Source organism: Neofelis nebulosa, chromosome X (assembly GCF_028018385.1).
Source record: "Neofelis nebulosa isolate mNeoNeb1 chromosome X, mNeoNeb1.pri, whole genome shotgun sequence".
Classification (NCBI taxonomy): Eukaryota; Metazoa; Chordata; class Mammalia; order Carnivora; family Felidae; genus Neofelis; species Neofelis nebulosa.
Genome location: NC_080800.1, coordinates 38,449,918 through 39,026,633, shown reverse-complemented (window position 1 = coordinate 39,026,633; position 576,716 = coordinate 38,449,918). Strand labels below are relative to the sequence as shown.

At 44.0% G+C, this 576,716-nt stretch overlaps 3 protein-coding genes, 1 long non-coding RNA gene and 1 other non-coding gene across 9 annotated transcripts; 3 read left to right on the top strand and 2 right to left on the bottom strand.

Moving 5' to 3' along the window:
• Positions 1-34,294: 34,294 nt before the first annotated feature.
• NDP (norrin cystine knot growth factor NDP) lies at positions 34,295-87,284 on the top strand. 4 transcript variants are annotated; one of them, XM_058713127.1, is made up of 3 exons: positions 34,295-34,446; positions 76,335-76,714; positions 86,874-87,284. In XM_058713127.1, the coding sequence occupies exons 2-3, from the start codon at positions 76,541-76,543 to the stop codon at positions 87,099-87,101; spliced, it is 402 nt and encodes a 133-aa protein (XP_058569110.1). In that variant the 5' UTR covers positions 34,295-34,446; positions 76,335-76,540; the 3' UTR covers positions 87,102-87,284. The 4 variants fall into 4 exon arrangements, with proteins under 4 accessions (XP_058569110.1, XP_058569109.1, XP_058569108.1 ...); XM_058713126.1 differs by lacking the exon at positions 34,295-34,446 and adding an exon at positions 42,155-42,386; XM_058713125.1 differs by lacking the exon at positions 34,295-34,446 and adding an exon at positions 60,159-60,569.
• A 69,658-nt stretch (positions 87,285-156,942) lies between these two features.
• MAOB (monoamine oxidase B) lies at positions 156,943-271,926 on the top strand. The gene is made up of 15 exons (XM_058714827.1): positions 156,943-157,100; positions 201,105-201,199; positions 202,426-202,563; positions 241,841-241,945; positions 242,646-242,737; positions 248,056-248,197; positions 249,822-249,971; positions 251,007-251,166; positions 256,872-256,968; positions 258,015-258,068; positions 261,127-261,184; positions 263,917-264,014; positions 268,408-268,519; positions 269,581-269,643; positions 270,922-271,926. Exons 1-15 carry the CDS (start codon positions 157,055-157,057, stop codon positions 271,072-271,074), a joined length of 1,563 nt encoding a protein of 520 aa, XP_058570810.1. The 5' UTR covers positions 156,943-157,054; the 3' UTR covers positions 271,075-271,926.
• An 18,184-nt stretch (positions 271,927-290,110) lies between these two features.
• MAOA (monoamine oxidase A) lies at positions 290,111-363,188 on the bottom strand. Of its 2 annotated transcripts, none has more exons than XM_058714821.1 (15): positions 360,993-363,188; positions 341,713-341,807; positions 333,566-333,703; positions 314,154-314,258; positions 313,363-313,454; positions 308,651-308,792; positions 307,817-307,966; positions 307,360-307,519; positions 305,463-305,559; positions 301,804-301,857; positions 296,859-296,916; positions 295,697-295,794; positions 293,394-293,505; positions 293,120-293,182; positions 290,111-292,963 (listed from the first exon to the last, which is right to left on the bottom strand). In XM_058714821.1, the coding sequence occupies exons 1-15, from the start codon at positions 362,953-362,955 to the stop codon at positions 292,817-292,819; spliced, it is 3,474 nt and encodes a 1,157-aa protein (XP_058570804.1). In that variant the 5' UTR covers positions 362,956-363,188; the 3' UTR covers positions 290,111-292,816. The 2 variants fall into 2 exon arrangements, with proteins under 2 accessions (XP_058570804.1, XP_058570805.1); XM_058714822.1 differs by lacking the exon at positions 360,993-363,188 and adding an exon at positions 356,003-356,027.
• Positions 345,423-345,529, bottom strand: LOC131503255 (U6 spliceosomal RNA). Its single transcript, XR_009257360.1, has one exon. It is a non-coding gene; the product is annotated as a U6 spliceosomal RNA (small nuclear RNA).
• Positions 363,189-378,023: 14,835 nt separating the features above from the next.
• Positions 378,024-522,691, top strand: LOC131501917 (uncharacterized). Its single transcript, XR_009256927.1, has 4 exons — positions 378,024-378,248; positions 406,897-407,004; positions 426,546-426,630; positions 522,425-522,691. It is a non-coding gene; the product is annotated as an uncharacterized LOC131501917 (long non-coding RNA).
• Positions 522,692-576,716: the final 54,025 nt, after the last annotated feature.

Below are 576,716 nucleotides of genomic sequence, written 5' to 3'. Positions count from 1 at the left end.
TCTTAAAATAATTACTGTGCTTACCCGAGATGAAAGTGTTTTCACCTATTCCTGTTTACCCTGTACTGTTTTCCTCAACACGTTCTTTCTGCAGAGAAAGGGCAGAGGTTAACGTCAGCCGGAGCCAGATTCAATCATCATGAATTAATGGACTCCAAATCAATAAAACCTTACTGCATTTGATGGAGAAATTTTGTATGTTTGAATTTAATTATCTGACGTGGGAGCACTTTGCTAGTACTGAATTCTACTAATGAAATAATTTTTTCATCGCTTCTTATTTACACACGCTTAGACGTTCTGTGTTAAATGCGACTGAAGGGCAGTTGGTTTATTCACGAGATCAGCTTTGAACTAAGAAAGGGCAATGTTGGAATGCCGACTCTGATTAAAGTATACTTCCGTGCACGTGGAGAGACAACACCAATGCTCATTAAATACTCACTGTACAGAATAACAGGAAATTATAAGGAGGAAAAGCTTCCTGATTTATTCTTATCTCCCTTCCTGGTATAGAAACCTTAGCTCTGTACCCCCCCCCCCCATTAATTTAATGCTCTGGAAAAGAGATCTCACGTCCATCCTTATATCCAGTTCAGTAGTTTTATATCCAAACTTTTTCATGTGTTTAATCCATAAACACGAACCTGTAGAACAAATGGCTGCCACTGTCTTCGTAGAAAAAAAAAATCTCTTATTTTAAATTTTTTTTTTTAACGTTTATTTATTTTTGAGACAGAGAGAGACAGAGCATGAACGGGGGAGGGGCAGAGAGAGAGGGAGACACAGAATCGGAAGCAGGCTCCAGGCTCTGAGCCATCAGCCCAGAGCCCGACGCGGGGCTCGAACTCACGGACCGTGAGATCGTGACCTGAGCTGAAGTCGGATGCTTAACCGACTGAGCCACCCAGGCGCCCCCAAAATCTCTTATTTTATAACGATGCTCTAAGATCTCAGCATTTGGGGCTCCCGTAAAATGGAAAACATGGAGAGGCAGCAGGAAGTCGTGAAAGGGGCATGGGAATATGGAGTCAAAATGTCTGTGTTTGAGGGGCACCTGGGTGGCTCAGCTGGTTAAGCGTCTCTTAATTTCGGCTCAGGTCATGATCTCACTGTTCATGAGTTTGAGCCCCACATTGGGCTCTGCATTGACAGGGCGGAGCCCTCCTGGGGTTCTCTCTCTCCTTCCCTCTCTGCCCCTGCCTCACTCCCTGCCCCCCACCCCCGCTCAAAATACATAAATAAACTTAAAAAAAAAAACAACCTAGGTTTCAGCTACAACTGAACTTCTTACTGACATTCTCTGAAATAAGAAAAATAGCTCTATGAGGGGGTTCTTGGGAAGCTTGGAGAAAAAATTTAGCCAAGACTCCAGCGAATTATGAAAATGCTATTACAAACAGTAACTATTTGTCGTATTGAGTTTTGTTACAGGTGTTGGACTGCGTCAGGGAAGATGATGCTTCTACTATTTTTGATCGATGTGTTTTTGGACTGTACCTCACTATCCTCAGTTAGGTCCTCTTGGCCTGGTTTTCAATGGCTGGTATTTGATCGTGAAACAAAATAAATCTCATTCAAAAGAAACCGTTCACTCAAAGCTCCCTGATGCCATGCTTTATGGCATACATCATTGCGGGTACATCCAAATGGACCTCCGAGATGCCAACAGTGATGTCTGTTGGCAAAATTTACACTGAATGGAAAACCAATGTCATCTATTGACCGGGACCTCAACCCATATGTATTCGTTTGCCAGGGAGGCCATAACAAAGTGGTACAGACTGAGGGGCTTAAGCAACAGAAATGCATCGTCTCACAGTTCTAGAAGCTGGAAAGTCTGCGATCGAGATCTTGGCAGGGTTCGTTTCCTCCGAAGCCTCTCTCCTTGGCTTGCAGACGGCCGCCTTCTCTTTGTGTCTTCACTTTGTCCTCCCCCTCTACGTGTCTGTGTCCGAATCTCCACTCCTGTTGCATTAGGGCCCAAACTGATGATCCCGTTGTGATTTAATTAACCTCTTTAAAGACCCTATTACCAAATCCTGTCACGTTCTGAGATACTGGCCGTTAGAACTTCAACATATGACTTTTGGGGGAAACGCAACTCAGCCATATATATGCCCATAACTTCTGGTCTATCTTAATGGGATGGAGATGACAATACTCTTAAGTGACTTCTCTTAATGCTTAAATAAAGATAGTCTCTTGAGCGTGTTCTAGAAGCGGTTTTGACCACCAGAGGGCTCCTGTATTTATGCAATGAAACAATTAGAATGACGTGTTCCGAAGTAAATACGACGTGTATCATGAAAGTTAAATACTCGATGTCTGTGTTTCCTTAGTGACTCAACCTACTATTAATTAATAGCAACTAGTAATTAACCCGATGATAATGACAACGATGATGATACATTTATTGAGAGGCGATGATGTGTCCCTCACCGTATCGGGTACTTTACATAGATGATCCACCTCAAAGGTCTCGACTCCCCTGTTACTTACATTCGGTGTTTTTGTTACTTCAGAATCCCAACTGATGAATCTAAGGCTTGGCTAAATGGCGACACACAGCTGGCGAGAGGCCACATAGAAACATGAATCTCCAACATCATCATTAGCACCACTGGCACCTTATAGCCCTTGGAGGATAATTCCTGATTAGGTCTGAGAGGTTTGTGGACTTCCTGAAACACTATGCAACATTTGCCATCCTGTGAAGTTCAGCTCTGTTCTATAGTCTAGGAAATGTTGATTATATATACAAACAAGAGTCGAAGTGGCTCTGAGCTACCCTCTGTGTTTTTGTGTTTTCATTGCTTGATTGAGTCTCCATAGTCTGTCCTCTGAAAGCTTCTCTACTGGATGTATGACTTCCATTATCCTTTCAGTGTTATCACCTGTGTTGTCCTGAGTGGCTGAGTTTTCTTTCCCCATTGGTCAGGACTCTTGGTTGCAAGTGACAGAAACACAATTCAAACCGGCTTAAGACCCAGGAAGGCTGGAGCTGGCCCCAGGAACACCTAGAACCAGGGACTCGAATTCCATCAGGACCCTGGTTCATCTTTTCTCCATGTGTCCACTTCACTGACTTCTGCTACAGATGGGGTTTTTCCATCTGGCAGTAGCCTGGCCATAGGTGTTTTAGGTGTGTGTCCTCACAGCCTCGGGGCTTCCCTCTCAGCGCTAGTTAGAAAAAACAAATCCAAGGAATGGGGCGCCTGGATGGCCCAGTAGGTTAAGCGTCTGACTTCAGTTCAGGTCATGATCTTGCGGTTCGTGAGTTCAAACCCCACCTCTGGCTCTCTGCTTTCAGCGTGGAATCTGCCTCAGATCCCTCTCTCTGCCCCTCCCCTGCACACACACACACTCTCTCTCTCTCTCAAAAATGAAAAAGAAAAGGAGAAAATTCCAAGGAAAAGACTCATTAGCCTGGCTGTAAGAATGCACCTACTTCTTGAGTAATCACTGTGTTCAGGGGAAAGTGGGACTATGGATGTCCAGGCCTCACTTATGGGCTCTCGTCTCTGACTAGGTAGACGGGATATCATGAAGAGTGGTCTGAAAAGAATCACATAGATGGGGTCGGGGAGGAGCAGCTCCCCCCTCCACCCCAAGGAAGAGTCACGCTATTAGTGGAAAAAAGTGGGGGGATGGGCCAACGAATGTATCTAAGATCCACCATGGTGGTGATTTTATTTTATTTTATTTTTCTAATGTTTCTTTTTTTGAGAGAGAGAGAGAGAGAGAGAGAGAGAGAAAGAGAGAGAATCCTGAGCGGGTTCCGTACTGTGAGCGCAGAGCCCAACCTTGATCCCACGAACCATGAGATCAAGACCTGAGCCAAAACCAAAAGCCAGCCACTCCATGAACTGAGCCACCCAAGTGCCCCTGGGATTTTAACCAACAGAGGCAATCCCTTCTCCTTCGTGACTCAGAACAGAGAGTGCAGCAGAACTGAGTGGCCCACAGGAACCCAGACTTAGAATTAAGTCCCGATTTTGCAGAATTGCTGGTTGTCATGCCCAGAAAAATTGGGCACTCTTCGTGAATTGTAGCATTTTGTCTATTTTAGTGCCCCAAAGGGCAGTTGTTTATTATATTTATTTATGGACACAAATGATTGGTATGGATGGGCTTATTTTTTGTTGAACACATTCTTTAGTCCCTGAGGGTCATAATGGCACACATGCCCACCTCCCCAAATGAAATGGCTGTTGGGACTTTGCAGTGAGACCTTGGACATAAACGCTCCTTCAGGGAAACGCCCTTAGCTTCCAGATCTTCCTTATTTCCTTCTCCTTCCTCCACCTCTATTTCAGGTCTTGGAATCTCCTCCTGGGAAGATTTCCTAGACCCTCTGGGCTTGCGTTAGGTCCTCTCCACTCCGCTTCTGGGGGTAATGGTTGGAGACGACCTGCTAGATCTTTCCGTTTTAGCTTTGCTTTTCCATTTGCTTTTGGCCAAGCCAGGCTTCACTCTAGCTTCTATAAATATAAAATTAGATGAATAATAAGCAGCTTTTCTCCAAGATTTATTGTATGCATGAAGCAATATGTGTGAGCCCATATGGTGGGAAGCTATATGCATAAGGGGCTCAACAAACGTCAACAGGAAATGCATGCGGTGGTAGAATAATATATAAGAATAATATAATTTTTTATTGACAAATTACTAGATGTCAGCATTGTGTTAATCACTCTATACACAGTTGAACCTGATAGGGACTGTAAACAATAGACATTATTATTTCCATTCCACACATGAGGTGACCAAATGTCCATTGTCACCCAGCTCGTAAGTTCCAGAGCGGGATTTGAACTCACTGACTCCAAAGCCTTAGCACAGAGCAAACTGTCAAGACTAAATACAGACGCAGTGTAGCCCTGTTATAAAGCTCTTCCCTGTCCTGTGCCTTTTGTTATGCTTGGGATCTCCTTAGCTGGGCCCCCTCTTCTGTGAATGTTGTAATAATCGGAAGTTCTTCCTCACCGTAACCCACGTGGTTCTTTTTCTTCGTCTCTCTCAGTGGCATTGAAACCAGAGTCTATTGTGGTATTATTTCATATCCCATCTCTTCTGACGGAAGTCTCCCAAAAACATTCTTAGATGTGTGAGGAAAATAATTAGGTCCAGACAGACTACAAACCAGCTTGGGCTTTTTTTTTTTTTTTTTTTAAATTTCCGAACATTATCTGAAATTAAAAGTTGGACATGAAGACGCAATATGTCCTATTCAGCATGACTAATGATTTTCTATGGGAAATGATTCCCCTGCCCCATCTGTTTGTGGCCGGAAGTTAAGTCCATCCTTGTTCCTGAGACTGACTTGGTGATTACCCAGCCTTCCTTATCACATCCCTGGATCACCAAGGGAAAAGTGTTAAAAACGCTTCACATTTTTATTTCTTTGTAAGGCTACTGATGCTACATTTTCTTTCCTTTTTCTTTTTCTCTTTCTTTCTGTCTTTCTTTCTTTTTTTTTTAGAGAGGGCGCAAGTGAACGAGGGCAGAGAGAGATAGGGAAAGAGAGAGAGAGAGAGAGAGAGAAGTGGGGCTCACCCAAGTGGGTCTTGAGCTCACCCAATGTGAGACTCAAAGTCACACACTGTGAGATCGTGACCTCAGGCGGAGTCAGATGCTTAATGACAGAGCCACCCAGGCACCCACGATGCTCCATTTTCAATGGCAACTTTCATCAGTTATGAGAGGAGGGGTGGTGAATGGTTGAGGGAATCTGCACAGTGTTCTAAACAGCGGTTATGTATTTCATTAACAAGATGATCTTTGCCTAAGTCAAAAGCTTTGAATAATTTCCCCTGTCTCATTTCCACGGTGTTTTAAGTTTTGGCTTCCAAAGACTTCAGACCAAACACACACAGGGTGGCATATCATACAGCAAAATGAGCTACAGGTCGTATATGCCAGAGGGCTGAGGGGGAAAAAAAATCAAATGAAAACAAATGTGTTGGGCCAAATAATAAGAAATAAACAGAAATGAAGGAAAGTCACAAACCAAGCCAGAAAAGAAACAGAAACCCCATAAGAAAACACACTTAAGGAAATCAACAGAATGCGTAGCCAAAGGAACATCAGGAAGGTCGTTCCCAGACGGCCATCTCTCCTGTGCAGTCTCCCCTTGGGAATGGAATGGAGCCTTGGGCCCGGAGCAGGGCATTGCCTGTGGAAGAGCCTGGGCCTTGTGAACCTTCAGCAGATTTTAGTGAGCAAAGGGGAAAGGATTCTTACCTCACGGGCTAGCCTTTTCTGGGGAGACCTCATTGCTGAGGCTCCCAAATGTAGCATTGGGGAAATGAGGTATGAAGTGGAAAGATAAGGGGCCTCCCCACTTCCCAGAGAGAGCAAGATGAGATAATGTAGGTAACCACTTAGAATGGTGTTTAAAATGGTATCTGCTGTTAAGTTAGTTAAAGTGTCTGTTACGTGAGTGATTATGTTGGGGAACAGGATAGGGACCAAGGGCTAACCAGAGGGTAACAGAAATCCTATAAGGTGATAAAGGAATATGGCTTGTTCAGGAATCTCCGTCCTTGTGAATATTTAATCACAGTATTCTTGAAGTTTCTTGTGAGTTGTTGAGTGTCTCAGAGGAGTAAGTCCTCTGGGACCTTCCCAAGAACCAGTTTGCCCTTCCCAGATGTCCTCAAGAATTGTCTGGAACAAATTCCCCACATAAATATGTAGATCAGGTGTGGTGTGGGTTTCTCTGTGACGGAACCCAAAGATCCTGGCATCTCTGGCATTTCCTGGGTACCAGGAGTTGAGTCCAGGAAAGTAGCCACCCAGCATGGCGGGCTGCAAAACAGACGTATCCAGCAAACAAAGAATGGAAAATAACCACCACTCTTGTGGGATTTCCCTGAGCTTATCTGAACCTTTACGGTCTCTGATGGCTGAATCAACATGCAGTACAGGGATATAGGAAAAATAAAGATAAGGTAAAGAAAATAAATATTCACTCTGTTTTAACCTTAGCCAATTCCCAGAGGGTCTAGTCACATATCCATTTGTCTCAACTGTCTAGCAACAGAGGGGACACGGTTTCCTCAAACTGGGTGTCTCCACCATTGGTGCAACACCAGAGTGTCTTTCCATCACATTTTCCTTTTTCTTCCTTTCATAGGAATATGGTCGCCATCTTAGTCAAGCTTCTCTGTCAAGTAGAAATAGGGGGGTGTACAGGCAGTTTGGAGTCCAGTGTGTAAAGCCCCACATTGCACATTCACCTTTTTGTCTTAGAGATCGTTGGATGATCAAAACATTATTTCACGTTGCCTGCAGCATGGGTCATGCTTCCAAATCTAACATTCTTAGCAGCCTCTCAAGGTAAAATTGTTAGGTAAGTGAATTCTTTCCTTGATATTCCTATACCTTCTTTTTAGGTGTTCTTCATCTCCAGTCCAATGCTTTCCTCCTCCTCAGGGTCCCAAACAGACCGCCCACACTCACACGCCTCAGCTCAGCTAGCCTTTCTCTCCCCAGCCCCTCTCTACACTCAACAAAAATGTGTGGGTCCTGGGTCCCTCTCAATGCCAGGAGGTATCTTCTGTGCTGAGGTGACAAACAACTAAGCTGATCGATGAATTTCTGCAAGTAGGTTAATGTCCGTAACCAATTTGTATGTAATCACTCTTGAAGCATAGATTTCCATTTTAACAGGCACTTTCTGAGGTCTTGATGTCTTAAGTCAACCCAAAGGAGGGGGGAGATGTTTGTACATTTGCCCAGTGTCCATTTGGGGCACTGACTCTTGCCTTCATCATGTTAGTCGTCTGCAACCATCAAACATCTTGATGTGTCTTGGAAAAAGTATCTGTTATATCCCTGGAGTGGGATAGGATACTTGGAAGACATCAATGATAGCCTGGCTGTGCTACAGAAAATAATCCAGAAGCTCTTGCCTTTTCAAGCTTGAACTATTTTATTTACACTGTCGGATACTTGTGAGGTTGCTGCTGTAAGGGTGGCCTTGAGGATATTAATAGATTCACCACTAGAATTGAGAAATTCGGCTATACCTCTGTCACCAACTAAGTTTATTTATGGTCCCAGGAGAGCCCCTTCACCTCTCCGAACCTTGGTTTCTTCCTTTCACAATTAGGAGAGTTGGACTAGATAATCTCTAATGTCCTTACGAGCTCGAACACTCTATAATTCTAAAATCCATTGGTGAACTCGGTTAGGGTGTTGGCTGTCCAAGTGTTGAACGCTGACGTGTTTTCAGCGAGGTTACTTCAGGTCGTTGCAGGAATATGTCACTGGGGACATTGTTTTTTTTTGTCTGAAGATTGATATCTCGCCACAGAGAGTTCTCTCGCATTGTTCCAAGCCCTGTGTTACAAACCCATAAACAGTGCCTTAATAGTTTTATCTTTCCAAGAACAATTGGATGGTCAATGAGTATTTCTTCTGCACATCTTCAGTGTACTTATTTCAGCTTCACTTGGTTCCAGTCCAAGGTCTTTTGGTTAGAATATTTGTCTTGATGCTTATTTTAGCCAGTGATTTTCTGTCCAGCTCGGAAGGCCACACTGTTGACCAACTGCATGGGGTACACTTATACTTTGTCAAGCTTGATAGCTTCCACACCAGGAGACTCCCCAGGTAGTCTCCCGACAGTTCTGAACATCATATCATCTCCCAACATGGGTCAAGCACCTACAAGTGCGATTTAAAATAATTGGTTACAGGGGCGCCTGGGTGGCTCAGTCGGTTCAGCGTCTGACTCTTGATTTTTTGGCTCAGGTCATGATCTCGAGGTTCGTGAGTTCGAGCCCCCATTGGGCTTTGCGCAGGCAGCTCGGAGCCTGCTGGGGATTCTCTCTGCCTCCCCCTCTGCCCCTCCCCTCCTCGTGTTCTCTCTCTCTCAAAATAAACACACTTGAAAAAATAAATTGGTTACAAAAAATACAGTCAAATAAAATAAAATAATCGATGACTCAACAATTCCACTTCTGGGTATGTATCCAAAAGGGCTGAAAGCAGGTCTTGAAGAGAAAATGGCCAGCCTGAATGTTCATCAGCAGATGAGTGGATAAACAAAGTGTGGTCTATCCTCAGAATGGAATATTATCCAGCCTGAGAAAGGAAGGAAATTCTGACACGTGCTTCAGCATGAATAAACCTTGGGGACATTACAGTAAGAGAAATAAACCAGTCACGATAAGGCAAATACTGTACAATCCCACCTATTTATGTAAGGTTTCTAGAGCAGTCAGACTCATAGACATGGAAGGTAGTAATGGTGGATGCTAAGGGCTCAGGAGAGGAATGGGGGTGGGGGGGTTGTTTAATGGGTACAGAGTTCCAGTCTTACAAAACGGAAAGGTTTGGGAGATTGGTTGCTCCACAGTGTGAATATGGTTAACGCTATGGCACTGCACACCCTAAAATCGTTAAGATGGTAAATTTTGTGTTTTGTGTATTTTACCACAATTAAGAAGAAAATACAATTCTAAAAAAAATTGTTGTCTGCCACTCCTTTAGAAAAAAATTTTTTAAGGTTCTTATTTATTTGTTTTTGAGAGAGAGAGAGACAGAGCAGGGGAGGGGCAGAAAGAGAGAGAGAGAGAGAGAGAGGGACAGAGAGAGAATCCCAAGGAGGCTCCGCACTGTCAGTGCAGAGTCCGATTTGAGGTTTAAACTCATAAACCCTGAGATCGTGACTTGACCGGAAACCAAGAGTCGGACGCTTAACCGACTGAGCCACCCAGGCGCCCCTGCCTGCCACTTCAAGTTTGGCAATTCTGCCACAAGGGTCTCCCTAATTTGCTGTTTGGGCAAGCTGCTGGGAGCTGCATCGGTTACCTTGTTTTCTGTAGCCTGTTTACAATAACCCTCCCCAGTAATGTGTTCTGAATGTCAACTTCAGCTCCCAAGTTTGGTGTTAGGTTTCAGCTGCACTGATCTTGCATTTTCCCCTGTTTATCTCAAGGGATTGCAATTCTGGGGATAAGGAGTGCTCGATATTGTCTTGCAATTTTAGGCATCTTGGAAGCTATCAAGTGGCTCTTCTATTGGAAACTTGGATATGGCCATCCCCCAAACATCCCCTCGACGACTTAAAGAATGGCATATGGTCTATCAATTACTCTTTTCACACGTATCTGCTGCTTAATAAATGTTGAAGTGCAAAAAGAAATGTCCCCCAGGGCCGGCTGCAAGGGTGTCTGATCTGTGTAGTTACACAGAGGTCCGTACTCAGAAAGGTCCTGCGCTTGGGTTCCATGCCCTGCTGTCACTTTCCTGAGCTTCTTAATTTTACCTTGAACTTGTGTCTTGCTAATGAAATCTGATGTAACAGCGGAGAGTGTGAGCAGAGAAGATATTAGTGAGATGTGTGTGTCTGGGGTCCCTTGCCAACTCATTAGCATATAGCAATCATGAGCACGGGATTCCAGTGGACCCATGACGTGAATGCCGAGAGATGCCAAGCGTGTTCTATCTACAACCGAGTGAGTGGGGGTAGCTGACAGCTTTGTGAGGTGATGGTCTCCATTTAAACCAGAATTTGCTTCAATCGTGGAACGAACGCAGCGGTGTTCTAAGAACCGGGAAGGAACAAGGAGCCCTCTCGTATTCTTTCCCACTTGCATTCTTTCCCTGTATGAACCAACCACTCGCACAGAAAATCATGAGACTGAAGGGAAGGGAAAAACAGGGCAACCCATAGTTCATTTCCTTCCAATCCTTCCTTACTCACCAGGGCGCCAAAGACTGAGAGTGTTGATAGAATGCGTGCATACGAAGAAGTGAAATGAAAGCAGTTAAGTTAGTTTTGCGCAGTATTTCCGCTATTCTGATAAGAACAAAACACACATATCCATATTGAGCTAGGAAGTCAGAGTTGTGTCATTTCAGACTTCCACATGTGGGTTAAATGCTCTTATATTTGCTTTTTTGGCTGGCGTTGTGCAATATAAGATGAATGGTGAATTCATGCTAATAATTTAAAATTTTAATTTTTCCTTACTTCGAGTGACTGGAAAGAGCAAATGGAAAACATCATGACAAGGCAAGAGAAAAACTGGAAGAAAGAAAAAGCCTTTATATTTTGGTACCTTTGAGGCCCCCTTGCCCCTGTTTTTGAACAAGGGGCCCTGCGTGCATTTTCATGTTTCACTGGGCCCCACAAATCACGTGGCTGGCGCTGTCCCCCACGGCATGTGGCTAGTGTGTGTCTCAGGGAGATGGGGAGAAATGTCAAAGGGCCTCTGTGTTCACGTGGGCCTCACGTCTCTGGTTCCAAGGACAAAGAGGCCCATGAGACATAGTCCTTGCGAGTCTGTCCTTTGTTTTTGTCCCTCACCCATAGTGGACATGTGGTCAAGCCAGAGGGATTTGGATGAGCCGCTTCTATCCCAAAGGTTACAACGGTGAGTACTTTTGCTCCCATAACATTAACCAGTGGCACCTGTGCTAATAGTGACATGTGAAACGAAGTTAGGAACAGATGGACTTCTACGGCCAACTGTTGCCAATCATGGAAAACCTGCTCTCCTTAAATAGCCTCTGGTGTAATTATCTGCCCACTTTTTGGGTTTAAATACCAGGTGACATTTGGTATGCGTTTCCTGTAATAAGGAAGCATGTGATGATTATTCCCAAGACGTTATTTTTAAGACTATTGTTAACTGTGGTCTGTCTTGGCTTTCTCAGTTAAGGAAAAAGCAACTGGACTCAAAGCATCTCTTGGTGCATGTTGGGCAACCACAGCAGAGCGAATCCCCCGAAGGAAAATTGAGTGGGAACGAATTTGCCCCCCCCCCCCCCCCCCCCCCCGCTTTGCAGACACGGAAGTATGGAATGAGTTGGTGGCCCCCGGGGAGAGATGAAATCTTATAACGCCATGCACAACACCGAGAATGAAACAAACACTTGGGGCTATCTGTTTTCTCATAACAGTCGTAAAGAAATATATACTTATTTGAATATACCGTCTTGAAGACAGCCTCGGTGTTCCTTGCCTGTTTTCTTTCTTTTTTTTTTTTTTTGAGTTCTACTTTGAGCGTTAGAAATCATTTGAAAATCAATCATGTCGCAAGGTAATTTTTTATTTCTTTCTCAGTACGTACAAAGGAAATATGATGCAGGCCAACGTCATCAATCAAAAGAACAAGACCATGGGTACACTTACATTGGGAAAGGGCTTGTAACACAAACGAAGTCTTCGATCATATGGTGGGAACATGACTGAGTGTGGTTCACACCTAGGTCTTCTGTCTTGGGCCCAGTGCTCATCTGAAGAGGTTGGCACCAAGATGAGCAGTGGGAATGGGTTCAGTAGAGTCTCATCTTCCCTGGAGAATGCTAAGAAATGTCCTGCCTTCTCATTCCCAGGTAAGTAGTAAGACATTAGTAGGGAGGTGGTACCTACAGAGTGAAGAAAGGCCTGAGCTCATTGCAGTTTCCAGGAAGGCTTCAAATTATGAAAAGGCTGGAGGTCCACTTACTTAGTCCTGGAGTGGACGTTCCCAGATAAGTGTGTTTGAAATTAGGTGCAATTTACTTAAGAAGGTATCTGGTCGAGGTTAAGAGTGGGGCAGGGCCTCTTTAAATCTATATTGCATGTATAAAATCTGTAAAATCCAGCCAATGTTCATAATTCATGTTAGCTTGAACCACGTGAAGAGGCTGGTGGAGATTTCATATGGTTCAACTTAATACTTAAATATTTCTACTTGTTATTTCCCTAAAAAGATATCATCATGCTGGGGGGGGAAAAATTGTATTTGGATTGTACTCAATCCCTGCTCCCCCCGCATTAACTGTGCTTGGGGTAGGATGAGTCATTCGTGTTTTTGTAGCATTATCCGAAGTCTCGTATGGCTCTGTACCACCCGCTCTGGCCGTCCTGGTATACAGCGATCAGTGTTAGGATAGGTTGCAAATAATTGATTATTAATAATAGCTAAAGCACTGATGGGTGTGGATTTTTAACGTGTTAAAAACAAACCAGCGCAGATTCAAGGTTATGCCTGTCACGCTGATACTCTCAACCAATTGCACAATAGGCTTTCTTGAATGGGAAAGAAAAGGCCACCCTGGGAGAGATTGATGCCATGGGAGTGACACATGTGACTCTCGTACGATAAGGGTCATGGCATTAAAATCTTGGAAACAGGGAGTATATGATGCTTGTTGCCATGGTACAGGTAAGAGATGATAGGGGCTTGCATTAAGGAGGTAGAAATGGCAATGGAATAGTTTTCGAGTGAGGTCTTCAGAAGTAGACCCTGAGATAAGGATTTGTGTGCCGGTGCATTTTTCAGGAAATGCTCCCAGAAGAAGCCAGGAAGGAAATGGAGGAAGTAGGAAGTGGAGGCAGTGAAGAAGAAGCTAAGTGAGGTGGGTCAGAAGCAAGTCCCATGGAGGGTGGCCTCTGCCCGATCCTGGGAGGGGCTCTGGAGGGTAACTTAAGCCTGAGAGTCGTCTCAACTCAGAGCAAGAGGGCCGGGTTCTCATACTCCCATACCAGTCAGCCATTGGCTAAGGGCTGGTCAGAGACGGTGTGGGGCGGCAGTGGAAGGAACAGAAAGTCCTAAGCACTTCCAGCTGTCCTATTTGGGCAAAGCTCTTCAGTAGCTGGAAGACAGTCCTAGAAAGAAGAGTCATTAGTGCAGGCTCTTGTTGGCAAAAGCACAGACAGCTGGGAGACGGGCGTATGGGAGCGATAAAAAGGGGCGCCTGGGTGGCTCAGTCGGTTGGGCATCAGACTCTTGGTTTCGGCTCAGGTCATGATCTTACGGTCTCATGGGTTCGAGCCCCGTGTCTGGCTCTGCACTTCTGACTCGGGATTCTCTCTCTCTCTCTCTCTCTCTCTCTCTCTCCCCCCCCCCCCGCTCTCTGTCCCTCCCCTGCTCACGCTATCTCTCTCCAAATTAGTAAATAAACTTAAAAAAAAAAAAGAGGTTGTGGGGGGGATCAGAGCAGATCCCCAACAGTGTCTGCTCCACATCTGAATTCAGAAACACCCCAGAAAGAAGAAAGGAAAAGCACAGCTCGCGCCCACGATGCTACAGAACTGGTGACCGCGTCAATCATGTCCTCACAGAGAAACAAGAACCTTCCGTAAAGCCACTTTGCTCCATTCCCCTTGCTACCTCCTTAATCCAGGGCACTATCATCTCTTCCCGGTCCCTCCCCACCCCCAGAAAGTATCACAACCAGCTGCCAGACAAGAGTAGATACTCTTGCCCACCTATGTTTCCTCTCTACCTAGTACTCGCGGTGGTTGAAAACACAGCGGTGACGCACGGGGATGAGAGTGAGTTGAGTCGGAGACAACTTGGGTCACCTCATAATCACCACTAACCACCCCCCATTCTTCGGTAGGCACAGTGGACACTTTCTCAATTTTATGCAAAGTGCTTTACCCCACCTCCCGCCTCCCCCTGCCCACCATCTCCCCCTCAATAGCCTTGTAAACATCTTACTGCTTGCAAACTCCTTCCACATAGAAATTCGGGAACCACCAAAGTTCAAATCCAAACACGACCGTGTTGTCCTCCTACTTAGAATCCTTCAAAGTGTCTCATCACACTTGGAATAGAATCGACCTCTTGGGGCGCCTGGGTGGCTAGGTCAGCTGAGCGTCTGACTCTTGATTTGGGTTCAGGTCCTGATCTCATGGTTTGTGGGTTTGAGCCCCGCGTTGGGCTCTAACGTTGATAGTGCAGAGCCTGCTTGGGATTGTGTCTCCCTCTCGCTATGCCCCTCCCCCGCTCGTTCTCTCCCTCTCAAAAATAAATTTAAAAAATTAAAAAGAAAAAAGAATCGACTCCTTCCTGTGACCCATGAGCCCCACTTCAGCTGGTTCCTGCCTCTCCAAGTGGTGTCTGTCCCTTCCCACTGATGTCCCAAACTCCCATTCACCTAACAACCCCAGCCTTTGTTATTTCCTCTGCCCCAAACTCTCATCCCTCTTTTCCAATTTGGTTTCACCTCAAATGTCCCCTCCTTAGAGAGGTAGCTCTCCATAACTCTCTGACCACCAGTCATTTCCAAACCATCCTTTTTCTTTTTTTTTCTAATGTTTATTTATTACTTTTTTTGAGAGAGAGAGACAGAGACAGAGCGTGAGTGAGGGAGGGGCAGAAGAAGGAGACACAGAATCCGAAGCAGGCTCCAGGCTCTGAGCTCCAGGCACAGAGTCCGATGCGGGGGCCCGAACTCATGAACCGTGAGATCTCGACCTGAGCCGAAGTCAGAAGCTTAACCGACTGAGCCACCCAGGCGCGCCCAAATCGTTCTAAAATGATTTGAACGTAAAAGCATGTCAAGGACATCCTCATTCTCATTTCTGCCATCTTGTCCACAGACTTGTCAGTTTGTCATCTAGCCCCGTTGCTACAGTGTAAGCTCCAGGGGGCCTTGCCTCCACAGGCCACCACTGTCTACCTCTGTAACAGTGCCTGTCACGGCCATAATAAGTGCTCACTAAATACTTGCTAAACCTGAAGTCAGCCTACCAGAAGAAGCAATTTATGTAGAGGCACGGGCAAAAACCTCACAGGTGTTACAATGGAATTTGTGAGGCATTATTTTTTATTTTTACCACAAGGTTTCACGAGCAGGCAGATAAGGGAAAGGGGAGCCTTCAGAAGTCTCCTTAAGAGGAGTCTCCATTTTTCATACACCCTACTGGTCTGAGCCCCCCGAGAGAATGGCATTTATTGCCAGCGCCCACACTCAGTAATAGAAAACGAGTCCATGGTCATGGGGCTGAGTGTCGTTAGCCAACAGGCCGCAGCTGCCACACCCATGGGGCCCGCTGCCTCAATCGCACTCTGGGATGACTGGGCACGGAGGGGGTTACTAGAGCTGGGCCATGTCAGCCGTTGGCCATTTCTTCCATTTTATTCCAGTGCCACCCATCTGCTGGGACTTCGTCAGAGCTTCCCTGTACTCTACGGCTTCCTTCTGCTCAGTCTTCCTTCTTTCCCTCTTTCCCTCTATTGGCATAAAAACATCCATCTTGGCATCACACTCCTCCTCTAGAGAGTTGAAACTCTCCACTGACTTTCGCTGTTCTGGGTCAAAGTACCGATATCAACATCCTTGAAAATCGTGGGTCCTGGAATCCATGTTTTCCCCCTTTTTAAAAAAAATACTTCTTGATGTTTTTTTTTAATTTTTGAGAGAGAGACAGAGAGACCCCAAGCGGGGAAGGGACAGAGAGAGAGAGAGAGAGAGAGAGAGAGAGAAGGAGACAGAGAATCCGAAGCAGGCTCCAGGCTCTGAGCCATCAGCACGGAGCCCGAGGCGGGGCTGGAACTCACGGACCGTGAGATCATGACCTGAGCTGGAGTCACACGCTCAACCAACTGAGCCACCCAGGCTCCCTGTCTCCTTTTTAAGAAAAGTGTATTTATGTATTTATTTTGAGAGACGGGGAGAGAGAGAAAGCAAAAGTGTGCACGTGGGCAGAGGCAGAGAGAGAGAATACCAAGCAGGCTTTGCACTGTCAGCGCAGAGCCCGACGCAAGGGGTCCGTCTCACAAACCCTGAGATCATGACCTGAGCCAAAAATCAAGAGTCGTATGCTTAACCGACAGAGCCACCCAGGCACCCCTCCATTTTTTCTCCTAATTGGGATCCCAATACAGCAGAATTGCTCTAAATTAATTCAGTGGGGATTGATAGTTGTTTGTTTCATAGAGAAAGTTGGTTCAGTCTGGGAATCACAGACTTGATTTACACAGGAATTAAAATTTTTAAAAATAATTTAAAAAGATGAGCACTGACTCCTGCATAGAAGTGTTGAATCACTATATTGTGAACCTGAAGCTACTATAACACTGTATGTTAACTGTGCTGGAATTAAAATTTTAAAAATGATTGACACATTTCTTAACCTTTTCCTTTTCACTCCAAACCTGCAAATTTGCATGAATCCCTCAATCCTTTGATGAAGGACCAAAGCTTCTATAATCTCTAGTTGTTTCTTTAAAGTGAAGCAGACATTTGGGGCGCCTGGGTGGCTCAGTCGGTTAAGCGTCCAACTTCGGCTCAGGTCACGATCTCACGGTTTGTGGGTCAGGTTCTGTGCTGACAGCTCAGAGCCTGGAGCCTGCTTCAGATTCTGTGTCTCCCTCTCTCTCTGTCCCCTCCCCACCCCCCCCACCCCCCACTCGCACTCTGTCTCTGCCTCTGTCTCTCTCTCAAAAATAAATAAACACTAAAAAGAATTAAAGTGAAACAGAAAGTAAGATTCTTGTCATTCAATCCGAGTGCAGAACCCTTTACATATTTTCCTCAAACTTCTACAGTTATTTTAAAAAGAAATCAACCTGGCCTAATTAAGAATCCGCCAAGAATCCAACTTTGCGACCTTCTTGTCATGCTCACGTTGAGTCAATTTCTGATGTGTTTTAGCCAAATCACAGAAATATAACGTCCTGGCATGAACTCCCTGGGCAAGAACCGTCACTGCATCACGGTGCGGATTACCTCCACGGGTGGGACCAAAAATGGGAGGGAGAGGTGGGCTCAAGGCTGGAGGCCGCAATGAGTGTACTTTACGGATGAAGCAGGAAGCATTGGTTACTCGGGAGTCTGTTAAGGAGTGGCTGCTCAAGAGGGCTTTTACTAGATGATGCCTGATATGCAATGCTTCAAATTATTAATGCTATTGCATCCACAGTTCCTTTGGCTCTCTGAGATGCCTTTGTCACACGACGGCCATCACTGATGCTGACTCTCCGGCAATGGAACATTCTTCCACACTGGTTAGTTTTATCATCTGGGGGCCCATGGTTTCTGTCGACAATCTGATGAGCTATGGAACTTCTTATCAGAAAGAGGTGCACACACACACACACGCGCGCGCGCGCGCGCAAACTTGTAGGTGGGGTTTTTATCCCTGCACCTAATTTGACGATTCCTTGTTCATAACCCCATATGCTATCAATTGAATGTTTGTGTCCCCCCCCCCCCCAGATTTGCATCCTGAAGCCTAATCCCCACAGCAATAGTAATTTCAGGTGAGGCCTCGGGAGAAGTGATTAGGTTACGAGGGTGGAGCCCTCATGAATGGGATTAGTGCCCTCATAAAAGAGATCCCAGAGAGCTCTGTCACCCCTTTTCCTGTGTGATGGCACAGTCAGAAGGCCCGGTCTATGCCATGATCTTGGACAACCACGGCCAGAACTGTGAGAAGTAAACGTTTGCTGTTCATAAACCCCCCGGCTCATGGTGTCTTGTTACAGCCCAGCCAGGCTAAGGTAGCATGTTACATTATGAAAGCATTCAGAATGGGATGCCTGGGTGGCTCAGTCGGTGAAGCGCCCAGCTCTGGATTTTGGCTCAGGTCACGATCTCCTAATTCATCGGACTGAGCCCTGCGTTGGGCTCTGTGCTGAGAGCCTGGAGCCTGCTTGGGACTCTCTCTCTCCCTCTCTCTCTGCCCCTCTCCCACCCATGCTTTCTCTCTCTCTCTCTCTCTCAGAATAAATAAATCAACATTTTTAAAAAACATACAGCGTAAAATGTAAATAGTACACTGGCTTGTCGTCTGTAACCAAGAAAAGGAAATAAAGCATGGACCCTATTTGCCGGATAAGACTGATTCATCTGGAAATGCCACTGTCTCGTTCTTAGGAAAAGACACACCCACATGCACACTCACATTTGCTTAGTTCCCTCAGAGAGTGGCAGGAGTCATGCCAGTCTGATTCATCTTTCAGGAAGGCAGAGGGAAGTGCAGCATAAAGCCACAACCCAGGCCACAGAGAGGCCTTGGTCCCGTAGCACAGCAGAGGTTGGGGCCATGCGAGGGCAGGGCAGTTGCCGTCAATTGAGTAAGACTGTGTCCCCAAGACCGGCACGGCCTAACGGGGCCTTGGAGCTCATCCAGACCAACTCATTTATTACTCAGTCCTATTAGACACAAACTATTACAGAGTTACAAGCAAGACACCATTCTCTCAAATCTACTTCAACTCCAGGAGCAAGAAGGATTGTTTTCCTGGCCTCGACTGGCATAGGGGTATTGAACACCAAGCATTTTCCTCCTTGTCCTGAAGATGATGAAACGTGAAGGCATCATGGTTAGTGCCTACAAGTTCGTAACGAAAGCGCAGGTGGGCATCCAGCCTTTCTATTCCTCTTCCGGCGCTCCGGCTCCCAAACCCTTCTGCCCCAGACCTTGAGGGTATTCTTGCAGTTTAGCTAATTCTAAGAAAACGATTGGAATCTCAAAACCTTTCGAGGACATTCTCATTCTGTCCCCGCGCTCCTCTCCTCGCTTGTTCTTCTGTTCAGGAACAACTTTGAGGCCTCAGGCATAACTTCCAAAATCGCAAGTGACATTAAGGTTTCTATTTAAAGGGCTTGTCAAATCCATCCGCGTGAGGTTGACTTCCATTTCTTAAGGGCTGCTACTAACTTTGTATTGAGTGCCAACAACCCAAAGTCAAGTGGTTAAAACTTGCAATCAAGTGCAAAGCAGCTTAAAAGTGTGGCTTAGGATCGCCTTTTCGCTTTGCTAACTTTTTTTCAAGAGCGGTGAAGAGTGATGCCACTTAAAATGCGCAAAGCAATTACGTATAAGGTAAGGTGACAATTGGTTGAAAGCTGGTTTCTCAAGTGCCAGTTCTTGAGCTGAATAAAGACCTTAGGGGTGGGGTGGAGAAAAGCCCAGGGGAAGACAGAAAAGAGACTTAATTGTGCTTTTGGCTTCAGTGGAAGGGGAATACCTACAGGGGTTGTGGCAGACAGAATAATGCCCCTCCCAGCAATGTCCTTGTCCTGATTTCTAGAACCTGTGAATATGTTAGGTTACACGGCAAAGGGGAATTACGGTAGCTAATCAGCTGATCTTGGAATAGGGAGACTACCCTGGATTATCTGGTTGGCCCAATGGAAAAACAAGGGTCCTTAAAAGTGGAAGACGGAAGCAGATGGGGACAGTCGGGGGCTGATGTGACCATGGAAGAGGTCAGAGTGATGTGATGTGAATAGGGCTTAGCCTGCAGTTGCTGGCTTTGAAGATGCATGAAAGGGCTATAAACCAATGAATGTGGACAGCTTCTAGAAGCTGGAAAAGGCAAGGAATATATTCTCTTCCCAGCCTCAGAAGGAGCCTGGGACAGCGAGCACAGCATGGAGACTCAAGGACCTGAATCAAGAGTGAACCTCAACCAGAAGACAGCTAAATAGATATGGAAACCAGCAGATATAATGATTCATATGTGCTACTGATTGACTGCTTTGGCTAAGAATCAACACGTAAGGGGCGCCTGGGTGGCTCAGTCGGTTAAGCATCTGACTCTTGGTTTTGGTTCAGATCATGACCTCAGGGTCACGGGATCGAGCCCCGCATCAGGCTCTGCACTGAGAGTATGGAGCCTGCTTGAGATTTTCTCTCTCTCCCTCTCTGTCCCTCCCCTGCTCACATGCATGTTCTCTCTCTCTCAAACTCAATTAATAAACATTAAAAAAAAAAAAAAAAGAATCTGCACACAAAATGGAAATAGCCCTGAGCTTAATACGCTCTTTCTCAAGAATTACACAAGACAAGAAACAATTACTTTCACAAGCATAAAAAACACGCAACGTAACTGAGGAGCACCAGTTCCCCATATGGTAAAGGTGGCTAGTTGTCTTCTGTTTTTGTTTTCCTCTTGCTGGGTCCTAGTAGGACATTTAAGATGGCACAAGGCCACCCAGCTTCACTTGTACAGAGGTATAGCCACGTGGCTAAGTTCTACCCATTGGCATGTGAATTGGAGTGACATGTGGGCACTTCAAAAGAGAAGAGTTCTACCTGTCACTCTTCCTCCTGTCCACTGGCTGAAACAAGGATGTGGTGGCAAGCCATCTTGGACCCCGCAATGAGGGCAATACCCTGGAAATGGGAGGCAACAAGATAGAAGGAGCCTGGGCCCCTGCTGCCTTCTGAGACACAGCACCCTCTGTACTTAGGTCTTACAGAAATAAAATTGTCTCTTGTTGGACCCACTATCGTCGAGGGTCTCAGTTTCCATGCCCGAAACAATACTGAATGTTTCCCCAGGTAAGTTGGGTTGAGGCTCTTTCAAGTCAAAATAATTGGGATCCTCTCTGCTTTGCCCAGAGGTGACTTAGGCTTTTATAAGCTCTGACCTGACAAAAGAGTTTCTGTCACTGTTCGTTTTCTATGGCCATTGTAACACATGACCATAAACTTAGTGACATATAACAACATACTTTTATTACCTCACTGTTATGTGGGTTAGAAGTCCAACATGGGTCTCACTGGGATAAAACCAAGATGTTGCCCTCTCTGGAGGCTCTAGAGGAGAGTAGGTTTCCTTGCCTTTTCAGCATCTAGATGTCACCTGCTTTCTTTGGTTCGTGGGACCCCTTCCTCCATCTTCGAAGCCACTGATGTTAGTTAATTCTTCTCATGCTAGCCACCTGTCTTCTGCTTTTAAGGATCCTTGTGATTACACTGGACCCACCTGGATCATCCAGGATCATCTCCCCATCTTAAGGCTGGCCAGTTAGCAAACTTAATTCCTCTTGTAACTTTAATTCTCCTTTGCCATGTAACCCAAGATATTTATAATTTCTGGGCAATCTGACTTGGACCACTATGGTGCCTACCTCAGTCTCTTTCTTTTTCTTCCTCTTCTGGACACTGCCCACTCTCCAAAAATTCTGTTTTCTGTACATATATGGATGTTTCTTTGTTATATGCCTCCATCTATTTGCTACCTCTGTCCAATGGGTTGGCCTAGAAGCAATCCTAGAGACACCGTAGGAGCGATCGAGCATGCCTTGCACCTAGATTTGGTTTCCATCTCCAAAAAACAAATCTAGACTTCTTAGAGAAATAGATGATTTCACGGTGGGGGCAGAGAAAGTACAAGATGAGTCTGGAACATCTTATTATGCCATCCAGTAAGGAAGGGCTCAAGGAGTTATAGAGACATGACAAAAGGACACAAGAGCGGCCTTGAAAGGGCTACCATTGGGTAATTGGAGACCATTTGAGATTAAAATAAACAATGATAATAAAGGGTTATAACCTACCAAACAAAATAAGAATCCATGTGTCCATGTGTCTAGGAAAAACTCTGTTTTCCTTTATTCTCACACTGAATATTTCTGACACTAGATTTAGGGGGGACTTTTCCTACAGTGACCAATTCTCTGACACCATCTGGGTGGCCTAAAATTCAATTCAATTCTGACCATCCCCAGGGTTCTCATAAACCCCACAGATTAAGGGCTCAATTCCATAAGACTGCCCCCCACTTCAGATGCCAATCACAAGTAGCAAGTCTCAGGTTACCCACAGCTCTTGTACAGCTTAGCTGCCGTTTGGAAGGTCCCATGACCCCCTCCTGGAGTTGGCTATTTTTCCATAGTGGTTCACACAATTTAGGAAAACTGTTTACTTACTAGTGCTGATTTATGACAAAGAATGTTTGAAAGGATACAAAGAACAGCCAGATGGAGAGATACATAGAGTGAGGTCTGGAAGGGTCCTGAGTTCAGGAGCTTGTGTCCCAGTGGAGTTGAGGTGTGCCCCTCTCCCCTTCCCAAATAATGGCAGGTGAGTCTCAAAGTTCCAAGCTTCTAATCACGGCTTGGTCTTTCTGGTGACCAGTCCCCATCCTGAAACCATCCAGGAGCCACGAAGAACCACCTTACCAGAACAAAAGACGCTCTCTGTCACCCAGGAAATTACAATGGATTTAGGAGCTCTGTGTCAGGAACCAGGGTCAAAAACCAAATAGTAGAACAAAAGACACTCCTGATGTTCTTATCACTTAAGAAGTTACAAGGGTTTCGGGAGCCCCGTGTCAAGGATGGGTCAAAGGCCAAATGTTAGAACAAGAGATGCTTCTAGTGCTCTTATCACTTGGGAAATTACAAGGATTTTAGGAGCCTTGTGTCAGGAACCAGGGGCAGAGACCAATGCATATGTTTTCTATTATTTCACACCATGGTAATATAAATGTGTACATAAATAAATACAGGAGAAGATAATACTCTTTCTTACAATAGAAAGGTCCCAAATAAAATTAGAAGGAACGTCAGAAATGGAAAAGTCACCATTTAGCATCATTCTAATGATCACTGGGTTAGGCAAGAATCATCAATGGATGACTAGAACCAGTCAGACACGTCCCATCCAGGCTGACCACAGTGGGACATCTGATCTTGCTCTACACATAGACAAAGTAACACATGTGACCCACTATTATTCTTTAAAAGCAGCTTCCAGGACCAACTGTTGTTTCTGGCTTTGAGTAGATGCCTGTGAGGGTATAGTTGACACCCTCTGTGGCTTCTAAAGAACCTTTCTTATTCAGGCTCTCAGTGGCTGGTCAAGAGCTTCGCATCCAGGATCTGGGACCCAGGAGGCGCTCAGGGAACCTGTGTCATGTGCACAAGTTGATCATGTCCCAAGACGTCCATATTCATTTGTACCTCAAAGGAGCCATCATTTCTTGAGCTAGCAGATATTTTGCACGATTCACAATGCTCTCTCTTTTGTAACTTTGGACATTTGAGGAGGATGCATGAGGCTTACTGGGAGGAACAGCCGAACCTGTTGCAATGGTGGCCCTGCGTAAGCCATGCCTCCCTGTACTCTTGTTCGGTGTACTCCCTTTCCACGCTGACCCTGGGCTGGGCTGGCGCATTGAAGCTTTTCTGCTTGGAAAGCTCACTCTAAGAGCCAACCGACCCCCGTGTAAGAAGCCTGCGGATTCTGAGCTCACTATGCTGTCGGGAAGCCCACGCTAGCCACGTGGAACAGCCAAGGTACTCAGGCTGTGTTACACAAAAGAATGGCTCCCCAAAGATCGCCATGTCCTAAACTTTGGAACCTGGAAATCTGTTATATTACATGCAAAGTTACACGTTGGATGCTATGCAGCGTTTCCGGTGTTCTGGTAAGAACAAAAGACATATACATGTAACAAGCTGTAAAATATGAATTGAGTAACATTGGTGATTTTGCATGTGAGTTGAGTACTCTTATATACGCCTTCAAAATTGGCATTGAACACTTTATAGTGTTCACTTTATATATCTTTATATAAAGATATATATATATATATATATATAACACTTTATATATCTTTATATAAAGATAAACACTATAAAAATAAAAAATTGGCACTTGAACTCATAATTTACAATTTTAATTTTTAATGACAGATCTTTTGATTGCAAGTAACAGAAAAGTACATGAGCTATCTTAGGTTAAAAACAAAAATGGCGGGGGGCAGGGGGGACATGGGTGGCTCAGCCAGTTAAGCATCCAACTCTTGATTTTGGCTCAGGTCATGATCTCATAGCGTCTGGGACTGAGCCCCGCGTCGGGCTCTGTGAGGACAGAGCAGAGCCTGCTTGGGATTCTCTCTCTCCATCTCTCTCTGCCCCTCCCTTGCTCGTGCATGTGCATGCACCCCCCCCCCAAAATAAATAATTAAAAAACCCAAAAATGTATGAGGAAGATTTATTATAACAATACAGAGGTATGTCACAAACCGGAAAATGAGGGAAGAACACAGGAGGGCCTTGAACCAGGACCTGATAAACCATCAGAAGCACAGCAGGGCTCTCTCTGCCTCTTTAGAAATTCATGGTCAAACAGGGTATTCCCAAGCCCAACCTTTCTTTAGCTTGCAGTCCAAGCTTCCAGTACCCCCGATCAGTAAGTACTTGTGGTCCTCGACTGTAAATTCCTTGGAGAAAATAAGTGGTCCAGGTGGGTCATTTATGCATCCATGGCCCAATCGGCAGTGGCCGGGGGGCGGGGTCAGCGGATGCAGGGCCTGTGTGCATGCGTGCTCGTGTACATGTGGATGTGTGCGTCCACACGAGCGTGACGACATTTTGAAGCGGGCGGACAAACTAGAGGTGTCCTTATAACCCAGCATGTCGAGGCGGTAGTCATCTTTTGGGGCCTGGCTCTAGGACTTTGAGGAAAGTCAGAAGCGTAGGTAGGACAGGGGATCCCAGAGGCCAAAGCTAGGAATCCTGGGACTACGGAGCCAGACGCCCTTCTCGGGAAGGCCTGAGTCAGACGCCGCTTCCTGGAACTCGCACCCCACCCGCTCACCCTCAGATGGGAGAAGTCCGGACCTATGGGACTTTTGGGGCATGGGCGTTCGGGAAGCTAACATGTGGCGTGGGTGGTGAAGAAATAGCCTGTCTGTGCCGAATCTGCCTCTAGACAACGTGCTCCTTTATGTTTCGCTACCCTTCCTAACGCACGTCTCCCTTTGAGGAACTGAAACTGCCACTCCCTCGTAAGTGTGATTGCGTCTTCCAGGTGAATTAGTTATCGTGACTCACATCCAGTCTGCAGTTGTAACAATGACAATTCATTTTGAAATAAGCATCCATCCCCCCCTTCCCCCCTACCCCCCCCCCCCGCCCCCCGGAGATTCTGATGCATCTTCTCTGGGGGAAGGGCACTCCACTGCCCCACACCAAAATGGAATCCCACCCCGGGTTGAGATTAACTGACTTCAAGCATAAAACAGACTCTTCCTTTCCACAGATATTCTTATCGGTGGTAATTATTATCAAATCAACACTTTGGGAATCTAAGAAATGGCTTTCGAGCGAAGATTCATGAGGATGCCTTTCCTTGCAAAGAAGGAGTCGCCTTGAGCCACTTCATTTTATTAAATTGCCTTTGTATTGGACATTTTTATATCTGCTATTAAAACGTCAGCTCTTTTAGATGTGCCCTCATATTGTGCTATACTTTCTGAAGTATATATAAAATGCCATTTGTGCAAATGAATAAAATCGCAAACTCGACAGCTGGCTGATCTCTGCATGGCCGGGATAATAAGTTTTCCTAGCGTGGCCCTCCTACCTACAAGCCAAGTGGTAGTTAAGAACCGTATTATGTCTTTGTTACTCACACATCCCATCATTCACTGAGAATTGGGTTTATTAAGGCCACCTCTTGTGGTCTTTGAACATTAGCAAAAGACCTCATGCTATTTCTGCTTGAAAGATAAGTTGTTTTCAGCAAATATCCAGAAAGGCTGACGTCTAAAAACCTTCTCCCTAGAACAGTTAAAACGAGAACAGGTTGAGCCTTTCTTGTCTTGGAAAGATCTAGCACAGTATTTCCCCAACTGTGTTCTGTGTGATGTTATCAGATAGGATGCAGAGAGCTGGGGGATGAGAGTCCTCGTGTAAACAAACATCAAGAGCTTTACTGCAGGACCACTCAGCATCCGTAACACACTAATGCAGGGTGGATATATCCAGGAAGACGACACGGGTCCACTGCTTCAAAGCATATTGGACCACGGAAGTCCTTTTTTGAGAACCATGTTGGGAGATTATAACTCCATGCAGTGTGTTTTTGGAAAAGCCCATCTATCGTATGGTGGCTTTTTAAGAAACTGAGGCGAAATTCACATAACAGAAACTAAATCATTTTCCGTGGCAGTTAGTGCATCCGGGTTGTTGTGCAAACACCACTTCTATCTAGTTCAAAACATGTTCATCATCCCAAGAGGAAACTCCCTGCTCATTAAGCGACCATTCCCTGTTCCCGCCTCCCCTAAGCCTCTGGCAACCCGTGATCTTCTGTCTTTACGGATTTAGTATGGTGGCTTAAAAAAAAAAAAAAAAAAAAAAAAACTTCATTTTTTAGAGCAGTTTTAGGTTAACAGCAAAATTGAGCAGAAGTTACAGAGAGTTCCCATTACCCCCCTGCCCCTACACATGCACAGCCTCCCCCACCATCAACCCAACACCAGAGAGGTACATTTGTTACAATTTTATGTTGGCTTTTTAATTGGACACTTGTAATGGTTCTTTATTATTTTTTTAATGTTTATTTATTTTTGAGAGAAAGAGAGAGAGAGACAGAGCATGAGCAGGGGAGAGACAGAGTCAGAGGGAGACACAGAATCTGAAGCAGGCTCCAGGCTCTGCGCTGACAGCACAGAGCCCGACGTGGGGCTTGAACCCACGAGCTGTGAGGTCAGGACCTGAGCTGAAGTCAGACGCCTAACCGACTGAGCCACCCAGGTGCCCCTGTAATGGTTCCTTAAAGCCTTGTTTCCCTAACTCAGATATTTTATATGAAAAGCTATACATGGCATATTTCTACAGAATTGTTCTATAGTTCCGCGTTTAACTCTATTGTCCTGTTTCCCCCAAATGGTGTCTACAGGAGCGTTTTCCCCTACTCATCTGCATCATAACATCTTGCTTCATGACTATGATGCTGAAGTGCAAAGGTATTTTTGGATGACCCTTTGGAGTTTGGTCGTGTCATCTCTCCAAGATTGGCATTGTGGCTTCCACAGAAGACATTACTAAACATACCTTACACCTCACCTCCCTGAAACAAGAAGTCTATTTCCTGAGCAGAGTAATGGATGCGTTGTAGAAAGATGAGGAAGCATCCAGTTTTTTTTTTTATTTAAAAAAAAATTTTTTTTTAACGTTTATTTATTTTTGAGACAGAGAGAGACAGAGCATGAATGGGGAGGGTCAGAGAGAGGGAGACACAGAATCTGAAACAGGCTCCAGGCTCTGAGCTGTCAGCACAGAGCCCGACCCTCGAACTCACGGACCACGAGATCATGACCTGAGCCGAAGTCAGACGCTTAACTGACCGAACCACCCAGGCGCCCCTGAAGCATCCAGTTTTTAAATGTAGTCCTCTCAATCTTCGGGTGAAATGTAAAACTTTAGGCCATTGTTGTTTCCATCTTAAGATAGCCACTAATTTAGAATTTGAAATCAGTTCATCGATCATTCAGTCATTCGATGACCGTTTTTCAGGCACCCTCAGGTCTTCTGGTTGCTTTGGAGGAAAACCAAAAAATGTAAAAAGGAAAAAACAAAAAAACCCAAAAACTAGATACCTGTGTTTAGTTGGGGAGATAATGAATAGTTGTGGGTAAAGTTCCTTAGGCTTGAGTCCAGGTACTCAAAACATGCAACTTGTAATGATTTTCTTTTTTAAAAAAGTTTTTATGTACATTCTAGTTAGTTAACATGTAGTGTAATATTGGTCTCAGGGGTAGAATTTAGTGATTCATCGCTCACATACAACACCCAGCGGTCAGCCCAATAAGTGCCCTCCTTAATGCCCATGACCCATTTAGTCCATCCCCCCACCCACGTCCCTCCAGCAACTCTGATTTTCTACTATAGTTCTCGAAAACGCCTCTGTATGACTGGTTATCTCTAGCTCCCATCATGCTCGGTAAAAAGAAACTTCACTGTAGTTTTTTTCCCACATACATTTCATCCATCCGGGGTTTTCTTGGTCATTTCAAAACTTCCCCTTTCTGCCTTGTCTCTGGGGTGGTAGCCAACTTCTCAGAGGCTCCGTATCAGGCAAGGATTGGGGTTTTTAGCTTCAGCAGAGGAGCCAGGATGGGTCTGCTCCCCCGGTCCCTGCACGTCATTGGCATTCCTGCTTGCTCACACCCACCCAGATATTTCCACCTGGTCTCTGGTTAGTGGAGCTCTGCCAGTTACCTGTGTCCTCCTTGCCCAGACTCAGGATGCTCTAGTTCCATTGTTGTCCTCTCGGTTACACCTATGCTTGGGAAGACCCGGGACTGCTCCTTGGACCATACTGGAGTGCATGGAGGCTCCCCAAGGGTCCCTTACGTCCTTCTGCCCGGCCATTCCCAACCCTCAAGAGCCACTGTCACTTATCTGTATTCATTCCACAGAGAAGGGCATGGGAAGCTTGTTCAGAATAGTTCACTCCAGCTGGAAAGGGACCACAGGTTTCTATCTCCATCTCCTACTTCCTGCAAAAGCCCCTCCCCCCGCTCTGACTCTCTTTGCCTTTGCCCAGCTCAGGTCATTGTTATCTCTTCTCCATGCCTTTTGATTGGCAGTCTATGGCTCCTGAGTGTCCTTGACTTTTAAAACTGGAAACGACTCTCCTCTTGGAATGCAATCCTTTGCTTTCAAACTACTGGCTCTTCCACAAATTTCAAAAGCCTTTTTTTTTTCTTTCTTTCGGTAAAACAGTATAGAGGTTCCTCAAAAAACATTAAAAATAGGACTACTCTATGACCCAGCAGTTACACTACTAGGTATTTATCCAAAGGATACAAAAATGCTGATTCGAAGGGGCACATGCACCCCAGTGTTTCTAGCAGCATTATCAACAGTAGCCAAATTATGGAAAGAGCCCAAATGTCCATCGTCCATCGACTGATGAATGGATAAAGATGTGAGATAGATATCTATATCTGTATCTATATAGAGAGAGATATAGATATAGATAGATATAGATATCAGAATACTGTTCGGAGATTAAAAAGAGTAGTATTTATAACATGTGGATGGGACTGGAGGGTATTATGCTAAGTGAAATAAGTCAGTCAGAGAAAGGCGTATATCATATGATTTCACTCACATGTGGAATTTGAGAAACAAAACAGATGAACATAAGAACATAGGGGAAGGGAAGGAAAAATAAGATACAAACAGAGAGGGAGGCAAACCATAAGAGACTGTTAAATACAGAGAACAAACTGAGGGCTGCTGGAGGGAAGGTGGATGGGGGAATGGGCTAGAGGCGTGATAGGCAAGGAGGGCACTTGTAGGGATGAGCACTGGGTGTTCTATGTAAGTGATGAATCACTGGGTTCTACTCCTGAAACCAATACTAACTGTTAACTAACTTGAATTTAAATACATTTTTAAAAAATTTAAAGCTTATTTTTATATTCAAAACCCAAAAAACCTGGGTACACTTTTTCCCATTTACTCTGTGCTAATAATTGTTTTTTCCCTAAGTTGATGCCTGTGCCTAGAAGGGGGGAGGACCGTCAGGTCACCTCTCAAATTGCTAACCTCCCCCTCTCTGTCTCTGTCTCAAAGAAGAAGAGTGTAAGAATTCACTAAAATATAAGGCTACATTACAAGAAGTGTCAAAAAGCTGCGTTTGGTTATTGACCAAACTGATATAAATAGTATGCAGTCAGTGGCAGGTCAGATCAATATGGGATGGTCTCGGGAGTTTTCGAAGAGGAGAGGGGCATTGATTTGTTCGTAATTCGTAAATCAGTGGAAAGAAACACCTAGTGGGTTCCACGCTCAACCACTGAGATGGGAATGCACAAGGCATGGCCATGGAGGGCACATGGGGACGACTTCAAGGAGGAAAGGGCCAAGTGTATGACAAGCTATAAGGAAGTAAAAGCAAAGACCTATTGAGAAAAGGCTATTGTGTTGGCTGGAAAGTTCCCATGTGTTGCTGTTGGGAAACCACCCAGCAACATTCCCTGATGTTTCAAAAGTATTGACTTCTCAATGGAGCGAAACAATGGAGACTGTAGGAGTGGACAAAGACAGGTAGGACATGTTGGGCTCGTGGTGGAAAATATTCACTGATCCGGAAAACTGCCAGAGAACAGTTCCACCTCCCGTGGATACAGGTCCCTGGGGCTCTGTACCCATAACAGACATACTGGGGGTGGGGGCTACTTGGCTATCCGCAAGTATGCAAATGACAAGAAAAGAGTAATAATATTAGCATTCTATTACAAACTGGCAAGGGAATATGTTCAAAATCAGCCTTCCTTTATTTTTTTTTTTTCAGCTTATTTATTTTTAGAAAGAGACAGAAGGAGAGGGAGAAACCCCAGCAGGCTCCATGCCACCAGCACAGAGCCTGACAAGGGTGTGGGGGAGGGGGCGGGGTTCAACTTACGAACTACAAGATCACGACCTGAGCAGAAATCAGGAGTCAGATACTCAACTGACTGAGCCACCCAGGTGCCCTCAAATCGGCCTTACTTTGTGCACACTTACACTGTGCATATAGTGGGGCGTTCTCTCAGCTGTGCTCAGCCATTATTTATTTATTAGTATTCTAGATGGGCTCTCAATGCCATATGTCTACATTAGAAATGCACAAACAAAAAGTTAGTGGAGAATCAACCTGCAGTATTAAATTTTATATTGCATAGCATGTTCATAATATTCTTGGGTCTTTTTTTTTTTTTTTCATTTTAAAGAATTCCTTTCTGTTCCACTGATTTGAGGGGGAGAATAGATGACTTTCATTAGATTGTAAAAAAAAAAAAAATGGCTTTGGCTTAACTGGAATCAGTGTTTTGAAGCCATTTTAGTCTTGTCTTTGTACTGTGTATAAAATGAATACAGAAATCTGCTCAGAATGATGAGTCCAAAAAATCTATAACTTTAAAGGGCTCAATCTATTTTTTTTCATGTTTATTTATCATTGAGAGAGAGAGAGACAGAGTGCGGGCAGGGGAGGGGCAGAGAGAGAGGGAGATACAGAATCTGAGGCAGGCTCCAGGCTCTGAGCTGTCAGCACAGAGCCCGGTGCAGGGCTCGAACCCAAGAAATGCGAGATCATGACCTGAGCTGAAGTCGGACGCTGAACTGACTGAGCCACCACCCCCCCTCGCCCCTGATCTATTTCAATGCAGTTACTGAAGGATCAGTTTGATGTGTGACAGAGCCTTCAATAGCATCAATTTTGAAGTAACTGCATGGTGAGCATTTGCTGTTAGCCAAATAAGCATTTGGGGAACTTGGTGATAAGAATAAAATCTTGATCCGAGTGAGAGGACACTATCAGAGCCCAGTTAAAGTGTCTGTCTGCTGAAGAGCCAGATAATGGTTCCACTGGGCAACTGGGAATTAGACCTCAGAGCAAAATGAGGGGGTGAAAGACACCCTCGAGGCGAAGGGTGCAACTGAATGAGTGGCCGCAGGTGGTTGATGAATGACCGCGAGGGCGTGAAGAGAACTGAATTGATTCCGAGACACTCCCAGGTGTAGACCTCCATCCACACGTGACCATGGGGTCACAGTCTTTCTGCTTACTTAAGTCCTCACTTGGTGGCCGCCACTCTTTCACGCATTTCACCAGGATCAGGCAGTGACCTAGAAATGCTAGAGGCACCCGGAAGTTTTTAGGACAGGGAAAAGAGTTTCACAAGTACAGAGAGTCAGTATCACGAAGCGATCTTTCCCAAAATTAAGAGTGCTCTTGTGGTGATGAGCCCCGAGTGACGTATAGAACTGGTGAGTTGCTATATTGGTGCTATACCCGAAACTGATAGAACACGCGTACGTGTACGTTGATTATCCTGGAATGTTTTCTTTTTTTTTTTTTTTTAATTTTTTTTTTTAACGTTTATTTATTTTTGAGACAGAGAGAGACAGAGCATGAACGAGGGAGGGGCAGAGAGAGAGGGAGACACAGAACCGGAAGCAGGCTCCAGGCTCCGAGCCATCAGCCCAGAGCCCGACGCGGGGCTCGAACTCACGGACCGCGAGATCGTGACCTGAACTGAAGTCGGACCCTTAACCGACTGAGCCACCCAGGCGCCCCTCCTGGAATGTTTTCAATAAATAAATAAATAAAAAGACCAAAAAAAAAAAAAAAAAGAACTAAACCAAAATAGAAAAAAGATGAATCCCGGAAGGTCTTTCTACTCCACCAGACTTTCTGGATTCACGTGTCTGTGATGGAAGATACTTCTTTTTTTTTTTTTTTTTTTTTTTTTTTTTTTTTTCTTTTTGGGACAGAGAGAGACAGAGCATGAACGGGGGAGGGGCAGAGAGAGAGGGAGACACAGAATCGGAAACAGGCTCCAGGCTCCGAGCCGTCAGCCCAGAGCCCGACACGGGGCTCGAACTCACGGACCGCGAGATCGTGACCTGGCTGAAGTCGGACGCTTAACCGACTGCGCCACCCAGGCGCCCCGGAAGATACTTCTTACAACGAAGGACTCGACCAAAAAAGCAAGTGAGCAATGAATGATGGGGCTCACGTTGGGTGCTGAGGACTCCTAGTGGGTCCGGATGTCTGTCACCAGTGCCTCCTCGTAGGACCTGTTCGGCCTAGCTTGACTCTTACATTCTGGAACCTGCTCACTTCTTCTCTGCCCTGGACTTGCATGCATGCTGCCCCTCTACTTGGGATGATTTCCCCCAAGTCATGGGCCTCTTCCTTCTCATCCTTCAGGTCACGGCAACAAGCTGTCCTGAGTACTCAACCCGGACAGTTCACCACTCATAATGATATACTTGTTTGTCTGTTTACTTATTGGTTCCTTTTCCCCCTCAATGGTGACTGGCTTCATTTCCTGGGGCTGCCATAACCAAGTACCACAGGCTGGATGACATAAGCAAAGAAAGTTCATTGTCTCATGCTTCTGGAGGCCAGAAGTCTAAACTCAAGGTGTTGTTGGTGTTGGTGCCTTCTGGGGGCCGTGAGGGAGAGTGTGTTCCAGGCCTGTCTCCTTGCCCTTGTAAGACGACCTTCTTCTCCATGTGTCTTCACGTTGTCTTCCCACTATGGGTGTCTGTGTCCAAAGGTCCCGTTTTCATGTGGACACCAGTCCTACTGGGTCAGGGCTGACACCAATGACTCCGTTTTTGTTTTTTTAATGTTTATTTTTGAGAAAGAGAGAGAGAGAGAGAATGAGCGGGGAAGGGGCAGAGAAAGAGGGAGACACAGAATCTGAAGCAGACTCCGGGCTCCGAGCTGTCAGCACAGAGCCCGACGCAGGGCTCGAACCCATGAACTGTGAGATCATGACCTGAGCCAAAGTCAGATGCTCAACCAACAGAGCCACCCAGGCGCCCCACTAGTGACTCCATTTTAACTTGATGATCTCTGTGAAGACCCTATCTCCAAATATAGTCACATTCTGAGGAGCTGGGGGTTTGGACTCCAACACGTGAACGGGGAAGGGGCACAATTCAGCCCAGAACAACAGGAATTATGCAGTTTTCTCATTATTCGCTGTACGGCTGCTCAGCACCTAGAACAGGATCTGGCACATCATAGCCCCCCAACTAATGTTAGTTGAGTGAATGAATGACCTATTCTCAGCTGTTTAAGAAATGAGTTCTTTTGTGGGGCTGGTACCGACTCCCCTCTGCTGTGCTTTATGATTCTTGCATGCTGGGAAATTCTTGTATTACCTCACAGCCCTTAGCGGGTGTACTTACAACTTTATACCAATTCTGTGTCTTTCCTGGAAAGACTTAAACTAACTTACTGGAATACACAAAATACAAGATGACAAGGTTCTTAAGCGGAACAATTACATGTCACATAGATTCATACCCTTGTTTACAGAGGTGAACATAGGTTGTCTCCAAGCTTTCTGGTTTACATGGTTCATAGGGTCCATCAGATAAAAACAGGTCAACTGCTCGGGACAAGAGCAACTGTCATTGGTTGTTCTTGTCAAGAATGGATAAGAATCTCTCCAGGGTGTTCCCCTGAAGGAGGCACTGCCTGTCATGACAAACACATACTGACAACAGATTTTTCCATCAGACACACCAAGAGGTCCACGAGACTGCTTGTTTCTCTTTTTTGACTTCTTAAAAGTATTTTTGACTTCATTTTAATGTATTGACAATTTCTGATTATAGAAGAGTGCGTGCTCGCTGAAGAAAATGTGAAACCGACAGGTAAGCCAAAAAAAAAGATGTTATAAATCATCTGAAATCCCAGCATCTAGGAAAAAAGCATTGTTAACATTCCGGTATGTGCTTTTCCTGTCTTATGTTATGCATGAATGTAATTTTTAACAAAAAGTTCAAACTGCATGTTATTTTTCAATCTGTTTTTAATTAAACTATATATCATGCACATTTTCCCATGTCATTAAATATTCTTTAAAAAATACATTTAATGGCTTCTAGGTATTTCATTAGATAAAGGCATTTATTTATTGAGCCAATCCTTTATTAGAGAATAGTGAGTTGGTTTCCAAGATTGGCCATTATAAGAAATGAGGCTGTGGATGTACTTACAGATAAATCATTGGAGAAATGTATAATTATTTCCTTAAGGACAAATTCCCAGAAGCCCAATGGTCCATATACACACACACACACACACACACACACATATATATATGTGTGTGTGTGTGTGTGTGTGTGTATACGTGTATATATATACGTATATATATATACATGTATATATACACGTGTACATATATACGTGTATATATACGTCTATATATGTATATATATGTGTGTGTATATATACATATATATGTATATACACATATATATGTATACACACACACATATATATACATATATATACATATATATGTATATATATATACACACATATATACATATATATATATGTATATGTATATCTGACCACTTTTCTACACAGAATGTTATAAAATTTACACTCTTGTCAGCTGTATTTGGGAGTACCAGGGGTGGCACACTTCACCAAACTTAGTGTGTTGTAATTTTATTTCAGCCTTGTCAGTTGACTACACAAAAGGTGATGTATACCTTGTGGTTATTTTGATTTGCACTCTGTTGTTAAAGAAGCTACACTTTTGCTAAAAATAAAGCGACTGGCTCTGCAATTTGGTGAATTACATTTTCCTGGCCTTTGCCAATTCCAACATTACTTTTTTCTCTGACTTGTGAAAGCTCTTTATGGTGTCTCTTTTTATTTTTCTGCTTCATATGTGGTCATGATGTTTTCCCAATTTTGTTTGTGCTCTTCCACCAGAGGGGTACATTAGGCTTGAATTTATAATATGTATTGTTGTTGCTTTTAGGTATTAATATTTTTATAGAGTGAAAGATACCAGTGTTTTCTTCTTGTGATGTTGCTTTCAGTGTTATGATTTGAAAAGCCTACTGCACTCCAGAATTACATAAATGTGTATCTATATTCTCTTCTGGAATAGTTTGTGCTTTTTTTTCCCCCTAAAAATTTACATTTTTTTTAGCCCAGCTGAAATCTATTCTGGAATGTAACGAAGTTAAATGAATTTTTCCACAAATATTTAGTCAAGTTCTATAAAAATATGGTTTTTAAATGAGACAGCTATCATATGCTAAATTCTTAAACATTCCCGTGTCTGTTCTGGACTTTCTATTTTTGTTACCTTGAATTGTTTGGCTAGTCCTGCATCCACACCACATTGTTCAAATTATTGCGGCTTTATAATATATTTCAACATTTGGCTTCAAGTCCCTTCTCATTTTTCTTTAAAAATTTTTCTTGGTTATTCTTGCCTGTTTATCCTTCTGGATAAACTTGAAAAGCCTTTGGTCAAGTTGCAAGAATGTGAAGTTGGTGTTGGATTAGATTAGAAATGTATCACATTTGTAAAGCAAACTGGGAAGAATTAACACTTTAGTAATAATGGGTTTTCCTATCCAGAAATACAGGGTGCTTCTGCATTGTATTCTAAACTCTTCTTTTAAGTCCATTTTTGTTTTCTTTTCTTTTTTATTTTACGAAAGTTTATTTTATTTATTTTTGAGAGAGGGAGAGCATGAGCAGGGGAGGGACAGAGAGAGAGAGGGAGAGAGAGAATCCCAAGCAGGCTCTAAGCTCTGAGCTGTGGCACAGAGCCTGACGCGGGGTTCAAACTCACAGACTGAGATCATGACCTGAGCCGAAGCTGGACGCCCAACCGACTGAGCCACCCAGGCGCCCCTGTTTTCTTTACACAGTGTTGCACATTTCTTGTTAAGATCATTTGTAAATAGGTTATATTTTTTGTTCATTTTGTGAATGAAATAATATTTATTTTTTAATATGTGAAAGTTATCGATACTTGTAAATTTGTGTTGTTGCCCATCACTTCCTAGTAGTGACAACCTTTTCGTGGATGATTTTCTTGAAGTTTCAAGAAAAAAATTCAAGGGGCGCCTGGGTGGCGCAGTCGGTTAAGCGTCCGACTTCAGCCAGGTCACGATCTCGCGGTCCGTGAGTTCGAGCCCCGCGTCAGGCTCTGGGCTGATGGCTCGGAGCCTGGAGCCTGTTTCCGATTCTGTGTCTCCCTCTCTCTCTGCCCCTCCCCCGTTCATGCTCTGTCTCTCTCTGTCCCAAAAATAAAATAAAAAATGTTGAAAAAAAAAAATTTTAAAAAGAAAAAAATTCAAAATGGCATTACTTCTATTCTCTCTCCAGTGTTTATGCCTCTCATTTCTTTTCTTGTTTCCTTATGTGGTTTGGGACTTACAACAAATGAAAAAGAATAGTGATGATGTGAAGCATCCTTATATTATTCCTCTCTTCAATTGAAAAGCCTGTCAGAATGACGTAAATCGTTGGTTTGCAAAATATGCTATTTATCATGTTGGCAAATTTTTCTTCTAGTCCCAGTTTACTACACATATTTGTAATGCATGGTATTTAATTTTATCACTGATTAATTAATTTGGGATGTCTGTTGAATTTTTTTCTCTTCTCCCTTGATGTGATAAATTATGTGAATCGATTTTTAAATATTAAATAACTCTTGCATTCCTAGTATAAATTTGTTTCTATTGTGGTGTACTATTCTTTTCTTTTCACGCTGGATTCGGTTAATGAATGCAATGTTTAGGATTTTTGTTTGTACATATTTGCTGGACTATTTAATAAGCTTTGTCTCTGAGTGTTTAATCTTTATCAGGTTTTAACATCGTGGTTTTGCTAGCTTCGTAAAATGAGTTGGAAACTTTCCATTGCTTTCTCTACTTTGGAATTATTTAAATAGCATTGGAATATTATAAAAATGAAAATAACTCAATAATTCATTTTTGACAAGGTTTGTGATTTCTTCCACAGTCTATTTCTGGTCTACTCCAGTCTATTTCATTTCTATTTCTGGTCTATTCCAGTGTCTTACTTCTTCTTGAACCAGTTCATAAAGCACTTTCTCAGAAAAGTGTTTCTGGAACATTAATGTACACACAGTTCTCCTAGGGATCTCCTTGGTGTCTAGATTCTGATCCGTTAGAACTAAACCATAAGAGACTCTTAAATGCGGAGAACAAACTGAGAGTTGCTGGTGAGGTGCTGGGTGAGGGGATGGGCTAAATGTGTGATGGGCATTAAGGAGGGCACTTGTTGGGATGAGCAGTGGGTGTTATATGTGATGAACCACTAAATTCTACTCCTAAAACCAATACCACACTACATGTTAACTAACTTGAATTTAAATGAAAGAAAAAACCAAAAAGAACTACACCATGTATCCTACTCTCTAGTGAGTCACCCTAATTCACAGAAAGCTAGTAGAATGTCATAGACTCTGGGTCTGGAGTTCTCTCTTGTCCAGCAAGAGAGCAGACGCAGGATTAAAATGCAAGAGAGGCTGATGTCCAGGAGGAGACAAGAGCCCCAGGTAAGGGTCCTTGCTCCGTTTTTATTAGGATCAGAGGGCCTGCATACATGATGGACATGCACAAGGAGACAATGAAATCGTGAACATTAACTCATGGGTGTGGGGGAAAGGGGGTTTTGAAGATACGCGGTGTCAGGGGTTTGGGTCGATACAAAACAAAATCCTGGCACCGGGAGGATGGTTGTTTACAGCAGACATGAGACACCACATCTGTTTGTCTAAACTTGCCTAGGGGACAAGAAAGGCAGAGCATGCTACCTCAGGGTCAACAAGGCACCTTTCTTTTGCTAATTAGCTCTGCTCTGGGCAACTTTGCCCTGCCGTGGACTGTAGCCCTCTGTGTTCCTGTTTTTGTCCTTCCTTCCTGTGAAAGTGGCTTTCTGCTATTGTACTAAGTTGGGAGATGCTTCCGCCCTGTTTACCTAATCTTGTTTACCTAATCTTGGATGCGTTCATCCTGTAACTTTCTATGTCTTTATGTCTTGTTAACCCATCGGTGCAAACTCAGGAATTTCTAAGCTTATTCCCCACAGTTGCCCCTTTTTGTTTTTCTTGGTTCTTCCAGTCTTGTGTTTGAGGACCGTCATGACCAGCTCCTGGTCCTTCTTTTGCTTTTGGATGGTTTGGAGGCTGATGGTCTGTGGAGTGGTTTCAGGATGAGGAGTCCATGAAGAGGCATCCTCCATCTTGAAAAAGGGGGTGGGGGTGGTGGCTACTCATTCAGAGTCATTCTCTGGATGTCCTGGTTCATTGGAAGATATCCTGGGGGTCTCCACCATGCCATGGTACAGCTTCCCCAACTGAGAGAGAATCCACAGAGGTCTGGAATCTGAAAGAACACAAGCATATTCTCGACCCCGGGTGTGATGTTTAGTGGGCCCAGTCTGTGTGGACCCCCATTCAGGGATTTTGTATAGCGTCCTAGCTTGAGAGGGTTTATCTGATTTTGAAGAATGTCACTCAGCAGCAGGTAGTCCTTGAGGATTAAGATTTAAAAACTTAAGAGTAATCATAGCACAATTCAGAAGGAGCTGAAGTCGTCACGCAGACAGTCAGGAGTATCTCCCCCTTTTTGTTTTTTTTAACATATTGTGCTCATTTTGGAGCGTATTATGTGCTCATTTTACAATTGCTTGGCCTTGTGGATTATAAGGAATGGGCAATTCCAACCAAGGCTTAAGTAAAACAACTTAAAAAGGGCATTGTGTCCTGTTTTACCCTTTTGGTGAAATTATATTTATTTATAATTAATAAATATATGTATATGTTCATACATAAATATATGTGTATATTTATTTTTAATATATGTATGTATTTATTTATTTATAAATATATGTGTGTATTTATTTACTTATTTATTTATTACCTGTAACAAAAATGTATTTTCATTTTTTGTATCTTTCTTTCTTACGTATCTCTTACTTTTTTATAGACGAAGTTACTTATTTCCATTAGCTTTGATTACATTTAGCAGAATGTTAACTTTTAGAAACCTTAGTCTCCCTTGAAAACTAAGTAGTAAGCAATTATGAACTGTCTGTTACATCAGAAATTTTTTAGGTGGCAGACTTATGAATCTATTAAGCATAGAGCATGGTTTTTTTTTTTTAATGGGTTTAAATATTCTTAGTTTTTGTGGGTTTTTTGCCATAAGAAGTCAGAAGCATAAACCTATGTTTAGCAAGCAAAGCTGCAGCATCCCGTTTGATTTGGAAGAGGCCTAAATGTCTGACGAACTTAATTCAATGTGTCATTTAAGCAAAACGTTCAAGTTTTAGGTTACCAAAGACCCTGAAAGCTATTTTAACAATTATGCCTGAAAACTATGAGACGGACTCAGTTCACCATTCCTTTAAGTCGTCCTCTTGCTGACAAATTGGAACAGAGATAACATGAGTTTATGTGACCTTTAGTAAACCTTAGTAGAATGAAGTTTTATTATTTAATTTTAATAATTCAAAAGACATGTCTACCTTAATTAGATTTCAACTGTGTCCCCTTAAAAGTTTACCACTGTTGGGGCGCCTGGGTGGCTCAGTCGGTTGAGCGTCTGACCTCGGCCCGGGTCAGGATCTCACTCACGGTCCTTGAGTTCGAGCCCCGCGTCAGGCTCTGTGCTGACAGCTCGGAGCCTGGAGCCTGCTTCGGATTCTGTCTCTCTCTCTCTCTCTCTCTCTCTCGGCCCCTCCCAGCGCATGCTCACACTCTGTCTCTGTCAATAATAAAGAAACTTAAAAATTTTTTTTTTTTGGAAAAAAAAAAGTTTACCACTGTCAATTTTTTTCTGGTGGAAACAGCGAGGAAATCTGAAGCAGGCGGCATAAGTCTAAGGGGGTGTTTTTTGCTTTCTGACAGGTGGGGAGGAAGGGAAGGCAGAAAAGGTGAGGTGCCGCCACCAAGAGGCCCGAAGGCAGATAAAGGCGCAGAGGACAGAGAAAGAGTTCACGTGGTCCTAAAGCCTGTCGGCTCAGAGAGATGAGCAAGATAGCGATTTTTGTTGTGTTTTGTATTATTTGGTTTTCCACTAGTGGGATCTGGGCAGTCCGTATCTGGCCAGAGAAGACAGGGAAGTTCCCTGAGACAAAAGGAGTTTCGGCAGCTGCTTGAGAATATTCCTTGAAATCTCCATCCCGAGGTAGACCCTTAGCCAGAGACAGTTGGCGCTAATCATCATCGTTCTTAAGCCGGGAAATGAATGAGGGAGAAGCCCCCACATACGGTTAGAGTAACCGGAGGGTATCGGGGGGGAAACAGTGAGAAAGTTAGAGTGCCTGTATTAGGGATGGCCTGTGGAAGATCCACTGCACTATTTCAGTGCATTGTTTTATTGTCAATGACTGGAAGCTGGGCTCGCTGCCTTGGTTGGGAATATTGCCCTGTGCTGGACAGTCGTTCAAAAGACGCCGGAACATCAGCGTCAAAGTGTTGCTTAGCACAAGCCACGCAAGCAGCCCGAAACCCTTGGGCATAGATAGCGTGTTGGGCCGGGGTCAAAACGATGTTCGTAAGGGAGCCCCAGTCCCAGGCCCACGTGGAATGAGTGCCACAAGTATTTTCTAAAATGCCGATTGCACAAGGGCTGTGCTGGGCATACAGCTGAACTGATTCTTGCCATTCCTTTACTATTGGAAAGAGCAGGCCTTCATGGACATATTGCCTACTTTGCCTGACAATGGGAAACCGCTGGAATTTACCGGCCTTATGAGCTTCCTTCACGTACTTTTGCATTGGGGTAAGGACCTTATCGGAACCGGTCAGTGAGGTTTTTAGAGGCTCAATATCGTCCCATCTTTTTGAGGGAGGGGGAGGTGCGGGCTGTAAAGGCACCGAAGGCACAGGCTGACTAAAAAAAGCTCAGGGTTTTCCTCTTCTTTTGGGTAATTTTACATCTTTATATACATCCTCTGAACTCAAGGGGAGAGGGGCAGTGTGGACAAGGGACCAAGTGAGGACCACCTCAGGGGGGACATTAGCCCCCTCAGAATGCCCAGCTTTAGATGTTTTCCCTACTTGTTCCCAAACGTCAAGATCACAAGTTCCCTGTTTGGGGAACCAAGGGCAGTGTTGCTGGGTACTCATTAATAATGTAAGGAGTGGGGCACCTGGGTGGCTCAGTCGGTTAAGCGTCCGACTTCAGCTCAGGTCACGATCTCACAGTTCGTGAGTTCGAGCCCCGCATCGGGCTCTGGGCTGATGGCTCAGAGCCTGGAGCCTGCTTCCGATTCTATGTCTCCCTCTATCTCTGCCCCTCCCCCGTTCATGCTCTGTCTCTCTCTGTCTCAAAAATAAATAAACGTTAAAAAAAAATTTTTTAAAAATCTGTAAAAAAAATAATAATGTAAGGAGTGCTTTCTGATTGAGGATAATGTTGGCCACCTTTTCCAATGACTATAAAATACGAATGTGTCGTTCCTGTTTGGGGGATAGGGAGTCTCCCATGATAAATCTCTCAAAAGTTCTGCGGCAGCGAATACTAATATAGTTTCGCTTATCTCTTACCTCGTCAGGAAGAGATTGTAATCTGGTGCCTTTTTCTTGGAGCTCTTTAGTCGCTCCATGGCGTCCTGCAGTCCTTGAGTCGCACCGCCTCCTGGCCATGTCGGCCTGTAGTGCTCTGGGTTCCAATCCCGCCGGCGTCACCATCTGTCGTAGACTCTGGGTCTGGAATTCTCTCTTGTCCAGCAAGAGCGCGGACGCGGGATTAAAATACAAGAGAGGCTGATGTCCAGGAGGAGACAAGAGCCCCAGGTAAGGGTCCTTGCTCCGTTTTTATTAGGATCAGAAGGCCTGCATGCATGATGGACGTGCACAAGGAGACAATGAAATCGTGAACATTAACTCATGGGTGTGGGGGAAAGGGGGTTTTGAAGATACGCGGTGTCAGGGGTTTGGGTCGATACAAAACAAAATCCTGGCACCGGGAGGATGGTTGTTTACAGCAGACATGAGACACCACATCTGTTTGTCTAAACTTGCCTAGGGGACAAGAAAGGCAGAGCATGCTACCTCAGGGTCAACAAGGCACCTTTCTTTTGCTAATTAGCTCTGCTCTGGGCAACTTTGTCCTGCGTGGACTGTAGCCCCCTGTGTTCCTGTTTTTGTCCTTCCTTCCTGTGAAAGTGGCTTTCTGCTATTGTACTAAGTTGGGAGATGCTTCCGCCCTGAATGCCTAATCTTGTTTACCTCATCTTGGATGCTTTCATCCTGAGATTTCCTATTCCTATGCCTTTGCCCTGTTTACCTAATCTTGTTTACCTAATCTTGGATGCGTTCATCCTGTGACTTTCTATGTCTTTATGCCTTGTTAACCCATTGGCGCAAGCTCAGGGAATTCCTAAACGTATTCCCCACAGTAGAATATCTAAGGAAATGGAGAGCACTAATGTCTTGTTCTCCAGAAGCAGACCCTCCCTAACATGAGGGCTCAAATTTGTGCCCTCAAAATTTGATTTCTTTAAAACGTGTTCCCAGGAGAAACTGGCAAGAGCGTTGGGGCAGACAAGAGGGAAGAAGGGGAAGAAGCTGAGGAAGGGTGTGAGGTCGAGTGACGTCCCAACCTGAACCTGATCCTACAGGGGGCTCTGGAGGAGAAATTACAACTCAGAGTCTGTCCTGACCCGGGGCAAAGGAACTGTCCTACACCCACCAGTCATTGGCCAAAGGGGGGTGTAGGGGTCTGGGTGCGGGTGATGTAAACTCCCTGGTACTTCCTGCTCTAATGTCTTCCCAAAAAGTGTTGCAGAAGTTGGGAGAGGGGGCACACACTGTTATAAGGGATCCCGGGGATCTGAGCAGAGTAATGAATGGGGGGATTCTGTATGATTCTATATGAACAGGGGGAATTCTATATCCCTCAAGTAATCTTCCCCAGACATTTTCTTTTTATTTCAGACAAACATTAAATGAAAAATAGAGCAACAGAGGGTTTGAGATTGCGCTCTGATAAGTTCTGACAGTCAGCCTTTGTATGTTGGAATACTTTTGCAGACGGTCGATCACCCGGGAGTAGGGTTGACATCCATTTGCAAAAAGCTGGGAATCACTTAATAAGGGTATATGACTGAATAGGGAGCCATATTACCTCTGCTTTAAGGTGAGACAGGGGCACACCATGGGCCAGGCCAAGATCCTCCTAGAAAATTGTTTTTCATTTACTACAGTACATAGACACATAGGAAATAGAAACCCAAACTCTATTTCATATGCAGCAGCAAAAATATCTTTGGTCTGGAATTTTTCAAGGCTCTGAACATTAAAGATATCTCAGTAAATGACCCCAATTATTTCCAAACGTACAAGATAACTACATAAAATAACGCATATGGACATTTAACCTATATACTAGTTTGTAATTCGAGGAAGGTCTACCAAAACATCTTTAATTTTAGAAAAGCTTATCGGCTGCCTCTCTTCCTTCATGTAATTATTAGCTAGAGTTTCAGTAATCTGTCCAAACCAATATCTGTGTGTAAGAAAATGTCTGTTATTCTCATCTCCATAGTAGGAGGGCAAAAATCAGCTTGTCCCAAAGTAGTATTGGTTCCTTAACAAACACATTACTCATTTTCACTGTGACAGATTGTATTTTTCAGAGATGGTAAGTCCATGTATATATATATTTTTTTCCCATCCTTCATGCCCTTCTTATAACACGACGTGGACACTTCTCCACTGAAAGGCAGTGTCTGTATTCTCTCCCTTAAACCTGGGTGAACCACTGTAACTGCCTCAATCAGTAGGATGTGGCAAAAGTGATGCTGTGTGACTGCGAAGGCTCAGGTCGCCATAGGGAGCACAGCCCTTTTTTTTTTTTTGCTTACATTCACCCTTAAAACCCAGCCACCATGTTGTGAGGCTGTCCAGGCCATGCAGAGAGGCCACACGTGGGTGTTCCAGCTGCCGGTCCCAACTAAGCCTCAAGCCAACAGCCAGCATCAGCCTTAGACACGTGAGTGAATGAACCCTCAGGAAAATCTGGCCCTCAGCCTCTGAGCTGCCTCAGCTGAGGCTCTAAACACTGTGCAGGGTGTGGAGACGAGCTATCGCCATGCCATTCTGTCAGAATTCCTGACCCACTGTGGGAGACAATAAATGCTTACTGTTGTTTTGGAACACTAGGTTTGGGGTTCATTTGTTAACTTAGACATGCACCAGTAATCCGTATTTCCTCACTGATTTAAGACCTCATTGCCATATACTATACTTGTAAGTAAACACGGGTCTATTTATGAACCCTTTGATATTTCATTGATCCTTTTGGGAGTGTCTCTTGAGGAAAGTTTCCTTTTGTATCACTATATACATATACGCTATGGGAAAACCCAAACCCCCAAATCTCTGTAGCTGAATACAACAAAGACTTACTTCACATTTACCTGAATTCCACCTTGGGTTGGGCAACGCTCCAGACCAGTTGTCTTTCATGGAGAGATTCCGTGATACAGGCCGCTTCCACGGGCAATGTTGCAATCTTAGCACATGGCCTTCGGGTCACCAAAGTATGGGAAGAAAGAAGTGAAGAGTTGGTGCCCGAGGTCCTAAATGGCGTGACCCAGGGGTGACACCTTTTCTGCCTGTTGGCCAGAACCAGTCACATCATCCCATCAACAACGAGGAGGCTGACAAATGTAAGAGTACATGAATATTGGGTGAGCAGTAGGTGTTTTGGCCACACCCTTCATTAGTTATTGTTTATTTTCCCAGAAATGTCTCGGCAGTGCTCACACATATATTGTACCTGACACATTTTATTTATTTATTTATTTATTTATTTATTTATTTATTTTTTTAAATTTTTTTTAATGTTTATTTATTTTTGAGACAGAGAGAGACAGAGCATGAACAGGGGAGGGGCAGAGAGAGAGGGAGACACAGAATCCGAAACAGGCTCCAGGCTCCGAGCCATCAGCCCAGAGCCCGACGCGGGGCTCGAACTCACGGACCGCGAGATCGTGACCTGGCTGAAGTCGGACGCTTAACCGACCGAGACACCCAGGCGCCCCTACCTGACACATTTTAGAATCCGATCCATTACATTTTCGTGATCTTTTTGTGTTAGAGGGGAAGAAATAAACTAACACAAAGAGGGACCAGACTAGTTCCCTAATTTTTACTTGTTGCTCCATTCCTACCAACCAAGACTCTTTCGGTTCCTGATTAAATATTACTAACCATGATTTAATGTCTACTTCATTTAGCTTAGGCCACAACCAATGCCTGGCTGTAGATTCGAAAGTGGAGGGAAGGCCGATGGCATTTTCAAATTTCCTTGATGATTTCTCCCTAGAGTATTAGAGAATATAAGCCTGATCTGCGGTAAAATAACCATATAGGAAACATCGTTGCTCTGTAACTCAGGCCAAAGAACATTGGCCTGAAAGGCCTCCTCTTGAAGCAGAAAGCAGACATATCCCACGAAGGGAATGTCTACTAATTTAATAGTTCTGTGGTTTTATGGGAGGACAGAGTAAAATATAGCCCAATTAAAAATAGGATAAGATGTTGCGTTCGAAAGAAAAACAAATCTTCTCCAAAAAAACTTTGAGATAATTATATCATTTTAATTGAAATCTCTGCAAGAGACGAATTTTGCCAATTTTTTGTTCAGCTGATAGGTAATTCTCCTTGGAGGAGTGAAGAGAAAGCTGTGGTTTAATATGTGTATGTTCGTCATGTTTTGTATCTGTGTTTGCAAAAATACTCCCCCATGGCCTTGGAACGGGACGCTTCCAGTCTGTCTCAGGCCTGCCTTATGCGGTAAATCACAGGCATTATTTTGAGATTATATTGGGCTTGAATCTTCCTTCTTTTCTTGGTGTAGGCAACCGAGAGTCTAGTGGGCATTAGGAGAAGTGGGTATTAGGCCTTCTCCAGATTTCTAAATATTGATTATAACTCAGGCTGAGTTCAATTTGTGGCCCTTTCTCTTTTATATTTGCTCCTGAGAGGATCCAGTCCCCTGGCTCTATTGTTTTTTTAATTAAAAAAAAATATTTATTAATTTTTGAGAGAGAGAGAGAGCAGGGGAGGGGCAGAGAATCCCAAGCAGGTTTCACACTGTCAGCGCAGAGCTCGATGTGGGGCTCAAGCTCACGAACTGTGAGATCGCGACCTGAGCTGAAATCAAGAGTCGGATGCTGAACTGACTGAGCCAGCCAGGCGCCCCTAGTCCCATGGTTTTAAAAGGCGCCTATGTGCCGATGACCCCAAAACTTGTATCAGCTACACAGATCTCTCCCCTAAACTCCAGGTGCTGGCCGCCTCTCTACTTGGGTGTCTATCAACCATGTCCAGATCAGAACCTCCTTGATCTCACCTCCGCCCTCACTACGCACTTCTTTAACCTTCCTTATTTCAGTGAGTGACAACAAGATGAAATCAGCTGTTCGGGACAAAAAAACTCTACGTGCTTCTCGAGACCTCTTTTCCCCCTCAGCTCATGAGATCAATCCATTAGCAAGAGGTTTTTTTTTTGTTTGTTTGGTTGGTTGGTTGGTTTGTTGTTGTGTTTTTGTTTTAGAAAATCTACATTCAAAAAAAAAAAAAAAAAGAAAATCTACATTCAGACTGTTTGCAGAATCCAAGCACATTTCACCCCTCTACCAACTTAGTCCAAGTTTTTTTTTTTACTACGAGGTAAGTATTAATTTGTCTGTGATTTATCCCCTGTAGAGAGGAAGTTGGCCTCTTGCAAATCTCCGTAGAAGCTGGCCAAGGCTTAGTACTTAAGGACATCAATCCTGGTCGACCATGAGACTTGGACCTCAGCCCTCCAAACATGCCCAAATTGAAGCTGGTGCTCCTTTAATCGTGAGCACTAGTGTGACAAATCCTGCTGCTAGGCTCTCTTTGTCCCTACAGCTGCGGCACAAGGTCTGGACCCTTCACTCACTCCCTTAACACGGGAAGAGGAGCTGGCAGGATAGGAATGGGGCACAGCTCGACTCTTTCATACTGCTTTTACGTCCTGGCCCCTCATCATGTCAGAGAAGAACCTGGCTCTTCCCTACCCATTCAGCTTAAAAGCCCCACATCCCAAAAGTCATGCCCCTCTCCGACATCTGGCATCAGACGCGAAGGTACCCCAGAGTGGGAGGGGCCATGTGGAACTCACGTATCTGCCCCAATCCTGTTCCCCATGAGTTTTCTTCCAATGAGTGATGTTCTTACAGGTCTGGTCTGTGTGGTAGCCATTTTTCCCTGTTGCACAATAGGTGTTCTATTACGCCCAAATCCCAATTCTTGGTTCTGCCTCCCTCATCCGCGGTTTCAGTGCAATGAGAACGCCAACCGATCACCCATTGTGTTCCTACCAAAAACCTAAGTGTGTCATTGCCTATTCCTCTTCTTCACCTAAACCATACATTCGGTCCTTCAGCCAGTTCTGCAAGAGCTCTACTTTCAAAATACAGTCAGAATTTAACCATGTTTCATTGCATTCGCCTCCTAACCAGACTATTTCCGCAAAAGACCCCGAGGTCATCCTTTTTATTTTTTTAATTTTTTTTTAAGGTTTATTTATTATTGAGAGACAGAGAAACTGAACATGAGCATGGGAGGGGCAGAGAGAGGGAGAGACACAGAATCCGAAGCAGGCTCCAGGCTCTGAGCTGTCAGCACAGAGCCCGACGCGGGGCTCAAATTCACGAGCTGTGAGATCATGACCTGAGCCGAAGTCGGACGCTTAACCGACTGAGCCACCCAGGCGCCCCCCAGGGTCATCCTTTATAAACCTGAATCAGGTCATGTCACTTTCTAGTTTGAAACTCCCAGATGACTTCTCATCACATTTAGAATACTCTCAAAATCCTCATCATGGCTACAAGGCTTTACGTGATTTGGCCCTTGCCTCATTTTCTTCTACTCTTGCTCTGTTTCCTCTGCCTGGAATGATCCTCTCCCAACATGACTCTCTCTTACCTCTCACCCACATCTGTGTTCAAATATCACTTCCTCCTGAGTGCGTTTCCTGGTTGCCCACTCCAAAATAATAGTCCCCTTCACTCTGGATCTCCTTATTATTACTATTTTTTTTTAACGTTTATTTATTTTTGAGAGACAGACACAGAGACAGAGCACCAACAGGGGAGGGGTAGAGAGAGAGGGAGACACAGAATCCGAAACAGGCTCCAGGCTCTGAGCTGTCAGCACAGAGCCCGACGCGGGGCTCGAACCCACAAACTGTGAGATCATGACCTGAGCCGAAGTCAGACGCCTAACGGACTGAGCCACCCAGACGCCCCTATTACTATTTTTTAAGAGAGCATGTGTGTGTGCACACCAGTGGGGGAGGGACAGAAAGAGGGGGAGAGAGAGACTCTCAAGCAGGCCCCATGCCCAGCACAGAGCCCAATGCAGGGCTTGATCCCACAACCCTGAATTATGACCTGAACCGAAATCAAGAGTCTGACACTCAACCGACAGAGCCACCCAGGAGCCCCATCTTTACTATTGTTTTTTGTTTGATTGTCACCATGGCGCTTACTAATTCCTGAAAGTATATTGTCTGTTTATGAGCCTGTTGTCAGCCTCCCTAATGGAATTTCTGCTTCACGAGAGCTTGGACCTTGTTCGTGTCCTTTGCTGTTCTGTCTCCAAGGCCTAACACAGGGCGTGGCTCTGCTCAAAAATTATCTGTTGAATAAATGAATGAGTGGGACTGAAAAAAGAGATCTGAAAATAATTCCTCAGAGATCTGGGAAAATCTGAAGACATTTCTAAAAGCATAATTACCCATCAGCCCCATTAGGAAAGACGGAGCCTTCTGCACTTAATAGGTGTTTGATAAATACAGATTGAATAAGTAAATGGATAAAATCAAGCTGCCTTTATTCATCACACGGAACAGCTATAGCATGCCTCTATGCCCGTTATTTTTTTCTTGACTCAAACCACCACATGTGATTTTTAAAATGAAGTTTTGATTGAAAAAGTCACAAATTTGGGGAAATGGTTCAATATGTGAAAACAATTCTTTGGGGAAAAATAAAGAAGTGGGAAGTATGATGAGTGGTATCTTTTTGCGTGGCGGGGGGGAAGATCAAGAACTATAATCTTTCTCTGAACATCAAGTGAATGATTATTCATCCTTTGAAAAGTATACGTGAATTAGAAGCTGTCAGTACAAACTCTTTATAGTAACTTTCTGCGTGAAACTGACCTTAAGTAAGATGAAAACTGGCCTAACATGAATTTGGTGAGCTACTAGTGAACGTAGTTTGTCCTTGATCACGGAGACATGCAAAGTTAATTAAGAATGTTATTTCCAAACGAATGTCGCCTTTGGTACTAAAGGAAGTGACTATTTCTTAATACTGGGAAATTTAAGAATCTCTTTGATTCTTAAAGAAGAATCAAGAGTTGACAGCAGAGTCTATTATCTTACAGGAAGAACCAAAGAAGTTGAAGTTCAAATATGACTGAAGCAGTTCGGTTTCATTCTGTAGAGAAAGTCATTACTTCCTAGCCTGCCAGTAGTTTTATAGGCATCTTAACATGGGAGTCGAAGACCTTGGGCCTGTTTGTAGCTGGGGCTGAGTTCACCATTTCCGTTGGCGTTCTCCAGCAGGGTAACAACACACAGCGATAATCTTTGAAATCATGTCAGCTCAATGCCTCAAATAACCTTCACGCCGAGCCTCGTAAATTGGTTTTCTTTACCCATAAAACAGATGAAGTAACTGAGGTTGTAAGGAGTTTAACGACTCTGCCCAAATTGCTGAGCTAATGAGATTTGCCAGGCTGGGGCATCCGTGGTGCAATTGAGTTAAGAGTGGTGGCGACTAAGAGGATAATCAGTTGCACTTGGTATCCCGGTGAGAGGTGCCCATGGGAGATTTAAATGGCGTTTTCTCAGGAATAAGTGGCAATTCCTGTTCTGAAGTTCGGAAACCAGGCTGAGAACAGAGATCGACGTGGAGGTGACGTAGGAACCATGAACTAGATAAATCATTCAGGTGGGTGTTAGTGAAGAGCATTGAGGCCATGAAAGAAAAGGATGCCAGGGAAGAAAAATTTGAAGGAAGAGTGGCTCGTTTGTGTCCGATATTATTGAGGGCTCCTGTGGAGTGAGGACTAAGACCTTTGAAATAAAATGGATATCGGGGTCCTTACGGCTAGTATGAAGCACCCCATGCCCAGTAGTGTGGCATAGTACTAACTGATGATTTGAGTTCTATTTCTCCCCTAAATAAGGAAGAGCTTATTAGCAAGCTGACACATTTTGTTAGAGGATTTGTTTCCCCCCTAAATATGTCCTTTTTTTTTTTTTTTTCTTTCTCAAATGTTCTTCGGACTGCTTTGAATCTTTGCATTTCTAATTGTGTGTATAAAATGATTGTTCACTATCTTTCTGGAGTAACTCGCGGATAGAAGAATGTATTTAAAAAGAAAAGGGCTAGATAAAAATCTTAGTTTTCTTATTGCACTAACAATGTGGCTCTTAAATCACTTTTTATAAAGTTCAAAAGGTGCTTGAATTTAGGGCTGAGAGTCTTTTTTCTTTCGTCATCTTTTTATAAACTGAAGATTGCCCTGATTTATGCTTTGATGAGATGTACAGTATGCTGTATGAAAAAGATATCCTCTCAATGCTTTGAAGATTCTCATAAAATGGTGAAAACCGTGCCAAAAGAGATTATTCACTAAAATTAGTACATATGCAGTGGTTCATTAGCTTGAATTTACATTGTGAAATTGCTCATTGAATTGACTGGGTATTTTTATAATGGTTAAAGGCTGGTTCTTAATTCTGATCGTGCTTTAGAATTGCCTGGGGAGTTTCCCCCTGCCCCTCGAGGCTGTCTGCTTAATTGGGTAACAGTTCATGCGGTGGGTGGGGGGAGAAAGAGGGTGTGTTATGTTGTTGGTTTTTTTTACATAGACTTTATTTTTCAGAGTAGACTTAAGTCCACAAAAAAAATTGAGCGGAAAGTACAGAGAGTTCCCGTGTTTCCCCTGTCTCCCCTCCCCATGCACACACACCCTCTCCCAATATCAACATTTCACACCAGACTGGTACATTTGTCACAACTGATGAACCTACATTGACATCATTATCACCCAAAGTCCATATAGTTTACATTAAGGCTCACTCTTGGTGCTGGACATTCTATGGGTTTGGACAAACGTATTATGACATCTATCCATCATTACGATATCTTGCAGACTATTTTCACCATACTAAAAATTCTCCATGTTTGGCCTATTCATTCCTTACCCACACCAACCCCTGGCCAACACTGATCACTTTACTGTCTCCATAGTTTTGCGTTTTCAAGAATGCCATATCGTTGGAATCATACGGTAGGTAGCCTTTCGGATTGGCTTCTTTCACGTAGGAATGTGCATTTTCCACGAATGTAAGCTTTATTGAGGTATTCTTGACATATACAATCGGAGAGTAGTATGCATTCAGGATTCTTCTCTGTCTTGTCATGGCTGGATAGCTTATTCCCTTTTAGCACTGAATAGTATTCCACTGTCTGGATGTACAGGAGTTTATTGATCTGTCCACCTACCGAAAACAGCTTGGTTGTTTCCAAGTTGGGGCACTTATGAATAAAGCTGCTATGAATATCCATGTGCAGGTTTTTGTATGGTATAGTTTTCAACCCTTTTGGGTAAATACTAAGGAGCACAACTGCTGGATCATATGGTTAGAGTATGTTTACTTTTGCAAGAAACTGCCAAATTGTCTTCCAAAGTGGTTGTACTGTTTTGCATTTCCACCCACAATGAATGAGAGTTCCTGTCGCTCCACATCCTCGCCTGTGTTTGGTGTTGTCGTTGTTCTGGATTTTGGCCATTCTAATAGGCATGTGGTTAGTAGCTCACCGTCGTTTTTGTTTTTGTTTTTGTTTTTTGTTTGTTCATTTTTGAGACAGAGACCGAGCATGAGCAGGGGAGGGGCAGAGAGAGAGGGAGACACAGAATCCGAGGCAGGCTCCAGGCTCCGAGCTGTCAACGCAGGGCACGACGCGAGGCTCGAACTCACGAACTGCGAGATCATGACCTGAGCCGAAGGCGGCTGCTCAACCGACTGAGCCCCCCAGGCGCCCCTCACTGTCGTTTTAATTTGCATTTCCTTAATGACATATGATGCGAAGCATCTTTTCATTTGCTTTTCTGCCTTCTTCTACGGTGAAGTGTCTGTTCAGGTGTTTTGCCCATTTTTTTCATCAGTTTGTTCATTTTCTTATTTTGAGTTTCAGCATTCTTCACAGATCTGATGTCTTTCGCAAATGTTTTCTCCAAGTCTGTGGCTTTTCTCTTCATCCTCTTAACATGGTCTTTCACAGAGCAGTCTTTGTTTTAATGAAGTCCAGCTTATCAGTTGATTATTTGATGGACTGTGCTTTTGATGCTCTAAGGGAACCTTTATTTTAATTAATGTATTTTTTATTCCTTGTCTTCTTATTCTTTTTTTTCACACCTCCAGTTTTGGTAACCACCTCCACTTTCTGTTTCTAAGCGTTCTGCTTTTTTAGATTCTACATGTAAGGGAGATCATACGGTATTTGTCTTTCTCTGTGTGATTTATTTCACTTAGCATAATACCCTCATGGTCCATCCAAGTTGTTGCAAATGGTAGGATTTCCTTATTTTTCGTGGCCAAATAATATTCCTGTGTGTGTGTGTGTGTGTGTGTGTGTGTGTCTCACACATCTTCTTTATCCACTCATCTGTTGACGGACACAGGTTGTTTCCATATCTTGGCTACTGTGAATAATGCTACGTTGAACACAGGGGTACATATACCTCTTCAATATCCCGCATTTTCATTTCCTGTGGATATATACCCAGGAGCAGATCATATGGTAGTTCTATTTGTAATTTCTTGAGAAACCAAAGAGCTTTTTAAAATACCAGATGCCCTGTCTCTACCTTTAAAAACCCTGTGTTTTTTTAATGTTTATTTATTGGGGAGCCTGGGTGGTTCAGTGGGTTGAGTTTCCGACTCTTGATTTCAACTCAGGTCATGATGCCAGGGTCGTGGGATCAAGCCCTGCATTGGGCTCCTCACTGAGCATGGAGCCTGTTTAAGATTCTCTCCCTCTTTCTCTCTCTCTCTCTCTCTCTCCCTCTGCCCCTATTCTCTGTTCATGTGCACACATGCTCTTGCTCTGTCGCTCTCTCTCTCTCTCTCTCTCTCTCTCTCTCTAAAATAAAAGGAAAATATTTATTTATATATTTTGAGAGAGAGAGAGAAAGAGAGAGAGAGAGAGAGAGCAGGGGAAGGACAGAGAGAGAGGGAGAAACAATCCCAAGCAGGCTCTGTGCCATCAGCGCAGAACCCAATGCAGGGCTCAAATTCATGAACCGTGAGATCGTGACCTGAGCTGAAATCATGAGTCGGGCACTCAACCCACTGAGCCACCGGGGTGCCCCAAGAGCCTGTTTTAATTAGCCTGAGTGAGGCCCGGGCATTAGCATTTTTAAAGCTCTTGTCTATTCTGAAGTTGAGAAGCACAGTGCCATCATTTCCTTTCTCCAGTCTTAGGCAACAGCTTTCAGTGTTTAAAAAACAAAAACAAAACTATTATTTGTTTTGTTTTGTTTTTTTTAACGTTTATTTATTTTTGAGACAGAGACAGAGCATGAACAGGGAAGGGGCAGAGAGAGAGAGAGACATAGAATCTGAAGCAGGCTCCAGGCTCTGAGCTCTCAGCACAGAGCCCGATGCGGGGCTCATAACCCACAGACCGTGAGATCATGACCTGAGCCGAAGTCGGATGCTTAACCGACTGAGCCACCCAGGCGCCCCATATCATTTGTTTTCTGATGACAACCCACTCTCCTGGTTTTCCTCCTACATCTCTGGCTCTTCTTCTCGATCTCCGTCACTGGAGGGGAACTCAGGGCTCCATCCTAGTTCCTAGCCTTTAGCTGGATTATCTCCCTCGGTGATCTCAATCAGCCATATAGCTTTAAAAATACCTTGCATAGGTTGATATCCTTGAAATATACATAGTGCTAGCTCTGAAATTGTCCCTGAAATTCAGGCTTGTGTATCGCACCGTCTTCTCTACCTTTCCAACGTGGATATCTTCCGAGAATGTCCAACTGAACCTGTTCCAGACTGAATGTAATGATTCCAAACCCTGCCCCTCACCAAACCTGTGCTTCCCTCCGTCCGCCCTGGGACAGGAATGGCTCTGGGTTCTTCTCTTTTTGGCGCCTTCCACATTTCATCCAGAGGCAAGTCTTGTATCATTCACCCCCCAAAATACCTCCCAAATCTGTCCGCTTCACTTCACCTGCTCTGCTTCGACCTTAGTACCAGCAACTGCCTTCTCTTGCCTGGGAGACTTCAGTGACCTCTCTTGTTGCCCTCTGCCCTTCCCCCCTCATCTGCCCATGACCCACCTACATATGAGGCAGAATGAGCTTCCAAAAATGTGAATGATTGCTTTACACTCATCAGTGCGTTCCTATCCGATGGCAAACAAAATTGTGTTAATTTCCTCTATCAGTGTATCAAAAACTGTGTGGTGTTAGACAACAGAACGGTATTGCATCACAGCTCTTGAGGCCAGAAACCAAGATGGCAACAGGGCTGTGTTTTCTCTGATGGCCTTAGGGAAGAAGCCTTCCTTGTGTCTTCTATCTCCTATCGTTCGTCAGCAACCTTCGGCCTTCCTTGGCTTGTGAATCCATCACTCTAGTCACACGACCATCTTCTCCCTGTGTGTCTTCACCTCATCTTCCCTCTGTCCGTGTCTGTCTCTGTGTCTAAGATTCCCCTTCTCATAAGGACATCAGCCATATCAGGTTAGGGCCCACCCTCGTGACCTCATGGTAATTTGGTCATCCCTGTAAAGATCCTATTTCTTTTTTTCAAGCCTATTTATTTATTTTGAGAGAGACAGAGAGAGTGAGCAGGGGAGGGGCAGAGAGAGTGGGGACAGAGGATCTGAAGAAGGCTCTGCACTGACAGCAGAGAGCCCGATGTGGGGCTCGAACTCACAAACTGTGAGATCGTGACCCGAGCCGAGGTCAGACGCTCAACCGACTGAGCCACCCCCATGCCCCTAAAGACCCCATTTCTAAATAAGGTCATGTTCCGAGGTACTGGAGGTTAGGCCTGCAACGGATGGTTTTCGGAGGGGACACAATTCGACCGATAGGAAGACCCAAACTCTCTCCACTGGCCAATAAAACATTTTATTTTATTTTATTTTATTTTATTTTATTTTATTTTATTTTATTTTTTTAACGTTTATTTATTTTTGAGACAGAGAGAGACAGAGCATGACCAGGGGAGGGGTAGAGAGAGAGGGAGACACAGAATCTGAAACAGGCTCCAGGCTCTGAGCGGTCAGCACAGAGCCCGATGCGGGGCTCGAACTCACGGACCGTGAGATCGTGACCTGAGCCGAAGTTGGACGCTTAACCGACCGAGCCACCCAGGCGCCCCTAAAACTTTATGTGACGTATAAGACTGCTGTTTTCATGTCCGGCCCAGCTCCTATCACTTGTCCCTCTCCCTCTTTCCAGCCACCTTGGCATTTCTGCTTCCCAAGTTTGCTCTTAGCATTTACATTCAAATGCCACCTCCACGGGGTGCCCAACTCTGCTCACCCCATTAATTCAGCCCTCTTCCTGGGCTACTTCACTTACTCTTTATCTCATTACTGTTTTGTTTGCCTCATAGCACACGTCACACTCCGAGGTATATAGGGTGGCTCTCCCTGTGGCAGAGGCTACCAGCGATCTACCCACCTACTGGTCAACCTCTTTGATCACTAAGAAGCAGGCATAGAGCAAGCTCTTTCCTCCTTCCCTCTTGATCCCTAAATCGAGAGGCGATTTCTAGCGTCCCCACCGGTTATCTTGGGTTCACGAATTAACCTGCCAGGGAACAGAAGCCAAGAACGGTGAGCACAACAGAAGTGGAAAGAGTTTGAGGTTTTTGGTGACACCAGGTCCTGGTCTCATGGTTCGTGGGTTCGAGCCCCACCCGTCAGGCTCCGTGCTGGCACCACGTGAGCCTGCTTGGGACGCTCTCTCTCCCTCTTTCTCTGCCCCTCCCCCACTCATGCGCACTCTCTTTCTCACTCTGTCAAAAATAAATAAGCTTGAGAAAAAGCCTTAGTATAAAAGAGAATAAGAGTATTCACCTTACAGGACTGTTGTGTATCTCTCTGAAAGAGACCATACGTATAGAATATTTCGCTCAGAGCCCAGCAGACAGTAAAAAAGCATTAAATAGTTGTTGTTGTTATTATTATGGATAGGTAGTTTTGTTTTTTTGTTTTTTTTTTAAATTTTTTTTTTAACGTTTATTTATTTTTGAGACAGAGAGAGACACGGCATGAACAGGGGAGGGGCAGAGAGAGAGGGAGACACAGAATCGGAAGCAGGCTCCAGGCTCTGAGCCATCAGCCCAGAGCCTGACGCGGGGCTCGAACTCGCGGACCGCAAGATCGTGACCTGACCTGAAGTCGGACGCTTAACCGACTGAGCCACCCAGGCGCCCCTATGGATAGGTAGTTTTGAATGAATACTATCTTATTCATGAGGATGGTAAAGATTAGTATTCTCATAGAGAATTAAAAACTGACTAGCAGATTATGCTGGTATGTCTGGATTTTACATACACACACACACACACACACACACACACACACTCTCACACTCCTATCTTTATCCATGTAGATATGATATGAAATGTTATTGGCTCTCAGTGGGTACCTCGATAAGTATTGATATATAAGAACTATGGGTCTTGCTGGGAATTTTCTACATTTGAAATTTTATAACAGAGACTATAGTAGACGGTCAGTGAATCGGAAACCATTTTTTTATTTGAGGAAGTGGCTAAGAAGAAGTAAAGGCTACATTTCCATCTGTATGCTAATGGTGTTGGTTTGCCTAAATTTGGAAAATTGAATGCTCAGGTCAGGACACCAGGTCGCCCATCTCAAAAACTGTTTCTTGCTAATTAAAGCAGAAAGGAATTTATTGGCAGGATCTTGGTGGGTATGGTGATGGGGGGTACCGTTCACAGAATCACGTGGAAAGCTGGAGATCCAGGCTCATAAAATTGTGAATAGCGATGTAGCCAAAAAGAGCAAATTGCTAAGGATGCCTTCTTGGACCCTGTGTGCCCAGGAGAGCCACCTCACGTGGCTGGGCTCTGTTGCCCCCGACATTGGCTGTTGTATCTTCCGGGCTCTCCATTCCAGAACAACCATGGAGAATAACCTTTGAATGTCTGCATGTGTTGGCCACTCCTCCTGGATGGCACATCCACCTGGCTCTCCAGCTGCCCAAAGAGGGGAGAGGAAATACCTCCTCCCTTCAGATTCTGCAGGGAGGAGGCAGGACCTGTCTTGGGATTACCCATCCCTTCCCAGGTGTTTGGATGCTCGGCGGCTCCAGTAAATACCCACGAGAGCTCCCAAGAAAGAGAGAGAGAGAGAGAACCTGAAAGCAGCACCAGAAAACAAAGGCTCAGAAGCGAGCCCTTAAAAGATTTCCCATCCAGCTGATAGACACCTCCTTCTCAGAACCCCGAGTGCATGTGAAATCGCAGCAGGAGTATTTTCATCCCTTTTGGCATGGGTGAAAATTTAAAGGGAACCCTTCTTCCTCAGCAATGTTTACAACAAGCCAGTAAAGTAACCATACGTGGCACAGCGACCTTTCTGAAAAGCATGATGTGAGAAAAAAAGAGTTCCTGTCGCCAGATGCCTATTGATAGGCTCGGAAACGGGTCTTCTGGAGCCCAATGGGCGGAGGCGAAGCCTTTCTCTTGAGAAGGGAGCAGATGGTATTCTTCGCCACCCCTGACAGAATAAACGGCTGGAGGAAGCAGTGGGGCTCCATCTGGGAGAGAGCCGGTCTTCTGTGGCCAAGCAGTCAATGTGTTTGCGATCTTTACACTTCTCTGTGGTGCTCTTGCAGAAGGGCAGGTTGTACAAGGCTGGAAAATTCCAACCGGGAAGGACCATACACCTCTTCACGTCCCTTCAGAGCAGATAAACTCTGAGAAACCCAGAGGAAACAGATAATAGGGCGGAGTGGTGACCACGCGTTGGGAAAGCCACAAGGTATTTATTTAAGAGAAATGAACAAAGGTGGATGGGCGTCAAGCTGTGATATTTGAACGTGTTGGTGGCCAAAGAGTTCATCCTCCCTCCCGATCTGACCCAGAGAACTGAGCCAGAAAATGTGTTCATGACTATTTCCATGGCTCTTACTCAGCTACAAGTCATTTTCCCTTTCAGATTGTTTCCATTTTTAAGGCCCAATTTCCATTTGCTTTTTTGATCTTCTGCTTTTAAGACATTTGGCCAGTATCATCATCGGCCCTAGTGCCCGGTTTTCTTGCAAGGCTTTGAACTTGTCATTTCTCCTTCGGCCTTGTAGGTGGATTCTGTTTGTAACTGGCTGGTCCCAGGTAGACAGAGTTTTGCTGACGGGGCAAAAGGAAAGGCTTCTTCTGAAAAAGGTAGAGGTATAACTGAACATTTGAAGACACCTCTCGTAAACATCAATGACTGTTTAGAGTAAAAGTTCTGTGGAAAAGTAATGACGTGATCATCAATTTATTAATGAACAAATGAACATGACAGTTTCGGCATCAACAACCCTATGGACCTCCCAAGAGAAATTTCTTCTTCAGTTTTATGATACATTTACTCTTCCGTGAAATGCCATTTTTAAAATATTCTCAGTTTAATTCTTCATCAGGGTTAATTTAAAAAAATCATTCTGGGGCTGTGTCCGTGTGACATAAAATAATGCATAAATGGTTCAATGGTTCTTTGTGTTCTCCACAAAAATTGCTTCATGGTTTTCTGTCTTAATTTTAAGCTTTTGAAGGAAATATTCCCCTTTGTCTTTTCACAGCTCCTAAACGGCGTTATCCAGCTAGCAAGCACTTAGCGCCCACACATAGTGACCTTTGCCACTTTTGTTACAAAACTAGCTGTTTCGCTGGTGAGTCGGCCTTACCTATTAGTTTCACACTCCTCTATTCCAAGGAGCCAGGGACTGCACTTCCTCATGGTTTCAAAATCGTATGGAGAGTTACCTGTTAGTTTCACACTCCTATATTCCCAGGAGCCAAGGGCTGCACTTTCTCATTGTTTCAAAACCATATGGAGAGTTTTATTCTAAGTGATGCAGATGAAGGCACTTATTAACGTGCCCTTGTGGATTTCATCATGTACACGCTGCTAGAAATCATGTAATGGATGAACAACTCAGAAAAGAGCTCTCGCCACCCACACACATCGTGATGAAACGGGGCAGCGTTTTGCACTTGCTTCTACAGCATCGCCTGAGAAGTCGTTCTGATTCCCGTCCTCCTCCTCCTCCCTTATACTGAGAATCTCAACTTCATCTCGGGCAGCTGCTGAATCGTTAAACAGAATGCCACCGTCCCTGTATTTCCAAAACTACGACTCTTCCCTGCGGACTGCCCATCTCCAGGGCATGCTTGCCAAAGAATTAAACCCAGAATATTCATTCAGCCTCTTGTTATTCCAAAAGGCGGGTGGGGGTGGGGGGAGGAAACTTCCTCGCCCTTGCCCTTGTTCTTCCGTGTCGTTCCCATCCCATCGTAAGATGCTCCGTGGAAGGGAGCCGAGCGGTGGGCAGTGGCCGAGTCCCCGATAAGGAGCGCCTCACATTTCCGTGGCATTCTCATTTGCTAGTGCGCTGCTGCGGCCGCACGCCTGATTGATATATGACTGCAATGGCACTTTTCCATTTGACATTCTCTCTCTCTCTCTCCCTCTCCCTCTCCCTCTCTCTCTCCCTGTGTCGCTTAAACAACAGTCCTAACTTTTGTGTGTTGCAAATATAAAAGGCAAGCCATGTGACAGAGGGACAGAAGAACAAAAGCATTTGGAAGTAACAGGACCTCTTTCTAGCTCTCAGAAAAGTCTGAGAAGAAAGGAGCCCTACGTTTCCCCCAAGGTAAGCAGGAAAAACAAACGCTGACGGCTTGCCTAGGAAATTGCTTCTTTCCAAACCGACCATTTCATCCTCCTTTCAGACAAAGAGACAACCTTTAAATACCACTTAAATTTGCATTACTTGAATTTGCATTAATCGGTAGCATGCTAGCATTGTGGGTTTTTTTTTTTTTTTTTTAAATGAACGGGTCTTTGAAGTCTGTGACAGAGCCGGGGAGCCTCTCGGAGAGGCTGCTGGAAAATCCCTTTGGGTTTGACCGAAAGAGATTTTATTTTCGAACTCTCTGCGTAGTTCGATGGAACTTTGTAATGGTTCTTATATCTGACCCGGTGAAAGGAGGCTGGGAAGGAGCATTGGGCGACATGGATTCCTGGAGCCCCAGTATCTTCCCCACCGCCCTCATCCCTGTTACAATGGGGGCACTATGAAGGCGGGCAACCCTCCGAGTTTAAAAGCGCACTGTTTACTTTTATTACTACTTCTGTATGCTGCTGATCTCCTGCCAGGGCTCCGCCGGAGTGCTTAGAATGACTTCAAACAATAGGCAACATTTATTTCTAGCTTTCTCTGTCACGCTTTGCAGGAATCCTGTTCCTTTGCACTCTCCTCCCAATGTGCAAGGACTTCGCTTTCCGTAGACGCAGTCAGGAGCGCCGGGGAGAGAGAAGGACGGGTTTACTATAGGATTTTGATTGGGCAAAAAGTCCAAGGAAATGCATGCTGTTTGCCTTGGCCTTATCGCAAAGGGTTATTTTTAGTAGTCAGCTTGTCCCTGCGGCTCGACCGATGCTACACTGTCCGAGCGGTCACCGAGGAAGGATGCTCCCACCAGCGCAGGGACCGGGACCTGTAGGAATGACTCCTACAGACACCTGAGGAATATTCGGAGGGTTCTTTCGAGCTCCTGAATACAAGTTCTCTCTTTAAATGAACAATTGGGCTGGAGGAGGCCTGGGCATAACTCTTTCTTGAGGGACGGGAAGTTTGTGTACAGAATGTTAATGACTCAGAACGCGTTGTTACTGAGGCTCATTGTAATTCACGAGCCCAGATAAACCTGCAAGAAGAGTAGACTCCCTTCTCCAGTGAGATTCAGGTGCAGCAAAGGAAGCTCTCTGGTGACATGGGAGTCCCACTCCCTTGCCCTTTGTAACTGTCAGTAATAACAGATATGGATGCTGTGAAACCGTCTCTTCGTTTCTAATATTCGTGTATTTTAATTTACAAGGAGCTGGCTACGGCAAACTGCTCCAACATGTAACGTTAAGTACCTGGTATATTTGAAAATGTGGAGACGCCTGCAATACAGTGTCGGCTGTGGGTGTCAGCCACATACAGCGGGGACTGCAGAATGCTTCTTGAGTGTGTCCTTAGACCAAATGCAAATATCTGCCCATTTCCTTCTCGCCAGTCTGGCTTCTGAAAGTGAACTTTAGGGTCCTATTCAGTTTATGGGGAACTTGCCTGATCTTCTCTAATAACTAGCCTCCCGGGCATTGCTGAGTGGAAATGCAGCTTCTGAATGAGTTCATTTACAACTTTGGGCTATTCGCCGTTTGGGAAAGCCTGAAATGATACTATGGGTTCTATTGCTATGCAATTTTATGGTGATTTTTTTAAACTACTGCGGTTAACAGAGCCATCAGCTGAGTCGAAACAATAGTCTTCTACTGTTATTCAGACCATTGTATGAGAATGTCTGAACACAAAATGCAAAGTTTTGCATCATTTACTTTAAAGTACGTTTGGTTCAGGTAAAGGGACAACTGACCGAGGCCTTCTTGAGCGGCTCTGTAACCAAGCAGCTGACACCCACAGATGGAAACATGCCTGTGGAGTTTTCAATCTTAATCCGGGTTCCAGTGACACTGTCAAGGGGAAAATAAATCATTTTTCAATACATTTAACAATTTCCAACTCATTCGTTTTTCCTGGGCCCTTGAAAAATGTGAGTTTCTCGGAATCATAGCCACCAATGGTGGCTGGCAATTTCTACCAGACCTTAAGGACTCAGGATTCAAGTGCTATTATTCTTACTGGTGAATTATTCATTCCATCATTCCTTTAAGAAATTCCGCTAGTCCTGATGGATGCAAAGGTGAATGAGGCATTGTCCCATGCCTTCATTCTCAGCCTGTATGCCCTCTGCAGTTAGATTTGGGGACTGCGATGGACTTTGCCAACGGGGAAACGGGTCAATGACTTTCTTGTAACAAAGAGCTATTTCAAATATCTGCTGATACCCAGGCTTACGTGAAATGATTGTCGCTTATCAATGGGTTTTCTTTCCATTTGTGACGAAGGGGTTCCCCTGAGGCCTCTATCACCGGATCTCGGATCTCGGGTACACATCACTCAAAGCTGACAAGGCCCGGACCTTTCCCGCCTGGGTAGAGGAAGCCTGGAAAAAGGGCAGTTAATCCTTTCTCTGCTCCCTTGAGCACACTTTGGAGAGGATCACGTGTTGTCTCTATCAGGGATGGCTGTGAGTCACCTACTCAGCAGCTGACATCAGGGCCACTGGATGAATCACTGAATTAAAAACATGCCCGGAGGAAGATGCTATCACTGTCTCCCACCGCTCACTAGTCCCGCCCCCAGGATCCGAACCAGTGACCTCTGGGGTCTGGCCTAAATTCAAGGGGGCCCCTGGGAAGAAGTTGCCGGAAGTCATTCCCCAAGCCTAGGTCCCAGGCAGAGCCACACGCAGTGTTCCTTTGAAATAAGGCAGTCTTGTGTTTTCTGGCTTCGGTAGGTTACTCGGGGGAGGAAAAAAAAAAAAAAAACACCCTGAAGACAGCATCACCAGAGTCCTTGATTTCTCGGTCCTTATCAGCAGATAAGCCCCCGTGGTTGGATTAAAATGCCTCTGACTCCCTGGGGTGCCTGACTCACCCTAGCCAGCCTCAGCTTCTTGGCCAGCGGCCTCTAAGGCCAGGCTCACCTCTTCCCATGACACTCGGCTCCTGCTACTTTGTCCAGGCCACCTCTCCCCCTCCCCCCAGCCCCCCCCCCCCAGGCTGGGCCAAGCAGGGGCAGAAGGGATGGGGAGGCAGGTGGAATGACCGAAGTGCTAAAGCAATGGAAGAGAGCTGGGCCATGTGAGGGTGGGTAAGCTCCAGGGCCCAGATCGCTGTGGCCTGCCCTGGGCTGTGATCAGCTGTCATTTCCTCTTTGTGTATGACACTGTGGAACATATTAAAATTTCTCGGGGCTGGTATGTGTGGAATTCCTCTGATGCCCCACCTCACCAACTTACCCGGACAATAAAAGCAAGGTTGTAAGCCTTTGAACAGCTGGCGGGCTATATATTTCCCCGCTTTCTTTCGCATAATCTAATTCAGAAAAGAATCCAGCTAGACTGGCAGTGCCACGTCTGGGCACTTGTTGCCTGCAAGTCCTTCCTCCGCCACCTCCTTCCCGCCCGCCCTGGAATCTTCCTGGGTGGCATGTGGCTTTTATTTTCTTTTGCTCTCCACCACTCGCACCCCGCCCCCTTTTCCCTGCGCCGGAGCTTCTGCCATTGTGAGCTTTGCTCTTTTGCCCTGCCTGAGTTTCCAGACAGCCTGGGTCCGGCTCCATCGGGGGTGGGGGGGAGGGATGGGGGGGAGAGCAGCCCCGTGAGGTCTGCTAGGATCGGGGGGCTTCTGGAGCCCTTGAGCCTGAACCCACTCGCAGAGAGGAGCAGGGCTCGGCCTGCCCCTCAGGCGGTTGAGAGCGGGGCTGGAGTGACCCCGGGCTGGCGGGGACAGGCATACCATCACAGTGACCCGGCACATCTCCTCCGGCGCAGGGCTGGGGGGTGGACAGCTATGGGAACGCCTGGATGCACTTCGGCCTACATTAAGAGAAATGTGATTATTGTCTGTTCCGGGGACAAGTGGCTTAAAACAAAGCTCCCTGGATCCTCAGGCCCCACTCCGCCCCCTTTCTCTGTCCTTCCCACAGCCGTCCCTTCCCAAGGAAAAAGAAGGACAGACAGGGTTTTTCATTTGGCTAGCACGAGCTTGACTGTCTTTTGGAAACCCAATTGGGCGAAAGGGAGAGGGAAAAAATGGATCCTAGCGGGAGCTGAACTAAAAATGCATGGGGCCGAGGAGATGGGGAGGACTTTTTCTCCCTTCCTTCCTTCCTTCCTTCCTTCCTTCCTTCCTTCCTTCCTTTTTTTTTTCTCTCTCTCTCCTACCAGCAGAACAACCGTTTGGTTTATGAGTTGCCAATGGAAGGCACTGGGCTTCTCAATTAGGCATCCCCATTTAAGAGCCTCATGCAAACCCTTCAAAGATGGGTTTAAAAGCATCCTTGAAAGATGCTGCTAATGTCTTTGGGACCAAAAGGTATCCAAGAGCAATCGACGATGCAGCTTCCTATTCCTTTTCTTTTCCTGGGGGTTTTCGTAGTCTTTTCTGAATTAGCTCAAGTTCATTAAAAGACCCAAAAGGAGAAATTTAACACAGCTGAATGAAAATGAGTCTTTTCCTGTTCGCTTGACAAGGGGTGGGGGGGGGGGGGGAGGAAAGAAAGAGAAGAAAGAACCCTCCTCTGCTACTTCTTGGGTTTTAATATGAATTATTCCATACAAGTCCCTAGGCTAGAGGATCTATTTAAAGACGCCTGGCAGCATGAAGGGAGAGGGTAAAAATACAACCGCTCTTTTGTCCATCAAAGGTTTTCTTTGGGAGGACATTAAGAGCATTTCTATTTTCCTGTCTGCCCCTGCCAGTGGCAACGTTCCAGCTGGTAGTACCCACTCCTCACCAGTCAGATCAGCAACCATGAACTTCTGTGTTTGATTCGGGCAGAAGACAAAGGGTGGGGAATCCTTCCGAAACCCCCAAGAGTGTGCAGCGCGGCGGGAGAGGCTGGTATAGAAATGAGTGCTGGCTCTGCTGTTCAGGTTGCATGCTGCAAATTCACACACACACACACACACACACACACACACAAACACCCCACGTTTGAGTTTCTGAGGACGATTGTGCCGATGGCTGAGAGTTACACCCCCTAGACCCATTTTCAATCGTCAGAATGTAACACCCTGGATGGGGTTCACAGTCTGGAACAACCGCTTTCTTGTTAGAAAGAGTGCTGACTCAGAAAATTCAAAGAATGGGTAACTTCAGTCGACAATATATCCCCAGTGCTTAGAATCAGGAATTCATCCAATTGGGGTCCGTTTCGCCCTCATGTCAAAATCTGCACATGAACGCTGACTGGTAGCTTTAAACTGATTTCTAGAAGGTTTGCAGTGGATGTGTTTCTCTTTTTGTTTTTCTGCAAAAGCTAAGAATTTTTCAGACAATTTTCTCTCTTCCAAGGCCTGGCTCAAGCCCAGTTTTTCCTTTCAAACTGTGATCCAACCAATTGCAGTATCCTTTAAAAATGAAAGGGCAACAGGTTAATACATTCACAAAAGTTGATGAACTGTCAGAATGTCACAATAGCCCTAAACAGGGCGTCCCCTTCCGTCCTGCCATCAATAGGGAATAAAAGCAGGGAGGGAGCCGGTCACGGGAGAAGCAACAAAAGAGAAGGAGGAAGGATTATTTTTGATGTTCAAAATCTGCCACCCCACATTTTCAAATGGCACCATTTCAGAAAAGGAAGCTTCCTTCAGTTTCACCTACCCCCCCCCCCCCAAGAAGAGGGGTTTGAACTCTGAGGTTGCCTTCTTTACTTGGCATTAGAAAAGGAGGTCAACTCTTCAAGTGAAAAAATATCTCCATCCTCAGCCCTCAGTGAAATGTAGGCACATACGTGCCTAAAATGGACGTGAAAAATCAAAGTCCGATTTTTTTTTTTTTTAAAGCACAAGGCGGTATTTTAGGACTTGATACATTTCTGTGATTTTTTTTCTTTCCTTCAAACTATGGGAAATTACTCCTTTTCGGAATTTAGATTTTTCTTTTGAGGTTGGAAATCCAAAGGCAGCAGAACGGAATTGTTCAAGGCGGACTGACAATCAAATGCCATGGCTAGCCGTAAGTGTGCGGAGTTTACGCAAAGCAAAAATACAAAGGGAAAATCCACAGCCCAATGAGTTCAGAATTCTTAGCAATATGGGAGGAAAATGTACCCCGGGGTGTTTGTATTTTCACCTTGCCCCTTTGACGGAAGTCTGCATGGATTACAAGAGGATTGAATTCGGTATTCAAATCCCACCATTGGGCAGAAAAGGCCATTTGAATAGAGACTGGGAAGAGCGAGTTTGTCCCATTGTTTATGCCCCATTTCTAACTAAGGGCTCTACAGCTGTTAGGTGAGATCACTACCCATCATTCCAAATCGTTGTTGCGGGTGAGGAGATTCAAACGCAGCTTTGGAAACACTTTGCTGGATACTTTGAAGAAAAGCCAACATACTCATTTGGCTCCAGGGCAAAAGGAAGCCTGTACCCTGAGCTAACATTGGTCACCTCTCTTCTCCTAAGGCCACACCAAAGCCAGCAGTCCAGCGGCCGAGCAAGTATCGAATTGCACCGGCACTAGGGTCCCCAGAACACCTGGTCACCTTTTCTTTCCCGTAGGGAGAGCAGACCTTCATGCTCTGGCAGGACTGAGTCCCCTGGGTTGGGTATCTCAAAACTCTCACCCCTCATGGGAAACCCCCTTCAGGGGAAGAAAGAGTGGGTAAAATGTAGGGAATCTTCCCTCTCTGAAATTGGGCTATTTGCAATCGTTGAAAGAGCAGTGGCAGATTTTGAACATAAAAAAAAAAAAAAAAAAGAAAAGAAAATCCTTCTTCTTTCTCTTCTGTTGCTTCTCTTATGGCTTCCGCTCTGCTCTCCCTGTTTTCACGCCCTGTTGATGGAAGGATGGAAAGGGGCTCCATGTTTAGGGCGGTCGTTGATTCGTGGCACCGTGGAAAGGCCACCCCTAAGCATTTTCTGACAGCTCGTCACCGTATCAGCCACAGCTTTCAGTGGAGTGGTAGATTTACAGAAATAATCCAAACCCCCCAAGGAAAAGACTTCAACCAGATCGTGCTTTTTGACACACACGGGTAATCAGACGTCATCACTTCCAATTTATGCAAGGTTTTGTACTCTAAAAGTCGGTTAGGGGGTGCCTGGATGGCGCAGTCGGTTAAGCCTCCGACTTCAGCCAGGTCACGATCTCGCAGTCCGTGAGTTCGAGCCCCGCGTCAGGCTCTGGGCTGATGGCTCGGAGCCTGGAGCCTGTTTCCGATGCTGTGTCTCCCTCTCTCTCTGCCCCTCCCCCGTTCATGCTCTGTCTCTCTCTGTCCCAAAAATAAATAAAAAACGTTGAAAAAATAAAAAAAAATAAAAAAAAAAAATAAAAGTCGGTTAGTTATATCAACCATTAAGAACTCAGAATGGGTCTTTTCATAGAAACTATAGAAGCCCACAGAAGCCCAGCACTGGATCCAAGAGCCATCACCAACAGGCAACTCTTTTAGATCCGAGTCCCCACCCGGGGCTTCAGGAATGTACCTCCACTAGCATAAAGGTTCTATGGATGCTTTACCAAGCAGAGTGCCTTGCTCTTGACCGCTAGGACCTTATTCATTTTGCATCCACCAAGAAGACGACCCTTCTAACTAATCTTCCGCTTCTATCCCGAACCAGAGTATCTCAGATGGCCCCACCAGGGGATGCCGATCTGGGGCTCAACCTCGGTTTAGGAATAAGGTCATTCGTAGGAAAAGTGCAGGAGGGTTGAACTCAGTTTATATCACCATCATCAAAAGAAAGAAATCCACCATTTCTTCCATGATTGGCTGCCATCAGTGTTTCTCCTCTCCCCATTTGGTGGAGACTGGAAAGAAACACTGCAAATTTTAAGACAAGTCTAAGAGACATGGGGACTGGTTACATATCCTCGCCAACCACTTCTTACTATGAACAGCATATCACTAATTTATAACTATAGTTGGTACATTCAGGGACTGAGTCAATTGGTTATTTAGGGCTATTTTTATTTCAGGCCACCAATATGGTCTCATCAAAAGGGCAAATTCTTATGGCTTGACCTTTGGTTTTGCTTCAGGCCCCACGTTACAACTTGTTTGGACTTTTCTGCAATCATTAACTTCTGGAGTAAGAAAGGAACCCTTTCTTACTGTAGTATTGCTTTGGGGAAAATGAAGCCCCAAAGCACTTGCTGTACTCTGAGAAGGTAGGATAGAGTTGGAGGATGTTGGAAATGGATAAAACCCCACCAACATCTAGAGCAGTCCGTTCATTTTGTACATGAGAAAACTGTGTCCCAGAGAAGGCAAGGGACTTGCTCGGGATCACACAGCCAGTGAGGGGAAGGGTTTCTGGTTTCAGGGGCGCCTGGGTGGCCCAGTCAGTTGAGCGTCTGACTTTGGCTCACGTCATGATCTTGCAGTTCGCGAGTTCGAGCCCTATGTTGGGCACGCTTCTGTCAGCACAGAGCCTGCTTGGGATCCTCTGTCCCCTTCTCTCTCTGCCCCTCCCCCACTCATGCTGTTTCTCTCTCTCTCTCTCTCTCTTTCACACACAAAAATGATCTTTTAAAAAAAATTCTAAAAATGCTCTTCTGGTTTCAGAATGCAGTGGAATAATTATCTAATATTTCTAACAAATGAGTGCAGAACACTGGGGCATGGGACACTGAACCCAGGCTGGCAGTGGGTTTGGGGAAGAAGAATTGAAAGCTGTAGGTAAGCGGGAGGTTGACTAACGAGAGGCTCCTCTGGAGGTCCCGAAAATCAGGATTTTTAAGTTTCAGTCAAGTCTCAAGGTCAAGTCCTCCCACACCAGTCCCTCCCCAGACAGTAAAACTATTTAATCCAAGGACACACACACACACTTGACACTTGACTCATCCTCAGAAATCACTTCTATTCCCAGTCCTTCTTTTTTGCACCCTTCGTTCCTCCGGGATCGTGATTTACTGCCTTTTTCCCAGGCTGTGGTCCTCCCCCCGCGCCTTGCTTGTCCCACCACTCCTCTCTCCATCACTGCCACTGCTGCCTTTGGCCATGCGTGGCTAGGAATGCAGGTTGTGAGAACACAGAGTCCCATCCCAGACCGGAAGCCTCAGGTCGACTTGCAAAGAAGTTGCCGTCTCTCTCCCAAGGTGCACCGTGGAGGCAGGCGTGGCCTCACACCCCACGCGCCCCGCCCCATCGGAGAATAGACACGGGGAGATGACAAGGGCGCGAGCCACACCCTCCCCAGTGACCTTGTGGTTGCCCAGCCTCAGTACCGCTGCCCCCGGGTCAGCCCGGGCTTGACTGCTTGGCTGCTTACTGATGTGCCGCCAGATGGGAATAATATCAAAAACCATTCGTTGAGCGCATGGCATGCTTTATAAAATCCAACATGCTGTTTACAGTTTATAAATTAAGTGCCTTGGGAAGAGGCATCTGACTTATTCTCCAAGGCATCTAGTTGACTAGATCCAATTGGAATTCTTGGAGTTCCTGAAAAGGAGTTACTTAGCACTTCACACTCTCTGATTAGACCTAGAATTCTTTCTTTTTCGAAAAGCCTAGGTGTGATGCGTTCTCTCAAGGCAAGCTTTCTTCCACACTTCAGTCTTCTCTTTTTCTTTCTGGCCGTTCCTTTGAGAAAGGCTGTGTGTTCTGCCATGTTTACCCTTACTCGTGCCTGAGAGGCTTGTTTAAATTTTTTTAAATGTTTTTATTTAGTTTTGAGAGACAGGGAGAACATGAGTGGGGGGTGGCGGGGGCGGGCAGAGAGAGAGGGAGACACAGAATCTGAAGCAGGTTCTGGGCTCCTAGCTGTCAGCACAGAGCCCTAAATGGGGCTCGAACTCACGAACCGCAAGATCATGACCGGAGCCAAAGTCGGATGCTCCACCGACTGAGCCACCCTGGCGCCAGGGTTGTTTTAAATGATAGGAAATATCAAATCATTCTGTCTGTTACACTGACGCCATTCCGAAGTCATGATGTTCTATCTGTTTAACTTAATCTTCTTAGAAATGATGCAATGCGTGTTAGATATGAATTAGATGTTAAGAGAGTTGATCCTTGTGTCCAAAAAATTACCCAGGAAACAACAGGCCAAGCCTCTTTGCTCGTAGATGCAGTGAGCTGGAAGAAGGCACCAGAATAGGCCCTATTCCCCCCCCCACCAACCTTTAACTGTTATCTGCTAGAGCAAAAGGAGACACATCGTAGGTGCTTAACGAATGTGTGTTAAATACATATTTGTACAAAGAAGCCACAGGAGGGGCGCCTGAATGGCTCAGCCGGTTAAGCATCCGACTTTGGCTCAGGTCACGGTCTCACGGTTCATGGGTTTGAGCCCTGCGTGGGGTTCTGTGCTGACAGCTCAGAGCCTGGAGCCTGCTGCGGATTCTGTGTCTCCCTCTCTGCCTGCCCCTCTCCCACTCGTGCTCTGTCTCTTTCTCTCTCTCAAAAATAAGTAAAAAATATTTTAAAAAATTAAAACAAAGAAAAGAAAAGAAAGGAGCCACAGGAGGCATTACTTGCATCTATTAATACTGAAAACAGCCTCCGGGTGGGAATATGGATACCCAAGCACTGCCCTCTCTCGCCTGGCAAGCGGGGCAAGAATAAGGCCATTCTTGGCACAGGCCGCTCATCTTAGCCTGTTGCCGGAATAACTTGCGTGAAACCAGCAGTCCGGCCTCTGCCAGGCAGAAGGTCAGCCCAAGAGTGAGCTGATCTGTGGACACAACACCATCTCTCACCCAGGAGGCTGGGCCCGCTGTAAGCTCTGCTATATTATTTCCCCGAGGATGACAGGTGGGGAAATCTGGGCACCAGTTGTTCTTTTCCACTGGTATCGTTTGGAGGGTAGCTCCAAAGTCGGGCACGCGGGCCTACGTGCCTCTCCTGCCGGCAGAGGCTCTACATCGGAGGGATGAGAATGTGGGCTCTGTACGTCGGCCAAGTCCGTGTCTCAGAGACCGTACCCAGCGCACGGGGCGGCCCTGGAGCTCCTGAGTTTAGCAAGAGAGTCGCTTTCTCATTCAATCCATCGCTGGCCAGGCCGAGGTTCTCAGTCTCGATGGGCAGCATTTGATTTTTGATGCTATGTGGCTTAAAAAAAGAAAGAAAGAAAGGAAGAAAGAAAGAAAGAAAAGAAAGAAAGCAAATTGGAATTAATTTAACTTTGGGAAAAGTGACAGGAGCTCCTTCAAGACAGACATCAATTGCAGCTAAGCCGCCGTAAATCAGGGCTCTCGAGTGATGTGAATTTCCCTCATTTTCGTGTTCCTCTTCGTGAATGCTTCCCCTGACCCTGTGCGCTTCTCCCCTATGCACCCGCCACCAACACGGCGTTAGGACAACTTGATTTAACATTGCTCTTTGTTTGAGCGTGAGGTTTACTTCTTCTTCCACACGACGGTGGTGGTTCATTTGATTTGAGCACTTCAGGCAAAAATCCCAATGTTAAGTTGCAAGAATCTGACCTTTATATTTTGAGAGCTCTGTGAGTTCTGTGGCATATGTACATCGCTGCTTGGATTCTTGTTTCGGAGTTTAACATGAAAACTGAACAAAAAGTACCATGCTTTGTGAGTGTGTGGAAATGAAAAATGTATTTCTTATCAGCAGTAAAGTAACATTTTCCCTGTCATGCTTTTATACTTTATCTTTATTACCACTTCTGGGTTCAGCTTATCTTCAACGAGAAAATCAGATAATAAAGTTACATTTTGTGTGACATTAACTATCTCTTTGCCGTTATATGCTTCCCAGCATTCGTTGGCAAAATACTTTTGCAAAAAGTATCTTTACCTTTTAGGAAAAAAAAAAAAAATTCAACTGTGCTTGCAATTCAGGATGTTGCTACTAGGTGGCAGTAGTGCTTAAGAACCAAATGATCCACCAGGAACAATGTTTGACTAAGAAACGAGACTAGCCCCTACGCGGCTCAGTCGGTTGAGCAGCTGAGCGTCCCACTCTTGATTTCGGCTCAGGTCGTGATCCCGGGGTCCTGGGATCGAGCCCTGTATCAGGTTCCATGCTGAGCCTGCTTGAGATTCTCTCTCTCTCTCTCTCTCTCTCTCTCTCTCTCCTTCTGCCCCCTCCCCCACTGGTGGTCTCTCTCTCTCTCTCTCTCAAATTAAAAAAAAAAAATTAAAAAAGAGACTAACACGTCTTCCAATATTTATAAGAGATAAAAATATAATACTACGAAAATACTCAAACTGGCACAAATCGTAAGCATCCATTAACTTAATTGCTATTTTTAAGCCAAGTTTTGAAAAGACAAAGTGTAATTTTTTTGAATGAAATTTTGGATGGGCAATACATTTACAAGTTCGGAAATGCACAAAGAAAATAGATGTCTGTATACAGTGAAAAGTCTTCCTCCCATGCCTATCCTCCCGCTGTCGCAAATAGCTCATCGTAGAACTTCTTGACTACCCTGCCAGAGCGACTCTGTGCCAATATAAATGAACACAAATATATGTTCTTATCACACACAAATTAGTAGAGTCACTGCATCCTTCTTTATACAGTTGCATAGTATTCCATTGTGTGAATGCTGTATAATATATTTAGCCAGTCCCTTGGTGATGGGTATTTTGTGCAGTGTCCAACTTTATGCCATGACAACCCATGTTGGAGTGAATAGCCATACGCTTGTGTGATCTCACACGGAGGGTAATTCTCAGAAATGGACTAGCTGGGTCTCAACATTCACATATATAGGGTCTTGTTATTGGATGTTGTTTGTTTTTTTTGTTTGTTTGTTTCTTTGTTTTGTTTGCCATCAAGCTATGGGTTTTTCTTTCATTTTGCTTTGTTCATTTAACCATCCCTGCCGGCCATCGGCTCTGAAGAGAAGTGGCTGGAAGTGGGGAGGGAGGGCCAGGACCGGAATGTCTGCCTTTCCCTTCACCCCTTCACCGCCGATTCCTGGGGGGAAATACCTGTAGGGCTGGAGCGGTAAAAGGAGAAATCCATAAATTCCTTTTCTGAGACTAATTAAGGCTTCAAAGAGACAGATAACCACTTGGGATAACATAGTCATATTGAAACTCAGGAAATGGTCAGTAATGCTGCAGCTTCTGAACGTTGAACCCTAGAAAGCTCTGGCTCTTTGAGGTGAAATCTTGGTGAGTTTCAGTGTGATATGCGGCCGAAAAGAAAACAAAACAAAACAAAATGCTCTTTGTCATTCTTTGCCAGTTTGGAGCTTTAGGGTCAGGTTTGACCAATTTTTTTTTTTTTTTTTTTTTTTTAATTTTTATTTTTGGGACAGAGAGAGACAGAGCATGACCGGGGGAGGGGCAGAGAGAGAGGGAGACACAGAATCGGAAACAGGCTCCAGGCTCCGAGCCATCAGCCCAGAGCCTGACGCGGGGCTCGAACTCACGGACCGCGAGATCGTGACCTGGCTGAAGTCGGACGCTTAACCGACTGCGCCACCCAGGCGCCCCTTGACCAATTTTTTAAAAATAAAAAAATTGTGGAGGGGGGAGCGCCTGGGTGGCTCAGTTGGTTGAGCGACCGACTTTAGATCAGGTCATGATCTCACGGTTCATGAGTTCGAGCCCTGCGTCAGGCTCTGTGCTGACGGCTGGGAGCCTGGAGCCTGCTTCAGATTCTGTGCCTCCCTCTTTCTCTGCCCCTCCCTCACTTGCACTCTGTTTCTCTCTGTCTCTCAAAAATAAATAAACCTTAAAAAAATTTTTTTAAATAAATAAATAAATAAATAAATAAAAATTTTTTAAAGCTTATTTATTTTGAGAGAGGCAGAGACAGCGCTAGTGGGGAGGGGCAGAGAGAGAGGGAGACAGAGAATCCCAAGGAAGCTCTGTGCTGCCAGCGCAGGGCTTGAACTCACGAAACCGCCAGATCATGACCTGAGCCAAAACCAAGAGTGGGACGCTTAACCGACTGAGCCACCCAGGCGCCCCAGGTTGATCAGTTTTCATGAGATGTTGCCATTAGCAAGCTCATAAAAGAAAGTGGTGCAAAGTCGTGTGAAGATATGGTCTTACCTTTAGGACTGTCTTCTACATTTGGAGATAGTGGTGACTGAATCCGTGCGTAACAGGCGGGGCCGTTTTAGAACAAGAGGGGACGGTAGGCGCCATCTTTTCCAACTCTCCTACTCTACAGATGGGGAAACTGAGGCCAGACCAGTTGAAATATCCTGTGCAAGGTCTCCCAGCTAATCAATGGCAGTGCTCCAGCCCAGGTGGGTCTCCTCATTACTGGTCCCTGCCCGTCCTGCCATTTATAGGATTTCCCAGAAACACTCGCGATGAGATTATGCCATCACCAGGGATGCTGTTCTCTGAAACGGCCCTTTGTCACATACACTTTACAGCCTGGGATCCCCCACCCCCCCCCACTCACAAGAGAGCTAACTGAGGCTAAGTGGGTCTGGGGCCATTCTATTGGAGCAAAATGAATTGACTTACAGGGACTTAAGTTCTTATCTGGATCTTATATTACTTTGCCCTGTTTATTTGGACTGGCCATAAGTAGGAAGTTAAAAAAAATGTACCATGAACAAAATAATCAAACTCTTATCTGAAATACCTTTTGAAAGTTTGTCTGAAGCTTTTATTATCATGTTCCTTTTGTTTGGGATGTAACGACAGGTCCCCCTAGTTTTCCTAAAAGTTTGCAAATATTTTTGATGCTCTGTCATCTGGTAGGATAAAAAGCACCCATGTTGGCCATGTGGAGGGGGGCTAGTGAGGTGAAATGGGGAGATCTCAGGACCTCAGTCCCTTGCCCAAGAAGTACATAGTTAAAAGAACAAAGCAAGTTTTGGGGCGCCTGGGTGGCTCAGTCGATTAAGCCTCCGGCTCGGGCTCAGGTCATGATCTCGCGGTTTGTGAGCTCGAGCCCCGCGTCAGACTCTGTGCTGACAGCTCGGAGCCTGGAGCCTGCTTCACATTCTGTGTCTCCCTCTCTCTCTGCCCCTCCCCTGCTCGTGCTCTGTCTCTCTCTGTTTCTCTATAATAAATAAACCTTAAAGAAATATATATATTTAAAAAAAAAAAAGCACAAAGCAAATTCCAGGACAACTGGTATACCCTGATCCCATCGTAATGGTAAGTGTTTGCTCTGACGACCACTTACTTTGTCACATTATACCAGGTGCTCAGGCTACAGAAGCTCTGCGGAAACGTGTGACTCTTTGGCAAATAACGCGGGTGTCGCTTTAACCACACTGGGGGCCGGCGCGCATAATGTGTATTTCAGATGCGTATTTCAGATGCACTTTGTCATTGATGCTGGGTGGCACGGGGCTTCAAACGAAAACAGGATGGGCCCAGAGCACAGAAGGGGAAAACTAGGTGGGTGGACTAGGAAATGAAAACTGAGCTGCTTTCCCCTGGGACGCCGCCTGTGTTCATTCGGGCTGGCCTGCCTCCTTTCTAGTCCTGTGCGCTTGACGTGGCCACCAGAGCTCACTGAGAAGCTGGATAGACCCTCCCGCCCCCACCAGCCAGGGATGGGGATGGGACCACTCGTATTCAGTTACGCTGGGGCCAGAACCACATGTTTCATCTTGACCGTGAGTTCAAACTATCCTTGCTCCTTAGAAACATGGGGCTCCGGCAACTGAAGTCAACATGTGCTTTCCTGAAACCATTGCGTCCACCTCCCAATGGCTATAAATACGTAGCACAAGCTATGGGGCGGGAGCTGGTAGAATGAAGGACAGCCCGTGCTAATGGCACTCTGGAAACCGATACTCTTTCCTCAAAATGACATGGAAAAATTCTACTCAATACCTCCTGGGCTCCATTCGTTTTTCTGGGTAAATGTTTCCGGGGAAAACCATTTCTGTTTTCATTCCAGCTGTGCGGCAGATATCGTGAGGGTGGATTGCAAGTGGAAACAGTGAGACCCGACTCCGACACACAAAGGACAATGACAACCAGAAAGCTCCGGCCAGATCGTGCCCTTTGCTGGGAAGGAACTGGATCCTAGGGGGCGAAGGCATTGCCAATCTTTAGTCCTCTGCCTCCCTCTGCTGTTCCTTCTGAGAAGTTTTCCTTACAACAATGAGAAATCATGCACTCGCTGCATCTTTTTCTATGCTCTCCCTGCTGGCGCTGATGGGAGATACAGACAGCAAAACGGACAGCTCGTTCATGATCGACTCGGACCCTCTGCGCTGCATGAGGCACCACTATGTTGATTCAATCAGTCACCCGTTGTACAAGTGTAGCTCAAAGGTAAGACGAAGGGCTCGGTGAAGGTGGTGCGACTTCCCAGAGTCGGGAGAGGAGCCGTGTTCCTTTGTCAGGGGCTGCAGAACCATGATCGTAGTCCAAACCTGAGCTAGATGGCTGGCCCACGGGGCTTGCGGGAGAATCGTGCTTTTCCTGCTTTTCGGGTTTCCCAGCATGCTTTGGACCTTTGTCAGTAAAGCCGCCTAATTGACCATGTGCACACCCGGGCAGCTTCTCTCCTTTCAGGCTGCTCAAAGTCCGTAGGAAAGGCCGGAAGGTTCTCCCAAGGAAATTGTTGCTAAGCACGGGGGAGAGAGGTGTGTTTCGTCCCTGGCTGTGAAATTCACGAGCAGTAATGTTCTTTATCGACAAAGAAAAGTAGAGTAGAGGCGCCTGGGTGGCTCAGTCGGTTAAGCATCTGACTCTTGATCTCGGCTCAGGTCATGTTCTCACGGTTCGTGGGTTCGAGCCCCGCATCGGGCTCTGCGCTGACAGCGCGGAGCGTGCTTGGGATGCTCCCTCTCACTCTCTTTCTGCCCCTCTCCCGTTCTCTCTCTCTCTCTCTCAAAATAAATAAACTTAAAAAAAGTGGAATCTACAGGTTATCAAAACTCCTTCTACTTTCACTGGCAATAAAGAGGAAACAGAGGCAAGAAATGTGGTTGAGCAGCAAATCGTACTTCTCAGGGGGACTCTTCAAAGCCATGCCTGATGACATAGCTGCTCACCGGCCTCGTGGCCCAGACCTTTCTCCACCTGCCACGTTTACGTTAAGATGATTTCGAAAGATAAGTGGCAATTTGATCATTTATCATTCTTACGTGGATTATCCAAATCATTCTTGTCTGGAGTAGGTTGTATGCTCATTTGTGGAGGCAACCTGTGCGGGTAATGTCTCAGTGTTGGGACGAGGTGTGAGAAGGAGTACCATGCTTCAAAGGCCACCGACAGTGGCCGGCCACCTGGACCACCCAGAAGGGAGGCACATAGTAGCGAAGAACAGACTCAGACTGAAAAATGTCACGACCGTCACTGCCCCCAGTCACATGAATGAAATGTGCCCACATTTGGTAAATAGGAATCCTTTTAGCCCAACCTCAGAGATTTTCACTGCAGTCCTGAGACCAAAACCGCTTAAGCATTCTCATATGGCAAGTATTTTTTAAATTACCAGTATAATTAAGAAATTTGGGTAATATCAACCACGAGAATTAAGACCATATAAGTTAATGTCCCTACCCTCCATTTAAGAACATTATGACTTCTGTCTGCCTTTAAAATTTCCATCACTTCTCTGATTTCACCTCGATGATAATGGCTTGTTTTAGTTTGGGGGAATCAGAATTTGAGTTAAATCATTTTACCCATTATATTAATAAGATCTAGGACTGTGGGAAAATAGAGAGACTTTCCACTTAAAAACTTTCTGGCTCTCATTTGTAGTTATAGAACTAAAAAAAAAAAAAGGAGTAAACAGATAAACTTACATTTTTGCAAGATTGCAATCCCTTCTTAGGGGGAAAAAAAACTAAAGCAAATTGAGGGAAAAAAGTCGGGACATGTTTTTACAACTGTGATTGCTCAAAGATTGTGGGCCTCAGCAATTATTAGCTTCTCCTTCACTAGTATTTGAAAGAAGAGATGCCGTGAACTTGAGCCCCACACACTCACGGTGCTGCAGCATGATTCCCAGACACAAACTTTGGCCCACCTTTGTTCACGTCTGTTTCTTCCAGAATGCCACGATAAATAGCACAAACTTGTGATAGTAGCAGAAATGTTTGTAGTTCTGTGGGAACTATCTGTTTCCAAACATCCCAAACTATGTCAGATATAACAATAGTTTTATGTAAATGGTGCTCGTAATTATAAACCTTTCTTTCTCGGCCTTAAAATATGCCCGGCAGAATCTGAACCACCCAGACCTTTTCTGGATTAGATTTGCTCTATGTGTCCAGGAACAAAAACTGGTTTTCATTTTTATTTTATTTTATTTTATTTTATTTTATTTTATTTTATTTTTTTGGTTTTCACTTTTAAATATTCTATAATTCTTGACTCTCACAGACTCAAGCTGGTCTTCTTTCTAATGGGTCTCGTTAACGAAACTGTTCGTCTTGACAGACTCGGGATAAAACCTTTAGCCTGTGTCTAGAAAACAGGCACCAAGGGTTTTTACAGTGGAGGAGACCAGGCTAGATCTTTCCTGTCTGTGAAAAGCATCCCTCCACATGCTGTTCAAAGACTGTTATTTACTAGACACATGTCTACCGTTGGCCTGTTGCTTGTTAATACTTCCTGACTTACATTTATCCCACTGTCTGGCCTTGGGAAGACAGGTGAACGGGAGAGTGCGAGCCAGGCTTAGGGGAGGGAGAGCATCTCATAATATATGATCTAATCATTGCCAGCAAACCCATGTTCGAAGGCATTACCGATCCCATTTTACCGGTAGGGAAAACTGAAAACCTAAAAAAGTACTCAGGGGCGCCTGGGTGGCTCAGTCGGTTACGCGTCCGGCTTCGACTCAGGTCATGATCTCACGGTTCGTGGGTTCGAGCCCCGTGTCGGGCTCTGTGCAGACAGCTCGGAGCCTGGAGCCTGCTTCCGATTCTGTGTCTCCCTCACTCTCTGCCCCTCCCCTGCTCTCTCTCCTTCTCTCAAAAATCAAATTTAAAAAAAAATTAAAAAGCGTGAAAACGTATTCAGCATAGATTCCTCGTTTAGTCCAAGAGTGAGAGTGTCTGTTTCAGATCATTTCTTTCAACCGCTGGGATCTTCACGTTGGAAAATTGCAAGTAGAATGGAGAAGGCACTTTTTTTTAAAATTTTTTTTTAAAGCTTATTTATTTTTGAGACAGAGAGAGACAGAGCATGAACAGGGGAGGGTCCGAGAGAGGGGGAGACACAGAATCTGAAACAGGCTCCAGGCTCCGGGCTGTCAGCACAGAGCCCGACGCGGGGCTCGAACTCACGGACCGCGAGATCATGACCTGAGCTGAAGTCGGATGCTTAATCGACTGAGCCACCCAGGCGCCCCTGGAGAAGCCACTATTTCGAAGTCCAGGCTCAGCTTCGGATCCACGGGAGATAGTGATTTCTACTCAGCAATGTTTCTAGAAAATAGGAAGAATAGTGGGAGTCTTCCATGAGCCTATCTGATCCCCCTTGCCCTGAGTTCCAGAGGCCTGGAGCCCATCGCCTAGCAGTTCAGGAAAGGGCCGTGATGGAGTCCGGCAGAGAAGACTGGCCACCGTGGTCCACCAGGGAGGTCAGTGTGGCCACAGATTAAGATGTGCCTGCTAGCTTTCGGGGGTGACACTTCCTAGGACTGGGTACAAAGGATCCTGGGAGTGGCAGGTTCACTGACAGTCTTCCCTGAAATTCTGAGTGCGTAAAGGCTCTAGAGCTAACAGGCAGAAGGTCAGTGGTTAGTGGAATCTTGAAGGGAGCTGAGGCATCTCAGACTTTGAAGTGAGAGGGAGCCGGTTTCCTATTCCAGCTCCACAGTGCGCCCAATGGGTGACTTTGGGAGAAGTGAAGTAATTCTTGGGTGCCTCGACTTGTTCCCAACGTAAACTGGAGCCAATGCCGCCTATCTGAAGGTGGGGTATGGATGGGCATGGGTGATGATGTTTGCCAAGCACACGGCACGGAGTCGGGCATATCATAGACGTTAAGAAACGATGTTATGATCTTGATGATGAAGTTATGAACTGGACAGGTGTTCAGACTCACTTTTCTATTTCAGTCACTACTAAGACCTCAATAACGGTTGGGATCTCGGATAGCCTTAAAGGATTAGGAAAACGAACCTCACTGGGGTTCTGGTTTAGCACGGAAACCTGGCGGGGGTGGGGGGAGCGTGCCGAAAAGCAACGTAAGCGAAAGCCATCATGCTGGCTGCTAAGAGTGGGGATAAAAGCAGAAGAGAGGCAGATCCCGCTGTCTGACCTCCCTTCCCAGGTGAGTGGAGGAGGGCGGGGCCGGTTCTGGATGCGAGCCAGGGAGGGGTTTTCAGGAACCGAGGCTGGAAGGCAAGCTGGTAGGGGAGGCCTGTGAAGTCGGAGCTGGGAGATGGTGGCCCCGCAGGGACCTGGGACCAGGGCAGATGGCTGTCTGAACTCAAGGGCCACAGGCCCAGCAGCCGAGGAGAAGGACAGTTCAGGGGATAAAGCCTGGGAAAATTCCCAGAGGTAAAGGGGCCTGGCAGGCCAAGGGTTACGCCTTGGGATTTGGAGGGAGCTGTTACGATCCCTCTCCCAGTGCCGCCCAGGAAGCTCACACTGTGGTAGAAGACATAGGGAGAGTCCGGAATATTGAACTTATAACAAAATCACAGAATCAACTCTTGGAGAGATAGGACTTCTTTTTTTTTCTTATTTTGTATTTTTGATGTCTATTATTATTTGTGTGTGTGTGTGTGTGTGTGTGAGAGAGAGAGAGAGAGAGAGAGAGAATGAGCAGGGGAGGGGCAGAGAGAGAGGGAGACACAGAATCTGAAGCGGGTTCCAGGATCCGAGCTGTCAGAACAGAGCCCGTCGCAGGGCTCGAACTCACAGACGGTGAGATCATGACCTGAGCCGAAGTCGGACACTTAACCGACTGAGCCACCCAGATGCCCCAGGACTTGTTTTGGGTTTTTTTTTTTTTTTTTTTTAAAGGAATGATTTTATCCTGAATGCCCACTATGTACAGGCACCGTGGCCGGTACTGGAGGCACAAAAATCAGGGGGAAAAGAAGACAGCATTTTTTACCGTCGTAATGCTTTTAAGTAAATGGCATATAGAGGGAAAGGCAATGCTCTGTGTGCAAAGGTTTCGCAACTGTTTCAGCTGTGACCAGAGTGAAGGGGACCAGATCCCATCATTCCTCTGGTTGCAATTTTGCTGACACCCTCAGCCGGGCACGGACCCTTTGGGGGTTGACCTGGGTGCCTGGAGATGAGCTGAATAGTCATTTATTGAGGGTGCCGGGGAGGGCAGAAATGGGTCTCCAGGAGGTGCCAGGGAATAAGGGGTATGTCGTGTTCACTGCTGAGAAAAAAGGCAAAAAAAGAAAAAGAAAAAAGAAAAAAAAATAGTTTCTCACTTAACTGAGGCAAAATAGCCAAAATCCGGTTTTAGCATTAGGATGTTTTGTGTGCAAAGTCTTTTTTTTTTTTAAAGTTTATTTAGTTATTGAGAGAGAGAGAGAGCAGGATAGGGGCAGAGAGAGAGGAGAGAGAGAATCCCAAGCAGGAGCTGCACTGTCGGTACAAAACCCGATGCAGGGCTCGAACTCACGAAGTGTGAGACCTGATCAGGACCTGAGCCAAGATCGAGAGTCGGACGCTTAACCGACTGAGCCACCCAGGCGCCCCATCTGTGGGCAAAGTATTTATTCTGCGTCTTTATTCTGAAACTGATGAAGACACCTCGTCAGTCATGGCCTGAGCCAGGAATTCACAGGGGTTCCACATGACAGACGAGGAAAGTGGCTTTGGCAACGGTAAGAATCTTTCAACAAGGAGCGATGAAAACCATCTGTGGTTGGGTTTTCTCTCACTCAGAAGATAGGTGTATACAGCAGGAGAAGATACAACTGCCCAAGACGTACGGGCAAGTCTCCGGGTGCAATCCTTGGTCGCGACCCAGGAATCACAGCAGGCTATAACCCTCACGATGTAGCCTGAACTTGCCCATGACCACCTGGAGCAACTCGCTGAGGTTGACAGGGGCTTGACAGGCTGACTGTCATGGTTAGGACGGAGGGCTCAGCAATGAAGCTGTCTCTGTTCAGCATTCTGACCCTCCGTTATACAGCTATGTGATTTCAGGCCAGTGACTTATCCTCTGCCTTTTCAGTGCTTCATTTGTAAAATGGGGAAGGCTTAGCTTTTGAGATGGCTGTTAAGAATGAGATTGCACATAACGGGCTTGGCACAGAGCCTGGAGCCTGCTAAATGTTCAATACGTGTTATATATCGTCATCATTACTGTTATGTTATTATTACCCGAGGGCCTTGCATTCCCCTTAGCCCCAGCCCATGGAAATCAGATGACAACAGGAAGGAGCCCACAGCTCTGTTGGTATTAGAAGGAGCTGGCCACATCCAGCGGGAGCCAAGTGACTCTAAGGTTGGGGGGCTCCCAAGGGACCGCTGGAGAAGTCGCCTAGCTTCCCAGAATCAGGCCACTTGTCTGGGGAACATAAGACAGCAAACATTAAACTGGACCCAAAGCAGATAATGTGTGTCTGTCACCCTCCTGAGCTGTGAGACGTCAACAGAAGGTCAATGAGCACCAACCAACTGTTGAAGCTTCTCCTTTAATGGTGGAGCCCCGTGCGGGCTCGCTGGCAAAACGAGGTCATTTCCTGATTTCGCAAAGGAGTCGTGTGGATGCCCTTTGTTAGGAGCAGTTAAGTGCACAGTGAAGAGTCTTCCCGTGTTAGTAAGACACGGCCAAGTCCCCCAGGCATGAGGGGGGTGCGTCTGACCCGCAAACTGGATTTTGACGGGTGAACTGATGTTTGAAGGTGGTGAAGGTTTGTTGAACCGAAGGGTGAGTGGGTTAAGGAGTTAGACACCGTGTGGTGTGGTACCATCCAAGGAATTTCTGGGAGTCCCCGGAAGTCCCCCAATCGCTGGACGATGGAACCGGGGGAGGGTCTCGGTAGCAGAGGAGATATTATTTAGGAGGGCACTTTCACCATTCAGCTCTGCGTAAGCTCGGAGGTGGTGATGCTATCTCCCAAGAAGTTCATAAGAAAAAGGGCAGACTCCTATGCTTTTGATCAGGTCAGGGCTCTCAGAATCAGGTCAAAGTAGATGACAGAAGGGTGGGAGCTGGCTCATGCTTCAGGGAAACATTTTGCTATGATTTAGACCAGGGGGGGTTGGTTTTGGACAGACCGGGGTTTGATTCCAGCTCTGCCTTTCACCATCAGGCAAGTTACTTAAACTCTCTAAAGCCTCGGTTTCCTCATCTATAATAATACTACAGATAATAATAGTACCCCAGCAGGGGAATGTTATGAGGAGTAAATGAGATTGTAAGTGTTGTAAGCACTCAGTAAATGTTAGCTGCCATTATTATTATTGGCTAAATGACTGCTATCTAGTGGCCCATCTAGTGTGGAACCTGTCAGACTCTCCCACTTTGCTACTCAAAGCGTGGACGTTAAGCAGTACCGACATCAACCAGAATCCGGCGAGAAACGCAGGCTCTCCGGCCTCGGCCGGAACTACTCAGTCACAATCTGCGTTTTAGCAAGATCCCCAGCTGATTGACATGCCCATTATAGTTTGAGAAGCTCTGGCCTGGAAGAGGTGAGAAGATCCTCGTGAAAGCCATAAAACAGGCTAGGCACGGCCGAGAGCGAGCCTGGAAAAGCAGACATTTATCCCTTCCATCCTGTAACGACACTCGTTTCTCGATCTTCCCTTCCAAGCTCCCGGCTGTACCCCTCCAATGCACATTCACAAAACAAAGCTAGCCTTTTATAGCATTTCCAGCGTTGTGATGGGATCTATATACTGGAAATCTCCCAGAGGGGAGATTTGCACGTGTGTGTCGAGACCATCAAGGGCCCCGATAACTCTTTCATAGTGTCTTCTTCGAGGAGAGGGCATCTGAACGTGGCAATGGAGAATAGTAGGGATTTCATTAAGCAGAGCTAGGAGGAAAGGGCATTCCTGAGAGACGAAAGACACAAGCGAAGGCAAGAGGCAGGGAAATTCAGGGCGGTTCCCTGAACTCCTAACTGATTAGGCTTGATCAGAACAGGGAGTGGGTGATGACAATGAGAACAGTTTTAAGTAAGACTGGAAAGATGTGACATCAGGGTCACAGAGGATCTTAATACCCTTTCAGGATCTGGGGTTTTATTCTGAAGGCTGGAGGCAGCCACCAAATGCATTTATGGCACATGTCTGTGCGTTCTCCTTGCGCAAAAATCCAGCTGCGGAGAGAGGGGGATCCATTGGAGGTGGTCTCGGGGTCTTTTCAGCGCTGGAGTTCTTGTCCTTCAGAAAGAGCCGAAGGTGGAGCTTGAGACCCTTGAACACGTTTAGTGAAATCACGGTCAGGTTAGTGCTTCTACCAATGGCCCAACATTGCTGACCTGGTCGTTTTATGGACCGTGTTAATTGCATGGTCATCCAAGGTCTACATTCAGTTCACCTGCATTTGCCTCATTCGGGTATGATGCACCGCCATGTCCGTGCCCCTTTGAATTAAATCCGTGGACACGGATTCACTACATTCATCTGGACTGAAATTGGACCTCTGAAGACTTCCGTCTGGGGAGGTGATCTCTGAATATTGCTTAATCTGCCTAGGAGATGACCCGCATTAGAGATGAGCACATTTAGAAGACCTTGGAATCCCTCTCATTAGAGGGATGGGGTGGGCACCAGAGACTGGCCCGTGTGCTGCTGATTTACGGCATAATCTCTCAAAACCTATTTCAGGTCCTGTTTTGCCTATCAACGGGCAGGCAGGATGTCACCAACGCTTTCATAAAACCGAGATGGTTTATAGCTGCCATTTCCTCTCTGCCCCTGCGATCTTTCAGAGAAAATAAATCAATAGGTCCTACCCCCCCACTTCACCAAGCCCAGCTGGTCGCTTCCTAGCAACTCGTATCCTCTTGCGGGATTCATCCGAGCATCTTCTTCGATAATGGGGCTGATCGTGTATAGTTACCAGAAGTCATCTTGGATTCCTTTGAGAAAGATGAGCAGGCCATGTCTTTCTTTTAATTCTTTTCTCTTTAATGCTTATTTATTTTTGAGAGAGAAAGAGCAAGCGTTCATGAGTGTGGGAGGGGCAGAGAGAGAGGGACAGAGACAATCCTAAGCAGGCTCCCCACTGTCAGCTCAGAGCCCGATGCGGGGTTCGAACTCACAAACCATGAGCTCGTGACCTGGGCCAAGATCAAGAGTCAGATGCTTAACAGACTGACGCCCCCCCCCCCCGGTGCCCCTTCTTTTTTAATTCTTAGTGAATCAAGCTCCCCACCCTACCCTACCCATGTCTGCCACTGCCAGGATCCCGGGATTTATGTACGGGAGACATAAATGAGCTCACTCCATCCCCGTGAGCTGGATGCTTGTGTCCATCGTTCCGAGCATAACCTCGGTAGTGTGCATCAGACTCTTAAAGGAGACTCTTTACTAAAGCCAGGTTAAGAGCCACTAGAGAGAACACACAGCCTCTGTTACTTCAGCCCAACCTTTGTTGTCACCCTAACCTACCTTCGGAAATGGAAATGGTCAGAATGGTAATTTGCCATAAATGACTCTAAGATTGGGTTGTGCAACTCTCAGGCTCCTTCGGCATATATAAGCCCAGAAATGTGATTCCGGGGCCCCAAACGTACACTGTTTCTGTTTCATTCTCTTGTTTCAAAACATATTTTTTTAAATGTTTACTTATTTTTGAGAGAGAGAGAGAGAGAGACAGAGTGTGAGTGGGGGAGGAACAGAGAGAGAGAGGGAGACCCAGAATCTGAATCTGAAACAGGCTTAAGGCTCTGAGCTGTCAACGCAGAGCCCTATGCAAGGCTCAAACCCATCGACTGTGAGATCGTGACCTGAACCAGAGTTGGACGCTTAACCGACTGAGCAACCCAGGCGCCCCACGTTTTTATTTGCCCGTCACGGGCCTCATGCAGTGGTTCCAAACCCTCCGTGCACTTGGGAATCACTGGAGGAACTTTGAAAACCATGACAGCTTGGGCTCTGTCCCCAAGGATTTTAATTTAATTGGTTCGAGATGGGACCTGGGTGCTGACATTTTAAAAACAAGTTTGCCAGGTGGTTCTTTGTTTCTCTCTAATTTTTTTTTTTTATTTGAAAGAGAGATAGAGAGCGCAAACAGAGGAGGGGGGACAGAGAGAGGGGGAAGAGAGGATCTGAAGTGGGCTGTGTGCTGACCGAAGAGAGCCCGACGCGGGGCTCGAACTCACGAACTGTGAGATCATGACCCGAGCCGGAGTCAGACGCTCAACCGACTGAGCCACCCAGGCGTCCCTTGCTCGGTGATTCTAATGTGCAAGCGGGGCTGGGAGCCGCTGGTGTCATCCAGCGGGAATTGGCCAAGGGTGTTAGGAGAATTGGCCAAGGCTGAGGTTTTGGCACCCCCCACAGGGTAACCATTTCCCTTCTCTCCCCAGATGGTGCTTCTGGCCAGGTGCGAGGGGCACTGCAGCCAAGCGTCACGCTCGGAGCCCCTGGTGTCCTTCAGCACTGTCCTCAAGCAGCCCTTCCGCTCCTCCTGTCACTGCTGCCGGCCCCAGACCTCCAAGCTAAAAGCACTGCGGCTGCGCTGCTCCGGGGGCATGAGGCTCACAGCCACCTACCGGTACATCCTCTCCTGTCACTGCGAGGAGTGCGGCTCCTGAGACCCGCCGCTCAGCGGCTTCTGGACGGGACATCCTCCTCCCTCGCCGAGGCAGATCATCCAGCCAGGGAGAAGGACTGGCAAGAAAAGAGTTAAGGAGGAAAAAAACCCCAAAAGATGCAGCAATTCCCACGGGATTCTGCATATTCTAGTAATAAAGACTCTCCATGCTTGTTGACAGAGAGACAGAGAGAGAGAGAGAGAGAGAGAGAGAGGAGAGAGAGAGAGAGAGATGCTCTGGGAACTTGGTTTCCATTCCCGTCTCCTTTCCCTGGTACAATTTCTTTCGGTTCCTTTTCAGATTCAGGCATTTCCCCCCCCCCCCCCCTCCCCCCCGCCGCCTTGGCACTGAATGCCGTTTGGGTCTCCAACAATTCAGCGTCAGTCGGGAACGTGGGCCCCCCCCCCCCCTCCCCCGCCCCGTGCAAGCGTGGGTCAGGCCGTCACTGTTGGGTGCGCGTTGGGGGAGCATTCGCCTCGGAAAGCAGGAAAGCGCAACCCTTTCCGCGATCCCGCCTGGCTCTCTTTTGCTTACCCATTTCAAATTGCAGGCACCGAGCATGTGGATGTGCGTAGCCAGGCTCACTCGCAGCCGGCTAACCAACATTAAAATAGCTAACAAACGGATGCTGGAGCTCCCGAGAGCGGTAATTATTGTTCCGAAATGACTCCTGGGAAGTAAAGGTGGCATAAGGAATTCATCACCCGAAGGCTCTTGCAGATAAATTACGGTAGCATTTTGAAAGGGAGCAGACTCTTACAGACCTGCACAAATACGGATCCTGCACTGACTTTGAAAAAGGCATACACGTACTAGTGGCATGGAGAACATACTATACTCATGCATGCAAATTAGACAACTCAAGTATGAATCTATTTGTGGGTGTGCTATAGTTTTAGCCATGTTGCGGACATCATTCTCAACCATCCACTTGTCCATGTGAAGCTTGCTGCCCCGAAGGCAGCCTGACTCATCCTCGGAACATTTGGCTCAAATATATTTTGGTCCTTGAGACTCAAAATTTGAGTTATTCCCATGTTGTGAAATAAAAAGACAGTATCTTCAAGATTTTGACCGTGTTAGTGTTTTTTTCCTACTAAATATCCTACTGTAATGCATGCCCGACGGTGTGTGTGTGTGTGTGTGTGTGGAAGGAGGTCCAGAAAAAGAGAAAGATAGGGTTCTAGAATGCATGGTGAGGACACTTTTTGAAATTTCGTCATACAAAAGAATTAAATTTAATACCTAAAGTTACAATGGTTATAATCCTTAACTGATTATCCTTAACTATACTCTGGTGATGGAGGCTTAGGGAACTTGGCTTTTAGTTTCAGAAATTAACTTATTGAATCAACATAAAATCTGATGCATTCCGGCTTCTTTGGGCACTATGGAATGAAATAGAGGTCATTTTCTTTAAGTTTATATAGTTATTTTGAGAGAGACAGAGACAGCACCAGCGGAGGAGGGGCAGAGAGAAAGGGAGAGAGAGAGAATCCCAAGCAGGCTCTGCACCATCAGCGTGGAGCCCGACGCAGGACTCGAACTCAGCAACTTTGAGATCATGACCTGAGCCAAAATCGAGTCGCTTAACGGACTGAGCCACCCAGGTGCCCCAAAGCCATCTCTTTTTTAATGTCTTCAATTTACTCGGAAAAGAGTAAGTATCCATAAATGAAGTCTGAAGAGCCAGGACGACAAATAATTCACCCACCATGGTTTCTGTGCCCTTGACTGTCCGGGGCCCTAGGTCCGATTATACTCCTGAGCATTATGAGAATTATCACGGCGCTTTAGGCGCCACAACACTACCCCAGACCGGCGACTCAGTTTCCAGGGCAACCTTGACACTGAGCTGTCTTGGTTCACCAGGGATAACAGTGCACCCCACTGTTAGTGCAGCCATCTTGTGAATTGCTTTTCCTTTGTACACTCTCTGGGCATAGCTTTCGCACCGTTTTTAGAAAGCCAGCAGGGTTGAATTTGTATTTGTGACCTTGGAACAGAATCAAACGAATGCTATTAAACCTTGACCTTGATCTCAACCTTCGTGGTGACAGAGCCAGGCAGTTGACTAATTAGAGGTCTCCTCATTTTGAAGGCAAACGTGAACTGGTAATTTAGACCATTACGTAAAGAGAAATTTTGTCATAAAAAAAAATTAAATTTGATACCTAAAGTTACATGGTTATAATCCTTAACTGACAATGAAAAAGATCTTAAAAGATCTCTTCCCGGCTTTGAAAATTCAATTTGCTTTGAGCGTCATATGCCCCCAACTCCAATTTTTGTTTCCTTACTACCAATTTGGGACTAGAGGGGGCAGTTATGTGACTCATGTTTTCCAAATTCCCCGGAAGCCATTGAAAATATTCCCTTCAAATCCCATTACATAGCCTATTGTCAAAGCTTCCCCCATGGAAATGAGCAGACTATGCTCGAAACACTAGAGAAGCAAAGAACAGTGGCATTGAGAGAGCCATGAAAGACCACCCATCTCTTCTCTCCCTAAACACGAGCAAATGGAGACCCGCAGAAAGCCAGGAACTCGCCCAGTTGCCCAAAGAGTGAGAGACACAGAGTGAAGTTTAATGGGGCATATCAAGGCTGAGAAAGAGGAAAAAGAATGATATTTTCCCTCAAGACCTCAAAATAGCCCTGGGAACGGAGAGAAGTTGGACATTATTGGATATTGAGTTACTATGGAATTTGTATTATGTCTTTAAAAAATCAAACATATTTAGCCTTGTTTTAATGTCTACCCCTAAGGATTGAGAGAAAACCAAATGAAAACATTGATCAGTTAAAAACATTACCCCTGGAATGCCTGAGAAATGTTCACCCACCTTCCCCATTTGCTATGCATGAATAAAGGGAGATCAAAGTATGTTGTGATCTTAGTAGCTTACATCTTCAGAATCTGCATGAGAATCCATTTATAAGCATTTATTAATGGTGAGTTAACATCGCCCTGGAAGATAGAGGGGATTATGGACCGAATTGATTTTCTTGAGTTTCCCAGACCAATCTCTTGAGCCTTATTCATGTAAGCTTCTGAACTTTCCCCAGAAGCTTAGAATGAAGGACAAATGAGCCCTTCTTGGCCCTAAGGAAATAATGGTTGATTTTTTTTTTTCTTTCTAAATTCAAGTGCTTGTTAATCCAGCCAACACAGTATTTTGTATCAGGCAGGGCAGGAGGCATCCACATTATGACTGGGTAACTGAGTACGTTCATTTCTTCCTTGGGACGTTGGAGGAATTAAGGTCCAGACATGCTTTAGGCCACTTCTTCAGGCCCTGCTGAAACAGACACGCTTGAGCAAGAGGGCTGACCAATATGGAGCACCAAATGCACGGGGGTCAGGTGGTTGGGAAGGCTTATATCCGAAAGGCAAGCCATATCCTGCTGATGCTGTCCTCTTCAGGACCCCAGGGCGCAGTCACATCGTGGTGGATAGACATGGCCATTCCCTCCAGGAACTGGAACAGTGGAGACGCTCAGATCTGGGAAGAGAGGTCCTGCCCGTAGCTGTATCATTACACGTTGGGAGCAGTGTTTTGCTTACTAATGCCTGTGTCAATGCACAAACGGGTACCCAGCAACTACTTGCCGAAGGATGGTGTTTCATGGGAGAATGATAATCACATGCCAACAAATCAATACCTTCCTTTTAAGTCTTCACTACGTTAATGAAATGTTTCGGTACGTTCTACCCTAAATCTGTAAGGGCATAGGCCTTTTCTGTAATTCAATTAGGAATGTATAATTCCAGGGGTGCCTGGGTGGCTCTGTCAGTTAAGCATCCGACTCTTGATTTCAGCTCAGGTCAGGATCTCACAGTTCGTGAGTTCGAGCCCTGCATCGAGCTCAGTGCTGGCATCATAGAGCCTGCTTGGATCCTCTCTCTCTCAAAAGTAAATAAGTAAACATTTTTTTAAAAAAAGGAATGTTGGGGCGCCTGGGTGGCTCAGTCGGTTAAGAGTCCGACTTCAGCTCAGGTCACGATCTCGCCGTCCGTGAGTTCGAGCCCCGCATCTGGCTCTGGGCTGATGGCTCAGAGCCTGGAGCCTGTTTCAGATTCTGTGTCTCCCTCTCTCTCTGCCCCTCCCCCATTCATGCTCTGTCTCCCTCTGTCTCAAAAATAAATAAACTTAAAAAAAAAATTTTTTTTTTAAAAAGGAATGTAATTCCAAATTTCTCATTCATTGAAGTCATTCTGTGCCCTCAAATATTAACACCATCTTCTCGCGGGGTAGACAGAATCTTTTAAATCTGGTGACTATGGTGAACATGGACAAACACCAAAGAAGGATTTGTGGCTTCGACTGTCAATCCCTTCAGGAACTGCCTTAGCTACGGAGTCACCTTGCCCAAGGGCACGTTCTTCCAGGGGTGGCTCATACCCGGTGACTGATGGGGGTGGGGGTGTAAGAGCCTGGCTATCCTGGCCTGATGAAAGACAGCTCGAGCAGGCGGTCCCAGCTCCAGGGCTGGCCGCGGGGTTGATGGACGCATGCCAGCTCCATCCGTCTTTGTGTCCAAGCTTGCTTCCCCGCTTGCTTCCAAGCTTGCTTCCCCGCTTGCTTCCAAGCTTGATCAGGCACCCATCCCTAATCAATACTTGTACCACAAGCACCACCTCAGCTCAGGAACCAAGCCCACAGCAGTAATTTTTACATATTTCATTGGCCTATGAAAGGAGACAAGTGTCTTTAAGCCATCGAGTCTCATTACACACGTGGCCCATAACATGTGGGGTTCAAACCAATGTCCGTGCTCCCTCTGAACGTGTACGTCCAACATATTATGCCAGCGCCTACTACGCGTCCGCTAGAGTGCTAAATGCTGGAGAGATTTGAGGTGAAAAACTCATAGCCTTGCTTTTAATATGTGCCCAAGCTAGAGGGGCCGAGAGGTAACTGTAATAAGTGATAATCCACCAAGTGATGACCTTATGTGCTTGGCTTTAAAGCAACCATTTCAGGGGCGCCTGGGTGGCTCAGTCGGTTAAGCATCCAACTTCGGCTCAGGTCATGAGCTCACGGTTCATGGGTTCGAGCCCCTCATTGGGTTCACTGCTGTCAGCACAGAGCCTGCTTCAGATCCTTTGTCCCCCTCTCTCTACCCCTCCCCCCCTTTCTCAAAAATAAACACTAAAAAGAAGTAAAAGAGCCATTTTAAAAGTAAGGAGAAACGTGACTTTAGGTAATAACACTAACATTTGTATAGCATTTGCACGTCTGGTTTTCAGAATATCCTTACGGAGTGAGTTAATTATTACAAAAATCTTGCAGATAAGAAACCGGAAGTTGACTTAAAGTCTATGTTTAAGTTTAAGTTTAAGTTGAACTTAAAGTCTATGCCTTTTTTGCCATTTCCAAACACTCTCTCTTTTTCCTGAAGCATGTGGACAGAACGAAAAGGAACTCCAAATCCCTTTGTGTCGGAATATACCAGTCCTCGTTAGCGAACGATAACACAACATACACAGAGCACGCAGGACCTTGACCCAATAGAACATCAGAGAATATACTGTCCTTCTATAAGCATCTGGAGAAAATAAATACATTCCAAATTATATATGAGGCCAAAACTGTGCTTATGATTTTAAAATCCTATCACACTCGGCTGTAATCGTTTTAATAGCTTCAGCGTCCTAGCGCTAGACGAGCATGTTAACTGGAATGTTCTATTTTCAAATTGTTGAGAGTGGGACAGGGCTCCCTAGGACCATCATCATTGTCGTCATCAACCTCGAATCACAGCATATAACGAAGCAGACATTGTGATGAGCACTTTCTCTGCTTTATCTCATTTAATCCTCCCAGACGACCTTGAGGTTAACATCACCCTTGCTTTACAGAGAGGAGGAATAAGCGCTTTGGTTTTTAATCACTCAGACTTTTCTTTTCGGCATCGCAGAGTTCTTCATTATCTTCAAAATGATCACCAGAACTTGTATTGCCATCATCACTGCAAAGCATATGTGAAGTATTTGTGGGTGCATATGTGCTATGGAAATAAATTTAAAGAGGTAAGTTCTCTCCTTGCCAGAGCTGACATTCTAAACCCTGCTTACGGTTTTAAATAACTGAATTCTTCACAACGCATTCTCTTCTATTTTGGTCTACACCAGCAGTGTGTTTTTCCATAATCTTAGCATCCAATTATGCCCTTTTTTCGCACTGGGACAATCTCGTTCCCTTTCCCTTATTTGATTCCACGGCACCATTTGTGATTCACGACTTTTTGGGTACCTGCTGTTGGAAGAGGCCATAAGAAACCATGGTACTAACATCAACACTGAAGAGGCACATGGAAGGCATGTGGTTCACCTCTCTCATTTTATAGAGGTTTTTGATTCTGTGTCTTCTGACTGCTCCACCAGTACTCACGCTGTTGGCCAATGCGATGTTCCCAATTCTTCTTGCCTGACGGCCCCTCACGCACAATACACAAGCATTCTTCGCTATTGTCCTTGAAACTGACATCCTAAGATTTTGTTTTGACTGTTTTCCCCCTTTCACTGACTAATTCGTAGTGCTCAGCACACATACTGTTGCATGTTAAGAGCATTGGGCACCTGGGTGGCTCAGTCGGTTGAGCGTCCAACTTCAGCTCAGGTCACGATCTCGCAGTTTGTGAGTTCAAGCCCCGCACTGGGGTCTGTGCTGGTAGCTCAGAGCCTGGAGCCTGCTTCGCCAGACTGCCTAAGTTCACATCTCTGCTCTGCTGTTTCGGAGTCATTTGACTTTCAGGCAAGTTATTTGGCCTTTTTGTGCCTTGGATTCTGCCTCTGTAAGTATGTATAAACTTCATGGTACTGTTATGAGGATTAAAGCGAGTGAATGGGTGATGTGTAGAAATCTAGAACCTTACCTGACGCCAGAAAGCAGTCAGAAGTATCAGCTACCATTTACACTACCCATTCATAGTTCAAGCAAGCTGTAACTTCTCAAATATAGCTTCGCTGAGGCTGAACATTATGCTTACCCATATTTTTTCCCAGCAAAAAATATGCATTCTTAGGATTTCTTGTTATATGACTCTGCAATAAAAAGTTTTAGGTTTTTTTTTTTTTTTAAGGTTATAGTACTACATTGATAGAAATAAATCAGAGCAGGCTGCTATTTTATAGCTCAATTTTTAGCCTGGGTATTCTGCCTGAAAATTACATTCACGCTGCCTGCCGAAGATACCTATTAGATCATTTTATTTGCCCTCCTATGTGCCTGAATCAGGCTTCTGTGGAAACAACCAAGGCAATGAAACGTACAAGTTTCTCAGTACCTTTTCTGGGAAATTAATTTACTCCGAAATAAATGTATAGCCTTCTTATCCTCCAATTATCCGATTACTCTCAGAAACACTGCTCTCTCTCCCTTTCTCCCTTCGTGTCCCCCGCCTTTCCCCACCCTTTAACAATTCTTCTTACAGGTTTGACCTAACAAGCCTAGTCTGAAGTATGGCCTGAGTACTGGCCTGCTGAAAGAACCCCATGAAGGTACATGTTTCATGTACGTGTTCCACCCCAAGGAAGGGAGGATTATAGTAAACAGTACAAGTCCAGACATCGAAATCATTTATTTCTTAAGCTTAGCACAGCTTAGTACACCTGAGTCATTTCTCTCTTACATTAATCCTATTTATCCAAAACTGCAATCTTTTATCCAGAGCCTAAATCCATGCCACCTGATAGAAATGTAATGTGAGCCACATAAATCATTTAAAATTTTGTAGTAGCCACATTAAAAACAATAACTATAGGGGCGCCTGGGTGGCTCAGTCGGTTAAGCGTCCGACTTCGGCTCAGGTCACGATCACGCGGTCCGTGGGTTCGAGCCCCGCGTCGGGCTCTGTGCTGACAGCCCGGAGCCTGGAGCCTGTTTCGGATTCTGTGTCTCCCTTTCTCTCTGACCCTCCCCCATTCATGCTCTGTCTCTCTCTGTCTCAAAAATAAATAAAGGTTAAAAAAAATTAAAAAAAAATTGAAGCATAGTTAACACAATGTTGCATTAGTTCAAAGTGTACAACGTAGTGATTTGACAAATCTAGATGTGATGCCGTGCTCACCATCGGTCTAAAGGAGCTTTTAAAAGAGAAGAAGGGTGGGGACACCTGGGTGGCTCGGTTGGTTAAGCATCTGACTCTTGGTCTCGGCTCAGGTCAACATCTCTCTGTTCGTGAGTTCAAACCCCGCATTGGGTTCCGCACTGGCAGTGCAGAGCCCGCTTGGGATTCTCTCTCTGTCTTCCTCTCTCTCTCCCTCTCTCTCTGTCCCTCCCTTGCTTGTGTTCTCTCTCTCTCTCTCTCTCTCTCTCTCAAAATAAATAAAATAAACTTGAAAAAATAAAAGAAGAATAAAAAAGAGAAGAGAGGGAAACCACAAGAGACTCTTAACAATAGAGAACAGACTGGGGGTTGATGGAGGGAGGTGGGTGGGGGGTGGGCTGGATGGGCGATGGGTACTCAGGAGGGCACTCTTGTGATGAACACTGGGTGTTGTATGTAAGTGATGAATCACTCAATCCTACTCCTGAAAGCAATATTACACTGTATGTGAACTAACTAGACTTTAAATTCACAAAAAAAGTAAAAGAAATAAAGAAAACCAAAAAAGGAGCTTTTAAAACATCTATTGTGTTTTTCACCACTAAAAAACCTTATATTTTTGCCTATCAAGTTTCTCCGTTTTGCCTTTTCTTCGTTTCAAGAGTTGTGCATGGTGATGTTTTATATAAGGGATTAAAACAACGGGAGTGAGCTCATTAAAATCCTGCTTTGACTGATCTCGGAACATGGTGAGTTGCTGATAATGCCTCGTTCATTTTGAGAATTAAAAGAATTTTTAAATACGGTATATTTCATGCAAAATGGATTAAATGTTTCCTTTTCTTTACCCTGCCCCCCAGCTCACTTTTCCTCCTTTCCATTCTAACAAAGGCAGCGAGCCGCAGGTCGCTGGGGAGAGATCGGAGGTCATTCAGTAGGTGGGTGGATGGGTCAGCCATCCTTCTGCTTTTGTGCATTGAGGCCCTGGATAGATGCCAAGGGTATTTGAGGAAACAAGAGAGCAATACAGGCCTTCAGGCAGAGCGCTCATTCATAATTAAGTTGCTTAGTTGCAGGGCCATCAAAGGAAACTTCAAATACCCTGACAGCAAAGCCACCTGGGCTAAAAGCAGAAGCAGGATCATGCCCAAAAAAGGCAGGGCCAATAGCAGATACTCAGGAAGCACCAAGCAGAGAGGACATTTTGAAATATAAAACCAAGAGCCTTGGGGGCGCCTGGGTGGCTCAGTCAGTTGAGCATCCGACTTCAGCCCAGGTCGTGATCTCGCGGTCCGTGGGTTCGAGCCCCGCGTAGGGATCTGTGCTGACAGCTCCGAGCCTGGTGCCTGCTTCGGATTCTGTGTCTCCCTCTCTCTGTCCCTTCCCCATCGTGCTCTGTCTCTCTGTCTCTCAAAAATAAACATAAAAAAAAAAAAACCAGGAGAGTGATTTCAAAATAATAAGCTGATGACGTCACTCGTGGAATATTGACTGTGCATTGAGTATTGTGCCACACACGACGAGCACAATATCTAATTTCTTCCTCTCAACAACTTTGTTGTTAGCTGCGTTTCACAGAGAGAGAAATCAAAGCCCAGAGAGGCCGAATGATTTGTCCTGAGTCTCAGAATCGGCACAGGGCCGAGGCAAACTGACCACAGATGTCTCTGCTCTGCTTAGTAGCTGGAGATTCTTTTTCTCTTTGCTCCATCCACCCTGTGTCCCCACACCCACCTAGGTTTGACCCTTGAACCGACACATTCCCACTAGATGATAACTCATCAAAGGGTGAGGATCAAAGGTCAATCTATTCTAAAAAAAAAAAAAAAAACCAACAAAAAACCTCCTACCACTCAAGTCTTTAAAAGACTAGCGCCTCTTCCTAAAAGGTCCCTGGGAGCTTCTAGGAAATCTAGGGACTCCAGCTAACCACTGGGGCCTCATAAACTTGCCAAGGAAACTTTCGGTCAGTATTTCCTTGGCCTTGAATCCAAAGGGTTTGGGTGAAACTAAGCTGGGCTTAAGAACACCATAAACAGAAGCCTGCCTAGATCGTTTTATTTCGCTCACTACAATGATAATGATAGGAGAGGTAGGGGACCATGTCATTTTACATGGGCTTCCCAGAACCCAGGGTCACACTGATGGTAGAACAGGAGAGATCCCTAGAGAAAATCTAGTTGAAGGGCCTTGTTTTATGCATGACAGGCTCAGAGACATTTAGGTCACAAACCTAGCAAACAGCATCATGGGACTGGAGCCCCCATATCTCCCACGAAGGCAAACGGCTACTGGATGGCTACTCCAGTCTCCTCCCCCTAACCTGATCCACCCCCCCACACCTCCCCTCCGGCCCCAATGCTCCCGTTCAACTCCAAGTTCAGACTAGGCCCAGCGGCGGGGTGAATTTCCTGAGCTCAAGAATGACGGATACCTACGTAAGCAAGCAAGCAAGCAAGCAAACACAACTTCTGATAAATGTGACCTACTCTTTCTAACAGGCATTCCTCTCTAGGAATGTCACGGTCACAGCCACGTAGCACACAGTAGGGGCCCCCTGCTTCCTTCTGTGGCGCTCATAGCAAACAGCGTTTTGAGAAACATTCACATTGCCAAGACATTTGGTACATAGCCTTTAGATGGTGCTAATGTTCTATTATAACACAGAACCTGCAAGAAGTCTATGCTCAGACCTCCTGAGGCAGACTATGGAAACACACCCACAGGCACTTTTTGGAGGTGTCTCGATAAAAGTACCTTTCCGGGGCTTTCACTCCCACAGCAGGGGTTTGGTAATGCTAAACGTAGGAGGCTAGCCTAAACAGGTCTCACGCGATCCGCGCCCTCAGTCCATGTTTAAATGTGAACACACGCTCTCAGAACTCAGATTCATCTTGCGTCTTTGTGCGTGGACTAGAGTTTGTGGCAATCTTGCTTCAAAATGTCCAACTGGGTCGCTGGATTGTGTGGTGGAGCCGTTCATTTTGTGAGGCTGTTTTCTTCGGGAAACCCTCTTTCATTCACTTAAGAAAGAGCTGGTGAAATCCAACATCATTCTTCAACCCCCTCCCCCACCCCCGCCCCCGGCTCTGAAAAGAAGGGTGGGAAAAAACACATCACGCCATAGCAACCTTTCTTTCATTTCTTCTCCCTTCCACACATTGTGAGGTCCTAAGGCTCTATTTGCCTCATAGTTCTGCCAAAAGACACGATTCTTTGCTATCCAGTTTTTCTTTGCCAATGCAGCGGGTGACAGGCTGTGTCACAGTTGCATTGAGAAGCCCTGGACATTGTTGAGGTTTTCTATGCAGGGGAGAAAATAACTCCTTGCCCATTCCCACGGATGGCTCTGCGCATGTGGGAGCTGACAGAGATTTCCAAAGTGGGACATTATAGTCAGTATATGGGTACGTGTGTGTGTGTGTGTGTGTGTGTGTGCCCACCTTGAGTAGAGGAGGCCTAGGGATCGGGCAGCCGTGAAAGTCAGGAGGGAGGTAAAGTTCCCATCTGGATCATCTGGTGATAACAAGTCTGGGAGAATCATGATACCGTTATTCTCATGTCTGAAATTCTAGTACAATGGGGAAAAATCAATTTATTCAGAAAGATCATATAAGGAGCAGAATTAGAACCGAAGGAATAGAGGGGGGCCAGAGTGGCTCAGTCAGTTAAGCGTCCCACTCTTGATTTTGGCTCAAGTCATGATCTCACTGTTCATGAGTTTGAGCCCCTCGTTGGGCTCCACACTGACAGTGTGGGATTCTCTCTAAATCTCTCTCTGCCTCTCCCCTGCTTATTCTTTCTCTCTCTCTTTCTCTCAAAACAAATAAACTTAAATAAAAAAAAAAAAAAAAAAAAGAACAGGGGCTCCTGAGTGGCTCAGTCAGTTAAGCATCCACTTTGGCTCACGTCACAATCTCGTGCCTTGTGGGTTTGAGCCCCGCATCGGGCTCTGTGCTGACAGCTCGGAACCTGGTGCCTGCTTTGGATTCTGTGTCTCTCTCTCTCTCTGTCCCTCCCCTGCTCATGCTCTGTCTCTCTCTCTCAAAAATAAGTAACAAAAAAAAAAAAAAAAGAAAGAAAGAAAGAAAAGGAAAAGAAAAAGAACCAAAGGAATAGGAATTTTTAAAGAATAGATTGCAATTCAATTTCAGAAAGAACTTTTTAGTTTTTAAAATTAAAAAAATATTCTAACTTACAGAATCATTGCAAGAAAAGTACAAAGAATGCCCATATGCTGCTAATCTAGATTCCTCAATTGTTAATATTTTTGCCACATGTGACTTCTATCTCTTTCACTCATTTGTGTATTGGTATTTTCTTGAACTTCTTGAGAGTAAATGGCATTATAAATTCCCTATATTCCTAAATATCTCATCATGGAGTTCCTAAGAACACCGTCTTGCATAAACAGACTAAAATTATATACTCCATATTCAAATTTTAGCAAATTGTCCCAATCATGTTCTTTTTTCAGTATTTTTTCCCCTGACCCAGGATCCATTAAGATATATTACTGGTGATGTTTAATAAGTATAAACTTTTTAAGCTTTAGGATTTTCAAAGAAAAGCAAAGCTGGACGCATCACAATTACAGACTTCAAGTTATACTATAAAGCTGTAGTAATGAAAACAGTGTGGTACTGGCATAAAAATAGACACATAGATCAATGGAACAGAATAGAAAACCCAGGAATGAACCCACAACTATATGATCAACGAATCTCCGACAAAGCTGGAAAAAATATCCAATGGGAAAAAAAACTGTCTCTTCAACAAACGTTATTGGGAGAACTGGACAGCGACATGCAAAAGAATGAAACAGAGCCACTTTCTTATGCCATACACAAAAACAAATTCAAAATGGATGAACGACCTAAATGTGAGACCTAAAACCATAAAATCCTAGCTGTAGCGACTTCTTTCTAGATGTGTCTCCTGAAGCAAGGGAAACAAAGGCAAAAAATACGTATCTGTATTGGGACTCCATCAAAATAGAAAGCTTCTGCACAGCAAAGGAAACGATCAACAAAACTGAAAGGCAGCCTGCAGAATGGGAGAAGATATTTGCAAATGACATATCTAATAAAGGGTTACTATCCAAAACATATAAAGAGCTTATCAAGCTCAACACCCAAAAAATGAATAGTCCAATTAAAAAATGGGCAGAAGACATGAACAGACATCTCTCCAAAGAAGGCATCCAGATGGCTAACAGACACGTGAAAAGATGCTCACCATCACTCCTCGTCAGGGAAATACAGACCTTTGAAACTACAGTGAGAGATCACTTCACACCTGTCAGAATGGCTAAAATCAACAACACAAGAAGCAACAGGTGTCAGTGGGGATGTGGAGAAAGGCGAACCCTCTCGCACTGTTGGTAGGAATGCAAACTGGTACAGCCACTCTGGAAAACGGTATGGAGGTTCCTCAAGTAGTTAAAAATAGACCTACCCTGCAATCCAGCAATTGCATTGCTAGGTATTTACCCAAAGAATATACAAATCCTAACTCAAAAGGTTACATGTACCCCGCTGGTTATTGCAACATTATCTATAACAGCCAAATTATGGAAACAGCCCAAGTGGCCATGGATTGATGAGTGGCAAAGAGGATGTGGTATATGTATATATATATACATATATATATATATATATACACACACACATATATATATATATGTATATATCCGATGGAATATTATTCAGCCATGAAAAAGAATGAAATCTTACCATTCACAATGACATGGATGGATCCAAAGAGTATGATGCTAAGCAAAAAAGTCAGTCGGGAAAAGACAAATACCATACGATTTCACTCATATGTGGAATTTAAGAAACAAAACAAATGAGCAAAGGGGAAAGAGAGAGAGAGACAAGCAAACCAAGGAGTGGACTCTTAACTATAGAGAACAAACTGACGGCTACCAGAATGAAGTGGGGTGGGGGGCGGCCATAGGTGGTGCGGATGAAGGAGGGCACTTGTTGTGATGAGCGCTGGGTGATGTATGGAGGTGCTGAATCACCATATTATACACCTGAAACTGATATTATGCTGTATGTTAACTAACTGGAATTTAAATAAAACCTTAAAAATTATTTAGGATTTTCAGAAATGAAAGGGGCTGTATCAAATTTTAAACATCAGCTTGGCAAGTATATCATGTACAGTTTACCAACTCAACGCGTGGTGGCAGAATAAACAACGTATGTAATAAATAACCAAAAACACCAAAAACAGTGAAGGCTTTCTGTGTCCTACATGCGAAATTTGCCTGCCCCGAAGTCATGGAAATCCCCTCTAAGTCTTCTGGAAGCTTTATAGTCCCAAGTTTTACATTTAGGTTTATGATAACACCCCAAATAAATTTTTTGGTGAATGGAGTGAAGTAGGGGGTCGGGGTTCTTTACAAAAATTTTCTTTTTCTATCTACTGTTCCAGTTCCTTTTTTTTTTTTTTTTTTTTTTTTAATTTTAGAACATCAGGCCTCTCTCTGCTAATCACCAGGCGTGTTTCATAGACAAAGAGATTTGGCCAAAGACTTGCATCCAGATGTAGAGCTGAGCAGAGAGGGCATGGCATTGGAAGGATGCGGTCATAGGAGGGGCATTGCTTTGCATTGAACCTCAGTGTTGGGGGTTAGTCCCGGAGCTCTGAGGTGTCACTTGAGGTCTTTGTGCTGAATTTCCGAAGACAGCAAAGGACTTGCCTGCTGCCGAAAAAAAACACAAAAAAACAAAAAACAAAAAAACCATCTATCAGTGGACTGGCCAAATAAGCTATCACTCAGGTGAAGGTATGGCTGCCCAAGGGTCCAGCAGCGCCCAAATCACCAAAACTCGGGAATTCCAACATGGATTTAACGTGAAAAGGACGAAAACCATGCAGTGTCATTTCAGAGCATGGGCTAACTTAGTCAGAAGAGACATTGAGGCTGAGGCTGAAGGATGGGCAGGAGAAAGCAGGTGGAGAGGAGGCTCAAGATGGCACCAGCATGCACCGGCAGCCATGGACGTGGGGTGTGGGAAGAGTGAGGCAGAGGGTGAAGGAGCACGGAAACAGCATGGGCAGGCAGGCGGGAAGTGACTTGCCTCTGCAGGGACTTCTGTCATGCTAGGAATCTTAGACTGGATTTTAGGGACATTACGAAGTCTCTGAACATTTTTTTTTTTAAGTTTATTTATTTATTTTGAGAGAGAGAGAGACAGTGAGCGGAGGAAGGGCAGAGAGAGGGAGAGACAGAATCCCAAGCAGGCTCGGTGCCGTCAGTGTAGAGCCGGATGGGGGCTCGAACCCACAAACCGTGAGATCATGACCTGAGCCGAGATCAACAGTCGGACGTTTAACCCACTGAGCCACCCAGGCGCCCCGCCTCTGAACATTTTTAAATGTTGGTGACTTTTCTGTCCAGAGAGCTTTCGTGCACAAAAACATTCTTACAATTACTTCCCCCTTACTATTTAACGTATCCGTGTAATAGAAATAAAAACCTACATGTTTTAAGATTTGAAGCTTACCTTGTATTTATACCCTGGGTGATTTTTTTTGTAAGAAAAAGAACAATCAACTTAACTGGTTATTTGATTCGTGTGCACTCATTTCATAAATGTGACAGATCAGATTCAAAATGGATGAAAAACCTAAATGTGAGACAAGAAACCATCAAAATCCTAGAGGAGAGCACAGGCAGCCACCTCTTTGACCTCGGCCACAGCAACTTCTTACTAGACACGTCACCGGAGGCAAGGGGAAACAAAAGCAAAAATGAACTAGTGGGACTTCGTCAAGATAAAAATCTTCTGTATATGGGAATGCAAGCTGGTGCAGCCACTCTGGAAAACAGTATGGAGGTTCCTCAAAAAATTAAAAATAGAACGACCCTACCACCCAGCAATTGTACTACTAGGTATTTATCCAAGGGATACAGGTGTGCTGTTTCGAAGGGGCACGTGCACCCCCATGTTTATAGCAGCACTATCGACAATAGCCAACGTATGGAAAGAGCCCCAATGCCCATCGACGGATAAGTGGACAAAGAAGATGTGGTATATGTATACAATGGAGTATTACTCGGCAATCAAAAAGAATGAAATCTTGCCATTTGCAACTACGTGGATGGAACTGGAGGGTATTATGCTGAGTGAAATTAATCAGTCAGAGAAAGACAAAAATCATATGACTTCACTCGTATGAGGACTTTAAGAGACAAAACAGATGAACATAAGGGAAGGGACACAAAAATAATGTAAAAACAGGGAGGGGGACAAAACAGAAGAGACTCATAAATATGGAGAACAAACTGAGGGTTGCTGGAGGGGGGATGGGAGGGGGAATGGGCTGAATGGGTAAGGGGCATAAGGAATCTACTCCTGAAATCATTGTTGCACTATATGCTAACTAATTTGGATGTAAATTTAAAATAATAAAATTTAATTTAAAAAAAGTGAAATAAGCTAATAATGTCTTATTTTCTTAGTTTTATGTAACTTTATACTTTCTGAAAATTAAAACCCCCTTAATATATGTGTACTCAAAAAAAAATCTTCTCCATAGTGAAAGGAACAACCAACAGAACTAAAAGGCAGCCTACGGAATGGGAAAATATATTTGTAAATGACATATCTGATAAGGGTTAATATCTAAAATATATAAAGAACCTCTCAGGGTGCCTGGGTGGTTCAGTCAGACGAGCGTCCAACTTCAGCTCAGGTCATAATCTCACAATTCGTGGATTCGAGCCCCGCATACGGCATTGTACTGACAGCTCAGAGCCTGGAGCCTGCTTCGGATTCTGTGTCTCCCTCTCTCTCCCTCTCCCCTACTTGTGCTCTGTCTCTCTCTCTCAAAAATAAATAAACACTAAAAAAATTTTTAAAAAAATGAACTTCTCAAACTCAACACTCAAAAAACAAATAATCCAGTTAAGAAACGGGCAGAAGACACAAATAGACTTTTTTCCAAAGAAGACATCCAGATGGCCAATAGACACATGAAAAGACGCTCATCACCACTCATCATCAGGGAAATACAAATCAAAACCACATTGAGATTCCACCTCACATCCGTCAGAACGGCTAAAATTAACAACACAGGAAACAACAGATGTTGGCAAGGATACAGAGAAAGAGGAACCCTCTTACACTGTTGGTGGGAATGCAAACTGATGCAGCCACTCTGGAAAACAGTATAGAGGTCCTTCAAAAAGTTAAAAATAGAACTACCTTACGACCCAGCAATTGCACTACTAGGTATTTACCCAAAGGACACAAAAACACAGGTTCGAAGGGGTACGTGCACCCTGATGTCTATAGCAGCATTATCTACAATAACCAAACTGTGGAAAGAGCCCAAGTGTCCATCAATGGATGAAAGGATAAAGAAGATGTGGCATATACATATACATGATGGAATATTATTCAATAGTCAAAAAGAATTGAAATCTTGCCATTTGCAATGAGATGAATGGAGCTAGAGGGTATTAGGCTACGTGGAATAAGTCAGTAGGAGAAAGGCAAATACCATATGATTGCACTCATATGGAACTTAGAAAATAAAACAAATGAACATATGGGAAGGGGGAAAAACGAGAGAGAGAGGGAAGCAAACCATAAGAGACTTTTAGTGACAGAGAACAAGCTGAGTGTTGATGGAGGGGAGGGATGGGCTAAATGGGTGACGGGCATTAAGGAGGGCACTTGTTATGATGGGCTCTGGGTGTTCTATGTAAGTGATGAATCACTGGATTCTACTCCTGAAGCCACAGCATTCTTTGGCTCACGGACCCCTTCCTGCATTTTTAAAGCCAGCAAAGGTGAGTAGGTTCTAACAAAAACATAAGACTTCCTAAGTTTCGAAATATATCCTCCCCCCCAAAAGAAGGTGCAAATGAAATATAAGATTGAAGAGGAAATTGTGGCTCAGAGGTAAATGAGCTAGTAATCTATAGACCCAGGGTTCAAACCTAGAATGTTTGATTCCCAATCTCTTGCTTTTTATTGCTTTACGTGATAAAGTTCAAAGACACATCTCTTAAGAAGTGGAATGATGGGGGCGCCTGGCTGGCTCAGTAGGTACAGTGTGCAACTCTTGATCTCAGGGTCGTGAGTTCAAGCCCCATGTTGGGTGTGAAGTCTACTTAAAAAAAAAAAATGCCTTCATGGGGCGCCTGGGTGGCTCAGTCGGTTAAGCGTCCAACTTTAGCTCAGGTCATAATCTCATGGTTTGTGAGTTCGAGCCCCGCATCAGGCTCTGTGCTGACAGCTCAGAGCCTGGAACCTGCTTCGGATTCTGTGTCTCCCTCTCTCTCTGCCCCTCCCCTGCTCATGCTCTGTCTCTCTCTGTCTCTCAATCATAAATAAAAACATTAAAAAAATTAATAAAAAAAAAAAGAGGAGCCAAAGGGATAATTACTATCTTGAAATATATAATAGGATTTTCATGGAGATGAAGTGAGTCATTTTTCTTTATTTTCTTAGAAGACAGAAGTACAGTAATAGATTTAAGTTAAAATTGCAGGAAGTGAGATCTTCATCAGGAAGAAAAGTCTTTTAAGAGCAAACACTGGAAGAGGCCTCCAGTGGAAAAGATAAGGGCTCTCTACATAGGGAACCTTGAGAAAGGAACAGAATAACAACTTGGGAGAGGTGGAGGCAATTCCCCAGTGAAGGTCAAGCAAGACAGATGATTTCTGGGGACGTCTCTTCATTCTAGTAAGAGATAACAAGATTCTGAGCGTAAAGAGTGTGTCACATGTCATGGCCCAAACTCAAACTGCTGTTGTGCCTGACAGTCACTGGGTCACCGGGAAAACTCGTCAGGCCAAAGCACAAAGGAAAGCTTGGGTATCAAGCATTTGGAAAGTAAATGCTTCTTGTTTTGAAGGGATGAGAGGACAACAATGGGAGAAATACCTACATTACTTTTCCAGTCTTGAAGGAAGCAGTGGGACCATGTTTTGGGTTTCTATTCTGATTCTGTCATTTACTAGCTGCGTGATTAGGCAATTGACTGAACTTCTCTGAGCCTCAGTTTTCTGGCCTGTCAAATGGGCATTATAATATATCTACCAAAGAGATTTTAGGAAGACTAAATGAGGGAAAGGAAGGTGGGCCTACACATGACAGACACTCAGTTAACGGTATTCCCTTTCCTCCAAGCAAGCCATGAAACAGGCTACATTTGATTTGAGATGTTTTCGTGCTGCCATGAACTGGCCTGAGTGACACCTCCCTGAGAATGTGCCCTCTATGCCTACGTTTGCTCCCCCCCCCCCCGCCACTGTATTCATATCCCCACCCCAAATTTACATATGAGTGATCCTTCAACAGATGTTGGGTGAATAAGACATGCTCCTACTCTCAATGACAAGAAGAAAACAGACACAAAGAGACCATTATAAGCATGTATTTGTTTGTTTATTTTGAGAGAGAGAGAGAGAGCGGGAGAGGGGCAGAGAGAGAAGGAGATTGAGAATTCCAAGCAGGCTCTGCTATCAGCATGAAGCCCGATGCAGGGCTCCAACTCATGAACCGGGAGATCATGACCTGAGCCGAAACCAAGAATCGGATGCTTAACTGACTGAGCCATGCAGCCCGCAGCCCACCCCCCCCCAGAAACCATTATAAAACAACACGAAAGCCCCATGAGACGTGTTGAGAGAGGCCAGCAGACCTTATGGTCATGACATGCTTGGCAAGGTGGCAGGTGGTAAATCTGAGCTATGAGTTGTGCTTTCTGCTGGCCTGGCTGCACTTTGATTGGGTAGGTGCTCCTGGGGACAGGTGCCTCCGTATTGTTAACTCCAAAGACGCGGCTCTAACGGTGGAAGATACGCTGTTGGTAGTGACTGATGCTTTTGGACCAATTGGGTCCTTTCTCCTTCTCAGATTACCCTACTTGGTCCCTTATAAGATGCATAAGGTGGCGATCTCTCCAGGGCCACCTAACCTCATCCTAGAAAGAACCTTTCATCCTTAGTATATATCGTGGAAGATCATTCAGATAAATGAATTACGGTTGGCTGTGAGCTACAGGATCACAAATTCTTCCCCTCCCACCAACAGGTGTAGTCTATTTTTGCACCCTTTGAATTTGGGTTGGCCCTGTGATTTGCTTTGGCTAATAGGAAGTTAGCAAACAGGATGCTTGAAAAGCAGTTGCTATTTCAGCTAACCCCATTCTAGACCAGCCAGCCCACAGCCAACAGGCATCCGACCCTAGACCAGGGGTTGGCAGCTATTGTTTACCAGACAGCTGCCTGTTTTTATAAATAAAGTTTTATTGGAAAGCAGCCATGCTCATTCATTCACTACCTATGGCTTCTTCAGTACCATACTTGCAGGGTTGAAGAGTTGTGACAGAGGCTGTATGGCCTACAAAACCTAAAATATCTACTATTTGGCCCTTTTCAGAAAAAGTTTGCTGACCTTTGCCCTGGACACATAAGAAAGCCCAGCCAAGGGCAGCAGAAGAACCCCCCTAGCCTGTCCCAGCCCAAGATGCCAATCCATAGAATTATAAGCTCAACAGTGATTGGGGCGCCCGATTGGCTCAGTCGGTTAAGCCTCCGACTTCGGCTCAAGTCATGACCTCACAGCTCGTGAGTTCGAGCCCCACGTCGGGCTCTGTGCTGACGGCTCAGAGCCTGGAGCCTGCTTCAGATTCTGTCTCCGTCTCTCTCTGCCCCATGCCTGCTTGCACTCTGGATCTCTCTCTCTCTCTCAAATATAAATAAGCGTTAAAAAAATTAGTATATAGGCTAAACAATGATTGCTTTAAGCAGCTTAATTTTGGAGTAGTTACTTGTGAGCCAAAACTAACTGGTACAGTCACATGAGGATTTCTTAGAGAAGTTTGAGAACGACATGTAGCTGAAGGAAGGTTCAGAAGTCAAATGAAGCCAGTGCGATATTTTCGCCTTTAGCCTTTGACAGTGTTTTGGAAGAGGAAATTGATTTATTTTCATAATATCTCCGCACACATATACGAATTGAAAACAGAGCAATTTGTTACCGGAGTTATACATACGGTCCCACACCTGTTAATCTATGAACACCTATAGACAGATTACATACTTGCGGGGCACAGCCATCAGAGACAGAGAATTTGCAAATCAAGACCCTCGGAAATTACATTTTGACAAAACTTTTGTTAAAACCGGTGAGACTCGGCTTTTCATGATAACTATGAATACTGAGACGTGGTCATTAGCATACACTTAACCCAAAACTTAAAAAAAGGCTGTTAGGTGGTTTTTTAGTGTCTTCAGGGAAAGATCGTCTGGGTGGTAAGAAAAATGAAGATCTTCTGTTTAACTCCCCAAAAGCAGATGTATTATTTCTATTTCAGCAAGTAGCACTATACTTCCCCGGTCCCATACTCCGGGCCCCCAACTTCTCACAAGGACAATGCCTTTGGGAGAAAAGATCACTTCATCATGTCTATGCAAATTGCTTCTTCTTCCTTTTTTTTTTTTTTTTTTTTTTGCAAATTGCTTATTCTTAATCATTCTTTGTGTCTGTTTTGCAAAAGTTCAAGTAAACATAGAGACCACGTGTGCGTAGCTAGAACTAAAAGCCTGAAATAACTAAATACTGATTGGTCAGTTGATGGATTTCCTAAACCAACATTTATCCAGGTGTATGTGAGAAAATAAGGAATTGTGACCTTCCATTGTGTAAGGGACTAAAGCCAAAAGTTACATAAAACCATTCAAGGAATTGTCATTAAATCTAAGTTTGGTGCCCACAGTTCTTGGAGCCCATCCCAAAGTTAAAACGTCTACATATGAACTGGTGTGGGGGGGGGGTGTTACATAATTCAGCCCATAAGGCCAGGCTACTGTAAATCCATATCCCTCTGTCACGCTCTAGCTCACTCGTTACACTACTAGATTATGCTTAGAAGTTCCTTCCTGTTGGGGAGCGTGGGTGGCTCAGTTGGTTGAAGGTCTGACTTCAGATCAGGTCACGATCTCACAGCTCCTGAGTTCCAGCCCCGTGTGGGGCTCTGTGCTGACAGCTCAGAGCCTGGGGCTTGCTTTGGATTCTGTGTGTGTGTCTCTCTCTCTCTCTGCCCCTCCCCGCTCACGCTCTGCCTCTGTCTCCTTCAAATATAAAAAGTAAACATTAAAAAAAAAATTTAGGGGCGCCTGGGTGGCTAAGTCAGTTAAGCATCCGACTTCAGCCTAGGTCATGATCTCGCACCATTCCCGAGTTCGAGCCCCGCGTCGGGCTCTGTGCTGACAGCTCAGAGTCCGGAGCCTGTTTCAGATTCTGTGTCTCCCCCTCGCTCTCTGCCCCTCCCCTGCTCGCACTCTGGCTCTATCTCTCAAAAATAAACATTAAAAAATAATAAATAAATAAACAAAATGTTAAAGAATTTTTTAAAAATTAAAAAGAAAAAAGAAGTTCCTTCTTGTTAAGAGAAACAAACAAGACACAGAAAGACAAGTTCTGCATGATCTCATTTATATGCAGAATCTAAAATAGTCAAACACACAAAAGCGGAGAATAGAATGGTGGTTGCCAGGGACTGGGTGGAGGGGGAAATGGGAAGGTCTTGGTCAAAGGGTACAAAATTTCAATAATGCAAAAGAACGAAGTTCCGTAGATCTATTGCACAACCTAGAGCCTACAATTAACAATACTGAGCCACATCCTTAAAAATTTGCTAAGAAAATAGATCTTATGTGAAGTGCTTTTACCATACAAGGAAGAAGAAAATAACAAAGAGAGTAGGAGGAAACTTCCCGAGGTGATAACCAAGTTGATGGCATTAATAACACATCAAATTGTATACATTAAATATCTACAGCTTTTTGTAAACAGACAAAGACATATTATACAACACTAAAGTGATTTTTGAAACCCTCCTTCTTTGGGTGAAGACCTTGTCCCTTTAAGTATCTTGTTAAAAATATTACTTGTGGGAAGAGCAAGTTATGTAAACAACAATGCACAACCATGTATCTCAGGATTTTCTTACTGTTTTGCCAAAGAGTGTAACTGATTGCATAGTTTCAGTGTGAATCCCTTCCATTAGTCAGCAAGAAGTGTCTGTTTAGCCCTTACTCTACAAAATATTACTACTGACAATTGATCATAGCTACGATTTGTTGAATACCTACTAAGTGATTGGTTTTTTTGTGTATGCTATTTTAACACTTAGCAATTGTAGGAAGTGAGTTTTATTGTCTCCATTTTGCAGGTAAAAATCCTGAGACAGAAAAGTTTATTAGCAGGGCGTCTGAATGGCTCAGTTGGTTAACGGACCGACTCTTGGTTTCATTTCGGGTCACGATCTCATGATTCGTTGAGTTCAAGCCCCGCATCGGGCTCTGTGCTGACAGCACGGGGCCTGCTTGGGATTCTGTCTCCTCTCTCTTTCTGCCTCTCCCCGACTCACACACTCTCCCTGTCTCAAAAATAAATAAATAAACACTTAAAAAAAAAAGAAGGGGCGCCTGCCTGGGCGGCTCAGTTGGTTAAGCGTCTGACTTTGGCTCAGGTCATGATCTTGCAGTTCACGACTTCGAGCCCTGCGTCGGGCTCTGTGCTGACAGCTCAGAGCCTGGAGCCTGCTTCTGATTCTGTGTCTCCCTCTCTCTCTCTGCCCCTCCCCTGCTCGCGCTCTCTCTCCCTCTCTCTCAAAAGTAAGTAAACATTTAAAAATATTTTTTTTAAAGAAAGAAAAGTTTATTAGCTTGTCCAGATGTACAGCCGGTAAATTTAAATCCTGGTCTACTTGTTAGTACTTCCTTTCCTCTCTATTTCGGAACTGATTCTGACAAAGATTTTACTCTCAGGAACCTGGCATGCTACTAAATGAGCTAAAAAATAGAAATAAAGTAGGAAGAATAGACATGAATGAGGATAGAACTCCTTCCTTAGAAGTAAATTACTGCCCAAACATTTTTTTACTAATGGGGTTTTATCTTCAGCTCCAGGAGGTGATAAAAATGTTAATAATGCTAACAATAATGATAATTCTTAGACCAGGAAATTTGAAGATCTTCATACTTTATCAGTAAAACTACCCAGAGGACACCAAGCATGAGATCTAATTTAAAAATGTTTTTATTGTTTATTATTTTTGAGCGAGAAAGAGAGAGAGAGAGACTGAGAGCAAGCAGGGAAGGGGCAGAGAGAGGGAGACACAGAATCGGAAGCAGGTTCCAGGCTCTGAGCGCTCAGGACAGAGCCGGACACAGGGCTCAGCCTCAAACTCGCAGATGGAGAGATCATGACCTGAGCTACAGTCGGCCATCCAACCGATTGAGCCACCCAAGCACCCCGAAATCTATTTTATTTAAAAAAATTTTTTTTAATGTTTATTTATTTCTGAGACAGAGAGAGAGACAGAGCATGAGTGGGGGAGGGGCAGAGAGCGAGGGGCACACAGAATCCCAAGCAGGCTCCAGGCTCTGATCTGTCAGCACAGAGCCCGATGCGGGGCTCGAACTCACAGAGTGTGACATCATGACCTGAGCTACAGTCGGCCATCCAACCGACGGAGCCACCCAGGTGCCCCGAAATCTATTTTAAAGTAGACATTGTAAGAAAGTTTAAGTCCATCTTGAAAATTGGTATTTTTCAGGGCGCCTGGGTGGCGCAGTCGGTTAAGCGTCCGACTTCAGCCAGGTCACGATCTCGCGGTCCGTGAGTTCGAGCCCCGCGTCAGGCTCTGGGCTGATGGCTCGGAGCCTGGAGCCTGTTTCCGATTCTGTGTCTCCCTCTCTCTCTGCCCCTCCCCCGTTCATGCTCTGTCTCTCTCTGTCCCCAAAATAAATAAAAAACGTTGAAAAAAAAATTTAAAAAAAAAAAAAAGAAAATTGGTATTTTTCTCTGTCACATTTTTGCTGATTATCCAAATAATACATGTTCATTGTTAAAACTGGGAATAGGGCGCCTAGGTGACTCAGTCAGTTGAGTGTTTGATTCTTGATTTCCGCTCAGGTCATGAGCTCACAGTTGTGGGATCAAGTCCTGTGTCGGGCTCCAAGCTGAGTGTGGAGCCTGCTTGAGATTCTCTCTCTCTCCCTCTGCCCCTCATTTGCATGCTCTCTCTCTCTAAAAATAAAATTAAAAATAATTAAAAGTAAAAATATTTTAAAAACCGGAGAAGCATGAGGAAGAAAATACAAGAGTCTATATTCTTACTTCCAGTGATAATAATCAATGATGTATTTGTAACATCGTACTCATAAGTTCCGTGAAATTTTAACGTGGTTGTATAGCTACTGTACGTTTGATTTTGTTCCAGTTTTTTAACCTTAATCACTACGTTTTGTCCCTAAATTCTTTGTGAACATTATTCATGATATCACACCATTTTATTATTGAGATATATCATTTATTTAATCAATATTATATTATTTCCAGTTTCTTATAATTTGAACTTTTTCATGTACAAACAGATTTTTGCATTTAGAATTATTTTTGCTTAAGGGTAGTTTCCCAGGAAAGGAACTAGGGAATCAGAAGAGAGGAACGCTTCTAAGACTGTTGATAAATATTGCCAAATTGCTTTCACAGGGAGAATTCTTATTTTTATTTCCACTGGCAATACAGACAAGCACTCATATAATTTCCTCCACCTTGCCAACTTTGGATTTCATCTTTTCTTAATCTTCTTTAATTTGATAGGTAAAAATAAATTATTTTTTTTTAATATAATTTACCATCAAGTTAGCTAACATACAGTGTATATAGTGTGCTTTTGGCTTCGGGAGTAGATTCCTGTGATTCATTACATCCATACAACACCCAGTGCTCGTCCCAACAAGCGCCCTCACCCATTTTCCCCTCCCCTTCAACCCCCCACCAACTCTCAGTTTGTTCTCTGTATTTAAGAGTCTCTTATGGTTTGCCTCCCTCTCTGTTTGCAAGTATTTTTTTTCCTTTCCCTCCCCCCATGGTCCTCTGTTAAGTTTCTCAATTTCCATGTATGAGAGAAAACATAGATTCTCATTCTTACTTTTAGTTTGTAGTTATTTGATTACTCCCTTTATCAGTAATTTATCACAAGCTTATTCAGTAATTGAATTCGACATTTTGAAGAATATATACTTGTAACGTGGACTCATTTGCATTTGGGGTCATATTCATTTTTGTGTTAATTTCAATTTCTCTTTAATGTATACAAAGTTATGAACACTTTGTATGTAAATGTTTACTGAAAATAGTTTTCTCATTTGCATTTAATATTTCTTGAAATGTAGTTTTTGTTTTTTTTTTTTACTTTCTATCAATCAGATCTATTATCCTGTGTTTCCTAACACAGTTTTTAACTTAAACTTAGAAACTGTGCATGGAGGAATTAAATACATGTTTGTATTTATTTTTTTTAAATTTTTTTCAATGTTTATTTATGAGAGACAGAGACAGAGTGTGAGTGGGGGAGGGTCAGAGAGAGAAGGAGACATAGAATCTGAAGCAGGATCCAGGCTCTGAGCTGTCAGTACAGAGCCCGACGTGGGGCTCGAACTCAAGAACCATGAGATCATGACCTGAGCCAAGGTCAGACACTTAACTAACTGAGCCACCCAGGTGCCCCTGTTTGTATCTATTTTTGTATTTTTTTTCTATTTTTTCCATTTTTTTTAAATTTACAGTAATTTTTTGTTCTGACATTTACTTCAAGTATTTTGTGTGGTGAGGATAAAAACTGATTTTGTTCCTAAATAGCTGGTAATTTTCTGGCTCATTTTGCTGATTAATTCCTCCTTTTGGTCATTGATCCACACTGCCACCTTTATTACCCATTACATGACTATCTGTCAACAATATACAGATTTATTGACTGTCAATGAATTCTTGCATTGGTTAAAGAAAGGTTTAATCATTGCCCCTTCATGGTGCATATTAAAAAATGTTTATTTGGGATTTCTGCTTCCATTCAAAATGAAATAACAAGAACATGTGACTTTTTTTGAAGGGAAAAAAATACATATGAAACAATAGTTTTCAAACATTGGACATTAGTGCAGAATGGTAATCCCTGAGAGATTGTAAACGAGCTGAGTCCCATGACTGCCCCCACTTGCTGCTCAGAGAATTTCCTGGCAACAATGTGGGGAGGGGGAAACTTGATGAAGCCTGGTGATCTCCTTGAGTTGAGTTTGCAGGACAGATTACTGAAGAAGAGAGTCTCCAAAAAGAGTTTTCCAGAAATCTTCAGAGGGCCCCCTTGACTCTTCAACTGAGAGCTGATCCATGCATGTGCAGAAGGGAACTACCAGAGGCTGGGGGGAAGAACAACCCAAGAATAGCAGAAGAAAATCTCCAGAATTCACACAAGGTCACGAATACTTTGTGTTCCCACCAGCCAGAGAGGCATAACTCATAATTCACAGGGCATCAGAGAGTGTAATTACATGGAATTGACTGACTAACTCATGAGACAAAATGAGACCTATGCTAAAGGTTACCAAGTCTCATCTAACAAGCCTTAAGACAAAGCCTCACAATTATCATCTGTTTCCAAATCACTTAACTACATACGAGAACAAAGCTCACCACGTTTTGGGGGGAACATGAAAGTAAGCAACCACTAATAAGGTAAAATTCACAATGTCTAACAGCCAATCACAAATTATCAGGCATTCAGAGATGCAGGGGACTATGAGCCTAAATGAAGAGAAAAATACACTAATCAAAATGTATCCACAAATGGCAGAGAAAATAGAATGAGTAGACAAGGATGTTAAAACTATTATAGCTATATTCCATGTGTTGTAAGGTAGAAGATGGCCAAGCATATTAAGTACAGGTATGGAAGAAACAGAAAAGGCTCAAATGGAATGTAAGGGATAAAAATGGAAAATTTTAACTTTATTTTTTATTTTTAAAAATTTACATCGAAATTAGTTAGCATATAGTGAAACAATGATTTCAGGAGTAGATTCCTTAATGCCCCTTACCCATTCAGCCTACCCTCCTTCCCACAACCCCTCCAGCAACCCTCAGTTTGTTCTTCGTGTTTATGAGTCTCTTCTGTTTTGTCCCCCCTCTGTTTTTATATTATTTTTGTTTCCCTTCCCTTATGTTCATCTGTTTTGTCTCTTAAAGTCCTCATATGAGTGAAGTCGTATGATATTTGTCTTTCTCTGACTGACTAATTTCACTCAGCATAATACCCTCCAGTTCCATCCATGTAGTTGCAAATGGCAAGATTTCATTCTTTTTGATTGCCGAGTAATACTCCATTGTATATATATACCACATCTTCTTTATCCATTCATCCATTGTTGGACATTTGGGCTCTTTCCATACTTTGGCTATTGTCGATAGTGCCGCTATAAACATGGGGGTGCATGTGTCCCTTTCAAACAGCACCCCTGTATCCCATGGATAAATGCCTAGTAGTGCAACTGCTGGGTCATAGGGTTGTTCTATTTTTAGTTTTTTGAGGAACCTCCCTACTGTTTTCCAGAATGGCTGCACCAGCTGGCATTCCCACCAACAGTGCAAAAGAGATCCTCTTTCTCTGCATCCTTGCCAATATCTGTTGTTGCCTGAGTTGTTCATGTTAGCCATTCTGACAGGTGTCAGGTGGTATCTCATTGTGGTTTTGGTTTGTATTTCCCTGATGATGATTGATGTTGAGCCTTTTTTCATGTGTCGGTTGGCCATCTGGATGTCTTCCTTGGAGAAGTGTCTATTCATGTCTTTTGCCCATTTCTTCACTGGATTATTTGTTTTTTGGGTGTTGAGTTTGATAAGTTCTTTATAGATTTTGGATACTGAACCTTTATCTGATATGTCATTTGCAAATATCTTCTCCCATTCTGTTGGTTGCCTTTTAGTTTTGCTGATTGTTTCCTTTGCTGTGCAGAAGCTTTTTATTTTGATGTCCCAGTAGTTCATTTTTGCTTTTGTTTTCCTTGCCTCCGGAGACGTGTTGAGTAAGAAGTTGCTGCAGGCAAGATCAAAGAGGTTTTTGCCTGCTTTCTCCTCGAGGATTTTGATGGCTTCCTGTCTTACATCGAGGTCTTTCATCCATTTTGAGTTTATTTTTGTGTCTGGTGTAAGAAAGAGGTCCAGATTCATTCTTCTGCATGTCACTGTCCAGTTTTCCCAGCACCACTTGCTGAAGAGACTGTCTTTATTCCATTGGATATTCTTTCCTGCTTTGTCAAAGATTAATTGGCCATAAGTTTGTGGGTCCATTTCTGGGCTCTCTATTCTGTTCCACTGATCTGAGTGTCTGTTCTTGTGCCAGTACCATACTGCCTTGATGATTAAAGCTTTGCAATACAACTTGAAGTCTGGGATTGTGATGCCTCCTGCTTTGGTTTTCTTTTGCAATATTGTTTTGGCTATTCGGGGTCTTTTCTGGTTCCATACAAATTTTAGGATTATTTGTTCTAGCTCTGTGAAGAATGCTGGTGTTATTTTGATAGGGATTGCATTGAATATGTAGATTGCTTTGGGTAGTATCGACATTTTAACAATATTTGTTCTTCCTATCCAGGAGCATGGAATCTTTTTCCATTTTTTTGTGTCGTCTTCAATTTCTTTCATAAGCTTTCTATAATTTTCAGTGTATAGATTTTTCACCTCTTTGGTTAGATTTATTCCTAGGTATTTTATGGTTTTTGGTGCAATTGTAAATGGGATCAATTCCTTGATTTCTCTTTCTGTTGCTTCATTGTTGGTGAATAGGAATGCAACCAATTTCTGTGCATTGATTTTAGATCCTGCAACTTTGCTGAATTCATGAATCAGTTCTAGCAGTTTTTTGGTGGAATCTTTTGGGTTTTCCGTATAGAGTATCATGTCATCTGCGAAGAGTGAAGGTTTGACCTCTTCCTGGCCAGTTTGGATGCCTTTTATTTCTTTGTGTTGTCTGATTGCAGAGACTGACTTTCAATACTATGTTGAATAACAGTGGCGAGAGTGGACATCTCTGTCTTGTTCCTCACCTTAGGGGGAAAGCTCTCGGTTTTTCCCCATTGAGGATGATATTAGCGTTGGGTCTTTTGTATATGGCTTTTATGATCTCGCGGTGTGAGGTGTGATCCTTCTATCCCTACTTTCTTGAGGGCTTTTATCAAGAAAGGTACTGTATTTTGTCAAATGTTTTCTCTGCATCTATTGAGAGGATCATATGGTTCTTGTTCTTTCCTTTATTGATGTGATGAATCACATTAATTGTTTTGTGGATATTGAATCAGCCCTGCATCCCAGGTATAATCCCACTTGCTCGTGGTGAATAATTTTTTAAATGTATTGTTGGATCCAGTTGGCTAATATTTTGTTGAGGACTTTTGCATCCATGTTCATCAGGGAAATTGGTCTATAGTTCTCCTTTTTAGTGGGGTCTCTGTCTGGTTTTGGAATCAAGGTAATGCTAGCTTCATAGAAAGAGTTTGGAAGTTTTCCTTCCATTTCTATTTTTTGGAACAGTTTCAAGAGAATAGGTGTTAAGTCTTCCTTAAATATTTGGTAGAATTCCCCCGGAAAGCCATCTGGCCCTGGACTCTTGTTTTTTGGCAGATTTTTGATTACTAATTCGATTTCCTTACTGGTTATGGGTCTGTTCAAACTTTCTATTTCTTCCTCTTTCAGTTTTGGTAGTGTATATGTGTCTATGAATTTTTCCATTTCTTCCAGATTGCCCGTTTTATTGGCATATAATTGCTCATAATATTCTCTTATGATTGTTTTTATTTCTGTTGTGTTGGTTGTGATCTCTCCTCTTTCATACTTGATTTTATTTATTTGGGTCCTTTCCTTTTTCTTTTTGATCAAACTGGCTAGTGGTTTATCAATTTTGTTAATTCTTTCAAAGAAACAGCTTCTGGTTTCATTGATCTGTTCTACTGTTTTTTTGGTTTCAATAGCATTGATTTCTGCTCTAATCTTTATTATTTCCTGTCTTCTGGTTTTGGGTTTTATCTGCTGTTCTTTTTCCAGCTCCTTAAGGCGTAAGGTTAGGTTGTGTATCTGAGATCTTTCTTCCTTCTTTAGGAAGGCCTGGATTGCTATATACTTTCCTGTTATGACCGCCTTTGCTGCATCCCAGAGGTTTTGGGCTGTGGTGTTATCATTTTCATTGACTTCCATATACTTTTAATTTCCTCTTTAACTGCTTGGTTAGCCCATTCATTCTTTAGTAAGATGTTCTTCAGTCTCCAGGTATTTGTTACCTTTCCAAATTTTTTCTTGTGGTTGATTTCGAGTTTCATAGAGTTGTCATCTGAAAATATGCACGGTATGATCTCGATCTTTTTGTACTTACTTAGGGCTGATTTGTGTCCCAGTATATGGTCTATTCTGGAGAATGTTCCATGTGCACTGGAGAAGAATGTACATTCTGCTGCTTTAGGATGAAATGTTCTGAATATATCTGTTAAGTCCATCTGGTCCAGTGTGTCATTCAAAGCCATTGTTTCCTTGTTGATTTTTTGATTAGATGATCTGTGCATTGCTGTGAGTGGGGTGTTGAAGTCTCCTACTATTATGGTATTACTATCTGTGAGTTTCTTTATGTTTGTGATTAATTGATTTATATATTTTGGTGCATCCACATTTGGCGCATAAATGTTTATAATTGTTAGGTCTTCTTGGTCTATAGACCCCTTGATTATGATACAATGCCCTTCTGCATCCCTTGATACAGTCTTTCTTTTAAAGTCTAGATTGTCTGATAGAAGTATGGCTACTCCGGCTTTCTTTTGTTGACCATTTGCATGATAGATGACTCTCCATCCCCTTATTTTCGATCTGAAGGTGTCTTTAGGTCTAAAGTGGGTCTCTTGTAAACAGCATATAGATGGATCTTGTTTTCTTATCCATTCTGTTACCCTATGTCTTTTGACTGGAGCATTGAGTCCATTGACGTTTAGAGTGATTACTGAAAGATATGAATTTATTGCCATTATGATGATTGTAGAGTTGGAGTTTCTGGTGGTGTTCTCTGGTCCTTTCTAATCTTTTGTTGCTTTTGATATTATTTGTTTATTTATTTAATTTTTTCATCTTTTCTCCCCTCAGAAAGTCCCCCTTAAAATTTCTTGCAGGGCTGGTTTAGTGGTCACAAACTCCTTTAATTTTTGTTTGTCTGGGAAACTTTTTATCTCTCCTTCTATTTTGAATAACAGCCTTGCTGGATAAAGAATTCTTGGCTGCATATTTTTCTGATTCAGCACACTGAATATATCCCGCCACTCCTTTCTGGCCTGCCAAGTTTCTGTGGTAGGTCTGCTGCAAACCTGATCTGTCTTCCCTTGTATGTTAGGGAGTTTTTTTCCCTTGCTGCTTTCATGATTCTCTCCTTGCCTGAGTATTTTGTGAATTTGACTATGACACGCCTTGTTGATGGTCGGTTTTTGTTGAATCTAATGGGGGTCCTCTGTGCTTCCTGGATTTTGATGTCTGTATCTTTCCCCAGGTTAGGAAAGTTTTCCACTATGATTTGCTCACATAACCCTTCTACCCCTATTTCTTTCTCTTCCTCTTCTGGGACCCCTATGATTCTGATGTTGTTCTTTTTTAATGAGTCACTGATTTCTCCAATTCTTAAATCATGCTCTTTTGCCTTAATCTCCTTCTTTTTTTCTGCTTCGTTATTCTCTATAAGTTTGTCCTCTATATCGCTGATTCTCTGTTCTGCCTCATCCATCCTTGCTGACTCAGCATCCATCCGTGATTGCAGCTCAGTTATAGCATTTTTAATTTCATTCTATTTTTTACTTCTTTTATCTCTACAGAAAGGGATTCTAATCTATTTTCAACTCCAGCTAGTATTCTTATTATGATGATTCTAAATTCTGGTTCAGACATCTTGCTCGTATCTGTGTTGGTTAAAGCCCTGGCTGTCGTTTATTCGTGCTCTTTCTTTTGGGGTGAATTCCTTCGTTTTGTCATTTTGAAGGGAGAAAAGGAATTAATGAGGTAGAAAAATTGAAATTAAAAAATATTAAAATTAAAAATTAAACACACACACACACACACACAAATCGAATAGATGATGCTAGATCCTAGGTGTGTTTTGGTCTGGGTGTTGAAAGTGGTTTGACAAGTTACAGAAAAAAAAGGGAGGGGGGAAAAAAAGGAAATTGTTTGAGAATTTTAAAAAATGAATACACTGAAGTAGACTAAAATGGGATGATGGGGATAAAATAGAATTTGAAAAAAATATACACAAAAGTAAAGAATATGGTAGAAAAAATTAAAGAAAAATATTTTTAATAAAAATTAAAAATAAATATGAATTTTTTTGTTTTCTGTATTTAAGAAAAAGGAAAAGAAATGAAAAAGAAAAAGAGAAAAAAAGAAAAAAGAAATCGTTTGAAAATTGGAAAAGTGAATATACTGTAGTAGACTAAAATAAAATGATGGGAGTAAGATAGAATTTGAAAAAATTTACATAAAAGAAAAAATATAGTCATAAAAATTAAATAAAAATATTTTTAAAAGAAATTGAAAATAAAAACGAAGTTTTTCTCTTTCTGCATTCAAGAAGAAGAAAAGAAATGAAAAAGAGAAAAAAGAAAAATAATGAAAAAAAAAGGAAATTGTTTGAAAATTTGAAAAGGTGAGTACACTGAAGTAGATTAAAATAAAATGATGGGGGCGCCTGGGTGGCTCAGTCGGTTAAGCGTCCGACTTCAGCTCAGGTCACGATCTCGCGGTCCGCGAGTTTGAGCCCCGCGTCGGGCTCTGGGCTGATGGCTCAGAGCCTGGAGCTTGCTTCCGATTCTGTGTCTCCCTCTCTCTCTGCCCCTCCCCCGTCCATGCTGTGTCTCTCTCTGTCTCAAAAATAAACGTTAAAAAAAACAAATTAAAAAAAAAAGGAAAAAAAATAAATAAATAAAATAAAATGATGGAAGTAAAGTAGAATTTGAAAAAATTTACACAAAAGTAAAAATTATAGTAATAAAAATTAAAGAAAGATATTTTTAATAAAAAATGAAAATAAAAATGAATTTTTTTCTCTTTCTGCATTCAAGAAAAAGAATTGTAAAAGAGAAAAAGGAAAAAGAAAAAAAATTGAATAGATGAACCTGCTAACAGATTGAAGTAGGACTGAAATTGCTTCGTTTTCCCTTAGAGGTCAGTCTATGTAGCTCTTTATAGTCCGTAAATTAAGCCGGCGGTGAGACTTGTGTTCTTGAAGACAGCAGTTGGCCCAGTTGGGCGGGACTCAGTGTAACACCTCCGCCCACCACGCTCGTAGGTGCGTATGTGCATGCGAGGGAGCAGTGAAAATGGCGTCACCCAGCTACCCAGTCTGTTCCCCCGGATTGGCAATCGAGCACCCGTCCTCTGTCTTCAGCTTTCGTCCACTCCCCACTTTTACACTATCTGTCACCCAGCCTCAGGTAGTACCTCTCTCCCGAGTTTTGTCTCAGATGCGACTGTTTTCCCTGGCCCCTTGCTTCTGAGGGACTGCGGCTTTGATCTGCTCCGCCCCTCTGTGGGAGGGTCTTACCGAGCAATGGCCGAATGCCGGCTGCGCCCAGGAACGCTTGTGGGACCCTGCTGCTGCCGGTGCCCAGAGACTGCGGCCGGGTGTCAGCCCGCCCCACAAAAAGTCCGCAAGATAGTGTAGCGGCAGCTTTTCAGGGATTATGGAAAATCACAACACGCATCTGGCCCCAGGCTTCACCCTTCACGACCTTTTTCCGGCACCAGCGAATGTGGCCGTTCTCTGGGTTCTGCTGGGCCCAGGTGGCCTCACAGCCTCTACCAAATGTCCTTCTAGCAGTGGAAGCGCTTTTCCCCGTGTGGCCCGAGAACCTCCCGGACCCCACTCTGCTCCTGGGGATTCGCCCTTCCCACCAGAGCACCGCCAGGTATCGAGCTGTGGAGTTGCAGCCTCTGCGCTCCCCTTGTTTCCAGTCTTAATGGAATGTAAACCCTCTCCTTTCTCCTTTCTTCCTTTATAGTTTAGTCCCTGCGGCTGTTTCCAATTTTCCACTTTCTCTCCAGCTGCTTTTGGGGAGGGGTGCTTCTCCCGTATTCTCCCCCCTTCCCCAGTTTCCGTCCTCTCTCTGCCCGCAAAAGCATTTCCCTACCTTTTGCGACTTCTCACTCCCCAAGTTCAGCTCTCCATGCCGCACACCTGCTGAATTCTGTGGTTCAGGTTGTGCAGATTGTTGTGTTAATCCTCCAATCAGTTTTCTAGGCATGTAGGATGGTTTATTGTTGGTCTGGCTGTATTTCATGGACGCGAGATACACACAAAGCTTCTATGCTGTTCCCCCACCTTGGCTCCTCCCCTTAAAAATGGAAATATTTGAGGTGGAAAACACTGTACACGGGATTAACAGTACATTAAACTTTGCAAAGGAAAAGATTGGTGAACTTGACACACAATGATAGTAATTATCAACAATGAAATAGAAAAAGGACTGAAAAGATAAATAAAAATGACATACCAATTATGAGGAAAACAATAAACCCACAAATTCAGGAAGCTCAATGAACTCCAGGATAAGAAACATTTTAAAAACTACAAAATTTAGGGGCGCCTGGGTGGCTCAGTCAGTTAAGCGGCCAACTTCAGCTCAGGTCACGATCTCACAGTCCATGAGTTCGAGCCCCGCGTCGGGCTCTGGGCTGACGGCTCAGAGCCTGGAGCCTGCTTCTGATTCTGTGTCTCCCTCTCTCTCTGCCCCTCCCCCGTTCATGCTCTGTCTCTCTCTGTCTCAAAAATAAATAAAACGTTAAAAAAAAGTAAAAATAAATAAAAAATAAAAACTACAAAATTTAGAACATAATCAAATTGCTTAAAAACAGGGATTTTTCTCATTCTCATTATGAATTAGACTTTATTACTCAATTAGTAAATAGTAACTATATAAAAGTCTGAAAATTCAAATAAGCAGAAGAAAAAAGAATTGTAATTTTCATTAGCTATGACAAGTATATAAAAAAGACAATGCTTTTGTATACTTTTTATTGATCCCCTGTAATAAATTCACTCATTAATTATAATAATTTTCCAATTGATTTCCTTGGAATTTTCAGGAAAATATTATGTAGTATCCCAATAATGGTTATTTCAACATTTTTCATTAAAATGCTACCTCTCTTGGGGTGTCTGGGTGGCTCAGCCTGTCGAACGTCCGACTTCACCTCAAGTCATGATCTCATGGTTGGTGAGTTCGAGCCCTGCACCAGGCTCTGTCCTGACAGCTCAGAGCCTGGAGCCTGCTTCGGATTCTGCGTCTCCCTCTTTCCCTGCCCTTCCCGTGCTTGCGCTCTGTCTCTCTCTCAAAAATAAATAAACATTAAAAAATTTTTTTTTAACTGGTACCTCTCTCTTTTTATTTTATAAGTATACTATTATGGCAGCTGTACTGACCAGTATTTAAAGCAGATTTTCTCCACCCTCTTTTTCCAACCAAAAAATTTAGAGATACTTTCTTTCTCTACTTTGGGTGAACATTATAAAAGGGAACCTCTTGTCTTGTATAGATAGTCTTTAAAAATTTTGGCTATTTTTTTCACTTATTCCTTCTTTTGTCTTCTTATTTTCTTTAAATTTTCTTCTTAATGTTTATTTATTTTTGACAGAGAGAGAGAGAGAGAGCTGGGGAGGAGCAGAGAGAGGGGGAGACACAGAATCCGAAGTAAGCTCCAGGCTCTGAGCTGTCAGCACAGCTGACGCAGTTCTCATACTCACAAACCGTGAGATCATGACCTGAACAGAAGTCGAACACTTAACCAACTGAGCCACCCAGGCGCGCCTTCTTTTTACTTTTTGTTTGCCACCTCTTTGTCTTTATATTAGTTTCATGTTGCTACATTAAAAAAAAAAAAAATTACCGCAAACTTATTGGCTTAAAACAACACAAACCTCTTACAGTTCCGGAGTCAGGAGTTTAAAGTCATCTGAATCAGGTGTGAGTTAGAGGGCATGGTCCACCCTGGGGCAAAATTCTTCTCCGTCTGTGAATCTGAGAAACCAGACAACAAGCTAACTGCTTCCAAAAATCATTGGTAGAATATAACACAGGCTAGACATTCCCATTCCAAAAGGGAGAAATTGAAAGGAAAAAAGGGATCATGGGTCCCAAGGAAGTTCAAAATTCAACAGGAAAAAGTCCATTCGATTTCAAGGCTTGCGAATAAAATTCTCTGTGGCTTCATGCTCTGTCTTTCCTGCCCACTGGGACAGCCTTGACCTTTTGGCCCTGGGTCGCAGCCCTACCCACTGACCCTGAGTGATGGCCCTGCCCTCTGGAACTGAGGCGGTCCCGTTGACTCAGGCCTGTATGTCTGTGGCTCTGCCCGTCTTCCTTCATGTTATCCCATCTCTGTCTCTTCCATTCCAGGCTGGCAGAGTTTCTGCTCGTGGAAAGTTGTCTAGTGTCCTCCAGGGGCGCCTGGGTGGCTCAGTGGGTTAAGCGTCAGACTTCAGCTCAGGTCATGATCTCATGGTTTGTGGGTTTGAGCCCCGCGTCAGGCTCTGTATGGACAGAGCCTGCTTTGGATTCTGTGTCTCCCTCTCTCTCTGCCCTTCACCACTCATGCTCTGTATCTCTCTCCTTCAGATATAAATAAACATTAAAAAAAAGAAGTCCTAGCTAGTGTGCTAAGGAAAGGAACCAGAAAAAATATATATAAACATATGAAACAAAGAATTAAAGCTGTTTTTACATGCAGATGACATGATTGCATACGCGTGTACATAGCAAATATTTTTTAATGTATTTTGTATTTTTTATGTGTAATAATTTGTATATAGCAAATCTTAAGGATTCTACAAAAAGATGGGGACAACTAATAAATGAATTTAGCAAACCATACAATATAAGGCCAATACAAAAACATCAATTGTATTTTTATATACTTATAACAAACATTGAAACACAAAATTTGAAAAGAACACATGGAACAGTGTCAAAGCATGTAATATGCATAGAAATAAACTTAAAGATGGGGCGCCTGGGTGGCTCAGTTGGTTGAGCGGGCCGACTGTAGATCAGGTCATGATCTCACGGTTCATGAGTTCGAGCCCTGTGTCGGGCTCTGTGCTGACAGCTCGGAGCCTGGATCCTGCTTCAGGTTCTGTGTCTCCCTCTCTCTCTGCCCCTCCCCTACTCATGCTCTGTCTCTCTCTGTCTTGGAAATGAATAAATATTAAAAAAAAATTTTTTTAAGAAATAAACTTAAAGAAAAATACGGAAGCTTTCTTTGCTACAAACTATAAAACATTGCTGACTGAAATGACAGAAGGTTTAAATACATGGAGACCAATATTTTCACTGAAGAGGAAACGGAATATTGTTAAGATGTCAATTTCCTACAAATTGCTTTATAGATTTAATGCAATCTCAATCATAATGATAGCAGGTTTCTTGTTCTGAGTCAAAACGGACATGCTGACTCTAAAATTTACATAGAAAGCAAAGGACATAGAATAGTCAAAGCAATTTTTTAAAATAGAGGAAAGTTGGACAACTTAACACAGTTTGATTTCAAGGCTACTCTAAAGCTCATCCAGTGTGGTTTAGCATAAGGATAGATAAAAAGATCAATGGGATATAATAGAATTCAGAAAAAGACTCATACCCATACAATCAAGTGATTTTTCAACAAAAGCACAAAGTTTATTTAATGGGGAAAGTAAAGTATATTGAATAAGCTGTTCTTAAACAATTTTGTACTTCTATGGAATAAAATGAACCATATCTTGTACCTCATCCTGTGCCTGAAAATAAATTTGAGATAGCCTTAGACTTAAACGTAAAATCTAAAGCTATACAGTCTCTAACACATAAGAGTGTATCTTCATAACCTTAGGCTAAGCAACATTTCTGATGGAGGACACAAAATCACGAATCATAAACCATCAAGGATAAAATTAATAAATTGGATTTTATCAAAATTCACAACTTTGGCTAATCAAAATCTACCATTAAAGGAGTGAGAAGGCAATTCATTGACTGGGAGAATATACGCATGATACATATATATGATAAAGACATATTCAGAATATATTTTTTAAACTCCCAAGAAAATTTGTAATGTATTTGATTTAGTTCTATATATCCCAAATGTCACAATTTCAACCTCTAATCAACATAAAAGTCATTAAGGGGCATCTGGGTAGCTCAGTTGGTCAAGCATCTGACTCTTGATCTCAGCTCAGGTCATGATCTTGCAGTCGTGGGATTCAACCCATGTAAAATATTAAAAATATATATTATGTATATGTATATGTACCTATATGTCATTAAGGAGGAATTTTACACTTTTTTTGGTAGAAAGTCTTCAAAATCCAGCGTGTATTTTCCATTTACACTCTGTCTCCATTTGGGCTAACCACATTTCAAGTGCTCAACAACTACCACATTAAACAGGCAGATCTAAGGGATAAAGACATTTTTTTAAAGCTTATTTATTTATTTTGAGACACAGAGTGTGCGCGTGTGAGCAAGGGAGGGGCAGAGAGAGAGAGAGAGAGAGAGAGAGAGAGAATCCCACTCAGGCTCCATGCTGTCGGCACAGAGCTGGATGTGGGGCTTGAACGCACAAACCATGAGATCATGACCTGAGCTGAAATCAGGAGTTGGAGGCTTAACCGACTGAGTCACCCTGGCACCCCAGGGATAGACATTCTTCATCAAGACTTGAAACTCAGAAACCACTGAGCACAGTACAGATATTTTGACTGTATCTTGGGACAAATGTTACCAGAAACAGTTAGTAATGAAATTTGAACAAATATGTGCAATATGGAGGGCAGACAGAAGGTCGATGTCTATTACAAAGGGCTCTTATGATTGGACAAGAGGAGTAGTCAAAGGATATGAATAGACGATTGACAGAAGAGCAAATATGAAGACACAACAGATGCATGAAAAGATGCAAATTGAATTAACAATGAGATTTCACTTTGTTCTATCAACTTAGCAAAAGTTAAAAGGCTTAATAACAACTACTGCTCTCATACACTGCTGTTCAAAATAGAAAAGATTAAAGTCATTTTAGAAAACAATCTGGTGACGTTTCTTACATTAAAAAATGCATATGCCCTTCGACTGAATGCCTCAGTCTTGGAAATCTCCTCCTTAAAAATAAATTACCGGTATATAAGGATATTTGTACAAGGATGCTTATTGCTGCGTGGTTCCTGGAGATAAAACACTGGAAACAAATGGAATCAAAAGGGGGAATCGTTGAATATATATTATGTCCATCCACTATAGACAATTATCTAACCATTAAGAAGAAGGTACCACTTGATTTGAAGGGATTTTTATAGGAATGTTAAGGAAAAAGATGATATAATAGTAGGAGTGTAATACGATCCACTTTTAATAAATAAACAATGACAAACACCCAAACGTGTGTATGTGTATATACGATTATGTAAGCTTGGTAAGAGATATGGACGGATGCATACTAAGTAGTCAACAAGGTGCATGTGTGTGTGTGTGTGTGTGTGTGCGCGTGCATGTAGGAGAGGTGATTGTGGGTCAGGGTAGACAAAGGAGGTTAATAGAGGAGCCAAGCAAAAATGGGAAAGGCAACACAAAGTTGGCATTAATAAAATACGTGCATCTGAAAACATATATGAATTGGCATATGATTTTAAAACATATTTTTAAAAAGAATGTTATAAAGTTTTGCAGGCTTCATATCCATACTTAAAACGCTTTTGGGATTTGAAGTTCACTCCTACAGCTGTCTTTTGTTTTGAGAGACTTGAGCTAAATAAAGGAAACACTGTTTTCCTCTAAGAAGGATTTCAGGACCATGTAGTTCATAACTTCTGATCTTAGTGCCAAGAAAATATCAGAACCTCAATCTATGAAATCCACCCTTTGTTTTATGTCCTCATATACCATCCCCTACCCCCATTGCCTTGTTTCAGGCATAAACCTCTGGCCAACTTATTTTAAAAATGTTTGTTGTTGTTATGAACAGAATTAAATATTCTATGGCTGTTACTGAAGCCACTGAAAGACAATGTAATGAAATTTGTCCCAGATAAAATTTTTCATTGCTTTGGATGGTTTGGGTCGGAGCAATTACCTTGAAAAATCAAATAAGCAAGCTCTGTTTTCCCTCTAGAATTTAAATAACACCTGCTTTTTCTCAGAACAGTTGGATCAAGCCCTGTCATATGCTATTTACTATAAAGAGGTCCTAGATATGAAGCATCTTGGGCACTGACGTAATTCAGAATGACTTAAAGTGCACTCACTGAAAGAAAGGTCTTGAATCAACAGACTGGCTCAGGAGCATAGGAAACACACAGGAAGTATTTAAGTTTGACGCCCACAGGACAATGTACTAGCTGCTGCTCCTCACACCCCCAAACTCAAGTGAACAAACAAACAAAGCCAGAAGGCTTCTTAAGGGGAAGTGAGATTCTCTGGGGTATTCAAAGAAATGGAGGGACTATTCGTCACCGTTTTTATACGGAAACGAGAGAAGGATGTGACGAAGAAAGATAAAAATAGAATTCAGGCACAACTGTTTAAAATCTAACAATCCTGGAAACCTGCTGCTATTGAAACTGATATATGATATTTATTGGGTTTTTTAAATTTTTATTTATTTATTTTGAGAGAGAGCATACATGAGCAGGGGAGGGACAGAGAGAGAGAGAGAGAGGGAGAGAGAGAATCCCAAGCAGGCTCCACCCTGTCAGCGCAAAGCCTGACGCGGGGCTCAATCCCATGACCGTCAGATCATGACCTGAGCCAAAATCAAGAGTCATACGCTCCTCGGACTGAGCCACCCAGGCGCCCCTGAAACTAACAGATATTTGAATCTCAGCAACTAGCAGTTTTATAGAAAGTTAACTTCCAGTTTAATTATGTCTCTTCATCCAGAATTCTAATCATACTACAGGGGTTAACTTGCCTGCGAATCTAAATATGTGGGACCTTATAAATCAAAATATTAATTTTGTGAATTTATTTGTCTTTAAGGTAATACTCCAATGTGTCTGGACTGTACATGTCAGTGAACTGTGGAACTACATGCACACGTTTCTTTGTGCAACATTTACATTCGTCTTTATGCCCACCAAGTGCATGAAAGGTCAGAAAGAAGGTGCATTGGAGCGCCTGGGGGCTCAGTCAGTTAAGCGTCCAACTTCAGCTCGGTTCATGGCCTCACAGTCCATGGGATCAAGCCCCACGTGGGGCTCTGTGCTGACAGCCCAGAGCCTGGAGCCTGCTTCGGATTCTGTGTCTCCCCCTCTCTCTGCCCCTTCCCCACTCACACTCTGTCTCTGTGTCTCAAAAATGAATAAATGTTATAAAAAATGTATAAATATTAAAAGAAAGAAAGAAAGAAAGAAAGAAAGAAAGAAAGAAAGAAAGAAAGAAAGAAAGAAAGACGCATTCAGCTGACCCCAAATAGTACTTTCCACTGGAAATGTATACTTAAAAGCTAACTCTTTTTTTTTTTTTAATTTTTTTTTCAACGTTTTTTATTTATTTTTGGGACAGAGAGAGACAGAGCATGAACGGGGGAGGGGCAGAGAGAGAGGGGGACATAGAATCGGAAACAGGCTCCAGGCTCCGAGCCATCAGCCCAGAGCCTGATGCGGGACTCGAACTCACGGACCGCGAGATCGTGACCTGGCTGAAGTCGGACGCTTAACCGACTGCACCACCCAGGCGCCTCTTAAAAGCTAACTCTTAAGTGAGGTGCACCAACACTCAAAATAGCCCCAAATTCTGGGCATTCCAAGTAACTTTAGTTTTGTTGATTGTTTCCTTTGCTGTGCAGAAGCTTTTTATTTTGATGTAGCCCCAATAGTTTATTTTTGCTTTTGTTTCCCTTGCCTCAGGAGACATATCTAGAAAGAAGTTGCTACAGCTGATGTCAAAAGAGTTACTGCCTCTATTCTCTTCTAGGATTTTTACGGTTTCAGGTCTCATATTTAGGTCTTTAACGCATTTTGAATTTATTTTTGTGTACGAAAGATTGGTCCAGTTTCATTCTTTTTTATGTTTCTGTCCAGTTTTCCCAACACCATTTGTTGAAGAGACATTCTTTTTCCCATTTGATATTCTTCTCTGTTTAACCATGTTGAAGATTGATTGACCATGTAATTGTGGGTTCGTTTCTGGGTTTTCTATTCTGTTCTATTGATCTACATGTCTATTTTTGTGCCAGTATTATAATGTTTTCATGACCAAAGCTTTGTAATATAACTTGAAGTCTGTAATCGTGATGCCTTCAGCTTTGGTTTTCTTTTTCAAGGTTGCTTTGGCTAGTCTGGGTCTTTGATGGTTCCATACCAATTTTAAGATTGCTTGTTCCAGCCCCGTAAAAAATGCTGTTGATATTTTGATAGGGATTGCATTAAATGTATGGACTGCTTTGGGTAGTATAGACATTTTAACAATATTTGTTCTACCAATCCATGAGCATGGAATACCTTTCCATTTCTTTGTGTCATCTTCAATGTCTTTCATCAGTGTTTTATACTTTTCCAAGTGTAAGTCTTTCAACTTTTTGATTAGATTTATTCCTAGGTCTCTTGTATTTGGTGCAATTGTAAGTGGGATTGATTCCTTAATTCCTCTTCCTGCTGCTTCATTATTGGTGTATAGAAATGCAACAGATGGGGCACCTGGGTGGCTCAGTCGGTTAAGCGTCCAACTTCAGCTCAGGTCACGATCTCGCAGTCCGTGAGTTCGAGCCCCACGTCGGGCTCTGGGCTGATGGCTCAGAGCCTGGAGCCTGCTTCTGATTCTGTGTCTCCCTCTCTCTCTGCCCCTCCCCTGTTCATGCTCTGTCTCTCTCTGTCTCAAAAATAAATTAAAAAAAAAAAAGTTAAAAAAAATTTAGAAATGCAGCAGGTTTCTGTACTTCAATTTTGTATCTTGCAACTTTATTGAGTTGGTTTATCAGTTCGAGCAGTTTTTTGGTGGAGTCTTTTGGGATTTCTATATAGAATATCATGTCATCTGCAAATAGTGAAAGTTTTACTTGTTTCTTGCTGATTTGGATGCCTTTTATTTTTGTTGTTGTTGTTGTCGTTGTTGTCTGATTGCTGTAGCTAGGACTTCGATTACTTCGTTACATAAAAGTGGTGAGAGTGGACATCCCTGTCTTTTTCCTGACAGCAGAGGAAAAGCTCTCAGTTTTTCTCCATTTAGGATGATATTAGCTGTGAGTTTTTCATAGATAGCTTTTATTATGTTGAGGTATGTTCCCTCTAAACCTACTTTGTTGAGGGTTTTTATCATGAATTGATGTGGTATATTGTCAAATGCTTTTTTTGCATCTATTTAAATGGTCATGTGGTTCTAAGCCTTTCCTTAAATCTTTTTTTTAAATGTTTATTCATTTTTGAGAGAGAGAAAGCATGAGCAGGGGGAGGGGCAGAGAGAGAGGGTGACAGAGGATCTGAAGCAGGCTCTGCACTGACAGCACAGAGCCCAATGTGGGGCTCACACTCACAAACCATGAGGTCATGACCTGAGCTGAAGTCGGATACTCAATTGCTTGAGCCAGCCAGGCACCCAAGCCTTTCTTTTATTAATGTGATGTATCATGTTGTTTGATTTGCGTATATTGAATCACACTTGCGACCCAGGAATAAGTCCCACTTGATCATGGCGAATGATTTTTTTAATGTATTGTTGGATTTGGTTTGGTAGTATTTTATTGAGAATTTACGCATCCATATCATCAGGGATATTGGCCTGTAGTTCTCCTTCTTAGTGGTGTCTTTATCTCGTTTTGGTATCAGGGTAATGCTGGCTTCATCCAATGAGTTTGGAAATTTTCCTTCCTTTTCTATTTTTTGGAATAGTTAAAAAAGAATATGTATTAATTCTTCTTTAAATGTTTAGTAGAATTTGCCTGCGAAGCAATCTGGTTCTGGACTTTTGCTCGTTGGGAGTTTTTTGATTACTGATTCAATTTTTTTGCTGGTCATTGGTCTGTTCACGTTTTCTATTCCTTCCTGTTTTGGTTTTGGTAATCTATGTGTTTCCAGGAATTCATCTGTTTCTTCTGGGTTGTCCAATTGTTGCCATACAGTTTTTCATAATGTTCTCTTATAATTGTTTGTGTTTCTGTGGTGTTGGTTGTTATTTCTCCTCTCTCATTTGTGATTTTATTTATTTGGGTCCTTTCTCTTTTCTTTTTTATAAATCTAGCTAGAGGTTTATCAATTTTATTAATTTTTTCTAAGAAACAGTTCCTGGTTTCATTGATCTATTCTATTGTGGGTTTTTAGTTTCTATATCATTTATTTCTGCTCTAAACTTTATGTTTTCCTTTCCTCTGCTGGCTTTAGGCTTTATTGGTTGTGCTTTTTCTACTCCTTTAAGTGTAAGGGTTTATCTGAGATTTTTCTTGCTTTTTGAGGTAGGCCTGCAATATTATATACTTCCCTCTCAGAGTACATTTTGGTGCATCTCAAAGATTTTGGACCGTTGAGTTTTCATTTTCATTTGTTTCCATGTATGTTTTTATTTCTTCTTTGACTTACTGTTTGATCCATTCATTGTTTAGGAGCATGTTATTTAATCTCCATTTATTTGTGGTCTTTCCAGACTCTTTCTTGTGATTAACTTCTAGTTTCATAGTGTTGTGGTCAGAAAAGTTGCATAGTATGATGTCAGTCTTTTTGTATTTGTTGAGGCATGTTTTGTGACCTAATATGTGATCTATTCTGGGGAATGTTCCATGTACACTTGAAAAGAATGTAAATTCTGCTGTTTTACAATGGAATGTTCTCAATATATCTGTTAAGTCTATCTGGTCTATTGAGTCATTCAAAGGCATTGTTCCCTTGTTGATTTTCTCTTTAGATGATCTGTCCGTTGATGTAAGCGTAGTGTTAAAGTTCCCTACTATTATTGTATTATTATAAATTAGTTCTTTTGTGTTTGTTATTGTTTTATTTATTTGGGTGCTTCCACATTGATGCATACATATTTACAATTGTTATATCTTCTTGTTGGATTGTCCCCTTTATTATTATAAAATGCCCTTCTTTGGGGCACCTGGGTGGCTCAGTAAGTTAAGTGTCCGACTTTGGCTCAGGTCATAATCTCGTGGTTCATGAGTTCGAGCCCCGCGTTGGGCTCTGGGCTGACAGCTCAGAGCCTGGAGTCTGCTTCGGATTCTGTGTCTACCTGTCTCTGCCCTTCCCCTGCTCACACTCTGTCTCTCCCTCTCTCTCTCTCAAAAAAAAAATAAACATTTAAATATATATATATATATATAAATTTAAATGCCCTTCTTTGTCTCTTGTTACAGTCTTTGCTTTAAAGTCTAGTTTGTCCAATAGAAGTATTGCTACTCTGTTTCTCCATCTCCCTCACCTTTAACCTACATGTGTCTTTAGGTCTGAAATGAGCCTCTTGTAGGCAGCATATACATAGGACTTGTTTTTTATCCATTCTGACATTCCGTGTCTTTTGATTGGAGGGTTTAGTTCATTTACATTCAAAGTAATTATGAGTACATATATATTTATTACCATTTTATTACTTGTTTCATGGTTGCTTCTGGAAATTGTCTCTGGTCCTTTCTTGTCTTTGTCTCTTTCATGCTTTGTTGATTTTATTTAGTTATATATTTGAATTTCTTTCTCTTTGTTGTTTGCATATTTATTAGTGGTTATAGATATATGATTACCATTAGGTTTGTATATAAACTCCTCTGCATCTAGCAGTCTGTATTAAGTTGATGGTCACTTAAATTTGAACCCATTCTTTTCTTCACTCCTCCTCATGTTTTAGGTATATGTTATTATATTTTATATCCTTTGTGTGTGGGGGTGAGTTCCTTGACTGATTTTTACAGAAATATTCACTTTTACTGCTTTTGGGTTTTCTGCCTTTATACTTTCGCTTTTAGTCTCTTCTTTCCACTCAAAGAGTCCCCTTTAATATTTCTTGCAAGGCTGGTTTAGTGGCCACGAACTCCTTTAGTTTTTGTTTGTCTAGGAAACTTTTTATCTCTCCTGTTCTGAATGATAGTCTTGCTGGATAGAATATTCTTGGCTGCATATTTTTCTCATTCAGAACTTTGAATATATCATGCCACTCCCTTGTGTCTGTTGAGAAATCTGCAGCTAGGTCTTTCCTTGTGTATTAAGGACTTCTTTTTTTTATGTATAATTTTTAAATGTTTATTTATTTATTTTGAGAGAGAAAGAGAGAGTGTGTAAGCAACAGAGTGGCAAAGAGAGAGGAAGAAAGAGAATCCCAAGCAGGCTCCATGCTGTCAGGGCTCGACCTCATGAATCGTGATATCATGACCTGGGCTGTTATCAAGAGTCAGACACTTAACCTACTGAGCTACCCAGCCGCCCCAGCGACTTCTTTTGTCTTGCTTCTTTTAAGACTTTTTCTTTATCACCGTATTTTGCAAATTTAAATACAATATGTCTCCATGTTGGCCTGCTTTTGTTGATTTTGATGGGATTTCTCTGTGCCTCCTGCATCTGGATGTCTCTTTCCTTCCTCAGATTAGGGAAGTTTTCAGCTATTATTTTTTCAGATAAATGTTCTGCCCCCTTTTCTCTCTCTTCTTCTTCTGGGACTCCTATAGTATGAATGTTATTATGTTTGATGAAGTCACTGAGTTCCCTAAGTCTATTCTTGTTTTGCAGAATTCTTTCTCTTTTTTGTTCAGCTTCATTATTTCCATTATTTTGTCTTCTAGGTCACTAATTTGTTCCTCTGCTTCTTCCAGCCTTTTGTTCATTGTATCAAGCCTGTTTCCAATCTCATTTATTACATTCTTCACTTCTAATTGATTTTTTTTGAAGCTTATTTATTTATTTTGAGAGAGAGAGTGTGGGTGGAGGAGGGGTGGAGAGAGAATCCCAAGCAGGCTCCACACAGTGCAGGGCCTGATGCGGGGTTCAAATCCACAAACCGAGAGATGATGACCTGAGCCAAAGTCAGTTGCTTAACTGACTAAGCTGCCCAGGTGTGCTGATTGATCTTTTTTTTAAAAAAAAATTTTTTTTTTAACATTTATTTATTGTTGAGACAGAGAGAGACAGAGCATGAACGGGGGAGGGTCAGAGAGAGAGGGAGACACAGAATTTGAAGCAGGCTCCAGGCTCTGAGCTGTCAGCACAGAGCCCGACGCGGGGTTCGAACTCACATACCGCGAGATCGTGACCTGAGCCGAAGTCGGACGCTTAACCGACTGAGTCACCCAGGCGCCCCGATCCTTTTTTAATTCTTTTAGCTCTGTGGTAAGGCTCTCACTGATGTCTTCTGTTTTTTTCTTAAGCCCAGTGACTATCCTTATGATCATTTCTTTAAATTCTCCATCAGGCATGTTACTTATAGGTATTTCATTTAGACCTCTGGCCATCTTGTTCTTTCATTTGGGATAAATTCTTCTGTCTTCCAACTTTGTCTGAGTCTCTGACTTGTTCTATGTATTAGAAAAAACATTTATGTCTCCTGCTCCTGAAGTAAGGGCCTTATGAAGAAGAAGTCATGTAGTGTACAGGGCCTGGTGCTTCAGGGATTGTCTCCAGTGTATGCTGCGTATGCTCTACTGTTGTGTTTTGGCTGCTCTATCCTTCAGGCCGGTTGTCTGCAGAAGCTATCCTCGCCTGCTGTGGGCACTGTTTGGTCAATGGCCTGAATGTGGTGAGTTTTAACCAAAGGTGCTCTGATCTGCTTGTGAAAAGATTCCTGTCACCACCTCCACTATAACGGAGGCTCTGCAAATGTCTCTGGCTGGAAGATGTGGTGTGGGCAGGGGTTTGTGCTGGTCTTCTGGGGGAAGGGCCCACTGCACTGGGACTGAGGCAAGTGAGACTGAGAAGGGCAGTTCCACTGGAGCACATGGGGTTGGGACTTGGTGTAAACAACTTAGGCATCCTGTGTCAGCACTGCACTGCTTTCCACAGGTGGCTTGGCATTTATGCTGAGGGGTGCGGAGGGAAATGGTGCTGGCTGGCTCCTTTGTTCCCAGAGAGTTATTACCATGAACACTGCCTCTCAGGGACAAGTTCTGAGAAGAGCAGGTAATCTCCCCACTTTGTGCCCCAGGCCCTCTTCTGATCGCTTTTTCCATTACATCTGTCCCCAGGTTGTTTGCCTGCCTTCTCTCCAGAAGCAGGACCATGCCCTCTGGGATCTATCCCATCCAAGCCTGCTGACCTTCAAAACTCCTGGTCTTAAGCCCTGCTGATTGCAAGAACTTGCAAAACTCAGCCCTTCTCATTTTACAAGCTAATGGCTCTGGGGAAACATTCTCCTTGTGTGTTCCCCTGTGTGCTCCTCTGGCTCTCTCACCCTTGTCTGAGACCACGGCTCCCTCCATTCCACAGTAACCAAGATGTGTTTCTCCCCTTAACCGCATCTCTGTACTTCCTACCTTCTTTGATGTGCCCTCTTCTCTCCCTTTAGTTGTGGAGTTTGTTCTGTCAGTCTTCAGGCCAATTTCTGGGGTATTTAGGATGATTTGATAGTTATCTAGTTGTGCTCATGGGACGAGGCGAGCTTAAGGTCCTCCTATTCTGTGGCCATCTTCCTCGGTTCCTTTCATAAATCCAGTATCTTAACAATCTAGAGTACCCCAGATCTTATTAGGTTGTTGAAGTTACCATGATCAGTCTGAAATACAAAGCCCTTTTCCAGCTTAAAATTATTCAGTGATTTCCCTTTTTTTTCAGATGTGCTTCAAATTCCTTATCCTTAATATGCAAGATACAACATGATTATGCTCCCATCTGTCTCTTCACCTTCTCCTCTATCACACCCTCAGGTTCTTTTCTTTTTGTGAACATTGAGACATCTCGGATGTTATGCTGCATCCATTGAGCTGCTATACCCTTCCAACACAATACTGAGTTTTCCAAAAACACTCCTTCATCTCATAAACTTCTACTTTCTACAAAAATGAATTTTTGTCTATAACATCCCCCAGAAAGCCTTCCCAGCTGGGACTTAACTTTCAAGTCATTTTCAAGATACCACTTAGAGCTTGGTTAAGAGGCTGGGGGGTGGGTTATAAGGGTCAAGAAAAGGACTAGAAACAGGAACTAAGAAGCCATTAAAACCTCTAGGAGTCCTGGGGCACCTGGGTGGCTCAGTCAGTTAAGCGTCCAACTTCGGCTCAGGTCATAATCTCACGGTTTGTGGGTTTGAGCCCTGTGTTGGGCTCTGTGTGGACAGCGTGAAGCCTGCTTGGGATTTTCTCTCTCTCCCTCTCTCTGTCTCTGCCCCTCCCTAAGCCATGCTTTCTCTCTCTTTCAAAATAAATAAATAAACTTAAGAAAAAAACCCTCTAGGAGTCCTGGCATTTTTTCACTTTTCATGGTTTATTTATCCCATTTCCTCTCTGCCAATTACTCCTTCCATGCTTTTAGCTACCTTGAAACATGAAAGATAATCTCTAAGACTCAGTTTCTCAGCTGTAAAATGGTTAAGAATACTAGTTAACTCACAGAAATGCTGCAAAATTTAAAGAAAATGATGCTTGTAAAGGGCTTAGTTCATCCATCAGCATGCAATAGATACTGGTTGTTATCTTATTAGACAAATCAAAATGGATCATTAGAAAACTAAGGTTCTGGATACATTCTACTCAATTCCAAAGACATTGTAAGAATTCAATACTGAATTAAGTAATACACAAAAGTAAAATGAGCAATGTATTTTATCATATATTTTGGCAACAAAATATAAAACTAAATGAATCTATTTTGGAGTCAGAGTGATATTTCCATTTTCAAAAGCAAAGACAGGGGTGCCTGGGTGGCTCAGTCAGTTGAGTGTCTGACTTCGGCTCAGGTCATGATCTCGCAGTCTGTGAGTTCGAGCCCCGTGTGGGGCTCTGTGCTGACAGCTCAGAGTCTGGAGCCTGTTTTATTTCTGACACAAAGAGAGAAAGACAGAGCACGAGCAGGGGAGGGGCAGAGAGAGAGGGGGAGACACAGAATCTGAAGCAGGCCCCAGGCTCTGAGCTGTCAGCACAGAGCCCCACGCAGGGCTCGAACTCACGAACCTTGAGATCATGCCCTGAGCCGAAGTCGGACGCTTCACCGACTGAGCCACCGAGGCGCCCCAAAAATAAATAAACATTTTTTTTAAAAATTTAAAAAAAGAAAGCAAGGACAAATGGGTTCTGGAACCCAGGGAGGAATGTTCTTGATGGAATTGCTCAGCAAAACTCTCAAACAGATATCAGAGAGATAGTTTGGGGTACACAAATGGAAGGCATGGCCACTGTGTTGGAATGAGATCAACAAACAAGTCAAGTTTTGTTTCTTTGTTAATAGTGTTCATGAAACTGGTAACTGAGGGATTTTGCAGGCCTGGTGAATTTAAATTCAACAGGGTACTTGACAAGGCATTTAGTTATGTACTTGCAGAAAAAAATTTTGGATTAGTAGCGATTTGAACAGTTTTGCCCAAAGGATAACGAAGTGATACCAGTCAGGTGTGTCCAGGAGAGAACTCCAGGGCTCTGTACTTAGCCTGGCTTTATTCATTTAACCCCTACAACAACCCTGTGAAGTAGATAGTATTTTTACAATGAGTAATAGAAGCAAAGCAGGGTAAGAAATTTGTGCAAAGCCTCACAACTAGTAAATCAGAAAACCTTCCTGGAGGAAGGTTCTATCAGCCAACACCATGCGATCTTGGGTAAATTACTCAACTGCTATGGAAATCAACTTCTTCCTTGGTGAAATGTGGATAGTAATGCTTACTACAGGTTAGGATGATGAGGTTGCTTTTATCTATTCATTAAACAAATACCAATCATTGTGCAAGATGTTGGGGATACACTATGGGGGGGGTGGAGACAGACATCCAAGGAGGAGGAAGGGAGACATATAATACCAAGTAAACAAGCAAATAAATATCAATTGCAAATTGTATTAGTACAATGAGGCAAAGGTACAGGTGTTGTGAGAAAGAAAACCAGGTAGAAAATGATTTAAATTATAAGAGTTTAAGAATCATGCTTTAGTTGGCAAAGTGTCATAGGAAAGAGAGGGATTTTAAGCTAAACCTTTAAGAATGGGGAGGATTTGAATCATTACGGGAGGAGAGGCAGCCATTCTTAGGCAAGAGGGAGAGGTTCAGGGATGCCTGGGTGTCTCAATCAGTTAAGCCCCCAACTCTTGGTTTCGGCTCAGATCATGATCTCGCAGTTTGTGGGTTCAAGCCCTGCATCGGGCTCTGTGCTGACAGTGCAGAGACTGCTTGGGATTCTCTCTCTCCTTCTCTGTCTGCCCCTCCCCTGCTTGTGTTTTATCTCTCTTTCTCTCTCTCTCTCTCTCTCAAAGTAAATAAATAAACATGAAAAAAAAATTTTTAAGAGGGAGAGGTTCAAACAAAACAAGATGAATTTAATATTTATTCTGTCCCCCACTAGTACAGCTAATGAGTAGATATTCGTGTTTACCCACTTTAAGTTAAAATATAAGCATCATGTACCTTTAAAGATTATTAAATAAACCTATAAGGAAATTTCACTAAGAAGATAAGCTTGTGTTATTACAGGGCAGTTACAGGTTTTGTAGATTAAAAATGAGGACAATACGTACAACAAAACTGAGAGGGAGATTAAGTAAAATGGATATTGAAAATTGAGTGAGAATTGGACAAGAAGGAGCTCTAAACTTAACTTCTTTGAAATTTAATACACTTTGCCCTAGGTAATATTTATGGCCTGCATGCTTATGGTTTTGCATTCTTAATAAACTACACCTAAGGCAGAGCATAAAGATAGCAAAGAGAATGAATTTAAGCAAAGTTTTTGGACAAGGAAGCCCTTTAAGGTGTAGGACACACGAGATATTAATGCTTAGATATGGGGCAGAGGTGTTGGGATCTTAGTGCACGTTCTAGTGATAGCAATAAAACCATGTCATGATTTGAGTGGATGACATTATCATGAGTCAGTAATAGAAAGCCATTTTCTGCACATTTTTTGTTCCCCCTTTGAAAGCCATGCAGTCACAAACTGTATAGGGATGCATGAAAATGCACAGATGGAAGTTGTTTTTTTGTTTATTCTCAAACTGGGTAGATCCATAGTAAAATGGCATATCCATTCTCTGCTTTCTAAAGTGTAGAAGGGGCTAAAGACCCAGGTAATAGATCAAAGGAGGGTCACTTTGGCCAGGAGAACAAACTCCATTAAAAAACTGTTTCTAGGGGCGCTTGGGTGGCTCAGTCGGTTAGGCATCCAACTTTGGCCCAGGTCACGATCTCGCGGTTGGTGAGTTTGAGTCCTACGTAGGGCTCTGTGCTGACAGCTCAGAGCCTGGAGCCTGCTTTGGACTCTGTCTCAGTCTCTCCCCTGTTCTCTCTCTCTCTCTCTCTCTCTCTCTCTCTCAAAAATAAATAAACATTGAAAACAAAAAATGTTTCTATTGGGGCACCTGGGTGTCTCAGTCGGTTAAGCATCCAACTCTTGGTTTCGGCTCAGGTCATGATCTCACGGTTTGTGGGTTTGAGCCTGCTTGGGGCTCTGTGCTGACACGATTCAGAGCCTGCTTGAGATTCTCTCTCTCCCTCTGTCTCTCTGCCCCTCACCTGCTCTCTATCCCTCTCTCTTTCAAAATAAATACATAAACATTTTATTTATTTATTTTTTTTATTTATTTTTGGGACAGAGAGAGACAGAGCATGAACGGGGGAGGGGCAGAGAGAGAGGGAGACACAGAATGGGAAACAGGCTCCAGGCTCCGAGCCATCAGCCCAGGGCCTGACGCGGGGCTCGAACTCACAGACCGCGAGATCGTGACCTGGCTGAAGTCGGACGCTCAACCGACTGCGCCACCCAGGCGCCCCAATACATAAACATTTTAAAAAATCTGTTTTTATTTTTCCTGAGAATGAGGTGAGCTAATGGGTCACCTTAATACTGCTTTAAATATACAAAGCACTGGGGCACCTGGGTGGCTCAGTCGGTTGAGCGTCTGACTTCGGCTCAGGTCATGATCCCACAGTTTGTGAGTTCAGGCCCCATGTCGGGCTCTGTGCTGACAGTTTGGAGCCTGGAGCCTGCCTCAGATTCTGCGTCTCCCTCTCTCTCTGCCCCTCCCCTGCTCATGCTCTATCTCTCTCTATCTCGCAAAAATATACATTAAAAAAATATATATACACAAAGCACAGGTTGACAAGAATAAAGCTTAGTTTTCCTTTTCATTGAAAGACGAACCAAACGGAAGACTTCAGCCCAGTTAAGATGGAAGGAAAGAAGGAACCTTTGACAATAATGATCTTCTAATAAACACCTGACTGGATTACTTGATGATCTTGGAAATCTTCTATTACACCAGTGCTAGGCTGGGGATCAGAAGACCTTTAAGCTTAGTTATTAACGAGTTCCATGACCTTGGGCAAGTTAGTTAGCCTCTCTGGGTCCTAATTTCTTCCAAATTTCTTTAAAATGACAGCCTTTGGACTACCAAAGGACACTTTGGATTCTTAGCTGGATTTTCGTCTTGCTGAGCCGATCCCTACCTCATGCCAAGGAAATGAGCTAGATTTCCCTGCTAAGGCTATTCCATGGTTTGTAGTAATGCTTTCCTCTTAAAGCACCAATTCCTTCACATTTTCTCATCATTTCAACCATCCTCTGAGACAGAAAAATGCAAAATGTCTTGTTTCTAACCTTTCTTATCAAACATATATTTACACTGAAAGGTCAAACTTCTATGTTGTTTGCACTTCGACGCTTTGCCGAGAGTACTATCTGCTCTCTTGGAACACTTTACAACCGCCCTTTACATTCATTCAGTACCAGGGATGAGGTGCGGGCTCAGCTCGCAGAGTCTTGCATTTCTTTTATGGCCCGAGACACAGAGAACGTAATGAGAATCTTTTCTTCTTCTTCTTTTTTAAGTTTATTTATTTTTGACAGAGAGAGAGAGAAGAAGCATGAGCAGGGGAGGGGCATAGAGAGAGGGGGACAGAGGATCCAAAGAGGGCTCTTTGCTGACAGCAGAGGGCCCGACATGGGGCTCGAACTCAGGGACTGTGAGATCATGACCTGAGCTGAAGTCGGATGCCTAATCGACTGAGCCACCCAGGCACCTGACAATCTTTTCTTTTAAGCCTCTTTGGGCTGGTACCTTTGGGGTGTTTCCTTGCAAGGCTGCAGATCTACTCGTACAGATACTGATTAATGTCAACAGACATTTCTCACACGGGTTTCATGCTGGGAATACACACAACACAACACCGCTTCTAAAGAGAACGTCACAAAAATGTGCTATATTCTATGATGGAGGCACACACATAGGCCCACAAGGGCCCTGAAGAAGACGTTCAGGCCAACCCAGGGTTTTAGGGAAGGCTTCCTGGAGGACAGGACCCTTGAAATGTGTCCCAAAGAATGACTACGACAGCATTCCCAGCTAGGGTAGCTAGATACAATATGGGACCCACGGTTACACCTGAATTTCACATAATAAACAATTTTTAGCATCTTTTTTGGTATAAACATGTCCCAAATATTGTGTTGGACCCGATTACACCAAAAAAAGTCGTCACTGTTCACCTGAAATTCAAATGTAAGTGGGCGTCCTGCATTTTGATTTGTTAATTCCGACGACTCTAGTTTCGGCCTCTATCTGCTTTTTATGCCCCTGACATACTAAAGTACTCATCTGTCCCCAGGGCAGGTTCTGGGGAGCCTCACCCCTTCCTCCTATAGCTTCTTCCCAGAACAGCCATTGCTTACTAGTGTGCCCCGCCCACATTAAGTTAATTACTCTCCCCCTTGTGCCAAACCATCCCTTTAACATTAATTTCTGCATAAAGACTAATCATACTGTATGGCAATTATTTATGTAGTGTCTCCCTTACTATTAGAACATAAGCTTCTGGAAGGGCACCTGGGTGGCTCAGTCAGTTAAGCGTCCAACTCCTGATTTTGTCTCAGGTCATGACCTCACGGTTTCATGAGTTTGAGCCCCATATAGGGCTCTGTGCGCAGACTGCACAGAGCCTGCTTGGGATTCTCTGTCTCCCTCTCTCTCTGTCCCTCCCCTGCTCACGCTCTCTCCGTCTCTCTCCCAAAATACATAAAGAAACTTAAAAAAAAAAAAAAGAACAGAAACATCTGGAAAATGATGCCTTATTCATCTTGGTATGTTCAAAGTACCTGGAAGCATATAGATCTCTGTGAACATTTGTTGCCTAAATGAATATATGGAGATATATATAGGAGTGAATGGGTCCACGTAGCTCGGATTTCCCGCACTAATCAGAGGACAAATAGGAATGACACTTTGAACAGGACTGTTTATATATTTTTTTCTATTTTCCTTTGCAAGTTGAGTATATTGGATGTTTATCACGTAGTGGACACCTTTCTCCCTTTTGACTACCCAGGATCTAAACTCCTTTCTTGCGTTTGGGGAATCTGCCATTGAATTCACACAATGACATGGTGAAGGACAACCTACGGGCAGCTGGGTGACTGTGATAGTCTTGAAGGCTGTTTGCCAAGTATCTCCAGTTCTTTCCTTTGGGGTACATGGTACAATTTCATTTCCCGATGGCCCTGGGGTTGAGTGCAGCCATAAGACCTGTTACAGCTAATGAATTGGCCCGGAAGTAGTCATTGCTAGCTCAGGGCTGAGAATTTAATTGAGACCCTCCGGAGTCCCCTTTTTTTTCTGGCAGGGCAAGGTTTGAGATGGTGGCTGCCTTATCAGTTTGGGGCCCCAAGCGACTACGTTGAGCAGAGGCACTCTGTCAAGCCAAGATGGACCTGTGGATAGAGCAAGAAATAAGCCTTTATTGGTTTACGTTGCTGGAACAACCCAGCCAGGCTTGTAACTTGGGTTTCTGTTTATTTCTTAGCCTGGTTCTTTACTAATCCCACTGATTCTGTGAGCCAATCTCTATCTTTCCAACAACTTCTTTCCTTCTTAACATAGAATTGAGGGGCACCTGTGTGGCTCGGTCGCTTGAGCATCTGACTTCAGCTTGGGTCATGATCGCACAGCTCGTGGGTTCGAGCCCTACATTGGGCTCTGTGCTGATGGCTCGGAGCCTGGAGCCTGCTAAGTATTTTGTGTCTCCCTCTCTTTCTGCCTCTCCCCTGCTCTCGCTCTCGCGCTCTCTCTCTCTCTCTCTCAAATAAACATTTAAAAAAATTGTTTTAAAGACAGAATTGATTTCAGTTGTTTAGTACCAAGAATATCAAGTGGTCCATTAGAAATACACTGACAACTATACCAGAAGCTGCTCGTTGCAGTGTCCCAGCTTTAGTTTGTAAGAAGAGAGTCCTTTTGGCCTAAGAGCTGTTTTCAAATTATTGTGGACAAGAAGTAGAATATCCAGGGGTGCCTGGGTGGCTCAGTTGGTTGAGCCTCTGACTGTTGATTTGGCTTAAGTCATGATCTCGAGGTTCGTGAGATCAAGCCCCCGAGTTGAGCTCTGCGATAACAGCACAGAGCCTTCTTGGGATTCTCTCGCTCCCTCTCTCTTCATCCCTCCTCCGCTTGCATTGTCTCTCTCTCTGTCTCTCTTTCTCTCTCTCTCTCTCTCTCTCTCTCTCAAAATAAAAAAAAAATAAACTTAAAAAAAAAAAAAAAAAAAAAAAAGAACATCCCGGAAGAAAGAACATCACTAGAAATCCTAACATTCTATGGCTTGGGAGCTGTGCCTCCTCTCGAAGATAGCTGCCACTTTACCTTTTGAAACCCATTCTTCTGAGTTTGGTGTGAAGGTCAAACAAGAAATGCCACGTGAAAATGTCCTGTAATTTTAGCAGGGCCTTGCGAACGTGGCAGTTCGTACCTGTCCCAGGCTGGGACGGAGCCAGTCCAAGTCGCGGAGAATTTAAGGAGTCCCACGGCAGTAACACTTGAGATTGAATTACTAAGTGATTATGCAAAGAACAGATCACTGCAGCCATTGTGTAAATGCCAAGAGGAGATTAGGGACCTTGGGAAGGGATGGGCCCTAAGACATCAGCTGTAGTTTCAGCTGGGCTTAGGTGCCTGAGGTGTTAGAACACCTGCCCTCCCACCCAAGCTGTGGCTAGAATGAGACCAGAATGGCTAATGGGAAGGGCGTCACATCCCACGAGAACTTCACCTGAAAACTTGTTTCTTACGATGCGGCAACTGCTTCTGGATTCTTCTTCTACTGGACAAACGCATTGTAGCAGACCCTTCAGGTGCATTGCCTCACCTCCTCCCAGCACACCTTTATGCCCCGGCCATTGGAGTGGCAACCAGTTCTGCACAAGTATAAACTCACAGCACCTCATTTCAACGGCAGCTTGAACGTCTCACTTTCTGTCCCCGGAGTTCCTGTGACAACACTGTAGGAACTCCTGCAGAAACCCTCTTAGCACTCATAGATGCACAAGCTACAAGTGTGGGAGAAGTAGCCCGTGGGCAACCCTTGGCCAGTGGAGGATGTGAGTCAGTGGACAAATGCCCTCTTCTTCTGGACCACTGGCAGACAACTGTGAGGCTCATTCCATACAGTTCCCCAGAAGGTTCCAGTGAGACTGAAGCCCAGGTGCCCATGTTGTGTCCCTCCTTCCTTATTTCCCTTTTCCCAACCCACAATACCATTCTCTGGAGTCACTACCCCCGGATGAGCTGTCTGTGCGATAGCTGTCCCAGGGTGTGCTTTCCATGGCAACCCAGGCTAAGGAGAGCCCCATATTTATGCAAAGCCTAGACGGGACATCGCTGCTCTCCAGGCTCACCTGTCCTAGCCTCTCCCCTGCTCGTTCCCAGAACTCCTATCTAAAACTCCCATATTCCACACTGGCCTTCCCTGTTTCTCTCTTTCTCTATTTCTTTCTCTTTCTCTTTCGTGCACCCTCACACACACGCACGGCAGCTGCTGGCACTCTTTTATTAAGATCTGCTATTTTTGTCTCTGAGACTCAGAATACTCAGAGTTGGCCATTCATTCCACAGACTGATAGAAGTTCCCTAATTATAACAGTAATAATAAATTGGTTGCCTGGTGGGAGGCTGTTAAATTTTAATTGTACCAAGTAAAGGTATTCTAGCGACTATCTATTGTTGACATTATTTTATAAAAGAAAGGACATGAGGGGCGCCTGGGTGGCTCAGTTGGTGAAGCGTCCGACTTCGGCTCAGGTCATGATCTCACAGCTCATGAGTTCAAGGCCCCGCATCGGGCTCTGTGCTGACAGTTCAGTGTCTGGAGCCTGCTTCCGATTCTGTCTCCCTCTCTCTCTGCCCCTCCCCTGCTTGAGCGCACATGCTCACTCTCGCTCTCTCTCTCAATAATAAACACTAAAAAAGTTAAAAAAAAGGACATGATAACACCCCAAAAAGCCAGAAGGATATAATCTCCCATTAGGTGATGGTCTCCAAATTAGCATAATCTTAGTTTCCTGAGCATTTCACTGCTGTGTTCTTAGCTTTCCCGTTTTGGGGAGGGTAGATAATACATGGTGAGCACAGGCATTATCTGTTACCTCTGGGCTCCCACATGCCCTCTGCTGCTCCCTTCTCAAACTCTTTGCACCCGTTTTTTCTTTGATCTCTGTGTCCCCTCCCCCCATCTCTCTCGGTATTGCCAGCCAGCTCTGTTCCCTGTGCTACGCGTCATTCTTCAGTTGTGTGATGTCCCGGAAAGTCCCAACCCTGGTAGGCACAGTGTCCTTATACTGTCACATGTCCTTACCTGTGTGTTTTTACCAAAGGGGTGACTGGGGTGTTAAGTGATCTTGTAAATAACCAAAGGGTAGGGCTAGAACCTATGGAATTTGGACTCTGCTGCCCTGCCCCTCTGACATTGCCAGCCTCTGCCCAAGCCCCACCCTGGGGCCAACCTGGGGCATGGCCATTCCTGTTAGAAATTGTTAATAATTCTGTCATGGGGCGTGGGACTGTTCTCTTGAAACTTACCGTAGCTTGGCGTTCTGTCGGTTTTGAACACTCTTCCTCTGGTTAGCCTGTTTTAAATTACTTTTCTACAATTTGCACTCTTTTTTCTTTTCTGCTCTTTGGCTTTCTAAGATTTGCGCTTTTAAAAACTCTTCCCTTGGATTATCTCTAAAATTTATATGATCTTTTATGTCTTCAATCACCTTTATATGTTTTTATGTTTTCCCTTTTTCCTTCTGCTGCACTAACAAACCCTTTTGATTTCAACTCCTTACATGTTTACCATCTTGTTTGGTTTGACATAATAGTTTAATATGATAAATATCCTCTTTAATTCTAAGTCGTTGACCGTTACCCTTCCCTGTCTGTCATTTCTACCATCCATCGTAACCTGCTGTTACGGTTTTTCAGGAAGAAACAGCTATTTTATTTTATTATTTTCTTCACATCCAGATCCCAAGCCGAGCAAAGTTCTTTTTTATTCTTCCTTTCAAGAAGGTGGCTTGTGTCCAATGAGCCTTCTTATTGACTCATTCTTTTTAGTGTTTGGGCTTCATTCAGGGGTCTCAGTTCTGACATCTCATGCAGCGTGAGTCCAAAGCACTGCCTCCTGTCTTGTGCTGCCTTTAAAGGTCACTTCCTGAGGTTAGGAAAGTCATCAAAGACCCCAGCGTAGCTGTAGTTATACAGAATCACTTGTATTTCCATCTGCCTCTTAAGTTTTGGTCCCTCGTGATTTTTATCACTTTCTTATTAACTTGGCTATACATTGAAAACAAGGTTCGTTATGTCTCGCTATACATTTTACTGAGATGACATTCACAAAGCATGAAATGAACCATTTTGAAATGTACAATCCAATGACATTTAGCACATTCACCATGTTGTCCAACCAGCACCTCTGTCTACTTCCAAAACATTTTCATCACCCCAAGAGGGAAACTTTTACCCAATGAGCAGTTAATTCCCCATTTCTCCCTCCCCCAAGCCCCTGGCAACTATCGTTCTGCTTTATGTCTTTATAGATTTACCTATTCTGGATATTTCATATAAATTGTATCGTACAGTATGTAAACTTTTGTGTCTGGCTTCTTTTATTTATTTCTTTATTTTTAAGTGTTTATTTTTGAGAGAGAGGGAGAGGGAGGGATCGAGCACAAGCGAGGGAGGGGCAGAGAGAGGGGGATAGGGAATCTGAAGCAGGCTCTGGGTCGACAGCAGAGAGTTCGATGAGGGCTCGAACTCAGGAACTGTAAGATCATGACCTGAGCTAAAGTCGGACACCTAACCGGTTGAGCCACCCAGGTGCCTCCGGCTTCTGTTATTTAATACAACGTGATGTTTGTTATGTTTTATGTAGAGTTTTTAGCTATTTTGTATTAGGAGAATTTTCTATGTTTCTGGAAATAGAAGTCCTATATCTGATTATTATTTAATGTTATTATTAACTCATGTACCATGAGTGGGAAATTAAAATTGAAAATTCCTTTTTTTTGAGAGAGAGAACCGGAGAGACAGAGCACACAAGTGGGGGAGAGGCAGACAGACAGGGAGAGAGAGAATCCCAAGCAGGCTCTGCATTGCCAACTCACATCCAGATGTGGGGCTTGAACCCACAAACCACGAGATCACGAGCTGAAGTCAAAAGCTGGGCGCTTAACCAACTGAGCCACCCAGGTGCCTAAAAAATTCCTTTTAACTGATATTTATCTTTCAAAGCTTCAAAACTTTCACTCAATGCTTTACATTAAAAAAAAAAACAGCAAGGAGAAGAGTTTTTCCTAATATTTGATCAATAATTCCCTAAAACAGTGAACATTCAAAATATAAATTCATTTTATCTTATTTTGAACCCCATATTAAACTTTAGTTAATAAATTATCAGAAAGATGTTTTTTTTTCTAATTTCACCATAGGAAAAAATAATTTCTTGAATCAGGAAAAATACACTGATTTAAAAATACACTTGCTTTTCTTTGCCATAGGAATCAATTCTTGGGAGATGCCAGATTTTCAAGGGTCTCTCTCCTTTTCTTTTATCTCTGGCAATTTTTCTTCTGCCCCAATTGTGGATGTAAAAGCATTTATTAAAGGTAATCATCTCTGTGATTAACCAAAAATGACTTGCTTTTTATTGTCAGGTCCGTCTATTTCAATGAGCGAACCTGACTGAGGCTGGCCCAGGATCACTGAAGTCAGGACCTTTGAAGTGAACATATGTGATCTCAACGGATATAGTTCATCATTTGCCTTTTCATCATCTAGTACTCACGTCTGGCAGCACTTTTATTCATCTTAGAGACAAGCTTCTCAAATGCATAGGCTTTATTTGCACAAATTGTCCCTTATTTGTCTCATTTGGAGAGGAAAAGAATTACATTAGAGGCTTCTTAGACATCCAGTTCAACTGGTACAGTGGGCTTTCATCTAGACTAACGGTTCTCAACAGGGGGGTAATTTTTCTCTCCCAGGGGATACTTGACCATGTCTGGAGACATTTTTGTTTGTCCTAAACAAATGGGGAAGGGGGCAGTCGTGGAACTTCTCAGCCTTCACAAGTGTGCAAGCCAATTCCTAACTAACAGAACCAGTAGGATGGAGAGATGATAGAGATAGAGACAGAGATAGAGATAGAGATAGAGATAGAGATAGACAGAGATATATAATGAAGAATTGTCTCGCACACTTGTGAAGGCTGAGAAGTTCCACGATCTGCCATCTGCAAGCTGGAGACCCAGGAAAGCCAGTGGTGTAATTCAGTCCAACTCCAAAAGCCTGAGAACCAGAGGAGCCAATGGTTCCCATTTTAGTCTGAGGGCCAGAGAAGATGAGAGGAGATGTCCCAAGTCAAGCAGGCAGTCAGGAAGCAAGAGGGGCAAATTCTTCTTTCCTCCATCTTTTGTTCTATGTCAGCCCCCAGTGGATTGGATGATGCCCACCCACGTTGGGGAGGGCAACCTGCTTTAGTAAATCCACCAATTCAAATGCGAATCTCATCGGGAAAGACTCTCACAGATATACTCAGAGATGCTTAATCTGGGCATTCTGTGGCCCGTCAAGCTGACGCACAAAATTGACCATCACACCAGGAATACGGCCAAGCATCCTACAATGCACAAAACAGCCCCCATAACGAAGAGTTTTTCTGTCCAAAATGTCAACTGTGCAGAAATTGAGAAACTCTGATCTAGCCTGAAGCAATTCTAGAGTTCAAATCTTGTTCCTTCTTGGGCTCAGATGCTTTTAAATGACTTTTTAAAGTGCATTCAAAGTCTGCCAGGCCAGAGAATATGCTCTTAACACTTTCATACCAAAATGTTAAAAATCTAAGATTTAGTCTCTCAACTTTTCGTTTTTCCAGCTCGAGAGACTTCACACCTACATTCTAGTTGAACATTGCTCAAAATACAGTTCTTGGGTCACCAATGGGTGACAGGGTTCCCCTGGAGAGTCGTAGGCAGACCTCCCGATGTGTTTCCAGAAGCATCGCATGCCATTCTGTAGACTTTAAATTTGTTTCCCTAGTTCTTTTTCTACTGGAAAGTGCAGCGAGTAGAGTCGGCAGCTGTGGGATCTCTTGCTCTGCCGAAGTCATTCTCGGTCACAAAAAAGTTTGAGAACCACCGCTATTGAAACTCTTCTTTGTAACAGCTTCAAGACCCACCTCAAGTTCCCCTCAAACTGATTAACATATTCATTTATTCATTCATTACACACATTGAGACTCTACTAAACATCACCACCACCATGCTAAGGGCTGAGGACATAGGAAGACCGTCCCCCCAAAGACGGAGTTCCTTGAGTAGCTCATTGTTGGAGGAATTCTGATCTCTGTTAACCCTGCCCTTTCCCTGCACTCCACAATTTAATACGTGCTCGTAGATGACTGTGTTACTCTCAAATTGACCTCTTTGTGTTGATTTCTCCTCCTGAACCAGGGCATAGTATCTTTTCTGGCTAGGGTTGCCAGATAAAGTGTGGGGCATCTAGTTAAATTTGAATTGCAGATAAATAATGAATGATTTTTTTTTGTATGAGTATGTTGCAAATGTTGCAGGGGAGACATTTATATGAAAAGAGACAATTCATTGACCTTCAAATGCTAATTGGGCATCCTGTATTTTTTATGTGCTAAATCTGACGGCCCTGTTTCAGGCAAAGGTTCTCTAATATTTTCCCTACATCTCCAAGGACATATGAGAAAGGTCTGGACGCACAGCTGGTCCTCAAATAAGCACTCATACAAGCAGGTGTCTCATTACTTTGAGGTAGACAGAAAGTTAAAATATTCTTCCTCGCAAGGTAGGGACAGTGAGTGATTTCTTCTAGCACCCTTGGCATAGTTAAATCAGTTGTGATCTGAAGGCAGGGCAGGCTTCCAGGAAATGGTGGGGTTTAAAATATAGCTTCTAAATACCAAATCAGGACAGGAGAGAATCCAGGACCCAGGGAAATTTTTTCCCCTGGGGGAGGAGACGGTGGGTGAGTCTGTCTTTTAGTCCTGAACGTTCACACAGGGCATAGGTATATTGACAATGCCAGGAAATAACTTTAACTTGTCTCCAGTCTCAATTACTGAGATAACTAACCATGGAAATTTAACCCTCAATAGTATTGCTTTTTCATCTAGCATCTTGCTATCAGTGAACATTATGCTGTTTCTCTACAGTAGACATTGTGGGTGAATGTACTTTGAGCTGCTCCTGAAAGCATGAAAAGCTATTGCTAAATGGCATTCATTCTTTCTGATCCCAGTGGGTCAGAGTTTCTGTTTGCAACACCAACAGCAAGTTTTGCCTTTCTGGAGCCCGAAAATGCCCTGCTATCTGGAATTTGTCAGTAAATGTTACATGCCCAGTCAAATATTATACAAACAGGGACTCCAGTCACATAAAATGCCATGACAACAAAACACATGAGCTTTTTCATGTGTTTTTTGTTTTGTTTTGTTTTGTTTTGTTTTGTTTTGTTTTGTTTTTTTAATAACCAGGAGTCCTGCGTTCTAATCTCGGCTGTCAAAAATCGCTGTTGGGGCACCTGGGTGGCTCACTTGGTTGAGCGTCTGACTTCGGCTCAGGTCATGGTCTCATGGTTCGTGAGTATGAGCCCTGCGTCGGACTTTCTGCTGTCAGCACAGAGCACACTTCGGATCCTCTGTCCCATTCTCTCTCTGTCCCTCTGTTGCTTGCGCTCTCTCAAAAATAAATATAAAAAAAAAAAATGTGTGCTGTTGGTTGCAGAAGGAAGGGGTTTCCTATGCAGGCATAGTATGTATTTGAATTATTATATCCAATATTATTTTATTTCAGAGACCTGCTCAGGTTTTCTACCTTTTAGAATACATTTCAGGTTTTTGCAGCATCTGGCCCACTTTTTACTTCACTTCTTTTTATAACTGTCCCTAGTTGAAACCTTTAATGAGTCCCAACATCCATAGTGAAAAACAAATTTTGTTCTTTTTTTTTTTTACATTTATTTACTTTTTTGAGAGAGAGAAAGAGAGAGAGACAGAGTACAAGTGGGGGAAGGCAGAGAGAGGGAGACACAGAATCCAAAGCAGGCTCCAGACCCTGAGCTGTCCACACAGAGCCCAATGCGAGGCTCGAACCCACAAACCGTGAGATCATGACCTGAGCTGAAGTCGGACGCTTAACCTACTGAGCCACCCAGGCGCCCCACAACAAATTTTGTTCTTAAACACCTTCATTTGAATCATGTCTATAAACTGGATTTCTATTGAAGAAAAGACCTCAAATCAACTCAAGCCCCAGCTATTAGCATCATTTTGTACCGTGTAACTGTCCTCATCGGGAATGTGACCTGAGTGGCAGCCATTTGTCAGGGGGTCCCTCTTGTCATCTGATTCCTAGAATCACCAGACTCTTGATTGCAATCGTCATCTGGAGTGTACATGACACAAATATCTACTTATAAGAAAACATGGAGAGATGATTTCACCCCGGACTACATAAAGGTAACCAAAGGATCGATTCTGTGTCGGTGATCTCACACTACGAAATAAGAATCATCCGTGTAAGAATAATTAATTAAAAGTAATACTGTTCAACAACCCATAATTAGTATCCAGTGGGGCCGCAATCATAATTTCTAATTTCCTTTTCCCCAAAGAATTTGTGAAAACCTTCACGCCGGCATTCTTGGACAATGTCCGTTCTGGTAGTCTCTTCTTCCTGAGCCAAACGGTTGCCTGTTTGCGCTTCCTCCATGTGTCCCATACAGCCTGCATCACACCATCTGTTGTGGTATGTCAGGCCTTATGATAAAGTGATTAAGAGCCCTTATTACCATTTGGAGAGATAGTCTTAGTCGCGGCACTAGTCACTGCAAAAAAATCACTTTGAGGACAGTTGGTTTAGCACTTACTTTGCAAATAAGGTTTGGTTTTTGTTGACATGCTTTGCCACGTGTCTATAGGTGTGACCTCTATCTTCCTGAAGTCTTGGAGCTTGGGGTCTCTGCCTGACTCCCTATGTCTGTCTCCCTTGGCCTCTGCCCTGCCCGTGCTGTGGAAATCAGGCCACAGGGGACAGAGCCCCACTCCGGTTCTATGGGCGGGAAGATTTCTCTTCCATCTCAACCTTGTGTCTATAAGCCAGCTTGGCACATGCCCACAGCTGTTGGCCTGTTAAGGCAAGTCATGAACACCCACCTGTCGCCTGACTTGTTCCCTCCAACTCTACTCAGGCCGGTTCCTGACCGGCACCCTGGCCCTGGAACACGTCTTTCCTTTGGCATCTTAAATCTGCCTCTGTACTTTGACTCGGATCTCCAGCTTCTAGCCCAAGGTCCAGTGAAGGGCTTTGGCTTCGATTGAAGCTGGGTGCCCCCTAACTCTTGGGCTGCTTGAGGATGTGGCTTCCCTCTAAACAAGTCCTTGAGGCCAAAAGCGAGGTCTTGGCCCATTGAAAAGTCACCTATTGCCTCCTCGTTGTCCCCAAGGAGGGGATCTGGACACTCAGATTAGGATCCAAGCTGATGATGGATACCTCACTGGATAGAATCAGAGGTCCTAGAACACTTAACAATTGCTCAACTGTTAAAATTCCAATTTAACATTGTTCAAGAACTGTCCTGGCTGCAGTGACTGACCCTTTCATCATTCGATCCCTCAGTGTATGTTTTTCAAAAGATTAACAAAGAAGTTGGGGGAAAAAACACGGTAGGCTCTAAATCTCATTTTGAAACAAATTTTCCAGCCCCGGTCAAACCTCCAGTGTTCAAAACCAGTGAAATGCACAACATAGATAATATCTGGTGAACTCTGTTCTGCACAGCCTGTCTCTTTATTGAAACCTTTTGTGGCATCACAAAAGACTCCCTGAAATATCCATTCATGAAAAGCTGGACGGCAAGAAAGAAGCAATAAGGACCTTTTATTACCTTGGCAGTCTTCTAATAAAAAATGACAGGAAAGTAAGTTCCTTTTAATTGACGAAGCACGGATATCATGAAGTTGGAAAGGCAAAGAAACACTGCTTGGGGCAAACGGCATTTCTGTGCGCTTCTTAGGTAGAAGTGTTGAACGCGGCTCCCCAGCAACATGAGTTAGGTTTGCTGTAATTGTCCATTTTCATGCTTGTTTTTTGGAAGATTCTTGTTTATAAGGGCGTATGTCCAGTGATGAGTACACGACACAGAGTTGGTGTTCAATAAATCATTCTTGGATGGATGAATGAAAGAGGACGCATGATCCCTTTCTGCAGGAATCTGTTACCTACTTGGGAAAAGAAGACACACCCAAGGTTAGATGGTCTTCCTATCGTTTTATTCATTGTTGATTTTTCCCCGTTCCATTCTTATTATGCACTATTAGTTTTTGCGGTACGTGTAATAAGTCTTAAAGGCGGTCAAAGACGTTCTTTGTTCACTGGACTGTGTCCAGTCCTCCCAATGCTCCAGCCTTGTACTCTGCCTGGTGTGCTCATCCTCAATAGTTGATTAACCCCGGTTCATCCTTCAAGTCCCAGCGAAAAAGTCATTTCCTCCTGGAGGTCCTCCTCGATTGCCTGGGCTAGGTTCTCTCGCCCTGCTACGTGTCCCGGAGCAACATTCAGAATTACGCTTGTGATTACCCCTCCTAGATGTCTTCTCTGATGCAGTGTGAACCCCGAGAGGGCAGAGGGCAGGGGCAGCTCTGTTCTTGTCCATCAATTCCCCAGGGCTCAGCATAGCATTTATGGAAGACGTATAACGACCAGACAGCTTCTCATTAGGACCACCTTGAGACAAGTCAGGGGCTCTGGAGTGTGGAGCTGGTTCTGGAACTGTTGGGAGAGTAGAGGCCTGGAGGAGAGGAGAATGTGCCCAAGGCCTGTGGACCAGCAGCACTAGCATCACCTGTTGCTTATTAGAAATGCAGCTTCTCAGGCCCCACCCCAGACCTGGGTGCTTTATACTCACATTCAAGTTTGAGAAGCACTGCTCTTAGAGGCTTTGTGCAGAGAGAGAAGAGGAACCTTGGGAGGTATCCCCTGTAGGAGACGGACCCTGAGCAGGCCTGAACGACCCCTTGCATGCAGGGATAAGGTGACCTCAGAGATCCTCTGAAGGCTCCTGAGTTCTCAAGCCGGTTTTGACCTCATGGAGCACAAGGTTCACTGACTACCTTCGCCTGGGGAAAATGCTGTTTGCCGGTAAGTTTTCTCCAAAGACGCTACGGTTCCTCTCCCGGCCTTGTTGCCAGGTGGACATCGAGAAAGGATAAGTTGGTCAGCCTGCCTTGAACTCAAAGCTTCAGATGCCCCGGGGCCTCCTGCTGACTCCGTATTTTTGGACCCACGCCAAAGAGATCCCAGGCAGACCCTACAAGTATCCCCTCCACCCATCTCACCCCACCCCAATGGACATGGGATTCACTGGCAAGATAGGTGAGGGGCCAGAGTGTCCACAGCTAAGAAGCCCGAAGCTTCAGGGCCCTGTGGACAGAGGTGGACAGGTAAGGCTTGGCGATGAGGAGGCCAGCCCGGGCTCTCTTGGGGATGGGGCAGTGGGGACCTAGGTTCAGGCCCAGGGGCTGTTTAATTAATTAATTAATTAATTATATTTTCATTTATTTATCTTCGGGAGAGCACAAGTGGGGGAAGGGCAGCGAGAGGGGGACAGAGGATCTGAGGCGGGCCCTGTGCGGACAGCCGATGAGGTGGAGGCTTGTTTCAAACAATTCGCCAGGCCTAGAGCCTGCCCCCACCAAACCCGCAGCTCCCCTGCCCTGAACCGAAGCCCTTGACACAATTAGTTCTTGAAAAGCCATCCCACATTGCTTCTTTTGACTTTGGGAAAGGTGGCTAAACACCTGTAATATTGTTGAATCCCCCCCCCCCTCCCCATTTTTGGCAAAGCCAAGGTCCCTAGACCCACATCCCAGGGCCACAAATAACTCCGCTTGCTGCTTTAGTCTCCCGGAGCTAATTGCGGACATAAGGGCAGAGGGAGTGGGGGAGGGGGAGAGGTGGGTGTTTGGAAGGAGGACGAGAGGGGCGGAGAATGCCTCCCCAGTACATGCCAAGATAGTGGCAATACCGGGTGGTGGAGCAAAGTGAGTCTCGGAGCCTCGCTGGCCTTTTTACCTACTTTATCTCGCTTTTCTCATCTGTGAAATGGGTTGTTAGAAGGCTTAACCGGAATCATGCAGGCAAAGCGCTTAATGCGGTGCTTGGGACCTGGAAAACGCTCAACGAACGAAAAGTCCGGTGTTCTTTGCGTTGCTCTATTTGGGGGAATAATTGCAGGGGGCTGGAGGCAGACACCCAAAGGGGCCACCGCCCACCCCCCAGCCCCCCAAGCTCAATAACGCACTACGGAGGCTGATGGAGAAATAAAGGCCGTGCTGAAGGCCCAGGGGAGGTGTCCCTCCCCCCTCCAGGCTCCCCGTGCGGGCCCCAGGTGATCTCTCCGCCCCCGCGCCCGCCCTCCCCAGGTCTGGGCGGCGGAGCTCCGGGCGGGGGGCGGGGCTCGGCGGCGGGGCCCGAGGCGGGCGATATAGCGGCTGGGCGGCGGCGCCAGTGCGCGGGGGCAGCGCGGCGGGCGGGGGCCGAGACCCAGACCGCGGAGCGGCGGGCACCGGGGCGGCCCGGAGCGGGGCGAGCACCATGAGCCACAAATGCGACGTGATCGTGGTGGGGGGCGGTATCTCAGGTCAGTCGCGGCCGCGGCCCTCCTTCTTCCTCCTGCGTCCGAACAGGTGGCCGCCTGGGTGGGGTGGGGGGGCGCGGGCGGACGAGGGCCTTGGGGGCGGGGGCCGACCCCGGGAGCCTCGAGCCTGTCCGTGTGCGCGGGCGGGGATCTCGCGGGCCCCGAGTGCCGCGCACGGAAGCTCCCACGAGGGGAAGGATTTGGTGCGGTCCTGGACAGAAGGCGGGGGAGGGGGGCGGAGGGACGAAAGTCTGTGGACCGGCCGGGGCCAGGCTTTGAACTTCTCCCTCCGAAGGCTGCTGGGCCTGCGCTTGCGGGAATTTTCGAGGCGAAGAGAAACGGGGCTGGTTAGCGCGCGGGAGGTTTCTGCTAGGGGGTGGCGCAAAGGTCCGTCACTTTTTCCAAGCAAAAGTCAGTCATCTGCTCCAACCTGCCCTGGGCGCTCGGCACCCCAGCTTGAAGCAGGCGTGCACCACAGCGTACTATAACCCTGGCAGCAGGGGAAACGACCTTGAACAGTTAGCTCCTGGTTCAGAAAGCAGGGGTTGGACCCTGGGGCGATTGATTGACAAATACCGTCCTGACCCTGATTCTCTGTGGTTCTGTGATTGTCACGGGTCTCTCCCTGGGGCTGCAGGGCCTTTTGAGCAAATAGCTCTTCTCACCACTACCCGCTTCCAGAACAGGCTGAACAAACTGTCCAGTGGGGCTGGGGTGGGGAAACTTGACTCTCTGGCCCAGCCTATGTTTGGCAGGTTGGAGACTACCCTCTCAGACACAGGGAGGCTGTGTGCGCAGCAGGGCGCAAAGACAGAAGCCAGAGGGAGGGATGGAGTGGGTGGAGAAACCCATCCTCTAACGAGGGTCAGGCGGATCCTATGGGTGGGGGTTAGTGAGAATAAGCAGTGTTCCCAGAGCGGCCTGACAGCCCCCTGGGGACGCTTTGGCCCCAATCCCGGGGCCTCCCGGTTCCTGAGAAGTAATTGGGATGCTTCCCAAATCCATGGATATGTTGCCCAACCCTTGGCCCTAACCAGGTCTCAGGAGCAGGGTTAGCCTTTGCTCTCCATGGAGTGGGCAGGGCAGAGGTGCCCCGACTGCTGTACCTGGTGAGGAAACCAATACCTTGGATGTTGGGGGCTGATCCTGGTCTTGTGCTGCTCCCTCCACTGCAGCCCTCCTCACCTTTGGGTCGAGTCTCAGGCTACCATTTGTGTTCGCGTGGCCCTCCTGGACTCACTCAGGCCAGGCCCTGTGTCCCGTGCTGCAGGGTACACAGACGCATAAGACAGTGGCACGCCAAGGTGGGCCAAGGGTAGGTTGATTTGGCTTGCTTTCAGTATTTTTGACATCTCTTCTCCTATGGGAGCTTGGACTTCAAAGCATATGTAGCAAATATTATTCAGGGGCACCTGAAGTTCTCTTGCCAGGCCCCCGAGGTCCTGTTTTTGCCCAAAGTCTAATGGGTTCAGATTTTTCTACTTCCCCCCCCACACCCCTTATTTTGCCCTGTCTGATTCATACTCCAAACCTTCAAGATCACTCAAATAAATCATGTTAGACTCGTTCAGGAAGGGTAGATAAGGGTTTGGCTATTTCCACAAGCAGTGCTGAACTTTTATATTGACCCTCAAACTCTGAAGACAGGGGTCAGATGACTAGATCTGCCTTCTTCTCAGGAACATTACATGGAACAGTCGTTGTTCTAAAAAGCAAGAAAACAGGGTTCCAAGGCCTTACTCAACTGCTTTATCTGCTGCATGAGGATAACACCAACTAGTCACAGCTAGATGATGACAGCATCACGGTGAAGGGCAAGAGCAACAATGCATGTGAAAATAGCTTTGCAAAGGCTGACATGACAAGAGGTCCTACAAGAATTGTACTCACTTATTCAAACAGTAGGCATTAGAGTAGGCTGTGGTAGGGGATGCAAAATTGGGTCACATTGCTTTTGAAGATGTGTCAATCCAGGAGGGGAGAGGAGATACCCAAACAAAGACAACACAAGGTAGACAGTGGTGCATGTGATAGATGCTTTAGTGGTGCATGCACAGAGTCCTAGGGAAGGTGATTGGAGAGAATCTCCAACTCTGCTGAGAAAATCTGGGCAGACTTCACAGAGGAGGTGACATTTGAAGTAGGTGGGAAAGGAGGACTATGAATTCAGCGGGAGACTAGATGAGGAAAGCATTTTGAGCTAAGGAACCGCTTATATGAAAACACAAACATGTGAAGGAACACGGTAGCCAGGCTTAGGAAACCTCGAGAACTTCCGTGTGGAGAGGTGAGGGAGGGAAGGTGTGGTGGCACGAACTTTGGGGAGTTTTGCGCATCATCCGCAAAAGGTGCCGTTCTTTCTGTGGTCAGTGAACGCCAATGGGGATTTTTCATTCCCAGAAATACAGGGATGGTACTAACCAAAAGAGGGAGGTGAAGGGGGAAGAGCAGGTTTAGGAGAAGGATGGGGCACGTGGAGTCAGAGGTGCTGGGAGGACCATGGGAGAGGTGTCTGGCAGGTGGAAATTCAGGGAAGTTGGGCTCAGAGATACGTGCACGCAAGAGAAGTTTGGGCTGAAGCCACTGATGCAAATGAAATGACCCAAGCCGAGAGAGAGGAGAGAGGAAGTCTGGAACAGACTAGATGAGAGGGTGGAGGAGAGGAAGGTGTGTCCATCATTCTCTGTTGTCTGAGGACCGAGAGGAGGAAACCGAGACACTGGAAGACACTTAGTTAACCTCACAGCTTAGCTGAGATACCATCTCCCAAGGCTGCCCTTCCGAATCCCCCCAGATTGGGTTAGATGACTCCGTTTTATTCTCCCCTGCCGCCTGGTCCTTTTCCCTGAGGTGTTAATGGCTCACTTTCCCCTCCACTAGACTGTGAGCCTCCAGAGCCCAGGGAAGTGTCCCTTTTTCTCTGCAGAGAACCCCCAGCCCCCAGCTCCAGAGCCCTGCCTGGCCCAGTTGGCACTGAGGACTTGCTGTTGGCTTAATGGACTTTACACCAACAAAGTAGCAACTGATTGGATTTGAAACTCACATCCACTGTAACCACCAATCTTTTGCATTTCCCTCCAAATCACCCTGACAGCAGGAGAAGCAGTCAGATCAGAATTTTAGAATTAGTAGGTGACGGACCCAGTGTTTACATTTAGAAGTGTTTGAATTTGACTCTGCTTTTTAAAGTTTGTTAGTTGTTAAGCTTGGGGCGTTCTGCTAATTCTCTAATCGTTTTGAAAGCCGTCAGCAAATTTTCATCACTCCCTTTAGGATAAACACAGATAATGGGAGGGTCAGCCGGTTAATATACAACCTTCTTTTTTGATGTTTGAAAACTTCCAGGGCAGCTGTAGAATAGTTTTTTTAAGAAATGTGTGCGCTATATGAATACATACTTACTGAAATCTCTTCCACTGAAGGAGCAGGTGATCCCTGGAGTTTTGACAGAGTAACAGCATTTCCCACATGGAGCTGGACAGCAGCATTTTGTTTCTGTCCCGAGTCTCGGTTTCAGTGTTTGGGTTGGTGAAACCATGGAAACTATCTTTTGCAAATCTGGATTGGCTCTTGCTGAATCCTCAGGAAAAAGCACCAAAAAAGGGAAATTCGAAGCAGAAAGGACAGTGTTTTTGCCAGGCTTGCGAGAGGAGAGTCAGCTGTCTGGGGTTAGTGGGCACTTAGCCGAGATCCCGCGGAGCTGGGAGCCAGCCTTCCAAGTTGTGACCAACACCTGGCCAGGAGAGCAAGCCCGGTACGGGCTGGTGGGCCCGGTCTGGGCAGGGTGGTGCCACAGATGGCCCAGGAGGGATCATGAGTTGAGTTGGAACACAGTCGGCAGATGTGGCCTGTGTGTTAATGGCAGAGCTTCATCTAGAACCCACCCGAATGTTCTGAAAAATAATAACTGTGTAGAAGTTGCTTGGAAATCTGTCTGTCCCCATCAAAGAGAGGCTATAGAGAGGCAGTATGGCAATGTTAAAATGATATATATAGTTTGGTATCAAACAGACTCATTCTACACTTACCCTACTGTGTTACCCTGAAAGTTCCATCACCTCCCTGTTCTTCAGCGACTTCATCTTTTTTTTTTTAACGTTTTTTAATTTATTTTGAGAGAGAGAGAGAGAGAGAGAGAGAGAGAGAGAGAGGCAAAGACAGAGCATGTGAACGGGGGAGGAACAGAGAGAGAGAGGGAGAGAGAGAGAATCCCACCCAGGCTCTGCAATGGCAGCACAGAGTCTGACGGGGCTCAAACTCCTGAACCTCGAGATCATGACCTGAGCCGAAACCAAAAGTCGGACGCCAAACCGTCTGAGCCACCCAGGCGCCCCCAGCGACCTCATGTTTTAAATGAGACTCCTAATGCGTTTATTGGCAAGAGGGGGTTGTTGCTAGGATTAGAAAGAATGTACATTGGCAGTCACATGGCTTCAGCTTACACGTTTTGGAAAATATATCCTTGTTTAGACCCTAGGATTTTCCGGTCTGTGGGAGGAGAAGCAGGCATTTCTGCGTAATCACTTCATCCTCTTCACCCCTTACAAAGGCTACGTATATGTGCAGGCATCCGTCGGGGCCCGTCTGGTTGCAGCCCCATCCTGACCCACCCCATCTCTTTACTCCCTGCACCGAAGGGCCTCAGGAGCTCAGGCTCACCTCAGGTTCAGGAAAAATGTTGGCGGCCCCAGATCTGCATTTCAGCCGCACCCCAGCCCGGCTGTTATTCAGATTCTGACCAGGTCCTCATTCCCAGCTACCTCACTCCCATCTTCGTGATGATAACAAGTGCATTCATAATGAATGCAAATCTTATTTATTTAACAGGATCAGTTGTTTCTTAAGAATAAATAGTAACAAGAGTTAGCATTTCGAGGGCCGTCCACAGGCTGGGCAAGGCGTTGGGAGCTTAACTTTTCACGGCAGCTCTGTGCGGGTTGAAAATGACAAAGCCCTGTACCTTCTGCTTGATTCTAATACTTGGGGTGCGTTGATGGGAGGCGCCTGCTTGGTTGGCCATGTGGGCAGAGCCAGGGGCCACTAGAATGACAACTTCTAAGTCCTTCTGTATCTTCCAGGTTTAAGGCTTGGCTTGGCCATTCTCCACGGCAGCAATTTCCTTGGCTTCTGGCTGGATGTTGAGGTCTAGGCTCCGTGTCACACAGGGCACACAGAGCATAGTGTTAAGAGCATCGCGTCTACCCTGGTTCCACCAACTAGCTGTGCTACCTTAAGCGAAATTGGTGACCCTTTCACGTCTTAGTTTGCTCATCTGGAAGATAAGGATAATAATGGTATCCAGTTCAAAAAGTGGTTGAGAGGATTACAAGAGAAAATGCATGCAAACGGCTTAGCATCTGGCAAGCACTCGGTAGATACTGGTTATTATTCTTCATCAGGCTGACAAAATGGCCACTAACCACAGACGGGTCTGAACAGGCACCTTGCCAGCTGACTCCACTGTCAGAGTTTGGGTTGAGGAAATGGTTAGTGACCGTGCGGGCAGTAACATGCACACACGCACACACACATACACACACACACACACACACACACACACACACACACATTCATGGACTATTATCTTATATAGGGATGTTGCTTTGCAGCTCTACTTTCTTGGCTTGTATATGATATGAAAACACAGATGATATAAGAAAGCCAGCAGCGGGGCTCCTGGGGGGCTCAGTCGGTTAAGCGTCTGACTTTGGCTCAAGTCGTGATTTTGAGGTTCGTGAGTTCGAGCCCTGTATCGGGCTCTGTGCGGACAGCTCGGAGCCTGGAGCCCGCTTCGGATTCTGTGTCTCCCTCTCTCTCTGCCCCTCCCCTGCTTGCACTCTGTCTCTCTCTCTAAAAAATAAAAAATAAACATGAAAAAAAAAAGAAAGCCAGCAGCAAAATTCAAAAGGCTTAAACTCTAATGACTTTGAATATGTACGTGAGAGAAATACGTGAGAAATTCTGAACACAGGACACCTTTCTATATGGACGCTTCTAACCAGCTTGGTACCCTGAAGATGTTAATATTAGGCTCACCCCCACTGTTACTTAGTTTCACATTTGTTTCCTTGTTTGATGTCTTCTACTCCCGTGTAAATGTCATCATGGGAAGCAGCTGGTTCCAGTCTGTTAACCTTTCCCCATCATCACATCACTTGTTCACACATTTGTTCACACTCACACAGGTGCAAAGGCACACACACATTGAGAGGATTTTACTGATGCGGCTGCTAATATGTGCCATCAAAATGTGTTTTAAAACACGACAGCTTAGAAAATTCGCTGCTTTAGGGTTTCTTGCATTTTTGATAATAAACACACAGGTGGCCCCTCTGGTCAGATCTATCTTATGAACTTGAAGAGATCATTTAGTTTTATCATTTTATTTTAAGTAGGCTTCATGCCCAGCCTGGAGCCCAACACGGGGCTTGAACTCACGACCCTGAAATCAAGACCTGAGCTAAGGGACGCCTGGGTGGCTCAGTTGGTTGAGTGTCTGACTCTTGATTTCGGCTCAGGTCATGATCTCACAGTTCATGAGTTCGAGCCCCAAGTTGGGCTCTGTGCTGAGCATGGATCCTGTTTGGGATTCTCTCTCTCTCTGCCCCTCCCCTGCTCTCTCTATCTCTCAAAATAAATAAATAAACTTTAAAAAATAATATGTAAGTGAGCTCTGTACTGTGTAAGCCAAGGGCTAAGTTAGATAGAAGGAATGAATCATTGAAGACCCAAGGGGTTGCAGAAGGTGCCATTAAGCAAATGGAATGTGAACAGGTGCTGAAGAACAGCAATAAGGTGAATCATAGGGCCATGGGCTCCAGTTAACAGCTAATATTTCTATTTATAGGAAGGTAGAAATCCCAGCAAGGCAAGAGTAATAGGGATGGGGACATGTGGGTAATAAACTTAGTAGAAGGAGGGAATCAAACAGCGAGACATTGAAAAGCCAAGTGATGAACCTGGCTGGTTCAGTCAGTAGAGCATGCAACTCTGGATCTCAGGATTGTGAGTTCAAGCCCCAGGTTGGGTGTAGAGATGACTTAAAAATAAAATCTTAAAGGGGCGCCCGGGTAAATCAGTCAGTTGAGCATCCAACTGTTGATTTCCGCTCACGTCATGATCCCAGGGTCGTGGGACCGAGTCCCATGTCAGGCTCCAGGCTGAGGGTGGAGCCGGCTTAAGATTCTCTGCCTCCCTCCCACTGCCCCTCTCCCCAGCTTGCACTCTTGTGGTCTCTCTCTCTCTCTCAAATAAATAAAATCTTAAAAAAAAAAAGAAAGAAAGAAAAGCCAAGTGAATAGATAGGGTTTTCTGTGATTGGAAACAGGGAGCCACTGAAAATTTGTGTATAAAGATAAAGGGGGCAGTTATGTGCCTGACAGGTGGAAGGCAGCAACCCTAGGAGCCAGAGAAGCCAAGAAATGAGTAGAAATTCTGGAACAGGTTGAAAGGTGACCAGCTGCTGAGAATGAATTGGGTTATCCTGACCCCCAAGGCTAGTTGTGAGAGAAAGTGGGGGAGGGGAGGCAAGAAGGGAAGAGGTCTTCGAGGGCACTTGGCTTTCTTCTGTTTTGCCGAGAGCTGACCCAGAGGAAGTATCACAAAATAAGTAATTCATGTTTTCTCTCTGAAGTTTTATAACTAGAATCGAAGGACATGACTGTATTTACATTTTTCCTTTTTTTTTTTTTTTTTTTTAATCAAAGAGATTTTCTACCCAGGGCTTTGACCCAGCTTACTAAGTGACAAACACACATCTTGGGCAATCAGAAACATGAAGTGAAGAGTTCATCCTATTTGTTATGTCAAAGTTGTCCTTGAAACCTACGGTTTCGTAAAAAGAAAAAAAAATTAACAAAAAAGGGGGGAGGTGCCTGGGTGGCTCAGTCAGTTAAGTGTCCAACTTCGGCTCAGGTCATGACCTCAAAGTCCGTGAGTTCGAGCCCCATGTCAGGCTGTGTGCTGACAGCTGGGAGCCTGGAGCCTGGAGCCTGCTTCAGATTCTGTGTCTTCCTCTCTCTCTCTGCCCCTCCCCCGATCGAGCTCGCTCTCTCTCTCTCTCTCTCTCTCTCTCAAAAATAAATAAATGTTATTAAAAAGAAAATTGAAACATACTGTTTTATGAGAGAGAGGGCACAGTCAGAAAGTACCTTCGGGTAGGAATGACCTTTCAAATGTTAGTAATGTCACCATAACCTCTGTTTAATGGTATCTTAAATGGCATGTTCCAGTTAACTTCCACTTTATGTCAGAAGGGTAAGCTCTTGATCCGATGTTAATCATCTCTTCCATAGGCCATTTTTAAACTCTGGCCACATCCTCCCTCTCAACATTTATCAGAATTGGACAACAGGGAGGTTCGCTCTCCTTCCAACCCGAATAACCACTCCCTTTGGGTGTATTTCTCAAATATCTCCAATGATCCTTTTATGTTGAATTCTGACTCCTACCTCATGCTTTGTAGTTAGAGCTACTTTCTTTCTTTCTTTCTTTTATGTTTTTTAATTTATTTTTGAGACAGAGAGAGACAGAGCCTGAGTAGGGGAGGGGCAGAGAAAGAGAGGGAGACACAGAATCTGAAGCAGGCTCCAGGCTCTGAGCTGTCAGCACAGAGCCCGATGCGGGGCTCGAACTCACGAACTGTGAGATCATGACCTGAGCCAAAGTGGGACGCCCAACCGACTGAGCCACCCAGGCGCCCCGAGCTACTTTCTATTCTTGTGATCCCAGTTGTGTTTCTGTCTTAAATTGTGTCTTTATAATTATGTCTTTAATTCCATCTCACTTGTGTGGATTGTTTCCCAGTTTTCTACATTAAAACAAGTTCTTTGGGAAAGCTTTTGTTATCCAACAGAGCCCCTTTTTCAGATAATTTAAGATAAAGTAAATAATTAAGAGGAAAATTAATTACTAACCAAAATTCCCACCAAAAGTTTTAAGGAGAGGGGTGCCTGGGTGGCTCAGTGGGTTAAGCATCTGACTTTGGCTCAGGTCATGATCTCTCACAGTTTGTGAGTTTGAGCACCGTGTTAGGCTCAGGGCTGACAGCTCAGAGCCTGGAGCTCTCTCTCTCTCTTTCTCTCTGCCCCTCTCCTGGTCGTGCTCTGTCTCTCTCTCTCTGTCTCTCTCTCTCAAAAATAAATAAATATCTAAAAAAATTTTTTTTAAGTTTTAAGAAGATAAGCCACTGATACAAAGGAAAGATGAAATCACATTTTTTTCTTGGTGATTTATAGTTTAAGGACTTTTTTGGAGACATGGAACATTTTTTAATAACCTGAATTGTAGAAATAATACCTGTTTATTATGAAAATCTGTAAATTGCAGAAAAGGACAAAAAGAAAATGAAAATCATCCATAATTGTTTTCTACAAAAAAAACTAACCACTGTTACTAATGCCACCTGTATTTTCTTTTTGTAAACCACCTGTTGGATCTATTTGTCTGTTTTTATTTTTTTAATGTTTATTTTGAGAGACACAGAGAGAGTGAGAGAGCATGTGCAAGCAAGGGAGGAACAGAGAGAGAATCCCAAGCAGGCTCCAAGCTGTGATCTCACAAACCCTGCGATCATGACCTGAGATGAAATCAAGAGTTGGACAGTTGGAGCCCCTGGGTGGCTTAGTCGGTTAAGCGTTGGAGTCTTAGTTTGGCTCAGGCCGTGATCTCACAGTTTCATGAGTTTGAGCTGGCAAGGTGGAGCCTACTTGGGATTCTCTCTCTCCCTCTTTCTCTGCCCCTCCCCCACTTGCGCTGTCTCTCTCTAAATATAAATAAATAAACTTCAAAAACAAAAAAGAGTTGGACATTTAACCGACTGAGCCACCCAGGTGCCTTTATTTGTTTATTTTTAAATAAATAATAACATGACCATTTAATCATGTCTTAAGTGCTCTTTTCCCATAAGATCTTGAGAACTTTATATTTCTCCATATGATTGTATTTATTTACCCAGTCTCCTATTACTGGAGATTTGCATTTCCAAACTTCTGCTATTTGAAAGAAAGCTGTTATAAATATCATTACACCTAAACCAAATTGTGCATGATTCTGATGATTTCTTTTGGAACCTTCTAGAAATAAATGTTGGGAATCCTTTGAAGGCATTTAATAATTATTGCAAAACCGTCATTCCCAAGAGAATTTCACACTTACTTTAGAGTGGAATTGTAGTAATGGGCTTCTTGGTTACCTCAACAGGCAACCGACATCCGCCCCCCCCCCCCCCAACTCTGGCACAATACCGAGAAAGCCATGGTTCTTCACGAGCTCATAGCTGTAATTTAATGAAGTTGTAAAATCACAACCCTCTTCTGTTTTGTAAAATTTGTAAATTTCAGTGGTGGCAAGTAAATTTTGCTCTCTGCAACTGATTTCTGCAATTACGGCTTTATGCCCGCCATTATTTACTAGGAACATACCTTTTTTAGAGTACCTCTAAATTCTTTGGGTGCCATTTATCCGCTGCGTCTAGAAGTTTGCCATCCTCAGTTAGATCATTCTGGTGTGTTTCAGTGCCACAAAGCAAACAGCCCGGTGACAAATCACTTTCTATGATTAATTATTTTTACCCCTCTAGATAAGACATGAATATAGCTTTTGTCCGCAGTCTGTTTTAACGGCTGATCAAACAGCTGTTTCATGTTTTACATTTTAATTTCCTGTCTAGTTTGCCTTCACATCTGCCATGGATTTTAGTTTATTTAGGAGTCCTGTCCGATGCAGTTGACGGTCTCAGAATAGCCCTTTTGTGCTATGCCAGTTAGTCAAAATCAAACAGCCCTTGTTAAATACTGAAGATAAGCGCGCACAAAGGCGTACACGCAAATGAGCCCCTCATTTCATCGAACGTGGTGCCCTATCTTGTTTCTGCAGGGGAGAAAAAGAAGGCACGTTTGCTCATTTCCTCGATGCGCTCACTCGTTCAATAAACGCTTATCGAATGCCCCATTTGCCAAGCATTGGGGTGGCGGGGGGGCGAACACATGGGTTATGCGTGTTTCCGTCCCGTACAGCTACACACAGGTGAATGCTCTGAGGGGGCATGGGTGCTGAGAAAGAGAAGTGCCTCTGGTTCAGATGCCACAGAGGAGAGAAGGATGACGGCGTCACCTCGGGGCCTCAAAGAACCCGCTGGAACATTCAGTGACAGGATTTGCCGGAGAGTTGATGGGCCAATTCAGATATTGTTCCGTAAACTGTAGCTTTAAGTGGTTGAGATTTCAATCTACATTCTAATGTACACAGGCCGTTGAAATAGCAGTTTCGCCCTTCCTACTATAGGGCCTAAAATGGAAGCACAGGGGATGTTGTGGTTGGCTGTTCGAGCCCCCTTCGGGGCAGTGATTCCCTCACCTGCTCAGAGGGTTGGCCGCCCGCTGGTGCACTGCTGAGTCCCTCTCTGGAGATTGCCCTTGACTGAGGGGAGCCGACTCACCCAAGAGCTTGCCCCTTCCTTTGGGGACACCCTCACATCAGGACGACTCGGACAGGCCCTCTCAGCTTCTGTTGTTCAACTCCTCCCTGTGACCACTCCTGCCTCTCTTACTCCTTGACACGTGTTGAACCCCGATGAAGCTCCTACGTAGAAATCTGTCTCAGAGGCTGCCGGCCATGAACCTTAATCTACACAGACAGTAGTTGAACAGTATTTTTGTTCTGTACATCACAAGATGTTCTAACCATGAAGCGTTAGTCACTTGGAGGTGGACGCCTGGAGAGAGGGCTGAGCCTCCAGAACAGGGTGGAGGGTGGAGGCCAACCTCTACCTCAGCTCAAACAAGCTCCAGGGAATCTAATTCTCTTACCACTCTGTGGGCTGATTTAGAGCTGAGATGCATAGCCTCTTATCTGGAATTTGCTATAAACAATTAGAAACACTTGTGGCAGTGGAACCAAGGGGTGAATTATGAAACAAACAGCCCTAATCAGTGAAGACTGGACACAGAAGGTCATGGACTGGCCATCTATCCTAAGCTACCATTTTGGATCCAGCTCAGATTCTGGGTTCTTGGCAAAATAGTTCTGTCGGTGTGCGCCTCTAGTCTTCCCATAATCCTACTACTATTTCATTCAGCCTCCTATGGCCTTTCTCACAAGGAATTGTAGCGATTGTAGAAATTGGACGACACAACCCAAGATGGGCAAGGCAAAAAGGGAGCTGGTTGGTGGTGTTTGAGTGGAGAGGTTAGAGGTTGGGGGTCTTTGGTCCAAGGACATTCATATTAGAGGGAATTGACAAAGGAACTAGAAAAGCTAGATCGTGATCGTGAAGGAGTGCATTGTGGAGTTTTCACAGGTAACCTTTAGACTGTCCTCTTGGAAATGACCACTGATAGCATTTAAACGAGTTGCAGCCTTCTGAATCGGCATGCCCAGAGATACGATCCTCTGTGCGATTCAACAATTGATTTGGGGAGGGGGGGGAGAGAAAGAGAGAGATCCTGTTCTTTCCATGCCCCACCAAGCCAAACCTTACAGAGCTAGACTATTAGTATTACAAGGACATTAACACTTTGAGGGGTGTGTTCTCTGATTGGAAAAAGACCTAGCACATTACTTACAGAAATATCTGTAAAAGGAAATTGTGAGCTAGATGGCTGCCCATCTCTTTCCATCTGCCTGCGGTTAGTTTTTTACTTAGAAAACAAGAAGTGAGTGCCTTCTACGTGCTAGGTGCCAGGAATGAACAATCCAGAAACAATTCCAGCTTGACACATGCACACACACAGGAAATGATGTGAAATTACATTTCCCGTGCCTATTAACTGTTGGCTCCCGCACACACAGCAATGTACTTTTTTAAGTAAAAGATGCCTCTGTATACCTTTACAGGGCTCCCATCTGAACCGAGTCAGAACAGATGCTGAGACAACTCGGGTTTGGGCTTCTAGGTGTTGTGTCATCCGCTAACTTTGCAGGCTTTTCTCATAGGTGGTGTGATATTCCTGGCCTTCTGAGGGGTAAGTCAAATATCATACATGCCTTTTATGCCGTCGGAAATCGGCTGCATGCCGGAGTGGTCAGAGGCTGAAAGGAAATCACATGGTCCCAGCTGATAAAAGCCAGCACATCCAAAGTACACTGCCTGTGATCCGTTTTTCTCTCCCTTGTTCCTTTCTCTCTGATATCATGGAGAGTGCGTCCAAGGGGAAAATGAGTTTTCTGTAGATAAATCAGTCTGCCGGTCCACAATATCGAGCTTCCAGCAGACAGGTCTGAGAAATGGAATAAAAGTACAAAGAGGTTAAGATGACTGTGAGGTAGGAAGGGAAGCAAAACCGTTTTGTGTGCAGAAGAAAAACCATTTGGGACTTAGGCATGCTTTCATTTCTGGGTTTTAGTTTGTGAATAAAAACCCGTGAAAAGCTGATGAAAATGACAAAACAGTTCTTTCCTCCTCCTGTGTTGTCTTCAAGGTATGTTTCAGGAAGCCCTTCTTCTAAATCTGGCTCCCTTCCCTATGGATGAATTCCTTTGAAAGGAATTTGCAGGTTTAAAGATGGCTTGAGAGTAAGTTTAAAAACCAACCTTTAAAATGAAAAGCATTCGCGAATGTTACGTTTCCAGTGAAGGTACATGTGCGTGCTGAGGTGTTGGAATACGTTTTCTTTGACAATAGAGATTTCGAGAAAAAAAAAATGGGGGCACTTGGAACTTAAACCCGTGTTCAAACCCACGCTTTCTCTATATAAATTCTTGGCATCATTTTGCAGTATTTTTCAAATACAACGGATGAAGGCTTCAGTGCCAGTGAACAGTGACGTTTGCGAGTCATTTGCAAAGTGCGAGCTTACTCAGTCTTGCTGTTAAAATAATTGCAGTGTCCGTGCAGAGCCCAACTCGGAGCCCGAACTCACGGACCACGAGACCATGACCTGAGACCAGGAGTCAGACGCTTAACCGACGGAGCCATCCAGGCGCCCCTGGTTGAATACTGTTTGCTGCATGTTTGGCATTTTAGCTGTGTGGTGCAGAGCGGTATAGGGTTTTCGGTCCCTGTAAACCGCTGTTGAATGAGTAGTGTTTTCCGAAGAAGTTCCCACGATCCAAGAAAAGATTTTCCAGCTTCTCGTGCTGTATATTAGCCGGGCGTTTGAAAGCATCACTTCTTTCCACCTCCCTTCCAGTTTCCCGCTGCCCTCCCATCTTTCGAGCTGCTCCTTCAGACTCCTTCACCCGCTCCCACCTGCTTCTCCTTCAGTATTCGCTGTTCCGGGAAACAGAACCGCCTTCAGATCAGTTTTTAAGCCAAGACCCCTGACATTTGGAGCAGACACTGTAAGGGTCCTACCATTGCCCCTCAGCACCCGTTCCCGTACACGGGGACCTGTGGCTTCTGGCAGCTCCAAGTCTTTGCCCGAGGCCTTTCTCCGGCCACTGGGGCCCCCCACCCCACCCCACCCCACCTTGACTCCCACCCCGGCCGCCATCTGTTCCTAGGACTGGCCTGCTCAGTAGCCTGGATTCCTCACCTGTCAGTTGGAACCACTGAGGCATGTTCTTTACGGTCTCCCAGAGGCCCCCAAGTGGGATGGAGCCCTAGTTGGCCACCGTGGCGTCCTGCTCAACTCTGCAGCCCTTATTGCCTACCCTCTCTTCCTTGTCTCACCTCCCCAGAGCCTACGAGGCTTCTTGAGGTCACTTCCCAAACCAGCTGTTGGCAACCAACTGCCTTGTTTCAAGGACTGCCTTTGGATACTAGATACTAGAGGTTTTCTTCTCTACTCCCCATTATTAACCGCTAAAGCCCTGTTAGTTCCGGCTTCAAAATATGGCTCAGACCAGTCCACCTCACCGTCTCCGTGCCCTCCCCTGACCTGGGCTTCCTCACGTGCACCAATGTAGTTCCCAGAGTCTGCTCATTTGTATCCCGCCGTAGGGTCCAGCCCTCTCTATTCCTTTTTTTTTCTTTTTTTTTATGATAAAATATACAGAACATAAAATGCACCATCTGGACTATTTTCAAAAAAAAAATTTAATGTTTACTTATTTATTTATTTTGAGAGAGAGAGAGAGAGAGAGAGAGAGAGAGAATGCACGCAGGAGAGGGTCAGAGTTAGAGGGTGATAGAGAATCCCAAGCAGGCTCCGCCCTCTGAGCACAGAGCCCGATGAGGGGCGTGAACTCACAAACCATGAGATCATGACCTGAGCTGAAATCAAAAGCCGGACATGTAACCGACTGAGCCACCCAGGTGCCCCTGGACCATTTTTAAGTGTACAGTTCAGCCACATTAAGTACATCCACGCTGTTGTGCAACCCAGAATTTTGCCATCGTCCTAAACTGACACTCTGTCCCCATTTAACAGTCACTCCCATTCCTTGCTCTCCTCGGCCCCTGGCAACCCCCATTCTGCTTTCAGCCTCCATGAATTTGACTATTTGTCCTTTCATGTCCGGCTAATTTCACTCACCATAACGTCTTCAGGGTTTATCTACCTGAAGTAGTGTCGATTCTTACACGAAAGGAAGAATAATTTGGCTTTAATGAGAACAAAATTCAACCTTTGATGTTTTTGATGTTTTCAAGCCACGGAAAGATGTTTACTGTCAGAAGTGAAGCAAATGAAGTTGTTCAGAGACAAAGCTAACTATCCGTTGGCCTTCACCCCATCCTGACCCTCTTGAGGTGACCCCGGTTAATAACCTGTCATGTATCCTTCCAGAATGTCCTCCCGGCGGGGCAAACTTTCTAAAATGTAAGTGTCATGAGGTTACTCCTCTGCTTCAGACCCTTCAGTGGCTTCCATTAACATCAGGATTAAGTCCAAAATGATGACACTGGCCCAGACGCACTGGAGATCTGACCCCTGCCTACCTCAGAAAGGACATCGGCCACCACTGTCTTTGCTCTGCCTCTGCACCGGCCGACTGTTGAATCCTCGAATAATCTACCTCAGGCTCTGGCCTTCCGTTGCCACCAGACTTTCAGCAACAAGTTAATATATGGGAGTCTCGATAAAGTTTCCCAGTTTGAAGCTTTTGATATTTTCACGGCAGCGTTTCAGTGACATCTGCTTTTCTGTCCTTCAGGGTAGGAACATCACATAAACTCAACCCCAGAGGAAGTACTTGCACTTCTCCATGTGGAAACTCTTTCCAGCTCTTCTCCCCGCTCCGCTCCCTTGCCACTTTGGTGACTCTTGACCATCTTTCAGAACTTAGTTTGTTATTTTTTTAATTAATTAACTTTTGAGAGAGAGAGAGAGAGCAAACACGAGTGGGGGAGGGACAGAGAGAAATCCCAAGCAGGCTCCGCACTGTCCACTCGGTGCCTGACTTGGGGCTCAAACCCACGAACCGCAAGACCATGACCCAAGCTGAAATCAAGAGTCGGCTGCTTAGGGGCGCCTGGGTGGCTCAGTCGGTTAAGCGTCCGACTTCAGCTCAGGTCACGATCTCGCAATCTCTCGGTCCGTGAGTTCGAGCCCTGCGTCGGGCTCTGGGCTGATGGCTCAGAGCCTGGAGCCTGCTTCCGATTCTGTGTCTCCCTCTCTCTCTGCTCCTCCCCCGTTCATGCTGTCTCTCTCTCTGTCTCAAAAATAAATAAATATTAAAAAAAAAAAAAAAAGAGTCGGCTGCTTAATTGACTGAGCCACCCAGCTGCCCCCAGAACTTACTTTTAAAACTTTTTTTTTTTCTTAGATCTCCGTGTCTGACAGCCTTCTGCACACAACGTGCTGCCCACACCACCCCCTGTTCTACCCTCCCGGGGCACTCGGTTTTACACCTTTTCTGTCCACCCTTCCGGAAGCTCCAGGAGGGCAAGGACCCCATCTGTCTTCTTCACCACCTAGGACGGTGCCTGTACCTCCTGGACTTCACAGTCGATATTAATTTGTTTATTGAATCTTTCTTTGAGAGCTTCATGAAGAGCCTTGGTTCTATATTGCATTTGTCCCTCTCTGTGTGGGCCCCCTCTTCTGAGTTTTCTTGTCCCGTGCCCGACCCCCTCATCCTCAGCACTCATTTGATGGCAGCGACAGCTGGCACAGGACTGTTACATAATACATGCCTCTATACCGTTTTGTCCCTTTAAAAAATCTGAAAGTAATTGAAATTCTGCAATGCATTCAGTTCCCAAGGTTTCCAATCATGGAAGCCTTTTAAAATAGAAACTAGGAGGGGGCACCCGGCTGGCTCATGTCGGTTGAGCATCCGACTTTGGCTCAGGTCATGATCGTATGTTTTGTGAGTTTGAGCCCCGCGTTGGGCTGTCTGCTCTCAGCGTGGAGCCCGCTTTGGATCCCCTGCCTCCCTCTCCCTGCCCCTTCCCCTTTTGCGCGTGTCCGTGTGCTCTCTCAAAAATAAATGTGTAAAAAAATAAAATAGAAACTAAGAGGAGGGCATACATTGAAAAATACAATACCTAAAATGAGATGGGCATATACTGTTACGTTCATCACGAGGTTTTTGTTTGTTAGTTGGTTTTTTGCTAATGCATGTGGCTCATTGTTCTCAACAAAGACCTAACCGTTCCCACCAGACTTTCAGCAACAAGTTAATATAGTATCCCAGTTTTTTTTTTTTTTTTTCAACGTTTATTTATTTTTTTGGGGACAGAGAGAGACAGAGCATGAACGGGGGAGGGACAGAGAGAGAGGGAGACACAGAATCGGAAACAGGCTCCAGGCTCTGAGCCATCAGCCCAGAGCCTGACGCGGGGCTCGAACTCACGGACCGTGAGATCATGACCTGGCTGAAGTCGGACGCTTAACCGACTGCGCCACCCAGGCGCCCCTAGTATCCCAGTTTTAAGCTTTTGATATTTTCATGGCAGCGTTCCAATGACATCTGCTTTTCTGCCCCTCAGAGTAGGAACATGACATAAACTCAACCCCAGAGGAAAAGGAGGGTTCCCTACTCACCAAAAAGCTTGCCTGACTCTGGAACCTTCCATGTGCTGGTCTCTGACAGCCCCGGTGTCCCTGAGCTGCTCCACTGAAGCCCTTGTTGCTGTTTCCATGGGCCGGAGACACAGTTGATGTTTCTGCAGCCCTGAGCTGGGAGCTGCTCTTTTTACACATGTAGGGTAATGCCCCAGAATCCTCTGGTCTGAGCCCCCAGGGGAGACAGTGGCTCCAGAGACCGATGCTTCGGAGGCCACCACGTTTCACATGCAGCCTGGTACTTAAGATGGGCCACAGCCATTATGGCAATTTAGGGAAACTCCGCATTATTTGTAAACATGAGTCAACAAAATCTAATTCTAAAGCTAGCTCTCTGTGTTGGTGAAACGTAGCCACAGAAATGTTCTTTTAATGACTTGACCCATTATCACTTCAGATCTTTCTAGGGGAGCAAGATACAAATATTAGTTGAGAAGGGAGGAGAGAGTAATGTGTATTGTGGCTTGGCTTCCCCTAGAAGCTGACCCTGAGATGGAATGTGAGCGGAAGTCATATATTTGGGGAGTGATCTCAGCATCAGCAAGCAGGAGTAGAGGGGGCAAGGAGGTCAGGAAAGGGTGATGTTCAGGTCTGTTTCCATTGTGGGTGGCCAGAGCCCAGTCCTCCTGGGGACCTTGGAGAGACAATGCAAGCTCCTGTTCAGTTTATCCCGCACTGAGGTATGAGGCAGTTGGGGCACCTAACGTTCTAAGAGGTGACAGAAGCTGGAAACAAGCTGTAGGACAGAGTCAGTCACTGGCTCAAGTCTGTGAGAAGGCAGAGGGTATGTGGGGGGGGGGGCATCCACAACACCTCTTGCAACATCTTTCATTAAAACTTCAAAATAGGGGCACCTGGGTGGCTCAGTCAGTTAAGCGTCCAACTCTTGATTTCGGCTCAGGTCAAGCCCCACATCTGGCTCCACACGGATGGTGCGGAGCATGTTTGGGATTCTCTCTCTCTCTCTCTCTCTCTCTGCCCCTCCCCAGCTTCTAAATAAATAAATAAATAAATAAATAAATAAATAAATAAGCATTTAAAAAAAATGCATATGACCAAGAGGGAAATCAGCCTGTGTTTAGTATTTACATTGAACACCAGTTTCATAATCACTGCCTTACATGAAAACTGGTTAAAAATAATAAAATAAAATAAAATAAAATAAAATAAAATAAAATAAAATAAAACAAAACAAAATAAACTGGTGGGGAATTCTGTAACCTCTTTGCTGTTTTGATACCTGCTTTTTGTTTTGTTTTGTAAAAATGATAAAGTTCAGAAAATAAAATGTCAGTGTTGAATTAAAAAAAAAAGACCTCAAAATAACGCCTGGGTGGCTCAGTCGGTTAAGCGTCCGACTTCAGCTCGGGTCACGATCTCGCGGTCCATGAGTTCGAGCCCCGCGTCGGGCTCTGGGCTGACAGCTCAGAGCCTGGAGCCTGCTTCGGATTCTGTGTCTTCCTCTCTCTCTCTGCCCCTCCCCTGTTCATGCTCTGTCTCTCTCTGTCTCAAAAATAAATGTTAAACAAAAATAAGAAGAATGATAGACCTTATTGAATTCTGAAGTTTCATCTTAATTGTTTTGTTTCTTAAATTCCACACGTGAGTGAAATCATATGATATCTGTCTTTCTCTGACTGACTGATTTCACTTAGCATGATACTCTCTAGCTCCATCCGTCAGAGCAAATGGTAAGACTTCATTCTTTTTTTTTTTCAAGTTTTCATTTATTTATTTTGAGATAGAGAATGAGAGAATGAGTGAGAGAGGGGCAGAGAGAGAGAGAGATAGAGAGAGAGAATCCCAAGCAAGCTCCACACTGTCAGCTCAAAGCCCGATGTGGGGCTTGAACTCAGGAACCACGAGATCATGACCTGACCCGAAACCAAGAGTTGGATGCTTAACCAACTGAGCGACCCAGGTACCCCAAGATATCATTCTCTTTTATGGGTGAATAATATTTCATTATATATATATGCATATGTATGTGTATATATATATATATGAATATATATATACACATACATATATATAATATTCCATTAGATACGTAGATAGATAGATACACACACCACATCTTCTTTATCCATCTATCTATGGACACAGGGGCTGCTCCCATAATTTAGCTATCGTAAATGATGCTGCTATAAGCATAGGAGTACATACAGCCCTTTGAATTCGTGTTTTTGTATTTTGGGAGTAAATACTCAGCGGTGCAATTACCACATTGTAGGGTAGTTTTATTTTTAACTTTTTGAGGAGCCTCCGTACTGTTGTCCACAGTGGCTGTACCGGTGTGCATTCCCACCAACAGTGCACGAGGGTTCCTTTCTCTCCACGTCCTCACCGACACTCGTTCCTCGTGTTGATTGTAGCCACTCTGACCGGCGTGAGGTGGTATCTCATTGTGGTTTTGATGTGCATTTCCCTGATGAGGAGTGATGTTGATCATCTTTTCATGTGCCTGTTGGCCATCTGGATGTCTTCTTTGGAGAAGTGTCTATTCATGTCCTCTGCCCGTTTTTAAATTGGATTATTTGTTTGGGGGGTATTGAATTGTATCAGTTGTTTATATACTTTAGATACTCACCCTTTATCGGATATGTCATCAGCAAATATCTTCTCCCATCCCATAGGTTGCCTTTTAGTTTTGTTGATTGTTTCCTTCACCGTGCAGAAGCTTTTTATCTTGATGTAGTCCCGATAGTTTAGTTTTGCTTTTGTCTCCCTTGCCTCAGGAGACATGATTAGAAAAACATTGCTACAGCCCATGTCAGAGAATTTACTGCCTGTTCTCTCTTCTAGGATTTTTATGGTTTCAGGTCTCACATTTAGGTCCTTAATCCATTTTGAGTGTATTTTTGCATATGGTGTATGAAAGTTGTCCAGTTTCATTCTTTTGCATGTAGTTGACCAGTTTTCCCAATACCATTTGCTCATTAGTTGAAGAGACTGTCTTCTCCCCATTGTATATTCTTGCTTCTTTTGTCAAAGATGAAGTGACCATATAATCATAGGGTTTTTTTGTGGGCTCTCTATCCTGTTCCATTGATCTATGTGTCTGTTTTGTGCCAGTACCATACTGTCTTGATTACTACAGCTCTATAATATAATCTAAAATCTGGAATTGTGATGCTTCCATGTGATGCTTCCAGATTTTTCCATGCTTTTTTTTTTTTTTTTTCAAGAGTGTTTTTGCTGTTTGGAGTCTTTTATGGTTCTATACAAATTTTAGGATGATTTTTTCTAGTTCCATGAAAAATGCTGTTGGTATTCTGATAGGGATTGCATTATATCTGTAGATTGCTTTGGGTAGTATGGACATTTTAACAGTATTTGTTCTTCAATCCAAGAGCATGGGTTATCATTCTATTTGTTTGTGTCATGGAACACATTTCCACTTATTTATGTCATCTTCAATTTCTTTCATCAGTGTTTTATACCTTTCAAAGTACAGTTCCTTCACCTCTTTGGTTAAATTTATTCCTGGACATTTTATTATTTTGGGTGCAATTGTACATAGGATTGCTTTCGTAATTTCTCTTTCTGTTGCTTCATTATTAGTTTATCATTTTAAATTTCTTAAGTAACAGCTTTATTGAAGGGTGCCTGGGTGGCTCAGTCAGTTAAGCATCTGACTCTTGATTTTGGCTCAGGTCATGATCTTGAGGTCGTGAGATCGAGCCTGGCATGGAGCCTGCTTAGGCGTCTCTCTCTCCCTCTCACTCTGCCCCTCTCCCTGCTCTAAAAAAAATACACACAGACACACACACACACACACACACACACACACAATCCACGTACCATACATTCATTTAAAGTATACAATTTAATGCTTTGTAACATATTCACGAGGTTGTATAATCATGACTCCAATGCAGCTTTCGAATATTTTTGTCTCCCCAAAAGAAAACTCCACACCCATTAGCAGTCATTCACTATTTCCAAACACCATCACCACCACCGCCAAACCCCCCCTGCCCCAACCCCTGACAACCACTAATATACTCCCTGTCTCTAGATACTTGCCTGTTCTGGACATTTCATATAAATGGAACCATACCATATATGACCTTTGGTGTCTGGTTTCTTTTCAGTCAGCATGTTTCCAAGGTTCACGCATGTCGTAGCATGCACCAGTACTTCATTCCTATTTATGGCAAAATAATATTCCCTTGTATGGATAGAGCACATTTTGTTGATCTGTTCACTAGTTGATAGGCATTTGGGCTGTTTCCACTTTTTGGCTATTGTGAATTATGCCACTCTGAACATTCGCGTGTAATTTTTTGTGTGGACATAAGTTTTCACTTCTCTTGGGTGTATGCCTAGGAGTGGAATTGCTGAGTCATATGGTTACTCTGTGTTTGACCTTTTGAGAATCATCTGAAAATTTTAAAATGTGATCCTCAGTGATTTTTTTTTTCTGGATACCACTTAGTGTGGGTGCTCCTGGAAAGTAATTATTTGGTATTGCCTTCTGGAAAGAGGAGCCGTTGACTTATGAATCAAGAAGACTGGAAGGAGACAGGAGGGGCCTGGCTTTCCCCAGATGGTTGGGATGGGAACAGATCTTTTGGGAAAAATGCCCCAACATGAAAACCTCTGCCAAAGAAAATCCTTTCCTGTTTATTTAAGTATATGCTTATATATAAAGTGTGATATTTACATGAATAGATCTTGTGTACATTTAGGTATTACATTTAACATACAGTAAGTATTTTCCTTTCTGCAGCTTTCCCATGAATTTCAGGGGGCATGTTAGTTGGCCCATGAACCTGGAGTTTCAGTTCGTGATGCCAAATTCAGTCCCTTAACTGGTGAACAGTAATTGCTCTGTATACAGCAGTTTAGAAGGCACCATATAAATAATGTTATTAAGTTCCAAATTTTACAGGGTAATCTAATAATGATATATTGGTGGTATTGAAAGAAAAAACAATTAAGGGAAACAGCTCCCAAGCCTTGAAAAAATACCGTACATCTTTCTCTCCCTTCCCCAACCTGATCCTTAGGTTGTAACTGAAGTAAATTTCATAAAATGTCACGTAATTGCTTTCATTTTGATTTGATTTGATTTGATATACAGTTGACTCCTCAGAAAGCATTTCTATCAGTGAACTTGCCTGGAATTTTTTTTTCTGAAAAAAAAAAAAAAAGGTCAGTGGCGATACGAAGAAGACTGTGCTTTATAGATAATTTATGCAGTTATGTGGCTCTGCTTAATTTTACGTCTCTAAATTTTATAAACTTGTAACAAAAGTCAGTCATTTATACAGCAAATCCTGGAAATAGTCTAGTAAGTGAAACGACTCACATGATATCATGACCAAATAAGTTATTTTTTTATACTAATTCTGGATGGATTATCTTTAAAATTTAATTTTTAAGTCCTACCGTCCAAAAACAACCACTGTTAATATTTGGGTATATTTTCTCCCAGACTTTTTTCTGTATTTGTTTTCTTTGAGTGTGTGTGTGTGTGTGTGTGTGTGTGTCTGCATGCGCACACCTGTGCCACACATTTATGTTGTAGACACTATTTAATATCTTTCACCTGATATTAAAACACAAGCATTTTTCACAATATTGCAGTCTTTCTGCACATAATTTAATTAATATCAAATAGCTGTGCTATAGCTTACTTAATACTAGATTATTGGACATTATGGATATGTGTGCTATTGCAAATGACACTGCCCTGAATCTTGAGGAATAATAAGTTTTCCATATTTGGTATCATTTCTTAGAATTGCATCATAGAGCAATCATTTCTGATTTAAAGACGGACACGGGGCGTCTGGGTGGCTCAGTCGGTTGGGCGGCCGACTTCCGCTCGGGTCATGATCTCGCGGTCCATGAGTTCGAGCCCCGCGTCAGGCTCTGTGCTGACCACTAGGAGTCTGGAGCCCGTTTTGGATTCTGTGTCTCCCTCTCTCTCTGACCCTCCCCCGTTCATGCTCTGTCTCTCTCTGTCTCAAAAATAAATAAACGTTAAAACAAAATTTAAAAAAAAATAAAGATATGGACAGTAGAGGGACGCCTGGGTGGCTCAGTCAGTTAAGCCTCCAACTTCGACTCAGGTCACGATCTCGCGGTCCCTGAGTTCGAGCCCTGTGTCGGGCTCTGTGCTGACAGCTCGGAGCCTGGAAAGTTCTTCAGATTCTGTCTCTCCCTCTCTCTCTGCCCCTCCCATACTTGCCCTCTGTCTCTCTCTCTCTCTCTCACTCGAAATAAATAAACATTAAAAAATAATTAAAGATATGGACAATAGAAAGTTTTTGCCAGATACTGCCACAGCGTTTTTCTCAAATGTTTTAACAATGCACATTTCAACCAGATTTGTTTCATCACAGCTGGCAACATTTAATATCCTCTCTCTCTCTCTCTCTCTCTTTTTTTTTTTTCAATCTTTCTCAGACTGAGCATAAAAATGCTATTTCTCAGTTTCTCAAACTGAGAAGTGAAAATGGGCGTTTCTCATTTTTAATTACTAGCCAAGTTGAACATTCTTCTTGCAGCCAGAATAGGGGGTGGGATCCATTCTTCTTTCTGAATCACCCGGTGTGTGTATGTTTCTGTTTCTGAACCAATAGGCAGCTAATACTAGAAACATCTTAGCCAAGATGTTGAAGTGCTCTGTTAGGAGACCCATGATGCCTTTCTGATGCACGGAGTCCTCCGTGAGCCTCTCGACCACTTTTGGTGCACAGATTTCACACCCAGGTGTGTGGCCGTTTGCCACAGGATGATTCTGATACCGCAATTAAAATGGCCTAATCCAATAAGGAAACTTCCTTGAACGTGTTTTTCTTGTGGTATTCTTCTACATAAAGTTCGTATTGTGAGTCTACTTTTACAGAACTCCAGGGGAGCTCAGTGGTTTCAGAACTCACCTGTACTAAGGTGACCTCCAAATCCCTGTATTTTTGGCCCAGTCAACATTTGGGAAAATAAAGAACTAACTATTGGCTTTGTATTTGGGTCAGCTGAGAGAGAGAAGAGGAATTGGGGAGGTGGGGGACACAGATGGACATAGTGAGACCCAGAGCCAAGAAAGCGCATGGAGGGGAGCCTGGGTGGCTCAGTCGCTTAGGCGTCCGACTCTTGACTTCGGCTCAGGTTGTGATCTCGTGGTTTGTGGGTTCAGGCCCCGCATCGGGCTCTGCGCTGACAGTGCGGAGCCTGCTTGGGATTCCCTCTCCCTGTCTCTCTCTGCCCCTCTCCTGCTCTCGCCCGCATGAGTGATCTCTCTCTCTCTCTCTCTCAAAATAAATGAATAAACATTAAAAAAAATTTTTTTAAAGTACATGGAGACTGTCACAAAGATATATACAGAATAAAGGAGTCCCAAAAGTGAAGACTCGTGGAATCAAACAGAAACTCAGAGGGACCAAGGGGCACAGAAGAACATGACATGACAGCATGATTTTCCAGATTTAAAATGTTGTCACTAGGGGCACCTGGGTGGCTCAGTCCGTTAAGTGTCCAACTTCAGCTCAGGTCACGATCTCACGCTTCATGGGTTCGAGCCCCACGTCGGGCTCTGTGCTGACAGCTCGGAGCCTGGAGCCTGCTTCGGATTCTGTGTCTCCCTCTCTCTCTGCCTCTCCCCTGCCCTCTCCCTCTCTCTCAAAAATAAATAAACATTAAGAAAAAGAGATTTTTAAAAAAATGTTGCCCACTAAAGGCTTTTAAATGTATTTTTTGCTACCGTGGGTACAAGTGGTGACATTGGCACTTTTAGTTCCATTTGCTCCTTTGTTTAAGAGGAATTGGTCCAGGACTGTAGGATGTCCAGGTGTGGCTTACACTTCCTTTCAACAAGATGGAATTGGCCTCTTCCATTAGAGGTGGCTTTACCTTTCAAGGTGGAATGCTGACTGATATCACAGTTTTGGGCTATGCCCAAAGCTTAAGTACAAAGGGTTTGTTTAAGGTACTTAAACATACACAGACACACACACACACACACACACACACACACACACACACGCATACACATGCCCACCCAAATATTTCAGCTATAGCATGACATAGGAGAAATTTAACACAGGAGAAATTTCGGTGAGTAACTAATACATCATAGCCCGAAGTATCTTTCTGTTCCATAATCTAATGGTGCAGGCACAGGATTTAAATGCTCCTGAGGAATTAAGAATGAATTAAAATACCCTTAAAATACCTCTTTAAAATATCAGATGCTCAGCTGACCACTGGCAGAAGAAACAGTTTAATTTTCCGACCAAGTGCCCGGATGGTGTTATTGATTAAAGAAAACTCTAGAGACTTTAGATGTGGGGCAGAGGGGGTGCGGCGTATTGTCAATATTTCGGGACCTCTTTGAATCCTTGGCATTTTTTTTTCCATATTGGCATTTTTTTTCCTCGCAAAAATTTTGTGTTATATTTGTAATTTAAAAGATATGGGGGGGGGGCGCCTGGGTGGCTCGGTCCATTGAGCGTCCAACTTTGGCTCAGGACATGATCTCATGGTCGGCAGGTCCCAGCCCTGCCTTGGGCTCTGTGCTGACAGCTCACAGCCTGCAGCCTGCCTTAGATTCTGTATCTCCCTATCTCTCTGCCCCTCCCCTGCTTGTTCTCTCTCTTTCTCTCTCTCTCTCTCTCTCTCTCTCTCTCTCTCATAAAAAACATTAAAAAATGTTTTGGAAGATATTTGGATCAGAAAATTGGGGGCTGAGAAATTTGAAGGACACCTGTGATCAAATGAGCACATGGACATTGAAATAAGTTTTTTGATACAGCACTTTTTGTGTAGAAATGCATTCTGAGGAAGCCACCAGAATAAGTTCTTTGCAAAATGAACCCCTCTTCATCCTTCACAGATGAGCTAATTGATTCATCTGAGTTCTTTCATGCCAACAATAAATAGTTATTTTTTTAAATGTTCATTTATTTTTGAGAGACGGAGAGAGAGCACAAGCAGGGGAGGGCACAGAGAGGGAGACGGAGGACCTGAAGTGGCTCCGAGCCGACAGCAGACCGCCCGATGTGGGGCATGAACTCATGAACACGAGATCATGGCATGAACCCAAGTTGGTTGCTTAACCAGCTGAGCCACCCAGGCACCCCAGCAACAAATATTTATTGAGAACATCTACATGCCAAGTATTCGGCCAGGTCCTGGGGATAAAACAGGGAACAAAAGAAATAATCTAGTGAGGAGGGACACACAATAAATAACCAATGAGTCAACCAAATAAACACCTACCTACTTACTTACATATATTCAAAGTACTTCCAGTAGTAAGTAGTCCATGAAGAATAAAACAGATGGGGTGATGGAGCACAGTCCCGGAATGCCTCTTCCTTAGAGATGAAGTATAAGCTGAGATATAAGATGTTGAACATGTAAGTATCAGGGGGAAGAGTATTATTGGAGATGGGAACAGTTGGTGCAAAGCCCCTATGTTAGGAACGAGTTTGACACGTTCAAAAAACAGGAAGCAAATCACGATGGCTGGATTGGAATGAGCAAGGGGTAGTAAGACAAGATAGGTAAGCGGAAGATGAGGTCATATGGGGCCTTATAAATTAAGTAATGGTGGGCTCACCTCTTTACAATGTAAGTCACTGGGGGATTTGAAACAAGGAGGTGCCACGAATTTGATTTTGTTTTATTTTTTTTTTTAATTTTTTTTTCAACGTTTTTTATTTATTTTTGGGACAGAGAGAGACAGAGCATGAACGGGGGAGGGGCAGAGAGAGAGGGAGACACAGAATCGGAAACAGGCTTCAGGCTCCGAGCTGTCAGCACAGAGCCCGATGCGGGGCTCGAACTCACGGACCGCGAGATCGTGACCTGGCTGAAGTCGGCCGCTTAACCGACTGCGCCACCCAGGAGCCCCTTGATTTTGTTTTAAAAGATATTCTGGGGGTGCCCGGTGGCTGAGTTGGTTGAGCGTCCAACTCTTGATTTCGGCTCAGGTCTCGATCTCACAGTTCGTGGGGTCGAGCCCCACGTCAACTCCACGCTGATGGTACCAATCCTGCTTGGGATCCTCTCCCTTTCTCTGCCCCCCTCCCTCAAAATAAGTAAATAAACTTAAAAAAATTATTCTGTGCTTTGTAAATGGAAACATTACAGGAGAAATGGTGTCATCTTAGACCAACGTGGTGGTAGGAGTGGTTCAAAGAAACAGTTGTATTCAGGTAGAATTGACCCACTGATGGAGTGACTGGAGGGTGAGGTGGTCAGGGGAAAAAAAGAATCAAGCATGATTCCTGAATTTTGGCCTGAACAACTGGGTCATTTGTGGTACCATTACTGAAATGGAAAATACTGGAAAAGAACTGTTTTGGGGGAAGGGACTCAAGAGCTCTGTTAAGTTCAAGATGATAATTACATAACAGAAGGCACTATTGAGTCGGTAATGTATATATCAGACTTGGAGCTTCAAGGCTATGGGATTAGGTGAGATCACCTGGGAATGATGAAAAAAAAAAAATAGGTCCAAGAACAGAGTCCTGGGGCTCTCCAACATTTAGAGGTTAGGAAGAGGAGAAGGATCCAGCAAAACATCTGAGAAGGAACAATGAGACGGAGAGGGAGAAACCCAAGGAAGTGTGTGGCCCAGAAGCAGAGTGAAGACAGGAAGGCAAGAGCAAAAGCTGCTAAGAGAATAAGTAGTTTAAGGACAAAGACTTGACCAGTTGGATTTGGCAGCGTGAAAATCACTGGTGTCCCTGACAAGAACCGTCTAGGCAGAATGGTAGGGATGAAACCCTGCCTGGAGCAAGGTGGAGAAAGAGAGGCGATGTGTGTAGATAACTCTTGGAAGAAGTGTTACTAGGGGGCGCCTGGGTGGCCCAGTCGGTTAAGCATCGGACTCTTGATTCCTGCTCAGGTCATGATCTCACAGTTTGTGAGATCGAGCCCCACGTCAGGCTCTGCACGGACAGCCAGGAGCCTGCTTGGGATTCTCGCTTTTCCTCTCCCTCTGCGCTCAAAATAAATAAACAAAACCTTAAAAAACGGAAAAGGAAGTGTTACAAAGGGATGCACGGCAGGAGGAGGGGCGGTTATAGGCAGAAGATGTTGGGCCATATTTAGGTTTTTTGGAAATGAGAGCTCCCAGAGCAGGTTTGCGTACTGATGACCCTGACCTGGGAGAGAGGCAGCAATTGGTGATGCAGGAGAGAAGTACATGATGAGCAGATCAAACCCTGGAGGGAATAGGATCCAAACGAGCGGGGAGGGGTGGCTTCCGTAAGGAAGTCCTCTAAGTCCTCAGACGTAAAGCAGGGCATACAGGCACAGGTGAAGGTGTATCTGCATTTATTGTGAGAAGATGAATGTGTTCTTTCATTTTCCCGATAAAAGATGCAGAGTCACCAGCTGCAAAGGGCTGGGATGGGTAGTGTCGTGTAGGAAGTTTACGAAAAGGTACGAAATAGCCATTTTGGACAGCGAGAAAGCACACAGTGAAGTTCAAAAGTATTGTTCGTTTAATGACATGAATTCGTTCGAATTCATTCATTCGAATGACATGTCATTCGTTTAATGACAGGATATCTGTCAAATACAATGGTCTTAATGTGAGCAAAGAGATGTTAAAATATTATTTCTGGTGATGATCAATCAAAAGATACTGCTTAGATTGTTCCAAGTCCGTGATGAAAATGTTATCAACAGAGAAAAAAATTGCTTTACCTCTTCTCTGCTAGGGTCGGTGGGCATTCATGTAGCTCATGATATAATTTATCCAATTCCTTTTTATAGGTGGGAAAAAAAGTAGTTTAAAACCAGGTCATTTTGGGGGGGTGCCTGGGTGGCTCAGTCAGTTAGTGTCCAACTCCTGATTTCAGCTCGAGTTATGATCTCAGGGTTTCTGAGTTCAAGCCACACGTCGGACTTTGCACCAACAGTGTGGAACCTGCTTGTGATTCTCTCTCTCTCTACAGCCTCCGCTCATGCTCTCTCTCTGTCTCAAGATAAATAGATAAAACTTAAAAAAAATAGAACTATATCACGTAATTTTTTTTTGGTGTGCAATGTACAATTTGAAAAAATATTAAAACCTAGGAGGTTATGCTAAGATTTAAAGATATGGCCTTATAGATAGGGGCTCCGGGGTGACTCAGTCGGTTGAGCGTTTGGCTTCAACTCAGGTCATGATCTCACAGTTTGTGAGTTCGAGCCCCACGTTGGGCTCTGTGCTGACAGCTCAGAGCCTGGAGCCTGCTTCGGATTCTGTGTCTCCCTCTCTCTCTGCCCCTCCCCTGCTCACGCTCCGTCTCAAAAATAAGTAACACATTCTCTCTGCCCCTCCCCTGCTCACGATCTGTCTCTCTCTCTCTCTCTCTCTCTCTCAAAAATAAATAAACATTAAAAAAAATTTTTTTAAAAAGGGGCGCCTGGGTGGCTCAGTCGGTTGAGCATCCGACTTTGGCTCAGGTCATGGTCTCTCAGTCTGTGGGTTCAAGCCCCGCGTCAGACTCTGTGCTGACAGCTCAGAGCCTGGAGCCTGCTTTGGATTCTGTGTCTTCCTCTCTCTCTCTGCCCCTCCCCTGCTCACGATCTGTCTCTCTCAAAAATAAATAAACATAAAAAAAAATTTTTAAAAATAAGTAACACATTAAAAAATTAAAAGACATAGCCTATAGATAAATCATCTATACTGAATCAAAACTTGATGAGGCGGTACAAAAATCATGAAGTTGTCAGTATTTGTAGGGAGGTGGAAGTGAAGGAGAAGTAGAGGCAGAATTAATTTCCAAGCCCAGCCTGCCTGTCACCAGGTAACAGCAGCCCCAGTATATGCAAGTAATTTTGTGCACATAATCTTTGCATCAACTCCACCTGCAAGGTATCATCCCCGTTTTACAAACCGGAGTTGGGAGGAGTTCAGAAGTTCCTTGCCCAAGACTGTACGGTGCCTAAGAGACCAAAGGGGTGGAACTTAATTCTTCCAATTTCAAAGCCAAATACTTCTTATTTATTTATTTATTTATTTATTTATTTATTTCAATATATGAAGTTTATTGTCAAATTGGTTTCCATACAACACCCAGTGCTCATCCCAAAAGGTGCCCTCCTCAATACCCATCACCCACCCTCCCCTCCCTCCCACCCCCCCATCAACCCTCAGTTTTTTCTCAGTTTTTAACAGTACAAAGCCAAATAGTTCTAAAGATGTTGGACTCATCCATTCAGTGAAGAGATACTGTTGGGTATTTACCATGCAACAGGCAATGTGCTGACTGAACACATAAATTTTGCCTGAATCACCTTTCACGACTGCTCAGTGAGTTAAGGAATAAATATTTTTACTCTTTTACACGTTAGGAAGTTGAGATTCGAAGAAGGGGGTAAATTTGATCACCTAACTCCTAGCAGACCCAGACCACGAGACATGTTTAATTTTGTAGAAAGGTTAAAATTTCCTTTTTGGGGTAATAACAAAGCAATTTAACATGAGGAATTAATCAAGACAGCATGAAATCTGGATATTCTGGCTCAAAGTGCCTGAATTTGTTTTTGATTTGGGGTAACTGAGCAGATGTCCGAAAATCAGTGGGGAAGCTGGATCCCGGCTACAGACGCGTCTGAAATCATTTTCCCAAATAGCAATAGATATTTTGTTTTTCTGCAAATGTTTGCCCTAGTGTTAATTTCTGTGTGGCAGGCCCTCTTCCGATACTAACTTTGACAATTGAATCCAGGACTTCCCACGGGAATTTCGAGTATAATTTTCCCTGAGAAGAATTGAATCTAATAAACATGGAAGTAATTTCATCTGAGTTCCATTTGAGGCCTTGTTTACACAAACATTGCCAGCTTATTCGGGCTTTCTGTTAAATCTTTTATCAAGCCACAAGCTGGGTTTGGGCCAGACCCGAAGAGATTTCAACCTATCTCTGATCTGTTGGTTTCAAGTAACAGGAAAAGGCTCTGTGGGGCATTGAGGATAGGATGGGATGAGGGACCAGGAAAACTCACAGAAGGAGCCCCGGTTTTAGACTGGACATCTCGGTAGATGACTGGGCCTAAGTAATAAATCAGAAAAAAAAAAAAAAAAACCGGGAAAATGGCTAGGATTTGATCACTCGTTGGTTTCCGGTTTGTCATTTTTCCTTACATGCTGAATATGATGAAAACTAGAGATATTCTGAGTGGGTTGATGAAGAGGCCTGCTTTGGAATAGGGAGAGCCGCCATCTTTGAAGCCATGCTAAGAGCTGAGGTATCAGTGAGGACCCGGGAAAAATGGCGCCCTGCGCTGGAGCCCCATCCCTGTTAACGAGACGAGGCCCAGAAAGTAACTTACAGCAGAGGTTCTAAACTGGTAGCCCACAGGCCAAGTCTTCCACAATCTGGGGATGGCTCTCCAGGGTTTTTCAAATGTAGGTGCTTTTATTCGAGCCACAGTCTTCGGCTCTCCACAGCCGTTGGCCCTGGCTGTTGTTTTTCACCTTCCCACTTCACACCCTTTACCTGCTCTCCCCTGCTCCCCATTGTTCCTGGATTTCCAGTCCCTGACTTGGAAGGAAAAGTAAGGCAAGGTCTTGCCAGAACCTCAGTATCCATAACTGAGAAACAAACCCAGGCAATGTAACTTCCAGAGGCTAGCACTCACGAGGTGTGAGGTAGAAGTGGTTTACCAGAGCATCTAGGAAAGTGGAAGAAAATTCTTTGCAGCCACATCAGCAAGTACTTTTTCTTACTCCGGAAGGCGGATGCCAGAGTGAGAGGTGCCACGTTTGGGGAAAGTGCTTTTGGGCTATCAGCTGCGCGTAGAGTTCCAATTTTGTGTTGAGATGGTCACAGAATGGGCAACCTGTTTCAACATGCTGGAAGGCACTTTCTAGTCAATACTGATGGTGGGATGCTGGGGGTAGGGGAAGGCTCTGGATCCACTACTTTCTATTTTAAAAGAAAGACACGCCACATAATTAAAATTTTTGTAAAATGGAACACAGAAGAGAAAATACAGTGAAAGAACACAAAGCTTCATGTAAAAGCTGCTATACTTGAGTTTTTCAAACACTATGATTTCAACAGGGTCTTTAATGAAAATTAAAATAGTTGAGGCGTGCCTGGGTGGCTCAGTCGGTTAAGCGTCTGACTTCGGCTCAGGTCACGATCTCATTATTCGTGAGTTCGAGCCTCACACAGGGGGCCCTGTGCCGACAGTGCAGATCTCTTTGGGATTCTCTCTTTTTCTGTCTCTCCCCCACTTGCGTGCACACTCTCTCTCTCTCAAAATAAATAACACTTAAAACACTAACACCATGCTACCCAAATTCACTCGTCTGGTTGTCCCTTGGCTAACTTACAACACCAGAGAGGTGGCCGCCCACTTTCCCCATTTTCTGAGACTCTAGCTGTGGCCCTGCCCCCAGGCTTTCCAGATTCCTGGACTTCCCTTCTCTCCTTGGCCTGCCTTCTCCTGGGCAGTCCGACTGCACTGCATGTAGGACTAGAAGAAAGAAGGAACCTTCTGTCTCCTCTCTTGGTAAGATGCTGTCTTTTTCCTTCTCCATGTTCCACTTTTCAATAACTCAGCTGAACCAAGGACACTTCCTGCCTCCCAAGGAAGCCCTCTTTCCAGATCCATTACAGTCACTGTCCTCCCATCCCCATGGTGCCTCTCTTGTTAAGCTTGGTTCTTTTCTAGAAGCAAGTCCTGCTTAGACATCAACCCGTTGATAACATGCAGCCTAAGGAGGACAGTGGTGTGGTTGAGAATGTTTGATTTGTTGAGGGAAGAGGGGAGGATTCTGTGACAAAACTACCACCACTTGTGGTCGCACTGACCGAGTGAACTAATTGCTTTAGGTAATATTTCCCAAAATATGTCAGGAGACGTTTCTTCCCTTCTCGAAAATCCCTTCCACCCCCTGTTCCCCAATAAATTATAAAGATGAGCATGTAGTACATTAAAGTCTCTGACAAGTTCAGCTGAACAGAGATTGGCTTAACTTTGTGTGTGTGTGTGTGTGTGTGTGTGTGTGTGTGTGTGTATTCATTTTTATTTTATTTTATAACAGCTTGGTAGCATATTACTAACAACCAATTATTGATATACAAAAGGTCAGCAAACGTTTCAGCATTTGTACTTGAACAATATTTCACTCACCTTTAAGTTGGGTAAACCTTCAGTATTTTGCAGTTGAAAATATAAGGGCACCTGGGTGGCTCAGCTGGTTGAGTGTCTGACTCATGATTTCGGCTCCGGTCATGATCTCACAGCTGGTGGGATCGAGCCCTGCATCGGGCTGTGAGCTGACAGTGTGGAGTCGGCTTGGGATTCTCTCTCTCTCCCTGTCTCTCTGCTCCTCCTCTCACTCATACACATGGTCTCTCTCTCTCTCTCTCTCTCTCTCTCCAAATAAACATTATATGTCTGTATCTATATCTATATCTATATCTATATCTATATCTATATCTATAGATAGATAGAGCGATTGATCTGGAGTGCCTGGGTGGTTCAGTCACTTAAGCCTCTAACTCTTGATTTCAGCTCAGGCCATGATCTCACAGTTGTGAGATCGAGCCTCACATCGAGCTCGCACTGGGAATAGAGACTGCTTAAGATTCTCCCTCCTTCCCTTCCCCTCTGCTCCTCCCCCACTTGCACTGTGTCTCTAAAAAATATATATTATATATATTCTAATATATATAATTATATAATATATATATACATATTCTAAGAAAATCCACACATTTCAAATTTTTTTAATGTTTATTTTTGACGGAGAGAGAGACAGAGTGTGAGCAGGGTAGGGGCAGAGAGAGAGGGAGACACAGAATCCGAAGCAGGCTCCAGGCTCCGAGCTGTCAGCACAGAGCCCAATGCAGGGCTCGAACTCATGAACTGTGAGATCATGACCTGAGCCGAAGTCGGCCACTGAACCGACTGAGCCACCCAGGCGCCCCTAAATCCACACATTTTAAATTACAAATAACCATCTCCATAATTTTGATTTCATGGACAATTTTTTTAATAAAAAATTGAGATGTAATTAACATATATTAGCTTCAGGTGTATGACCTAATGATTCACTATTTGTATATATTACAAAATGATCACCACAACAAGTGTAGTTAACATCCATCACATATAATTACAAAAACTTTGTTCTTGTGATGAGAACTCTTAAGATCTACTCTCTTAGCAAGTTTCAACTATTAATACAGTATTAGTGACTAGAATCACTATGCTGTACATTACATTCCCATTATTTATTTATTTTATGACTGAAAGTTTGCTCCTTTTGACTACTCACTTTAACTTTTTTCCAGAATGTTCTGGTTACGAAAATTTTCAGAGAATTATACAGTTGAGACTCATGTACCTACCAACCATCTAGATTCTGTAATTAACATTTTTGCTATATTTGCTTTATTCCATTGTACCCATCTATCCATCTCTCGTCCATCTATCAATCCCTCATATTTTCTGATGTATTTTAGAGTAAGCACAGGCATCAGGACCTTTTGTCCCAAAGACCTCAGCACACCTATCCTTAACCAGCTTTGTTCACAAATTTGCCCAGCGGTGTTGCTAATCTTCTCTGTATTATTCCCATGTTAGTATATGTGCCTGCCAAAGTGAGCACAAGCCAGCTTCGTTTCAATCAGCACTTCCTTGTCCCACAAAAATCAGCATTCTTTTACTAACACCTATTGATGTCACCCAAATTTCATTTGGCACAGGGCAGTCTTTGGGCTAGATGCTTTGGGGGTTATGAAATCTCAGCTTTATTTAAAAGCATTGTCCTGTCTCATTTAGATTGTCACAGAATGGGAAGGGCCAAAATTAATCACAGATGAAGAAAGTGAGGCCCTGAAGGTCAGGGCCTCCAAGGTCAAATAGCCAGACTGTGGCCTATTAGCTATAGAGCTTTTTCTACAAAATGGCGGTGTTCTGCCCTTGTCCTTGAATCCGGTGACATTTTCCTTCTACTCTGGTCATTGCACACTGTTGACTGCCTTGGGCTTTGGCTCACAGAAGTGTTTCAGGGGAGGACAAAGTAAAGCTCCTGGGATGAGCTCCACACTAGGCTCCCAGAAGATGGAGGGAGGGGCAGGCTTTGGCATAGATGAATGAGTCCTTTGTAATTCCATTTCTTCTGGTTACTTGTTACATCTCACCCAGATTTCTTTTCCTTGGCTGTGCCCACATTTTATCCTCTCCTTCCAGAATTCCTAAAATTCGTCATTTCATTTTTGGTGAAAAAAGATGTTTACATGGAGAAATATTCAAGGCAATCTACAGCAGGCCTCTGGCCCTCTTCAGGGCATTTGTAACACCCAGCTCTTTCAGAGACTAAGATCTAGGGTGTGTGTGAGCCTAAGGGGGAATGATAGCGCTCCAATTTTATATCCTACCTGAAAAAATGTTTGTGATTCTAAAACTCATGCTGGGAATCCATAAGAGGGCCTGTGTCACAGCAATGAGGTATTTCATCCTCAAAGTACAGTCGAGGAAACTATCATGGCATCCTATGGTTAACCATCCTATGATACTTCCAAAACAGGGTTTTTTAGTATTTAATTTCTCTCCTAATGATTGGATGTATCTCAGGAAAATTGCTCTTCGACCGATGTCTAGGATTTCTAGTAGTAATTATTATTTCTATAGCACTAATCTTTTCAACATTTGAGGCTAAGCAAATTTAACTCTTTGTTTTCTGCTAATGTCTTCTTCATCTGAGAATTATGTTCTTGGTAATAATGATTGTTGGGATCCCAGTTATTATAACCTATTTTTTTAAGTTTATTTATTTATTTTGAGAGAGCAAGAGAGCCAGGGAGGGGCAAAGAGAGAGGGAGAGAGAGAATCCCAAGCAGTCTCAGTGTTGTCAGCGTAGAGCCTGACACGGGGCTCGATCTCACTAACTGTGAGATCATGACCTGAGCCGAGATCAAGAGCCTGACGCTTAACTGACTGAGCCACCCAGATACCCCAGCAACTATTATAATGTAGTAAAGATTCTATAATTATTGACTGGTTACTATCGATTGATCGATTGATTTGAATTCCAGTATAATTAATATATGGGGTTCTATTAGTTTCAGACGTACCTTATCATGATTGAACAATTCTGCACATGACTCAGTGCTCATCACAGAAATGTACTCTTCGTCTCCTTATTTATACACATTCCATGGAATTTCCAAAAGGATTTGAGGCCAGTGAATGAAACATTTATTTTTCTGTAACAAGTTCGTGTGTCACATTCTTCATTTAAAGAAACTGCGACAAAGCTGTAACTTCTGGGTTTGCATTGTTTTTTTCATTGGACTCCATATTGAGGTAACGTGAAAATAAAGTTTGTCTGCCCCAATTACAATATTACAAAAGCTCTCCCACTCTTTTCCAACAACAAAGGGTAAAAACAAAAGCTTGGTTCTGAAATAAGACTTACCGTGATTGCTGACATTTTAGGAAATTGTAATCATTTATATATATATAAAGCATGATGAAGAAACCATTTTTATGGCTTTAGACATATTCTCAAAAGCCCTGGAAGCAATCTTATTCTAGTATCATCTGGAGAAAGGTTTCTATGGCAACTCAGGAATGCTTGGTGTCTTTTATCCTTTTCAAGAGCATAAATCATCCTATGGTCTGAGGCTTCGGTAAAGGTCTCTTTTATTTTACAAACTATTGCCATTTGTTTTTCTGATATGTTTTGACGGTCTTAGGGAAAACAGAGCAAAGGGCTTCCAAGAAAGCTTGGAATCTGTTTCGCATTCGCGAGCAAGACGTGAATAGCTTAAATCTAGACTTTGCTTCTTAGTGATGAGAATGACGGTAGACTTTCGGTAGCTTGGTCTCTCTTTTCCAAAAAGTGGCGAGTGGTGCATTGTCAGGAAAGACAAGTCGGTCTGTACTTAAGGAGAAGGAGCTATTTGGTCAAAGCACTTCTTAAGGAATAGTTCAGTGGAGGTGACCTTGAGGGCACTGCATTGATCTAGAAGCTTTCAGATCGTCCTGTAATGATAGGGTCTCAGGGCTTTGGGCATGACAAGCTGCAGGTGATTTTTATCCATGTAGCCCTTCCGAGAAAACTAATAAAGATAGATTCTAATTTTAAAATTTGGCATCCCTAGAGAAATTTTTCAACATAGGCCATGTTAAAAAAAACAGAATTTTTAAAACATAGGCCCTGTATGTTATAGGAAGTAGTGGGACTAGTGAGAAATACATCGGGCCGAGAAACAGAACTGGATTTTAGATCTACCTCTGCCGTAGCTGGTTGTATGAGGCTGAGCAAAAAATAGGAACAATAATGCCAGCCTCACAGGTCATTGTTAAGGACTGAATGGGTGTGAATACAGAAATCTGCAATGCTGTACAAATGTAAGGTGGCTAATATGATCAGTTGGCTGGCTTTCTTTCCAGCTCCTTCCCTTTGAAAAAGTCCAAGGTGTCCTTTACCATTTCCGGTGTCACCAGAGCAAATCAGTTTCAGCGTGTGCAAATATTTTGGTGTCTTATACCATATTAAATACACCCTGTTTACACAGATGCCATCGCCGCCATTTATCCATTTATGTATTTATTTATTGCCTAAGTAATTAAATGTCATCTTTGTGGAAGGGTAGTAAATGAATCCATTCAACAATCACGTAAGGGCCAACCGTGTACGGGCACGGGGGAGACAAAGAACAGATAATTAAATTCTTATCATTCAGGAAATAAGTTTTCTGAGTTTCAAGGCCACAGCGCAGTCTCTTCAGGCAGTGCCCTGCACAAGCTCGCCCGGCTGATGCAGTCAAAGAGGGGATGCGATCCAGCCCACCTTTTGCCGGCCCAAGCCACTTGTACCGGTGGGGGCTGCATTTCACCGGAAAGGAAGGACACCATTTTGAAATTTACCTGCCAGGCGCCTGCCTCTTCTTGTAATTTACACTAAGGCATGGAATGTGCTGGCAGTGGCCTGTGATGCTTAATGGAAGGCTTTCAGTGTTTCACGGTTTAGTATGAGGAAGGCTGATGGGCATGTTCGTTATCTGAAGTCAGAGCGCCTGCGTTTGAATGTTGACTCAGTCCCTTGGTAGCTGTGAGACCTCGGGCATGTTACTGGGCCTCTCTGTGCTTCACTTTCTACATCTACCCACTTCATAGAGTTGTTGAGAGGATAAACAAATTCTTCCATGTAAAACACTTAAGAGTAGAAGCTGGCATACACTCAGTGCTCAAAATGTTGGCTGTTTTGTGGTATCTTTACCTGGGTCTCTGTGTTGAAAAGTTCAGCAATTAACAACTGAATTCCACCTACAAATACCATTTTCCTTTAATGAATTTATTTCACAAAGGGGATATTTTTCTCCTTAAGCCAGACCTTGTGTGTGTGTGTGTGTGTGTGTGTGTGTATTTGCGTTAAATAGCTAAAAGGCATTCTCTTTAGAGACATTAAAGAATCTCACTTCTTTGATCCGAAGGTCACTTGGTTGTTTCCAGAATTTTCTCATAAAGCCTTTTCTTTGTCGGAAGTGACAGAGGTGTTGAAGGCTATTTTCATATTTTTGCCTTTCATCCCTCCTGGGGAAATGCTTGTATCTTTTACCAAGGTTATAAGGTTAGAGATGCTTTGAGGTACAGTGAATTTTTTTGACAGTTTTTTGTCAGTTTTGGTTAGCGTGATACTTTTTCTGGTGGGGGAGTGCCTTTAAACTGAGAAAAAGTCCTCCCATGGTATTGAAGTATTGATGTTTCATAATGTTTTCAAAACAATTAACTTTGCATTTTATTAATAAACATTTTTTAAATGTTTGTCTTATTTATTCTGAAAGCGAGAGAGAGAGCGTGCACATGAGCGAGGCGGGGGGCAGAGAGAGAGGGAGAGAGAGAATCCCAAGCAGGCTCCGCACTGTCAGCACAGAGCCCGATGGGGGGCTCGAACTCACGAACCGTGAGATCATGACCTGAGCCGAAATCAAGAAGTCAGATGCTTAACCAACTAAGCCACCCAGGCGCCCCAATTAACATTGTGTTTTAAAACTCTGAAAAAGTTTTGTTAAGTGTCAGGTTTTGATACGAAGGACGTGAGCCAGATTGACAAAGCAAAGCATGGGGCAAGAGGTGATTGTGATTTTTCTCTTCCTTCTGCATCCTAACCCCTTCTCTGCTCCTAAAACGCCTTGAAGCACCCCTTCTGTTACCAGCACTGCATATTTTACCATGTCCTCACATCATCCAACTTCTGGGTTGTTTTTCCGTGACACATAAAAAACCTGGAAGCATTGAATGCTAATAATGCTGCACACCACTGATACTTAGATATTTAAAATCATTTGCACGCCTAATCCAAACCGAAGTATGCAAATGGTCGAGGCAGTCACCACTTTGGTGAAACCTTTTCCAAGTAAATTACCTGAGAAGAAAGACACAGTGTTTTTATAATTTCATGGAATTAGGCATCAGTCCATCATTGTGCTGTGCTATTCGTCATTCATCCAAGGAAGCCTCTTTGAGCCCAAACACTGTGGACCCTGCACCATCTGGAGTCTACAAATGAGATGATCTTATCAGGAGCCTGTGCAGGGCACAGAGGAGCTGCTGCTGAATATGCCAGCGATAATCCGTTTGTGAAATATTAATTGATACTGCGCATTAAGTTCTGGTTTAATTAACTTTTTAAAAGCACAAAGCAGGGGTGCCTGCCTGGGTGGCTCAGCCGGTTAAGCGTCGGACTTCGGCTCGGGTCATGATCTCACGGTCCGTGGGTTCAAGCCCTGAGTCGGGCTCTGTGCTGACAGCTCGGAGCCTGGAGCCTGCTTCGGATTTTGTGTCTCCCTCTCTCTCTGCCCCTCCCTGGCTCATGCTCTCTCTTTCTCTCTCTCTCAAAAATAAATATTAAAAAAAATTAAAAAAAAAAAAAAAAGAAGTACTCCCAGGGACTCCTCCCTGATGACTGGGGAAAGGACTGATAGTTTAGCCGATGGAAGAATTAATAAGCCAAGCAATGAACTCTACAGAGCTGTCCAGCCTACGACAGGACTCTTTCTCAAGAGTTCATGTCTCTGCCGATTTGGGGGAACTTGAAACGCATTTTGCCATAGAACAAAAATATGAGGGATGGTGCATTCTCTGGGAGGTCTGGGGATTTTAAAATGCAATACTAGGGGCAAAAAAGAAAAAAAAAAAGCCCAAATCAGAAAGTAGCAGAAATACATTTGCCCTAAAACACCAGACAGTGTCATGGGCGCTGTTTAAACACTTAAGCAATCATTTCCTGACACGTTAAAAAACTACAGCAGTTTCTTTTTAAACAGAAAATAACAGGCACTGTCATAAAACACAGCATTCGTTTTATTCCGTGTGAGGCACTTTATAAGCAAAGCTCATCTGATCTTCGCAGTGCTGAAAAAAAAATTTTTTTAAGAAAAAAATGGAGGTTTAAAGACATTCACTGACTTGCCGTTGATTACACAATCAGTAAACAGCAGCGTCAGACTTCAGCCCCAAACCTGAACTCTTAACTACTATCCTTGAACCAAAGAGGAAAAATGAAAAATACAGTAACTCCATTACAGTGAGTCACATGAAATATCTTAAAGCATTCTGCTCTCCATCTAAATATAAGAATCTTAAAGTGCCAGTTTTTCTTATACATGGATATTTAACTTTTGTAACCCATTTAAGAGCGAGCTTATAATTGCTTTGTACTCTTAATTTTGTCAGCGTTTATTTATTTATTGAGAGAAAGACAGAGCGTGACCTGGGGAGTGGCGGAGAGAGACACAGAATCCGAAGCAGGTTCCAGGCTCCGAGCTGTCAGCACAGAGCCTGACGCAGGGCTCAAACTCACGGACCATGAGATCATGACCTGAGCCAATGTGGGATGCTTAACCGACTGAGAGCCACCCAGGCGCCCCCTGGAGAGCTACTTCTTAATCTTAATCGCCTCCTGACCAGACTCCCAAATCCTCCGTTTCTTAAGTCTTCTGAAAGTCCCTTCTCCTAAACCACAGTGACTTCTTTAAGCCACCCATAATCGGACCAATTATTTTCCAAATCCATTTTTGCCACTTGATGTCCGGTAAGCAATTGAACACCCCCGCACTCCCCCCACGGTGAATATTAAGCAAATTGTGGGCTATTTCCAACCACATACCCTCGTATTGCCCTGTTTAAAGATATTTTTGTAAGTTTCTGGGTATGACTTTTTAAGGCACACAAGCACAGAGAACTGTCTATCGAATGGTTTGATAAGACCCTGGCTTGTTTTAATAACTGTTCGTGTTTAGCATCAGATACTGTTGGGTAACTGCACAGACCAAAAGACAGTGCCTTTTGTGGAACAGAAAATGCTAGCATGTGTGAGTGATGTTGTATTTCATTCTGAACCCTTTTGTTTAAGCCCGGGCGTGCTCAGCGGGTCTGTCTGGATTCCCTGATAACAGCGGTTACTATGGCTGCGTGTTATTTCATATTTCATTTGTTGAACTGATGCTTGATAAGAGAAATGGCATTGAATCGTCTGCAATTTTGAAATTGCATTCTATCTAAATAGAAATGTTTTCTCCTTTTTTTTCCTCATGGAGGTCGAATTAGCACTGGGGTTAAAAATCCAAGCCTTATATTTCTAAATGAGGGTGTGCAATCCCGTATGCACTGCGTGGGTGGTTGGGGACTTTGGGACCCTAACTCTGCCACCAGCTGAAAGCCTCCTGCCTCCAAGGACAGGGCATGGAAGACAGATTAACTCCAATAATGAAATGTCAGATCAGATCAGCCTTTTTTTCTAAAAAAAAAAAAAAAAAATGGGTTTCCTCTTTTAGGGTAGCTGATAGACAATGAACAGAGCCCCGACTTTTCTTTATGGCTTTTACGGGTGGGCTCATATTTTATGTTTTATGGATTCTTATCGGACCACAAGATACAAGTGTGTTTTTAAAATGTGTTGATCCAAATAAAGTAAAAAATATCTTTTGAAATGTAATTTCCCCCCGGCGCAGAAATGGGAAGATGCCATCTCTGGAGACGATGGCCGGGAGGCTCCGTGGAAAACAGTGCGTGTGGTTATGAATCCTGACCCGGGAGTGAAATTGCCTGGCTTGGCTTTGCTGGCTCAACGTGAGACCTTGTGTGTTTCAGTGTCTTTGGCCATGAAATGGAAAGATCAACAGTGCCTTTTCTCAATGGGTTTTTGTGAGAATTCACTGAATTAATATATAAAAACACTTAGAACAGGGTCTCAAATGGTAGGGAGTATGATATGAGTATTAGCTCTTTTTATAGGAATCTTTCTCTCTCTCTCTCTCTTCTACTTTGCACCCAGTGGGGTCTAAAAATCCCAGAACTATTATTTTTGAAAGACAAGATAGAAGCCAGTTTCATTTCTCTGTAACGCACAGCGTCTTGGCATTTCCTCGATTTTGTTTGTTCTCAGAAAGCAAATGATTAAGGTAATTAGAACTGAGGAAATTCAGTCATCATGGTAAGGGCTCTAGAGCTCTCCTGTCTGAGAACGATCTTACTGAGCTATGTAAGGTGGTTTTAAAGATGCACGATTTTAAGATCTCCGAGGTCAAAAACTGCACCTAGGGAGGCCTGGGTGGCTCAGTCGGTTGCGTGTCCGACTCTTGATTTGGGCTCAGGTCATGATCCCGGGGTCATGGGATCGAGCCCCTCATAGGGGCTGCTTCGCATTCTCTCTCTCTTCCTCTGCCCCTCTCCGCCACTTGCTGTCTGTCCGTCTGTCTCTCTCTCTCTCTCTTTCTAAAATTAAAATTAAAAGAAAAAAAAAGAGAAATAAGTCAATGGCTACATTTGGTCTGGTGTTGACTGGGGCTTGTGCTTTTAAGTGTGGCCTTGTGTTTCCGTTTGTACTGTCAGACACATAATCGTGCGATTTAGTCCTTAAAGATAGACATTTTGATACAGTGACCGAGGATGTTTTTAAGATTTGAGACATTTACCGAAAACGAAATCCCTTTTGTTCTTGCTAGAAAGACCAGTAGGTTTCCCATTCTTGGAATCTGGGCCTCTATTGAGAAACCCCAGCCACCTGTAAGGTGCACGTAACGGTAGGCCATGTGTGTGAGCCATCGTGGGCTTTTCTCATCAACGTTAACATGAGGCACTTACCCGGAATCCCTGTGAGGTCTTTGATGGTGATTGTATTTTCTCCCAGGTATGGCGGCAGCCAAGCTTCTGCATGACTCTGGCCTGAATGTGGTTGTTCTGGAAGCCCGGGACCGAGTAGGAGGCAGGACTTACACCATCAGGGTAAGTAAGACATTAAGGGTGGGATGGAGAAATGTAGGACGGAAGCGGAGTTACTGTGTCTTTTTTTTTCTTTTCTAGAAGTCTTGAATTTCATTTGACTCTTACTAAAAGAAACATTCTCCACAGCCTCTCAATTTGCTACCTTTTCCACATGTGCTTCTGTCTCTTTTCTTACCTCACGATGCCCCATAAATTATTGCACCAATAAGGAGGTGTTTGGAATACATCAGTAAATAAACTAAAGATTCCCGCCTTTGTGAAAGTTATGTTATCTTCGGGGACAGGGGGAGCTAGACAACAAAAGAAAACAAGAAACACCTTCTATGGTGTCCCCGGCTGATAGGTATCTGGTTATGCCTGGACATGTTCAGACATAGGGAGCTTTTGTGGTTACTTCTTCTTCTTCAAAGATTGGTCCTTCGTCATTGGAAACGAAGCTGATTTGTAACCATATGGAAAACTTGTTTATGAACATAGGAGAGCAATTTCAAAGGTTCACATTATGGCCAAAATATTCCCTGATGCTATCTTTCAAATGTCTGGATTAACCACAGAAGTGATCATTTCCTTTCTTCGTTTTTCTCTAGCATTAAGTGGCTCAAAATTAGCCTGAAGTACCAAGTAAAGAGAAATGCATCAACGATTCATAGCTTACAAATTCAAGGCCCTAGAAAACAAACCATGAGGTGGTATATATTGTGAGTGATGGCATTCAGAAGTCTCCTGCCTATTTAAAATTCAATCCAGGGGCACCTGGGTGGCTCAGTTGGTTAAGCGTCCGACTTCGACTCAGGTCATAATCTCATGGCTCATGAGTTTGAGCCCCATGTCGGGCTCCGTGCTGCCAGCCCAGAGCCTGGAACCTGCTTTGGATTCTTTGTCTCTCTCTCTCTCTCTCTCTCTCTCTCTCTCTCTCTCTCTCTCTCTCCCCTTCCCCCACTCACACTCTGTCTCTCTCTCCCTCAAGAATAAATAAACCTTAAAAAAAAAAAAAGTAAAGTTCAATCCAGTTTGCTTTAAATTGCAGAATGGTTTAAGGACAGGTAAGTCACATGAATGAAGTACAGTTGAAAATAGAATCCCATTTTCCACGGATACACCTCAAGGTCTGTGAAATACCCATTTGTTGATTTCAGAGCTCTTTTTTTTTTTTTTTTTTTTTTTTTTAATCTAGGAAGAACATTTCCGCAAATATTTATTTCTGGTTTTTTTCCCTGGGAAAACAGAACCAAGAGGTTAAATACGTGGACCTCGGAGGATCTTATGTTGGGCCAACTCAGAATCGAATCTTAAGATTAGCCAAGGAGCTGGGATTGGAGACCTACAAAGTGAATGAAGTGGAACATCTCATCCACCATGTAAAGGTAGGCCTGGGCCAGCCTTTGAAAGGTTTGAAGACTTCTCTATGGGTCTTTCCATATATGAATTCCAGATCCTTCACTCAGAGAATCTACTGTAGTCCTCAATGATGTATGTGTACTTTATAAGTGTATTTTAACCATTGTGAAAATGTTTTCGCTGCCACCAAAGGAGAATTAAGATGAGAATTCTAACCTATTTGGGAAGGTTGTTGACAAAGCGGCATTGCCCATTTGGCAAAAAGTTTCACAAAACCAAGAGAGAAAAAAATGCAGTCAATTTATTAAGTGCCTCTATTTAAATATCTGGGTTCTTTCATGTGATACAAAAACCTGAGTACAGTTTTATAAAGGCTGCCCTAGACTTCATGTTGTAAAGAGTATTTGTAGTATGCCTAACGTAATATTTTGAAATATGTCATTGTATTCTACATATCATTAAAGGTTACTGTTCTTTGGAGATTTACATAAAAGTGGCTCAAATCCCAAATTCCATCTATTGTGGGGAACCTCCACTGATCTCCCCAAAATTTCTGTGAGTTGACTGGGTCTCCCATTCCCATGATCATTTGTGGCTCATGGTTCTTGCTTCCATGATGCCTCTGCTCATTCACATCTTATGGCCTGTGACTCTTTCTCTTCCCTTCTCTTTATGCCAGCCTGTGTTCAGATTCACCTCTTCATCTTGATTTTCTTCAGACCACCCCGAGCATTTGTGTTGGACACACTTGACTGAAGTTTTGAGCTCTGGGGGTGGGAGGTTTAACTGCAGAAACAAACAGCTAAGAATCGAATATTGGACATTCTTACTCTAATAAGCTATTAGACCAGTGAGCCCCTGGGGATTTCTTACCGGCCACACTTCTCTGTGCATCCAAGTCACCCACCATGGTGATGTCTCCAGACTCCTCTCATATCTCCCTGATCCTTGTTTTCCCAGCATCATTGTCTTTGTCCAAAAAGTCACTGTTGTTCTCTGACCAACAGAGTCACCTGTTTTGGGCCCCATCCTGGAGTCCCATAGAAGAACTGTTAGAGGTTTTGAACTTCAGCTTTTCCTCTCTTCCATACTTGCCTTTGTAGGTGGAAGTGAGAATACAGAGACATACTCCTCCGTGGTAGAAATCCTCCCTTTAGAAGACAGAAGAAACTAGCAGCAGGCAGTTTTGATTTATATTCACAATGTTGACACCCTGATATTCTTTGTGAGTGATAATATCAAGAAGGACAAATAACAGACTGTACGTTATGAGTTATTTAATAAAAGGGGAAATAAACATCTACATGCGGGTAAAAGATTTCCTTAATTTTTACATAAGTGTTTGGTTGACCTTCAGATTTTGTTTTATAAGCCTTTTCGCCTTGCTTTCCATCTGTGTCTAGCGGAAGAAGGGACACATGAATTAGAAATGAAAATGTAGCATGGTGATAGTGCGATTTGTTGAGCATCAATCCACAAGCTTAGCAAAGATCTTTCATTGGGTTCCTTGCTTTTATTTTTATTTTTATTTTTTTAAAGGTTTTTTATTTTTGAGACAGAGAGAGAGCATGAGCAGGGGAGGGGCAGAGAGAGAGGGAAACACAGAATCCGAAGCAGGCTCCAGGCTCTGAGCTGTCAGCACAGAGCCCGACGCAGGGCTCGAACTCACGGACTGTGAGATCATGACCCGAGCCAAAGTCGGATGCTCAACCGACTGAGCCACCCAGGCGCCCCGGGTTCCTTGCTTTTAAATGTAGGTCACGCTGACTGATTTCTTTGACTTCCCAGAACACTAGGATCTCTTTTAGGTTTTTCCAGACAAAGGAAACGATGTTACACTGAAATAATTTTTCAGGGCTATGGCCAGACGTGCTGCTTTCTTAGACGATTTCAAATAATCTATGTGCAGCTAAGAAAAAAAAAAAATAATTAACCAGTATCCCTGACTTGATACAGGGTAAATACATATGCCGACAGTGCTCCTTATGAAATTTCAAATAAATGCCATTGCGTTTTAATTATCACAAAAGTACAAATATAATTAGAAAAGGCGGGTAAAGGAAAACCCTTCCATGATCCTATCTAGAGAAAATCATGCTAAGTATTCTTCGGTTCATAGATTTTCATATTCCTGTATTGCTATTTTCTGACCTCTACTGGAAGAAATGAGAAATATCAGTACACTTAAAAATATTGCATACATATGCATATATGTATATGTATTTGACATACTGACTTACTCTGTAATTAATTCTCACTGCCAGGACAATTGAAACGCTAATGAGGCTACATGAAGGTCTTTTTCAGTGTTGATAGAGGTGCTAATTTGACCTCCTGTGATCATATCCAGTGAGGAGCTGCATTATAATAAATGATAAAGACCTGATACGTAAGAAGTCCTCCCAAAACTAAATATTTGTCCTCCACCATCACCACCTCCATGTCTCTGCTAGCATGTCATTTTTTTTTTTTTTTTTGCTTAATGTTTATATTTCTTTTTAAGACAGAGAGAGACAGAGCATGAGCAGGGGAGGGACAGAGACAGAGTGCGAGACACAGAATCCGAAACAGGCTCCAGGCTCTGAGCTGTCAGCACAGAGCCCCATGCGGGGCTCGAACTCATCAACCGCGAGATCATGACCTGAGCCGAAGTCGGGTGCTCAATCGACTGAGCCACCCAAGCTCCCCTCATTTTTCTTATTTTTAACCTGTGAAAGCATTTTGGATGGCTACATCCATTTCTGGAATCACTGATAACAACTCTAGTGTTCTATCTCCTACTACATGCCAAAGAATATCGTTCAGAAATTTGTCTCCTCTGTCCTGGTAGGCAGTACTGTAGGCGTTTGGATGTTACTCTCTCTTGCCTATTTCAATAACTACTGTTCCCAAGTGCAAAGTATGGTTCATGCATATATATAGTACATTTATGCCTTGTTTCATCAGCGGACCCATGTGTGTTTCTTAACCCAAAGCCTGAGAGTATTAAGTATGCTACTTACCATATTGTCAGATCCTGCTATTCAAATCCGCCTGCTCGAGGAATCTGCTTTTCAGATTTTTTACATGGACGTTAATGGAAAACAGTTTTATGGGCAGCTTTAATACCATTCGGCTAAGGAATTTGACTATGTTGCAACCAGCAGTTTCAAATTGAAACTGGCGAGGGACACCTGAGTGGCTCAGTCAGTTGAGGGTCTGCCTCTTGATTTCGGCTCAGATCATGATCCCAGGATCGTGGGATGAAACCTTGAGTCGGACTTCGAACTAAGCATGGAACCTGCTTAAGATTCTCTCTCTCTCCCTCTCCCCACTCACGCACTCTCTTTCTCAAAAACAAACAATCAGTGAAACAAACAAACATAAAGAAACTGGTGAAATGGAGCTACTCATAAAAGCAGGAGGGTCCAGGGACACCTGGGTGGCTCAGTTGGTTTAGTGTCCAACTCTTGATTCTGGCGCGGGTCATGATCTCATGGTTCATGAGTTAGAGCCCCCCATCAGGCTCTGCACTGGCAGCATGTGGCCTGATTGGGATTCTCTCTCTCTCCCTCGCTCTCTTCCCCTCCCCCACGTGCATTTTCTCTCTCTCTCTCTCTCTTTCTTTCTCTCTGTCCTCTCTCAAAATAAATAAATTAACTTAAAAAAAAAAAGCAGGAGGGTCCAGCATCTCCCAATGGGCTAGCTCTCCAAAGGAAGGGTGTCTTTCTCAAGAAATGATGGCTCCCAGTATCACCAGTTCCCTGGTATCTGTGGAAGAAATAGTCTGCTGATAGATGGGGTATGTTCATGCCATGCCCCATACCCAGCATCCACATGCTCTTGGTTTGCTGTGATATGCAGCCTCTGTCCTGTCTGCCTCCGATCTGTCAGAAATGTTTATTACTACTGAGTGGCATTCATTTTTAGTACTACAATAGATCTGTCTTATGTGGCTAAAATGTGGTTTTCTAAAGCCTTGCTCGTGAATAAAAGATGTGATCTCAAGCTATGTTGGGATTTAATTATCAGTGGGAAAAGTGATCACTTCAGCTCATGTCTTTATAATTTAGAAGGTGTTTTCCTCACTTCCAAAATCTGTAATGTGGCGGTTAGTGCTTAACAGTACTGAAATTTTTAATCTGTTTTGCATGCTAATTTCGTTTGTTAAATATTTTTTAGTGTTTATTTTTGAGAGAGAGAGAGAGAGAGAGAGCACAAGCAGGGGAGGGGCAGAGAGGGAGAGGGAGGCACAGAATCTGAAGCAGGCTCCAGGATCTGACCTGCCAGCACAGAGCCCAACGCGGGGCTTGAACTCATGAACCGTGAGATCATGACCCGAGCCGAAGTTGGCCGCTTAACCTTAGACTGAGCCACCCAGGCACCCCTGGTCATGCTAATGTCTGCTAGTATAGTTTAGAAGGCAACTGTTTAGATACCTTGAAAGTGACTTGTAAAACTTGTTCCCTTTTGGGGACTATCTCATAATTTAAAAAAAAAAGACAAAAAATAAAAACTTAAGAAGGATCTTCACAATATTTTGATTTATACCCCTTTCTCTTTCATTGTGTGTGTGTGTTTGTGTGCGTGCATGTGTGGTGGTTCTCATTCATCTTTTTGTTCTCTTGGGCTCTTCTCTTAAAAAAAGTGGAGAAAAGTCTCGTACAGCTTAGGTTATCAGCAAATACAGTTTCTCTGTTTCAGAAACTTCTGTAAGTCTGAACTTTGGAACCAGAGTCTAGTCAAACATGAAACTGCTTTAGCCCAACTCCACACTGATAATCCTTTCCAAACCTCAGCCATCTGGAGAAACTGAGGTGGGGGGGGAAGATCCTCTGGTCTTAGTCTGCTTCCCAGCAGGCAGAAGCCAAGCTCATTGTTAACATCCCTTGTGTGTATGTCTGGGGTCAGCCTCAGTGCTCGAGGCCTGCGAATGAGACCCCTCTCAAATATATTGCACCATTTGGCTCAGCACCTGTTTATTGGGAACCCAGAAATCCACTGGAAAATACCACGCGCAAGAAGCACATAAAAGAGAACAGAGACTGGATCTCTATCAACAAGACCTGTTCTGTGAATTTCTCCAAAGAGATCACAGGTGCTGAAATGCCTATCGGTTTTGGGGAACAGCAACGGAAGGAGAGCCCAGGGGCCCCTGGGTGGCTCAGTCGGTTAAGCTTCTGACTCTTGATATTGGCTCAGGTCATGATCTCACCGTTCATGGGATCGAGACCCATGCTGGGCTCTGCACTGACAGCGCGGAGCCTGCTTAGGATTCTCTGTCTTCTCTCTCTGACCCTCCCCCACTCCTTCCTCCCTCCCTCTCTTCTCTCTCTCACTCAAAATAAATAACTCAACTTTAAAAAAAGAATGAGAGGGGCGCCTGGGTAGCTCAGTCGGTTGAGCGTCCGACTTCGGCTCAGGTCATGATCTCACGGTCCATGAGTTTGAGCCCTGCGTCAGGCTCTGTGCTGACAGCCCAGAGCCTGGAGCCTGCTTCGGATTCTGTGTGTGTGTGTGTGTGTGTGTGTGTGTGTGTGTGTGTCTCTCTCTGTCTCTGCCCCTCACCCACTGATTCTCCCTCCCTCTCTCTCTTTCTCTCTGTCTCTCTGTCAAAAATAAATAAACATTGAAAAAAAATTTTAATAAATAAATAGAAAGAATGAGAGCCCAAATATTGAGAAATAAAATATTCAAATTAACATTGCATTTGGCAGACAGAAACTATCCTGTCGTGCAGGACCTCAGCATCTCTCAGAAATCAGCAAATAAGAAGTGTTGGGTCTTCTTCAGGCTCTTAATATTCCCTTCTCCACACCTTTATCTCCAGTCCTATTAATCCAGGGAAGCCTGGATCAAAGTCCAGAGTGCACTCGCTTCTCTTATGATGACAGAAGCCCCCGGGAACAGGTTAGACAAACTCTTGTATTTCACACAGGAACAGCTGCCCATTTCACATGAACTTCACACATGCCACACAGAGCTCACTGGCTCCGAGAGTCTGCCCTAGCCGAGATGGGCTTTGGGAACCTTCTTTTCCCCTCCTACCTATATGCCAAGACATTTCTTTTTTTGCTGGAGACAAATATCTCTTAATCATCGTGGGAGATTTTTTTTTCAATGTGGAGAATAGTCATTTCCTCTTCAGCAAGTGGAACCCATTTGTCTAGTGATCATTCTGAAGCTTATTTTAAGTTGTTCAAGAAACCATAGTGCCCATTTGTGTTATTTAGAAAATACGGTGGGGGCGCCCGGGTGGCTCAGTCAGTTAAGCGTCCGACTTCAGCTCAGGTGAGGATCTTGTGGTTCACGAGTTTGAGCCCCGCATCGGGCACTGTGCTGACAGCTCAGATCCTGGAGCCTGCTTTGGATTTTGTGTCTCCCTCTCTCTCTGCCCCTCCCCTGCTCATACTCTGTCTCTCTCTCATAAATAAATAAAACATTAAAAAAAATTTTTAAATAAAAAAAAGAAAATACAGCGGCTTTTTGGCATGTAATAATTCGCCGAAAATTATGCTTTCAATGGCTGCATTTGGAGCACTATTTTGAGATAGGAGATGAATTTATTTTAGGGCCTCAAGGTTTCCATTTGGAACTGAATTTATGATAAAATCAGTAAACGTATTCTCTACGTACAAACATATACATATGCACATTCGGATAAACTTAAGAGGGGCTAGAGTTGTGGGTAGCACAGAGTTACTTTTAGATCTAACCTGCTGAAGGTGGAGGGCAGAGAATGTATAGAATTCAGTTACAGTGGGGTGCCTGGGTGGCTCAGTCGCTTAAGCATCCAACTTCGGCTCAGGTCATGATTTCACGGTCGGTCTGTGAGTTCAAGCCCCGCGTCGGGCTCTGTGCCGACAGCTCAGAGCCCGGAGCCTGCTTCCGAATCTGTGTCTCCCTCCCTCTCTGCCCCTCCCCCTTTCATGCTCTGTGTCTCTCTGTCTTAAAAATAAATAAACATTTTAAAAAATTTTAAAAAAATTCAGTTACGGTGGTGAAATTCACTAAAGGAATAGGCCTGCAGCTTAACTCTTGTGCCACATTTTACAGCCCCTGTACTGTGTCATCGTGGGGTGTGGCCAAGTAGTCCAAGGAAGATGCAAGGAAAGGGTCGCATCTTGCCAAAGAACGGTGGCAAATAAGGGCAACCTTGTCACAGGTCAAAGAGAGTTAGCAGCCTGCACGTACCGAGGGAGTGACAGGACGTACAAAATGGCCTAAACGATGTTGGCCTGCCTTGCCACACCCTCAGCAGTAGCCTGCGGAGAGACTTAGATGCAGATTCTGAGTCCACTTGCCTTTCTCGTGGCCTTTGCTACAACCAGCAAATAATAACAATGGTAACACTACTGGGATATGGACGTCTGGCTCCTACCAAGTACGTGATTTTACACATGCCATCTAATTGGTGAGTCCCAAATAACCAGAAGTTATTTGGTTGTGAACTCAAAGTTTTGGCCCCATTTCACAGGTAAGAACATAAAGGCTAAAGCGATTAATTGCATATGGCAGAAAGCGATGGGTTCAGAGCATGAACCAAGGTCTTGGGGTGCCAGAAATACACCATAAGGAGTTTGCCGTCCCCTGGATGAGAAGCTTTCCGTCGTTTCCTTCTGAGCCCCAGCCCCTGGCTTGCCCGCCTGCCTTCCTTCCAAATGTACACTCTCGCATCTTAGAAAAATCCAATTCAACATTTTCCTTTCCTTAAAAATTTCTGCAGTTGACTACAGTTACTCCACTGGTTCCTTCCCAAGCCCTGTTTCTTCCTCACTTTCCTGATTATACTTTCTCACAAACCCTGTTGGAAAGTAAGATGAATAGCGTTCCATTATTTGTGCTTCAAGATTACACACACACATACATACACACACAGAGCATATTTTGCTTATATTTAACATTCTTGGATACCTATTTTCATACTTTCACATTAAGAAAGTTTTTAGGTCTGGAGCACCTGGCTTGCTCAGTCGGTTAAGCGTCCGACTTCGGCTCAGGTCATGATCTTGCAGTTCATGAGTTCGAGCCCCACATTGGGCCCTGTGCTGACAGCTCAGAGCCTGGAGCCTGCTTCGGATTCTGTGTCTCCCTCTCTCTCTGCCTTTCCTTTGCTCATGCTCTGTCTCTCTCTCTCTCTCTATCCTTCAAAAATAAATACTAAAAAAATTTTTTTAAAAGGAGAGTTTTTAGGTCTGCTTTTTCACTCATAAATATTTCACGAATACTCTCCAATGTCGTTAAAAGTTCTTTGTTAAAAAAAAAAGTTCTTTATAGATCCCATTTTATTTTTTTTTAATTTTTAAAATGTTTATTTGTTTTTGAGAGAGAGACAGACAGACTGTGAAAGGGGCAGGGGCAGAGAGAGAGGGAGACACAGAATCCGAAGCAGGCTCCAGGCTCCAAGCTGTCAGCACAGAGCCTGACACGGGGCTCTATCTCACAAACCGTGAGATCAAGACCTGAGCTGCAGTTGGATGCTTAACCAACTGAGCCACCCAGGCGCCCCTGTAGATCCCATTTTAAACAGATACATAATATTCTGTTGCAAGAACACTCTGTAATATGGTGGATATTGTGCCAATCAGTTCCAATTAATTAGGCATCTATATTCAAATTGTTACTAGCATGCGAGGCACTGGGCTAAATAATTGAATTTGAGACAGTTTGGGCTACAGTCAGTATGAGAGTGGTGAGATCAAAGATTTCCCTGTCAGTGTAAAAGGAAATGCTTCTAATCCTGGCTGCTGAATCCCAGAGTTCAACTGTTGCTGAAAACGTACATATTACAAGTAAAAGCCAATGATCACAAACGCTTCAACAATTTCCCTTAGAGCCCCAAGACTGGTAAGTACTTGGTCTGCCTTTCAGATTATCCAGACAACAGTTTTACCAATGCCTTTCCACTTTCTCTACCTCTTAATCCAGTGGCACCCTAGGTGGGTAGGTAGGTGGGTAGGTAGGTGGGTAGGTAGGTAGGTAGGTAGGTAGTTTTTATTTTAATCTCAGTTAATATACTCTTACAGCATTACATTAGTTTCAGGTGTACAATATAGTGATTCAGCAGTTCTGTACATCACCTTGTGTCATCAGACAAATGCACTCCTTAATTTCCATCACCTGTTTAACCCAGTGGCACCATATTTGAAATTTGGTCATGGGGCACCTGCGTGGCTTAATTGGTTGAGCGTCCAGCTCTTGATTTCGGCTCAGGTTGTGATCTCATGGCCGTAAGATCAAGTCCCCCCATTGGTCTCCTCACTGGGCATGGAGCCTGCTTGAGATTCTTCTTTCCCTCTCTCTTTCTGCCCCTCCCCCACTCATGTGAGTGCACATGTATGCTCTCTCTCTCTTTCCCTCTCTCTAAAAAAAAAAGTCATAAGAACACTCCACTTTAAGGTATCATCAAATGGGGATCCAAAGAACTCAGGAATGGGTAAACTTTGGTGAAATTGTTGCCAAACAGTAAATACATTTAAATAAAGACTTAAATTTAAAGAATTAGGAGAATTGTGGTTAGAGTACAGAATGTACTACAGACTGTATTTTTCAAAAAAACTTTATATTATAAAAAATGATATAATCTATAGAATCAGAATGTGGGGAAGGTGAGAAGGTAAGAAGTATAAGCAAATGGAGTGCTAGTGACATCTTAGTTCATAGCATGGAATCGGTGTGTACCAAAATTAAACTTGTAGTCAATAAAGAAACACAGACTCAAATTGCCTAATGGTTTTTATGATCTTTTCATTTTCTGCTACAGGGCTCTTTCAGGAACTCCTATTTCTTAGGGTTATGCAAGATTTATTTGAAATTTAGTATTTCCTTCAGCTCACTTGAGTTTGTGTTTCTTCCATTAAATTTGAGTACATTTAGGTCATTAAAAATGGAAAACACAATACGATTTGATTCTCAAATATTTGCATTTCTTTCTTTGCCCCTTCCTCCTTTCCTTCCTCCCTTTTTCTTTCCTTCTTCCGTTCCTTCCCTTTTTGTTTCCTTTCTCCGTCAGTCATCCACTTGTGCATTTATCCATCCATCCATCCATCCACCCATCCATCTTTCTATCTTGTAGATGCTTATAAAAGGGTCTGGAATGTCATGCACCAAATGTTACAGCTATTTTGTTAACCTGGATGATGTGATTTGAGATAATTTGCTCCATTCTTCTTTGTATTTTTTAGTACTGCTGGAACTTTTTTATAAAGAGCTCCTCTCGTTTTTATTTTTAAAAATGTAATTAGACACAGACTCTACTTTTGAGAGCTTATGGACTATGAGAGGAAATTGGGCTCTGTGACTCTCATCTGCCCAGCAGTGGTCTCCCGGGTTATATATCTATTAACAATGACCAAACTGCTTCCAGCTGGGCTTAGTGACTGAGCTTCAACCCTTTGAGTTCAGACGGTCTAGATCCCAAAGCAGCTGTTTGAATGCAGAACCACAAAGGCTCTTATCCTGGTATTACTGGGCTGCAGAATTTTCCCTGTCTGATACACACACGCACACACACACACACATTCATTGTTGACCCTTTGTGCTTTAATTTCTCTATTTGCAAAAAAAGAATATTTGTACCTGTGCTGACTAGTGCCTTGAGCCTTTAAAGAGACAAGATGTTAACAGAAGACACTGATTAACATTATTCTCGCCAACAAGGCGGGTACGATACACTGAAGATACTAAGACTGTCTCGGTAGGAAGGCTTGAGTCTATTTACTTTCCTTTAGAAAAACTTTTCTAATACACTGTGCAGATTCTCACTCCCAAGTATTTGAATGGCCAGGTGCCAGCTGGGATGAAACTGTACACATTCTTAGCAGAAGAGAACCAGGCCAGTAAACTCATCCTGCAGATATTTTTATAGGCTCCTTATATACTGAACTATAACTCTTCCTGCTTTTAAACCCAACCTTCTCGTCTTCTTTACCTGTATCCCATGTTATTAATAGGCTAGGCCGTCAGCATTTGGCTGCAACTAAACTCATGTGCCCAGACAAACAATAAATAGATAATAGAAGAGAGGGAAGAAAATCTCCTTTCCTGGTTGTTTGCCTTCTATGTTTCCTTCAGCTCTCCTCTGATTTCTTTAAGCCCTAGCATATGAGGCCCCCTTGGCAACCTTCCTTTCAGCTTACTGAGTAGCAATGCTGGTGTTCTTTTAGAACTTTCAGGGGACCGTGGGCATGTCAGAGTTGACGAATCTATAAATAACCTAAGTTCAGAGGATCAAAACACGTTATTTCTTTTTTTTTTTTGACATAGGCATGAAATCTGGGAAAACTCAGTAAAATAGCTTAGAACAGCACTGTCCGATAGAAATAGATGTGCACGTGTGTCATTTAAATTTTCTAGAAACCATATTGGAAAGTAAAGCAAGGAATAGGTGAGGCTAACTTTTAATAGTATGTTTTATTTAACCCAGTATATTCAAAAGAGCATTGTCTCAACATGTAGTCAATATAAAATGTGATCAAGAAGGTATTTTACATTCTTTTTTTTTGTACTAAGCCTTTGAGCTCTGGGTGTGTATTTTATACTTCTAGCACATCTCAGTTTGGACTAGCCACATACCAAATGCTCAGTAACCACATAGGCTAGAGGCTACTGTACTGGATAGCACAGACCTCAAAGGTTAGCAGACCGCGTGTATTTTTGCAAACACTTCTCATACATCTTCAATTTTGTAGAAACCTGTACAAAACGTACACCTAGATCCCATCACATAAATGCTACACGATGGCCCAGATTCACTTCACTTATTCTGGCATCTTCATTTATCTGGCATCACAAAGAACTTGGAAGTAAAACAGAATGAAATTCCTCCTATGTATTTTGCTTCCTTGGGGCAAACCAGCCTTGAATCACATTTTTAAAAATGTTTTATTTATTTTTGAGAGAGAGAGAGAGAGAGTAGGGGTGAGGCCAAGAGAGAGGGAGACACAGAATCCGAAGCAGGCTCCAGGCTCTGAGCTGTCAGCACAGAGCCTGACACGGGGCTCGAACTCACAGACCGCTAGATCATGACCTGAGCCGAAGCTGGATGTTCAACCGACTGAGCCACCCAGGCGCCCCTTGAATCACATTTTAAAACTCTCCTAGGTGCACAGGGAGGTACCGTGTGTCTGTTATCTTTACGCATGAGACAGTGAGCAAATTGGAACTATGTGAGGTCAAGGTGGTCAGAGACACTGCCGTAGACAATGTTGTGAACACTTCTCAAAACCTCGAAGGACATCGCTAAATAAATTTACGGGGATCACTTTATGGAGAGCACAAAGACTTTTTGTATACAAGCATCATTATCTTAAAAAATTGTCAAATTGTCCCTGACTACGACTAACTCAGGGGGAACCATAGAACTGGTCCAAAGTACTCTAAATGATTATTGTCTTAAAACACAGCGAGAGAAGATTCCCACAAGTACTGAGTTGTAGAGAAGATAAGCCTGTGGTTCGTTGCATAAACTCATTTATTTACTCATTTCATCTTTCAGCACACATGCTCCATGCAAAACTCTCAGCAAAAGGGCTGCAGAGTGGCCCGGAGCTTTTTACTGCTGACATTTACTGTTTCCCCTTTTTTAAGTTGGCAAATGTTAAGGGCAGCTGCCACAGACCGTGTCTGGTCATGTGCAAACCAAGAAAAATAAATCCATAATTCATAATCACCAATAGTTTAGGCTCCCACATTGAGCCCAACACACATGTGTCTCATGGCCCCTGGCGATTCAGGCCAAAACTGAATTTAATAATGACAAGAGCCAACATCTTTTGAGATTTCGATATATACCAAGCACTATTCTAAGCATTTGATACGCATTATCTCACTAATACTCAGAAAAGCCTGACGGTTATGATTATCCCTTATTTACAAATGAGGGCATGGAAACCCAAAGCGTCTGGGTGATTTGCTCAAGATCCCCCAGTTGGTAAGTGATGGAGTGGGGTCTCACTCCAGAGTTTGGGTACTTGGCTCGAGAGCCGAGGTGCTGACCCGCACAGAAATCGTACATAAGGGTGGGGAAATCTCCAGAGAGACGAGAAAAGGGTACGGGTGCAGAGAACGGAACCCTCCTCGTCTTTCTAATCAGGTTCTTGCTGCCTCCTGCTGCGTTTTTCTGTCTTACGCCCCATTGCTGATTTTTGTGTAATCCTCATTTGACCTTCTGGGACCTCCCTGATCTCCTAGTGGTAGTAGGAGCTCGTGGAGGCCAGTGACATGAACTGACCGGTTTGGTTAAATCAAGAGCTATTGGGAGACAGTGGGGTCATCTTATTTCATTCCTAATCCAAAAATATTTTTTTTAATGTTTATTTATGTTGAGAGAGAGAGAGAGAGAACGTGCGAGGGGCAGAGAGAGAGGGAGAGAGAGAGAATCCCAAGCAGGATCCACACTGTCAGCTCGGAGCCTGATACAGGGCTCAATCTCACAAATCGCGAGATCATGACCTGAGCCGACACCAAGGGCCGGACTCAACCAACTGAGCCCCTTAATCCAAAAACTCTTAAAGCATATGAAAGGTGCTCATTCTGGGGAGCCTGCTGGAACCCTGTGTCACATGAAATACACACGAGAGTAGACAGCCGTACACACATCCGGGGCTCGTTTCACTTTTCCATTGCAAAGTATAATCACAATAAAGTGACAAGAAGCGTTGCTTTATAGAAACGGCTTCAACCTTAGGCAGAACAGAGAAGATAAAACTATACATTTAAGGGTGACCTGTGTACAGGAGATGTTTGGCGGTCAAGGGGTATCATTATAATGATACCTAATGACATTGATCCCTTTGGATTAAAAAGAATGAGAGTCCATCTAAAAACAACAGGTTGTGTTAAGCTGCTACTGCTCTTTCTCAGCCCAGGATGCTTGTACTGCTGCTATTTTAGCGGCCTCATTATTTCTCCCTTATTGGTTCCAGGCATCTCTCCCAGATCTCTCCTGACATCTTGTCTATGTATCCAGGCTGGAGCCACGGTTTCTTGACTGTAGAACCCTAGCGCAGAAAAACGCAATAAAAAACGATTCGAAACATGAATAAAATTAAATTGTCAGCGTGGCCTACAAGCACCTGGAGGGTATGTGCTTACCACGATCCCGACCCAGTGCACTCTAGACCACCCACTCTGGATTCTAGTAAGTCAAGTATATTCCTGCTGTAGGGCATTTGCACCTGAAGACAGGCCAAAGATGGTCACAGATCCTCTGACACTCCTCCCATAGAGAGGCAGAGGTGGGTTCTGTGCACCCTCCCTTTGAATCTTAGGGGGGGCTCTGTCATTGCTTAGACCAGTAGATATGGCCGAAGTGATGCTGTTCCAGTTTGGGCGTTCAGGCCTTAAGAAGCTGGTGTTCTCTCTTGGTCCTGTCTGACGCAGCCCCACGTGTGAGTTCAAGCAAGAACCGCCCAGCTGAGCCCAGTCAACCCACAGACCCGTGAGTGATAATATTGGATTAACGTTTTAAGCCCTGAAGCCGTGGGGTTACTTCTTTATGCAGCAACGGATAACCAAAACACGCCTGCTGTTTCCTCCCCTGGGGATGCCCTTTTTCCTCTCTCAACTCAACACCTCCTCTTCAGAGAGGCCTCCCCTGATAACTCTATCCTAAGGAATTGCCTCTCGCACCCCACCTGGTATTCTTTATCCCTAATTTGTTCCTTTTCTACTTCATTGTTTTCCCATAGCATTTGCAAATGCTTAACATCGGGGCGCCTGGGTGGCTCAGTCATTTGAGCATCCGACTTTGGATTTCGGCTCAGGTCATGATCTCACAGTTTGTGGGTTCAAGCCCTGTGTCCGGCTCTGCACTGACAGTGCTGAGCCTGCTTGGGATTCTCTCTTTTTCCCTCTCTCTCTCTGCCCCTCCCCTGCTCTCTCTCTCTTGCTCTCTCAAAATAAATAAACATTTAAAAACTTCAAAAAACAAACAAATGCTTAACATCACATTATATATGTATATGTTTTTTATCTGCTTTCTCCTGGTAAGTTGTAAGCTCCATTTGGGCAGAAATTTTTTTTTTTTTCTATTTTGTCCACTGCCATATCTCTAGCACTCGGATTGGAACCTAGCACATAGTAAGCTTTAGATAAATGTTTTTTGCATGCATGATTGAAAGAAAGGGTCTTTGCGCCTCTGCGAGTCTGTCCCTTTTATTTATTTAAAAAATGTTTTTAATGTTTATTATTTTTGAGAGAGAGAGACAGAGCGCGAGCAGGGGAGGGGCAGAGAGAGAGGGAGACACAGAATCCGAAGCAGGCTCCAGGCTCTGAGCTGTTAGCACAGAGCCTGACACGGGGCTCGAACTCACGGACCAAGAGATCATGACCTGAGCCGAAGACAGAGGCTTAGTAGACTGAGCCACCCAGGCGCCCCAAGCCTGTCCCTTTTAGAGCACAGTTGAACAGACCTTGATTTGTATTGCGCGTAGGGCAAAACGGAACCATTTAAGTCACAAGTAATGTGGTCCTATAGGAAGATGAGTGCCCTACCATCTCAACACCAGCTCCCGTCAAAATTCCACAGCTGAAGACTATTTTCTTTGTCCACACAGCCAAGTCACAAAAACTTACAAACACAGAGGCAAACAACACGGAAAAATCTTTGTCCTCGTGGAGCTTACGTGTCCGCTGGGGAAGACAGGCTATAAACAAACAAACTATATAGAAGGAACAAGTGATATACCTAAAATAGAATTCGAATTTGCCATGCTTGATTTTATATTGTGTTTCACGTTCAGTTAGCAGGCCCAATTAAGACATACGGTGTAGTGCAAAATAAAAAAGATGGATGTGCTTAGCATGAAGTTAATTCAGAGGTATAAAAATTCATGTATTGCGTTGTCTGAAAGCTTAAAAATGTTAATTTTGTTGGGGCTCCTGCATGGCTCAGTCGATTAACCACCTGACTCTCGATTTTGGCTCAGGCCATCTTACGGTTCGTGAGTTCAAGCCCCACATTGGGCTCTGCACTGGCATCACAGAGCCAGCTTGGGATTCTTTCTCCCTGTCTCTCTGCCCCACCCCTGCTCGTGCTCTCTCTCAAAATAAATAAACATTTTTTTAAGTATTAAAAAATGTTAATTTAGTTTTACACTCTCAATTCTAATAGGTATGTGAGCTGACTTTCAAATGTGTTTTAGAGTTAAAATTCAGTTAATCAGAATTATGCAAAAAGCTTGGGGTTTTAAAATCTGTTACTTTTCCCATGTTAAGATTGAATAATTTTGACAAAGGGTTTGAACTTTTTAGCCAGATCTGTTAAATCTCTCAACGTTTTTTTTTTTTTGTTTTTTTTGTTTTTTTTTTTTTTATTTTATTTTTGGGACAGAGAGAGACAGAGCATGAACGGGGGAGGGGCAGAGAGAGAGGGAGACACAGAATCGGAAACAGGCTCCAGGCTCCGAGCCATCAGCCCAGAGCCTGACGCGGGGCTGGAACTCACGGACCGCGAGATCGTGACCTGGCTGAAGTCGGACGCTTAACCGACTGCGCCACCCAGGCGCCCCGTGTTAAATCTCTCATATACATTAAAAGCAACGTGTAACACGGGGCGCCTGGGTGGCTCAGTCGGGTAAGCGTCCGACTTCGGCTCAGGTCATGATCTCTTGGTCCGTGAGTTCGAGCTCCGTGTCAGGCTCTGTGCTGACGGCTCGGAACCTGGAACCTGCTTCGGATTCTGTGTCTCCCTCTCTCTCTGCCCCTCCCCTGCTCACGCTGTCTCTCTCTGTCTCTCAAAAATAAATAAATGTAAAAAAAAAAAAAGCAATGTGTAATAAAACATCCGCTCAGCCACATTTGAAAAAAGTATACATACAGTTGACCTTTGAACAACATGGGTTTGAATTGCATGGGTCCGCTTATATACGTGGAAATGTATTTCTCTTCCTTATGATATTTCTTACTAACATTTTCTTTTCCCTAGCTTACTGTATCATAAAAATATGGTGTATGATACATAAAATGTACAAAGTATGTGTTAATCGACTGTTCATGTGACCTGTAAGGCTTCCAGTAGACAGTAGGCCATTAGTAGTTAAGTTTTTGGAGTCGAAAGTTATTTATAGGCAGATTTTCAATTATACATGTCATCAGAAGGTCATGAGTGCTACGGAGAATGAGAGGCTTCGGGAGCAGTGTGAGACAGTGGGATCCTGTTTCAAATAGAGTAGTCCAGGAGGAGGTAACATCTCAACAAAAACTTAACTCTCATTGTAGGGTTTGCATGGTGTCCATACTTCACACCACAGTTCATGGTAACCCACTGACTTGTCACTGAACGAAGAGCTGGGGGATGAGGACAGCCAGTTCTCCCGAGCCAATATGTGTGGATACCAGCACGACACGGGAAGGTCAGAGAGGTGTATAGACAATTATGAGAACATTGGCGTATACTCTAGGCGATATGAAAAGCCATTGGAAGGTATTAAGTTTGCTCAGGAGCAAGTAAAGACAGGATGTGTGTGTGTCTGCGCGCACGTGTGTATGTGCACATTTGCACACACATGAACTCGTGGGTATGTGTGTATTTCTTCTTCATAGATGTCAATTCACTCCAGCCACCGTTCTGCTCTTTTTGAGGGGCAGAGACCAAAGATGAATATACATCCTTCCTTGTGAAGAGTTGATTCTCTTTCTTCATTCATGCCTTTAACCAAGAACCCTCTAAAATAAAAATGCCATGGGGCGCCTGGGTGGCTCCGCCGGTTAAGCGTCCGACTTCGGCTCAGGTCACGATCTCGATCTCACGGTCCGTGAGCTCGAGCCCCACGTCGGGCTCTGGGCTGACAGCTCGGAGCCTGGAGCCCGCTTCGGATTCTGTGTCTCCCTCTCTCCCTGCCCCTCCCCGGCTCATGCTCTGTCTCTCTCTGTCTCAAAAATAAATAAAAATATTTTAAAGAAATTTTTTAAATACAAATGCCATGTGTCATCGTGATTTTTAAGAATACATGGCTTATTCGACCTAGAGCTTCTCATAAAAGTGAAGTGCAGCACAGGTCGCGAAGGCTTAAGTTGTCATCACAATTAGTTCCATTATTTCATCTCATTAATTGGTGGTGAAAGGATCCTTGGGATCCTGCTCGGAAGCTCATAACGTTCTATTGAATGTTATTCTATTCAGTTCTATTCTGTTGGATGTGTACTTGGGAAACTTAAGGGTTTTCAGCAGACATTCAGCAATTTTGAAGAGGAACATTTTGAAAGTGTGTTTAGGCCACTCTGCATTTCTGATTGCCACGGCCATCGTTTAAACTAACTGCAGGTCAGCGTAAGGTGGCTATCACCCTGTGGCCTGCCTTGGAGTGTGAAGTAATCATATGAAACAGTATCCTGGAACAGCATTCTAAAATTGAAGTTATGAATAGGCATGGCGTCGGAGGTATTATAGGAACTTTCTAGGTCAGTAGATTAATTTTGAGGGAGTCTAAATGACACAGATGAGAGAAGGACAAAATACTTGTACAGTGACAGACTTCCTGAGCATAAATACATAGGCTTGAGCATGGAAAAAGCGAGATAGTTGAAAAGAATTTCAGGGAAGAGAAAGAGGTAAACGCTTACAAACTCAACATTAGCCGTGAATTCTAATATATCTTAAAAAGCATTTCTCCCAGCTATGAAAGAGATAGGCTTTGCTCTAGTAGTTTTTACTAATATCTTCCAACAGCTCCAAGGTATGTTGGAATTATCATATCAGAGCTCCTCTAGCCATATATATATGTCATGGGGGCACTTGAGTGGCTCTGTTGGTTAAGCATCTGACTTTGGATTTCAGCTCAGGCCATGATCTCACGGTTCATGGGATCGAGCCCTGCATCAGGCTCTGCGCTGATGTCACAGAACCTGCTTGGGATTCTCTCTCTCTCTCTCTCTCTCTCTCTGATTCTCTCTCTCTCTTTCTCAAAATAAATAAACTTAAATACACACACACACACACACATATGTTATCAACTTTTAAACTTAAAATATCAAACTTATCAAACTTTAAAATATTTATTTATTTATTTATTTATTTAATCAAGTGTATTTGGGGGGGGGGGGGAAAGTCAAAAGATAAAACAGCCAGTCCATCCATGATAACATAGAGACTGAGATCATAGACCTAGAACCCAGAGGCCTGGATTCAATTTTCCAACTCACTACTTAGCTGTGTGATTGGAGGCAAGTGTCTTAACAACGCTGTACCTTTGTTTCTTAATCTAAAAAAAAAAAAAAATGAGGATAACAATAACCCCTTCTTCATATGGTTGTTGAGAGAGAGAGATGAATTAACTTTGTAAAATCTTGAAAGAGTCCCCAGCACATAGCAAGTGTTCAGGCAGCGTTAGCCATGATAGGGGCCCCTGGGTGGTTCAGTCAGTGAAGCGTCCGACTCACGGTTTCAGCTCAGTTCATGATCTCAAGGTTCATGAGTTCGAGCCTTGCGTCAGTCTCTGTGCTGACATTTCAGAGCCTGCTTGGGATTTTCTCTCTCCCTCTCTCTCTGCCCCTCCCCCGCTTGCGCTCTCTGTCTCTCTCTCAAAATAAATAAGTGCATTTTTAAAAATTTTTAAAAGGGAGTGTTAGACATGATGATGGCGGTGGTGGTGATGGTAATTATGATGCTTTCTCCCATCATCCTTATTTCTCTTACCCATTTTCTTATAGCTCATGACTTCTCCTTTGCAATGCTTTTCTTTTTTTTTAGAATATGGATGTCAATCCAAAAAAGTACCACTTAAATGAATTTCTTTGAAAACTCTTTCTTCCTGAAAATAATTGTCTCAAATAACTGGGATAATCCTTTCATCTCAGTGCAATTCATAAAGTTTGAATTCCTTAAAGTGTCTCCAGGGTGTCATCCATGTAAAATTCACAAGTCGCCTCTTTCCCATACTTGCCTCTTCCTTCGTCTGAATCTCGCTCCAGATTTCTCTTGCCACATCATTTCTTTACTAGACCCCAGATGTTCCTCTAACTGGGGTCTGCCCAGCACCCTTCTCACTGTCTCGACAAGGGATCGTCCCTTAAGTCAACACAGTTTCACTACAAGGGATTAATGTTCATAGCAGCAAAGCTCCTTTGGGGGCCAAGGAAACCCTTTTATCTATGCATAAGTCTCTTTTGATTTATTTCAAAGTAGAGTTCTTATATCGAAGCATTGAGCTTCTTTTGGGGGGAATTTTCTGACTCAGCGAAGTAAATCATCATTTTGGTTTCTACCATTAGAGAAAGTAAACATGTTCCTCAAACAATTCATGGAGTGAAAAGTTGGTATCTTTGCCAGTATTGATCAGAGCCTGACTCTGGAACTGAGTGAGTTACTCAATGGAGTGTACAGAGAGCAAATTGTGGGTACAATCGAGCATCTGAATTTCCATCTTGTGACAACCTCTCTGTAGAGAAATACAGACTAAGTCCGGAGTCACAGGCTTCTGTCAGAGTCCTGGGCTTTCAGTAGATCCACCATGGATCATGGCCATGTAATTTACGGATTCCTAGAATGTTCAATTCCTATCTATTAAATGGAACTATTAGTTTCTACCTCCCAGTGTGGTCATCGAAAGTGAATACGATAATATATGTAATGACTTTATAAACATCAGGTATTTTCACCATTGGATTTGTGTCTTATATGGTAGAGAAAGTCTTTAGGAGGGAATTGTTTTTGATAATTTGCTATTTTATTTTTTTAAGTTTATTTAGAGGGAGTGCAAGCAAGGGAGGGGCAGAGAGAGGGGGGAGAGAGAGAATCCCAAGCAGGTTCTGCGCTATCAACTCTGAGCCTGATGCAGGGCTGGAACTCACAAACCGTGAGATCATGACCTGAGCTGAAACCAAGAGTTTGACACTTAGCTGCCTGAGCCACCCAGGCGCCCCAGTAATTTGCTGTTTAGATGCAATTTTTCCAGACTTCGGTCATCACAGATCCTCAGATTTCAAAATGATAGTCTGGTAACCCAAAGATGATAATTGACATCTGAAGAATGACTCCTTTTGAGAAAAATCCTTTGTTTTTAGAAGTCCTTATTTCTCTTTCTTTCTCCTTCCCTCCTTTCTTCCCTCCTTCCTTTCTTTTTTTTCTTCTCTCTTTTCTTTCTTTCCTCGCTCTCTTACCTCTCTCTCTCTCTTTCTGTCTCCATACCTCCCTCTGTTTCTCTGTCCTTTTATATTGTACTGTGTCTATATCCAGGTTACTAAGAGCTTTTTCATCATCTCATCACTCTACACAGTTTAGGGACATCAAAAGCATTTGGATCATATCTTTGAAAGACCAGGGATGCACCTGTCGTCTGGCACCTGTGACCCCAGGGAGGCTATAGTTGAGCTAGGAAAGGGGTGCATTTGTTGGGGATTAGCTGAGCCGCTCTCTGAGGCTGGGGTTCAGTGTCTGGTCCTGGAGGTTCAGAGACGGCTTGATAGAGAAGGTGACTGATGAGCACCTGTCCTGACAAGAGGGTGCTGGGGTGAGCAGTCGGAGACTGGTTTTTCTGCTGGTAAATTCCAGCATGACAAGGGACGCTGTGAGAGCAAGAAGCTTCATGTTTCCTCCCACCAAGTCTTCTGTCGCTCACACAGTGGGATTCCCCTGCAGGGCCTGGAGAACCTCCCTTCGTGGGAAGCTCAAGATATGACATCTGGCGATACCTTTCACGGAAGGAAGAGTGTAGGGACGGTAGCGATGATATTAGTCAGTATTGACACACTTACTCTGCGTGGAAATCTCTTCGTGGAGATGCATATACATCATCTCACTCATCGCTGGCAGTGACACCGTGACATTGGTTCTGTTTACGTCCACATTATAGAGAAGTGTGTTGGGGAGGAATAATTTCCTCCGACCTTCAAGGTCCTTCTCTCTGGACCAGGAATCAAAGAGACACGAGACAGATTAACAGGAGAAAATCACATCTAATAGGCGTGCTTCGACACAGACGTGGAAATTCCAAAGACACTGAGGCAACATGAAGCTTTAGGAGCTAAGGAGAAGGATAGGCGTCTGAGGCCACCTCAGAGCCCCGAGACTGAGATTCTTTAGACCTTGCTACAGTCTGTTGTGCCCCTTCCAGTGAAGGGCTGTTGCAGGAAGTTCCCCAGGAAGCAGGGTCTGAGACAGAGATTAGCACGCAGGAAGGGATAATATTTTTCTGAGGTACTCTGGGAATCAACAGCTGTGGATAGGAGGGAAAGAGCCAGCAGAGGGAGAAGCCAAACTGTGATGCAGTTTCAATGGAAGCCTCAGCCAACCCCACAAGGGATTCTGAAGATGGGGCGACCCCTCAGAGCTGTCCTGAGTGGGGCAGAAGGATGGACAAGAACTTTATACCCTCCTATCAGTCAGTCATTGGAAGTGAGCTGCCCAGAGAAGGCGGCCTAACCTTGGACAAAGTAAGTTTTTTTGCAGCTGGGGTAGTGTCTGAAGGAGGCTAAGAACCAAGGGCTGCCTGCCAGGAATAATGCAAGCAGCCGAAGAAATAACTCCCTTACTTCCAAATGGGGATGTGGGCAAGCTTATCACAGCATCCGCCACATTGACCACTGGATAGACCCCTCTCCTCTTGAGGAATTCTAGGCCAAGCTTTACTTATTGGGGCTTCCGTAGACCTTGTCACCTGGCTAACGGGTTGGCTCTGGGCAGAGACGTGTAGGAGTGTCTCAGATAAGATAGATGCTAACCGCACTCTCGGTGAAATAGCCCCCTTTCCTCCAAAGACTCCAGGTTTCATCAAGGGACGTTATAACCATGGTGCAGTCATTCTCTGCTTCCGTGAACCTGCCTCTCCCCAACTAGACTTTGGAACTCCGAGAGGCTGGGACTGTGTCTTACTTCATTTTTGTATCTTCAGAGCATTACATGGTGGCTGTTTCATACCTCGTGGTTAATACATTTTTGCTGAATGAAAGAAGACATTGCCCAAGCGTCAGCAGCACTTAAAATTATGACGCTTAAACATTATTCCTTAAAAAGGAATGAAATTCTGATACACGCTGCAACACTGGAAAACATGCTAAGTGAAATAAGATACAAAATCCACTTAAAGAGTTATCTAGAATAGGGGCGCCTGGGTGGTTCAGTCGGTTAAGCGGCCGACTTCGGCTCAGGTCATGATCTCGCGGTCCGTGAGTTCGAGCCCCGCGTCGGGCTCTGTGCTGACAGCTCAGAGCCTGGAGCCTGTTTCAGATTCTGTGTCTCCCTCTCTCTCTGACCCTCCCCCGTTCATGCTTTGTCTCTCTCTGTCTCAAAAATAAATAAACGTAAAAAAAAATTTTTTTTTAATAAAAAAAAAAAAGAGTTATCTAGAATAGGCAAATTCAGGGCGCCTGGGTGGCTCAGTCGGTTAAGCAACTGACATCAGCTCAGGTCATGATCTCACGGTCCATGAGTTGGAGCCCCGCGTTGGGCTCTGTGCTGACAGCTCAGAGCCCAGAGCCTGCTTCGGATTCTGTGTCTCCCTCTCTCTCTGTCCCTCCCCGGCTCATGCTCTGTCTCTCTCTGTCTCAAAAATAAATAAAAACATTAAAAAAAAATTTTAGAATAGGCAAATTCATAAAGACAGAAAGTAAAATAGAGGTTACCAGGAATGGAGAGGAGTTAAGATGGCGGAGAAGTAGGGGGAACCCTGGACTTTCCTCGTCCCTCCAACACAGCTCTATTGAGGTCAGGTCACTCAGAACACCCAGGAAATCACTCTGTGGCGTGGCAGAAGGATCTCCACAGTTGAAGGGGAGCAGCTCGGCAGGTGCAAGGTGGATGAACCTCCATCCAGGATGTGATGGGAGGGGGAAATGAGGAGATAGTATTCAGTGGGTATGAAGTTTCTGTTTGGGATGATGAAAATGGATAGTGGCAATAGTTGCACAACATTGTGAATGTACTTAATGGGGTCAGCTAATCTATGCTTCTTAAGACATTCTAAGGCTCCTTTTCTGGGTGCTAACCTTCCTCACCCTGAGTTCAGACGTTACATCAACCATCAGTTTTTTTAAAGCCACTTCATTAAAATAGAATTCACAAAGTATGCAGTTGTCCCGCTTAAAGTGCACAATTCAATGGTTTTTAGTCTATTCAGAGTATGTCAATTTTTACTGGTGGTCAACATGTCTACAGAAAAGGAGACCTCCATAAAGGTACAGCTGGATGAATGTCCCCAAAGCGAACACAGCCATGAAGCACCCAGACCAAGAAACAGAACATGATCAGCCCCCAGAAGCTTCCGCATGCTCCCATGCTGACACTATCCTATCCCCAGGGATAACCACTATCACGACTTCTGTTACTTCGGGAGATTAATTTCGCCTGTTTTAGAACTTTATACAAACGGAATCTTCCAGCCTGTCATCTTTGGCTTGGCTTCTTTTGTGCATTTATGTTGTGAAATTCGTATTTGTTACCATGGGTCATTGTAGATCATTCCCGTTGCTTTATGGTGTTCCACTGTGGGACTATAATTCAATTTAGTCATCCATACTACGATCCAAGGACATTTAACATTCTCGTGTGTTGTTTGGAGAACATTTTCCTGGGCATCAAGAAATGGGCCGTAAGCTACGCACAACATTCAGCTTTAGTAAACATTGCCAAACAGTTTTGCCAAGTGGTTAGACTATGTTACGGTCCCATTATCCAGGTGTAATACTGTCATCACACTTGTAATTTGCAAAATTGTTTTTCATGTTTATTTCTTTTTGAAAGAGAGAGAGCACGTGTGTCGGGAAGGGGAAGAGAGAGAGAGAGAGGGACAAGAGAGAGAGAATCCCAAGCGGGCTCCACACCGTCAGCTCAGAGCCCAGTGAGAGGCTCGAACCCACGGACCGTGAGATCATGTCCTGAGCTGAGGTCGGACGCATAACTGACTGAGCCACTCAGGCGCCCTGTCATCACATTTTTATAACCTCAAATTCCTGTACTCTTGGCGAAGGACCCACGGGGGCGTGCCAGACACACTCAGGATTTTATGCAAGGTGGCCTGTATGCGTGTCCTTGACTGGAGAGATTCCATGGTTTTCAACAGATTTGCAGGGAGGCCCTCGTCCCAGAGAAGGTCAAGAACCCTGGCATTGTGATGGCACAGCATTTTGTGTGAGCCAGGACTTCTCCCGGGAAAGCTAACACTGCCGGGTAGTCCTCCTATTTTTGAAAAGTACATTATCCAAGGCCAGACCATTCTGGAACTTTGCTAGTGCTGGCACATGTTGGGTAATGCGTCGTTCAGAAATTATATGCCCTCAATAGAGGGATGGTATTTATTGGGATATTTTAGATGCCTGTGCTATTTGGTCAAATAAACGCTTATGTGTCTCCTAATTCAAAGACTGAAAAAAATTGGCACAGGAAAACAGATTTTAGCTGCGGGCATTATTCTGCTTTGGAAACAACCTCTTGGCTTCAATGGTGTGTCCTTGATGGTTTGCAGTGTGATATAGCTGGAAGTGGCTGATGTAAGCAGCACGTGATTAAAGGCACAAAGCTTCATGCCTTTCCAGGGATGCCTGACTCGGTCGGTGGAGCGTGCAACTCTTGATCTCAAGAGTTGTGAGTTCGAGCCCCACGTTGGGTGTCGAGGTCACTTAAAAATAAAATCTTTAGGCCAGGGCAGCTGGGTGGCCCAGCTGGTTGAGCGCCTGACTCTTGACTTGGGCTCAGGCCATGATCTCCTGGTCTGTGAGTTCGAACCCCACATCAGGCTCTATGCTGACAGTGCACAGCCTGCTTGTGATTCTGTCTCTCCCTCTCTCTCTGCCCCTTCCCCGCTTGCTCTCTATCTCTCTCTCTCAAAATAAAAAAAATTTTTTTTTGGTTAAAAAAGAAACAAAATCTTTAGGGGAGCCTGAGTGGCTTCATTGGTTTAAGCCTCCAGCTCTTGATTTCGGCTCAGGTCATGATCTTGAGGTTTGTGAGATCCAGCCCCACGTCAGGTTCTGCACTGATACGAGGTGCCTGCTTGGGATTGTCTGTCTGTCTGTCTCTCTCTCTGTCTCTGCCCCTTCCATGCTTGTTTGCTCTCTCTCTCAAAAATAAATAGACATTAACAAAAAAACTCTCCATATTTCTCAACATGCTTATTCTTTGAGGTAAATGTATGAGCTAATTTTGGAGACCCTTCCCTGTGGAACTCAGAGTCTGTCCCCATTGGCAGGTGTATTGACAACAGATTGTGAAGATAAAGAGGACAAAGACATTGATTAGGCCTTTGGGGGGAAGAGTCACAATTTCCAGCTTCCTACTCGGAGCACTTTATGTTTTTAAAAAAGAAATTTTTTTAACGTTTATTTATTTTTGAGATGGAGAGAGACAGAGCATGAATGGGGGAGGGTCAGAGAGAGGGAGACACAGAATCGGAAGCAGGCTCCAGGCTCTGAGCTGTCAGCACAGAGCCCGACGCGGGGCTCGAACTCACGGACCGCGAGATCATGACCTGAGCCGAAGTCGGCCGCTTAACCGACTGAGCCACCCAGGTGCCCCACACTTTATGTTTTTCAGGAGAAATTAATTTTGATTGTGTTCAGAAAACACTCAGGGCCCCTTTCCTAAAAACTGTCACACAGGAGGTTAGGTTTCAACATACGAGTGGTGTGGGAAGGACACGAACATTCAATTTCCAGTCACCCGTCTATCCGTCCGTTCCTCCATTCAATCCAAAGCTTGTCAAACACTGATTGAATATATAACGCTCTTAAGCGTTATGGGAGCATGCAGATGATTGATTCCTTTCCTGAAGGGACCGGAAAGAGAAGAGATACCCACTCGGAACACCTAGAGAATGCTATCCAGATAACAAAGTGGACAGGTGCTGGCCAACACAGTAGGGGCTCAAAATGGAGTGAACTTTATGTTTAGTGCACCGATTGGGGGTGAGGTGAATTTTGGAAGGCTTCTAGAAGAACCTGTCTTGTGCTGGGCATAGAAAGCTTTGCACCGATGGAGATCAGAAAGCAACGAATCTTCGAGGGAAGAAGCGGCAGTAACGCAGGGGTGACAACGGGCTGCTAAGATCGGGGAAACTTGTCCGCCTGACCAGAGCACAGAGGCCATCTCCTCGGCAGTCACCTCCAGAAACAGACTCAGGTGCCTGGATTTGTTCCAGGGAGCAAGGGCGCATCCCAGTAGCAGGGATGGGATGGAGCTGGCCTCCTTCCTTTCCCTTCTGAAGTTCAGGAATACGCCCATGTCAGGACACTGTTCCCTGCCCTCCCAGAGAGTCCCACGGTTCTCTGTCCTCTTTTATCTTTTCCCTCAAATGTCACCTTCTCAGCGAGGTCTTCCTTGACCACCTTATTAAAATTGCAATCAGGGGCACCTGGGTGGCTCAGTCGGTTAAGTGCCTGACTTCGGCTCAGGTCATGATCTCACGGTTCCTGGGTTCCAGCCCACAGCGTTGGGCTCTGTGCTGTCTCTCAAAAATAAATAAGCATTTAAAAAATAAAAAAATAGGGGCGCCTGGGTGGCGCAATCGGTTAAGCGTCCGACTTCAGCCAGGTCACGATCTCGCGGTCCGTGAGTTCGAGCCCCGCGTCAGGCTCTGGGCTGATGGCCCGGAGCCTGGAGCCTGTTTCCGATTCTGTGTCTCCCTCTCTCTCTCTGCCCCTCCCCCGTTCATGCTCTGTCTCTCTCTGTCCCAAAAATAAATAAAAAACGTTGAAAAAAAAAATTAAAAAAAAAATAATAAAATAAAAACATAAAATAAATAAAAATAAGTAAATAACAAAAAGTTAAAATATAAAACTAAATTAATTAAAAAATTTTTTAATAAAAAAGTTTTAATCAAAAAAGAAAAGAATCTCAAGTGGTTACTGGATCGAACTGGCCTTCCAGAGACCTTCTTTAAGTGAACTGAGCAGAGGCTCATAGAGCAGAGACCTAAGTAAGAGCTTGAGCCCTGAATACATGAACCCGAGGTTAAATTCTGTTCTCACTGCATCCAAGCTGTGTGACCTTGAACAAATTACTCAACCTCTCTGTGCTTCAGAACTCATTTGTAAAATGAAACCTACAATAAGCAGCTTACGCACGGAGTTGTTGTGAGCATTAAATTAAATACTTTAATGGAAACTGTTAGCCCTGTGGTGTTTAATAATTATAATTAAGAGGCTGGGAAGCTTCATGATCAAGAGTAGTGGCCTTTGAATGTCTGAATTTATATCCCACTGCTGCTTATTACTTATGAGACCTTGAGCAAATGGTCATGATTTCATCTGCCTCAGCTTCTCCTTCTGAAAGAGTTGTTGTGAAAATTAATGAGTCAGTACAGGCAAAGTGCCTAAGAAAACAAGGTACACACTCCATGTTAGCTGTTGTCTTACTGTTTGTTATCATTATTCCTGCAGGGTTTTGCTTAATATCTTAGCCATCACCACCCCCATTTCTCCCTGCATGGACGGTTCCAGGCCTTTCACGGGCTATCGTGCTGCTGGCTGGTTCCAAAGACCTTGCCATTGTCTACCCGCTCCCTCCAGCTTTCCCATGTGGTGATGTAATCAGAAGACAGTGTCAATGCCAGCTCACGGTGCTTAGAAATGTGAACTCAAAGGGGCACCTGGGTGGCTCAGTCAGTTAAGCGTCTGACTTCGGCTCAGGTCATGATCTCGCAGTTCACGAGTTAGGCGTCTGGCTTCAGCTCAGGTCATGATCTCACAATTTGTGAGTTTGAGCTCCACATCAGGCTCTGTGCTGACAGCTCGGAGCATGGAGCCTGCTTCGGATTCTGTGTCTCCCTTTCTCTCTGCCCCCCCCCCCCCGCCTCAAAAATAAACATAAAAAAAAGAAATGTGAGCTCATGAACAGAGGAAGAAAACCATTTGCTAAGTAATGCTTATAGGACTTCCTTCCTCTCTCCCCCATGGGCAAGAATCCGTTTCTTTTCTTCCAAACTGGAAGTATAGACTGACAGTAAAGCTTGGTCCTCCAAATTTGTTTATGGCCTAAGCATAGTCCTTGCCGATAGCTATAAAAGTGACTGAGTTCTGGAGGGCTGGGTGGCCTTCTCTGGCTCCCCGCAGGGAAGGAGGGCAAGATTCCCATGAACAGCAGAGAAAACCCCCTGAGAGGAAAAGGTCACTCTCGAGGAGCTGGATCTAAGAAGAGCCAGGCCACCTGTTCCTACTGGCTGAGACTGAGGTCAGTGCTGGGAATAAAATGGCAGAGGGACTTCCCTGATGGGACAGAAATCAGGATGCAGGGTCTTTGCCTCCAGACAACAAGAGCAGGACATCTGGAGCATTGAGAGTGATATTAGTGATGTGGTGTCACTCAGCCAGCCTGTTTCTGAGAGCTTCTCACCTGCTTTGGTAGGTGGGGAATCCAGAAGGCAGATTTCAGATGTCTTTCCTGAGTCGGCTGAGGCTCACAGACTACAAAATAGGGTCACATGATCATTAAGTCAGTTGCTTTTTTTTTTTTTTTATAATGCTCATTTATTTATTTTGAGAGAGAGAGAGAGAGCAAGGGAGGGGCAGAGAAAGGGAGAAAGAGAATCCCAAGCAGGCTCTACACTATCAGCACGGAGCCGGACTCGGGGCTCAAACTCAGGAGCAGTGAGATCATGACCTGAGCCAAAATCAGGACTCAGACCCTTAATGAACTGAGCCACCCAGGCGCCCCTGAACTGTTTTTCTTAACACAAGCACTGATGGCATAAATTTCGCTTAACATCTGCTTGGAATATTGTGTTTTCTTTTTCTTTTGTTTTGAGGCATATTTTGATTTACGGTTTGGTTTCTTATTTGACCTGTTGCTTGTGCAATAGTGTGCTGCTTAATATTTACATATTAAATATTTAATATTTACATTGTCAATTTTCCAGCTCTGTTTTATTGTCGGTCTTTAGTTTTTGTGGTTGGAAAATGTACTTGGTATGGTTTCAGTCTTCCTAAATTTATAATATTTGTTATGTCTCTTTTTATGTGATTTAACTGGGGGATTCTTCTGTGTGTACTTGAGGAAAATGTGTTTTCTATTTTTCTTGGGTGGAATGTTATATATATATATATATATAAATATATATCTTTTAGAACCAAGTAAAAAGTCTTCATGCCAAGAATTTTCGATTCTAAGAATTTATCCAAAGGAGGTTAATCAAAAATATGGATGTGGATGTATGGGTAAGAGGTGGGTGGTTGTGTAAATGACGGGACATTTATCATGATCACAAAGCCATCTGCAACATCTGTTTAATGAGCACATTTTGTTTGCTGTGTATAAACTCACTTAATGCCTATAAAGCCCCTGTGAGATGGGTGCCATTATTCCAAATCTACAGTTAAGAGAACATAAATGTCAAGCGACTAGCCTGTAGTCACACAGCTATCAAGTTTCAAGAGTCCATTTAAGTCAGTTGTGTTGGCCTCTTAAAAGCCATCCTGTGTCCCTTGCGGTGCTCTTCAAACTTTTACATTCTTTAAAAAATTTTGTTAATGTTTATTTATTTTTGAGAGACAGACACAGAGTGAGTGGGGGAAGGGCAGAGAGAGAAGGAGGCACAGAATCCAAAGCAGGCTCCGGGCTCCGAGCTGTCAGCACAGAGCCCGATGTGGGGCTCGAACCCACAAACTGCGAGATTATGACCTGAGCCGAAGTCGAACGCCCAACCGACTGAGCCACCCAGGTGCTCCCAAACTTTTACCTTCCTAAACATGAAGAACTTCGAGTAGCTTTTGCCCATGTGACTCTGTCTATCTTTACTATATTAGAAATTAAAATTGAGGATTGTTTGAATATTAATTCACCGAAAATAACAATAACCCGATTACTGTCTGATATAACATATTTGTACGAAATGCATAGTTTCCAAAACAAAAAAAAAATGCGTGAGTGGCATCGATTTACATTCTGCATATCTTTTTCATATCTGCTTGATAGCCGAGAGCTGGATTCTCGTATCTGTGTTGGCATTCAGTCCATTGCAGCGTGTTGTTTGGGTTGAAATAAATAAAGGAAGTCTTCCTTCACATGTGCTTGGAAAAGGGAGACCCTCACAGACTCTCTGAATGTACTTTAGGGAGCCCGAGGGGGTCCTTGGATCACAGTTTGAGAAACTCCTGGTCTCTGCGTGGTGTGGAATGTTACGTAATCATCAAGGGAAGTATGCTTCTCGGGGACATAAATGACATGGGAAGTGTTGAGGATACGGTATTGACTGGATACTAGCAGGGCGGTAATTGTGTGGACGGTAAGGCCTCAAGTGTAGAATTGTGAAAATACATGAAAGAATGCAAGAAACATAGCTGAAATGTTCATACCCACTATAGATTTCCGCTTGGTGGGATTTCAGGAATACCTACTGTTTCTTTATTTTCTTTGTCATGTAAAACTCCTGTAGTAGAACACACACACATATACACATCCCTATGATGTGTCACATCAAGCATGGTTCCTGGGATTCACCTTCTCCCCACCAGCAAGATGTATGCCTTTCAGCCATGAAGTGACCCCCAAAGAGCTTGGACTGCTCTGTACCATGTGTTTGCCGCTCACTTCGCTCCACTGTTTCTTCTAGAAAGCCCGTAAGACAACGTGCCTTGGTCTCAAATCCTTCCTCATGGTGCTTGCTACGATGCTTACTCAATTTGTATCACGGGGTGGGGCGCCTGGGTGGCTCAGTCGGTTCAACGTCCAACTCCTGATTTCAGCTCAGGTCACGATCTCACGGTTCGTGAGATCAAGCCCCGCATTTGGCTGTCTGCTAACAGTGCGGAGCCTGCTTGGGGTTCTCTCTCCCTTTCTCTCTGCCCTCCTCAGCTTGTTCTCTCTCTCTCTTTCTCTGTCAAAAAAATAAATAAACAGGGGTGCCTGGGTGGCTCAGTCGGTTGGGCGTCCGACTTTGGCTCAGGTCATGATCTCGTGGTTTGTGAGTTCAAGCCCCACGTTGGGCTCTGTGCTGACAGCTCGGAGCTTGAAGACTGCTTCGGATTCTGTGTCTCCCTCCCTCTGTCTCTCCCCGACTCGTGCTCTGTTTCTGTCTCCTAAAAATAAATAAACATTAAAAAAATGTTTTTTAACGAAAAAAAATTTAAAAATAAATAAATAAACCTAAAAAAGTTTTTCAATTTGTATTGCAGGGATTTTTTTTTTTTTTGCAGGGATTTTGATATTAGTCACCAATATATACTTACTGGCGGGTGGATGGCTCATGATGATTTGCCAGACATTTCCCATCCATTCCCCGCTACACTCACTGTGACTGTGACAGAAAGAGATAAAGCCACAAGCAGATGGAACAGTCACCCCTTCCATGGGAAGAAAAAACCACCACCACCAAAAAACCCTTAGGACCAAGATGGAGGGAAAGAAAATAGTACTCAGCCAAACAGTTGAGCTCTCTGGGGGTTTTGTGTGTGTGTTTGTCTTCAGCAACACTTTGGTTCTGTCAGAAATCACCAGCACGGGGCTTAAAGAAGAGTACAAACAAGCCCAGCAGAATTGGTTAGTTGGGGTCTGCTCCATCACTGCCAGGATCTGCACCAATGGCCAGGGCTGCTCCTGGGAACATAAAGACAGTTGTTTCAAAATCTGAGAACTCTAAAGACGCCTGGGGGGCTCAGTCGATTAAGCGTCTGACCTCGGCTCAGGTCACGATCTTGCGGTTCATGGGTTTGAGCTCCGCGTCGGGCTCTGTGCTGACAGCTCAGAGCCTGGAGCCTGCTTAGGATTTGGTCTCCTTCTCTCTTTCTGCCTGTCCCCTGCTCGCATGCTCAAAAATAAATATTTTTTTAAAATCTGAGAACTCTATTCTGACTCATGCATGGAGCTTGCCCTGGGGAAAGGTGAAGAACACCTTTTGGGTGAGGGTAGAGTTTCCGATCCCCTTCGGCCACACTGAGGAGTCTAGGGAGATGTCTTTGTTTCCCAGTCTTGGATGCACTCTGCCCCTGGTAGGTAGCCTGACTTGCTTCTTGAATACTGAAGTTCTGTCCCTCACCCTCTTTCCTTAAGTACCTTGTGCGCATGGTGGGAAGGGGGTCAGGGGCTGGCACTCCTCTCCTGGCGGGAATTGGCAACCGCCAGAGTAGGTCTGGGCTCAGTGGCAGACTTGAAAAGAAGAAGGTTGGGGCACCTGGGTGGCTCAGTTGGTTAAGTGTCCGACTTCAGCTCAGGTCACGATCTCATGGTTCATGGGTTCGAGCCCCACGTCGGACTCTGTGCTGACAGTTCAGAGCCTGGAACCTGCTTCAGATTATGTGCCTCCTTCTCTCTCTGCCCCTCCTCTGCTCGCACTCTCTCTCTCTCAAAAATAAAATAAACACTAAAAAAATTAAAAGAAAAAAAGTAGGAAGTTAATAATAGTGTTAAGAAATCTGCTCTACACTGAATGTGGCTCCCCCAAATTCACATGTTGAAATCCTGACCCACAATGCGAAAGCATGAGGAGATGGGGCCTTTGGGAGTGACTGGGTCCTGAGCTGGAGCCCTCCCGAATGAGCTCAGTGCCCTTATAAAATTATGAAACCCCAGGGAGATAGATCCCTTGTCTCTTCTGCCATGGGAAGACACAGCAAGAAGACCGCCATCTATAAACCGTGAAGCGGCCCCCACCACACACTAAAGCTGCCAGCACCTTGATCTTGGACTTCCCAGCCTCCAGAACCGTGGGAGAGAAATATCTATGGTACTTTGTTATGGCAGCCCAAAAGGACTAAGAAAAAAAACCTAAGTACAAGCGATCATTGTGGGAGTTGAGGACGTTGGGTGTCGAGCAAATAGCCAGTTCAAGGTCATACTGCTGAGATGAACTCACCTGTCCATCGCAGCAGTCCCCAGGCATGCGGAGGTTAGGATCACGACAGTAGCAGCTGCAGCAATAGCAACACAACATTTATGGAGAACCTCCCGCGTGCTGGCCACCGTCCAAAGTGACTTACGTGGCCCAACTCACTTCATTGTCCCAGCACATCCGTGAGGAAGCTGCTGTCGTTCCGTTTTACACACGGCTAGACTGAGGCCCAGAGAGGCTAAGCAACTTAACACAGCTGGTGACTGGCAGACAGACCCATCACTTGACCGAGGTAGGCCAACTGCAGAGCCCATGCTCTTACAGCTGAGATCCCAGGGGGTGACACAGAATGAGAAATACACGAAGCTGGTGCAGTGGAGACAGTGGCAGATGAATGGTAAATGGAGAACTCTGGGACACTGAGAAGGCTCCCTAACCCAGCCGTTTAAGGTAATCTGGGCATACTTCCTGGAGGAAGGTGATGCGGCCAACAGATGTTGAGTGGAAAGGTGCCATCTGGGGCCCAAGGAGATTAAGCAACTCACTTGCTCTGTGTCAATCAACTTAGGAAAAGGCAAAGCCGGAATGGGGACTCAGGCGTCCTTTGTGGAGAGTGATCCCGTGGGTCGGTCACAGATCTCCACTATGTTCTGTGTGCTGAACACTGATACAGGCATAAGGAGAGGTTTTAAAAAGTCAGCATGTAAATTGTATGATATGGTAGAAGAATTATATCCCAATAGAGCTGTTTTTTTTTTTTTTTTAAGTCAGCATACCTGGAGCAGCCAGAAGCTGCTTCCTTTTTGTTTTTTAATTTTTTTTTTTTTTAATTTTTTTTTTCAACGTTTTTTATTTATTTTTTTGGGACAGAGAGAGACAGAGCATGAACGGGGGAGGGGCAGAGAGAGAAGGAGACACAGAATCGGAAATAGGCTCCAGGCTCCGAGCCATCGGCCCAGAGCCTGACGCGGGGCTCGAACTCACGGACCGCGAGATCGTGACCTGGCTGAAGTCGGACGCTTAACCGACTGCGCCACCCAGGCGCCCCTGTTTTTTAATTTTTTTTAACGCTTACTTATTTTTGACAGAGAGCGAGAGAGAGACAGAGCATGAGCAGGGAAGGGACAGGGAGAAGAGGGAGACACAGAATCTGAAGCAGGCTCCCAGCTCTGAACCGTCAGCACAGAGCCTGACGCGGGGCTCGAACTCACAAACCGCAAGATCATGACCTGAGCCAAACTTGGACACTTAACTGACCGAGCCATCTGGGCACCCACTACTTTTTTTTTTTAATTTTTAACTTTATTTTAGACAGAGAGCACGAGCAGGGGAGAAGGCAGAAGGAGAGAGAGAGAGAGAGTGAGAGAGAATCCCAGGCAGGCTCCACGCACAGCATGAGTCTTATGAAGGGCTCAAGCCCATGACCCAGGAATCATGACCTGAGCCAAAATCAAGAGTTGGACACTCAACCAACTGAGCCACTCAGGCACCCCCCAGGAGTTGCTTCTAAATACCATTCTTTTGCTAAAAGGAATGAAGTCTCCTTGAAAAAAAGCAGATCGTAGGGCTGAGGCAGAGTTAATAGAAGAAGAGGCTGGAGAATCTTCTAGTGCCAGAAGTCGAGGAAGTGCTCAAGAAACAAAACGATGGGGTCATTGCAAAGGACACAAGAGCCAGCCTGAATGAGCTCCCTGTGGACACGAGTGGAACAATTTGAACAACAAAATAAATAATACAGTATTAGATTACAATCCAGAGTATGAAGCAAATATATGAGTCCATAGTGATGCAAATAGGTGATTGAACAAGTAAATAACAAGGGGGAAAGAGGCAAATCTTCCTTAGAGAAGAATTTTAATTTTTTTTAGCGTTTACTTATTTTTGAGACAGAGGGAGACAGAGCATGAACGGGGGAAGGGCAGAGAGAGAAGGAGACACAGAATCGGAAACAGGCTCCAGGCTCCGAGCCGTCAGCACAGAGCCCGACGCAGGGCTCGAACTCAAGAGCCGTGAGATCATGACCTGAGCCATGTCAGACGCTTAACTGACTGAGCCACCCGGGAGCGCCCCCCCTCTCCTATCTCCTCTTGAGGTTGGACTGAAATTAGCGACTCTCTTCCAAAGGACAGAGCACGGAAAGGGGAAAATGGTAAGTTTACAGTGGAGAAAGTGGACAGGAGCCACCCTTAACCAAGGGATCAAGATTAATATCATCAGTGGTAAGTCATGTGCTTCTGAATGAGGTGATGAGAAGGGCACTTTGCAAGGGAGTAGTTCTCATCACAAGGAAAAACCCAGTTTTGTCTTTTTTTGGTGTCTATATAAGGCGATAGGTGTTAACTAAACTATGTAATCACTTCATAGCCTATGTAAATCAAGTCATGAGGCTGTACATTTTAAACTTCCACAGAGTTTTATGTCAGTTATATCTCAGTAGAACTGAAAGAAGGAGCACCTGCGTGGCTCAGTCATTTAAGCATCCAACTTCGGCTTGGGTCACGATCTTGCAGTTTGGGAGTTCGAGCCCCGTGTCGGGCTCTGGGCTGACCACTCAGAGCCCGCTTCAGATCCTCTCTCTCTGCCTCTCTCCCCCCTCTCTCTTTCTTTCTCTCTCAAAAATAAATATTTATTAAAAACTGAAAGAAGACATGTAAACTTAACAAACCAGAAGTGACGGTTGTGTGACCACAAATTAAAGTTACTATTTTGGGGGCGCCTCCAGAGGCCCAGGCAGCTAAGCTTCCGACTTGGCTCAGGTCATGATCTCGCAGTTCGTGGGTTCAAGCCCCGTGTCAGGGTCTGTGCTGACAGATTAGAGGTTGAAGTCTGCCTCAGATTCTGTGTCTCCCTCTCTCCCTGCCCCTCCCCTACTCGTGATCTGTCTCTCTCTCTCTCTCTCCCTCAAAAATAAACAAAACATTAAAAAAAATAAAGTTACTATTTTGTTTTGTGTGACAATAAAGAAAGGGAGGGGCAGGAATTGATTGGCAAGGGACAAAGGAGAACTTTCTATGGGGTGATGGGAATGTTTTCTATCTTGATCATGGTGGTAGTGACATGGGTGCATACATGTGTCAAAACTCCCCAAATTGTACATTTAAAATGGTTGCATTGTATGTAAATTATGCCTTAATAAAGTTAATTAAAAACTGTGATGGTTAATGTGTTAACTTGGCTGGGCCACAATAACAATATTTGGTCAAACACTACCCTAGATGTTTCCATGAAGGTATTTTTAGGTGAGATTAACATTGAAATCAGTAGACTTTGGGGGGGGGGGGTGCCTGGGTGACCCAGTGAATTAAGTGTCCTTCTTCAGCTCAGGTCATGATCTCATGGTTTGTGGGTTCAAGCCCCGCGTCAGGCTCTGTGCTGACAGCTCAGAGCCTGGAGCCTGCTTGGGATTCTGTGTCTCCCTCTGTCTCTGCCCTCTCTGCTCTGTTCCCTGCTCTCTCTCTCTCTCTCTCTCTCTCTCTCTTTCTCTTTCATACAGACACAAACACACACACACACACACACACATAAACATTAAAAAATTAAAAAAAAAGAAATCAGTAGACTTCGAGCAAAGTAGATGAGCCTCCATAATGAGAGTGGGCCTCGTCTAATCAGTTGAAGGCCTTAATAGAAAAAGACCACGGTCCTGGAAGAAAGAGGAAATTCTGCCAGCAGACAGCCTTTGGACACGAAGTGCAGTTCTCTGGCTCTCCAACCTGCTGGCCTCCCCTGCAGATTTTGGACTTGACAAGCCTCCACAATTGTGTGAGCCAATTTTTTAAAATAAATCTCCTTCTCCACACCCTGCCATACACACACAGACACACACACACAGACACACACACACACACACACACACACACACACACAATGGTCTTGGTTCTGTTTCTCTGGAGAACTCTACATAACACAAGAAGAAAAGTAAGCCTGCATCATAAATCTTCCCTGAGAACTTTACGGCCTCGTTCGAAAGAGAAGACCAGCATGACCACAGAATGAATACAGGAATGAGCACGAAATGTCTTCTCATTTCCCAACTTATTTCTCTGCCTACAAAATCAGTGTGAGATGAGTCTTTCCTGACCGACTCAAAGTTACGGTGACATTTTGGCTGACCATGGACCTTGAGTTATCCCACGTTGGGGGAAAGATGATGTCAGAAGCACAGCCTGACTTGTGACTCAGGCTTTCAGGTTAACCCAAGGTGCTTTTTGTGCGTGTCCCCAACTGCCATTGGGTTAAACTTCCCAGAGATGATTTACAGGCTGTCTTATCACTAATCTTTGGAGAAATGTGTGTCCTTTATCTCTGTGTTGAGGTGTCCCTACCCTGCTGGGAGAACCAGGTAGTACAAATATGTTCCCAAGAGAGGCTTGAAACTGTTTCTTCTTGGGGCGCCTGGGTGGCTCAGTCGGTTGAGCGTCCAACTTCGGCTCAGGTCATGATCTCACGGGTTCGTGGGTTCGAGGCCCGCATCAGGCTCTGTGCTGACAGCTCAGAGCCTGGAGCCTGCTTTGGATTCTGTGTTTCCCTCTCTCTCTGCCACTCCCCCACTCATGCTCTGTCTCAAAAATAAACATTAAAAGAAAAAATAAATTGTCTCTTCTTTATTTTTTTTTTAATTTTAGAGGGGGTGGGGAGCAGGTGGAGGGAGGGGGAGAGAGAGAGAGAGAGACAGAGAGAGACAGAGAGAGAGAGAGAAGGAGAGAGAGAGAGAGAGAGAGAATCTTAAGCATGTTCCACACTTAGCATGGAGCCTGACAAGAGGCTCAATCCCATGACCCCGAGATCATGACCTGAGCCGAAATCACGAATTGGACGATTAACCAACTCAACCACCCAGGTGCCTCTGAATTGTGTCTTCTTTCTGCTTTGACCTTGAAATTCCTCGGGGAACTCCTTGTTGACCTAGCACCTATGATTGCTTGGAAAAGCTTGCTGGGCTCTGTCTTATGGCTCTTCCTACATATGCTTACATCCCTACAATCGGTTTTTCATCTTCTTCTACCTTGTGTAACATTTATAGTTGTAATTTTCTTTTTTTTTTTTTTTTAATTTTTTTTTTTTCAACATTTTTTATTTTTGGGACAGAGAGAGACAGAGCATGAACGGGGGAGGGGCAGAGAGAGAGGGAGACACAGAATCGGAAACAGGCTCCAGGCTCCGAGCCATCAGCCCAGAGCCTGACGCGGGGCTCGAACTCACGGACCGCGAGATCGTGACCTGGCTGAAGTCGGACGCTTAACCGACTGCGCCACCCAGGCGCCCCTATAGTTGTAATTTTCTGATCCTCCAGACCCATAGGGTCCCATCACTCTGAGGTATTTGCAAGTATCACTGGCAAATGAGATAACTTTTGGTAACCCCACTAATGTACCGGCATTTAAATTTTTCGTGGTAGGGGTTCTAATTTCAGAGAGAAACCTTTTTATTGTTTTTTGGTGGGGGGGGGGGTTGGCACCAAATTTATTTAGGTAACAGAGAATTGAGCTGGAAATTTCTATGCTGAAAATCTAAGTAGGGTTCTAAGGACACAAGGAATTAAAACACTTAAGTGTATGTCACAAATTGACAAGGAATTTGAGTATTTTTACATTATAGTGAATGTTTCCTTTTAAAAATACCTTATATCTCACAGGGCAAATCATACCCCTTCAGGGGCCCCTTCCCACCTGTGTGGAACCCAATTGTGTACCTAGATCATAACAACCTGTGGAGGACGATGGATGACATGGGACGAGAGGTAAAGCTCACTAAAGCTTCTTTGACTGCATTTGTATTTTTCATAAGCTTAGTCCTTAAGAGAAGGAAGGGATTATGTATCAGCAATGCCTAGCGTATGGCTTCGTACAGAAGGTATCTCCGTGCAGATTTACGAAATGGGCGAATGAACTTGTTTCTACCCTCTAAACGAGTAAGACGTCCACCAGAGTGCTGTCTGTGTATCACCGGTGAGGGGGGGAGAAGACGATATACCACTCAGCCTTCCTGGCAGGACGTTTCTAATTTAGAAAGTCCTCAGGACATAGCAGAATAAGACTCCTAAGGTCTTTTGACACACACGGAGCTTGACCTGCAACTCCAATTTAGGTGTGACTTAGTACGCCTGTCTGGTCCTGGTTAAAGAGCTAAATTTATGAATGCTGCCTCTAAAGAAGTAACTTGGTCATCGACTTTTGCAAGTGGCCCGATTTCAACGTAGCCTCCGTTGATTGTGCGGGGCGTGTTACCGGAAATTAAATATGGATCCGGTGGTGTAGACCGATAATAGGAACGCTACACAAACCGCTTTGGTCGGGCAGTAAAAATCCTTACTGGGAGAATTTGGAAAGCTTACGTTTTCCTTCTTCAAGGTAGAGTTTTTAATACTATTGAGAGAGCTATTTAAAATGGAAAGTTACATTTGTGTTTCCCCCCCCCGCCGAACCCTTACCTGAGTGTAGATCCCCAGTGATGCCCCATGGAAGGCACCCCTTGCAGAGGAGTGGGACCACATGACCATGAAGGAGCTGCTAGACAAGATCTGCTGGACAGAGTAAGACTCCCCACGCAGGCATTTACTCCGACCGTCTTTCAGGTTTATTTAGCGGCACCATTCAATGGCTCTGGAACTGCTTTGTGTCTAAAACCACGGCATTCGGCCCCATGGAATGCTGAGAAATTTTGGAAGTGGCTTCGGTCCTGAAGATGTCTAGACATCTTTAGAATAGCTATGCATCACAGAGGGGGTATTACCCCCCCCAGAAGTCCTCAGGACAGACCAGAATGTGCCACCATCTTTATGTAGAACAACTTATGGGGCGCCTGGGTGGCTCAGTCAGTTAAGTGTCCGACTTCAGCTCGGGTCATGATCTCACAGTCCGTGAGTTCAAGCTCCGAGTCAGGCTCCGGGCTGATGGCTCGGAGCCTGGAGCCTGCTTCCGATTCTGTGTCTCCCTCTCTCTCTGCCCCTCCCCCGTTCATGCTCTGTCTCTCTCTGTCTCAAGAATAAATAAAAACATTAAAAAAAATTAAAAAAAAAGGACAGAGAAAAGAAGAGCAGGAGAAAGGCATACAGGGAGAAGGGGAAAAAGAAGGAGATTCAAAGCATTAATTTTAAAAGGGAAAATTTATATGTTCCCAAAACAAAAGATTGGTTAAATTAATAATGGGGCACCCAAGAACTAGAATACTCTGGTCTTTTAAAATCATGTTGTAGGGGCTCCTTGGTGGCTCAGTGGGTTAAGTGTCCCAACTCTTGATTTCAGTTCAGGTTATGATCTCGGAGTCTGTGGGTTTGTGTCCTGTGTCCGGTTCTGCACCGATGGTGTGGAGTCCACTTGGGATTCTCTCTCTCCTCCTCTGTCCCTCCCCCTTGCGCACATGCACGCACACAAAAAAAGTTTTTTTAATCATGTGGAAAAATATTTAATGGCTTGGAAAAACTTTATAATATTAAACACATATATGATCTCATTTTTAAAGAGGAAACTATATATGTAATGCAAAAGCAATGGACATCCATCAAAATGTTTTTAATACTGAATACTACAGTGCAAACATTGATCCATGTCATTAAAAATGCCTCATTAACTATCATATATTATGATTGCAGAATATTCCATGGAAAGCAAGTGCTATAGTGCATTTATCCGTTATCTTCCTGATGGACATTTTGGTCACCTCCAGTTTTTCATAATTTTTATTATTATATAATATTCTGTTCAAAACATCTCTGTGCTTCTCCAATATTTTCAACCTTTGAAAACAACCAATTCTGGAATAGTAAAATCCTTTCATTATCATGAAATCAATGCCTATAATTAATGATATCTTTAAAAAAAAATTTTTTTTACATTTATTTATTTTTGAGAGAGAGAGACAGAGCACACGTGGGGGTGGGGCAGAGAGAGAGGGAGACACAGAATCCAAAGCAGGCTCCATGCTCCGAGCTGTCAGCACAGAGCCCAACGTGGGGCTCGAACTCACAAACCGTGAGATCGTGACCTGAGCTGAAGTCGGATGCTCAACTGACTGAGCCACCCAGGCGCCCCAATGATATCTTTTTAAACGCTTAAGCTATTTACCACGTTTTTTTGAGAATGCAGTTTGCAATACAACTTATTTGTATTGTAGTCCAATTTCAATATTTTAAATTCTATACATTAGATTTTCAAAATATAGTGAGGATTTAATTATCTGCATTTATTTTATAACTTCCATTACAAAACGCTTTTCATAAAGTCAGTAAGGTTTTTTCTTTTCCAAGAGAGCTTTGAAGCTCCTTGAAGAAGGCACGCATTGTATTTCCTTGGGATTATAGAGATCTGACTTTTTCTACCATAGGCCTTGGCCTAAACCCCCCATTCGTGAATATTCTAGGTTGTTGGTTGACAAAATAAAACACTCTGACATACTAAGATTATATGAACACAAGGTAATTTTTAAATTTTTCTAGGCAAGATCTACGTGGTATCATTTTCTTGTTTTAAAGGAGATAATCCCCCAAATATCCAACCTATTGTTACTCAAACTAAAGCACAGTTATATGTTCCAAGAATAATGTTGATCAGTCTTCCAGTTATTACCATTTAAAAAGTGTTTTTCAAAAAAAAAAAAAAGTACTTTTCAGAAACAAGTTAAATTTACAATGTGGTCAAGGTTATGTAAATACACTTTCCAAAGCCTGTAAACTAAAAAAAAGTCGCAAAATGAAACCAGTGATTACCTTTTGGGGGGCAGAAATATGGAAGATACTCATTCCCTCACCTTCTTATTTTATGAATTTTCCAAATTTTATATAATGTGTATGTATTTTTCATGTAGAAAAATATAATAACATTTATCTTCTAAAAAGTCAACAGGGCAAAGAACATGAAAATATTATTGCACAAGCTTCCTTGACCTGTTCTTCTCATTTCTTTTCTCACTAAAGCTCCCAGAGCAAATCAAATAAAGGATTACGAATGGCCTGGCCCTCCAAAGAGAATTACTTTTAGATCTCCCTCCATTTCAAACCAGGATTATTTGTCTCCCACCCAGTTGGCAACAATAATACCTAGAATCGCAGCAGTGTTTTTGTGTTTAATCTTGGCCGTCTAGCTGGGCCACTGCTAAATTTTACTTATTTATTACTCCCCTTACCTCATGCCCCCCAAGTTCACTTACAAGTCAAGGAACAAAATAAATAGGACATGGGGAGACAGCAAAGAATGTTTTCACTTTGAAGTAATATTTTTTTTTTTTAAGTTTATCTGTTTATTTCGAGAGAGACAGAGACAGAGAGAGCACGAGCTGGGGAGGGGCAGAGAGAGAGAAAATCCCAAGCAGGCTCCGCCCTTTCAGTGCAGAACCCCACTCGGGGCTCAGACTCACCAACCGCGAGATCATGACCTGAGCCGAAATCAACAGTCAGACCCTCCACCGACTGAGCCACCCAGGCGCCCCTCAAGTAATATTTCAAACTAATGTCGGGGTGTTTGCTTTACACACATGCCACCAATTGCCTTTGCAAAGAAAGCCTGGGTCAACAATCTCCATCCCTTCGGTTATCATGAGGAATCTTAGGAAACTAACTTTAAGCCGCTTCAACATAGATTATTGTACTAGTTTCAGGCTAATGGGACTGTCAGCTCATCATAAAGCATTTCGAGGCCTTAAAAGCATGAGGTTTGAAGCAGGTACGATCTGGTGTGAAGTCGTACCGTTTGGTGCACGTTGTAAGACATATTTACTAGCCTCTCTGAGACGCGGTTTTCAGGCTTGTAACCTGGGAGCAAACTGCTGTCTTACAGAGTTGTTACGACATTTCAGTGCAACAGGTTTGAAAACCAGGGAGTAGGGGGGGTGCCTGGGTGGCTCCGTCAGGTGAGCATTCGGCTCAAGTCACGATCTCACAGTTCGTGGGTTTGAACCTCACATCGGTTCTTGGGATTGTCTCCCTCTGTCCACCCACTGTCAACGCTACCAGGTGCCAAGCTCTGCCTCAGATATAAGCAGAGTAACATCATGCACGCTTTCCGTCAAAGCCAAAAGAGGGATTGATTCTTATTAAAGATGTCTCAGAGTACACATCTGTACTAGTGAATTTTAGAAAGTGTTAGATAGGGGCACCTGGGTGGCTCTGTCGGTTGAGCGTCCGACTTCAGCTCAGGGCACGATCTCGCAGTTTACGAGTTCGAGCCGTGCATCGGGCTCTGTGCTGACACAGCTCAGAGCCTGGAGCCTGCTTCGGATTCTGTGTCTCCCTCTCTCTCTGCACCTCCACCCCTCCCCACCCCCGCCTCGCTTATGCTCTGTCTCTCTCTCTTCTCTCTCTCTCTCTCAAAAATAAATACACACTTAAAAAATTTTCAAAGAAGAAAGTGTTAGCCATAACTGAGTCGTTGGAGTTACATGAGATCCTTCACTTTCTGGTTGGCCTCCAGATACGATATATCCTTCCGCTATTGAACCGCCAGCCCCAAGCAAAAGTTCACCTCTCTATGCTCTGTTAATTGCTTTTTCCCCTTATCCATCTTTTGAGCTTATCTTCCATGAGACACTAAAATAACTGAATAAATAATCGCGACTATTTCTGTGGTTGGGACAGCACCCTAGCATATCCTTTGCACATTCTTGGTAATTTTAAAATAATGTTTAACTGATAACTGTTCATGCATTCAGTCATCCAACAAGTAATTGTTGAGTGCTTACTATGCGCCAGACACTATTTTATTAAGATTCCTGTTCCCATTGATTGATATTATAATGGGGGACACATTATGATGTCAATAGAACACAGTGAAATTTAATTTAAGACAGCAAAAAGGGTTCTAAAGACACCATACAATGGTAAAGTGATAGAGAATGCCAGGGTTCTGGGTATGTGGGAGCTGGTGTTCGTCTTCATGGACCCAGAAGAGTTCATCTTTCTGAGGAGACATTAGAAGAAGTGGAGAGGGGGGACACATGAGTGGCTCAGTCAGTTGAGCATCCAACTCTTGATTTCAGCCCAAGTCATGATCCCAGGGTCATGGGATTGAACCCCCAAGTCAGGCTCTTCACTGAGTGTGGAACCTGCTTAAGATTCTCATTCTCTCTCTCTCTCTCTCTCTGTCTCACAACAAATGTTAAAATAAAAAAGAAGTAGAGAGGGTACAGAACAAGGTAGAAAAAGGAGGCCTGGGCTAGGTCACTTAGGGCTTTGCAGGCAAAGGGGAAAGATCCAAATTCTATTCTGGTTTTGATAGGATGCCATTGAAGGGTTTAAAACAGGAGAAGGACATGACTTGATTTACACTACAGAAGGAACACCACAGCGGGGAGTGGGTAAAAAGCTTCTGGCTTTGAGTGCCGTGAATGGACACCAGGTAATGATGAGTGGAGGCAGAGAGACCAGTGTAGAAGAAATAATTACAGTACTCCTGGCAAGAGAGGATGCTAAATTGGTAGTGGTGAAGGTGGAGTGGTGTAGCGAGAGACAACGTGACTTCCTGATTGAGTGGATTGGGGGGCAAGTGATGGAAAGAGAGAAATCAGGGTTGCTTTCTAGAGCGTTGGCCTTAGCAGTTGGGTGAATGATGTTGCCTTTCACTGAGATGGGGACCACGGGAAGAGGAGCTGGTATATGGAGAGAAATCATGATAGCACCCCAAATGGAATACAAGCTGAGTCTCAGTAAGCCGTTTGGGGTAAGGGGAAAATAAATCTCATTCCCCCAAGCTCTCTGGTGTCGTGTTTTATAATACTGGACTCTAGTGACGATTTCTAGTGACGACACAGCCAAACTGCGCTACAGTTAGCCAAGTAAGTTTATTGCCTGAATAATTTCCAGGGTATGAAGAAGATGCCCTCCCACGTTTGCTCATTGTGCTCTTGTTTCTTCCTGAGCAGATCTGCCAAGCAGCTTGCCACTCTCTTTGTGAACCTGTGTGTCACTGCGGAGACCCACGAGGTCTCTGCTCTCTGGTTCCTGTGGTATGTGAAGCAGTGTGGGGGCACGACCAGGATCATCTCAACAACCAATGGAGGGCAGGTACCCATCCATTCCCCCACCATTCCAGCAGAAAACCACCACGCCTAAATAAAAGATTGGTATCATGAATGGATGGTATTCACGATGGATGAAGCAGGAGGCAGGCTCGTGGACGTTGGAACTTCACGATGGCAGCTCCGAGTGGCTTTGGTTAAGGGACAGCCTGTTCAGTACACAGCGTGAGAGCCCAGCAGCCAATGTGGTTTTAAGTTTAGGCTTACCTCTCTACATGTTTTTGCAGTCAGAAATGCACTTTCAATCTCAAACACACATACCACACAAAATTCATTCACTCATGCATTCATTCATTCATTCATTCATTCATTCCTTGCTTCCTGAGCCCCAGCATTGTGTGAAGCCCTGTGCTAGGCCCAGTAGGAAGTGAATTAGAGATCTTACATAATCTGCTTGGTGGTCAATTTCCTTCTTTCCCCTTCCTCATTCTCCCCCCCCGACCCCCGCCGCTTCCCCTCCTCCCCCTCCTTCTTCTCTGAGTCCATTTCCTCTATCGCTTTGTCCTTCTCCTTTTCCTTCGTCTCAGACCCATTTGAAATAATCTTTTAAAAACTCAACTGAACCGCAAACCATAAGACACCCTTAGACGCAGAGAACAAACTGAGGGTTGCTGGAGGGGCTGTGGGTGGGGGGATGGGCTAAATGGGTGAGGGGTATTGAGGAGGGCACTTGTTGGGATGAGCACTGGGTGTTGGATGTCAGTGATGAGTCACTCAATGCTACTCCCGACTGAGATCATTATTACACTCTATGTTAACTAACTTGGATTTAGATAAAATTTTAAACAAATGACTGAACTGAAAACTTAGGAGAAAGCAGTCAGCTCAACCGTGCGCACAGCCACGCAGAACATTCAGAAGCAACAGGCACCTGACCCAGGATGAGATCGGTAGCCTGCAACAGAGACTCAGGTGGCCTGGGGGTAGCTGGGCCAGGGAGGTTCTCAGCCTGAGAAGCAAGGAAAGGAAAAACAGGCTTAAGTGTGCTCAGGCAAGCAGTGGCCCAGCTGGGACTGGAACTTCACCAGACCTGGCCACCCAACCGAAGGATGCAGGTGGGACACGAGGCAGGGGCAGCGGCCGGGCAGGTGGGTACGTGGGGGCCAGGCTGAGGATGTCCAGCAGAGGGTGAAGCCTGGGAATCCACAAAAAACAGTCACCTTGTTAGAAGGCCTGTAATTTTGTCCAAAGCCGGCAATCACTAGTTAGAAAACAATGACCAAAGACGCTGTTGGCGGGGTGGGGGGGGGGGGGCCTGGGTGGCTCAGTCAGTTGAGTGTCCGACTTCAGCTCAGGTCATGATGTCGCGGTTCATGAGTTGGAGCCCCACGTTCATGAGTTGGAGCCTGCTTCTGATTCTGTGTCTCCCTCTCTCTCTGCCCCTCCCCTGCTCGTGCGTGAGCTCTCTCTCCCTCTCTCTCTGTCTCTCTGTCTCTCTCTCAAAAATAAATAAACATTTAAAAAAATTGTTTAAAGAAGACACTATTGGCAACAGCAAAATGCAACCTTTCGTGTGTCGCATAGAGATGTATGAGAAAATCTAGCAACTTAATAATTGAAACCCATTCCTATATTTCCCGCCCATCTCTTGAGTCCCCTTTTCTCTGCAGGAGAGGAAATTTGTGGGCGGATCTGGTCAAGTGAGTGAGCGGATAATGGACCTCCTTGGGGACCAAGTGAAGCTGGAGAGGCCTGTGACCCACATTGACCAGACAGGAGAAAATGTCCTTGTGGAGACCCTAAACCAGGAGGTGTATGAGGTAACCAAGAGCCCTAAACTATGGGAAGTGGCCAGAGTCCCATTAATAACCAAAGCTTAAATAAAGCCAAGAATATTCCAGACTTTACAGACATTCCCTTTGCCAAAAGGGTGTGAAAGAAGGGAAAAGAGAACCAGAATATCGGAGGAGAGGGCAGAGTTACAAAATCATATTCAACCCTCTGTATTGGGCTCCTATGTAAGTAGATACCCAAGAAAATATTTATTTAATAAATATCAAGTGCCTTCTATGTGTCTGGCATTATTCTAGGAACTGGGAACAGAACAGGGAACAAAAATAAAATTCTCTGCCCTCATGTGGCTTACATTCTAGTGAAGAAGAAAGGGCATAATATGTGGTTAAGATACAAAGTATGGCACATAGTGGTAAGTACTGTGGCAAAAAATCAATCAGCAAGGAGAAGAAGGTGTGTCAGAAGGTAGGGTGAGGGGGTTGGTCATGCAATTTTAAATAAGGTCATAAGATGATACAAAATGAGAAGTTGCGCCATGTGGCTCTCTGAGGAAAGAGTGTTCCAAGTAGACGGAACAGCCAGTGCAAAGGCCCTGAGGTGGAAGCGAGCCTGGCATGATGAAGGAACAGCAAGCGGTCAAGTGGCAGAATCAAAGGAGTGAGGGGAAGATTAATAGGAGATCAGAGCTGTAACAGGAGTGCATTTCACGCATGGCCTTGGAGGTGAGTGTGGGAGACTTGGCTTTGACTCCAGGTGTGATGGAAAGTCATTGGAAGGTTCAAACTAGAGAACAATAAGGGCTAATTTTGGTTTTAACATGATTCTTCCAGTTTTTCTGTTAAGCAGACACTCGAGGGACACCTGGCTGGCTCAGTCAGTGGAGCGTGCGACTCTTGATCTCGGGGCTGTGGGTTCGAGCCCCATGTCAGGTGTAGAGATTACTTAAATCCTTTGGGGGGAAAAAAAGAGAAGATACTCAAAGGGGGCCAAGGGTAAAATAAAGGAGAAACATTAGGAAAAAAAAAACCCACGAACTCTGTTTAACCACGTTTTTCTTTCAGGCTAAGTATGTGATTAGTGCTATTCCTCCTATTCTGGGCATGAAGATCCATTTCAATCCCCCTCTGCCCATGATGAGAAACCAGCTGATCACTCGCGTGCCTTTGGGATCAGTCATCAAATGCATAGTTTATTATAAAGAGCCCTTCTGGAGGAAAAAGGGTGAGTATTATCAGGAGAAGTTCCGGGAAACTTGGTGCAAAGACACGTATTTGCATATAACTGGTTTTATTAGAATGCTGGGTATAAAACATTAGTCCAGGTTCTGAGTACAATTCTATCAGATAAAACATATTGGCGCAAACTCATGGAATTCACGTCCCTTGGAATATGACTCTTCTTATAATTTAATATGTAAAGTTTTGCTTTATCCTGCCACAAAATCTTGTGAAAATAGTTATTACTGGGGCACCTGGGTGGCTCAGTCAGTTGAGTGTCTGACTTTCGATTCCAGCTCAAGTCATGATCCCAGGGTCATGGGATCGAGCCCTGCATCAGGCTCCATACTGATCGTGGAGCCTGCTTGGGATTCTCACTCTCCCTCTGCCCCCTCTCTCCCATGCCCTCTGTCTCTCTAAAATAAAAAAGAAAAGAAAAGAAGTAGCTATTACTTTCTAATACAGTTTTTTAAAGTATGAGTTTATAGAGCCATTCACCAGAATAAGATTCTGAAAATTTCCAGGCAGCCTCTCACTTGTGTTGAGATTCTACTATATTAAATTAAGGCAATTTGAGCGTCTGACTTGGCTCAGGCCATGATCTCGTGGTTCGTGAGATCGAGCCCCACATCGGGCTCTGCCCTGACAGCATGGAGCCTGCTTGAGATTCTGTCTGCCTCTCTCTCTGCCCCTCCTTCATTCACGTTCTCCCCTCCTTTGTCTCAAAATAAATAAGCATTTTTTTTAAAATAAAAAATTACAGAAGTGAATCTGTAAAACTTAAAAGTAAAATTTACAAAAACAATAAAAATGTCCCTCTCCTATGGTATGTGTCCTGGCATGTCCTCCCCTTAAGGAACAACTACTAAAACTTGAAGTTGTTTATCTTTAGAAATGTAGCATATGCACAGGTAATACTTTAATTTTTTTTAATGTTTATTTTTGAGAGAGAGAGAGGACACAGAGTGTGAGCCGCGGAGGGGTAGAGAGAGAGGGAGACACAGAATCCGAAGCAGGCTCCAGGCTCTGAGCTGTCAGCACAGAGGCCGACGCGGGGCTCGAACTCTCGAACGGCAAGATCATGACCTGAGCCGAAGTCGGCTGCTTAACTGACTGAGCCACCCAGGCGCCCCAATAATACTTTAAATGTATGTGTACACATATGTATTAAAAAATATATATATATATACACTTCATAAATAAATAAGTATATATATATACTTTAAATATATATTAAATAATATGTAACATTTACATGCAAATATAATTTTAAATAAACATGTTCTATATTTTTCCAAAAACATTTCTTTTATTTTTTTTAATTTTTTTTAACATTTATTTATTATTGAAAGACAGAGAGAGTCAGAACGTGAGCAGGGGAGGGGCAGAGGGAGAGGGAGACACAGAATCCGAAGCAGGTTCCAGGCTCTGAGCCTTCAGCACAGAGCCCGACACGGGGCTCAAACTCACAGACCGCGAGATCATGACCTGAGCCGAAGTTGGACGCTTAACTGACTGAGCCACCCAGGCGCCCCTCAAAAACATTTCTTTTAAAAACGAGATATATACTAAACAAGATATTTGCTTTTTTTCAGTTAACAATACACCATAGACATTTCTCCGCATCAGTGCATTTAAATCTACCTCATTTTGAGAACAATCTGAGGGTTGATCAGGGTGAGGGGGAGGGAAATACGGATGATGGGCATTGAGGAGGGCACTTGTTGGGATGAGCACTGGGTGTTGTATGTAAGTGATGAATCACGGGACTCTACCCCCGAAGCCAAGAGCACACTGTCTACACTGTATGTTAGGCAACTTGACAATAAATTCTATTTAAAATTAAAATATAAAATAAAAATCAATCAATCAACCTACCTCATTTCAACAACTGAATAAACAGTGTTTCGTTGTACAGCTCCATCAGAATTTACCGCGTAGGTCTGCTCTTGATAAGCATGTCAAGTGTTTCCAAGCTTTTGCTATTACCCAACTATGCTGCAGTAAAATGCATTCTTCAGATAGCTCCCCAAATCTGTATAGGACCACTGCCTTCTGATAAATTTGTCAAAGAGGCATTTTGAAGTCGATTGACATGGGTAGATGTTTGAAAATTTTGTTAGGGTTCCTGTCCTTGCCCACTAATCACATTTTCAACATTTTGGTGGTCAATAGAGGAAAATATCCCATTTATCTAGAATTTGTAAGTTTTATTTATTTATTTATTTATTTGGTGCAAAAAAAGGTGATTTTAGTAAAGCACAGGGACAGGACCCATGGGCAGAAAGAGCTGCCTAGAATTTGTAAGTTTTAATCATTAAGAAGGTCTTGAGGCTAGGGTAACTACCTGGATGGCTCAGTTGGTTAAGCATCTGACTTCGGCTCAGGTCATGATCTCATGGCTTGTGGTTTTGAGCTCCTTGTCAGGCTCTATGCTGACAGCTCGGAGCCTGGAACCTGCTTTGTATTCTGTGTCCCCTTCTCTCTCTGCCCCTCCCCCACTCGTGCTCTGTCTCTGTCTCTCAAAAATAAATAAATGTTAAAAATTTTTTTAAAGAAGGTTGAGGCTATATTAAATTATTTTGTAAATTACCTATTTATCCTTTGCCTATTCAGCTGTTTTCTTTTTAAAAAAAATTTTTTTTAACGTTTATTTATTTTTGAGAAAGGGAGAGACAGCATGAACGGGGGAGGGTCAGAGAGGGGGGGAGACACAGAATCTGAAACAGGGTCCAGGCTCTGAGCTGTCAGCACAGAGCCCGACGGGGGGCTCGAACTCACGGACCGCGAGATCATGACCTGAGCCGAAGTCGGCCGCTTAACCGATTGAGCCACCCAGGCGCCCCTATTCAGCTGTTTTCTGTATATGTTGCAGATTGTCTTTAAAATTTGTTTATGATGGTTTCAGCCTACTGAACTCCCGTATATACGTGGGGCTTTTCTGGGTTAACCCTTTCCCCTGTCTTTGTCGCTGGGCTCCAGATTTTGTTTGTAGCCCAATACATAAAAAAAACGTAAACATTGATGACCAGTGTATATGTTTATTCCTAAGTTATGGACATGGACCTCTGGAAAATGCATTGTTATAATTATAAAATATACAAAAGTAGACTTTTTTTGAAAAGGTGGATTAAAAAGCAAGAATTTCGAACAACTTCCTCCGCTATCTAGGCGCGCAATCTATGTGTGCACATCCCAGTTTAGAGAGCACATATTTATATTATCCAATCCTATGAAGTGCCTGTACTGGTTTTCTTTAATGTTTATTTATTTATTTTTTAGAGAGAGAGAGAGAGAGAGAGAGAGAGCGCAAGCAGGCGTGGGGCAGAAAGAGAAGGAGAGAGAGAATCCCAAGCAGGCTCCGCGATATCGCTGCAGAGCCCAACGCGGGGCTCGATCCCACACACTGTGGCATCACGACCTGAGCCAAGATCAAGAGTCAGAGGCTTCACCAACTGAGCCACCCAGGCACCCTAGTGCTTTACTGTTTGGATGACTGTGGCTTTATAATATGTTTGGCATCTGATAAGACATTCTTCCTTATTTTTCCTTCAGTTGTGTCTTTGGTGAACTTCAGTTATTCTTTCAGAGGAGGGTGATTGTTTTCTCTAAACTTCTCCCTCCACACCCCCACACTCAAAAAATTCCATTAAATTATTTTAGCCTGCATATTCCTCTTTTTCACCTCCGATGACTGTAATATCTTCTCCTTTCTCCCTGAGAATGTTACTTACCTCTTTCAGAGAGATGTCTTCTACTCGCTGAATCATTGTCTTTTCTTCCCCAAGAGTTCCTTCTTTGTCCTGGCATATACGGGACTCTTCTCTCTGCCCCTTGTTCCTTCACTTCCACCCAGTGTGCCTGCATGGCTCAGAGGCCAGCATTGCTCTGGGAAGAGGTGTCTAAAGAACCACTCCATCCAAAAAGCAGGGCCTCCATTCGGGACAGCTGGTGTCCTTCACAAGCTCTCTGTCCAATCCAGCTGACCCACACACCATCAGTGTGCACTCTTTCTTTTCTCTGGCTCTCTTTTTTTTTTTTATTTTGAGAGAGAGGGAGAGAGCAAGAATTCCGAGCAGGCTCCGCACTGTCAGCACAGAGCCCGATTCAGGGCTGGAACCCACGAACCGCGAGATCCTGACCTGAGTCGAAATCAAGAGTTGGACGCTTAACTGACTGAGCCACCCGGGCGCCCCTCTTTCTTTTCTCTTATCACATCCTGTCCTGTTTGTCTTTTCTTTCTTGTCGTCTTATAATGGAGGATTCGTTGGCTATTTCTCTTGGATCCTTAAATCTTCTGGAGTTCTTGGATGGACTTAAGACATTTCTTCTTCCCATACTTCAGCTTTTCTCAACATTTTTCCTGTCCCTGCACCCTGGAGCGGTAGGCAAGCACTGCTCCGTGCAGTGGCTGACTGAGACTTTGATTCTCACGGGTGCACAGCCGGGGGAATGTGGAAGGAGAGAGAGAGAGAGAAGCAGGTGTAGGTACAAAAAAGCCTTCAGGTATGTCTGCTCACACACAGGTTGAGGGCGGTGTATACCCTCAAGGCCCGTTCTCTGTTTTTTCTTTCTCCTTTTCAAACCCTCTCATTGCATTTTCTGCACAACATTTGTTTCAGATCCACCTTAAGTTCGTTCAAACAACCTCAGATTTGCCAGGAAATGATGGGGGGGACTGAGAGAAGCGCTTTTGCCCGGAATGAGCAGACGTTTCGCAAGTTGTTCTGGAGATCGTGTAGCAAATGAGGGTTTGGGACTCTGTGCCCTGTCTCCAGAAAATCAACAACAGTTGGCATAGTCTAAGTGGCTTCCCCTAAAATGTGAACATTCAGTCCCTTCTATTTTACAATTGACTAGTGTTGGTTTTTTTTTGTTTTTTGTTTTTTTTTTTTACACATCTTCGGGTTTATCTGATTTCTTTTTTTTTTTTAATTTTTTTTTAACGTTTATTTATTTTTGAGACAGAGAGAGACAGAGCATGAACGGGGGAGGGTCAGAGAGAGAGGGAGACACAGAATCTGAAACAGGCTCCAGGCTCTGAGCTGTCAGCACAGAGCCCGACGCGGGGCTCGAACTCACGGACCGTGAGACCATGACCTGGGCCGAAGTCGGCCGCTCAACCAACTGAGCCACCCAGGCGCCCCAGGGTTTATCTGATTTCTTATGAAAGAGGAAATGGGACAGGACCCAGTCTTAGCATGAAAATAAGATTTTATTGAATTGTGGCCTGGAGTCATTCATAACATCACATTGCTTTATTCTGTGCAGAGAGGTGTCTACAGTTTGATTTTTCACAAAATGTTGGCTACTTACCCCTCCTTTTGACATCAGTTTGGTCTGCCTTCATTATTGAGAGTGTAACATCTTATATTTGGCCTTTGGGCTTCTTTTTTTATTTTTCTATTTTTATTTACAAAAATGTTTTTAAGTTTATTCATTTATTTTGAGAGAGAGAGAGAGAGAGAGAGAGCGCAAGCGGGGATGGGGCAGAGAGAGAAGGAAAGAGAATGGACGCAGGGCTCGAACTCACGAACCGTGAGATCATGACCTTCGCCAAAACCCAACAGGTCAGGTGCTTAACCAACAGAGCCACCCAGGCACCCTGGCCTTTGGGCTTCTTAAGTTGAAAATGTATGCTTCGCAGTAACTGTTCTGGGCAGTTTGACAGAGTGATGACTATCTTTTTCCATTTTGCGCTTCTCCAAGATTACTGTGGAACCATGATTATTGAAGGAGAGGAAGCTCCAATTGCCTACACGTTGGATGATACCAAACCTGATGGCAACTATGCTGCCATAATGGGGTAAGGCATGCTTATGGTGGTGTGGATGCCATTCGGTGTTGCCAAAATATCCCCAGGCTCTTCATAAATGTGCCCCAAACATTGTTAAATAATTTTTTACCCAATGGCACTATTCTCCAAATCCGGCAGTAGAAAAATTCTTAATGCTTTTAGAAAAAAATAATAATGTGTTCCAATGGATAGATATTTAGAAAAGAAGTAGAATACTAAAAATATTTTAAAGTTTGTTATATCCATTTTCTGCTTCGTATTTAGTGCTGGGGAGTAGCTATATTTTGGTGGCCTATCTTTTACGAAAACATAATATAAAGATGATGTGGGGTGTTTTACTAAAAGGGCTTCTTGTGGATGCCGTATGGGCATCCATGGTACTTAGGTGGGATGCTGAGATTTTCCAAGTCCTGCTAGAGAGGATCTAAGGCCGGCCCAGCCCTCTGCTTGGCAGGGAAAAGCGGCACAGATTGGGGATGTCTTAGTGGTCAGAACCAGTCCAGATTGGTGATTACCTGAAGCAGCCGAAACTGACATGGGCCCTAAGATATATACAAATTTATTTCCAAGAGAAGCACGAGCGACAACAGGGAAATCAAAGCCAGTTGTTAAGTTGAAGGCGATTATAGAGCTACAAATGGAGGCAGATTTTCCGAGTCTGGGCACTAGGGAGACACCATCATGGGGACAGAATCAAAGAGCAAGGGCTGGATGAAGTTGAAAAGGCTCCAACCTTAGATGAGCATTTGAGACCCAAGGGCTCATTCTTGTTGGCCATCAGCCACATGGGGGAGGTGGGTCAATCATTGTCATTATCTTAAGCAGAAATTATGGCCATCATCTGTGTTTAGTCCCTCACATCCCAGAAGCTAGAAGGTGCTTGTCAATGTCAAGGATGCAGCACGTAAATAGTAAAACATTGAACAAGATAAATTAGTATAGAATGTGTTTCTTCTGGTCAACTTTTCGATTGTACTCGAGGCACATGTGTGGCTGTAGAAATGAGGCCAGGATGAAAGCAGCCATTAATTTCCCCCCTTATTTGTATGTTTTAGATTTATCCTTGCCCACAAAGCTAGGAAACTGGCACGTCTTACCAAAGATGAAAGGTAAGAAAAAAAATCACTCTTCTTTCTTTCTTCCCTCCCCCCCTTCCTTCTCCCTCCCTCCTTTCCTTTCTTCTTTCCTCCTTTTCCGCCTACTCGCCTGCCTTTCCATTTTACTACACTTTATAACGTAAAGACCGCCTAATAATATGTGTGCCGCCAATGCGACGGGGGCGCTATGTTAAATATGAGGGTCTTTGTGTAAAGGCCCCGTGCCAATAACTAAAGAACCAAGTATTCAGATGATCACTTGGTGAGTTTATTGTACATAAGATACCATGCAAGGAGCTATCTTGAATACAGAAATGGACATAACCCAGGGGCAGGAAATGTACTTGGGAAGGAGACAACCAGGTAGACTAAATGACTGCATGGCAGGGCAATCTGCTGTGTCGTTGCATGAGTGATGTGTGACAGCTACAGATGAGAGATACAGAGGGACGAGTTTTTCTGGAGGCCGCAGTTTCTTCCAGCAGTTAGTGTTCACCCCCGCCAATTATTTATTCCCACACCACCACTGATGCGGATTTCCCAACTAAGAGCCTCTGAATTGCATTCCTTCCCCGCCTGTTATCACCATCCTCCGGGACTATGGCCACTGTGCTTGGCCGGGGGTATGGAGGTCTGATGGGGCCACGCACCTAAAAAAAAATTGCCACTGGAATATTAAGATCCAAGAAGGTAGGAGGTTTCGTCTGGCCCGTTCACTGCTGGATCTCCAGTGCCTGGAACAGTGCCTCCAACAACTCTTTTCCCAGTTTATCTTTTGACCATGTTTATGGTTTATTTGTTTGATGCTATAATAAAATTTTAACTTCTTATGAAGTTCAATTTATCAATGCTTAAAATCATTGCTTCTGAATGGTCTTGTATACATTGAAAAGATTTTTTAAAAATTGTTTATGTTTGTTTTTGAGAGAGATAGAGAGAGAGAGACAGAGCGCGAACGGGGGAGGGGCACAGAGACGGAGACAGAATCCAAAGCAGGCTCCAGGCTCTGAGCCATCAGCACAGAGCCCGACCTGGGGCTTGAACTCCTGAACCGTGAGATCATGACCTGAGCCAAAGTCAGATGCTCAACCAACTGAGCCACCCAGGTGCCCCTAGAAAAAACTTCTTTTAAAAGTGTTTATTTATTTTGAGAGAGGGAGAGTGGGTGCCTGGGGGAGGGGCAGTGAGAGAATCCGAAGCACGGATTGACAGCGTAAAGCCCGATGTGGGGCTCGAACTCACAAACCATGAGATCATGACCTGAGCCAAAATCAAGAGTCAGGCACTTAACCAACTGAGCCACCTAGGTGCCCCAGAAACGATTTTTCTATTCCAAGATTACCGTAAAAATCGCTCATTTTCCAATTACTTTTTCATTTTCATCTATTATGTTGAAACTCTTTCGTCCTCCTAAATATATTTTGGTGTAAGAAGTCGCAGGGGACTTGAACTTGGTTTCAATCATGGGTAGCTCTTTGTCCCAGTACCATCTTACTGAATAATCTGTCTTTCTCGTAGGTTGTCATGCTACTTTTGAAAGTCATTGGCTGACTCTAAATCATTTGTAAGATTCCCTTCAGCGTTCTATAAAAATCAGACTTGAAATAACTATAATGTCATTCCTTAACTGACTAATGCTAACTGTTGGCTAATGTCCAATTCCCCCATGAAACTAAATTTCTTAAGAGCTACCATTTATTGGGGCGCCTGGGTGGCTCAGGTCGGTTAAGCGTCTGACTTTGGCTCTGGTCACGAGCTCACGGTTCGTGAGCTTGAGCCCCACGTCGGGCTCCGTGCTGACAGCTCAGACCTGGAGCCGCCTTCTTTTCTGTGTCTCCCTGTCTCTCTGCCCCTCCCACACGCGGGCTGTGTCTCTGTCTCTCTCTCAAAAATAAAATCAACCTTAAGAGCCACCATTTATTGAACACCTGTTATGTCCCAGTTACTGGGCCGGGACCTTTATGTGCTTCACATCAGTGGTCCTCAAACTTGAGAATCGCCTGGAAGGCTTGGGAAAACCCAGCTCTGCCACTGTTATTTCTGAACCAGCAGGTCTGGGGTGGGGCCTGAGAATTCGCATTTCTAAGTTCCCAGGGTGATGCTCCTGCTGATGATGGTGGTGGTCTTAGGGCCACACGGTTTTATACCAGGAATGGAAACAATCATGCCAGTTTCTTGATAAAACTAAAGCTCAGAGAGCTTAAGGAACCTGCTCAAAATCTCCTAGTATTTAAGTGTTCTGCAGAAGCAGCATGCAAAGCTTTTCTGGCTGTTTCCTCTTTCCGCTCTGGCCATTGCCTGGTTGGGGGACGGAGGCTGACAGGAAGGGGGATCATGTCCAGATCCCTCCAGAATCTTTAGCACTTAGCAGACTGACCGACTTCAGAGGTACACACTGTTTTCTCCTTTTTTTAAAAAATGTTTATTTATTTTTGAGAGAGACAGTGGGGGAGGGCCAGAGAGACAAGGAGACAGAGGATCCAAAGCAGGTTGTACCTTGTCAGTGCAGAGCCCGAAGCAGGTCTTGAACTCACGAACAGTGAGTTCATGACCTCAGTTGACATCAGACATTCAAGTACACAATGTTTTCTTGAATGAATAAACAAATTGCCGGGTGCCCCCTGCAATGCAGGCCATGTATCACTTTGTCTCCCTTAATACTATTTGTGACCTCATAGATTTAAGACATTTGGAATAGATACAAAGTGCCTTGTTGGGGCATCTGGGTGGCTCAGTCAGTTAAAGCGTCCGACTTTGGCTCAGGTCATGATCTCACGGTTCGTGGGTTCAAGCCCCGCATCGGGCTCTGTGCTGACAGTTCGGAGCCTGGAGCCTGCTTCGGATTCTGTGTCTCCCTCTCCCTCTGCCCCTCCCTGTTCCCACTGTGTCTCTCTCTCTCTTTCAAAAATAAAATAAACATCAAAAAAAATTTTTTTTTAAAGAACAAAGTGCCTTATTTGGAAAAACTAAAATGAAATGATTAGTGGAAGCAACAGCTCACAGGGTCTTTTACTTTCTTTTGTTCTTCGTTTTCACTTTTGTCTTTTTCTCCCCCCCACCCCTTCCATAGGATGAAGAAACTCTGTGAGCTTTATGCAAAAGTTCTCGGCTCCCAAGAAGCTTTGCAAGTAAGGCTGTGTTTCATCTCTTTCCCGAGAGAGAGAGAGAGAGAAAGAGAGAGAGAGAGATCTGGCTGTGTCCTCAAGGGACTACTGGGGAGGGGCTCACTCAAGTAGGGTTCTAGAGCCCGTGTTTTCTTGGAAATCTTCTCGGAAGGTCTGCACGGGGCTGGTCAGCTTCCAAGTTGTCCCAGAGAAGATGGGTCCCAGCTGTGCCCTTGGCAGCTCAAGAACCCTGCAGCGCTGTTGCGTATCCGGCGATGCTACACTTGACCCTGAGTTCAGAGCTCTTCCTGGCTCTTGATTTTCTTCAAGATAAACCAGCAGTAACCCCCCACCGACCCAGGTGGATAAAGGCAGGATGGGGCGGGACAGAGAGGCAGTGTGGTAAGGGCATTTGGTGACAGTCAGAGGACCCAGTGTGCCCATAACCAGTAGCCGTAACCACCTCCTTGCTCCGTCTTTAAAGCAATGAATTGATGTTCTTGTTACATTCACCGGACTGCTGGCTCTCTAACATTCGAACATGGATTAAAATCACCTTTTGAAAGCGATTATTAAATCCAGTTATCCATGAAGCATTTGAAGACAATGGGGACCCATGTACATATGAGCAGTTAGAGCGTGAGAAAAATCTAATGAGGGGGCTAAGAATGTTTAACGTGCTAAGCCTCTTAAATCCAAATCTCCCCAATGCACACCGTGACCTAGTTGAGCAGCTACATGGCTTAATCTTATTACTTTCACACTTATCTTGCTCAACTTCACCGTGGCTCGCTTCCTCCTAGTCAGGCTGCTCTGGCTTTTCAGTTTATCATTTTTGTTCATTCTTTTTTTTTTTTTGTAATGTTTATTTATCCTTGAGAGAGAGAGACAGAGCACAAGCGGGGGGAGGGAGACAGAATCCGAAGCAGGCTTCAGGCTCTAAGCTGTCAGCACAGAGCCCAACGTGGGGCTCGAACTCATGGACCATGAGATCATGACCTGAGTCAAAATCAAAAGTCAGATGCTTAACTCGCTGGTATGGGGCGCCTGCGTGGCTCAATCGGTTAAGCATCCAACTTCGGCTCAGGTCATGATCTCACGGTTCATGAGTCCGGGCCCCACATCTGGCTCTGTGCTGACAGTTCAGGGCCTGGAGCCTGCTTCTGATTCTCCCTCCCCTCAGCTCCTCCCCTGCTCACACTCTGTCTCTCTCTCAAAAATAAATAAAGATTAAGAAAAAAATTTTTTTAACTTGCTGAACCACCTGGGCGCCCCTCTTGAACAGCATTTTAATTAATTTATTTTTTTTAATTTTATTTTTTTTAATTTACATCCAAATTAGTTAACATATAGTGCAACAATGATTTCAGGAGTAGATTTCTTAGTGTCCCTTACCCATTTAGCCCATCCCCCCTCCCACAACCCCTCCAGTAACCCTCTGTCTGTTCTCCATATTTATGAGTCTCTTATGCTTTGTCCCCCTCCCTGTTTTTATATTATTTTTATTTCCCTTCCCTTATGTTCATCTGTTTTGTCTTTTAAAGTCCTCATATGAGTGAAGTCATATGATTTTTGTCTTTCTCTGACTAATTTCACTCAGCATAATACCCTCCAGTTCCATCCACGTAGTTGCAAATGGCAAGATTTCATTCTTTTTGATTGCCGAGTAATACTCCATTGTATATTTATACCACATCTTCTTTATCCATTCATCCATCGATGGACATTTGGGCTCTTTCCACACTTTGGCTATTGTTGATAGTGCTGCTATAAGCATGGGGGTGCACGTGCCCCTTCGAAACAGCACACCTGTATCCCTTGGATAAATACCTAGTAGTGCAATTGCTGGGTCACAGGGTAGTTCTATTTTTAATTTTTTAAGGAACCTCCATACTGTTTTCCAGAGTGGCTGCACCAGCTTACATTCCCATCTTGAACAGCATTTTTAAACAGAAAACACCAGTCATGGGGTGCCTGGGTGGCTCAGTCAGTTAAGCATCTGACTCGATTTTGGCTCAGGTCATGATCTCACACTTTTGTGGGTTCGAGTTCTACATCGGGCTCTGCGTTGACAGTGTGGAGCCTGCTTGGGATTTTCTCTCTTTCTCCCTCCCTCTCTCTCTCTCTCTCCTCCTCTCTCTGCCTGTCTACCCCACTCACACCTGCTCTCTCTCTCTCTGTCTAAAAGAAAAATAAGGGCACCTGGGTGGCTCAGTTGGTTAAGCCTCCAACTTCAGCTTAGGTCATGCTCTCACAGTTCATGAGTTCGAGCCCCACGTCGGGCTCTGTGCTGACAGCTCAGAGCCCAGAGCCTGCTTCAGATTCTGTGTCTCCCTCTCTCTCTGCCCCTCCTCCTCTCGCGCTGTGTGTGTGTGTCTCTCTCTCTCTATCAAAAATACACATTAAAAAAATTAAAAATAAAAAAATATATTCATAAATACATACATAAAACAAAACAAAATAAAAGGTAAGACCAATTTAAAAATGGAACAAGACAATTGCAGTTGACGAACGGTTCCTGACACATGCATCCACCAAGTGAGAGAACTTTTCTTGGGTCAGAATTTCTTCAGAGTTTATTAGCAAGGACACTTAGCTTCCCGAAGATATGTCTCTAACGTTATCGGGCTAAGAAGGCTCTATTTCAGATCGATATTGGTTCTTCAGTAGGAAGCCTACCAGACTGTGTTTGATTTATTCCAGCCTAGCTGGCTTCCTCTGGGTCTCCTCTAAGCTTTTGTCCTTCCGTCTTGCAGCCCGTCCACTACGAAGAGAAGAACTGGTGCGAGGAGCAATACTCCGGGGGCTGTTACACCACCTACTTCCCCCCTGGGATCATGACTCAATATGGAAGGTAGAGCAAAAGCGCGCTAAGCTGTCACTGAAATTCCGTGAGTCTGAATCCAGACTCTAAATGGGTTCCGATGGCTTTTCTCCCTTTTTTTTTTCTTTTTTGGTAAATTCTTACAAAAGACAAGAAGGAGCAAGAAATCCCCAGTTTCCTTTGCATCTTGTGAATCTCATGCATGAAGTCATTCTAATTCTCCATCATGCTGGTGCCTTACCCTCTGAGTCCCTCTGAAGGAGCGGGCCCAATCAATGTAACCAACGAAGGTTGCCGCATAAGAACAGGAATTCAGAGAGTCAGAGGGCTCACTTGTATTGTCAGAAGAATTATCTTTATACTGACTTTAGAGCTCAGTAAGATCTCCTTAAGTGGAACCGTAGACCTGCCCGCATGGGTACAGCATTAATAAAAGCAATCCTCAAATCAGAATTGCTTTGAAGTTTATTATCAAGGACGCTGACCTGCCCAATTTTTGGATTTGCTAAGTATAGAATACGTCCATAGTAATCGCTTCATTCGGGATTTATTGGCTAAGTGCCAACCATTTGCCAAACACCGTGCTAGAAACTTCGATACTGAGAAAATTCCTCCCTGCCGTGAAGGAGCTGACAGCGTTGGGGGCTGTGGTGGGGATTGAGAGAAGAGAGGACAGCAGACATTGTGGTAGGTCCTCTAACAGATGGGCTTACAGATACCATGGGGGACCCAGGGAGGGATCGGCTTGCCTGACCGAGAGAAATCTAAGAAGGCTTCATAATACACATACCACCTGAGGAGTATAGAAGGCGGGGAAAGATATTGGAGAACGCATCCTGGGCAGATGGACCATTATGAGCAAACACTTGGAGTCCTTCAAGTTTATGGGTTGTCTGGGGAGAGTTCTGCATGACTGGGCTCTGGGTGACATTGGAAAGGGAATAGAGAATCAGAAAAGCAAATAGGATCCTTTGCCTCATAGAACACAATCAAGAATACAAAACTTACCCTTTCAACAAAGAACGGCCGATCAGAGCATCACTTTTGGTTTTGGTTTCGTGATTCGATTAGATCTCTGACCACGGGCTGGCAAGTTTTATGCTCAATCCCATAAGGTGTTGCAAGAAAATGTGTCTCTGGCATTGGGATGGTGGGGAGTGAAAAGGAGATTCACCCACACTGGCGTGACCCTGGCCACGTGACAGAAGCAATGTAGACCCCATCGTGTCGGGCATTGGTGTGACATGATAATGCCCTTTTTTCATCTTTATTTCTTCCCAAGGAAGTGTGTCAGCCTTCATATCGCTAGCTGCAATTCGTAAGGTAGAAACTAAGGCTCAGTATATCTTCCTTTGACCCTTCAGGTTTATGACATTTGAGATACTGCAGAGAGGGTTATCTTCATGACTTTGGAAGTACACGGAAAAGATCCTGCTTCCAGATGAAGACGGGGCAGTATTGACAGTGCTTTAGTAAAGAACACATATTTTACTTATTATTTATTTTTTAACATTTTTATTTTTATTTTTATACATATTTATTTTTATACATATTTTTTAACAAATATTTTAATTAAATATTTGTTAATGTTTATTCACTTTTTGAGAGACAGAGTGTGAGCAGGGCAAGAGCAGAGAGAGAGGGAGGCACAGAATCCAAAGCAGGCTCCGGGCTCTGAGCTGTCAGCACAGAGCCTGACGTGGGGCTCGAACTCACGAGCCGCGAGATCGTGACCTGAGCCGAAGTCGGACGCATAACCGACTGAGCCACCCAGGCGCCCCAAGAACACATAGTTCTTAAGGAGTTTTACTTCCGGGTAGACAGAAAAACTAATGGTACTGATGAAGCAGTGAAACACATAAAGAAATATTTTACTCCAGCAAGCCATGAGGAATATACGTGGAAATATCCTTTTTTGTGAATAGATACCATCTGCTCACTCACCTGTGGTAAAAAAGGCAGGGACGTTTCTTCTCCAGCTGTTGGACTTTTTTTTCCCCCCCACAAGCAAAGATTTGCACATGGCCAGTAGAGGAAAACTATCTCTCTGTTTGACATTAATTCTTGGTTTTTACATTTTTACGTGGCAACGTATTAGCCTGACTAGTTCTCTAAGCCTTTCTTCTCTCCTCTAATATTTCACTCTAGGATTTGGCCAGGCCTTCCATCCTGGGGTTTCCAATTTGGGGGTTAGTTCCTTCAAGCTGAAAAAAGCCAACATGTGGTGAAAGCAACATTGTTTAATGAACTTGGAGAAAGCAAATTTACCTTCTCTGGCAGGGAGCCCTTCCTGAATACCCTTAGGCTCTCCAGACCATGCTGGCTATGGATCATTCCAGATTATTCCATGCACTATAGTCAGTATTTAATATTCTACAATATCTTGTCTTCTACTTCCTACTTGGCAACAGTAAGGGCCAATGAAAGAAAACCCCACTAATTGAAGCATGCCCATTTTTTGGCTGATAAAAGTCTTGGTGGTATACAGGGTTGACCAAGATAAGAGTTTGGTTGTTCGCTCTGGACATCCACATCCTTTACTTGATATAATGGAAACCTGATGGGGAGCCTGGGTGGCTCAGTTGGTTAAGCATCCGACTCTTGGTTTTGGCTCAGGTTGTGATCTCACGGTTCGTGGGTTTGAGCCCCGTGTCGGGCCCTGGGCTGACAGCTCAGAGCCTGGAACCTGCTTCAGATTTTGTGTCTGCCTCTCTCTTTGCCCGTCCCCCACCTGGGCTCTCTCTCTCTGTCTCTCTCTCTCTCTCAAAAATAAATAAACATTAAAAAAATTGTAAAAAAAAAAAAAAAAAGGAAACCTAAGATAGGATGAATAATGACATCATAACAGTGCTCCCCATATGGTGTTTTTGTCAGGGTAGCAACAAACCATCCCTCTTAGAAGCTAAGTTCTAACGCACTTTTGTCCCACTGTATAGCGTATGGGCACTCCTTCCTAACTAGTGACGATGATACACAAGACAAAGCATAGAGGATAAAAAACAGAGACCTGGACCTCTGGGAGACCTAGTTCAAATCCTGGCTCTGCTATTTTCTAGCAGTGTGGCTCTTGGCACATTTCTTCAGGCCTGTTTCTTCATGTGAAAAAGGGGACAATGATAACAGTAGCTATGCAGTGGAGTTCTTGAAAAGGATCAAGTAATTCAGTAGAGGGAAGAAGTATAACCAGGTGGCTAAGACTGTGGGTGCTGGAGTCAAATGGCCTGGGTTCAAATACCAGCTCTGCCACTTACTAGCCATTACCTAGAGCAAAGGACTTTGTGGCTGGTTAGACTCCCCCGGAAGCAGACTCTGAAGCACAGGTAGCACATGAGCTACGTATGAGAGAGAGCCCTTGGTGTTGATGCTTGTGGAAGTGAGAGGAAAGAACCAAGAGTAGGAAGAGGGAGAAGTTGGACCGTGATGTAGTCTCGTGAAGGCCTCAGCTGATCCCCTAGGGAGCTCTGGAGGTAGGATGGCCCGTGAGAGTTGTTCCAAGTTGGAGCAAGGGGGTTAGGTCTTTACCACCCCATGATGATTGATCATTGAGTGCTTCTGCTTCTGGGAGAAGGCATGACCTTGAGATGAGACAGTTTTCTTCAGCAGTCTCCAAAGAGGATTGACATCAGAAGGCATGTTCTGGAAGCACCCCCCCCCCGCCCCCCGGCCAGTAGCTGGGAATAAATCCTTCATTCTTGCCAGGGGAGGCAGGGGGTCTTGACAGTGTTTCCCAATGACACACAGTCTCTGTACCTCCATAGTCTCATCTGCAAAATGGGTATGATAACAGCACCGACCTCATAGGGCTGTGGTGAAGATTGATCCACTTAGAAGAGTGCTTGGCACCCAAGAAATGTTAACTGTTACTGAATGCAGTAAAACTCTTAACACTGGTAGAGGGAGGCACTCAGTGAGCGGTAGTCTTGTAGCCGTCATCAGACCCACAGATTTGTTACCGGTCACCAGTAGAAAACTTCTTAGAACTCATTGGACCGTGCTCACTAAGAGATGGGGAATCCAAGAGCTCGGCGAGAGGAAGTGATTTGCCAAGTTCATTGCTGGAATAGCCAGGTAGGGAACCGGGACATGTATCACCTTGCTTACAGCTGGTGAGCCATGAACGGAGCTATACATGACTCGGCTCAAATAGTCCCAAGTTCCACGTAGGTGAAGTAAATACATACTCCCCTGATGTCAGTCCCTTTACCTGTAAGCTCTTGGTGCAGGAGGGGACTTCAGCTTGCATTCCTTGTCTGTAACAAGGACCATGCGATAGCTAGAGGAAGCTGTGAACCTTATTCCAGAATTGCCAGTGTGCTCCTGATGTTTAGTATCAGAGGAAACCGACCACACTCGGTCTTTGCAGGCAGGCTCTTCTCTGACTCTCTGAGACTGACCACTTTTACCTCTTTGCTTTTGTTTCAAGGGTTCTACGACAGCCCGTGGGCAGGATTTATTTTGCAGGCACCGAGACGGCCACCCACTGGAGTGGCTACATGGAGGGGGCTGTGGAGGCCGGGGAGAGAGCAGCCAGAGAGGTAAGGCCTCGGGGTCACGGGCTGTGGGGAAGGAGGCAATGCAGGAGTCTGACAAACAGGTCGAAGATGTCTGAGATCCTGGAGGCCAACTCCCCAGTAACCTCCACCTGAAGATCCATGAAACACCGCTTTTAAAAATTTTTTTAATGTTTATTTACTTTTGAGAGACAGAGAGACAGAGGGCGAGCGGGGGAGGGACAGAGAGAGAGGGAGACACAGAATCTGAAGCAGGCTCCAGGCTCTGAGCTGCCAGCACAGAGCCCGACGCGAGGCTCGAACCCACGAACCGTGAGATCATGACCTGAGGGGAAGTCTGGCACTTAACCGACTGAACCACCCAGGCGCCCCATGAAACACCATTTTAACAGTATTCTCAGGAACAATGAACATCTTAATCCAGAAGCAATAATGAAAATATCTGTCATGGAACCCAAAGTAAAAAGACCCTATGGGGCAAAAGATCACTATGGATATACTTAAAAGATAACCTAGGTCTAATATAAAACCAAACACATTTTTATTATGACTCAGAATTCGTTTATATATTTCCTGACAACCCCTATGATCTCATGTTCAAAACTACTAAAATTTCTGGTGAGCCTAACAGTTGGAGCCTCTTATGTTCTAGATGAAAGACCTTTTAGAGCCTTTTAAAGGTTGAATGGACCACATTGGCTTTTACCCTGGTGTTTTGATGGATATCCCAAGAGACGTTCAGTTAGTCCTTTATTTTTTATTTAAAAATTTTTTTTCTGTTTATTTATTTTTGAGAGAGAGAGAGAGAGAGAGAGAGAGAGAGAGAGACAGAGCACGAGTGGGGGGAGGGGCAGAGAGAGAGGGAGACACAGAATCCGAAGCAGGCTCCAGGCTCTGAGCTGTCAGCACAGAGCCAGACATGGGCGCTTGAACTCACAAACCGTAGAATCATGACCTGAGCCAGAGTTGGACGATTAGCCGACTGAGCCACCCAGGCGCCCCCAGTTAGTCCTTCACAGAGCAGATTCGCAGGAAGATGGTGTCTTTTACTTTTACTATTCGCGAAAATAACTCTTTCTTTTCAGATCCTGCATGCCATGGGGAAGATCCCAGAGGATGAAATCTGGCAGGCAGAACCAGAGTCAGTGGTAGGTTGCATTTTATTTCATGAATTTAAATCTCCTTTCTCTAAAAACAATTATTTGCAGAAAGAACCACTTGTATATAGTCCCACGCCTTTCCCTAAGGGATTCAACCCATGCATGCTTAAAAAGATAACCATGATGGAGACCAATTGGACAGTAAATTTCATATTAAAAAAAATTAAAAAATTTTAAAAAATCAAAATAAAATAAAACCTCCGGTTTTTCAGAAAAAAATGGAAATCAATTTGACAATGAATTTCATATTTAAAAAAATACATAAATAATAAAAAATAAAAAATTAATACAAATAAATAGGTAAATAAAATAAAATCACTTACTGTTTCTCAGGAAAAATAAATAAAGAAATAAATAGACAGATAACCATGAGTGAGGGCAGAGGTGAGAGAGATGTAAAAGAAATTGATAAATTTGTAGCTGCCACATCCATTGCAGGTTATCAGGGGGAAAAAAACACGATTTTTTTTTTTTTTTTTGGCCAGAGAGTTCTAGGACATATTAAGAACTCAATGATTGCCTGCTGAATATATCTCTAACCTGGTGATTCCCAACAAGGGGTAGGAAACGAAAGGAAGATATGTCAGCATCCCATGTCTACAGTCCAAGGGATGCAGCGGAATGAAACAGAGCAGATTTAGATTAAAAACAGCATTTGCAGTATACGCCCTATTACTTTTCTAATAAAACCTCAGGAACTTCTCCTATAGAGCGAAATGCATTGCAGAGGACAAGGGTCAAAAGGGTCAGAGTTACTCCTTGATCAAGGTGAAAAGTAAAGCTCTGCCAGTGCCCGTCACTGTCTTAGTGCCTCTGTCAGAGATGGGACTGGGGGCTGAATGCACCGCGGATTCATTCCCCTCAACAAATAGTGACTTTGTAGCTACTCTGCCGCGGCCACCATGTTAAGGGCCTACCACTGCGTCCACGGGGCGACAACATGTGGGGAGAACAGGTGACAACCAGAAGGCACAAGGCTCATGAACCAGACACGCCAGGAGTGTGAAAAGAAGGGGCCATCTTGGCCTGGGGACACAGGAAAGGCTCCCCCAGGAGCCTGTGAACTAAGACTGGAAGCATGAGTCCGCATTAGCCAAGTAAAGGGCCTAGCGGAGAATGGGGGATACGTGTCATGAGCAGCGGGCACTTTATATTTAACGGCCCAGCGGTTGGCAAGAGTGGGTCATGTTCAGAGAGCTGGAGGAAATTATTTCTGGAGCAAAGCGCGTAAGCCCCGTACTGACAGCGTATGTTCTCCGAATCCAGGATGTCCCCGCGCAGCCCACTACCGCGACCTTCTTGGAGAGACATTTGCCCTCTGTGCCAGGCCTGCTGAGGCTGCTTGGACTGACCACCATCCTTTCGGCAACCGCTCTCGGCTTCCTGGCCCACAAGAGGGGTCTACTTGTGCGGTTCTAAGGAGGGGGCGTCTGTAACTACACTTTCCCTTTACTCCGTCGGGTGTGTGGGTTTGGGGAAGGGGTTGCAATAAAGTTCCAAGAAGATGTGTAGACTGGAGAATGAGGTGGGGAGCACGAAGACAAGTCAGACTTGCGACCGCAGCACACACAGTATGTCTTCTTCCGTTTGGCCCCTACATGTGGTCCCCCGTACCTGGCTTCGCGCTCTGTCTTGCCCATGTCCCACTTTACCACCCCCAGAATCTTTACAGTAGCTAAACAGGCTCTTTGAGGTCCTCGCTGTCCCACAATGCACCTTGCCCATGCACAAGAAAGCTAGTTTTTTCCCCACCTCTGTGGCTTTGTGCTCGTCTCTTACATATAACGTCCTCTTCGTCCAAGTTCTCTGCCTTTGTCCTTAGAATCCCATAATGTTATCGCTGGGCCTTACAGACCACCCAGGCTTCACCTTCTATTATAGTGGTGATCAAACCAAGGCCAGGAGGGGCGGAGCTGAATGAATTGCCCCAGGTCTACAATAAGCCACTGATACCTGGGGGGCTAGAACACAGGTCCATTGCCTTTCCCACCCCTCAGTATGTGTGCCCCGATCACCCTCTTCCGCTCCCTGCCATGGTCACTGATGGCGTTCCTTTGTGTGGGTTTGCTCTGTACTGAGTTGTTACGCGCTACGCAGTGCTACTCGTTAGGTATCCTTAAGTCTTACTGTCTCGTGCAATGCGTCTTTGGCTGACGTTAATTTCTTGGAGGATAGGAATCTTGTCTTTTCTTCCCTTTGTACCCTCCATTGTGTCTGGATACAGAGGTCAGCACACATTTAGGCAATCTAAAATAAAGTTGATTGACCAGATGTCTGTTGTCTTCTTTTGGGGGGTGGTGACTTTCGAGGTTTTGACCGATCAAATCAAGACCCAGTATTAGGCACATAACTGTGGGTTTAATGTATTTGGTCAAAATTTCCTCGAGGCCTAGATGATGCATGCATTTTGACTGCGTGACCCATCATGGGCGATGTGTAGGTGAACACTTGGTAAATGATCCATAATGATATTATAAGGATGCTAAGAGAACTCCTTCCTTTCATACCCCCCCAAAAACCTGTCAAAGTAATTGGCATATTAATAAGATGCTTTAACTATTAAGATAATTATAATATTTCAGTTGACTGTTTCATATTCCTTATCAGTGCAAAGCTTTTTACTAGGCACACTCATTAATTTAAAAGTACAGTTTCAGAGTCCATTAAATCCTATTCAAACTACTTTTTGAATAGGATATCATCATTTCAAAATATTCATGTGTCTCAACTCCCGAGGTCAGTTCTTGTCACAGTATATTTTAAATCCATACGTGACCACTGTCATTCCCTTCTTTAGAAAATGGTATCTATATGAGATGATGATGTTGATGAACCTTATTGTAGTAATCATTTCACAGTATATATGTTCCATCATTGTGATGTACATTTTAAACTTACACTGTGCTGCATATCAGTTAGATCTCAATGTAACCGGGACACAAAGGTTTACCGAATTTTTAAAAAAGAAGAACCAGGGGCGTCTGGGTGGCTCAGCTGATTGAGCATCCGACTCTTGATTTGGGCTCAGTTCATGATCCCAGAGTCATGAGATCAAGCCCCGAGTTCTGCTCTGTGCTGACAGCACGAAGCCTGCTTGGGATTCTCTCCCCCACCTCTGCCCCTCTCCCACTCGGGCACGTGCACTCTCTTTTTCTGAAATAAATCAATTTTTAAAAATAAATGGTTTAAAAAAAAAAAAAAGGAACGGGTGCCTGGGTGGCTCGGTCGGTTAAACGTCCGACTTCAGCTCAGGTCATGATCTCACGGTTTGTGAGTTCGAGCCCCGCATCAGGCTCCTTGCTGTCAACGCAGAGCCCACCTGGGATCCTCTCTCTCCCTCTCTCTGCCCCTCCCCCCACTCATGCACGCTCTCAATAAATAAATAAATAAACAAATAAACAAATGATAAAAAATTAAAATAAAAAAAAACACAGGAAGAATCACATCAGGAGTTACCTTTTCCAGGAATCTTCTGGACCATCGATCCTCCATTTGGGCCAGATAGTCCTTTTCTTTGTTCTCCCAATGCCACATGCATAGACCTTGTGTCCTACACTTACCACACGATACTGCAATTGCCCAGTCATGTCAATTATCAGTTACCGAGGTAAATCCTGAGATCGACAAAAATGGGAAATGTGAAAGCCATAAAAAAGTTTCTTCTCCGTTAAAACTCCTCATCAGTTTTGAGGGTATAAAAAGAGTGGGGAGGCCTTTTGTGAATGGGGTAGATTAATGAAGAGATCTCTCCAGAGAGCTGCCATGCTCTGAGTCCAATGCACCCCAAGGAGGAAGGAGAGGGGTGCTACCTTCTCATCCCAAGCCTAGTGAGAGGGCTTTGTTTCCTCTGAGCGATTGACACACCCCTGAGGAATCTAAAGCCCTGGGCTCTGCTCAGGGTGCTTCTGACCAGAGAGCAAGGGACTCTCACAGAGACTGCCAAAAAATGAGAAGCTGAATAGGTATCAAAATTGGCCATCCGCAGGGGCGCCTGGGTGGCTCATTTGGCTAAGCGTCCAACTTCGGCTCAGGTCGTGATCTCGCAGTTGATGAGTTTGAGCCCTGCATCGGGCTCTCTGCTGTCAGCGGAAGCCCACTTCAGATTCTCTCTCTGTCCCTCACCCCCCTCTCAAAAATAAGTAGATCGTTTTTAAAAAATTGAGCATCCATGGGGTGCCTGGGTGGCGCAGTCGGTTAAGCATCCGACTTCAGCCAGGTCACGATCTCGCGGTCCGTGAGTTCGAGCCCCGCGTCAGGCTCTGGGCTGATGGCTCGGAGCCTGGAGCCTGTTTCCGATTCTGTGTCTCCCTCTCTCTCTGCCCCTCCCCCGTTCATGCTCTGTCTCTCTCTGTCCCAAAAATAAATAAAAAACGTTGAAAAAAAATTAAAAAAAAAAAATTGAGCATCCACAAGGAAGGCACTGCCTGTGTTGGGGTAGTCAACGTCAGAAAGGGCCAGTATGAAAGTCTCTGAATAAAACCCCACAAGTGTCCCCATAAGAGTCGGTCTTCATGACATTCATGTCCAGAGAATATAAAACCATCGTCCAAGAGGACCACTCAAGTAAGAATGTTCACTGAGCCTCCTTCCCTCGTCCCTTTCCACGCACACCCCTGAAGTCACTTGGCCTACTGAGGCATCTCAACAGCAGTGACCAATGTCATTGGATGTGACATCATGCGATGTCCTAAGATGTCAGGGACGTCATGAGACTTCACTGAACTACAGTGGGCTGATGTCCCCTACTTCACTTCTAGTTTTTCTATGGAAACCGAGTATACCTCTGCCAACATTCCTCCCTCCCATCTGCTTTCTTTCAAACTTCAATTCTCCTTGTCCCCAATTACCTAGTCCTCTGTCACTACACACCCTTTAGGGTTTTGTCTCCTGGACAATCAGTCAGGATCACTTTACTCCCATCTTAGCCCTGGCTCCAAACTAAGAAGGACATGTTCTCATTTCAACAATCGATTAAACCTTGTGATCCAAAGAAAATTGTCTAGAATGTTCTGGAATCTAAGGAACTGTGTACACAACCAGGTGCAATGTGGTGCTGGGTTTGTGGTTGTTTGTTTCCTGTTAGTTTGTTTTTTAAGTGCTGAGCAAGCTTCATCAGGAAATTCTCCTGGAGAGGGAATCTTAATGACATTTCAGTCTGTAGACACTAGAAGCCAAGCTCCTGCATTGGCAACAACTGATCTAATCAGACCCTGGGCTCCTACTTTCTGATATGATTGCTCTTGTCATTTCTGCTGAGACCATGCAATGAGTCACTGACATATCATATACCACTCCAGCAGAATGACATTTCAGCCTCTGGCCCCCATCCGTGATCCCTTTTGACCTCTTCTTTCGCCTTTCCTTACTTCACTAATCCTCAACCATTTCTTCCTTAAGCATTCTGGTTCAGTTTATTCTTCTGCTTCAAGGCAAAATGCTGAGTGGCACTGAGCTTTTGCACTTGAGTCTGACATACCGAACTGTCTTACCTCTAGGCCATTTCATTGTATTGTATTTTCTTTTCCCTAACCTGCTGTTGTCATAGACTCTTAAGTCTGAAGTTCTCTTTTGGCCAGCAAAAGGGCGGACGCAGGATTGAAAGCGAGAGATGGCTAATGTCCGGGAAAAGACAAGAGCCCGGAATAAGGGGCCTTGCCCCATTTTTATTAGGATCAGAAGGCTTACAAACATAACGATCGACATGCACATAAGGACAGTGAATCTGTGAACATTAGCTTGTGGACGTGAGGGAAAGGGGGTCTCGAGGATACTTGGGGTTAGGGGTTTGGGTTAATACAAAAGAAAATCCAGGCGCTGGGCAGTTGGGAGGAAGGTTGTTTACAGCGGACATGAGGCAGCATCTCTGTTTATCTTTGCCAGCCTTGGGGATGAGACAGATAGGGGGAAATAACCTCAGGGTTGACAAGGCACCTTTTCTTTTGTTAACCATCTCCACTCCAGGCGGCTTTGTTTGCAGCACAGTGGTCCATAGTCCAATTCACCAATTTACCTAACCTGGCCCTATCCTCCTGTGAAAGCAGCTTTCTGCTATAGTATTAAATTGGGGGTGCTTTCACCCTGAATATCTAATCTTGTTATTCCTATGTATTGGGCACCTTTGTGCCGTTTCTATTTCAAGCCTTTGCCTCTTTCTATTTTGAGGGGCTCTGCACCCCTCCCTATTTTGGGGTGACTTTGTACCTCCCTATTCCTGACACCTTTGTGCCTCCCTATTCTCAGGGTGTATTTGCACCCCCTTGTTCTTGGGTGACAGTCTGATTTACCCAAACTTGGGGGTGAGCATTTCATGACTTTGTATTTCTTTATGACTTGTCAACCTGTTGGTGTGAGCCCGGGGCGGGGGGCGGGGAGGTTCCTAAGCTTATCCTCCACATGCTGTCAGGAGCTTTTCAATCCCAGAATCTTCCCTGTGTTATAGAAAATCAAGAGGAAAGTCCTGATTTATGGCAGAGGGTGTGGGTGGGGCAGTGGGAAGAAGACCAGAGAGCTGGCTTGGGCTGTGAGCCCCTCATCCCCATTACCCATTCCTCTTCTCTGGCCTCCTGCTGTCCTCTGTCCGCTCTTCTCCTCTTCTGCTGCTTGTCCTCCAGTGCAGCCAGGTGCTTGGGCCCCAGTCCACCGGTCAACACTGGGTTTGGGTAAATATAACCCCTTCTGGAGTCCAAGGCTCACTGGCGATATTGGCCCTTTGGATTATGCATCTGTATGTTTTAGGAGCATCCCAAGGACAAGACGGTCTTCAAAGTAATGTTTTTCTAAAAGCTGCTTGGAGTGTTAAAATCAGGAAATAAATTATGTCCTTAAGTAGTGTAAGAGCCTCCCTGCCAACTCCCTGCCTCCTTGAGCCCCTTTATTCTAGATGCCCAATGCCAAAAGCACCACTTAAGCAAAGGACAATGTAGGTGATGAAACCTGCCATAGAAAAGAGCAGTATAAGAACGGGGCTCACAGAGGGGGGCTCTAGATGTTACAGGCCACTCCCATCGACAATGGCCATTTCTTTTTGAGCCACAAGTTAGGGCAAAATGTTGGGTATTAGACTTAGTCAATAATCAATCCTTCCAACTTCTTCCTAATAGAATCTTGCTTTGGTTCAGCTATTCGCCCACTGTTCTGCTGCAGGGTAGCTAGGCTGGCCACGTCCTCAGCCCCAAGCTGTGGGTACTGGTCAGTCTAAGCGAATAGTGGTGGGCCTGTTTCCTTTGTCAATGATTGACTTAAGCCTAACTATGTTATGCAATTCTGCCTAATGGAACAAAAGAAGTCTTCTTGGGAGGTAGGCTAGAGCTTCTGGGAAAGTGAGGGAAAGGGTTCCTCACTCTTTTTTTTTTTTTTAAGATTTGATTTTTAAGTAATCTCTACACCCAGTGTCGGGCTCGACCTTACAACCTTGAGATCAAGAGTCACATGCTCTACTGACTGAGCCAGCCAGGCACTCCAAGGACCTTCATTCTTAAAAACAGACACATGAAATAAAAAGTCCCCTCCCATACTTCCTATGGACAAGTGTCTGGATGAGATATTTGTAATTGCTACAACCATCTAACTTTCAAGCCAATGACAAATCCCACACACAGAACAGGTCAGGGCCAAAAAAGTCACAGAGAGGGATGCCTGGGTGGCTCAGGTGGTTAAGCGTCCGACTCTTGACTTTGGCTCAGGTCATGACCTGACGGTTGTGGGACCGAGCCCCGCGTCGGGCTCTGGGCTGATAGTGCGAAGCCTGGCTTGGGATTTTTTCTCTCTCCCTCTGTCTCCGCCCCCCGCGCCCCCCCCCCCCCCGGCTTTGCACACGTGTGCTCTCTCTTTCTCTCTCAAACTAAATAAATAAACATTTTTTTAAAAGTCACACAGAAACTGAGTTGCATTCCTGATGCACCCTGCTTACAGCCTACCCTGACTCAGGATGGCTGACCATATGAAAAATAAGTTCAACAGTTTTAAATATGTGTTTTCTGGTATTTAGAGTCCAAAGCATCCTACAAGATGCACCTAACTCGACACAACTTAAGACCTTCTTTCAAGACCGTCTTTGGATAATAATCATGCTTATTATTAATTGTGATAACAGCTACCCTTCATTACGCATGTATTATTTACAAGACACTGTATATCATCTCTTTCAATCCTGAGATCACCCCCATAATCTCCATTATACAGATGAGGAGTCTGAGTCTCAGAGATGCTATGAGACAAAGGTCTCATAATCAGGAAGAGGTGGACATGATCTTCAGCCCCCCACCCCCACCCCGGGAGTTGTTCTAAACCTCTAGGTGTTCTCTTCACTTCCTGAGCCAGGCTTATAAGAAGTTATCCAGATGTCCATCGATGGATGAATGGATAAGGAAGATGTGGTATATACACACAATGGAATATTACTCAACAATCAAAAAGAATGAAATCTTGCCATTTGCAACTACGTGGATGGAACTGGAGGGTATTATGCTGAGTGAAATTAGTCAGAGAAAGACAAATATCATATGACTTCACTGATACGAGGACTTTCAGAGACAAAACAGATGAACATAAGGGAAGGGAAGCAAAAAGAATATAAAAACAGGGAGGGGGAACAAACCATAAGAGACTCAAATATGGGGAACAAACAGAGGGTTACGGGAGGGGTTGTGGGAGGGGGGATGGGCTAAAAGGGTAAGGGCCACTAAGGAATCTACTCCTGAAATCATTGTTGCACTATATGCTAACTAACTTAGATGGAAATTTACAAATAAATAAATTAGTAATAAAAGAAAAAAAGAAGTTATCCAGAACACCAAGGACCTGACCTCTCTGAGTTGCTAGTATTTCCAAAGCCTAGATATTTTCCTTTGCAAAACAGCTTTTTTCTTGCTCTCTTAGCACTCTGTTGAACCCCCACATCTTCTTGAGATATATATATATATATAAATATATATATATATATATATATTTTTTTTTTTTTTTTTTTCCTACTGCACTATATGGATCATAGGATCATCCCCATTCAACCATAACTCAGCAAGTATATATTGAATACTATCTCTTCCGGGTCTTCTAGGTGCTGGGAATATAGTTGTGAACAAAACTGAGGAAGCCCCTCCCTCATGGAGCTTAAATGCTAACAGGTAGACAATCAATCAGTCAGTACTGTGATGCACCATCCGTGGAGAGAAGTGTCATCAAGAAAATGCAAGCAAGGTAGGGGAAAAGTTGTGGTGTGGGCAGAGGGTGGTATGCTCTTTGGGGGAAGAGCCTTCCAGGCAGGCGAAACAGCAGGTGCAAAGCCCAAAGGTGAGAGCATGATTGGAACATCAAAGAAATAGCAAAGGAGCCCGCAAGGCAGGAGCAAGAGTCACAGAAAACTAGCGGTAGAGGAAATAAGGTTGAGAGTTTGACGGGAGCCAGGTCATGTCTTAGGCCATAGTAAGGCTCTGGCTTTTTAGTCTGAGGGTGAAGACAATCTACTGGAGGGTTTCTAGCAGGCGAGGAGGTTTGGCAAATGCTGGGCCACTTGGGTGGCTCAGTCCATTAAGCGTCTGAGTCTCAGTTTCAGTTCAGGTCACGATCTCAGGGTTCGTGAGTTCAAGCCCCATGTCTGCCTCTGTGCTGCTTGGGATTCTCTCTCTCCCTCTCTCTCTCTCTGCCCCTCTCCTGCTCATACAGTCTCTGTCTCTCTCAAAATAAATACACTTAAAAAATGTTTTTTCCAGGGGCACCTGGGTGGCTCAGTCGGTTAAGCGTCCGACTTCCGCTCAGGTCGTGAACTCACGGTTTTTGAGCTCGAGCCCCACTTTGCGCTCTGTGCTGACAGCTCGGAGCCTGGAGCCTGCTTCGGATTCTGTGTCTCCCTCTCTCTCTGCCCCTCCCCCACTCATACTCTGTCTCTCCTTGTCTCAGAAATAAACATTAAAAAAAAAACTTAAGGGGCGCCTGGGTGGCTCAGTCGGTTAAGCAGCTGACTTTGGCTCAGGTCATGATCTCACGGTCCATGTGTTCGAGCCCCACGTTGGGCTCTGCGCTGACAGCTGGGAGCCTGGAGCCTGCTTCGGATTCTGTGTCTCCCTCTCTCTGACCCTCCCCTGTTCATGCACTGTCTCTCCCTGTCTCAAAAATAAGTAAAACGTTAAAAAAAATTTTTTTTAATAAAAAAAAATTTTTTTTTAAATAAAAGAAATTTTTTTTCCAAAAAATTTCTTTGTAAGAATTACTTTGTAGAGGATACTATGGTCTGCCACCCAGATTCCTCTGCTGGGGACTAATGGTCCTCCTTCTCCCTGGAAGTTAGGAAGCTGATAGCTCATGGCTTTATCCCTTTCTGTAAGCTGATGAAACCCCCTGGCCCAAAGATCTGCCTCTCCCTAGGGGTAGTCCACATCCAATGACTGGGCTCAGCTGACACCTCTATGGCAATGAGGTCATAGTTCAACTTCACCTTCTGCCCAGTTTTGTTTCCCTCACTCCCTCATAGGTGTTGATCCCAAGGGCACCCTCGGGAAAACTTCCTTGGTCGCCTGGTCTAGTGTAATAGATTGGAGAGATCTATTACATATCCATGGACATCCAAGTGTGGATGGCAGGTAGACTATTGACCATGCCTGTTAGAGTTTAGGGGAGAGTTTGGGGCTGATGATATAATTTGGGGAGCCCTGGGATTGAGTGTAGAGAAATGTCTGGGGATGCGCCCCGAGACATTCGAACATCTCGTGTGAAATGTTCCGTATATATTCGCTCAATTGCAAGCAGTTGTGATTCTGGGGTGCCTGGGTGGCTCTGTCAGTTGAGCATCTGACTCTTGATTCCAGCTCAGGTCATGATCTCACAGTCCGTGGGTTCGAGCCCCACGTCAGGCTCCATGCTGACAGAGTGGAGCCTGCTTGGGATTCTCTGTCTCCCTCTCTCTCTTCCCCTTCCCTGCTTGTGTTCTCTCTCCCTCTCTTTCAAAAATAAATAAACATTTTTCAAAAACCCAAACAAACAGCTGTAATCCCTAAAAGAACCATGGCAATTAGAGTACTCAGAAAGACTGCTGCGATCATCCATGATTTCACTCTGATCATCCATTATGAGCTACATTATTACAGCTTTTCAGTGATGATAATAACCTGATGTTAGAAGGTGAGTAGTTATTTTTTTAAATCTCCTGAAAACATTTGTTGTATATTTCTGATGTTCAGACACCTGGTGAAACGATCTGCTGTTGTTATTTATGTATTTGCTTATTGTCTGCTCCTTCCCAAAGGATTTGAGGCAACATCTAGCAGTACATGTAAATATAAAGATAATAAATCAAAACAAAATCAAGACTTGTGCCCTCAAAAAAGATGGCGGGAGGGGGAAGGAAGGGGGGAATCTGAGGGACAGGACTCTGGCAAGGACACACTGACCAAGGCCTAAAGTGTCCCTGTTTTTGTAAATGTTTATTCATTTTTGAGAGAGAAACCATGGGGCGTGGGGGGACAGAGGATCCGAAGCAGGCTCTTTGCCGACAGCAGCGAGCCTGATGTGGGGCTTGAACTCCTGAGAAGCGCCGAGATCGTGACCTGAGCTGAAGTCTGACACTCGACTGACTGAGCCGCCCAGGCGTCCCCTCCATTTTATTTTGTCGTACTGTCTGAAACATTACATCAGAAAGCCTCTTGGTTAGGGGGTCTCTCAAAATGCACATTCAGCCCACCAAGTGAGCTCCTGGCACGTCTTACCCTAGTGTGAATAAGCTTCATCAGATTGTGGTCAACCCAGAGATAAAATCTTCTCCGAAGATGGATTTCTGAGCAATATTGGCATCAGGTGAGCTCGGGATGTTGGGAGACCCATGATTCTTCCTTCCCCTTCACTTTCTGGGCTCTTTCTCCGGCTCTCCCCTTCAATGTCAGCCTTTCCTCATGTCTCTCCTTGGCCTCCTCCTGGTCTGCTTTTGGTGGGCAACCTCCCCCTTTTCCAAGATCCTGTTGCCGGGAAAGGGCCCCCAACGTGTGCCATGTTTTCCGGGGGTCAGGAAGGGGGTTGCTAAAAGATCCTTTACGTGGCTTGACCTTACGTGTGTTGCCTGTTTGAAAGAGCTCAGTGAAAAAACGCACAGGCCAACTGGGATAAAGATGGGTGACGGGGAAGGGGTTTGGTGAGTTCTAGTGGCCTTTTGTCCACCCAGCAGACTGGGGCCTGAGAACCCTCTATTGGGGCTTGTACTTGTGGGCAATACCTCTTTGTTGGGCAGCCTCCCCTATTGTCAGCTTGGAGAATTTCTACCTTGTGTCTTCAGCCGCTCTGCTCCAGAAGGCCGTTCTTCAGGAAGTCAAGGGGAGGAGGGTGGGCTGGGCCAGTGAGGTTGTACCCCCAGCGCGATCCATCGCGACTTGCAATCACAGAGTATCCCTGGCTTGGTAGGGTGACCCGGATAGGTGAGCAGGGAGAGCAGCAGGATCCCAGGTGGGACTGGCAGGTGAGTCGGTCAAGGTCTCAAGGGAAACTCGGGCAGGTGGATCCAGAGGTCCCGCCCTCAGCTGGGGGCAAGGGCAGGAGGTGGGAAGCTCCTGGGTTCCAGCTATATCCTGGCCTCACAGGGCAATTAAAGTGCCCAACACAGACCACGGGCCTAAGACTGGGTCCAGACCCCATCCTCTGACAAAGATAGGTCTGCCTTAGGGAACAGGACTGAGGTTCTGTGCCTTATAACCATCAGCAGCCCCCTGGGAGGGGGCTTGAAAGCACTCACCTCATGCCAAACGATCCTCATATTGTCCCAATACTGTCTTCTCGCTTTACCTAACCAGAAATTTCACCTTGGACGGCTTCATGTGTGTCGCCAGGAGTGGGAGTGCAGGGGGTGGAGGAGAAGGTTGGCCTAACTTTAAAAAATGCGGGCGGGGGGATGGGGGGGAGACCCTTCCCCGGGTGTGCCCAATGTCAGTCCCAGCCCTTGAAGTGAGCGGGGGCGAGACTGGGTTTGTTCCTTTCTGTGCTGGTTAGTTTTAATTTGTTAATTTTGTATTTCAGCCCGATACCCAGCTTCCCCCTCAAGACTGGGCATGTCATAAATGATCGAGCAAAATAAATAATGAATAAATGCTTCTCTCTTAGATTCCAATTTAAATCCAAGGAGCCCTGGTGAGATCTGAGGGCTGTTCCTGTCAATTATTTCTTCCAGACTGACCTCCGGTTACTAATTGGCTCATTTAAATTCCTTCTTTTGAGGGCATGTCGCAATGGAAGTAAAATAATTAAAGAGCAGAAAACTTGAATTTGTGGCTGGATACGTTTGAAGCTATGTCATTACCATTATGATGCCAGGCACCATATGGAATTGTGGTCCAGGGAAATGACAGTGGGTTTTAATTTTTCTCCTGCAAGTGGTGTTTCTTAGGAAAATATGAATATTAATGATGATTTCTGGTCCTTGCTTGCTTATAATCTCTATGTGTACCAAAAATACTGGCTTAGGTAAGTGCTTTTCATAAGTAACACAGGAAAACAACAATGATCGCATTTGTATGGCATATTGGGTAAATGGCTAAGGTCACTCCATGCGTGGAAGTGAGAAGCTTGGGGGTTCCAGCCACCCAAGACCTTGTCCCTCTGCTTAGAGGGCTAATGGTCCCCAGATCTCTGCACACATATACCCTATTTGTGGGGGGCCTATCATTTGGGGAGATATTAGGCATCATTTAAACAAATGTGTGATTTCAAAGTTTTAGGGAGGGAACATCAAGACGATGATAAGAGATTATGATGGAGAATTCATTGTGGGAAAGGGATTGTCAGGAAAGGCATCATTGAGGAAATGATATATCATCAGTGACCCAAAGGATTTAGCCAGGAGAGGGAGAGAGAGAATCTCCACTCCTGATGTGGAGTCCGACGTGGGCGGGGCTCGATCTCACACCCGTGAGATCATGACCTGAGATGAAATCAAGAATCAGATGCTCAACCGACTGAGGCACCCAGGCGCCCCCCTAAAGGCAATTCTTAAAATAAATCAAAGTGTGCATGTGGCAATCATAAGTATTCTCAGTTCTGTGTTAAATCCAGGAACTGAAACCAACATGCTTTCCTGTCCCTGAGCTGAACAATACGGGAACCGGTCAAAATAACTTGTCCTAGGACATACTTGCTCCTCGAATACAACGCTCTGAACTGACAAAAATATATTATCTACCAAGACTAAGAGCTTGCTCATCAAGACTCCCTTCATGACCCTGACCTCACTATGCCTGTAGACTCAGCCAATCTTAACCAGTTTTCTGCCTTGCAAGATCAGCCTTAAGGATCACCAAGCCCAAGTTGAAAACCCTAGAACTCCATCAACCCTGCCCTAATTTCTCCACTGCCAATGTGGTGTTCCCCCTTACTGCAGTGAGCCCGACAAACTGAGCGTTGCCCGTTCGGCGCGTCTTCTCGTCTTTCGGGAGGCCGACGCTTGACAGGGGCCTGGTAGGATACTTTTACTTTGAGGTTCTGCTAGCTAAAAGGGGGACTGAGAAGGTTTCTATAAAAGCACAGTGTTCAGTCATGGGCAGAGTCTGAAAGAACTTGGGTCAGAGAATAGATATCTCCTTGGATTAGAGAATAAAAATTTCTGTTCTCTCGTTTATTGAGGGTGAGAAACCTGGAGTCTAGTTTTGTGCTGACGTAAGACGATACGCTTGCTTCTCACGATCACAGGTTCCAGTCTTTCTGTATCGAGAAGACAGAACCGGAACCAAGAAATGGTTATAGTCAGATGTGTGTGTGGTGGGGCAGGGAGTGGGGGCATTAGCAGAAGCAGAAGAGAGTGCGTATGTTTTTAAATCATTGAAAGATCTCCCTGCTGCTCCAAATTCAGGCACCTGAAATGGAATTTGAGGACAGACCAATGATGGCATTTAATTCTTGGGTTTCAAGAGCATGAAGGCCCACGTGGCAGGTTGAATAATGACCCTGACAAAGATGTTCATGCCCTAGCCCCAGAACGATGAATCTATTGCCTTACATGGTAAAAGGGACTCTGTGGATAGGATTAAGGATTGTAAAAGAGGGAGGTTACCCTGGATTGTCTGGGTGGGCCCCATTTTTAACGCAAGTATCCTCCTAAGAGGAATATCCTCAGGAGGGTCAAAGTTAAGGAGGAGGTTGTGTGTCCGTGGTAGCAAGAAACTGGAGTGATTCTGCCACCAGCTGAGCATGCTGGCAACCTCTGGGAGCTGGACAAGGCAAGGAATGGATTGTCCCCTGGAGCTTCCAGAAGGAGCCAGCTCTGTCGACCCCTTGATTTTAACCCTGTGAGACTCATTTCAGACTTTTGACCTCCACAACTACAACATTAAGTTTGTGTCGTTTTACGCCACAGAGTTCGTGGTCATTTGCGATAGGACCGATGGCAAAATAACACAGCCCAGAGAATTAAAACGGCTGACATGGCGGGGCGGCTGGGTGGCTCAGTCGGTGAAGCGTCCCACGTTGGCTCAGGTCATGATCTCGAGGTCCGTGAGTTCGAGCCCCGCGTCGGGCTCTGTGCTGACAGCTCGGAGCCTGGAGCCCGCTTCGGATTCTGTGTCTCCCTCTCTCTCTGCCCCTCCACTACTCGTGCTCTGTCTCTGTCTCTCTCTCTCTCTCTCTCTCTCACCTCCCCGTGACCTTGTCTTTAGGATGCACACTCTGGCCTGCTCTGCGCAGTCTAAATACAAAACCCATCTCACCCTGGCAGCCAAAGACCTCCTTTTCTTAATATAAATCCAATTCACGGTGAGACCTACGGAGTGTATATCCAGGCTGGGGTGCACGCTTCACCCGCTTGGATGTGGTGTTTCCAGGGCACGATTGCTGAGGTCCTTCCGTTTGGTTCCAGGGACATCCCGTTCACCGAACCCGCAGGACTCCCAGACACCTTTCAGGATGCCAGGCACTATTAGCCATAGGTTTTCTGAATTTGCGTAGCCCAGAATAATACAGGCCGTTGGGGGACCTCTAAGGTGGCCCCCGTACAATATAGGATCTAAAAGAAACACAATTTGGACTCCCAACGTGTAAAGAGCCGTGTAGATCTTACTGCACCACGACTCCTAGCTTTCTGTGTTCCTGGCTTGTCAAGGCAGCTTTTGAAAAAACCCCCTCTCTAGGTGCGCTGCCTACCCCCAAGTTGACTTCCTGGAACTTTCTGTTCTCCCCACCTCCCAGCCTCTCTCTCTCGCTTTTTCCAGATTAGTTCCCTGCCCTAGCTAAGGTAAAAGCAATTCCTTTCACCTCTCTTGGCTGCCACCAATTTTCCTCACCCCCGTGTCGTACGGACACAACAGAAACTGAGCGCCAAACGCTTCTCACAAAACACCTTCCTGGGGGATTTTGGCAGAGGAAAGGCTGTGGACATATTAAGCATTAAATGTTTTTGATCCATGTGGCAACGGGAAAGCAAGAGAGCACAGACAAATGCGCCTGGAGGACATTTGGGGTGAAGGCGACACCCCTTCGTTTCCCCAAGAATGAAAATTCGTGAATACTTTAGGCATTCCCTTGAAATAGCAGTATTTGGCCAGAAGATGGCACTCTTTTAAAACAAATTTAGGCCGCCCCTTCGCACAGGGAGCTGGAAGAGCGTCCTAGTTGATACAGATCTTGGGGTGCCGAGAAGGGCTGGGTAGAGAACAGGAACAGACTTAAGGTGAACAATGGTCCATGGAGCGAGTGGGACTTAACATTCAGCACTTATCGATGATGCTTGTGACTTTCTTTCCCATGTAGCCGTGTTGTCGGCTCTGGACCGAATGGTGGTATCCCCACCAAAATTCCTCCGTTGAAATTCGAACCCCAAAGTTGACGGTATTTAGGAGGCGGGGCCTTTGGGACGTGTGTAGGTCATGAGGGTAGAGTCTTCATGCATGGGATTTGCGCTCTTAGAAAAGAAGCTGGGGCAGTTTCCCTCACCCCTTCCGCCAGATGACGACACAGGAAAAAGGCATCGACTGGGAACCAGCCAGTGGGCCCTCACCAGTCACCAAATCTGCTGGATCCAGTGATCTTGGACTCTAGCCTCCAGAACTGTGAGAAATAAATTTCTGCCGTACGGAAGCCACCCAGTTTACGGCATTTTGTTGAAACGGCCCGAACGGACTAAGCCATCTTATTATTTGGTACTTCCTTTCTCTGTCCGCTGCAGTATTCTCATTGATTTGCTACATGGTGACACTTCTAAAGGCTTGAGGACATATCCTGGAAACTTCCCCTTAAATCTCATGTCCTCCCGGAACACTTCCGCCGCATTCGTATATTGTGTGCCTCTCTGTCATGGCACCGACCAGACCCACGGTGAATGTGTTCCTTGGCGTCTACACTAGACTTCGTGCTCCGTGAGGTGAGCTCTGTCTGTCTTGGTCACTGCTGAATCCCAGCACGGTGCCTGTCAGCACATAGTAGGTGCTCAGTAAGTATGTGTTGAGTGATTGTCTGTTCCTCTGATGTCTCAGCCGGCCTCTTCAGGCTAAGGGACACACCTTGCATTTTTACCACCACCTTGGTATCAGGTGGACAGTAGTTTCATAGTTTTTTTTTTTTAATGCTTATTTTTAAGAGAGAGAGAGAGACAGAGCGTGAATAGGGGAGGGGCAGAGAGAGAGGGAGACACAGAATCCAAAGCGGGTTCCAGGCTCTGAGCTGTCAGCACAGAACCCGATGCGGAGCTCAAATTCATGAACCGTGAGATCGTGACCTGCGCCGAAGTCAGATGCTTAACCGACTGAGCCACCCAATAGTTTCATAGTTCTAAGAAAATCTGCTCAATATTGATGTCTTGATTATGAGAATTACATCGTGGTCAGCACAGACTGAGCGCTGACAGAAGGATATGGTTTTCCCAATAAAGTTTGGTACTGTTCTTGTCAATCGTGACTTTGACATGACCGGAGATAAGCATTACCTGGGGTGGGCTGGAAGAAGGGCAATTTCTTGAGGGAGATTTCTGGTCTAAGAAGGATTTTTTTTTTGGGGGGGGGGGCTCTTTTCCGCTTTGTCTTTTTGTCCTTCCAAACCAAGCCTCTCTTACGTGTTCTAAATAGTTTCACAAGGGGCGCCTGGGTGGCTCAGTCGGTTGAGCATCCAACTTTAGATCGGGTCATGACCTCGTGGTTCACGAGTTCGAGCCCCGCGTTGGGCTCTGTGCTGATGGCTCGGAGCCTGGAGCCTGCTTCAGATTCTGTATCTCCCTCTCTCTCTGCCCCTCCTCCACTCTCACTTTGTCTCACTCTGTCTCTCAAAAAATAAATAAATCTAATAAAAAAAATAGTTTCACAAAATGGTCGCTGGTCTTATAGTGCCACTTCTCAGAAAACCAAAAGCACCCAAAAGAATTTGTTATTTAGGGGCCCCTGGGTGGCTCAGTCAGTTAAGTGTCCAACTCTTGATTTTGTCTCAGGTCATGATCGTACGGTTTGTGAGATGGAGCCCCACATCAGACTCTGGGCTGGCAGCGCAGAGCCTACTTAGGATTCTCTCTCTCCCTCTCTCTCTGCCCCTCTCCCCTGCTCGAGCACTCGCTCTCTCACAATAAATAAACATTAAAAAAAAAAAAAAAGAATTTGTCATTTAAGTGACGTGAAACCAAACCCTGCATTTTTATCTATCAGAAACTTACAGAACAATTTTGACATGTGAGCAAAGCCTTCAGATGTTTTCACTGGTTAGCACTCTTTTAAAGGAATTCGAATGTAAATACTGTTGAGAGAGGCACCCACCAAGTCAGCCACAATCCCTACTACTCTCGAGGGCACCCTCCCTGCTGCTTGCTGTTCATTTTTAGCTGACTGACTCCTGAAAACATCAGATTCGGGGCTGTTGCTTATAAATGCACATCTCCCCCGCTTTGATCCGCTAGTAACCTGTGGAAGGGGCTTCTTCATTGAGACGGAGGTTGAATGATTTCCAGAGTTTCTTCCACTTCTGACTTTTTTCTTGCCCATACATAGCACAGAAGTACAACCTTCTAAAAACGGTTTCCTTATCTAACAGGGATAGGCTCACGGAGATAGCCCCGTTCTATCTGTAAAACCGAAGCTCAAGTTCACGTCTTTTCCCTGACAAAGGGCGACTGTATGTTCGTGGGGAGTCAAGTGGATACCACATGCCCCTCCCCAGATTTCCCAGCTACTGGCAGTCGTCCTTGGACCTGCCTCACCCAAGTCAAGGAAACACCCCCTTCACAGAGGGCAGCTAATGAAGGGAGAGAGGCCAGATCCCCTGTCTCAGTGGGGATCAATTCTGAAGCATCTTCCCAGCCCCTCCTGAGGGTCTGCCGAGGTCTCAGCTGCAACTGCTTTCTAACCGCCAACTCCTGCCCTCTTCGGCCTCGCTCACCCCTTTTGCTGTATTTCCTGAGAGCTGTCCCCAGTAAAGTTTCTGCCCCAACTCTCAGTTTGTTTCCAGGGAGCCCGACCTAAGACAAGGAATGAGCCAAGACACAGGCTGAGGGGCGGCTGGGTGGCTCAGTCGGTTAAGTGTTCGAATCTTGATTTCAGCTCAAGTCACGATCTTGTGGTTCGTGAGTTCGAGCCTCGCGCTGGGCTCTGTGCTGATAGCGTGGAGCCTGCTTGGGATTCTCTCTCTCCTCCTCTCTCTCTGCCCCTCCTTGGCTCACATTCTGGCTCTCTTTCTCCTCCCCACCCTCAAAAAAAAAAAAAAAAAGATAAAAAAGACACAGAAAGGCTAAGCGACTTGCCCTTACAAAAATAGAGTGCTAAGCGAAATAAGGCAGTCAGAGAAAAGACAAATATCATATGATGTCACTCATGTGGAATTTTAGAAACCCAACAGATGAACGCAGGGGAAGGGAAGGAAAAATAAGATAAAAACAGAGAGGGAGGCAAGCCATAAAAGACTCTTACATACAGAAAACAAACTGAGGGTCGCTGGAAAGGTGGTGGGTGGGGGGATGGGTTAAATGGGTGATGGGCACCAAGGAGGGCGCTCTTCGGGATGAACACTGGGTGTCATATGTAAGAGATGAATCACTGGGTTCTACTCCTGAAGCCAAGACTACCCTGTATGTTAACTAACTTGAATTTAAATAATAGGTTTTTTTTTAAAGGATGCAAAATTCAAAAAAAAAAAAAAATAGGCAGAGTGCTGGCAACAAATGTGTACATCACATAATACTGACATGAAAAAGAATCTTTAGAAGCCATCAAGTACAGCCCACCCTTTTCCAGATGGAGACTGAAGCAGAAAACCACAGTGATTTTCTCAAGGTATCCTAAGCTGAGAAAGCTTCCATCAGACTCCACACTGTGGCCCCGTCGGGAACACAATGTGCTAGCATTTAATCAGCTCCCCAGAACCCTCGGTATGACAGAAGAGTCACGTGGAAGTCTGAGAATTTGGGAGTCCATACAAAGTGGCCTTTTCAGCCCATTATCCATGGACGAGGCCTGCTGGTGACCTCCTGCTCTATGAAGCCAGTTAACCTGGGGAGCACTAACTGAAAAGAGGAGCCAGGTCTGAATCAGGGATGGGAGTGCACTTTATTAACAAACAAAACAGTACCACACAGGCAAAGTCGTATTTCAGTGGCAAAACACACACATACGTGTACTCGCACATGTAGCACTGGGGCACATTTCAGACAGAGCACGAGGCACCAAGTTCACAATCCAAGTAAACATAGTTCACAATCCTTCGGTAGTTTTCCTTCAGTGTGGTTTAAGTCGTTCTTCAACATCCGTGACAAAAAGGTTCGCTTTTTACGTCTACTTCTCGACCTTACTATGGAGCGAGGCCTACTCAGCCTTCAGAACTGGGAAGCTAACGCCAGGCCCTATGAGCTGCTTAAACTGCCTTTCATTTCTCAGGGTTGGAAGAAAGATCTACCTATGGGATCTTGGCAGTGGACAAACAAAATGGTGGGTGTCCTCAGCTCTGATTTCCTACCTAGGTACACCTGGACTAGCATTCCTTTTTAAGCTCAAGCTGCAGTTTAACAGGGCTGGTTCTCATCAGGAGAAAGAAATGGGTTTTCTAAAAAGTTTGAGAAGAGGGTACATCACAGACTCAGGAGTCCTTCTACATTAAAGACTTAGCTATGCTAACAACCTCCTCCCAGTTAAAGCTGTTGCCAGTTAAGAGGTTTAAATCAGCATTTCCCAAAAGGTGTGTCAGAACCACGTTAATCAGTAAGTGAACAGAAACAACTGAAATAGATCAGGGATGTGATTTCTCTAAGCGGTTCGATATAGTATGCGGCAACTCCTTCCGGACTGGAGCACATCCAAGGCATTACCCAAACTCCTACGTTAGCTAAAACGCTTTTCAATTACAAAGTAAAGAGTGGCAGAAAAATCCTGCTCTTTGCTCTTAGGACAGGCAAAACTGGAGTACCTTAAGCCCTCGTTATCAGGGTCCAGTGACTTCCAAATTTATAAGGTTAATTATGCAATAAACTTGGGTTGATTTTTCTCTGCAATCTTTAATTCCCATTCAATAGGAGATAGGAGATGAGGTCAAGAGGTATTAGGATAATAAGGGTATGAAATAAAATCCTGAATATGGGAGAAGATAGAAGGAGCAGTAGTAGACTTAGCAGCTATAAACCAATCATGTGACATTCAGCAGAGGGGTAAACACAATGGTATCATTCTCTCTTATGAAAGTATAAAATAATTGAGGCACTTAACGATTGACCTAATTAAAAAAAGATGAATTTGAATCTTGTTTGTTGAATAATGTGTGGAAGTATGCCCATCAAAAATTTTATGTAAACTTTTTGGTACTTTAAAGACTACACTTCAACTATCTAGAAACTTCCTCTAAAATGCCTCGTTCATCAGTGATGTGGGATAAGGTATTAACTGCGTATCCACCTGTGTACCCAAGTTCGCTGAATCTTGTCAACTGCTTTATTTGATCACATCGGTGCTGATTTTTCTTCGGGATGCTTATATCTAAAAAAGTAGTCTTTTAAGGCTGAAACCCTCTTGAAGGGGCTTTAAAAACAAAATAAAAACAAAACAACAACTGAGGTTTTAAAATGGGAAAGGCCAGAAAGAGGTGGGCACCATTCTGGGCCCACATTACTCCTAAAATAGAGAAGTCACTCTTCGTATTAAAATCAGTCAATGTCATGTCTGTCATGAACTTAATAACTAAAGCCAGTGAGGGTATGCTAGAAAGTCCCAATTTCCTTTCTGTATTTGGTAGTCTCAACAAATAGCAATTGGAAATTTATCAGGTGTATTTCAGTTCCTACTTGAGAGAGATTAGCATACCAGTATTTACTCAAAGGTAACTGTGTCATTTAAGTTAACAGACCCGCCTAATTCTACTAAGGTCCTAGGACAAAAGAAAAAAAAAATATATGCCACTAGGGGTCTTCAGACAGCCAGGGTCTACCTGCAAAAAGGACAATACTTTCTTGAAATCGGTGTGAATATTATCACGAATGATGAGTGAAGTGATGTTTAGCCATCTTCTAGGAGGAAGAGAAGATACCGAATGCAGCTGGTCTCTTGCAGAGCTCATAAGGACTGTCCTTCCAGGAGACAGTCCTGCCACTAGTTTACTGTGATCCCCTGGGGAGCTACACAGAAGTCACAGCAAGTCAACTGAACATTAGATCGGATGTCTAGAAACTTCACAGGAATTAGAAGCGGCGGGAGATCCCTGAGGCACAGCCCACAAGATGTCCCCCACTAATGGTCTATGTGTACGGCTTCCATTTACCACCCCTCATCCAAAGGGGGAGCCTCGCACCCCCAGGAAGCTATGAGCCTCTGGGCTTCACCATTTCCTAAGGACTGAAAAGGACAGTCACAGGCTGGGCCTGTGCCTACGCAACCGCTCCAAGGAGAAAGTGAAATGCTTCATTTGTGCAATCATCAAGCATTTTGTGTTAACGAGGAGAAAAAACCCGACATGGGAATGGTTTCTGATCAGCAATTCAATTTGATGTCTTGAAATTAAGAAATCGATCACATGGCTTTACTCTCCCAATCAGAACAAATCAGTCTACACAGGCAAATCATACAATGCAGTTTGATCTTATTGAAATTACGAGGTGGTTTTTTGGGTTGTTTTTACTCTGACACCGAATGAGACTACACCGAGGGGTTAAATCCGGTGCATATTAACAACAGTCCAACGACACAGCCTTTGCCAACAATTTGCTTTTGATGCTGCCGGGGAAGAGAAGCAGAAGGACACAGCCAGAAGAACCTCATGACCGGGACAGGAGCCTGAATTTGTACACCACAATCCATGCGGCAGTTACTGAGGTGGTAAATCCGATGATCTTCAGCAGTCCTGACACTGAGGGAAGGTTCCTCTCCCAAAAGGTACGGGTGATCTCTACAGCTGGAACGTCCTGCACGAATGAGCAGAGATCATTAGCAGACAGCTCTCGCACGCATGGACAAGGACGGGCGGAACGTACCCGCCAAGTCGATGCATGCGTGTGTCCTAGAGCGGCACAGTTTTTTATGCAATTACTGGTCAGTGGAGGTGAAGCTGCTAGACTCACCTTTGATTCAGGTTCTTGAACCTTGATGTCCTTCTTCGCCACCTTCCCCAGAGCATTCAAGACCTGCAAGAAAGGGGCCACGGTATTATGAAGTGACATTCTGTAGGTCCGACCGATTTAAGGTTAGGGGTAGCCACAGATGAGCCCCATGAGTGGCGTGAGCAGCCGAGAAGTGGATGCACAAACGTACCAGAGTCAAGATCCAGAAAGAAAGGCCAGATGCCAAAACCGCCACCGTGCTCCGGAGGGCGAGTGACACGGCTGTCTCCCTTACCTCTCTAGCAGCCCGTTCTCCAGCCTCTACTGCCCCTTCCATGTAACCGCTCCAGTGTGTGGCAGTCTCAGTGCCCGCAAAGTAAATCCTGCCGACCGGCTGGCGGATCACCCTTCCAGGGAACAGAGAGGTCGCGCACAGTTACTTGGGAAGGCACTGAGGGTAAATGAGCCCATCGCCGCCCTCATTTATTTATCCCACCCAAGACAGGGCAACACCAGCCGTTCAAAGACTCCCATGCGGCCCAACCGAAGGTGAAAGGCTCCCCCCACACCCCTATTGTCTGGGCCTGCGCCCAAGGGGCTGAACTTTCAAGCCAGGGAGAATCAGGCTGCCAGATCGTCGGTCGCTAAAGGGGACGTTGGCCTTTTCCTAGCCAACCAGGATCAGAATACAAGAAGACACGTGAAATCCGCAATCAGATTTCCTGGCTGTGGGTTTCCCTGTTTGTGGTCCATTCTGGTCCCTACACGGTTTTTTCCAAAGGGGTGCGTTCTTCACAAGAGGGCATCCGGCAGCAGACCCCAGCCGTGCAGGCACTCCCAGTGTGTCAGGAGGAACCGCAGTGGCCAGTGGGAAGACAAGGAGAGCAATGGATTTCTAGCAAAGGAGGGACCCGAAGGATTCTATGCCTGTCTCAAAATAACCAGCTCTGTACAGTTAGCTTCTGTGAATTTATCTGGCGCCTGGTTGAAGACAGGGAACTGGGCCTTCTCTCACAAAGAGGTCTTGGAAAGGGGAGCCTGGGTGGCTCCGTAGGCTGAGCATCCGACTTCGGCTCAGGTCATGATTTTGCAGTTCGTGGATTCGAACCCCACATCGGGCTTGGGGCCGTCAGCATGGAACCCACTTCAGATCCTCTGTCCCCCTCTCTGTCTGCCCCTCCCCTGCTCATTCTCTCTCTCAAACAAACTTAAAAGGATCAAATAAAATAAATAAAAATAAATAAAAGACAAAGAAACATCTCATGTAAGGAAAGGGTTAACAAGTCCTTGTTTCTCTGTGGACACATGTGACCTTGAGTTAACTTTCTAGCTCCGTTCCTCTGGGAACCCGCTGAAGGTATAATGCCAGGGACGTTACCAGGCGACACTGCTTCTGCAAAAATGCCTCCCCCCCACCCCCTACACACACTGGTGATCGCATCTGGGGTGGGAAGACTTGACATGAATTGCAAATACCCAGTAGGAGGCTGTCACTTTGGGCTTCCCTGAGTGTGGGGCCTCTTGTAGCAGGGCATATCTCTTGCAGGAACCCTGGATGGACACTATGCGTATGAGGCTGTTACAAGAGACAATGGCTCCTATGGGGCAGGGGGCTTCTAAGCTAAGGTGGACTCCCCTGACGCTGTGCGAGATCACCCCCACTGTGCAGTGGGGACGCCTCCCCATCAAGACGAATAGCTGCAGCAAGACGTGTTTTGCTAACGTCCTTCTGCGTAGAAGGCTACCCAGAAGCCTAGGGTAGTCGTGTGAAACTAAACGTCTGACTAAGCTCAAGAAGGCCCCTTGGAGGGGTGCCTGGGTGGCTCAGCCGGTTAAGCGTCCGACTTTGGCTCAGGTCATGATCTCGAGGTTTGTGAGTCCGAGCCCCACATCAGACTCTGTGCTGACAGCTCAGAGCCCGGAGCCTGCTTCGGATTCTGTGTCTTCCTCTCTCTCTGTCCCTCCCCCGCACACACTCTGTCTCTGTCTCAAAAATAAATACACAGGTAAAGAAAAAAAAAAAAAAAGAAAAAGAAGAAGGCCCCTTGGAAGACAGTGCGGCTCGAAGAGTCCCCACATGGAGCACTGACACCTGAAATCCTCACCCGTGCTCTGCTCTCATTCATTCAATGTTCTGACAGCTATTGTTCTATGTACCGACATCCTTATTTTCCTATAGACATCCAGAAATATACACACTAGCTACCGGGGCATTCCAAATCAAAGTGCTGACTACTATTTCTAACTTTCCATCGAGCTTTGCTTATGAGTTTAAGTTTGGTGCATGTCTTTTACATATATATATATATATATATATATTTGGGGGGTGTGTCTTTCTTTTTTTTTAATTTATTTTGAGAGAGAGAGAGCAAGCAAGCACGGGAGGTACAGAGAGAGGGAGAGAGAGAGAGAGAGAGAGAGAGAGAGAGAGAGAATCCCAAGCAGGTTCCACGCTGTCAGCAAAGAGCTCAGCTCAGATCTCACGGTTCATAAGATCAAGACCTGAGCTGAAACCAAGAGTCGACGCTTAACCAGCTGAGCCCCCCAGAAGCCCCGTGTGCATGTCTTCTATTAATCGGTATAGTGGCCACGTAGTACCTTCCATATTGAGTCATGATCCCAGGGGGGAAGTAGGCGGTGTAACAGCCCCCAGAGTATTGCTCCTCGCACCAATTCTTCTCTTCATAGTGCACGGGCTGCAGTTCAGTGGGGAGAAAATTCCAAAGGGAAGACAAAGCTGAAATGCAACTTGTCAACAACGAAGTCTCTCCTGTATCTTACTTTAACAACAGGTTTATGTTTAAAAAAAGGTGGCCCTGTGTCGCGATTTCGTTTAAGGGGAAACATGACGGTACCAAGCAAATAGCCTTCTGTGAGGTACCCAGTGACAGAACATGTATATTTTGGTTTTCTCAACCTCTTGGCGAGGGGAGCCACGGAGTAGTCCATTATCTGGCAGAGAGGGCATCGCCACGCAGACTCTGAAGTCTTTAGAATAAGTCTGCAGGAAACCCCATCAGGGGTCGGGTTCTGGAAATCTCTGGATTCTCTAAATAACAGACCTTACTTGCCCATCCACCAGGGCTGAAAGAAAAGGGTGGAAGGGAGAAAGCAGAAGATAAGCACAATGTCTACGAAAGGCTTTCTTCGGAACCATTTCTCCGAGCTGGAAAAGCAAATGATGGGAATCCTGTCTAAATGGGGACCACTGAAGATGAAAACTGGTTTCCAAGAGACACGAGTGAACATTGTCTGAAGTTTTTCCTTGACACAGTCCGCAAGTTTATTATTGAACAGTTCAGAGATAATCCCCTGAAAAAGCCTCCAGTGATCTAATAGGATCCTCAGATAGAATCCCTAAGTGAGCTGTGAATGGAGTCTCCAGATGGAAAAATCAATTAGGATGACTTTGACCTGAGAGAGTCTAGATTCAGCACTCAGCTGGCTGGTGGGGGGGCAGGACCTCCATCTTGGGAACTGATCTCACCCAGCTCCAGACTGACTGGAGCTCTGACTGCAACTGGCGGCCAGTTTTCCAGTGAGCACTGAAGCAGCCCAAGAATTACTGCAAAAGAAATTGCATGCACCTGCCGGCAGCCGTTACTGGCTTTTTTGTGATGGAAGTTAATCCTCCAGTAAGTGTATATCCCTTTATAAGACTCTCTTCATAAGACTGTCGGGAAACCGGAATCGGCTTTGCTTTACCACTTAGAGCAAACAGAGCAGAACCTTCTAGGGATTAGAGCTGAGGGTTTCTTACGTGTAAAGCTTCTTGGGATCCTAGCACTTTGGCGTACAGCTCACAGATTTTCTTCTTCCTATAAAAAAGAATAAAAAAAATGTGAAGGAAATAATAGCTGAGGAGTATAGAGTAAACATAATGAGTTCCAGGGCTGTTGCCAATGAACCAGATTTATTAAGAAAAAATAAAATCGATGGTAACTACACAAAAGGAACAGTTCCACGGATCTCTGCACTCAAATTACCCCTCCACGCCTCAATATAGTCATTTTATTTGAAGACTCAACAGAATTTTCCTTTTACATTTTCACCTCTTTTACTACCCCATATCATGTCTATTCAGGATTCAAATGGGGAAAATAAGATTAGATTTAGTGCAGGCAGTTTAGGAAATGATGTTAAGTCACTTTTCTGGACTATGGAGACTTCTAGGATAATCCCTTTTATAAGTCTATAATACATATGACCGTGTCTTTTAACTAGCCTCTATTTATGTTTTAAAGACCTATGAACAACTAAAGTTCACTTAATCTTTTACATATAACATAAAATATTCTACACCATGAGAGGCCTAAGGTCGTCCTAGTCTAGTAATCAGTCACTTGACAGAATGGTCTGTGAACACAGTACTTCCAAGGGCAACTGACATGCTGTGCCTCATGACGTTACCTCAGTCTCTGGCTACCCTCATAATTCATTAGGTAAACAACTCTCACAGAACATGGCCTGTATTAGGTCTTAAAAACCAGTAGCTTAACTGATCTAAGCACTTCCTCAAACATATTTTCACACTCACAGTGACTCTTGGTGAAATGAAAAAGTTCTTGGGGTGCCTGGGTGGCTCAGTCAGTTGAGCATCCGACTTTGGCTCAGGTCATGATCTCGCGGTTCCTGAGTTTCAGCCCTGTGTCGGGATCTGTGCTGATGGCTCAAGGACTGGAGCCTGCCTTAGATTCTGTGTCTCCCTCTCTCTCTGCCCCTCCCCCCTCCTTCCCTCCCTCCCTCCCTCCCTCTCTGAAAAATAAACATTAAAAAAACATTTTTTTTACGTTCCAATTTACTAAAATCCCCCCCTTTAGAAAGAAATGGTTCAATTTCAGGATTTGTTTGAACAGCTTCACACTGATCCAGTTATATGCTTTGGTATTTACCTTCCTTAGTCTTTACATAGTTTAAACACTGAAATTGCTCCAAAATATTTGGTATACGCTAATGAGCAACTGAAAAAAATGCTTGGTAAAAAATGTGGCGAAGGGCTTAACTCAAATCTGAAAGATGAGCCCTGAAAGCTGAAGAGACAAATGGCCAAAAAAGAGAGGAGGGGAAAGGAGGTAAGGGAAGGTTATATTTACTAGTAATAAAAGAAACAGAGGTTTTTTAAAAATGAAAATTTTAGGGGCGCTTGCATGGCTCAGTTGGTTGAGCCTCAGACCTCGGCTCAGGTCATGATCTCACAGTTCATGAGTTCGAGCCCCGTGTCGGGCTCTGTGCTGACAGCTTGCAGCCTGGAGCCTGCTTCAAATTCTGAGTCCCCCTCTCTCTCTGCCCCTCACCTGCTTGCATTCTCTCTCTCTCAAAAATAAATAAATATTTTTAAAAAATTTTTTTACGTGACAATTTTATGTTGCCAATAACATTAGAAAACATTATTTAATGTTTATTTTGAGAGAGAGAGCATGCCCTCAAGCAGCAGAGGGAGAGGGAGAGAGAGAACTCCAAGCAGGGTCTGAGCTGTCAGCATGGAGTCCCACGCAGGGCTCAATCCCATGAACCGCGAGATCATGACCTGAGCCAAAGTTGGACGCTTAACCAACTGAGCCACCCAGGCGCTCCCATAGAAGGTTTTAAGGGAAAGACAAATGTGATGGCTAAGGTGATGTCCTAGAACATTCATGGCTATGTAAGTTCCAGCACAAACGGGAAAAGTTTCGTTTCCTTGAAAGAGCTGTTCGTAGTACAGATCAATAATCATAAAGGAAAGGCAGAACTACTGTCTGCCTGCCTGCCTGTCTCTGTCTAATCTATGCCCCTCATGTAACGATGAGGTGGCTGAGGTTCAGTGTGAGCAGATGGGTACAACATCACTCAGCAAATTAATGGCAGGGCCAAGGCACTTACTCTCCTGAGCAATCCTGCCTGCAGCTAGTTGCTCAATAAAAATTTACTGAGTCAAAATTCGTCCTCGGCCTAGTACAGTACCCTCCTTCCTACTCTGGAAGGAGATGACTAATTCTTACCCACCTACTTCATGTGAGTGTTAGGAAAGGAAATGCCAACATTTGTGAGTCAACCAGAAAACAGAAGTATGGACAAGCATTATTCTGTAGGTATAGTGATGCTTAGCTTATTTTGGGGACATGTGATAAAAATCTTCATTAAAACAGAGCGAAATCTTGGGGCGCCTGGGTGGCTCAGTCAGTTAAGTTTCTGACTCTTGATTTCGGCTCAGGTCTTGATTTCACGGTTCATGGGATCAAGCCCCACATCGGGCTATGCACTGACAGTGTGGAGCTGGCTCAGGATTCTCTCTCTCCCTCTTTCTCCTAAATTCCAGTCAACTTACGTTGCAGTTAATTTTTCATTCATGGACAATAAGTCACTTATATAGAAACATAAGTCATTATTTACTGTATTTTGTAGTATTAGATGAGTCAAGGATAAGTTCATACAAATACATCAAGAAATTATCTTCCCTATCCCTTCCTCCCATTAAATTTAAATTTTTAGGGGGGCACCTAGGGGGGCTCAGTTGGTTGAGCAGTTCGCTCTTGATTTTAGCTCAGGTCTTGATGTCACAGTCATGGGAATAAGCCCCAAGTCGGGTTCTGTGCTGAGTGTGGAGTCTGCTTAGAATTCTATCTCCCTCTCCCTCCCCCTTCTGCCCCTCCCCTGCTCTCTTTCTCTCTCAAAATAAATAAATACTTAAAAATTTTTTTTGTAAATGTTTGTTTATTTTTTGAGAGAGAGAGAGACATAGAGTATGAGCAGGGAAGGGGCAGAGAGAGAGGGAGACACAGAATCCGAAGCAGGCTCCAGGCTCTGAGCTGTCAGCACAGAGCCTGACGCAGGGTTCGAACCCACGAACCATGAGATCATGACCTGAGCTGAAGTCGGATGCTCAACTGACTGAGCCACCCGGGCATCCCAATAAATAAATACTTCTAAAGAAATTGCTGATTAAAAAAAATTTTTTTAACTTAAAAATTTTGGAAAAGTTACATAAGTCAAAAATGTTAGAGCAATGCACTGATTAGTTGGACTTTAAAAGTAACAGAACATAATTTAAATGATGGCCAATAGAAGTCAGTGTGCAAATCTCTTGTAGTTGTATTTACTCACTGGTTTCTAAATCTGGCTGCTCATCATAATCATTTAAAAAGCTTGTTAAAAGGGGTGCCTGGGTGGCTCAGACAGTTAAGCGTCCAACTCTTGATTTCAGCTCACCCATGATCCCAGGGTTATGGGATCGAGCTTTGTGCTGGACTCTATGCTGAGCGTGGAGCCTGCCTGAGATTCTCTCTCTCCTTTTCCTTCTGCCCCTCCCCTCTCATGCTCTCTCTCCCTGTCTCTCAAAAAATAAAAAGAAAAGCAATTAAAAGAAAAGCTTGTTAAAAAATACAAAATTATCAGGCCCCACCGCTAAGCTACAAAAAATCGTAATCTACCAGCTTCAAAAACATATATTTTCCAAATATATTTTCCTGGTAGATTTTGAAGCAGTCAGGTCTGGGAAACTTGCTCCAGCCAATGACATATTCGGAGTTCTAAGGGTTGTGCCTCATAAAAACTTTTGAGAAGCTCAGCCACCATGTGGAATCATAACCAAATGTCTACATCCAGGCTGGTATTTATTTTACTATTAATAAGGAGGGAAAGCAGGAAATCCAAAAGAAAATGTCAAGCTTAGTGTGGCGTAATGAAAAAAACGCATGCGTTAGATGCTATTTCTAACTTTGTCGCAAGCTAGCTGTGGAGACTTGGACAAACCATTCCCCGTCACTGGACCCCAAATTCTTCCCCTTTTGACTGAGTAGGTGGACAATGGATTCCTTCCCGAAATCAGATCTCATGGTAATTCAAATAAACACATTCGTGCGCAAATGTGGGAACCTCTGCAGCCTGAATCCCAAAGTCATCGAAGTAACTCTCAAAGCAAAGGCGGCTTGTGCATTTGCTGCTTAATTTGTTTCAATTAAACGCAGAGAGAAGTGTACGTGTGTGCGAACTGGTCCCCTAACAAAGGATTTAGGGCTACCCTCGAGAAGGCAAGCCCAGAAATTCCCCGAGGCAACCCCCCAATAGCCAAATGACTATTTCCAGGGAAGAGTTCCTGGTAAGATTTTATTTGAATGAAGGAAAGGATTCCAAGGCAAAATAAAGCGAATACAACATGGCAGAAAGAGAAAGGGAGAAAGAAAGAAAAAAAAGCCACTGTCCTAAAATGACTGTGTTTGTTATAGTAGGAAGCTATCGAAGGGAACATCAGAGCTGCATGCTAGATAAACAAAGGGGGACATATGCACACAAGTTGCAACACGCTGAAACACACCTATGCATTTGCCTTCCAGAAAAAGGATACGCCCGTCCGAGAACCACGTCAAAGGGCTAATCTGAGAACCATGTCAAAGTGCTAATGGTCTCACAAGGTGAGCAGGACTCAGCCTCAAGCTTTTTGCACAGCTAGTGTTTCCTATCATATTTCCTCCATCTCTCCTGCAGAGAAACCCTACTTCTCCACCGCTGCAAAATAAACCCAAATATGTAAAACTAAATTAATATACGCATGTGGGCAAGCACTGAGTCCACGGGGCTGTAACCAAAAGTTTGCAACAAGGTTGATTTGTCACGTTGTTGAGAATACTCGTGGACTGTGGTGTTTTTCATGATGCCGTCAGACTGTTGTTAGTGCAACAAGCACAATAGAAAGCTAACGTTTCGTGTAGGTTTCCAATGTCGATTCTTACCTGATTTCTTTATGGAGCTTGGCAAGTCGGTCTGCTTTTCGGGCAAGTATGAAGCTGGAGAGAGAGGTTACATGTGAACGATTAGGTGACAGGAGAGTTGTCTTTTTTTTTTTTTTAAGGTGTTCTTGCCTCCACATACTCAACATTGATTAACTCTCCCACACACTCCCATTATTTCCCCCTATGACAGCAAATGCCGTACTATCTTCTGTCTGCCTGTGTCCAAAACCCCTCTAGGCTGTGGGCTCCTAAAGAACTGGTTACCTCCTACTCAATATTTTACCCCCAAAGTTCAGCACAGTCCTTGGCATATAGCTGGGATAGCAAATGTTAGTTGAATTCATGTTGCATTAAATGATATCCTGGGAATGACTGTTACCCTCTGCCAAACACTTGATAAAAGCTGGAAAAACATGGGATGCCTGGGTGGCTCAGTCAGTTGAGCGTCCAACTCTTGATTTTGGCTCAAGTCATGATCTCACAGTTTGTGAGCTGCAGCCCTGTGCCAGGCTGTGCACTCACAGCCAGCGCGAAGCCTGCTGGAGATACTTCCTCTCTCTCTGCCCCTCCCCTGTTCGCACGCTCTCCATCTCTCTCAAAATAAATAGATACACCTAAAAAAAATTTTAAAGAGCCCAAATGTCCATCAACTGACGAATGGATAAAGAAGATGTGGTTTATATATACAATGGAATACTACTTGGCAATGAGAAAGAATGAAATCTGGCCATTTGCAACAACATGGCTGGAACTGGAGGGTGTTATGCTGAGTGAAACAAGTCAGTCAAAGACCGATACCATATGTTTTCACTCATATGTGGAATTTGAGAAACTTAACAGAAGACCATGGGGGAAGGGAAGGGAAAAAAATTAGTTTCAAACATAGAGGGAGGCAAACCACAAGAGACTCTTAAATACAGAGAACAAACTGAGGGTTGAAAGGAGGCTTGGAGGGGGCGGGGAAAACGGGTAATGAGCAATGAGGAAGGCACTTGCTGGGATGAGCACTGGGTGCTATATGTAAGTGATGAATCACAGGAATGAATCTACTCCCGAAGCCAAGAGCACACTGTATACACTGTATGTTAGCTAACTTGACAATAAATTATATTAAAAAAAAAATTCTTTTTTAAAAGCTGGAAAAACATCTATAAGTAAATAGCTTGTAGTGGATGTCATGGTGAGCCACCCAGATCCCTCTTCAGGATCAAGCACTCGTTACCCTCAGCTCATGGGTGAACACTTTCCCAGCCACTGCATTCGGCAGCAGAGAACTGCCTGGCTTGAGGTCCTGCCACTCCCCAGAATGACTAGCTCTGGGGTGCGGTGAGGGTATCAAAGCCCCGCACCTCAGTGCACGACACCTCTGAAGGGCCATCCCAGCTCTAGACCTCCTTAAGGGCTGGCCGAGACCTCCAGCGGGACAACACTGGTGCCCAACCTCTCCCCCTGCCCTGTCCTGACTCCTTCCCTTCCCCACGGGCAATAACCCTGAGCGCACACCCCAACGGACCCCCTCTACCCAAATCTCCATCTCCAAGTTGGCTTCTGAGAAACTGGCCTAGCAAAGCCTTCAAATTCAATCACTCAGTAAAACTCAGTTATAATTTATCTGTAACGCTGATATTACTAATTGTTCAAAAATCCAAATGAGCTACAGGACAATGAAATTTTTTCTCCGATGAAATTATTCGAGATCATTCTGGGAAGCAAAGATTACAACATGCATTTCGGGGGAAGCTGTGGACTACTTAAGAAATTGGAACTAATGAACTTTATGGGATATAGTCCTAATTTTGCTTGATTTAACACTGTTACGTCATGGGGCTTGCTAGAAATGATTCTGGTTAAATTTTACGTGTATGTCAGAATCAGTCATTTTAGGCTTACACAGGATTTCAATGAAAATCCCCAGTATCCAATGAAATATTAAATGATATATCTGAAAACCTTTTCAGAGCTTGGGTGCTTCTTACAGTTACTTAAAAAAATTTTTTTTAACATTTATTTATTTTTGAGAGATAGAGAAAGACACAGCATGAGCAGGGGAGGGGCAGAGAGAGAGGGAGACACAGAATCTGAAGCAAGCTCCAGGTTCTGAGCTGTCAGCACAGAGGCCGATGTGGGGCTTGAACCCACTAACCGTGAGGTTATGACCTGAGCCGAAGTCGGACCCTTAACTGAGTCATCCAGGTGCCCCTTACAGCTCCTTTCCTAAAGGGCGGTTAGTGTTGGCCGTTCCTGTCAAATCTCAAATCAAGAATGAAATAACCCCTTGGATCTAATTCTAACCACGGACGACTATTCTTTAACTTTCTTTGCTGTTTTATTGAGGAAATTAAACATGCTGGCTTTGGGTGGGGGACATTTCACAGCTCTGAAGTACAAGGTCCTTTCTAGTTTCCAAAAAGTACTAGTTATCACAAACACAGTGCTAGGCAATTACCACCCCTATCGTTAAGGCTTTCATTGCCCAGAGCAAAGAGCAGGGTAGAGGCAATCCAGTGTCAAGGCAAGAACAGGGTGGAGGCAATAAATGTAGGTGTCCAGATAAGACAGATTAGAATATCACTTTTTAGGAACTGCCTAAATTGCCCCATTCCCATCTGGAAAACTACGGCCACACATGTCTTTGTTAATAACAACACTAAAGAAAGCCCAGAAGGGCAGAGGCCATAGTATCTAACTCCCAGGGCAAGAACATCAATGTCCTTCCATCCACAGTTGGATTGCTCTTGATGGACAGTCTCCCAAAACCTCCACCTCAACCTTCTGTTTTCCTTTGGCATAAAGAAGGCGATGGCAAACTGCCCACGTAATCTGGACCCCTTCTTGCCCAGTGGGGTTAGAGACAAGGAGGATGTGTTGTTCCTGTGATCGTTCCTTTGTGAGTGCCTGCCCTTCACCCTTCCCAGGGAGGCCAGCGCCATTTCTGACAATTTACAGCCAGAGAAGTGGTTGCAAAATATCTTGTGAGCAGCCCAGGAACGCAGCCTGCAGAGTCCTGGGTCTTGGGTCTGCTCCTTTTGGTTTGCTAATTTCCCTTCTATGATGCAAACCTGCGTGAGCTCAACTGTCCCCAGGGAGAAAGGGAAAACCACCCTGTCTCTCTGAAAGTCCCTTGGCTGTTACAGAAGCTGTGCCCTTCTGGTGTCATGTGGTAGAAACAACAGCCCTTTTATTTGTGTAGCTTTGAGGCCACAGTAGCTGTTGGAGGGGGAGGGCGGGGCGGGGATGGGAGGAGAAGCGGGGAGGCTCTCCTCTTCTAGACACAGAACCAAACCCTGAACCATCCCCAGTGAAGGACAGCCGTGGAGCGACCTACGGGGAAGAGTGACATCCACTCGAGGCCTGGCTCTAATTCCAACAGCACTTCCTCATTGGCTATCTCTCTTATATACCAGGGTAATAATGAACGTATTCAACAGATGCTATGCGGTGATACTTGGAATGAAGACAAAGCTAAAGCCTTCCCAGGGTTCTTGTGCCACATGCAAAACACTACTCTAATATTTTAATACTTGGAACAGGATATATTTCTGTAAGGTTATTTATGACTGCTTGCATTCGATTCCATATGCTCTGCCAGCATCCACACCAACACACCAATATGAATTAGAAATTTAGAAATTTAGTTAGAGCATCCAGCTCTAACCTACCCCATGATAGCAGGCAGTGATCCATCTGGCTTGGTGTCATCCAGAGTTATTGAGACGGGTGCTTCCTCATCTTGAATGATCATACAGCCACAATAATCTTAATAAGGAGAAAATCGGGAGATTGAAATTGACCTCATCCGAGATTTATGGGAAAAATACACACACACACACACACACACACACACACACACACACAAACTATTCTGCTGGAGCGCCTGGGTGGCTCAGTCAGTTGAGCGTCCAACTTTGGCTCAGGTCATGATCTCACGGCTTGTGGCTTCGAGCCCCACATGGGACTCTGTGCTGACAGCTCAGAGCCTGGGGCCTGCTTTGGATTCTGTGTGTCCCTCTCTCTCTGCTCCTCCCCACTCACACTCGGTCTCTTTCTCGCTCAAAAAAAAAAAATAAACATTAAGAAAATTTTTTCTTAATAAAATAAAAATAAAACAGCAACAAAAAAAAACCTCTACGGGGCGCCTGGGTGGCTCAGTCGGTTAAGCATCTGACTTCAGCTCAGGTCATGATCTCACGGTTCGTGAGTTTGAGTCCTGCATGGGGTGAGCCCCACTTCTCTTTTTTCTGTCTCCCTCCCTCTCTGTCTCTCTCTGCCCCTCATGGGATTCTCTGTCTCTCTCTGCCCCTAGCTCACTAGTGCCCTCTATCTCTTTCTCAAAAGAAAAGAAATATGTAAGACAAAAAAAAACTATGTTGCTAAGAGGAAGGCAAATCTCAAACCATAGTCTTTGCCCCACCCCTAGTAGATATTTCCTGTTCAATACACACACTAACTACACAGGGTGTCTGTGGAGCCAGACACATGGAAAATGACCCATGTCTATGAGCTTTACATAATGGTCATGTATGACCAATGCATGGCTCACACTGTACCGTGTCCCTGGAGCCCTGGGCTACACGGGGTAACAGGTGCTTGAGTTAGACGGAATCAGCCCTATGAGCCCATGGAAGAAGCTGGCGGAAGGAATCCTTTGAGTATGAGCAGGTTTAGCAACGACAGCCACCATATCCACCCAGGCCCTGCCTCATCTCATTCTCGAAACACCCTGACAGTAGGCCTCCTTGTTGCCATTCTACACAAAGACACGGAGGCAGAGAGGTAGTGCCACACCAAGGCCGCTCAGCTGGTAAGCAAGGGAAGCCCAGGACTGCAGGACTTCAGAGCAGCGGTCTCCCCACAGAACCCCTCCGTGTCACTCTGCTCATGAAGAGTATGTGGCAGGACCCAAGGCAGGAACCAGGGCCCCACAACTGGTGGGGTCTCTTCCTTTCCTTTCATTGACACCAAGTGGTGCTGGGATCATTTTGTGTTGCTAGAGGCTATGAAGAGATGGACAGCCTGAGATTTCTGATCCTTTCTCTACCCATTTAAAAACACTTACCTTTTTCTTAATGTTTATTTGAGAGAGTGAGAGAGAGAACAAGCTGGAGGGGGAGGGGCAGAGAGAGAGAATCCCCAGCAGGCTCTGTGCCATCAGCGCAGAGCTCGATGGGGAGGACTCGATCTCATGAACCTGAGATCATGACCTGAGTTGAAATCAGGAGTCAGACACTTAACTGACTGAGCCACCCAAGTGCCTCTTTTTAAAACTGTTTTTAGATAGAGACAGTGCAAGCAGGGGAGGGGGGGCAAGGAGGGAGAGAAAGAATCCCAAGAAGGCTCTATGCTCAGCACAGAGCCTGATGCGGGTCTGGATCCCATGACCCTGGGATCATGATCTGAGCTGAAATCAAGAGTCGGACGCTCAACCGACTGAACCACTCAGGCGCCCCAAACACGGACATTTTTAATCTATTTTCTGTTCGGTATCTACCATAAGGTCCCTAAAAGAGTGTGGTCCTTTCACTTAACACATTTTAAACATGAGTAAGTTCAACCTACCGTTCTTCTTCCAAAAGGCCTCCTTGTAATACATCATGCACTTAATGATAGATCCCATCGGAAGACGTTGAATTAACTGGTTTCTCTCTGACGGAAGCTCTGGTTTGAAGTGCATCTTGGCAGTCAATGTTGGAGGGATGGCGCTAATTACGTATCTGCACTGAAACACACAGACACAAAATACCACCTTAGACGCGTGAGTGTCAGTCTTCACAGAGGGTGGGAAACATCATATTTACCATCTTGAATGACCCTGAGCAGTTACCACATACAAACTGAGGCCACTGTGAGGCGACACAGCAGAACAAGGCAGGTCAACTAAAAGTGGTCATTTGGAAGACAGAGGGGGAAACGTGCCGGCACTAATTACCCCACTGTCTAGGTCACATTTGGTTACAAGCTGCAGAATACACGAGGCCTGCTTAGCATATGCTCTTTTTTGGCTAGGCTGAATTACCTCATACACTTCATGATTCAATGTCTCTATGATGATGCTGTCACCTGACTGGTCAACATAGGTGACAGGACGCTTCAGCTTCACCCTGTCCCCGAGGCGGTCCATTATCCGTTCACTCACTTGACCAGATCCCCCCACAAACTTCCGTTCCTAGAGGAGAAGGCAGGTGATGAGGCTACAATCACAAAATAGCAGTTCATGACAGCTCAGAAAGCAAAATACAGGTCAAAATAAGCAATGTGGAATTTCTAAGTATAAAGATACTGAAAAGATGCAAGTGTCCTACATTTGCTGAAGCTAAGGGTCAAATGGGCAATAGCTCTTGGGGCCACAAGAACAACTTAGAGAGTTCTGGAAATTTCCTAAGGAGAGGAACTATTCACTGGTTGGAGAAAGACTCTACACCTTGCGCATGTACCATGTACCATGCAGTACAGAGCATGTCTAGAACAGAAATAGCCTGAAGCATGATCATTTTACCCATTCGAGGATTTTTTTCGAAAATCACTTGATTGTAGGAATTTGGCTCCTCCTACAGGGACTAATTTTCCCTACCTTCCAAAAAAAAAAAAAAAAAAAAAAAGGAAGGGACTGAATTCCCCAAACCTAATTAATTCGAGACGGAACATTCTTTAGCTGCGAACTCATCTTCAGGAAGGAGAAAAGGAAATGAGAACTGTTTTCAGGCAAGTTGCTTGAAACCATTTCCAAAACTCAGGTTCCAAATTCACTCACGTTTCAAAACGTGGAAGCGGTTACCTTGTAAGACGCTACCCTGGGTGAGGGCAAAATCACAAAGGAAGTTGGTGGGTGGGGGGAACGGACACTCTGTACCTGGCCCCCGTTGGTAACCGAGAATATCCGAGTGGTGCCTCCACACTGTTTCACGTACCACAGGAACCACAGCGCAGACACCTCGTGGGGTTCAGAGGTCACATTGATGTTCACGAAGAGATACGCAAATTGCCTAGCAGTCCTGGTCACATAACAAGAGCAGCCGTCAGGTGTAAATACATACACGCTTCACAGGATATTACATCTTTTTAAACCATAATTTAGAAAGCATTTGTGTTGCTTTTGGGGGGAGAAAAAAAACTCTCGTGGGCTCAGTCTCTGAAGGAGTGCATGTTTTAACTCTTGGTGAAAATAAGCTTTTCCTTTGCTTTTAGGGAATTCTGGGTCAGCTCCAAATATATTCATTCTGGAACAGTCTAGAGGGTCAATATTCTTGAGACGGATCATTAAGGATGTAATTCTCATTGATTTGAACAAACATTCTCTCTTCTCTGCCTCCACCACTTACTTCCACTCTGATCCAGGCCACCAACATCCCTCACCTGGGATGTGAGGGCAGTGGTGACTCCTCCTGGCATCCCTACCTGGTTTATGACCACACCCTCTTTTGATCCTTTGCCACGTTACAGCCAATGAACTCTTTTGACAGTGCAAAACAAAAACACACTTCATAAAACCCTTCAATGACGTGCATGGTAAAAGGCAGAAATCTTGAATGGGGCCACGATATCTTGCACCATCAGCTCCCAGTGAGCCCTCCGACCTCTTAATTACGTCACTTTGTCATGACATCCTTAGAGTCCAGGCATACTGTCCTATCATTGCAAAAACATGTCAATCTCCCCATCTCAGGGCCTTCAAGAACTGTTTCCCCGCTCTCTCTACATGGAAAACTGCATCCTCCACACCACTCACCCTTCGTATCTCCCACCACCCACAATGGCTCACTCCTGGAAGATACCTTCCATTACGCCATCCATCTTTCCGGTCTCCCCCATCCACAGTGGCTCATTCTCGGAAGATACCATTCATCACACCATCCATCCTTCCGGTCTCACCCATCCACAGTGTCTCATTCCTGGAAGATACCATCCATCCTTCCAGCCTCCCACCATCCACTGTGGCTCTCTCCCGGAAGATACCATCCATAATGCCATCCATCCTTTTGGTCTCCCCCATCCACAGTGGCTCACTCCTGGAAGATACCACCCATCCTTCCGGTTTCCCCCATCCACAATGGCTCACTCCTGGAAGATACCATCCACCACACCATCCATCCTTCCAATCTTCCCCATCCATAGCGGCTCACTCCTGGAAGATACCAACCATCACATCATCCATCTTTCCAGTCTCCCCTATACACAGTGTCTTATTCCTGGAAGATACTATCCATCCTTCTGGTCTCCCCCATCCACAACGGCTCACTCCTGGAAGATACCACCCATCACGCCATCCATCCTTCGGTCTCCCCCATCCTCCACAGTGGCTCACTGCTGGAAGATACCATCCGTCACGCCATCCATCCTTCCAGTCTCCTCTATCTACAGTGGCTTATTCTTGGAAGATACCATTCCCCTAACAACGTTCACTCTTCGTATCTCCCTTAAACCTTGCTCATTCCCGTGATACCATCCTCTAACATCACTCCCTGATACTGTCTACACTCATCCACTGCACCTCATTCTTGGAAGTTACTTAACAGGCATATCATTCACCCTTCCTGTCTCCTCTTACAGCAAGGTAGCTCGTTCCTGGATGGGACCATCCCCTCACACCATCCACTTTTCCTGTCTCCTCCATCCACTATGGCTCATTCCTGCAAGACAGCATGTTCCAACATCCCTATTCCTGTCTCTCATCCACAGACATGTAGCTCATTGCCAAAAAATACCATCCCTTACACCATGTATCCTTCCTATGCACCCCCCCCAACACACCTGAGTCACTGTGGTTCCTTCCTGGAAGATACCATCATAAAATGGGCCATCCACCCTTCCTATCCCCCAACATGTACTATGGCTCATTTCTGAAAATACCATCTCCCTATACCATCCACTCTTCCCCACCCCTCCATCCACTGTGGTTCAGTCCTGGAAGATACCATCACCCCCACCCCTGCCATCAACCCTCCTGTCTCCCCCTACCCATGTGGCTCATTCCTGGAAGATACCATCCCCCTCATCATTCAACTACCCTTTCCAGAAAATTATCTCACTACCACATCACCTTCCCACCCCCAACCCTACCCTCACCACCCCGATCACTGTGATTCTATCCTGAAAAATATAATTTCCCCAGAAGCCACTCACTCTTCCTGTCTCCCTTAAACACTGTGGCTCAATACCGGAAGATACCAGCTCCTCACTGTATCTGCTCTTCCAATGTTCCCCCATCAATTGGCACATTTCTGGAAGATACCATGCCCCCCACACCATCCATCCTTCCTGTCTTGACCATCCACAGTGGCTCATTCCTAGAAGATACCATTCCTTCAAACCTTCCTCCCTTTCCTACCTCCATGGATAATGGCCCATTCTTAGAAGATAGATACCATCCCACCAATCCATTCATTCTTATTTACAGTCTCTCTTCACTCACTGTGGCTCAGTCCTGAAAAATGCCAACTCCCCACACCATCCAAACTTTCCCACCTCCCCCCATCCACTGTCGATCCTTCCTGGAAGATACCATCCAGTCAACAACTCTTCCAGTCTTTTCTCTTTCTATAGGGCATTTCTGGACGATACCCCCCCCCCGCACCCCGCCCCCACACACACACACCATCCATCCTTCTTGTCTCCCATCACCCTTGTGGCTCATTCTTAGATGATACCATCCCCTCACACCATTCACTTTATCTCCCCCATCACTATAGCTCTTTCTGGATGATAATATGCTCCAAAATCATCTACCTTTTTCAGTCTCTCACAAACAGTCACTATAACTCATTCCTGGAAGATAAAATCCCCCACACCATTTATCCTTCCCATCAGCCCCTGCCCCAGTTACTGTGATTGCTTCCTGGAATATACCATTCCCCCACCAACCATCCACCATTTTTGTCTCCTGCCACTCCCCCTCCATCCACTAGGCCCTATTCCTGGAACATAACATCCTCCACACCATCAATCTCTCATGCCCTTCCTCATCCATTATGGCTCATTCCTTGAATATACCATATTCCTACACCATCTATTCTCCCTGTCTCCGCCCCCCCCCCCACTCACTATGACTCACTCATGGAACATACCATCCTTCCACACCATCCATCTACCCTGTCTCCCCCATCCACAGTGGATCATTCCTAGAAGATACCATCCCACCACACCATCCCACCTTCCTGTCTCCTACCACGCACTACGGTTTATTCTTGAATATACTAACTACCAACACTATCCATCCTTCCGCATTCCTGGAAGATATCACTCCTACAGACTATCCACTGTGCCTCATAAAGCTTGCTCATGGAAGACACTATCCCACCAAGCATCCATTCTTGTCTCTCCCAGTCTACTGTGTCTCATCCCCTCACACGTTTCATTCTTACTCTTTCTCCCATCAGTTGGGTCGTTCGTGGAAGACACCATCCCCCCACACACCATCCAGCCTTTTTGTCTACCAGCAAACACTGTGACTCATTCATGGAGGATACCATCTGCATGTACTGTCCACCTTTCATTTCTCCCCCCTTCCACTGTGGCTCATCCCTGGAAGATACCATTCCCCCACACCATCCACTCTTCCTACTCTCCCCATCTGTTACAGTTCATTCCTGGAACATGCCATCCCCACACCATCCATCCATTTGGTCTCCCCCCATTCACTGTGGCACATCCCTTGTTGATAACATATTCCCACATCATCCTCCCTTCCTGTCTATCCCCCAATACTAAGGCTCATTTCTGGAAGAGCCTTCTTTCCACACCATCCATCTTTCCTCTCTCTCTCCCCTATCCACTATGTGGCATTCCTGGAAGATACCTTGTCCCCCATCCCACCCACCCTTTCCTGTCTCCTCTCATCCACTGTGACTCATTTCAGTTGATGCCCTAAGTCCTTGGTTTATGTTTAAAGACTGCTGCATCTAGGAATCTCTCCCTCACCTTCAGGTCAAGTTCCCTGTTACAGTCACTCCTGCAACATAATGAAATTATGTGTATAATGTCAGTCTCTCCTGCTAGAAGAATATTCCCTCTGTGAGTTTAGGGGCCATGCCTAACAAATTCCCTGCCATTTCCCACAGGTTGGTATAGCGCCTTCCGATAGCAGCCCCAGAAAGCCGACTACATGATCTGTAAGTAACTCAACTAATGACACAGGTTCTCGATGAAAACGTTAGAAAATTTCTATTTCTCATTAACACAGGCCAGCTTTCCTTCAGTTTTGTATTTTCCTATACCTGTAGGGAATTAACTTTGATACCTTCCCAAATTGCTTCTGTAGCTGACCACTACAGAATCTGAGTACACAACTACTTGCTTTACTGGAAATCACGCAGCCCTTTCATTTAAAAAAAAAAAAAATCTACTTCCTTCGCCTCCTCTTTTTCTATCATTTTAGGTTCCTTTTATGTTCATACCCACTCTGAAGTGTCTGAAGTTCCCCCCCAAGTTGCTCCTGACTTAAAGATCATTAGGTTTCCTCGTAACTTTTTTCCTCCAGCTGATTACAAAAAACACCACAGTGCAAGATCGGACAGAGAAGATCCAAAGAAAAGATAAAAAAGTGAATTTTAAATAGTCGAGGATTACTTTGTCCAGCAGATTTTATCGATGAGCTCTTTCATGGTCATCTTGTCCCATTCCTTAGCATGTGGGGCCTCCCATGGTGCATCGGCTGGAATCTGCAGAGGAAGAAGGGCCCACAAAGGTGTGCTGGTTACTGCCTACTGCCCCACCAAGAAGCCTTGAGAAGCACCCCTTAACTCCAGCCTCTGTGTCTCTGTCGGAATGAGTGATTGTCATAAAATTCTACTATAGACAGTGATGGGGTTGGGATGGATAGGTCTTTGGATTCTATGCCTTAATGCTGTTGCCAAAATAATAATTATTATTACTATTATGCAAAAAAGGGGGGAATTACACATAAATGTATATATAAATTAATATGAAATTATGATGATGTTGATCATCGTTATCATTAAGTTCCCAATTTAAGTAGGAGAGCTTGGGACAAGGTAAAAATACTCTGGGGGAACAAATCCCTCTTTCCTTTACTGTCTAAAGTGGTATCACACATGAGTAAGACAACTACTAGCAGGACACCTGGCAAGAATATGTCACATGAGTTCTCACGTGGCATAGAGCTAGAAGCACACAGGCATGACAATCAGAGCATGACAATTCAATGGGTTTGAATCCTGGTTCCCTTGCCGTGTGGTGTTGGGCAAATCGATGTAACCCCCGGCACTCATTTTCCTCACAAGTGGAAATGATACGCATTAATGTCCAGAGCAATGTTGCCTGCGCTGTTGGAAGGATATGACACAGGTGCTATTGTTATTTTAGTAACAGGTCACAGGTAAGCCGAACACATGTTTTACCTCCTTCCCCATGTTATCCATTGTCCGCCACAGATTGTTGTAATCCAAATACGCGATAGGATTCCACACCGGAGGAAAGGCGCCCCGAAAAGGATAAGTTTTCCCCTATAAGACAAAAGCAAAGGATAATACCTTAAAATAGGATGGCATTCGAAAAGACAAAACCAAGCCAACCTGAGAGCCATTTTCAAACTAACAGTATCCTCTACTGTTACAAAAAGCGTCACCTTTGATGGAAAGTAAATAACATTTTGCCTACACCAGCCCCAAATTTCAATTAGATTAGCAGAATTCCCCCTGGTGCTGTGCTACTAGTTTTTAATTTATAGGGAATAATACCTGTGAACTTATTTCTGCTTATAGAGAGAAAATAAAGAAAGGTAGCTCATCCTAATATCTAATGCCGATGCCACAACATTCTCAACCCTTGAGTTTCTATCTAATCTCTTTGGAACGATGTTCCCACTCAGATGAGACCAGAATGGTGACACACATAGAGGACCTTGGACCACATAGAGGGCTGGAACCACAAAGCAGAATATCTGAGACTGTGCTGTAGGGTTCAAACAGGCGAAATAAAGAGACTAGCTAGACCAGCAACCGTGCCTGAAGTCAAGAGTCAAAATATGAGAACCCGGAACAATGGGCATTTGACATTTCTTGGTCACCCAGCATTCACACTTCCTTTCAAGTATTATCCTGGTTTCTTTTTGGGAAACTGCTTCTCCTCCTGGGTATCATCCCCCAGTATAGCAGGCAATGGGCTAGATCCTTTCTCCACCCACCCTGGCTCCTGGTGCAGCCAGGCTGAGCTGGGCCAATCACGCACTCTCTGACCCTGGAACAAGTCGCCCAACAACAGTAGGAAGCTGACTATGGGTTCTTCTTTCCCATGGCAGCATGCTGCACAGATGCTTCCTGCTCTAAACACTATGCCTGTGGTTCCTGCCTCTGACTTGCCAGAGCTCCCCTGATCTCTGCCTATTCCCAAGTGTGGCCCTCCAGGCTCTCGATGATTCCCTTGTTGGCCCGAGTTGCTTTCTATTGCTTGGTACCAAGACCTCTAACACAAAGACAGCGATTGACGAGCCGCCATTTATTTCATCTCAACTGCATGACAAGCCCTGCACTGTGTAAACACAAGCGTGAGGCAAGAGTGAATCCTTGGGAAAAAGAGACCAGGTCTAGGTATGTTCTAAGGTCTTATTTCTTAATTTAGTTCCTTTAAAATAAAACATCCAGAAGATCAAAATGTCGTCTACTAATACAGTTTTGCATGAGATTTAAAAAAAATTTTTTTAATGTTTATTCATTTTTGAGAGAGAAAGACACAGAGTGCAAATGGGGAAGGAGCAGAGAGAGAGGGAGACACAGAATCCGAAGCAGGCTCCAGGCTCTGAGCTGTCAGCACACAGCCCAACGCAGGCCCCAAACCCACAAACGGCGAGATCAGAGCTGAAGTCAGACGCCCAACTGACTGAGCCACCCAGGCACCCCTATTTTTTTATCAAATAAAAACATAGTCAATATTTGCAGAAAGCCTATTGTATACACTGGACAATATTAAGGACTGTGTTGGACTTAAAAATTTTTTGTAACTTTATTTATTTATTTTGAGAGAGACAGACACAGTGCAAGTGAGGGAGGGGCAGAGAGAGAGGGAGACAGAGAATCCCAAGCAGGCTCCGTGCTCCGAGCACAGAGCCCGACGCAGGGCCTGAACTCATGAAACCACAAGATTATGACCGGAGCCAAAACCAAGAGTCATACACTTAACCAACTGAACCACCCAGGTGCCCCATAACTGTGTTGGATTTCAAAAGGTGCGAGGTAGCCAAAGCAAAATTCTTGACCATCAGGGAAAGGACGCAAGACCTAACAGCATTTGCATTCATGTGCACACACTTGCACATGGACGCGTGCACACACACTTCAACTGAGTAACAATATACGGCAGCCATTAAGTGATAGCTAGTTTTGCCTGCCACAGTAGCAAATTCAAACAACCTTGGTAGATCATGTGATCTGGTTTCTTATCTGAAAAAATGCGATGTTGTTATGCTGCAACACGACTTTTCGAGACTCCAAACCTTTATCATCACCACCGCCAATATCACCACCATTATTTCTGACATTCATTGCGATCTTTCTCCATGCTAGGCCCTGGCTAAGCTCTTCGTATGCATCCTCTCTCCCCAACCCTGTGGAGGCAAGCCCTGTTACTATTTCTATTTTATAAATGAGGAAACTAAAGCCCAGGGATATGAGCTAGAAAATAGTAGAGCAGAAATGTCCTGTTCCCAAAGACTCTTTGCTCATAAACATTAGGCTTTCTGGCCTCCTATGTGGTCAACAGAATGTGGAGATAGAGACATCTTAACCTTCCAACTAAATGAAAGACAACTTGGGAAATGTGAAACTTTAGAAATCTTCTCCACACATTTTTTATGTTTCTGAGGAATGCAGATGGAGACGAAGAAGCTCGGGGGTATTAGCTGACTGTTGAGGAACCAGGGTGAACCCTGAAAAATGCTGAAGCATGTGTGAAGGAAAATAGGCAGACGTTTTACCCAGAACGCAAAACCAGCTATGGAAAGGAGTCAGACTGGGCTTAACAGCTCATGGGCAGCCTTCAGAACAGCTGGTTCTCATTACAATTCTTCCCTTAATTGAAATCAGGAAAAATCTACATTTTTCTCGGTAAAATGTGTTTATACTCAAGTAATAGTCTCATACGAAGCTGATCTTTCCTTTGAAAAAAATGATTTTTTTATAAAAACAAACATGCTCAATCATCTGGGGACATTGAGAAAAGTATCATAAAGATAGTTCAACAGGGGCGCCTGGGTGGCTCAGTCATTAAGCGTCCGACTTGGGCTCAGGTCACGCTATCTCGGTCCGTGAGTTCGAGCCCCGCGTTGGGCTCTGTGCTGACAGCTCAGAGCCTGAAGCCTGCTTCTGATTCTGTGTCTCCCTCGCTCTCTGCCCCTCCCCACTCAAGCTCTGTCTCTCTCTCTCTCTCTCTCTCTCTCTCTCAAAAATAAATTTAAAAACATTAAAAAAAAAAGGTCAACAAAATGTGTTCCACATTCCTAATGAAGTTCTTCTCAGGGTGGTCAGGGTGATCTGACCACCCTGGTTTCTGAAAGGAAACCAGAGTCTCCTTTCACACAAGGCCCGAAAACCCCGTGATCTGCACCGGGATAAACAAATAAGTGGCAGGAGAAGTAAAGAATTCTCTTGGTCTCGGCTCAGGCCATGATCTTAATGGTTCCTGAGTTCAAGCCCCACATCAGGCTCTATGCTGATGGTGCAGAGGCTGCTTGGGATTCTGTCTCTCCTCTCTGCCCCTCCCCTGCTTGTGCTCTCTCTCTCTCTCTCTCTCTCTCTGTCAAAATAAATAAATAAAGTTAAAAAAAAAGAGAGAGAGAGAGAGAGCGAATTCGACAAGACAGAAAAGTCTAGCCTGGCAATCTTTTTAGAAACGGGAACCATGCAGTATTTTAAAAGATCATCAAGGCCCACCACGACATTAATTTTTATCATGTTGACAGAGGTACCAAGTTGATAACGGGATTTTTCATAAATTAGCTTCACTCTTCATGTCTGGCTTCTCTGTTGTTTTTTTAATGTTTATTTATTTTGAGAGAGAGAGAGAGAGAGAGAGTGAGAATGTGAACAGGGGAGGGGCAGAAAGAAAGGGAGACACAGAATCCGAAGCGGGCTCCAGGCTCTGAGCTGTCAGCACAGAGCCTGACGAGGGGCTTGAACCCACAAACTATGAGATCATGACCCAAGCGGGAAGTCGGATGCTCAACCGACTGAGCCACCCAGGTGCCGTCTCTGCTCTTATTCCACTAAAGAAGTTCATATATATGGGCACAGGCACCTACATGTCACCTCTACCTTTCTCAGAAAGCTCTAGAAGGCTGATTTCCTCCACGGCCTGCTTCTAAACTCAACAGCAATGGCAGGGAGTGGAGCTGTCTCTTGATTGAGTGAGAATGGCCTGCAAACCAGACCTTCTCACTCTCTTAAATGTGATTGTATTGTTTTCTCACAAAGATGTCCGCCCTTTTTCAATATTTCCAAATGGCTACCGCTCCTTAGAAATGAAAGGGAAAAAATCTTGAGTAAAGGTCAAGTCCATTTTGTACCTATACTCTGGAGCTTTCCACCTCTTCCAAAGTGGCCTTTCATCTCTAAAGCACAGTGTCTTTGACACAGCAGAAATGGCTGAGGTCGAGAAGAACACAATGTCCCTGGAACCGTGCCCAAAATACTTAAGTCCCTTTGAGAAACCACATCCCTCATCTACCGATGTTTGTAATAACAAGAGACTATTGCCAGGAGATGGCAGTTTACGGCTCCCACATCATTCTTTATTGTTAGTCCTAGAAGATAAAGCAAGTTTAGAGTAAGCAAATAACATTTACTGATTGGCAACCTTGTTGGGAAAGTTTCATCTCTCTGTACTTTTATTATTTTAGTTAAACAAAAGGAAGTGGGTGTTATTAAAGAGGATCACAGGCCACCGAGGAAAGCTGCCAAATATTTTTTTAATCATCTTGAAAATAAACAGATATGTTCTAGAATGGTTTAGGAACAAGTCTGCCCAACCCCTATGAATTCCTTGGCACTCTTCTAGTCCCACTGTTTTGCGACAAGCCTATAAGAGAATGATTTTGGTTTGTTTTCTACAGTACACAATAATGCTTTAAATAAAGAAATCAGGGGTGCCAGGATGGCTCAGTCGGTTAAGCGTCTGACTCTTGGTTTTGGTTCAGATCATGGTCTCACACACAGTTCGTGGGTTTGAGCCCCACATTGGGCTATATGCTGACATTAAAGCCTGCCTGGGATTCTCTGCCTCCTCTGTCTTTGCTCCTCCCTGAGCATACCCTCTCTCTCTCTCGAAATAAATAAATAAACTTAAAAAAAAAATCACCTAGGCGGGGTCTGGCTGGCTCAGTCAGTGGAGCATGCGACTCTTGATCTTGGGGTTATGAGTTCAAGCCCCATGTTGGGTGTTGAGATTACTTAAAAATAAAATAAAATCTTTAAAAAAAAAAAAAAAGGATGTCCATCAACTGATGAATGGATAAAGAAATTGTGGTTTATATACACAATGGAGTACTACGTGGCAATGAGAAAGAATGAAATATGGCCCTTTGTAGCCACGTGGATGGAACTGGAGAGTGTGATGCTAAGTGAAATAAGCCATACAGAGAAAGACAGATACCATATGGTTTCACTCTTATGTGGATCCTGAGAAACGTAACAGAAACCCATGGGGGAGGGGAAGGAAAAAAAAAAAAGAGGTTAGAGAGGGAGAGAGCCAAAGCATAAGAGACTCTTAAAAACTGAGAACAAACTGAGGGTTGATGGGGGGTGGGAGGGAGGGGAGGGTGAGTGATGGGTATTGAGGAGGGCATCTTTTGGGATGAGCACTGGGTGTTGTATGGAAACCAATTTGACAATAAATTTCATATATTAAAAAATAAGTAAATAAATTAAAAAAAAGGAAAAAAATAATCTAAAACGAGACCCATTAAACAGGATAGCAGTATTGTGTTGTATTAGTAGCCTCTTGGATAAGTAAAGCCAATTGACAGAGCATTCGAAAAATTTGTTTTCCTCTTCCACAAAAGCCATGAACTGAGGAGAAACGGGCAGTTAAAAAAAAAGATGAAAATGTTACACTGTGAGGATGAGTGGCTGTTTTTCCAGAACGGCTTTATTAAGACATAATTTATGTACTCAATACTCCACCCATTGAAAGTGTACAATTCCACGGGCTCTGGCAGATTCACAAAGTCACGTATCCATCACCACACGTGACTTTAGAACATTTTTGTTACCCTAAGAAGAAACCCTTAGTCATTAACAGTCACTCTCCATTCTTTTGCAAAACACCAGCACCTTTTTACATTCCCACCCATAATATATGAGTTCCAACAGCTCTATTTCCTCACCAACCCTTGGTATTGTCCTTTTGATTCTAGTCATCTGGGTGGGTGCACAGCGGTATCTCAAGGTAGTTTTGACTTGCGTTCCCCTAATGACTGATAATGGCCAAAGTCAAATTAGGCTTGTTGAGTGGATGGTCATGTTGTTCAGTACATACATCGTCTCCATCTTTGCTGCCATGGCCACTTTGCTATGCGGGCCCACTGAACAAGTGATAACGGAAAGAGAGGGTGTGGTGGTTTTGTAAGGTGTTGACTTGTCCAAGCTGAACTGGATTTCCCAGAATTTTCTTTCCTATATACTTCTGCTAAAGGTAGCTCATAGCTAGACTGTGGTACATCATATGGACAGGGGCAGGACAATAAATAATCCAATCTTACTCTCCTTAACCAGTGTGCCATGTTCCAAACCAACCCAAAGCCATTGGGCAAGGGAGTCCAGTTGATTCTGCCCTTACAGGTCTGCTTTCCTGGGTGGAGAGTAGGGCGGAGAAGGGTGGAGAGTGGATCTGAAGGTACTTACAGGTTGAAAGATAACAAAGACACTGCTATGTTTAATGACACAAGGATGAAAACTAACAAATCACTTCTGTTTGCTCTGAATCCATCACATTGGCTATACAGACTCTATAAGCTCTCAGGTATATGATTACTATTGGCCAGGCCTTTGTCCCCCAATTTGGTATGTTCTAATCATACCATAGGTCAAAATGCATCAAGAGCTTTCTACAACATGATCTTTGGGTTCTTTCTTTTTTTTTCTTAAGTTTATTTATTTTCAGAGAGAAAAAGAGAGAGAGTATGCACGTGCACACAAGTGAGGGAGGGGCAGAGAGGGAGAGATAGAATTCCAAGCAGGCTCTGCACTGTCAGCATGGACCCCAATGTGGGGCTCAAACTCATGACCCATGAGATTATGACCTGAGTTGAAATCAGGAGCCAGACACGAAACCAACTGAGCCACCTAGGCACCCCATAAGCCATTTCTTTTTAGTCCTTCTTTTCATTAAACTTTACTTAAAAATACTAAAAGAAATGATACTTTCTGTTGCGGTTGCCCATTTCCTTCATTAATATTTATTTTCTCTTATACTTTTCCTTAAAAAATCATTTACTTGCTTGACTATTATTATGCCCGGATCTCATGTCTGATTTCTCTTGGTTTTCACTGCTCCTAGTTAAAGTCTTGCGATTGTAATAAGTGAGATGCATCACAGGCTAAAAACTTTGGGCTGCTTTTGATGAATTTAGCAAGTTCACTATGTCTTTGAAGATATTCGGAAGTCCACATTACATATCTATTAGATCTGTAATATATAAGTGGGTATATATGGGCATATATGTATGTGTGTGTACGTGTATAATTTGTTTAATCCTAGCTGGTGCCTGGCAGCTAGAGTTCATGACTCCAGGATCTTGGTCTGGACTCCCCTGCCCTTCCCCTCTGTGCCTTGGTCTCCATGTCAGGAAAACTGAATCTGCAGTGCCACTGAGCTGGACCCTCCACCAGGAGCTTAACAGGACGTGCTTTCTAGATGTGGAGGTTGCAGGTATAAGAAAACACTGATCTGAGAGAAACATGGTCCCAAAGATTCCACCTAGCTGCCTAAGTCAGAAACCACTTCTGCTTCCACTGGCAGACTAGGGCTGCCGTGGCACCTCGCCATTTTCTACATTGTATTAAACTGATTTAGGGGCACCTGGGCGGCTTGGTCGGTTAAGCGTCCGACTTCAGCTCAGGTCATGATCTCACGGTCCGTGAGTTCGAACCCCTCGTCGGGCTCTGTGCTGACCGCTCGGAGCCTGGAGCCTGTTTCAGATTCTGTGTCTCCCTCTCTCTCTGCCCCTCCCCCGTTCATGCTCTGTCTCTCTCTGTCTCAAAAATAAATAAACGTTAAAAAAAAAATTAAAAAATTAACTGATTTATGTAAGAACTTTCCCAACGAGTTTCAACACACCTTAGAAAGACTGCACCTCACACACGTTCATATCTCTTACACTCCCTTGCACATTCCAACGTTCTGAGAAAAGCTCGTTAAAGGGAGGACTAAAAGGGAGAAATACAATTCTTGCATTTACAACCCATCTCTTATCACATCTAGCTCTCCCAGGCTCCAGAAAGGGTCCAGCCTCTTTCTACCCAAATGGCTTCCTCCTTTCCCACCTAAGACAAGATCTTCTTTTTTTTTTTTTTAATTTTTAAAAGATTTCATTTTTAAGTAATCTCTACACCCAACGTGGGGCTTAAACTCACAACCTCGAGATCAAGAGTCCCTTCTCCACCATCTGAGCCATGCGGGCGCCCCCCTCTCTTCAGACAAAATCTTCTAATGAATGCCAATTTAGTGCTGATTTTTAATGATCAATGTCATGTACATACCTTTTCTAAAATAGCCATAATCAATATTACCGTCAAATTTACTAGAACTCCCTATGTGTACGGTGTTGAAAGGAAGAGAAAAAGATGGAAATCTCTCAAACCATTTCCTATGTGAGCATTTCTCATGCTCTTTATGGGTGCTGTATGAAAATGGGTCCCATGGTCATAGATCTGGGAAACTCTGGCTTAGAGTCAAATAGCTTTTTGATGTTTAATTTTTTTTTTTTTTTCTGCCAGTCCTCATAGGACCCCTAACTTGCTAACGGACATCTCGGCACTCAAAGACAAGGCTAGGACACGGAACATTACCAAAATGTATCTGACCAAGAAACACCCTCTTTTGCAAAGCACTTTTGGCATTCTTTCTTCCTATTCTGGCTGGCACTGGCAGGGGCCTGAGGGAACATGGGAGAACATGGGCGAGAAAGAAGAGCTCTGAAAAGCAGAGGATTTATTTTCCAAATGATACTAACGGGAAGATATTCTCATGTGTACGTTTCCTGAACAAGAGCATGCGTCATCCCACAACAACGAGTCAAACAGGAGAAATAAAATGAAATCACTTGTTGGTCTAGCTAAAATTGCAAGTGCTCTGTTGTTGAATCTCGAGCCTGGGACTCGGCCCCACGGAACAGGGCAGTACAAAGAGAAAGTACGTCGGAGCAGGTCGAGAGGGTCAAGGGCAAAGCAGAGCTTCCTGCCAGACCGGGGATTAACTGAGGGCATTCATCTTGTGTACCCCAGTGACTGGGCAGATGCAACCCTGCGACTGTGGCGCATGGGATTCCTGTAGTGATGTCTCCTGTGATCGTGATGGTGGAGACATGCGAAGGAGAGGGGACCACAAGCCTTTAGATTCTTAGCACAACCTCCCCCACATTTGAACATCAGAAAAGGATTTCTAAAAAAACCTACAAATTGGGGGCTCCTGGATGGCTCAGTCGGTTGAGTGTCTAACTTCGGCCAGGTCACGATCTCACAGTTTGTGAGTTCGAGCCCCACATCTGGCTTGCTGCTGACAGCGCAGAGCCTGCTTCAGAATCGGTGTCTCCTCCTCTCTCTGCCCCTCCCCCGTTCACACTCTCTCAAAAATAAATAAACAATTTTTTTAACGTTTTAAAAAATCAAAGATAGACAAATAAAAATCTACAAATTGGGGAAAGTCACAGACACTCAGGATTTCTTTGGCCCAAAGAAGTATGTAGATTAGCGACTGTGCCCACATCTGTGCCCCAGGGTCAACTTTTGTGACTGCTTGCTGGGTAGCAAGTGTGGGCAGAATGGTGATTTCTTCCCATCAGCTGTGAAGCCTGAGGTTTTTTGTAGAGACATTCACCTACTGGGTATGGCTGTGGAAACTAGGCCACCAAGTACTTAGTAGGCAAGCACAGAGAATTAAATCTCGGCCTGAGGTTCCCTGTGTATCACTGGAGTCTGACAAATTACACAAGTGCTGTAGGAAGGAAAGGAAATGGACTAGTGGATCAGGAATCAAACTCTCTGAAAAACATGACATGTGAAAAGTCCTTTAAATGGAAAGGACTCAGTTCCACAGCTTTTGGGATCAGAGTGTTTATTACATTTAACAATACTCAACACTGGGGTGCCTGCGTGGCTCAGTCGGCTAAGCATCCAGCTCTTGATTTCGGCTCAGGTCATGATCTCAAGGTTGAGAGATTGAGCCCTGAGTGTGGCTCTGCACGGGGTGTGGAGCCTGCTTAGGATTCTCTCTCTCTCTCTCTCTCTCTCTCTCTCTCTGTCCCTCCCTCTACAAAAAGCAAACAATAAAATGAAGTGCCATGAAAACAGTACTGGGCTGCTCAAATAGAAGTACCCACATTATTATCATTATTTGTCTCTTCAGTTTCGAGTTCTGTATTCGCTTAGGTTAGTTATCAACTAGGCTTCTGCCTGCCTGTTTCTCTCTCACTCACTTCTGTAGGACCTTGAACGAAATACTTGTATTCTTACAACTTTCTCTTATCTCTTAAGAAAAACTGTCACTTACTAAAACTCTGCAGTCCACCCAGTTTTCAAAAGGTATTCATTCAATGACCTTGACACAGAAGCAAAAAAGCTTAGGGCGCCTGGGTAGCTCAGTCGGTTAAGGGTCTGACTTCGGCTCAGGTCATGATCTCACAGTTCATGAGTTCGAGCCTCGCGTCGGGCTCTGTGCTGACAGCTCAGAGCCTGGAGCCTGCTTCCGATTCTGTGTCTTCCTCTTTCTCTGCCCCCTCCCCTGCTCACACTCTGTCTCTCTTTCTCTCAAAACTAAACAAACATTAAAAAAATAATAATAATTAATTAATTAAAGGAAAAACAAAAGAAAAAGCTTAGAGTCCACATCTGAGACAGAGGGCTATATATAACAGCACCGATCCTATTAAATGGCAGGACAGGGCAATGAGAGCAAAAAGTTTCTGGCTGGGTCAGTGTATCCATGTGACAACAGAACTTCCCTTCTTCAGGAAGTGCCCAGAATGGCCCAGGTATGGGATTTATAGGACGTTAAAGGGTGTCTCCGGTTTCAACTGTTAGAGAAGGCTACTGTACAAAAGTTTGAAACCTCAGGACGGATGATGAAGTCTTTTGGCTGGGACAGCAGACTTGTGCTCTGGGGTAAGGTAGGGACTACAGAGGGGGAAATAGGGAAGAGGTAGAAAGCAAGAAGGGGGGAGGAAAAAGGAGATGTTTTTTGACCTCGCACTGGCAACCACATTCTAACTTGAAAGCTCAAAACCTCCAAGAGTTGAGTTATCAAGGAGACAAGAGCAATTTCTCTCGAGGAAGCTGCTTATGCGAGGTTTCATTCCATTCACAAGGTTCTTTTTTTTTTCTAATTTTTTAATGTTTATTCATTATTTTTGAGACACAGTGTGAGCGGGGGAAGGGCAGAGAGAGAGGGAGACACAGAATCCGAAGTATGCTCCAGGCTCTGAGCTGTCAGCACAGAGCCCGACACAAGCCTCGAACCCACGGACTTCGAGATCAGGACCTGAGCTGAACTCAGATGCTTAGCTGACTGAGCCACCCAGGCGCCCCTCCACTCACAAGGTGCTTTCTGCCATTACCCACAATGCCCAGGCCTCACTTGAGGGGGGTGACTGCAAAGTTCCACAGCCTTAGAGAAATCCTTTGTGTCTGACCTAATCTCCTTTCTGTGCTCTGTGCACTGAAAGCCAGCTCACTGAGTCACAGAGGGCAACTCTGGGCTACTTCTCAATGAATGGTTGGAAAAGGATTGCTGTCATGAATCGCCCTCTATTAAAAATGAATAGCAGGGGCGCCTGGGTGGCTCAGTTGGTTAAACATCTGACTTCAGCTCAGGTCATGATCTTGCAGTCCATGAGTTCGAGCCCCGTGTTGGGCTCTGTGCTGACCGCTCAGAGCCTAGAGCCTGTTTCAGATTCTGTGCCTCCCTCTCTCTCTGACCCTCCCCCGTTCATGCTCTGTCTCTCTCTGTCTCAAAAATAAATAAATGTTAAAAAAATTTAAAAAAAATGAATAGCAAAAAGAAGAAAAGCGTTCGGTATAGATGATGGGTGTACAAACATGTGAATTTACCTGATGTTGGTGAACTGTACATCTAATGGTTAAGAAGACAATTTTTATGTTATGTGTATGTTACCATGATTTTTTTCAAGAAAGAAAAAAAATAGAGGGGGTGGGGGAAAAATAACGAAAAAAAGGGGAAAGATGGAAGGAAAAAGATCTAGTCATTAACCTGACTTTGCTATGTATTGGGCTGTCGCTTCAACCGAGTGGAAGGTTTGCTCTCTACAAACTACATCTGAGATTTATCCCTGAAAGTTTCTAGGAAAAAGAAAAGAGGCTTTGAGAGAAAATGGCTAATGCTGACCTAGCTTTCTAAACACTACAAGGCTTTAAGAGTGATTTCTGTCATTATGCTTTCCTTTAAACAAAAGAAATAAATGAAGTATTTTAAACATGGAGGAGAAGGGGTGCCTGGGAGGCTCAGTTGGTTAAGAGATCGGCTCAGGTCACGATCTCCCGGTTTGTGGGTTTGAGCCCCACATCAAGGCTCCTCCTTCTCTCTCTGCCCCTCTTCTACGTATGCTTTCTCTCTCTTGAAAATAAATAAATAAATCTTTTTTAAAAAATGGAGCGGGGAGGGGCGCCTGGGTGGCTCAGTCGGTTAAGCGGCCGACTTCGGCTCAGGTCATGATCTCGCGGTCCGTGAGTTCGAGCCCCGCGTCGGGCTCTGTGCTCACAGCTCAGAGCCTGGAGCCTGTTTCAGATTCTGTGTCTCCCTCTCTCTGACCCTCCCCCGTTCATGCTCTGTCTCTCTGTCTCAAAAATAAATAAACGTTAAAAAAAAAATTTTTTTTTTAAATGGAGGGGGGAAATGAATGGAAGTTACTAAAACCTTTTTTTTTTTACAACCTATGTCCATATATCTTTGTACTAAATACTTGATAGACCAATGTGAGACTATATGAACATTTTTAGTCTCTCTGCTTTTAAAAAACCTACGTATAACTGGAATTTAGAGAAGAAAACAAGTAATCCCTCTTGTATTACTTCATTTCTATGATCAAACAGAATTTCTATCATGAGCACATGCCCATTACCATTTTCCTGTTCATACCTAATTGGTTTGGTTTTTTTTTCCATCTCTACCCTGACTTCTACAGCTTACAAATTATTTTAAATCCTCTCTCTTTTTTCTCTTTAAACCAAGCAAGATATAATGGCATAAAATAAAATACTCTGATCTGGGTCATACTTTGACGAGTAAGTTCACATCAATCAATTAACAAAAAGAATATACAGTCAACTATTCCAAACCGTGCTGTAGACTTAGTGTTTTAACATAATAAGGGGACTCATCTGTTGAGCCCACTGAGCCTAACTGGGGTGGTCTGGGGGGGTTGGTCAGGAGTCAAACGTTCACTGAAGGCCAGAGGCACCCCAGATCTATGGCTCAGGGTGCACGAGAGGAGAAGAAGCCACCCTGGTGAAAGGGACCACATACAGCTCCCAGGCACCCCACAGGACCTTGCCTGCGTCCAGAGGAGCCCCTACCGTCTGAGTGGCATGTTAGGACTTCAGAGCCTATCAGGGTAAGGTGATTTTTATCATACCTTAGGACGGGTTATTAAAAGGGATTTATAGGGGTACCTGGGTGGCTCAGTCGGTTGAACGTCCAACTCTTGATTTAGACTCAGGTCATGATCCCAGGGTCATGGGATCAAGCCCTGCTTTGGGCTCCAAGCTCAGCATGGAGCCTGCTTAAGATTCTCTCTCTTTCTCAATCTGCCCCCTCACCCACTTATGCTGTCTCCCTCTAAAGTAAATAAAATGGGGGCCCCTGGGTGGCTCAGTAGATTAAGTGTCCAACTTCGGCTCAGGTCATGATCTCGAGGTTCAAGGATTCAAGACTCACGTTGGGCTCTGTGCTGACAGCTCAGAGCCTGGAGCCTGCTTCGGATTCCGTGTCTCCCTTTCTATCTGCTCCTCCCTTATTCGTGTTCTCTCTCTCTCTCCTTCTCTCTCAAAAATAAATAAACATTAAAAAAAATGTATAAATAAAAAATAAAATAAAATAAAAATTTTTAAGGAATTTACAAGTTGACTTTCTGCCCGTGGAATAAGGAACTTTGTGATGTAACCCCCAGAACCCTGAGCTCAAGAGCCAGAAAGCCTTACTTTGGTGTCTAAATTTTCTGAGCCTCAGTTTTTTCATCTGTGAGATGGGGGGAAATGCTTATTAAGCCATAGGATCACGAGGTAACTCAAATGAGGTGACACAGGTATAGGAACCTTGCAGATGGAAGGCAATACCAATGCATGGAGTGAGGCGGCCGCCGGGATTCAGGGGATTAAAAGAAAAGAAACAGGGGCGCCTGGGTGGCTCAGTCGGTTGAGCATCCGACTTCGACTCAGGTCACGATCTCGCGGTCCGTGAGTTCGAGCCCCTCGTCAGGCTCTGGGCTGATGGCTCGGAGCCTGGAGCCTGCTTCCAATTCTGTGTCTCCCTCTCTCTCTGCCCCTCCCCTGTTCATGCTCTGTCTCTCTCTGTCTCAAAAATAAATAAATGTTAAAAAAAAATTTAAAAAAAAAAAAAAAAAAGAAAAGAAAAGAAACAAAGACACAACAATCAATATCCCTAGAAGAGCCTAATGCCCTTGGCTTCCTGCCTTTCCTACAGAGCGGCGTTGAAAGTGAAAGTATAACTTTCTTTGAACACAAAACATACGCTTCTGTGATTTGGTATAGAAAACGGTGTTAAAAGCAGCTTAAAAATATATGTCCCTGATCCAAAAGAAACACTATTATAAGCAAGGGGTCAGAACGCAGTTATTTCTGGCAGGCATTAAGACATCCTAACAAGAATAAATAAATAAGTAAATAAGTAAGTAAAATAAATAGATCCCCTGCTTTCAACACGGCCTACTGGCAAAAATAAAGTCCACCTCTAAGCAACAACAACAAAAAGTTGACTTAGTATTCCAGAACACACATATGTGGAAAGCCTTTGATTGCAGTTATTGGCCTAGAAACTTTCAAGTAAATGGCTGTGGGAAGAAAAGAACCAGTACTAGGAAAACCTGCTTGGTGAGCTGTTACTATCAGGAAAGCCTAGGTTGTTTAAATATCACACCAATGTCTAAAAAGAAATGGGTGGTATATATTTATTGTCTCGATTTTTTTTAAGTTTGTTTATTTATTTTGAGAGAGATTGAGAGAGAATGAGCAGGGGAGCGGCAGCATAGAGCCCAATGGGCTCGAACCCATGAACCAGGAGATCATAACCTGGGCTGAAACCAAGGGTCAGACACTCAACCAACCAGGCCACTTAGGCACCCCTAATAGTCTTGACTTTTATTTAGGGTGTGAAAGCAGGGAGAAAGTGGGAATGCATAAATATGTCAACTTCTCCTTCAGAGCAGCACCTGCAAAATGCAGTGTTCTCCCTCTCTCCACCCTACCTGTATTATTAAGACCTGGAAGAACCCAGGGCGCCTGGGTGGCTCAGTCAGTTAAGTGTCCGACTTCGGCTCAGATCATGATCTCACGGTTCGTGAGCTGGAGCCCCGTGTGGGGCTCTGTGCTGACAGCTCAGAGCCTGGAGCCTGATTCAGATTCTGTGTCTCCCTCTCTCTCTGCCCCCTCCCCTGCTCACCCTCTGTCTCTGTCTCTCAAAAATGAATGTAAAAAAAAAATTAAAAAAAGATCAGAAGAACCCATTAAAAGAAGGAAAAAAAAAAAAAAAAGGAAATCAAGCATTTCTGCTTTCCTCTCCAAGACCTGGCACTGTAAAACTTAACAAAAAGCCTCCACAATTCAATGAAACTTACTCATCAAATAACCCGTAATGATAGTGCATCTAATTCACTAATGCAAGTAATGGGTCAATTAATCCAAGAAGCATTCAAGTCCACCTGCTTCCCTTACACCATCCAAAGGAATAGATGTTTTAAACACATTTAGCTGGTGCTACTTCAAATCCACCTTTTAGGTTAAAAACAACATGGTTAATTTAATTTCACAAAGCAGATATAAACTCCTAAATAAAGCCATTATCAAATTCACAACATTCATAAAACCTGTCCAAGAACCTATTCTATAAGAATCAGGACCTACTAGGGAGCCTGGTTGGCTCAGTCAGTAGAGCATGCGCATCGTGATCTCAGGGTGGTGAGTTCCAGTCCGACACTGGGTGTAGAGATTACTAAAATAAATAAACTTAAAAAAAAAAAAAAGAATCAGGATCTACTAAACCAGAATTACAATAGGTATTCTAGGGGCGCCTGGGTGGCTCAGTCAGTTAAGCATCCGACTTCAGCTCAGGTCATGATCTCACAGATTGTGAGTTCGAGCCCCGCGTCGGACTCTGCACCGACAGCTCAGAGCCTGGATCCTGCTTCATATTCTATGTCTCCTGCTCTCTCTGTCCCATCCTTGCTCTCACTCTGTCTCTCTCTCAAAAATAAACATTGGGGCGCCTGGGTGGCTCAGTCGGTTGAAGTCATCCGACTTCAGCTCAGGTCATGATCTCGCAGTTTGTGGGTTCGAGCCCCACGTCGGGCTCTGTGCTGATAGCTCAGAGCCTGGAGCCTGCTTCGGATTCTGTGTCTCCGTCTCTCTCTCCCCTCCCCCACTCGTGCTCTGTCTCTATCAAAAATAAATAAAATGTAAAAAAAAAAAGTTAAAAATAAATAAATAAATAAATAAATAAATATACAAACATAAAAAAATTAAAAAATAAAGAAATAAAAAAAAAAAAGAACAGGTATTCTATTCACAAGGTCCACGAAGGATACAGGCAGAAATGTGAGCTAATGGTAAGTTCCATGAAAGCAGGAGCTTTGATCATGTGTCCACCACTGTATTTCCAGCTTGGAACAATACCTTGTACAGAGGAGACTATCCAGTAACTGTTCATTGAACTGATGAATTTAGCATAATGATTTGAACCTTCTATGAATGAAGTAGACAGACATAGTCTCCTAGGAAGGGACAGGGTCCAAAACACCACTAAACGTCTATCTCCACTGCTCAGCTCAGAGGCTCAGGCTTAGAGTCTCAATTTGCCCTGTAAACACAATCTAGCAAGGGTCAAGAACCATTCTTTGGTGAATACTAACAATCGTTCTAGAGGGGCACCTGGCGGGGGCCCAGTCAGTAGAGTATGCGACTCTTGATCTCGGCGTTTCGAGTTCGAGCCCCACGCTGGGTGTAGAGATCACTTAAAAACAAAAATCTTAAACAAAAAATCATCCCAGAATACACTGAAACTGGATCCACTACAGTCTGCTGTCAGAAGAAACAACCGAGGCAGTCTTTAAGGCTGCGCGCTGGGAAAATTTAAAAGCTGAAGCAATCTGGACCATAAGGAATATGGCTTGGTTTAACTAGACACTGGCAATCTTCTGGATTCACCTGCTTCATTTCGGTGGTATTCACTGAAAAGAATGCACTGTGGTAGATTACAGAGGCTGGGGTTGTCTCGAGAGCCAATTCAGAGTGTCACAAAGACAATCTGCACTATTAACCCGGCGCGCTACGGTGATGGGGAAAAGTCCATTCCCCTCGCCCCCCGCCACCCCACCAAAGTGGACACAGCAGTAAGGGTTGAGATATTTTTAAATAAGTGGAATGATTTTTTGCTATACGATTTGTTAACAATCTTCCATGGAATATAGTCTTCCTGCCTTTCCCTAATCTGGCTGCCTCACTTTACAGGGACTCCTTCAGCTCAAATAAATAAACCTCTAACTGACCCACAATTATCTTTAAGCTGAACATTGCGGTCTACCTTGGGTGAAAATATGTGTGCTTTGGCAGATTAAAGTATGTGAGAGGATGGTTTAATGGTATTTCCGTGCTCCGTCTTTTCTTTAGATGGGATTGTGTCTTAAAAGAAAAGAATGGTGCTCAGCACCTTAAATGTGTGCTTCTTTGGAAGCCAGTCCTAAAATGCATGAATGGTGTGAGCTCGGGGGGTAAAACAGACCATTACTCGTTTCATAGTCTTGTCGAGCTGCTTTATCTTTCTGAACCTCAGTTTTCCCCTCTGTAAAATGGGGATAGTCGTGCCTGCCTAACGAGGTGTATGTAATGATTTACGGAGATCATGCATAAAAAAATCACTTAGTTGTTTACTGTGAGACTTCAGGGAAAATAAAAAATCTCTCAGCACCTGAATGTGAGAGAGGAAGAGATCATAAGCATGAGTCTGCTCAGATTCCAGGACAATCATCAGACTCACTTGCTTCCTACTTGGACTGAAGAGTGAATTTATGGGACTGTTTATTTAGTACTCCATGCAAAGGATTTGGTCTCTCTCCCTACATTAAATATGCTAACACATGTAAAAGTGCTCAATAAATGTTAGTTACTATCATTCTCACCATTGTCATTATTTGCTAATCCAAGGAAGCACCCTGTAGTGTAGACAGAGAAAGTGATCAGGAAGCCTACCGAAGCTAGCATTGTATAGTTTTTTATACTTTCTTCATTCCCCCCCTGACCTCTGAACCCAGTTTCTCTCAAGGCTGCTGGGCTTTTTTTGTTTTTTCACATGTGCAACTGCCAGACCCTTCCCCCAAACAACCCAAACCATCCCAAACCATATCAGAGTGTCTTAAGATCCCCTGACGGCGCATCAGTGTGCACATATCACAAGTACCCTTGACTCCAAGCTCCGAAAACCCCCCGAAGGCTCCAGACCCGTGTGACTGAGTGGGGTAGAGCCGCTCAGAGAGTGACGTGATCACCGGTGTGGGAATCCTGCCATTAGAACGAGTGCATGACCCCTGCCCTCGAGACGCTAGTTCTGGGAAGCCGGCTGCGAAGGCAGATCGGACAGCCTGACCTCTCAAGGCACATTTCCAACACTCCAGCTGCTCCATGTTTGGCTTCAGTGACAAAGAATAACTCTGGCAACAGCTGGATATCAGCAGAGTGAAACAATCTTGTTTAAACAGTGGTAAACCACACAGCTCAGCTAGACTTCCCAAGAGTCAAGGCTCAGTACAGAGGAAATTATCAAAGCGTGCAAAGAAACGCCAGGTAACGATGACAAAGTATAACCTGCTCAGTCTTAAGAACTGGCCTTGGACTACTGTGTTCCTTGGGGCCTTAGAATTGCCTCATAGGTGCCTCAAGGGCTGCCTGTGGCTCTGTGTGCGTGTGTGTGCGTGTGCGCATGCGTGTGCGCACACACATCTGTAGGCACATCCATGTGTCTACCACAGGTAGCTCCTGTCTCCGCCCCCTTGCTCCCCAGAGACACTGAAGAAGGAAAGAAGCTGAAAGCCTCATACCCTTACTCCAGTTGGACTGGGGGTAAGGGTGCAGCCTTTAAGGGCCACAGTGTGTGATGTGCAGAGGGGGCAAACTGAGGCATGACCCCTTACAGGGATTCCCAGGGTCCCCAAGGATTTCTTTAAAAAGAAAAAGAAAACGCAGAAGACTACTATAAGGCTGAGAGCCTATTTTTACAATTGCTTTGAGAAAAAACTAGGAAGAAAACCGAATATTTTCCCAAATACAGTGCTCCCCCACTGGTCACTTGAGTAAAATGTCAGGCTTACCTTTACATATTGAACAAGCCGCTCACATACGTTCACTTTGTAAGTTTCTAGACCCAGCTCCTTAGATAACCGTAAGATTCTATTCTGGGTTGGTCCCACATACGCCCCGCCAACATCTACATAATTGACGTGTTCATTCTGTACAAAGAGAAAAAGGGGCCAGAAGACTTTAGTTAACACTTGGGGAAAACAAGTTTCTATATGTTAAATTTTTTTGTAATGTTTATTTATTTTTGACACAGAGAGAGACAGAGCATGAACGGGGGAGGGTCAGAGAGAGAGGGAGACCCAGAATCCGAAGCAGGCTCCAGGCTCTGAGTGTCAGCACAGAGCCTGACGCGGGGCTCAAACCCATGGACCGTGAGATCATGACCTGAGCCAAAGTCGGACGCTTAACCAACTGAGCCACCCAGGCGCCCCAACAAGTTTCTATATCTTAATTAAAAACAAAAAAATCTGTTACACCTTAAATGTGCCTTATTTCTCTCTTATAAAGTGCAGCTGAAAATACCAATTTTTTCTCTGTCACCCAAGAACTTGGCGCAACCCTGTAGGACACTCATCAGGAAACAATCCCATTTGTATAGCTACTGGTGAGGTGGATTCAACAATAACATGTATAGTAGATAAAGAACGCTATAGTACACCCTGCCGATCTAGATCCTTTTCCAAGCATTTAGGTTTTTATGCAGGCTTTTCTTTGGGGTTGTTGCTGGAGGAACCACCTTGAGATTTATTAGGCCCAATTCTCTGATTTCCAACAGATGAAGTTTTAAATCAGAACACACTGATGGGCTCTTGAGCTTATGTTAAAATACCTTCTGGATCATTGTTTTACGCTTATCCTTTTTTGGTGCCTTGTTTTCCTTGTATGATTTCTCATTTTTAACTATGAGTTACTTCTTTTCTTTGGAGTCTATTTCTTCCAGCCAGTGTGGCACTTTACATAGTCTGCCTGACGTTTAGCATGCCATAAAGGTAGTGTAAATTTGGGTGGAAACCATGAACGAGGGCAAGGTTTATTTTTCTCCCTTTCTGAATGGTAAGCTTTATCACACTTCCACGTATGAAGCATTCCAATTGGAGCGTTTCCTATTAAAATTCCCTATCTTCAGCAGGTTCGGAGTTTCATCTACTGTTCCCTGCACGCCATATGGCCGTCACCCTGTAATTTGCAAAGTCTTTTGGGCTCAGTAGGCATTCAAGGTGAAAGTCAAGTTTTGAGCTCATTTACTTCCTAGGCTTCATGTTTTTACTTTGCTCTGGGGATTCGCTTGTTTATTCAACAAGCAAGTACCTTGCTCTCCTACAAGGTGCCAGGTACTGTTCAAGGAGCTTCTGTTACATCAGTAAACCAAAGATCCCTGCTCTCAAGGAACTTACATTCGATGGGAAGAGACAGAAAATGAACCCAGAACATAACAACGAAGTCTCTCAGAAGTTGATAAGAGCAACGAAAATCAAAAAGCTAAAGTAGAACATGGGAGACTGAAACCGCAGAGAAGAAAAGGAAAGACTGCAATTTACAATGCACTGGATATGTAGGCCGCCTTGAAGAGGTAACATTTGCATAAAGACTTTAAGTAGATGAAGGAGTTATCCATATGCCAGGACAAGGGCATTCCTGGCAGAAAGAACAGCAAAGACTAAGGCAGAAGGGTGCCTGGTGTGTTCAAGAAACAGGAGACCAGGGGTTCCTGGGTGCCCCAGTTGGTTAAGCATCTTGACTCTTGATTTTTGCTGAGGTCATGATCTCACGGTTCATGAGTTTGAGCGCCACATCGGGCTCCACACCAAATGTGCAGCCTGTTTGGGATTCTCTCTCCCTCTCTCTCTGCCCCTCCCTCCACTTGTGTGCACTCTCTCTTTCTCAAAATAAGTAAGCATTTAAAAAAAATAAGAAATTGGAAGCCACTATGGCTAGAACAGAGTGAGCAAGGAAAAGAGAATTAGAGATAAGGCTAGAGACGTTATTGGGGGGCAGGTCATGGGAAGCCCCAAAGGTCATTGTAAGGACTGTGGCTTGACCTCTGAATGAGGAGAACTTCTGGAAGCTTTTCGGCAGAGACACGCCAAGATCTGACTTAGGTTTGAGAGGCTCATTCTAGCTGTGGCACTAAGACTAGATTATAGGAGGCCAGGATGAGAGCGGGGAAATCAGTTAGGAAGCCATTGAGGCATCTGGCTTAGAGATGGCGGTGACTGCCCCCAGGAGTTGCCATGGTAGCGGTGCAAAGTGTTGGATTCTGGATGTATTTCGAAGGCAGAGCCAACAGAATGAATGTGAGGCATGAGCATATTGGGTGTGACTGTGAATTTTTCGGAACTGTCATCCTTTCCATCAAGGCTGCTGGAACGGCGGTCTTGAAGGAGAAAGTCAGAAGTTCAGATTGGGTGTGTGAAACGTGAGCTTTCTGTTCAGCATTCAGGAGGCCCGCAAATTTCCGATTTCCGTGTCAAGGCAGCGGAGTGTATTTTATACAACATTTTACTGATTCCAATGGGGAGAGGTAACCAGGGCTTCCATTCTGCCACAAGACCAGGAATGAAGTGTGCCTCTGACTTCTTTAAACTAACCCTGCGGCGCCTGGGAGGTTCAGTCAGTTAAATGTCCGACTGTCTCAGTTTTGGCTCAGGTCACAATCTCACAGTTCATGAGTTCGAACCCCGAGTTGGACTTTGCACTGAGCGCAGAGCCTGCTTCAGATTCTGTGTCTCCCTCGCTCTCTGCCCCCCTCCCGCTCGTGCTCTGTCTCTAAATAAATAAATAAATAACTTTTGAAAATAAAATAAATATAAAACAAAACTGGTTAAAGTACTTGCTTTAACCAAGCAAGAAGGAGTCGTGGGAATTTCCAAACATGATGTCTTTAGATGACAGACACTAAAGCCAATAATCCTAAGTGCAGGATTATGAGGCATATTGCAGAACATTTCCTTTTTTTATCATACAAATTGTTACAACACTATCGACTATACTCCCTATCCTGTACTTTTCTCATGTCTGTGACTTACTTATTTTATAACTGGAAGTTTGTACCTCTTAATCTCCTTTACCTATTCTGTCCACCCCCAGCCACCTCCTTTCTGGCAACCACCAGTTTGTTCTCTGTACATAGTGTGCTTCTGGTTTTGTTGGTCACCTATGCATTCATTTGTTTTCTTTTACAGGATGTTTCTTTACAAAGGTGAAAGATTCTTTTACTTTAAAGTTTATTCTTATTTACTTTGAGAGAGAGAGAGAGAGAGCAAGCAGGGAAGGGTCAGACAGAGACAGAGACAAAGAATCCCAAGCAGGCTGCATGCTGTTAGTGCAGAGCCCGACGTGGGGCTCAAACTCACAAACCATGAGATCATGACCTGAGCCGAAATCAAGAGTCAGATACTTAACTGACTGAGCCACCCAGGCACCCCTGTCCATTGTTTCTATTTAGTGGAGTCCTGGTGGTACTTTCCCTGACGATATTAAGGCAACAACACAAATTAATTAATTTGGTCCTGAAGAATTACAGAGGAACCACACGAAGGAAAAACTGGGAAGTTCTAAACTGACAGGAGATCTATCTGAACAGTGGCCAAGTGACAACACCAAACGTAGTATTTCGGTACTTAAAGATCCAGAGTAACTGTTAGGGCGTCTCCACCCCAAATTATCCTAATTGACTCAGAATTGCTCTTACAGGGGAGCCTGGGTAATGATCTCAGAGTTCGTGAGTTCAAGCCCTGTGTTGGGCTCCGTGCTGAGAGTGGAGCCTGTTTGGGATTCTCTCTCTCTCTCTCTCTCTCTCTCTCTGTCGCTCCCCCACTTGCTCGTGCATGTGTGCTCGCTCACTCTCTCTCTCTCTCTCTCTGTCTCCCTCAAAAATAAATAAACTAAAAAAAGAAAAGAAAAGAAAAGAATTGGGGTGCCTGGGTAGCTCAGTCGGCTAAGTGCCCGACTCCTAGATTTCGGCTCAGGTCATGATCTCATAGTTCGTGAGATCGAACCCCACACTGGGCTCTGCACTGACAGCGAGGTACCTGCTTGGGATTCTCTCTCTCCCTCTCTGCCTCTCTCTCTCTCTCTCTCTCAAAATAAATGAATAAAATAAAAATTAAAAACTTAACAAAAATAAATAATAAATATTTTAAAAATTGCTCTTAGTAGGAATTCTAACAATATCCAGTTCAGTTTCTTATTAAATACCATTTCTGTTCCTTTTTCTCAAAGCCCTTTATTCTCCTTCTATTCACTTGAAATCTTACAAATGTTAATTCCTACTTTGTAAGCATTTCGAAGCGCATTTTAAAGTTCTTTCCTCATATACCTAAAGAGTTACAATTATGCTTCACACACAATACTTCCTGTATGGTGCTGACGTATATAAATGATACCGCCTGAAAAATCAGCCTGGGGCAATAACACAGATGGGGACAGGCATGTTGGAATTCTCATTTCCTTTAGATCAAGAAACTTGTTCTTACCTGAAAATCTGCAACATGACTGATGCTCCTATTTAATAACCAAAAGGTTTTAGAGATAAGAAAGGAGGGCTAAGGAATAGCTGAATAACTATCGCCAAACTGAAGGCATAATTTTCTGAAAATGACAGGGGACTTGTATCTAATAAGGTCAGACACGCAGAATATGCAATCCTTCTTTTGCACTACAACACACTGTCTTCAATTAGAACTTGAAGTTGCCGGGGAGCTTGAAGTACATTTAGATTGTATCTCACGGCCCGGGTGGGAAGACAGAGATGTGAGGTGCCAGAAGGACTTGGCCCAGGTTAAGAAGGGATGTCAGGCAGTACAGGGGCCAGAATCTCAGTCTCCTCAATTCCAGACCAATAGCTTCCTGGTGCAGTGGGAAGCGCTCAGAAATTCTCCAGATACAATTAATCGGGATTCATTTAAAGCAAGCAAGCAAACACACCCCACAGAGCAGCACTGCAGTAACATCCCCTGGGGAGCTCGTCGAAATGCAGATTTGGATTCAGTGGGTCTAGGACCAGGGGCCTATGATTCTGCATCTCTATCAAAGCTCCTGGGGGGGAGGTGACTCTGAGGCTACTGGTCCATGGATCACACTGAGTAGCAAGGCTGTAGAGCACTCTTAGAACTGAGTAAAGTGAAAACAGACCCATGGTATATCCCTGTGTGTATCTTTTTTTTTTCATCCCTGCGTGCATCTCAAAAGGTAGGGGGACGCCTGGGTGGCTCAGTCGGTTAAGTGTCCGCCTTCGACACAGGTTATGATCTCGAGGTCTGTGAGTTCGAACCCCACATCGGGCTCTGTGCTGACAGCTCAGAGCCTGGAGCCTGCTTCGGATTCTGTGTCTCCCTCTCTCTCTGCCCCTCCCCTGCTCATGCTCTGTGTCTCTTTGCCTCTCAAAAAGGAACAAATGTTAAAAAAATAAAAAATAGAAAATCATAAAAAGGTAGGAAGCAGGGGTGCATGGGTGGCTCAGTCGGTTAAGTGTCAGACTCTCAATTTCATCTCAGGTCATGATCTTATGCTTTTGAGAGTTCGAGCCCTATGTCGGGCTCTACCCTGACAGCGCAGAGCCTGCTTGAGATTCTTCCCCTCTCTCTCTCTCTCTCTGCCCCTCCCCTGCTCGCACTCTCTCCATCTTTCTCAAAAATAAATAATAAATAAATAACTTTAAAAACGTAGGAAGCAAATGACAGGGGGAGCATGGCCTGGTCTAACAGAAAAACATAGTCTACAATATTCTAGTTCACATGTTGGTTAGCTATTCCACATCCACTCATATTGCCTTTTCCATGCCTGCTTGTATTATGCAGTCTGGAAATGCTAAATGCTTGCTTTCCCGGGCTCCCCAGCAGCTAAGGGCATAGCTATAGACTAAAGCAAATGTCTGCTGGGGGTCTTCTGGTAAAGGAAAAGCTTTGTTGCAGATAAAGCTGGGGCCGCCTCACCACAAAACAGGCTCTTAACTACAGAGAACAGGGGCACCCGGGTGGCTCAGTCAGTTGAGCGTCTGACTTCAGCTCAGGTCACGATCTCGCAGTTCATGAGTTCGAGCCCCGCATCGGGCTTTGTGCCGACAGCTCAGAGCTTGGAGCCTGCTTCGGATTCTATGTCTCCCTCTCTCTCTGCCCCTCCCCCACTCTCACTCTGTCTCTCAAAAATAAATAAACGTTAACTACAGAGAACAAACTGATGGTTACTAGAAGGGAGGTGGGTAGGGGGATGGATGAAACAGGTGATGAGCACCGGTTGTCCTATGGAAGTGACGAATCACTGTATTGTACACCTGACACGAAGGTTACACAGTATGTTAAGTAACGGGAATTTAAATACAAACTTAAAAAGAAAACCTCGGCTTGCCTCTTCATCCTCTTTCCTATCCTCAGTGAGGACTGATGCTCAGAGTTACAGCAGCCATCTGGTGCCCATTAGGCAATAAGACAATAAGACAACATGCAAAGAATGGCTGAGCAGAAGACAGAAAGAGCATAAAGCCTTGATGACAAAGCTGAGCCCCCCCACCGCCCCCTGCCCTGCGCCAGTCTGGACTCCTTGCCACCAGACCACTTCTTATGCAAAATAACTGCATGTTTGGATTGCTCAAGCCATTGTGACTAGCGCTGCAGAAGCCATTTTGCTGTAAGCCCAACACATCTTATTAGATAGATGCTGCCTCTCTTTCCGGTCACTGCAACCGGCTGCTTTCGTCCTGTGGATCTCCAGCCTTTACCACTCCATTTGCAGGCTGGAGGAAAGGCTCTCATTAATGACCTAACTGACAAACACAGGGGCTTCCTCTTTCTTCCACCCATCTGCCTCTGCCACCGCTGCTTCGCTTTGGCTCCGCTGCCTCTGCACCCATTAAATCTGCATGCTCCCCAAACCTCTGCCTTTGGCCCTATCTCCTCCCCACCCCATGTCGTCTCCCTGTGCGCATCCATCAGCTCCCACAGACTTGACTGCCTACGACCGTGGCCTTGAATAATGGCAAACAATACTTGGGATGCGGTTTTTTGGTTTTTTTTTTCTAGAATGGTGACATCAGCCCAAGTCTAAAACGGCAGTGATGTAGCAAGAACTGAGCTTCGTCCTCATGTCTAGCCAACCTTACCCAAGCAAAGAGTGTCCCTCCCAACAGCCCTCCTCTTAGGAAACAGGGGCCAAGGACAAAGTTGCACAAAAATATGCAGCATTTTGCTTCTGCTTACTGTAGCCGCACTTTTTTTCTTTCAAGTTTATTTATTTACTTATTTGCTTATTACAGAGACTGCACAAGCAGGGGGAGGGGCAGAGAGAGAGAGGGAGAGACAGAATCCCAGGCAGGCTCCATGCTGTCAGCACAGAACCCGACATGGGGCTCGAACCCACACACCGCGAGATCATGACCTGAGCCAACATTAACAGCTTGACTCCTAACCGACTGAGCCACCCATGTAGCCATACTTCTTTTAAGTTGTGTATCCTTAAATAAATAAAGATGGAACCTATACTCTGTGTGTGTGTGCGCATGTGTGTTACGGGTATACAGTCATTTCAAGTCCAGTCAAACCGTAACCCCATCTGAGACACTACCTAGTCTACTGAGGTCTCTGGTATGGAAGTTATGACAGTGTACTGAAGTTATTTGTTCACGTTTGTTTTCATCACTAGACTATAAGCTACTGAAGGTCAGAGGCGTTCGCTCTTCAGTGAGTGTTTATTTGGTTTTGTTTTGTTTTATTTTTATTTTTTCAATTAACATCCAAGTTAGTTAGCGTACAGTGCCACAATGACTCCAGGAGTAGATTCCTTCATGCCCCTTCCCCATTCCGCAGCCCCTCCAGCAACCCTCTGTTCGTTCTCCATATTTATGAGTCTCTTCTGTTTTGTCCCCCTCCCTGTTTTTATGTTATTTTTGCTCCCTTTCCCTATGTTATGTGTTTTGTCTCTTAAAGTCCTCACATGAGTGAGGCCATATGGTATTTGTCTTTCTCTGACTAACTTTGCTTAGCCTAATACCCTCCCGTTCCAGCCACGTAGCTGCAAATGGTCAGTGAGTGTTTGTTGACCACAACGGATGCTTACTTGTTGGAGTAGCTGAAGGCTCTAGAGGACACATGGCTTCTGCGCCTTCCATCGCTCCCACTTCTAGTTTGAGTGAGAAATTATACGTTAAGCATTAAAAATCACTTACCCTCACAGTGTATGTTCTTCCTCCAACTCTGTCCCGCGCTTCTAAGACCAAAACATTCACTTCATGTTCAGCTAACAGTTTGGCGGCAGACAGCCCTACGAGGAAAATTTAAAAAAAAAAATCAAGGAACATGTTAAGACCTGAACATGAAACATCCAAGATTTAGCCAGATCTACACATAAAATGAGTGCAGGAAGGACATCCTTCATAATCCACAGATTCTGCTATCTTTCTAATAAACTCCGACCACAATGTGATTAACTGAGCTACGAGTTTTATCATCTATCCTCTGTTACATTAACATAATGCTATTATCCATCATGAGGCTGGTTGACAAAATGTAATAATTTTTTTTATTTAAATTCAAGTTAGTTAACATACAGTGTAGTCTGGGTTTCAGGAGTAGAACCCAGCAATTCATCTCTCATATAGGACACCCAGTTCTCATCCCCAAAAGCACCCTCCTTAATGCCCATCACCCTTTTAACCCATCCTCCCACCCACTTCCCCTCCAGCAACCCTCAGTTCGTTCTCTGTGTTTAAGAGTCTCTGATGGTTTGCCTCCCTCTATGTTTCTATCTTATGTTTCCTTCTCTTCCCCTGTGTTCATCTGTTGTTGTTCTTAAATTCCACAGTGATAATGCAATCTTACTTAAGAGAATGTGTCGAACCCTCAGTCAACCCTTATCACGCCCTTCATCCAGAAATCCTGATGGTATAAAGAGAAGGGTATGTTTTCCTGGAAACTCCCTCTGGCTACACCAGCCCTCAGTATATCTGTGCTTTTCTCAAGTTAAAAAACCCTTATAATCACCTCCCATGATTTATCTCTGGATTACATGTTTGCTAGTTGTTTTTCCCACTAGATTCCAAGTTCGCAAAGGGAAGAACCATGCGTCGCACTTCCTTCATTGGCTCAAAGCACAGGTTTTTATGTGTAAATAAAAACTGTCATAAAAGATCGATTTAAAACCCGGTACAGTAATACCAGAAAAGTAGGGAAAATATGGTGGATTGACATTATAACAAGGATGTGTGCTATTAACATGACTTGTCACTGATGTTAATCCTGATTACCTGGCTGAGGTGGTATTTGCCAGTTTTCTCCACTGTAAAACTACTCCTTCTTCTCCCGTCCAATCCTGTATTCTTTGGAAGGAAGTCTATGCACACCCCACACTTTTTAAGACGTAGGGAATTATGTTCCACTTCTTTGAGGGTGATGTGTCTATATAAATTATTAAGAATTCTCCCACACGGTAGATTTCTCTCCCTCCCCCATTTATTTACATATTCAATCATGACCTTATTACATCAGTGTGGACCCACAGATAGTTGTATTACACTTTGGGTTATAATCCGATAGTATGTTATTTATTTTGTTGCTCAAACCCTTCCAGCTTTGGTGTCTGAGAGTTCTTTCAGTTGGCTCTTGTGTCACTCTGACATGGCCCCATCACTGTGTGTGTGTGTGTGTGTGTGCTTGTGTGTGTGTTTGCTTGGGCGCTTCCTTACTTTCTGGTAGGCTCTTTCTGTTCTAGGCTCAGCTTGTGTCCCTCTGTGCAGCCCCCGAATCAGCCATTTCTCCCATGAGCCTTGACAGCATTAGAAACCAAGATTTGGGCTTTAAGTGTGCTCGTTGCTGCTCACAGATCTCACAGATCTCTCAGCTCACAGAGTAAGGAAATCTATGTCGGCACACACTTATTTTCAAATCTACATTGTTTTTGCACTTCCAATGCCAGCTTATGCCTAGTTATCTTTAAACTCCCGTTACGAAAAGTACGAAGCAGACTAGAGATAAACACACTTCAAAGAGAAAAAGAGGGTTTGTTAGCATATTAGGGTGAAAGAGACATAAGAAGGGCACCTGGGATAAGTTGGGTAAAGTGGTATAAACGTGATTTTAAAACTCAGTAATCTGATAGCTCACTTCTGACAGTATACATCCGGAAGACAGCAATCGTTTCCCTGGTGCTGGCATTAGTATTGTCATTTTGAGGCTATTATGGATGTAGTGTGGGATAAAGCGAATGCAGAATCAGGCCGATGTCATTGAGAACCAGGGTTTTTGGCCTGGGGATAAGGAAATTCAGATAGAAGAACAATGACATTAAGTAAAAATCCTGTAGTCCTGAATATGAATTGGAATTGCTGGTATGATCTCCGGCTAGATTCTATCTTCAAAAAATACAGGGGCGCCTGGGTGGTTCAGTCAGTTATGCATCTGACTTTGGCTCAGGTCATGATCTCATGGTTCGTGGGTTCAAGCCCCACATCAGGCTTTGTGTGGACAGTCCAGAGCCCGGAGCCTGGAGCCTGCTTTGGATTCTGTGTCTCCTTCTCTCTGCCCCTCCCTCCTTCTCTCTCAAAAATAAATAACATTAAAAAAAATACATATTTCTTAGTCCTGCCCAGTGAAAAAGCTTGGAAAAAATTACCTACCTAGAAGCAGTGAACACTCCCAACACCCAGATTCTGGTTCCTAAACAATGAATTTCCAATGAAATGAATCATGGCTTGTGACCTATTTCAGCTGTAGGGTAGAAAATGTGCAAAGATGGATCTGGAACCAGTCATACCAGAAAGTGAGGGCTACGTGAGACTGCCTGGATTGTGACAGAAAGGCTCAGGAACCTACCTATAGAAACTCCCACTGGCCAGAGATGGAAGAATTTGAGTATCAAATCAAAATAACAGCAAGAGGGAGAGGGGGTGGAGAAAAAAACCCAAAGAATCCCAACTGCGATGCTGAAATCCACGAATTCATAACGATATTAAACAAAGAAAAATTCTCATTGGTTCATCTTTGGAGAATGCTAAGGAACCACCTTGCCAGTTTGAAAATGACTGAAAGAAAAGAATCTGACAGTCATCCTACCTTTCCTATTTGCAGTGAACCTCAAAGCAACCAAGTAGCTAACAAAGCGAGGTTTTGTTGTATAAAAGTACGCTAGCTAATAAGTAAAGACAAGTAAAATTAGAATATCAGCATTTTGCGGGGCGCCTGGGTGGCTCAGTCAGTTAAGCGGCCGACTTCGGCTCGGGTCATGATCTCACAGTTCGTGAGTTTGAGCCCCGCGTCAGGCTCTGTGCTGACAGCTCAGAGCCTGGAGCCTGCTTCGAATTCTGTGTCTCCCTCTCTCTCTGTCCTTGCCCCACTTACAGTCTGTCTGTCTCTCTCTCTCTGAAAAATAAAATAAAACCAGTAAAAAAAATTTTTTTTAAAAAGAATATCAGCATTTTGCGCCCCCTAATTGATGGATCTAGTGTAATAATCATTAACATCTGCTAACGTCACACAAAAAAAGAGAGAGAACCAGATGTTATCTGCCTCCCGATGGAAGAAGTAGTTAGGAAGGAAGGGGAGGAAGACGAGGAGCAAACACTAAATTCTAACGTAATCAAGCCTCCAGATCTGATACTCAGGGGCCAGAGGAACATGTTTAAATAACACTACCAGATGCAATCAACAAAATCCAGATTGCAGGAACTGATACAGGACTACTCTGTTTTATTTTTTATTCTTTTTAAGGTTTATTTATTTATTTATTTATTTTTGTTCTTTTTTTTTTAATATATGAAATTTATCATCAAATTGGTTTCCATACAACACCCAGTGCTCATCCCAACAGGTGCCCTCCTCAATACCCACCACCCACCCTCCCCTCCCACCCCCCATCAACCCTCAGTTTGCTCTGTTTTTAAGAAAAAAGATGGAACGCTTCATGAATTTATGTGTCATCCTTGCACAGGGGCCATGCTAACCTTCTCTGTATCATTCCAATTTTAGTATATGTGCTGCCGAAGCGAGCACAAGGTTTATTTATTTTTGAGAGACAGAGCGCGTGCAGGAGGAGCACAGAGAGAGGGAGACAGAGAATCCAAAGCAAGCTCCACGCTATCAGCGCAAAGCCTGATGCGGGGCTTGAACCCACGAACCATTAGATCATGACCTGAGCCAAAGTCGGACGCTAAACCGACTAAGCCACCCAGGCACCCCAACCCTGGCTTATTTTTTTTAACTACTTGCCTGCACCCGCTCTCTCTCCCCTTTATCCTTTGCAGGCTTCTCCTACAATAAATCTCTTACAATGGCGAGTTCTGTCTTGATGTCTGCTCTCAGAAGACCCAGACTGACACAGTACTTTGTTCATATACAGAATCAAGGATGAATTTGGGTCTAGAAGACCGAGCATGCGGGGAGGCTAAAGCATAATATCCAGCCCTGCTATCTGCCAATGTCTGTTTGTACGTAGTTTTGACCTGTTCAAGTACAATGTACCCTTACATTGTTGACATTCATCAAAGATTTAGGCATGCAACAAATCTTTGGAATCTGCTCACAAAGAAAGCGTCCATCCCGTGACATTTAAATAAATGCAAACCAAGGTCTGCAAACCTTGGTGCAATGTGTTTTCTGGGACAGAGCCAAAGGCGGATTCTGCTGCTGGTCATTTAAAAAAGGACGAAGGTGTTATTAAAAGCATGCTTGTGCACACATCTGTTCTTATGTCAAACTACCACTCTGTATTTAAAAGCAGAGAAAGGCAGATACGAAAAGGTTAATTTGTTCCCAGTTCACCTTAACCAATGGAACTATAAACCAATTAGAAAAAGACAGCCAGGGGTTTATTAGAATTAATCGCTAGCTCCTCTTCTAAAGCAAGGGACACCGACCCTCTGCGTGTTGCCTGCGGAGAGGCAGAGGTGGCTTTGACTTCCAGCAGCAGTGGGTCCCGTGGCGTCCTGTCGGTTTGGTGCTACGCATACAGATCAACTTCATGTGCCTTTCCTGTTACCCCTCCACAACCAGCCCTCGGGGTAGACTTCATTATCCCCATATTCTCTATGGGAAAGCCAAGTAACCAACAGGACCGCAACAAAGTCTCCTGAAAGGTGACTGGTTTTACTTCTCACACGCTCAGTTGGAGCCTGAATAAAATCCAATTTAATGTGTAACTCTAAATAAGCTTGGTGAATCGCCTTCTCGGCCTTTTGCCTAAGATCTAGTAAATAAGCTGGGTGAGTGGCTTAATAATACATAAGCACCCTTCGGGAAGCTAAATGGGGGGGGGGGGAAGCAGAGCCAGCTGAGCCAGGACAATGATCACACCAGCGACGAAAGTCATTTTGCAACTGGCCATTTAAGGCTACAAACAAAATTTAAAAACTGACCATTCCAATGGTGGCTTCTGCACTACAGGAAAATGGCTGGTCCTATCTCAGCAAGGAAAGTGTCAACTCTTAGTTTAAGAAATAAGGAAAATGTTCAAAACATTTTATAAGGATTTCAGAGGGGGGCAATGGTTTTAAAAAGGTCTTGGGAGTTTGAGGAGGGAAGACGTAAGTCACTGAGAAAAGTATGTCTTCTACGGTGCTGAATAAATGGGGTTCTGGTGTTTCGGTTTGTGTGTTTATTGTGAACAACACCCTGATGAGGAACTTCCACGACCACTGGAAGGTGAGAAAATACAGAATACGGAAAGATAAGCAAGGTGCCATTAAAAAAAAAAAAAGTTCTTTTTGAATAAGAACCAATAACTAAGTTTGAATAAATAACTCAGTCAAAAATAAAGCACAGGGAAATACTTGGGGTCCAGAAATGTAGCAACTGTGGCTGTTGATTTGAATGAAAAAAAATGAAGATGATGCCTGCTTCAAGATGTAAGTCTTAGATTCTACTCCTTAACTCTTGTTTTTTTAATTCGAGAGAGAGAGAGAGAGCACGCCTGCGAGTTGGGGAGGGGAAAATCTCAAGCAGGCTCCCCGCTCAGCACAGAGCCCAACGCGGAGCTTGATCCCATGACCTTGGGATCATGATGTGAGCGGAAATCAAGAGTTGGATGCTCAACCGATTGAGCCACCCAGGGATCTCCTTAGCTCTTTTTTTGTTCCTATTCTGTGTCTCACTGTGCATCCTACCCTCCATCACCACAGAACTCAATAATCACTTACAGGAAAAAAAAAATCAGATCACAACTACACAGATTAGCTTAAGGGCTTTGAGTTTATCTTTCAAAAACATTTATTGAGCTTTTTTTTTTTTTTTTTGGTAAATGGGATGACACTGTTAGAAACAAAGTGTTTTTAACTATTTTTTTATTTCTTTAGGTAACCTCTACACCCATGGGTCTCAAACTCACAACCCTGAGATCAAGAGTCACGTGTTCTACTGACTGAGCCAGCTGGAAGCCCCAGAAAAGAAAAGGTTTTTACGTCTGAAGGCAAGCCACCAAATACAGTATAGCTACTAGAAAATAGCTGCCATCTATCACCAGACAACGCGGTTACAATACCATTGACAATATTCCCCATGCTGTGCCTTTCAGCTCCGTGACTTACTCCTTCCTTAAAAAGATTTTATAATCAAGTATTTGTTATTTTCATATTTGTTATGAAAAGAGAAAATCTCATATTAAATCTATTTCATCTTGTTCTCAAGAAATATAGATTTGCCAGAGCTAAGAGCACTTTCATTCATTTCCCTATCATTTCATTGCCACATGGAATCTTGAGTGATAGAAGAGACTCGCCCCTGATCCAGCCCTCCAGCAACACACAGCCCCCACTCCCCCTGCCCGAGATAAGGAAAGGGTCTGATACCATGGTATGCTGCTAAGTGGTTAACAACCGTCTCTGGGCTGGGGAGAGGGAGGGGGCCACCTGATTTGAACCATTTGGGTTTCCCCAGTGTATAGACACTCCCATCATGTCTGATTTCAAACTACTTATTTCAAGCTACTAACGTAGGATCACCAAATGTGGAATGGGAAAGAGGCCTCTCCGGCCAGTAAAAGCTGGCTCCCACACACACTGTCAGAGCTAGAAACTCATGGCCTCAGATCAGAGAGGGGAGGGATAAAGTCAGGGAGAGGAGAGTGTCTGTTAAGTGTATGAGATTCATTGGGTTGTAAGGGATGAAGGGCCACCTTGGAAAGGTGTCCTAGACTCTCAGTTTCCCTAGTGTCGGAAGTCTATGGTTCTCCCCTGGTTCTTCCATGGAGGGAACGGTTCTTCCCTCCATTTGAAGGAAGAGGTCTAAGGGGCATTGGCAAAATCTACCATCCCTCACGCCTGCACAGACAGTTCTTTCTCTCCCCCATCTTGGCAAACCAAAATCCTTAGGCGCAAAAGAGCCCAGGACTCCCAAATGTCCTGTGGTTTTCCATGAGAGTACAGAGCCCCAAGAAGCTACATTCACAAAGAGTTTGGTAAGGACTTATCAAATAAATAAGGATCTGATCACTTTCTAAATGAAACAAAACAAAACCTGAACAACAGGAAAATCAGAGGATCAGGGCACAAGCAAATCTTTACCCACTTTGCACGCAAGTATTTTATTTTATTTTTAAATGTTTATTTTTTGAGAGACAGAGAGACAGAGTCCAAGTCGGGGAGGGGCAGAGAGAGGCACACAGAATCCGAAGCAGGCTTCAGGCTCTGAGGTGTCAGCACAGAGAGCCCCAGGCGGGGCTCAAACTCACGAAACACAAGATTGTGACCTGAGCTGAAGTCGGGCACTTAACTGACTGAGCCACCCAGGCGCCCCATGTGCTTAAGTATTTTAAATAGGAATGAGGACTTTAAAACAATTCCTGTTCTGATTTTTCTTCAATCGTTTGGGTTTTACACAACCCCAAATAAAATAGGTTAAAAGATGTATTAGAGAGGCTTAAAAAAAAAAAAAGAAAAGCAAGTCTGCTAAAAGCACCCCTCGTGTGAGAGTTCAAGCAATTGTTAATGCTGGTTATTAGATCTGGAGAGCCTGGGTGAGATGGTGTATGCAGCCAGCCCCTGCTACCATGGCAACCACAAACCAAGCTCCAGCTTCTTAAAGGCACTGCTGTGGAAACTGTGTTCCTACAGATTGTTCACTGCTTCCAATGTCCTGAGAAGCAGGACCTCCCCAGAGAAATGGTATAGGGATGATTTAACGCGCACAGCACCTGGAGCAGGAATTAAGAGTCTCTGCAATGAAGCCTTCAAAGACACGGTCCATGCCTCCTGGGATATAAATCTGTTACCGTGGAACCCTAGCTTCACACTTAACCCCTGCCTCTTCTAAATTTTTTTTTTTTTTTTTTTTTTTTTTTTTTTTTTTTTTTGAGAGAGACAGAGCATGAGCAGGGTAGGGGAAGAGAGAGGGCGGCACACAGAATCCAAAGCAGGCTCCAGGCTCTGAGCTGTCAGCACAGAGTCCGATGGGGGCTCAAACCTACGAACTGCAAGATCATGACCTGAGCTGAAGTCAGGCGCTTAACTGACTGAGCCACCCAGGCGCCTTACCCCTGCCTCTTCTAACCTCGCCAAGGGCCCTTCCCTTTACCTTCCTTCTTCAAGTACACTCATATGACTCTATTCTAGGAAAAAAAGAAATTCATCCATTTGATTCATGCCACCCTTTCCAGTTCAATTTCTGACTTTCCTTCCACAACAAATGATCTGGTGTCTCCACTCCTTCACTAGAAAAAACCTTGAAATGTAACGTATTCCTGATGAAAAATGTCCAGGGACCCCGTGTTCAATACAGGCAAGTGTTTTAAATTTCCTGCCACACTCTGTCCCTGTTAGCCTGTTTGATGTTTCTTCTTAGCGCCCAGCACCACCTGGCAGTAGACATACAGCGTTTAGGTCACCTGCCCTGGAATGAAACCCCCGAGAAAGTAGCGTCATTTAGGCATCTCGAGGGCAATACATCTAAAACAGGACACTTGGTATTTCCCCCACAACTCATTCCTCCCCTGGCCCTTTGCAACTTCGCAAATGCCACCACCATTTAGTCAGCTGCTCTGATCAAAACTCTCAAAGCCATTTCTGAGCCTTCTCTTTTTGTCATATACCTCATCCATTCAAGTGGCAAGTCCTGTTAGACGTAGCCTCAAAATATGCTCTGAATCTGCCTGCTACCGACTGCAACCACAGTCACCCTTGTCTAAGCCATGGTAGGCTTCGGCCTTCATCCGAGGCACCTGACCTCTCGCCCAGAGATCTGACTCCTAACGGGTGTGTTAGGACCTTCCTGAGAACAGAAATGTGTTCTACGTCTTCGCATTCCTAGAATAGACCCTGCCATGTTGCAGGTGCTCAAATGCTCGTTGCAAAGACCAGAACAACAACACACCAAGAAAACAAAACCATGCTCACTTGGATGAGGGCAACAGGGAAGTTTCTAAGGCTTAGATTATATTTATCTTGAGCAACCAAGAAAGACTGACAAAGATAGGGTCCCACATCATTTTAATGTTTATACCGAAATAAGTCAGCAGACTCCAAATACTAGGAGTACATTTTCTTTTTTACTTTTTGTTTATATTTTTTTAATGTTCATTCATTTTTGAGAGAGTGCGCGCATGTGGGGGGCGAGGCAGAGAGAGAGGGGGACGGAGAGATCATGACCTGAGCTGAAGTCGGACATTCAACCAACTGAGCCGCCCAGGAGCCCCATGAATATATTTTCTGGTCTCTGAACCAATATTGCACTTTTTAGCAACAGAGAACAGAGAATATCAGCATACACACAAACTTGTCCCTGATACATGTAACCATTTCTTTCTATCTATCCATCCCTCTATCCATCTGTATTTTGTGTTTCCTTTCCGAGAAATAATTCTCTGCTTTTGCAAATGCCAAATCTTCTAATCCCCTTGATAAGCTAAAGAGACAGTACTGTCTCAAATGATAAGTAGATGAAAGCTAACAATTAACTTCAATTTGCCCTGAATTCGACAGACGGATTGTCTAGACAGTCCTAATTTATTTGATAATTGTCCAGCATTCATCTTCCCTTTAGATAAATGGATCTCACCCGAGTTAGGGAATGCAATTATCCCTTAATTCATTACCCGCCCCATTCTTTCACTGAAACTTAAAAAATCCACACCAAAGACCCTCCACACTGCTGTCCTTAGATTCTGCACCCCGGGATGCACTGTGGTTTCAAGCAATAGTTTCCAAGATGTTTTATAGAACACTACTCTTCAAGACGCTCCAGGGAAAAGTATCAATGTTCCTGGATGTTGGGACAGGCCATTTCTCTTTCTGGGAAATGTGTGACACACACTGGCATATTAAAGACCCTAATAAGTCCTGCAGTGAAGAGACCTGTTTGACTCCGCATTTGTCCACCTTCTGCCTTTAAGACAACAACAACAACAACAACAACAACAACAACAACAACAACAAAACCCTATTGGGAAACACACTTTGGGAAAGCTGGTTTCATCTGTCAGAAGACTGTCCAAATATTTACAGTAATAAACTCCCCTGGGCAAGGACCCAGGTAAGCAATGCTTAGAACACAACAAGCTAAGCGTTTTGAAGCAAAACTTTAGTACAGCTATGGCTTATGCTCTGGTTCTCCTGGTTCTTCCTCTTAATTGCTAAAAGTGACATTTTTCTTCAACTTTCACATTCAACATCACCTAGGAATGTGAATAGTGTGTGTCCCATACAAAATTTTTTAAAGTTAACTTTCTATTATTCAGCAAGGTGATCTCTGGCCCAGAGAATTCTTACATAACCACACGTTTGGACTCTTGGACTGAAGGCTCCGAGGACAATAAAAAGTATAGTCAAACATCAGCTCACTGAAGCTTTAGAAGCAATGCTCCAAAGCAAGAAAACATAAATTTTGCTCACAGCACGTACTGAGCCACTCAATCGACAGATATGTATTGAATGAATGAATGAATGAATGAATGAATAAGTGAATGAACAAATACATGCAGGTGTGCCAAGAAAAAGGTCTTGAATTTAAGCCACCGTTCCCAGCAAACTCATTGAATCTGGAAATGGCCACCTTTAAAGGTTATCTTTAGTATGTCAACTATACTTCAATTAAAAAAAAAATGGGGGAGCCTGGATGGCTCAGTTGGTTAAGCATCTGACGGCTCAGGTCATGATCTCACGGTTTGTGAATTCAAGCCCCACACCGGGGTCTATGCTGACAGCTCGGAGCCTGGAGCCTGCTTCAAATTTTGCGTCTTCCCTTCTCTCTGTCCCCCCCATGCTCATACTCTGTCTCTCAATAATAAACAAATGTTAAAAAAAATTTTTTTTTAATGTTTTGGCACACCCGGCTGGCGGAGTCAGAGAAGCGTGCGATCTTGATCTTGGGGTTGTGGGTTTGAGCCCCATGTTGGGTGTAGAGATTACTTAAAGATAAAAATCTTCTAAAAAATGTTTTAAACACAAAAGAGGGGCGCCTGGGTGGCTCAGTCGGTTAAGCGGCCGACTTCAGCTCAGGTCGCGATCATGCAGTTCGTGGGTTCGAGCCCCGCGTCGGGCTCTGTGCTGACAGCTCGGAGCCTGGAGCCTGCTTCTGATTCTGGGTCTCCCTCTCTCTCTGCCCCTCCCTTGTTCATGCTCTGTGTCTCAACAGTAAATAAATGTTAAAAGAATAATAATAAATGTAAATGTTCATGAAGCAGTAACATGCCACGTAATATATTCTAAAATGTTAATTACAGTGAAACAATAGTCACAAAGTTTCAGAGCATCAAGCATTAAAGTAAAGCAATAGGAAAGTTCACTGCAGTTCTATGACTAGGCCTATAAGGCCAGCCCAGTGAAGTGGGGTATGGAAGCGGTACTGCCCTAGCAGTCGATATTTTAGGGGTCCAAGGTCGAGTTATGCCAGTAAGAATTTTGTGGCACTTGGTAGTTCATTTCATCCCTCTGAGCCTCGGTTTGGTCCCTGTGAGCCCTTACAGGCTGCAATTCTGTGACCCTTGAACATGGTTAATATGTAATAAACTCAACTCTCAAAGCTTATCGTCTGATTTTTATGTTCCTATTGACACTCTTACCTAATCAATTGATTAACTATTGCTATAAAGTGGGGTTTTATTTACTTTGGCTTAGCAGCAACTCCAAAAGGGCTTTGAAACAAGGCTCAGAGAAGTCATGGAGAAGGTGTGAATGAACATGTGTAAGGGAGCCCCAGACCCTGATTTTAGTGTAGGATATAGGGGCGCCTGGGGGGCTCAGTTGGTTGAGCAGCCGACATCGGCTCCGGTCATGATTTCACGGTCCGTGAGTTCGAGCCCCACGTTGGGCTGTCTGCTGGCAGCACAGGGCCTGCCTCGGATCCTCTGTCTCCCTCTCTCTCTGTCCCTCCCCTGTTTGTACTCTCTCAAAAATAAATAAAACGTTTAAAAATAATTTTTACAAAAATTTACCGTAGGATGTCAATATGAGAGATCATGCAAACCATTTCCAGAATACAACATGGAATTAAAAACAGGTTGAGGATGAGTCCAAAACAGAAAGCTGCAGAGACAGTTAGGAAAACTACTAATTTCTAAAAGAGATGCTGGAAGAGACATCACATATAACATAATCCAACTTACTCCAACCTCTAATTTTATATATGACAAAACCACAGTTTAAAGATTTTAAACTATGCCCTGGGGGTTCCTGGCTGACTCACTCAGTAGAGCGTGCGACTCGATCTCGGGGTCGTTGAGTTCGAACCCCACGCAGGGTGTAGAGATTACTTAAAATTTTTTCTTTAAATGTTAAAAAAATATATTTTAAGGTGCCCTAGTTCATAATGCTAAATGACAACATAATAAGGAACAGATCGTCAATGTGGCAATCTCAATTCCTGGCAAACCTGTATTTTTCACAATAAAGGAAAAAAGAAAAAAACAGTCCTAACGATCAACTTGTCTCAAACCTTACAAGAGTAAAAAACGTACCGAAACTTCTTTTGGCTGATCCTGTGCAGTTCTCATCACTCAGACAGAAAACGAAAGGGAGCTGTCATTATGAAATCTATCCATTTCATACGTGCAAGTGTAAGTGTTCAAATGGACGCTAATTGGATGTCTACACTCTTGCGAACCCCTGCATGTGATAGAAAACCACAACAGGACCTCAGGCTTTCTGGGTACACCTGTAAAATATGTGTATGTCACACCTGCACAAGAACGGTATGACCCATATTCGCCACTAACAGACTTCCGCATTTCCTACTTCAAAAAATCAGAACGCAAATTTTCTTGAATTCTTTGTTTAACATCAAAAAAGTGTCTAAAGTGAAAGCATCCTAGTGAATTTTTGAGGGGAAAAAATGCAAAAGAGAGGCAAAGAAGGGTCCAGAAATGCAGAAGAAAAATCAGCGCTCAGTTTGCGCTGAACCTCAGAGTATCTAAATAACTAAGGCGCCCAAAATAAGCCGCATTTTTATTTTTTTATTTTATTTATTTATTTATTTATTTATTTTTTTAAATTTATTTATTTATTTTTGGGACAGAGAGAGACAGAGCATGAACAGGGGAGGGGCAGAGAGAGAGGGAGACACAGACTCGGAAACAGGCTCCAGGCTCCGAGCCGTCAGCCCAGAGCCTGACGCGGGGCTCGAACTCACGGACCGCGAGATCGTGACCTGGCTGAAGTCGGACGCTTAACCGACTGCGCCACCCAGGCGCCCCAATAAGCCGCATTTTTAAAAATGTTTTTCTTAATCACTACAGAACCACAAGGATGTGCTGCCAAGTTCTGGGTTAAAATGGCAGAAATGCTCTCCACAGAACTGACTCTTCACGGCGATGTATTTCAGCAAGAAGGCAAATTGTGGTATGTCTCAGAGGATGGGAAGGACTCAATCCCTGCTGATTTTACATAACACAGAGTTCTGGGTGGCTAGTGCTCTCTATTCTTTTAAAACAATGGATTTTTTTAAATTTCTTTTTTTAATTTACATCCAAGTTAGTTAGCATATAGGGCAACAACGATTTCAGGAGTAGATTCCTTAGTGCCCCTTCCCCATTTGGCCCATCCCCCCTCCCACAACCCCTCCCGGAACCCTGTTTGTTCTCTGTATTTAAGAGTCTCTTACGTTTTGTCCCCCTTCCCTGTTTTTATATTAGTTTTGCTTCCCTTCCCTTATGTTCATCTGTTTTGTGTCTTAGACTCCTCATATGAGTGAAGTCATATGCTATTTGTCTTTCTCTGACTAATTTCACTTAGCATAATACCCTCTAGTTCCATCCACGTAGTTGCGAATGGCAAGATTTCAAAAATACAGGGAAGTTCCACTACTCAGACACTAGTTGGAAAGATCTCTTTCTACATGACACTTAAAAATTTCAACAAACATGCAGAAACTACCTACCCCGGACTATCCAGCGTTATCACTTGGAAACTTATCTCTCAAGGTCCCAAGACTTTGTTCGCATTCATGCCATTAACATTTCTCTCACTGTATGAATGTCAATTACGCTCTTCCTTGATTACTTCTAAAAAGAGGACCAGGCACCTTATGGGCAGAGAAACTACTTACTCATCATCATTCCTCTTTCCCCGTGATCTTGCCATCGCCTGGCATATGGAATAGAGGCTCCCAAAGGGCTTGGAGGAGTCCAGGCACACAAGGACTTGCTTTGAGGGGCAGAGCATTCCCCTTCCCTAGACGTGTTCAAAGCTACAGCCAGACCATCGCTAAGGGGATGCCGTCAAGAGGATTAAAATCTTAGGGGATTGGACTGGACTGCCTTTCCAAAAACCCTTTGGCCCAAAGACTCTGAAGTAGACACTGTCCCCTGGAGATGGGCTTTTTTTGTTTGTTTTTTTCTTTTCCTTTTTTCTTCCCCTTAAAGAGAGCCAACTCAGAAATGCTCAGTTCAGGGCAGATTTTTAAATCTTACCCTGCTTCGTTTCTGCCATCTGCTCTCTCTCTGTCAGCTCCTGAGTAAAAACTAGCATCTATAGTCAAGGACTGAATTGCCATAGTTAAAATGACATCAAGAGGGTCGCCTGGGTGGCTCTGTCGGTTAAGTGGCCGACTCTTCATTTCGGCTCAGGTCATGATCTCACGGTCCGTGAGTTCGAGTCCCACATCAGGCTCCGCGCTGATGGCGCAAAGGCTGCTTGGGATTCTCTCTCCCCCTCTCTCTGCCCCTCCACCACTCACATGCTCTTTGTCTCAAAATAAAAAAATAAACTTGAAAAAAAATGACATCAAGAAATACACATAGAGACAGAAAATGAGTGTAGATTGTTAGAGAGGACAAGCACTAATAGAGAGAGAAAAATCAAGGCCAGCCAGGGTGGTCAAGGAAAGGGTCATGAATCAGGTGACGAAGAATGGATAGGATGTAGGCAGTGAGAGAGAAGCACTTCCATGTTAAGAAACACAAAAACAAAGCTCAACTCCATGCTGGGGGCAGTGGGAAATGCTACTTGTCCAACAAAGTGGGGCCAGATAATTGGGGATGCACTGGGGAGTTTGAGAGGCTGGGAGTAGACCAGGGAAGGTCTTGAGCAGAAGACCAAGGTGATGAAAGAAGTGTTTTAAAAAAAAGCAAGTCTGGAGGCGCCTGGAGGGCTCCATCGGTCAAACGGCAGACTCTTGATTTCGGCTCAGGTCGTGATCTCATGGGTTCAAGCTCCCACATCGGGCTCCACGCTGATGGTATGAAGCCCACTTGGGGTCCTCTTTCTCTCCATCTCTCTGGCCCTCCCCCGCTCATGCTCTCTCTGTCTCTCTCAAAAATAAATAAATTAAAAAAAAATCAAGTCTGGTTACGGAATGAATAAGCCACAGGGATGAAAGGCAGAGTATAATGAATATAGTCCATGGTACCGTAATGGCAACGTAATGGGGCAGATGGTAGCTACACTTGGGGTGAGCACAGTGTGAAGTACATACAGACTTGTTGAATCACCAGGTTGTACACCTGAAACAAATGTAACATTGTGGGTCAACTCCGCTCAAGTTAAAAAAAAAAAATCAACTCTGGGAGAACACTGCAGGATGGACATGAAAGGAAAACCTAAAGTAAAGGGTGGCCACTGGAAAGACGGTCGTAACTTGGAGAGCTGAAGGCGTCCAGGGTCTATTCTGGGGATGGGGGGGGGGGGGAGTCACTGGGAATGGAGAAGAGGAAGAGCCCAAATAAGGAACTGAAGGTGGAGCCAAGAAGTGAGGGAGACAAGCTGGGCTGGGACGGCAAGGAGGCTTTTGGACGTGATGAATACAAAGTAAGAAGAGGACACTCAAGTGTGAAATATCCAGCAGCAGATAAGCTGTAGAACAGGAGCTGAGAGAACGAAACAGACCCCAATTAGAGACTTAAGAGCATTCTATAGATAAATCTGAAGTCCTAGAATGAGAAAGAGAAGGGAGAGAGTGCATAAGAGCCCAAAAGTGACCAACAACGGAGACTCGGGGCCATTTCAAAACTAGAAGTTCACAAGAATATGGGCACATGAAAGGAACAGAAAAGGAGCGATCAGTGTGGGATAAAAAATTCAGGATCCAAGTGTCACAAAATGAAAGGAGTTTCAAGAAGGACTTGGTGACAGATGATGGATGACACATAAGGGCCGGAGCATGCTAAATGTACCATTATATTGCTTACAAATGGGCAGGTGGGTTTTCCCATCTCCACTAGTGACATAGTAGATACAATTATGTAATTGATTAGTGGACAGAAAAAGGGGTTTTGTGGCTATAAGACATGCTCTGTTTTATGTTGTTTTTTTTTTAATGACAAAAGAGAGCTATATTAAGATCCTGTCATTCTGTTACTATAGATTGATTTTGAGGAATGTCATGTGGAATTTGTACTCTTCTGGGAGCTGCTTTGTTACAGATGCTAAGTATTAAGTATTGGCCATGTATTGTAAGTGTGTGAGTAGCATATTAAAGCGTGCAAGTCCTGACAAAAGCTGTAAGAAATATCCCAAAGCATTTAAAAACTGATAGAGGGATTATTAAGTAACTCATGGGATTTTGCCAGGCCCACACAAAGATTATGCTTCTGGTATCTCAAGAGCTCTTGGGAAGTAATGCCTCTCACCTCCTCATGAAATACCCAGTCTGCGTGCAGGGTTTATCCTGAACCAGACTTGCACCTCCTTTTATTTTAGTTGTGAACCACCTGGGAAGCCACCAGAGCCGGAATGCAATGTCTCTGGCCAGTTTTGGTGTTAAAAATCACTCAAATCCGGGGCACCTGGGTGGTTCAGTGGGTTGAGCGTCTGTGGCTCAGGCCATGATTTCGCGGTTCATGAGTTCGAGCCCTGCACGGGGCTCACGGCTGTCAGGGCAGTGCCCACTTCAGATCATCTGTTCCCTTCTCCCTGTCCCTCCCCTGCTTGCACTCTCTGAATGACACAAAGAAATTAACAGTCACTAGTGACTACAGACAGATCCAGGTTTTGAGGGGCCTGAAGCTTATATTACTTGCATGCTTTTTTCTAAGAAAAAAAGAATGCCACGTTACCAACCCAAGACTCAGTATGAAGCTATTTATTCGGAATGAGAGCCAGAAGGCACCTGCAGCTGTAAGGCCATAAAGCATGAGGGTCACCACCTACACGGTAAGTCCACCTCTGCTCAAGACCACCTACTGGGAGTAAGGTGCGGACAGGGAGAAAGCAGGTAATCAGGCAGAGGGAAAATGAAACACAAAATGCTCCTTAAGGAATACTGGAGCACAGAACAAGAAAAGGACAAAGATAAAATACCAGAAAGAAGTTCGAAGTGCAAAATCAATGGGAGATGGGAGATGGGAGAAGAGAGAGAAATAATCAATTTACAAGGCCACACTATCAGAATATTTATTTCCTAGTGATCACCAATCACATTGTTTCTAGGAGGCTTGCATAGGAGCACTAGGTTTTTGGAAACAACCGTTCTCTTCATTGCAGGCACTCAGCGAGTGTTTGTTGAATGAACGAATGAATGAATGAATGGAAACAAGAGAAATATAGTTCTTTTTCTTACTCGCCACCAGGGTCTGCTTTCCTCCGATGCTCCAACATACATGCATGGTTTTTTTTGGCACTGGCTGGAGTTGTCAAAGCAGCAGCTCAGGCCACCCTCTTCTCTGGTGTTTCAGACTGTTGATCCTCAACAGACCAAGTCAAAAGCTATCTCCACCCAAAATTAATTTGTAAGCATGTTCAGAGTCTCCCCAAAAGAATTATACACAAAAATGGCTACTGTGGGGCTACCAGACTTACTCCCTTCCACCTTCTTTCTCCCTCTTCCTATATCAAATTCTGCAGATACATTTCAGAAATTAACACCTTCCCGCTCCTGGGCAGATTCACGCGGGATTTTAGCTAGGGCTGAAACACAATTCCTAAATTTCAAATATTTTACCAATTATGACAGCCTAAGTGACAATTTAATATATCAATCATGATGAGATTTCCAGGAGAATACTGGCAAGCCTCATGCACCACTCGGTCAGCTGCAAAATCAAGACAGGACCGGGCGAGCCCAGGCTCACCAGTTCCACACAGGACAAGATTCAGATGGTGGGAGTGCTTATAAAAGACACAATCAGCCTCTGCTTCAGAAAAGGATTCCCTTTGGGCAATAAATGCCCTACACCTTCCTGCAAGCTCTAAGAAATGGTGGGAGTTAGGTTCAACCTAAAAGCCCATCCTCTTCTTAAAAAAGAAATATTGGGGCGCCTGGGTGGCTCAGTCGGTTAGGTGTCGGACTTTGGCTGGGTCATGATCTCGGGGTTTGTGGGGCTCCAGGGTTCCAGCCCCAGGTAGGGCTCTATGCTGACAGCTGGGAGCGTGAAGCCCCCTTTCGGATTCTGTGTCTCCTTCTCTCTCTGCCCCTCCCCCACTGGCACTCTGTCACTCTCTCTCCCCTTCAAAATAAACATTAAAAAAAAATTTTTTTTTAAATGTTTACTAAACGATTCTTCCTTCCTCTTCACTCACCAAATTTTCTAAAGAAAAGTGCTTGGAGAAGAGTAGAACTGGAATAACACTATTACTACCTCCATAGTACAAAAATCCGAACACTGGTATCCTGTTTAGGGCAAAGGACATGAAATGAGTGAATCAAAGCAGCCGTCACTTCAGGGATTAGAAGTAAAGGTCTTAACTAGAAAAAAAAAAAAAAAAAAAAAAGATTTCGCCACTTTCTGGCTAAGTGATTTGACCTCTGGAAAGTTACTGAAAAGTCTCCAGACCTCAGTTATTTGGTTTTGTAAAATGAGGACGAATATAGTACCCGTCTCCCAGGATTGAGAAAATGCAAGTAACGTACTGAATTTAACTGCACAGCAAGAGCTAGTTAAATGTTAGTATTTAATTGTAGTAGTAAAATTTTTGTTCTGCCTCCCCCAGTTCACACCACAGGCAAAACTGGCCCAACCCCCGCGCTTGCAGGATCCGGGGCCGGGCACTGTTGCACACCAGCATGCACAAAAGAGACCCCCAAACGCCGCGGCGTTACTGCAAGCCCCCACCCCAGGCCGGCCAGGGCTCCTCAGGTTACCGCTACGGCCCACACTGACCTGAGATGCCGCCTCCTATCACGACTACGTCGAACATGTGGCCCGCAACACTCGCCTTCTCCCGACTCGCCATGCTCTGATTGAGACTCTCCCGGGGCGTAGGTATAGAAGTGGGTCCGGTCAAGGGCGGGGCGGACCCTTCTACCGACTCTCGGGGGGAGGCCAGGGGCGGAGTCGATTCTTCCACGGACACCCGAGTGGAGCCGGGCACTGGGGGCTGGGCGGATCCTTGTCCCGACGCTCGCGAGGAGTCCGAGCTCGGGACCGGTCCCTGCTGCGAACCTCGCGGGGAGCCGGGCACTGAGGGCTGGGCGGATCCTTGTCCCGACGCTTGGGTGGAGTCCGAGCTCGGGACCTTTCCCTGCTGCGAACCCCGGGGGGAGCCGAGCATTGAGGGCGGGGCGGTCTCTTGCACCGACGCTCCGGAGACGTCAGAATACTGGACAGACCGTTGCAGCGAACCCCGGGGGGAGCCGGGCACTGGGGGCGAGGCGTTCTCTTGCACCCACGCTCCGGAGACGTCGGGGTACGGGACAGATCCTTGCAGCGAACCCGGGGGGGAGCCGAGCACTGGGGGCGAGGCGGTCTCTTGCACCCACGCTCGGTAGAGGTCGAAGTACGGGACAGATCGTTGCAGCAAACCCCGGGGGGAGCTGGGCACTGAGGGCGAGGAGGTCTCTTGCACCCACCCTCCGGGGACGTCGGAGTACGGGACAGATCCTTGCAGCGAACCCGGGGGGGAGCCGAGCACTGGGGGCGAGGCGGTCTCTTGCACCCACGCTCGGTAGAGGTCGAAGTACGGGACAGATCGTTGCAGCAAACCCCGGGGGGAGCCGGGCACTGAGGGCGGGGCGCTCTCTTGCACCCACGCTCGGTAGATGTTAGTGTACAGGACAGATCCTTGCAGCGAACCCCGGGGGGAGCCGGGCACTGAGGGCGGGGCGCTCTCTTGCACCGACGCTGCGGAGACGTCGGAGTACGGGACAGATCCTTGCAGCGAACCCCGGGGGGAGCCGGGCACTGAGGGCGGGGCGCTATCTTGCACCAACGCTCGGAAGACGTCGGAGTACGGGACAGATCTTTGCAGCGAACCCCGGGGGATGCTGAGCACGGAGGACGGGGCGGACCCTTGCAACAACTCTACAGTGGAGTCCGAGAGCTGGGCGGATCCGTCTACTGACACTCGGGGAAAGCCAGCTACTGGGAACCGCAAGGACCCGTGCTGTGACACTAGAGGGGAGTTAGGTGTGGGAGGTTCTTGCACTGAACTCCGGAAGGAGCCTTGCACTGAGGGCGGGGCCAACCTTTGTGCTGACTCTTGGAGAGTGTTACTGGGTGGAGGAGGTGCTGGTGTAGATACCCTGAGGAAGCCGGGTGTCACGGGCGGGTCGGACCCTTGCATCGACTCTGGGGAAGAGTTATTGGTTATAGGAGGTCCTGGTACTGATACTCGGGGGTAGCCGCGCCCTGCGGCCAGGGTGGATTCAGACACCGACACTCGGGTGGAGTCTGAGGGCGGGGCAGGTGCTGGTACCGATTCCCGACCGTTGCTGGCGTCCGGGTCGGATGCTGGGGCGGCCCTCTCGGCGGTGCTCAAGCGGGTAGCAGACTTGGGGATCTGGTGACTCTGGCCGTGGGCGTCAAAGCGCCAGAGGCTTGTGTTAGAGTCCGTGTTGGTCCTCCGGCTAAGACTGAAGTCGAGTTGGGCCGACGCGCTGGACCTGGAGGTGTTCTCGTATCCGGTGTCCGTTGATGCGGACCTGCTCCACGCTTGCCTGGCCAACGAACCGGTCAAGGTCCGCCACTCGGCATGGATGTTCGACCCGGACATGGAAGATGCGGCCGCGCCCGAGATGGAGGCTTGGCTCGGGATCTGGGCAGCGACGCCCTCGGCTCCGGGAGCGCGCTCGGCCCCCCCGCCACCTCGGCCCCCTTGCGAGGCGGGCGAGTTGTGTGCGCTCATGGTGGTGTAGCGCGTGAGGAGGGACGCGGTGTTCTGCCCTCTGTCCCTCCCCTAGGGGCCCGCTCCTTGCCGGTCCCTGCAGTCCCGAACCGGCACTCTCCCGGGCCTGCCCGGGGGTGAGGGGCCCAGCCCACTAGGTGGTGGGGAGACCCGGCGCTACCGCAGCCTGGCCCCGCCTACCTCGCCTGCCCCGAGAGGCGGGCGGCACCACCAAAGGATGGAGCGGTGGGCGCGTGAGAGTTTCGGCCTAGTGCCGTTACTCTCACGCCGTGACTAAAAGTGGACTGGGCCGGGTGGGCTCGGGAAGGGGACTAAGATGGCAGGGTAATGGCCGCGCCCACCCGCGATGGCTCCTTTGTGACGTCACAAGGGGCCAGGGTGAGGTCTGCGCAGCCGCGCGCGGGCCCTCCCTAGGGAGGGGGCGGGGTGAAGTGGGAACTGTTATTTGGGCTTGACTTGGTGACGATTGGTTCTCTGTGGGGTGGTTCAAGCTGAGGTGCTTGACCCAAATCGAAGCGCATAGGCGAGAAAATTAAGAACTCAACTATCACAGATTAAGTGGGACCTGCACTTTAAAAGTGAAGGTGAAGGGCTGGCTAAGGCGCAGAAACAAAAAAAAGAAAACATGTGTTTCCCCATCCTACGGAAAAGAGGGATATTTAGTGCCTATGTTTCACTGTACAATCAGCCTCTTGCTAGTTTTATCCCTTCTTTATATTTACACTTTATCCTCCTAGAGCTGGTTTGGTCATCATTATTAGAACCCTCGAAAATAGATGTAATTATAACATCTAGGGTAGGTGATGAGAACTCCAGGAAGTTAACTAGAATCTGTTAAATATTTTTTTTAAAAATCAGGGGCGCCTGGTGGCTCAGTTGCTTAAGCAACTGACTTCAGGTCAGGTCACGATCTCATAGTTAATGAGTTAGAGCCCCTCGTCAGGCTCTGTGCTGACAGCCCAGACCCTGGAGCCTGCTTCTGATTCTGGGTCTCCCTCTGTCCCTGCCCCTCCCCAACTTGTGCTCTGTCTCTCTCTCAAAAATAAGTAAACGTTAAAAACAAATTTAAAAATAAAAAAAAGAATCTTAAAAAAAAAAAAGAAAAAAAAGAAACATATTTTTTAAAATCCACCCTTGGGTGGCTCAGTCGGTTGACAAGCATCAGCTTCAGTTCAGGTCATGATGCCTGGGTTGGTGCTTTCTGCTGTCAGTGTGACGCCCACTTCAGATCCTCTATCTCCCTCTTTCTCTGCCTCTCCCCCCCCCACTTGTTCTCTCTCTCCCTCTCTAAAAAACACTTAAAAATCTACCTATAACTCTTTCTCTTGTCCACCTCCCAATTCCATATCAATATCTTGTTGAAGAAACTGTGAGGGAATATATCGTCTTTATCAGGCTTTAAAAGCTTTTACTTTCTAGAAAAGTGGTTGAGATTATGACTAAATTGATAACATTTTTATCTTGTTAGACATTGAAGTGAAAAGGAAATAAGAGATATAAAGAATTCAGACCTTTCCTAAATATGATTCCATCCAACTTTCTCCATACCCCTATTGCATTCATTTCTTTTCATTCAAATATTTGATTTCATGCTATGTGCCAGGCACAGGGCAAAGTACTGGGGATACGCGGGCAACACGAGACAGCCGGAGACCTTCATCGAACATACAGTCTGCTAAAAGAGCTATAGTAGAGGATATAGACAACCACACGCTTGATGTGTTCTGATAAATGTTATGTTGGAAAGGTTCCGAGTGACGAGAAAGTGTTACCGTGTCTTGACCACTCTAGAGGTTAACTTTGGGTTTGGGGGTGTAAAAGTTTTCCAGAAAGAGGGAACAATGTGGGCAAGGCCCTGTAGTAGAAAAAAGCATGGTTCGTTGGTGAAGCTGAAAGCCGGACAGTGGCGCTATAGCGAGGGGAGGAAAGGAACATGAGAGACAAAACGGCTGAGGTTAGCTGGGCCAAAGTAAGACTCTTGGTCTGTATTCTAAAATTGGTTTCAATGTTTATTTATTTGTGAGAGACAGAGCATGAGCAGGGAGGGGCAGAGAGAGAGGGAGACACAGGATCCGAAGCAGGCTCCAGGCTCCGAGCTGTCAGCCCAGAGCCTGATGCAGGGCTTGAACTCAGAAACCATGAGATCATGACCTGAGCCAAAGTCGGATGCTTAACCGGCCGAGCCACCCAGGCGTCCCTCTTGGTCTGTATTCTAAGCAATGGAAGCCACTGCATGATTTTAAGCAAAGGGTAATACAACTAGATGGCATTTTGAAAACATCTATCTGCCTACCATGTAAATAACGGGTTGAAGGAGACAAGAGTAGGTACATACGAAGAGTCCAAAGCTTGGGATTTTTCAAAGAAAGCTGTGATGGGGTCTTGGACTAGGGTGGGTGGTGGCACCTGGAGGGCTGTGGACATATTAGAGACATTTACATGTAAAACTGACAGGACTTGGTTGTGGCTAGAATTTGGAAGATCATGAGCCTACTTTTGGACATGATCAGTTTCAAATGACTTTGAGACATCCAGATGAAGGTTATAGGGTAGATAGTTGAACAGAAAACCAGAGACTCAAAGCAGGAGTTAGGCTGTAGATAAAAATGTGGGAGTCTTATTAACAAATAATATGAGGGGCGCCTGGGTGGCTGGCTGGTTCAGTCGGTTGAGCGTTCGACTTCAGGTCAGGTCATGATCTGGCAGTTCATGGGTTCAGCCACCCCCCCCCCCCCCCGGTTCTGTTTTGGCAGCACAGAGCCTGCTTTGATTCTGTGTCTCCCTCTCCCTCTCTCTGCACCCTCCCCACTTGCATGCTCTCTCTCTTTCAAAAGTAAATAAACATTTAAAATAAATAGGGGCCCCGGGGTGACTAAATCGGTTAAGTCCCCTTGGGTCACGATCTCACGGCTCATGAGTTCCAGCCCCGTGTTGGCCTCTGTGCTGACAGCTTGGAGCCTGGAGCATGCATCAGATTCTGTGTCTCCCTCTTTCTCTCTACTCTCCCCCACTTGCACTCTGTCTCTCTCTCTCTCTCTCTCAAAAAAAAAAAAAAAAACATTTAAAAAAATTAAAATAAATAAATAAATAATGAATAGGATAGGTGAATGGAAATATGGAGATTTCCTCTTTCCATTTTATTTGTTTGTATTGTATATTTTGAATATCTTTTGTAAAAAACCCCAAAAGTTGTTTTGAAATAGATAAATAAAGGAACGATTTCAACATACCCTACAAGTATTGTTTCCTCCCTTGTCGGACCTTGGGCAAATTACTTAACTTCTCTGTGCCTGTCTCCTCAAATATAGAATGTCATAAGTTGTATCTGTCAGGGTTCCAGCAGGAAAACAGCAAACTCTTATTCAATCATTTGAAGAGAAGGGGCGCCTGGGTGGCTCAGTTGGTTGAGCGTCCTACTTTGGCTCAGGTCATGATCTCGCGGTCTGTGAGTTCGAGCCCTGCGTCGGGCTCCGTGCTGACAGCTCAGAACCTGGAGCCTGCTTCGGATTCTGTGTCTCCCTCTCTCTCTGCCCCTCCCCTCATGCTCTGTCTCTCTCTCTCTCTCTCTCTGTCAAAAATAAATAAAAACATTAAAAAAATTAAATCATTTGAAAAGAGTATCATAGAGGAAATATTTTAAAAGGTGTGGGCAAGATGAAGAGAAACCACACGGAATCATAGTGTACCTCCCGGCTGGTGACAGCAAGAAGGCTGATCACCGTGAAGGGGTAAAGAGAGAGAACAGTTCTCAGAACCCGGTGACAGAGGTGTTTGGTCAAGGCTGCCTGACACACAAGCTGTGGCCTTTAGTTCAGGGAGACATCCAGCCCAAAGGAAACTCACAGAGTTTCCAGGACAAATAATACCCAGCCTTCCTCACCTGCTTCCCCCTCACCTCCCCCTATTCCTCTCCATTGACCTACCCCAACTAGAATGTAGAAGGCAAGGGATCCTGTTCATGCAGTCCTTGCCAGTTGGCCGTCAGGGGACAGAACACGCTAGAGAAGAGTGGTTAGTGCCCATGGAAGGGCCAAGGGAAGATATCCAGTATCGTCTTACTGAGGGTTCAACAAGCAAATACAAAATACTTAGCTAATTACACAATATATACTCACACTTTAATTTCTAAAAACCGCATTATATTCATGTCATGGACTGTAGTTTACTGAACTGTTATCCTCTCATATGAAGTGTGTAGAACTTTCCAGCTTTTTAATATAATACGTAACATGGGGATGAATATTGTTCTACATAAAATATTGTACATGTATTTTTACGATTTCCTTGAGATAGAATCTTAAAACTAAAATTATGGGGTAAATTTAAAAGGTCTTTGATTGAAGTTACCAAATGACCTGCCCAAGAGATCATACAAACTTATACCTCAACAATGTCTATGAATGGCTGTCTAAGGCCCTGGAATGTGGACAAAGCTCTTGCTTAAGTAGGCTCCATTCCCAACATGGGGCTTGAACTCATGACCCTGAGATCAAGAGTCAGATGCTTTACCGACTGAGCTAGCCAGGCTCCCTCTGCAGTTCTAATTCTATTTTTCACTGCTTCTATTGCAGATATTGACAATGCTATTTCAGTTTAGGATTTTTTTTAACTTTAAATTAAAAAAAATGTTTTTTAACGTTTATTTATTTTTTGAGAGACAGAGACAGAGCATGAGCTGGGGAGGGGACAGAGAGACGGGGGGAGTCACAGATTCTGAAGCAGGCTCCAGGCTCCAAGCTATCAGCACAGAGCCCAACGTGGGGCCTGAACCCATGAACCACGAGATTGTGACCTGAGCCGAAGTTGGACGCTTAACCGACTGAGCCACCCAGGCGCCCCTTTTAACTTAAAAAAATTTTTTTAATGTTTATTTATTTTATTTTTGAGAGAGAAAGTGTGAGTCAAGGAGGGGCAGAGAGAGAGGGAGACAGGGAATCCCAAGCGGGCAGCACAGAGCCCAATGCAGGGCTCAAACCCACGAGCCATGCTTTTATGACTTGAGCTAAAATCAGTTGCCTAAGCGACTGAGCCACCCAGGTGCCCCTAACTTTAAATTTTTCTTGTATGCAACTCACTTTTCATTGATGCCATGTATATCTTGCTGTATTTTCTCCTTATGACGTCCTAATTTTGTGCCACAGAGATCTAGTTTTATGCATTTTCTGAGGATATCTACTGATTGTGACAATGCTCTTCTTGGCAGACACACATCGCGCTCTCATTCATTGCTAGCTCAAGCACACAATGGTACAACCCTTGTGGAGAGGAATGTGGTAATATCTAACAAAGTCACATATGCATTCAACCTTTGACCCCGCATTCCTGCCTCCAGGAATTTATTCTAATGATACACCTCCACAAACAGGTCAAACATTCACAGGGCTATTTATTGTGAACTTATTTTTTTTTTATTGTTTATTTTTTAAATTCATTTTGGAGAGAGAGAGACAGAGCACGAGCTGGGGAGAGGAGCAGAGGAGAGAGAGAAAATCTTAAGCAAGCGCCACACTCAACCGGGAGTCTGATGCCAGGCTCAGTCATGACCCGAACTGAAATCAAGATGGGATGTTCAATTGACTGAGCCACCCAGACGCCCCTTGAACTTATTTTTACTATTTATTTAATTTATTTATTATTTATTTATTTACTTTTAAACTCAAGTTAGTTAACATATAGTGTAATATAACATATAGTGTAATAATGATTTCAGGAATAGAATTCAGCGATTCATCACTTACATATAACACCCAGTGCTCATCCCAACAAGTGCCCTCCTTAATGCCATTCACCCTTTTAGCCCATCCCTCTACCCAACACCCCTCCAGCAATCCCCAGTTTGTTCTCTGTATTTAAGAGTTCCTTATGGTTTTGCCTCCCTCTGTTTTTAATCTTATTTTTCCTTCCTTCCCCCTATGTTCATCTGTTTTGTTTCTTAAATTCCACATATTAGTGAAATCATGTGATATTTGTCTTTCTCTGACCTATTTTGCTCAGCATAATACAGTCTAGTTCCATCCACCTTGTTCACCTTGTTGCAGATGGCAAGATTTCAGTCTTCTTTTATCACCAAGTAATATTCCACTGTATATACACCACATCTTCTTTATCTATTTGTTAATCAATTGAACTTATATTTAATAGAACAATTCAAAACAATTTCCATGCCCATCGATGGGAAACTGGTTGCATAATCTTTGATTATGTCTACATAGTGGACAGGTCATAAAAGTGAAACACTATGCAGCTATTAAAAAAAAGATATGAGTGATTTTCAAGATATATATCTTTATATATGATATATGTGTGTGTGTCTGGTGTATATATATATATGTATATATTATATGTGTGTGTGTTAGTACATTCATGTAAGAAAGATATGTACCTTTATTTGCAAAGGAAAACATAGGTAAGATAAATCATAAATGGAGAAACAAGGGCGCCTGGGTGGCTCAGTTCATTAAGCATCCAACTTTGGCTCAGGTCATGATTTCGCGGTTTGTGACTTCGAGACCCGCATCTGGCTCTGTGATGACAGCTTGGAGCCTGGAGCCTGTTTCGGATTCTGTGTCTCCCTCTCTCTGCCCTTCCTCTGCTCGTGCTCTGTCTGTCTGTCTGTCTCTCTCTCTGAAAAATAAATGAACAAAATAAAAAAAAGAATGCTATATAGCTGTATATATATAAAAAAAAAGAAACAAAAAAATGGAGAAATGTATGACGATGTAATGGAGGGGATAGGGATGGGAGTGAGATTTCTGAGTTTTTTGTTTGAAAATAGTACAATTCCCATTACGGATTTTCATGGGCTCAACTAAACCTTCAGACTCATAAAACTGCCATGGGCCACATTTGGCATCCGTCTGCTCAGAGAGGTACAGATTGCCAGCAGGGCAGAACGTTCTTTCACGGGACACCTTGCAGTAGCAGACAGATCAGATCAGTCCAGATAGCAGACAGTCGGTCCCCCAAGTGGTTGTTCAGGGACAAGGGAAGAAGTGTCACATCAGGCAATATGGAACCTAGCTTGGAGTAGCAGCCATATGCCCCATAGGAGCCAATAACTTATTCACAGTCACAGTATCCAGGGTCCCTCATCTAGGACATATCCAACAGTGACAGTCACCACACCTAGAGAAGCCCAGAATGATGTTATTTGTATCACGTGTCTATAGTTGATTTATAATTTCTACCCGTCTAGATGCTCTTTACCAACCAGAGGGCACCCATGTTTGCTGTAAGTAATGTTGCTTAATCAAACTGGAGCCATTAGAGCATCAAAAGAATTATGGAAAAGATTAATGAAAATGCATTAGGCCACTGTGTTGTGACAATATAAATTAACAAAATATTGGGAGAAAGGAGCTTAAAAAAGGAAAGTTATTCTTTACAGAAACTATCAGGCAGTAACTATAGAATATTTATTGTTAAAACACACCATTTCAACTCTTACAGTAATTGGTTCAAGCAAGGATCTCAGCAGATGCTAAAAACCTTGAGTGAAAGATTATTAGGAAACAGGTTACTCACATGGTCTCCAAGTATTACCCCACAGATAATTTTATTAATTATAAAGGAAAAACATTCCTTTGCAGTTAAGACATCCAGTCGTTATCACTTTAACCAAATGACCAAACTTAAGATCACCAATTATCAATAATCTAATACAAAGGCGCTGGCTGGCTCAATCAGAAGAGCATGTGACTCTTGAACTTGGGGATGTGAGTTCGAGCCCCATGTTGGGTGTAGAGCTTACTTAAAAAAAGGATCTAATATAAAATGTCCTTTGATGTGATGTAGTTACATACACAATCTCACGTGTGCAATATTCTTACTAAAAATGCCTAACTTGAATCCAATCATGAGGCAAAAATCACACAAATCCAGATACAGGACATTTTACAAAACAGCTGGCCTGGATCCTTTAAAAAAAAAAAAAAAAGTCAATGTTGGAAAGAAATTAAAAGGTGGGGCACCTGGGTGGCTCATTCAGTTGAGCATTTGACTTCGGCTCAGGTCATGATGTCACAGTTCGTGAGTTCAAGCCCTGTGTCAGGCTCTGTGCTGACAGCTCACAGCCTGGAGCCTGCTTCTCATTCTGTCTCCTTCGCTCTCTGCCCCTCCCCAGCATGTTCTCTTTCTCTCTCTCTCTCAAAAATACATAAACATTAAAAAAAAAAAAAAAGAAAGAAAAGGCAAGTGCCCTTTCAAGATGAAGAGAATAAAAAGACATAAAGACCAAACACTGTGAGAAACCTGATTGGATTCTGGATTGGAAAATAAAAAAAAATCTATAGACGTTGTGACAATTGAGAAGATTCAATGAACTATATATTTGATGATGTTACTCATTAGTGTTAATCATACTGGATGTGATAATGGTACTGTGGTTTTGCAGGAGAACGTTCTTACTTTTAGGTGAATATCATGAGTGTTTCAACTTGTTTTCAAATAATTGAGAAAAAAACCTCAAATACTGAAAACGTGTGAAAGTGTGGTAATATGCACAACAATTGGTGAATCTAGTGAAGGGTGTATTAGTGTTGATGAAAATATGCTTTTAAATTTTCTGTAGGTTTGAAAAATATTGTGTTGGGGAGAAAAGAGTTCAAAGGAAAAATTATTTTGAGCCAAAAATTCTTTACCAAGGGAAGTTATTAAGCATTATGAAGGCAAAGGAAATTCATTAAATAAGCAAAAAAGAAAGCTTATTACCTCTCTTTCTGAAAGTATATATTTTTTTAGTATGCATTCCAGAAAAATAAGGCTGAAAAGTGAGAAAGAGGGCTATCCCATGGCAAGGACCTAACTGGAAATCCAGTAAAATATCAGGGACCACAGGTTGGCCATCCAGAAAGCAAACAGACCAAGTTAGGATTGAGTAGGTGTTAGGACTACAGTGGATTCCAAATGAGATATAGAACAAGTGAATTGGAATGCATTAGAAGTACATAAATAATACCTAATATTGGGGTACCCGGGTGGCTCATCAGTTGAGTGTCTGGCTCTTGATTTTGGCTCAGGTTATGATCCCAGGGTCATGGGATTGAGCCCCACATCAGGGCTTCCTGCTGAGCATGGTGCCTGCTTAAGATCCTCTCTCTTTCTGCCTCTGCCCCTCTTCCCCACTTGTGGTCTCTCTCTTTCTCTCAAATAAAATAAAATAAAATAAAATAAAATAAAATAAAATGAAATAAAATAAAATAAGGGGCATCTGTGTGACTCAGTATGTTAAGTGTCTGACTCTTGATTTCGACTCAGGTCATTATCTCACAGTTCCTGAGATCAAGCCCCAGATAAAGCTCCAAGCTATCAGCATAGAGCCTGCTTGGGATTCTCTTTCTTTCCCTCTCTCTCTGTCTCAGCCTCTGTCTCTCTCTCTCTCTCAATAAATAAACTTTAAAATAAAATAAAATAATTTAAAAAAGAAAGCCTATTGTTATCCTCTCAATTAAAGGCAGAAACAAAGAAAAACATGGCATTATTGAGCAATTTGTTGCATTTAAGTAAAGCAAATCCAGGGACACCTGGATGGCTCAGTCGGTTAAGCATCCGACTTCAGCTCAGGTCATGATCTCATGGTCAGTAAGTTCGAGCCCCTTGTTGGGCTCTGTGCTGACAGCTCAGAGTCTGGAGCCTGCTTCGGATTCTGTCTCCCTCTCTTTCTCTGCCCCTACCCCGCTCACGCTCTGTTCTCTCGGTCTCTCAAAAATGAATATACGTTAAAAAAAATTTTTTTAAGGAAAGCAAATACATTTGATCTTGACAGTAGGAAAATTCTTCTTTGCTTAACATGAGGATCATGACCATAGAACCAGAAAGAAGGAAACTATATAATTATGCCACATAAGTCAGTTCTACAATTGACTTCTTATTATATAAATATTTTATTGATTCTTCTACTCTTAGAATACTTAGTTATGGTTGCAGAGAACAATACAAATGTTATCAATCTGGACAATAAAAAATAAAGGAACAGCTGATGGATGATGAGGAGGAAGCAGTAGAGAAAAATGTAAAAGGGTCACAATACATACCAAGTGTCCAAAGATACTGTAAAAAATTGGTAGAAACTGAAATAAGGAGTTAAGTATATTATTGAAAGATATAATGGAGGAAGTAAATTAATGAGCCAACAACCAAAAAGGGGAGTGAGGAGAGAATGTGGGAGCGGTGTAACTGAATGAAATCCTCACCTAAAATACAAGCAAGTCAATAGACAGTGTCTAAAGTAGACAAATGAGGGTGCCTGGCTGGCTCATTCGGGAGAGCATGAGATTCTTGATCTCAGGATTGTGAGCTCGAGCCCCATGTTTGTTGGGGAGATCACTTTTTAAAAACGTAATAAAAATCTTAAAACCAATAAAGTGGACAAAAGAAGAAATAGTGCCGTGAGCTGGGATTATGGGGAAAAAAGCGTCCCCATATCGCTGATAGAAGTAGGAATCTCAGTAGTCTATTTGAAGGCAATACATATTAAAAACCTTAAAAATACGGATAGTCTTTCACTTAGTAATTCTACTTGAGCGAATTATCCTGAGGAAATAATTATAAGAGATTTACCTATAAGCATGTTCATTGTTAATACAAGTGCTACATTGAGAGGAACAAATAAAGGAGATTTGTTACATACATTTTGGCTTACCCATAAAACGTATGATTATAACCATTAAAAATAATGATGTATATTTCATTCAGGGGGTAATCACAGCTATTTTTTTTTTTCATTGAGTCATTTAAGAAATAATTATCAAGCATTCATTAAGTGTTAGGCACTGTTCTTGATGTTATGGATATATCAGGGGGCAGAACCGATAATGTCTCTGCCCTCGTAGAGCTCATTTTTATTTTTTTACTGTTTATTTATTTGGCGGGGGGGCAGCGGATGGGCAGACAGAAAGGGAGACACAGAATCTGAAGCCGGCTCGGGGCGAAGAGATGTCAGCACGGAGCCCAGTGCAGGGCTTCAACTCACAGACCTCTCGAGATCGTGACCTGAACTGAAGTCAGAGGCTTAACCGACTGGGCCACCCAGGCGTCCCTACCCTCATAGGGCTTAGATTCTAATGGGGTTGGAGAAGACAGGTAAAGAAGAGGAAACAATAAATATATAAATAAATAAATAATAAATAAATAAATAACTATATAGCATGTCAGGTGGTAAAAGTGCTTTGAAGAAAAATCAAGCAGAGCAAGGGGAAGAACCGTAGGGTAGGGATTAACATTTTGTATAAGGTGAGCAGGGAAGGCTTCTTCAGTCTGGTGACATTGGTATATCCATGTCAACACATTGAGGGGCAGAGCCAAGAAGATATCTGGGGAAGAGCACGCCAGGCAAAAGAACAGCTAGTACACACACCTCAATCTAGAAATATGCTTCATTTGTTTGAGGAACAGCGAGGAGACGGGCAATGGTGGCGTGGAGTGAGTGATGCGGGGAATAGTGGGAGACGAGTGTGGTTCAGGAGTGGACAGATGTTGTAGGCCCTTGTAGACTATGTTAGGAACTTTTTTAAAAAAGACTTATATTTTATTTTATCTTATTTTGTTTACGTTTGTTTATTTTATTTTATTTTATTTTATTTTATTTTATTTTATTTTTGATATATATAGAGAGAGCCTGCATGTAAGCTGGGGAGGGGGCAGAGAGAGGGACACAGAGGATCCGAAGCGGACTCCATGCTGACAGGGGACAGCCCTATATGGGGCTTAAACCCACGAACTGCTAGATCATGATCTGAGCTGGAGTTGGGCGCTTAACCAACTGAGCCACCCAGGCGCTCCTATTTATTTTTGAAAGAGAGCGAGAGCATGAGTGGGGGAGGGGGCAGAGAAAGAGAGGGACAGAGGATCTGTGCTGAAACCCGACGGGGTGGGGCTCAAATTCACAAACTGAGATCGTGACCTGAGCTGAAGTTGGATGCTTAACTGACTGAGCCACTCAGGTGCCTCTAGGCTAAGGATTTTGGATTAATTTTTTCTGAGTGGTGGGAAACCATTCAAAGTTTTGAGGAAGGGAGTAAAATGATCTTTCAGTCTAGAAGGATAAAAGTAGCTGACCTGTTCGAAGGTAAAAGGGTGCCCCCCACTCCCTCAAACCACCAGAGCCAGCCAACTCTTTCAAGGAGGGCCCCAGCCGGAAAGAGGAGGCACCCAAATTAGGATAATTTGAAGAAAAGTTAGTAACCAGAATATATGCTGAACTGGGAAGGGCCAGAAAGACTTGGAGTCTGGAAAGATAAAGCCATATGTAAAGGACTATCTCAAGAGGAGCAGTGAGAGACACAAGTAATCCCTGAAGAGCTTACAGGGAAGAAACAATGGGTTAAGTACCCCAAACTTTCCCTTTTCCCTGTTATCTCCCCATTGGATGAACTCAACAAGAAGCCAGAGCACATGGGAGTCCGTTACCGCCCATAGAAGACAGCCTTTCATGGCAGAAAGCTGTGTGCAAGAGAGGTAAGTAGATCTAGAGGGGTAACTGGAAAGTATTCAGCACTGGTAGCCTTTTAATGAAAGCAATACTATGAATCAGATACCTTGTTTTTCACAACAAAACATCAGCCTTGTCATTTTCAGGCCTAGTAATCAGAATTCAGGGCGCTTTTTTTAATAAAAACTTTTTTTATTTTAAGTGTATATATTTATTTTGAGACACAGAGAGAGCAAGCAGGGGAGGGACAGAGACAGAAGGAGAGAATCCCAAGCAGGCTCAGTGGGGAACCTGATGCAGGGCTCACACTCACGAACTGTGAGACCATGACCTGAGCTGAAACCCAGAGTCGAATGCTTAACAGACTGAGCCACCCAGGTGCTCCTGGCTCTTTCTTTTTTTTTTTCCCTCAAAGTACAGTTAACACACAATGTCACCTTAGTTTGAGGTGTACAAAATTTATGGCCCTTTTATTTTTAAATTATTTTTTAATAAAGTCATGATAAGGATCAAATGACTTTTAAAAAATATTTTATTCTTAAGTAATCCCTACACCTGATGTGGTCCTCAAATTTACAACCCCAAGATCAAGAGTCACATGCTCTACCGACTGAGCCAGCCAGGCGCCCTTTATAGCTCTTTTAATAAATATATTTTAACTTGCTAACAACCTCAGTATCTGATTGTTTGCCACTCATCCACTATAAACGGTCTTAGCTGCCAAAACCAACATTTTGAGATGTGACCGAGTGGTGTCTTCTAGAATTGAAGGTTAGCAAATTCTCCAGGAATCTGCTGTCTGAAGTGTTTCTTGATGTGTTCTTTCAGAAATGGCAATTTGAATGTGAGAAAGGGTAACCAAGGGGACAGGAGTCTGCTCCTTGGTGAGTTGCAGATCAGTGGAGTTGTTGCACAAAAGAAACTTTATTTGCATCGTGGGGAATAACTTCCAAAGCCTTGCCTCTCTGAGCAAGGGTGAATGGGTTCCTTTTATTTAGGGTTAAGGTTAGAAAGGGGAGCTTTGTCATCTTTAGCAGAGGAGGGCATAAGGTTGTGCATGTGCCTTAAGGAAACATGCCTACCCATATATTGTATACAATGTAAATGAGGCTTGTGCGCCTTCTTGGGGGAGATTTAGTATTATAATGGGTTAAAGGTAACTGTCACTCATTGCGTGGGTTTAGCTCAAACTAGTCAGGGTGCTTTGGGCCAGCAGAGCTTGTCCTACAGGCAGGCATTATCACTTGAGGGGTAGTATCATTGTCCATCATGGGATGCTATGTGCCCACGATTCGCCTGAGTTAAGAGAGAAGCTGGAAAGAAGGGCTTAAAGGAAAAATGGGGGACAAAGGTCTGTGGGTACAAGCAGCTGAGCAGTAGAGGTCAGGTCTTGGGGCCTAGCTGGTGACAAAAGGTTCTCTCACACCGAACTCTTGGGAAAGTGGATTGGTACAAACGTAGTAGAAAAACAATTTGGTGATGCGTATCAGAAGCCTTCATAATATTCACTCCTACTCATGGAAATGTTCTATTTCTGCGACTCGTTCATAAAAATATAAACCCAGACGAAAGATTTCTGTATAAAGTCTGTAGTTCAATCATTTTTATAATAACCCCTTGCAAAAATGAATCCCTACAGCTCAGAACAACTGAACAGAGCAACAATAAGGCAATGGATAGGAATATGTTACAAATATGCCGTTGGACATCATGCAGCCGTCAAAAATTATGTTTGCAAGGGATTTTTTCATGGCATGAGAAAATTATTACGATACAAGATGGAAGGAAAAAAGCATGATAAAAATTTCAGTGGCAAGTGGTCTCAATTGTGTAAGACAAAATATATAGGATCATCACGGAAACAATAAAAAAATTTTAAGGTTTTATTTTGAAATAATTACAGACTCACAGACAGTTGCAAGAACAGTAGAGAAAGGTCCTATGTGACCGTTCACATAGCTTCTCCCAACAGTAACATCTTACAAAACCACAATACATTATCAAAACCAGGAAATGTACTTACCATGCTCACCAGCATCACCAAAGTTATCTCTGAATAATAGTCCATATAAGCCACTAGCGATTATACTTCATTTATATACATATCACTGTTGAAATGCCGACACTTCAACTTATAAAATATTGTTATTTGGTAAAATGCAAGTAAGAGCTGGAATCTAGTTAATTGCATTGCCGTTATCAATTTCCTGGTTTGGCTCTCCACCTCCCCAGCTCTCCCAACACACACACATTGTATGCATCAGCAAGAGAGACCCAATGTTTCATAATTTTTTTACTATGCTGCTTTTTGGCCTGAATTCTCTCTCTACATGAATTTTTGCTGGTATGTTCTCTGTTCATTTGTTAAAACAGCAACAACAAGCTCAAAATGGAGCCATTTGCCCCCAACGACGGCATACCAAGACTTAATTACAGCTTCAACTCTCTCAGGAATGTGACCTTGTAACAGTCGATCTGAAATTCTCTGATTGGCACTAGGAAGGTAATCTGCATGGCAAAAACCCTGCTGGTCCCTTCCCCCCCCGGCAAAAGAGGTCCTGGCCTGAAATAACCCTTTCTTCTCTTTTGTTAATAACTTTTTTGCCCGACCCTTCTTCCCCTAAGAGGCTTCCATTTTGTATAATTCCTCCACTTGCTAGGTGGACTGCTGCCAGATTCACGAAACACTTAAGAAAGCCAAGGAAATGTTCCAAGTTTACTTGGTTGAATTTTGTTTTCCAGTGAATTTGGGGTCAGCAACGGCAATTAGAAGCTAACTTCCACTGGCATTCGGGAACAAGAAACGGGCGAGGTGCCCCCGAAAACTCTTGAGTTCACTGTCTTTCTGGCCGTTTCAAGGGCTCTGGTAAGTTCCTCTCGGTTGAGCTTAGGTCTTGTATTGCGTTCAACCTCCCGATTTAATTGGCTTTCCTTAAAAGGGCAGGTCAGCTTGACCTGGCAGATGGTCCTGCCCAGGAGCCGAGCTGAGCCGGCAGTAATGCCCCCGCGCCCAACCTGGCTGGCAGACGGTTGGGTCTGCGTGGAGCCATGCCTCTGGCTTTTCAGACTGCAATTCCCCGGGTGGGAAACCCCATGCCCTAGCCCCAGCCCCGTCTCTGGATTCCACGTTGGGAACTGCTGACAGTTTAGTCTGCGGTTCTCCATTTGTTTGGAATTGGCCTGCAGTCCCCGTTCCTCGGGGTTTGCGGGTCCAAGCCCTTTTCCCCAATCCAAGATTCCTCGGGATTGGTGGTGGTGCATAGAGGGCCTTCTTGTGGCCGGGAGGCAGTAACACCTCTTAGTTAACTGCTGATACATGGAGGTGTACGTGTTTGTCTGTCTTGCTTTGTGTAGATAAAGGTTATTGCTAAGTGGGTATCTCGGGAGCCAGAAAGAAACCCCAGCCCTTTGGTTTGTCCCGTGGACACAGTATGAACAAAGCTTTTAGAATCGTTACATGTAAGGGAGTTGTGTTTGAGTGTTATTCGAGTCCAGCTACCCGGGAAGAAGATACTCTGGAGAATGAACCGTTTTTACGAGCTTATATGCTTTTTCACATTTTGTAAAAAAGCCAGATTATAGATTAGTGTACAGACAGGAATCACGGAGTTTCACATCAAGGAATGCAGGGGCTAGGAGCACTGATCGGTGTCTCAAGGACAAGGTGGTTTCCTTTAGGCAACGCATTCACAAAGCAGGTGCGCATCAGGCTCTGGTTTAAACCAAGTTTACATACAATCATGCCGACCTAGAAGGAAACCTAAGATGGCTTACCTAGAAGGAAACCTAAGATGGCTTTCCTTCTAGCTCAGGCCGGTAAAGACTAGTTTTCTCTCTACAGTCCCCAGATTGCCCCTGGGAACTGTGGGGGCAGCTGCAACCCTCATTCTTTGCAACCTCATTCTTTCAGCCCTTCCTGCACCCACCCCCCCCACCTCAGATTATTTCTGTGGCTTTAGGAAACCAGAGGCCTAGCCAAAGGAAATGGATCCTTTATATCCAGAGAGGTGAGCATGCGACCTTCCAGCATACCTGCTTATTTTATTTTACTTTTTAATTTTTAATTTTTTACTTGCTTATTTTATACATAAGAACTATAGTCCTGGAAGGTGCGGAGATTTACCAAGCTGGCAAAATTTTACTAAAAATGGCTGGAAATTACAAGGGTCATTATGAGGAATGTTCCAAATAGATAAAATCATTTAAAAAGTGCACTTAAGGGGCGCCTAGGTGGCTCAGTCAGTTGAGCATCTGATTTAGACTCAGGTCAGCATCTCGCGTTTCCTGAGTTCTAGTCCAGCTTCAAGCGCTGGGCTGACAGCGTGGAGCCTGGAACCGGCTTCAAGTTCTGGATCTCTCTCTCTCTGTCCCTTCCCCACTCATGCTCTGTCTCTCTATCTCTCAAAAATAAATAAATAAGGGGCGCCTGGGTGGCGCAGTCGGTTAAGCGTCCGACTTCAGCCAGGTCACGATCTCGCGGTCCGTGAGTTCGAGCCCCGCGTCGGGCTCTGGGCCGATGGCTCGGAGCCTGGAGCCTGTTTCCGATTCTGTGTCTCCCTCTCTCTCTGCCCCTCCCCCGTTCATGCTCTGTCTCTCTCTGTCCCAAAAATAAATAAAAAATAAATAAATAAATAAATAAATAAGCATGAAAAAATAAAATAAAAAGTGCACTTAAAAACACGGGCTCCCAAATGAAACAAACAGGATAATATTTTTTAAACCTATTTTAACTAGTATGCAGAAGCCTACAACAGGTTTTGAAATTCCAAAATAGCTTCATTGAGTGATTCATTGCAAAAGGCTAATTAAAGAGATAAAAGGTACCTAAAGCAAAAGTTATGAGCCAATTCTTTAGGGAAATGGACACAACTATCCTGTCCTGCCAGTGACTCTCTGTAAGGCCAACGGTGTGGCTCCAGAAGTTCAGAACTTCACTTACCCTTTTGCCAGTTTCCCCAAACCTCCCTATTCTGAAAATGCTTGAAAAAGGCAGGACTTTGGAAACAGAATTGACCCGCACTTACTTAATCTGTGTCTTTGTGATACAAACTGTCTATCCTCATCTTCTCAAGGAGCAGGAGCCATTCTCTGAAATGTAAGCTTTAGGGAGAAGTTTCTCAGAAGGAAAAAAAAAAAAAAAAAAAAGAGGCAGGTATTTGGAAATTAGGCCTATAGTGTCCTCTCCACAAATACTGGTAAAAACAAGAGCTATTAGATCTTTGCATTTGTGTGTGTGTGTGTGTGTGTGTGTGTGTGTGTGTGTGTGTGTGTTTACCACATACATGTTTTAATATGATGTATTTTTCTATCTCTGGATGGTATAGCTAAATATAATTTGTTAAAGAGCCCTACTCAGTTGGTTTGAAAAGCCAGCATTTGTAAGTCTTGGACATTCTAAAACTTTCATGAAGAAACTAACCCATCCGACTCTTGATTTTGGCTCAGGTCATGATCTCACACTTCTTGGGATCGAGCCCTGCGTGGGGCTCTGCGCGGACAGCGTGGATCCTGCTTGGGATTCTCTTTCTCTTCTCTCAGCGCCCCCCACCCCCCCACCTCTCTCTCAGAAATAAACCAACTGGGGCACCTGGGTGGCTCAGTTGGTTAAGCGTCTGACTTTGACTCAGGTCATGATCCCACGGTTTGTGAGTTCGAGCTCTTTGTCAGGTTTGTGCTGACAGCTCAGAGCCTGGAGCCTGCTTCAGATTGTGTCTCCCTCTCTGTCCCTGCCCCGCTCACGCTCTGTTTCTCTCTCTCTGTCAAAAGATAAATAAACATTAACAAAATTAAAATAAGTAAGTAAACTTGAAAAAAAAAGAAATTAACCTGAATGTTTTTCAAGTTCACATGATCTGGGGATGATCTTTGATAAATAAAAGCTAGTTTAAGTTAGTAGATTTAATTAAAGTAGGCACGTCTTTTTACTAGTCAAATTCATGTTGTCTCTGTCAGAAAATTTGTCAGCAAAAAGAACTTAGAATGATGACTGTTTTGTCTGGTGTCTCATGATGTTTCGTGGGTAATATAAACATAATTATCGGAAGCAAATGATTTAGATGTAAGTGGAATAAGGGCTTACAGATACAATTTTTAGGGATAATTATATTTTATGGGATGTGTACTTAAAAAGAACTTCCTAAATCTTTTTGGTATCTTGAAATTGAAGAGGTTTGCTAAATTAAATTAAATGATGGAAATTTATTGAATATTTAGATCATTTCCAAACAAGATATTAAATACTGAAAATTTAATTACTGAACATAAGTTCATCCACTTTTAGTTTATTACAGGGAAGCTAAAGATTTTTGTATCTCTTAGCAAACATGGTTTGTGCCGTGCTATGGCATTTACCATGAGAAAGCATATGCTTCTAGAAATTATAAAAAGTATTTATAAGTCTGTCAAGCCACCGAATGCTAATACCATTCCTAATTGTTTACTTCTTAGTTTTCACTAGAAATTAAGGTTTCTAAGGGGTTAGAATTCTAATTAATACATGTAATTAAAGCTACTAGAAATAAGGGAAAAATCTTCATACGCAAAGGAAGTAACATGTATTTTCGGTAAAAGAAGTATAAGGAATGGAGATACAATTTTTTGAGGAAGAAAGTGTGTGAAAAAGTAATCTTTGGAAAGGAATTTTATGTGCTCAGGACTAAGGTTGAAATGAATATATGTGTGTGTGTGTGTGTGTGTGTGTGTGTGTGTGTATACACATATATTTTAATGTTTATTTGTTAAAAAATTTTTTAGCATTTATTTATTGTTGAGGGGCGCCTGGATGGCTCAGTCCGTTTAGCATCCGACTTCAGCTCAGGTCATGATCTCACAGTTCCTGAGTTCAAGCTCTGCACTGGGCTCTGTGCTGACAGCTCAGAGCCTGGAGCCTGCTTTGGATTCTGTGTCTCCCTCCCTCTCTGCCCCTCCTCTGCTCACGCTTTGTCTCTCAGAAACCGTGAGATCATGACCTGAGCCAAAGTCAGACACTCAACTGACTGAGCTACACAGACACCCTGAAATGAATATATTTTAATATCAAAAGTGAAAGAGAACTTCAACTACCTGCATTTGGACCTCAAGCTTTTTTGTTAAGTTCTTTCCCCTTATCACTTAATTCAGGCAAAAGACTCTTTGGGCAAAGTACCCCCTGCTGGGAACCGAAACTACCCCCTTAAGCAATGCGGACTGCCCTGAGCCATCAAGAGCCAGCTCTTGACAGTGTTGATCTGACCTTTGCTGCCCACCTGCCTGTACCCCCCGACCTTTGTCCCACTTTTTCCTTCTATAAACTGAGAAGTTTCAGCACTTTGGAGACAGGATTTGAGACACTAGTCCGCTGTCTGCCCGGCGTTGGTCCCACTGAAATAAATTCCTTTCTTGTTTCACCTCCACTCGGTTTCTCTGCCTTTGGGTTTTGTCAGCAGCGAGAGGCCGAACCTGATCTGTTTGGGACCCCCGGAGCCAGTCCTCTTGCACCACTCTGCCCTGGCTGCGAAAGTAAGCTGGTGCAAAATTAGAATTTGGTCTTCTCTGTTTAAAGGATCATTTTTTTGACCGTTGGTCTACTTTTGATAACCGATGGTGAAAGTTCCTTTATTTTTAAAGTAATCTACCCAGAAATCAAAAGAGTCCCCATTTTATCTTCCATGGGGAAGATATCGCCACAGCTCATGGCGGCTCGTGGGTTTGAGCCCTGTGTCGGGCTCTGTGCTGACAGCTTAGAGCCTGGAGCCTGCTTCCGATTCTGTCTCCTTCTCTCTTTGCCCCTTCCCTTCCCCACTTGCGCTTTGTCTCTCTCTCTCTCTCTCTCTCTCAAAAATAAATAAAACATTAAAAAAAATTTCCTGTATTTGCTCTCCTTATCAGGTCTTTGAATACTTAGGAAACCGAGTCTTAATATTAAGACAGGGAAGTTTTGTTACTATATAAATATTAAGTTTTATAATAATGTGTGATCCTATTTAGACAACTGCTTTAAAACCTTTCTTGATATGTGTTCCTAAGGCAAATTCCTTTCCTTTTTTTAATTTTATTTTATTTAAAAAAAAAATTTTTTTTTAATGTTTATTTATTTTTGAGACAGAGAGACAGAGCATGAATGGGGGAGGGGCAGAGAGAGAGGGAGACACAGAATCCGAAGCAGGCTCCAGGCTCTGAGCCATCAGCCCAGAGCCCGACGCGGGGCTCGAACTCACGAACCGCGAGATCGTGACCTGAGCCGAAGTTGGACGCTCAACCGACTGAGCCACCCAGGCGCCCCTTTTTTTTTTTTTTAAGTATGCTCTATGTCCAAGTTGGGGCTTGCGCTCCTGACCTGGCAACCCAGTTTCACATGCTCTACCAACTGAGCCAGCCAGGTGCCTCTTCCTGAGGCCAATTCTAAATAAAGTCTTTTTGACCTGAAAGAAACTGTGGCATTTTTCCAGGTGGTTCAAGCAACATTTCAATGGATTTGTTAATCAGGCTTATTTGGTATGTTAAATTACACCGGAAGTGTAATGCCTGAAGTTCCAAAACCTCCCACAAAAGACCACCAGAGTCGTAAGTCAAAGCCAAGCGGCAAGGGTCGTTTATTGCAGGTTCGAACCTGGTCCTCTGCGCACTCGTCGCCGGTGACACAAGAGGCCACGATTAGGGTTGGTATAGCGTTTTTATAGACAGAGACAAATAGCACAGGGGAGGTTTTTACTTGTGGTGGGAGGAAGAAAGGGGGAAGGGGGTAGGTGAGGAATGTGCTAAGCAAGCAGGTTTACAGAAGCGAGAAATGCCGGTTAGTTTGTATACAATCACTCATTCCATTACATATCAGACTACATTTAGGAAGTTTTACAGCCCATTCTACAGCGGGTTACAATCAGGAAAGGTCTCACAATGCTCATAGCAAACAGCAAGCAAAACAGACTTCTCAGCAATTGTATTTCTTATCAAAGATCCATAATAAGCAGAAAAGAGAACCTAGCTTTAAACTAAGGCAGGGCTGTCATTTGGATTCAAAGCTGTTCCTTTCAGAAGCGTTGTCAAAATAGAATTAGTAACTAAGCCTTGTGCTGTATTTGTATAGGTGTATAAGTGTTCTAGAAATTGTATGAAATTCTTAGCAATTTGATATGTCCTGGTGGAATGTCATCACTGTAATTCGGGGTATTATCCTAAAATGTTGTATGGCCTCTGGGATCCCTATCAAAAATGGGCAACACATAAATAATCTTACTACTATTCTCTTACCTTCTGAAGTTGCTGTCCTCAAAACTGAGGCTCACACTGAAAGGACTAAACCCATCTAGAAAGTGGAGAGGAGCGCTATTGCTGGGTTATTTTTAATTTTTTGAAGGACCTCCACACTGTTTTCCAGAGCGGCTGCACCAGTTGGCATTCCCACCAACAGAACAAGAGGGTTCCCATTTCTCCTCGTCCTTGCCAACATCTGTTGTTTCCTTAGTTGTTAATTTTAGCCACTCTGATCAGTGTGAGGTGGTATCTTATTGTGCTTTTGATTTGTACTTTCCTGATGATGAGTGACATTGAGCACCTTTTCATGGGCCTGTTGGCTACCTGGCTGTCTTTGGAAAAGTGTCTATTCATGTCTTCTGTCCATTTCTTCATGGGATTATTTGTTTTTCAGGTGTGTGTTCTTTATAGATTCATTAAGTTCTTTATAGATTTTGGATACTAGTCCTTTATCCGATATGTCATTTGCAAATATCTTCTTCCATCCCATCAGTAGCCTTTTAATTTTGTTGATTGTTTCCTTTGCTGTGCAGAAGCTTTTTATCTTGATGAGGTCCTAATAGTTCATTTTTGCTTTTATTTCTCTTGCCTTCAGAGATGTGACAAGTAAGGAGTTGCTGTGGCTGAGGCCAAAATGGTTGTTGCTGTTTTCTCCTCTAGGGTTTTGATGGTTTCCTTTCTCACATTTAGGCCTTTCATCCTTTTTGAATTTATTTTTGTATATGGTGTAAGAAAGTGGTCCAATTTCATTTTTCTGCATGTCGCTGTCCAGTTCTCCCAGCACCATTTGCTCAAGAGACTGTCTTTTTTCCATTGGATACTCTCTTGCTTTCTCAAAGATGAGTTGGCCATACATTTGTGGGTCCAGTTCTGGGTTCTCTATTCTATTTCTTTGGTCTTCCTGTCTGTTTTTGTGCCAGTACCATACTGTCTTGATGATTACGGTTTTGTAGCACAGGCTAAGGTCCGGGATTGTGATGTATTTGTATGGTTCCATACAAATTTTAGGATTGTTTGTTCTAGCTCTGAGAAGAATGTACCCTAAATGTTTATGGCAGTGCTATCAACAATAGCCAAATTATGGAAAGAGCCCAAATGTCCATCAACTGATGAATGGATAAAGAAATTGTGGTTTATATACACAATGGAATACTACTTGGCAATGAGAAAGAATGAAATCTTGCCATTTGCAACAACGTGCATGGAACTGGAGACTACTATGTTAAGTGAATAAGTTAGTCAGAGAAAGACAGGTATCCTATGTTTTCACTCCTATGTGGAATTTGAGAAACTTAACGGAAGACCATGGGGGAAGGGAAGGGGAAAAAATAGTTTCAAATAGAGAGGGAGGCAAACCATAAGAGACAAATACGGAGAACAAAGTCAGGGATGGGGGAGGTGGGGCGGGGAAATGGGTGATGGGCATTGAGGAAAGCACTTGTTGGGATGAGCACTGGGTATTGTATATAAGCGAAGAATCATGGGAATCTACTCCTGAAGCCAAAAGCACACAGTATGCACTGTATGTTAACTAACTTGACCATAAATTATATTAAAAAAAAAAAGTGGAGAGGAGGTCTGAGGTACTTTACAACATGAAAGACTTTTATAGGCAGAAGGGAGCAGGAACAAGGAAGTTGCACTAGGCAGAAAAGCTGATTGGTCTGTTGCAAGGTTCCTTTCCTTTAAGGGATATGGCAGGGATCTGTCTGGCAGATTCCTTCACTAGTGTTCATCAGGTAGTTCCTGACTGACTAAAGTTTCCATTTCTGGGAGAGCTGAAAATGGCATTTAAGTTTGGTGATGGGGGGCTTGGCATAAGTCACTCCATCTTGGGTCCATGGTCTTGTTTTAACAAAATGAAAGAAGATCATTCTGATTATCTATGTGGAAGAGACAGTTACCCTTCTCCCCATATCTGTTTTCCCTTTTTTCCTTTGAAATAGAACCCGTAACTAAGCATGGAAAAAAAAAAAAAAGAGAAATAGAACCCATAGTTTTTGCTGCTCAGAATAAAGACTATAATTTCGAAGCCTTTGTTGCAGCTATGTGTGACTAAGTTCTGTTACGTAGATGCAATTGGAAATGTCATGTGAAACTCCCAGGAAGTTTGCTTAAAGGGAGGGATTGTTCCCTCTTTTTCTTCCTTCCTGCTACCTGGAATGTAGACATGAAGGCTAGAAATCACGTTACCTTCTGGGACCATGACCTAGAAGGAGGCCAGCTGAGTAATAAGAGGGAAAAGTATATACGCATTTCTAAAACCTCTTCTACATGAGTAGTATACTTATTTTTGTTTAAATCATTATTATTTGGGGTTTTCGGTCATAAGCAGCTAACCTTCATCTTTCTGACATAGTTCTTGAAGTGAACGTGGAACAGAAAATACGTCTCCTGTTGCCCTGCTGAAGGAAGATAACCTTGTTTCTGTTCTGTTCTACCTTAGCCCAGGGGCTGAGGTTTTCCTTTCATGCCTCCCATCTCCACCTTTTGGTCAAGGGTGGAATGGAAAAAGGGACCCACCAGATATTAGTATTGTTGAAAGCTCAGTTGTCCACGAATTATGAGTTGATAGGGATAGGGGAAAGGGGATCCATTTTTCCTCTGCGCTCTGGTTATTGTGACAGAAAATCCATTCCTCCCACTCTTCTGTCTTTCCTCTTCCATTTCAGATTCTACCGTGCGTCTTTTCCCACTTTGCCTAGGCTCTGTCTCATCTAATCTCTGAGAGAGGAAAAGCTGGCGTACACATTTCCAAGAATCTTTGACACATAAGTTAGAAGTTTCTTTGAATGTTTTTTATGTACCTTAACTTCACCTGCCATGTAGACTGGAACAACGGAATTGGTCCTCCGTGCACCAGGGGGTGTAAAGAGGGGGGCAGGAAAAAAAAAAACCCCAGGGTACAACCAGAGTAATACTTTGAGATATAGCCGCATTGTGGGAAGGAGCCACACCGATCGTGGGGATACCACAGGGATGGTTATCACTGAGGTGTGATGTGTTGGACTGAATTAAAGTCTCAGAGGAGTCTCCCAGATACAAGAAGAAATATAAAGGTATGTGGATGGGCTTCTTAATTCGTGACAGGTGGGGTGCCTGGGTGGCTCAGTCGGTTGAGCGTCTGACTTGAGCTCAGGTCATGATCTCACAGTCTGTGGGTTCGAGCCCCGCGTCCGGCTCTGTGCTGACAGCTTGGAGCCTGCTTCAGATTCTGTGTCTCCCTCTCTCTCTCTGCCCCTCCCTTGCTCATGCCCTGTCTCTCTCTGTCTCAAAAATAAATAAAAAAACATTAAAAAAAAATACGTGACAGGTGACTTAAGTTCAGAGGGAAGCACTGGATGGTTGGCCGGTGTGGGGGGAGCTACATCATCCCGGCTGCTTAGTGGTTGAAACGGAAGTTTCTGTACTCAGACCTTGAGAGCCCCTGGCTGCTTTAAAGGTTCTTATGTGCAGTGACAGGGGACCAGGGAAAGCTAAGGCTTTCCAAGCACATCAGCATCAGTTCTTTGCCAGACTTCTGGTCAGCAATGATATTGAATCAAGAAGCCCTTTGGATAATTTTTTTAATGCTGGCTCTGGCTGTCTGCATCAATAACCCCTACAGGGGCCACGTCTGACATTTATAAATGTGTTTATTCTTTCTTTCGCCTAAGTCCAGGTTGTTCTTTAAATCATCCCTGTAACTTTCAATATTTCAAGACAGAATTTGAACAGGAATGATTACAAAACAAAACAAAACAACCCCCCCCCAAACAACAACAAGAAAACCCCTAACAACTCCCTAGAGGTACTCTCTTTTGAGCGAATTAACAATTAAGCCCAAATCTGCCTCATTTAAGAAATGCCCCTCCAGGCCTTCCCACTGACTGGGACCAGGAAGGGTGAAGTAAAACGGTAAGGTAAACAAACAATTATCTACACAATTTGATCAATATGAAACTGGGAAGCCAGGCCAATAAAACCTTCCTTAAAAGCATCATCTTAAGAGGGACTTGAATTATGAACCAGATAACTGCCTTCAATTTCCTCAAATTGTTTTTGTATAAACACTTGAAAAGGCCCTAGGGCAAGTGCTGTCTATTCTCCACTTTTCCCTCCTCCACACTGCTTTTTCCACTTTTCTTTGCCCTGCTCTGACCCCCCCCTATGGAAGGCAGGGCCTGAACACCCCTGCCTTTTAGCTTCTGGTTGGGTTGGGCCATGGGGATGGAGGTTAGCTAGAGACTGAAGGGCAGGAGAGAAAGGTCAGAGTGCTTATTGCATCATCATCAGGATCTCTCCCTGTCCCCCACTTAGATGAGGTCCCGGCCATGGTTACCTCCCTCCCTCTGTCCTGCCATTTTCCCACAGCTCCAGCTCTCAGCTGGGATCCCTCCCCAAGCTCCGTCAGGTCAAACTATGGCCTCCCACCCTGCCAGTCCCCTGGGTGCTTCGGCATCTCTTGTTGCTTCCCGTACTTAACCCAGCCCATACCTTTGTAAAAACTCCTTTTTTGTTTTTTTAAATTTATGTACTTATTTTGAGAGAGAGAGCCAGCACAAGTGGGGGAGTGGTGGGGGGGGTAGAGAGAATACCCCGATATGGGGCTCGAACTCACGAACCTCAAGGCCATGACTGAAGACACCCAGGCATCCCTGTAAATACTCCCTTCTTAAAAAGCCTGTTCAAAAATCCCAACTGAGTTAGTCATGCGTCTCTTATCAGGACGCTGATTAATGGCCAACTGCATCCAAAACACCTACTGATAAGAAAGACTTTGGAGCTATGGTGACTTTTATTTTTAGTTTTTATTCTTACTTTTTTTAAGATTTTATTTTTAAGTAATCTGTACACCCAACGTGGGGGCCCAAACTTAACTGCGAGATCAAAAGTCTCATGCTGTATGAACTGAGCCAGCCATGACCCCTGTATGTTCTATTTTTAAGCGAGTCCCTTAAAAGTATTGTGAAAACGAGGTGGGAATCACAGTGTATATGCACGGTAAATATACCATTCTAAATCTGCTGCACTGGAAAAGAATGTTTGAAAAGAGGTGACCCGACCTCTGTTATCAGTCACAATGATCTTTTGCATGGGGGTGAAGGTTCTTCAGAACAGTTTGGATTGGGAGGTGTGAGCATGAGTCAGCCTCGTTATTTTCAATTACTTCATGTTACGGATAAAAAATTTGGAGTTCACAGCTATTGCTGTAAGTGCAGAATACCTGTGTTTGTGAAAATCCTTCCAGTTTATACCTATGATATCTTAAGATTAAAGTTTTCCCTGGAGGGAATTAAAACCTGAAATCATGATTATTGCCAAAAAATTTTTTTCTTTAAGTCAGTTTTATGCCCAACATGGGGATTGAACTCATGATGCCGAGCTTAGGAGTCCCATACTCTGGCTGACTCAGTCTCCTCTCTGGCTGGCTCAGTCTCCAATTCTTGATCTCCCCGTTGTGAGTTCGAGCCCCGAGCAGGATCAGAGATTACTTAAAAGAAGGAAAAAAGAGTTTGCCAGCTAAGCCAAGGAGGTGTCCCTGAAATAACATTTTTTTTGTAAAAGATGAAACTGACCTGGGGGCATCGGTTACAAGGCCTGCAGAGAGAGTTACAGATAAAAAAGACATGAAGAGGTACCACAAGTAGCAGAGGTGAGGTGTCAGGCATTGTATCTGTCTCTTGAGGATTCTCCACGATTTGAGGAAGGGAAGGGTCTGGAAAGACTGGCTATTGTCTCTGAGCATGGAGTTTGGTATATGATGGGGACCAATGTGTGTATGTCTGGTGTGTGTGTGTGTGTGGGGGGGATTGTACAATAAGACCTCACATTTTTAGGCTAAGGGTTCATTTATTTTGAAAATTTTTGAATACTTATTTTTTAGAGAGAGAGATACAGCGTTAGTGGAGGAGGGGCAGAGAGAGAGAGGGAGACACAGAATCCGAAGCAGGCTCCAGGCTCCGTGCTGGCAGCACAGAGCCTGACGCGGGGTTCGAACCCATGAACCCTGAGATCAGGACCTGAGCCGAAGTTGGAAACTCAACTTATCGAGCCACCCAGGCCCCCCTAGACTAGGGGTTCTTAACTTGAGGTCAACTCCTAGAACTCAGGAGGATCTGTGATCTTGAAAAGGGGGGAAAAAACCCCTTACATTTGCATTTTTTACTAACCTCTAGCTAGGATTAACATTTCTTTCCATTTGCTTGTAGATAACAAACCACAGTAGTATTAGCAGTACCTTGTGACTTTGTCACTAGTAAGAAATGCAGGCGGGCATTGTTACATCAGGTTCATTGTTAAAATGAACCTGCACGAATAGCCTTATGTTTTATTAATTTTCACCATCTATTCATTTCCCCCAAGTTTACTGTGCCTGGAAGCCTAAAACCCTTTTCTTTCATCCTTTCACGTCTTTACAAATGCATTGCTCTTTTGTTAAGATGCTGTATAAGCCCAAGTTCTAACAGCTTCTTTGAGTTGCTTGTCATTGAGTTCTCCCAGGTGTATGCATTTGCAATTTAAAAAAAATTATTTTTTATTAAAATTTTTTTAAGTGTCTATTTTTGAGAGAGAGAGAGAGAGAGAGAGCAAGGGAAGGGCAGAGAGAGAGAGGGAGAAGAAAATCCTATGTAGGCTTCAGGCTCCGAGCTGTCAGTGCCGAGCCCTATGCGGGGCTTGAACCCCTTGAACCATGAGATCATGACTTGAGGCAAAGTCAGACGCTTAACTGACTGAGCCACCCAGGCGCCCCTCATGTCAGAACTTTTAGATGGGAGCCTATTCTTTCTGTTTATGTGAAGGTCACTTATGTGTTTTTTTATTAATTTTTTAATGTTTTTTAATTTATTTTGAGAGAGAGATCTAGAGACAGACCAAATGGGGAAGGGGCACAGAGAGAGAGAGAGAGAGAGAGAGAGAGAGAGAGAGAATCCCAAACAGGCTCCAAACTGTCAGCCCAGAGCCCGACTCGGGGCTCGACCCACAAACCGTGAGGTCATGACCTGAGCTGAAATCAGGAGTGAAAAGCTTGACCAGAAGGAACCACCCCGGTGCCCTATGTGAAGGTCATTTCAAACAAGACCCAAAGCGCATTTTCATCATGTCCTCTCAAAGCCATTTGCCAAGAGGATCCACAGAACAGAAGAGTGACACAGCAGTTCCAGAGACGCCTCAGAGGGAAGATATATTGAGGAAGATTAATCCTTCATGTTGAGGAGGGAGGCAGATGTGTTCCTAACTAGCTTAAGATATTGCTTCTGTGGCTGGCACATTCAATCAGGGACAGCAGACCCCAGGCCTCTGGCATTTCTTTGCTATCTCTCTTTGGCTTCCTCTCTTTCCTTCTTTTTCTCCCTCTCCCCTTGGCTTATACCAAAGTGAAACGTAAAATCTTTCAATTGGGTTTAAGTTTTAAACACTAACGGAGGCACAGGGCCTGGGTGGCTGAGTCCCTTAAGTGCCAGACTCGGTTTCTGCTCAAGTCATGGTTCATGGGTTCCAGCCCCGCATTGGGCTCCGCGCTGACAGTGCAAGGCCCGCTTGGGATTCTCTCTCTCCCCCCACCTCTCTGTGTGCCCCTCCCCTGCTGGTGCTTTCTGTCTCTCTTACAATAAATAAATAAATAAGAAAAAATACACTCATGGATGCATGGGGAAATTGTCGGTGTGCACAGTTTTATAAAAGAGATTCCGCAGGATGTTATGGGTCCTCACGTGTACTCCCTAGTCACCTTTATTTGCCTAGGTAGTAGGCTGAAATTTGTCAGGTGACTGCCCGCTGTGTATTCTAGGAGCCTTTTAATTTTTTTATCCCTGTCTCTTGGATGGATGAACTTGAGATTATATTTGAACCAGGATTATATTTGCTCAGTATTCCCCTTGGCTTTCCCCAGATCTTTGATTCTTGCGTTGTTGAAATTTCAGTAAGAATTGCTCTCTCTCTTGCAGGGGTCTTACATAGCTGATGACCTAGTGAACAGAAAGTCGCTTAGTGACTGTTCCTTCCACGGGATTCTTCCAGTTCTACTGCTAGTTCCTTATGTAGCTTCCTGTGCAGTTCTTGAAAAATCAGGATGTGTGAATCCCTTTCTATATCCCCCTTATAAGAAACTCAGTCGTGACATCTTATTTTTTCTTCAGTTTTTATTTACATTCTAGTTAGTTAGCATACAGTGTTTTGTTAGTTTCAGGTGTACAATATAGTGATTCAACACTTCCATACATCACCTGGTGCGCATCACAGGTGCACTCTTCAATCCTTATCACTTATTTAAAATTTTTTTTAATGTTTATTTATTTTTGAGAGACAGAGAGAGACAGAGCATGTGCGGGGGAGGGGCAGAGAGAGAGGGAGACACAGAATCTGAAGCAGGCTCCAGGCTCCCAGCTGTCAGCACAGAGCCTGACTCGGGGCTCGAACCCACAAGCCGTGAGATCATGACCTGAGCTGAAGTTGGATGCCCAACCGACTGAGCCACCCAGGCGCCCCAGTCCTCATCACTTATTTAACCCACACACCCACCCAGCTCTTTTTTTTTAAGTTTTATTTATTTATTTTGAGAGAGGGAGAGCTTGTGTGAGTGGGTGTGGGGCAGAGAGAGGAAGAGAGAGAGAGAACCCCAAGCAGGTTCCACACCTTCAGCGCAGAGCCCCATGCGGGGCTCCAACCCATGAACCACAGGATCATGACCTGAACCAAAACCAAGAGTCGGATGCCTAACTGACTGAGCCACCCAGGAGCCCCTAAGATTTTACTTTCAAATAATCTCTGTACCCAATGTGGGGCTTAAATTTACAGCCCCGAGATCAAGAGTCGCATGCTCTACCGAGTGAGCCAGCCAGGAGTCCCAACCTATTATTTTTTTTTTATAACCCTCTTCTATTGAATATTATTCCATCTATCTTATTTTTTATTTATTAAGTTTTTAAAAATGTTTGTTCATTTATTTTTGAGAGAGAGAGTGCAAGCAGGGAATGAGCAGAGAAACAGAGGGAGACAGAATCTAAAGCAGTCTCCAGGCTCCGAGCTGTCAGTACAGAGCCTGACATGAGACTCGAATCCGTGAACTGTGAGATCATAACCTGAGTTGAGGTCGGACACTAAACCAGCTGAGCCACCCAGGGGCCCCTTATTGACTTTTAAGGGCTTTATTGAGGTGTAATTGAACTACAACAAACTGCACATATCTAAAAGTACAGTTTGATGTGTTTTAGCACCTGTATGCACACTGAAACCATCACCATGGTTAAGAAAATGAACATTTCCATCAGCCCCAAACATTTCCTTGAGCAGCTTCATCATCCCCCCCATACCTAATTCCCAGGCAGCCACTGATCTGCTCTGTGTCACTCTAGATTAGTTTGCATTTTCCAGTATGTTGCATACGTTGATTGAAACAGGATATGTTCTTTGTTTTAATCTCGCTTCTTTCACTCAGCATATTATTTTGAAATTCACGCATGTTGTGGTCTGTATCACAGCTCATTCTCTTTTATTGCTGATGTTGGGTATTCATGGATATTGGGGAATTGTAGATCTACTACGATTTGTTTATATTCACCTCTCGAACATTGGGTTGATTCCGGTTTTGTTTATTACAAATAGAGCTGCTATGAACATTCGCATGCAGGTCTTTGTATGGATTTGGGCTTTTATTTCTCTCGGATAATGCTTGCAGGTGGAATGCGTGGATGATACAGTTGTTCTATGTTTCACTCTTAAAGAAACTGCCAAACTGTTTCCCAAATGGTTATGCTATTTTATATCCCTACAAGCAATGTACAAGGGTTCCCGTACCTCCATATTTTTGGTGTACCCTGTTGAATATTAAGAGTGTCACCTTGGCAAAATGGATTTGGTATAATTGGCATAATAAAGAGAAAGCTTTTATTTTGTATAGGAGTCCATTTACATGTATGTTGGAGAGAAGTAATAATATTGTTCTAACAAGTGTTACTATTCTGTTCTCTCTCTCTTTTTTTTTTTTTTTTTTTTTTTTTTTGTTTAGGGAGAAAGAGAAGAAATCTTAAGCAGGCTCCATGCTCAGCGAGGAGCCAGATGCAGGGTTTGATCTTAGTACTCTGGGATCATGACCTGAGCTGAAATCAAGAGTCAGAGGCCCAACCAACTGAGCCACCTAGGTGCCCAACGTTTCATGTTCTTAAAATCCAAATTCCCATTACCCTCTCTTTGAAAATCATATCCAGGGGTGCCTGGCTGGCTCATTTGGTAAAGCATGTGACTCTTGATCTTGGGGTGTTGAGTTTGAGCCCCACGTTGGGCGTGGAGTTTACTTAAGAAAAATAAATAAAAAAAAAAAAGGAAAATTTTATCCCACTGAAAAGAAATAAGACAATAAAATTCTAGTATGGAAAATAAAACCATCAAGGCACCTGGCTGGCTCAGTCAGTAGAACATACTCTTGATCTTGAGGTCGTGGGTTTGAGACCCATGTTGGGGGTGGAGATTACTTTAAAAAAAAAAAAAAGGAAAATGAAACCACTGACTTCATATTTAAATAGCTAAGGTATGTTAACACATGTTAGGAATAATTATTGCAAACTTGTATAAGAGGACAGATGATAAATTTATCACCACGTTTTTTTGGATTTGAAATGTAAAAATAAACATTCAGAGTGTTTGATGGACACATTTCTTGGTGATATACAAGTGATTTTCCAAGTACTGCTGCAGTAAAGGAACAGACTTTTCTATTTGTCAAACTCATCTAGGGCAGTGAGGCTAAAGTAGTAACTCACAGACCAGGCTATTTCATGAGCATTTCTTCCCTCAAGGAAACGCAGAGCAATACAGTAGACACATTTCTGTGTCTCTAGTACCTCACCGTGAGATTCACTTTGGAACATTTGTGCAAAACATAAAGCTAGCACCTTCACATCTGATAATACACATCTGCTCAAGTAACACGGGGTCTAACTGGTTAAGGATGAAATGTAGCTAACAGCACTTTCCCTTCCAGGTGTCCTTGGGTCCTGGGGCTTTACTGCTGATGGCTTTCTGGGTCGAGTAACCTTGAGGCAAAATCCCTTTGGTAGATCAGTAAATAAAGTCTTCTTACTGCACTTGCTAGAGCAAATAGAGTGAGGGCAATGATCCCGGGCTTTGGACTGTTTAAAAGCTCTAAAAGTCTTGGAAGACATTCCACAGTGGGACAGTGTCTTAGCCTGCTACGTTCCAACCCATTTCAACGAACCCTTCTGTCCAGTTCCTAGAGAACCAGTGATGTGAATGAATCCTGTCCAACGTGATACAGAGTATCTCGAAATTAAAAAAAAAAATACTACAAAAACTGATACAGACAAAGTCTTTTTGGTATCTTAAATTGTGAGAGAAAATATTTTAAATGCAGGATATAATTGTTTAAAAGTGATATTAGGGGTCACCGGGTGGCTCAGTCGGTTAAGCATCTGACTCTTGGTTTTGGCTCAGGTCATGATCTCGAGGTCATGGGATTGAGCCCCGAGTTGAGCCCTGCGTCCAGCTTTGCACTGGGCATAGAACCTGTTTGGGATTCTCTCTCTCTCTTTCTCTCTGCCCCTTCCCTGCTCGCTCATGTGTGTGGGCTCTTTCTCCCTCTCTCTCTTTTGTCTCAAAATAAATAAAATTAAAAAAAAAAGTAATATTAGGTGGAAGAAAACTTTTCTGCTCAACAGCAGAAATACAGGATGTGTTCATCTTTCTTCTTAGAGGAGCATTTTTCATATTTTATGAATTCTTTGTAATCACTTTGTGATTACGTAACAGCCCATCAAATGCATACATTGACTTACTTTACATGTTTGACATTTGTTTTCTTGCCACTCGAGTTATGCTGTAATGAAAAAATGCGTAGACCAAAGCTTTTCCAGTATTTAGAATTGTTTCTTTAGGAGAGATTCCAAGAAACAGAATTACCTTAACATACAGAATATTAATGTCTTAGTTTTAGTATCAAATGTCACTGTATCCCCCCTGCCCTTCTGGCAAAGGCTGTCCCAATTTTCACCATGCCAGTGGTAAGAATGTGTTTCATCAAAACCTCACCAGCGTTGGGCATTTTATAATTTTTTAATGTATGCTAATTTAATAGAGAAAACATTGTTTTAATTGCATTTTATATAACTAGAGATGATTTGTTCTTTTAAAATTTTAATGTTTTATTTTTGAGAGAGATAGAGTATGAGTGGGGGAGGGGCAGAGAGTGAGGGAGACACAGAATCTGAAGCAGACTCCAGGCTCTGAGCTGTCAGCACAGAGCCCGACACAGGGCTCAAACCCATGAACTGTGAGATCATGACCTGAGCCGAAGTCAGATGCTCAACTGACTGAGCCACCCAGGCACCCCATGGTTTGTTCTTAATACTTTCTTTTGAGTTATCTACTCATGCTATGAAACATTTATATCTTTTGAAGTATCCATGCTTTTATTTATTGATGTATATGAGCTTCTTAGACATTAAAAATATCAATCCTTGGTCTAGCCATGAAAAACCTACCACAAATGAAAACTCAGCACTTCTGCCTGGGATTATAGTTCTAAAATAACCCTAGGTTGAAACATCCTTACAACTAAAACTAAGTTGAACCTAAATCATTTTTTATTCCTTTTAAAAATTTTTTTACTTTCATTTATTTTTTTTTTTTTTAGTTTATGTATTTTGAGAGAGAGGGAGAGAGACTGTGGATACATGTGTGGATGGGGGAGGGGCAGAGAGAGAGAGAGAGAGGGAGAGAGAATCCCAAGCAGGCTCCCCATGGAGCCTGATGTGGAGCTTGAACCCAGGAACCATGAGATTATGATCTGAGCTGAAACCAAGAATCGGACGCTGGAAACCACAATTTAAAAAATAATTTAGCTTCTGGGGTGCCTGGTTGGCTACGTCGGTTAAATGTTGGACTCTTGGTTTTGGCTCAGGTCATGATCTCATGGTTAGTGAGTTCCGGCTCCAAGTTGGGCTCTGTGCTGTGGGCTGTGCACTGGCAGCACGGAGCCTGCTTGGGATTCTTTCTGTCGCCCTCTCTCTCTCTGCCCCTGCCCGTTATCTTTCTCTCTCTCTCTCTTTCTCAAAAATGAATAAGTAAACTTAAAAAAAAAATTTTCAGTTTCCTATCGACCTCTTCAAAGTTCCTCACTTTACCACTCTTTTTTTTTTTTTTTTTACAATTTTTTTTTTAATGTTTATTTTTGAGACAGAGAGAGACAGAGCATGAGCGGGGTATTGTCAGAGAGAGAGGGAGACACAGAATCCAAGGTAGGTTCCAGGCTCCCAACTGTCAGCACAGAGCCCGACGCGGGTCTCGAACTCACCCACCATGAGATCATGATCTGAGCCGAAGTCGGACGCTTAACCGACCGAGCCACCCAGGCGCCCCTTTCACTTTTCCACTCTTAAAACAATATTCCAAGGAAGATACTTTCTGCTGCATTCATATTTTAGCTATTTGCACTCATGGCCTTTCTGTTTGCCAAACTTCGAATATCTTTTACATTTTATAAGGGGTTGTTTGAGATCAGAATCCCTATGCCCAGAAAGTAGACCCTGAGCCAGAACTTACTGTGTAGAAAGTGTATTCAGGATCATTCTCAGGATCAACACCTGGGGAAGTGAAAGGAGCAGGGCCTGGTGGAGGTGAATGGTGCTACAGACAGAGCAAAGGTGTCAGCTGATATCCCAGGGAGCTCTGAAGCTGAGATGGCCCTTCAGAGTTGCTACTGACCTTGAGATAGGGGGACCAGACTCTCCACTCTAACCTTGACCAGTCAATGGATGAGGTGTACTTAGAAAGGGAGCATGATCTTAAGGCAGTTGATTCTTCTTTGCTTTTGCCAACTCCTGGACAGGCTTCAGCTGAGAGATAGAAGCCAGCAGCATTCCTGGCAGTTGGGATAATGAAGTTCTCAGTCCTCAAGGTGGAATCTGGGATGACGGATTGCGACAGGGTTGAAAACGCTGGCGAGACTCACAGTTCTTTGTGGCGAGTGACTTCTCTGCCATATCTGGTCTTCCACAGGCCTGGGAGGGGGAGTGTGGCTTTGTTAAACCTAATTTGGTCCCAGGTCTTTGCATTCTGGGTCTTACCCAGTGGTTTACCTTCGAACTTTGGGTGGAGTTCAGGTGCTTCCTGGGACGTAGAGTCACCATTTCTAAGGCTCACCTGGCGGATCTGTGAATTACACACAACTCCTCTTCTTGCCCCAAGAAGATGCCCGCACCAAGCCCTGCAGATCTAAAGGGATCGTGGGAAAACTGGCCTTCCCAGGACCTCGATGTGCCAAAGTGGGCCTCACGTCTTCCTGATCTTTTAACATCCTACATCCTCGCTCAATCTGGACCTGATAGTCCTTGATCAGATCAGAAATCAGTCAATTTTGATCTTGGATGTCTTAAATATTTCTAACAGATTTGAGGGGAAATTTCTAGGCCCCCACAGAAGGCAGGCATTTTGCAGGGTCCTTTCGGTTTGTATTTATTATTATCTACAACCAGAGAACAGATAGATGTACCAGAGGCTCCTAGATATAAAAGGTTATAGAGGTTCTTCTGAAAGCCTAGCTGTATCTACGGTAAGACTCATTGAATACTTGTTGAAGAATCATATTCATTGCTTAAAAGAATGCCAAGGGCCCACTCAGACGAGTTAAGGAGGGGTCATGGGAGATGTTAAGGCAGGTGCTGAAGTTGGCCACCTACAGAGCATCTTAATAGACCTTTCTCGGGGCACTTGGCTGGCTAATCCGGAAGAGTGTGCGACTCTTGATCTCGGGGTTGTGAGTTTGAGCCACACGTTAGGTGTAGAGATGACTTAAATAAATAAAAGTTAAAGACCTTTCTCCCCGAGATGGTTCAAGCCTTTTTTCTTCCAGCTTGCCACGTACTCACAAAAAGAATAGTAATAAGCCTACTGCACTGCTCCTTGAGTCAGAGGAACTTGACTAAACTTTGTCCATGTGCAACTGTAAAGAAATCCGGTAACTGCCCTGAACCTCAGTGTTCTCTTCTGCAAAATGGGAGCAGTATCTGAGCCTGGTTCTTGTGATTGTTCCAATGGCATTAATGTATTAATACCTTACTTCTGGAGTATCACTGAAGCAAAAGGTATTCTGCTTGAGTGAGTTTTTCAGATAACCCATCTATCTAGTAGGTGGCATAATGTTAACTATTTTGAGTGGCAATCTTTAAACATTTTTTTTTATGTTTGTTTATTCTTGAGACAGAGACAGAGCATGAACAGGGGAGGGGCAGAGAGACAGGGAGGCATAGAATCTGAAACAGGCTCCAAGCTCTGAGCTGTCAGCACAGAGCCCGACGCGGGGCTCGAACCCACATACTGTGAGATTGTGACCTGAGCCGAAGTCGGATGCTTAACTGACTGAGCCACCCAGGCACCCCTTGAGTGGCAATCTTTTAGAAACTACATTATACATTATATACATTATACATTATAAATCTTTTAGAAACTGCATTATATGTAATACATTGAAGTTTTTTTTTCAGGTTTATTTACTTATTTTGAGAGAGAGAGGGGGAGAGTAAGAGAGAGCACATGAGCAGGAGAGGGGCAGAGAGAGAGGGGGACAGAAGATCTGAAGCGGGCTGGTTGTGTGCTGGCAGCAGAGAGCCCGATGAGGGGCTCGATCTCATGAACTGTGAGATCATGACCTGAGCCGAAGTTGGACGCCTAACCAACTGAGCCACCCAGGCACCCCAAATACAGTGGAGTTTTTGAAAGTCGTTCACAAGAAACATAATCTTCTTGATAACTTTGGTCACCATTATGAATATCAGCCATAGTATTTTGATATCATGAACTCCATTTAAACTGTGTTTTTTCTCAATTTTAACTTTCTGTTGAAGTACACTGTACATCCAGAAAATTGCACAAGCCAAACACAGCTGGGTAGTTAGCACACAGATAAAGAAACAGAGCATTACCAGCATTCCAGAAACTTGACTCCTGCTCCCTTCTAGTTACTACGTGCACCCCTCCAAGAGAAACCATCATCCGGACTTCTAGTAGCATAGGTTAGTTTTGCCTGAAGTGTTATCTCATTGCAAATATTTTATTTAACAAGAGTAAATGATCATCTCTTCTTATGGTCTCACAATTTTTATGTAATTTAGTACACTTTGATTCTGCTTTGTTAGTTGTTTTTCATCAATTCATCTATTCGAGCTACATTTTTTAAACTTTTATTTATTTTTTAATTTATTTTTTATTTTTTTATTAAAAAAATTTTTTTACATTTATTTATTTTTGAGAGACAGAGAGAGACAGAGCACAAGTGGGGGAGGGGCAGAGATAGAAGGAGACACAGAATCTGAAGCAAGCTCCAGGCTCCCAGCTGTCAGCACAGAGCCCGATGCAGGGCTCGAACTCAAGAACGGTGAGATCATGACATGAGCTGAAGTTGGGCGCTTAACCGACTGAGCCACCCAGGCAAAGCACCCCTGTTCTTTTTTTGTTTTTTTAAGTTTATTTATTTTGAGAGAGACAGGGATAGTGTGAGTGTTTTCTTAGTGCCCCTTACCCATTTAGCCCATCCCCCCTCCCACACCCCCTCCAGTAACCCTCTGTCTGTTCTCCATATTTATGAGTCTCTTATGCTTTGCCCTCTGTTTTTATAGTATTTTTGCTTCCCTTCCTTTATGTTCATCTGTTCTGTGTCTTAAAGTCCTCATATGAGTGAAGTCATATGATATTTGTCTTTGTCTAATTTCGCTTAGCATAATGCCCTCCAGTTCCATCCACGTAGTTGCAAATGGCAAGATTTCATTCTTTTTGATTGACGAGTAATACTCCATTGTATATATATACCACATCTTCTTTATCCATTCATCCATCGATGGGCATTTGCGCTCTTTCCATACTTTGGCTATTGTTGATCGTGCTGCTATAAACATGGGGGTGCATGTGTCCCTTTGAAACAGCACACCTGTATCCCGTGGATAAATGCCTAGTAGTGCAATTGCTGGGTCGTAGGGCAGTTTTATTTTTAGTTTTTTGAGGAACCTCCATACTGTTTTCCAGAGTGGCTGCATCAGTTTGCATTCCCACCAACAATGCAAAAGAGATCCTCTTTCTCCGCATCCTCGCCAACATCTGTTGTTGCCTGAGTTGTTAATGTTAGCCATTCTGACAGGTGTCAGGTGGTATTTCACTGTGGTTTTGATTTGTATTTCCCTGATGATGAGTGATGTTGAGCATTTTTTTCATGTGTCGGTTGGCCATCTGGATGTCTTCTTTGGAGAAGTGTCTATTCATGTCTTTTGCCCATTTCTTCACTGGATTATTTGTTTTTTGGGTGTTGAGTTTGTTTGATAAGTTCTTTATAGATTTTGGGTACTGAACCTTTATCTGATATGTCATTTACAAATATCTTCTCCCATTCTGTCGGTTGCCTTTTAGTTTTGCTGATTGTTTCCTTTGCTGTGCAGAAGCTTTTTATTTTGATGAGGTCCCAGTAGTCCATTTTTTTTTGTTCCCTTGCCTCCAGAGACGTGTTGAGTAAGAAGTTGCTGCAGCCAAGATCAAAGAGGTTTTTGCCTGCTTTCTCCTTGAGGATTTTGATGGCTTCCTGTTGTAAATTTAGGTCTTTCATCCATTTTGAGTTTATTTTTGTGTCTGGTGTAAGAAAGTGGTCCAGGTTCATTCTTCTGCATGTTGCTGTCCAGTTTTCTCAGCACCACTTGCTGAAGAGACTGTCTTTATTCCATTGGATATTCTTTCCTGCTTTGTCAAAGATTAGTTGGCCATACGTTTGTGAGTCCATTTCTGGGTTCTCTATTCTGATCCATTGATCTGAGTGTCTGTTCTTGTGCCAGTACCATACTGTCGTGATGGTTACAGCTTTGTAGTACAGCTTGAAGTCTGGGATTGTGATGCCTCCCGTTTTGGTTTTTTTTCTTCAAGATTGCTTTGGCTATTCAGGGTCTTTTCTGGTTCCGTACAAATTTTAGGATTATTTGTTCTAGCTCTGTGAAGAATGCTGGTGTTATTTTGGGGCACCTGGGTGGCTCAGTCGGTTGAGCGTCCGACTTTGGCTCGGGTCATGATGTTGCGGTTTGTGAGTTCGAGCCCCTCGTCGGGCTCTGTGCTGACAGCTCAGAGCCTGGAGCCTGCTTCAGATTCTGTGTCTCCTTCTCTCTCTGCCCCTCCCCCACTTGTGCTCTGTCTCTCTCTGTCAAAAATAAATAAATGTAAAAATTTTTTTTTTTTAAAAAGAATGCTGGTGTTATTTTGATAGGGATTGCATTGAATATGTAGATTGCTTTGTAAAATGTATCGACATTTTAACAATATTTGTTCTCCCTATCCAGAAACATGCAATCTTTTTCCATTTTTTTTTTTTTGTGTCTTCTTCAATTTCTTTCATAAGCTTTCTATAGTTTTCAGTGTATAGATTTTTTACCTCTTTGGTTAGATTTATTCCTAGGTATTTGATGGTTTTTGGTACAAGTGTAAATGGAATCGATTCCTCGATTTCTCTTTCTGTCGCTTCGTTGTTGGTGTATAGGAATGCAACCGATTCTGTGCGTTGATTTTATATTCTGCAACTTTGCTAAATTCATGACTCAATTCTAGCAGTTTTTTGGTGGAATCTTTTGGGTTTTCCATATGGAGTATCAGGTCATCTGCAAAGAGTGAAAGCTTGACCTCCTCCTGGTCGATTTGGGTGCCTTTTATTTCTTTGTGTTTGACTGCAGAGGCTAAGACTTCCAATACTATGTTGAATAACAGTGGCAAGAGTGGACATCCCTGTCTTGTTCCTCACCTTAGGGGGAAAGCTCTCAGTTTTTCCCCATTGAGAATGATATTAGCGTTGGGTCGTTCATCTGTGGCTTTTATGATCTCGCGGTATGCTCCTTCGATCCCTACTTTCTTGAGGGTTTTTATCAAGAAAGGATGCGCATTTTGTCAAATGCTTTCTCTGCATCTATCGAGAGGATCATATGGCTCTTGCCCTTTCTTTTATTGATGTGATGAATCACGTTAATTGTTTTGTGGATATTGAACCAGCCCTGCATCCCAGGTATAAATCCCACTGGTCGTGGTGAATAATTTTTTTAATGTATTATTGGATCTGATTGGCTAATATCTTGTTGAGGATTTTTACATCCATGTTCATCAGGGAAATTGGTCTATAGTTCTCCTTTTTAGTGGGGTCTCTGGTTTTGGAATTTAGCTACATTTTAAAAAAAAAGTTTATTTATTTCTTTTTTTTTTTAAATTTTTTTTTTCAACGTTTTTTATTTATTTTTGGGACAGAGAGAGACAGAGCATGAACGGGGGAGGGGCAGAGAGAGAGGGAGACACAGAATCGGAAACAGGCTCCAGGCTCCGAGCCATCAGCCCAGAGCCCGACGCGGGGCTCGAACTCACAGACCGCGAGATCATGACCTGGCTGAAGTCGGACGCTTAACCGACTGCGCCACCCAGGTGCCCCCCAAAAAGTTTATTTATTTCGAGAGAGAAAGAGACAGCATGAATGCGGGAGGGGCAGAGAGAAGGAGAGAGAGAATCCCAAGCAGGCTTCTTGCTGCCAACCAGCATGGAGTCCAACACGGGGCTTGATCCCAGGAATGGTGAGATCATGACCTGAGCAGAAAACAAGAGTCGGATGCTTAAGTGACTGAGCCACCCATGCACTCCAAGCTACATTTTGTGATACCTGTTATATGCCTGACACTGTTCTAACAACTGAGGACAAGACACACCCAGTCCTTGACCTTGTGGAATTCACATGGGAGGACAGACAAAAGTAAACATAGAAAAGTACTAAAGATTGTCTTAAGTGTTATGATGGGAATCATTAAAGTTCTAAGATAGGGAGTAGAGTGACACTTCTTTTTAAATTTTTAAAATTTTTGTTTAATTCTTTGTTTACTTTTGAGAGAGAGAGAGCGCGCGTGAGTGAGCTCGAGTGAGGCAGGGGCACAGAGAGAAGAGGACAGAGGATCCGAAGCGGGCTCTGTGCTGTCAGCAGAGAGCCTGCCTGACATGGGGCTCAAACTCAGGAGTCATGCGATCGTGACCTGAGCCGAAGTTGGATGCTTAACTGACCAAGCCACTCACATGCCCCTCAACATTTTTAATTTTAATTTTTTAAAGATTTATTCGAGTCATCTCTACACCCCCTGTCGAGCTCAAACTCACGACCCTGAGATCAAGAGTTGCGTGCTCCTCTGACTGAGCCAGCCAGGTGGCCCTAGGGAGTAAAGTGAGACGCTTTTGGCGGAATTGCCCTGAAACGCATTTTTCAAGAGGGACATTGAGGTTAAGCAAGCGCCAGCCATGCAAAAAGTCAGGGGAAGCATGTAACAAAAGTAGAGGAACAGGAGGCTCAAAGGCCTTGCGTTGATCCTAGAGCTTAGCATATTCTAGGAACTTATTATCAGGCCCATGTGGAGGAGGTATTTTGAACAAGGGAAATGTGGTAAGGGTGAATTTGGAAAGATGAGCAGAAGAACATTCATGTAGCGTCTTCTAGGGCATATGGTGAGCATGTTGGATCGTATTTTCTGAGCACTCGGAAGCAGTTGGAAGATTTCATGGAGGGACATACAACGATGCGATGTTTGTTCTAGCCTCTGTGGGGAGAGTGGATGGAAAGAGAGAAGCATGGACGTGAGGAGGAGGGAAGTTACGAGGAGGGGTGTTAAAGCCTACACAACAGGAATGGAGTCGCTCATTGCTAAGCCCCTTGTCGCCAAACTGAGACTTAGAGTTTTGGCTGTCCCCAGATTGGAATCTTAAACCAATCAGGAATCACGTGCTGAACATGAGTTAGGTAATCTGCTTGATAATCCCTACCATCCCCTGTAAGGAAAGTAATCTTGCAATAACCAACCCAACTTTTGCCTAATATAAAACTTCCTTGTTCCTGCTCCCTTTTGCCTAGAAAATCTCTTGCCTGTGCAGCCCTTTCTATTATCTAGACTGGATGGTGCCCGATTCGTGAACAGCTGAATAAAGCCACGGAATCCTTTAAAATTTACCCAGTTGATTTTTTGTATTCTTTAACAGCAACTACTGCTGCAGTCCTTGTAGAAAGGGCTAGCGGCTTGGACCAAGGTTGAGGCAGTGGAGTTGGAAACAGCAGGCGCGTTCCGGACCTCTTTTGTAATCAGAATTGACAGGGCTTCTCAGTCAGTTGGGTGTGGTGTACGCGTGCGCGTACATGCGCTTACGCGCGTGTACGTGCGTTTACATGCTGTACGTGCGCTTACGTGCCTGTATGTGCGTGGCCGTGCGTGGCCGTGCGCTTACCTGCCGACGTGCGAACGTGCACCCAGAGGGGAGGGATGTGGCCGAGGAGAGGTGAGGGAAAGGTAGGAGTTGGGGTTGACTCCTGGATGACTCCTAGGAGCAACTAGAAGAATCGTGGAATGGTGGCGCGGCCATTTATTGGGGGGTGGGGAGGAGGGGAGGTTGGTTTTTTTCCCCCCTTGGTCATAAAAATAAAGCAATATGTTTTCCAATGAAGTGGCCTCAGAAAACCTACTCTAGTACTAGGTGAATGTTCGGTAAATAAATGAATAGCCTTTAAGATCGACTGTTAACTTTAACTTTACGTATGTATAAGTAATCTCTGTGGCCAAGTGTGGGGCTCGAACTCCTGACGCCAAGATCAAGAGTCGCATGGTCTACCGACTGAGCCTGCCAGGCGCCCCCCGGAGATGAACTGTTAACTTTCATCACTGTCCCCTTTCATTACTTGCTCACACCTTCAGATTTTCTTGTCTTTAATCTTATGAGGCCTGGAAACCCAGGTAACATCCTGTCAGCTCCGTGCAATTCAATCTTTATCATCATTCCTCTGTTTTTTTTTTTTTTTTTTTCCCCATTCCCTCCAGTTCTGGTAGAACCTGTGCTCTGGATCCTATCCTTTAGTACTGTGAAATAACAAAAGTCAACCGAGTACATTTGAAGGTCTAATTGGCTTTATTAAGCGATTCAGGACGCTGGTAGCATCCCATCTCGAAAGGAAGCAGGGCGGGGCAAAGAAGTTACTAGCAAAAGAAAAGAAAGGATCCCTTCAGGCCTGGATGGCTGCCTTTAGGGGGTGGGGATGAGGAAGGAAACAGCCAGGATTTTAACCTACAGGTTACACTCAGGGAATTTCAGATCCGACTGTTGGAAGGTGACACTCCTGGGAGAGGTTGAAGCTGAAAGAGTCTTGATTTGCTGTCGTGGGGGGCAAAGGATTCCATGTTTCCCCCAAATGTCTCCATTTGGGGCTGTTTTTTTATTTTTATTTTTATGTTCGTTCTAAGATTTTTTTCTCTTGTTTTTTTTTTTTTTAGCAAGCTTTACACCCAACATGGGACTCGAACTCACAACCCTGAGATCAAGAGTCGCAGGTGGCACCGGCTGAGTGAGTCAGGCACCTCAGGCTTGTTTCTATCTAAAAGGTATTCATATCATCTCTAGCTATTTTTACTCTCTCCCTCTTCATTGCTGCATTCTCCCTTGCCCCCATTATTTTTAGCCCCTCCTTTTCTCTGCTCTCATCCCATCAAAATGTAAATACGCTCGAGTTTCTCCCATTAAAAAGTGATGAGAGAAAACCAGGCTTTAAAGGCCTGAGCTAGGAGGAAAGCCATCTTAGGTTTCCTTCTAGGTCGGCATGATTGTGTGTAAACTTGGTTTAAACAGAGCCTGATGCCTCACCTGCTTTGTGAGCACCTGCTTTGTGAATGCGTTGCCTAAAGGAAAACCACCTTGTCCTTGAGACAACACCAGTGCTCCTACCCCCTGCACTCCTTGATGTGAAACCCCTTGACTCCTGCCTATATGCTAATCTATAATCTGCGCTTTTTTACAAGATGGAAAAAAGTACATAAGTTCGTAAAAACGGTTCATTCTCCAGAGTACCTTCTGGAGTGAACAGTGTGTTTCTTGGGCAGCTGTCCTAATTTAGGGTGGAATAAAATTCTCTTTGTTTCTTTTAATGTTGATTTATTTATATTTGAGGGAGGGGAGGAGCAGAGAGAAAGAGAGAGGGAGATAGAGAATCCTAAGCAGAATTTCCTATCTGTTAGCGAGAGTCGGGGCATGAGCCCATGAACCAGGAGATCGTGACCTGAGCCGAAATGAAGAGGCAGACGCTCAACCCACTGAGCCACCCAGGCGCCTCTCTCTTTGTTACTGTTAGAGATTCTAAAAGGTTTGTTCATTTTGCCTCTACAAAAGCAAAAGCAAAAAAAAGTCTCTTTTTGTCCCCTCCTGCTTCCCCTATTGCTTATTCCATTCTTTCTCATTTCCTGATTCTCTCATCCTCTAGCTCTCACAACCCCTTTGCACAACCAAACTTCTAGAACGAGTTGGTTACACTTGACGTTTTTCCTAGTTCTGCTCCCACTCTTTAGAGATCTGTATTCTGGCTCTACCACTAGGTTCAGTCTGGTTTTGCCAAGCTTTTTTTGTTTTTTGTTTTTAATGTTTATCTATTTTTGAGAGAGAAAGAGAGAGAGAGAGAGAGAGAGAGAGGGAGAGAGAGAGAATCCAAAGCAGGCTCCAGGCTCCGAGATGTCAGTACAGAGCCCAACATGGGGCTCAAACCCACGAACCGTGAGATCATGAGCTGAGCCAAAGTCAGGGGCTTAACTTACTGAGCCACCCAGGCACCCCTGGTTTTGCCAACTTTTGTCAATCAGCTGCTTATCACTGAGCTAATGAACATTTGTTAGCTGTCATTTTCTTTGGCTTGGTTTTTTTTTTATGTTTTATTTTTGAAAGAGCAGGGAAGGGGCAGAGAGAGAGGGGACAGAGGATCGGAAGTGGGCTCTGTGCTGACAGCAGAGAGCCTGATGTGGGGCTCGAACTCACGAACTGCAAGATCATGGCCTGAGCCTAAGTCGGCCGCCTAACAGACTGAGCCACCCAGGGGCCCCATTGTCTTTGCTTTCATCAGCACTCGTCTCCTCTCCCCTGGAAGCGCTCTTTCCTTTTGTTTCTGGAGCCATCACACGTTTCGATTTCTACCTCCTTTTCCGGAGGCTCTCTCTCTGACTCCTTCCCTTCTGCCTTTTCTGGATGTTTTTTTTTTTGTCTTTCGTGATGTTGACTTAGGGACCCTCTCTTTTCACTCTATGTCCTCTGAGTGGGTGATCTCATCTTCTTGTCTGGCTTCCTTTACCAAACACAGGGTGAAGACTCCCAAGTCAGATCTTCCATGAGAGCCCCAGACAGGAGTCATCCGCCTGCCACTAAAATGTCATCACTTGTATGTGGGCACTAGAAGTTCACTCAACAGGTCTAGAATAAAATTCCTCATTTCCCCCAACATAATTGCTACCTCTCCTCTCCTTTATTATCTTAATGATCTGCACGATCATCTACCTGGCTGAAAAAATCACTTCCTCCAAGAAGCCTTCTGTGATTGTCTGCCCTAGTTTAGGTCTCACTGCCATGTATTCCTTTAATTCTCTTCCAATAATGACATGCACACGATTTTATTACAGCCATTTATTTAATTATCTATATCCTTCTATACAATGTAAGGTTCATGAGTGCATGAACTTGTCAATCTAAAGTTGTCGGGAGGCAGTAGTTTAGGAAGAACGTTCATTTGGGATCAGAGTATTGCAATTCGGGGTACACAGATTTGGGTAGCAACCCATATAGTGTCCCACTGAGGGAGCAAAAGTCAGGGTTTTTAAAGTGTAAAAGGAATGCCTGTATATGTTAAGATTTTTCTTAATGTTTATTTTATTTTTGAGAAAGATAGAGCAGGGAAGAGGCAGAGAGAGAGAGGGACACAGAGAACCTTAAGTGGGCTGTGTGCTGACAGCAGAAAGCCCGATGCAGGGCTCGAACTCACGAAGTCCGAGCTGAAGTAGGACGCTTAACCGACTTAGCCACCCAGGTGCTCTTTGCTCCTTGATGTTTTGACACGCCACCAGTCGTCTACTGATTCTGGTTTTCTTAAAATTGTGAAGACTATTTTGAAAATATTATTAGAGCCTGAACATCTTAACATGGTTTTTTAGTTACGCTCAGCATTTTTCTACCTCAATGATTTGAAGGTTTATAGATGAGCTAAGGCAATAAATAGTCCCAGGGTAGCAAGTTGTCTCAAAAGTGTAATTTAATGCCTTCTTTTCAAAAGCAGCTGTTTGGTGTTGTGAGTATGCAGTTCCAAATCCGAGATTATTTAACCTAGATGAAAGTAAGAGCATCTGACCAGTGAGGTTGAGGGACTCCAGGCTTTTCTGAAGAACCGGACAGCCAGATGTTCCCCTTGGGTCCAAGGCCATGCCACTTGCTCACCAATCCCATTTCATTTTCCAGTATCTGGATGCATGGGAAGGGGACAGTCCCCAAATTCTGTTGCATTTAGGTTTCAGTTACATGGCTGGATTCTGGATAATGAGTTGGCATGCGAAACTGAGCGGAAGACACGTTTTCTGAATGGTAGAGCTTCAGAATGGTGGAGCTCCTATGCCTTGGGTGACTTCAGTGTGCAGCACAATCTTCCACTGAGTGTTGCTGATCACCTGATTTAAGTAAGGAATAATCTTTTGTTGGGTTAGGCTGCTGAGATTTGAGGGTTTTCTGATGAATCTACCCATCATTGATAGGAACCTGGGACCAAACTGAAAATTTATTTATTTTTAAGTGTATTTATTTTGAGAGAGAGAGAGTGAGGGGGGCGGTGGAGAGAATCCCAAGCAGGCTCCACACTGTCAGTGCAGAGCCCGACTGGCAGCTGGAACTCACGAACCCGGAATTCACGACCTGAGCCGAAACCCAAGAATTGGATGCTTAACCGACCGAGCCACCCAGGCGCCCTCTGAACCGAAAATTTGGAACTGAGGTTAGAATTATACTCTGGTTCCTAGGCAAACATTTCAGAAAAAGCTACTTTACTCCACAACGTGGGAGAGTTTGTAAGTAAACCAGCATTTTGCTGGGGTCCTTCCCTTTTTTAAGAGAGATCATTTACTTACTTACAGATATAACCAGAGGGTTTCGTTTTATTTTTTTCGTATGTTCTCTCCAAAACTTTTTTTTTTTTTTTTTAGAGGCTTAGTGTTTCCTGTGGCATCCGGCTTAACTGTGGGAAGACTTCCAGGGCCAGAAATCACCAGTGTTTTCTCTTTTGGAGATATGAGGTCTGTCTTCTGGGTACCCCATCCCTAAAGGGATAAAGTGTTTTTAGAAAAGAGGAACAGAGAGCCGAGAGAGAAATTAAAGTTCTTGCTTCATTTGACTTTCCATTTCCTGAGAGATGTACCTAGAGCCCTTGATCTTCCCTTGGAAACGGTCACTCTCCTCCAGCTCCCCCCAACTGCCATTTGGCTTTTCTATCCTTAGCTTTGCCTTTTGCTTCCCAAGTACCCTTTGTTTCACATCTCTCAGTCTGAATACTCTCTCTTCCTTGTCAAAAAAATCGCATCCCATTTCACGTGGAAAGGCCTCTGTGTTCAACACAGAGATGCACCACCGAGATCCGTCTGGAAGAAAAGATGTGCTAGCTAGTGGTGAGGAGTGCAGTTAGCAGACAGCTTCCAGCCCTTGGCTCTTCCAGGGTGGGCCTTGTCTGCAGAGAGCTGCCTTGTGGAGGTCATGCCCTTCCGGGACAGCCCCCGTCCAATGGCCGATGGAGGCCATGGTATAAACACCCTGTTATTTTGGCCAGATGGGAGAGAACTCTGGCGATCAATTTTTTTTTTAGGATTTTACTTTATTTTTTAAAGTTTATTTATTTTGAGAGACAGAGAGAGAGAGAGAGAGAGAGAGCGAGCAAGCAGGGGAGGGGCACAGAGAGAGGGAGAGAGAGAAAGAATCCCAAGCAGGCTCCACACTGTCTCAGTGCACAGAGCTTGATGTGGGGCTTGAACTCACGAACGGTGAGATCATGACCTGAGCTGAAATCAAGAGTTGGACGCAAAACCACCTGAGCCACCTGGGCCCCCCCAAAGATTTTATTTTTAAGTAATCTCTGCACGCCACGTGGGGCTCGAACTTACAACCCTGAGATCAAGAGCAGCCTGCTTTACCGACTGAACCAGCCAGGTACTCGGCAGGCAATTCTATCTTCAGAGATTCCCCTTGGGATTGAATTAATCAGACCGGCTCGGTAGCCCAGCTTCTCCTTTTGTTCCCCTTCCTTTCAAACATGTTGATTGCTAATAAGCATCTTGCACCCCAGACTCTGTCACAGCATCTTCTTCCTGAGCTCAACCTGTAGGAGGCTGTCTGGATCCTGTCTGGTTCCTGAATTTGTCTGCCAAGTATCCTGCATATTTCTGGGTAGAACTTGCTTGATGTTTATGGCTGGTTGGTCAGCAGGCAGTAGTGGGAGTAGGGTGTGTGAACGGGTGGAGACCTACTTTTGTCCAAGGGGACTGTTGTCAATAACAGCTCCATTACTCAGTGACCTAAGCACCTCTTTTTTTTTTTTTTTTTTTTACATTTATTTATTTTTGAGAGACCGAGAGAGACAGAGCACAAGTTAGGGGAGGGGCAGAGAGAGAGAGAGAGGACACAGAATCCAAAGCAGGCTCCAGGCTCTGAGGTGTCAGCACAGAGTCCGACGTGGGGCTCAAACTCACGAATCGTGAGATCAGGACCTGAGCCAAAGTCAGACGCTTAACCTAACCAACTAAGCCACCCAGGTGCCCCGTCTTAAGCACCTCTCTTAAGTGCTGCCATTCATTTCCTTTAGAGATCATACAGTTCAGATACATACTGGGGAAAAAACATACTCCCCCAATTAACAAAGGGCTGTCTGCTTTAAGAAAATTTTTTTTAATGTTTTATTTATTTTTGAGGGAGAGAGAGGGAGGGAGAGAGAGAAAGAGAGAGAGAGAGAGAGAACGAGTATGGGGGAGGAGCAGAGAGAGAGGGAGACACAGAATCCAAAGCAGGCTCCAGGCTCTGAGCTGTCAGCACAGAGTCCGACGTGGGGCTCAAACTCACAAATCGTGAGATCATGACCTGAGCCGAAGTGAACCACCCAGGCACCCCAGGGCTGTCTGCTTTTAGAGACAGTGGAAAATGTGGGTTTTTATTTTTTGGTTTTTTTTTTTGTTTGTTTGTTTTTTGTATTATTTGAGAATAATACAACTGCTAACAGTCATATTTCCGCTGTAATCCAGTGATTCAATTCTGCCATAGAAAAGAAATTAATTGGGATAGGTGAAAGTCATAACAAGTGTTAAGCATCAATAGTAAGCTCATAATAGGCGAAATTCAGAGGATGTGTTAAGTACAGATAGTGAGTAATCATGTGAAGCAGGCAGAATATAAAAGGTTTTAAATTTAGATAGTAAGTCATCTAATTAAAAAAAAAAGTTTTAATGTTTCTATTTATTTTTGAGAGACCGAGAGAGACAGAGTGCGCGTGGGGGAGGGGCAGGGAGAGGGAGACACAGAATCTGAAGCAGGCTCCAGGCTCTGAGCTGTCAGCACAGAGCCCGATGCGGGGTTCGAACTCCGTCATGACCTGAGCCGAAGTCGGAAGTTTAACTGACTCAGCCACCAGGTACCCTAATAAGTTAGTCCTCTTAAGATAATAAATGGAATATGTAATTGAACAGACAAGACCGTTCTTATGAGTAGAGGGTGGTGATGGGAAGACCAAAGCCACATTGCCATCATGCTACCTCTGGCTGACAGTTATGTCACCCCTAAACTGGCCACCCATTGGTAACAAACATCCTGTAGGGGAACAATTATGGATTCACATGTGTTCTTCCCAAGAAAAACGAATGACTCTCATAGCTGTTGAACAGGCGTACTGACAAGCTACACGTCCAAGTGTGCTTGTCTCTTCGTCTCCCCAACTGGGCAAGTGTATACCTGTAATCTCAGGAATCTTCAATGTGCGAGCTGAGAGCCCACAATACGTAGTTTGTAACTACACCATCATTGGGGTAAGGCTGATGTGGAGAGGGGGGAGAGAGAGAGATGGACAGAAAGAGAGAAATATTGAGGGAGAGTGGGAGAGGGAGAGAGAAAAGGAGAACATTCGAAGGATTCAGATGTGTGGTTCTTCCACCCCTGCCTGTACACTATTCTAAGTATATTAAGCTATCCCATTTCTACCTTCTTGTTCCTCACTGTAGTTTACTTATTTTTTATTTTTATTTTTTAAATGTTTGTTTTATTTTTATTTATTTTGAGAAAGAGACAGTGTGAGCGAGGGAGAGGGAGAGAGAATCCCAAGCAGGCTCTGTACTGACGCGGGGCTCGATCCCATGAATCTTGAGACCATGACCTGAGCATTTTAGTCAGAAGCTGAAATCAAGAGTCAGACGCTTAACTGACTCAGTCACCCAGGCACCCTTCCTCACAGATTTAATAAACTGTGTCTTTATTATTTGTATCATAATGTGGTTTGTCAGTCTTTCTGTTCTGTAACCTCCAGGATTTTGGGATACCTTGGCTGATAGTGATGATGGCCACCATTTTGTCAAAGTGATTTCCCACATGATAGAGTAGGTCACCATTACTTTGCTTTCTTACTAAGCAGCTCGGCACTCTTAAGCGGCAATCACAAGGCAATACCACTAATATTTAATCAGAACTTTATCTGCTTTACAGGCAAACACACTCATTTTTGCTTTAGGTGGTAATGGTTTTAAAATAGGTCCAGGGGCACCTGGGTGACTTGGTCGGTTAAGCGTCCGACTTCGGCTCAGGTCATGATCTCAAGATTCGTGGATTCGAGCCCCTCCTTGGGCTCTGTGCTGACAGCTCCCAGCCTGCTTCAGATCCTCTGTCTCCCTCTCTCTCTTCCCTGGCCCCGCTCATGCCCTCATTCTCTCTTTCTCTCTCTCTCTCTCTAAAATAAAAAATAAACATTGAAAAAAAATTTAAATAAGTCCACAAATTTTTTGCTCCTTCTTTCAAGATGTGGAGTTGAATTTCCTCTTTGAGTGTGTGTGGGCTGGGCTTCGAGACTCACTTCTAATGAATAGCATGGCAGAACTGATGCTATCTACTTCCAGGATGAAGTCATGATGCCACTGTGGTTTCTTCTTTGCTTCTCTCGGCCTTGGATCGTTGTCTCTTGGGGATATCAGCTCTTGTTGTGACCCATGGTATGTGCCTGTGCTATGACTCATCTGGTAGCAGCTGAGGTCTTTGGCCAACAGTCACATGAGTGAGCTTGGAGAAGGCTTTCCTTCTCGGTGCCTGTAGGGTGACTTTAGCCCTGGCCAACATTATGACCTTAGGGCAGCCCCCGAATCAGAGCTACCCACTAGGCTGCTTTCAGATTTTCGACCAACAGAAACTTTTCAATATTGGTTGTTTTAAGACACCAAGTTTCAGAGTAACTTGTTATTCAGCCCTAGGTAATTAATACAATGATCCAGTATGACAGGTTGCCGAGGATGAGGGGTTCTTACATATGAATATTCATGAGAACAGGGTTCTTCCTATCCTGTCTGACTTTATCTGGTTAAACACAGAGAGAGCAAGGAAACCATCCATTTGTAGAGAAGAAAGAATCAACATTTCCAGGTTTTGTGGAATTGCTGGAAACTCTATGTTTAAAATAGGTTCATTTTCATAAAGCTGTGCCATTGTCATGATCTTTATTTATTTTTTTTTTTTATTTTATTTTTTTTTTTTAAATTTTTTTTTTCAACGTTTTTTATTTATTTTTGGGACAGAGAGAGACAGAGCATGAACAGGGGAGGGGCAGAGAGAGAGGGAGACACAGAATCGGAAACAGGCTCCAGGCTCCGAGCCATCAGCCCAGAGCCCGAAGTGGGGCTCGAACTCACGGACCGCGAGATCGTGACCTGGCTGAAGTCGGACGCTTAACCGACTGCGCCACCCAGGCGCCCCTGTCATGATCTTTAAAAAGCTTGGAATAATTTGCTGTGCCCTTTCTGCGTTTGAATGAGAAATGATATCCCCCAGGGAGTCCATGCCTCATGAGAAGCAAAAACCTTTTGGGGATTTAATGCCTTATCGTGGTCCCCCAGATTGATACTTAACCTAAAATTGTAATTAACACATCAAAACCCAAACTTCCCCTCCTTTCGCATGGAAAAATCTGATTACCTAATATAGTATTAGGTTTACGTCAAGCTTCGGGGAAGCTCTAAGATTCAATACTTGCAGCAAAGCTGATTTGTTGTCCCACACAACTGAGTATATGTGCTTCTAGTTACCATGGCCTGTCTGTCTTGTGGTAATGCCAGAGTCCTGTTTTCTCTTTGAAGATTTGATGAAAAGGTCCAAGATGTTGGGGAGGAAGAACTACTTTGGCCTTCAGTGACTCTTTCACAGCCCCACTTTCCATCAAGGGTTAGCTAAAAATTTTGAGGGGTGACCGTATGCCTTGATTTTTTTTCCCTAGCAGTGCTCTTGTGCAGTTTGGATGGTTCTAGAAATGTGTAGCTTATATAGTACTTTTAAAACTTGGTGGCACAAATACGTATTTTTGTGCTCAGATTTGAGTGCCCTCACTGGTTTGTGAGTTCCTCTCGGGCTGTGTGGAACAAAGAAAGCACAGACGGGCTTTGGAAACAGACAGATGTGGGCTGGTCCTGCTGCTTTACTAGAAGTATGACTCAGGCGCAGCACATCATGTCCTTAAGGTTTGGTTTTTGTCATCACCAGAAAGAACACAGTGATTTTAGTTTCACAGTGGATTTCTAAGGGCTTGGTGCGATCGTAGATGCTCACAATCTGCGACACGGTAGACACTCCTTTTTTCCTCATTTACCCATCACTGTAAACCATCACCATGCCTCTTACTCGTACTTACTCCATGACATTTCATGGCGCCTGCTGTAGTGTTTCACAGTGAATATTTATTCAATTTGTTCTTTTATTTTTTTATTTTTATTTTTTTTTTTAATTTTTTTTTTTCCAACGTTTTTTATTTATTTTTGGGACAGAGAGAGACAGAGCATGAACGGGGGAGGGGCAGAGAGAGAGGGAGACACAGAATCGGAAACAGGCTCCAGGCTCCGAGCCATCAGCCCAGAGCCTGACGCGGGGCTCGAACTCACGGACCGCGAGATCGTGACCTGGCTGAAGTCGGACGCTTAACCGACTGCGCCACCCAGGCGCCCCTCAATTTGTTCTTTTAAAAAAATGTTTTATTTATTTTTGAGAGAGAGAGTGATGGGGAGGGTCAGAGAGAGGGAGACACAAGGATCCAAAGCAGCCTCTGTGCTGAGAGCAGAGAGCCTGATGCGGGGCTTGAACCCATGCACCGTAGAATCATGACCTGAGTTGAAGTCGGTGGCTTTTTTTTTTTTTAATGATTTTTTTATTTTTGAGAGAGAGAGAGAGAGAATGAGAGAGAGACAGAGTGTAAGCGGGAGAGGGGCAGAGTGAGAGGGAGACACGGAATCAGAAGCAGGCTCCAGGCTCTGAGCTCTCAGCACAGAACCCCACGTGGGGTTTGAATCCACAAACGGTGAGATCATGACCTGAGCCGAAGTCAGTCGCTTAACCGACTGAGCCACCCAGGTAACCCAGAATTTTTTTTAAGTTTATTTATTTATTTTTTTTCAGTAATCTGTACACCCGATATGGGGTTCCAACTTATGGCCCTGAGATCAAGAGTCGCATGTTCTTCCGACTGAGCCAGCCAGGCACCCCTTGAATTTATTCTCATCTTTTAATCATATCAGTACCACTTTGGAGTTTTACAAACTCTGATGGGATCAGAAATAGTTATCGAGTAACCAAATTACTGTGTGCTGTCTGTGTCTGTGTATAATCATACTACCTAATGAATAGCATGGCATCCATCCTTAGCATACAGCCTTGCTAACACAAAACAAATCAGTCCAGACAGGAGAATCATGGGAGTGCATAATTCTGTCCTTTAGAAACTGCTACTCGCCTTCCCCCTCCCCATGTCATTCAACTTATCTTTTAGAAACAGATTGGTTTACTTTTGTTAGAATATTCATGAGTTCTTCATCATTGTTATCTGAATACCATTTTTATGGTAACCAGAAATAGTGGTTTCAGTGAACTCAGGTAAATCTGATTCTTTATTTATTCTTTAAAAAAATATTTTTTATTATTTCTTTATTTTTTATTTGAGAGAGAGAGAGAGAGAGAGAGAGAGGGAGAGAAAGAAAAGACACGGGGGTACAAGGGATCAAGCAGGGAAGCGGGGGAGGGCAGAGAGAATCCCAAGCAGGCTCCATGCTCAGCACTGAGTCTGATCCGGGGATTGATCCCACGACCCTGAGATCGTGACCTGAGCCCAAATCAAGAGTGAGATGCTCAACCAACTGAGCCAGCCAGGCGCCCCCACTTAGAATTATTTTGATATCTGTGTTTAACCGATTTTGCCCTCTCTCCCATACAAGTCCGTAAACTCCATCCCTCCTTATTTTCCTAGTGCCTCTTGCATCTTGTGGGGAATGGTACAAAACACTGGCTTGCCCTGTGTTTTCTTCCCATTCATCATATCTTTATACGATCTTCCTTCCATCTGTATGTGATGGATAAAGAATAAAGGTTTTGATAGATTGAGAACTGTTGATATTTACCTTTTCAGTAAAAAAGCTTTCACTGAGTCCCTGGACAGCTTAGTGATGGAGTTTGCCAGTAAATAAAACCTAACTAAGAGGTTTTAAAACTCCTTTAAATATTAAGAAAAGCTACAGAATATATTGAGGAAGGGTAGCAGAGAATGTTAGCTTTGGGGCGCCTGGGTGGTTCAGTTGGTTGTGTCTGACTTCGGCTCAGGTTATGATCTCACGGTTCTTGGGTTTGAGCCCCACGTTGGGCTCTGTGCTGCCAGCTCGGAGCCTGGAGCCTGCTTCAGATTCTGTGTCTTCTTCTTTCTCTGCCCTTCCCCTGTTCGTGCTCTGTCTCTCTCTCAAAAACAAACATTAAAAAAAAATTTTTTTTTAAAAGAGTGTAGCCAAGCATCATTTAAAGTTTTCTGAATGTTGTCAAAGTAGGGACTTTTTCCTTGTGTTGGTGTTTCGTTTAGGTACGCTGGCTCTTTTTCTCTGGTTAACTTTCTTCTGTTTGTGTTTTTCCTCTGTCAGCCCCTGGTCTTTGGGAACTAGGGGTCCAGTTGGGTAAGAAGGTGGTTAACCATGAATTAGAGCACAGGGTCAATTTTACTTAATCTTAGGTGAAGATGAAACATGAGCATTTCAAAGTGTAGTTAATGCATGGGAATTGGAGCAAATAAGTGGAAGTAAGTTCTAGTAGAACAAGGATTTAACAAGGACAACAGTGAATCCAGGCACTTTTGAGTTTTTTCCTGCTCTTACTCTTTTTTTTTAAATTTTGTTTTAATGTTTATTTTTGAGAAAGAGAGAGAGAGAGACAGAGCATGAGTAGGAGAGGGGCAGAGAGAGAGAGGAAGACACAATCCAGAGCAGGCATCAGGCTCTGAGCTGTCAGCTCAGAGTCCAACACGGGACTCGAACCCATGAACGCTGAGATCATGACCTGAGCTGAAGTCAGACGCTTAACCAACTGAGCCACCCAGGCGGCCCGCTCTATCTTGTTCTTAAATGAGATTAAATTTCTACATCTAAATCTGGTGTCTGCCATTCAGTTTTACTTATTTTTTTTAAGTTTTTTTTCTGTTTATTTTTTATTTTAGAGAGAAAGGACATGAGCAGGGGAGAGGGGCAGAGGGAGAGAGAGAATCTCAAGCAGGCTGTACACTCAGCAATGAGCCCAGTGCAGGGCTCGATCCCATGACCCTGGGATGGTGACTTGAGCTGAAATGAGGAGTTGGATGTTTAACCGACTGAGCCACTCAGGAACCCCAAAATTTACTTTTAAGTAATACTACCCCTAACGTGGGCCTCAGACTCAGGACCCCGAGATCAAGAGTCCTTTGCTCCTCTGACTGAACCAGCAAGGCGCCCCTTCCATTCGGTTTCCAACTGGAAAGCTCAGGCCTGATACTTAACTTGGGCCAGATAAGAAACCAGACTTTAAAATTGGATCTGAGGAAACTTGGTTTTTAGAGGTGCTCACCGTGTGGGACAACCATTGATCAGGGATTCGAGACACTTTTTCCATTATTGTTTCTTTTTTTGGTTCCCTTACAAGTCGTTTCTCTTCTGAGTACAATTAACATTCTGTGCTAGAGCTCATTTATATTATATGCGGATTATCCCAGTCCCAGTAGGATTTATCTTGAAATTGGTGTTCCTTGGCTTTCTTCTTGGCATTCAGACTTGCATCAAAAGGATCCAGGTCATGGTCCATCGCCAATAATAACTTTACGTAGTGTGGTGTTGTATTCCTCACAGAGCGTTTACACTTTTGTTCTCATTTCCTCTTCAGGCATCTTTTTTATTTTCACTTTTTAATTTTTTTTTGAGAGAGAACACGCAAGCAGGGGAGGGGGCAGCGAGAGAGAATCCCGAGCAGGCTCCATGCCCGATGCAGGGCTTGATCTCATGACCTTGAAGTCCTGACCTGAGCCAAAAACAAGAGTCGGATGCTTAACTGACTGAGCCACCCAGGTGTTCTCATTTTGTCTTTAGGCACCTTGACGTGGGATCTGTACTTCAGAACCGTGACCAAACTGAAGCTTTGGAGAGGGAGTTGCCCAAGGACGTAGAGCGAGTGCGCGACCGAGTTGGGATGAGACTGCAGATTTGTTTATTTTGCCTAGCCAAGCAAGTTCTTGGTCTTAACTACTCCCCACCCTCCCCATGGTCCAGGAGTGCTCATGTGCTTGCTCATCTCTGACAGTAGAAATGGCCTCAGATTTCCAATAACGTTCAAATGTCAGTGACGTTCAGATGTAATTTGTCTCTGGCTCTGAAATCAGTTGTCCCAAACTAATCTAATAACTTGGGGCTTTCTTTGTTTAATCAAATCGTTAAGACAGGCAATAATAAAAGACTTTCTCCAATGCCAGCAGGGGTTAATTCTATTATTTCAACTGTTTCTAGTGAAAGTTTTGCTGCTGTAGAATAACTGGAAAATCGAGTTCTTTTCTGGTCTGATTGACCCTTCCTTTACTAGCCTCTTGCTCAATCAGTCGCCTTGATAAGTCTCTCCTAGTGTACTTTTTTTTTTTTTTTTTTTCAGAATACGAGTTTGCCTTTGTAATATGGTTAGGACTCAATAGAAAGCATTTGATCTTGGGTTTCTTCATTTGCAAAGCTCTAATGACTTCCCTTTTTCCTGCTCTTAGTACTCTTAGAACCTTTTACGCCCAGTCAGAGTTAGACAAAGACATTTTCATGGAACATTTGGCAGGCAAATTATGGGCAGCAGAAAGGCTGTGCTTGGATGTGATAAAGTAAAAATTATCTTAGATTGAGAAAGGAAAAATCTGACTTGTCATCCAGCAACTTGGGATAACAGATAGAGATAAAGACAGCTGCGTATGATCGGGAAACAGTATTTTTCTCCAGGTTCTTGCAGTTGTAAAATATCATAAGAACCTTTTTTTTTTTTTTTTTAACGTTTATTTATTTTTGAGACAGAGAGAGACAGAGCATGAACGGGGGAGGGTCAGAGAGAGGGAGACACAGAATCGGAAGCAGGCTCCAGGCTCTGAGCCATCAACCCAGAGCCTGACGCGGGGCTCGAACTCACGGACTGCGAGATCGTGACCTGAGCTGAAGTCGGACGCTTAACCGACTGAGCCACCCAGGCGCCCCAAGAACCTTTTTTTTTTAATGCTTATTTATTTCCTTGAGAGAAAGAGAGGGAGGGTCAGAGAGAGAAGGAGAGAGAGAATCCCAAGCAGGTTTTGTCAGTGTGCAGTGGGTCGCGGTGCTCGATCCCACAAATCGTGAGATCATGACCTGACCCGAGATCAGGAGTCAGATGCTTTGCCGACTGAGCCACCCAGGCACCCTGAATTTTGTTGTTGTTGTTGTTAAATGTTTATTTATTTATTTTGAGAGCAAGAGAGAGTGCGAGTTCGAGCAGGGGATGGGCAGAGAGAGAGGCAGAGACCGAGAGAGAGAGAATCTCAAGCAGTCTCCATGCTGTCAGCTGGTTCTCAGGAACCTTGAGATCATGACCTGAGTGGAAGTCAAGAGTCGGATGCTTAACCAACTGAACCACCCATGTGCCCCAAGAACCTTTTTTTTTTTTTAAAGCAAAAGATGGAAATTTCTTCAGTTTATTTTATGATGCTAACATTAATATGAAAATGAAGGTCATAATACAAAAAGAAGGAAGGAAAGAAGGTAGAGAGGGAGAGAGGATGGAGGGAGAAATAAAGCTATAGAACAATATCACTTAATTGCAAATAGACTCCAGCAATATATCAGAAGAGAACCCAGTATGACTAAGGGGCCAGTGTGGCGGAAGATCAGTTAAACTATTAGCCTAATCCATTTAAGTTATAAATTAAAGTGATAAACACCCCATATGACTATAACATGCACTGAAAAGGCATTTGGTAAAATATAACCACAAGTCCTTTGAATGACTAGTTCTTTTTTACTCACTAAGAAACTTTGTTCTCTGTTCATCCCATCATTTATCTAAACTCCACTCTCCCCAAACTCGTAACTACCTTTTCCTTTACTGAGAGATGATGCCCCATCGTTCCTCTGTTGTTTCTTCTCACTAATTGCAGTGGGTCAACAAGCCTGACTGTTAGACCACAGGTTTGTCCCTGGTGGCTTGAAGCTGATTGAACTAAGATAGGGGAAGGAAAATTTTTCCTTCTAGCCTTCAGGGTCTTCCAGCTGGTTTTAAAATTGCGGGTACCTGCGTGGCTCAGTTGGTTAAGTGTGCGACTTTGGCTCCGGACATGATGTCACTATTCGTGGGTTCGAGCCCCGTGTCGGGCTCTGCAATGACAGTGCGGAGCCTGCTTGAGATTCTCTCCCTCCCTCTCCCTTTGCCCCCCCCTCAATAAATAAATACACTTCAAAAAAATTAAATTGACACGAGACTATTTAACAGGAGAAAAAAAATCCCAAAGTTTTAATTGAAATGAAATGGCCAAAACAGTCAGATTTTACACTTTTTATTTTTATTTTTATTTTTTTAATTATTTTATTTTATTATATGAAGTTTATTGTCAAATTAGTTTCCATACAAAGATTTTACACTTTTTAGGCAAAGAGACAATAAATCTTGGTTGGGGGGCACTGACAGGACAAAAAAAAAAAACTTCGGGAGTGTGAAAAATCCCTAAAAGGAAAGGTCACTTAGAATGAAGTGGGGAGGCCAGCAGGGGGAACTCTCCACCCTCTACTACTCATGGTCAATTGCAGACCAGACAGAAAGAGGAAGACAGACTCCCGTGTATCCCAGCCGTCCCCTTAACAGCCCAGCCAATGACAGTGAGAACTCAGCCAATGAAAAGCCACTATACTTTCAACTCCCAGTTTACTCAGATGGGCCTTTTGTTTATTTTTATTACAGCCTTCAAAACCTAAACATCCCCCTTTCCTCTATAAAAGAGCATTCTTTTTCTTTGTCGTCGGACTTGCTTCTGGTTTTCCCTTGGCTTGCTTGTCCCGGATTGCAATTCTCTGCTCTTCTCAAATAAACCCATGTTTGCTGGTAAAATGACTGGCAGTTTTATTTTTAAGGTGAATAGGAGAGTTTCCAGTAGTAAGGAACTCTAAACAGAATTTTGGCTGGGATAGTAAATTAGTAAAAAGTAACAGGGGTCGTTTACACAGTCATCTTGGCTTTAAATTTACCATCTTTGATGGTAAGGATGTCTCTTTACCTCTTGATACAGGGAGGGCACCTTTCATATGGGAGACATATTTCTCGCTTTCTAGAGACAAAGGGGAGCAGGGTCAGAGTGTTCTTTTTGCATTGGCTGCTTCTTAAGTAACTTTTATTCAAAATAGGGTCACCTGGGTGCCTCAGTCGGTTGACTATCTGACTTTGGCTCAGGTCATGATCTCACAGTTCATGGGCTCAAGCCCCACATGGGGCTCTTTGCTGACGGCTTAGAACCTGGATCCTGCTTTGGATTCTGTGTCTCCCTCTCTCTCCGACCCTGCCCTTCTTGAGTTCTCTCTCTCTCTCTCTCAAAAATAAATACACATTAAAATAATTTTTTTAAATAATACGTTGGGGTGCCTTGGGTGGCTCAGTCAGTTAGGCGCTTGACTTTTGATCTCAGCTCAGGTCATGATCTCACAGTTTGTGGGATTGAGCCCCATGTTGGGCTCTGTGCTGACAGTGGAGCCTGCTTGGGATTCTGTTTCTCCTCTCTGCCCCTCCCCTGCTTGTGTGAGTGCGTGTGCGCTCTCTCTCTCTCAAAAAATAAGTAAACATAAAGAAAAGAATAAAATAAAATAACATGTTGGGGGCGCCTGGGTGGCTCAGTCAGTTAAGCATCTGACTCTTAGATTTCTGCTCAGGTCATGATTTCATGGTTCATGAGATGGAGCCCCGGGTCAAATTCCTGCTTGCAATTCTCTCTCTTCCTCTCTCTTTGCCCCTCCCCGACTTCTCAATAAATAAATAATAAAATAGTATGTAAAAAAAAAACCCTGTCAATGTGGTGCATTTTGGGGTAGCCTGACTTTGGTCCTTAAAATGGTCAGTGGGTTGGTTGGTTTTCTTGGAAAAAAAATTGTTCACTCAAAAAACACCAGTGCAAGACTCTTCCTTGAAGGAGAGACTCCGAAGTCTGTCTGATGTTGGCTGATTGTTTTGCAAGTTTCCTGTGGCCAAAATGTACCTCAAACTGCTTATTTGAAAGAAGCTCTTCCCCTGGTGTGCTCCCGACCATTGCTCAATTCACAGCCAGCTCAATTTTCCAGTTGAGAATAAGGAAGAAGTCAAATACATTATGTTGGCCTCTAGATACAGGCTTCTCTTAGAAAATGGCATTCTTCACCCAACTGGTCAGTGTTTGCTACACCCTGATGAGAATATTCAGTGGTCCGATGAGTTGGTCTTTGGAAGGACAGCTTCACTTGTGACATAGAACACTTTTGAAAAACAGCCTGGTCTGATTTTTGACCACTCTTTCCATGGCCACATACCAGTTGTGCCCTGTGCCTGTCAGTGTTAAAAAGATCAAGTTCACGGCTTGCAGTCCATTTGGTTTTCTTTTCCTGTTCTGCCTTATTTCTCATCTTGGGTCCAGAAGTCTGGGAAACGTCAGGAAACTTCACTACTTTTCTTTTTCTTCAATAAGTCTAAAACACTCTGTCACTTTTCATCCACAAGTGACTTTTTCTCTTAAACTCCCATAGCTGTTATAAACTACCGAAGCAACCAGCTGTGGAGAAAAATCGAGCCTAAAGTCATTGACTTAAGTCCTATCCTTTCAGGTATTAGTGGCTTGTCTTGTCCTGCAAGGACTTTTAACAAAAAAAAAATTTTTTTTAATGTTTATTTATTTTGGGGAGGGAGGGGCAGAGAGAGCGGAAGACACAGAATCTGAAGCAGGCTGCAGGCTCTGAGCTGCCAGCACAGAGCCCGATTTGGGGCTTGAACTCAAGAACTGTGAGATCATGACCTGAGCTGGAGTCGGACCCTCAACCGACTGAGCCACCCAGGTCTCCTTGTCCTGCAAGGACTTTTGACTTTGCTTTTAACTTACTGTGTTACCTTGTGCATGTTTCTTTCCTTCTCAGTTTAAAAGTCCATGAAAGGTAAGTTGTTTCATTCTTTGTGCATGGCTAAGCTTTGTTGGACCCTGTTATTTTGCAGGATTTCCTATTTGGTTTCCTGAGGCCCCTGGGGCTCTGAGTCAAGCTTTGTTTTTGCAAAGGTCTGCTCAGCTGCATGGTGACTCTTTAACACATGAGGGCTTTCTGTGTGGCTGCAGTTTCCATTTGAGACTCTCTGGGCCTCACATAAGGCCACTCTTTCAGGCACCTAGGGGTAACCTTAAACTATCAGCAGTTTTGTCTCAGGACAAGGGCCGAGTTCAGCTGTAGCCATGTTGTGATAGTCCTTGGGGCTTAGAACCAGTGGGGGACCCCTGGGAAAGAAGAAGCCTGTGGGGTAGGGTAACAGTGAGGGTGTGGAAAACCTGGTTGCTTATGGGGATGAGGGTGGCTGGTAAGCCAGAGTGGTTCTAGAGGGGCCAGATGGTGTTGGAAGCAGAGGGATGCCTAGAGTAGCAGGCTTCATGCTGTGTGAAACTTGGATGTACGAAATCTTAAAGGCAAGTGGCTGGTTAAAAAGATGGAAGGTAATCCACTCACTTCATAAGGGTAGCTAGTCCCAAAAGCCAGGACGTCTGGAGCAACAGAGCCTGTTGATGTGAGGAGACTAAATGACAGGTGGGCACTTCTAGGGTATTCGGGGAGGAGTCATGTCCCCCAGGTACTATCTATCCGATGAACATTCAGTGGAGACGCCAGAGGGATAGAAACTGTAATTGGTGTGGAACTGTGTTGGGGGTAAGTAATTAGTCCCTAAAGTGGAATTGGCACAACATTCACGCTTGGGGGAAACAATGGCATGGGTATTCTTCAAACCCCAGTAATGTGCCTTAGATGCCTGGGAGTGATGGGGGAGGAGACCTAGGTACAGACTTTTGAAGAGCCTTGATCTTATCCTCAAAATGTGGTTTTTGGACAAGGGGCACCTGGGTGGCCCAGTCGGTTAAGCGTCTGGCTTTGGCTCAAATCACCATCTCATGGTTCCTGAGTTCGAGACCTGTGTCAGGCTCTCTGATATCAGTGGGGAGCCTGCCTCAGATCCTCTGCCTCCCTCCCTCTCTCTGCACCCCCCCCCCCAAATTAAGTAAAGTAAAAATATGGCTTGGACTTGAAATACAGTGGTTTAGTCCACAAGTTGTAAAGTTTTGCTAAGCAAGGTTTGGTGGTGGCTGGAGTCCATGCGGTACCTGTGTTAAGTGTGAAATATGCCATGTCTTTGAAGATGTCCAGTAGGATAGTGTCCCAGTAGCCACGAGAAAATTCATACAAGATCCAGAGATGTTCGGCGTTTGAACGAGGGTCAAAGCTTTATGTTCCCATCCTTTGTTCTAAGCCGGATCGAGGTGTCACAGAGTTTCGCAAAGTTTCCTCGTTATGTCAAGTATCATCACCAGGGGTCTCTATTCCAGGTGTGTCAGAAGGAAAAGATGAATACGAGCCTCCTGGAGCTATTGCCGCTACCTGAAGCAAGATCCTATGGAGACTACTGCCCAGGTAAATTGTGTTAATTCCAGCTATAGCCTTGCATTTTTTTCCTGGCTTTGGGTGGGCACCCGTTCATTATCCAAGCCAGATTGTTTTCTCCAGTTGTAGTAGTAGCCGAAAGCCCTTCCTGAAGTCTGGCAAGGCCATAGGTATCCCAGAAGTGTAGTTCAGTAAAGACCTGTAACCTTCAGATGGGAAGGATCCAGAACAAATGAAGGATGGGCAACACTCTGATCTTGATGTGGCAGAGGTTTCACCCTCCTTTAGCCATGCCCTGGAACCATCCCTGGTGTTCGTGTTAACAAACTCAGTCTGTCTGGATTCCAAAGGGGAGTCTCCTCTGGTTATGGGCTAGGAAACTAGGAAACTTGTGGAAACTAGGCCAGTCGTGCAGGTATAGAAAACATAGAGGCAACTCCCTTGTTTCTGTGTTTGAAATATTTGTAGAGACAGATCATTTAAAACGTGAATATGAGGAGGAGGGTGCTGTAAGACACATAGATAGGTCTTGGTGGCACAGCTCAGAAAATAATGACAGGATCTTGGGGTAACGCCAGTAGGTTAATATCTTGAAGAACCCTATTTCCAAAGGCTCAGTAAAGTCACTAAAGTAAATCAGAACTCTGTTTTACAGGGGTGGTCTTGTGAGATATCGCCCCATCCTTAGCAGGGGCTATCCATCAGTCCAGCATTTTCTGCCGGCCTGTTGGGCCAAGTCTTGGTAGTCCATCCTGTTGGACTGGAGACAGTTACTGGGCCCCATTGCTCAGAGGGATGAAATGAGCATGGGGGTGGGAGAGACCATGTAGGATCCTACTCGTCAGTGTCTAGTGCTGGGCCAGGGTGCTTCCTAGCCACAGGAACAAAAGCTTTCTGAGCCTGGGGCACCGCATTGTAACAGCTCACTTGGGGGTTGTGCTCCCCTGGGTGCTAGTGTGAACGCAGCTGGCTGTGGGGGCCGTCTCCTACTCAGTGGGGATAAGCAGGAAATGTGTGGAAAGGGAATTTAGCTGACCTGCAACCATTCTCAAATCTACTCTTTTATTTTATTATTAAAAAAAAATTTTTTTTTTAACATTTATTTAATTTTGAGAGACAGAGAGAGACAGAGCATGAGCAGGGGAGGGGCAGAGAGAGAGGGAGATACAGAATACGAAGCAGGCTCCAAGCTGTCAGCACAGAGCCCGATGTGGGGCTTGAACTCATAAACTGCGAGTTAATGACCTGAGCTGAAGTCAGATGCTTGACCGACTGAGCCACCCAGGCACCCCTTATTTTATTTATTTATTTATTTATCTATTTATTTATTTATTTTAAAGTCTTTTCTTATTTATTTTGAGAGTAAGAACATGAATGGGGGAGGAACAGAGAGAGAATCTCAAGCAGGCTCCACGCTGTCAGCAGAGAGCTTGACTAAGGGCTCAATGTCACAAACCATGAGATCATGACCTGAGCTGAAGTCAAGAGTTGGATGCTTAACCAGCTGAGTCAGCCAGACACCCCTCAAAACTGCTTATTTAGAGGTTGGTCAGCCCATTGGGCTTGGTCACTGCTCCCTTTGCCTCTGTGCACCTCTTCCTGAGCTTAATAATTAAGCCAGTGTCATTGCTCATGCATGTATGTGCATGGAGCACACGTCTTGTGATGAAAACTCCCGTGGCTTCTCTATAGAGTACCAGATTTCATGACAGAGTTGTAAGTCTGTCCCATGTCCTCCCTTCTTAGTAAGCTGGGACTTGTAGAATGTTGCCGTTCAGTTTCCCATGAATTTCAAATTCTGCATTTCCGTATTCAGTTATGACAGTAAGGAACAGCAGGTCAAGTGGGTGGGCTTGATGGGAATTACTCTGGGGTGGTAGCAATCATGCAGGCCCTGCAACATCAGAGAGTTATTATTACTGGAGGTTATAGGGCTGGTATTCTTTTTTAATGAAAAAAAGTTATTTATTTATTTTGAGAGAGACAGAAAAAGTGTGAGCAGGGGAGGGGCAGAGAGAGAGGGAGAATCCCAAGCAAGCTGTGCACTCTAAGCCCAGAGTCGACGATACGAGGCTCAAACTCGAGAACCGCTGACATGGTGACCTGAACTGAAATCAAGAGTCGGACGCTTAACTGACTGAGCCACCCAGGCGCCCCAGGGCTGGTATTTCTGACCTGATGGCTTCTCTGCAGTCTAGTCTTTTCAGGATTGACAGAGTTTTCAAACTGTACTGTCTTCACGGGAGCGGTAGAATTGAAGAGGTTGGTTTGGTCTGATCCAATTGATCGATGAATGGGACCTGTAACAGGAGAGGAAAGTGTGGTTTCAAAAGCTGCAGCCTTCCTTCAACTCAGACTTGCTCCCTGACCAGGGGAAGCCTGTAGGCTTGGAGCCATCCTGGAGGTGGGGGGTAAGCAGTTTGGGCCTCAAGCTCAGATCCTGAGCCTAGGAAATGACCTGGTCAGTATAATGAAATTGGACATGTACCAGACCTTGGGCTTCATGGGCCATTGGTTGGCTACCTTTTGAATTCTGCACTTGATTGACAGGACTCTAGTGTCTATCTCTAGAACAAATCTGTCCCTTTTCAAACAGGAGTCATCTAGTTTTATTCCTTATTTAGCTAGATCTCCCACGAGTCTGTTAGAATCCTGTTTAAAAAAAATTTTTTTTAATGTTTTTATTTATTTTGGAGAGGAAGAGAGAGAGAGAGAGAGACAGAGCAGGAGTAGGGGGAGGGAAGAGAGAGAGAGGGAGACATAGAATCCAAAGCAGACTCCAGGCTCTGAGCTGTTGGCACAGAGCTCAACGTGGTGCTTGAACCCATGAATCGTGAGATCATGACCTGAGCTGAAGTCGGATGCTCAACCGACTGAGCCACCCAGGCGCCCCAGGTCTGTTAGACTTCTTGTTGGAATCTCCTCCTATCTGAAAGACCTCCTGACGCATTCATCGTACTACCTATTTGGTCATTTGCTTGGTAGGGCCAGGGAGGGTAGCCTCCTCTTTACAGATTCCCAGTGTTTTTTTTTTTTTTTTAAGTTTATTTATTTTGAGAGAGAGAGAGGGAGAGAGAGAGAGGGTGGAAGCTCAGAGAGAGGCAGAGTGAGAATCCTATGCAGGCTCCACGTCGTCAGCATGGAGCCCAGAGCCTCATGTGGGGCTTGAACCCACAACCCTGGGATCATGACCTGAGCCTAAATCCAGAGTCTGATGCTTAACTGACTAAGCCACCCAGGTGTCCCTGATTATCTGTTTTTTCTGGTGTATGCATTTTCATCCTTTTTTGACTGGTTCTCCTTTTTTCTGAGACCACGGGATGGGGACTTCGTCAGTGGAAGTGTGGAGGTTTCTCTTCAGTGTAGTGAAGTGTCTATGTGCATCCTGGAGAGTCCAGATTCTGGGGCTTCCCTAAGGAATTGGCCTGTAACCCCCAGCTGCCTCAGGCACAGAGTAAATGACCCCAGGATAGTCCTGCTTTGCTCCATAAGGTTTTGTTTTTGTTTTTGTTTTTACTGGGGCAGGAACATACAGTTAGATGCCATCAGATCACCGGGACTTTGGCTTCTATTTCTAACTATCTGACTTGTTTGGCAAAACTTTTCTTCCTTACACCCTTAAGACAGCAGTGAGGATGTACAAACTAGCATCACCTCTGCTACTCACAGTGGTGATGATACTAAACAAAACCTGAGAGATTTTTCTGAAAAATCAGATGTAGCTCTGTAGAGTCCTAAATTGCCATTTGGGGCCGGTATCAGAATCTGCCTTTCACATTGGCTTGGAATGATCACAAACAAGCTGTGGTGCTGGGTGGCTCAGTCAGTTGAAGGCTGACTCTTTATTTTTTTTTATTTTTTTATTTTTTTTAATTTTTTTTTTTTTTCAACGTTTATTCATTTTTGGGACAGAGAGAGACAGAGCATGAATGGGGGAGGGGCAGAGAGAGGGAGACACAGAATCGGAAACAGGCTCCAGGCTCCGAGCCATCGGCCCAGAGCCTGACGCGGGGCTCGAACTCACGGACCGCGAGATCGTGACCTGGCTGAAGTCGGACGCCTAACCGACTGCGCCACCCAGGCGCCCCGAAGGCTGACTCTTTAATTTGTCACAGGTCATGATCTCGTGGTTCTTGAGATCTCAGGGCTTGTTGAGCCCCTGTGTGGGGCTGTGTGCTGACAGCGTTGAGCTGCTTGGGATTCTCTCTCTCCATCTTTCTCTGTCCCTCCCCTGCTCATGCTGTTTCTCTCAAAATAAATAAATAAACATTAAACAAAATCCAAACAAGCTATTTATCTGAAATATGTATTTGCATCTTTAATGGTGAATGGCTTTTCATGTAGAAAAGCTTCATGTTTTCCTTTGCTCCTACTCAAATTGGCAATATTGGCCATTCCAGTGTGCAACATTAGATTGAGGTAGGAAGTCTGAAGCTCATTGTCACCAGCTATATTTCAGTATAACATTTAAAAAAATGCTGCAGTGATCCCTCCTGTCCTTTGGAAGTTCCTCTGTTCAGTTGCTGCATGGGGCTTGGTTTCTTTTTCCCATGGACCAGTTTGACAGCCTGAAATCTGTGGGTAGTTCAGAATAATGTAAATAAAGGTCCAGATGAAACACATGGGCCTTCAAAGAAAAGAATTTGAAAGGTACCAATTTTAAAACAAGTTTGTGATAGAAAAATATGTACCTCAGTGCATTAAGTAATAAGACCGTACATTGAAGCCCAGGCAAGTTACAATTTAAAGACACCAGTGTGGGGGTGCCTGGGTGGCTCAGTCGGTTAAGTGTCTGACTTCGGCTCCGGTCATGATCTCATGGTTTGTGGGTTCGAGCCCCACGTCGGGCTCTGTGCTGACAGCTCGGAGCCTGGAGCCTGCTTTGGATTCTGTATCTCCCTCTCTCTCGGCCTCTCCCTTGTTCACGCTCTGTCTCTCTCTGTCTCAAAAATAAATGTTAAAAAAAAAAATAAAGACACCAATGTGAAGGCTGCTTAGCTTGAATCCTAGCATTCAGTTGGACTGGTCTTTGGATAAGACAATATGCATGTCCTACTGCACAACCAGTCAGTTCTAATTTTCTTATTTTAATGCATTCCAGGGTTGAAAAATCTCGATTTCACAAATTGTTTCATTTAGCAAAGATTTTTTTTAATGTTTAATTTTGAGAGAGAGAGAGACCTAGAGTGTGAGCAGGGGAGGGGCAGAGAGCCGGAGACACAGAATCCAAAGCAGGCTCCAGCCTCCGAGCTGTCAGTACAGAGCCCGATCGATGGTGGGGCTTGAACCCACAAACCTCAAGATCGTGAAGATAGCCGAAGTTGGGTGCTTAAATGACTGGGCCACCCAGGCGCCACAAAACTGTTTCATTTTTTAAAATCTATTTTTAATTATTTTTTTTTTTTTTGAGATAGAGTGGGAGCTTGAGTGGGGGAGGGGTAGGGAGCAAGGAAGGGAAAGAATCCCAAGCAGGTGCAAGTTCTCAGTGCAGAGCCTGACGTGGGGCTCGAACCCAGGAAGCGTGAGTTCATGACCTGAGCCGAAGTCGAATGCTTAACTGACAGAGCTACCCAGATGCCCCTCACAAATTATTTCAAAAGGAATTAGACCTTTCCTAATTCATATTGCAATGTAAAAACACTTACTCTCCAGGGTTTTTTGAGTTAAATTCCAGTTGTATTAAAGCATTCACACGAAGATCAATAGGCTATTTTACAACTCAACAATAGAGAAATAACCCAATTAAGAAATGGGCAAAGTATTTGAATAGTCTTTTCTCCCAAGAATATATACAATGGCTAATTAGCACATTAGCCATTTGAGAAAAGGAAATCAAAACTACCGTGAAATATCACTTAACTCCTACTAGAATGGCTGAAAAAGAAAAGACTGTAACAAGTATTAACAAGGATGTAGAGAACTGGACCCTCATAACTGTTGCTAAGAATGTAAAATTGTGTCACTGCCGTGGAAAACAGTTTGTCAGTTCCTTAAGATGTTCAGTATAGAATTATCACATGACCCACCAATTCCACTCCTAGGTGTATATCCAAGAAAAGGTAAAGTATATGTCTACACAAAAACCTGTGCATAAATGCTCATAGCAGTAGTTTTCATAACAGCCAAAAAGTGGACATCAACTGTTGAATGGACAAACACAACTTGGCATATCTGTACGGTGGAATATTATTCGCCAGTTAAAAGGACAAAACTTGAAAACACGCTAAGTGAAAGAAGCCAGTCACAAAAGGCTACACATTGTGTGTTTCCACTGGTAGAGACAAATCCATGAAGACAAAGTAGATTAGCAGTTGCCAGGGCTGGGGGAAAAGAAAGAATGGGGGTAACTGTAACGGGTATGGGATTTCTTTTGGGGATGATGAAATGTTTGGAAATTAGTGATGGTTATACAACCTTGTGACTATACTAATAAAACACTGAATTGTATACTGAGGTTAATTTTTTAATTTGTGAATTAAATCTCAAAGCCATTATTATTTTTTTAAATGTTTAGTTTTGTGAGAGGGAGAGAAAGAGAGCACGTGCAAGTGGGGGAGGGGGAGAGAGTGAGGGAGACAGAAGATCTGAAGCAGGCTCTGTGCTGGCAGCAGACAGGCCGACGTGGGGCTTGAACTCATGGACCATGAGATCACAACCTGAGCCGAAGTCGGACTCTTAACCGACCGAGCCACCCAGGTGCCCCTTAAAGCCATTATTTAAAAAAAAAAAAAAAAATCAATAGGCCATCTTTGGCTAGGTCAAATTCTTTGATACACTTTTTGAAAAAAATTGTTTTTTAAATTTTTTTTTTAGGGCTTATTCATTTTTCAGAGACAGAGACAGAGCATGAGTCGGGGAAGGACACAGAGAGAGGGAGACACAGGATTGGAAGCAGGCTCTGGGTTCTGAGCTGTCAGCACAGAACCTGACGTGGGGCTTGAGTTCATGGACCGCAGGATCATGACCGGACGCTTAACCGACTGAGCCACCCGGGCGCCCCTGTGTAGTTAATATTAAGTGGGCCACCTGAGCCCGCCTAGGAAAAGGCCACTAAATGAGCCCTAGAGGATGGTATTAACCTTTGTCAGGGGGAGACTCTCCTGCTGAGTATTCCTGCTTCCTCTACCATAGCTCTATCCGTGTTCCCTTTGTGAACCAGCAGCTTCCTTGCAAGGAGCCACGTGTTACCTTCAGGTGTTCTGAGATTATGCTTTGAACTAGGGCTTTCCGGATCTGTTTATGTGACTTCTTTGAGATTGCCAGAGGGCAAACCCCTCTTCCTATTTTCTTTGCTGCCTTTGATATTAATTACGCTGGTAGAGAGGAGTAGACCACCAACACCGAGCCCTTGTTTTTACTTCTGCGAGATCATAGAATACTGTGTCCGTGCTGTGACTGGAATGCCATGTCTGAATCACTGGTGAGTCTGACACTAGGTAATCCAGTGTTCTCCTAATGAAGAATGATGAACCTATTAGCTTGGTTGCACAAATAGAACATTTTATGCCCTGTTCTTTACCTCATCTTTGTTCCTATTGATACAGCATCATAAAGGACACGACTGGTAGGATGAACATCCTGCTGGAACACTAATTGTTTTTTTTCTTTAAAAAGTTTTTTTGTTAATGTTTATTTATATTTGAGAGAACGAGGGGAAGAGCAGAGAGAGAGAGAGAGAGAGGGGACAGAGTATCCGAAGCAGACTTTGCACTGAGAGCAGCAAGGCCGATGCAAGGCTTGAACTCACAACCCATGACATCATGACCTGAGCTGAAGTCTGACGCTCAATGTAGCGAGCCACCCAGGCACTCCTAGTTGTTATTTTTCTTAATGCTCATCCTTTTGAGTTATGGGCAACAAAAATTACTACTATGTTTTTTTTTTTAAACATTTATTTATTCTTGAGAGACAGAAAGACTGAGCATGAGTGGAGGAGGGCACAGAGAGAGAGAGAGGCACAGAATCTGAAGCAGGCTCCATGCTCCGAGCTGTCAGCACAGAGCCCAGTGCCAGGCCCACACCCACAAACCACGAGATCATGACCTGAGCTGAAATCGGACACTTCACTGACTGAGCCACCCGGGTGCTAGTCCTAAAAACAAGGCTTCCCATATACCCAAGTGAAAAATATCTAGCCTATAGGTCGTTCTAAAGTCTTGGAAGAATTAAAATACAAATTGAGGGTTGGGAGGAGGGCTCTCTAGCTCCCATAGGGAGAAACCTGCTCCCAGACTGAGGCTTCATGTCCTTTGCATCTCCTATTTCTGACTTGAATTTGTTCCTGAAAACATGCGGGTCGAAAATTTAAAGGATCGATTTTTTTTTTTTTTTTTTTTACGTTTTATCTTATTTATGTTGAGAGAGAGTCAGAGCAACTCGTGTGAGTGGGAGAGGGGCAGAGAGATAGAGGGAGAGCGAGAATCCCAAGCAGACTCTGCACGGACGTGGGGCTCGATCCCAGGAAGTGAACCATGAGATCATGACCTGAGCTGAAATCAAGAGTAGGACTCTTAACCAGCTGAGCCACCCAGGCGCCCCACGATTCATTGCTTTAACTTTTTTTTTTTTTTTTAATTTTTTTTCAACGTTTTTTATTTATTTTTGGGACAGAGAGAGACAGAGCATGAACGGGGGAGGGGCAGAGAGAGAGGGAGACACAGAATCGGAAACAGGCTCCAGGCTCCGAGCCATCAGCCCAGAGCCTGACGCGGGGCTCGAACTCACGGACCGCGAGATCGTGACCTGGCTGAAGTCGGACGCTTAACCGACTGCGCCACCCAGGCGCCCCATTGCTTTAACTTTTAAGACATTTTTTAAATGTTTATTTATTTTGAGGGAGAGAGAGAGCAAGCGAGCATGAGCAGGGTCGGTGCAGAGGAAGAGGGAGAGAAAGAATCCCAAGCAGACTCTGGTGCCAGTGCAGAGCCTGATGCAGGGCTTGAACTCACCCACTCTCTCACCATGTGAGAACATGACCTGAACTGAAACCAAGAGTTGGACGTTTAACCACCTGAGCCCCCCAGACCTCCCAGGATCGATTACTTTAAATGGGACAAATGAGGGGCGCCTGGGTGGCTCAGTCGGTTAAGCATCCGACTTCGGCTCAGGTCATGATCTCGCGGTCCGTGAGTTCGAGCCCCACGTCAGGGTCTGTGCTGCCGGCTCAGAGCCTGGAGCCTGTTTCAGATTCTGTGTCTCCCTCTCTCTGACCCTCCCCCATTCATGCTCTGTCTCCCTCTGTCTCAAAAAAATAAATAAACATTTAAAAAAATAAAAAAATAAATAAATGGGACAAATAAGTTATTATTCCATCCCCAAATCCAAATCCATTTCCCCCAAGTTCCACTAAAAGCAAAGTAAAGTCCTGAATGCTTCTAACAATTCATAAAGGACTTTTACATAATAGCATATTACGCTGCTATTTCTAGTTACTTGACGTGTAATGAATTCATTAGCTACTTAGGTGTATTTGTTTTGGGGGTTCCACGAATATGAATTGTTTTCCTTCGACGTAGCAACCAACACTTTAGGAGGAAGATGTATAGGGCCTGACATTATTTCCCATCGGCTTCTGACACACCCAGGGTGGGGCTTGAACTCATGACCCTGAGATCAAGAGTCCTATGCTCTACTGTGAGAACCAGCCAGGTGCCCCTCTCTCAGACTTCTTGCTCTGCCCCTGCAGGCTGCATTCCCTTGCCCTCTGAAGGCTGGCTTTTTACTGGTTTTGGCCAATGGGAGATACTGGTATGAGAGATCAAAGACTGGCAGGTGGGGAGAAGCAAGATATTAGGATATTTTCCTCCATCTTTCTGTGCCTCAGACACTACTTTGGCAGGGGTTCTGTCTCTTCCAGAGATCTAACTCTGGCTGTAGTTTCAGCTTTTGCCAGCTGCTCTTGACCTCTGAGAATTCTTCTCCTTTCTCTTGATGTCCTAGGCTAAGGGTTGCTGTTGGTTCCTGGTTTTGCTCATCTGCAGCTTCATTCACCACTGTGTTTACTTCTCATTTCCTCTATCATTTATGTGGACCATTCACTGTTAAATTCCATCCGTTGTAGATTTGAAGTGGCTTCTGTTTTCATGTTTAGATTAACATGCACTGTGCTGCTTGGTGCTTGCAGGTGAGAAAGTGTGAGCCTCTGAAGGAGTGAGTGAGATAGTAAATGTCTGAAGTTCAACTACATCTGAATGAAAGGAATGAACGAACAGTCTTGTTTTCTTGGCACTCAGGGACTGCAAGTAGATGGTGCTAAACCATCATGGAAACCATAAACAAAGCGACTGAAATTAGACAATTGTTTGTATTTCCTTTGCTTGCTGTGACACTGCTCTTGATAACAAGATTGCATTTGTAATTGCATTTTGGAATGTGTTGATTCTATTTAAGTCATGATTACATAGACACGATTGCTATTGAAAATAAATCTTAATGATTTAGCATCAGGTGTCTATGCCTCGTCTTCCTTCGATTAATGGAATCATGTTAAAAATTTTTTTAAATGTTTTTTTTTAAATTTGTTTTTGAGACAAAAAGCGAGTGGGGGGAGGGACAGAGAGAGGGGGACAGAAGATCTGAAGCAGGCTCTGTGCTGACAACAGAGAGCCCGACCGGGGCTCGAACTCACGAACCGTGAGATCCTGACCTGAGCCAAAGTCGGACGCTTAACCGACTAAGCCAACCAGGTGCCCCTAAACATTTTCTTAAAATTCTTTTCCACTTGTTCAGATGGTGTTGTGGGTTGAATTCTATCCCCCAGAGTGATAGGTTGAAATCCTAATCCCTGGTACCTGTGAATGTGAATTTACTTGGAAATTGGGTCTTTGCAGATGTAATCAAGTTAAGATGAAGTCATACTGAGTTTTGCTTTTCCAACAATTTGTATTAATGGAATCAGGTACTATGTACTCTTGGGGGAAGGAGTCTGGTTTCCTCTACTCAGAATAATTATTTTAAGGTACACATTGTTATATTGTGTTGATTCATATGTTGTGTATCAAGAGTTCATTCCTTTTATTGCTGAGTAGTATTTCACTTTATAAATATGTCACAATTTATTGATCTCTTCACCTACTGATGAAGATTTAGGTTGTTTCCAGTTCTTAAGTATTATAAATCTGTTATGAACAGCTTTGTATTCACATACCTCTCTTTCTATAGAAATCTGCTTTCATCTTTTCTATTTAAGAATAGAGTCGGTGGATCACGGGGTATGTATATGTTTAACTTATTTTTTTATTTTATTTAAATCCAAGTTAGTTAACATATAGTGTAATAATGGTTTCAGGAGTAGAATTTGGTGATTTATAGCTTACATATAACGCCCAGTGCTCACCCCTACAAGTGCCCTCCTTAATGCCCATCACCCATTCAGCCCATCCCTCCACCCAACATCCCTCTGTACTTAAGAGTCTCTTATGGTTTGCCCATGTTTAACTTCTTAGAAAACTGTCGAACTGTGTTGGACTGTGGGTAGTTTTTATCTTCAAGTTTCCTTTTTCTTTGGCAGTATCCAGTCTGCTGTTGATCCTATTCGGTGTGTATTTCATTTCAGACATTGTATTTCATTTTTATAACTTGGTTTAGGTCCTTTTTTTTTTTTTTTTTTTGAAAAATCTTTTAACGTTTTAATTTTGAGAGGGAAAGACAGAGTGTGAGTGGGGAGGGGCAGAGAGAGAGGGAGACATAGAATCCGAAGCAGGCTCCAGGATCTGAGTTGTCAGTACAGAGCCCAACGTGGAGTTTGAACTCATGAACCATGAGATCGTGACCTGAGCTGAAACTGGATGCTTAACTGAGTGAGCCACCCAGGTGCCCTGGTTTAGGTCCCTTTTAATCTTACATGTCTATACCTTTTGAACATGGCACTGAATTATAATAACTTTTAATGCCCTCTTTCTCAATTCTAGTATTTGTATCATTCTGGATCTGTTCTGCTTTATGGTTTTCCCCATTATGAGACTTATTTTACTCTTTCCTTGCATGCCAGGTAATTATTGATTGGATGCTGGGCATTGTGAGTTTTACTGTGTTGGGTGCTGGGTATTTTTGTATTGCTACAAATCTTAATTTTTCTTTTTTTTAATTAAAAAAAATTTTAATGTTTTTATTTATTTTTGAGACAGAGAGAGACAGAGCATGAACAGGGGAGGGGCAGAGTGAGGGAGACACAGAATCGGAAGCAGGCTCCAGGCTCTGAGCTGTCAGCACAGAGCCCGACGCGGGGCTCGAACTCACGGACTGTGAGATCATGACCTGAGCTGAAGTCGGATGCTTAACTGACTGAACCACCCAGGCACCTCCTTAATTTTTATTTTAATGTTTGTTTATTTTTAAGAGAGAGAGAGACAGAGTGCCAGTGGGGGAGGGGCGGGGGGGGGGAGAGAGAGAGAGAGAGAGAGGGAGAGAGAGAGAGAATCCGAAGCGGGCTCCAGACTCTGAGCTGTCAGCACAGAGCCTGACATGGGGCTCGAACCCACAAACCGTGAGCTCATGATCTGAACTGAAGTCGTATGCTTAACCAACTGAGCCACCCAGGTGCCAGGTCTTTTTGAGGTTTATTCTAAGAGCTGGTTATGTCACGTGGTAACAATTTAATATTTTCTGGTCTTGTTTCTATGATTTGTTAGGAGGTTCTGGAGCACTGTTCAGTCTTGGGCTAATTATCCTCCGTTACTAAGGTGGGATTTTAAGATCTTCCTGAGTATGCTCTTCCAGTGTCCCATAAATTGTTACTTTTTCCAGTTTGGTGGGTGTTGCAATGCTTTTGGCCCTGTGGGAATACCAGGTACTGTTTCCTTTCAGATGATACTAAATCTTTAAGGGAGACCCTCTGCACATCTCTGTGGTTTCCTCTCTCAAGCTCTCTCCTGTATGGTACGCTGTCTACCAACTCTAGCTTCCTTAATCTCCCTGGACTCAGTTTTTTTGTTTGTTTGAGGCTGGAGGATAGATATAGTTCTTGTTACTTCATTCTGGCCATAAGTGGAAATCTGGACCAAGGTTTTTAAAAACTTGAGAGAATAATCTCTCACATCATCAAGAGGTCCCGGCAAGCCAGTGGTTTTCTCATGGCATGGGCATCAATTGTAGCTTGTTGTCTCCCTGACCTCCCAGTTTAATACTTATCTAAATTCCGCCCCCCCCCCCCCCATTCTTCCCCAGTTAATCAGACTAATAAACGGTGTATTTGACAATGTAACCCACAGAGGTGCGCCTGGGTGGCTCTGTCAGTTGAGCGTCCGTCTCCTGATTTCTCAGATCATGATCCCAGAATGGTGGGATCAAAGCCCAAGTAAGGCTCCATACTGAGTGTAGAGCCTGCTTAAGATTCTCTCTCTTTCTGCTTCTGCCCCTCCCCCCCTCTCGTGTGCTCTATGTTGCTTTCTCTCTCTAAGAAAAACAGTGTAACCCACAGATGGTGAGAGTTTTTTCTCCCAGATACCAAATATTGGGTGTCTTTTCCAACATCATTCCTTTAGTACTCTAACACCTACTGGGTGTCCAACAATTGAATTCAATTCTGATACTAAGTCTTGGAGTTAGGGTCAGACTCCAAAGATTAAGGGCTCAGTCCCACACGACCGTCCCTATTTCAGACAGCAGCTACAAATGGAGTAACCAGGCTAGCCACCTTTTTGTCTGGCTAGCTACAAATTCAGGGGTTTCCCCAACCTTCACTCAGGTTTGAAAATTTGCTAGAACTACTTAACAGAATCCAGGAAACTGCTTTACTTACTATGCCATTATCAGTTGGTTATAAAGGATGCAACTCTGGAAAGCCAAATAGAATTGGATGCATAGGACAAAGTATGGGGAGAGAGGCACAGAGCTTCCATTTCTTCTCTGGCATGCCACCCTTCCAGCACTTCAGGGTGTTCAGCAACTTAGAAGCTCTCTGAATTCCCTTGTTTTGGGGTTCTCATTGGTGTTTCATTATGTAGCTATGACCTAATAAATCTTTGTAGGTGATCGAACGCAACCTCCAGCCCCTCTACCTTCCTCGGAGATCAGGGGGTGGGGCTCTGAGTTTCAAACCTCTGATCACGTGGTTGGCTCCCTTGGCAACCAGCCCCCCATCCTGAAGTTATTTAGGAGCCCATCAGTAGTAACCTAATGAGCAGAAACTCAGAGTGGAAGGCACTCCTATCAGGAAATTGCAAGGGTTTTAGGTGGTCTGTGCAAGGAACCAGAGGCAAAGGCCAAATACAAGTTTTCTCTGACACCATGGGTGGAGAAAGGCATTCAAACAAGAAATGAACTCAACAGTTAAACAGTAAAGTGACTACTTTGTGCAATGCTGTGTCTCCAGCACTTGGAATGGTCTTGTTGAGTGTTGGACTATTAATAAATCAAAGCTCAGATCACTATGTACTGATGTTGACATTTTACTACCTCAAGTGAAATGTACAAAACTTAGCTCCATTTTATTCTTTGCCTTCCTCCTTTGTAATGTAATTGTTTTAAACACGTTGAACGCATCAGATAATGGAACTTTTGCTTCAAGCATCAAACATAATTTAACAGACTCAACAGGAGGATAGTCCTTTATATTTACCTATATTTTTACCCTTTCTGTCATTCATTCTTCATGATTTATTTATTTATTTTGAGAGAGACAGAGACAGCACAAGTTGGGGAGGGGCAGAGAGAGAGAGAGGGAGAGAGAGAGAATCCCAAGCAAGCTCCGCACTGCCCATGCAGAGCCCGATGTAGGGCTTGAACCCACGAAGCTGTGAGATCATGACCTGAACCAAAACCAAGAGTCAGACGCTTAACCGACTGAGCCACCCAGGCGCCCCTCTCCTTTTCGGTTTTAACCATACTTAAAATCATACTGGGTGGCTCAGTCAGTTGAGCATCTGTCTCTTTAATATCAGCTCAGGTCATGAACTCAGAGTTGTGAGATTAAGGCCCTCGTCAGGCTCTGCACTGAACTTGGAGCCTGGTTAAGATTCTCTCTCTTCTTTCTCTGCTCCTCCCCAGTTTGTGTGCCCACACGCATGCTCTCTCTCTCCCTCAGAAAAGAAAAAAAACCCCAACGGGTGTCTGGGTGGCTCAGTCGGTTGAGGGTACGACTTCGGCTCATGTCATGGTCTCAAGGTTCGTGAGTTGGAGCCCCGCATCGGGCTCTGTGCTGACAGCTCGGAGCCTGGAGCCCGCTTCGGATTCTGTGTCTCATTCTCTCTCTGCCCGTTCCCCACTTGTGTTCTGTCTCTCTCTGTCTCTCAAAAATAAATAAATGTAATAAGAAAAACAAGACCAAAAACCAGTACTTCTATAAATGTAGTAAGTTCATGTCAAAGATTTAACTCATTATTGAGGGGTCTTGCAAGTTGTTGTAGAGCTGGTTCAATGGATAATTCAAGAGATTCAGTATATGTGGGTCCTGAAAGAATGTTGGAATAAGCTTGGAAAAATTGGTACAAAACTGTTTAATGGCATCATAAATGCCTCCGGGGTTATTTTTCTACCGGAAAGGAAAATCCCTTGCATCTCTGTTGGACAGAAGTCTGTATGTTGACATGTAACTATATGGTCTTGAGCCCCGATAATAGTAAAAGGAGGTGAATGGTGTATTTTCCTAGATAATTAACTTATCTGTGAATGGATCTCTTAGAAAATACTTCGGTGTGACATTAAAAGCAACATGCATCCGTTCTTCTGCACTGTTTCCAAGTTGTGCATAAATTTTCTCAACATCTGTAGACATTTCCTGTTCCTTTTGGTGGTACCCTTAGGAGTGGAATTGCTAGAATGTGTATGTTGGCTTTCACGTGGTTCTTACGCTCTTTGGCACAGCTCTTCAACAAGCCCAGAGTTGTAAGAAGAGGTCGGGCGTAGTCATATAGCAAGTATAGCTGCCAAGGTATTACCCTTCTTCAGCGGGCAAGGTTTGCCATTAAATCATCCTCTGGTTTCATCGTTGACACTCCCGAATTGCAGTAATGGCTGTGTTTCCATTCTGTCAGTAATAAGACTTTGTGCTTCATTTAGGATTCTCCAGTCTAACAACAGGGTTTGACTGCGGCTCATTTACTAACGTAGACCATTCTGAAATAGAAATCTTCCTGACATCTGCTTCTCTGCCTTGGGTAGCCAAACTTCCTGCTCATGAAGGCTTGGCCCTGGACAAAGCCTTTCAGCTCTCGTCCGTCTCACTGACTGATGGGGTCCAAGCTGCACTTTATCTGCCTCTCCAGTCTGCCTGGACTAGGTGTCTTGCACACCACGCTTTCTGTTCTGTGGCCTTGCCCCGCTCCCGGTTTTGTTTCCTTTCTATTCTTTTTTCTCTTTTTTCCCCAGTCCTAAGGGCAAAGGATATGAAAATCTTGGTTGCTATGAGAGTGTGCTTGATTAAAGGCTTTTAAAACTTTCTCTGGAATTGAGGGCTGTCATTCCAAGCGCTTCTTGAAATCAAAGAAATGATTATTCATAGAGATTGTGGCACAGTGACTGGGCGGACAGGGAATAGACAGAAGAGCTGGTGTGTGGGGGTCCCACAGACCTGATGGTTTGTGTGCCTTGTAAGTGTAGCCTGATCTCTGGGGCTTCCAGTTTCCCAAGACTGTAAGTAAATTTCTTTTTAATACTAGAGTCCTCCTCTTCCTCTTGTATGATGGAAACGTTTTTATTTTTATTAAAAAAATTTTTTTTAATGTTTATTTACTTTTGAGAGAGACAGAGACAGAATGCGAGTGGGTTAGGGGCAGAGAGAGAGGGAGACACAGATCTGAAGCAGGATCCAGGCTCCAAACTATCAGCACACAGCCCCGCGTGGGGCTCGAGCTCACGAGCTGTGAGATCATGACCTGAGCTGAATGAAGTTGGATGTTCAACCGACTGGGCCACCCAGGCGCCCCTGATGAAAACGTTTTTAAAGTTTTATTTATTTATTTTGATCGAGCAAGCGAGCGAGCGAGAGAGAGAGAGTAAGTACAGGAGGGGCAGAGAGAGAGAGGGAGAGAGAGAATCCCAAGCAGGCTTCACACAGCACAGTTCCTGTCGCAGGGCTAGAACTCATGAACCATGCGATCATGACCTGAACTGAAACCAAGAGTTGGCCACTTAACTGACTGAGCCACCCAGGCGCCCCATGATGGAACCTTCTTAATTTAAGGTAGGCATATTTGTCACATGGATGGGAGACTTCATTTACTCCCTGTTCTGATTCATGTGGGATGAAAGCTACTCCTTGAAGATCTGAGAAACTTCCTTTGGTTTCCATATAGGTTCAGACTTCTAAACTAATATGAAACAAAAAAAGTAAAAGTTCAGACTTCAAGAACAGAGTTTATCTCCCTAGTTTGAATGGCAAATCGAGTGCTTGGACAAATTGTCGCTTTGAGTACTAACAAATTTAACCTTGTTTTATTCCCAGTCGGGTGACCCGGGTCATGAAAATTATTTGCGACACCTCAAACTTGCAAATAACTTGCTTGGTTGAATAGCACAGCATTAGCTACAATATTGACGATATGCCAGGAAGATCCATCTTTTCCTGGGTTTGGAGGTGGTATTTTAAAAAATAACATATGCGTGGTCTGACTTTTCCTATCCAATATTGAGTAGGAACACACTCTGCTAATGAACTGCTCATTTAGCATCATTTTTTTTTTCTTAGAGGGAGAGAGAGAGAGGGTGCAAATGAGCAAGGGGCAGAGAGGGAGAAAGAGAGAGAGGGAGAAGTGGGACTTGTGTTTACCCGAAGCAGGGCTGGAGCTCACCCGACCTGGGGCTCAAACTCACAAACTGAGATCATGACCTGAGCTGAAGTCTGATTCTTAACCGACTGAGTCACCAGGCACCCATCATTTAGCATCATATTAATGGGAAGCCATAACGCTAAAAAAAAAAGTTTGTTCATTTTTGAGAGAGAGCGCATGAGCTGGGGAGGGGCAGAGAGTGAGGGGGACAGAGGATCCAAATCTGGCTCAGTGCTGACAGCAGTGAACCTGATGCAGGGCTCAAACCCACGAATAGCGAGATCGTGACCTGAGCCGAAGTCAGAAGCTCAACCGACTGAGCCACCCAGGCGCTGCAGAAGCTGTAATGTTTTAACGTTTTCTTAAAATCTGAGGCTGTGTCATGAGCTCTTGCTAATCTTGGCTCTGGTATTATTTCCTTGGGTATGAAGGTTTGAGGTCTTTGAGAGAAGCAGAAACAAAGAAGGGATTTTACTGGGAGAAGTACGTGTGAGGGATGTAGTGGGAAGGAGCCACGAGTGGATGAGGAGGGGAGACTTCAGACCGCAATGTAGGTCTGCAAAGGAATGCCCTCAAAGGAATATAAAGGAAGGATTGGGCAGGAAGAGCCTTAGACTACTGCAGACTCTGAGGAGGTTTCAGTTAAAGCTGATGGAGAGTTCTGAGCAGAAGTCGCGCGTCAGGAGTCTCTCGTCGGGCAGAAATGGCGCAGCTCCTGCTTACTGCTGTGCTCGGGGCGGGGGATCAGCCCGAGAGAAGCATGACCTGCTGTGAATTCCATGGTGGATCCAGCGGGAAACTGTCCGTCAGGTGTTCCCCAACTGTCCTTCAACTGTTCCCTCGAAGGGAGCTGTGAGCTGCACACCTGCCCAGCCACCTCAGACAGCAGCTTTGCTGAAATCTGGTGGTAACTCCATGGAAACCGCGCCTGCTATGTCGCATCTTTCCCCGAGCTCAGGCTTAGAGCAGGAGTGTGATTTAGCCAGGTGTTGTGCCAGGCAGGGTCTCAACAGGGAACAGATGGCACACCAATTAGGCTCATTTAAGGAGGGCTTATTTACAAAAGGTTTAATTACAACATAGGCAGAGTGAAGAGGACTTCGAGAGCTAGTACAGGTCGCCAGTCAGAAGCTGCTGTTACTGCCACCGGATGAGAAGAGTGGAGGGGACAGAGCCATTAGCGGAGACCGGAATGAGGGAGAATCCTGTAGGGCAGGCCCTGAGCCGGGAACCGTGACCTTCCGCAACAGGACGAGCCCAAGGCAGCCTTGCAGGAGAGAATCATGGGCCTAAAAACCCAATGGCACCCTCCTTTTCCTTTCTGCTCTCCTGCGTTCACATGCTCCTGTGTCGTCGGGTCTCCATTCTGCACACATCAGCTTCTCAGGGTGGAGAGCAGTAAGGAGAAGGGTCAAAAGTGGGTCTGGAAGGCAAAGGAAGATACCCAGCCCGGGTGACATTCCGCATACGTTGGCCATTGGCCGTTTGGCTTTTTGCCCTGCACTACACTGCATGTACCCCGGCCTGTCTCCGGGGAAGAGATTACTTTCCGTGGCTCTGGATCCCCCAAGCCTAGGACCTGGAAGTTCGAGGAGTTTTAACTGATCAGGTTCTCCTTTATCTTTTCATGTCCTTCCTTCCCCTGACTTTGCAAGTGCCCTTCCTTGAATGGTTGAATTTCGAGGACCTTGGGCCTGGTGTGACTCTCTTGGCCCCCCGGCGTGGTGTTACTACCGAGTGACAGGGCCCTGAGCTCAGTTCAGAACCGAGTTGGGCACCTAGCAATCACAGCCACCTCAGGACTCTGCTCTCTTCTCCTGGGCATCTGGCAGGAGGACCTTCCCACCAGATGAGCTTTTGCTGCCATCTTCTGGTATCCTGTCTCCACAACCGAGACTCCTCTGGAAATTGTACTCACACCTCAGCTGCTGAGGGTGGGGTCTGGGGGAATGACGATTAGACCCGGTTTGAAAACCAGCAGGCCCCCCATGGGCCCCTAATCTCTTGTTGGTGAGAGGGCAGGAGAAGCCAGTAGTTCAAGGAGCAGTAAAATAAAATTGCTCTGGTCTTGAATTACGGTAACCCCAAACCTTGATTTTTATCCTATTACTATAGCTTTAACGACAGGCTGAAATGTGAGCGACGGCTATCCCCTCCCCCCTTCCCTGACACCTGGATTATGACGGTAAGCCTGGATAAAGCACACTTCTCTAGCGCACTTCAGTGGTTACCCAAAGAGAGAGAATAGAGAACCAGCAAGGAAGGGGCAGAGAGGGAAAGAGGGAGAGAGAGAATCCCAAGCAAGCTTCGTGCTGTCAGCGCAGAGCCTGACGTGTGGCTTAAGCTCATGAACTGTGGGATCGTGAAAGACCTGAGCTGAAATCAAGAATCGACACTTAACCGACTGAGCTAGCCGCGTGCCCCACCATCTTAATCATTTTAAAAAAAAATTTTTTTAACGTTTATTTCTTTATTTTTGAGACAGAGAGAGACAGAGCATGAATGGGGGAGGGTCAGAGAGAGGGAGACACAGAATCTGAAACAGGCTCCAGGCTCCGAACGGTCAGCACAGAGCCTGACGCGGGGCTCGAACTCACGGACCACGAGATCATGACCTGAGCCGAAGTCGGCCGCTTCACCGACTGAGCCACCCAGGCGCCCCTCTTAATCATTTTTTAACGTGTACATTCAATTCGGTGGCAGTAAGTACATTCACACTGCCGGGCAACCATCGCTGCCATCCATTTTTTTACATTAAAATTGCGTTAAAGCTGCCATCCAACTTTTACATTTTCTCAAACAGAAGCTCTGTATCTCTCCGTTCAACAACAGCTCCCCATTTCCTCCTCTGCCCTAGCCCCTGGCAACCACCATTCGACTCTCTGCTTCTATGAATTTAACTACTCTAGAGACCTCATGTAAGTGTACTCCTATAGTATTTGTCCTTTTGTCACTGGCTTTTTCCCTCCACTCAACATAATATTCTCAAGGTTCATCCATGCGGTAGCATGTGGCAGTATTTCCTTCCTTTTTGTGGATGTAGAATATTCCATTGTATGGATCTACATATGCACAAAAATAGAGAGGAATATAGTAAGCACCGATATATATATAAATATATATATATATTTTTTAATGTTTATTTTTATTTTTGAGAGGGAGACAGAGGCTGAGTGGGGGAGAGGGGGGAGAGAGAGGGAGACAGAATCCAAAGCAGGCTTCAGCCTCTGAGCTGTCAGTACAGAGCCCGATGCAGGGCTTGAACTCATGAACCTCGAGGTCATGATCAGAGTCGAAGTGGACACTTAAACGACATAGCCACCAGGCGCCCCTATATGTATATATATTTTAATGTTTATTTTTGAGAGCGAGAGGGAGTGCGAGCTGGGGAGGGGCAGAAAAAGAGGGAGACAGAGGATCTGAAGAAGGCTCTGCGCTGTCAACACAGAGCCTGATTTGGGGCTTGAACTCATGAGCTGTGAGATCATGACCTGAGCCCAAGTCAGAGGCTTAACCAGACTGAGTCACCCAGGCGCCCCAATACTGATTTATATAAAAATGCCAGAGAAAATAGTCAATTTTGAGGAATGAAACATTACAGATAGAATTAAATTACTTCTCCCCAATCCCATTCTCTTTCCTCCCTCCCCAAGAGCAATCACCGTGCTGAAGTTGGTGGGTTTTCTTCCATTGTGTATTTTAATATTTCACCACATATTTAGTTTTCCAAAAACAATGTGTTGTATTGTGCTTTTATATTCATAAACAGTATGTATGTGTCATTCTGAAGTTTGCTTCTTTCGTGGTATTGCTTTGAGGATTCATCCTTGTTGATACATAGAGCTCTTCTTCATTCCGTTTTTCTGCTCTATGCCATTTAAGTGTGTGCATATGACAAATTAGCCATCTTCGTGTTGCTGAACGTTTAGGATGTTTCCTTTTTGTTTAAGAATTTTTTTTTTTGCTGTTGCAGATAATGCTATGAACATCCTTCGGACACCTCTCCTTGAGACCCTTAGATCTCGAGCATATCCACTGAATTTGAACTGCTGAGCCGTAGGTCAGCTACATCTTCACTTTTATTAGATATTGCTAAATTCTTATTGGTATAGCAGACTAGCACTTCAAATTTGGACAGCAGCTTTGGAGGATTTCCATTTTTCCACATTCTTGCCTCCAGTTGGTATCAGATCTCTTATATATATATTTCCAATGTTTAATTTTTTTGATAGCACAAGCAGGGGAGGGGTAGAAAGAGAGGGAGACAGAGGATATGAAGCAGGTTCTGTGCTGACAGCAGAGAGCCCGATGCGGGGCTCAAACCCACAGACCGCGAGATCAGGACCTGAGCCAGAGTCGGACTGAGCCACCCGGGCACCCCTCAGACTTCTTTCTTAATATTTGACAAGCTGTTGGGTATAAAATGGTATCTCGTTGTTTTCATTTCCTTGATATCTAGGGACCATAATCATCTTTTTACATGTCTGTTGGTCATTTGGGGTTTCTTTCTATAGAAAGCTTGGGACTTGTATTTTAGAACTTGGAGGGCTTCTAACACAGCAGACTGCTGAAAGCTTCTGATGGGTGTTGACTGACTGGCTTCCCGAAGCATTCGAGCTTGAGCCCTCCACTTGCCTGTTGCAGAGCGAGCCGCCACCAGATGCCAGTACTGTACCACAATCTTCAAGGCCTGCTTTGCTGGGGAAGTCGTTTTCCGTAGGATTCAAGATGGTGGGTCTTAAATCACGTAGGCTAAATACAATTCTGGATTTCTGGACATTTGTGTAAACAACTTGTCAAGATGAAAATCAGCAAAGGCTATTATTCTTCAGAGTGGAATTTCCAAGCGAGTTACGCTCTGTGTCTTAATGTCTGAGTAAACGATAGATTTCTGATTCCTCCTGTGCCAGTCTTAACAAAATGTTGAAGGCAAACAGCTTTCAAGTGATTATGTGCCAGGAGCTGTGCTAAGCACTTTTCGTATGTCGTCATGTAGTTCTCACTGCAGCTGTGTGGGGTAGGCCTTTTTACTTCATCTGTCAGATAGGGATCACTGAGTTAGAGGGGTTAAGTAAATTGCTCACTAGCACACACAGCTGGTTAAAATGTCACAAGCATGGTCTTCCAACACAGGCAGACTTGTTCCAAAGTTTGTATTTCCCACTATTATGCTGGTCTTGTTCTCAACATGTGCAACTCTGCAATCAACCCATGTCCAAACCCCTCAGGCAGTTGGTGCTTAGGGATAAGAATAAACTAGAGCTAACAAGGGGGAATCCTTTCTAAAACTGTCTCCCGGTGGTGGAGACACATCTGCTTATTTCTGAGGTCAGCTGTATCTTCTAGAAATAAGCCTTTTTTCTCTCTCTTTCCTTTCCTTTCCTTTCCTTTCCTTTCCTTTCCTTTCCTTTCCTTTCCTTTCCTTTCCTTTCCTTTCCTTTCCTTTCCTTTCCTTTCCTTTCCTTTCCTTTTCTTTTCTTTTCTTTTCTTTTCTCCTTTCTTTCCTTTCCTTTCCTTTCCTTTCCTTTCCTTTCCTTTCCTTTCCTTTCCTTTCCTTTCCTTTCCTTTCCTTTCCTTTTTAAAAATCTTATTCTCTTCTAAATCAGTTTCTAAAAACAATCCAAATTTTCTCTCCCCCTGCCTCTTTACAAACTTTCTTGGAATTTTCCGGCATCCAGGAAGAAGACCCTTGTTTGCTAATGTTGCATCTGTTCAGCAGTGCAGATTTCCCTTGTAAATGTAAATGTCTTCTAGGAAAAGGATAACTTTTTACTCTGTTTTGATAGTTTCCCCTGTGTCTGCTGTTTTTCAAAATTATCCACCCAAAATAATCCTTATTCCAAAGAGAACTATTTTGGGGTGGTGTCTTCTACAACCCTTCAGCTGTATCGCTGACAGTTGGGGAATACTACTTCTCACGGTAGAACTGGAGTTTGGCATAGAAGAAACCTCTTGGGCATCTCTCCGAATGTTCTTGGCTCTACCTCTTGTTCCAGTGACTATTGTGGTGGCCGATTCTTAGGAAGCTTAAGCCATTTTGAAGGGGGCCACCAAACAGTCCCTGGTTCTGGGCCCACACTGATCTGCCTTGGTTTCTGCCCTGGGGCTTTTTCTGACTCCTATTTGTATCCTACAAGAGAGTTAAGACCACTGGGGTGTCCCTTGACCGAAGGAGGACAGAAACTAATGGACAAGCGCTTCCTTTTCTTCGCTAGACACATAATGCTCAGACACATTCTGTACATTTCCTTCGAAGGTCTCGAAGATCACTCATCCTTGGTAGTCGCCAACCTGATAACCTGTCCTTAGATTGAATTTCCCTCCTGTCACCCACCTCTTGGTCTCACACTCATGCTCCTTAGTTAGCACCTCCGAATAAGCTGCTGTTAGAACCCACAACCAACCACTAGGAATCCACCTATAATAATAATCATAATCATGATCATGATAAAAAGAATAAAAAATAGGTCTGTTTAGCTTTTTTGTTGGAGCAAGGGAGAACACATTCCAAGGACTTGGGGGTTGTATTGGTTGATCCTGAGGAGGATTTAAGAAAGTGGGGATCGGTTCTGATATGGATGTCACCAGGGAGCGGGGGCAATTGAATTATTGGTTATTTTTCATAATTTTTATTTAGGACTTGGGTGGATTAAAGACAGGCTAGGGTTGTCGTTGCTAAGAAATGTCAGTCATTCGTATTAGTCAGGAAAGGGGGTGTTTACTTACGGTGTGCATATGTGTGTGCACATGTGGTTGTAGAGTGGTCTTGTCCCTGTCATGTTCAAAACACTGTCACAGACTACTTGTCTGGATATTGTTTATAATTCTGTGAGCCTTGTGTATATTCTGATAAGAACATCATGGCTTAGCCCTTAGCAGCGTGGTTTTCCCTTTTTAAAAAAAAATTTTTTTTAAGCAATCTCTGTACCCAGTGTGGGACTCAAACTCATGACCCTGAGGTTAAGAGTCTACCGACTGAGCCAGCCAGGTGCCCCTGGTTTTCACTTTCTTCTTTTTTTTTAAATTTATTTTTATTTTCATTTTTTAATTTTATTTTTTAAAATTTACATCCAAATTAGTTAGCATATAGTGAAACAATGATTTCAGGAGTAGATTCCTTAATGCCCCTTATCCATTTAGCCCATCCCCCCTCCCACAACCCCTCCAGTAACCCTCGGTTTATTCTCCATGTTTAAGAGTCTCTTATGTTTTGTCCCCCTCCGTGTTTTTATATTATTTTTGTGTCCCTTCTCTTATGTTCATCTGTTTTGTCTCCTAAAGTCCTCATATGAGCGAAGTCATGATTTTTGTCTTTCTCTGGCTAATTTCATTCAGCACTCAGCATAATAACCCTCCAGTTCCATCCACGTAGTTGCAAATGGCAAGATTTCATTCTTTTTGATTCCCGAGTGATACTCCATTGTATGTATATACCACATCTTCTTAATCCATTCATCTGTCGATAGACATTGGGCTCTTTCCATACTTTGGCTATTGTTGATAGTGCTGCTATAAGCATGGGGGTGCACGTGTCCCTTCGAAACAGCACACCTGTATCCCGTGGATAAATGCCTAGTAGTGCAATTGCTGGGTCGTAGGGTAGTTCTATGTTTAGTTTTTTGAGAAACCTCCATACTGTTTTCCAGAGTGGCTGCACCAGCTTGCATTCCCACGGTTTTCACTTTCTTATTACCTATTCACAAACCTTAGCCCATGTCCCTCCAAAGCAGAGCCTGAGGAAAAGAAAAAAGGTCGGACTAGTTAATTTTTAACATTTATTTATTTTAAGTGAGAGAAAGAGAGAGAGACAGTGCGAGTGGGAGAGGCGCAGAGAGAGGGAGGCACAGGATCAGGAGGTTCCACACTTTGAGCGCAGAGCCCAGTGCAGGGCTCGAACTCACAAACCGTGAGATTGTGACCTGAGCCAAAGTCAAGAGTCGGCCCCTTAACCGACTGAACCACCCAGGCTCCCTTTGGTAACTTTCCTACCGAGCGGTTCGGCCTCCTCTCTATGGAGAGGAGGTCTGCTTTTGCCCGTGTTCTTTCTTCTGAGAATGTCTTTTTGTTGTGCCTGGTGAAAGGCTGCCTACTCTTCAGTATTTAGCCTGGACATCACTTCATCCATGTTGCCTCACTGGAGTCCACCAGGCAGGGCAGTAGTCAGGAGATTGAGCTCTGTGCCCGAGCACTTCCTGCCTCTGCTTTTATAATTTGGCCTTCTGTAAGGTGTGGGAGACAAAGCTGGTCGAGAGGAGAGCAGATGATGGGTCTTCTTTCCATCACCATTAAATTGGAAAATCATATAAACAAACATTCATCAAAACTGGCATTTAAAGGGGCACCTGGGTGGCTCAGTAGGTTAAGTGTACAACTTTAGCTTAGGTTATAATCTCACGATTGGTGGGTTCGAGCCCCATGTCGGGCTCTGTGCTGACAGCTCAGAGCCTGGATGGACCCTGCTTCAGATTCTGTCTTTCTCTTTCTCTCTCTCTGCCCCTTCCCTGCTCATTCTCTTTCTCTTAAAAATAAATAAACATTGAAAAAAATTGGCATTTAAAAAAATGGCATTTAATGCTTACTCTAGGTCGTAGATATGGTTCTAGGACACTGACTACAGATAAGATGGTTTGGTTAGGAATGCTGTAAATAATAAATATATCAAATTGTAGTTTGACAGCCACCATTTGGCCACAAGCTACAGTCAGTTTTTTTTTTTTAATTTATTTATCTTGACAGAAAAAGAGACTGCACAAATGGGGGAGGAGCAGAGGAGGGAGAGAGAAAGAATCTCAAGCAGGCTCTACACTGTCAGCACAGAGCCCAATGTGGGGCTCGAACTCACGAACCGTGAGATCATAACTTGAGCCGAAACCAAGAGCCGGACATTTAACCGACTGAGCCCTACAAGCTACATTTCTTTCTTTTTTTCTTTTTAATTTTTATGTTTGTTTATTTTTGGGAAAGAGAGAGGGACAGAGTGCAAGCAGGGGAGGGGCAGAGAGAGAGAGGGAGACACAGAATCCGAAGCGGGCTCCAGGCTCTGAGGTGTCAGCACAGAGCCCGGTGTGGGACTCGAACCCACAAACCGTGAGATCGTGACCTGAGCCGAAATCGGACGCTTAACCTACTGAGCCACCCAGGCGCCCCTACAGCCTACATTTCTTAGGCAAATTTTCTCACACCTTCCTTACCAAGATGGTTTTAATGTCATTTAACGTGCTCCATCTACTGTTATGTCATTAAAGTGCTCCATCTACTGTTCCTTCAGCATATTTGCCACTTTCCCGTCTTCCCACCTGTGCTCACAGGCTAGCCCTCAGCCGGCAGGAAGGTATTGCCCCGTCTCTCTGCCTCCTCACAACATATTAGTGCTATGCAGATAACAGACGTGAAGGGATGTGGTCTGAATGCTTAGGAGAAGTAGTGACATCTGATCCCGGCTGTCAAGTGTTGGGACGCTTGCCCCTCAATTTTCACCGCCCACTGTCCTGCCACTGCATTTCACTAAATATGGGACGGTATGATCTCTTTGTGAGCTTCATGTCTTCAATTCAGTAGAGCTCGGGGTCATCAGGTTTCTTCTTTAGTGAGGGACCTAGGAGTCTTGAGAAATGATTCCTCAGAACCAACTGGACGGTCTGAACTATCCTTCTGAAGATCAGTGCCCCTGACTTGAATGGGTGGGATGATTTTGAGTATCCGTATGGCCTGCCAGTCTGTCAGTCCTCTGATACAGCCCCCCACTGACCAGAGTCTCGGGGTGAGAGCCTGTAGGCAAAAAATGGGTAGAACGGTCACACTCAAATGTCTGAGACTCAGGAGTCGACGTACATTTATTTCCAGAGTAACCTTGAAAATGCATAGATGAGGGGAGACGACTTGTCCCCATTTCTGAGGAAAACATAGCCCATCTGTGCCGGGGAGAAGCTCCATATATATAACCCACTAAGTACCGCCATTATGCCAGGGTCCTCACCTATGATGGCAGGTTTTTTTTTTTTTTTTTTAAATTTTTTTAACGTTTATTTATTTTTGAGACAGAGAGAGACAGAGCATGAACAGGGGAGGAGCAGAGAGAGAGGGAGACACAGAATCTGAAACGGGCTCTAGGCTCTGAGCTGTCAGCACAGAGCCCGACGCGGGGCTCGAACTCACGGACAGTGAGATCATGACCTGAGCCGAAGTCAGACGCTTAACCGACCAAGCCACCCAGGCGCCCCTATGGTGGCAGGTTTTTATAAACCGAGGGGCATTGCCTCTCGAGGGCCTGAGCGGGGTGACATCTCAGTTACAGGGAAGCACAGCAGGAAGAGAGAGAAACGGCTGAGGTGTCCCTCGAGGTTCCCAGATACAGTGCTTCCCTGCTTTCCTCTACCTCTGCCCAAACCTGACGATCCCGCTGTAGCAGGTGTGGGAAACCGATTTAGAGAAGTATGACTGATGATGGTGGCTTGTACAATTCTGTATTCACACAGGATCCCCAGGAATCAAGACAGTCCATTTAAAAACAAATTAGAGAAATTTGCCCTTGGGGATTCTTACTGGGGTGTTGAAAACATAGCCTTATGTATTAATGTTTCTGAATCGCATTAGATGCTGGGAAAGATCTTGTCCCAAGATACAACACCTTGAGTTTCTTTTGTCTTCCTGTATTCCTATGGGCACAGAGCTCAGCCTTTCTCTCTGGGTTCCCGTTTTTGTAATAAGCCCGAGAATAATGGTTTAGTGCGCCCTTGGTGTCCATCCTGATTGGTATACCTTAAGGAGGAGAAAAGCAGAGAACCTGCTCAGAACCCCAAGGGGTTCTACTGGTCTTGCCGTGCACTTCAATTTTTTTTTTAAGTTTATTTGTTTATTTTGAGAGAGAGAGAGTGAGAGCTCAAGTGGGGGAGGGACAGAGAGAAGAGGAGGGGGCTGTCAGCATAGAGCCCGATGCAGGGCTTGAACTCACTTACCATGAGATCATGACCTGAGCCAAAGTCAGATGCTTAACCCACTGAGCCACCCAGGCGCCCGCCACACACTTCAATTCTGTCTCTGTCGAGTGACCTTTGGTGATTGAGGTGCTTGATCTGGAGATAGTACTTCCTGGGTTGCCCACAGTTCCAGTCTATCTGAGACCTATCTGGGCCTTCAAGTTGCGGTTCCTTATCTACAAGGGCTCTGTTATTTCACATCTTCACTCACGAGCACTTCCCCGGGTCTCATTCCACACGCAGGAGGAACTTTGGGGTAGATTCCTCAGTTGGCCTTTTCATGCACCCTTAACAATATTTCTTCAGCACTGGAGATGCTGGCATAGAAGCCCCCATCCTGGTCTCGCCTCTTTCCCCTTGCAAGAAGGTTGTATTATCAAGGCGTGGCTATCTTTTCTATCACCAGGTCCTAGCCACAGACACCTCTAACCACCAAAATGGGGTTCAGTGACTTTGAGTCACAGGAGTTACTTTGTGGCCTCAACCTCTGCCCTCACAGAAGGTCCCTATCAAAATCTCCCATGGCTTTCTCAGAAAAGGAGGAGTCTTACAATGAATAGAAATGGGCAGGGGTTGGTTGGGGGTGGTGGTGCCTGGGTGATTCTGCTCCAACTATCAAAAGGGCTAGAGCTCCAAATCTTTCTCTTGATTCTGTGCAAGCAGAAAGGAACATCTGTTTTCCACGAAATGAGGAGGGTTGGCTCCGAAGTGATTTAATGTCCCCATCGCTATACGTAGAAATGGTTCTTAGAGCAACGACCACTTAGAAGTTACCAGGAAAAAAGCCCCCAAACCTTTGGCCTTATTGAGTAGAATTTGTTCCTTTATTGTGTATGTAGAATGTAAAGGAGATTTTGGGGGGAGTTTACCATTTTTTTTAAGTGTATTTATTTTGTGTGTGAGAGAGAAACCCAAGCAGGCTCTGCACTGTCAGTGCAGAGCCGGACACGGGGCTCGAACTCGTGAACTGTGAGATCATGACCTGAGCCAAGATCAGGAGTTGGACACTTAACCAACTGAGCCACCCAGGCGCCCCGGGAGTTTACCTTTTTGTTCACTGTTGTGGTCATTGGTTTTACTCATTTAAGGCTGTCTACCTTCCAGATACGTGGTAAGACTGAACTTCCTGACACTTTGGTGGGACCATGTGACCCATTTTGGCTAATGAATTATGAGCTCTTAATTTCTTTTTTACTTTTTTAAAAATTTTTTTATTTTTTAAAATTTACATTCAAATTATTTAGCATATAGGGCAACAATGATTTCAGGAGTAGATTCCTTAGTGCCCCTTACCAATTTAGCCCATCCCCCCTCCCACAACCACTCGAGCAGCCCTCGGTTTGTTCTCCATATTTATGAGTCTCTTCTGTTTTGTCCCCCTCCCTGTTTTTATGTTATTTTTGTTTCCCTTCCCTTATGTTCATCTGTTTTGTCTCTTAAAGTCCTCATATGAGTGAAGTCATATGATTTTTGTCTTTCTCTGACTAATTTCACTCAACATAATACCCTCCGGTTCCATCCACGTAGTTACAAATGGCAAGATTTCATTCTTTTTGATTCCCGAGTAATACTCCATTGTATGTATATACCACATCTTCTTAATCCATTCATCCATCGATGGACATTGGGCTCTTTCCATACTTTGGCTATTGTTGATAGTGCTGCTATAAGCATGGGGGTGCACGTGTCCCTTCGAAACAGCACACCTGTGTCCCGTGGATAAATGCCTTGTAGTGCAATTGCTGGGTCGTAGGGTAGTTCTATGTTTAGTTTCTTGAGGAACCTCCATACTTACAGAGTGGCCGCACCAGCTTGCATTCCCATGAACTCTTAATTTCTTAGTGTGAAACCCTCTAGAGCTATCCTTCTCCCCCATCTACTGGCAGTGATCTCTTAGCTTGGGTCCTGAACTTGAGGAAAAGTAGTCTTAAACCACAGCCAACCCATGAGGAAGATATGATCAGGAAATGAACCTTTGCCCTTTGTTTCATATTCCCCACAGACTTGGTTTTTGTGGCAGCCATGAAGTAGGGTTGGATGGCTTTTCAATAAACAACTTGCATGAGGTGAGGGGTGTGGATAGCTGGTGGCCTCTGGCCGCCGTGCTTTCGGGATCCATGGGAGCATTAGAGCGGTGGCCATGTTTTGGAGTAGCTCCCAGATAGTGATGGAACACAGTGGGAATATATCAGGGCCTGGCAGTTTCTGCCTGACGTGGACAATTTTTGCTTCATTCTTCCATTGTGTTGGTCAGACTCCTCACACTGTTGCCTCGTGAGCCTCTGCCTGCTGGAGTCTTCTTTCCTTCTTCCCTTTCACTGGAGTCTGGGGTCTGAAGGCTTTCTCTGCCCAATCCTGCCTTCTCCCCATTGATGTTTCACACGTTAGTCTCCAACACGTGTCTTCTACTCCTGTGTCTGCTTACCAGAGGAGCCAACCTGATACCATTATGCTGTGGTAGAAGCCATCTTATCTCGTGCCTAGAGTGAGTAAGGCATGTGTCCTGCAGCGTAGAGGATGCTAAGCAAAGGAAAGTGAGAAATGAGCAGGTATGAACTAATATTCTTCAGGGGTAGCACACAGCTACCTTTTTTTAAAAACCATTTTTAACATTTATGTATCTTTGAGAGAGAGAGAGAGAGCACGCAAACGGTGGGAGGGGCAGAGAGAGAGGGAGACACAGAACCTGAAGAGAGAGAGAGAGAGAGAGCGAGCAAATAGTGTAGGGGCAGAGAGAGAGGGAGACACAGAACCGAAGCAGGCTCCAGGCTCTGAGCTGTCAGCACAGAACCTGATGCTGGGCTCGAACTCATAGACTGCGAGATCATGACCTGAGCTGAAGTCGGGTGCTTAACCCACTGAGCCACCCAGGTGCCGTAGCACATAGCTACCTTTAAACTATCGGTGCCTGAAACTCGCAGAGCAGTGATGACGGCTGCAAGTGTTCGTTTGATCGTTGCCGTGTTCCTGAACGTGTCTCCCTCCATGCCCTTACCTGAAGGGTACTGCTCCAGCTTTTGTTTTCAACGTCAAACCCAATCTCTGTCCCTTTACTTACCAATGGATCTATGCTATCTAATGGAGCAGAATGTGTGGGGGATCCGTCCCTTTCCCCTAACCCAAAGTAGAGAGAATCATTTATTTCACAGTTAAAAGTGAAGATTAACTCCTGTCCCATGAGTTTCCTGTTTAGAGAAACATACTGTGGGCATATAATGTTCCTTAATTATGAGGAGAATCATGTGTTTCCTCCGTTCCCGAATGGTTATTATTTAGCCGGGAACGAGAACACCAAATAGGTCAAAAGGACATAATCTGTAGTTCCTGCACATGGTGATCAAAATAATATGCTTTGGGTTTTTATAATCATCTTCGGTAGCTAGTGACTCATTAAGTATGATATGCCCCACAGGTTGTCCTTACTGACACTGAACCAGAAGTTATGGCCCCGTGCTTAAGTGTTCCACAATTACCTTCCTCAGGATGTTAATTATCAACTTGGATCTCTCTCCTGGATGACTCAGTGGGCTGTAATAGCCCTGATGGTAAATACCTATGGCAGGGCTGTGAAGCAATCATCCCCATAAAGGGGGCCTGGATCACTAAGACAGAAATGGTCCCATAAATATTAGCACCTGACAGGTCTTCAGGAGGCAATCCCTCCAGCTAAGAGAAGCCATTTCGCATATTCAGCACAATTTGCTGTACTGAGCTAGAATTCCATTGCTGGGGCATAGCTGACTTATCTGTAGGAAAATATGTCTGAGAAAGAATGATTTTCCCTCGAATTCTACTTCTTTTGCTCGTTAACTTGCTGATCAGTGTTCCAGTTGAGTCTTCAAAGCAGCAGAGGCTGAGGTGGAGTTAAAAATGCAAGTAGTTGGGGCACCTGGGTGGCTCAGTCCGTTGAGCATCCGACTCTTGATCTCGCGGTTCGTGAGTTTGAGCCCCGCATCGGGGTCTGTGCTGGCAGTGTGCAGCCTGCTTGGGATTCTCTCTTTCCCTCTGTCTGCCCTTCCCCTGCTCGCATGTACACGCTCCCTCCCCACCCCCCCACTCTCGCTCTCAAAATAAATAAACTTAAAAAAAAATGTAAGTAATTTATTTGGGGGACAAATACCCGCAGAAAGTAAGCCAGAGGAAGCAGGATTTCACAGGCAAAGCCTTCAGTCAGTGATCCTGAGGTGATTCCTGAGGAAGGGGGATGAGAAGCAGAACTAGGCAGAATTGCTTCAGACCGGGATGCATGTATGAGCAGGTCTTGGGCAACCCATTGGGGTGCCCCAGAGAAAAGGTAGCTCATTAGAGGGATCCCACTGTCCCATTAGATAGAAATGATAGGCCCTAGTGACCTGCCATGCTAAGTCAGAAGTCTCGGCTCAAAAGAAGGAAACTGGCTGCTAACTGCAGTTTGTTCAGCTCCATGACAAGTGCCTTCCGGAAGGGAGAGGGGAATGGTGCACTTCCATGGGTGTTAAATATAGCATCATCTTTTTGTAAGTGCAACATGGATTCCTTTTTGGGGTTACCCTCAGGGAATACATCAATGCAAAAATAATGGCAGTGTGATACATAGGACCTCAGAGTCCTAATGGTCAGGAATTGAGATAAATGACACTTGGCGGGGGGGGGGGGGGGGGGCGGCTAGTTAGTGCTTTGGGATCATCAGTGGCTCTACCTCTACTAGTGGGGGGTAACTTTTGTCAACTCTTTTCCTAACCAGTCTGAGCCTTGGTTTCCTGATCTATGAAATGGGAATATCTACATTGAATGATAATTGTCATGGGGCACCTGGGTGGCTCAGTTGGTTGAGCGTCCGACTCTTGGCTTTGGCTTAGGTCATGATCTTGAGGTTTGTGGGTTTGAGCCCCATGTCAGGCTCCTTGAGCTGACAGCGTGGAGCCTGCTTGAGATCCTCTCTCTCTCTCTCTCTCTCTCTCTCTCTGTCTGTCTCTCTGCCCCTCCCCTGTGCATGCTCTCTCTATAAATAAATAAACGTTTATAAAAAAAAGAAGAAAGACAGTTGTCAGGGTTAAATTTCAGTTGAAAAAGTTTGCTTTGCAAGGGCACCTGGGTGGCTCAGTCAGTTAAGCCTCTGATGTCGCCTCAGGTCATGAGTTCGAGCCCTACATCGGGCTCTGTGCTGACAGCTCAGAGCCTGGAGCCTGATTCGGATTCTGTGTCTCCCTCTCTTTCAAAAATAAATAAGCATGAAAAAATAAAAAAAAAATTGCTTTGTAAAGCACCTGAGATAATATTTTTGTGCATTTTATTTATTCATTTATTTTTAAAGTAGGCGCAATATGGGGCTTGAACTCAAGACCCTGAGATGAAGAGTCAGATGTTCTACCTGACTGGGCCAGCCAGGTGCCCCTCATCTTTCTAATTTTTTGGGTGCAAGCTAACCTTTATTTTATTTATTTATTTTTTAAACGTTTCTTGTATTTATTTTGATAGAGAGAGAGAAGTCGGGGAGAGAGGGAGAGAGAGACGACCAGGCAGGCTCCATGGTGTCAGCACAGAGCCCGATGCAAGGACTCCATCTGACAAACCATGAGATCTTGGCCTGAGGCAAAATCAGGAGTTGTGTGGTTAACCAACTGAGCCACCCAGGGGCCCCGGAGGCTGACCTTTAAATTAAACTCGATTAGCCTGATTAAGACCAGTTTGGGAGCTGGAGATTCAAGAAGAGAAATGCCTGATTATTTCAGGATTATTAAAGTCAGATATTTTAATCAGTACTCGCGTGTTGGGTTTCTTTCACTTGCAACCAAAAATTAGATAAGGAAAAAGAAGAATTTATTGGTTTATGTACACAATCTGTAAGAAGGCCAGAGATAATAATGGATTCAGAAATAATTGGAACCAGGGGTTGAAACACCCCAGGACCCTCCTTCTTGACCTTCCTCTTTGTTTCAGTTTTATTCTCTTAGGCTATCACTTTCCCCAAGGGGAAAAGTCAAGTCTCCTGTTTCTCTGCTGGTGAAGCTGGGAATGTGTATTTATGTGAATCCTGGAACTGCCAGTGAATTGTATGTCTTTCATTCTAATCCAGAAGATCTTGTTGGGGTGCCTGCCTGGCTCAATTGGGAGCATGTGACTTGATCACAGGGTCTTGAGTTGGAGCCCCTTGTTGGGCATAGGGATTACTTTCAAAAAAAAAAAAAATCTTTTTTAGGGCAATCTCCACCCAAATCAGGTAGAGCGATGGAGGGTGGAGCGGTTGATTAAGAACGAAGTTGATTAAGAGCATGGTTTACCCAAAGCCACTTCCTTCAAGGTCAGTGAAGAGAGAGAACTAGATATCTCCAAGATACTACATTGAAAGTGAAGCAAACATAGCCTGTGTGTCATCAACTCTTTCTTTTTCCATTGCAACCTCTAGCAATGAGGTGTAGAATTTATGGCGGTGAGGGGTACAGTGGATTGGGGTTAAGAATAGTCCTTTTGTCTTAGAACAAAAAAAGAAAAAGAATATTTTCCTTAATTTCTTTTTACACATTGTTTTCTGCCATAATTTTGTCCTACTTTAATGGAAAGGATGAGGTTCAACTGTCTCTTGGTGTCTTAGGTTTGGTTAGCCCTGAAGCAGACCCTGAGGCAAGGATTTGAGTAGAAGTACTTAATTTTGAAGATGATCCCAGTGGTCCATAGGTAAGGGGAATGGAGAAGTAAGATGGAGATTGACTGGAAACCAGTAAAGTGTGTATTTGTGTGTGTGTGCCAGTAAAACTTTATTTAAATGTTAATTCCTGTATAGTTAACATACAGTGTTATATTAGTTTCAGGGGTACAGTATAGTGATTCAGCAATTTCCATGCATTACTCAGTGCTCATCAAGATAAGTGTACTCTTTAAAAAAATTTTTTTTTTTTAACATTTATTTATTCTTGAAAGAGAGAGAGACAGAGCATGAGCAAGGGAGGGGCGGAGCAAGAGAGGGACAGAGTCTGAAGCAGGCCCCAGGCTCTGAGCCATCAGCAGAGAGCCCGATGCGGGGCTGGAACTCTTGAGCCATGAGATCATGACCTGAGCTGAACTCTGATGCTTAAAGGACTTAGCCACTCAGGTGCCCCAAGATAAGTGTACTCTTAATCCTCCTCAACTATTTCACTCCTTCCCCCACCTACCTTCCCTCTGCTAACAGTTTGTGCTCTATAGTTAAGTTATTTTTGTGTGTGTGTGGTTTGTCTCGCTTGTTTTTTTTCTTTGTTCATTTGTTTTTTAAATTCCACATATGACTGAAATCATATGGTGACTGTCTTTCTCTGACTGGCTTATTTCACTTAGCATTATACTCTCTAGGTCCATCCATGCTATTGCAAATTTGTTACAAGGTTTCATTCTTTATTGTGGTTGAATAATATTCCATTATATATATACCACATCTTTTTTATACATTCATCGATCAGTGGACACTTTGGGTGCTACCATAATTTAAGTATTGTAAATAATACTGCAATAAACTGAAGGGTGCATGTATCCCTTTGAATTAGTGTTTTTTTTTGTTTTTTTGTTTTTTTGGTTTGTTTTTTTTTTTTGCTAAATGCCCAGTAGTGCAATTACTGGATTGTAGGGTAGTTCTGTTTTTAACTTGTTGAGGAACCTCCATACTGTCTTCCACAGCGGCTGCACCAGTTTGCATTCCCAGCAACAGTGCACGAGTTCCTTTTTCTCCACATCCTCGCCAACACTTGTTTCTTGTGTTTTTGATTTTAGTCATTCTGACAGGTGTGAGGTTGTATCTCATGGCACTTTCGATTTGCATTTCCCTGATGGGGAGTCATGTTGAGCATCTTTTCATGTGTCTGTTGGTCATTTGCATGTTGTCTTTGGAGAAACGTCACTCATTTTTTAATTGCACAATTTGGTGTTTGGGTCTTAAGTTCTCTCAGTTCTTCATATATTTTGGATACTAACCCTTTATCAAGTATGGCATTTGCAAATATCTTTTCCCATTCAGTGAATTGTCTTTTAGTTTTGTTGATTGTTTCCTTCACTGTGCAGAAGCTTTTGTTTAAAATAAATTTATTTTTATTTGAGAGGGAGAGAGAGAGTGTGAGCAGGGGAAAGGGACAGAAGGAGAAAGAGCATCCCAAGCAGGCTCCATGTTTAGCACGTAGCCTGATGTGGGGCTCGATCCCATGAGCCTGGTATTATGACGTGAGTTGAAATCAAGGGTCAGACGCTCAACCAACTGAGCTATCCAGGCGCCCTGAAGCTTTTCATTTTGATGTAGTCCCAATGGTATATTTTTGCTTTTATTTCCTTTGCCTCGGGAGACCTATTTAGAAAAATGTTGTTATGGCCGATGTCAAAGAAGTTACTGTCTGTGCTCTCTTCTAGGATTTTTATGGTTTCAGGTCTCACATTTAAGTCCTTCATCCATTTTGAGTTTATTTTTGTTTATGGGGTGAGAAAGCAGTCCAGTTTCATTCTCTTGCATGTATCTGTCCAGCTTTCCCAACACCATTAGTAAAATGTGTATTGACCCCTGGGCTACTTACCTGTGAGCACCTGGGGCTCCATTCCACTGAGACCCTCTGTAAGATGGTGTTCTACATTTAGGGCAAGGAGGCTGGAGTGTTCATGCAACAAAGTGCCTGTCACTGAAGGAGGGCTTTTGGGATGTTGACTCCCTGTTACTTCTGGCCTACCTGTTCATGCTGGGTTGGGTGGGTTTCAGCAGCCAGAGAAAGTCCTCGGGCACAGTTACCGGTTCTTTCTTTTGGAAGCCATTGATTGGGTTGGCATGCACTCTAATAGTGAATATATTAATTATCTGTTGCTGCATAACAAATTATCCCCAGATCTCAGGTGATAATAAATGCTTGTTATCAATAAATGCTTTTTTCTTGCAGTGTTACTGAGATGTTTTTGACCTATAGCACTGTAGAAGTTTAAAGGGTGCTGCATAAGGACTTGACCTACGTATACAATGAAATGATTACCACGAGAGGTTTAGTTAGCATCCATCAGCTCCTACGAGTATGAAAGAAAAAGAAAAAGCTTTTTTATCCTTGTTATGAGAACTTTTAGGATTTCTTTTCTTAGCAACTTTGAAATAAACCATACCGCAGCAAAGTTAACGGTAGTCACCATGTTGACTGTACATCCCTAGAACTTGCTTATCTTGTACCTGGAAGTGTACCTTTTGATTTTTTTTTTAATGTTTATTTATTTTTGAGAGAGAGAGGAAGACAGAGCACGAACGGGGGAGGAGCAGAGAGAGCAAGGGAGACACAGAATCGGAATCAGGGTCCAGGCTCTGAGCTTCCAGTGCAGAGCCCGTCGTGGGGCTCGAACCCACAAACAAGGAGATTGTGTCCTGAGCTGATGTCAGATGCTTTACTGACTGAGCCACCCGGGCACCCCTGGAAGTGTAACTTTTGACCTCCTTCCTCCAATTTCCCCACCCCTTGCCTCTGATAAGCACAAATCTGGTCTCTCTTTCTGTGAGTTTGGGTGGTTTTTGGTGTTCTTTATATTTATTATTCCACATATAAATGAAATCATACACTGTGTCTCTTTCTTGAACTTACTTCATTTAGTATAATGCCCTCAAGTTCTATCTGTGTTGTCTCCAATGGTAAGATTTCCTTTCTTATGGCTCAGTAGTATTCCACAGTGTGTATGTGTGAGAACTTTATTCATTTATCTGTCGATGGACACCTAGGTTATTACTGTATCTTGGCTAATGTTTTAAAAAAAATTTTTTTAAGATTCATTTATTTTTGAGACAGAGAGAGACAGAGCATGGGTCGGGGAGGGGCAGAGAGAGAGGGAGACACAGAATCCGAAGCAGGCTCCAGGCTCTGAGCTGTCAGCACAGAGCCTGACGCGGGGCTCGAACTCCCGGACCGCGAGATCGTGACCTGAGCTGAAATCGGACGCCAAACGACTGAGCCACCCTGGTGCCGCAGCCATACCTTGGCTATTATAAATAATGCTACAGTGAACATGGTGGTACAGCTATCTCTTTGACAGAGTGCTTTTGTTTCCTTTGGATATATACCCATAGGTAGAAATGCTGGATCATGTGGTAGTTCTATTTTTTTTTTTTTTTACAGTGTTTGTTTATTTATTTTCAGAGAGAGAGAGAGAGAGAGAGTGCATGAGCAGGGGAGGGGTGGAGAGAAAGGGAGCAAAAGAATCCCAAGTAAGCTCCTCACCCTCAGCGCAGAGCCCAACACAGGGATCTATCCCGCGAATCATGAGATCGTGACCTGAGCCGAAATCCAGAGTTGGATGCTCAACTGACTGATGCACCCAGGCACTCCTGGTAGTTCTGTGTTTAATCTTTTTTTTGAGGATTTCCATGCAGCTTTCCATTGTTTCTACCAACTTATGTTCCCATCACTGGTACACAAGGGTGGTTTCACCCAATCCATGCCAACACTTACTATTTCTTGTCTTTTTGATAATAGGCATTCTGACAGGTGTGAGATGATATCTCGTGGTGGTTTCGATTTGTATTCCCTGGTGATTAGGGATGTTGTGGCACTTTACATGTACCTGTTGTCCACTTGTATATGTATCTGTACACCTTCTGTAGAAAAATGTCTGTTCAGATCCTTTGCCCATTGTAAAATTGATTATTTGGGTTTTTTTGCCTATTGAGCTGAGGAGTTTTTAACATATTTTGATATTAATCTCTTATCAAATGTGATTTGCAAATATTTTCTCCCATTCTATAGGTTGTCTTTTTATTCTGTTTTTTTTTTTTTGTTGTCGTTGTTTTTTTTTGCTATGTGGAAACTTTTTAGTTTGATATAGTCTTGCTGATTTGTTTGTGCTTTAGGTATCCTCTTCAAAAACTCATTACCAAGACCCATGTCAAGGAGCTTTGTTCCTCCATTTTGTTCTACGAGTTTTTGTGGTCTCAGGTATTAAATGTTTATTATTTCTAAGTCACTGTTTCTGTGGGTCAGGAAATAGCTTCAGTGGATAATTCTGGCTCAGGTTTCCTCATGAATTGGATTCAAGATGGCAGCCAGGCTCCAGTCATCTGAAAGCTTGACTGAGGCTGGAGGCTCTGCTTCCAAGATGGCAGACTTGCATGGCAGTTGGCAGGGGGCCTCAGTTGCTTGCCAAGAAGGCCACTCCTTAGGGCTGCTTCAGTATCTTCAAGGCATAGCCATCAACTTCTTCAGAGTAATTCATCTGAGAGAGAGCAAAGAGGAAGCCTCCATGACTTTTATGACCTCGTCTTGGCAGTCACGCACCAGAATCTATTTTTGCCATATACTATTTTTGTTAGAAGCAAATCACTCTTTCCAATCCCTGCTTAAGTGTAAGGTTTTCATTGTCCACCTTGTGAAAGGAGGTGTGTTAAAGAATTTGTGGCCATATTTTCAAACCACCAGAGTGAGTATGAGAGGATATGGGCTGGGCAGCAACAGTGTTTGCTAATGATGAGTCTGTGTCGTGTTCCTGCATATCACCAATCTGGGTTCTTATAGTTCCTGGTAGAAGGCATGAGGATCAATGAATCTGTCGATTGCTTTTTAACGCTCACTTCATCCCTTTCCAAACACATATAATATTCTCTTCCTGACTCTCTGTTCTTCTTTACCCTGTGTTTCCCCCAAAAGGTCAACAGTTGTTTTTTTACCACTAGACTAATGGATCTTAAATTACTTCTCCATGTCAGAGTCTCTATATTGTACCACTCCAGAGGCACCATCCTATTATAATTTAAAGGTTTTTTTTTAACGTTTTATTTAATTTTGAGAGAGAGAGAGACAGAGTCGGCGGGGGGGGGGGGGGCGGGGGCGGGGGGCAGAGAGAGAGGGAGACACAGAATCTGAAGCAGGCTCCAGGCTCCGAGCTGTCAGCACAGAGCCCGACGCGGGGCTCGAACTTACAGACCTCGAGATCATGACCCAAGCTGAAAGTCGGACACTCAACTGACTGAGCCACCCAGGGGCCTTACCATCTCATTATAATTTAAAGACTATGATGCTGAATACCTTGGTGGTACACCCACAGCCGCATAACCCTTTTTACTAGGATCTCGAGTTTATGTATGTGATCTGCCTGATGATTGGTCCTTCGCTGTCAAAGGACGTTGGTAAGCTGGGCCTTGGAATTTGTGTCTGTGTACAAAATTCCCTGTTGTGCCTAATATCACCACTTCTCTTTTTTATTTTATAGTTTTATTTTTTAAAGTTTATTTAGAGAGAGTGAGAGAGAGAAGGTGAGGGGCAGAGAGAGGAAGAGACAGAATCCCACACGGGCTTCATGCTGTGAGCAAGGAGCCCGACATGGGGCTCGAACTCCCAAATCGTGAGACCATGCCCTGAGCCGAGGTCAAGAGTCAGACGCTTAACCGACTGAGGCACCCAGGCGCCCCACCAGTTCTCTATTTTACTACTACCTCTATTACCCCTATTTCAAGAATCTCTAGACCCCTTTTTTTCCCTCTTCAATGTTATATATTATTTGACATTTTCTAGAGAGATTTTATTTTATTTTATTTTATTTTATTTTATTTTATTTTATTTTCTCTTCTCTCTAGCATCTATCTATCATTTGTTTATCTATCTCTATATCCAACGTGGGGCTTGAACTCATAATGTCGAGATCAAGAGTCGGATGCTTTACTGACTGATGTAGCCAGGCACCCCTGGAGAGTAATTTTATAAGAATGCGTGAAAGATACTATATGACTGTCACAGACTCTGCTTGGGTGAACCCAAACTGAGACAGAGAATCAAGTGCAGGTGGTTTATTTGGGAATTGTTTTCATGAGGTAACAGTGGAGAAGTGGGAACATGAGATGGGGAAGGGAGAAAACGCAATGTAAGTGTACACAGTGGAGGTCATTGCTATGAAGGAGAGCATCTTCCTTCCACCTGGGCCTTGTAAGAAGTGTAAAGAGAGTGGGGAGCCTGCGCAGCTCAGTCGATTAAACGTCTGACTCTTGATTTTGGCTCGGGTCATGATCTCCCGGTCATGAGATCGAGTCCCACGTTGGATCCACACTGAGTGTGGAGTCTGCTTGGGATTCTCTGTCTCCCTCTCTCTCTCTGCCCCTCCCTGGCTCGTGTGTGCTCTCTCTCTCTCTCTGTCTCTCTCTCAAAATGAATAAATAAACAAACATTAAAAAAAAAAGTGTAAAGCAACTGATGGGAGACTAGAAATTTTATCTGTGTATCCATCTCTCCATTCCCCCTATTCTTTGGAAACTGCCCTTGGGGCCATTACTTTCCCCTCCCTCTGGGTCTCATTTCACATGCAGGCGGAGCAAACTGCTAATATCCTGGACAAAGTCCTAAAGCAAAAAGCTAAAAGAAGAGGTGTGGCTTGAGGTGGGATAGAGGCAGAAGTGGGTCTTTGCACAGAACTGTCCTTTGTAGCTTTGGTTGAAATGGGAGTAGGGCCCAGAGCATATAATTAAGGTACTGGAGTCATCTTGTACAAAGGCCAAATAGTGGATATTGAGACACCTGTTGGGCTAAATGAAAGAAACCCTGATGGCAAATCACTGTCAGCGATTGCAGTTGTCAAAGCAGAGGGAGCTGGCAGTTTACCTGGTAGGTCGGCACCCAAAAATCTTGACTCAGAGAGAAGACTGTAACTTATATCGAAATCGGACCTCGAGCAGACAGGCAGGGATAACTGGAAGGCAGACCTTAGCAAGGCACAGCTCAGCAAAGAAACAAGTAAGTAAACGTAAGTGGCTCTTTGCTAGAGGAGTCGGTGCATAAAGATGGCTTCCCAAGAGGCCAGGTAGCAGTCTGATCTGTAGTAAGGCTGTAAGGTTTCTAGCAGAGTTTGGTATCTGGGGGAAGGATGTGAGGCAGGGAAACACTGGGGGAGAGGGAGGACAGAGACACAACACATCAGGAGTCCTGTTTGATTGGCATGGCTGAAAACAAGAGTACTAAAGTGACCCTGTGGGTAGTGCTAGAGGAATTGGTAGAATAGAGGAGAAAGAGTATGGTGTTCATAGTAGAAGGTTGAAATAGGGTGAGGTTCTTTCCAGAAGGCAGGGCTGAATGGGCTGTGGTCACACATTTGGGTGTCACTCTTGAGAAGCATGACTGTATGTAAAGCTAATGTACAGCTACTCCAGGACCTAATCGTTCTATTTCTTTAATGGTTCTTGACTGTCCATTTTTTTTGAGAGAGAGAGAGAAAGAGTGCCTGCTCGAGAACGAGCAGGGGTGGGGCAGAGAGTGAGAGGGAGAGAGAGTCTTAACCAGGCTCCATGCTCAGCTTGGAGCCTGATATCTCAGGACCTTGAGAGCATGACCTCAGCTGAAATCAAGAGTCAGACGCTTAACTGACTGAGTCACCCTGGTGCCCCTTAAGACACTATTCTTCAGAGTGCCCTCGAAAAGATTTATAAAACTCCTGGTCTCTTAAGTATAACAATGTAAGCAACTCCTATCTGGTGCCACATCAAGCTACTACACACCTCAGTTTGCAGAGAACAAGGCTCTAAAGGGAAAGGATAGAGAATAATGTCTTTGTATGAAGGAGAAAGGGGTGGAGGGGGTGGTGAGGAGAGACAGGTGGTTCTCAAGGTGTGATCCCTGGACTAGAAGCATCAGCATTTAGAATGAAGTGGAAATGCGAATTCTCAGGCTCCATGCCCGACCTACTGACTCAGCAGTCGGTTTTAGCAAGTTCTCCAGGTCATTTTGGCCCTTCCTAAAGCTTGGGAGATACCCCTGTGCGCATGCACACATACACACACACAAAAGCTAAGCCGGGATGCCATTTCCGTTCACTACCCCCCCCCCCCCGCCCACCCCATTACTGTTGAGTTAGACTCAGGTTCACAGTTCAGGACAACACTCCAAGTGTCCACTATTGATTAATCAATTCAGGAATGTCTGCCTGAACTTTGTGATGGGGCAGGGGATGGAGGTTACACATATGAGTTACAAGGGCATATCCAGGTAGGCACAATGGATCTCCAGCAGAACAAACACTGCAGATAAATAAACACTTGAGATGTTCCCAGATCATTTTTCCTCTTGGCCAGGGCTACTCAAACTTTCATCTGCACGTGAATCCCCTGGGGATTGGATTTAACCTGCAGATTTGGGTTCAGTCGGCCTCGTGCTTGGTCCAAATTCTGCTGTTTTTAATCGCCTCCCAGATGCTGCTGGTGGTGCTGGTCACCATGCCTCAATTTTTTTTTTTTTTTTTTTGGTAAAGTTTATTTATTTATTTTTGAGAGAGCGCGAGCAGGCGAAGGGCCAAGAGAGAGAGAAGGAGGCATAGAATCCAGAGCAGTCTCCAGGCCGCAGCTGTCAGCGCAGAGCCTGACACGGGGCCCGAACCCATGAACCTCGAGATCATGACCTGAGCCGAAGTTGGACGCTTAACCGACTGAGCCACGCAGGTGCCCCCCCGACGCCTCGATTTTAACACCAACTCTCTAATCTTAATTGTTCTGCCTTATTTTTGTGATTCCCTGCCAAAATATTATTTTTCGCAAAAATAAGATAGTATTCTATTTTCCAAAGAAAAATACCAAACGATAGTGGGTAGAATGCCCTAAAGGGCAATTAACTGCAGCATCCGGGTGTATATTTTGTGCAGTGCTCAGTCGCTGCTCCTGTGCCCCTGCCTGTGTCAGACCTGTGTTGCAGCATTGAGAGAAACCCCTGGAACCTTCCCACCTTTAATTGTGTTTGTTCCCTCACACTGTTTTCTACCTTTGGTTCAATGCAACATGGGAGCCAAAATGGTAAACAGCATTTGATGACTGATGCCTTTCCCTTCCTCTCTCTCTTAAGTAAAATCTACCTGCTGTCAATTATGGAGTGCTTCTAGGCAGCTTTAGAAATGTTAGGAAAATCAGGCCAGTAATACTTTGGAACCTGTTCTCCCTGGGGTTCCCTTGCATTCCAGCAATAATAATACATTAAAAGCCTCCTCATCTTCTCCTCTTCAACCTTTCTTTTCTTGTACGTGTTTCTTCTTTTCCTAGCCTTGCCTAAGTTATTCTACTTGGTTTTTTCCCTACCAAAAAAAAAAAAAAAAATTGCTCAGTCACCATGGAGTACAGCCAGCTGCAGCAGTGACAACCAAGATCCTCTGTGCATTAAGAAACAACCGATCAAAAACAAAGAAAAAAAAACCCCCAAAACCCTTTAGGTTATTGTTTTTCTTCTCCTAAAATTCACTTGTTCTTTTTTCTTTTAATGTTTTTTATTTAGTTTTTGAGAGTCAGAGCACAAGTGGGAGAGAGAAAGAGAGAGAGATTGAGACAGACAGTGGATCCTAATCAGGCTCCAGGCTCCTAGGTGTCCGCACAGATCCCGACTCGGGGCTCAAACCTATGAATCGTGACATCGTGACCTGAGTTGAAGTTGGTCACTCAGCCAGCTGAGCCACCCAGGGGCCCCTTCTTTTTTCTTTTCTTTCTTCTCTTTCTCTCCCCCTTACAGCTTCCCCCTCCTCCTACCCCCTCCTGTCTCCCTGTTTTTCCCTCCTTCTTTCTTCCATGCTCTCTTCCTCCTACCTTCTCTGGTTTGTCCCCACCCTCTTCTACCTTTGTCTTCCCTCCCCACCATCATTGCTGCTGGAGTGTTCAACCATTAGAAAAATCTCTGCTGGTAAGGTCGATGAGTGCAACCAAAGTCTGTCCTTGTGGACTCCTCTGATCCCGAGCTCAGTGAAGCCTGGAAGGGTTATTTGAAGCTCCCCGTGCAGTAACCACCCTTCAAACGAGTGCCCCAATTGTTTGTTTTAAAGTACTGCATGTATGTATGTATGTATGTATGTATGTATGTATTTATTTATTGTTGAGAGAGAGGGAGAGAGGCAGAAGCGGGGCTCACCCGATGAGGTGCTGGAACTCACGCACCGTAAGACCATGGCCTGCACGGAAGTCTGATGTTTAACCAACTGAGCCCCCCAGGTGCCCCTACTGAATTGTTATTAAGTGACAACCTGAAATCTAACACTTGCAGCTGGGAAATGGAGTTACTATTAATCTGGAAAAAACAAGGTATGGTTAAGGCAGCGGTGTGCTTATGCCATTTCATTTGAACAGGTGACATCATGAGGTGGGCCACGGCTCTCTCCAACTCGGGGGTGGGGACGTTAGTCTCACGTTCACTGCCTGGATTGCCTTTTTTTTTTTTTTTTTAAAGTTTTATTTATTTTGAGAGAGAATGCGAGCAGAGGAGGGACAGAGAGTCCCAAGCAGGCTCTGTGCTGTTACCGCGGAGCCTGACGAACTCTTGAACCGTGAGATCATGACCTGAGCCGAAAACCAGGAGTCGGTCCCTTAACCGACTGAACCACCCAGGCGCCCCGGAATGTCTTATTGATATGGTCAAAGTATGGGCTGCAGCTTCCTTGATAGGCCGATGTCCCGAGCCTCTGAGAGCTGCATGGACATGTGTGTGACATCATCACGGCCCATGCAAGCACTTCTGCCAGGTCCAGGGCTCTGAAGCCATTTGGTGGTATTTTAGCAATACAACCGGGGGCGGGTGGTGGGGAGAAGCAAAACTGGAGAGCTGTCAGAACACCCAGTGCCTTGTCTTCCCGCAGCAGCCTTGCTGGGAGCAGTCTTCCCTGAGGTTCTCTCTCCTCTGACCCTCTGGGCTGTGTTTTCTCCTCCCGAGCTTGCTCGAAGCACTGCCCAGCACTTTCTTTTTTTAGCTTATTGATTTATTTATTTTGAAAGGGAGAGAGAGAGAGCACGTTCAGGGGAGGGGAAGATAGAAAGGAAGAGAGAGAATGCCAAGCAAGCTCCATGCGCTCAGCGCAGAGCCCTGTGTGGGGCTCGAACTCACAAACCATGAGATCATGACTTGAGTCAAAACCAGAAGTTGGACACTTAACCGGCTGAGCCACCCAGGTGCCCCTGCCCAGCACTTTTCTGATTGCATGAGGCTTTGGCGGTGCCTGCAGCCGACCGGCAGAAATCACGTTTTGCAATCGCAGGCTGAGTAGAAGGAAAAGCTGGGCGGTGCCTTCTCCGTCCCCTCTTTGTCCTTATATTTCTGAGTCCTTGTCGAAATCTACACGCCGTGCTTTGTTTTTGTACACGGTGGCCTAGCCTTATGTGCACATTGAACATAAATGAATTTTCCTGTACGTGTGCAAAAGGGAGATACCGAGGAGGGATTTAAATATGTCAAGAGACTCTGCCCATCTAGCACTCAACGGCCGAGTGCTCCAGATTGAGACTTCCTAAGCGGATAGCAGATTCCATGCTTCCATCTCCGGCTCCTTGCACCTATTTTTGTGCCTCACTGAGTCTGATTCTAGTATTTGAAGACTCAGCGTGTATTTTTTTTTTTTTTTATAAATTTTTTTTTCAACATTTTTTATTTATTTTTGGGACAGAGAGAGACAGAGCATGAACGGGGGAGGGGCAGAGAGAGAGGGAGACACAGAATCGGAAACAGGCTCCAGGCTCCGAGCCATCAGCCCAGAGCCTGACGCGGGGCTCGAACTCACGGACCGCGAGATCGTGACCTGGCTGAAGTCGGACGCTTAACCGACTGCGCCACCCAGGCGCCCCCTCAGCATGTATTTTGAATACGATATGACCCCTGTGTGAAACTGGGCTGCATGGGAGAATTCGGTTTCTCCAAACAGGTGTTTCAGTGGAGTATTCAAACAAGAGTGTAGGGGTGAAAAAGAAGAGCGTGGGAACTGCAATCAGACTGCCTGGCTCCACATCCCGGCACTAGCAACTGGCTGTTTTGCCCTCAGTCTCTCTGTGACTCAATTTCCCATCTGTACAGTGGGGTTAGTGTTTGTAGGGGAGGAAACACTTTTCCTCTCCCCCTTAGGTTCAGTCGCCAGGGCCTGCGAATTAAACAGACAAAAGACAGATTAACAGGAGAAAACATTTATTATTCGTGCACACAGGAGCTTTACTGAGAAGTGAAAAACCCAAAGTTAGAAGTGGTGAGGCTTGAGAGTTTATATGCCATTTTATCAAAGGCAATATAGTGTGGAGAATCACCCGGACAAAGGAAAAGGGAGTTTCAGAGTTTGGGGTCTGTCTGTAAATTTGGTACAGGGTAAATAGCTGGAGCATACTAATGGCAATAAAGTGTTATTTTGTAAGATTTGTTAATGCAGTTTCAAATTGGTTCCATTTCTGGGCTCTTCCTTTCTTGGTATGGGAGAGGGGAGGGAGATAGCTTCATAAAATGAAATTTATGCCCTGCTTTTAGGCAGAAAGGGGGAGGACAGAGAGGTCTCATGTCTGCTGTTGCTTTCAGCTCAGAATAATCTTTCTGCCAAAGTGGAGTGTTTCGGGGTGGCATAGTCTGATCCCTTTCAGAGGCTTGTTAGGATTAACTCCAGTGAGCATTTTAGAAATGGTATTTTTCCCTCTCGGTGAGATAGGGGAGCGGGTCTTTAACCACACAGCTGGGGAAGTATATGTATGCTCTTTGGGGACCGTTGGCAAATGGGAGTTCCTTCCCCAACCAACAACCCACAGAAGCCAAGGTGGGCAATCCAGTAGCCACGGAGAGCGAGGCCTGGCCCTGCTGAAGACCTTTCCTCAACCCATAGGGCTTAGAGTGGGCTGGTGGCTTGAGGGCCTGGCTGGTGGTTAGGGGTTGTGTTGGGCTGGGCAGACTGAGGAATGATGGTTTATCTCTAATGGCCACTCTTCCTGCCCTCAGTGCTGGTATTTCCTCATAATATGCCTGTGTTCTAACAACTTCCACCCACAACTGGCTCATGAGCTAGTCAGTCTAAGGGTCACAGTCAGACATAGGTAGAGCAGAGCTGGTTTTCTTCATATTCCTCTACTCTGCTCTCCAATATTTTCTCTACCAGCCCCCGAATAAATGCTTCATGGGCTGTTCCTCAGTATTATCATGGTAACCCAAGCCTCCCGGAAATCTCTTTTTCAAGCTGAATCCATTTAGAGTTCCTCCTCTAGGGGCTCAGCTTTAAATCCAGCTAATAAGGTAAACTAAGGCCTGCTGAGGTGTTAATGAGGGTTAATGAGTTTGACTTACTGAGGCCCAGCTTGTGGTGATAATGGTTAACTGCTACAAAATTATTTGATGGCACAGTTTGCCCCTTCTCCTCTTCCTTCCCCATTCCCACTGGCCTGCTATAATTCACAAAATGTCCAGCTTGAGTCATTTCTTTGGGCTAATAAGCTAGTGAGGGGCCTAAAGTTATGTGCTTAAGTAGGGACACACTGAAGAACAAGGAGATCTGAGAGGCCCCTTGTTTCTGACAAAAGCCGGCCAGTTAGGTTTTCATGGGCATGATGATTTAGGGTGGGAAGAAGAGAACATGGGAGGTATCCCCTTTGTAGTTAAGAAAGGGACTTAATTTGGAAGCACCTGGGTGGCTCAGTCTGTGAAGCAAAAGACTCTTGATTTTGGCTCAGGTCATGATCTCATGGTTCGTGAGTTTGAGCCCTGTGTTCGGCTCCATGCTGACACCATGGAGCCTGCTTGAGATTCTCTCCCTCCCTCTCTGCCTCTTCTCCTCTCTTTCTTTTTCTGTCTCAAAATAAATAAATAAATAAATAAATAAATAAGCTTAAAAAAAAAAAAAAAAAGGAGAGAAAGGAACTCATTTTCCCCTGAATATCATGCCCGTCTAAAGAACTCCTATCAGATCTGGAACATTTGCAAAGTATCCTCCCCCAGGGCATCCGCTCCTGTGAAATATTTGGAATAACTAAGAGTGTAGCTTGTCAACTGGGCTGTTAAAATCCAAGTGTGTTTTCTACTCCTGGATATTGGAAGATCTTCCTTCCTAAATCAATTGTGTGCTGAGCCTCGGACTTGCTCTTTTGTCCCGAGTTGCCGTCCACCCAGATGTGTCTGTAAAGCAAGTTGGTGTATTCATGATCCTGACTACTTTGTTCTGTAAAGCCCAGAAAATTCTTGGATGGCTTTCCGAAACTGCAGTTTTGGGTCCAGATGCCTCCCGACGAGGCAAATTGTCCACCCACCGTGTTCATCTCTGCGGAGGCTTTGTTGTGTGGAAATAAATGATCGCCACCCACGTGAGAACAAAAGCTATTCATTCAGAGCTCTACCAAGGGAGTCAGCCACCGTCACTTGTGTTTTGGCAGCAACTCAGGCAGGCAGAGAGGTGGGAAAGCTTTATCTCGGAAAAAGAGGAAGGCTTCAGGGGTGTCCCGATGGCTCGCACGGTGAAGCCAGAGGTGGCTGACTAGAAGTGGGGCATCTCAGGTGGTTATTTAGGGGGGGGCGTGTCTGGCTTGCTCTCATTGGTCCTAACTCAGAAGTAGGGACAAAAATTAGGGAAACTGTCAGTCATTTAGTCAAGTCTTGGCCATTTCAGGCCAATTATTCTAGGAGTTACAAGTCTGATTATAGACAGTAGGCAGGCTTTTGGGCCTGGTTACTGGGTATAATGTGCTGGTTTCCCTCACTGCTCGCTGCACGTTATGGGCCAGAGTTCAATTTTTATATAGATGGTCTGGCCATCTGTCCATTAGCCATTCATTCTCTCAGTCGAGAGGTACAACGCTTCATAGCTCTTTGTGTGAATGAAGTTATCTGATGATTTTCCATACACTGCACGCGGACTTTGGGAAATAGTTTCTTTAAGAAACTCCGAAGTGGTTGCTGTGCTGTGTTGCCAGGATCCCTCTTCAGGAGGGGAGGACTCACTCCACTAGGTGCCCTCGGGCGTCAGGGACTTGTTCTCTCCTCAAGGAGCTGACTTGCTCAAGGTAGTGCCTTTTCCCCACGGGTGGCCAATAGCTAATGACCGGTCAGTGCAGGGGCCGTAGCGGCCTGGCCCCCTCATCCCAAGTTGTGACAACTTTCCAGCTTCTGGGCTCCCATTACGCTCTACCGAGACCTTGGCTGGGACGGCACCATGCCTCGCCTTCTCCGTCTGCCCAGCTCTGCTGCCCTTTCTTGGCCGAGCGAGCACTTCAGGATAATCTTCCTGTTTGGTAATCTCCACCTCCGTCTGCCTCCCCGGGGATAGTACCTATAACAATCCCTCCTTCTCTTCTCCTGATTTGAGGGTACCATCTGCTTCCTGCTGGGACCATGACTGACTGACACAGGTTATGACATTTACTATTTATTCGTTAAGTGCAGGTTTATGATTCACGACAGGATTTTGTTGTTGTTGTTGTTGTTAGTGTTAGTTTTTCACATAGACCAGGGCCTGTGGGGTTAGTTTTTGTGAATTGGGGTGTGTGTAACAGGTTTTTAATTTTGAGAGAGAGAGAGAGAGAGAGAGAGAGAGAGAGGGAAAGCATGAGCAGGGCAGGGGCAGAGAGAGAGGGAGAAAGAACCCCAAGCAGACTCTGCGCTGTCAGGGAGGAGCCCGATGCAGGGCTCCATCCCACCATTTTGAGATCATGACCCGAGCCGAAATCCAGAGTCAAAGGCTTAACCCACTGAGCCACCCAGGTGCCCCTAATTTCTTTTTCTTTCTTTCTTTCTTTCTTTCTTTCTTTCTTTCTTTCTTTCTTTCTTTCTTCTTTTCTTTCTTTCTTTCTTTCTTTCTTTCTTTCGAGAATTGTTATTTATTTTTTTGAAGTTTATTTATTTAGAGAGCGAGCACACACAAGTAGGGGAAGGGCAGAGAGAGGGAGGGTGGAGAGAGGGTCCCAAGCAGGCTTTGCACTTGTGCATAGACTAATGCGGGGCCTGAAGTCACAAACCGCGAGATCATGACCTGAGCCGAAGTCAGATGCTTAACCCACTGAGTCACCCAGGCGCCCCCTAATTTCTTTTTTAATCACATTTTCTGGTCTGTCAGATTTACACATGCGCGCGCACACACACACACACACACACACACACACACACACACACACTCCTTATCATGCCCGATGTATATATACATCTAGGATTCAGAATTTAATGGAAGTTTGTTACTACACAGAGAAGGGACAGATGTGGCATGTGTTGGTTTAGACTTGTATGAAGATGATCAGAGGAAATGACAGAACAGCTCATCTGTTGCCAGATTATAAATCTTTCGCACGATGTCCGACATAACTACCCTGTAAGAACATGTACCAAGAATCTCTGCGGTTCAGATTATGGCAATTTTGACAAACATTGGGCTCTCCTGGCTCTTGAGCCAAGTTCAGCACCCCCAAGACAACACCATCCTAGGGAAGAAAGTGGGATCCGTGTGCAGGTGCAGTGAAAAACATGTCCACGTGCAACTTCCTTGTGCTGTGGAAAGTTCTTTTTCTGCAGAATTTCTGTGAGAGGTAGAATTGTAGCACAGAGCTTTATTTATTTACTTATTTATTTTTAAATGTTTAGTTTTCAGAGGGGTTGGTGTGTGCGTGGGGCAGGGGCAGAGAGAGAGAGGCGGGGACAGAGGATCTGAAGCAGGCTTTGTGCTGACAGCAGTGAACCCGATGCGGGGCTTGAACTCACCCACTGTGAGATCATGACCTGAGCTGACTGAAGTCTGACACTCAACCAACTGAGCCACCCAGATGCCTCTAGCACACAGCTTTAAAGCATGGGCCCTGGAACCAGACTGCCTTGGATCAAATCTGCCTTTTGCCATTTACCTGCTGTGTGGCCTTGGGCAACTACTTAACTTCTCTGTGCCTCACTTTCCTCATTTGTTCAGTGGAGAAGATGGTAAGATTTGATCAGGTAGTTGTGCTGAATAAACAAGTTAATCTAAATGAAGAATTTAGGATTGTGCCTGGCATGTAGTAAGCATCATACAACTACTTATGAAGTCAGTTTCATTGTTTTCCATGTAGAATTTAAGAATTCTTGTGTGGTTAGATCTGTTTACATTTTCCTGTTTATTTTTTTCCATTAGGAAAGAAATCACAGAGGAAGACCAAACAAAAAGACTTTCCAACCCTAATATGATAGCCTTCACCTATATTTTTCTCTTGCACATTTCTTTTCAATAATGAAAAATGTGGGGCACCTGGGTGGCTCAGTCAGTTAAGCGTCTGACTTCAGCTCAGGTCATGATCTCAGGGTTTGTGAGTTCGAGCCCCAGGTCTGGCTCTGTGCTGATCGTGCAGAGCCTGCTTGGGATTCTCTCTCTTTCCCTCTCTCTCTGCCCTTTCCCCCACTTGGGTGTGCCTGCTTTCTAAATAAATAAACTTTATTTATTTGCTTGTTTATTTTTTAAATAGAGGGTTCCTGGGTTTTTTTTGTGTGTGTGTTTTTTAGTGTTTTATTTATTTTTGAGAGATAGAACACGAGTGGGGGAGGGACAGAGAGAGAGGGAGACCCAGAATCTGAAGCAGGCTCCAGGGCTCTGAGCTGTCAGCACAGACCCTGACGCGGGGCTCAAACCCATCAACTGTGAGATCATGACCTGTGCTGAAGTCGGACACTTAACCAACTGAGCCACCCAGGTGCCCCAAAACTTAAAAAAAAATAATGAAAAATGTGTTACGGCTGAAAAAATAAGAAAGTCTAAAGACAAGAAATATGTACATTTCCTTCCAGTCTATCAGGCAGAGTTTTAATATTCATAACATGTAAAGAGTACTATAAATCAATAAAAAGACAAAGTACCTACTAGACATATGGGCAAAGTATATATACAGGCAATTTACGCAAGAAGTATGAATAACTCAATAAACATGAAAAGATGAGTCACCTTACCAGTAATGCAAAAGTGCAAATTAAAACTAAGATCCTTTGCCATCTATTATTTTGGCAATAATAGGGAAATGAGCAAACTAGATTCCTTTATTCCTAAACAAATTCCCACCCCCATCTTTACCCCACGCTATCGCTAGTATTTTGGAAGCTCTTCATGTTCTGTCCATGCTAGGGCTTGCTATTCAGTTGAAATAAGGTTTTTTTTGTTTGTTTGTTTGTTTGTTTGTTTGTTTTTTTGGTTATGAAGTAATGTTTTTCTATCAACATTTAAAATTTCAATATCTGTAATCTACCCCCTCCCCCCCATCTTTTGTTTTCTGTCTTGACTCTCTCAACATCTTTTTGCTGAATTCATGCTTGCCGTGGAAGATGGAGTGGAGGATTCCTCCAGTACTTTCTTCAACTGTGTCCATTTATTTGTATTGCTGTAAATTGTGCTTTCACTTTCTAAGAGCTGATTTCGTCTTTCTCATAGCCATCTTTTGCTTTTCTGGGTTCGCTTTTCTCTTGAATCTCCTGAGCTGTGGCTGCCATTTGGAAGTTCGGATTTTAAGATAGCCCCTCATGTTTCAGATAAACCTCGCTTTTTTCTTCAACCACGCGAGTAGGTTCTATTACCTGCAATCAAAATAATGCCTAACTAGGACAGGAGTCTTACTGAAAACTCGAGGTGGGAGAGATCGCATCTAGTTAGTTGAATCAGCAAAGGCTTTATGAGGAAGTTTGTAACATTTATGTTTCCGGAAGCTTTTGTTATCACCTACCAAGAATGGGTAAAGTGTTCCTGGTTGAAGGAGGAACAGTAACAGAAGCAAGTCAGTAAAAAGCGTAAGAAGCATTCTGATTTGGCTGGCTCCCAGGATAGAGGGGCCAGTGTGCAAGCTGCAAAGGTGTTTTGGAGATACCATATGGAGGCCCTTGAATGCCGGGGACAGATTTTGAAACGAGTCTGACATTGAGGAGCTACGAAAAGGGTTTGACCAAGAGCAGTGGCATAATTGAAGAGGCTGTTTGTAAGAAATCATCTGAGCACAGTATGCAGATTGGGATGGAGTGGTGACTTAGAGCAGGGCAAGTCCGGGAGACTGTTGAATTAACTCCCAGTGTAATGAAGGTCTGAATGTGGGGAAATGGAAATATTTCACATTCTAGGCAGGATTTGGGTATGGTTGTGTTTTTATGTTCTAAGGCTCAAGCATTCACGGATAATAGTGATAAAATGCAGCATGGCCAAAAATGTAACCCTTGGGGTGCCTCGGTAGCTCAGTCAGTTGAGCGTCTGACTTGGGCTCAGGTCGTGATCTCTCTGCTCTTGAGTTCGAGCCCCCAGTCAGGCTTTGTGCTGACAGCTCAGAGCCTGGAGCCTGCTTCGGATTCTGTATCCCTCTCTCTCTGCCCCTCTCCCACTTGCACTCTCTCTCTCTCTCTCTCTTTCTCAAAATCAGTAAATAAAAAAGTTAAGAAAATATTTTAAGTGGAGTAAAGGGTGAGTTCGTTTTTGATGTAGCAAGAGTTACATTTTTAAATTCTTTTAATTTTTATTTATTTTTGAGGGAGAGAGACAGAGAGAGAGAGGGAGAGAGAATTAGCAGGGGAGGGGCAGAGAGGGGGAGACAGAATCCCAAGCAAGGTCCCTGCTGTTGGAACCCGATATGGGGGTGGGGGCTCGAACTCACGAACCATGAGATCATGATCTCAGCTGAAACCAAGAGTTGGAGGCTAAATGACTGAGCCACCCAGACACCCGTACCCCCCTTAAAATATTAATCGAACAGTTTCTCACGGTATTTCAACCAATGACATTGACAATGTGTATGAAATTAGTATTGCATCCTTTGATAGATCTTCGAAGAACTCAATCTTTAGAAATGTGTTTCTGAAAACGAATTCCTCATTTTTCCTCGAGAGTCCTCAGCTAAGCAGTCTCTTACTTTTAGCATGTTCCAGAATAATTGTATTGATCTTGCTCCTTGAGTCATTTCAGGGAAAATCTGCACTCTGAAGCTTTTCTTAACTTCAGAGACCCAGGGGAAAGGGGGGGCTGGCCCCTCCCAATACAGCCAGTAAGCTCAGGAATGCTGAGGTGAGAATAGGACAAAAGAGTTTAATTTGCTTTGGTAATAGCACATCAACCTGAATTTGTTTTCCCTCCTGGGACTATGGATCAGTACTGCAGTAGCTCGAGGTGAGAATGGAGAGGATACATAGATTTTCCGAGTACAGTGGATTCCGTGGTACGCTGTTCTGATCTGTCTCCTCATCAGTCCAGGACTTTGAAGTGCTGATTCTCTGCTTCTGGGAGTGCTGTCAGCTCTTTCTGGGAATTGCCCTTGGTTGTTAACATTGCCTTGCTTTGCCCGTCTGGCTTAGTCTGTAGAGCATGCGATTCTTGATCATGGGGTCTCGAATTCAAGCCCCGCGTTGGGTGTAGAGTTTACTTAGAGAAAAACTGCCTTGCTCAAGGTCAGACCTTCCTTTGGGGGGCTGAGTGGCTAGACTGTATCCAGTGGATGGTCTGTTTGGGGGTATAAAGGCCCAGCTCATCAGCCCAACTTGGGACAACCTTGAAAGGTCAGCCCAGCTTTAGGGCTCCTTCTGGAATTGGCTGAGACATTCTGTAGGAGTTTCCTGTTACTGAGTATAACAAATTAACATACATTTAAGGGCTTAAAGCAACATCGATTTGTTAATGTACAGTTCTGGAGGTCAGATGTCTGAAATGGATCTCACGGGGCTCCACTTAAGGTGTCAGCAAGGCCGTGTTCCTTCTGGAGGCTTTTGGGGAGAATCCACTCCCTTGCATGTTTCAGCTTCTGGAGGCCAGTGTGGTCCTTGGCTCATGACCCCTTCTTCCATCTTCCTAGCCAGCCATGTAGCATCTTCTCTCTTCTCTGACCTCTGCTTCCATTCTTACTCTCTGACTCTGACCCGCCTGCCTCCATCTTTTCCTTAGAAGGATCCATGTGACTACATTGGGCCCATCTGGATCATCCAGGTTGATCGTCCCATCTGAAGACCCTTTACTTAATCACAACTTCTAAAGTCCCTTCTGCCATCTAAGGTGATATTCATCGGGTCTAGGGATTAGGACATGGATAACTTTGGGGGAAGGGTCTTTATTCTGCCCGCCACACCTTTGCTGTGGCTGCATCACAGACTGACTTCTCCTTCTGCCCAGTACTACTGCCCTGCATCCCCCGCAGGTGTCGATCCTAAGAGTACTTCTAGTAAACTTCCTTGCATATAAATATCCATCTTATAGTGTATTCCTGGGTGGACCCAATCTGTTGCACAGAGAAATAGAGTAGCTTAGGAGAAGGGTCTGGGCAAGGAACTCTGCACTTCTGGTGGGGTTAAATTATAGGTACTCGGTTTTGTTTTTAAGTTTGTTTATTTTTGAGAGAGTGCAAGTGGGAGAGTGACAGAGAGAGGGGGACAGAGGATCCGAAGTGGGTTTGTGGTGACAGCGTGACAGCAGCGAGCCCACCATGGTGCTCCAACTCGTGAACTGCAAGATCACGACCTAAGCGGAAGGCAGACGCTCAACCGACTGAGCCACCCAGGTGCCCCAGAGTGTAAGTACTTCTGAGAGCCTTGGCTGACCAGAGGCGAACTTGGAATTCCTTTGGATAGTACCCTGTCTTTACTCCCTAATGTAACATTCCATAAGTTTAGGGGCTTCGGTCCTATATTAAAAGTGAGGGGTTCTGTGCTCACTTCGGCAACACATATACTGAAAGCAAGGGACTCAGCTTCTCCTTGGCTTTCTCATATAAGAGATCCTCCCATGTAATGCTGAGCAGAAATGTCAGGGGTGTCAAAGGGTAAAGTAGACAGGAGGCGTGTCTCAGGTAGGGCTTCCTGAGCAGCAGATTTGAAGAGGAGGGTAAGTCTACAGAAGGTTTCTTAGGAAATACCGTAGTGTGAACGCTTAGGGAGGAGGGGAGGAAGTAGATTTGGGCAGAGGGAGAAATTGGGTTCCAGTGTAGTCTCGATCAGCAATTTAGACAGTCCTGGGGGGTAGCTCTGGAGCTGGGATGGTCCTTTAAAGTGGTCCCAAGTCGGACACCCCTGCCTTGGCTAATCACTGCAAGTGATCTGCCTTCAACGAGGGGAGGGAAAACTGCCAAACTGGTGTGACAAAGTGGCTGTATGATTTTGCACTGCGATGAGACCCAATATGGGAGTTCTAGTCACTCCATATCCTCATCAACGCTTGGTTTTGTCAGTTGTTATTATGCTTATTATTATTTTTTAGCCATTCTTTTTATTTTTATTTTTTTTAAGTTTATTTATTTTTAAGAGAGACAGAGTGTGAGTGGGGGAGGGCCAGAGAGATAGGGAGACCAAAATTGGAAGCTCTGAGCCATCAGCACAGTGCCCGATGCAGGGCTCGAACCACGAACCGTGAGAACATGACCTGAGTGGAAGTCGGATGCTTAACTGACTGAGCCACCCAGGCGCCCCCCGATTCTTTTTTTTTTTTTTTAATGTTTATTTATTTTTGAGAGAGACAGAGCATGAGCAGGGGAGGGAGGGGCAGATTGAGAGAGGGAGACACAGAATCCGAAGAAGGCTCCAAGCTCTGAGCTGTCAGCACAGAGCCTGATCCAGGGCTTGAACTCAGGAACCGTGGGATCACGAGCTGAGCCAAAGTTGGAAGTTGGACACTTAACCAACTGAGCCAGCCACGTATCCTCTTTTTAGACATTCGTGAGGGTGTGTATCTCACTGTGGTTTTAATTTGCATTTCCACAATGACTAATGGGTGTTGAACATCTTTTTTTTGTGCCTGTTCGCTATCCATATTTCGTTGGTGAGGTGTCTTCACATCTTCTACTCATTGTTATTGTTGAATTTGAGTACAGGTCTTTTATCAGATATGTTTGCAATATTTTCTTAAGTCTGTTACTTGTCTCTTCAAGTGGTTTTTTTTTTTTTTTTTTTTTTTTTTTTTTGTGAGAATAAATGAGAATTGGGCACCCACGAGGCTCAGTCGGTTAAGCATCCGACTTTGGCTCAGGTCATGATCTCACGGACTGCGAGTTCCAGTCCCGCATCTCTCTCACTACTGTCAGTGGGGAGCCCGATTTAGATCCTTTGTCTCACTCTCTCTGTGGCCCCCCTCCCCCCACTATCATGTGTTCTCTCTCTCTCTCTCTCTGTGTTCTCTCTCTCTCTCTCTCTCTCTCAAAAGTAAATAAACAGTCTAAAAAAAAGAAGAATAAATTTTCACAATCTGAGCTCAGTGCCTAGGTTTTGAGCATGGAACAAGCAAAGAAGGACCAAGGTGGGAAAAGCTGGAGTGGCATAGCTGTGCATCCAAGGACCACGGTCAGGAAGATTGACCAGTTTTTGTAAGACACATTTTTCTGTGCTTCAGTTACTTGTGCTTCATGGCGCTGATGTAGAATTACCAAAAATAAATACAGCAAATTATACCAAGCTTGATTGGGAAACCTTGAGTTCCCTCCTACTGGGGAGATCCCTGCCAGTGGAAATAGCACTCATGCAATGCTAATTATACAAAACAGTTGCTTACTCTGTATGTAGTAAGGTGTAAATGAGAAGATGGTACTCAATAAATAAAATCAACTGTAAAGAGAGAAGCTGCTGGTCCAAAGAGGCCTAGTCTGTTTTGGCAAGAGCCTGGAGGAACCCACCTATGTTGCTTGAAAGCAGCACCTAAGACACAAGGCCTTCGGTGCGGGTGGTTTATTTGGGCTCTGATCTCAGGCAGTAAGAGTGGGACCTGCAAGGAGAATAAGCTGTTTGAAAACGTAGTGGGTGATGTCACTGCTATGGCCTAGCTCTCGTGTATTGACTCCGTTTGCCCAAACCCCAGCTTCTGTGTGTTTTGCTCTTAGTGATTCATACCTACAGCCTCCTTTATAGAAGTACACTTGAACTATTAGAGTTGCCTTGTCTAGAGACATTGAGAGCAAGGAATGCCTGGGGGTTTGTCTTCCCAGTGCCCAAGGGCAGCCCATAGCCAATGGCTGATGGCTGTATAGGACAGCAGTACAGCTCCCTTACCATGAAGTGGGCCAAACAGTTAGACTGAAATCCCAGAGTTCCCCAAGGCTGGGATTCACCTAAAATCTCCCTCTTGGTTTGTTTCTTCCCCAGCCCTGCTCTGCTTCCTTAACTCCCCGCCTCCTTCCTCCTGGGAGCACGTACTTCTGTAATAGATCACTCACACATGAATCTTCATCTCCGGGTCTGCTTCTGGGGACAGGACCAAAACGCAAGGATGCATTATTGAGGTGGCCCCTGTAGGGAACAGGACCATTACTCTGCCACGACGTCATGAGCATACAGTTCGACAGTTTGCGACAAGGCTTCGTATTTTGCCTTTCTAAGAATACGAATATTGAAAAAAATGTTTAAGGAATTATGGGAAACAAACAAAAAAATAGAAAAAAAGAATTATGGGAAACATCAGTCGTTTACAAAGCTTATTTCCTCTGTATTTTGCATTCTCAGTAGTGAGATACAAAACGAAACATTTCATTTTTCAACGTCTCGGTGTCTGCTTTCATTCCAAGGTTTTAGTGAAAACTAATTTACATGATAAGGTAAAAGCAGTAAAATCTTAAGGTAAAATCTTAAGAATATTTCAATTTTCCCAATCCTTTCTACATATATGATATTATACAAGGTGCCTCTAAGTGAAAGAGTAACAGGAATAATGAGTTGCCATATTATGGAATTTAGTAAATCCATTAAAAATATTTTTTTAATATTTATTTATTTTGAGAGAGAGAGAGAGAGAGAGAGAGCACACATGTGCATGTGCGCAGGGGAGGGGCAGAGAGAGAGGGAGACAGAATCCCAAGCAGAATCTGCACTATCAGCACAGAGCCCCACATGGGATTCAATCCCAGGAACTGTGAGATCATGACTTGAGCTGAAATCAAGAGTTGGAGGCTTAATCAACTGAGCCACCCAGGCACCCCCAAGAAATTTTTTTTGTTTTATTTATATAATTAATCTCTATACCCAAAATGGGGGTTGAACTCACAACACCAAGATCAAGAGACGCATGCTCTTTCAATTGAGCCAGCCAGGTGCCCCATAGTAAAGCCTTTTGTACATTCTTCCCAGAAAATGAGAAAATGAATGACTGAATTGCCTGTATAACAAATGCATGTGCAAATCACATGCTATACAAGGCACCTGCCTGGCCCAGTTGGTAGAGTATACGACTCTTGATCTTGGGGTTATAGGTTCGAGCCCCACATTGGATGTAGAGATTACTTTAAAAAAATCACATGCTTTCCCATGCCTTTTCAAGCTATTTGAAGGAGGAGCTAATTATCAACTAAAATATCAGTAACAGTGCTTTCTGATGATATAACCACTGTTTGACTTTAGCATATAGCTTGGATTGGAGTCGCTTTGCTGGAATACATCTATTGGTATTCATTTACGTAACTAGGTGAACACGGTTTCTCAGTTCTTATCTCTATAAACAATATGAATTTACTGGAACCTTTTAGGATCCCGGGTCTATTATTTAGTTCATCTCATGAAAGGCTGATGGTGTGCCCAGGTGTGGTTTACTCTGGAGATTGCAGTAAAGAGCACCCCTATGCTATACATTTTATTTTTTTTGTTTTTCTTTTCCTTACCAATTAGACAAGAAGGCTTGAGTTAGGTTGTATTTCTGCTATGTCTGGGCCACAGGGATGCTGTGGACCTGTTTACTCACGATTGCAAAGAAGCAGTAGAGAGTCCTTTTATGAAATTCTTCAGACAAAACCGCATTAATGCTATCACTTGGAATTACTTGGAAAGACGCTTTCAATATGAGGCCACGTTGCGCGCCATATCATCAGGGATCTAATGAAAATTTAGTAATGTGTATATTTCCTTGATGGATTTTGAGTATCTGATTCTCTTAGCATCTTCAATTATACATTTTCTAGGAAAGCCATCTTTAAACATCCCATTCGTAATAGCCAGTCCTACATAAATAGATTTTATGTATCCAGATTGGGAGTTGGAATTTTCCAAGATTTTACTCACCCTTAACTGGTGCTTTTTGTTATACTTTGTACAAATGAGAGCTCATCAATATGACCATTGTATTCATTGTACTTGTTAATATCTTAACGCTATGAAAGCCAGAACAAAACTAGTGAGCACTGCCTTGCTGTTCTAGTAAATTTTAATTTTGATAAAATCTTGCGGTCATTGCAAAGAAAATGTGAAGAGTTAGGTTGACGGTGAACTAGACTGGTTGATTTTAAGTGCCCCTGAGAGACTGAAGAAGAGAGAAGGGAAAAAAATAATCATGCCAACATTTGACTCTGGAAAATAAGCAGCTTCATCATATATCAGTGCCTAAAATATGAGTGAACATAAGAATTGCAAATGAATTGGGGAGGAGAGAACTCTGTCTTCTTTCACTTGATTTTGTTTTGCATTGGGCTAAGGGATTTTTTTCCTACTACAAACTAACAATGAATTTCCAACTTTAAACTGTGGCAGGGGCGAGATTTACCCTGTTGCAAGTTGCAGTAATGAAATAGATGCTTTGTCGAAGATCCGCTTTTTTGGCCTCTTTTAAAATCTTGTAAGTGGAGTCTAATGAAGCTGATTAATTAGAAAAATGATAGTATTCATGGCAGAGAAATACCTTACCACAAACATATATTTAATCCTGAAAGCATGATGCCGTGTGTGTCCATATGCTCAGGTTCTGGAGTCCTTCGGTTTTACCTTCAGGTGAGGAGCCAGATCCTGCCGGATTAAATGAGCAAGTCTTGGGTTGTTGACCTACATGGTTTGATTTATGGAATGAATAGTCCTCTGTAATTCTCTACACTGTGCTGCTTCCCAAGTGCTGATTCTTGGTTTTTATTTTATTTTTTAAAAGTTGTATTGAAAATTGCTTTTTTTTTTTTTTTTTAAATTTTTTTTTTCAACGTTTTTTATTTATTTTTGGGACAGAGAGAGACAGAGCATGAACGGGGGAGGGGCAGAGAGAGAGGGAGACACAGAATCGGAAACAGGCTCCAGGCTCCGAGCCATCAGCCCAGAGCCTGACGCGGGGCTCGAACTCACGGACCGCGAGATCGTGACCTGGCTGAAGTCGGACGCTTAACCGACTGCGCCACCCAGGCGCCCCTGAAAATTGCTTTTAATGGTTATTTATTTTTGAGAGAGAGACAGAGCATGAGTGGGGGAGGAGCAGAGGGAGAGGGAAGCACATGATCTGAAGCAGGTCCCAGGCTCTGAGCTGTCTGTATGGGGCCTGATGCGGGGCTCGAACTCATGAGCTGTGAGATCATGACCTGAGCTGAAGTCTGACGTTGAACCAACTGAGCCACCCAGGCACCCCCAAAATTTTATTTTATTAAAAAAAAATTTTTTTTAACGTTTATTTATTTTTGAGACAGAGAGAGACAGAGCATGAACGGGGGAGGGTCAGAGAGAGGGAGACACAGAATCTGAAACAGGCTCCAGGCTCTGAGCTGTCAGCACAGAGCCCGACGTGGGGCTCGAACTCACGGACCGCAAAATCATGACCTGGGTCGAAGTCGGCCGCTTAACCGACTGAGCCACCCAGGCGCCCCCCAAAATTTTATTTTTAAGTAATCTCTACACCCAACATGGGGCTGAAGCTCACAACCCCTAGATCGAGTGTTGGCATGCACCACTGACTGAGCCAGTCAGGTGTCCCTGATTCTTGCCTTTTTTTTTTTTTTTTTTTAAAGAGAGAGAGTGGGGGAGGGGCAGAGAGAGAGGGAGACAGAGCATCTTAAGCAGGGTCCATGCTCAGCACAGAGCCCGACCCGGGGCTTGATCTCATAACCATGAGAACACGACCTGAGCCGAAATGAAGAATTGGATGCTTAACCGACGGAGCCACCCAGGCGCTCCGATTCTTGCTTTTTAAACCAAAACTCCGTGGGAACTTCTACCTTGACAATTATTACTATGTCTTGGGATTTTTTTTCATCTACCTTTGTTGCGGATGCAAGCATGGTGTACCTCATCTGTCCCTTCGGTAGATGACCATGTGACTTAGGTGGAGGCAAATCTGAGTACAGAATCCAGCTCTTCTAAGTGTGTGACCTCAGGCAAGTCACTAGGATTTAGAGCTTGGATTTGGAGCTTTATGACCATCTACAAAGGATGTAATGTTCTTATTCACCCCTAATGTATCAGCTCTGTGAGTCCTAGAAGAGAGCTCTTGCTTTTTTTTTTTTTCCTTTTAAACGGAGGGACACACATACAAATACTTAGGAAAGTGAGATATGTACGCTACGAATACAGCCCTCTTTACATGGATGAATAAAGCAGCCCAAGGTCAATGTGAGCCACCTGGCATTTGTCCCTGTACTCTGGTTACTCAATTTTAACTGATTCACATGCTAAAGAATGCAGGGTTATCTCTCGTATTTTTCACCTTGAGTAAATCTAGATAACAATGTGAGATGAAAAACGATGGTACACCTAATGGCAAGCTTAAGGTGAAATTCCATGAGATAAGAAATGTCCTGTATGTGCGTATGTGAGTATCCGCTGGGCAGTGGGGAGAGAAAAAGTGAGAGAACTTCGCATTCAGAGGGAGGACCACTAAGTTGTCAATATGGATCTGGGCAGAGACACTGGGGCATTTGTCTCTGGGTGGATGTGGCTCTTTAACTTTGTTGGAGGATGTTACCTTACCAGGGGATGCCAAGTTTCATCAAAACCCATGGCCAGGGGCGCCTGGGTGGCTCAGTCGCTAAAGCATCTGACTTCAGTTCAGGTCATGATCTCATGGTTCCTGAGTTTGAGCTCCACGTTGGGCTCTCTTCTGACAACAAAGAGCCTGCTTTGGATCGTCTGTTTCTCTCTCTCTGCCCCTCCCTCCCTCCCTCTCTTTCTCTATCTTTCTCAAAAATAAACATTAAAAAAAAACCCCACAGCCATCACCCTCCATCGAATCCAAACCCATCATAGTAGCCTCAGCAAGTTCAAAGACAGCATGGGTAAGAAATAACTTAAGCGGTAAAATGGCAAGCTTCCTGCTAAATTGTATCAGCAGTAGTCTGGGAAGTATATGTGAGAATGAATTCTAAAGATACTAGACCGGAGAAGATGAAGTGTAACTGGCTAAATCTACCTATTAATAGTTCTGGCCTCATCGGAAACTTGACGGTCTGGACCATCCAGACATATTTGTTTCCATGTATTACCTGAAACGGCTGGGGTGGTTGACTAAGACGAACAGTAGAGTGGCCTATAAGGTTGAGATGCCAGAAGTAGCCTCAAGGCACTCAGGGACTCAAAAATTGGAATGTTGGAGTGAATTTATTGTGTGTGCCCATTCCCCAACTTCTCCCACCGTATCCACTCACAGGATGAAAATGACATACTCCCTCCCTTCTCCCCGCTGCCCTGAGAAATGCATGGGGTTAGGGGCTTGAGTACTCTGTCATAGCTATCTTGTTCAGGTTTGCAGTGATGGTTGGAGAGGCTGCCGTTGAGCTGGGCTTCCTCATTTCACTGGGAAGGATGGAATCTCCAAATGATAAAGGCCAAGGGGAGACATTTAACTATTGGAGATTAAATGGGCCCAATTACTGTTACAGGCAACAGAGCCAGAGTGGCATTTGGATGTTTTGTTGTAGGGATCTCTGGGGATGGCTAATTGATTTCGGTGTTCATAACTGAAAAACATTATCAGTTTATTGTCACAGTTCAGCTTCCTCAAGACCAAATCCTGAGACAAGATGTGCACTGGGAAATTTTCCTGGGGCGTGCTATTGGGATCAACAGCCATGATGGAGTGAAGGGATCAGAATTAAGGCGACGGAGAAGTTGAGCTGCGATGTGGTCACAACAGAGGCCGTAGCTAATCCTACAGTGTGCTCCGAAGCTCAGCTTCAGAAGGTTCTGATTTGGAGCAATGTTACCTGGGCTTTATGCCTCTGTGGTGGCCAGTCATTGGATGGATATAGGCTGCTCCTAAAAGGGGGCATGATCTCAGGCAAGGCTGTTCTTTCTTCAGGCCCAGGCAAGCCTCAGAGAGGGAGTCAGTTAAGAACTGTTTGCTGTCAATACTTAACAACTAGGGGAATGAGTGCTTCGGTCTTAAAAGTTGGGGTGGGTTTTTGAGAGATGCCCTCAAGTCCTCACAACACCTACTGAAGTACTATAGGACTTATATTATTGGAAGAGGGAGGGAATATCTAGGTCTAGCAAGGAGACCTGACTTGAATTTATCACAATGGGAATCATAGCCTCTCACCCTGTCTTCAGACCTGAGCCGGTCACAGCTAGAGCCCCTTGAATAAAAGAGTACTGGGTCCCCTGGAAAGAGGATCCCTGTGACATAGTCCTAAGCATAGGTTGTAAATTTGCCTCAAAACTTTCCTCCAGGGGACTTGGAGCTATTTATCGAGTGATCATGGACTGGGGAATAGGAAAACAGTCTTATTAGGGATTGCCAAGTAGAGGCTCACCTAGACCTGGAATTGTCAAATGTTCCTGTAGCTTACCAGTCAGATGGTCGTCAGAAGTTAGGTGTCAAATAGAGTTTTAGGCCGAGATTAGGGTTATTTCCCAAGTTCTGGAATTATCACTGGGATAGACAGTCTCAACATCTGGCAGAATCTCTACTTTGATTCCTGTATCCATAGAGTTGATTGTCATTATAGTAGGCATGGCCAAGTGAAATCACGTGGAACTCTTCTCCCCTATCACGATAATAAACCCAAAGCAGTATTACATTCCCAGGGCAACTGTAAATATTGGTGTCAACATGACAATTTCGAAAGATGGTGGGAAGGATGATTCTTATCACATTCCTACTTAATTTGACCATTTGTCTTCTTTTTTTTTTTTTTAAAATTTTTTTTTTTTAACGTTTATTTATTTTTGAGACAGAGAGAGACAGAGCATGAATGGGGGAGGGTCAGAGAGAGGGAGACACAGAATTGAAACAGGCTCCGGGCTCTGAGCTGTCAGCACAGGGGCCCGATGCGGGGCTCGAACTCACGGACCGCGAGATCGTGACCTGAGCCGAAGTCGGCGCTCAACCGACTGAGCCACCCAGGCGCCCCAACCATTTGTCTTCTGAAGAGGCCATCTGAGTCTTGGAGAATGGTTTCAGAGAATCACACAGTTTATTGGGTGTTGACTCATTTCATTAGTGGCTGCATATATAATCTCGTTCCTAGACTAGTCAACATAGTGTTTGGAATCTACCTGGGCAGGAGAAGCTTCTTCCTGACCTCTAAGGGAATACACAGCACCTTCCCCTTTTTACTCCGCAGACTAGCCAACTCTTTTGTAGCTTAATTCCGTGTATGAAATCTATCCTCTTGAAACATCTAGAGTGGTGTGGCAGGTTGAATTCCCTGGGAATCAAGATAAAAGAGACGTTAGCATGCAGGATATTTATTATATGCAGAGAGAGGGTGAATGGAGGCTTGGGCAGAGGGAGAAGTTGGTTTGCGGTGCAGTCTCAACCGAAGTCTCTGCCCACCCCACCTGGAGCTCTGAAGCTGGGGTGGTCCTTCAGGGTGGCCTGAAGATGTAGGAAGAGTGGAGAAGACCTTTATTACTCATATGTTGAGCAGTTACTGGGTGGATGTGGGGAAGATCTTGGATAGGGGACTCTTTCTAGCTGAGGCAATCCCCAGGAGGGGCCTGAAAGCAGAGGACTATCTACCATCGGTACTCTCAGTAGCTGGAGAAGATCCTCCAGTCAGGTGGGATGTAGATGATACACAAATCACAACCAGCACTAGAAGTGAGCAGTGGAACAAAGGAAGGTATTAGAGTGAAGGAGGCAGCACAGACGATGATGTGATGCTCCCTCACGTGGTCAGCTTCTCGTGAGTGACTGAAGAGTTTTGACCAGCTTCCACACTGGCCAGTGCCATGGCAGAAGGGGCATTTGTCCACTCAGATGGTCAGGTCTCTGTATTTCTCTTCTTTGCAAGCTCATATTATGCATAGCCAGAGGAAAAAAAGAGCAGCATTTATGCCCACACTTGTTACACATTTACTATGAGCTATATGATTGCATTAAGTGTTCTGTATGTTACGAAAATGATTTCAGAGGAAAAGCTTCCAAAACAGCTCGTTTTGGCTACAGTGAATGTCTCCTTTGCAGTTGCACTTGTCAAAACAGCCTGTCCCACATCCTCTCTCCCCGACCCCCGCTCTTCAGCTTTGCAGGGGAAGAAATAAGAGCTAATGAGAGAGAGAGCAAGAGAGAGAGCGAGTGAGCAAGGAAATGGAGTTTAGAAAAACAGTTGAAGAGACGCCTTGAAGACTTCTTGAAAGCAAGCTTGACCATCTTGCACCCTTTCTTAAAAATGCATGGAGATGATCCAATTAGTTGGAGAGCTGGATTTTTTTCCCCCACTGCATGTGTAAGAAGACGAACAGTGAGAAAACACTGGTTGGAGTCTTTGGAGCTGAATATCAAGAGAATTCCTCAAAAGAAGGAGATAATATTATGGATAATGGGAGGTAAGGGCATGAGGAATTTATCAGGAATGTTGCGACACATTTCAGTGATGCCGTGAGGGAAATTTACGAACAAGTGACTGGTAGAAAGAAAAACTCAGAATGAAGAATGATAGCGAATTTGCTGGTGCCTGAGCTGACAGGGGAATGGAGGAAGAAAAATAGTATGTGTGTAGAGTCTGTGTGAGACACAGTGGCTCGGAACCGGAGTGCCAGATGAAGCTGGCTGCTCCTGTGACATCACCGCATGGGCTCTGGGGAAGCCTCTCCCCCCGACCCTCCCATGCCGCCCCACCTGGTGTCTTTGAAATTTGCTGTTAGAAATGACTTTATTGTGTTTTTTTTCCTTGGAATTGTATTTTGTAGCCTACAGCATCTAGCGGGAGCCTGGGTGCTGGGATGTATTCTGGTAACACTTTCTGATTATTTTGAAAATGTGAATCCTCTTAGGAGTTGGAAACGTGACTTTTCATGCTTAGTGGGGAATAGCTACATATGATAGATGCTTTCCTTAGCTGTTTGAGAGCCCTGAGCGTGCATCCGAGATGAGGGGCAGTTGGAAGAAGAGTGCCCAAAAAAAAAAAAAAAAAAAGAGAGGGAGAGGGAGAGAGGAAAAGCCCATCAAATGGCCCCAAAAGATCTGCACTTCCTGTTTTCCAGTGCAGCTTCAGGCCATGGGAAGATGGTGTGGTGGAGTCAGTGTTGTGAGTTCAAATCCTGCCCTGAACTTAACTTTCACAGTTAAATGTTACAGTATTTATAACCATAAAGCACAAGGTAAAAGTTAGAATATTTATAAGTATTTAACTGTAAATCACAAGTTAAAAGATGTTTTCAGTAGAAAATATCTTTCCTTCATTTGCACCATACTAATGGAGTACTGCTTTCATTTTTGTGTCCTCTTCCAATATTTGCTATTTTTTTTAACAATGGTAGTTTTCTTTTTTTTTTTTTTTTTTTTTTTTTTTTTTAATTTTTTTTTTTTTTTTTCAATGTTTTTTATTTATTTTTGGGACAGAGAGAGACAGAGCATGAACGGGGGAGGGGCAGAGAGAGAGGGAGACACAGAATCGGAAACAGGCTCCAGGCTCCGAGCCATCAGCCCAGAGCCTGACGCGGGGCTCGAACTCACGGACCGCGAGATCGTGACCTGGCTGAAGTCGGACGCTTAACCGACTGCGCCACCCAGGCGCCCCACAATGGTAGTTTTCTTAAGGTTTTTAAAAAAAAATTATTAATTTTGAGAGACAGAGCATAAACGGGGAGGTGCAGAGAGAGAGGGAGACATAGAATCTGAAGCCGGCTCCAGGCCCCGAGCTGTCAGCACAGAGCCCCATGTGGGGCTCGAACTGAAAAACCAAGAGGTCATGACCTGAGCTGAAGTCGGATGCTTAACCAACTGAGCCATCCAGGTACTCCTGTTCATTTAAAATTTTTTTTTTAATTTTTATTAATTTTATTTTTTAAATTTACATCCAAATTAGTTAGCATATAGTGCAACAGTGATTTCAGGAGTAGATTCCTTAATGCCCCTTACCCATTTAGCCCATCCCCCTTCCCATAACCCTTACAGTAACCCTCTGTTTATTCTCTGTATTGAAGAGTTTCTTTTTATTTGCCCCCTCCCTGTTTTTATAGTATTTTTGCTTCCCTTCCTTTATGTTCATCTGTTCTGTGTCTTAAAGTCCTCATATGAGTGAAGTCATATGATATTTGTCTTTCTCTGATTGACAAATTTCGCTTAGCAGAATACCCTCCAGTTCCATCCATGTAGTTGCGAATGGCAAGATTTCATTCTTTTTGATTGCCAAGTACTACTCCTTTGTATGTATATACCACATGTTCTTTATCCATTCATCCATCGATGGGCATTTGCGCTCTTTCCATACTTTGGCTATTGTTGATCGTGCTGCTATAAACATGGGGGTGCACGTGCCCCTTGGAAACAGCACACCTGTATCCCTTGGATAAATACTTAGTAGTGCAATTGCTGGGTTGTAGGGTAGTTCTATTTTTAATTTTTTGAGGAACCTCCCTACTGTTTTCCAGAGTGGCTGCACCACTTTGCATTCCCACCAACAGTGCCAAAGAGATCCTCTTTCTCCGCATCCTCGCCGACATCTGTTGTTGCCTGAGTTTTTCATGTTAGCCATTCTGACAGGTGTGAGGTGGTATCTCATGGGGTTTTGATTTGTATTTCCCTGATGATGAGTGATGTTGAGCATTTTGTCATGTGTCGGTTGGCCATCTGGATGTCTTCTTTGGAGAAGTGTCTATTCATGTCTTTTGCCCATTTCTTCACTGGATTATTTGTTTTTTGGGTGTTGAGTTTGATAAGTTCTTTATAGATTTTGGATACTAACCCTTTATCTGATTTGTCGTTTGCAAATATCTTCTCCCAGTCTGTCAGTTGTCTTTTAGTTTTGCTGATTGTATCCTTTGCTGTGCAGAAGCTTTTTATTTTGATGAGGTCCCGATAGTTCATTTTTGCTTTTGTTTCCCTTGCCTCCAGAGACGTGTTGAGTAAGAAGTTGCTGCGGGCAAGATCAAAGAGGTTTTTGCCTCTTTCTCCTCGAGGATTTTGATGGCTTCTTGTCTTACATTGAGGTCTTTCATCCATTTTGAGTTTATTTTTGTGTCTGGTTTAATAAAGTGGTCCAGGTTCATTCTTCTGCCTGTCCCTGTCCAGTTTTCCCAGCACCACTTGCTGAAGAGACTGTCTATTCCATTGGAAATTCTTTCCTGCTTTGTCAAAGATTAGTTGGCCATGCGTTTGTGGGTCCATTTCTGGGTTCTTTATTCTTTTCCATTAATCTGAGTGTCTGTTTTTGTGCCACATTTTTTTTTTAAGTTTATTTATTTGTGTTGAAAGAGACAGACAGCACAAGTGGGGGAGGGGCAAATAGAGAGGGAGCCAGAGAATCCCAAGCCGGCTCAGCTCTGTCAGCACTGAGCAGGACATGGGGCCGGAAGTCACAATACCGTGAGATCACGACCTGAGCTGAAATCAAGAGTCAGACGCTTAACCGAGTGAGCTACCCAGGCCCCCCCAATATTTGTTCTTATATATATAAAATTCTGTAGTTATAGGTTATTTCATGTTCTGATTTTTTTCACATAAAAATGTTTTCATGTTGGTACATACTGTTAATCAGTATAGTTTTTCTTGGGTTTCTGTGCCATGTTTTACCCCATTGTATTTCTTTTTGTTTTTTAATCTTTATTTAGTTTTGAGAGAGAGAGAGAGAGACAGAGTGTGAATGGAGGAAGGGCAAGGAGAGGGAGACACAGAGTCCGAAGCAGGCTCCAGGCTCTGAGTTCTCAGCACAGAGCCCGATGCGGAGCTCGAACCCATGAATCCTGAGATCATGACCTGAGCTGAAGCCCCACCGACTGAGCCAGCCAGGTGTCCCTCCCCATTGTATTTGTATAGGACGGTTGTGCTGGTTTGTCATTTTCACACTCTAGAGCAGTCTCAGATTTGAGAAGAAGGACTGCTTGGTCAAAGGGTTATGACTGTTTAGACAGCTTTTAGTTATTGCTGGATTGCTTTCCAAAATGTTTGTGGCAATTTAAATATTCTCCCTCCTTTACCAGTCTTGGGGGTTAACATTTTCCAGGATTCTATTCTTTTAATGGTGTAAAAAAAAATGTGACTTTACTGTTGTACCCTTTCTTTGAAGATTGGCAAGGTTTAATGGGTTCCACCCCCAGTTTGAACTTTTCTGAAAGTAAAAAGTGAAAAGAATATGTAACAAATTTACGATAGGTTCCAGGGAGAATATAGATTTCTGAATACCTTTATCTTCATGCACGAACTGGAAACCTCTTGCCACAGTGTTTTTATCATCTTCTCTGCCTCCATTTCTTTTTTTTTTTTTTTTAAAGACTTTACTTTTCAGTAATCTTTACACCCAGTGTGGGCCCCATACTCATAACCCCGAGATCAAAAGTCACATGCTGTACCAACTGATACAGCCAGGTACCCCAATTCTGTCTCTGTTTCTTTTTTTTTTTTTTTTTTAACAACTTTATTTGTTTATTTAATGTTTATTTGTTTTTGAGAAAGAGAGAGTGTGAGTGGGGGAGGTGCCGAGAGAGGGGGACAAGAGGATCCTACGCCGAGTCTGCGCTGATAGCTGTGAGCCCGACACGGGGCTCACACTCACAAACTGCGACATTATGACCTGAGTTGAATTCTGACGCTCAACCACCTGAGCCACCCAGACGCCCCTGTTTTTAAGTATTATTTTTGCTGAACCATTTGAGAACATGCTGAATACATTGTACCCCTTTCCCTATTAACAATATTGTATTATGTTGTATTTCCTTATTTTGATAATTATACCATCATTATGCAAAAATGCTTATTATTTTTAGGAAATACATTTAAGTTTTATGTAATCTCCAATTCATATTTCAGTTTCACAAATTGTTTCAAGAATATCTCGGCAAACAAAATTTCTTTCCTGTCCAGGAACCAAACAGTGGTAATGCATGCCCTTAGCCGAACATTTCAAAGCATTACATTAGCATTACATTACATTAGCATGAACATTTCAAAGCATTAGTTGTCTTTCATAACTCTGGCATTTTTCAAAGAATACAGGGCAGTTATTCTGTAGAATGCCCAGCAGTGATCAGGTAAACGTTTAACAAATGTCTGTCTGGAAAAGTCCTGCTATGTAGCATTTCCAGTTCTTACAGTGTATATATTCCCATCATGGCTGACGTCAAGTTACCAATACCAAGGTGTTGCTGAACGTGCCATTGGAAAGAACCATGCATGGTCAGCTCTCCTGAGCTGTATGTGTGAGCCAAACTCTAGCACATCCCTGAATGTCCCTCAGTTTGGATTTGCTACTTGCTTTCTCACAAATAGAACAGGTTATGCTCTTCTGTTGGGAATGCCAATGACGTCATGTTATGTACTTTTCTCAGTACCTCAAGTCAGGAGGCATGTGATGTACATACATCCCACTTGTACTTATTATAGAGGGAGAAAAAAAAATCGATGTGTGTATCTAATGTAATTCCATTTCTTCCTCAACATATGAAATGAATGGAGGTGAGGATAAACGGATGTTCTGGTGGAAGCAGAGGAAGTCCTCTTCTCAATGTCCTGCTATCTTCACACTGTGGCCCTGAGAAGGCTCTGAGTTTCACAGTTTGAGAGTCACTGCCTTAAATGGAGGATGAGGGTTTGTTTTCAAAGGGCGTAGTATTCTGATTACTCCTGAAGGTTGTGCAATGTTAGTAGGAAGGATTGGTTCACTTATTAATATCGTGCATGTTCAGTGTGCCGACTTAAATGCACTAGTGGGACCCATTTCCATCTCTATCTAACTTAAAAAATATAGTTTTATAAATATATATATTTCTATGGATATATAGATAACATATATACATGTACACATATATACATACATGTATGTAAATAACACACGTATCTATATGGATAAATTTGTTTTACTCGAGAGAGAACATGTGAGTTGGGGAGAAGGGCAGAAGAAGGGAGAGAGAATCTCAAGCAGGCTCCACACTTACTGTGGAGTCCAACGTGGGGCTCGATCCCACAACCCCAGGATCATGACCTGAGCTGACATCAAGAGTTGGGCACTAAACCAACTGAGCCACCCAGGTGCCCAGAGAGACATTTTTTTAAGTAAACTCTACCCTCAATGTGGGGCTCAAACTTATGACCCTGAGATCAGTAATTGCACACTCTACTGACTGAACCAGCCGTGAGCCCCACAACTTAAATATATTTTTAATTAAAGAGATTTGCATATCAAAGTTTAGTGTCTCCTAATTTAATGATCTCATTCTTGTTGCTTTAATAGTGATAGACTTAATTTGGCTGTGCGACAATAAATGTTACATAATTTACTGGCATCTGTCATCTGTGAAAGGAGAAAGACATTCTGCTCATAGGTTCCTGGGTCTATATGGGATGGGACATTAAAATTCCAAATTAGACTGTTCCCAAGGGGAGAGAGACTAGCCTAAGTCACCACAGAATAACTGCAAGACTATCACCCTATACTCTCTGAGCCTTCTCTTCCTTAAGTTGGAAATTTTTTAAAGTTTATTTACGTAGTTAAGCATTTACTTATTTTGAGAGAAAGAGAGAGAGAGAGGCAGAGAGAGAGAGAGAGAGAGAGCATGCTCATGCCAGTGATAACAGGGAGAGAGAGAATCCCAAACAGACTCTGAGCTGTTAGCACGCAGGGAGTTCAACGGGGGCTTCTCCATCTCATGAACCTTGAGATCATGACCTGAGCCAAAAATCAACACTCGGCCACTCAACCAAATGAGCCACCCAGATGCCCCGGAAATCTTTTCTTTTCTTTTCTTTTCTTTTCTTTTCTTTTCTTTTCTTTTCTTTTCTTTAGATACCACGATTCCTCCAATTATTTCAAGAGTTAAAAAAATATTTTTTTAATTTTGATTTTAATTTTAGAGAGAGAGCTTGTGAGTGGGGGAAAGGAGAGAGAGAGAGAGAGAGAGCGAGAATCTCAACCCTGGGATTATGGCCTGAGCTGAAATCAAGAGTCGGTTTCTACCGACTAATCCACCCAGGTGCCCCTAATTTTTTGAACACTTTTAATGAAAAAGGAAACAAAAGGCAGATGGGCAAAAAAATAATGATAGTGTAGAACGTCTTATTTTGCGGATAACTCTGTTTTATTGTGCTGAAATATTACATATAAGATATAACAGCAGTTAAATCTTGAAAATGATTCTATCATATTTTCCTCTTACAGTAAGTATATCTTTATACTTCAGCAGATAAATAGAACTCCAGTGTTATAAATCTCATACAGTACACTTTTCTTTCACATTATAGATTATTTATATATTTAGAAACAAATACTGAGATGGTAATGATAAACCCGAAAAAAAACACATGCCTTTTTAATATTATGGGCGTTATTCCAGGATGCCAGAAGTGAGGTTGATGCGCGCGATTGGCTCTTCAGTTCTTCAAAGGTTCTGAAATGAAAGGAATAGTAAATTTTGGCTAAATACCAAGATTAAAACCAACTTTGAGCTCTCTCTAGCAGTTGGCCCGTGCTGCAGCCTTTTAGAAGTGTTTTTTGGAATTACTTTTGAAATGCACTTTGGCTGAGAAAGCCGCCAAGGCCCTTGGCAGAACTGAAGCACCTTTGGTACCTAGACGCAGTGCCCGCGTGCCAGACTTCGTCTTCCCTTGTTGCTGTTGACTGGATTTCATCTCCCCTTTCCCCCGGGAGAATATGCACATTTTTCAATGCCTTTTCGTTGTTCTCTATTTTAGGTGTGTTTCACACATTCCCTTTTTTAAAAATTAAAAAAAATTTTTTCAAATGTTTATTTATTTTTGCAAGAGGGAGAGAGAGTGCATGAGTGGGGTAGGGGCAGAGAGAGAGAGAGAGAGAGGGAGGGAGGGAGAGAAAGAATCCCAAGCAGGCTCCATCCATGCTGTCAGTGCCGAGCACGATGCGGGGCTCAAACCCAGGAACCGTGAGATGATGGCCTGAGCCAAAGCCAGATGCTTAACCAACTGAGCCACCCAGGTGCCCCACACTTTTTTTTAAAGTTTATTTATTTACTTCTAGAGAGGGAGGGAAAGTGGGAGGGAGGGAGAGAGAGAGAGAGAGAGAGAACGAACTTTCATGGGGGCAAGGGGCAGAGAGAGAGGGAGAGAGAATTCCAAGTAGGCTCCGTGCTGTTCAGCACAGAACCCAAGGGGGAGCTCAATCTCTGTGCTGTTTAGTGCAGAGCCCAATGTGGGGCTCGATCTCGCCACTGTGAGATCATGACCTGAACCAAAATCAAGACTCTGCCACTTAACCGATTGAACCACCAGGTGCCACCCCCCTGCCCCACCACCGCATATTCACTTTTTAAATGGAGTCCAAAAAATAAAGAAGCCAAGGTTAGAACTGAGGACGGCATTAGATAACTTTGACAACTGTTCTAGGTCCCACTTTTGAGGGGTGGGTAGCTTGAGATACAAATGGAAGGCATGGAAACCCTGGTGGTTATTCTTGTTACATAGTTCTTCACAGTATCTTGAGGCCATAAAAGAAAACCAAAGCGAAAAATCAAGATCTAGAGCTACCAAAATTCTACAATATCTGAAGGCAGAGGCCATGTTTTCGGTTTCTTTTATGATTTAGGGCTGGACACATTAGTACGTAGACATTAGTACGTGGATAAGTACCAGCCATGTGAAACTAGGCTCCAGCAATCCAGTCCTTTGGGTTTAGGCCAAGATTTACTGTGGTCTGAGTAGAACCAGGGAAGGGAAGCCCCACGTTTTTCATGTTTACCCTCTTCCATGTCCTCTGAGATGTTTTGGTGATTCATCACTAATTCTTCCAGCAAATCTGTATTGTCTTCTATATGGCACTTGCCATAAAGATATGACTAAGATAAATGTTATCTTTGCTTAAGGGTCTGGTTGTAGCTTAAGTTCTGGTCAACCTAACTTTGCTGTTTGGCCTAGATCGGACAGCCATGGGCAGAAAGCAAATCCAATCTTCTGATAGATTTTCTGGGACATGGTATTATGCACATGCTTGCAAACCCTCATATGTTTTTTCAAGGAACCCAAATTCCTTGGGATATAGAGCCCCAAATTAAGGTTCTTTTCATTTAAAATACATCTAAGTAAGATTACGAAATAATCCCGACTAATTTCAGTCTATATAAAGAGCAAGCAAATCTGGGAGAATTCTTTCTCAGGTTCTCCTCCTCCCTCTTCTTTCTCCCAACACCATACCCTCATTCTGAACACAGGAAACAAAAAGTGTTACCAGTAGCTCCAGGCAAAGAACAAACTGGGTCATTAGAGATTTTTACATCTTTCCCAGTTTTGTAAGTCCGTGGTCTTTTTTGGAAGAGCGTATTATGGAGAGATTGATCATGCATGCAAAAGGAAATGTTTGCAAAAATACATCACTGGTTTGTCTTTGCTGTAGCCATCAGATACATCTACAGAAGAATTTTGTAGATAAAATTTAATCCTCTTCTCCTATGAATATTTGTCTTCTTTGCTCCTTAGAGGATTTCTAGTGAATACCCATTTTTCATTGAACTGTAAGTTTTGGAAGCCATTATGCACATTAGAGGGATTATTTGGAAAAGAGCTACTTTGAATTAGTCAGAGCCCCAACAGGAAACAGATGACGCTCTTGAATTAGAATCACTGAAGGGGGGGATTAATAAGGGCACTGTTTCTAAGATGTGGATGTGATATAGGGGAACCATAAAAGATACTTCAGAAACCAAAGACTTTAGTGCTGGTACCTGTAAAGATGTTACAATGTCCTGAAGGGAGTTGAGAAGGTACTCACTGGGACCCATAAGGGGAGAGTTTTGGAGAGACAGCTGCCTTTGATTGAGGAAGCCATTCAGTTCAAGGCAGACTGGCAGGGAGGGAATTAGGGAAATAAATAACCTGGTCTCAATTTTCTCTCTGATCTGTGGCAAGGGTCTTCATGAACCAAACCCCACTGGAAAGTAAAAGAGAAGGAAGACATTGATATAGTTTATACAGATCAGGCTTTGAAGGCAGAGAGCAGGATGGAGAACAGATTTGGAAGGAGAAATGGAAGCTATCCTGGGGCACCTTCCTTGTTGGGGTTAGAAACCCCTTGAACATAGGGTGTAGCACAAAGAGATTACAAAGTTATGTATTTGCTTGAGCCATCCCTCCAACTTTAGATTTAGGTATGCCTCTACTGAGTCCCTGTTTAGCGTCAGAGTCTATTTGGTGTGAATAAAATAGACAAAAATTCCTACACTCATTGAGTAGGAATTGGTGGCCTATTGGCGCCATTTTTATTGGTGGCCATTTGTATTAGGAGTTGTTTAGTTGCAAGAGAAAGTCACTTAAGTTAGAGATTTTAAGGGCGCCTGGGTGGCTCAGTTGGTTAAGCAACTGGCTCTTGGTTTCGGCTCAGGTCATGATCTCACGGTTCATGGGTTTGAGCCCCGAATCCGCCTACACGGCAGTGCGGAGCCTGCTTGTGATTCTCTTCTCTCCTCTCTCTGCACTTCCCTCCTCCTCTCTCACTCTCAAAATAAATAAATAAAAACTTCGAAAAAGGAAATTTAAAAATGATTACGTGTAAGACATCCCCCTCAACTGTTATAAGTCCATCCGGCAACCACTCTGAGTTTTCTGTTATACCTCTCTTCTTTCTCTTCTCTCTCACAATATCTCTATCTCTCTTCCCCTACTTCTTGTCCACCAGGAAAAAGTGGTTTTACTTTTTCTACATATCCCTCTGAATCTGTTCTCTCCTGTGTATCAGGCAGACTTCATGTTAAGGCTCTTTTTTCTGTTTCCCCATGTTTTCGATTTGTATGTATCTTGGTATCTACTGTTTCCTGTGATGTATATGAAAGTACTGTCTCAAGTGGTGGTGTTCATTCTCCTGCAGTCTACACTACCTTCACCGTAAAAATGGCTGTTCACGTGACAGATGGTCTTCTGTGCCATATCTAGTCACCCATTTGTCTATTCTCTAAAAATTCATTAGAATATTGAGTACCTTTTTACATAAGAGGTCAAAAGAAAATTCCCGTGCAATGATGGACATTTTGTTCACTCAGGTAGGTATTGGGACTGGAGTCGTCTGGGCATATGATGAGCTATACGCTATTTGAAGAAGCGGCTAGCAGATGGAACAAACCAAAGTCAGAGCTCAAAGTCCTAGGCTATTTCCCGTTTGAAGCACAGTGCCCAAGAGATGGGAGCACAGACCAACTCATGTGCAGAGTGGTTGAAAAATGGTAGAGGGACTATTAATCTGGAATAAGAATCCAGGTTCTGCAGGAGGAGAAACTCTGAATCTCAGATTGTTCTGTACTCAGCAAGCACTTACCCAGGGTCTGCTCTTCCAGAGGTTCTACTCTAGCCAACCTGGTTCCTGCCCTCAAGTGGGTTTACTCATTTACGAAGGTGCAATAGGGAGTTGTCCATGGTTTCAGGGCCCACCCACATATTTGGATTTCCGACTTCATCTCTCCCACTTGCTGTGCATTTTCTTTAACATTTACATATGCTGAATACTTCCATTCTATTTTGAAACAATAGGTTCATGCGCCTTGTTTTCTAAGCATCACTTAATTTTCTTATTTATTTCACAAGGTATAACATTATATATACATGCACTGTGTGCCTTCAATGATCTACTCTGCCTTTTGCAGCAGTTTTGGGTGTAATGAGGGGGGAGGTATAATTGTAGTCTGTCCTTCCACATTTTTCTAGCCTCTGGTTTTGAGTAACCGCCATGGCCTAAACTTGCTGCTTGAGTTTACATTTGAATTTTTTTTAACGTTTATTCAATTATTTATTTATTTATTTATTTTGAGAGAGAAAGTGAGTGAGAGAGTAAGCCAGAGAGGGGCAGAGAGAGAGAGAGAGAGAGAGAGAGAGAGTGAAATCCCAAGTAAGCTCTGAGCTGTCATGGGGCTGAAACTCATGAACTGTGAGATCATGACCTGAGCCAAAACTGAGAGTCAGACACTTACCGACCTGAGCCACCCAGGTGCCCCCTGAGTTGACATTTGGAAAGAGAATTCCCTACATCTGATACAGTTCTGCATCCGGTGTGCAGTCTTAGATTTTCTGAGGAGTGTGTGGATTCAGTCTCCCTGGGCTGCATGGGTGCAGGTTGCAACGTCATTTCATTCTAGACTGGGTTTCCTACATTTGCAGTGTGTGCATAGAACTTTGTATAGATCTTGTTAGAAATGCAGAAGTGTAGACATAGATCTTGGATTTATTAGTTTCCTAAGACTGCCATAACAAAGTATCTCAAACTGGGTGGCTTAAACAACACAAATTTACTGTCTCACTATTCTGGAGGCTAGAAGTTTGAGATCAGTGGGTCGGCAGGGCCGTGCTCCCTCTGAGGGCACTAGCAAAGGATCATGTCAGATCTCTCTCTTAACTTCTGGTACTTCCTTGGCTTGTGGCAGCATAACTGCAGTCTTTACCTGGTGTTCTCCCTGGGTGAGTGTCTGTGGCCAAGTTTCTCCTTTTTATAAGTATACCGATCAAATTGGATTATGGGGCCTTCCATATTTTGACTTAAGAATTCAGTAGCTAAACGCATTTGAGATGATCCTATTTCCAAATAAGGTCACATTCTAAGGTGTACAGGGAGCTGGAACTTCAACAATTGAATTTTGAGGGGGACAGAATTCAACCCATCAGAACGGATGGGTTACTAGGAAGTGCTATTTTTCATATGGTATTGGCAACTTGAGTTGACCCCCATCTTGGACTCCAGTAGCTTAATGCCAACCAGTTCTTTTTTTTTTTTTTTAAGTTTATTTATTTTGAGAGAGAGAGAGAGAGAGAGAGAGAGAGAGAAAGAGATGGAGAAAGGGAATATCCCAAGCAGGCACTGCACTGTCCGTGCAGAGCCTGATGCAGGGCTTGAAGCCATAAACTGCGAGATCACGACCTGAGCTGAAGTCCGCTGCTTAACCAACCGAGTCACCCAGGTGCCCTTAATGCCAACCAGTTCTAAGCAGATTTTGGTCCGTTGCATACAGGGGCACCTGGATATACCTCTCCCCCTGCCCCATAGAGTGGCTCTTCTTCTTGCCCAAGCTACTCCAACCTAGTCGCATGGATTGCCTGTTACAGCTTACTCAGTGGTGACACACGAATAACTCAGAAGTATGGGGGAATTAATACCCCATGGGCAATGAGAGATAAAATCCAACGAATAAAAGCTTCCTCTTTCATCATCAAGTGAATAGAGCTGAAACCCTTTGCACTATGGTCTTTGGGCATCTTGCCAAAACTGACCACCAATCACCAGTAGCGGTGGCCAACTTGCTCACTGCATTCTTATTTTGTTTTGTCCACCTTCCCTCTCATTTCTTCAATTCCTTATTCCTGCTCCTTGAGTTCACTTCCCAAATAAACTGCCTGTATCAAAACCTTTGTCTAAGGTCACGTCTCCCATACACAAAGCCTCAGATCCAAGCTTCCCAGGTAATCCTGGTGGAAGTGATCCATGAACCAATCTTTGAGAAGTTTTCCAAAATTCTGTGCAAAAAAGAATGGGTTAACCTCCTATGTTAATGTATTTGTTTAGTAGGACATACCCCACACCACCTTCTTTCATTTATTCTGGAAAAATATGAGAGATCCTGAAGTTAGGAGCTATATGAGCAGAGGTCCAAAACTACAGTAAATCTCAAAATGAGAAGCAAAGCACCCACTGTGACAGATGCCAATAAGTGACCAGATACTATGGCTAGTACTGTCTGACCTCAGAAGACCTCTGGGTGTTGGTTCAGTGTGAGTCAATTCTCAAAACCTCATTAACTCTGTGCACTGAGAAAATTTAGTTTGGGGCCCTTAAATCTGTGGGTCATACGTGGCCACCCCTTCATTAAGCAGGATCCTTTGGGGCTTTAGTAGTAGTCAAGAGGTGGGAAAGCCAGCAGGCTAAGAACCTGTAAGAGGTTAGGATGTGGTATTTCCCTGCTATATCCCATCTAAACAAGTCTTGTGCTGCTGAGAACCCTATCCTATTCTTAAAGCTTCATTTGAATAAACCACCAATTTATGATAGCCTTGAATTTGGCTGGGCAGATATTCTAACCTGGACTTTCTTAAGTTTATTTTTTATTTATTTTTGAGAGAGAGAGCATGAGCATGAGAGGGAGAGGGAGAGGGACAGTGAGAGTGGGAGAGAGACAATCCCAAGCAGACTCTGCACTGTCAGTACAGAGTTGGATGTGGGGCTTGACCTCGCCAGCTGTGAGATCATGACCTGAGCTGAAATCAAGAATTGGACACATAACTGACTGAGCCACCCAGGAGCCCCTAACATGGACTTCCCGTTTGCTACTTTCTCTTTGCTAAAGTCTCTATTTGGACTTTCTCTTTGCTACTTGGCTGACAGGAGGGCCAGTTCTGAGACTTGAATTGGCAATTTAAAAAGACAAACACTCACCAGAATGGCCAGCTCAGCAGAAAAGATGACAGCTCTATGTTCTGAGTATCATGATTTCAAATCCTGTCATGGTTGGTCGGTCGTATGTGCTCAGACACAGTGGGGGAAAAATATCCCTGGGGGGGGGGGAAGAGAAATAATATTAACTAAGGAAGAGAAATGGAAAATTTATGTGTGTTTCTGTGTGTATAAAATGATAATCATTATCATTTAGTGTCCAGAAACATGGTTTGTGCATGGATGATTCAACATGGAAGAAGAGAGTGAATAAGAGAACATGATGAGGACAGACCAGCCAGGCTGTGGCCACCCAGTGACCCTACATCTACTGGTAATGAGGCTGGTCATCATACTATCCATGTTGCGTTTGAAAGGTTTTGGACTTGGGGAGATTTGGGCTTATCCCACATCTCCCACATTTACCGTCTACGTACCGGCCAGTTACTTAACGTGTCTAGTAATAGTACCTTGCAGGGCAGTAACGATTAAATGAGAGAATGTATCAAAGGCACCCCAGCTAATTATTAGTACATAGTAGCCATTCAATAAATGGGATAAATTATGGTAATTGTTACACAAAAACTATTTTAGTGGACAGTAATTTAGCATATATGGATTACGTCTCAGGATTTTGTGTGCCGTCTTAGTTCCTGAAGTGACTTAAAGAACTGAGCCAGTAGTCACTGGGCATGGACCACGAGGGCAAGATAGAGGGAAAGTTGGTATGTATTTGAGGTGATCACATATATGCATTTGATGTGTATACTTATAATGTGACATATACATGTACTTATATTTTTTGTTTTTAAAATCCTCATAAACCTGTTTCTCTTTATCTTGTTCTTTTTTTCATGATTGTAATATCTTCTCAGTTCAGTGAGGTGTATAGATGATTGTTCAGGGAGCAGAAATGTCAGTCAAAGGATCTGTTTCCTCTAATTGCTTTTTTCCTGTGTCTCTGCTGATCCTTGGCTGTCCGTTTACATCTATAAGAGGGACACTGAAAAGTTGATTGTAACACCAGTGGGAGTTGTCAACTGAATATCCCTGTAGGTATCTGGCTGGGTCATACCTTTGGGGGAACTTTGATGAAGTTTTCCTGTTTCATTGGTTGTTTTCCTGAGCAAAGATATTTTCAGTAGCTTTCCTTGAGGATAAAGGCATAATGACCAGTATTTCTGGGAGCAGATAGCGCAGAGGTCTGGGGAAAGCTCACCATCCAGTATTGACATTCTCGGTCTGTTTGCATCTTTACTCGACTGGCAGATGCCAGGTACAAAGACTCTACTTTTGCCCTTTCTAGAGAATACATCTCCAACATTGCTCTGAGGTGAATGGAGAAAGTTTCAAGGAGTGAAGGAATGGATCTGGGGACCTAATTGCTGCCCAAATAGATTTTATTTAAGCTCATCTTCCTTACTTCAGATCTTTGTTTTTCCCCATCTCTCTTCACTTCTAGAAGTACCGAATGCTGCTACTGAGGGTTTTGTTGTGCAAGTTGATGTACTTTGTGTTGTTTCCTCACTGCTGGCTCAAGATTAAGAGTTTGTGCGTCCTAAAATCCTTTACCCTTGGTTGCCTGTCAGCTTTCCAGTTTCCAAAATATTATTACTGTTGTGGCCTCTTCTGTTTATCAGATCCTTGTGGTTTTGTGCCTTTCAGGTGTTAAAGTGAGTTTGTTCAATCTATTATCTTTAGCTACTCTTGTATACTTGTTATGCTCTTGATTAAATCTACTTAGTTTAGGGATACCTGAGTGGCTCAGTTGTTTGAGTGTCTGACTCTTTGGTTTCAGCTCAGGTCATGATCGTACGGTTCACGGATCGAGCCCCTCATCAGGCTCTGCGCTGACAGCATGGAGCCTGCTTGGGATTCTTTCTCATTCTCTTGGCCCCTACTCTGCCCTCTGTCTCTCAAAATAAATAACTAAACATTAAACAAATTTTTTTTGAAGGTTTTATTTATTTTTGAGAGACAGAGACAGCGCAAGTGGGGGAAGGGCAGAGAGAGAGAGGGAGACACCGAATCTGAAACAGGCTCCAGGCTCTGAGCTGACAGCACAGAGCCCGACGTGGGGCTTGAACTCACAGGCCACGAGATCATGACCTGAGCTGAAGTCAGATGCTTAACCGACTGAGCCACCCAGGCGCCCCAAACATTTTTTTAAAAGTCTGCTTAGTGTAGAAGTTTTATTTTTCGACCTTTACATAGTATTCAGCAAAGCAAGGTTGCACAACATGAAGACAGAGGAAGAATAACTGGGTCAAAAAGAAATGAAATGAATTTTGTGTCTTGAAATATCTATGGACTTGAACCTGGGCCTCAGGCCTGCCATGTCCATACTCCCATATGTAGTTAGAACATTTATGAGTGTTCCCTCTTGCAAGTTCTCCATGTGACTAGTTTAATGAAATATCAACCATTTTGTCTGGTGTTTCCCCTCAAGAATGTCCTAGAGAACAGTTAAGTTCATGCCCCAGAACGACTTCTTAAATTCTGCCCTCTAATAAACGTGAATATAATAACCGGGAAGAAAAAGGCATTGATAAATATATATGTGTGTATATATGTATGTGTATCTGTATACAGTAAAGCCTTAGATTGCGAGTGAGTTCTGTGAGTGTTCCGCAAGACGAGCAGACATTTCTAATCAATTTTAACTTGATAAACCAGCGATGTCTTGCAATACGAGTGGTACATGACGCCGAATGTCACATGGTCACAAGTGAGCCAATGGTTTTTGAAATTTGCTTTGATACACGAGTTCTTTGGATTACAAGCATGTTTCTCGAATGAATTATGCTCACAAAGCAAGGTTTTACTGCAGAAGATATATTCTGGAGCCTGGTGTAGACTGTGCTCTCAATTCTTATTCCGCTTGTTGGCCTAAACTGCAGTGGTCAGAAATAAGGCAAAGTCACATTACCTGATTGTGAACTTGGCTACGCAAGCTGACACTTACTCAGGCACGTGTGTTGTGGTCCCTTGGAAAACCTGCGATCCAGACCCTTCCTCTTCAGGATGTGCTGCCCCTGCTTCCTCTTCATACAGTACATTGAAAACTCAGAGGAAGACTGGGGAAAACGACCCCTTTTCCATCTATCCAGGGTTGCTGCCATTCCTTTCCGTTCCCACGGCCAGCCTGTCCTGTCTCCTCCTGTTTCCTCACTTCCCTCCAGAAAAGAAAACAATGAAAAATATTGCAGATGTTTCTGAAACCCCAAACTTCTAAGACTTGTTTACCAGTTTTCCTGTCGTTTAAGCCCTGTTGACTTCAGTTTTTCCATCTATGGCGTAAGGAGATAAACTATGACCTCTTCTGACCTTTAATAATTGTTCTGTATTTTCTTTTTCTTTTTTAAAAATTTTACTTATTTATTTTGAGAGGGAGAGAAAGCACAAGTCAGGGAGGCGCAGAGAGAGAGGGAGAGAGAAAGCATCCCAAGCAGGGTCTGCCCTGCCAGCTCGAACCCATAAACCATGAGCTCATGACCTGAGCCGCAGTCGGATGCTTAACTGAATGAGCCACCCAGGCGCCCCTGTTCTCTGTTTTCTTGTACACCCAGAATATACCACAGAAAGTCTATATAAATTCCATGTTGCAAACTAAATGGAGACACACGTCGTCAGAAAAATCCTCTGATTAGATTTCACCAATAGGGAAGAGGGGAAATGCATTAATCAAGCAGAGAGAGGTGTTCCTTTTTCCTTCCACGAGGCATTGGCTGCTGCCTTTGGGAAAGTAAGTTATTTTAAATCGAAATGGGGATGAGCAATCTGTGACCAGACACATGGATTATCAGAGAGTTGTGCGAGGGCACAGGTAGTCGGAAAAGGAAGCAAGGAGTTGCTCTAGTCAGTCACCGAATGGCCTAGGTAAAGTAAGAGATTTGAGGTCAGGATGGGCAAGACTTCCCTTACCAGGTATAGGCATGGATCAGGAATAAGACGCAAGGGGGCTTTCTCTTCTCCCTGGAGGAACCTTTAGAAAGTTTGAGGGAAAGTAGAGGCATGGACCAGGACACCCAGCCTGCCAGCAGTTTGTAGTCTGGGAATAAGGCAGACCGGAACTGACCCTGATCTGAAAGCCAGGGAGCCAGGCTTCCAGTTCTCGTTCTACAACTAGCTGGGTGATTTGACCCGATGTAATGTTCAGACTTCTTCTCTGTAAGGTTAGCAGATTCAACTGCTGTTCTTGAAAACCGTATATTTTTAACATTTTTATAATTCTATAAAATGGAAAAGAAAAGGTTTCTTTGTATTAGTGAAAAGATCATTATTTTTTAGGTTGCTGCTGTTAATTGGTTGCTATATGTTAGGCATTGGATTTTGCATTTTAGATACATTAGAAGTTGTAACTGAGATGGTTCTTTATCTGTAAACGCTACGGATAAATATTGTAACAGATAACAAAGCCACGATTTGAACCCAGTCTACCAACCACTGGATTTAGAATTGTAGAATAGAGAGTACCTTAAATTAAAAGAGTATTCAAGCCAATAATCCTTTTTAACACATGAGGAAACCGAAGAGTAGAATCTTTGTTCCAGTACTTCCTTAAGGTATAAATTGAAGGAAGTCAGTCTTGTTCCCTAGTTTTCTGGGTCTCTTAATTCTAAGTGCAGCTTTTTCCCCCCATGCTGTAGGCTGCTTTGCTGTTGAAAAATTGCCTCAAGCTGGTCTCCAGCTGTGTCTTTCAAGAAATAACTGCTTAGGGTACAAGGAGGTAGCCTGAACCCCTTGGAGAAACACAATCTTTCAGATGTGCTTGGCTCAGCATTTCTGAAAGGTCCTTTGCATAGGCATGTGACTTTCAGACCTCATTGGATGTGACTTTAAAACAAACAAACAAACACTGTCTTCCAGAACCTTTTCTCTGGGCTTAATTCCATTCAAATTAGAGCTGTAGTCCCAGTATGCAGTGAGCAAGATTTGCCGGGTTATATGTGAGAAGAGAGCCTGCTTCATTTTGTCAAAGTTTATACAAAGTGTCAGCATGGAAAGTATGAGCATTGCCCCCTGGGGGCCAACGTTATGCCCTGTTTATACTTTTCCATTGCACCAGTTCCCTGTCTCCATCTAGCTAGCGCTTGTTGAAGGCAAAGCCCATGGCTGTGCTATGTTAGTTAATCATGGTTTGCACTGGGCCATTTCTAGAGTGCATAGCAAAGTAGTAAGAGAGACAAAATCAGGTATATACGAAGTAAGGAGGAGGAAAGAAATATAATAAAACTATAAGCTTTTTTTTTTTTTTTTTTTTAAGTAGGCTTCATGCCCAGTGTGGAGCCCAACATGGGCTTGAACTTACCACCCTGAGATCAAGACCTGAGCTGAGATCAAGATGCTTAACCAACTGAGCCACCTGGGTGCTCCTAAGCTTCTTTTTCACCTTTGGTTATATTGCAACAAATACCTTCTTTTCAAATTGCCACTTCTTCCCCACTTTCAGTTTAGAATAGGATATTAAATGATATTTTAAGATTTGATGTAAGATAAATCAAGAGAGCATAATACAAAATTATACGTTAAGTCTGCTATCATGCAACAATAAGCTTTCATAATGAAAAATAATTGCAAGGGAACATTTGAAAATAAAAATAGTTTTGAATTATGGGTGCTTATATCTGCTCTCAACATGCTTATTAATTGTTATATGGCCTTTTAATTAGACAAGCACAGAGATTTTAAATGGGTTCTCCAGCAGGAAAATGGGGGCCAAGGATAAGAGCAAGCAATTCACAAAGGAAGCAAAAAAAACCCAAAAAACAAAAAAGACCACTAAACTTATCAAAATCCCCCAATTTTGTTGATGCTAAAATGCCTGCTCCTGAAGTTTAATTTCATATGTCAACTTGACAAGACCACAGAGTTCTCAGACATTTGGCCAAACACTATTCTGGGTATGTTTGTTGGGGTGTTTGTAGATGAGATTAACCTTTTAATTGTTAGGCACAATAAAGTAGATTGCTCTCTTCAATGGGGGTTGGCCTACTGCAGTGGGTCAAAGACCTGAATAGACCATAAAGGCTGAATAAGAGGGAATTCCTGTCTATTTACTTGAGCTGGCATATTTTCTGCCTCTGGACTTGAACTGAAACACTGGTTCTTCTTGGGTCTCTAGCTTGCTGATTACAGATCTTGGGACTTCTCGTTCTCCAGAATTGTGTGAACCTATGCCTTATATTAAAAAAAAAATCTCTTTTTTCTCTGGAGAAACCTAATACAAGATTTAACAATAAAAAATATCATGGGGGTGCCTGGGTGGTTCAGTTGGTGAAAGGTCCGACTTCTGCCCAGGTCATGATCTCATGGTTTGTGAGTTCAAGCCCCGCGTCGGGCTCTCTTCTGTCACCACCGAGTCAGCTTTGGATCTCTGTCTCTTTTTCTGCCCCTCCCCTGTTCTCTTTCTCTCAAAAATAAACAAACATTAAGAAAATCATTTTGTGCCCATTATCTTAGTTTGCTAGAGTTGCTATAATAAAGTACCACAAACTCAGGGCTTAAATAACAAACATTTCTTGTGTCACATTGCTGGAGACTGGATGTCTGAGGTCAATGTGTCGGCAGGACTCTGGTTCCTTTTGAGTCCTATGACGAATAACGTATTCTGTGCCTCCCCTAGCTTTTGACGGTTCACTGGCAATTGATGACATTCCTTGCTTCTAGAAGCATGTCTGTCTTCGTCTTCACCTGGCATTCTTTCTGTGTGTGTCTATATCCAAATCTCCCCTTACTATAAAGACACCAGTCATATTGGAATAGGGATGCCCCCTACTCCATCATGACCTCATCTTAACTAATTATATCACCAGTTACCGTATCTTAAATAATTATATCTGCAATGACCCTATTTCCAAATAAGTCTGCATTCTAAAGTACTTACAGTAAGGACTTCAACATATGAATTTTAAGGTGACACAGTTTGACCCATAAACATTCCGCTGTCTGTTCCTCACAGATTCACATCACATCCACAATATAGTCATCCATCCTGGCATCTTAGAACGTCTTTGCCCATAGCAGCGCTATTATTAGTAAATACAAAATATTGCCCAAATATCCTCTAGAAATGGTACGGGTGATGTATGGTTCATCCAGGGGCAGAATTCCTCTCCATCTGTGAATCTGTGAAACCAAACAAGTTACTAGCTTTCAACATACAAGGTGGGACCGACACAGGATCTGGATATGTATTCCCATTCTAAAAGGGAGAAACTGGAAGGAGAAAAAGGTATCACAAATCCCAAGCAAGTCCAAAACCTAGAAGGATGAATTCGTTTAGATTTTAGGGCTTGAGAACAATCCTCTTTGGTTAATTAATGCTCGCTCCTGCAGGCTCTGGGCCAGAATTTTGCCCCCTTGGCCCTGGGAAATGGCCTTGCCCCACCCCCACCTCTAGGCCCCACCCCCGCCAGGACTGTGCTTTCTGGGTTGTTGAGATGAGTGACAGCCTCACCAATTTCTACATTCATGCCTCTGTCCTCAAAGTCATTCTCCTTCCATTTAATTCCTATATTAAAGTCCAAATCCTAGTACTTCAGAATGCAATCTTATTTAGAAATAAGGTCATTGCAGCTATAATTAGTTACAGTCAGGTCATGCTGGAGAAAGGTGGGGGCCTAATCCGGTATGACTGGTGCCCGTATAGAAAGGGGAAATTTGGACACAAACACAGGGAAAATGCCACATACAGACAAAGACCGAGATGAGGGTGATGCTTCTATAAGTAAGGAATGTCATAGATTGCCAGGAGACCGCTTGACGCGTTGAGTAGTTACTCTAATGTCCTGTGGAATATAAGGTTTTCCCCCTCTGGTTGGTGGAAAGACAAAGTATTCAAGACCCTCATTGTTCTCCAAGGATCTTGGATAGTTCTGTCCTTAGCCTGAGGTAGATTTCTTCTCATACTATTGTGCTGATCATTACTGAAGACATAACAAAGATCTTCTGGAGATCGATCTTTGTTTCTATGCAGGTGTCTCCTCTGTTACCCTGTCCTGTGAACCTTAGCCACCATGGCCTCTTGGACCCCCTCAGTCCATCTTTCTAACTCAGGGAGATTGTTGGGTTCTTCTGAGTTCCCTCTGTGAGGTGGCCTCAAAACTGTCTTGACATTAAGCTGGGAAAATCATAGGCCTTCCCTTATCTGTTTCCCCTTTTATAGGAGTCATACATTGTCCTATGCCTGATATCCGATATCTGAAAACCCTTAGACTATATATTTTGTTTTCTGTCTTCATTGTTTTAGGTGGGAGGGTAAATATACTCCGTATTACTTTACTTGGGCCAGAAGCGGTTATCTCTTTTCAGCCACATTGAAAGACCATTCCCTGCCTAAATTCCATAGTAGGCTTTTTTTAAAGTTTATTTCTTTATTTTAAGAGAGAGAGAGAGAGAGAGAGAGAGAGAGAATCCCTAGCAGGCTGTGCACCATCAGCGTGTAGTCTGAAACAGGGCTCAGATTCATGAAATCATGAGATCATGAGCTGAGGTGGAAGTCAAGAGTTGGATGCTTAACTGACTGAGCCACCCAGGCACCCCTCTAGTAGATTTTTAAAATAATCTTTTTTTAAATTATTGAACTGTAGTTAACACACAATGTTATTAGATTCCCGTGTGCAACACAGTGATTTGACAAGTCTGTACATTACGCTGTGCTCACAAGTGTTGCTGCCATGTGATGTCTTACAACTTTGTTAAAATACCATTGACGCTATTCCCTGTGCTGAACCTTTCTTCCCTGTGGCTTATTCATTCCATACCATCCTTTTTAAACTTGCCCTCCTTCTTCTTATATTTACCTCCACCAATTCTGCATGCTTTCCAGATTAAACTTTCTGAAACACTTTTCTAAGAAAGCAAGACACCTCTTTTCTTAAATAGCTTTAGTCACCTTACAATCCCTAAACTCCTTTTTTCTTTTCTTCTGATGTTTAAGGCCTCCTTTTAGAATGAAAAGCATTTCATGGGGCGCCTGGTGGGTCAGTCGATTGAGCGTCCGACTGCAGCTCAGGTCACGATCTCATGATTTGTGGGTTCGAGCCCCGCGTCAGGCTGTGTGCTGACAGCTCAGAACCTGGAGCCTGCTTCGGATGCTGTGTCTCCCTCTCTCTCCCCCTCTGTCTCCCCGCTCACGCTCTGTCTCTCAAAAATAAATAAACATTAAAAAAATTAAAAAAAATGAAAACATTTCACTTGACATCTCCCTTCTTTGTCTTTGAGGGATCTGCACCTTGGAATAGCACAGAATTATCCTTTTGTGCATAATCAGTGATCCTAGGTGTGCGGGAAGGTCAGAGCATGGGGACGTATGTAGCTGACGGTCAAAACCTGTGATGTTAGGATTGTGTCTTATTTACTCGAATCCTTAGTTTATAACATATCTGGCATTTATTTGATAACTATGCATTCCGGGTAAACCACAGTACCTGGAACAGAACTTTTTTCGTAACAGTTCTCCAAAAACACAGCTTCGCTTAGCAAGCGGTAAATAAATGTAAAACCTCAAAAATGTATGAATTGCAAGAATTCCTCTTCATCAGTGAGGCCGTATTGTCACTGGTGTTTTCTGTTGCATATCAAGCCATGGGTAGCTCAGTCTGGGGAAACTTACTGACTTGCCATTGTTTCTGCATCTCAAAGACTGGGATTTAGCATAAAATGTTTGGGAGGAGGAATTCCAAGGAAAAGCAAAACCGTGCCTGGGGGAAATGTCACTTGCTGAGATTCGATTAAGAAAAAATAAGGAGGCGGTTTTCCTAGCATTTCACTTGTCACTTTTATTTGTCAATAAAATGTTTTTGAATTTTCCCAGTTTTTAGAACAACCGACAGCGGCCGCTAAGCTGCCTGGCTGATTATCTCAGCACTGACCTGTAAGCAGCCCCCTCTGGGGTGAAATGCAATTGAGTCTCCGTATTAACTCCAGTCCTGAGCAGCTCCCCAGCAGTCTTGGTTATCAGGCTCAGAACACATTGAGTTAAGTAGGAAGGAGCTCGGTGGGTAATAGTTTTGTGACGCAGATGACTATCAGCAAGGCTAAGCCGAAAATGACTTCTCTGGGGCTGCCCGGGATAGGAAAATCGGGGTGAAAGTTGAGGTTTTGCTGCAAGGTTTGGTTTTCTATCCTTTGGAATGGTCTTGCTCTGTGGGTTAAAGGCCACCGCTGTACTCATGAATATATACTATTTCTGGCTGCTGTAATTGATTAGCTACACTTTGCGGCTAGCATGCCAGCCTCCATTCGAGGCCTGAGGGGCAGTACAGAATAGCGGAAACGTCGAAGCTTTGAGTTATCATTGGCCACGTGAAAACAGACAGCGACCCTGACGGCAATACAATACATATGAAACGGAGTGAATTTTGAAACGCTGTCTTTCTGGCGCTTCCTAGTACGGCCTCCATGTTGGTTAGATTGCTCTAGATTTTTAAATTTTTTATTAAAAATTTTTTTATTAAAATTTTTTAATGTTTATTCATTTTTGAAAGACAGAGAGAGACAGAGCACAAGCAGGCGTGGGGTGGAGAGAGAGGGAGACACAGAATCTGAAAAGGGCTCCAGGCTCCGAGCTGTCAGCACAGAACCCGACGCGGGGCTCGAACTCACGGACCGCGAGATCACGACCTGAGCTGAAGTCGGACGCTTAACTGACTGAGCCACCTAGACACCCCAGGTTGCTCTAGAGTTTACAGGGAAAGGACTCTGAAACCCTCAATCTTAATATTTCTTAATTTTGCCTTTATCTTCATTTATATATCTAAGCAGATAGTCTTATCCATGTGGTAGGAAATGGATTCGACATCTAACATGGTATGTATGGCCTTAGTCCAAGACCTGGACTGTGGGGAAGACTACATCGTGTTGAATCCCAACTTTACCTGTTAGGAGCTGTATGATACTGGGTAAATTACCACACCTGTCTGTGCCTCAGTATTTTCATCTGTAACATGGAGATAATACAATGACTGCCGTCATGGTTGTTCTAGTACCAAGTAAGTTAATAAATATCAAGTACTTCCCTGGTGCTTCCCACATTGTAGACCTTATTCTGAGTTTTAGTCATTAGTATTATCTGAAATCACAAGAGAATAGGAGTGTGCCTGTCTACAATGTAAAGCTTGGAATTCAGGCTGATGTTACCTTTCCATCCTCAACCCCTATTTGTGAAGGGCTTTCCTTTGTGTTTGCTTGCGCACACAGGTAATTTGTTCTCTGGGGTTTGATAACTCTGCTGTCTTAGCTGATGAGCAGCTCTGCAGATGGAGACTTCGTTTGCCCTTTCACTTGTTCTGTAAATAAGGAGCGGCTAGCACAAACAGTGTGTATTTCTAAATACCGCTGTTTGTAACTATATTTTTCACTAAATAAAAGCACTGGCTTTTTGAAAAAAAAATTTTTTTTTTGAGAGAGAGAGAGAGAGAGAGAGAGAGAGAGTGAGCGAGCACAAGGAGGGTAGGGGCAGGGTGGAGTCGGGGGGAGAGAATCCCAAGCAGGCTCCGAGCTGTCAGTGCAGAGCCTGATGTGGGGCTAGATCTCACGAACTGTGCCATCATGACCTGAGCTAAAAGCAAGAGTCGGACGCTCAACCAACTGAGCCACCCAGATGCCTCAAAAACTGTGGCTTTTATGGGAAGTCTTTACGTCGTGTTGCTGGGAGTACAAAACTGCATGGATACTCCTTAAGTGTCTGAGATAGATACCAGCTACCATCGATCATGGGGCTCTTGTCTGTAGGGCTGTAGACACATGCTTTATGAAGCATGTCTCCTGGAGCTCTCAAAACCTCTTTGTGAAGTGGATGGCATTATCCCCACCTTAGAGATGGTGAAATAGAAGCTCAGAGGGACGAAGGTACTTAACAGGGTCACACATCTCTGTCACCTAGGTCTGTTTGATTTTTTTTTAAAATTTTTAATGTTTATTTAGTTTTGAGAGAGAAGGAGAGAGACAGAGACAGAGCATGAATGGAGGAGGGGAAGTGAGAGAGGGAAACACAGAATCCAAAGCAGACTCCAGGCTCTGAGCTGTCAGCATAGAGCCCTGTGTGGGGCTTGAACTCACGAACCGTGAGATAATGACCTGAGCTGAAGTCAGATGCTTAACTGATTGAACCACCCAGGTGCACCTAGGTCTATTTGATTTTGAATCTTCCAGTTTGTTTTATCACACTGCACTGCCACTCTTCCTGTTTTTGTCTCAGAATTGGCCTTACTCCAGATACTGTGCGTTGATTTATTTTTTCCTTCTTGCCTTGTATTGCTTTGGTGATGGTTTTCAGCAACAGACATAAACATCAGAGTTCAATGAAGATAGTTGACTTTAGTTCAGAAAACTAAGCCCAGAGACTTTCTTTGTGGTGTTAGTGAATGAAATCTTTGTTAACTTAAAAAAAATTATTTTACTTATTTATTTATTTTTAAGTTTTTTTTAAGTTTTATTTATTTATTTTGGGAGGGAGACAGAGAGTGAGCAGGGGAGGGGAAGAAAGAGAGGGAGAGAGAGAATTCCAAGCAGGCTCTGTGCTTTCACTTTGGAATCTGACGTGGCGACATTTGAAAATGTTCTAGTAAATGGGAGAAATTAGGGGCACCTAGGTGGCTCACTCGACTCTGACTTCGGCTCAGGTCATGATCTCAAGGTTCGTGAGATCGAGCCCCACCTTGGGCTCTATGCTGACAGCTCAGAGCCTGGAACCTGCTTCAGATTCTGTATCTCACGAACCGCAAGATCACGACCTGAGCCGAGACCAAGAGTTGGACGCTTATCCCACTGAGCCACCTAGGTGCTCCTAAAACGATTTCTATTCAAGTATATAGTTGACAAAATGTTACATTAGTTTCAAGTGTAAAATGTAGTGATTCGATAAGTCTGTAGGTTATGCTGTGCTCACCACAAGTGTGGCTACCGTATATCACCATGCAACAGTATTATAATCCCATCGAGTATATTCCTTATGGTTTGCCTTTATTTTCCTGTCCCTGATTAATTGTGTAACTGGAAGCCTGTATCTCCCACTCCCCTCACCCCATTTTGCCCATTACCCCCTGGCAACCGGCAACCACCAGTTTGTCTGCTGTGTTTACGGGTCTGTTTCTGTCTCGTGTTTCTTCCTTTGCTTTCTTTAGATTCCACATATGAGTGAAATTGTGTGGTATTTGCCTATTTTGGTCTGACTTATTTCACTTAGCATTATACCTTCTGGGTCCAATTGATGGTTAAACTTTGAAGCATCTCTCCAAGTCACCTGTCATGGCTACTAAGAAAGCTTGTTTTTCCTTCCCCCGTTCATGCTCTGTCTCTCTCTGTCTCAAAAAAAAAAAAAAAAAAAAAAACGTTAAAAAAAAAAAGGGGGGGCGCCTGGGTGGCTCAGTCGGTTGAGTGTCCGACTTCGGCTCAGGTCACAATCTCACGGTCCGTGAGTTCGAGCCCCGCGTCGGGCTCTGGGCGGATGGCTCAGAGCCTGGAGCCTGCTTCGGATTCTGTGTCTCCCTCTCTCTCTGCCCCTCCCCCGTTCATGCTCTGTCTCTCTCTCTGTCTCAAAAAAAAAAAAAAAAAAAAAAAAAACGTTAAAAAAAAAGGGGGGGGCGCCTGGGTGGCTCAGTCGGTTGAGCGTCCGACTTCGGCTCAGGTCACAATCTCACGGTCCGTGAGTTCGAGCCCCGCGTCGGGCTCTGGGCGGATGGCTCAGAGCCTGGAGCCTGCTTCGGATTCTGTGTCTCCCTCTCTCTCTGCCCCTCCCCCGTTCATGCTCTGTCTCTCTCTGTCTCAAAAAAAAAAAAACAAACAAAATAAAAAACAAAAATGTTAAAAAAAAAAAGAAAGCTTGTTTTTTTTTGTTTTTTGTTTTTTGTTTTTTGCTTCAGGCTTAAATACTCTGATGACCTGAGAGTTAGCGCACGCTAGTCCCCACTGTGCTGAGAAGGTAGCCACAGTGATGGAGTGAGGTGAGAAATACAGGTTGAGCTTTTCACAACACACAGAAAAACCCATAGGCTCTTCTAGGACGTACGTGGGTGTTATCACGAGGAAAGAAGATCTGGAAATGACTGTTTATCAAAGCTGTGATTGAAGGAGGGAGTGCTTCTCAGTTCTTGTCTAACTTTTCATTTTCGCAGTGGCTACACAGCACGGTGGTTTAGAACCATTGTTGGATGCTGGAGCCAGTGGGGTGGCTTCCAACAACAGCTGGACCTTACTGACCAGACGAGTGACGTTGGGCAGCAACTTAACTCATTGACTCTTCACCAGAGCCCTATGAGGTAGGTACTAGTATTATCCCCACTTCACAGATGAGGAAACTGAGGTGCACAGAGAGTTTATATGGCCTGCCTAAGGTCACCTGTCCGAGCCAATCGTTTAAATTGGGGCCTTGGTGTACGAGAAGCCAGGATGAAAATGGAAGCTTCAAGTGAAATGCTTTGTCCCTTTTCCCGCCGTATCTCCCAGCCCCTTTCCGTATCTGTCATCAACGTAATTGGCTCTTGCCTTGACACATTTTCTTTCTCCCATGTCTCTGCGAGTTCCATCCTGACTCATCTCACTTCCTTCCAAGTGGGAAGCATCTGTTGCCAATGGAGGAGGAATGGAGGGGATGGTGGGGTGTCCCCTGGACAGAGAATACTGACAAGTGCTGGGAATCCTCTTGCGGAGCTCTGTGACATCCGCTCGGCTCTATGTGCATGCCCTACCTCGGCTTCTTGTGCTTCATGGGTGACGGGGAGGAGAATTTTCCTCTGTCCTTCAAGGTTCTTTTAGCAGCTCTAAGAATTAAATTGACATGAGACAGATTCACATGGGAAAATCACATTTGGTTCTGCAGGTACAGGGGCGCCATGAGAATGTGAGGTCCGCTGGCAGTCAGGCAGTTGAGGCTCATGTGCCGTCCAGAGCTAAGGAGAAAGGGGGAGGGGTCCGGGGCTTCAGCGTCAAGGAGGACATTTCACAGGAAGCTGAAAGAGAGTAAGTGACTGGTAAACCAGTGTTTCCAGGGGCTGCCATAAGCAACGGAACATGGAGGAATTTCAACAAACAGATTTTGCTGGATTTCTCCCCATCTGCACACCTAGTTCCTAAGATACTGCAGTTATCTATGGTTCTCGTTTCCTTCCTGGAGCAGGTCTTACATCCGATTCTTTTAGGCAGTTAGGCGGAAGGGCAAGGGGCCTTCCTGAACCTTCTATTTCTTAAAAAGAAGCAGGCTAAAACAATGCATATGCCAAGGAGTAACATTTTGGTTTGGCAAACTTTGCTAAACACATTTTGGTTAGGCATCCGATATGCCTAAGAGTCACCTGGAGATACTGTGGAGATGAAGAGTCTGATTCAGTGGGTCTGGGGAGGGGCCTGGGATGTGTATTTATTTTTTTAATTTTTTTTTATTTTTTAACGTTTATTTATTTTTGAGACAGAGAGAGACAGAGCATGAACGGGGGAGGGTCAGAGAGAGGGAGACACAGAATCTGAAACAGGCTCCAGGCTCTGAGCTGTCAGCACAGAGCCCGACGTGGGGCTCGAGCTCACGGACCGCGAGATCATGACCTGAGCCGACGTCGGCCGCTTAACCGACTGAGCCACCCAGGCGCCCCTGGGATGTGTATTTTTAACAAGGTCCTTGGTGATGCTAATTCCGTAGGGCCCTGGCTTAAATTTTGAGTATAAGTGCTACCTCATCTCTTTTCCCCAGAAGAAGGGACACATGAATATGGGTGAGTCTGATGTCTAGGAGATTCATGTCAAAATAATGAAGCTACATAATAAAGATCTCAAATGAGAAAAAAAGAAAAACCAAACAAACAAAAGAAGGGACACACATCAGTTACTTACGCGGTGAGCATTCAGGGCATTTCAGGACTGTAACAGGGAGCATGGCTAGGTCCTCCTAGAATATCCTGCTAATGAGAATCACGATTTATTATGAGTCCTAATGAGCCCTAAGCTTCCTGTTAGTGGGCTGTTAAATTCTCCCGGTTTGTGGGGGTGGGGATGTGTGGTGATGGGGTGATGTGTGATTGGACATAATGCATGCCCACTGAGCTATAGCTGTGCCCACTAACCCAGTCTCCAGGTCTAGGCTGCTGCTGTCCCATTCCTGACCTTACCTCTGTTTCCTTCTCAGAGTTAAGTCTGTAGAATTCCAGCTCCTTGACTGGAGCCCTGACCACCTGCCTCATCTTGCCAGTCCCTCTTTTTTAAATATATTTTTTATTTTTTTATTTTAAAAAGAGACCAGGAGCAGGGGAGAGGGGCACAGAGAGAGGGAGAGAATCTCGGCGCAGAGCCCAACGTGGGGCTTGATCCCACAACCCTGGAATCGTGACCTGAGCCAAAAGCAAGAGCCAGTCGACGCTCAACAACCTGAGCCATCCAGGTGGTCCTTGCCAGTCCCTCTTGTGACAGCACGTGACCTTGATCTTATTCCTTGAGACCCTGGCATTCTCCTCTAAGGTGGCCTGAAATGCTCACTTCTCCAGTTGCCTGACTACAGCTATTATCACTGAGCTGTGAGGTTTGGTAATCAAATATTTTGCCCGATGTTCCAGAAGGGTGATTTTTCCAGTTCTGTCATTTTATTAGTTGGATTTCATTTATAAGAAAGAGTTTCTCTTATTAAGTGGGAATGAACTACAGGTTCCTCAACAAGAGCACTCTTAACAAAATTATCGTATCACTGTGGATTGATGTATTTAAATCTTTTAACCTTTTTATAATCTGTTAGGAGTCCCTATTCTTTTTATGTCCACATTGTCTCCAGTTTGGCTAGCATGGGCCCTTTCTTGCTAGCCCGTGTATCCTGTGGATATGTCCCCATTTCTCTGTGAGCCTTTCCTTCCTTTCTAGTATAAAATAATTCTGGCTCCCTTTCATTTTCCTTGCCACAGACATGGCTCTGACTAATTCTCCATGTAGATTCCTTCTAGAGGGAAATGGTTCTTATACATCAAGATCTGAGTGCCAGCTCTCTTCAGTACCACTGGGATGGCATTGCTTCTAATACCTTTGAGGGACAGAGCTAGCATATATTAATATGAACTAAATTGTTTAAAATATATTTCCAATTCAAATTTAATACTACAGGGTTTTTTTTCTTACTCGATTTTGATTTGTTTTTCTTTTCTCTAACACTTAAAATTTTGGTCTCCAAAAAGATTAACCATTTCCTTCCTCATCCTACAATATACAGTAGCAAAATTTAAATACCGATATTCTTACTATTTTAATGGCTGAGTTCAGTTTAAGATCATTTTGCTGTTCTCTTTGTCTTAAGTCTTTAACAAACAGATTGTACGTGCTTTGTGAACATCTAAGGGTTAAGAGCTATGTAAAAAATCCCTTGAAACAACTTTTTTATGATTATTACCAATTTTATATGAAATTAGGTTTACCTGTTGATATCTGTGCCCAGTTGTAATTTTTTTTACTTCTTCATACAAATTTATTTTTGTTTACAGAAGTCATTTACACGGTTTGAAGTCGAAAATTTATTTTATGTTGTGAAAGTTTATTTTGAGAGAGAGAGAGAGAGAGAGAGAGAACATGAGTGAATGTGCACCAGCCAGTGGGGCAGGGGCAGAGAGAGAGCGAGAGTGAGAGTGCGCATGTGAGAGAGAGAGAGAGAGAGAGAGAGAGAGAGAGAGAGAGAATCCCAAGCAGCCTCCACGCTGTCAGTGCAGAGCCTGATGTGGGGCCAGTCTCACGAACTGTGAGATCGTGACCTAAGCCCAGGTCAGACATTCAGCCGACAGAGTCACCCAGGCGCCCCTCCAAACTTTATTTTAAAAACTACATTCTGAGGGGGGCGCCTGGGTGGCGCAGTCAGTTAAGCGTCCGACTTCAGCCAGGTCACGATCTCGCGGTCCGTGAGTTTGAGCCCCGCGTCAGGCTCTGGGCTGATGGCTCGGAGCCTGGAGCCTGTTTCCGATTCTGTGTCTCCCTCTCTCTCTGCCCCTCCCCCGTTCATGCTCTGTCTCTCTCTGTCCCAAAAATAAATAAAAAACATTAAAAAAAAAAACAACAAAAAAACCTACATTCTGAGAAAACCCACTTCCATCCCTTTAAACTGTAGCCCTTAGCAACCACTTTCAGTAGTTTGTGGTTTTTCTTTTTTTTTTTTCACTAGTTTAGACCAGAGTCCATGTTATCAGGGAATCAGCTTGTTATTTATATATTAGTTCTATTGTTTTTCTTTTTCCTAATTCATTAACTGTCCTTCTATATTTCGTGTTTTCTACCATATGCTTTATTGAATTTATTTTCCGAGTTGGATGTTTGATTTTCCTGCTTTTACTTTCCTCAATTGTAGTATTTAAAGCTATGAATATCCCTATTACCCATGTTATGTGAGGTTTATTATTATTATTTTTTTTTGGAAATTTTGCATTGATTTAATTTCTCCCATTTATTTTATACTTTTTTTAAAAAAAACATTTTTTAATGTTTATTTATTTTTGAGAGAGAAAGAGACAGCATGTGAGTAGGGGAGGGGCAGAGAGAGAGGGAGATACAGAATCTGAAGCAGGTTCCAGGCTGTGAGCTGTCAGCACAGAGCCCAGCGTGGGGCTCGATCTCACAAACCTTGGGATCATGACCTGAGCCGAAGTCAGATGCTTAACTGACTGAGCCCACCCGGGTGCCCCTAATTTCTCCCATTTAATAGAACGTTTTCAAATGTTCTCTATGTTTCCCAGCCTGCTTTGCAGTTATGTTGGCCATGTGACTGATTTTATCCAGTAGAGGGTGAACAGTAGTATGTTTCACTTCTGGATGAAGGCAGTGGAGTTGACAGTATTCCCCTGCCTATGTTCTTTCTCTTCTCTCTCTGAGCGGCTAGAAGTGAAAGACTCCATCATGGTGCAATTGTATAGGAAGGTGCCCGCATTTCTGATTTACTGCTCTGGGGAAGGGTTGGCAAACCTTTTCTATACAGGGCCTGATAATAAATATTTTTGATATGGGCCATACTATCTCTGTTGCAAAAACTCAACTCTGTTATTGTAGCCATAGGAATACATAAATGAATGTGTATGGCTGTGTTCCAACTAAACTTTATTTATAAAGATGGAGCCTGGCCAGATTTGGCCCGTGCATCATAATTTGTTAACCCCTGGGTTAGAGGAAAGACCCCCAGGATAGCTGTCCAAACTGCATTCGATCTCTTCAAAGATGACAAGTAAATTTTACCGTATTGGGTCACTGAGTTTTGGGATTGTTTGCTACAGTAGATAACAACGTTTCCTCTAGAGGGAAATACAAGGAAGAATCTGAGAATCAGATTCAGTGATTTGCTCAAAAGCCATAGCTAGTCTTTGACAAACCTGTATCTACGGAATCAGCGCTAAAGTTCATGTTTTCCCATGACATTCCATTGCATCTCTATCTTCTTTACTCTTTCCATTCAAGACATTTTAGACAAGAGAGATTGAATGATATGCCACAAATCATACAGCTCGTTAGAACCGTAGCAGTTGATTGTCTAAAAACTGTTTACTTGTTTCCTCTCTTACGTATGGGGAAAATGTATTTCCCTGAAACTTGGTCTGTGGGATTTGCTTTGGCCTCAGAGTGGAAAGAGTGTAGTTTGTGGCCCCTCATAGATTAGCTTGGCCTTGTGACTTGCCTTAGCCAATGATACGATAGAAACCCGATGCAAGTAGAAATGTGAACCGTGTGCCTATAAGCGAGCTGGTCTTCTGGCACTGTTGTCGTTGCCCTGGCTGGCTTCTGTTTCTTTAGCTGGGCTCCACAATGTGAGCACACATAGATCAGACTTGGGCCCCTGCAACAAGGGAACAAACCAGGCTGGAGTCTCAGATTAAAACAGAGCTACTCCGCCAAACTCAGCCTCAGTCATGGATGCGTAAGTGAAAATAAATGATTGTAGTTTTAATCCACTGAGTTTGGAGGTGGCTTTATTACAAGGAATTATTTTGACAATGTGAAACTCATAAAGGCAGAGACCCTCCCCACCAACAAAAACATTTTCTGAATCCTTTCAATGGTTTCCATGGAGTAGTCTTTGACTGACACTTTTATAGACCCTTAAATTTAAAAAAAATTCCATTATAACTTCCTCCCTCTTTTGTATACTATCCCTTTTTTCACTGTGATAATGAGTTGTATTGATTTGATTTTCCTATACATTTTAACAACCAGCTACAATTCACCTTTCTATTATCTAGAAATAAATAAGCAGGGTTGAAATAAAATAAACGAGAACCCACATCCTCTCTCGTTTAAAACTTAGGTGGCAGTTAAAGGCACTTGTTTAATACAGAAAAGCAACCAGTTGAAACTAGCTATTAATATGTCAATCTACCCACTAACCGTATTCTTAAATGGGAAGAAAATAGCATCTGACTTCCTTCTTTCCTTTTTTTCCCTTCTCTCCTGTACACCCCAACACAGACAAAGCTGTAAGCTCTACAGTATGATCCTCAGAATTGATAGCAAAGAAAACAGCTTTTGGTTGGTCTTATTCTTCTAGGGAATTGGTATTTTCCTTAACTAGTACTGAGTTACGTAGGCAGAGGCACAGACAGTGGTCAGAGAATCCTCAGGAAGGCTGAGAAGCCTCAGGAAGGCTTGTGAGACAAAGATTGATTGATTGAAGCCCATAGCTAGGCTGATCTGTCTCTTCCAAGAAGATTGTTACATAAGCAGCAAAACTAGACTCGCAAGCAGAAAAATTGCATTTTGATACACTATTCAGTTCTCTGACCTTTCTGTGAAAGAGACTGGCAAATAAACAAATGGTAATTTGTACTTGAACCCCATCATGCAATTCAATTTTTGCTTATGCTCTCCATTTTTTTTTTCTTCTTTCCAACGGTTCGTTTAAAATAATATGCTTGGCTTATTTTAAAAAGAGTCATTATGTATTTCTTCTCTGAACCCTTCTTAGGTCACCTTGCTGCTAATTGAGACCACAAGACAATTCCCCTCTTAATTGTTTCTTTGTGCTGTGATTCCACATCACTTCTTTTCTTGTTTTTAATTATCGGGTTGAGAGGTAACAGATAGTCTTTTGGTCTGCATTAAAGAGGTCAGGTGTAGTAATATGATCTTTTAATGCTTTTGTTTGCCAACTATTGATTCCTTGTCTGTAAGTGTTATTACCCTCTCTCCCCTACACAGACGTTCCCTCTTCCCGAGGTGTCCGAAATTGCGCCATCCACCCCCCCCCCCGCCCGCCCCCCCCCCCCCCCCCCGCCCACCAAGGATTTCTCTTATCTCAGATTTTTACACCTTTTGTTTTCTTTATGATGATTATTGGAAGAGAGTCAGAGGCTCTAAGCTACCGGTTTCTTTGTTCCCACGGCAACCTTGATGACATCAGGGAGACGACTTGTCAATTCCACCAGGATTCCAGTGTAAATGAGTGTTACAGATGCCTCTTAATTGTAGTTTAAGTCTTGTCTGTGCTAAAAACAACCCCACGCTTTCGTAGTGGAGGTGGTGAAGAAAAGTTCATTCCCTCAAGGCTGCCCACACAGTGCAAGTCACAGCTTCCACGGTCTTTCAGAAGTGTTTTGCTGTCAGAAAACATTCACCTAACACCACACTCACCTGTAACTTGGTAATCAACCCACGTAGAGACGGCTCTTCTATTTGGCATGTGGTTGACATCGACTGGGTGCAGTAGTACAACCCCTTCTCTTATTTGCCACAAAAAGGGGGCACGTTTCTAGGATTTCTGCCTGGGAAACCAAACACTTGGGTTTGCTTCTGTGAATCTGGAAACCAAAGGCGGGCTGGGCCAAAAATCATATCCAAATTTCCCATTGACCTGACGTGTTCTACTGTTTCCATTTTTGTCACAGCCTGAGACTTCAATGCTATGAGTCCTTTAAAGTAAGTTTTCCACCTTCAGGGGCTCTACCTGTTTAAATCTTTTATTGCAAAGTCTTTGTTTAAGCTTGCCCTAATTATAACAACTCCCTTGACATGCGCCACTCCCCTCTCCAAGCCCTTTCTCCCCTCCAAATTAACTTCACAACCCTCTATCTGCAAAGGGCTGTAGTTAACAGCTGGCACTCCCAGATTTCCAGGAGGGACGGGCTCCTCTTAGCAGACCAGCCGAACTGCCTAATAGTCTTTGATGTTTTGCTTTGCTTATCTGTGCCACGATTCCCCACTATCAGATCTCCATGCTGCGGGTCTCACTGGGCTTTTGTCTGATCCCTGGCTAGTTTCAGACACTCTTAGATCTTGCCTCTACTGAGTTCTTTGCTCTTCTGTTCTTGTCCTGGGCTGTTGCCCAGGGGTGTGGACTGGACGGGAGGCAGGGGAATGTCTGTTGCATCATTCTGTGTACATATCCTTCACTCTAATGTGTACTGACAGGTAGATGGGCAAAATAAATATAAACGTGTTCTGCCTTCTGAGTTCCACACATCACAAATCAAGCGAGCTGAATTAAGTTTTCAGCATTTTTGCAGTGCTGCTTTCTGTAACAGCAACCACTTTGCATGGAAGGATTTCATTTTCAGCCCCTCGTGTTCCCCAGTTGCCTGGAATAGAAAACCCACAAAGCACAGGATGGCGTTTGGTCAACTTACAGTTGGATACTATAAAGTAATTGTGAGAGAATTAATCCCTAGTTGCAGCAATGGATGTTGAATGTCCCTTAAGCCTAAGTGACAGTGTTAGGCAAAGATTATGATGTCCAAGTCCTCTCTAAAGGTTTAAGACCCAAGAAGGTGAGAAGACTCAGATGCAAAGTCCTCATGAAGTTTATCTTCAGAGAAGGCAAAATCACCCAAGTTGAATACGACGCATTTTATCTGTATAGTTGTAAAAGGTGATCACATAGATACTTCATTAAGAGTCGCTAATGACAGGGTGCCTGAGCGGCTCCATTGGTTAAGCATCCAACTTCTGCTCAGGTCATGATATCACGGTTCGTGAGTTCGGGTCCCATTATCGGTTGAACACAATCTTTGCTTTGGGTAAAAAAACACAACCTCTCTTCGGGTGAGCCCCGCTTCTCTCTCTGTGTGTCTCTGTCTGTCTTTTTCTCTCTGCCCCTCTGCCCTTTGTGTGATTCTCTGTCTGTGGCTCTCTCTGCCTCTGGCTAACTTGCACCCTTTCTCCTGTTTAAAAAAAAAAAAAATTACTCATGACAAAGATGCACATTTTTTTTTAAACTTCTTTTTTTTAGGTTTATTTATTTATTTTGAGAGAGAGAGGGAGGGAGGGAGAATGTCTGCACGAGTGGGGGAGGTGCAGAGAGAGAATCCCAAGCAAGTTCCACGTTGTCAGCACAGAGCCCAAGGTGGGGCTTGATCTCCCGAACCGTGAGAACATGACCTGAGCCAGAATTAACAGTCAGATACTTAACGGACTGAGCCATCCAAGTGCCCCGCACGTTTTCTTTTCAGACAGAAGGATGAATAATATGGTAATCACTTCCTTTCACATTTAAGACCATAAATGTACATGATGTTTTGAGTCCTAGGTGAGGAAGGCATGATAGCGTTTAAAACCTAGTCAATAGTGCTACATCTGTTCTGGTCAACTAAGATAATTGAAAGGTATTCTTATTCACAGGCAGATAAAAGGATAAGTTGCTATTTCAGAGTTAATCGTACGACTCATTGCTCCCACAGTTGATGATTTTCTATCCAGCTAGATACATCGGAGTCACGTAAGTAATTATGTGAGTGTGATTTAGGCTTGTGGTGAGCAATATTGGTTTCCTAGTTACAATGCCATGACCTTCCCATGATTTCGTGTGCCACTCTGTCAGACAGTTTCCATGTGTGTTACCAACATCTTACCTCAAATGCTGGCTTTATTGTTCTCCCTCTTGCCTCGGAGCTTTCTGTAATGCCAGAGAAGTTTATTCAGTCCTCTTGGAGGACAGCTCTGTAGGTGGAAGGTAACACCCTAAGATTCAGCCAGCAACAAGGAGACAACTGTTTTTTTTTTTTTAATAGTTTTAAATGTTTATTTATTTTTGACAGACAGAGTGAGACAGAGGGTGAGCAGGGGAGGGGCAGAGAGAGAGGGAGACATAGAATCTGAAGCAGGCTCCAGACTCCGAGCTGTCAGCACAGAGCCCGACGCGGGGCTCGAACTGACGAGCCGTGAGATCATGACCTGAGCCGAAGTCGGATGGATGCTTAACCAACTGGGCCGCCCCAGGCACCTACAAGGAGACAATTCTAAGGCATTCAGAAGGTCTCCAGTTGCCCACAGCAGTGACCAGCACAGTAACATAAACCTGTAGTAGACTTTTCTCCTTCATTCTCCCCCTACTCTGTCTCGGCTGTCCTGGCGTCAACGCCCAAATAAACAAGAGCACCCAAATGTGTATAACACATTCTGTATACACAGAAGAACATCTGGAAAGACACTCACCAAACTGTTAGCATGGTTACCTATGGGGATTGGAATGGATGGGAATGTGTGCTAAGAGTCCTAACAGATGCTATTGTTGTCCTGTTCTTATCTCCTGGGCACTCGGTTGTTCCCATACGTGCCTCTAGTTTCTTACTGCAGGCATATGCCACTCTCCACAAGAGTGTTTCCTTTAGACATAAGAGTTGTCTTGGTGTGCCCACAGAGTCAGCTGGAAGTTCTGAGCAGTTAGCACCCCTTGGGCAGCCCTGGGCCAACGAAGAATGAGTGGTGGTAAATAAATAGTTTAGCTTCCGCACCCTCAGGTGGGACAGTTCTGAGGCATGTTCTGTCCCCAGGAGTGGCAAACTTTTTCTGTGGGGCTAGATAGGAAATAATGGAGGATTTGAGGGTGATACCGATCGTCAAAATTCCTAGGAAAACACGTAAGCAAAAGAGGGTGTGGTTTGATTCTATTAAAACTTTGTTTATATGGGCTCCTGGGTGGTTCAGTCCGTTAAGCATCCCGCTGTTGATTTCGGCTCAGGTCATGATCTCACAGTTCGTGAGATTGAGTCCTGAGTCAGGCTCTGAGCTGACCGTGTGGAGCTTGCTTAGGATTCTCTCTCTTCTTCTGTCTCTGCCCCACTCCTGTGTGCACACACATGCACGTGCTCTCTCTTCCTCAAAATAAATACACTTTAAAACCTTGTTTATAAAAAGTTTTTGCTCATGTGCTGCAGTTTGCCAACTTCTGATTACATTCTCTACTAGAGATTTCAGGGCTGTTGGCCCCAAATGTACCCAGTGAGGCCCAGCTCATCGACACATTGTTCATTGACTTTCCTTCCCTCCTCTGTGTCCTTTCTTGTCTCCCTCACTATCTATGTTCCTTGACCTTCTAAACACTATAACTTGTGTCCAGACTCCGGGTCTGCTTTTTGAGGAATCCAGCGTAAGAGAGGAAGTTACCTTTTTACATCTGTATAATTTTAATTTTACAAGAATACATTAAACTAAAGTCCGTTCAAAGAGAAGATTAATAAAGAGCACTGGATGCTGCACCAGCTACTTTCAGAAGAGTCTTAATAGAGGGAGGAAAATCCTGCCACTTTGGGAAAGTAAGCTTGTATTCTCTTGGGGTCACCCTGGCCTTGACAGTGTTCTGATTAATAAGTATACCTTAATCAGTACCAAAAGTGTTTCTGAAACCCTGGTGGTGAATCAGAATTTAGTTCATCATCTAATCTCATATTCTCTGTTTACAAAATGTCTACCTTTACATGTGTTAGTTTGTCTGTGTGTGGCTTCCATTATTACTCAGGTCTCCACTACATTCCCTTTACTCTCTGTCCTTCAGCTTTTGATCCATTATTAAGACCTTCAGGTTGAAAGGGAGCCCTATACTTGAAGGAATCGTTAGCAACCGTAATGAGCACCCAAAATCCGTTTTCTTGAGTTTGGACCCAGTCTGGGTTTAACTTATTTCCTTGAGCAATCAGGGTGGTGCCCAGGCAATCATAGTGATTAAATGAGAAGAGTGGTTCCCTTTTTGGGGGAATGGTGGCTAGTATGTGGGGTGAGGGCCACATGGAAGGCCTTTGGGATGTTGGTAATATTCTCTTTAACTGGATCGTGGTTATAAGGGTATTCATTTTGTGATAAATTATTTTTTTAAGTTTATTTATGTTTGAGAGAGAGAGAGGGAGAGACAGAGAACACCAAGCAGGCTCACTCCCTGTCAACGCAGAGCCTGCCGCAGGGCTCAATCCCACAAACTATGAGATCGTGACTCGAGATGAAATCAAGAGTCAGACGCTTAACCAACTGAGCTACCCAGGTGCCCCATTTTGTGATAAATTCTTGAGTTGTACATACTAGTTTTGTGCTATTTTCTGTGTGTGTGAAAAAAGCCGTGGTGGTCATATTGTCCATTCTTTTTATTTTTTTATTTTGTTAATGTTTATTTTTGAGAGAGAGGTGGAAAGGAGGGACAGAAAGAGAGGGAGACACAGAATCCAAAGCGGGCTCCAGGCTCTGAGCACCTGGCACAGAGCCTGACGCGGGGCTCGAAGTCCGGGACTGCGAGATCACGAGCTAAGCCAAAGTCGGATGCTCAACCGACTGAGCCTCCCAGGCGACCCCATATTGTCCATTCTTATATTCAGTACCCAGATGGAAGGAAGGCCATGCTTTAAGACAATTTGCCACTTAGGAAAAGTTCCAGATTATTCTGCATTCTCTTTTTGGCCGTCATGGAGCTGCACCACTGAGATCTTGCTTTAAAAATGAACTTGCCATTCAGCCATAGTACCTTCAGAATGCACCTCAGCTTTTGAGCAGAGTTTGTACTCTTCCCGCAGAGCCTCTAGCCCAAGATGGAGCATGATTGGGCTTACTAGGGTCTGGTCATTTTATCCAATGGGAGGGTTTACTAACGGGGCAGTCTTTGCTGCCGTGCTCCCTGTTAGGGTGACCAACATTTTGTCAGGTCTGTGACTCCCTATCCTTGCATGAATTTACTTCCCCTGTTTTATCTTAAAACAGTTTTTTAATCTTTATTTATTTTTGAGAGAGAGAGAGACAGAGCGTGAGCAGGGGAAGAACAGAGAGAGAAGGAGACACAGAATCCGAAGCAGGCTCCAGGCTCTAAGCTGTCAGCACAGAGCCCGATGCAGGGCTCGTCCCCACGAACTGCAAGATTATGACCCGAGCCAAAGTCGGAAGCTTAACTGACTGAGCCACCCAGGCGCCCCCGCCCTCCCGTTTTACCTTTCAGGGAGTTACTTCCCCAAATTATTGTACTCCTAAATTGGTCTCAACAATTGTTTCCTGGAGGACCCAAATGTCATACTCTTCACACTGAGAACAGCATGGCCAACAGTGTTTTGGATCACAGCCCCTGTTGGTATTAAACACACTGATTAAAGGAGACTGGGTGGCCTAGACAGCTGAGCACACAACTCGATTTCCACTCTGGTTGTGATCCCAGGGTCGTGGGATCGAGCCCCGTATTGGGCTTCACGCTCAGCATGGAGCCTGCTTAAAATTCTCTCTCTTTCTCTTCTGCTCCTCTCTGCTGCTCATACTGTCTTGGTTTCTCTTTCTGTCTCAAATAAAATAAAAATAAAAACAAAAACCAAAACCCACACTGATTAGCTTGTGTCAAGAAGGGAAAAAAAAAGACTAATTAGAAGGAATGCATAAGTTAAAAATGTTGCCCTGGCTTGTCTTGATAATCTGTCTTGTTACTTTTTTGGATATCACAAAGTAAACATACCTGTTTCTTTGAGCACCCTGTTTTCTCATTAGAGAAGCACATAGAAGATTCCATGCATCTCCTTACCATATGAATTGGCATGAAGACAAAGTCTCAGAAGTCTAGTCCTAGTTCTTCAGTCCTTAAGGGTATTGTGAACTTTCAGTGACATAGTGGAGTGTCAAGATGGTAAACATCCTGAATGATCTCCCCTTGAATTAAGGCTCAGCACAGTGAATTGCATGCTCTTGAATGGCAGGGTCTGGGTCTTACACACTCTTGTACCACTCTACTGGACTCAGTCCCCAAAACTGACAAGGAAAGATTACACTGGACAAGTAAAAGAGGCAGTGAAGACTTTTTTATTTTTATTTTTATTTATTTATTTATTTATTTATTTATTTATTTATTTTTTAACGTTTATTTATTTTTGAGACAGAGAGAGACAGAGCATGAACGGGGGAGGGGCAGAGAGAGAGGGAGACACAGAACTGGAAGCAGGCTCCAGGCTCTGAGCCATCAGCCCAGAGCCCGACTCGGGGCTCGAACTCACGGACTGTGAGATCGTGACCTGAGCTGAAGTCGGATGCTTAACCGACTGAGCCACCCAGGCGCCCCAATTTTTTGTTTTTTAAATAGAGAGAGTGCGTGAGAGAGCACTAGTGGGGGAGAGAAGCAGAGAGACAGAATCGTAATCAGGGTCCTCGATCATCTCAGAGCCCAACATGGGGCTTGACCCCACCACCCTGGGATCATGACCTGAGCAGAGGATGCTCAACTGACTGAGCCACCCAGACGCCCCCAGGCAATGAAGACTTTATTCAAGACCATTGGTATAGGAGCTACAGACTGAACACTCTGAATACAGTATAGGCAGCTGTGGATTTACAGCCAACGGGACGAGTGTGGTGGGGGGGGTGGTGATTAGTAAATGGAAAATTACTAAGAGGAACTTGGCTAGGTATCAGAAGGGGTGGTGGATTTTTGATAAACTGGTTTGGCGGGGTTCTTTCTGAACTGGGTTTGGCAGATCAAGGAGCCTAGGCCTAGGGGAGGAGAAAAACATTTCTTTCTCTACCCTGTTAGTTTTGGTACTGGGGCCTTCCAGAAGACAAATTGTCAAGAGAACATGTTTATTAGGTATGAATATGAAGGCCTTCATAGAAAAGAAGTGAGACCCCAAAGAAGAGACTAGACCTGGAGGTTTATATACCATTTTCACAAAGAGCTGTAACATTTGGAGAAATGATACAAAGAAGAAAAAGGGGTTTGGGCTTCTAGGAGGTGCTGAATGCATGTCGGGAAATATATTTGGCAAAGCCATGGAAGATAAGGGTTATTTTCGTAAGGTTTGTTATGCAGACTCAATTTCAAGCAGTCTCCCTGGTGATAAGTTTGTCCCTGGTGATGAAGAATGGTTCTCCCCTTCCTGGTTTGGGAGCAGGCAGGCTAGGGGGATATCTCCATAAGGTGAAATTTGTACCTTGCCTTCTGGCAGAAAGGGGAGGGCAGAGAGCTTTTCCTGCATCTTCTGTTTTTCAGTTGCCTTCACCTAAAAATAATCCTTATGCCACAGTGGCCTGTTTGGCAGTTGCAAACCACAGTCCCCTTCCAGGACACTGATGGCAGGTCAAAGATGAGACCTAGTGTTGAAGGAGTGCTCACAGGAACCTGACTAACGTTTGGCCAAGGAGGGAGTCCCTGTCAGCACTTAGGAGGTCTTCCAAGATTTGGGTTATGTAACAACAGTCAAAAGATCATTTCGCCACAGCAGCATAATTTTCCTTTAACCCCAGGGGGTCAAAGAGTCGAAATGCATTTTTGGTGTTACCCAGAGGAAATGCCTTCTTACCTACCCGTAATCAGAGCGATGTTTTGAAAGGAATGGTCTATTTTATCTTATTTGTAAAATGTTTCTTGAAAAACAAACTGACTGGTGGCCCAGTCAGTTGAGCCTCTGACTTCAGCTCAGGTGGTGATCTTGAGGATCTTGATGATCTTTGAGCCCCTCATCGGGCTCTCTGGTGTCAGGGCAGAGCCCGCTTTGGATCCTTTGTCCCTCTGTCTCTGCCCCTCCCCTGCACGCTCTCTCTCTTAAAAATCAAAACAAAGAACTTAATTTTTAAAATTATTTTTATTTTTTCATTTAATAAATATGTATGTATGTGTGTATGTATGTATGTATGTATTTATTTATTTAATATAATTTATTGTCAAATTGGCTAACATACAGTGTGTAAAGTGTGTTCTTGGTTTTTGGGCTAGGCACCCGTGGTTCCTCGCTTACATACAACACTCAGTGCTCATCTCAACAAGTGCCTTTCTCAATGCCCAGCACCCATTTTCCCCTCTCCTCTATCCCCCCATCCATCTTCTGTATTTGAGAGTCTCTTATGGTTTTCCTCCCTCCCTCTCTGTAGCTAATTTTTCCCCTTCCCTTCCCCCATAGTCTTCTGTTAAGTTTCTCAAGTTCCACATATGACTGAAAACATGATATCTGTCCTTCTCTGACTGACTTATTTCACTTGGCATAAGAGAGAGAGAGAGAGAGAGAGAGAGAGAAAGAGCACAAGTGGGGGAGTGGCAGAGAGAGAGGGAGACACAAAATCAGAGGTAGGCTCCAGGCTCTGAGCTGTCTGCACAGAGCCCCACGGGGGGCTTGAACCCATGAACGGTGAGATCGTGACCTGAACCGAAGTCGGAGGCACAAGAGACTGAGCTACCCAGATGCCCTGAAAGGAATGGTTTATTTTAAATGTTTAATATTTTGTAGGTATGTGAATTTGAACCCTATATAAATACTCCTTCCAAAAAATATCCCGCTTTCTGCTAAATGGAAGAATTTCACAGATGGGAGATTCTGTGAAAATGTGGGCTGCCTCGTGGCAGCACTAAAGCTATTGTTCCAGACTGTGTGTTGGGCTACAAAGGGCCCTCTGCGAGCACCCAGCTTTTGTCCTTCCCATGCATTAAAGCAGGAGTCTGTCTGCAGAGGGTTTTTTTTTTTTTTTTTTTTTTACATGGGGACTCCACTGGATTGTGGAAAGTGCTAAGGATAAAATGTGTCCCTCCAAATTGAGACAAAAAAAGAGGGGGGTGCATTAGCTGCCTCATGCTGCCTGGTAGTCACAGGGACTGTGGGTCTGTAATATGCTCTGTTCTGTCTGAATAGGTTCAGCTTGGTGGGAAGCCCATTACCTGATGCACAGAGAGCTGGAATACCTGGGGACAAGGCTCTTTGGGGAGATGATTACCACTTAATGGGTCTCACTGTCTGGTAAACAAGAACCTGCCTTGGAAGAGGGCAGTGCTCACACATAGGGGCTGTTGCAAGATTTTTCTACTGCACAGAATCTTTTTGGATTGATAGCTCTAATTTTTCTGCTTTGGCCATAGGATAAACTCCATCCCTTTGAGGATTCTCACGATGGTGGCTTTCAGACTGGGGGATTTGTACTCCCAGGGCTATGTGCAGGCTTTCCAAGGGGGACACAGGCATGGATGGTTTTAAGGGGATCTCTTTATAAATCCTAAACTTCCATATTTACTCTTTTCTACATTTTCTTTTCTTTTTTTAAGAAATTTTAAAAATGTTTATTCATTTTTGAGAGAGAGAGAGACAGCGTATGAGCGGGGAGAGGCAGAGAGAGAGAGAGGGAGACAGAGAATCTGAAGCAGGCTCCAGGCTCTGAGCTGTTCGCACAGAGCCTGATGTGGGGCTCGAACCTATGAACTGCGAGAACGTGACCTGAGCCAAAGTGGGATGCTCAATTGACTGAGCCACCTGGGAGCCCCTCTTTTCTACATTTTTTTTGTGAGAAAATGCAGTTGGGATCAAGCTCAATTTCCACACTCCCCTTTTATTTCACAATGACCTATATTGTATATCACAAAAGAGAGGCCTCCCCCTCACTCAGTCAGAACCATGTTAGGAGTCTTTTCCATGAGCATTACCTTCCTGGGTAACAAATACAGGGATCTTTCCAAATGTTGGAGTGAAAACTTCTCCCACGGCAAAACTAAACTTCTGTTGTTTCCATTCAGCTATATCTTCCCAATATATAACTGCATTTCAGGTTTGATCATTTTCCAATTTCTGTAATAGAGTGTATTTTGATCAAACATGTGTTACTAATAAACATTTCTTCTGGAACGAAGTCTAATTAAAATCAACACTCAAGCCTGAAGGTCAGGAGGAATTTTAAATATTAAAGTTTTCATTTATAGACACATTGTTATTGCAGAGAGGTATGTTAGGGTAATCGGTGGGACTTTAAAGCATCAAAATGTATCTCAACAGGATTAAATTATGAAGGAGAAGTAATTTGGAAATATGAGTTCAAGGAGAATAAGGAATAATTTAATATTTCTGACAGTTAAGGGAAGAGCTTGTTCATGTGTATTTTAAATTGAAGACCGTGGTTCAAATTGCTTTGGTATTTATATTCTTTTGAGTGATGTGACAGTTTTAATTTAAAATAACAATATTTACAGTATGTTGGAAATTATATCTTTGGCAAACATTTAAACTTGTGATGGAAAAGTTTAAACGTTAACTGCAAAAGTACCTGAAGAGCCACATATTATTTTGGCAAATAAACTTTTTATCCTCAAATACTTTCAGATTTACCTAAAAGATGTAAAGAGAGTGCAGAGTTTCTGTCTGCCCTTCGACTAGTTTCTGCAAATGTGAACATTTACATAACCATGATACATTTGTGAAAACTGAAAATTTAACGTTAACAGAAATAATAACTGAATTCTATATTTGATTCAAATTACCTCAGTCTTTTTCTTGTCTTCATTTTCTTTCTTTCTTCCTTATTTTATTTAAACAAATTTTTTAAATGTTTATTATTTATTTTTGAGAGAGAGACAGAGCACAAGTGAGGGATGGGCAGAGGGCGGGGGGGGGGGGAGACCCAGAATCTGAAGCAGGCTCCCAGCTCTGAGCTGTCAGCACAGAGCTCGACGTGGGGCTCGAATTCACGAACCACGAGATCATAATCTAAGCCGAAGTCGGACACTCAACTGACTGAGCCACCCAGAGGCCTCTCTTTCTTCCTCCTTTTAAAGATATAATGTCTTTTTGTCCATTTCAGGATCCCATCTATGTTACCACATCATACTTAGTTGTCTTGTCCACTTACTTAATCTCCTCTGATCTGTGATAGCTCCCAGGTCCTTTGCTTTAATGACCTTGACAGTTTTGAAGAGTATTGGTCAGGTATTTTTTAGAATATCCATCAATTTGGAGTTTTCTGGTGTTTGATTAGATTGGGGTTATGGGTTTTGGCGACAAAGACCACAGAAGTAAAGTGCCTTTATGTAAACATCATATTGAGGGTACATGGAATCAGCATAACATAACTTATTAATGTTAATCTTAGTTATCTGGCCAAAGCAGTGCTTGCCAAGTTTGTCCACCATGATGCTACTATGTTCCATTTCTGAATTCATATTTGTTAGAAGGAAGTCACCAAATCCAATCTACACTCAAGGGTGAAGGGTAAATTATGTCCACATCCTGGAGGTGAGACCATCTCCATATGTTCTGCGGGAAGATTTGACCTTTGTGCGTCATATTTCTTCAATAATTTATTTACATATTATGAATTCATGCATATATACATATATTTTAATGTTTAGTTTTGAGAGAGAGAGAGAGACAGAGTGTGAGCAAGGGAGGGTCAGAGAGAGAGGGAGACACAGAGTGTGAAGCAGGTTCCAGGTTCTGAGCTGTCAGCCCAGAGCCTGATATGCAGGGCTTGAAAACAATGACGATGAGATCATGACCTGAGCCAAAGTCGGACATTTAACTGATTGAGACACCTAGGCACCCCTGGACTCTTGTATATTCAGGGGCTTGATGTACAAATCGACAATGGACAGACGATATATACGAAAAACAAAAACGAAAGAAAACAGAATAAAAACAAACTCTGACCCACAAACTAACCCATTATCTACACTAATTAGCTCAGGAAGCCAGCCTGCCGTCTATACATCGGGCCTGCAGGAAGTCGATTTGCTATTTCCAGCAATAATTCCGGAAGCCAAATAACAATTCTTGCAACAGTCAGCCCTAAATGGCCGGGACTTGAGGAATAACTGCTAGCTGCCCTAATTTTTGCCCCTGCTCCTCATTTAGGACTAACCAGAGGAAGCCAACTGTGAATCTCTCACCCATCACAAAAGATGACCCACTTCTAGTTAGTCCACCTCCAGCCAAAGCACCTCTGAAGCCTCCCTCTTTTTTCCATATAAAGCTTTGCCACCTCTCCACCTGCCTTTGAATATATGCCAAGACGGTAGCACCCAAACACAAATCCAAGTGATGGTCGCCTCCCTTCGTATAGCCTTTGCCTGTTCTCATTTGGTTCATCTCCATTTGTTTCCAGAATATTTATTTTTTACTTGGGTTATAACCCAGTATTACTTTATTTATTCTATCACTCAATACGTTCCAGCTTTGGCCATCGGGAGCCCTTTCAGCTTGGCTCTTGTTTTTCATAAACACGACCGATCCGTTTATTCCTTTGAGCACTTCCTTTCTTTCTATCAATACCGAATGTTTCAGGCTCAGCCTGTGTATTTCCTTTCTGAGTCCCAGAATCATGTGTTTTTCCAAGGAGCCCCGGGTTTTTTGTTTTTTTTTTTTAATTAAAGAATGGTATTTGAAAAAAAAAAATGTGGGCACTGACGGGCTGGCCTTGTTGCTACTGGGGTATCACTGCTTCTAGGCCCTTCCAGGAGAATGAGCTGGCAAATATATGTACGTATACTACCCATGTATATGTACACCCATGTATAATGATTTTTCTCTCTATTTGCATATACATTAAGCTAAACGTGAATTTGGATTAATGTCTCTAACTCTACTGCGGTGCCACAGGATTCGTTCTTGTCTTTCCATAGCTTCTTTTGAACCTTTTTCTCTGTTCGGTGAGGTATGACATGGCTCCAGGGTCAATCATTTATTGACTTACATATTCAATCACAGTATATCCATAAAATTTTCGTTCTTCTTCACCCATACCCCTTGAGAAACACACTTACCTGAAGAGCATCCTGTGCATGTACGGTCTTTTTGCCTTCAACCTTACGTTTTCCGGTCGCAACGCTGTTTTCCAACATTACTCAGGTCTTCTTGTCCCCACACTTCTCATTGCGTTATAAATTAATGATAAAAGCTAGAATAATTTCTCATAATGTGAATTCCATCTGGGCATCCTTTGGCATTCTGGTTGATTTTTTTTTTTTAACGTTTGCATACTCTAGAAGTCAGTCTTTGTGATATACTTAGGGTTTTGACACATGCACAATACCATGTATCCACCATACAGAATGGCTGTGCCTCCCTAAAAATTCACCTATGCACTTCCTTTGTAGTTATCTAGTCCCCCTTTTCTAAATATTGCTGTCCTTTGTTCTGTTTTTCATTGCTATATAGCTTTACCTTTTCCAGAATGTCCTATAAATGTTAATTATATACTATGTATCCTTTTGCATCTGGCTTCTTTCACTTAGCAAAATTTATTTATGACTCATGCATGTTGTTGTGTGAGTCAAGAATTCATTCCTTCTCGTCAGTGACTAGTATTCCATCATATGGATGCACTAAAGTTTGCTTATCCATTGTCCTACGGAAGGGGATTTGGTCGGTTGCGGTGTTTAGAGATCGTGAAAAGCTGGTAAAGCACTTACGTGTAGGTTTGTGCATAAACATAAATTTTCGATTCACTTGGCAATATCTAGGAGTGCAGTTGCGGGATCATAGTGCAGATCTACGTATGACTATATAAGCAAGTGCTAATCTGTCTTCCAAAGTGACGTTACTCTTTGATTTCCCACTGGCAATGAACGAGAGGTCATGTTACTTTCCATCCTTGCTAACACTTTTATTGTCAGGTTTTTTTTTTTTTTTTTTTTTTTTTTTTTTTTGCCATTCTAATGTATAGTAAGTCATTTTTTTTAAGTTTATTTATTTATTTTTGGAAGAGAGAGAGAGCACAAGCAGGCGTGGGGCTCGAACCCATGAACTGAGGGATAATGGCCTGTGTTAAAACCAACAGTCAGTTGCTTAACCACCTGAGCCACCCAGGGGCCCCAGTAATGTCATTATTTTAATGGTCATTTCCATAATGACAAATGATCCCGAACATCTTTTCATGTGCTTACTTATCTTACTTAAATTTTCCTTGATGAAGTATCTGTTCAACTCTTTGTTTTTATTTAAGTGGCTTGTTTCCTTATTGTTAAATTTTAAGAGCTCTTTTTATGTTCGGGATATGTCCTTTATCAGATATTTAATTTTCAAATATTTTCTCCCAATCTGTGTCTTGCTTCATTTTTTTTTTTTTTAACATTTGTTTATTTTTGAGAAGAGAGAGAGCATGAGTGGGGGAGGAGAGAGAAAGAGGGAGACAGAATCTGAAACAGGCTCCGGGCTCTGAGCTGTCAGTGCAGAGCCCGACGCAGGGCTCGAACTCACGGACCGTTGAGATCATGACCTGAGCCGAAGTTGGAGGCTTAGCCGACTGAGCCACCCAGGCACCCCTGTCTTGCTTCATTTTTAATTCTCTTAACAGTGTCTTTCAAAGAGTAAAATTTTAACTAGTCGAAGTTCAATTTATTAAATTTTTCCTTTCATAGATAATGCTTGTGCTGTTGTATCTAAAATTTTATTGCCATAACCACGGTCACACAGATTTTCTCCTGTGCTTTCTTCTAGAAGTTTTATAGTTTTACATTTTACACTTAGTTTGGTCGTCCATTTTGGGTTATATTTGGCATATAGTGTGAGGTATGTGTTGTGGTTCGTGTTTTTGCATATGGACAGCCAATTGTTTAAGCAACATCTGTCGAAAAATGTATACTTTCTCCATTGAATTGCCTTTGAACTTTTGTCAAATCTACATTGACTGTATTTGGGTGGGCTTATTTCTGGGCTGTTCCACTGATCTCTGTGTTTACCTTTTTTGTCAGTAGTACACTTCTGTGAGTATTGTAGCTTTATAGTAAGAATTGAAATCTGGTAATGGGTATCCTTCCGCTTTGTTCTTTTTCAGATTTTCTGTGAGTATTCTAGTTTCTTTTTCTTTTCATTGAAATCTTAGAATCAGCCTTTTGGAGTCTAAAAATGCTTTCTGTATTTTGATGAAGATTTTTCGTGGACTCTGGGTCTGGAGTTCTCTCTTGTCCAGGAAGAGTGGACGCAGGGTTGAAATGAGAGAGAGGCTTATGTCCTGGAGGAGACAAGAGCCCAGAGTAGGGGTTCTTGTTCCATTTTTATTAGGATCAGAGGGCTTGCAAGCGTGATGGATGTGCACAAAGGGACAATGAATCCGTGAACATTAATACTCATGGGTGTGAGAGAAAGGGGGTTTTGAAGATATGTGGTGTTAGGGATTTGGGTCAATACAAAACAAAATCCTGGTGCTGGACAGATGGTTGTTTACGGCAGGCCTGAGGCACCACATCTGTTTGTCTAAACTTGCCTAGGGGACTAGAAAGAAAGACCATGCTACCTGAGGGTGAACAAGGCACCTTTCTTTTGCTAATTAGCTCCCCTCTGGGCAACTCTGCCCTGCTGTGGACTATAGCCCTCTTTAAGTGCTTATGTATTTTGGTCCTTCCTTCCTGTGAAAGCAGCTTTCTGCTGTTGTACTAAGTTGGGGGGCACTTCCGCCCCGAATACCTAATCTTCCTTTACCTCATCTTGGATGTTTTTATCCTGAGACTTTCTATTCCTATACCTATGTCGTCCTATACTGGGGGCCTTTGCCCTGTTGACCTAATCTGTTTTACCTAATCTTGGATGTGTTCTTCCTGTGGCTTTCTATGTCTTTATGCCTTGTTAACCCATCGGTGCAAACTCAGGGAATTCCTAAACTTATTCCCCACAAAAATTGTGCTGGATTTATAGATCAAATTAGGGAGAATTAATATCTTTACAATACTGGGCCTTTCCAACTCATGAACTATGTATTTCTCCATTTATTTAGGGTTTCTTTGATTCCTCTCAAATGTTTTAGTTTTCAATATACAGATCCTATAGAATATGTGTTGTTCGGTTTATACCTGCATTAGTCGGTGTTTAACCATGAAGCAAGATAAGTAGGAGGGTCTATCTATCTATCTATCTATCTGTCTATCTACTGAGATTTATTACAATGAATTGGCTCTTGTGGATGTGAGAGCTGGTCAGGAAGAGATCACCAGCAGTATGTTCACAAGTAGGCTTTCTTTCCTATCTCTCCTTCTCAAGTCTTAGCCTAGCTCTGTTTTTTTAATGTTTATTTATTTTTGAGAGAAAGAGACAGACAGACAGAGCATGAGTGGGGAAGGGGCAGAGAGACAGGGAGACACAGAATCTGAAGCAGGCTCCAGGCTAAGAGCTATCAGCATAGAGGCCGATCTGGGGCTCTAACCCACAAACCTTGAGATCCTGACCTCGGCCAAAATCGGATGCTTAACTGACTAAGCCACCCAGGTGCCCCGCCTTAGCCTACCTCTTAAGACTTTTCCTAGGACTAAATCAGGGTCTCCTAGATTACCCAGAATAATCTCCCTTACTTAAAATCAACTGATTATGGACTTTAAACCTTTTCTTCTTCAAAGTGTATTTATTTAATTTTGAGAGAGATAGAGAGGCAGAGAGACAGTGAAAGAAAGAATCCCAAGCAGGTTCCGCACCTTCAGAGTGGAACCTGATGAGGGGCTTGAACTCACAACTGGGGGATCATGTCCTGGGCGGAAATCAAGAGTTGGACTGAGCCACACAGGTGCCCAGTATTTAAATCCTTACAATACTTTTATAGCAACAACTAGATGTAATCTCTGGGAACTGTAGGTTAGGCAAGGTGACACATCAGAAAATCTATTATAATACTTAAGCATTTCATTTTTAAATATTACAAATGGTGTGTAATTTTAATTTCAGTATTTTGTTTGTGGCATTTAAAGATACAACTTCCTGGGGTGCCTGGGTGGTTGATTCGGTTGAGCATCCGACTTTAGCTCAGGTCATGATCTCACAGCTCGTTAGTTCGAGCCCCACGTCGGGCTCTGTGCTGACAGCTCGGAGCCTGGAGCGTGCTTAGGATTCTGTGTCTCCCTCTCTCTCTCTGCCCCTAACCCACTCGCATTCTGTCTCTGGGTCTCTCAAAAATAAATAAACATTAAAGATACAACTTTCTGTTGTATATGGAACCTATATCCTGCAGCCTTGCTAAATTCACTTAGTTACAGCAGGGTTTATTTGTAGATTCTTTAGGACTTTTGACATCATCAATTATATTGTCTCAAATAAAGAAAATTTTAGCTCTTCCTTTCCCATCTGCATGCCTTTTCTTTCCCTTTTCTGTCTTTTTTGGATCAACTAGGACTTCTAGTACTCTGTGGAATTGGAGTGGTGAGAGAGAACGTCCTTGCCTTGTTTCTGATTTTGAAGGGATTGCATTTAGTCTCTCACCATAAAGTATGATGATAGGGGTAGTTCTTTTGTAGATTCACTATTAGATTTAGGACGTTTCTTTGTGTTTCTGGTTTGCTTTGTAGTGTCATGAATTGATGTTGTATTGTCTTGAATGCTTTTTCTATATTTATTTATATAATCAGATATCTTTTCTTATTTAGCCAGTTAATGTGGTGAATGCAATGATTGAGTTTCAAATATTGAACCAGCTTTGTATTCCTATATGAACCACAGTTGGTTGTGCTATATTATCTATTTTATATATTGTGGGGTTTGATTTGGTAGTATTATTAATTTTTTAAGATTTTTATTTTTTTAAGTATTCTCTGCACCCAGTGTGGGACTTGAACTCATGACCTTGAGATCAAGAGTTGCATGCTTCACCGACTGAGCCAACCATGCACCAAAATAATTTGGTATTATTTTGAAGAATAGTTTTACATTCATCATTCATGAGAGATATTGGTCTATAGTTTCCCTTTTCTGTAATGTATTTGTGTAGCTTAGGTATTAGATTAATGCTTGTCTCTTTTCAAAGTTTTTGTTAATGTGTATTTATTCTTAAGAGAGAGACAGAGAGACAGACAGACAGACATGAGCAGGAGAGGGGCAGAGAGAGACTGAGACACAGAATCCGAAGCAGGGGCAGGCTCTGAGCTGTCAGCACAGAGCCCAACACGGGGCTCAAACTCACGAACCGTGAGATCGTGACCTGAGCCGAAGTTGGACACTTAACCAACTGAACCACCCAGGCACCCCAATGCTTTCCTTTTTTAGATGTCATCTTAATTCAGTAAAAGTTCAGATGTCAACTTAAAGAGCCTGAGGAGGTACTTGTCATTGTAAAAAATTAGTGTGGCAGGCATGTGAGGAGAAGCATTTTGAAGGGGAGTGGTTTATACTGACAGTCAGCGGGACCTTTTACTACTTCTTGGCACTCTTTTGCCTTTGGTGTGTGTTCTGTGTCTAAAAGCTTGCATCCTTGGGGCACTTGGGTGGCTTAGTTGGTGATGCATTTTCTGTTGATTTTGGCTTAGGTCATGTTCCCAGCGTGGAAGGATGGAGCCCCTCGTCGGGCTTTGCGCTGAGCTGGGGGCCTGCTTGAGATTCTCTCTCTCTCTCTCTCTCTCTCTCTCTCTCTCCCTCTGCTCCTCTCCCTTGCTCTCTCTTTCTCTAAAATGAAAACATAAAAAAAAAAAGCTTGCACCCCTAACTTTGCTTCAGCGGGCTGTGCTGTCAGCCTAGCAGACCTTGTGGTGCAGAAACAGAGAGCTAGATGTATCTGAGATTTTATATGTCCCCATGTCCTCCTCAGTCAATTGGACTGTTGTGTGCCGAAGTATGAAGGTCTGTTTCTTTGCCTTTGCGTGAGACGATTTGGAGGGATGACTCATCTTCTAGAACTGCCCTGAAGCACCAGGTGGAAGCTATCCTCCATGGACCCTTGCCTGAAATCAAGCCTTTGCTTGCCTTGCCGGCTGTCTCTGCCTTGATCCCACTACTTCTGCCTTACTGCTTCCTCCTGGAAGCATGTACTGAATAAATATATAATTTTTCACTTTATTTATTTACCTTTTTTAGAGAGACTAAAGCAGCGTGAGTGGGGGAGGGGCAGGGAGAGAGGGAAATAGAGAATTCCAAGCAAGCTCTGCATTCTTGGCTAGGAGCTCCATGCGGGTCCCGAACTCATGAAAACCGTGAGATTGTGACCTGACTCGAAACCAAGAGTCAGAGGCTTAACCAACTGAGCCGCCCAGGCACCCCATAAATTTCTTGAGCACAAATCTTCCTCGTGGGATTTGCTTTCAGGAAACTCAATCTAGGTTACCCATCAATCTTATCTCCCACAGTGCTACCACACTTCCCTTCATTTTGTCATTACTCTTGTTCTTTTCATGCCGAAGTAATGTGACACATTGTGCTGTCTCAGCCTTGAATCCACCCCCCCCCCCCCCCCCCACCGCGTTTCTGCATGGTGACAACAAAATTGAAGGCCGTTTCCTGGCGCCTGGGTGGCTCAGTCGGTTAAGCGTCCGACTTCGGCTCAGGTCATGATCTCACAGTTCATGGGTTCAATCCCCGCATTGTGATCTGTGCTGATGGCTCAGAGCCTGGAGCCTGCTTCAGATTCTGTGTCTCCCTCTCTCTCTCTGCCCCTCCCTGCTCACGCTCTGTCTCTCAAAAATTAATAAATAAAGATTGAAAGAAAAAATTACAAAAAAAGAAATAATCGGCCATTTCAAAGTTCATATCTTCTGAAAAATCCTATTGGACATTTCTTACAGGTAATTAGCCTGTCCTCTGGACCCATAGAGCACTGCATTTTTGTCTTTGTTCACACATGAGTTTCTTTCGCTAGAATTGAAATTTCTTAATTGTGGGAGACAAATTTTCTTCATTTTGGTTTCCCTAGCACTATATTGGTATGTAACAAGTGCTTCAAAAATATTTGTAGAATAAATTAGATAACTAGTTAAACTTACGCTTCTAGTACATCTAGACTGTATTGAATTTACATATCCGTGTATGTAATGTGCATATTATTTCCTTTTATTGTCAAACCATTTCATGAACATGCTGGGGCTCCTGGGTGGCTCAGTCAGTTGAGTTTCTGACTCTTGCCTTAAGCTCAGGTCATGATGCCACAGTTTGTGGGATTAAGCTCTTTCTCCCTCTTGCTCTGCGTCTCCCCCACAAAAGAAAGAAATAAACTTAAAAAACAGATGCTTCTAGAAAGGGAATCTAATTTCCAGCACATAGGCAAGAGCCAGCGGGGGAAGCCTGTAACTTTCATTAGAGAGCCCTCAGGCACACCTACATGAGCTCTTTGAGTGATATCACAGTCTTCTCTGGATGGGAAGTATTATTGTCTGGATTACATGGGTATGGGAAATGAAGATTTAGGCGCTTTAAATTATCCACCCATGTTTTGCACCTGTGTCCGTCCAAATACGAACCAAGGCAAAGGCCACTATATTAATAGTGAAGAATGACTTTACAGGTCCTCTTTCTGTCACTCCCCCTAACCCTGGTTGTTCAACTTTGGTCACTGATGCCCATGCTGCATGGTCAAAATGGTCACATGGGACACTGTCACTGAGCAGTAGGCTCCAGGGTAAAACTGCATTGAGAAGCCCTGATGTGTCATCCAAGAGTGTACATTTTGCTGATCTTTGCTCCAGGAGAAAGTCACAAAAAGCAGTGATTTGAAAATAAAAAAAGAAAGGGTCTGTGGATCAGAAACCCTTAATCTGATCTATGGTCCAGGAGTTATGACTGACATGGTGATTTGGATCCCCAGAGGTTGTCAAAGATTAAAGGGGAAAGTATGTTTGACCAAAGGAGAACAAGATACATAGAAAAGTGTTTAGTGCAAATGACTAGGAAATTGAGTAGACTGAGACAACCAGTACTTAGGATGCACCATGTGACGTGACCAAAGTTATGCTGACAGAGCATCCAGATGTAGGAGGCATCTGACTTCCTTTTTTCTAATGGCCATTGTCTACATCTGTGAGATCTGTGTGTTGCACCATGGTGGCCGCCTAAAGGCCTTAGTTGGGGCTGAATTGTCTGCCTCTAGGATGGAGAACAGGTGTTTTTTTCCTACTGTATCCACCTAGAAGGGCATCTTTTTCTAATTTGCACAATTTGCACAATGGCCCAATTTCTGTTTTCTTTCTTTCTTTCTTTCTTTCTTTCTTTCTTTCTTTCTTTCTTTCTTTCTTTCTTTCTTTCTTTCTCTCTCTCTCTCTCTCTCTCTCTTTCTTTCTTTCTTTCTTTCTTTCTTTTTTTTAATGTTTATTTATTTTTGAGAGAGAGAGAGACAGATCTTGAGCCAGGGTTGGGGCAGAGAGAGAGGGAGACACAGAATCCGAAGCAGGCTCCAGACTCTCAGGTGTCAGCACAGATCTCCACTCCTGGCTCTAGCTCACCAGTTGTGAGGTCATGACCTGAGCCAAAGTAGGACACTTAACCCATTGAGCCTCCCAGGTCCCCCCCACCCCCCATCTTCTTTTGGTAATAACACCACCTTACTTTTCCCTTGGAACGATCCCCCAGCATGTGTCATGGGGCTGGTCAGATTTTATGTTGTGCTGGTCCAAATGCTCCCACCCTAGGGGTTCACTCATGAGCCCCGCTGGGTGAATAGGGCTGTCCTGGGATTTGCAACTTGAGATCGGTGGCACAGGGTCGGGGGTGTTTAAAGCTGATTTATTGTGTAGCTGGAGCTGGGATTAAATTTTTGCTGCTGAGATCCTCAGAGCCCCCTGGCTCCCTTGCTTCCTGAGTTCTAAAACTTTACCAATTCCTTTCACCCTTTCAGTCAAAACGAGGATGGCTGTAGAGGGAAACTATGGCTCAAAGAAAGATTCTTGTTGATCAACAAATAGAAAGGAGACCAGAATCTGAGCTCTTTGAGGTTTTAGCCCTCAAAAGTAATATTAATTCAGCTGTTCTTTCAACAACTACCGAGTTTTTTTTTTTTATTTTCAATTCTCAGTAGGCATTTTTTACCCTTTCAAGTTTGTGAATCAGTTTGTGTTTTTTTTTAAAGTTTTTTAACATTTATTCATTTCTCAGAGACAGAGAGACAGATTGTGAGTGGGGGATGGGCAGGGGGAGAGAGAGAGAGGGAGACACAAAATCTGAAATAGGCTCCAGGCTCTGAGCTGTCAGCACAGATCCTGATGCAGGGCTTGAACTCATGGACCGCGAGATCATGACCTGAGCCGATGTCAGATGCTTAACCAACTGAACCACCCAGGTACCCCTTTATTTCATTTATTTTATTTGAGAGAGAGTGAGCAAGCAGGGGAGGCAGCCGACGGGAGAAAGAGAGAATCTTAGGCAAGATCCATGTTCAGCTTGGAGCCCGATGGGGGGCTCCATCTCAGGATCCTGAGATCATGACCTGAACCAAAATCAAGAGTTAGATGCTTATTTGGTGGAGTGTCTGACTCTTGATTTCAGCTCAGGTTATGATCTCACAGTTTGTGGGTTCCACGCCCCGTGTCAGGCTCTGCACTGACAACAGAGAGCGGACCTTGCTTTGGATTCTCTCTCCCTCTTTCTCTGCTCCTCGTCTGCTTGCTATCTCTCTCTCTCTCTCTCTCTCTCTCTGTCTCTCTCTCTCAAAATAAATAAATAAACTTAAAAACAACAACAACCAACAACAGCTAGTATGTTACATGTAAGGGAGTGTTTCTTATTTTTTCCTGACATACCATTGTACGTTTAATATATCTTATAATCAACAGTATCTGACAGACCGAGTCCCAGTAACCGGTGCCTCACATAACTGAAATTGAAGGTTTTCTTGGGCAGCCCCATCAAGGCCGGCGCCAAAGGAGATGTGGTTTAAGGTGAAGCCTCAGCACGAATCTATCCCAGCTTATTGGTACTTTTATATTTTAGCAATTTCCCTGTCTTCAGCAAGAATCTGCTGGCAGTGTTCTGCCCATCATTCTGGTAGTTCATAGGTATAGTGAAATCTACTCAGAATGGTTTATTCTCGTTCTATAGAGATGAATGCTAGGAGGCTGAATAGCTCTGCTCTCTACAGGCTCCAGAGTAACATTCTACTCAGTCGAGGGTTACACGCTCTGTATGAGTTATCCTCGGTTTTCAGTCCGAGTTTGCAAGGCTGCCTTGAGGACATTTCTAACTCTGGGTTAGATGCCGTCTCTGGCAGAGTGTGAGCTTTGATCAATAAGCCACAGGTTTGCTTTCTAGAAAGTTTGACCCTCACTTTAAACAATTTCTGAAATCAAGATGCTTCTTAGAGCAGGTCTAAAAATTGTCAAGTAATTTCTAAATAAACCCCATTCTTTTACTTGAAAATTAATTTTACTTTTTACTTAAAAAGCATTGTTCCTTCTCTTTGAGAATGAGTTGTTTTTTTTTTTTAAGTTTATCTTGGGGTGGGGGGAGTGAGAGAGAGACAGAAAATGAGAGAGCACAAGTGGGGGAGGCAGAGAAAAGAGAGGGAGACAGAGGATCCGAAGCAGGCTCTGTGCTACCAGCACATAGCCCGCCGAGGGGCTCAAACTCAAGAACCATGAGATCATGTCCTGAGCCAAAGTCGGATGCCTCACCGACTGAGCCACCCAGGCACCCCAAGAATGAGTTTTTAACGTTTTTAAAATTTATTTTTTATAGTTTAAATTTTAAAAATTATTTATTTTTGAGAGACAGAGTGAGACCGAGCGTGAACGGGGGAAGGGCAGAGAGAGAGGGAGACACAGATTTCAAAGCAGGCTCCAGGCTCCAAGCAAGCGGTCAGCACAGAGGACGACGCGGGCCTTGAACCCATGAACTGTGAGATCATGACCTGAGCCGAAGTGGGATGCTCACCCAACTGAGCCACCCAGGCGCCCCAGAGTGAGTTTTTTTTTTTTTTTAAATGAGATATAAATTCATGCCATGGTCACGTTATGTGCAGTATGCAATCACTGTAGTAAAAACTAAGAGAGTCAGAAAGTTAGAAATAAGGGCAGATTTGAAAGAACTCATGGTTTTCTAAGTCTCTTAACTACTGTGGACCTTGTATAAAGACAGGGATGGTGGTTGACCCGTCTGACCCTCGGTGTCATGGGAAGTATTAGAGACAGGGCTTTGGAAACTTACCCGCTCTACAAATCCAAGCTGTTATTATTACAGCTGGTTGTTCAGGCTGAAAGGAATTTTATCTCAATAAAACAATTTCAAACAGGCCGACACCACAAATTAGGCATTCCCACAGCCATCACTGAACCTGACAGCAAACAGAATATAGAAGCAGGGCCCGCCATGAAAATATTGAGCCAAATCAATTATTAATTGACAGGTATGTGTGAAATGTTTGGTTTTGAATTACTGATGGTAGATCTCAAAGAAGTCAAGACAGAAGGCCACCTTACCTCTCCAGAATGTGAAGGTGAGTGGTTGAGGGAAAAATAAAGAAAAAGGTACATGCCCTCGGGCACAGAACTCAGTGAGACCCAAAAGAAATCAGGCAGAGGTGTGTTAAACTACATTATAATGTATATTTAACCATTCAGCAGTCCCTTTGCTCCCTGCCCAGTTTACAAAAATGACTGAGGTAAAGTAGTTGTCCAGGAAGGAGAAGTTCAGAATTAAGTGATTTAGCATCAGGGAAGTAAGCACTAAACCCTAATACCTTAAGTTTCTTATATAATGCCGTATGTTTCATTTTGAGAGAGAGAGCAAGCGTGCGTGTGCGCAGGGGCGAGTTGGGGAGGGGCAGAGAGGGAGGGGGACCGAGAATCCGAAGTGGGCTCCTGGTTGACAGTAGAGATCTTGATGCGGGGCCTGAACTCATGAACCCTGAGATCAAGACCTGAGTTGAAGTCCGAGGGTTAACGGACAGAGCCACCCAGGCGCCCCTATCACACCATATGTTTAAACTGCATTTTGAAAGTAACAGTTTATGAGACAAAATAGACTTGAGGCATACCACCCAAAACTTATGGCAAATATTAGCCAGGGAACTATCAAAAATAAGTGTGCGAGACTAATAACACACTGGCACAGAGAAATCTGCACGGATACGTGTACCCGGCGTTACAGTCTTGTCAACCTTTTGCTCCCTGGAACATTGGAGTTTCTATTTCCTCCTCCAACATTGGCCCTAGAGAACTGTTTCATCCAACATTATATTGCATCAAAATTAAACATTTCATCCAGCATGTAGACTTCTTCATCACTTTCTATCAACCTGAAGGGAAATGAAGGCCTTTGCAGCTTCTGTACCTGCCTTCAGAACTACTGCATTAGAGCAATTCCTGAAGTCAGTGAGCCACTTGCACTAAAGGAATTGCCTTCTACAGGATTTTTAGGTTTTTTTCTTAAGGTCTTCATGTATTGCTACATCTTCCCTGTTCAGTGTGGAAAAAACTCATTTCCAGTTGCTCAAAACATTACATGCAGAAGTTGTGGTCTGTGTATGCTTTTTTCCATGAGGGACAGCTACATGTTTTGTGGGTTCTGAAGTTCATATAATTTGGAGGGCTTCCCTTGAAGAATATCAAATTTTACTTTATTTTATTGTCTTATATTATTTTATCTCATCTCATTTCATTTCATATTATTTATTTTGAGAGAAAGGGTGTGAGAGCAAGGCAGGGGCAAAAAGAGAGGGGGAGAGAGAGAATCCCAAGCAGGCTCTGCACTGTCAGTGAGGAGCCCTGTGTGGGGCTCGAACTCATGGACTGCAAGATCGTGACCTGAGCCGAAGTCGAACGCTTGGTTGACTGAGCCACCCAGGTGCCCCAAGAATGTCATATTTTATATGAAATGAAATAACAAAGTGTTTAATAGGAAAAATGTCAGTGACTCTGGAAGTGAGTGGAATCTTTAAGACACAAGGCAGAAGGAAGTATACATAAACACTACTCCACTTGATGACATTGTTTCTTATTTCAGAAATTATTCTGAAATCATGATACTTGTAGGCTAGAATTGAACAATTATGTAAATGGATCACCACTGTTAGGAGCCAGATGTCTGTTGGAATGGGAAGTTACACATAATCAAGGGGAGGGAGGCTAGAATGATCTATGGAGACATCGGTTTGAACTGGTGTTTACCTTAATATAGACACAGGTGGCTACATATAGAAATATTAAATTAATTATAGCCACATGTACTTTCTTATTCTGTCCGAGGATTGTAGACATAAAACACCCTAACATCAACACATACACTTGGAGCAAAGATCTTGGGTTTTAAGACCGTCCTCAATAAAAGGAATTAAGACTCTTCAGAGAAATTATTCTAGAACGTGAGTAGGAAATATACAAGATGAGCCTACGGCATGTTGCAGTGACAGAGAGAAAAAAAGTGCTCAAAAACAGACACACACACACACACACACACACACACACACACACTAATGGTTTTACTGTCAAAGGGACACAGAAGAAAGTGAAAGTACTCTCCTCTGTGGACAAAGCCAGAACACTTTGAGCCACCAATTAAGTGAAATAGAATTGAGCTGAGAGTATAAAAGAACTATCCCTGAGTCCATAATGCTACAAATACATGACTGTATAAATAGGTAAATGGGGGAGAATTGATAAACGTATGCAGAAAATTTCATTAATGTATGTAGGTACCCTTCCCTCTGCGATGTGGCTGTAACTCCCCACTCCTTATGCAAGGACTGCGTGTAGTCACTTTCTTCTAAAGATTATAGTAGGAAAAAAGGGAAAAGGAGGTAACTTTATAGTCAAGAAACCTGACAAATTCTACCTTAGCCAGGAGATGAAGGTTAATATCATGAGTGATAAGTCATGTCGATAGTATTGACTCTTGATGCGATGTGATGAGACTGTCACTTTATTTCTGTGGTCTTTCTCTCCAAAACTCATAACCCCTGTCTACCCTTGATCCTAACCAAAAGGCTGATTAGCGATCATAACCCCTGTCTAATCATTAGAAAAACATCAGACAGATCTCAATTGAGAGACATTCTATTTGACCAGTACTCCCCAAAACTGTCGAGGTCATCAAAAACAGAGTCTGACAAATATCATATGATTTCGCTCATCTGTGGAATTTGAGAAAAAAAACACATGAACATAGGGGAAGGGATAAAAAAAAATGACAAAGGGAACCAAACCATAAGAGACTCTTAACTATAGAGAACAAAACTGAGGGTTGACCGAAGGAGGTGAGAGATGGGCTAGACAAGTGATGGCCATTAAGGAGGGCACTGGTGATGAGCACTGCGTGTTCTATGTAAGTGAAGAATCGCTCATTTCTAGTCAGTTTTACCATATATGTTAACTAGGATTTAAATAAAAACTTGCAATAAAAAAACAACATGACAAACAACATAAAACCGGAGTCTGAGGAAGTGTCACAGTCAAGAGAAGCCTAAGGAAACGTGTCAACTTAATGTAATTGTGGCTAAATAAAATTCTCAAAATGACAAAATTGTGGGGATGGAGAAAAAAGTAGTAGCTGGCAAGGTTGGGAGTGTTGGGGGAAGGGGGGGGCTGGGAGTCAATCTAAAGAGGTGGCACTACGGGTGCCTGCGTGGCTCAGTAGGTTGAACGTCCAGCTTTGGCTCAGGTCATGATCTCACGGTTTCTGAGTTCGAGCCCTGCGTTGGGCTCTGTCCTGACAGCTCAGAGCCTGGAGCCTGTTTCAGATTCTGTGTCTCCCTCTCTCTCTGCCCCTCCCCCATTCACACTGTCTGTGTCTCTCTCTTTCAAAAATAAATAAACATTAAAAAAATAGAGAGGTCGCACTAGGCAGGTCTTTGAGATATTGGAATGGTTCTGTATCTTGATTGTGGTCATCGTTGTATGAATCTACACATGTGATGAGATGATATAGAACTATATGGACCTTTAGTTTACTATCCCTTTATTTTATTACCTAGCATAAGTTGATACAGTGGGCAGTAGGACTATGCCTGCAAGCCACTCCTATGCTGTATTGCATGTTATACTAGGACTATCAGCATTAACTTGGTCACATTGCCCACTGCACCCACGTTGCCCACTCTCCATAATCTACATATATCTCCAACTCGCTTTTCCCTTGGCTGGGTACCAGGATGCCTGCATTCATTTTAATGCCTCATGGACTCATGGGCATGTTATAATATCTCCTTGCCAGTTCTGCAAATATTCCCATGGGAACACAATGTTAGGGTTCTTCCTAGGGTCTGGGAAGGGGCCCATGTAATTGAGGGTCCCTAAATTTTAGCTTCATTAGCTTCCCGGCAAATCTACTTCTGCATTCCATGTTGTGCTGGTGTCATCCCACTATTAATCATGTATGAACCCAGCTCACAAAGAGGGTTGTTGTGGTGCAGCCGATAATACTGCTGTGTATGATAAATGCTGTAGCATTGAAGGAAGAGTCAGATTTTGGCCAGAGTGCTAAGGGGTCAGGGGTGTGAAATCTAGAGAGAAGAAACCGCAGTTGAAAACCCTCCCCAATCTCAGGGCTTTGACTTTGGAGAGGCAAAGCAGAATGGGAAAGCTCCAAGTCAAGGGGATGTCTTTGTTAGCCCCATGGCTCTCAGAAAGAGATTTGTGAACCATCCAGAAAAGGAAATACTGGGATGGAACCGCATGGCTTCTCCACTTGTGAATGTGAAGCTCCCAGATACTCCCTTACACTTCTGCAGCCCTGGATGCCTGTAACCCGGAGCCCAGTCTGTCTGAAATTTGGAAAAAGGCCACTTCCACGTCCTTCTGGAAGGAGTCATGGCAGGGACGTCTGCTCCATTTTACCTCCCTAGGAAAGGAGGAGGGAACATGGTCTATCCCGAAGCAACCCTATTCAGTGTTATTCTCCTGGCAACTACGTGTAGAAAGTTCAACTGGATGATAACTCCGGTTAAATCTGAGGTTTCAAAATGTAGCGTTCATTGGGATCACCAAGGTGCTTGTTTGAAAGGAATCATGTGGGCAACCCCAGGGATAGCGAGGCAGGGGGGTGCGTGGGTTTCGTTCTGAAAAACACTGAGCTTCTGTCCTTCGGGTGAGACTGGCATTGGGGACTACTTGATTCTTTTCTTTCTTTCTTTCTTTCTTTCTTTCTTTCTTTCTTTCTTTCTTTCTTTCTTTCTTTCTTTCTTTCTTTTGATAGTCGCCTTCTATCTAGATTGCTGGAGGGGAAAAGACTAATTAAAAACGTGGCCCCCTACTTATCTTGCTGCGATAATTGCTCTGCAAAAGCACAGATGATGTAATGGTCCAGTGCCTCGCGGTTTTCGCCTACCCTTTCTGAAGTCCCCTCTGATGGAGGGCTCCTTGGTCCTGAGACAGGATCACCCTTTCCTCCAGGGGGTGGGGGCAGGGCAGGTCTGCAGCACCCAGGGGCTGGCACACACTTCTCTGCTCTTTCCTTAACTGTCTGCCCTCCTGCACCTGAGCCACAAATGCCAATTAGGAACAGATGTAAACAGCATATGCCTGAGTGTACAAGCCGTCTGTTCTAGAAAGCACAGTAATCTTTGGCTTCCTAGTGCTTGAACTAGCGGAAATGTTAATTTTAGATCATTTCTCCTAAAAGTATATGTGCTACCTCACCAGCTGTGTGTGGTTTACAGACTCAGCATGGGGATTCACGGAGCATTTCCACATCTAAAAGGATTCTCCTCCAACTGCACAAGGCCATCAATCGAGAAGCCTGTTCCCTGGCTCAGAAGGAAAACTCTCCTGCCCTCCAATAATTCCGGGTGACTGTGTGTGCCCTGTCACAGGCTCCCTGCATGGAGAAGGCTTGTTTTCACACGGAGCTGGACTTTAGTTTGCCATGCAGTGACGCGTTCCACAGGATTTCAGGGCAGACAGGGACGAGGGAAGCTGGAATCGGGACTCGGGCATTCTCTGTGGACTCTGAAACTCCCGCTCTCCCGCTCAAAGCTCCTATCCTGCTGGTTGAGAGATAGCCAAATGAGGATTAAGCTAGGAGTTACTGAGTGGCTCTTGCATGCTTCATCTAGTTTAACCTTCTTCACAACTCTGTAAGGCAAATCGTGTTTTTATTATCTGGGTGTCCCGAGGAAACAGAGCCTTGGGCCGGGATTTAGTGTTCACTTGCTTTCTCTAGGAGAGGCATTCTCAGAGCAGGGAGAGTGAGGGAAAAGGGAAATTGGTAGGAAAGGCTAGGAAGCAAAGCCTTGAGATTTATTACTATACTGGCCACTGTCTCACCACGAGCCTTGAAGAGCCACAGCTAGATTGCCCACGAGGTCCACGTAGGCACGGGCACGGGGCATCTTGGAACAGGCTGGGTGGACAGCTCCTGTTTTGGAACATTCCATCGGAGGGATTTTGCCTGACTTATTCCATCTGCTGCCTCTCACTGGTTCATGTTTGCTCTGGGAGGGGGCGGGTATAAACGGCCTCCTACCTGTAGGTCGTTTTAATCAAGCCCCTGTAGCAGCTGTTCTGGAAGCCAGGTTCTGCGTGTTGTGGTGTGGCCTTTCCCTGGACTACAGGATTGGCTGAAAGAGTCAGAGACTGGAAACGTGTGGCTTCTCACTTCCGAGCAGCAGAGCCACGCTAATCGATCAGTGTATCAGTGGGGTCTTCGGGGAAGCATAAGGTGACATGGAAGTAGGTGTGTAGGGGTTCCCTCCTGGGGAAAGTGAGGGGGGAAGGAGCGTGATCAAGCAGTGGGAAGCCTCAAACCTGCTACTGACCTGACAGACCCCCCCCCCACCCCCACCCCGCCCCCAGATAGGGTCTAGCCTGCCGTGCCCTGTGATTGGTTGGGAGCTGCCTCAGCCCCAAACCTGCATGCATGTTGGCAGAGACACCAGCTAACTGTGCTCCTTGTGACTGAGGGGCAAGATCTCTCTCTTTTTCTTTTTTAAGTTTATTTACTTATTCTGAGAGAGAGAGAGAGGGGGAGAGAGCATGAGTTGGGGAGGGGCAGCAGAGAAAGAGCGAGAGAGAGCGAGAGAGCGGATCCCAAGCAGGCTCCGTGCTCAGTCCAGAGCCCGGCACGGGGTTCGATCCCACGAACCTTGAGATCATGACCTGAGCCTAAACCAAGAGTCGGGTGCCCGCAAGATCTTCTTTGAAGCGAAGTAAGAACGGTGAACGTCCCTGGCTGCCACAATTGGCCACAAAGGTGGTGGGAATGAAATCCACAGACAAGGGAACAGGAGTAACGTTGAGGAGGTACAGAAGCGAATCAGTCTGATAGGGGATTGCACCCATTTGATGGATAGAAGGGAGACTTGATAGGTTTTTATCAGTTATTTAAGTGTGGAAGGCTAGTCAGTATAATTGTCAAGATCTGAACTCAGTTTTAGCTGACGCGAAGGCATTTGGTTCTTTGTGCAGGTCCGGTGTCTTATGATGCTGTGGCAGGCAAGGAGTCTCACGAATTTTCTTTCTTAAAAAAAATTGTTTTTTTAATGTTTATTTATTTTTGAGAGAGAGAGAGAGAGAGAGTGCAAGCAGGGGAGAGGCAGAAAGAGGGAGACACAGAATCCGAAGCAGTCTCCAGGTTCTGAGCTGTCAGCACAGAGCCTGATGCGGAGCTCCAACCCTTGTACCGTGAGACCATGACCCGAGCCGAAGTCGGATGCTTAACCGACTGAGCCACCCAGGCGCCCCAAGGAGGCTAGCAAAGTTTCTGCTGGGGGAATCATGTGATGTGATTGGGTTTGTCTCTGAGTTACTATTTCTCATTTGTAGCGTCCAAACCAACTCCCTGATCTTTCTGGAGGTTTTGCAAACTGCTCAAACCTTCATGATGTATCATTTGTGTACTTCAAACAGCTAGAGCCTGATGTATGGCCATGGTGAGGGGCCCTTGCCAGTAGAGTGCTTTTTAATAAAGATTTTATGGAGGGATTTCCAGAATTCCAAGGAAGAGAGTTTGCTAAATTACGGCGATGACCTGGCTCACAGGCAAATGAACCTGAACCCAACCCATTGTATTGTTATTCCTTGTAGAGAGCCATGGATTGCCAGGCCTTCCAAAGATCCAGCATGATTCTTTTCAAATCTCATGGTATTGTTGAGCATGAACTGAGGCAACCAAGTCACCAGGGGGTTGTGGACCCAGTGTCAGATTGTTCTCTTTGGGTTTATGAGAGCTGAGTTGTAAATTTTCTGGAATTTTGCAAATATTGGTGGCTTGGAATAGATTAGGGTAGAGTATTCACACCTTGAAAATTGGCCAAACGTACACATTAGTCTTTCCCTCCCTCCCCATGGCTTTGCTAGAGAGCCCATTTCCCAGTGTCACCTGGAACGTACCTCTACAGCCTTTGAAATAAATTTGTGTGTGTGTGTGTGTGTGTGTGTGTGTGTGTGTGTGTGTGGTACTCTATGCAGTCTGTTTTCTGGGGTCAGATTTGATGTTTTTAGTGTGATATGAGGGCACAGAAATATGCCTCCTGCTTCCTGAATTTCCATCTCCATTGTTGCATTTATTTCTATGTCAACAAGCACCCCCAACGAAGTGGTGTTAAAAAAATGTGTCATGCCTAGGGATTCTGTGTGTCAGGGGTTCGTGCTGGGCATATGGGGATGGTTTGTCTCTGCCACATCATGTCTGGGGCCTCTGTCGGGAAGATTTACATGACTAGGTATGAATTCAGTGGCTGAGGCTGGAATTATCTGGAAGGTTTTTTGCTCACATGCCTAGAATTCCTCAAAGACCTTGGTTATTTGCAGCTCTCAAGCAGAGGAGGACACATGACCTCTCCATGTGGCTGAGCTTCTTTTTCTTTTTTAATTTTTGAGTTTTGAGAAAGAGAGAGTGAGAGAGGGAGACTGCAAGCGGGTGAGGGGCAGAGAGAGAGGGAGAGATGGAATCGGAAGCAGGCTCCAGACTCTGAGCTATCATCACAGAGCCCGATGCGGGGCTTGAACCCATGAACCATGAGATCATGACTTAAGCCGAAGTCGGATGCTTAACCGACTGAACCACCCAGGCGCCCTATGGCTCAGCTTAAAAGCATAGTGGCGAGCCCCAAAAAGCAGTGTACTAAGAGGGATGATCAGAAATTATGCGTTTAAAGGGAGCCTGGTAGAACTTTATGGCTCTTTATGACCCAGGCTTAGAAGCCACACTGTATTACTTCAGTGATGTTTTAATGGTTGAAGCATTCACGAGTATACCCAGATTCAAGGCAAGGACCTCACAAGTCCGTGGGAGATTTCATAAAGAATTTAGAGCACTGTTTTTAAACCACTCCTCCCCCCATCCTGTCCCTAATATACATCTTGTCAAACATTTTGAAATAGTGCTATTCAGGATTTATTCCTTGGAGGTAAACAGTGAGAAGAAATTCTCTTGGAAATCAATACTTTATCAGTATATCATAGATGATGTTTTCCAATGTGATAGTCTAGAACAGGTCACAATGGACTGGAGGTTGCATAGAACATTCAGGACCTGGCGCCTGGGACAAGAAGGGGTTATGGGAGATATGTAGGGACTGAAAAATTACTTCTCAGGTTAGCATATGGTAGCCCTGCTCGTTGGCGTCATAGGGAAGAGTCCAGAGTGTGGAAAACCTATCCATTCCTCAGAAAACCTCAGAGTAAGGAGAGGCTCCTTGCCACCCTAACCGCCACTCCCTTGTGTGTCTCTATTTATGTGCCAGATTCTGTGCTGGATTCTGGGAGGCACTGAGAATGAGGGAGAACAAACACTTCTTCCTGTCCAGGAACTTTTCCTCGAGTGGGGAAATCCGGATAAGTAAATGGGCACGTGCAGTGTATTAAACGTGAGGAGAAAAGCCCGGAACTCTCTGGGACCACGGAGCAGAGGGAGCCAACCCAAACTGGGAAATGAGGAATGAGACAAGGGAGCCCTGTAGGATGAGTAGGAGTGTCTCTGGTAAAGGGTTGTAGGGAAGGGCATCTGGAAAAGGGGAAGTGTGCTGCCAGGTCACAGCGAATTACGGGGGGCTTTTTCTTCTTGCAAAGTGGCTGAGCCTGCAGTCCAACCGGGAATGGTGGAGAGGACTTGGAGGTTGATAATGGAATAGGGGTTGAATCATAGAACGTGGGCTGAGCTGTTTAAATTCTGTCCTGTAGGCTATATGCTTCAGTATGATACATAAGGATTTACCTTTTTCTTGAGAATTTTTTTAACGTTTATTTATTTTTGAGAGACAGAGTGCGAGCAGGGGAGGAGCAGAGAGAGACTGAGACACAGACTCTGAAGCAGGCTCCAGGCTCTGAGCTCTCAGCACAGAGCCCAACAGGGGTTCGACCCCATCAACCGTGAGATCATGACCTGAGCTGAAGTCGGACGCTTAACTGGCTGACGCTAACGCTTAACGCTAATCCAGGCGCCACAGGATTTACATTTCACGGAGATCGCTCTGGCTAAAGTTTGCCAAATGGCTTAGAGTGGAAAAGGTATGAAGGTAGAGATACTAGTTATGAGGTCCTTTGTGCTAACAGAGATTATGCATAATTCTATTACTGCAGTAATACAGGTAATGGTGGTGAGTGTGTAGACAGGAGGATGGATTCCGTGTCTATTCTAGAGGTGCAATTATCTGGTGTTTGTGACTGATTAGATTTGAGAACTTAAATCAAGGGAAGTCTAGGATGGCTGGGAACAGGGGTGATAGTGTTTTTCAGAGAAACAGGTAATACACGGGATGGAGGGAGGCAGAGGAGGTAGGGATAGTAAGAAATGAATGCAGGTCTAGACCTATCACTTGAGCCCCTTATAAGGCAATGAGATGAAAAATATGGGGAGGGGCTCCTGGGTTGCTCAGTGGGTTGGGCCTCCGTCTTCGGTTCAGGTCATGATCTTGTGGTTCATGGGTTCAGGTCATGATCTTGTGGTTCATGGGTTCGAGCCCTGCATCAGGCTCCCTGCTGTTCTCGCAGACCCCATTTCAGATTCTCTGTCTTCCTCTCTCTGCCCCTTCCCCACTTGAGTGCCTCACTCTCTCTCAAAAAAGAAATAAACATTAAAAAATATATATAGGGGCGCCTGGGTGGCTCCATCGGTTAAGTGTCCGACTTTGGCTCAGGTAATGATCTCATGGTCTGCGAGTTTGAGGCCTGCGTTGGGCTCTGTGCTGACAGCTCAGAGACTGGAACCTGCTTCGTATTCTGTGTCTCCCTCTCTCTCTTTGCCCCTCCCCCACTTGTGCTCTGTCTCTCTGTCTCTCAGAAACAAATAAATGTAAAAAAAAAAAAAAACACGAATGCCAAACGCCAAGTTATTTATATAAATATATTGGGAGGCGTCTACAGTAACAGATTTCCGAATCATCAGTATATAGTCCTGCTGTGAATGAATCCACAGAAATTGATGAATTTGCCTAGAATGGGAATAGAGTGACCAGAAAAATGGTTCAAGGGTAAAACCCCACAGGGCAATGATTTTAAGAGAGAAAGTAGTAGTAGTAGTAATAATAATAATAATAATAATAATGATAGAAATCATCTATAGTCTCTTATTTTACCAATAAGCTCTTTTCCAGTTTTATTTGCTTTCATGATTCCATAAGTAACCTTTTAGTTACAATTTTAATATATATACACTGAAAAATGTGCCTGTTTATGAATGTTTAAGCATATTTCCACATACATACATAGACGTTAGGACTGCTTTTAAATGTCTCCATAATATCCCATTATATGGTAATACTATAATTTACCGTCCATTTTTTTAGTGGTTACTATTTAGACTTTTCCTGAGTTTGCTAAATGGAATGTTTATATTCATAGTGAGTCTTTTCAGTCACTCCCAGAGTTAAGGAAATTCGTGACAAATTTGTATAATTTCGAAATTTCAGGGTGACCTTATAATACAGTGAATCCAAACCTAGCTCAAGATTTAGCTCATTTATGTCTTTGATTTTAAAGACTGTCAGAGTTGAAATTCTCTATTATCAGGGCTGTGACATAAAATAGACCCTTTTGAAGGGGTTTATCATTAATAATACTAGATACAAATCCATACTTCAGAGAGTCTCGTTAATTCTGCTGGTCGGATGTTAACTTCTCAGTAGGTCACATTAACTCATCATTTTTTTTTTTATCTTGTCTTTTGTCTAATAAAGAGTTCACATTAGAGTAGCAATTTTAGCCTTGCTGTTCAATATTTTGTTTGCTTGAGATCATATTCTTAGTGCTACCTTCAGTCATGTATGAGCGCATGCATGCTCTCTCTCTTTCTGACAGAAAGTACTTCTATCTCCTTTAACCACTATATGAGGGTTCGTTTAGTTAAAACTTGCTGATATGACCCATTTGTCTTAATAACTGTGTGGGTGCAAACAGCAATCCAATGCGACGTACTGTGCTGTGTAACCCATTGTGGGAGGCACCGTCCCTGTGTGCAGTCCCTGACTTTAGACTTAGGTAATGGGTACGGGTGCCTCATAGTAAAAAGTGGTACAGCTTCTTTCCTTCCTTTATAATTCATACATAGATATAACTAGAATTTCTAGTATTTTTCCCTCCCCCCTACTTCCTACTCCAGGGTCCAATTCCAGATCCCACATTGGATCATATTGCATTCCCCTTGAGTGTGAGCACCCTACTTTTGAGACCACTGCTCTGAAAGACATCTCTGGTCTTTGCACTCTTAACAAGCTTCTTCTGTGGGTGACTGGGTGGCTCAGTTGGTTAAGCGTCTGACTGGCTCAGCTCATGATCTCACGGTTTGTGGGTTCTAGCCCCGTGTTGGGCTCTGTGCTGACAGGTAGGAGCCTGGAGCCTGCTTTGGATTCTCTGTCTCCCTCTCTGTCTCTCTGTCCCTCCCCTGCTCACTCTCTGTCCCTCTATTGAAAATAAATACACATTAAACAAGCTTCTTCTGTTGTCTGCATCAAGCTTCTGCTGTCTAGCAAGTTCCTGGGACTAGTGGGGTAAAGCTAGTTCATTCCATGGAGTAAACAGAGCCTTTGGATAAAAAGAAAGCATTATTGGGGCTCTTGGGTGAATCAGTCAGTTAAGCGTCTGACTTCGGCTCAGGTCATGATCTTATGGTTCATGAGTTCGAGCCCCATGTTGGGCTCCGTGCTGACAACTTGGAGCCTGGAGCCCACTTCGGATTCCGTGTCTCCCCCTTTCTATGTGCCCCTCTCCTGGTCGCTCTCTCTCTCTCTCTCTCTCTCTCTCTCTCTCTCTCTCTCTCTTTCAGAAACAAATAAACATTAAAAAAGCTTTTTTAAAAATAGAAAGCATTATTATTAAATACAGTTTTTCTTCAGAAATCTGTAAAAATAGTAATAGCAATCTAATCATGCCTGCACAAGTGTATAACATTACTTACAATGCATCGTATCGTGTTGCCAGTTAAGAATCACTGATATGTAACCAACCTATTGATATAATTAAACACCGATGTTTTCAAGTGCATGCAGCCCTGTGAACTTCGTTGGTGTAGTTACTAGACCTCACCTGAGAGCTAGACCATTTTTCTTTGCCTTCATGGTTTGTTTCCTTCTCTTATTCATTGATTCATCCATTCATTCTACAAGGTGTTAAAGAGTGCCTTCAATAATAAATAAAAGCTAATATTTATTGATTTAGCTGCTTTGTTCCAGTCCCTGTTCTAAGCACACTGAGTATATTAACTGTAACTGTCACAGTTATCCTTAGGGAGATTTTCACAGGCCTCATGTACAGTCCCTAGTTGCCACAGGTATTTTCAAATAACCTTGAGTATGCCGGTTCATAAAACCTTGGTAAGAGGGAAGCCACAAACCAACAGTCTGGTCCTGCTGCAAGGCCTTTTCTTGAACTCAAAACTGGCAGTCTTCTGGGTTAGCTGGCAAATGGGTCTGAACAGCATGCCCCAGTGTGGTAGTTGGTTGCTAAGATTGAGTAACAAGCTGTCCATGGCCATTCAGCTAGGAGATTGCTTCAATAAGCTAAGGACCATGCTAAGCTGTGTAAGTAGAGAAAGTCACATCCTGGTCTAAAGGAGCTCCCAGATACGTGGGATAGAGAAAAAGATGATTGCTCTGCAGTGGGGTATCTGTCTATGATAGAGGTAAATATGGACAGCCTTGAAATCACATCGGAGACTGACCTCTTTAGATTTTGGAGACAACTACCACCACATTTGGGCATGTGCTCCTGAGGTATCCTTTCTAAAATCTTTATTAATTACAAATGGTAATAATAATCTTATGGGAAAAATGCTGCAGATGCATGAGTAACTGATCCAAGTGACCCTCACCAGTAATAAACACATGTTGACAACACGTATTCCTGCAGAAGATGCACTAGAAAGGCACAACAGCTCTGTGTTTCATGCCCCCAAGTACAGAGCCTCAGGAAAATCATGAGGAAACATCACATGAACCCATATTGATGGACATTCTATCAAATTACTCTTTCGTAGTGTTGTCACTATTCTTTGGTGTTCTTCAAAAGTGTCTAGGTCCTGAAGGCCAAGGAAAGAAAGACCTGAGGGGCTCCCTCAGATTGGAGGAATTGAAAAAGTCATGGAAACTGAATCCAATATGGGATCCTGGAACAGGAATAGGATTCGAGTGAAGAAACTGGTAAAATTTATTTACTTATGTATTTATTTAAAATTCATTTGAGAGGGAGAGAGGATGCTAGTGGAGGAGGGGAGAGAGAATCCGAAGCCAACTACGCAGTGTTAGTGTGGAGCCCGACGTGAACCTCGAACTCACAAACCATGACATCATGACCTGACCCCAAATCAAGAGTCAGATGCTTAACTGACTGAGCCACCCAGGCTCCCCAAATTGGTAAAATGTAAATGAATTTGGTAGTTGTGTTAATAGTGTATCATTGTCAGCTTTCTAGTTTTCATAATTGTACTATGGTTATTTAAGATGGCAGCATTGGAGGAAGCTGAGTAAAGGGTATATGGGAACTCTTTATCAAGCAGAGTCTGAGAACTTATAGACCCCTGAGTAGGGTATGAGAATGTCAGTTGCTCTACATTCTTGCCGTTCCTTGATATTATCTGTTGGTATTTTATATTTATACTTCCATGATGACTAATGACACTGAGCACATTTCTTTTAATATTTACATATTATTGGCCACTTGGATTTTTTTAACCTCCTTTTAAAGTGTTTACCCATATTCCGATTAGGTTGTCTGTCTCTTAAAAGTTTTCAAGGAAGGAGTAGTTTGATATGTCCTGCATTATAGGAGAGCCTTTATTTTTGTTTTGGTCATGATCTTGGTTAATGTATTCTCTTATAATGAATTTCAGATTTCAAAAACATCCTAGGCTTTCTGGCACTAATATTGACTGAATTACTATTATTTTGAAATAGTTATAATTAAATTTATAATTAATATCTATTGGATTCATCTTTCCAGTGTTGAACAAGTGAAAAATGGGAACCAAACTCTTGAGTACTTTGTACTGTTAAATATATTATCTAATTCAATATTCACAAAACCATACATCATAATTATTACATCCCCAATTTACACTTGTTATAAACTGAGGCATAGAAATATTAAATAAAGTTGACCAAGGCCACAGATAGAAAAATCAGGATCTCAGCCTTAAGCCATTCGATGGCATTTTGTAAAGAGGCCTATTTAGGGAAGCCCAAATACAACACGAGAGACAAAAACTTAAAATGCTCAATTATTTTGTGAATGCCATTCCAGAAACCGAAATTTATTTGGTTGTGATCAATGACACAAACTACTTCGGTACATCATGTCTAGATAATATTTGTTATAAGAGTGGGTTCATTCTTCCTCTAGTCCAGATCAATGGTTTCTTAAAATGTTTGGTTTATTGGGGCATCTGGGTGGTTCAGTCAGTTAAACGTCCAACTTCAGCTCAGGTCATGATCTCACGGTTTGTGAGTTTGAGCCCCGCGTTGGGCTCTGTGCTGACAGTTCGGAGCCTGGGGCCTGCTTCGGATTCTGTGTCGCCCTCTCTCTATGCCCACCCCACTTGTGCTCCGTCTCTCAAAAAAAATGAATAAACATTAAAAAATTTTTTTTTTAAATATTTGGTTTATGGAACCTATGAGGGACGAATGTGTGTGTGATGTTAAGGAATTTGAAAAGGTATATACTAGGTTTCCACCCTGCTTGGTGGTGAGATCTTCATTGAAAGGAATGTAGCGTGTTAGCTCTGACATAGAAAGAGCTTCTGAGTAATCATACTCATCTTTAAAAAAAAAATAATTGAAGAATCTGAAAAATCAGTGAGTTGTTTTGGACCTATCCAAGAACTAAGGTGACAAGACAAACAAGAAATATGGGGAGACAAGTGACTGTAGAGCATAACTGGCAATATAATCTTTAATTGCAGTAGGAGCTACTGGAACGATAAAGTAGTAGGAACACAAATAGGAATTTTGATGAATCACTGGAGACAGAGAATACTAGCATGAGAGGGGAAAACATTTCCTAGGTGGTTCCCACACTTTCCTGGGTTTTATTTCTAGGAACCCCACTAAGTCCTCATGATGAAGGGCCAAGAAAGATACCATCTTGCCTCTGGCAAGAGGAGGGGAAATGAACTACTGAGAAATTTGTCCAGAGCATTCTTTATTATTATTATTTAGTTTATTTAGTTATTTTTAGAGATAGAGAGACCAAGCAGGGGAGAGGCAGAGAAAGAGAGAATCCCAAGCAGGCTCCTCACTGTCAGTGCAGAGCTTGATGTGGGCCTCGAACTCATGAGCTGTGAGATTGTGACCTGAGCAGAGATCAAGAGTTGGACATTCAACAGATTGAGCCACCCAGGAGCCCCAGCCTAGAGCATTCTTGGGCTCCTCTCCAGGAGAAAAGACTACCAACATCTTATCCCACCCGGGGGATGGGCAGTGCTCCTTCGGCCCCCTCTAGCTGTCCTGTCTCACCTAAGAAGGGCCAGAAAGCTAAAGAACACTTGTGAAACTCACAGCCCAGAGATATTGACCCAATAAAATATGGAGATTTAAGTATAGCAGTGTAAAATTCTCTTCAGTCTCCATAGTTTACCACCACTCCAACAGGGCTCCAGCATAATAACAGGATTTTAGCTGAAAGACTGTCAAAACACAGACGTTTTGTAAAGAGGCATATTTAGGGAAGCCCAAATACAACACGAGAGACAAAAACTTAAAATGCTCAATTAAAGCCAGAGAAGGCAGAAAAAGAAGGGAGGAAAAAAAAAAGGAATAAGAGCAACAAAGAGAAAACAGTTATAAACATAACTGACTGTATCAATAATTGAAATGAGAAAGATCTAAATACACCAATCAAAGGAAAGAGATTGTCAGAGAAGATACAAAAATAAGATCCAACGATATATTGTCCACAAATACGCCACTCGATTTTTTAAAACGTTGATTTATTTCTTTTGAGAAAACTTGAGTGAGCAGGGGAGGGGCAGAGAGAGTGAGAGGGAGAGAATCCGGACCCCCTACGTGGGGCTTGATCTCTCAAACCATGAGATCATGACCTGAGCCGAAATCAAGTGTTGGATGCTTAACCTAATGAGCAACCCAGGCACTCCCCTCCAAAAAACCCCTCCACTTTAAATATAAAGAATAGGGTATATGAGAAGTTAGGATTGGATAAAAATTTATTATGCTAATACTAATCAAAAGACGGCTGGAGTAGCTATATTAGTCCCTAGATTGAGAAGAAGCAGAATTATCATGGATCAAGCGAGAAGTGATATGATAAAGGAGTCCATTCTCCAAGAAGATATAAGAACCCTTAATGTGCATGCACTTTACAACAGGGTACCAAAATACGTTAGTTAAAAACTGGTAGGACTAAAAAACTGGTAGAACACACTTGCCCCCCAATTCCCCACTAAAAGTGCTGCTATTAACACTTCCATTGCAACAAATGATAGGTTGGAGAGGCAGAAAATCTCTAAGGCTGTGGATTAGTTAAGACTAATGCTAAATAGCATTATCAATCCACTTGATCTATTTGGCATTTATAGGACACTCCACCCAGGAAGAGCAGAAAACACTTTCTTTTCAAACTCACACGGAATATTCACCTAGATAGACCATGTCCCGAATCACAAAATGCACTTAATCAAATTTAATATGGCCAAAATCCTATGTACGTCTCAGGCCACAATGAAATTAAAGCAGAAATCAATAAGAGAGTGATAGCTGGATAGTCCCAAAACATTTGAAAGTTAAACTGCATGCTCCTAAATAACACACAAGTCAAAAAGTCTTGAAACATTTAAAAATATTTTTAACTAAACGAAAATGACAATAGAACTTAGTAAAATGTATGAGGTCTAGTGAAAAGTGTTTGAGGAGAATTGATAGCCTTAAATACATATTATAAAAGATGGTCTAAAGTTAGCAGTGTAACATTTCACCTTACAAAACCAGAGAAAGAGGAGCAATTTAAGCCTAATGCCAGCAGAAGAAAAGAAATAATAAAAATTAGTGTGGAAACAAATGAGAAAATCAACAAACTCCAAAACTGCTTCTTTGAAAAATCACTAAAATTAATAAATCTCAAGTGAGGCTAACCGTGAAGAAAGAGAAAACATAAATTACCGTTATCGTCAATGGAAGATCAGTGAACAGTAGCTGATCCTGTGGATATTGAAAGGATAATAAAGGAATGCTATGAAAAAAAAAAAAAAAAGGAATGCTATGAGCAAGTCTAGGCCCCTAAGTTTGATAATATCCATTAAATGGAAAATTCCTTGAAAGACAAAAACTACCAAAATGCTTATAAGAAGACACCGATGACTTCAACACCCCCACATCTACTAAAAAGCTTGAATTTATAATTAGTAGCCCCCCCCCCCCCCGAAACAAAGAGCTGGGACTAGATGGTTTCACAGACAGATTCCTCCAAACATTTAAGGAGGAAATGATACCAATTCTCCACAATCTCTTTCAGAAAATAAAAGCAAAAGATGTGCTTCCAAAATCATTCTCTGAGCACAGCATTACTGTATTACCAAAACCAGATAAAAGCATTATGAGAAAAGAAAACTACATACCAATATCTCCTATGGACATAGATTCAAAATCATAAAATGTTAGCAAATGAAAATCAAATATATATATATATTTGATATATATATATATTTGATATGATATATATATATATATATTTGTATATATATATACATAGATATATATAGAAAGGATTATATTTCACAAACAAATGGGATTTACAGGTATACAAGACTGGTTCACAGGGTGCCTGAGTGGCTCAGGTCATGATCTCCTGGTTCGTGAGTTCAAGCCCCGTATCTGGCTCTGTGCTGACAGTTCAGAGCTTGGCGTCCTTGTCTGATTCTGTATCTCCTTCTCTCTGCCCCTCCCCCACTCATTGTTTTTTTTCTCTCTCTCTCTCACTCTCAAAAATAAAATAAACGTTAAAAATAATTTTTTAAGAAAATCAGTGAGTCTAATTCACTACATCAATGTGCTAAAGAAAAATCACGTGATTATATTAATTGACACGGATAAAGTGTTTTTGACTAAATGCAACACTCATTCATAAAAATCACTCAGCAAACTAGGAATCGAGGGGACCTCTTGCAGATTGATAAAGAACATCCTACAGATGACACCGTATTTAATAGTGAAAAGTAGACCCTTTACCTCTAATATCAGAAATAAAGTTGAAATGTCTTGTCACTACTCCTCTTAAACATCATAATGGAAGTTCTGGCTTGTTCAATAAGACAGGAGAAACAGAATAAGAGAGGGAGAGAAGGAAAGAAAGAAAAGGCACATAGATTTGGAAGGAAGAAACAAAACTATTTACAAACGACCTGGTTGTCTATGTAAAATCACCCCCAACACATTTACCCCCCCCCCCCCCCCATACCAGAACCAATAAGAGAATATGGAAAGGTCATAGGACATAAAGGTAATATCTTAAAGTCAATTGCTTTTCTGTATACAAGCAAGGAACAATTGGAATTAGAAATTAAAATAATGCCAATTATAATAGCACCAAAAAATTAAATAGATAGATAGATAGATATAATAAATGATTGAATAAATAAACAGGAAAATAAATTTGTGCCGAAGAATTCCAGAATTTATGTAATACTCTATCCTAAAAGAGGTGCAACTTAACTCTTACTCCTCAATTGTGAACTGTGCAAGTTGATCTTGCAGAGGGCAGTACTGCAAGTGGGGAATAAAAGAGTAATTTTCCAGTGGAGAATTTTTTTTAAGTTGACTTATGGGGTGAGAGGAAGGACAGAGAGAGAGAGAGAACGAGAGACAGAATCCCAAGCAGGCTCCTGTGCTGTCATTGAGGAGCCCGATGTGGGGCTAGATCTCACGAACCACAAGATCATGACCTGAGTCAAAATCAAGAGTCGGACCCTTCGCCAACTGAGCCACCCCAGGTAGGTAACCCTCTGGTGGAGAAAAAATGTGACAAATGCTACCTGAGCCACGTGATCAAGATCCATACTAACAGTGAGAAGTCATGTTGATAGTATGTACCTTTGATATGATGTGATGAGAATGGCACTTTATATTTGTGGCCTTTCTCAAAGTACTACAACCCCAGAGTAATCATGATAAATTTCAGACAAATCCCAACTCCGAGACATTCTATAAAACATGTGGCCAGCACTCCTCTAAACTGTGAGGGTCATGAGAAATAGGGAAAATCTGAAAGAAAAAGAGGAACGGCCAAGAGGAACCCAAAGAGACATGATAATTAACTGAAATGTGGTGTCCCTGGAGGGTGTAGTGAAACAAAAGGAAATTAGGTTAAAACTAAGGAAGTCTGAATGAAGTATGGACTTTAGTTAATAGTAATGTATTGATATTATTCTTTTAATTATTACAAATCTATCAGAGCAATGTAAGATGTAAACCATAGGAGAAATTGGGTGCAGAGCAAATGGTAATTCCGTGTACTATCTTCACATTTATTCCCTTTAATTCTAAAAATGAACTGTATTAAAAAAACAGGGGTGTTGGGCAGGGGGATGGGCTAAATGGGCATTAAGGAGGGCACTTGTCGGGACGAGCACTGGGTGTTAAACATAAGTGATGAATTGCAGAATTCTACTCCTGAAACCATTACTACGCTATATGTTAAATAGCTTGGATTCAAATAAAATGAACAACAAGCAAACAAAAAAAATAGTGGGGCACCTGGGTGACTCAGTTGGTTAAGTGTGTAACTCTTGATTTCGGCTCAGTCGTGATCTTGAGTTTCTTGAGTTCGAGTCCCTCATTGGGCTTTGCACTGACTGTAGAGCCTGCTTAAGATTCTCTTTCTTCCTCTGCATTTCTCCCCCACTCGCACGCTCACTCTCTGTCAAAATAAATTAATTAAAAAAAATAAAAATAAAAAACCAGAAAGCAACGAATCAGGGTTTGGCACATAGTTCCTTGTAATAAAAGAAGCATAACCATGGACAGATTGTGAAAACACTGAATGCACTCCTGAGTTCATAGAGTATCAACGTTTTTGTTTTGTTTTTAATTTCTATTTTATAAGGTTAAAAAATTTTTTAATTTTAGTTTAATTAACATACACTGTTATTCATTTCAAGCGTACTATATAGTGATTCAACAACTCCATACATCATCTGGTGCTCATCGAGACAAGTGGCCTCCTTAATCCCCATCACCTATTTAACCCATCCCCCCACCCGCCTCCCCTCTGGTAACCATCAGTTCTCTATAGTTAAGAGTTGCAGGGCACCTGGGTGGCTCAGTCGGTTGGGCGTCCGGCTTTGGCTCAGGCCACGATCTCCTGGTTTGTGAGTTCGAGCCCTGCATCGGCCTCTGTGCTGACACCTCAGATCCTGGAGCCTGCTTGGGATTCTGTGCCTCCCTCCCCTGCTCATGCTGTTTCTCTCAAAAATAAATAAACATTAAAAGAAAAAAAGTTGCATTTTTTCATTTGCCTGTCTCTTTTTTCCTTTGTTCTTTTTTGTTTGTTTCTTAAATTCCACATATGAGTGAAATCTTACGGTACTTGTCTTTCTTTGACTGGCTTCTTTTGCTTAGGATTATACTCTAGATCCATCCATGTTGTTTCAAATGACATGATTTCATTCTTTTGTATGTCTGAATAATATTCCATTATACACACACACACATAAATATACACACGACATGTTCTTTATCCATTTATCTATTGATGGACACTTGGGTTGCTTCCATAACTCGGCTGTTGTAAATATTGCTGCAATAAGCATAGGGGTGCACGTATCTCTTTGAATTAGTGTTTTTGTATTTTGTGGGTAAATACCCGGTAGTTTGATTCCTGGATCATAGGGTAGTTCTATTTTTAACTTTTTGAGCAATCTCCATATTCTCTTCCACAGTGGCTGCACCAGTTTGCATTCCCAAGAGTACACAAGGGTTCCTATTTTTCCACATCCTTGCTAAAACTTGTCATTTCTTGTATTTTTGATTTTAGCCATTCTGACAGAAGTGAGGTAATATCTCATTGAGGTTTTGATGTGCATGTCCCAGATGATGAGTGATGTTGAGCATCTTTTCGTATGTCTGGTGGCCATCCATATGTCTTCTTTGGAGAAATGTTTGTTCATGTCTTCTGCCCATTTTTTAATTAGATTGTTTGCTTTTTGTGTGTTGCACTGTATCAATTCTTTATATAGTTGGATACTAACTTTTTTTATCAGATATGTCACTTGAAATGTCTGCTCCCATTCTGCAGGTTGCCTTTTAGTTTTGTTGATTGTTTCCTCTGCTGTGCAGAAGCTTTTCATTTTGATATATTCCCAATAGTTTATTTTTGCTTTTGTTTCCCTTGCCTCAGGAGGCATGTCTAGAAAGAAGTTGCTATGGCCGGTGCCAGAGAGGTTACTTTCTGCGCTCTCGTCTAGGATTTTTATCATTTCGGGTCTCACATTTAGGTCTTTAAGCCATTTTGATTTTATTTTTGTTCATGGTGTAAGAAAG

Bases quoted from the DNA above. Each gene is read 5' to 3' on its own strand.
- NDP (XM_058713127.1), top strand. From the start codon at position 76,541: ATGAGAAATCATGCACTCGCTGCATCTTTTTCTATGCTCTCCCTGCTG. The intron at 76,715-86,873 runs GTAAGACGAAGG...TTCTCTCCCCAG, and splicing joins TGTACAAGTGTAGCTCAAAG to ATGGTGCTTCTGGCCAGGTG.
- MAOB (XM_058714827.1), top strand. From the start codon at position 157,055: ATGAGCCACAAATGCGACGTGATCGTGGTGGGGGGCGGTATCTCAG. The intron at 248,198-249,821 runs GTACCCATCCAT...TTTTCTCTGCAG, and splicing joins CAACAACCAATGGAGGGCAG to GAGAGGAAATTTGTGGGCGG. The intron at 264,015-268,407 runs GTAGAGCAAAAG...TTTTGTTTCAAG, and splicing joins ATCATGACTCAATATGGAAG to GGTTCTACGACAGCCCGTGG.
- MAOA (XM_058714821.1), bottom strand. From the start codon at position 362,955: ATGAGCGCACACAACTCGCCCGCCTCGCAAGGGGGCCGAGGTGGCGGG. The intron at 341,808-360,992 runs GTCAGTGTGGGC...TTTTCCTCGTAG, and splicing joins GATAGGAGGCGGCATCTCAG to GGCTGTCTGCCGCCAAACTG. The intron at 293,506-295,696 runs GTACTACGTGGC...GTTCCCTGGAAG, and splicing joins ATCATGACTCAATATGGAAG to GGTGATCCGCCAGCCGGTCG.